General features: G+C 40.5%; 1 protein-coding gene across 2 annotated transcripts; it reads left to right on the forward strand.

Annotated features, from left to right (window-relative positions):
* The first annotated feature begins 29,392 nt into the window (after positions 1-29,392).
* On the forward strand, positions 29,393-463,385 carry LOC134354273 (protein inscuteable homolog). Of its 2 annotated transcripts, none has more exons than XM_063063187.1 (13): positions 29,393-29,577; positions 141,867-141,988; positions 220,638-220,983; positions 251,780-251,832; positions 259,941-260,064; positions 273,131-273,244; positions 314,895-315,020; positions 369,738-369,909; positions 417,166-417,344; positions 445,458-445,524; positions 453,850-454,005; positions 455,797-455,873; positions 463,217-463,385. In XM_063063187.1, the coding sequence occupies exons 1-13, from the start codon at positions 29,518-29,520 to the stop codon at positions 463,343-463,345; spliced, it is 1,725 nt and encodes a 574-aa protein (XP_062919257.1). In that variant the 5' UTR covers positions 29,393-29,517; the 3' UTR covers positions 463,346-463,385. The 2 variants fall into 2 exon arrangements, with proteins under 2 accessions (XP_062919257.1, XP_062919258.1); XM_063063188.1 differs by lacking the exon at positions 29,393-29,577 and adding an exon at positions 154,606-154,700 and having other exon boundaries at positions 141,866-141,988.
* Positions 463,386-576,716: the final 113,331 nt, after the last annotated feature.

A 576,716-nucleotide genomic window follows, 5' to 3' on the forward strand; every position in this document is an offset into this window, starting at 1 on the left:
GAAACTGCCTCAACTAAAGAGTGTAAGTGTGGTTTAAAGGGATGCTACGATGGACTGAAGGTGTACCATAGTAAACTATATACTTCCAACAGCTGGAGGACAGTATGGTTTACAGGGAAGTGATGTGTTTAGGACAGGTGGAATGAGTGAAAAGCTGTTACGAATGAATGGAATTGCTATCTTTTTGCAAACATATTCTATTGCTTAGCGACTTGCTCCATGTCACAAATAATTAAAGATACTTACTTCTTGCAAACATTATTTTTACATGAGATAGATAAATTGTGGAGCCATGTATTTCATTGAGGCTTTTAACCATTTCTGCCGGTACACTTCAAATCCATAGCTGTTTGAAATAACCAACTAGTAATAAATTAAAAGATGCTTGAAGGAACAGATGTTTTTATGTTAAATTTAAGAAACTATTATTAGTTTGTTTTCAATTTGTGTAATATTTACCAGATGTGTTTCGTTGCTTTAATAGGGATATTGGATAATAGCTCCATCCTTCTATTTGTTAAAAGCTGAGGGATTGTTTTAACTTAACCAGATGGCTTAAACTGAATGATCTGTTTACTTTGTTGAGATTTGTTAATACATAACTATATGTTGTAAAGTTTTCATTGAACTATTGTGACTTTAAAAAGAAGCACACAGAGACTGGAGCTGTGGATGTAAAAGGTCTTTACTTAGCCCAAGCAATCACACGGGGGAGACCTGGTGGAAGAATCTCCTCAAAGTCAAGATACATTAAGCTTTAGTCAGTTTAGGTAAGAGACAATAGAACTTAATTAAATTTAGTTCCAATAATTACATTGCCAGTTTACCTTAATATTTTGCATGTGAACAAATAGTTCCGTAGAATTATATAGTTATAGTGGGAGCCCATGTTAAGTGACCGGATAAGCTTACACCTTTGTTGAAGCAAGAAAGTTCATATCAATATTCTTAAAAAACACTCCAGTGGACAAAACATTCTATATTTACCACAGTGTTGTGAGGGTGGGGGTTGTTCTCAAATAGACAAACATCATAAATATTGATTGACGGAACAGATATAACTATGATTATGCTTGAAGTACTAATTGGCAAAGAAGCCAGTTTGGAAAAAGCCTTGTTGTTATTATGGGGTTGGAGACATGGGGGCTCCCTTTACTCATGTCACTATGGTGCAAGATGTCTAATGCTTGTTTCCAATGCCAAGACCTTCATCTGTTGTTTCTCAGTATCAATAGATGTCACACATCCGTTCCATTGTAGTTGTGGCAAGGATTTTGAGGTGGTCTAATTAACATAGCTCTATTGTCGGTACATTTGTCAATACATATGAAAATGTCTCGTGGTCATGTTAGTTGCAAGTTGTAAGTTGTCTCCACTTGTAGTGAGCCAGTAGACTGCTCCCAGTGTCCACCTATGCAATTGATTTGTGTAATGGCTTCTCTGTAATGTTTACTGCTGAGGTAATGGCTTCTCTGTAGCAGCAATGTTTGGGTTATGGGTAGGGATAATGGGGCTTTGGAATGCAGGGGTTAGCCAATGAGGAAATGTTGTTCTTTGTTGCGTGTCTGGGAGCCGGGTTTTCTTGCCATCTTTTGTCAAGGAGAGATGAAGAGGGAAGACGCGTGTGGAGAAAGCTGGTAGACCACTGAAAGGAGGGGACTGGGATCTGAGGGTCCGAAGGTCGGCGACATTCGGAGGAGATCGATGGTGGGAGAATGACTATGTGAGCTCCAACGTGATTTTGACTTGACTTGGGTCCTTTTTGTTTTTATTTTCATTACAAACCCTATATTCAGATTAAGATTCATAAAGTCTATCATTTAATTGCGTATGGTGTACTGTCTGATATTTTGCATTGTGGGTTTCTAATTGGGGGTACACTACACAGCATCCACACAAATGTGATTACCCAGTTTGATGGGGCCAAAGGCTAATTCCCCTAGTTGAATGCGAGCTGGGCGAGTTTGAGGATTACACTTGTATTTTCAAAAATTGATTTTTGCTCGCAAGGTACTTTTGAAAGTAACATCAAAGCCAGTTGTTGCTTGTGTTAATGAAATCCATGATCACATTAAATTTATTCTCCTTGATTATAACTTGCTAATTGAACTGAAATGTCCTGTATTTATTAATTCAGAAGATGTGGGCATTGTTGGTGGGATCAACATTTAATTTTTTATTGCCCTTAAGATAGTGATGGTGAATCTTTGCTGCTTTTGTGGTTAAGATATGTTCACAGCACCAAAGAGGACAAGAAGTTCCAGAATTTTGAACAGTGGTAAAGATGAAATAGTAAATTAGAGTTGTCTGTGACCTTTCAATTTTTATTTTTGAGTGAAATTTTCTTTGAATGGATGCTGATAAAGTCAGATGTATTGGATGTCAATGTTTTTGACAAAGCTATGACATCCTGAGTTTAAAGAAAAGGCTCTGGGGTATCAGCATCAGTCATTTCATAGAGCTGTGGAGTTGTGCATTACAAAGGAAGGCCTTTGGCCCCACTATGTGTATGTCAATCATTCTACCTACCCAATTTACTGCATGTGGTCTGTAACCTTCTGTGCCTTGGTGACTCAAATGTTTGTTTAGATGCTTCTTAAGTGCAGTAAAATCCTTTGTCTTCACCAATCCCCTAAGGCAAAAATTCCTGCAGAGCATCCAGCCTCTGATCTGCTCATGAAGTATTTGTGAATCTGTTCCTGTAAATTTCCGATGAACAGGATGTTGGTGGGGGATTGTTGATTGTATTAAATGTGTCGTGGCGGTAGTCAGTTATTCTCCTGATGAAGGTGGTGATTAACTAGCACAAGTAATATTTCTTATTTATCAGCCCAAATCTAATTGGAATGTCTGCTTCATTATCAGAGGAACTGTAAATGGAACTGAACACCGTACAATTATATAACATTTTAAATCAGTCGATTCAAGCACTTACTTTCATAAAGTTCCCTATTCCATATACTGTATGTTGTGAAATGTTCTGTTTGGCAGCAACAAAACTTTGATGAAATTCACTGTATATTTGCAAATGAACCATTACTATGTCATGGCCTCATTTATTCAGAAGCCATACTAAACTGTATATAGACATAACTTATTATCTAAAGACATCATCCTACGTTTTCTCCTGGGTAGGCTACAACCCAATGATATGAACATTGAATTTTCCAGTTTCAACTAGCCCTCACATCCAGTATTTCCACCTCCAACTTCCCCTTCTCTCCTTGTGATCCTCCTCTGGTTCTCTCATTTTTATCTCTGTTCCCATATGGAGCATCGCTAACCCCCACCCCATTGCACATTTTCATCCCCCTCCCCCTCTGCTTTCATCTACTACCACCCACAGCCTCCCCCTCTCCTTCTGGTTCCATCTGCTCTTTATTCTATTACAGAATACAGATGCACCTTGAACAGCATGAATTGCAAAATGATCACAAAAAAAGGCTATTTTCATTCTCACTATCTTGTGGCATTTGGTTGGTAATGGAATGTGCTGCATGCCATACTCTTAAAACCAGAAATAAGAAATGTCAAAACCTGAACTTGATTAAACGTTAGTGTCTGTATGTCCATTTTTAGTTTGCATATTATAGATGCACGTGATGATCTAGGATCTGGGGGGGCGGGGGGAGAGAGGGGTGTGTGTGTATGTGTGTGTATGTGTGTATAAAAGTCATTGAGTCTAGTTTAATGAAAGAAATAGTTGAATGCTGCACCTGAGATTGATTTCTGTAGACAGGAATAAGGTTTTCTGTGATGGAATATATATTATTATTCACACTTAGTGACACATAATGGTGGTCAACATTTTGGGGGTATACCCTAAGTGATAGCTAAGTGATACCTCTTAGTGATAGCTTCAAAAAAGTGCATCTATGTTCATCGTTAAAACAACTTTGTTTCTGCAGCTAATTTAAATAGCCAAGTGCATCATGGCAACAACTCTGGTATCTTAACTTTCATCCTAAAACTTCCAGTATATTTTGTAGCCATTTTTTCAGTTCTTTATAAAATAAATTTAAAAAGGTGAGCACAGAACGTTCAGAGTCCTTCATTATGTTTCAGTCAGATTAATGCATCTGCTTCTTATTAAATCTACTAAGTAACTGATTACATTGATTTGAAATGAAAATCAATCATTGCGTTGCTGTGCATTTCCATTTAGTTTGATACCTTCCATTACTTTGCTGCTGATTAAGATTACGCTGATTGGGTGACAAAAAGCTGCTTTGGATTTTTCTGCTTTCTGTGGACAATGGGTAATTTCACTTTGACCATGAGACATAGGAACAGAATTAGGCCATTCAGCCTATGGAGTCTGCTCCATCATTCCATCATGGCTGATTTATTATCCCTCTCAAACCCATTTGCTTGCCTTCTCCCCGTAAACTTGATGTACTTACTAATCAAGAACCTGTCAACCTCCGCTTTAAATATATCCAATGACTTTGCCTCGAAAGCCCTTTGTGGCAATGAATTCCACAGATTGGTTTGTAGGGTAATGTAATTGGTGGAAATGCACAGAATTCACAACCACGACATTGGGTTGGGGTTCACTTTAAGAGGCTGGTCTGATGTGATGAGTGAATTATGTAAAGGACTTTTAGTGTGCTTTGTATTCAATTTTTTAGTGTTCAATAAATGAGTTGCTACAGCTTTTCTGAAACATAAAATGCCTGCACCATTTTATTTGTAAAAACCTACAGGTTAAGAACTGGTGTTGTGTAAGTAAAATATCTGCTTAATAAAGGAAGTAGATGTTACAATAAGCAGAAGAGGAAAACTTGACTAAAGATATAGAACACAGTTTAAACCAATCAGAATATAAAACATTCAGGAAAAAAATTAGCAATGTTTTAAGGCAAAAGAAACTTCACCATGGATGGTCCCAAGTCCAGCTGTGAAAGGAGGAAGATTGGGCATGGGATGACCAACTGCATCTTATAACAGCCCAGAGCTACAGAAATGCCAACAGAAGCAGCAAAGACCTTGTCTCTGGAAAAAGAAGGGTCTTTGCCTAGAAGAAGTTATGTGGTAAAAGCCAGAAGTCCATGGAAACCTCAGGCCTATTGCCTTCTATCATTCAGGAGACTGGCCCAGGACCAAGGACTCTGGTGAGCTGCTGTCAGTGGCCTTTGCCCCAGTGGGGGTGATGGACTAAAGAAAGTAAGTAAGGCAAGACAGAATAAGTAAACCTCAACAGGGCCACACATTCTGAAAATATAAAAAGTTATAGGCATGGTGAGGATAAGCAGGGATGAAGAGGGAATTTGTCTTGTGAGATATTCAATCCATTAGATTTGGCTTCCTAAAAGGAGATAATGAAGTTAAAGTTGTAGGAAGAGAAGGGTGTTGTACAGATAATGAAAAGGAAGCAGATAAGAGTCATGCCAGATGTTTTTCTGATCAGACTGACAGTGTAATCTCCCAGAGGTCACTTTTGCCAAAGTGTATTTGTTATGTATAAATGACCAGAAGTAGGAGCATTGCTTTCAGTTTTAGGGAATATACTTAGGTGCGAACCTTAAACACTGTGTGAAAAAATGGCACAGAGGGACACTAATGGCATTTAAAACATAGCTGATTGAATGCACTGGCTCCTAGGTGTACTACCCACAAATTGCACTACAGTTACCCACAGCAGAAAGTACATGCAACCACCACCACCCACAGGTTATTCTCCAATTCACGCATAAATCTGACTTGGAACTATGTCATTGTTGCTGGGTCTAAATCCCTTCAACAACACCATGGGAGTACCTTCACCGGGGTTAGCTAAAGTTAGCTCACCTTCTATTATGAGTCGCTCCTGACCATACCAGCTTCTGGGATTTAGATGCTTTAACTCTCTGGCATATGGCTAACTGGCATAGCCCCTTTAAGGGTTCAGGATGGTCCTGCTAATTGGCAACCGTGTTTTGGGCAACAAGAATTGAATATTCAAAGAGCACCTGAACTGAGGTTTGGTACTCAGTCATAAGCCCTACTAGTGATATTGTCTAGTGTTTGTTTTGTGCTCGGTTCTCGATCCAGTTTGATACCATATATTTGTCCTAGCCTCAGATACTTGATCCTTGGTTTGGATACTCCAGCATTTGATTCCAAACGGTCCTTGTCAAGGACTCTTGTCACACCTTCTCAAAGACAAATAAGAATGGGCAATAAATACTGTCTTTGCGATAATAGAAAGGTCATAAAAAACTGAGTCAAAATAACCTACAAGCCAATGGCTTGAGGGCTGGAAGAGAGGAGTAGTATGACTGACTGGTTCAGTTTTGGTCAGTGTTCCCAAGCAACCTAAAATAAATCCGTTCTGTGTGGTAAATTTCTGAGATTCCATGTTTCTTAATATGTGCCTTTTGGAGGTGATGGGAAGAGATTGATTGTGTTTGCCATTTTGTGGGGGATTAGATGGGCTGAAGGGCCTGTTTCTGAGTTGTAGTGCTCTATGAGTCAAGCTTCAAAACCTGGGCTTCTGTACCTCCCTCTGCAAATGGATCCTTGACTTCCTCACTGGGAGACCGCAGTCTGTATGTATCGGAAATGGTATCTCCTCCTCGCTGATGATCAATACTGGCATACCTGAAGGATACGTGCTAAGCACTCTACTCATGACTGTGTGGCTAGGCACAGCTAAAAGCCATCAATAAATTTGCCGATTACTTGTCTACTTTTGGCAGTATTTCAGATGGGGAGGAGGAGGTGTGCAAGAGTGAGATAGATCAGCTCATTGAATAGTATCACAGCAAGAACCTTGCACTCAAAATCTGCAAGACCAAGACATTAACTGTGGACTTTAGGAAGGGGAAGTTGAGGGAACACACACTAGTCCTCATTGAGGGATCAGAAGTGGAAATAGTGAGCACTTTCAAGTTCCTGTATGTTAACATCTCTGAGGATCTGTCCTGCGCCCAACATATTGTTGTAATTACAAAAAGGCACAATAGCCACTATATTTCATTTGGAGTTTGAGGAGACACTCATAAATTTCTACAGTTGTACTGTGGAGCGCATTCTAATCGGTTGCATCACCGTCTGGCATGGAGGGGCCACTGCACAGGATCAGAAAAAGCTGCAGAAAGTTGTAAACTCTTCCTGTTCCATCATGGGCATCGGCCTCCCCAGCATCCTGGACACCTTCAAAAGGCGATACCTCAGAAAGTTGGCCACCATGATTAAGGACTGCCATGACCCAGGGTTTGCTCTCTTCTCATTGCGACCAAAAAGGAGGAGGCACAGGATCCTGAAGACACATTCACAGCATTTCAGGAACAGCTTCTTCCCCTCTGCCATCAGTTTCTTGAATGGAAAATGAATCCATGAACACTACCCCAGTATTTTTTCCTCTCATTTTGTACTTAATTAATTTTATATTCTTTAATATTTACTAGTAATTAATAGTTCTGTTATTATATATTGCAATGTACTGCTGCCATAAAACAACAAATTTCACAACCTATGCCCAATGATGTTAAACTTGATTCTGATTCTGACTTTGTGATGGGAGGTATACATATCTATAGGATGTTGAGGGGGTACTGTTTCCTCTGGTTAGTGAATTGGTAATCATAGGCTAGAGACTAAAAGTAACTACAAAAGAACGGCAGAATAAGTGAGGGGACTTAACTTTACAATCAGAGAATTGTCTTTCTGAAATGAGCAAGTTACTGCACATAATTGGGTTCCCCATTATTTGGTGTGAAATTACTAACTGTGGTTGGCCATTTGGACCTCCTTGCATGTTCTGTCCTGCAATAAGATCTTGGTGACACAGCTCTCAATTCCACTTTCCTGCAAGAACCCCAATTCCCTTGATTGCCTTGACATCTAAAATCTTTGTTTTGGTTGTCCTTAGTCACTGATCTTCTGTTTCTATTTTGGTTAGAGAATCCAGGTGAAAACATTTTCGTCTCACCTCTATCCTGAACAGCTGTCCCCTGATTTTATGAATACAATTCTAGATACCCCAGGCAGGAAAAACATGAATTCTTCATCCACCCTTGCCGAGCACAGTAAGAATCTTGTACATTATAACTTTATCACATCTCCTCTAAAATCCTATGATGCAAACTTGGTCTTTATAATATCTCCAAAGCAATTTGTCTTCCCAGTCTAGTGAACCTTCATTGTGCTCGCTCTATCACAAGTATGCTCTTGCTTGGGTAGTGAGACCTAGCCTCTACACAATCTTCCAGATGTGGTCTCAGTCTGCCAAGATGTAATCAGAGCATGATGTCTCCACTCTTGCACTCAAATTCTCTTAGAATAATTGCTAACATATTGTTTAGCTTCCTGAATTTCTGTTGAATTTAAATATAGCAAACAGCGTTTCATGTGCAAGGACACCAGCACTTTTTTAGTCTGCAGCTCTTTGAAGGATACACATGAACCATTATGGCAGTTTGGGTTATGGAAGTTCACCTTTGCAGAGTTTGCAAATAGCCAACAAAAAATCTGAGACATAGATTAAAAATTCATTCTCATGGAAGTTACATGTCAACTTAAATTTAATTTTTGGCTGGCATTTCTTAGTGCATGTGCAGATAATATGGCTTTGTGTTACAGCAAATTGTGATAAAGGTTGTTTTCTGGAAATATACCACCACCCTGTTTGTGTTGGGGTGATGGCTGTACTCCACCTTCTGATTTTCCTTAACTAAAATGGATGCCTTCATATTTTTCCCCCATTGCAACAATATGCAAAAAGGATGAGTTCCTGGAAAATGATCCATTAAGTGAAATTTCGTCATTTGACAAGGCTTCCAAAATGCATGGAGGGTATTTCAATGTGGTATTTTGTTTTGTATGCAGAGTGGCATGGTGCTAAAGAATAGTTTCATAAGTAATTGGGATGTCCTTCCTTTCAAAAATCATGATTGGGGTTTGATTTGTGCGATGCTACTGTAGCTTGAGGCATTTTGGAGTTCAGTTCTGGCACAGTTCAGTAAGAAGTTTCTGTATATCCTCCCCATGAAACGTGTACTTACCTTGGGTGCTCTGGTTTCCTCCGACAGTACAAAGGTGTACCATGTAGGCTAATTAGTCATTGTAAATTTGTCCTATGATTAGTTTATGGTTAATCAGGGTTGTAGGGTTGCTGGGGCAGCATGGATTGATGGGTCTACACTGCTGTATTGCGAAAGAAGTGTAAAATCCTAAACTGCGTGTTTCACGGACACTACAATGGGTTGGATAGATGGCAGTTAAAGTGGTTTTAAAGTAATTTTTCTGTAGTTGCATGGAGGTAAGGACAAATAGGACAGCAAAAAATCATAAACAAAATGTGGGAGGGAGTATTGTGTGTAACAGCATATATTTAACCAACCCGTCCATTGGCATGCAGCAGGCCAGTCATACCCTATTGCCCAAGGTGATCAATGTCAGCACTGTGCTCACACATCAAAGTTTTCTGTGAATGACCATTCTTCGTTCACAGGAGCCTATATCAGGAGCTGCAAACAATGACTCTTTATGGAAATGCAGATTAAAGGAGATGAGTTTTAACTTGTGCTAGTGGTGACCTCTTTAAATCATGCTCAGTTCACCTCTTGCAGCAAGGCACACTTTCTTAAAATGTAAATGACTATGGAAGGCCATACCTCAATTTTTGATTCATCTGCTCTCAATAAGTAATTACCGGTTGCTGTGCATCAATGGTTGCTGATACCAATTTGCACACTTAAAACAACACAGAAATGACATTAGCAATAAAGTGAATTGTGACTGGAGGTGCCTGCTGCAAACATTTCCATACACACTCACAATCACACCATATGCATTGTTAGAGTATTAATAAAGGCACATTTTTTGTTGAATTGTTTTTCATACTTGCATAGGAATTTAAAAAAGCCAATTAGATACAGTAGGTGTTCTTGAAGATTCATTTAAGTGTTATACAGACAGAGTTGATCTGTGAGTCATCACTTTTAAGCAAGTAGCAGCTATGCCAGGGTGGTGGTACAGAAGAGTCTACTTTGTGCCCAATTGCATGCAATCAACCATCAACAAAGCTTAATTAGTGACACATGAGAATATTCAGAAATGTTTATCCCTCAACAAGCATTTAGTCAAAGTACAAATTAAATGGGCAACAAAGTCATCATGGGTGTGATGGACGGAATGGCCTATAATCTGTATTCTACAGCTCTGTGATTCTATGATGATGTGTTGTCCTCACTTTGCTGTTTATGGGAGCTTGCTCTCCATCCTTTACTATGAAAGAGAATATTCTTAAACTTTTTACTTTCTGTAAAGGACACACTTTATTACTGCCAGTAACAATAGTCTCGTTTCTTGCCTGATGTTCTCAGCTCTCCTATGGAGTGTGTATAGACAATTGTTCAGCATGATAAATTTTCTGAAAACTATCAAGTGGAAATTTTTATGTTGTGATATATTACTATTTATTCAGATAAGATTAAACACAAAGATTATAATTCATATCATGATTGGTCTTTCTTTTTAATACATGAAATTTAGATTATTTTGGACAAAAAAATTATTTAGACAGCCAATACATATGTTAACAGTTTTTGAGAGAAGAGGAAAGATCAAGTTATGGAAAATGTGTTGCTCTCTCACTGTGCAGGCAGGCATGGATGGAGACGTTCCTGGAGCCAGCTTGTCAGATTTCCAGATTAACATGAAATGACCTGAGATGGTCAATAGCACATTTCAAAGTTCAAAGCTCAAAGTAAAATTTACTATCAGAGTACATATATGTCACCGTATACAACCCTGAGATTCTTTTTCTGTGGGCATACTTGGTGGATCTATAGAACAGTAACTGTAAACCAAACATCAGGAATTATAAACTGAAAACAAACTGTGCAAGTGCAGAAATGAATAAATAGCAATAAATAATGAGTATAAAATAACAATATAACAGAGTCGTAAAATAAATGTAGCTATCCCCTTTTGTTCAGGAGCCAGTTGGTTGGGGGGTAGTAACTGTTCTTGAACCTGGTGGTGTGAGTCCTGAGGCATTTGTACCTTTTACCTGATGGCAGCAGCCAGAAAAGAGCATGGCCTGGGTGGTGAGAATCTCTGATGATCGATGCTACTTCTCCACGGCAACGTTTCATGTAGATGTTCTCAATGGTTGGAAGGGTTTTATCCCTGATGAACTGCTCCAAATCCACTACCTTTTGTAGTATTTTCCACTCAAAGGCATTGGTGTTCCCATACCAGGCCGTAATGCAGCCAGTCAGCAAACTTTTCCCCACACATCTATAGAAGTTTGCCAAGGTTTTCAATGACTCTCTGAACCTCCACAGACTCATGAGGAAGTAAAGGGGCTATTATGCTTTCTTTGCAGTAATATTTATATGCTGGATCCAGGACTGGTCCTCTGAGATAGTGAGACCCAGGAATTTAAAGTTACTGTCTCTCTCTGTCTCTGATTCTCTAATGATTCCTGGCTCATGGACATCTGGTTTCCCTCTCCTGAAGTCTACTATCAGTTCTTTGGTCTTAGTGACATTGAGTGAGAGATTGTTGTTATTACACCACTCAGCCAAGTTTTCAATCTTCCTCCTGTATGCTGATTCATCACCCCTTTTCATACAGCCCACAACAGTGGTGGCATCAGCAAACTTGTATATGGTGTTGGAGCTGTACTTACCCACACAGTCTAGGTGTAAAGCAAGTAGAGCAGAGAACTAAGTTTACATCCCTGTGGTGCTCCTGTGCTGATGGAGATTGTGGAGGAGATGTTTTTGCCAATCTGAACTAACTGGGATCTACAAGAGAGGAAATCCAGGATCCATTTGCACAACGGTGTATTGAAGCCCAGGGCCTGGAATTTACAGATTAGTTTTGAGCGGGTGATGGTGTCTAATGCTGTGCTGTAGTTGATAAAGAGCATCCTGATGTATGCACCTTTGCTGTCCAAATGTTCCAGAGTTGTGTGAAAAGCCAATGAGATAACATCTCCTATAGACCTTTTGTTTCGGTAGGCTAACTGGAGCAGATCCAAGTCACAATTCAGACAGGAGCTGATATGCTTCAACACCAGCCTCTGAAAACAGTTCATCACTGTGGATGTAGGTGCCACCACTGGGACAGGTTACCATGCTCATCGTTGGCACCAGTATGATTGAAGTCTACTTGAAGCAGGTGGGCACCACACACTGCTGGAGTGAGAGGTTGAAGATATCCATGAACACACAAACCAGTTGGTCAGCACAGGTCTTTAGTAGTTGGCCAGGTACTCCATCCATACCGGAGGCTTACTTTGGATTCACTCTCTTGAAGGCAGCCCACTCGTCATCTACAGATACTGAGACCAAAGTATCTTCGGGAGACATAGGGGTGCACGATGGTTCCTCCCTGTCCTGATGGTCAAAGAGAGCACAGAAGGCACTGAGCTAATCCGGAAGCGAAGCTCTGCTGTCCCCTATGTCGCATGATTTAACTTTGTAGGAGGTTATGGCATTCGAACTCTGCTACAGGCTGTCAAGCATCCCTCGTTGATTCTAGTCTAGTTCAGAATCTGCACTTTGTCCGAGAAGTAGCTTTCTGGAGATCATTCCTGCACTGCTTGTAGTATATTTGATCTCCAGACTTCAATGCGTCTGATCAAGCTCACAGCAGGTTCCATATTTCATTGTTCATCCAGGGCTTCTGACTGGGGAAAACCCTGAATGATTTCACGGGGATACTCATCCACAGCTGTTTTAATGAAATCTGTGATCGCCCTGGTGTAGTCGTTCAGGTCCTCAGATAAGTTCTTGAACATGGCCCAGTCCACTGACTCAGGCAATCCTGTTCCTCAGCCACCCATGATCAGCTCTTTGTTGTCTTGATCTCTGGAGCCTTGGTGTTTATGCTCTGCCTTTAGAAAGATCTTGATTTTCAATTGCATCTTGCATTGTACTTCAATTGCCAATGCTATCTTGAAGTTTGTGACTTTTTACTTATCTGCTGTTTACTTATTTTGCTTACTAGCAGAAAATAGTGTAGTAGCAAAATCGCTCGGTGTTTAAAATTTTTTTTGACCTTTGGTATCAGCCACCTAAGGACCTAGACCACCCAGGGAGTGAGTGCAGCAGATGGAAGATTTGGGAACATCTTTATTTTGCCAAGAAGCATGGCTACTGGGCATGCCTGGACAAATAAACCTGAAATTCAGGGCCCTAAGTTTCCTCCCCTACTTCCTCCTGGCTAATGTATAGCCTCTGGAAAAGAAATCTGAGGACCTCAGAACAAGATTGCAGTACCGGAGAGGTATCAAGGACTGTTGTGTACTCTGCTTCACAGAAACGTGGCTCACCATCAGCACTCCAGATACAGTGCTTCAGCCAAAGGGATTCACCTTACACTGCATGAACTGGACAGTGATGTTAGGTAGAGGTAGAGACAGTGTTCTTTGCTTCATGACTAACTCATTGCGGTGCACGAACATAGTGGTCCTGTCTTAGTTCTGCTCGCCACACCTGGAACATCTGACAGCCAAGTGTTGAGCATTTTATCTGCTAATGTTTTCAGAACAACTTCTTCCTTTCCACCATAAGATTTTTGAACAGTCCACGACCCGTGAACACTACCTTACTAATCCTCTCATGCACTTTGTGAGTGAGGGCCTCCATCGGTTACAGTTGACCATAGATATTGCATCCTAACTATCTAGGTACGCAAGCCTGGGCAGTATGATATGGAGACCAAGCTTCCCCTCTTCAGACATCTAATGAAGACAAAGGAACGGCAGAGCCCGATACAGTTTGGTACCAGCACTGTTGCAGGAGTTGCCAGTCAGCATTGAACTTAATATAGGACTGCCTTAAGGTATTCAGCTCTGGATTTTTCCCTCAGGGTTTACTCCCGATGCCTTCCCCATGAGATGGTATAGCCGCAAGGCAGCGGAGGTTTGAGATCAGAGTTTTCCTTCTCCTAGAGAACTGCCAATTATGGCTGATGAGCCCATCTGCCTGAAAACACTGATTTTGAGGCACCAGTAACCCACATTTGCTCCTTCTCCTATCAGTAGAAATGGTTCCATGGGGTTTAATAGCATTTAATAGGTAGTGGGAGCTTGTCCCCATTACTGCCCCTGGCTATAACAACCTCTTGTACTACTCATTTATTTATTGTGATTTATAGTAATTTTTTGTCCTCTGCCACAACAATTTCATGACATATTGTATGTCAGTAATACTAAACCTGTCACTGATTCTGCATAATGCTATAAGAACAATTAAAAAATTTAAAGGTAAGAAACACTTATAAACAAATCTCCGTATTTCATCAGTTGTTAAATCATTCCATGATTCTTGTTTGCAAGCAGTTAGTTTCCTTTTATTTGCAAATGAGTTTTATTGTTTCCTAAATTTGTTTGATTTAACTCAGATCTGACTCTTTCTTTAATATTTGGTTGCATTGGAATTTCTCTTTGATATCATAAGGAATTCTCAGAGCCTGTCCTTCACTATCCACTGGAGCAATATTTGAGGTCGCAGTGGTTAAAAAAACTGCACCAGTCTCATACTGTCACACATGCTGCACCATTCTTTCCCAGACTGAGGCTGATAATTTTAGTGTTTTTAATGTTTCATTGCCCCTCAGTCAGGCTTTGATGTCAGACAAACTATCAGAGAATATAAAGCCAGTGGAGGGTTCAAGAGAAGAAGTATCTATTATTGCACATGCAGAGCCACAGTCCCAAGTCCCATCTTCATGCCAAAGAGGACAGACCATGTCAATGGGAATCGATGTGGGATGCCCAGTGGTTGTGGCAGGGCTTGGATGCTATCACTTCCTACAAAGTTAAATCTAGCAACAGGGAGACAGCAGGGCTTTGTTTCCAGATAAACCTTTTATGCTCCCTTTGACAGGCTTGTGGACCCACTGTAGACCTTCTATCTCCTGATCATCCTTTGATCTCAGCCTCTGAAGCTGACGTGCGGGCTGCCTTCAGGAGGGTGAATCCACAGAAAGCATTCGGACTGGACAGGGTACTAGGCCATGTACTTAAGACCTGTGTTGACCAGCTGTCTGGGGTGTTCACTGGGACCTTTAACCTCTCGCTTCGGCAGTGTGTGGTACCCACCTGCTTCAAGTAGGCTCCAAAGATACCAGTGCCCAAGAAGAGTGTGGTGGCCTCCCTCAATGACTAGCGCTCAGTTGTACTTGCATCCACTGTGATGCAGTGTTTTGAGAGTCTGGTGAGGAAACGTATCAGTTCCTGCCTGAGAGTGATTTGGATCTGTTCCAATTTGCCTGCCTTCAGGAGGGTGAATCTATGGAAAGCATCCAGACTGGATGGTGAACCTGGCCACGTACTTAAGACCTGTGCAACAGGTCAACAACATATGCCATCTCATTGGCTCTTCACTCAATCCTGCATACATCAGGATGTTCTTTATCAACTACAGCTCAGCATTCAGTAACATCAGCCCTTTAAAACTAAGCACCAAGAGCTTGGCCTCAATACTTCCTTGTAAAATTGGATCCTGGATTTCATCGTTTGTGGACCCCGGTCAGTTCGGATTAGCAACAACATCTCCTCCATCAGCACATCTGATTTTACCGACTCTTCTCAAACTGCAGGGTGAATTTGATCATATTATGGTCACTCTGTCCTAGGAGTTCCCTTACCTTAGGTTCCCTAATAAATTTGGGTCATTACATTACACCCAATCCAGAATTGCCATTCTCTTAGTAGGCTCAACCACAGGCTGCTCTACAAAGCCATAACATGAGCATTCTACAAATTCCCTCTTTTGGGATCCAGCACCAACCTAATTTTTCCAATCTACTTGTGTATGGAAAACCCCATGACTATTGTAGCATTGCCCTTATTACATTCCTTTTCTACCTGCCATTGTAATTTGAAGCCTGCATCTTGACTACTGTTCTGAGGCCTGTATATAACTCCTGTCAGGGTCCTTTTACCCTTTTAGCTGAGAGTCAGGTCAATAAATGAATGGAGACAGACATTCAACAGCTGCTCCATAACGCTCAACAGGAATATATTCCAACTGAGAGGCATTTCATGTGAAAGAACCACAATCTCTTGTTAACAAAGGATATCAAAGATAATATTAAATTGAAAAGTCGGGTATGCAATTTCGAAAGAGGTGGTGGCAGGCCAAAAGACTGGGAAGTTTTTAGACGGAGCAGAAAAAGATTGAAAAGCTAATAATAGAGAAAATTGCCTGTAGTATCAAAATGAACATTAAAAGTTTATCTTACTGTTAGCTTTGATACTACAGGAAGGTTAATAAAGTAGATCAATTCTGCAGCCTATCAGATTCCTTGTGCAGCCTTTTCCCTCTTCCATCTATCACTTCCCAGCTTCTTGTTTCATTTCTTCCCCCTTCTCCTTACCTGGTCTTGCCTATCACCTGCCAACTTGTACTCCTGTCTCCCCTCCTCCTTCTTATTTTAGCATCCCTTTCCATTCAGGTTCTGAAGAAGGGTCTCGACCTGAAGCATTGGCTGTTTATTCTCCTCCACCGATGCTGCCTGACTTGTTAAGTTGCTCCAGCATTTTGTGTGTGTGTGTTGCTCAAGCTTTCCAGCATCTACAGATTATCTTGTGTTGAGATAAATAGGAAGAAAGCAGTGAAGGAAAGTGAGAGACTCTAGAGAACAAGGCTGATCAATTGATAATAAGAAACAAAGTAATGGCAAAAGAAATAGCTCATTTCTCCGGAGAACGTTGCGAGTATCACTGAGATAACAAATGGACTAATTTCCAAAAACATGACTGAAAAAATCCCGATCACAAGGGATAAAGTATCTGAGAAACTCATAGGGCTAAGGAAGGCAAATCACTTGGATATAATTGCCTGCACCCAAGGTTTTTAAAGGAAATGGCAGACGACCATTGGATGATTCTTTCAAAACCTGCTAAGTTCAGGGAGGATGCCGGAAGGTTGTAAATTAGCCACTGCGACTCACTTGCTCCAGAAAGGTTTTAACAACTGAAGGTGGGGAACTATAGGCCAGTTAGTTTAACAGCTATTTTTGGCAAGATATGAGACTCAATAAGCAACGAGGAAATGACTAATGATTTAGGAAAGCTTAATATCACATATGGTTTTATGAAAGGTAAATCATGTTTGACTACTTTGCTTGAATTCTCTGAGGGTGTGACAGGAAGAGTTAATTGAAAAGAACTGGTAGATGCAACATGTTTTGGGTTTTCCGGGGGGAATTTGACGATGCCCAAGATACTGGAGGAAGTGTGTTAGCATGGACTGGAAACTGGTTGTCTCATAGAAAACAGAGTTGGAATAACCGGGTTTGTATCAGACTGATGGGTTGTAACCGGCTGAGTGTACAGGAACTAGTTCTTGGCCCTCAAATGTTAACCTTCTGCATTAATGACCTGGAGGAGGGAAAGAACTATAAAGTTTCCAAAATGTGATGAAGGGCATGTTGTGAAGAGGACATTGAGATTCTGCAGTGGGATATAGATAGATTGAGAGATTGTGTGAAAACCTGGAGTTTACCATTGAGACGTGTGAGATTCAGTAAGAAAAATCCAAAGCTGGGTTATTATCTAAATGAGAGTGAGCTGAGAAGAGATCTTGGTGTTCTTCTATATAGATCATGGAATGTTAGCAGGCTGGACACACACAGTACTGTATCCTTTGGCTCATGATGCCAACCTTTTAACCTATTCGAAGATCAGTCTAACCATTCCCTACCACATAGTCCACCATTTTTCTTTCAACCATGTTCATATCTAAGAGTCCCTTAAATGTATGAGTGCCTAATATATCTGCCTCTACCACCACCCCCGGTAGTATGTTCCATGAACTTTCTATTTGCTGTTTAAAAAAAAAATTACCTCTGATATCCCCCTATACGTTCCTCCAATCACTTCACAATTATGCCCTCTTGTATTAGCCATTGCTGCCCTGGGTGAAAGGAGCTACCTGTGCACTTTGCCTATGCTCTTATCATTGTGACGAGAATACACATAAAATTAAGATGTTTGCTGGCCTGGGTTAGCATCAGTGACATCAGCAAATGGTCTGCCACCTGCCCTCAGGGGAAGGAGAGATAAGGAACAATGGAGCAGCGTCTGGAGATGTGTAATGAAGGGACGTGGGAGAGAGAGCTGTCTGGAGCGGCTCCCCCTTTGAACCTTGAACTCTTTGAAGTGATGGACAGACGATACCTCAGCAGGGGGATAAAAAGGGACCGGTTCGCTAAGGCAGGACACACACGCCGCCCGAGGTAACGAGACCCTGGAAGCGGTACGCTTCTCACGAGTCGGTGGGAAGTACCAGACAACGGCCAGGGTGGAAAGGTACGATCAGTGGGAACCCGGTGTCTGTCCGCCCTTGCCTGGGTGCCGGGTTCACTGCAGAGGATCGACCGCATCTGGAGGAGGGGTCACAGTCGGTGACCTCAGGTGACATCACCAAGGACCCGCCCAAAAGCTGCTTGTGAGCCATCTCGCCAGTCTGTGAGTGAAGCCGTGTCTGAATGATCAGTTGTTCCTGTTCCCTCTCTCTCTTCCCCCACGTTGTCCATCGCCATGGCAACGATTACTGCGAACTGAACTACTAAACTGGACTGAACTTTGAGTCACTTTGAAATTTGGTCATTTACCCCTAGACAACGATAGAGCTTGATTGATGCTGTTATCTTAATTCTGTGCACATGTGTGTTTAGCATCGCTGAACTGTTGCATTTATTATCCTTTCGATTACTGTGTTGCTTGTTCCTTCAATAAAACTTTCTTAGTTCTAGTACTCCAGACTCCAACTGAGTGATCCATTTCTGCTGGTTTGGTAACCCAGTTACGGGGTACGTAACATCATAAACACATTATCAAGTCGCCTTTCAGTTTTCTTCGCGCCAAAGCACAAAATGCTAGATCGCTCAACCTTCCTCTTGAGACATGATCTCTAATCCAGGCAGCATCTAGTAAATGTCCTCTGCACCCTCTCTAAAGCTTCCACATCCTTCCTGTAAAGAGGTAATCAGAACTGAATACAATACTCCACGTGTGGTCTAACCAGAGTCTTATAGAGATGAAACATTACATTGTGGCAATTGAACTCAATCTCCTGAATACTGAAGGTTAACAAGCCATATGACTTCTCAACTGCCCTATCAACTGGCATAGCAACTTTTGGATGTGAACCTCAAGATCCTTCCGTTCCTCCAAACTGCTTGAATCATGCCTTTGATCTTGTACTCCCTCTTCGATTTCAACCTTCCAATATGTATCAGTTCACACTTTTTCAGATTGAACTTCATCTGCTACTTAGCCATAGTAACTACGCACTTTGTGGATGGGGCTACTGTGACTTCTTTGAGCTCATCTGTGGAAACAGCTTAACTTTCTACCTCCAATGCCTCTGATTTTCCTTTTCAAGCTTGATAGGCTTCTGTCAAAGAACCTGATCTAGAGTTTTACTCAAACTTTGGTTCTTTGCGGCGATGAGACCCGTTCCTGGGGTTCTCTGACTGGCTGTTTTTCAATATAGAAGTTGAGTGCACCTTTGGGGCACTGAGGCTTTGCGGCCTTAGGGATGAACTAATTCTGTGCCAGTGCTGCCGGAGAAAGTGGAATATTGGGAACACCAGATCACCTGTTGGAGGGCTCTGTACTTGGACAGCTCTTGCTCTCTCTCTTTCTCGCTTTGGTGGGGAAGAGTTTGTTGCTGATTCTCCAGTCAGAAAACATGGGCGGGGGGGGGTAGAAAAGCAATGTGGCAGACTTTAACACTGTAAATCAGCAAGTTATTTGTTTTTGTTGGTCTCCCCTCTCACTGTGTGACACCTCTCAGTCCCTTTATTAGAGAGAGAGAGAGAGAGAGAGAGAGAGGGTCTGTGGGATATTGAATTGTTGGATGAACGATTAGTTTTTGTACTGCAGATCATGGTCTTTCTTGGGGGCTTTGCTATTGCTTGCTTGATGGGTGGAGGGTACTGATGCTTTTTGCTGAAGTGAGTGGGGGAGGAGGAGGGATGTTGCTTTACTACAGCTTGTGCGAGGGAGGGGGAGTAGGTGGGGCTTTGGGGTTTTAATGTTTTTACTATCACTTATTCTTTGAGGCACTCTTCGGTTTTCGTGGATGTCTGTAAAGAACAAGAATTTCAGGTTGTATATTGTGTACATTCTCTGATATTAAATTGAAATATTGAATGTCACTAAGACCAAGGAATTGATTGTGGAGTTCAGCAAGGGGAAGCTGAGGGAACACACACACGAGCCCTCATTGAGAGATCAGCAGTGGAAAGGGAGAGTAGTTTCATGTTCCTGAGCCCAACACCATTGTGGGACCTGTAGGGACTTGTTTGCAGAGAACGAGATTGCTTGGGTTAATAGCAACTTAAAATCAGAATCATATTTAATATCACTGACATATATTATGTAATGAAATTAGTTGTTAACATTGCAATATATAATAAAAAGTATAAATTGTAACAAGTGTATATAAAAATAGAAAATTAAATTCAATAAGTAGTACAAACAGAGAAGAAAAATACAAAGGTCACGTTTATGGGTTCAGAGTCCATTCAGAAATCTGATGGTGAGGGGAGGAAGCTGTTCCTGAAACACTGAGTGTGTATCTTCAGGCTCCTGTATCTCCTCCTTGATGGTAGCAATGATAAGAGAGCATGTACTGGCTGATGGGATTCCTTAATAAGAGATGCCGCCTTTTTGAGGCATCACCTTTTGAAGGTGTCTTGGATACCAGGAAGGCCAGTGCCCATGATGGAGCTTGCAGAGTTTGCAACCTTCTGCAGGGTTTTTCAACCCTGTGGCATGGCCTCTCCATACCAGATAGTGATACGACCAGTTAGAATGCCCTCCACGATACATCTGTAGAAATTTGCGCCTTTGGTGACATACCAATTCTCCTCAAAATCATATTGAATTATAGACAGTCATGCCTTCTTTGTAATTGCATCATTATGTTGGTCCAGGATAGATCCTCAGAGATGTTAACACTGAGAAACTTGTAACTGCTCACCTTTTCCACGGCTGATCCCTTGATGAAGACTGCTGTGTGTTTCCTTGATTTCCCATTCCTGAAGTTCACAATTAATTCCTTGGTCTTAGTGACGCTGAGTACAAGGTTGTTGTTGTGATGCCAGTCAACTAGCTGATCTGACTTGCTCCTGTACTCCTCCTCATCACCATCTGAAGTTCTGCCAACAATAGCTTTTTATTGGGAATGGCGATTGTCGGAGAGGACCAGTATTAATGGTCAGGCTTGGGCAAGAACAGGCACATGCTAGAACATAATCCTGAAGTTAGAGACATAACAAGTGTAGGTCGGAGGGTAGTTCAAGAGGTAGAATGCTCTTCTTGTGAGATGTGGGATTTCTGGGTACCTAACGGTCTTCCTGATTACTACATCTGCAGGAAGTCCACCTGACTTCAGTACCTAACCGACAAGGTCAAAGAACTAGAGCTGGAACTGGTTGATTTCAGAACCATGTGGGAGGCTGAAGACTTCATGGGTGAAACTTTTATTGAAGTAGCCACATCCAGAGTGCAGGCTTTCGAGAGCAGTTGGATGACCACCAAGTGAAGTAAGGGGAGTGTGTAGTCAGTGCAGGGTTCCCCTGTGAGTGTTCACCTCAGCAACACTGCTGATGAGATGACCAATCAGGGCACAGCATCAGCAGCCAGGCCAGTGGCACTGTGGCCAGCTCTGAGGCTCAGCAGGGAAGGATAAAGTCAGGCAGAGCTATAGTGATAGGAGACTCAGTCATCTGGAGGATGGGCAGCAGATTCTGTGGCTGTGAAAGAGAAGCCATGATGGTGTGTTGTGTCCCAAATGCTAGGACCTGGGATGTTGCAGAGCGGCTGCAGGTGATTCTCAAGAGGGAGGGTGAACAGCCAGAGGTCGTGACGCATGTTGGCACCAATGACATAGGTAGAAAGGGGGAAGAGGTCCTGCGCGGTGAGTATAGGAAGAGGCTGAAGAGCGGGACCTCCAAGGTGGTAATCTCCAGATTACTCCCAGTTACTGCTTGATAGTCAGGCCAAGAATAGGATGGTGGTACAAATGTGTGAGTGGGCAAGGAAGTGGTGCAGGGGGCAGGGTTTCAGATTTCTTGGTCATTGGGATCTCTCTTGGGGAAGTTATGACCTGTACAAAAAGGATGGGCTACACTTAAACCCAAGGGAGACCAATATCCTTGTAGGCAGGTTTGCTAGAGTGGTTGGGGAGCATTTAAACTGATTTGGCAGGGGGTAGGGCTGAGGATGGTGTGCTTGGTATAGAAGTTGATGCAGTGTGTAGTGAGACTGTGAAGATGGAAAGTCAGATGAATGGGTAAAATTACAGTCAGTGAGACAAGTTGAAGTGTAACACAGGAGAAAAATTGAGAAAGGTGATGAATACAGGACCGAAGGTATTATATTTGAATGTACACGGTTTACAGAATAAGGCAGATGATCTTGTAGCACAGTTAGAGATTGGCAGTTATGACATTGTGGGCATCACTGATTTTGAGCTGGAAGAAGGGCATAGTTGAGTGCTTAACATCCTAGGATACACATTGTTTTGAAAGGACATGCGGGTAGGTGGGATGGGAGGGGGCAGTTTGAGGAGTGGCTCTGCTGGTAAGAAATGAAATCAAATCCTTAGAAAGTGGTGATGTAGGATTGGAAGATGTAGAAAGTTTGTAGATAAAGTTAAGAAACTGCATGGGTAAAAAAACCTGATGGGAGTTATATAGAAACTTCTGAATGGTAGCCAGGATATGAGCTCCAAATTACAATGGGAAATAGAAAGGCATGTAAAAAGGGCAATGTTGCAATAATGATAGATTTCAGTATGCAGGTAGATTGGGGAAAAGCAGGTTGGTGCTGGATCCCAAGAGAAGAAACTTGTGCAATGCCTATGATGTGGCTTTTTTTGAACAGCTTCTGGTAGAACACAGTAGGGGAAAGACAATTCTGGATTGGATGTTGTGTAATGAACCAGATTTGATTATGAGCTTAAGGTAAAGGAACTCCTAGGAGAAAGTGATCATAATATGATCAAATTCACAATGCAATTTGAGAGGCAGATTATAAAGTTATCAGTATCAGTATTAGAGTGGAGTAAAGGGAATTGCAGTGGCATGAGAGAGAAGCTGGCCAAAGCTGATTGAAAGGGAACACTAAGTTTGCAGATGATACAAAGGTAGGTGGAGGGACAGGAAGTGTTGAGGAAGCAGGGAGTTTGCAGAAGGACTTGGACAGATAGGGAGAATGGCAGATGGCATATAGTTTAGTGAATTGATGGTCATGCACTTTGGTAGAAGGAATAAATGTGTAGACTATTTTCTAAATGGGAGGCAAATTCAAAGATCAGAATTTTGAAAGGACTTTGGAGTCATTGTGCAGCATTTCCTTAAAGGTTAACTTGCAGTCTGAGCTGGTAATAAGCAAAGCAATGCAATGTTAACATTCATTTTGAGAGGACTAAAATATAAGAGAAAAGTTGTTATGCAGAGGCTTTATAAGGCATTGGCCAGACCACACTTGGGGTATTGTGAGCAGTATTGGGCTCCTTATCTAAGAAAAGATGTACTGGTATTTGAGAAAATCCACAGGAAGTTCATGATTTGTGGAATGAAAGGGTTAACATATGAGGAGTGTTAGGTGGCTCTGAACCTATATTTGGAGATTAAAAGAATGAGGGGGGATCTCATTGAACCTATTCAATTGAAAGGACTATATAGAATGGAGGTGGAGAGGATCTTTCTTATAGTATTTGAGTCTAGGCCTAGAGGGCACAGCCTTGGAATAGAGGGAAGTCTGTTTAGAACAGAGATTAGAAGGAATTTCTTTAGCCAGAATGTGATGAGTCTGTGGAATTCATTGCTACGGACAGCTGCGGAGGCCAAGTCATTGAGTATATTTAAAGCAGAGGTGGACAGGTTCTTGATTAGTCAGGGCTTCAAAGGTTACAGGGAGAAGGCAGGAAAATGGGATTGAGAGGGATAATAAATCAGCCATGATGGAATAGCAGAGCAGTCTTGTTGGGCTGAGTGGCCTTAACCTGCTTCTAAGTGATCTGGTCCTGTATTGATGACATTACAGAGAAGTCATGTCAATGGCTGTATTTTATTTGGAGCTTGGTATGGTATGTCACCAAAGACTCCAGCACATTTCTACAGAGGTACTGAGGACACCTTCAGAAGGTGATGACTCAAAAAGGCAGCATCCATCACTAAGGACCCTCATCAGCCAGGACATGCCCTCTTTTCATTGCTACTATCAAGGAGGACGTACAGGAGCTTAAGACACACACTCAATGCTTTTGAAACAATTCCTTCTCCTCCGTCATTAGATTTCTAAATGGACAATGAAACCTCTGTACACTACTCACAAGACTTTTTTCCTTTTTGCTCCTTTTTCGCTATTTAAAAATTATTTATATGTCTTTCTTATTGTAATATAGGTTTTTTATTATGATGTATTTCAATGTACTGTTGCTGCAAAACACTAAATTTCGTGAGATATGCCAGTGATATGGAGTCTGATTCTAATTCTCTGCTGTCTGTTGATGTCCCATTGCAAGCAGCAATGACCTTCTACACTATCCACAGTCTTTTGTGTCAACTGCCAACTTATTAACCCACCCAACACAACACACACAAAATGCTGGAGGAGCCCAGTAGATCAGGCTGCATCTGTGGAGAGGAATAAATAGTTGATATTTTGGGCTGAGATTCTTCATCAGGACTAGAAATGGAGGAGGAAGAAGCCAGAATAAGAAAGTGGGGGGACAGGAAGGAGTAAAAGCTGGCAGTTGATAGGTGAAATCAGATGGGGCGGAGGGAGATGAAGTGAGAAGCTAGGAGGTGATAGGTAAAAGAGGTAAAGTGATGAAGAAGAAGGAATCTGATAGGAGAGGAGAGTGGACCATGGGAGAAAGGGATCGGTCCTACACTCACTTTCTAGGACACTTTCCTAAGTCCATTCTTCAGCTCCTTCCTGACTACCTCGTAACTCTCTAAAGCCCTGTTTGAATTTTGCTTGCAAAATCTTCAGTATGCTTCCTTCTCCCTCTTGACTAGGTGTTCTACTTCTCTTGTCAACCATAGTTCCTTCATCCTGCCATCCTTTTCCTGCCTCAGTGGGACAAGCCAATCCAGAATCCCTTGCTAATGCTCCCTGAACAACCTTTGTATTTCTGTTGTAAATTTCCGCAAGTGCATCTGTTCTCAATCTATGTTTCCAAGTTCCCATGAATTAGTATAATAGTTCCCTTTCCCCCAATTACTTTCTTTTACTGTCTATTCCTATCGTTCTCCAAAGTCAGGGAGTTGTGGTCACTGTCTCTGAAATGTTCACCCACTGAGAGATCAGTCACCTGACCAGTTTCATTACCCAGTACAAGATCCAGTATTTCTTGTCCTCTAGTCCACATATTGTGTCAGAAGTCCTTCTTGGACACACCTAACAAATTCTGCCCCATTTAAACCTTTTGGATTAAAGGGGTGTCAATCTCAGGGCAGTTGAAGTCAGCCATGGCAACAACTTTGTCATTTTGCACTATGTACTATTCTGCCTCCTGATTTGCTCCTCAGTGTCTCTGTTGCTGTGGGGGGGGCAGTGGGGGGGAGTTATATAGACTACTCCCAATAGTGATTGCTTCATTCTGTTTCTGACTTTCACCCATACTGACTCAGTAGACTAATCCTGCAGGATGACTTCTCTTTCTGCAGCTGTGATACTACACCCTATCAGTAATTCCATTCTCCCACTTCTCTTACCTCCCTCCCTGTCCCTTTTGAAACACTTGAACCCCAGAATATCTATCAGCTATTCCTGCCCTTGTGAAAACCAAGTCTCTTTAATGGCCATAACATTGGAGCTCTAAGTTCTGATCCATTCTCAAAGTTCATCACCCTTGTTCCTGATACCTCTCACATTGAAGTAAGCATGTTTCAACCCACCCAAGTGACTGCATTCATTCCTGATTCAATACCTATCCTTCCTCGCAGTCTCTCTAAACGTTACATCCTCCTTTACACTAATTGCTTCATCATCTGTGCTATCACTCTGGTTTATATTCCTCTGTTAACCTTATTTAAACCCGCTCCAACAGTTCTGGTAAATCTGACCGCAAAAAGATTGGTCCCAACTGAGTTCAGGAGTAACCCATCACTTTTGAAGTTGTTATACCATTCCCCAGAAAAAATCCTCTATAATCTCCAAATCTGAAACCCTGTCCCTTGTACAAATTTTTCAGCCATACACTCATCTGCAATATTATCCAGTGCTTACCCTCACTAGCACATGGCATATGCAGCAATCCAAAGATTACTACCCATGAGATCTTATTTTGTAGCTTCATACCCAGCTCCATATAGTTTCTCTTCAGGACCTCATGCTTTTTCCTACCTATGTTTTTTTTGTACCACTGTATACCACGAATTCTGTCTGCTCTCCCTCCCCATTAAGAATGCTTTCAACCTAGTCTGAGATGTCCCTAACTCGGATCCTGGGAGGCAATATACCATTTGGGAGTTTCTTTCACACCCACAGGTTCTCCTCTCTGTTGTCCTAATGGTGTTATTGTAAAGGGGTTGGAGCTTAAAAATAGGGAGGTTTTGTAATACAAGGTATTAGTGAGGTCACATTTGAAATAGAGCTTTGCCTAATAAAAAAGGACATAGTATCATTAGAATCTAAGGGAGATTCACCAAGTGAATTTATGGGAGAAGAAAGTTGTCTAATCAAGAAAGTTGTGTTTATATGGCTTGGAGTTCCAAACAATTAGAACTGAACTTATTTAAATATATAAGACCTAATGGGGGGAGGGAGGATTGAAAGGGTAAATGTAGAGCCTGTTTTGCTTGTGGGAGAGTCATGAGTAATGGGACTTAGATACAAAATAAGGGGCTGGTCATTTTGTTACATCATGGATATCTTGTGACTGTCTTATGAGGATGATGTGATGGTCCTGCAGAGGTCACATAATGTAATTTTCCTGCCAATGTGAGGTCACGTGATGACCTGTTCTCACCATGTATATAGGGGTAGGCCCCTGGTGACGCAGTTAGTTTTCAGTTAAATCGTCAGTGAGATACTCCGCTATGCTGCGTATTTGCCTTATGATGCAGTTTAATTTTAAATTGAAGTTTTACTGTCTATTGTAAGGTACAGAAGTGTTGGGCCGGCAGTTTCACCAATAGCTTCCAGATTTGTTGATGTACCTTTTCAGTAGTATTGGAGAGTGAAGACGGGAACCTGAAGGAGTCGTTCGGCAAGTATTGGAGAGGATCGACCATCATTGAATTCGTTCAAGAAAGAGTGATCTGCATGAGATAATGTCTGTTAAAGCATAAAAGGCTGTGCAGCATCTTTCCTACAGAGGAAAAGGTCAGTTCTTTTTAAGCCGTTTATTTCCATCGTCATGAATCCTGCGGATAAGGCAAGTTCCAGCTGGGATCAGCAGTAACGTCAAGTCTTCGAGGAATTCTTTACTTTAGGAAAGTCTCCCCTAAATGACTGTATAAATCTCCTGGACTTTCAAATTTACCATTCTAAGAACTGTGTTCTAATTTACCACTTTAATACTGTGTTCACATTTACTGCTTTAAGAACTATTACTGAGTTTGGCGGTTTATTAAATGGCCGCATAGCAGTTTACTTCCGGTTAAGGATTCGTTTGTTTATCTTTTTACTGATATTGAGCAGAGTTTAATAAACGTTTATTTGTTTATAAAACCTGACTCATTTCTATATTCATTGTTGCCAGTCACGTGACAATTTAAATTGGTAATTTCTGTCAGATGGTGGTAACATTGGTTTATGGGGAATTGGCACAGAAGAGCAGATGAGGCCAGCATCGATCAGCCATGATGATATTCAGTGATGAGATAGACTTAAGAGGCTTGGTGGCCTACCCCTGCTCCTATTTCCTGAGTCAAAAAAACCCTGTTGAGTCTGAAGAAATCAGCACAAGCAGTTTTCAAATGAGTTGACATCTACCTATTTTGTGAAAGTTAAAGCAATTTTCAAAAATGTTTCACAGATTGAGAAGGTATTTTTTGGCAATACTTGTCCTAATTAAATCCTGACCCTTTGTAATGCACCTCTGATGATAAAAATATAAATGCAGCATTAATTCCAAAGGACATGGCATGTCTTTTGTTAGTCCCATTTATGATATTTTAATGAGAACAAATCTTAATTGAATTTTATTCCAATTGTCTAAAGGTACTAATAAACATTGAGTAAAATTGTATGAAGTATTTTGGATTTAAAATAAATAAGAACATGATTGGGAGAAAGGACAAAGGTGGCAAAAATAAACTGAGTACATTTCAGCCATAACCTGATTGACTGACAGCACAAATTCAAAGGATTGAATAGCTTCCTCCTCACTTTAGGGTAGTTCAATGATTTTAAATTCTTACCAGTGGACTTTAAACGCCATGACTGCATGGCAATAATTTCTGCAGATAATGACAACTATCCTCTGACGAGTTCAGTAGTTGGAAAATCATTCGGTAGATGGTTTGAGTATGATTCTTGAAATATAGCCATCATTGGTAACACTGGCATTCACTGCCATCCTGTGCTGCTCTGAACAGGGGACAATGTACCCAAATGCGCAGATCCCTCTCATGCGAGAGCGTACTATTAGAAGCGCAAGTGTAAATACATTATCTCAATAAAGTAAACATAATACATAATGTTACACCAAAAATAAATGTAACATTTTATTTTAATTCCTTTTATCTAAATTCAGAAATGAATCAGTTTAATTTCCAGGAATTGTAGTGAAAAACTTCAGCAGGCCTCAAATTAGAAGCTGGCAACAATGCAACTTCAAGAGGAAACACCTGAATTTAATGTAACAATGCACGAGCAGTGTAACTGCTGCAGCATCAGTTTCCTGGAATCTGGGTGAAAGCTCTGCTTAGGTGAATGGTATGTACAGTATGTATTGACATAGCTTTGTTTTTTTACCTTTTGTATTTATATAGTATGGGACTTTTTGCGCAGCAATGCATTATTAAAATTATTTGCATATTCCTGTTCAAGGTATTTCCTGGAATTTCTGCTTCCTTTGCACATCTGCTCTCTAATTTTCTATTTTGGTTGCATTAGCAGCTTCTGTTATCATATTTATACTTACTTAAATTTGTTTTTCTGAAGACATGAAGTGTATTAAATCATCTAATCTTCCAAATGCATTCTATTTAGCCACCATCAGGGATTTTACAAGGAAATCACTTTGAACATTTTGGCTGCAGCAGTAGACACAACCAGAATAGTTTTATGTCTGTTTGGACTGAAGCCCAGTTAAAGCTGTGCACTGCTTGACTGACGGCATGATGTGGTGTCTCAACCAAAATAAAAGTTCTGAGGCTAGTCTGGACTGCTGAGGTATTTATTTCAGTGGGTAGGGGATAAATCGGAGTCCTATAATGCAACTTGTCAGTGGTTAGTAAAAAACTGAAGACCTCAAGTCTCTTGTGATGTTGGAAAGATTTTTGTGTTTGTTAGAATACTGCTTCCTCCTTCCAGAGTTGCACAAGCTCGTTCGACTGGGAAAGTGAATTGAGGATTTCAAAGGAGACATGGAAGCTAGCAAAGTAGTGAAGAATTTGAAGTCATTTCTGAATTTTAATTATTCTGGGGTAAGTTCTTTTGAAAGATGAAGATGCGGGTGGCATTTACTGCACTGCTTTTCAGATTCTTCAAATATGTTTGTATTTTCATGTCAAGTCAGTTGGCTTGTTTGTTGGCAATGAAATATCCTGTCAGATAAATCATGCATGACAGACAAAAGAAAATTACCACACTGGGAAGCAGAGAATATGATTAGAATGTTTCTATTTTATATCCAAGATTTAACGGTGTTTATTTCCTGGCACTCAATGCAGTGTTACAAGTTTTTACAGAGTACCTTGCAATAATGTTATTCCAAACTGAGAATTATAATTGGAATTATATAGCACAAAGGTAATGGATACAGCCTAGTCCATGACCGATAAAGACCTCCCCTCAATTAAGCACATCTACATGGAGCATTGTTGTGAGAAATCAGCATACATTTCAAGGACCCCTCCACCCAGGTCATGATCCCTTCTCGCTGTTATCATCAGGAAGAAGGTACAGGAGCCTCAGGACTCACACTACCAAGTTCAGGAACAACTATTATCCCTCAACTATCAGGCTCTTGAACTAGTGAGGTTAACTTCATTCAACTTCTCTTGCCCTGTCACTGAACTTTTCCCACTACCTATGGACTCACTTTCAAGGACTTTTCATCTCATGTTCTTGGTATTTATTGCTTACTTATTTATTATTATTTCTTTTTTTTGTATTTTCACAGTTTATTGTCTTTTGCACATTGGTTGGATGTGGTCTTTCATTGATTCTATCATGGTTTTGGATTTATTGAGTATGCCCACAAGAAAATTAATCTTGTGGTTGTATATGGTGACGTATATATACTTTGTTAAATTTACTTTGAACTTTGAAGTGATATTTGTAGGACAGTGTTTGTGAAAAAGGTTAGAAAATGGATTGTAAATCTTGCAATGCGTTTCAAATTCAAATAGGAAATCAACTACTTAAGGTGGAATACAGTAATTTTTATTTCATCTAATTCCCCACACTTCAGGAAAATGACGTGGTGAGATTGCTTTTGATCGTATTGCCTTTGAAGCAGTATCAGTATTTTTATAGGTATTGAAAGTGTGCAATTGTCAATTTAATATTGTACATACTGTATTTTTTTGCTTTGGTTCTATATAATGAGTAGCATTTTGTTTTCATTGTAGCCTTGGGTTTAGGGAAATTACATGAACTCATAGAAATTTTCACTAAAAATTATAGTAGAGATTAATTGTGGAAAAGAAACAAGCATTTTTAAAAGAAATCTTGATTAAGAAGATCAATTTGAGTCAATTCAGAATGAGAGGACTGGCAGAATGTGAATTCAAATCCATCTATATGTTTTGGTTCAGCAGTAAGTTTGCTAACTTTCAGGTCAATGTAATAGGTACCTAGAGTAGAGCAAAGAGTATTCCTGCTGTTTGATTAGCTAATGTTAACTCCTACATTTTCCTACTCTATAATGACTGTGGGACAATGTGTTGGCTGATAAGTAATTTTGGATTTATTGTCAATGAGACAAGTTTAAATCATGATGAACATATGGATATTGTCACAAATTTGGAGAGAAGAAATGCTCTTGACTTTTATTCTTTCAAACTATTGTCCCAGGAATTCAGGATGACCCATGCCTGGAGGGATGGTGTTTGAATGTCAGGGGTGGAATAGTGTTTTGATGAGGAGCACAGATCAGCTAAGGGGTAGCAAGGGGAAGTGGATGGTGACAGTGGATAGCAGTGTCATCATGGGAAACTGGGGATAGTAGATCAGGAATGAATCAAAAGTGATGACCTGGGTCTGGTGTCAGGCATCCTTCTGCATGAGAAAGGATTCACAGACTCAGTTTGTGGTGTAGCATTTAGGAATGCCACCTCGGCTCCAGGGGTCTCGTTCGATCTGCCCCTTTGTGCTGTCAGTGAAGACTTGGTTCTCACTGCGACCAATGAGGATTTCCCCTGGGTGCTCTGGGGAAAGACTCTTACTCTATGATGTACTGGTAGCTACGATGAGCTACTGCTTGATATAAGTTAATGGCAAAGAAGACCAAAGTCGAATCACAGGTAAATGTGAGAGAGAATAAGTTGCAGACGAACAGTTTATTTAAAACTATAAGAATGGGTTTGCTCCTCTGGGAGCTGGCATGGATCCAACAGGCAACCTTCAAAGTCCATTTAAAGATATGAGGTGACATTGCCACACAAAAAGGGCTTGCCTGTTAGATTTCATGAAGTGATCATAACAGTATAGCTACCCTTCCTGTTTTTTTAAAACATCTTCAGTGACATATTGATGAACCACATTTGTTGTTTACTAGAATCCCCTTAGGAAGCAAATATGGTTTAGCTCTTTATCAAGTAGAACGTAAGTTGGGGGTTATCAAAACTCTACATCAGCACGCCAAGAATGTACCTAACAACATTACAGCTAAAGCAAGGAGCACAGGTTTTTGAGAGAAGCATTGAAAGCTTGCACCTAACTGACTGGGTCTTCATCAAGGCAGCAACAGAAAACCAGCAGGGACTTTAGGCCAACAGACAAAGTGAAAGAGCAAAGTGGATGGAAAAACATAGACATCCCATATGTGGCTGGAGTTTTAGAGAAACTCAGAAGGACTTTCAACAAACACTACATCCCTGTGTTTTTCAAACCTACAAACCCACTCAGATCGAAACTCATCTACCCCAGGGATCCTACACCCAAACATAAACAGAGCAGTATTGTGTGTGCTATCCAATGCAAAGAGAACTGCACAGATCTGTGTATCGGTGAGACAAAACAACCACTTCACAAATGGATGGCCCAACATGGAAGGACTAACAGCTCAGGCCAAGACTCAGCTGCATATCGACACCTAAAGGACAATGGATACATCTCTAATGATAGCAATGTGCACATTTTGGATGGAGAGGACTGGTGGTTTGAAAGAGGGATTAAAAAAACCCATCTTTGTCAAACTGGAAAACCCATACCTGAACTGAGAGGGTGGGGTGTGATATCACCTATCAGCTAGTTACAGTGCAGTCCTAACATCTTTACCCCGGCGTCTCCACAATAGTTCACACCTCCATTCATACAAAAATAAGACTAATGACCCCTCATTACCTCTACGACTCTTATCGACACGCATGTAATTTCTATACCTTTAAACAACTTACAGAGTTTATAAGCCAGAAAATAAAACTACCCACCATGGATCAGAACTGCTAGAGCCTCTTGAATGAGTGGCAAAGTGTCTTCAAGACAACACAGCAAGTCCAGTTGCCCTGATTTACTACTGCTTGATATACAATGACCTGGATGACTGAGAACCTTCATAGACAGTATAGCGAAGAAATCATCTGTCCTTCTAAGATCATTGCCACTCCAAGGCATTATGTATTGTTGCAAAGTCAGAATGCTGTTCATTGACTTCAGTTCGGCATTCAATACTGTGGTCCCCTTCAAATTGATCACAAAACTTTGCCAGCTTGGTATCAGCTCATCCCTCTGCAATTGGACCCTGGACTTTCTGACTAACAGACCCCAATCAGTTAAGTTAGACAACCTCTCCTCCTCCACTCTCACCCTGAACACCAGCATGCCTCAAGGCTGTGTGCTGAGCCCTCTTCTGTACTCCCTTTTCACCTATGACTATGTTCCTCTACGTGGTTCTAACTCCATAATCAAGTTCGCAGATGACACCATGGTGGTTGGCCTGATCAGAGGGGATGAGTACAGGGCTACGGTAGGAAACTTTGTCACATGGTGTGAGCAGAATTATCTGCAGCTTAATGTGAAAAAGACTAAGGAGCTGGTGAGAGACCTGAGGAGAGCTAAGGCACTGGTGACACCTGTTTCCATCTAGGGGGTCAGTGTGGACATGGTGGAGGATTACAAATACCTGGGGATATGAATTGACAATAAACTGGACTGGTCAAAGAACACTGAGGCTGTCTACAAGAAGGGTCAGAGCCGTCTCTATTTCCTGAGGAGACTGATGTCCTTTAACATCTGTCGGACAATGCTGAGGATGTTCTATGCGACTGTGGTAGCCAGTGCGATCATTTTTGCTGTTGTGTGCTGGGGCAGCAGACTAAGGGTAGCAGACACCAACAGAATCAACAAACTCATTCGTAAGGCCAGTGATGTTGTGGGGATGGAACTGGACTCTCTGACGGTGGTGTCTGAAAAGAGAATGCTGTCCAACTTGCATGCCATCTTGGACAATGTCTCCCATCCACTACAGAATGCACTGGTTGGGCACAGGAGTACATTCAGCCAGAGACTCATTCCACCGAGATGCAACACAGAGCGTCATAGGAAGTCATTCCTGCCTGTGGCCATCAAACTTTACAACTCCTCCCTTGGAGGGTCAGACACCCTGAGCCAATAGGCTGGTCCTGGACTTAATTCCTGGCATAATTTACATATTACTATTTAATTATTTACGGTTTTATTACTATTTAATTATTTATGGTGTAACTGTAACGAAAACCAATTTCCCCTGGGATCAATAAAGTATGACTATGACTATGACGAGACGGCCTACAGGGATGAGGTCCAGCACCTGGCCACGTGGTGTGCCAACAACAACCTGGCCCCTAACACCCAGAAGACCAAGAAGATCATTGTGGACTTCAGGCATGCTAGGAGCCACACTCTCATCCCCATCTACATCAACAGAGCTGTAGTGGAGCATGTATCAAGCTTCAAATTACCTGGTGTCCACATTTCCGAGGATCTCACCTGGTCCCTGAACTCCTCCATCCTGATCAAAAAGGCACAACAGCACCTTTATTTCCTGCGGAGCATGAAGAAAGCTCACCTCTGTCCCAGGATACTGACAGAATTTTACCGCTGTACCATTGAGAGCATACTCACCAACTGCGTCTCAGTGTGGAATGGTAATTGTCCCGTATCGGACCGCAAAGCACTCCAGTGTGTGGTGAAAACTGCCCAGCAGATTATTGGCACCCAATTGCCCACCATTGAGAACATCTACCATAAACGCTGCCTGGGCAGGGCGAAAAGCATTATCAAGGATGCATCTCACCCTAACCATGGACTTTTTACTCTCCTCCTATCCGGTAGGCACTACAGGAGCCTCCATTCCCGCACCAGCAGGCACAGGAAGAGCTTCTTCCCTCAAGCTGTGACCCTGCTGAACCTCTCATCACAGAACTAAGCAGTATTGCATCCATGTCTCAGTACTTTTATATTTGTGTGCTGTAGCACTTACTTTTTATTTGCAGTTATTTTGTAAATAACACTATTCTTCGCATTTCTGGTTAGATGCTAACTGCATTTCATTGGCTTTGTATCTGTAGTCGGCACAATGACAATAAAGTTGAATCTAATCTAATCTTATTGTAAATTACAGAAATGATGCCGTCTTTATCTTTCCAGAAAAGCATGTCAATCAGCTTTATTCTCAAGACAATAAAACATCTTATAGGCCACTCCCTTTGCTAAACCAATGGAAAACCTCCACTTTTTGTGTGTGTTTACATCATCCTCCCTGCTTTTTTAAAACGTCTTCAGTCACATATTGATAAACCACATTTGTTGTTTACTGAAATCCCCTCATATGGTTCAGCTCTTTATCAAGTAACCTTGAGAGGAAAATCTCATACCAGATGCATCAACGGAATATTCTTCAATGCACACATCCTCATTGAGGGATCAGTAGTGGAAACGGTAAGCAGCTTCAAATTCTTGGTTGTCAACATCCCTGAAGATCTATTCTGGGCCCAACATATTGACAAAATTACAAAGAAGGCACGACAGCAGCTATATTTCATTTGGAGTTTGAGGAGATTTGGTATATCAGCAACGACACTTGTAAGTTTCTACAGATGTACTATGGAAGGCATTTTGACTGATTGCATAACCATCTGGTATGGAGGGGCCACTACACGTGATTGGAAAAAGCTGTAGAAAGTTGCAAACTTGGCTAACTCTATCATGGACACTAACCTCCCCAACATCAAGGGCTATCTTCAAAAGGCAATGCCTCAAAAAGGCAACATTTATCATTAAGGACTCTCATCACCCAGGACATGCCCTCTACTCATTACTACCATCAAGGGGGTGGTAGAGGAGCATGAAGACACACATTCAGTGGTTTAGAAACAGCCTCTTCCCCTCTGCCATCAGATTTTGAATGGAAAATGAACCCATGTACTAACTCACTATTTTCTCACTCCCTTTTGCACTACTTAGTTAATTTAATTTTATCTCTCTCTCTTTCCCTCTATGCTTATTGTAATTTATAGTTTTTTGTTATGTATTGCACGATGCTGCTGCTGCAAACCAATAAATTTCGTGACATATGCCAGTTCCATTGAGCATGATTCTGGTTCTTTATAACTGCTGTGTGTAGCAAGCATATATGTTGCATGATAAGGATTTTTCCAAAAACATAGTGCAGAACTCCTTACAGGATGTTTGTAAAGAAGTTGGAAGCCCTTGAAATTAAAGGGAAAGTGATGATGTGGATCTACAAAAGCCTTAATGACACGAAACTTAAGGCAGTGGATGAAGAGAGTTTGCCTGACAAAGAGCTATTTTGCAACTGAATTTACAAAGCGTCAGTTTTGGGTTGATCATTCAATAAATGATGCCCTGTTTGGTACAGGAGCGGTATTACAATATTTGCAGGTGATTGTCAATACAGCAACTCAATGTAGAGTGATGAGGACAGATTGTTGAATTCAGGGTAACTTTTGTGGAGGTTAAATCCTCCACATGATAGGAAATGGAGATAAATTTCTAGGCTCAATTAATCTTGAAGATAATACACCATAACTGACATTATTTCAAAAATTATTTTAATGAACTGCAAGATTTTTGTATCCATTAGCACATATATTTAGAGATGGTAGAACAAAATGACAATGTGTTTATAAAATTTTACATGGATTTATAACAGAGGCAGAATATAAAAACAGAGTTTATGCTGGAAGTTTAAATCACTGATCATTGTATTGTAGTTAATTCTGTGCATGGCACTTCCAGAAAGATGTAAAGGTTTTCAGAACAATACAAGAGGTTTTTAGTTGTTATGATGAACATCATTTATGAAAAGAACTTGAAAAAATTGATAATATTCATTTTGAAAAAGGGTTAAGTTGAACTGATGTTGATAAAATGATAGGATGTTTAGTTCAAGAGGAAAATGTTACTTTACTTTATACTTTATTATCGCCAAACAATTGATACTAGAGTGTACAATCATCACAGCGATGTTTGATTCTGCGCTTCGTGCTCCCTGGAGTACAAATCGATAGTAAATATTAAAAATTTAAATTATAAATCATGAATAGAAAATAGAAAAGGGAAAGTAAGGTAGTGCAAAAAAACCCAAGAAGCAGGTCCGGATATTTGGAGGGTATGGCCCAGATCTGGGTCAGGATCCGTTCATCAGTCTTATCACAGTTGGAAAGAAACTGTTCCCAAATCTGTCCCTGTGGGTCTTCAAGCTCCTGAGCCTTCTTCCGGAGGGGAGAGGGACGAAAAGTGTTGTTTGGTAAAAAGTCATAGAATTAAAATTGTTGGAAATATCTAGAAGAGAAAGGACAGCTTTTTAAATTCCTACTCAGAATTGTTGGTATCTTCAACATTCCACCAAAACAAAGAAAATATTAAAAACAGGAATTGTTGAGTCAAGTGATGGGATAAAAAAAAGCTTATGGAAGAAAAAGCAGGGCCAGCGGTATAGGTATTAAGTGGTGTTAGCAGGACAAGGTGGCTGTCCTTTAATAGGGCCAATGTGCTTCACGTTTTCAAGATTCTGTGTTTTCATAGATGAGGTGACTCCAAGTGGTCTAGGTAATGTAATACTGATGCAGAAAAAGAGGCAACATGCACTCAACTCACACAAAATACTGGAAGAACTCAGCAGGCCATCATCTATGGAGGGGAATAAATTGTCACTATTTCAGGCTGAGACCCTTCATTTCGATCAAGAGGCCATGTATTTCCTACAAATCCATAGAGCTTTTACCCAAGGTTGTTGCTTAGATTCCCATTTCAAGTAAGCTTGCCTAATTTGTTTCCATTATTTGCTCTTTTAATGACAATGTATTAGAAATTTTGTATTGAGTACGTGCTCTCGTATCAATCTGGGATGATGTCCCTGTGATTTATCCAATAGTATCATCGAATCTAATCTAATCTTTTTTTCATTTACCTGAGAGGGAAGAGAGAGTTATATTTTAATCTTTTTGCCAAAAGTTGGCTTCTCTAGAGCCACAATCCCTTGGTATTAAATGGAATTAACAACCCAGATTACCTGCTCAAGATTATGGGGAAATAAAGGCTTCTTACTCCATACTGAAACACTCATCACATGATGGAAGCATTAGGAGACAATGGTGTAGTCAATCAATGGTTATAGAACAGCTGATACAAGATTGCGCATATTGGCTGCCCTCGCAGAGCAGGCCATGATAACACCTACTCAGGTAATGGGAGTGCTAGCATGCATGGGATCCTGACAGGGCAGATTTTAACATGGTCTTCAGGAGAGATGGGAATGTATTTAAAATGTAACAACATTGTTTGGGACCAGAAGGAGAAGGATAGTTTGAAGACGTGATGGTCCTTTTAAAGAATAGAGATTATTTTTCGATGGATGATAGTGCTGGTTTTGAATGGTTGGAGAACCTTGGAGGGAATGCTGGTTATTATGATGTGCTGCGCCATGTCCACAACTCTCCGCAGTTTCTTGCAGTCACAGGCAAAGCGGTTGCCATACCAAGATATGATGCATCCAGATAGGACATTTCCTGTGGTGCACCAATTAAAAATTGGTGAATGTCAAAGGGGACATGCCAACTTCTTTAGCCTCCTAAGGAGATAGAGACACTGATGAGGTTTCTTGGCCATTACATCAACGTGGTTGGCCCAGTACAGACTATCGGTGATGTTCTCTCCTCAAAATTTGAAGCTCTCAACCCCTTGACCTCAGCACCATTGATGGAAACAAGGGCATATATATTGCACCCCCTGCTTCTTCCTGAAGTCACTGACCAGCTCTTTTGTTTTGCTGACATTGAGGGAAAGTTGTCTTGACACCATGTCACTAGTCTCTCTATCTTCTTTCTTTACACTGACTAATTGTTATTTGAGATACGGCCCACTGCCATGCTATTATCTGCAAACATAGATGGAGTTGGAGCAGAGTCTGGCCATGCTGGAGTGAGTGTATAGAGGGCTGAGGATGCAGTCTCGTGGAGGACCGGTGATGAGAATAATCATGGAGGAGGTGTTGCTTCTTGTTCTTACTGACTGTACCACGTTGTTCAGGACGTTGAGGGTCCAACTGGAAGTCGAGGTATTGAGTCTTAGGACTAGTACTGTTGTTTTATAAAGTACAACCTAAAGTAGCTACCTTTACTGTCTTGATGCTCCAGAAATGTAGAGCCAGGGAGCTAGCATCTGTCATTGTGCTGTTACAGACTGGCAAATTGCACTAGGTTGCGGTTGTATGACAGACTGGAGTTGATGCATGCCATGATCAACCTCTTGAAGCATTTCAAGATAGTGGATGTCAAAGTCATATGTTTGCACCAGAACAAGCTATTGATGATGTTCACTCCTGGGAATTGTAGCTTTCGACCTCAACACCATTGCTGTTATCAGGAGCATGTGCACTATGCTACTTTCTGAAGTCAATGATATAGAGGGTTGAAGGAATATGGATCATATGCAGGCAGAAGCAGTTAGTTTAATTTGGCATCATGCTTGGAACAGACATGTCCGTTAGTACATAGCTAGTGCAGGGAAAATGGCTTCAGGCTTAGTGGTATGTTCTTCGTGTGAGATGTAGGAAACCAAGAGAATACATCTACATGAAGTGCATCGAGCTGCACTTAGAGACCGTGTTAAGGAACTGAGACTGCCCCTGCATGACCTTTTGCTCATACAGGAGAATGAAGAAAAGACAGATAGGAGGTAGTCACGGCTGTGTTGCAGGAGGTAGGTAGCTGGGTGACTATCAGGTGATGGAAGCGGAATAGGCAGATAGTGTGGAATATGCCTGTAGCTGTTCCCCTTAATAAAAAGTATACCGCTCTGGATACTGTGGGGAGGAAGGGAAAGTGGAGAAGAGGAGTGCAGTAGTGATAAGGGAATCCATAGTTAGAGGAGCAGACAGGAGATTCTGCGGACATGAAAGAGACAGCAAATTGGTAAGTTGCCTCCCAGATGCCAGGGTCAGGGGTGTCTCATATTGGGTCCACAGCATTCTAAGGGGGGAGGGATGACAGCTGGAGGACGTGGTACATATTGGTAGCAATGACATAGATAGAAAAAGGGACAAGGTGCTGAAGAGAGAATATAGGGAGCTAGGCAGAAAGTTATAAAGCAGGATCTCAAGGGTCATAATTTGTGGGTTATTGCCAGCACCACGCGTTGGTGAAGGTAAGAATAGGAGATTTTGCAGGTGAATGCATGGCTGATGAATTGATGCAGGGGGCAGGGTCTCAGATTTCCAGATCGTTGTGAACTCTTCTGTGGATGGTATGAACTGTACAGGAATGACTAGTTACACCTGAACCTGAGGGGGACCAATATCCTTGCAGGCAGGTTTGTTAGAGCTGTTGGGGAGGGTTTAAACTAATTTGGCAAGGGGATGTGAACCGAAGTGTTAGGGCTGAGGATGGGACAGTTGGTGTGCAAGCAGATGCAGTGTTTAGTGAGACTATGAGGAAGGACAGACAGATAATAGGGCAAAATTGCAGTCAGTGAGATGAGTTGAAGTGCAACATAGTATAAAAATTGAAAAAGATGCTGAAAACAGGGATGACTGTGTTCTGGTAATGCAGTTAGAGATTGGCAGGTATGACATTATTGGCATCACTGAGATGTGAATGAAAGAAGATTATAATTGGAAACTGAATATCGAAGGATACATCTTGTATAGAAAGGGCAGGTGAGTGCCTCTGTTGGTAAAAAAAAGAAATCAAGTTCTTAGGAAGAGGTGGACGTAGGATCGGAAGATGTAGAATCTTTGTAGGTAGAGATAAGAAACTGTAAGGGTAAAAAGACACTGGTGGGAGTTATATCCAGTCTTCCAAACAGTTGCCAGGATTGAGGTACAAATTGCAACAGGGGATAGAAAAAGGCATGTAACAGGGGCAGCGCTGTGATAATCATGGGGGATTTCAATATGCAGGTAGATGAGGAAAATCAAGTGCTGGATCCCAAGAGATGGGATTTGTAGAATGCCTATGAGATGGCATTGTAGAGTAGCTTGTGGTTAAGCCCACTATGGAAAATGCAATTCTGGATTGAGTGTTGTGTGATGAACCAGAAATGATTTGAGAGCTTAAGGTAAAGGAACCCTAAGGAGATAGTGATCATAATAGGATTGAATTCACCCTGCAGTTTGAGAGGGAGAAGCTGAAGTCAGATATATCAGTATTATAGTGGAGTAAAGGGAATTACAAAGGCATGAGAGAAGAGCAGGCTGAAGTTGATTAGAAGGGGGCACGATCAAGGATGAGGGCAGAGTAGCAATAGCTGGAGTTTCTGGGGCAATTTGGAAGGCACAGGATAAATACATCCCAATGAAGAAGTAGTATTATAAAGGGACGATGAGGAAACCGTGGCTGACAAAGGAAGCTAAAGACAGCATACATCAAAAGAGAGGGCACATAATGGAACAAAAATGAGTGGGAAGTTAGAGGATTGGGAAGTTTTTAAAACCCAACAGAAGGCAACTAATAAAGCAATCTGGAGGGAAAAGATGAAACAGGAAGTTAAGCTAGTCAATAATATAACTGCGGACAGCCTCAGATTTGTTTAGACATATAAAGAGTAAAAGAGAGGCAAGAGTGGAATCAGACTGCTTGAAAATAACACTTAATGACTTAATAAGTGTTTTGTCATTCGTCACTGTGGAACACATCAGCAGTATGCCAGAAATTTGAGAGTGTCGGGGGCAGAAGTGAGTGTAGGCGCAATTATGAAGGAGAAGCTGCTTGGGAGTGTTACGTACCCCGTAACTGGGTTGCCAAACCAGCAGAAATGGATCACTCAGTTGGAGTCTGGAGTACTAGAACTAAGAAAGTTTTATTAAAGAAACAAGCAACACAGTAATCGAAAGGATAATAAATGCAACAATTCAACAATGATAACCACACATGTGCACAGAATTAAGATAACAGCATCAATCAAGCTCTATCGTTGTCTAGGGGTAAATGACCAATTTCAAAATGACTCAAAGTTCAGTCCAGTTAGTAGTCCAGTTCGCAGTAATCGTTGCCATGGCGATGGACAAGGTGGGGGAAGAGAGACATAGAATAGGAACAACTGATCATTCAGAACGGCTTCACTCACAGACCAGCGAGATGGCTCACAAACAGCATTTGGGCGGGTCCTTGGTGATGTCACCTGAGGTCACCGCTGTGACCCCTCCTCCAGATGCGGTCGATCCTCTGCAGTGAACCCGGCACCCAGGCAAGGGCGGACACACACCGGGTTCCCGCTGATCGTACCTTTCCACCCTTGTCGTTGTCTGGCACTTCTCACCCACTCGTGAGAGGCGCACCGCTTCCAGGGTCTCGTTACCTCGGGTGGCGTGTGTGTCTGTCTTAGTGAACCTGTCCCTTTTTATCCCCCTGCTGGGGTATCGCCTGTCCATCACTTCAAACAGTTCAGGGTTCAAAGGGGGGAGCCGCTCCAGACAGCTCTCTCTCCCACATCCCTTCATTACACATCTCCAGACGCTGCTCCATTGTTCCTTATCTCTCCTTCCCCTGAGGGCAGGTGGCAGACCAACTGCTGATGCCACTGATGCTAACCCAGGCCAGCAAACATCTTAATTTTATGTGTATTCTCGTAACAGGATGCTGGAAGGACTGAAGGTAGATAAGGTACCTGGACCAGATGGACTGCAACCCAGTGTTCTCAAAGAGATGGGTGAAGAGATTGTGGTGGCATTAGTCGTGATGTTTCAAGAATCACTAGATTTTGGGATGGTGCCAGAGGATTGGAAAATTGCAAGTATTACTCCTCTACTTTAGAAGGTAAATAGGCAGAAGAAAGGAAATGATAGGCCAGTTAGCTTGACATCAGTAGTTGGCAAGACATTGGAGTCCATTCTTTATGATAAGATTTCAGGGTACTTGGAGACACACGCTAAAATAGGCGAAAGTCAGCATGGTTTCCTTAAGGGGAAATCTTGCCTGACAAATCTGTTGGAATTCTCTGAGGAATTAACAGGCAGGATAGACAAAGGAGAGTCAGTGGATGTTGTTTACTTAGATTTTCAAAAGGCCTTTGACAAGGTGCTGAACATGAGGCTGATAAACAAGATAAGAAACCATGGTATTACAGGAAAGATACTGGCATGGATAGAAGATTGGCTGACTAGCAGGAGGCAAAAAGTGGGAATAATGGGTGTCTTTCCTGGTCGACTGCCAGTGATGACAGGAGTTGGTGTTGGGACCACTTATTTTCATGTTATACATCAATGATATTGATAATGGAATTGAAGGCTTTGTGGCTAACCTTTTGGATGGTAAGGAGATAGGTGATGGGGCAGATAGAGGTGAGGAAGCATTAAGTCTGCTGAAGGATTTGTGCTGATTAGGAGAATGGGCAAGGAAGTGACAGATGGAATATAGTGTAGGGAAGTGTATGGTCATGCACTTTGCTGGAAGGAATTAAGTCATAGACTATTTTCTAAACAGAAATCAGAGGTGCAAAAGAACTTGAGAATCCTTGTGCAGGATTTCCTCAGGTTAATTCGCAGTTTGAGTCAGTGGTAAGGAAGGCAAATGCCATATAAGAATTCATTTCAAGAGAACTAGAATATAAAAGCAAGGATATAATGTTGAGGCTTTGTAAGGCATTGGTCAGAGCATACTTGGAGTATTGTGAGCAGTTTTAGAGCCTTTATCTAAGAAAAGATGTGCTGGCATTGGAGAGGTTCCAGAGGAAATTCACGAGAATGATTCCGGGAAAGAAAGGAATCATTCTGACGGTTTGATGGCTCTGGGCCTATACTTGCTGGAGTTTAGAACAGTGATGGAGGATCTCATTGAAGCTATTGAATATTGAAAGGCCTGGATAGAGTAGATGTAGAGAGAATGTTTTGTATAGCAGGGATGTCTAGGACTTGAGGGCAGAGCCTCAGTGACGTCTGTTTAGAACAGAAAGGGGAAGAAATTCCTTTAGCCAGAGAGTGGTGAATTTGTGGAATTCATTGCCACAGACGGCTGTGGAGGCCGAGTCATTGGGTATGTCTAAAGCAGAAATTGATAAGTTCTTGGTTAGCCAGGGTGTTAAAGATTATAGGGAGATGACAGGTAAATGTGGTTGAGAGGGTTAATAAATCAGCTGTGATGGAATGGCGGATCAGACTTGATGAGCCATGGCGTCTAGTTCTGCTCCTATGTCTTAAGGTCTTCTGGTGATTGTGGGATGAAAGATGAAGGGCAAGATCCATTACTGTCCTGTTCTGCTTTAAATAAAAATATGGAAAATCTGAAGCCATATAGCATTAAAAGTTGACATTTTGCTAATTGCTGTTGTATTGATTTGAAATGAATTCTTAATATATCTAGAAATTTTGTTTACAGTTGATTTTTGTGATCTTTTCTTAGTTCCTTAACAAGTTTAAAAGCTTTACGGTCTCTGAAAAATGTAGGTCCTGACAAATTAAAGCTTTAAATGTTCTTTTAAAAATATAAGTCTATATTTTTGTGTACAAGGAAAAGAAAAAGAGTGTTGCTTCTTTTATATCTTACACATATTTATAGGAATGTTTGCTGAGGCTTAAAATAGTTTAGGGCAGGGTTCCGAATTATGGGTAAAAGTGTTCTATTATATCCAAAGCTTAAAATTATGGTTTAAAATTACAAGGAGAGTTAAGAATTGAAAGACCCAATTAGCAGCAACAGTAATTTCACAGAAAACATGCTCTAGCAATGTTCAGTGGCATATGGACCGATGTTTGAATTCTATTATTTTGAGTTTGCATTGCAAGAAGGTTGAGCTTAGTTCATTGAATGAATTAGGATTAAGTGAATCTTATTAAAATTTTGGTGAATGTAGATGTAAAGTTACTTTACTATTAATGTATGTTGGGGCTAGGGGTGTGTGTGTGTAATAGTCTGAAACAATTGCTTTCAGTGAACTTTCCAACTTATTTATATTAAGTTCTCATCAAAACTTCACTCTTAATGAATAATTATGCCAATTTAATTTTATTTTTCTTCAAGAAAAACAATTACAATTTAAAAGTGACCCTCCTAATTCTGTTGACAGTTCACTGAAAATTTATCTCGGACCATAAATTGGGACATTTTTGTCATGTGACTAATCCATACGTTGTCATGCTTCTTCAATACGTATGAACATCTGTTGTGCTGAAGCCTTTTCCTTTTTGGCTGTCCATACCAATCTGTCTGCTGTAAAGTGCTCTGCAAGATAAGTTTGCACTTACTCTTATTAATGTTGCATTTACAAAAATCTTCTGAACCTTCCTCACTGCAAAACGGCAGCATGCATCCAACAAGCTCCTTTCTGGAGGGAAGTTAAACTTGGCACCATCTTTGGTTTACAAAGCTGCAATCAGTTTATTCCTCTTGTTGCTACAAAGTATAGGGGAAGCACTATCAACCTGCTTCCAGAAAATCTTTCAAATTCATTGAATCTGGAAGGGTGAACCATTGTCCATGTTCTTTCTCAATGCAGTATAATGCTCTTAATTTTTTTTTTTTTTGATGAGGAACAAGGTCCATGTGCCCAAAACCTAATACCTAAAACAACCCAGACATCTGCATCTGCTGAACCTCTTGTGTGCCTGAAACAAGCTCTCCAATCAAAGCTCCATTTAAGCAAATAATCTTCAAGCACATTACCAGCTGTCACTAGGGAAAAATATATTATCTTCACTTGCACATGGGAATCTTTGGCTTGTTCCTACTCATAATGTAGAACGAGTATCTGGGAAAACACAAAGCATCTCAGGTCTGTAAGATTGGAACATGCGGAGGTCAAGCACAATAGCAGAGCCTTTCAGACAACTTGTGCATCCACCTGATCAAGAAATTTGTACACTACCTGTGAGAGAATCTCCAGATCACCACCTCAGAAGTCACAGATATGAATTTGAAATGTATAGTCCTCATGCTCAAGAAGCAGTTGAAGAATGGAAATAGGAATTTTGAAGCTTCTAAATTCTCATCAGTATATTGAGACAAACCACAAACTTCCCCAGTGTTTATATGGTGGTTGTTATTACCTGACACTGAAGAGAATTAAACCATTCCAACTTAATACTTGGTTATTGAACTGGTTGTCACACTGCAAGTGACACTTATTTGCTGCAAAGCCAGAATGAACATGTTGAAGTGTTGGTGTGACAGGCCTTGCAATGTGAGGGGTCCTTTGCTTGAACATTGGATTTTCTTTTCAAAATAATTTTTGGTCCCCTGGGCTCATGCAATGTTTTTGCTTCCTTTTTCCTTTCATCAATATCCAGAAAATAGGCTGATAGGGATTTCAGTGTTTGGATGTAGCAGGAAATATGGTAGATGTTTTTGGGGCAGTGAGTCTTGGGCACCTTAAGAGGTGCATCAGAAAGGCTTAGATATGGTGGGAAAATGGTGGCCTCATCAAAACTTAGTTGAAGCCAGGCCTGTGACAAAGGGAGGGAAGGTCAGGGATTCTCCTTGTAGGGTAGGGTGAGGTGGGGTGGAGTGGACTCACGGTGTGGGTAAGGTCAATCTGGCACTTGTGGATACAGGTGGAAGGTAAGGATCAGAATCAGAAACAGAATCAGAATCAGAATCAGGTTTATTATCACCGGCATGTGACGTGAAATTTGTTAACTTAGCAGCAGCAGTTCAATGCAATACATAATCTAGCAGAGAGAAAGGAAAAATAAAATAAAACATAATAAATAAACAAGTAAATTAATTACATATATTGAATAGATTATTTTAAAAATATGCAAAAACAGAAATACTGTATATTAAAAAAAGTGAGGTAGTGTCCAAAGCTTCAAAGTCTGTTTAGGAATCAGATGACCAAGGGGAATATCAGTAATATTAGAACATAGGACACCGTACAGAATAACATAGGCCCTCAGCCCACAATGCTGTGTCAATCTTCTAACCTACGCTAGGTTAGATCTAACACTCCCCTCCTCCATAGCCCTTCAATTTTCTGTCTTACATGTGCCTATGGTGGAGGCAGATACATTAAGGACCTTTAAGAAACTCTTAGATGGGCACATGGCTTATAGAAAAATGGAGGGCTATGGAGGAGGGAAGTGTCCTTTCCTCATATTTCTGCAAGTGACAGAAATGCGACACCTGCCCAATCACCACCCCCCTTACCTCCATTCGGAGCCCCAAATGGACCTTCCAGGTGAGGCAACACTTCACCTCTGAATCTGTTGGTATCGTCTATTGTATCTGGTGTTCCTGATGTGGCCTCCTCTACATTGACGAGATCCGACATAAATTGGGTGAACCCTTTGCTGAGCACCTCCACTCCATCTGCCAAAAGCGGCATTTCCCGCTGGCCAACCATTTTAATTCCTATCCTCATTCCCATCCCAATATGTTGGTCCATGGTTTCCTCTTTTGCCATGATGAGGCTACTCTCAGAATGGAGGAGCAACACCTCATCTAGGTAGCCCCAACCTGTTGGCATAAACTTTGATTTCTCCTTCTGGTAATTTCCCCCTCCCCGCCCTTTTCTTCTATTCTTCATTCTGTCCTCTTACCTCTTTTCCCCACCTGCTTATTAACTTGCCCTGGACCCTTCCTTCTCTTCCTACTATAGTCCACTCTCCTCTCTTATCAAATTCCTTCTTCTCCAGTCCTTTACTTTTCCCACCCATCTGGCTTCACATCACCAACCTTTTTATTCTGGCATCATCCCCCTCTCCTTCTGGTCCTGATGTTGGGTCTTGGCCTGAAATATTGACTGTTTATTCATTTCCATAGATGCAGCCTGAACTTCTGAATTCCTCCAGCATTTTGTGTGCGTTACTGCAAAATTATGCCCCCTCACATTAGCTATTTCTGCCCTGGGAAAAGTCTCTGGCTGTCCACTGGATCTATGCCTCTTAATAACTTGTGTACCTCTATCAAGTCACCTCTCATCTTCTTCTGCTCCAAAGAACAAAGCAGTAGCTCACTAGATCTATCCTCACAAAACATGTGCTCTAACCCAGGTAGCATCCTGGTAAATCTCCTCAACATGCTCTCTAAAGCTTCCACGTCCTTCCTCTAATGAGGAGGCAGAAGTGAAGACAATGTTTTTAAGTCTAACTAGAGTTTTATAGAGCTGCGCCATTACCCTGCAGCTCTTGAAATCAATCCCCTGACAAATTAAGGCCAATACACCATTCACGCTACACCTTGACCACCCTATCAGCTTGTGCTGCATCTTTGAGAGATCAATGGATATGGACCTCAAGATACCTCTATTCCTCCACACAGCTAAGAATATTGCCACTAACTCTGTATTCTGCCTTCAAATTTGACCTTCCAAAATTAATTTCTACAGATTTTTATGGTTTGAACTCCATTTATCACTTCTCAGCACAGTTCTGCATTTTGTCAATGTCCCGTTGTAACCTACAATAATCTTCTACCTTATGCACAACACAACTAACCTTTGAATTATCTGCACACTAACTAATTCACTCTTCCACTTCCTCATCCCAGTGATTTGTAAAAATCACAAACAGCAGGGGTCTCAGAACAGATCCCAGTGGAACACCACCAGTCACCGACTTCCAGGAAGAACGTTCTCCATCTACTTCCACCCTCTGGCTTCTAAGGACATGCTAATTCTGAATCCACCCGGCCAGGTGTCCCTAACTTTCCATGACCCAGGAGCCATACCTCCTGACTTTGTGAATGAACCTACCATGGATGGAGAACCTTGTTAAATGCCTTTCCTAAAATCCATATACACCACATCCACTGCTCCAACCTCATCAATGTGCTTTGTCAAATAATTCAATCAGGCTCTACCCTTACAAAGCCATGCTGATAGCCCTTATCAGACTATGCTTCTTCAAATGCATGTAAATCCTGTCTAAGAATCTTCTCCAATATTTGCCCATCATTGGTATATAATTTCCATGGAATCCCTATTTCCTTTCTTGAACAAAGGAATAACATTTGCCACCCTCCATGTCAGTGAGAACATAAAGATCATGGCCAAAAGTGCAGTAACCTGAAGTATATCCCATCTGGCCCTGATGACCTATCTATCCTAATATTTTTTAAATATTCCAGAGCACTCTCTTTCTTAATGTTGACATGTTCCAGCTTATCAGCTGATTTTACAATGTCCTCATGAATGCCAAAGTCCCTCACACTGGTGAATGCTGAAACAAAGTATTCATTAAGGACATCACCTACCTCTTCTGACTCCAGGCACGTTTCCTTTTCTATCCCTCATTGGTCCAACCCTGAACCCAGTCATCTTCCTGTTCTTCACTTATGTGTAGAATGCCTTGAGTTTTCCTTGATCCTAAACAACATCTTAATCTCATGCCCCCTTCAAGCTCTCCTATGTCCAGTCTTCAGCTCCATCCTGCCTATCTTGTAACTCTTTAGTGTCCTGCCTGATCCTTACTTACTAGAGTAAGCTTTTTCTTCCTTTTGACTAGATGTTCCACATCTCTTGTTATCCCTGGTTCCTTCACCCTATTGTCCTTTCCCTGAGAACATCTTTTCCCAATTTATGATCCCAAGTTTCAGCTTAATAGTATCACAATTTGCTCTCTCCTATTTAAACATTTTCCCATACCATATTCCTGTCCCAGGTCAGGGATTTGTGGTCACTGCCTCCAAAATGCACTGTCACAGAGAGACCTGACACCTGACCTGGCTCATTGTCTAGTTCTAGTTGGTCTGTCTCCATATTGTATATTCTTCCTGGACATGTCTAACAAATCCACCCCCCCATCTAAACCTTTCGCCTGAAGGAGGCACCAGTCAATATTAGGGAAGTTGAAGTCACCCATGACAATACCACTGCTGTTATTTTTTCACGTCTCCAAAACCTGCCTCCTGATCTGTTCTTCAGTGTTTCTGTTGCTCTTGGAGATGAAGGAGACTCTATAGAATAGTCCCAAAAGAGTGCTTGCTCTATTCTTGTTTCTGACTTTCTGTTACATTGATTCAGTATATGATCCCTCCATGGCGTCCTCCCTTTCTGCAGCTGGGAAACTCTCCCTGATTAGCAATGCCAGTCCTCCACTCTTTTAACTACCCCCCCCCCCCGGTCCCTTTAAAAACGTTAGGAGGCAACATATCATCTAGGAGTCTCTTTCGAGTCCACAGAATTTCCTATCTGCTCCTCTGACTATTGAACCCCGTATCACTATTGCTCTCCTCTTCTTTCCCTTTCCCTCCTGAGCCACAGAGACAAACTCAATGTCAGAGGCCCGGTGGTTGCGACTTTCACCCCAACAGCATCCAAAGCAGCATACCTGTTACTGAGCGGAATGGCCGCAGGGCTACTCTGCACTTTCTTTCTATTCCCTTCCCTTTCCTGACAGTCACCCAGCTACCTGCCTCCTGCAAGTCAGGTGCGACTATCTCCCTGCAGCTCTTATCTACCACCTTCTCATTCTGCCGTATGAGCTGAAGGCCAGCCGATTGCAGCTCCAGTTTCCTAACATGGGCTGTAAGTGGCTGCAGCTGGATGAACCTTGCATCTCTACTTATTAGGGAGACTCGAGATCTCTCAGAGCTCCCACATCTCGCATAAAGAATACACCACTGACCCTGGATCCATTCTCAATACTCTAGCTAGGCACTAATAGATAAAGAAAGACGGAAACATCCCTTAGCCTCCATCGCTCCACACTAAAGCCTTTTCAGCCAAGCCCTCAAGGTCTCCACTCTATCCCTGGCCCACTCACACAATGTCTGCTCCGCTTGAACCTTAATTCTTTTTATAGGCATTTGCCATGTGTCTAATAAATCACAATATCTCAACCCATCAAGAAGTTGGGGAGAGGGAGTGGAGAGGTGTTAGGGAAAGACTGCACGGTAATGTTGTAAGGAATTCTTCCAACAATGTGGGCATTGGAAAGAAGAAAAGAATTGCACAGTAATGGGCAGCCACAAGGAGAATGTGTTTTTGCCCTCTTCTTCCCAACTTTTTTACAAGCACTGGTGAAGATAGTGCATTGCTTCAGAATGTGACATCCTGTTTGGATGTCTTTTGTGTGTGGGTGTGTATGTGTTAGGGTACCTTGTCACATTTGTATGCTGAACCTAAGCTGTCTATTGGTTTGATGCTAGTTCTTGTCTTACTAAATAAGAAAGTGTCTAATAATTCTGTGTACTGGAATTCATCTGAGGCTCTTAAACTTTGATTGGATTGTTTCTAATATTTCTTTTCACCATGGCCATCAAGGGGATTTGTAAATTTATAATTCTGGTCATTTCTGATTATGGTCCACTTTGGCTAAAATTTCTTCATATTACCTCAGATTTCCTTGCTACAATTAATAAAAGGGCTGAACTTGCTCAGGAGCATTATTAGGTCTTATCATGGTTGAACTAATATTCTATTTGATTTGGCCAATGTAACAAAACAAAAGAAACATCAGCAATAATGCAACAAATCTCATTCATTTTTTTTGTTTAGTGCCATTTGTAAGAAGAAATTTAAGAAAGCTGACACATGGGAAGCTTTTATAATGAGTGGTAATTTGTAATAGTAACTGCTTTGGTCTGACATATTATTTTGTATTATATTACACTATGAAGGCTTCCAAATTGGATCCTGATTTATTTAATTCTTAGCACAAGCTGTACAAATAATTGCAGCCATCTGCCACACGGTAGAAAATCCAAGAACCATTTAACAAATTCAGGCAGGGTCTATGGAGAGTCCCTTGCCCTCACTGATGATATATTTTCAGAGCAAGTCCTTTTGATTTGAGTGGAAACTTTCTGAAATAGCTGGCTTTATAGTTGATGATAACTGAAAAGATTATCTTTGTGATGGTAGGTATTGCCAAATATAAATATTTATGTTGCTGTTTATAAATATTTCAGGACGTTTCAACTTACCCCATTTTCCCTGCTCCTGCTCACGCTACTTCCACTCGCTCTCCCTGGTGATTTGCGGATCATATTTAGTAGTTATGGTTCATGACTCTGTGACCACGATGATACAAAGCAAGCTTGTGACCTTAACGTGCAATTTGGGAAGAAGCATGGCTGGAAGTTGATATTTAGATGTCTTTTGTGTATGGTGTGTGTGCTAGTGTACCTTGTCAGATTCGCATGCTGAACATTCAGCCATCTATTGGTTTGCAGTAGTTCTTCTCTGTATACAGGTCTAGGCTGGTCATCCAGAGGCTGATGGGGGCGGGGGGTGATTAGAATTGGGTGTTTCTTTAGACCAATCCAAGAGAAATCGGTAGATATTTGTCAGGTATGCCAGTTTACTTAAGGATACCCAGCAGTCTCTTGATAATTATCTTTGTTCTCTGAGATTTCAAGAGATTTCCAGTGGTGCAACCGACAGAAATCAGGCAGAAAAGGGTTGTATGTGGGAGCAACTAAAGATTAAAAATCAGCTTTATTTATCACATGTATATCCCAACATATGCTGTTGCATATGCTATTTGTGTCAAAGACCAACCCAGTTTGCGGTTGTGCCGAGAGCAGCCTGCAAGTGTTGCCAAGCTCCTGTTGCCAACGTAGCCCACAGCTTACTAAGCTTTACTAATCCAAATGTCTTTGAAATGTGGGAGGAAACTGTAGTCCAATCACAAACAAGAGAAAATCTGCAGATGCTGGAAATCCAAGCAATACACACAAAGTTCTGGAGGAACTCAGCAGGCCAGGCAGCATCTGTGGAAAAGAGTACAGTCAACATTTTGGGCCGAGACCCTTCATCGGCATTGGAAAAAGGTGAGGAATCAGAGTAAGAAAGTGGGGGGAATATGAAACTGTAGTACCTGGAGTAAACACGTGTGGTCACGGGGAGAACATGCAAATTCTAGTGTTTCGTATTCCCAATTCTTCATTAAATGCAGAGATATATAACCATATAACAATTACAACACGGAAACAGGCCATCTCAGCTCTTCTAGTCTGTGCCGGAGTTTATACATATTCTTTATTTTTCTAAAAATCTTGCTTCTTAATCAAGAGAGGATGAGGTAGTTAGTCTGGCATTGGTATAGAGAAATTAGCTTAGTTCATCAGCAGCAAACCTTCTAATGGTGGTCATAGGTCCTGTAGCCAGATGATGGTTGGTGTAAACCTGTTTCCTGTTTCTTCTGTAGGTTTCTGTCAGGACACTTGTGCCTCTCCATGGTGACTGCACCAACCTTGACTCAGTTCCTCAGGCTAACAGGTTATGGGCAGTGCAACTGATGTGATGGCTACTGCTTTATTTCAGGTGACCCTGTGTGATTCTGCTTCTGTGGTGTAACTTTGGCCTTGTTTTGTAATGGCTGGTGCCTCCTGAGTTGATTAAAGAGCAAAGTCTTTGGCAAATGATAATGAACAATGTATTCTACATGTTCCAGCTGGATTAATCTATAGAAAATATGAACCTGCACATGAACAAAGTTGTACTGATTTTACCAGGCATCTTTCATAAAATCTGCTACTCTGAGGTGTTATTTCAAAGATTCAAAAGATTTAAAGTACATTTATTATCAGAGGATATATACTTTGAGATCTCACAACCTTGAGATTTGTCTACTTACAGGCAGCAACAAACAAGAGAATCCAATTAAAAAAGAAAGACCAACATATAGAGTGCAGAGAAGGAGAAAAAAAACACAAATCATGCAAACATTAGAAGCAGGCACCATCATTGCGAACCAGATTGAGTCCATAGGCCCCGAATCTCTGGAGCAGCCAGACTAGGCCCAAAGCCTCAGTCTCAGTTCATCATACGGGGGGGGCAAATCGCTGTGAAGGTTGAAGACACAGAGTGCATAACAGTGGAAGCAGCCTCACAGCCTCAGCGCCATGGAGAGAGGAGTGAACATCAGGGGAGAGTGAGTAAAACTGGCCTAATCCTTATCTCTTGTCCCTGTGTAATCTGTAGTTCTCATGCCTCACTTGTTGTTAACATGGATAAGGTCTGAAGGTATTAAAACAGTATGCATTGCAATATGTGTGCCTACTTAAGATATGTACCATGCGATCAATAACTTTTCAACTGTAATGCAGTGGTTAAGGTTTCTACTGCTACACTGTGGTTTTTTTTAAATTTTCTGCAGTTTTCTGCAAAAGCAGTATTTACTGCTAATAAGAGTGTTCTGACTTTGGCTAAAGATATGTGGCCTATCTCAGATTCCGGAAGGACAGTAGGCTGGTTTGTGTTTTTTTGGCGGGAGGTGTGGAGTGGGGCACAAGGGAGGGTGCCAGAGAATGCTGCACAAAGGAGAGACTCCGTTGTAAGAAGTGCTTTGTGCTGATGAATGGTTCCAAGGAGGAAGTGCCAATACTTCTGAATTAGCAGTTTGTTCAAGATGGTCTTTGAGTAAAGTCCAACCTGTGGCTTGTGTCTTTCATGCAGAATGTGGGTTCTGCGCTGGGTACAGCGATACGTCTGGCTACTTCAGAATTGAGCTCCATTGCTTATTTGCACATTGGATGGGTTTATGCAGGGATTGCTTTCTCTGCAACTCCCTTGACTGTTCGCCCCTCCCCACTGATTTCCCTTCTGGCACTTAACCCTGTAACCATGCTAAGTGTTACACCTGCCGCTACAACTCCTGCTTCACTGCCATTCAGAGCTCCAATGCTTCCTGGTGAGGTGGCACTTCACCTGCAAATCTGTCGGCATCATTTATTCCAGTTGGTGCTCCTGAAGCCAAACCAGATGGGGGAGATCTTAAATTCATTCTTTGCATCTGTATTTACTCAGGAGACGGATACAGAATCTATAGGAGTGAGGTGAAGCAGCAAAACTTCATGGACCCTGTACAGATTGCAGAGGGGAAGGTTTTTGCTACCCTGAGGCAAATCAGGGTTGATAAATTCCCAGGGCCTGACAAGGTGTTTCCTCAGACCCTAAAATGGAGTTTATGTACTGGGGGATTTGAATAGTTTGCACTGGCAAATTAAATTTCAAATGATGTTCATATTTCAACTTATCTGACTATAATGGCTGCAAAAATGTTCAATTTATTATGGAGTCTAGTGCAACTGCTAAGCCTTTTGAGGATGTAGTTAAGGTCTTAAAGGGCCACACTTTTGGGCGTTCATGGTTGAAGAAGCTCAAACTCAACTAGCATGAAGTTCACTTGATTGCTGGGAGAACTGGCCTACAAAAGGTATTAAAGAAATATGCAGAAGTATTCAATGGAGAGCTGGGCAGAATGAAAGGAATCACTGTTAAGCTGGTGTTACGCCCAACGCAGCATCCAAATGCCCGAATGCAAGACCTGTTCCATATGTCCTCAAGTCAAAGGTAGAAGCTGAATTGGAAAGACAAGTCCAAGGTAAGGTATTAGAACCAGTGTGTGTAATTAAATAGGTTACTCCAATAGTTCCTGTCCTAAAAGGGGATGGGGCTTCAAGGCTTTGTGGTGACTTCAAGGTAAACATTAACCTGCTTCTTATGGCTGGACCATGCTCTCTTCCCTTCAATGACCTTTTTGAAGGGTTGCCCAGAGCACAAACACTTAGCAAGATTGACTTGTGTCATGTGTTCTTGCAGATGCATCTGCAGCCATAGTTTCAGCAACTGTTGGCCATTGTGACTCACAAAGGAATGTACAGGTGCCAAAGGCTTCTGTTTAGCATCACATCGGCACCCACACTTTTTCAGTGAGCAAGAGACCAGATCCTGAGTGCATTGACAAGGGTGCAATGCTATTGGATGATTTACTCATTACTGGGAAAAATGAGACATGAGCACCTACAAAACTTGGATGCTACACTACAAAGATTCAAGGAATATGGGCTAAGGGTCCAGAAAGACAATTGTGAGTGATTTCAACCTTCGATTGTCTATTTGGGCCACGTGATTGACAACTCAGCACTTCACAAGGTACCATCAAAGGCAAAGGCAATCATGGTGGTTCCATCACCAGAGAATATGAGTCAATTAAGATCTTACTGAGGGCTACTAACATGCTGTGCAAAGTTTGTTGCTAACTTAGCCGGCATGCTGAAATAACTTCATGAACTTTTTAATAGATCAACACACTGGAAGTGGACAGATCACTGTGATGAGGCTCTTAACAAGATCAGAGTAGCTTTGTCACAACCTGAAGAACTCACACACTTCAACCTGTCATTGCCCATACAGCTGGCCTGTGACACATCACTATATGCTGTCGGGTGACGAGCATCCAATTGCTTCCACATCAAGGATATTAAGCAAGACAGAAAGCCACTCTGCCCAGATTGAGTGGAAAGCATTCATAATGGCCTTTGGAGTTAAGAAATTCCATCAATTCCTCTTTGGTCGACGATTTACACTACTGACAGATCTTCGCCCCTGACGTCAATTTTGGATTGTCATAGAGCATTCCTTCCCTGGCTGCTGGTTGAATGCAGTGTTGGGCTCTGTTACTATCTGCACATCACTACGATATAAAGTACAGGAGGTCTGAGCACCATTCAAATGCTGGTGGTCTATCCAGACTCCCCTTAGCTGTTATAGCTCCAGAGATATCTCCAAAGGAGATCTTTTACTTCAAGGAAGTACCTACAGCTCTGATATCTGGGATACAAGTCCAGAAGCGCCCACGTACTGACTCTGTTCTATCTGAAGTGGTGGGCATGGTAACTCACGAATGGAATACAGAGGTAACCATAGAATTGAAACTTTACCAGGCTTGATGGAAGGAGCTCACAGTCCAAGCAGGATATTTACTATGGGGCTACTGTGTTGTCACTCCTCCACCATTAAGAGAGCAAGTGCTTGACGTCTATATGCAGGGCACTGTGGGATCGTGCACATGAAAGAAATCGCACGCATCTACAAACGTACTTCTGGTAGCCAGGACTGGATGTAACCATCAAAGGGAAGACCAAAACATGCCCACATTATCAGTGAGTGAGAAACGTCTCTCTACTTGCTTCTTCACGTCCATGGGAATGGCTGAGGATTCAAATAGGTTTTGCAGGACTCATAGAAGGCCGCATGTTCTTGGCTGCAGTGGAAGCACACAGTAAATAGCCTGGGGTTGCCATCATGAAGAGCACTACATCTGAAAAATGCATTGAGGAGCTGCGTTGTACCTTTAGTGATTTTGGGCTTCCTCAACAGCTTGTAAGTGACAATGGCTGAAATCCTCTCTGAAGAGTTCAAGGCATTTTGTGGCTTTCTGCTTTCTGCTTTCTGCCTTGCTCAACAGCTTGTAAGTGACAATGGCTTGAACTCCTGTCTGAAGAGGTTTCAAAGGTACATTTACTGTCAGAGAAATGTATACAACATACATCCTGAAATACTTTTTCTTTGCAACCATCCACAAAAACAGAGGAGTGCTCCAAAGAATGAATGACAGTTAAATGTTAGAATCACAAAGTACCCGCCACCCCCCCCCAGCTCCCCTCTCTCCCTAATAAAGGAGAAAGAGATGTTTCTGTTTCACAGCGAGAGGGGAGACATAACAAACAACTCACTGGTGTACGATGTTAAAAGTCCGTTGCGTCGCTATTTCTGAGCTCTGTGTCCAAAGATCTCGGGTCTCTGGGCACACAGCCAGAGATCTTCTGATTCCCATGACGCACCGATCTTCTGCTGGGACACCGACCTTCGATCTGCCCATCTCCAGAGCCATGAGATCCCAGGCCTTCGAAGGCAAGCCAAGCTCTTAGGCCGAATCCTTGGCATGTCGGATAATGGCCAGTTGTGAAACCCCAAGAGTGGGTCTCATTCCCGCAAAGAACCGAAGTCAGCATGCAACTCCAGATCAGGATCTTCAAAAGAACCCTGAAAGGGAAAAAAATAGAGATATTAAAGGTAGAAATAGAGCTTTTTCCAAAGGTGCAAGCAAAGGAATCACCGTTTATCATCATTATAACTAAGCTCTGCCCTCTTCAAAGCACTCATGGAAGCAAACGGTATTCAGCTCATCAAGTCAGCACCATATCATTCAGCCACTTATGGCCTCGCTGAATGATTTGTACAAACAGTGAAACAAGCCCTCAAGACTTCAGTGGGAAGTGAATTCCTCAGCCAGCACCTCAGCACTTCCTTGCTGATGTACCACACCAAAATGGCTCTGGACACTGCACTAATGAAAAGACAGCTTTGCACCCAGCTTGACCAGATTAGACCCCAAACACAAAACAGATTGTGCTAAATGAACAGAAACCCCAAGCAGAGAGACAGAGTGCAGTGCAGAAGTTCCACAGCAGGAGAGAGAATACTTGGCTGAAACTACATCTCTGGAACAAAGTGAATACATGCGATGGTGGTGGCACAAACTAGTCATGTGTCGTACACAGTGGAAACTAGTAACCACAACATCTGGAGAAGGCATGTTGATCAGCTGAGGCTGCTGAAAACTAGCACAGACTGGCCAACCCAGATACAGTAGTAGAAATGGGACAAGATTCCAACAGAGAGATGGCAGAAACTCTGTTAAGATCAATAGACATAGCCAGTGTTCCTCCATCACCTGTGCTTTCTGAGGTACCCCACCCCACCACTGGCAATTCTGCACCCAAGCTAAAATGTATACGTACACCATCAAGAGATAAAATAACTTTGGCAGCATCCCTATGTTGTTGGTACCCTCCCAGGAACAGGCAGTTTAGTGACTAACCCTCAGCACATGGGGCAGAATAATCCCCGGGGTTATGTCTGGAAATAGAGGCAGTATAGCCCCTTTCTCCATTTAGAAAAAAATGTATTTTGTTGTAGGTTGAATTTGATGATACTCTGTTGAATGTTAATAGTTCAGCAGCTGGTCTGTGTATGGGAAGGGGGAGAAAACTTTAACATAAGCGGGGAGGGATATGTCATCTTTTCATGTGTATTTTGACATGGGTTACTGTCAAACTTCTCTATGTGCTCTGTACTGAACGTAATGTGAGGGCATTCTGGGGAGATGATTTACAAGCAAAATAAACAGCTGCATGCTTGATCCGCACTCTCTGTCTCTTGTGTGTGTTATTCATGGTCATCTGGCTTCCCAGTACCACAAGCGTAAAAGAAACAATCTTAGCTATTTACAACAATTTACAAAATATTTGATTGACAATGGAATTAATTAATGTTAGTTTAGGTTTCAGGTCACAGACTCTTCTAATGGATATTCATTAAAGCTGTTTTTTTCTTTCCTTTGGAAATGATGAGTGTTTTCATCAGGCTGGTTTTATTTCAAATTCCCAATATCTGCAGGTTTTTTTAGATTTTACAAATACTAAATCATCTTCAGTTTGTTTGGCTAAAAGGTAGCTTCTTTATGCAGCCTTAATTATAACTTCACAGCATTTGACACAATGATGCCAGACATGGACTGCTGGAGTCAACTATAAAAATATTGCACATCTCACCAACACGCCCAAAAGTTTGCTTGGGATGTGTTTACCAGATCCTGCAATGTCAGATAACTGAAATTTATTGCTGTTTTAATTGGACCACTTATAGGAGCTAAAGGTGTGTAATTTATAGTGAAATCATTTTACGGAAATATGTGTCCTTTCTTTTTCTGAACTCTTGGAATGTGTGCTTTAACTTGGTTTATAATTTAAAACATTTGTGCTTTGGCTTTCGTCTTTTTTAAGTTGTTTTTCATTTTTTTGAGTATCTCATCTGCTTTTTCTAGCCTCTTAGTTATTTAATTCACTACACAGTCTTCAATTAAATCAACACAACACAGAGTCCTAGAGTGGGTATAGGGTGGGCAAACTAAAGAGAAGATAAACTTTAACAGATTTCATCAAACTTTCAAATATAAGAAGTCAATGAAGAAAGTTTCCAATTACTGCAAACTAATGCCTGTGTTAGGACCTCGTTACATTCGCCTATGCTGTAATGAAATTCTTTACTCTAGTTTATTTGCAGTGGCTACTAGAGTATTCAATTTCTTACTGAAATATTTATCACTATCGTGCTACCAGTATTGCCAGCAGAAACAGGCTAGTACTTGTCATACATGTCTCTACACTTGGAATTTGTTCATTTTGAAGTTTGCGTGAAGGCTTACGACAGATTTTGTAAGTTTTTCTTATTTCATTTTGTCAAATTTATAATTTCTTGCTGTAAGTTCCATGAATTAAGACTTCTGTCCACATTGAGAGATCAGGGAAGATGAAGCCATCATTTGCTGAGAATACTGCCTTAATTTTTTGACTCTTAGATCCACATAAAGCCAATCCTTTCCTATGGGCTACATAGAGAATAAATTTTGAAATGTATTTGAAATAAAATTGCATGCGCAGCAAAAATCTTTCAGATAGAGTGTAACATACATTAAAACTAAATTTATATCTTTTTGCAAAATTTTCAGAACAAGTTACCTTATACAAAATTGCAAAATAGAGGATCTGAACTTCACTAGAGAGAGTACAATAAGTGAGTTTTGAATATTATTTAAAACACCCAAGTGAGGGGCTAGTGGTTTTCAGTGTTTAAATTCACAACTTTCACTTTAATTCCTATCTGTCAGGGGTAGGATGAAATTGTGCAATGCCAAGATTGGTTAAGTCAGCAAATTCAGCTATTCTGGAGTACTTGCAGCCTGGGTGGGGGTATTGAAGGCATGTTTGCCTCAGTGAAAGTTTATGAATTCTTTTGGTACTTAGAGGAATTACTGTTCCTTTTAGCTTCCAAAACAAGCAAAAAATGAAACTTTAAAATTGTCTTTCAGTGTTCCTTTTCTCCCTGAATTGATTCACCATTCTTTGGATGGTGGATCTGATGAAATTGCTGAAGATATATCAGGATTAGTTGTATAGATATTAAAAGGATCCTGACAGCCAGTTCAAAGGATCAAGCAAAAATTACAGCATGTCAGACCCTGTCAAGGGTGAAAGTTCGACCAAAGAGATGTGTGATTTCAAATGAACACTAAATAGTTATTGTTAAGTAACCTGTATGGTCTCAATTAAAACACCTGTTTCCGCTTTAAGATACATAAGACAGTTTCAAAATGTACAAGACCTCTTTACTACTAAGGGATGCCCTTGAAATGAAACAGCAAGTGGAGTTGTTCGAGATTTACTCCTCATAGGGACAGGTTATCCAATGTCCAAGGGATATGGAACTTGATTTTCGCTGATTTGGTATGTGCTTATTCATCCTTGTGACAGTCCAGCCTGAAAAATTTGTAATGTACAAATTGTTTTATTTGATCAAGAAAGCTACGTTATCATACTTAAAGATTTCTTTGTAATTGGTATGCGATCTTAAGACTTTTCTCTGTGTTAAATTCTTAGATAGTATCTTTGGATATCTGCTGATTAGGAAAACATGCCACTATCATGTCTGGAACGGAGGCTCCTACCAGACAGCTGGTTTGCAGTCCACACAGTTGCATCCAGCATGTGCATATTATTATGTTCTGGGTTCAGCTTTGCAAACTCCATAGCGCATCCTTTGCTTCTGCTTGCCCAGCAGATGAGCCAGATCAGTTACTTGAACTCTGTGTGTGTGCGTTTTTAGGGTAAGTGTCTAGCATTTCATGTCTTGTGCCAAGCAACATAAGATAGTGTGAAATACGAATAGTAAATGCCGGAAACATGCAAAAGATTCAGGCAGCATCTGCGCACTGCGAAATGTGGGTTACTCTTTCAGGATTTATAAACCAAATAATACAGATAAATGCAAGAATTATCTTCAAATTAATTTAATTTTCAACCTCCATTTGGTTTAGAGAGAGTTGTTACTGGGTCACACTTCTCCTGTTTCAGCAAAGTGGATGCAAGTTTGGATGAAAAACGTAAATAATTTAAAGAGAGTTTGTTAAAGTAATGCTGAAATCTTAGTTAATTGGACAGCACTCTATTAACAATCAAGTTTCAAATTTACAACACAATCTTTGGAGCACTACCTTTGTAAATGTTTGTATTTTTTAAAATGACATGCTACTGCGACTTAACATATTGCGCTTGCTAAATGTTTTCAACGTATAACAACATCCAAAGCTAATGCACTGAAGTAAAATATAAAGTGGGTATTGACCTGGTTTGAGAAGTATTAGTCGGAGTGATTTTACAAACCCTCAGTAAGGAGGGAGTGGAATGATAGGGTAAAGTGTCAAAAAGTAGAGAAGATATATTGTGGATCAACTTTGTTCTCTTCTGCCACCCTGTTTAAGGAGTACTGTAGTCGGTAGTTTGTTGGAAAAGTGAAATGCCTCTATACTATCCTGCCAGATCTGGTAATTGTCTGCCAGAAATACTCAAGTCCATACTCCTAGCTTACAAAGATAAGAAAGAAAATGGATTCTTTAACGGGGGAAGAGCATCAATAATTTATTTGAGGAATTAATAGAAAGACCTGACACTGGTCTAAGCATAGTCAACATCTCAGAGGAATAGAAACCTAGGCATTATGAACAGGAATAGGCCACTTGGCCCTTTGATCTGATTCAAGCAGATCATCCATCTTATTACGTCAACTCTGCATTGCTGCATATCTCTGGTAACTTTCATCCTCCTACTTACCAAGAATCTATTTCTGCTTTAAAAATATTCCAAGACTCTTCTGCTGCCTATTGAGGAAGAGTTCCGAAAATGGAACTTCTGAGAGAAAACATAGGTAGTGCCGTACTTTTAAACTGTCACGTTATATTTTAGATTCTCCCATATATGAGAAAGTATCTTTTCCGCATCAACCATGTCTAGGCCTGTAAGATTTCAATTACAGATGTGTTTGCAAATGATTTGGTCAAGTTAACTCTGGAGAAAACACAGAAGAGGTGATTTTGGAGATGGTTTTGGGAAGTGGGCGAAATAACATAAAAATCAGAACAAAATAATTAAGTCAGCCTTGATTATGGCCTGAAGACCCACATCTGTAGATGATGCAAATCTGGACCAATACACAAAGTAGCTGGAGCAACTCAGCTGGTCAGACAGGAACTCAGAAGGGAAGTGGACAGTTGACCTTATGGGTTGAGCTTTACACAGGACAAGTTCCCAATTGCTCCAGCTCCTGTGTTTTGCTTTTGTTTATTGACTGATGCCTGAGGAACAGGCAGGCTATGAATTTGTCACTTCATACACATCCCATCTCTGAAGCCACCTCTTCTGTTTATTCCTAGAGTAAACTTTACCCAGCATTTACAAATACGTCTGCTTTGCTGGATGGACTAATTTTGCATCTGCTGAAACTTTGAAAACCGGGTTGTGTGTGGTGGGGAGGGGAAGGGGTTTTACAAGAATTCTTAAGGAAATGATGGGTTAGAAAGGACAGAAGAATACTAAATTCAGAAGAAATGGGGTAAAAGGAAACCTGGCTACAATTGGTGTGTGGAAAATGTGCGGTAATGGTATAAATGCAGCAAGGAGCACTCTTTGACTGAGAGAACCAGGATTACAGGATTCAGGGCAGCTTTGGATTATAGAGTGTGTAAGGCCAGTGTAGGATAGAGGCTATGAACTGTAGTCCAGGATTAACCATTGTTTCAACACCTGAATGTGAGCGGTTCTAATATGAATCATTGTTAGCAGTCGAAACAATCCAGGAACAGACCATCATTGTTTTGAAAATGGCTTTGCAAAGCAGTCATCTTATTTTCTTTTATATGTAATATGTGTGAATATTATTGGTGTAAGTGGCACACAGATTGCCTAAGCATGAACTCATTATGGCTCATGCCAATAATGCTCTCAAATACCTTCAAATCTTTTTTCATGTAAAAAATTAGCAGCAATTTTATTTGAACTTGAATACTTTCTACTCCAAAGCGCACTTCCACATGACTGAAGACATTGTATATCATCTATAATTCTGAAATATTCTCTTGTTCTCTTTTAAGAAGGGGTACTTGCTTAGCCTTATCACCCCTTCTGGGGCATAGAGCACCAACAGCAGCTCAGTAGAATCCTCTGTCCTGGGCCAGTCTTTCAATATGTTTCCAGGTGTAGCCCATCTATTTAGTGTCAGCTTCAAGGGTCGTATTGTGTCACAGAATAATAGTGGAATACAATTTGATTCTCTATGTGCAATTGTTCATCTATCTTGACAAAAATCTAAACCTTCTCACTGAATTTGGTTGGATGAGAATTTTGGCCCCTTTCAATGATTAATGGCATAGTTTGAGATCCTTTCAAAAGCTTTCCATGGAAATACAGAGAAATGCTTTTGAAAGTATCTCAAACTATGCCATTAATCATTGAAATACATGGAAATACAGCCAGTAGTCAGCTGGATGCCTGCTCTTATGCAGCTGTTGACTTGGTGTTTGAGTATATCAAGACCATGTAAACAGACTGTACGCAAGGAAGAATTTTTTTTTCCCTCAGATTGAATGTGATAATCATGTCCATTTTGACAAAAACTTATAAACTTTGATTATCTTAAATCTTTTAAGCAAGGAGTGCTTGAGATAGCTTATATGTGAAACCCTAGCACTTGTGTATAACCTGTTTATGCTAGGTCTACCCATTTGCTTAAGACTACCACTCTTTGCTACAAGAACAATATGACAAAAGCCAGAGAAACTATTTGATTGTTCAAGCCTGTGCCATTTATCAAGATTATGGTTGACCTTGTATTTCAGTGCCATTTTCATGCTCTATCTCTTTGATTTTTTTTTAACTTTCAGAAATTCTATTGATTTGTATTTTGAATGAAATATGTGATTTAGCCTCTAGAACTCTCTGCATTGCTACACCATGAATGAAAAATAAATCTTCATTTTGATTCTAAATATTCTACGTGGTGGTGATCCCTGAGTCGGGATTTCTCAGCCAAGGCACAAGTCCTTCCTGAATCCAGTCTGCTGAGCCTTGTAAGAATTAAGTGAGTTTCAATAAGATCTCATCTCACTCTTCTAAACTTCAGAGAGCAAAGGGCTAATTTGTTCAATCTCTCTTCGTATGGCAAAACTGCCAACCGCGAATCAGATTTAATGAATCTTCGTTGTACTTTCTACAGGTAGTATATCCTTTAAATAAGGAGATCACAACTGTACATCACACACCAGTCATGGTCTCAACAAGGCACTTGAACTGAAATCCTACATTCTTGAAATGACCTTAATTGGCTGTAGGTGAAGTACCGCAAGGCTGGAGATTAGATAATGTTGTCCCCTTGTTCAGAAAGGACATTAGCATAAGCTTGGAAGCCAGAGAGCCTCACATTAATAGTTATAAGGGAAGCTATTGGCGAAAATTCTGAGGGACAGGATTTAAGTTTATTTGGAAAGGCAGAGATTGATGAGGAGGATTCAGTGTGGTTTTGTGCAGGGGAGATCATGTCTCGTAAATGTGTTTTTTTTTCAGAGGGTAACTAAGGATGTTGATGAAGGTATGGTGATGAAAATAGTCTGTATGGGCTTTAGTAAAGTTTTTAACAAGGAGTGAGGCAGAATAGTAAAACCAGTTGTCCATCACAGAATAATCAAGAGAAAAGACTTTCATCCATTTCTTTTCATTTCATTCATTCAACAAAGACTGAGTGGCTGGACTCCCTGGATCTGCTCTGTTGTTTGCTTTCAGCCATGGGATGGTCTGTGTAGTCCAGAATTGAAAAATCCAATAATGAATTCTCCCAAATTTTCTTTCTCATCAGTAACCTTACGAGGAAATTAGAGTTACCTAGATCTTGAAGACCCACTGCATATTGCGGGCCAGCGAGGGTTTTAAGAGAGCTGCTTCCAAACTTTGCAAGTTGTGAAATTGGCACACTGGGCAGAGAGGAGGGCCACAGACAATGCTGGAGCTTAAAAGTTCCTGCATTTGATGGGAAGCCTTGTCCCAAGCACCTCTTCACTCTGGAGAGCCATCTTTGTTTTTCTTTAGCCTGACATCAGACTGTGCACCACACTGCTTCTCAAGTTGTTGGTGGGTGACATGTTAGACTCCGGACAAAGTGGAGTTGTATTGTGCTGCCTCAGGTAGCACTGACCTTACTCCTGGCTGGTGCTTGCCGTTGCCAAGGCTAGCGTGGAACTTGTAACTCTTTGGCTAGGCTGAACAATCTGAGCCTCACTACATGTACAGTATATCAAGTTCAAGTTGGGTCAGAAATGGGTATCAAGATCATTATAATTCTGGCTATTAGGCATTTTTTGAATTGGTTGTTAGGTTTTGGATGATTATAAATACATAGTCAAACTGGGCTCTACTCTGTGACCATTTTGATTGGATATCATGTTTTGCTTATGTGCATTTGCTTTCTAATACACAGTATATGAATTGGTGTTTTAGGACCGAATTAGGGATAGATTGATAGTACAGTGATCAGTCATATACATTGCTGCTGCATCAACTCAATTCATCTAAATGCAGCAAGATGTATTACCAATCTTGGTTCATGGATTCAATGAGGGCAGGGATGATAGTTTGATTTAAAATTGGCATTGAATTTATTCCTTTAAAAATAAGCCAAAGATCAGCAAGAATTGAGAGGCAGCCAGACAGTAAAGGGCTGCCAGAAACACTGAATAAAGGAGAGGTGTGCTCAAAGTGTGGTTTAACTGAGTTAGATAAAAAAACTAGTTCAGCCCAGTGGGAGTATTGCATCCAATTCTGGACACAATGCTTCAAAAAGCATGGAGGAGACATTGACAAGAATAACTTGTGCTGTAAATTAGATTTACCACTGATGAAACATCGAGGCTTGGGCTGTCCATGCGTCTCAGAAGACCCAAGGAAGACATGATCTAGGTGTTAAAAAACAGATAAAATGAAGAGATGTTTTATCCAATCTAGAAGGATTGAACATTGGATCAGTATAAATTTAAGGCAAGTGGCAAGGAACCAGGGTGATAAAAGGGAAAACTTTATGGAAGATTGCAGAGGATTTGCAATGTATTATCTGAAAACGTGCTGGATTTGAGCTCAGGACTGGCGTTCCAAAAGGAGTTTTGTGCATAGTGTAGAATGTGTTAGAGGGATTTGGAGGAATGGAGCTAATTTGTTCTTCAATAAGCAGAAGTGCAGGCTTGAGAAGCTGGCTGTTTCTGTGTGGTACCATTATACGATTCAAAGTGGACCTACTGGAGGCAAAATATTCTGATTGTAATTTGTTCATCTGTTTACATAGTCACTTGAAATATATGAAACTGCTTTGCTTGTGAATGGAAGATAGTGAAAGAAGTGATCATTTAATCCAAACTAAAGAGGTTAACATTAATGCATGCATTTTTTATTCTGCACTACAAATAGAAGTTCAGAATCCCAACAGTCAGCATGATATAGAGGAGCAAATTTGTTGAGAGATACCAAACAGTTGCAAGAAAAATAAGGTTTCAATAGCAGGTGATTTTAGCTTTCAAGGCTTTCAAAGGTTTCAAAGGTACATTTAATGCCAGAGAAATGTATGGAATATACATCCTGAAATGCCTTTTCTTCACAACCATCCACGAAAACAGAGTGCCCCAAAGAATGAATGACAGTTAAATGTTAGAACCCTAACTCCCCCTCCCACGCATAAGCAGCAGCATGCAATGATTACCCTCCCCCACCAGCAAAAAAACATCAGCACCCCCCTCTGAGAACTCAAGTGTGCAGCAAAGCATCAATAAAGACACAGACTTACAGTACCCCAGACGCTACTCGTTCACCTGGTAATTCAACATACCACAGGCTCTCTCTCTCTCCCTAATAAGGGAAAAGGAGGTGTCTCCATTTCACAGTGAGAGGGGAGACATAACAAACAACTCTCTGACTTATGATGTTAAAAGTCCATTGCATCGCTTTTTCTGAGTTCTGTGCCCAAAGAACTCGGGTCTTTGGGCACACAGCCAGCAGTCAGCTTGTTGCTTTCGATCTTCCATCTCCCATGACTCACTGATTCGCTGCAGAGGCACCGACCACGAGTCCTCCCCCCTCCAGAGCCGCGAAATCCCGTAACTCCAAAGGGGAACTAATCTTCTATGTCGTGTCCTTGGTATCTTGAATAACGACCAGTCTTGAGACCCCAAGAGCGGGTCCCATTTCTGCAAAGAATCGAAGTCAGCATGGAACTCCAGGTCAGTGTCTTCAAAAGAACCCTGAAAGGGAAAAATAGAGATATTAAAGATAGAAATAGAATTGTTTCCGAAGATGCAAGCAAAGGAGTTGCCTTTAGGCGTCATTAGCTCCTTAGCTCCACCCACAATCTTCCGCATATTGACTGGGACTCCCATAATATACAAGGACTACTTGGCATGGGATTTGCGAAATTCGTCAGAAAGGATCTGGCAGGTGTGGATTGGGATAGTTTGTTTTCTGGAAAAGGGATGCTTGGTAAGAGGGAGGCCTTCAAAAGTGAAATATTGAGAATGCAGAGTTTGTATGTTCCTGTTAGAATCAAAGGCAAGGCTATCAGATGTGGGGAAGCTTGGTTTTTAAGAAATATTGAAGCCCTGTGCAATAATAAGAATGATTATTAATTCTGTATTAATTATTAGTCTAGGTTTTGGTGGCAATGCTAGTATTTTTACTCATCCCAAGCTGAACCAATTCATTGCTTCTGAAGATATTTCCACAATACTATGGCTTATGGAGCTCCACTATCTACCTTTCATTTTTTATTTTCAATTTTCATTTAAAAAGTAAACAAATATGCATTAGCATATGTCAGTGATAAATTCCTTCTTGGCCTTTTGATTTTCTACCATTTTAACTCGTAATTATCTTTGGCAAATTATAATTATTACCAGCTGAGATATGGATGGTTAGCAGTTGACACTATTTATAAAGAATTACGGTTACAATGATGAATCTGCACAATGTGCTTGAGAAACAAAAGACTGTTATAAAACATTTCCAGTTAATTTATAACATTGACAGGAAATAGTCATTAAAGAATCATTTGCCGATGATGATCTAAAGGGAGTATCAATATCAGTTACAATCATTCCCTTCTCAAAAAGCCTGCTCTTGATCTTTCCATTTTACCTGTCTTTCCTCTCCAATGAGCCATTGCCAACTATTTCTATGTTGATTATGCTGACTATTTTCATGAGAACATAAGAAAATAAGAACTAGGAGCAGGAGTAGGCCACCTGGCCCGTCAAGCCTGCTTCGCCGTTCAACAAGATCATGGTTGATCTGGCCATGGACTCATCTCCACCAACCTGCCTTTTCCCCATTAGATCAGATTAGATTAGATTAGATTATGAGGACACGCAGTCCACTTTTATTGTCATTTAGTAATGCATGCATTAAGAAATGATACAATGTTCCTCCAGTCTGATATCACAGAAACACAAGACAAACCAAGACTTTAAAAAACCTGAAAAAAAACACATAATTATAACATATAGTTACAACAGTGCAAAGCAATACCGTAATTTGATAAAGAACAGACCATGGGCACGGTAAAAAAATGTCTCCAAGTGTCTTGAAAGTCCCATCATTTCACGCAGACGGTAGAAGGGAGAAACCCTCCCTGCCATGAACCTCCAGCGCCACAAACTTGCCGATGCAGCACCCTGGAAGCACCCGACCACAGCTGACTCTTGAGTCCGTCTGAAAACTTTGAGTCTCCGACCAGCCCTCCAACACTGAGCACCGAGCATCATCTCTGCCAAGCGCTTCGACCCCAGCCCCGGCAACAGGCAGTAGGCAAAGCCAAGGATTTGGGGCCTTCCCCTCCGGAGATTCTCAATCGCACAGTAGCAGTGGCAGCGAAACAGGCATTTCAGAAGTTTCTCCAGATGTTCCTCTGTGCTTCTCACGTCTGTCTCCATCAAATCAGGATTGTGCACAGTAACTACTTAACAAATACCAATATCATTTCGGAGTGGCCGTGCGCGCTGCGTCGTGCTGTGTCATGCCACCATCTTCTCCTCCCCTTAACCTTTTTCTCCACTACCTTTAATTCTCCTACTATGAAAAAATTGATCCAGCCTTGTCTTAGATATATTTACTGAGGTAGCCTCCACTGCTTCATTGGTCAGAGAATTCCACAGATTCACCTCTCTCTGAGAAAAGCAGTTCCTCCTCATCGCCATCCTAAATCTACTGCTCCAAATCTTGAGGCTATGTCCTAGTTCCAGTCTCATCTATCAGTGGAAACACTTTCCTGCCTCTATCTTATTTATCCCTTCCATAATTTTATATATTTCTATAAGATCTCCTCTCATTCTTCTGAATTCCAGTGAGTACAGTCCCAGGTGACTCAATCTCTCCTCATAGTTTAAGCCCTTCATCTCTGGAATCAACCTGGTGAACCTCCTCTGCACCGCCTCCAAAGCCAGTATATCCTTCCTCAAGTAAGGAGATGAAAACTGCATGCAGTATTCCAGATGCGGCTTCTCTAATACCCTGTACAGTTGCAGCATAACCTCTTTGCTCTTAAATTCAATCCCTCTAGCAATGAAGGCCAACATTCTGCTTGCCTTCTTGATAACCTGCTGCATCTGCAAACCAGCCTTTTGTGATTCATGCAAAGCACTCCCAAGTCCCTGCACAGCAGCGTGCTGCAATTTTTTACCATTTAAATAATGATCTGCTCTTTCATTTTTCCTTCTAAAGTGGATGACCTCGCATTTGCCAGCATTGTACTCCATCTGCTGCTCACTTAACCTATCGAGATCTCTGCAGACTCTCCATAACTTCTGCACAATTTGCTTTTCCACTCAATTTAGTATCAGCAGCAAACTTAAATACATTATACTTGGTCCCCTCTTCCATATCGTTAATGCATAACGTGAACAGTCACGAGCACTGTGAAAAATCTCTTTGGAAGTCTTCCACTGTTCCTCAACTGTCCGACCATATAAACTGTGTTTCCAGTCTACACTAGCCAAATCCTCCCTTATCCCATTGTAGTCTCCATCGTTTAGGCATAATAGACTAGATTAGATTATGAGGACACTCAGTCCTCGTTTTTTGTCATTTAGAAATGCATGCATTAAAAATGATACAATGTTCCTCCAGAATGATATCACAAAAAAAAGGACAAACCAAGACTAAAACTGACAAGACCACATAATTATAACATATAGTTACAACAATGCAAAGCAGTACCATAATTTGATAAAGAGCAGACCATGGGCACAGTAAAAAAAAGTCTCAAAGTCCTGATCGACTCATCATCTAACGCAGACGGCAGAAGGGAGAAACTCTCCCTTCCATGAACCTCCAAGCGCCGAGAACTTGCCAATGCATTGGAAGCCCTCGACCGCAGCCGACTCTGAGTCCGTCCGAAAACTTTGAGCCTTTGACCAGCCCCTCCGATACAGCCTCTCTGAGCATCATCCTCTGCCGAGCATTTCGACCCCACCCCGGCCGCCGAACAACAAGCAAAGCCGAGGACTCGGGGCCCGCTCCTCCGGAGATTCTGGACCACACAGTAGCAGCAGCAGTGAAGCAGGCATTTCAGAAGTTTCTCCAGATGTTCCTCCGTGCTCTCACTGGTTTTAGATTGGACTACAGCACCCTCCAATTGTAAGAGAAACTCAGTCATGCTGTGATCACTCTTTCCAAGAGGATCTGTAACTACAAGATCACTAATCTTACCTGTCTCATTGCACAGGACCAGATCTAAGAGAGCATGTTTCCTTGTAAGTTCAGTAACATGCTGTTCAAGAAAACCAAAAATCTAGGCTGAGGTGACTCTTTCTGTGCTGTAGGACTCTAATTCTATGATCTTTGCCTGCAGGGTATCACATCTGAGAGGGTGTAATGGAAAACCCTTCAGTGAAAGTTGAAAGACATACACCTTTTGCCCCCTAAGAAACTGTGGCTCAGGTTGTGTTTCTGTGTCTGTCCTGAATGCTCACCTCAGACTGAATGCATAGACAGACTTCCTGATATTCTATTCTGAGCCATGTTTCAACTCTCACATCAAATGATCCATTAAGACTGGAAGACACACTACAACTTTCCATCTTCCAATGCTTGGCTTTGATGAAGTGTGCACTCCTTACAACCTTCCTTTTCCTATTTGCCTACCTGGGTGTAGATTTGTACCCCCTGAAAAACTCTGTAGCCAGCATCATGTAATATTGTACATCTGCCATTCAGCTTTTTCCAGCCTCTGTGTTGGAGCCATCGAATTTTACAGCACATACGTTAGTTTCTCAGGGCAACACACCCTGACCAGCCTATTGTTTCCATCTACACCAATCCTATTCACTTGCATTGAGTCTGTGTCATCTTATGCTATTCCAATCTAATTTTATCTTTACCCACTGATGGAGAGAGAAAAAAAAACAAGTTCTTGAAATCCAATTCCTTGATGTCTGGCAACCAGCCTCTTAATAATTTACAGATATTTGAGTGAGGGGGTGTCTGTATTCATCCAATTCCATGCTTGAGTTTGCCCAGCTGCAGATCATTGAAGCTATATTTCATAGTCTTTGTCTTGTCCCTGAACTAAAATGTTTCCTTAACACCTGCTTCCTTGTGCTTTATTCAGCTACATTGCCAGTTTTTCTTCTGTAATTTCCAATTCGCGTAATGCCTTGGTGAATTTGATTTGACCATATCTAAAAATACTTTTTTTTGCCCTTGTTGTCTCACGAATGGACACCATTATTTCTAGTTAAACTGCAGGCTGTTTAAATATAGTTACTGCAGTTAACTTCTTGAAATGGTCTTACAATCTTTGTTACGATTGGCATCATTTTTTCTCAAGTTTTGTAGTGATTGTTATAAGTTTTAAGCCATTTCAACAAATCAAGTTCACCTGTTGACCACCTACATGGTCCAGCCAAATCACTACATCCCTTGACTTCCTTTGTAAAATATCTTACTAATCTCCATCTATTCATTAATTGAACAACCAAGGCTTTGTAGGGCAGAAAATAATGAAGGAGGCCTTCTGAGCAAACAAAGTAAATATCACTTTATCTCAAAATCACACACATTGGTTCTATCTGGATACAGGTTTATGCCAATTAGGTCTATCCTTGCAATCCCTTTCAAACCCTGAGACTACAAATCTCATGAGAATGCATATCACATCTTCTCAGAGGAGAACTATTTCATCGAACAAAAGAAAAATGCATGACATTGAGTTCACATGCCTTGTTAAGTTATTGTATCACTATCCATGGCTGATACAGTAATTTCCATATGATGAGTGATGACTGCTAATGATGGAACATATCATTGTGCAATGCAATAAGATTTGACTTTTACTTTGTGACTGTTTGCCAAGTATCTGCATATCTGGCACTGATTCAGAAGGGAAGGGGGCAGAAGAGGCCACTGTGGAGATAGGGATTCATAAATTAGGGGATCAGACAGGAGGTTCTGTGGATGAGAATGAGATTCCCTGATGGTATTTTGCCTTCCAGGTGTCAGGGTCTGGGATATCTTGGATCAAGTTCTCAGCATTCTTAAGAGAGAGGATGAACAGCCAGAAGTCGTGATCCATGTAGGTACCAATGACATGAGTGTGATGAATGACCAGGTTCTGCATAGGAAGTTCAGGGAGTTAGGTGCTAAGTTAAAAGGCAGGACCTCCAGGGTGTGATCTCAGGATTGCTACCTGTGCCACGTGCTAGTGAGCCAAGAACTAGGAAGATTATACAGTTTAATACATGGCTAAGGAGTTGGTGTAACAGGGATTTTTCGATCATTGGTCTCTCTTCCAGGGAAGGTAGGACCTGTACAGAAGGGAAGGTTTGCACCTGGTCTGGATGGGGGCTGATATCCTAGTGGGAAAGCTTGTTAATGTTGCATGGTAATGTTTAAATTAGAGTTGCAGGGGATGGAAACTTGTGTGCCAGAACAGTTAATGGAGAGATGTTGGTAAGATTTCAGACTAAGTCAGGAATCAAAAGGTTGAACATGGTGCAACTAGTGACCTGAGCTGTGTATATTTCAATGCAAGAGGTATCGTAGAAGTATCATGAATGAACCGAATATCTAATAAGGATGTCATGAACAGAGTAAATACAAAAAGAGAAATAATGTACGAGATCATGAAAAGGCAACGTAACTTCATTAGACATGTGATTAGGAAAGAGGAGTTAGAATGCACGGTAATTATGGGAAAGATTGAAGGTGAGAAAGCAAGAGGAAGACAAAGACAAATGATGATGGAGACAGCAGTCAGAGAACTGGAAATGAATACCAATGAATTGATCCACTTGACCCGAAACACGAGTGTGTGGGCCATGGCAGTCAAAGCTCAAACTGGTCACAGCACCTGATGATGATGATGATTGTAGGAAAGGCAGATATTAGTGCTGACTATGAGGTAGCTGGTTTACAAACAAAGGTATTGTGCAGTAAGGAGATGCTGTTGATACGGCAAAATTGCAGTCAACAGGATGAGTTGCAACGTAAAAGGTGGACAAAATTGAAAAGGGTGAATACAGGACTGAAGGTGTTATATTTGAATGCATACAGTTTACGGAGTAAGGTAGATGAACTTGTAGCACAGTTGCAGATTGGTAGATATGATGTTGTTGAATCACTGAATCATGGCTGAAAGAAGATTATAGCTGGGAGCTTAGTGTCCAAGGATACACGTTGTATTGAAAGAGCAGGCAGGAAGGCGGGGTGGGGGCGATGTTGCACTGTTGGTAAAAAATCGAATCAAATCATTAGAAAAAGTGATATAGGGTCGGAAGGTGTTGAAACGTTGTGGATAGAGCTAAGGAACTGCAAGGGTGAAAAGACACTGATGGGAGTTGTATACAGAACCCCAAACAGTAGTGAGGATATGGTCTACAAATTATAAAGGGAGATAGAAAATGCAAGTCAAAGGGACAATGTTACAATAGACATGTGGGATTTCAATATGCAGGTAGATTGGGAAAATCAGGTTGGTGCTGGATTCCAGAAGGGGGAATTTCTAGAATGCCTATGAGATGGCTTTTTAGAGAAGCTCGTGGTTGAGCTCACAAGAGGATCAGTTATTCTGGACTGGGTGTTGTGTGATTTCCAGAATTGATTAGAGAACTTAAGGTCAAAGAACCCTTAGGAGAAAAAGATCATAATATGATCAAACTACCCTGAAATTTGAAAAGGAGAAGCTAAAGTCAAATGTATCAGTATTACAGTGGAGTAAAGGAAATTTCAGAGGCATGAGAGAGGAGTTGGCCAGAATTGATTGGAAAAGAATACTGGCAGGGATGATGGCAGAGCAGCAATGGCTGGAATTTCTGAGAGGGATTCAGAAGGCACAGGATATATACATCCCAAGGAGGAAGAAGTATTCTAAAGGGAAGGTGACACAACTGTGGCTAACAAGAGAAGTTCAAGCCAAGATAAAAGCCAAAGGGAGGGCATATAATAGAGCCCTATTATAGAGCCCTAATAGGGCCCGACTGGGAAGCTTTTAAAACACATAGAAGGCAACTAAAAAGACATTAAGAAGGTAAAGGTGGAATATGAAAGCAAGCTAGCCAATAATATTGAAGAGAATACCAAAATAAAGTGTAAAAGAGAGGTGAGAGTGGATATTAGACCACTGGAAAATGATGCTGGAAAGGTGGTAATTGGGGACAAGGAAATGATAGACAAACTGAAGAAGTATTTTCCATCAGCCTTCACTGTGGAAGGCACTGGCAATATGATAGAAATTCCAGGTGTCAGGGGTCATGAAGTGTGTGAAATTACCATTACTAGAGAGAAAGTTCTTGGGAAACTGAAAGGTCACCCCAGGGTTCTGAAAGTGGTGGCTGAAGAGATTTTGGAGGCATTAGTAATGACCCTTCAAGAATCACTAGAGTCTGGAATGATTTTGGAAGACTGAAAAATTGCAAATGTCATTCCACTCTTCAAGAATGGAGAGAACCAGAAGAAATGAAACTATAGGCCAGTTAGTCTGACCTCAATGATTAGGAAGATGTTGGAGAATATTATTAAGGATAAGGTCTCAGGGTACTTGGAGGCACATGATAAATTGGCTATAGTCAGCATGGTTTCCTCAAGGGAAAATCTTGCCTGACAAATCTTTTGGGATTCTTTGAAGAAATAACAAGCAGGATAGACAAAGGAGAATTGTTTGATGTTGAGTACTTGGTGGGAGATTCTAAGACCAGAGGACACAACCTCAAAGTAGTTGGGGGACTTATAGAACAGCGAAGAAGAGGAATTTCTTCAGCCAGAGTGTGGTGAATCAGTGGAATTCTTTGCCATGGATAGCTGTGGAGGCCAAGTCTTTATGTAAATTTAAGGCAGAGGTTGATATATTCTTGATTGTTCAGAGTATGAAGGGATATGGAGAGCAGACAGGAGATTGGGGTTAAGAGGAAAATTGAATTAGCCATGTTGAAACAGCGGAGCAAACTCAATGGGACAAGTGGCCTAATTCTGCACCTATGTCTTATGGTCTTACTGCCCTTTCTGTCTTGATAATGATCTTTAATGAATGACCTTGTCCAACAAAGATGGATCAATGTAGTCTTATAATTTTCAGATTATCTGTTTTGTGGAACAGTGCATTCAGATAGAACATCTTATTACTCTAATTTTGTACTTTCTTGATAGTCACTCTGCACCACAACTACTGATTAGAGGAGATAATTTCTATTGCCATATCAAATGCTTCCATCAACAACACTTAAAGTACAGTATGTTCTTCTTAATTCCTTAAGAAGAACTAAAATAGTCTATGCAATTTGTCATCCGAAGTTGTCTGTTAGCCACTCAAGTGAATTTCTGCTGCACTTTCAATTTCCAAGTTATTCCTCCAGATGAGCTCTGTCAGAACTATAACTATAATAACTATTCTGTTAATTTAAAGGCTAACATGCTATTACCCATTTAAACTATTTCTTTCTAACTGTCCTCATGTCTGTAGTGTCTTCTGGAAACACATTTTCAGGTAATTTTTTTAAAAAATCTACAATCCCCAGCTGTTTGTTATTTATAAAATACTCTGATGTCTCTTACTTGGCTCCATAATGAATGACCTCTCACCTTGAACTCCATTTCCCTTGCTTTTGCCTATTGACATATTACAAATTTCCCTTTGCAACTTTCTGTTCTATTGGCATTATTTACTGCAACATCCAACATAATGTTGTCGGCACATTTAAATACATGGCTGACATTTATAACTATAATAGAAAACTGAAGTGCCAATGCAGATCTCTAGGGGTTGTAACTGGCCACATCCTGCCATCTGTGAATACATACACATTATTTCATATTTGTAAACTATTTCCAAATCCAACACAATAGGTTGCCCCAGTTTCCAGAGACCTCATTTTTGTTCACATCCTGTTATGCAGGCACTTGTTAAATATTGGCTGGATACTGTTTTAGTTATTAATATTGATATGTGTTATTTGTTATCCCTGCAAGCAATCATACATTTCATTAGTTAACATTTTTTTTTAAATAAGGAAAAGTAAAAGTAAATTTTAAAAAGTAAAGCAAGATCAGGCGGTTTGTCCTTTCTAATTTGATCTAATCAAGAACTCGAGGATATGGGTTTGAGGTGAGGGTGCAGAGATTTCATATGGACACAAGGGGCACAATTTTGACCTTGATAGTGGTCTGGATATGGAATGAGCTGATAATGAAAGTGTTTGAAGTAGGTACAGGACATAAACCATATTTAAAGATACTGATAGAGTGTCAGATAGGAAAGTTTTTGGGAATATGGATCAAACAATGGCAAATGGGACAAGATTAGATTGCGGTCATGGACCAGTTGGGCTGGATGGCCTGTTTCTTTGCGGTACGACACTACTGCTCCATGCAATTATCACTGATCCTTTATTTCAATCCAGTAGCCATGAAAAGAGAAATGGAGTGTTTATTTCAGGCCAAAAGTATTCAATCAGAATGGTTCGATGAAGGGTCTTTGACCTGAAATTTTAACTTTCCTGTTTCTTTTCACAGATGCTGTCTAATATGCTGAGTATTTTCAGCATTTTCTGTTCTTAATTCAGATTTTCAGAGTTACAAGTTTTGATCAGTATTTAAAGAATATCCTGCCTTTTTCAGTTTTTGCTTCCCCTATGTGAATGGATAATGGCACATTTATCTACAATATACGACAGTTGCATGCATTGACCCACTCACTTAGTATGTCTGAGTTGCCTTAAAGCCTGTGTGATTTTTTTTCACAGTTTCGCCAAATTCCATGTAATTGGCAAACATAGAAATATTATATTACATCTTTGTACACATTGTGAATTGCATAATCCCCTCTGGGGCCATTCTTGTGTGAGAAACCCTGATATACTTTTACTGTCTGTTTCTTTTGACTGCAAATTTTTAATTCACATTAACACAGTTTCTCCATTCCATTTCCTATTTGTGAGACTTCACTAAAAATGGTGGTGAAATTTGGTAGCTTGGGTTGAAGCATTTGATGTTGTGGTGTTCAGTGAGCTCGGCAATGAGCTTGCAGACATTCCATCACCAGACCAAGTGACATCCTCAGTGCACACCTCTCTGGGGGTGCTCACATTTATATAGGCCCATGTTCGCCTGCCTTGGTCCTAATTGGCTACGCCTTCAGTTGTTCTTTGAATTTTATTGGCTCGCATTTCTTTGTCTCTTAGGGGTTTGTAGATGGTGTCTATTTTGATATGTTTGTTTCTGGAGTTATCAGAAAAGAGCCATGATTCTAAAAATTCTCATGCCTGCCTCATGTCTGCCTGCACCAGAACCTCTGTGGTGTCCCAGTTAAAGAGGTGTCCTTGGTCTTTATGTACCGAGGTCAGCAACAGTGGTTCATGTCTCCGTATTACCAGTTTGTATTATTAATGAGTTTCTGAAAATACAAATATCTACTGGTTCTCACACTGTTCTACCAGCTACATTATCAAAAAATACTGGTGGAGGTTTGTCAAACACAATTCATAATTCAGTAATGACTACCTAATTGTGTTGCTACTTTCTAAGAAGTCTGTTTTAACATCCATTAAGATGGACGCTAATATTTTCCCTATTGCTGATATTTGGCCAACCAATCTCCAGTTCCCCATTTTCTCTCCCCTTTAAATAGTGGGTTTACATTTAACATCCCCAAATTTCTCAGAGTTGGATAATTTATGGAATGGTAATCTACACATCTGCCATTTCCGTTGTCTACCTTCTTTAGTACACTGGCATGCAGATTATTGACCCCATTACTTTCTCCAGTACTTTTCTTTTACAAATTCTAGTGAATTTTAATTATTCCTTTTCAGTAGACTCTTTATTCTTAGAATTTCTGTGAAATGTTTTGTACCTTCTACTAGACAGGCTCTCTGCCACCAATTAGGCTTGCATGAATTCACTAAATGCAAATGACAAAGATGCCCTTAAATCTTAGTCAACAGGAGGAACAGACTCAGTGGGCCGATCGGCCTAATTCTGCCCCTATATCTTATTGTCTGATGAGTGTTGCTTCCAGCAAATGCAAATGGAGGAATTAGCATGCTCGGTGTCTTACCATTCTGATTCTGGTCACGTTAGTAATTTACAACAGATAGTCATGCAGGCCTCACCTCTATCCAGGCATCTCCAGCCACCTTCACAGTCTGACCTCAGGAGCTCAGATGCCAGTCTCATTTCTGTGTCTTCCATGAAGCTGCTCACTTCATTGTTCATGTCTTTGTTGAAATGGAAGTGCCATTGAGATAGTGGAGGTACTAAATAATGCAATTAGTATAAAGTAGAACACTATCCAGAGATCCGAACAGACCTTCAATTTGAAGCAGCAGTTACTAACACTTCTTCCAACTTAATTCATTGCATTTGATACTCACAATGTGGACCCTCTACACTGGGGAATCCAATAGTACATTGGGTAATGGTTTTGCAGAATGCCTCTGCTCAGTATTCAAGGGTGACATTGAGCCTCCTGTTACCTGTCATGTTAATTTTCCGTGTATTTGTTTATTCTGGTATTTGGAACAATTCTTGACAGTTTTCATGGCTATTGAACACTAATTAATCTCTTCAAATTCTTTACGTTAAAATATTTTTTGGGATAGAAGGAGGAAGTCACTTGCAAAGTGATATATAATGGGCAGTTATACATCTGCTTTAGAAGTGCAAAGTAAGTGAGAATGCAAAAAATGGTTTCAAGAGGTTATCAATAAATTGAGTAAATGAGCAACAAAATGTGGCAGATGGAAAATATAGTGGAAAAAATATGAGATTATCTACTTTAGGGGGAGAAAGCAGAAATAAATAATAATAATGTAATTAAAAATATTTTAAACAGTGAGAGATTTGGAGGTGTTAACATATAAATGGATTTAAGTGCCCTTGCATACAAGTGAGTTAAAGATAATGTGCAGATGTAGCAAGTAGTTGGGAAGAAAAATCTCAGAATCAGAATCAGGTTACTATCACAGGCGTATGTCATAAAATTTGTCGTGTTGTGGCAGAAGTGCATTGTAATACATAATAAAAACTATAAATTACAGTAAGTATATATAAAAAATTAAATTAAATAAGAAAATAGTGAGGTAGTGTTCATGGATTCTTTGCCCATTCAGAAATTTATGACGGAGGGGAAGAAGCTATTCTTGAAAGGTTGAATGAGTGTCTGCAGTCTTCTGTACCCACCTTGATGGCATTGATGAGAAGAGGGTGTGTTCTGGATGATGGGGTCCTTAATGATGGATGCCATGCTTTTGAGGCCTCACTTTTTGAAGGAGTCCTTCAAAAACATTTTGCAATTTTTGGCTTTTTATCCTGGAGGTTTGGGAGTAAGAGTGAAGATATCTTGCTACAAATATAAAAGGTTTTGGTGGAACTGTACCTAAAGAATTGTGGGCAATTTGGGCTCCTTACCCAAAGCAAAAATGCTGAAGAGGAAGCGCAGTGAAGATTGGTTAAACAGGTTCCTTGGAGGTTAAGTCTGAGATTGAGAAGCGGGCAACTTGGAGTTTAAAAGAATGAGAGGTAATGTTGTGGAAAAGTCCTCAGTTTTTATAAGGTTCAACAGAATAGATATGGGGCTAATGTTTTCTGTGCCTAAGAAATCTAGAGCAAGGATCACTGTCTCAAAATATAGGGTAGGCCTTTTAGGACTGAAATTATGAGATTGTCTTGCATATGAAAGGTGGTGAATTTTTGGAATTCACTGCCTCAGATTTGTGAGGGCACAGCAACTGGTTTCAGTCAGAACTAAGACTGATAGAATTTTGTATATTGAGGAATTGATGGATGTGGCCTTGATGCAGGAAAATTATGCTGAGGTAATAAATCAGCCATGATCTGGTGGAATGTGATAGCAGCCTCAAAGTTCTGTCACTTGTGTCCTAATGAAATGGAAATCAGCAACTGGTTGTTGGCACCTGTAAAGAAACTTTGCAGGTTTTTGAGTTCAGCCTAAAAAGATGGTTGTCTGGTGGAGGGAATTTACAATATTGTCATTCTGTGGGAAGTGGCAGAAGGGCTAGAATATGCAGGTGTTGTTTCCTGTGCGTGGTGTTCTTCAGAAGCCTGTGCTGGTTCTCCTGCTCCGTCAGCTGATTCCCTCGAGAGAGGCTGGCAAGATTACTCTGCTTTATCCTGAGGTGAACGCTGTCGATGGTGGCTTCATTCTTCTGCTTAATTTTAGCTGCCATCAGCAATTGCAGTGATATGTGCTTGTACCCGGTTTAATTTCTTTAGCTTTTAATCTACTATTGTAAATCCTGAATTGATTTCAGGACTTGAAATCGAGAGGTTCATATTAGCATATTTGGCTTGTGGTCTGAAGTTATAATATAGAATTTAATTTCTAATGAGCAGAAATATTGGCAGAGATTTGTAGTTTTTAAAGTAATCAGATTAAATTGGATTGATTTTTATTTTACAAAATAATACTGCAGCTATGTTTGGATATGCCCTAACTGAACTGTTGTATTCCTGCCAGTGTTTCAATCCACTGCTGACACTTGATTAGTAGTAGAAATGTTCAGCACGGATAAGTTGACTGTAGCAGAGTGTTTTACTGGGTGAACATAAAAATAAAGCGAGAATACTTCTTAATGAGGAAAGACAGTGAGCGAGCTGCAGCTTCATACATTCATAAGGGTAACTTATTTCAGACAGCATCTGCGAACTTAGACCAGATAACCCCTGTGTCATATTATGTTTACATTTGCTGCTAGGGCATTCTAAGATAGATGCTCAGTAAGGAAATATGTGTCTCAAAGTGGAATTTTTCCTGTTAAAACAAGAAAATGCAGATCTCATTGTCTGAATCTGATGCATTCTTTCTATAGGGCCTGCTTTCAATTATTAAAAATTAAAAGGAATTTGAAGGATAGACTGGGAGAAGTACACCAGATTCTGTAAAATAGAACTGTGAAATTACTCAGGTTGGGATCTTAGTCACAAACACCCTACATGGTTTTCGTAGGTTATTCATATAAATGTGGTTGATCCCCCAAGAACCCAGAAGAATCCCTCCAAAAGGAAAAGTAGCTCAATATTCAGAAATTGGTGAAAAACAAAAGGCTTTTGAGAAAGAGATGGCACCAAATTCCTCCGCCACTTAGGCTTCACTTTTAAACCAGGCTTCCTGGGGAAGCAGTGGCCATATAAGCTATCCTTCCACAAGCAGGTCCTGATTTTATGCTTGTAACCTGGAAAGCCTCTAGTACAATCTCACTGCATTGCATTACCTGGCTTTCAAAATCAAAAGCAGGGGCCGTCCCACTCTGGAAAACTCACAGGCTGTTAATATTTGTAAACTACAACATTTTGTTGCTCACTGTTGCATTGCAGGTCAATCAAAGCTCAGATAGCAAAGTACGAAACTATTGCATTCACACCTGAAGGTCCATTGAGGCTCGTGGGATGATTTACTGAAAATTTCCAGCTGTAAATATCCTCTACACATGGAAGCTGTCTCCTTAATGCACCATTGTTCAAAAACCTTTTTGGTTCCTCTCCCCTAGAATAACACTGCTACTCACCCCACCCCCCACTCATCCTCAGTAGCTGAGAGGGTGCTACTTGTTTTGTGGTGTGATCATCTAAGATCACAGCTGCAAAGAAATGTGAGAAATTTCACCATCAACCCTTATTGTTCCTGAAACATGGTATTGCATATGGCAGCATGTCATTAGTCTTTTGTGAGTGGTGCCAATAACTCTTAGAGTCATTTAAAACTACATTAGAGAGATTTTGAATATGATTGTAAAATCAGGCAAATAGATTCTCGTGTCTAAAAGCTTAGTGAGGTGCTGCTGTGGAAGTCAGTAAATTGCATTTTGTAAATAGTGCACAGATGGTGAGGGGTGACTGATTAAAATGGTTCATTAGACCATAAGACACTGGAGCAGAGTTAGACCATTAAGCCCATTGAGTCTGCTCTGTCATTCTATTGTGGCTGATGTACTATCTCCCTCAAACCCTTCCTCCTGCCTTCTTCATGAAATCTTTGACACACTAACTAATCAAGAACCTATTAACCTCCACTTTAAATATACCCAAATATGCCCTCCATGGCGGTCTGTCGTAATGAATTCCACAGATTCTGGCAAAAAGATGTTCCTCCTCATCTCTGTTTTAAATGGACATCCCTCTATTCTGAGGATTTGCCTTCTGGACCAAGACTCCCCCATTAAAGGAAATATCCTCTCCTTATCCATTCTATCTAGGCCTTTCAATATTGGATAGATTTCAATAGATCTCCACTCATTCTTCTGAACTCCAGCAAGCTCAGGCCTAAAACCATCAAATGCACTTCATATGTTAACCCTTCCATTCCAGGAACCTCCCCTGGAACCCCTCCAAAGTCAGCACATTTTTTCTAAGAGAAGGGGCCCAAAACTGCTCACAATACTCCATGTGTGGTCTGACCAATCCCTTATTGAGCCTCAGCATTACATCCTTGCTCTTATATTCTTGTTCTCTTGAAATGAATGCTAACGTTGCATTTGCATTCCTTACCACCAACTCAACCTGCAAGTTAACTTTTAAGGAATTCTGCACGAGGAACCCAAATCAGTTTACGCTTCTGATTTTTGAGTTTTCTCCTCATTTAGCAAATAGACCAGACTTTTATTCCTTCTACCAAGTTGCATGGCCATACATTTCCCTACACTATATTCCATCTGCCACTTTGCCTATTCTCCCAGTCTGTCTAAGTCCTTCTGTAGACTTGATCTGTTTACTTCCATTGACCTGCAACTGGACCATAGCCCTCATTATCTCTACCAAACTTCACTTAAAAGTTGAAATCGAACTCACATGCACCACTTGTGCTGGGAGCTCATTCTACACTCTCACGACCTCTAAGTGAAGAAGTTTCCCCTCATGTTCCCATTAAACTTTTCACCTTTCATCCTTAACCCATGACCTCTGGTTGTAGTCCCACCCAACCTCTGTGAAAAAAAGCCTACATACATTTAACCTACCTATACCGCTCATAATATTGTATACCTCTATCAAATCGCTCAATCTTCTACGTTCTAAATAATACAGTCCTAACCTATTCAATCTTTCCTTATAACTCAGGTATTCTAGACCTGGGAACATCCATGCAGATTTTCTCTGTGCTCTTTTAACCCTACTTACATCCTTTCTGTAGGTAGGTGACCATAACTGCACACAATATTCCATTTTAGGCCTCAATACTGTCTTGTGCAACTTCAATATTACATCCCACCTCCAGTACTCAATACCTTGATTTATGATGCTCAATGTGCCAAAATCTTTCTTTACAAGCCTAATCAAATCTGGTTCATCACACAACAACCAATCCAATTCAGTGAAAGCCAATTGAGTGAGTTGCTTTTTCCCAGCCATAGCCATAAACAAATGGAGCTTGTGTCACTCAGAAAAGTGCAGAGTGTTTCATCATGCTCTTGATGTATGTTATTGGATACTAGGAGGTTATCAAAATAGACAAGAGGCCTTTTCTACTTAAACTTTGGAAGGATAACCCACCACTCTCAAGATAACAGTTGATGATATCCAACATTAAGAATGGTGCATATCTTTTGTTATTATGCTCCCATGGCTGTGAAATCCTTTGATAGCAAGGGATTTTGATTTGATCTTTCAAATAACTAATACTTGGCTTCTTCTGTAAGCAGTTTGCTCTTTCAAAGAGTGCCATCTTCAGATGTTCAGCACAGGATATTGCCTGGAATGGAAACAGCATCCACTGTTCTGTTTTCAATAGAGTGTATTCTCTCCAAGAAGTAAACGTTTGCATAGGTGAAGTTATTTTCAGCAAAACGTAATGTCCATTTTGTAGTATCATGTAATAATTAAGAAATGTTCTAATATGAAGCAGCCAGTTTAGAGCATAACCAGTTCATACAAAGAGGAATGTTTCAGGACACCAGAGGGAGTCTCCCATGTCTTATTCAAAACAGCTCTTGAAGACTCTTGAGTCTCATCCTGATACAACAGGTATGTCCATAAATCAGCGTCTCATTGAAAAACAACACCTCAGACAATCTGGCATGGTCTCTGAATGACACTTGAATTTTAGCAAAGAATTTGCTCTAAACAACTCAACAAGGTTCTGAGTCAACATACACAAAATACTGGAGGAACTCAGCAGTCTAGACAGCACTTAGGAAAGGAGTACAGTCGACGTTTTGAGACCGACTCACTGAGGCACCTCTGACACCTATCAGTAATCTTTTAAAATTGAAATCTCAGCAACTCGATCACAAACAATATTAATTCAAGTCTTCTCATGTCAAACACACTTTATTATTGAAAAATAAATCAGCAATATGTATGATGTTCCATACACCAAGATCCATGCTCAAACTGGCCCTTGTTTCCCGGTCCACTATTATCACACTTATTTCACAATACAAAACCAGTCTTTGAAATATTCCATGGGCAGCTAAATGCATTGCTACGATGGCAATAAGTCAATATGTGTACTTTGTGAACCATTGCTGATTCTTTGCTCCTTCAACAATGCAATGCTTTGGCATTGTTTCTTTCTGAATGTGAGTTTGTACTCGTTATTTTGATGGCAGGTGTTTAATATAAATATTCTAATTTCCTTCAGCAAATATATATATAACATATTTGAGGATGTAAATTTTTGAGGAATACAGCTGCAAATTTATTGTTTCCTGGTAGAGTGTTTGGATGGATGAATGATATATTTATGGGCACTAAACTGAGTAGTTTGTGCATTATAAGGCTGCTATAATCTAACTGCAATTTTTGGGAAGTTTCTGAATGATCTCGATGCAGAGAAAGGCAGAAAGCCAAATTGTGGTTCAGATGATGTCATGAACTCAGGCACGGTTTGTTTGCCAGATGAATCATGAGATTAAATTACTGCATGTACTAACTGAAAGTCATCTAGCATTATTTATACTGTGGAAGATTGCTGAATTCTTCATTTGTAAAATTTAATAAAACAGTATGCTTTGATTAACATTTCTTTTTGTTGTACTAATGGCTACACCTTTAGCTGGGAGACAGGCAACCTATATCAATAGGCTTGGGAGGCAGAAATCTTGTGCATTTAAGGTCACTGTGAGAGACAGGCCTATTATGTTTTGTAACTCCAGAAACTAATTGAAAGAAAAGGCACAGGAGCAAGAAAATAGGTCTACTAAATTTTCTTTTCCTTTTTTTTAGTGAGGTGCTCAAATATGATGTGATGGCATAATAAAGTATTTATTTAACGTATATATATATATATATATAAAACCCATAAAACTCATTTACTTAATATAAAACTCATTTATTTAAAATAAAACTACTGCATTCAGTCCTTGAGAAGAGGCTTCTCAACTCATCAACAGTGTTCAAGGATGTAGTGAAGCTATTGCTGACCACTTTGTAGGTATGTCCACTACTATCAAGAAATTTGTGCCCTTGAATGGTCTGGTTAAATCCACGTGAATCCTCTGCCAGGGCAATGCAGGCTATTTCTATGAATAGAGATGTGTTGCTTTTGATCGATCCCAGGCCACCAGACAAAACTTCAGTCCAGTGCTTTCATTTTGACAACACCAAGATGACAGGCATGTAGTTTTCTAACACCTTAGATCTCAGCTCCGATGGTAAGACAACTCTCAATCCCTGCATGTCAAACTCCATCAAGAGCAAGTTCATCCTGGCACTGGTAAAAGTAGGGGAACTGGAATTTCTGATGCACATTCCAGCCATTTTAAGTTGTCATGTAGACCTCATAAAGTTTGGGTTCTTTTCTGGTTTTCCTTGGGATTATCTCTGCCATAATAGGGAGAATAATCCAAGAAACTCCATCTCTGACCTTGTGCACTGCTGTTGTTAGTGAAACACACTTCTATGGATTGAAACTTGACACCAGTGGTTGATGATCAGTGATGAAGGTAAACTCTCTCCCATACAGGTACAGGTTCAAACATTTTACACCCCACACCAATTTTAAGGCCTCCCTTTCAATTTGTACACAATTTATCTGTACAGCAGTAAGGGAATATAATGCAAAAGCTATGGGCATTCACTTACGTCATTCAAGGCATGTATCATGACTACACCTACACCATAAGATGAGGTATCACAGGCAAGCTTCACTGAACAATGTCAATCATAATGTGTGAGTACAGTGCCTACTGTCACCACTTCTTCTGCCATTTGGAAAACCACCTCTCCCTGCATTATCCACTGCCATTTCTTCCTGATCTGTAGTAATGAGTACAAGGGTTGGAGCACATTAGCCAGGGTTGGCAGGAACCTGTTATAGTAATTGACAAATCCGAAAAGGTACCACTACTGTGACACATCCATTGAGGCATTCTCCACTGTTCGAATTTTTTCAGCACACTTGTGTAATTTTTGTGCGTTAATGGTGTGACCACAGTAAGTTTGTCTTCTTGGTTTAAAGAACTCACAATTGTTGCATTGTGCTCTGAGCCCATAACCTTCTAACCTTTTTAACACTATCTTGTGATTTTTGAAAATGTTTCTTGTCACCCTTACTGGTAACAAGATGTTACTTGGTTCATAGCTTTCTGTCAGAGTGCAGATGCCGATGGTACTCCAGCAATAAGCCTATTATAGCGATTAAGCCCTTTGTGAGTGTTTATGGTGAGAAAAACTTTGGAATCTTCTTTCATCTCAATCTGTAGATAGGCCTCAGCTAGGTCCATTTAGCTGAAGTGCTTCCCTCCAGAAAGGTTTGCAAAGATATCCTCTGTCTTGAGCAGAAGGTATTCATCTACTTTCGGTACTGGGTTTATGGTGACCTTAAAATCATCACAGATCCTGACAGGCTCATCCTTCTTGGCTGCTGGAACTACTGACGATACCATAGGCTCCACTCAAACTTGGAAAGGGTTCCTTCAGCCACCATGAGATTTAGCTCACTGGCTACATGGTATAATGAACAGGACTGGCTTTGTCAATCTTGGGTGTGGCATTTAATTTAACACTATTTTACCCTTGATATGTTTGAGTTTTGCAATGCCATCCTTGAACATCACATTATCATCACCCAGAAACTTTCTTAATTTGCTTTCAGTTGACTCTATTGCAGGGGATGTAGCATGGATATAGTGGATGGATGTCGAATCAAGTTGTAGTTGTGTCAGCCAATTATAGTCCCACAATGCTGGTCCTTCTGTTTTTACCACACAAAGCCAATATAGCTTGTTGGTTGTTACATTTCACCGTTCACTGATTCTTGAGACTTCGGCGCAAACATCTCCCATTAAGAAAAGTGCTAATTCCATTGAAACTGAATAACATTTTCTTATTTAAAATAATCAGGGTTGATCATCTGAGGGTCTTTTGCACAAATGCAACATTTTTTCATACATTTGTTTTTAATTTTATAAATTATATGATTATATGATAGCCCATTACCCACAAAATCTGTTGTCCTCAGACAAGAGGTTATCATTCCAATTTGATAAAATGTGTGAAAAAAAATCACTTAATAAAATGTATAATATACATACCAGATGATGAAAGAGTAGAGAGAAAAACCTCTTTAAAACTAAAAGCAGTGAATTTTCAACAATATTTACTCTTATTTTGTGGTTGCTCAAAATGTGTCCCAAGTTTTTGTCAACACTGTCAGATATTTGTAAAAAAAAAAGCGCAATAAAATCAGGCAACCACATGGTCAACTATATTCCTGAGGACCCTCTTTCCATCCTCCACATCTGCTGAATGCAATAAGGTCAAACAAGCTCCTGTAAGTTTGTTATTTTTTCAATAATTTTTACATATTTATTGATGTTATTACTGTCAAAACCATGATGTGTCAACACTGTCTCTTTCGTATAGAAAGAATTATTTTAAATTATGACATAAATTTATGCATTTTAAGTAGAGGCCAGTGGCAGCTAGCAACAGAGGGAAAACAAGATGGCTCCTGTATATAACTCATGCATGACATGTAAAAAAGTGTGTTTTGTCACCACTGCCAGGTGTCAACACCCTTAGGTTTTCTGTCTGACAGTGGTGACACGTAGTTTGACGGTGTTGACAGAAACATTCAAATCATCCTCAGTGGTGGAGGCTTGAATATAACTTATGATCAGAATGAATCGCAATATGGCTTGTAATTTTCATTAACCTCTTTATTTACAATATACGTAATTTCCCCTTTATTTCTTCCACACACAGGCCTACAATATTTTCTTACTATATGTATCCCCATTAAACAGTTCAAAAAGAATATCTATGCCCAGATCTTCTAGGGCTTGTATCGTTTCCACTGAAATCTCATCAGGTCCAGTGGCTTTACCATGTTTCATGCTTTTCATTACTTTAGTTATTTCTTCTTTGGTAATAGGTGGGCCAGAATTAGGGTGTGTAATATCTGGGGGTTCCCCTCTATTATCCTCAAACAGCTGCTCTATATTCTGAATCCACCTCTCACATGCTTTATCTGGATCAGTTAGTATGGATTTGTCTGCTGATTTTATGCATCCTGTAGAGGAGGTTTTCTTAATTCCAGTAATTTCCTTAATTTTCTTCTGCATTTCTTTGCTGTTGTTAATAAGGCCTTCTACTTCATTGCATCTTTGATTCAGCCATTCTTCCTTTGTAATATTGCACAATTGTCTGGTCTGTCTGTCTAGCTCTCTGTATTGCACTTCATTATTCTTCACTAACCTTCTTTGTTCCATCAGATCTAGAATTTCTTGGGTTACCCACCCCTTGTTGGTGTGTTGGATTTCTTGTACTGGGATTATCTCCTCTGCTGATTGCTGTATAGCATATTTAAATCTGTCCCAAATAGGTGTTGTTACATTTTCGTTATGGTGTTCTTCTACAGCTGTCTTGAATTGTTGCTTAAGTATGCTATCTTTTTTAAGTCCTCCCAACATATATTTCTTTCTCTTTTTACCACATTTCAGTTTCTTTAATTTTGTTTTAATGGTAGCTATTACTGGATGGTGACCTGAACCACAGTCTGCTCCTGGGTAGGCTTTAGAATTTGTGATATTATTTCTAAAGCGGTCATTGATGGTAATGAAATCTATTTGATTCCTTGTTCTATCTCCAGGGATAATCCAAGTACACAATCTACGTGGATGGTTTTTTTTACCAAGTATTGGTGATCACTTGGTTGTTTCTGACACACCAATCAGTAAACCTTTCTCCATTTTCATTTTTCTCCCCCAATCCAAATGGTCCTATTATGTTATCAACCCTTTCCTGTCCAACTTTGGCATTAAAGTCTCCCATGACTAGTTTTATATCCTGAGGTTTACATTGCTCATAAGCACTGTCGAGATCTTCATAAAATTGTTTAATGGCATATACGAGTCTGGTGTATTGCCTGGCGATCTCTTGAAATTAGTATTTATAACTCTGCCAAAAATTCCTGGAACTATTGACTGTGAAAATTATAGAACAATCAGTCTTATGAGTCACATAATAAAGATTTTGTTGGGAATTGTTCTGAGTCAAATTAAAAACAAGTTAAGGCCAGAAACTTCTAAACTAGAATATGGGTTTATTGAGGATAGAGGAACTAGGAACACAATTTTCATACTATGAATGCTTTCAGAAAGGGCAATTGAATGTCAAAATGGTGTCTTTTTGTGTTTTATTGATTTCACTAAAGCATTCGACAAAGTGCAACATGAAAAATTATTTCAAATTCTCACTAAACTAAACATTGACAGAAGGGACCAACAACTGCTTCAAAATTTATATTGGAACCGAACGGCGGCGGTAAAAATTGATGATAATATAAGCAGTTGGACTGAAATTCAAAGAGGAGTTAGACAGGGATGCGTTGCCTCACCAGAGTTGTTTAATATCTATAGTGAAATGATTCTCAGAGAAATAGAAGACCTAGATGGGATAAAAATTGGAGGTGATAAGATCAACAATATAAGATATGCAGACGATACCACCCTAATAGCAAGTGCTGCAGAAGGCCTACAAATCCTCCTAGACAAAGTAGTACAAGCAAGTGCAGATTTTGGTCTAACGTCAACTGTAAAAAAAAACACACACCAAATGTATGGTAATATCAAAACAGCAGGATACTCCCAACTGCCAATTGTACATTGGTAACCAAGAGATTGAACAAAAGACCAGCTTTAATTACCTTGGTAGCTTTATATCACAAGATGCTAGAAGTAAAGTAGAAATAAAAAGGATTGCCATTGCCAAAACCAACTTCCAAAAAATGAAACCCATTTTTTACCAACAGACACATTTCTATGACAACAAGGCTTAGGCTACTAAAATGTTACATCTGGTCAATCTTGCTGTATGCTTGCGAAACATGGACTATAATACCAGAACTCCAAAGAAACTTAGAAGCAACAGAAATGTGGTTTCTTAGAAGAATGCTGAAAATATCATATAGAGATAGGGTAACTAATGAGACAGTACTCCAACGTGCCCATACAAAAAGATCTTTAATGAGAACATTAAATGAGAGGAAACTTAAATTCCTGGGCCATGTCATCAGAAAGGGAGAAATAGGACACAACACATACATCCGTCACCTGATCTATCTCATTCCCTAACAGAAGATCCAACACTGCCCCTTCTCTAGTTGGTACCTCTATGTATTGCTGCAAAAAACTATCCTGCACACATTTTACAAACGCCAAACCATCCAGCCCTTTTACAGAATGGGCTTCCCAGTCTATGTGTGGAAAATTTAAATCTCCCATAATCACAACCTTGTGCTTACTACAATTATCTGCTATCTCCTTACAAATTTGCTCCTCCAATTCTCGCTCCCCATTAGGCGGTCTATAATACATCTCTATAGGTGTTACTACACCTTTCCCATTCCTCAATTCCACCCAAGTAGCCTCCCTAGATGAGCCCTCTAATCTATCCTGCCAAATCACCGCTGTAATGTTTTTTTCTGACAAGCAATGTAACACTTCCCCCTCTGATTCTATCACACATGAAGCAACGAAATCCAGGAATATTTAGTTGCTAATCACACCCCTCCTGCAGCCATGTTTCACTAATAGCTACAACATCATATTTCCAGGTATCAATCCATGCTCTAAGCTCATCCACCTTTCTTACAATGCTCCTAGCATTAAAATAGATGCATTTAAGAAACTCTCTACCTCTCTGTTTATCCCTAATAGTGCAAACAACTTTATTATCTTTTTAAAAATGCAAACACGAGGAAATCTGCAGATGCTGGAACTTTAAGCAACACACATAAAAGTTGCTGGTGAATCCAGCAGGCCCGGCATCTCTGGAGATGCTGCCTGGCCTGCTGTGTTCACCAGCAACTTTTATGTGTGTTGCTTATTTTCTTTTTCTTCCTTCTCCCCTACATCTTTGGTCTGAGCGCTCCCCTTCTCTGTCACCTGTCTATCCTCCCTTACACACTGTCTACTAGCTTTCTCTATTTGTGAACTAACCTCCTCTCTCCTAGTCTCTTCAATTTGATTCACACCCCCTAACCATTCTAGTTTAAAGTCTCTCCAGTAGCCTTTGCAAATCTCCCCGCCAGGATATTGGCCCCCCTAGGATTCAAATGCAACCTGTCCTTTTCATACAGGTCACGCTTGCCCCAAAAGAGGTCTCAATGATCCAGAAACTTGAATCCCTGCCCCTGCTCCAATCCCTCAGCCACACATTTATCCTCCACCTCATTCCATTCCTACCCTCACTGTCGTGTGGCACAGGCTGTAATCCCGAGATACTACCTTTGTGGTCCTTCTTATCAACTCCCTTCCTAACTCCCTATATTCTCCTTTCAGGATCTCTTCCTTTTTCCTATCTATGTCATTGGTACCTATATGTACCACGACCTCTGTCTCCTCACCCTCCCACTTTAGGATATCTTGGACGTGATCAGAAACATCCTGGACCCTGGCACCAGGGAGGTAAACTACCATCCGGGTCTCCTGACTGCGTCTACAGAATCGCCTATCTGACCCCCTAACTATCGAGTCCAGTATTACTACTGCCCTCATCTTCCTTTCCCTACCCTTCTGAGCTACAGGGCTGGACTCTCGGCCGGAGGCACGGCCACTGTTCTCCCCCCAGGTAGGCTGTCCCCCCCCAACAGTACTCAAATAGGAGTACTTATTGTCAAAGGGTACAGCCACTGGGATACTCTGTAGTACCTGACTCTTCCCCTTCCCCCTCCTAACTGTGACCTACTTGTCTGCCTCCCGTGGCCCCGGTGTGACCACCTGCCTGCAACTCCTCTCTATCAACTCCTCACTCTCCCTGACCAGACGAAGGTCGTCGAGCTGCAGCTCCAGTTCCCTAACACGGTCCCTTCTCTGAATACTCTTAACACTAAATAAGAGCAACAGAAATATTATTTAATCATATGTTTCATTGCTTTCCATTAGAGCTTGCTCCTAATTGCCACTTCAAGAAGTTTATTCTGATTTTGAACAGGGGACTACCTAGTGTCCAAGACTTAAGAGAATGATATATTAGAAAAAAGTAATTATTTGTGTGAGTTTTTTTTAAATGAAGGTTGAGGTTGGGGTAGACTGAAATGTTTCAAATAACATGATGTTTCTGGAAAGATTTCCTCAAGTATCATGGTTTGTTGATTTGTCTTAAAAACTGGAATTTGGTATTAATGAGAACACAAGTGCAGTACTGGATTTTGCCCACATTATGGAATGACCATATAGGAATAATTTTGAATCTGCAGATGTTTAAAAGCTATGATTGTAATTTTTAAATAAACTGTGAACATTGCTAATTTATTTGCACTGCATCGATTCACTAGAAAGGTGTATTTCTACCTGTTAAAATACATCCATTCTAAAGTGTTGGATGCATACAAAATGTAACTAGATATTGTTGATTATTAATGAGGTTATGTCGTCCTGTATATTATGATGATATGGGCTGGTCATATGGTACAAGTTTTAGGAGCATAACTTGTCAGTTTCGGTGTTGTTGGCCTAGTTTTTCCTCGGCCTCATGTTGGTTACTTTTGATCTTCTTTCACATCAAAGTTTTGTTCATTCTTAAATGTTTATTCTATCTATAGGCAAAACATATGTAACACATTGGAAACATTTTTTGTACAACTGAACTATCCTAGAAACTGTGAGTTTTGAACAGGCCAGTCATGCATCAGCAAAATTTAGTTGGTAGCATGAAACTTCCTTTTCATTTCTCTGCTGTGCTTCTGCAGCAATACTAATGGTCATGGCTACAAGTAAACCCTTGTTCCTCTCTTAACTCAGTATTCTACTCAGTCAGAAGCAGTAGATTGTTGCAAATTGTGGATTTGGATAAGGATGTTATGCATTCACCTACTGTATTCTATTCTGGAGGTCAAATAACTCCTGTACATTAACCTTAAAGTCATTAATGTAAATGTGCTGAAATTTGCCTTCTGAAATCAAGCACAAGTAATACGGAACTGATCCTGAAGCCAGCACAGCTGGTGGCGCCACACAAACCCAACTCTTGTCTTCTGAGCTTGAAATAGGCTATAGAGATAACGGCTCTATAACCTGATTTAGAAGATTAGAGTTGGGTCAATATGGCAGTTCTCCACAAAGTAGGTAAGTATCAGCCAATGGACCTGTGTATCTGGTTTAATTCCAAGTGGGCGTCAAATGGCTGCAATCTGCTCTTTTTTCGCCCACTCTGCTTGTTCTTCTGCCATTGGCTGTCTCAGTGGAACATTAGTGCTGGATAGACATTATAGATGGCCCAGATGCATATCAATAGCGATGAGGAGACAGTACTGGGCATGTAAGTGCTACATTAAAGTACTAAGCCAGCTTGTCAAGACAAAAGCAATGTAATGGAAAGAGTGCAGAAATTAGAAATTAAGTTTTTCTTGCCTGCAAGCTAAACTAACAGAGGTCAAAAATGAGTAAATATTGTGGGATCAATTTAAACTAAATTTCTTGGAATTAATTAATTTAATTTGAGCCTCAAAATGAACACTCCAAATAATCTATTGTGAAATTTGGAGCCCAGTAATGTCTAGAGGATTTCAAAATTTGTACGTTTAGTGTAACAACAGAGATTTGACTCTTGGCTCTTAATATTGCACCTATGCTATCTACTTCTAATATAGCACTTTAATAATAATAACTATTTATATAGCACCTTTCATACATTAAGATGCAGGCTCAGAGTGCTTTACATAGATTGTAAAGATAAATCAATATACTCATTAAAAACAATGAGACAAAATAACAAATTATAAGTTAAGACAAATATTATACAGAATAAAATGTAATCAAATATACCAAATTATATAAATGTAATCAACATCATCAGGCATTAAGTAATTCTATAAATAGGCCAAATTAAAAATTAGATTTTTAGAAGTGTCTTGGAATGTTCCACATCAATAGCCTGGTGTATCTCAGTCGGAAGAGAATTCCAGATTTTAGGTGTACATATAAGATTAAAAGGCTCCATCACCAGTTCTTATATGCTTGGCTGTAGGAAAACTAAGCAAACCAACATTCGCAGATCTAAGAATGCGATTAAGGATGTAAGAGGATATGCACTCCAAAATATATAGATTATTCAGAGCCTTATATACAATTAAGAGTATTTTAAAATTGATCCTAAAGGACACAGGCAGCCAGTGTATTGATGCCAAGACTGCTGAAATGTGCTCAGATTTTCTTTTTTTGGCTAAGGTTTTTGCTGCTGCATTTAGAACAAGCTGCAGCCGATTTATATCTTTCTTAGGCAGTCCTGAAAAGAGTGCATTATCGTAGTCTAATTAGCTAAAAACAAAAACGTGTATCAATTTTTCTGCATCTTGAGATGTTATAAGAAATCAAACTCTCACAATGTTCCTTAAATGAAAGAAAGCGCTCTTAATAATGAGGTTAATATGTGATTTGAAATTTATCTCAGGGTGGATAATAACATATAAATTCTTTACTTCTGGCTTGATTTGTAAGGCCAAATGATCAAGTTTATTTCTAAGTTCCACACTATTTTTATTGCTATCAATAACCAAAATTTCTGCTTTTTCGTTATTTAGTTTAAAGAAATTTGAACTCATTGATTCTTTATTGCTGGTAAGATACCAGACCAGAGGGTTTTGAGTCTCAGGGTTACCTTTAGTAATAGACAAAAACAGTTGTGCGGCGTCTGCATATTTCTGGTAATTCACTTTGTGTTTTGAAATAATCGACCTAATGGGAGCATGTACAGGAATAGCAGCAATGGGCCAAGAATTGATCCTTGTGGCACACCAAACACAAAATCATGGATTTTGGATGCACAATCACAATAGATAACAAAGAACTTTCTTCCTGTTATATAAGATTGAAGCTAGCTTAAGGCAGAATGAGAAAGGCCTACCCCATTGACTAAGGTGGTTTATGAGAATGCTGTGATCTTTGGTATCAAATGCTGTGCTCAAATCTAAGAGAACAAAAATTGTTATGTTACCTGTGTTGGCATTAAACTGCAAGTTATTAACTACTTCAAGCACTTACAATAAACAGGAAACACTGGTGGGAAAGTGATGATACAACCCCCTGAACTTCAAGACAGAGAATGATTGGCCTGGCAAACTTCCAGGAATGGACTCATTAATTTTCATATCATGCATTAAGGTTTTGGGCAGAAGGCAGGAGAATGAGGGTGAGAGGGATAATAAATCAGCCATGACTGAATGGTGGAGCAGACTCAATGGAGCGAGTAGACTAATTTTGCCCCTCTATCTTATAATCTAAGTGTTATGTTGGATAATAATTAAACTAAAAGATTAATTTTATATGTTAAATGTAAAATTGCCAAATGAGCCATTCTTGCAAGGTCTGATTGCTCCTTATAACCTACCTGGCATACTCCAGGTAATGAATGTTTGATTACTAGGAGTGTCAAGCTTGCATGATGCTGAAATGACTTATTTGCAGTCTTTTCATGAATAAATTTCATGACTAATAAAGATGTTTTGGGTAAATGCCATGACCTTGACAGTGACATCAATATGTGTTGAGAATGGACTTTGAATTTGGTAAACATCTTCCTGTAAGCCAAGAAACCAAAAATAAGGAAAGATTGCAGTATCAAGAGATCCAACAAATGTAAAAAAAAATTGAATCCTTGTCCTTCACTTTTATTTTGAAATAATACAGTATTTAAATTGACTATAATTTTTCATTCTATTTCTTATAGCTGGCAACACATTTGCCTACTTGTCAAAAGTTAATCATCCTATTCACCAAAGTTTATTACATTTATTAGCAGGATTCTAAAGATGCAATTTGCATATTGTGTTTTTTTGAAATTTAGCTGATTTTCCTTGTAAATTGATAAATGGACTGCTAGTTTCTTCTTTTAATTTACACAACTATTCATGCAGTTGATTATCCCAAATATCTTTATATCATGTGAATAAGCAACTCCATTTGCTATCAGGTAATTAATGAGCAATGTAAATCTATTTGAGAATGAGATCAAATTTGTCCGAGATTTTTTTCAAAGGTAGCATAAAACACAGAAAATCTGACTCAGAATTGTAGTCTGGTGCTTTTTTTCACAACTGTTGAGATTAGTGAGAAAGAACTGAGACATTAGGAATTAAGGTTGCAAATCGGTGATGTAATTTATTGGATGATATATTCAGCACATTCTACACTCCATTCCAGAGCTGGCACCAAGAAGGTGAAATCCTCATGAACTCTAATAGCCTATGTTCTGAAAGCTACCATTATAGACAAGATGACTAGGAATTTGGGAAAACCTATTTGTTAATCATTACAGATTGATAAAGTTGATCAGAGGTCATAAATGCCAAATTGAGCTCCTTCTGCTATATTTATGGAATTCTGGGCAGTGACATGCCTCTAATATGAAATGTCCACATACATTCAGTGCTAATCTGTGTGATCAGTCATTTGAATTTACAGCAAAAAGACAAATGAAGTAAAATAGCAACTGTTGCTGAATGACATTCATGGCCAAATTGAATGTACATGTAAACCTTGAAAATTAACATCAAGATTCTCCCTTGTTTCCTAATCAAACTGTATTATTTGGTTCCACTTGTGAAATTTGGACAATTAAATGAGTTAGTGTTCTAAGTCTTCATTTAGCTTATTTACAGGGATTTGCCATCCTGCTACACTGTTAGACCAGGGTATTTGGTGTAGTAGATGTGAGGCATACTTGGAACAGCTCTGAAAAGCTGTTATACTAACTCTCCTCTTTCACTGGTTGACTAACTATCCAGACTATAAGGGATGTAGAGCTCAGTCACTATCACTAGGTTCCTCTGGGCAACCAATAAATACCTCACTTGATGAGTTACATCATCATTACATATGTAATGTCCTGGTTAAGATTTCTACTGCTATGCTGTGAGGAATTTTTATTTTAGCAGTGTTCTGCAAAAGCGGTGTATCCTGTTAGTAAGAGTGTTTTGGTTTCGGCTAAAGATAAGGAACCATTTTGTCCAACTTAGGAATGTTGTGCCAGCCAATCTGGTTTGTCTTGGTATTGTCACGTAACCCGTGACGGGGATAAAGAAACCGGCAGAAATAGAAACCACTTTGGAGTCCAGTATTGCTATAAACTACTAATATCTATTAGTAACTACGCAATACAGTAATATAAATGGAGATAAATCACACAGGTTAGCAATGAATATATATATATATATATATAAGTAAGTGTGGAATATATATGTATGAAAACCAAGCTTCTTTAAGTCTAGGGGTAAAAAGATACAGTCTTACGATGTTGAGTAAAGTTCAGTTCAGTTTGTGGTATTTAGTTGAGTAGTGATGGGGAGAGAGAGAGAGAGAGAGAGTGAGTTGAGTCCTCAGGTGAGCTGATGCCGTCGATCTTCTCGTCGTCCTCCGAAATCCTTCACAAGTCACCGACTGTGACTTTAACCAGGGGGACTGATCTTCTGTAGTGGAGCTATCACCCCGGCAAGGGTGGAAACATAGACAACTCCCCACCAGTCAACCCCTTCTTTACCGTTGGAATAGCAATGTGGATCAATCCACCTGATCGATCCTCCAAAACCTACTAATGCTCATTCAGTGTCCTGATCATGTGTCCTGAGGTCTGTATCATCTGACCTCCTATTTATTTCTCTGTGCTGAGCATCACTTCTCATTCAAAGAGCCCCTCCTTCCTTTGTCTGTAAAGAAATGCCACAAGCAGGCAACCTGTCCTTGAAGAAATATCAACAACCTGCTGAAAATCATAACATGGAGTGTCCATTAAATAACACTGCCTTCGGTCACCATAGCAAATTACAAGCTGCTCGGTGCTGTCTCCAACTCCAAACTCAGTAAAAATCCAGAGTTACTTCCAATGCGTTAAAGTGACAGTCCAACTGTTAATCTTCGTCTCCCTCTCTCTCTTTTCCAAACAAACCATCAATGATGAATGTCTCTCTCCGTCTCTCTTCAAACAGTTAATAGGGGCACTCCTGGATCCCCTCACAGTATCTATTGTAACTTTCTGCCCAGTGGGATGTGATGAAAGATTTGAGAGAGCTGGGTGGGGTCAGATTTCTGAAGGACGGTATTCTGGTTTGGGGCCTTTTGGCAGAAGCCATGGAGTGGGGCACAAGGGAAGATGCAGAATGCTGCTTGAAGGAGAGACCTTGTTGTAAGAAGTCTTTTGTGCATGTATGGTTCCCAGGAGGAAGTGCGAATACTCCTGAGTTAGCCAGTTCACTTGAGATGGTCATCGTTTCAAGTTTGTCTGCTGCCTTTCATGCAGAACATGGGTTCAGTGCATGAGAAATCAAAGCAAAGCATCCCAACTACTACAGGAATGAATTCCAATGTTTATGCACATTTAGATTGGTTTAACTGTAATGGGCCCTACTATTCTTCTCTTCTTTTTCTGTTAACTGTTCGTTAAAGTTGAAGAATTGGTAATTATTAATTTTTGTAATTTTATGCCAGTGTACGATCTGTTATTTTTCCGACAAATGATGCATGGGGCAATATTTACACATAGGTCACTCACTACAATCAATGTTCCTCCTTGGAACATTGTAGCTTTCTTGTATAGTGGAACCCAAATCATACTGACTCTAGAGGTGTGTTGCTTATGGAAGATAGCCTTCTCACTGCTGAGGTACGTGGCAGCTAGTAGAGCTAGCTAACGAGGCAAGTTTGTATAGGAGCTACAGTGCGAAGGTTGCACCTACAATGTATAAAATTTGCATGAGCAAGAAGACAACGATCTCCTGCCACTTCCCAACTCTACCATTTATTCCCCAAAATATGTCAGGTTCAACCTTAAGACATGGACATCAGTGTTTTAACGTGGATCTGATCCCTCATGAGTGGTTAGTCAAAATTGGTCATTCCTGGCCACTTCATTGGTCTAATTTCTAGGAACATAGTTTAAAAGGATGCACATCTCAACTCTTTGGACTTGATTCACACCCACCAGCAGTCCTGGTTATGACATGTTGCATTCCGAATATCTTTGGTAATGGTTCAGATTCTCAACAGTTAAGTGGTTGAGCAGAGTCTGCACAGTAGTCCAGACTTTATACGCTGACTAAAAATAAATTATTTCCTGAACCTAATTCCAGTGGTGACATTTGAGCATGTGTGAGTTTTGCAGGCATGTAATTTAGCCAGCAAAAGATATTGTCAGCAGAACCACCAACAGGTAAGACTCATTGTGGTTGTACATACAAGGAAAGCACAGCTGTAAACAACTAGACTACTCCAGGAGCCCCTCTCTCTATCGTAGCAAGCTGCAGTCCAAAGGAGTCCTGAAGAACTAGTCTTGCCAAGCTGGATTGTAACCTTGGACTGCAGCTGAAGGAGCATATATTTCTGAAGCCTTTTTTACACCAAACATGACATTTGTTGCCTGTGCCATTCTGCTCATGACAGTGAGAATGAATTGAAGCTGAATGACAAAGGCTAAATTGTTTCAGAAGGTGAAGATTCCTGATCCTACCCTTTACATCATGGTCAGTGTCCTGTGTCGATTTACTGATCTGTGTAATGTATTACAATCCATCAGGGAGGCCATCACGTTTTCTCTCTCCCAAGGGAGCTGAATTTATTATCTTTCTGTGAAGTGAGGGACAGACAACACATACACTGAATTTCCTGAATATGCAAGGAACTGCGCATTATAGCCTAACTGCCTTGCTAATTGTAACCCAATTGTTTAACGAGATTTCGTGATGGAACAGGAGTAGGATATTATTTTAATTTTCCCCTATTGCAGGAGAATGGCAGAGGAATCCAGGAGGTAAGCAAGTTAAAAGAGCAGGTAACAGGGAAGTAAGGGTGAATAGTTGGAATGCTCGTAGACTATAGCATCGACAGTGTGGGCCAAAAGGCTTTCTTTTATGTCATGATATATGGTGTAATGTGCACCTTGTTGAACCAGGCAAAAGAACAGTTAAAACCATAAGACACAGGAGCAGAATTAGGCCATTCAGCCCGTCAAATCTGCTGCACTATTCCATCATGGCTGAGGTATAATCCATCTCAACCCCATTCTCCTGCCTTCTTCTCATAACTTTGTGACAATATTGGGTTTACTGACCACAAATTTCTAAACTCGACCGAAGACCTGAAGTCCTATCAGATATAAATAACAATGAGTACTCTCACTAAACAGAGATTATACTGTAACCGCCTAATCTTCTATGATTAGTTCACTTCCTTGTTTATTCTCCATGGTGACTTTCGCTGCAAGTACCCACTATCCGAGTAGCAGGTCTATTCTTCCTACCAAAATGAAGTTACTTCCAGCTAACACAACACTTTAAAACGCAATTCATTTATTTTCAGTGATACACATTTAAATCCAAACAAAACTCTCAAAACACATTGAGAACTCACAAAGAATTTCTATCTTAAACATTTCTAAAACACAAAGCATTTCCAAAACACAATTATAATTCCTATAAACTAAAAAGACATACCAAAGATGCAGACAGTGAATCATCCAAAGCAGAAATTGAAGTGACAGGAATGGATTCTGGGAATAGATAAGCGGAAGAGATCTACATATTCCTTTCATAGTTTTTTTGATGTTCTTTACCCCATTTCTAATAAGCTTGAGCTGCTCTCTACACTTATATAATTTCTCTGCCCTTGGGTGACTTCACACGCATGTGATATTTCCTCAGATACTCTTTTAGCACAAAAAGTCTAAAAGCATCTTGGTGACATAGATTTCAGCTTAATGTTCACAGTTCACAATTAATGCTGTAAAGCTAACCATGAGTACATTAACCTACCAACATTAATAGATCAGTTATTTGATACGTTAAATCTTATTATCCATCTGGTAAGCAATGTAAGAGCCAGCTTGTCTGTTTCAAAACAAGTCAGATTAAATAACCCATTGCAACACACACGAAATGCTGGAGGAAATGAATAAACTGTTGATGTTTCAGGCCGAGACCCTTCTTCTGGACCGAGAAGGAATGGGTAAGATGCCAGAATGGGGAGGGGAAGGAGGCTAGCTAGAAGGTGTTAGGTAAAGCATGGTGGGTTGGGAAGATAAAGCGTTGAAGGGAAGGAGTCTGATAGGAGCGGTGGGTGGACCATAAGAGGAAGAGGTTGGTGGGGGTGGGGTGGGGGCTCAGGGGATGGTGATAGGCAGATGAGTAGAGGTAAGAGGCCAGAGTGGGAAACAATAGAAGAGAGAAAGGGTGTGAAGATTTTTTTTACCAGAAGGAGCAATTGTATTAATGCCATCATTTTGATAACTCATTGTCTTACACAGACCCCTAAGCAGCAATAAAGCAGGTGTTGTGACTCTACAGATGGAGCATCTACAAAGCTGTGTTTAACTTTAAGCTGATTACTGATTCCATTTCTATTTTAGGAACTGAAGATAAACTTCCCTTTACAACCAGAAGCTAAACAAAGCAATATGGTTGGAAGTTTACTTAGAATTGTTTATGATCTTAAAAGTGGCAGCTGCTGTGTTTAGAAAGAGGAGATTGGCAAAAAAACAAGGAGTGAATATCCACCACAACCTTTGACATCCTTAGCAATCAAAAACCTATCAACCTCCGCCATGACTTGACCTCCATAATCATCTGTGGCAATGAATTCCACAGATTCATGATCTCTCGCTGAAGCTATTCCACCTCTTATCCGTTCTAAAGGAATGTCCCTCTATTTTAAGGCTGTGACGCCTTGTTCTAGACTCCCCCACTCCCCCACTACAGGAAACATCCTCTTCATGTCCACTAAATCTAGGCCTTTCAATATTCAATAGGTTTCAATGAGACCCCCCTCCCCCCCACACTTCTCCTAAACTCCAGCGAGTAGAGGCCCAGAACCATCAAACGTTCTTCAAACGTTAACCCTTTCATTTCTAGAATATTTCTCATGGACCTCCTCTGGATACTCTCCAATGCCAACACACCTTTTTTTTTAAAGATACGGAGCCCAAACCTGCTCACAATTCTCCAAGTGTGGTCTGACCAATGTTTTATAATGCCTCAGCATTACATCCTTGCTTTTATATTTTAGTCCTCTCAAAATTAACATTCTGTCTATTCATGCATGTTGAACTACTGCTGTGATAAAATTTCATTGAAATACTGGGGCAAAGACACCACCTTGCATGAAAGTTTTGTGTCCAAGTTTGGCTCCCTTGTGAATCTGTTGTTTGGAATCACCACAAGTGCCATCATGCAATCAGTTTTGAAAAGAATTGACAGAGACAAGAAGCTTAATAAAGTTGAATAAGGTCATGTATATCAGCGGTCCCCAACCCCCGGGCTGCAAAGCATATGCTACCAGGCCATGAGGAAACGATATGAGTCAGCTGCACCTTTCTTCATTCCCTGTCACGCACTGTTCAACTTGAACATAGGGTTGCCAACTGTCCCGTATTTGCCGGGACATCCCGTATATTGGGCTAAATTGGTTTGTCCCGTATTTCCCCCGCTAAAGTAGAGCGTCCCTATGAAACCTTTTGTGCTGAAATGGCGTAAATCAAAGAAGCAATTACCATTAATTTATATAGGAAAAAATTTTCAGCGTTTCCAGACCCAAAAAATAATCTACCAAATCGTACCAAATAACACATAAAACCGGAAATAACACTAACATATAGTAAAAGAAGGAATGATATAATAATTACACAGCCTATATAAAGAAGAAATAATGTATGTACAGTATAGTCGGGAAGATTAAGTCAAAACCGATTTGTGGAAAAAAAATCGGCACGTACGCGCATGCACACATCACAGATACGCACATCACGCACGCGCACACAGGTGCCCGCGCAAGGCTTCATGGTCATAGTAGTCTTTCTCGGGTTAAACACTATCCCGTATTTGATTGCTACTTTTGTCCTTTATTTGGGAGTTAGAAAGTTGGCAACCCTGACTGTAAAAGACATGTTGAGGTGAGTTTAACCCTACTTGAACACCCCCCTCCCTGGTCGGCCGGTCCTCAAGAATATTGTCAATATTAAACCGGTCTGCAGTGCAAAAAAGGTTGGGGACCCCTGATGTATATGGATTGATAGTCCTCAAATTCTTGGAGTTGTGTTGTGGTGAAAATCACAACATCCATATTATGACTTGGGGAGCAGTTAGTTGGCTTTTGTGGGGTTAGATGGGCCCTAACAAGTCAATTCTCTGGTGCCAGACTGCTCAGAAATAGTCCAGGATGTCATGGATCATCATATCAATCCAATAAGCATTTATACCTACCCTGTGGGTGGTAAATAAGACCTAATCTCATTTTTCTTGTTATTGTGGGTGAATTCCTGTTGAAATACACCCAAGGTAAAAATGATAATTTCTCTTCAAGGAGTGCCATACTTTGTCTAAATATTGTCTCCAATGAATAACTCAGGAGCAAACTATATATTACATAATAATACAGTGCATTTTAAAAATAAAGTACCACTTTTGTCATGATGCTTGGTAACCTCTAATTTATTGTAAGTAGTGTGTGTGGTTATATAGTCATCCCAAAATATAGGTAGAACCTTTGCATTTGTTTTGTAACTTTCATCATAAGAATCCAATTTAGTACTCATTTATAATTGGTAAAGTGCTAAGGATGTGATATATTTAATTGCAGCCTTCATTTTATAAAAATACTCAAGTGAAAGGGCACACATTGTGCGAAAAAAATTGGTCCTGAAAGTAGTAAAAGCATAACAAGCTACTGTCATTCTTTCCAAAATCAAATCAATTTATTTCTTTCTACTAATATCAAATATGTTTTAAACATCTTGCTATCATGTTCAGCTGATTTAAAAGATGAGACAATACAGCGGACAATAAAGATTTTGCTTTCTTAATACTTTTAGGTGTATCGTATGGATTTTGTGTTGCCGATCATGAAAATCACCATGAAATTTCACTATCATGCACCATGTAAAAAAATTGCCTAAGTTGGTTATTTCCATTCATAACTCAAGTCGATTAAAAAATTGCCCACAATATAAGCTGAAAAGTTTTCTATCTTGTCCAGGCATACTTTATACTTTATTGTTGTCAAACAATTGATACTAGAACGTACAATCATCACAGCGATATTTGATTCTGCACTTCCCGCTCCCTGGATTACAAATATTAAATATTAAAAATTAGTAAATATTAAAATTTTAAATTATAAATCATAAATAGAAAATAGAAAAATGGAAAGAAAGGTAGTACAAAAAAACCGAGAGACAGGTCTGGATATTTGGAGGGTACAGCCGAGATCCGGGTCAGGATCCGTTCAGCAGTCTTATCACAGTTGGAAAGAAGCTGTTCCCAAATCTGGCCGTACGAGTCTTCAAGCTCCTGAGCCTTCTCCCGGAGGGAAGAGAGATGAAAAGTGTGTTGGCTGGGTGGGTCGTGTCCTTGATTGTCCTGGCAGAACTGCTCCGACAGCATGCGGTGTAAAGTGAGTCCACGGACGGAAGATTGGTTTGTGTGATGTGCTGCGCCGTGTTCACGATCTTCTGCAGCTTCTTTTGGTCTTGGACAGGACAACTTCCATACCAGGTTATGACGCACCCTAGAAGAATGCTTTCTACGGTGCAACTATAAAAATTAGTGAGGTTTTTAGGGGACAGGCTAAATTTCTTTAGTTTTCTCAGGAAGTAAAGGCGCTGGTGGGTCTTCTTGGCAGTGAACTCTGCTTGGTTGGACAAGTCAGGTCATTTGTGATATTGACCCCGAGGAACTTAAAGCTTTTGACCTGTTCCACTTGCGCACCACTGATGTAAATGGGGTCGTGCGGTCCACTACTCCTTCTGAAGTCAACAACCAATTCCTTCGTCTTGCTGATGTTGAGGGATAGGTTGTTGTCTTCGCACCATGCCACCAGGTTCTTGATCTCCTCTCTGTACTCAAGCTCATCATTACCTGAGTTACCGCCTACAATTGTTGTGTCATCAGCAAAGTTATATATTGAGTTTGATGGAAACTTGGCTACACAATCATGGGTGGACAGTGAGTACAGCAGGGGGCTGAGTACACAGCCTTGTGGGGCACCGGTGCTCAGAGTGATTGTAGAGGAGAGCTTGTCCCCTATTTTTACAGCCTGGGTCCTGTCAGTGAGTAAGTTGGGCATGCTTAGGCAGGGCAGATGCTGCATAGCAGGACAGGTTTTAGAAAGGCTATGGTTCAAAATCTGCATCATGCACACACTGTATTATGCATTCTGTTAATGTGTATATTGGTTTGCGAACATGTGCGCTAAGTGCATAGTACTTTAGAATATTTGTGATTCAAAATGTCTCGCCAATGTTGCAAGAGCCTGCAATACTTTCTGGTATATTTGTGGTGAGTAAATGCTTAAATCTCTAAGATGGAGCATGACTCATCTTATCACGGAAGCCTATGAGTTCTACTTTGGTGTAAAATTGGCAACTAAGCCAAAGCCCGGGCTCCTCGCATTTGTTGCATAACATGCGCTGTTGATCTTAGACCTTGCTCAGAGGTACTCGATGTCAATGCTGTTTGCTGTCCTGATGACAGCGAGAGCAGAAGGATTATGCGACAGACTGCTACTTCTGGCTGACCAGTGTGTCTGGTATCTCTGCTAAAGACAAGAAATCCATTGTGTATGCTAATCTCCCTTCAGCCATGAGACCTGTGCTGCATGACAATAGTCTTCCAGTTCCAAAGCCACTAGAGACATGGAGACTAGGGGAGGCAGACAAAGGTATGATGCACGAGACAGAAGCATTCTGCTACTGATACAGATTTTGAACCTATTGTGTCCACTGAGCCTCATCTGGTAACTCAATCAGAGTTAAATGACCTAGTCAGAAACTTATGTTTGTCAAAGGCAAAAGCAGAGTTACTGGGTTTAAGATTGCAAGGATGGAATCTGCTGTCACCAGGCACAAAAACGAAGCCTTATACACTGAGTACAAACAAAAATTATCAACAAAACATTTTTAGTTTTGTTAAACTATTGCAAAATGTCAACACTGTTATGCAATTAAACACATGATATCAGAATCAGAACCAGGTTTAATGTCACTGGTATATGTCATGAAATTTGTTAACTTTGTGGTAGCAGTAATACATGATAAATAAATATATAGAAAAGAACAATTACATTAAGTATATATGTCTATTAAATAGTTACGTTAAGTAAGTAGTGCAAAAAGAGACAAATGAAAGGTACTGAGATAGCGTCCTGGGTAATGGGGATCCTTAATGATAGATGCTGCCTTCCTGTGACACCACTCCTTGAAGATGTCTTGGAAACTACGCAGGCTAGTACCATGATGGAAATGACTAATTTTACAGTTTTGGCAACCTACTTTAATCTTGTGCAGTAGCCTCTTCCATGCCAGATGGTGATGCAGCCAGTCAGAATGCTCACCACGGTACATTTGTTGAAATTTTTAAGTGTTTTAGTAGACAAAACCAAATCTCCTCAGACTCCTAATGAAATATAGCTGCTGTCTTGCTGTCGAGCGATGGTACTCTCTCTCTCCTTCTCTCAATGGTGGGGAGAGTTTGCTGCTGATTCTTAAGTCGGAGAATCTTGGAATAAGAAGTGACACAGCAGCCTGACGCCATAACAGCAACTGTTAATCTCCCCTTTCGCTGTTAAAGGGATGCCATGTCTCTGTCTCTTGTTAGTGAGAGAGAGAGAGAGAGAGAGAGAGAGAGAGGGAGAGAGAGAGAGCCTGTGGCATGTCAAACAGTTGGGTAAACAATTATTTTTTGTTGACTGCAGATCACGGACTCTCTTTGGATGCTTTGCTGTTGCTTGGTGGGTGGTCGGCGCTGACGCTTTTTTTTGCTGAAATGCGCAGGGGAGAGGAAGAGGTTTATGTGTTGATGCTTTGCTGTTGCTTGCACGGGGAAAGGGGGAAGGGGGCTTTGGGCTCTAATGTTTTTCTGTCGTTCATTCTTCAGGGGTTCTTCTGTTTTCGTGGATCTCTGCAAAGACCAAGTATCTCATGTTGTAAACTGCATACATTCTCTGATAATAAATGGAACCATTTAAGCCATTTATAACTGCATTAATATGTTGCGTCCAGGTTAGGACCTCAGAGATATTGACACCCAGGACCTTGAAATTGCTCATGCTCCACTTCTGATCCCTCTATGAGGATTGGTTTGTGTTCCCTTGTCTAACCCTTTCTGAAGCCAATATAGTTCTGAAGTTATATTCAATTAAAGTTAATTTCTTGTTTCTCTAAATTCCTAGTAGTCTGAAATTACAATTATTTTTAGCTTCAAGTGGTCTATCATAACTACAAAAAATATTCTGAGAAAGCAAGACTTCCAAAAAATTTTGCTGTCCAGTGTATTTATTCTTGATTTCTACAGATATTTTTGGACATTTTAAACTCTATTTTAACCACATGTGGTAAGCGAAAGCGGAGGTAGGTAGTCAGAGTGTTGGTTCTCCAAATCGTGAGGATCAGGACATATCAACTTATTTGCCTGATTTAAGCAGAATCTGAAATTCAGGAGGCACAAAATATGTTTCAATATTGTCAATGAGGCAATATTCCTTCAATAGGTATATAGGTGCTCTTTCCTACCCTGAAATCAAGTAGATTAAAATGGAATTTGATAGGAATGTTCTCATTACACTGCCCAAGTTAAAGTTAGCCTTCGAGCTATATAGGACCATAAGATATGGGAGAAGAATTACCCCATTTGGCCTATTGAGTCTGACCTCTCGGTCCATTATGGCTGACCCATTTCCCTCTCCGCACCAGTCTCCTGCATTTTCCCTGTAACCCTTCATACCCTGACTAATCAAGTATCTATCAACCTCTGCCTTGAATATACCCAATGACTTGGCCTCCACAGCTGGCTGTAGGAATGAATTCCACAGATTCACCACTCTCTAGCTCAGGAAATTCCTCCTCATCTCTGTTCTAAATGGATACCCCTCTGTCCTGAGGCTGTGCCATCTGGTCCTAGACACTTCCACCATAGAAGACATCTTCTCCACATCTACTCTATTGAGGCCTTTCAACATCTGATAGGCTTCCATGTGATCACCCTCATTCTTCTCACTTCCAATGAGTACAGGCCCAGAGCCATCAAATGCTCCTTGTATGATAAGCCTTTCAATCCTGGAATCATTTTCATGAACCTCCTTTGAACCCTCTCCAATGTCAGTGGTTCAATTAATTGTTCAATTTAATATCAATGAATGTATACAGTGTACAACCTGAAATTCTTATTCTTTGCAGATATCCATGAAACAGGAAAAACCCATAGAATGAATGACAAAAGCGTCAGAACCCTAAAGCTCCCCCTTCGTGCACAAGCAGCAGCAAAACCATCAACCCTCCCCCTCCCCCTCCCCCACTTGTTCAGCAAAACCATCAACCCTCCTCCTCCCCACACTTGTTCAGAAAAAGCATCAACCCCCCCTCCCCCCACTTGTTCAGCAAAAGCATCGACCCCTCCCCCCATCATGCAGACAGTAGCAAAGTCCTCAGAGACACATCGATCTAGAGTCCAAACACAGGCCGCTGTGGGACACTACTAGTCACTGGCAGCCAACCAGAAAAGGCTCCCATTATTCTCACTCTTTGCCTCCTACCAATCAACCAATGCTCTACCTATGCTATCATCTTTCCTGTAATACAATACATAATACCATTGCGTCATCCTGCCTTTAGAATACTTCTTCTTTGGGTCTATCTATCCTTCATCTTCCATATTGCTCCTAGAAACTCCAGCTATAGCTGCACTACTGTCATCCCTGCTAATGTCCCATCCAATCAACTTTGGCTAGTTCCTCTCATGCCTCTGTAATTCCCTTTACTTCACAGTAATACTGACAAATTTGACTTTAGCTTCTCCCTTTCAAATGGCAGGGTGAATTCTATCATATTATGAGCACTGGATCCTCCTGGTTACTTTATCTTAAGCTCTCTAATCAATTCCAGTACATTGCACAACATCCAATCGAGAATAGCTGAACCCCTAGTGGGCCCAACCATGAGCTGCTCTCAAAAAAAGATAATCTTGTAGGCATTCTACAAATTCCCCTTCCAGGGATCAAGTACCAACCTAATTTTTCTAATCTACCTGCATATTGAAATCCTCCATGACTATCCTAACATTATCCTTTTGACATGCCTTTTCCATCTCCTGTTGTAATTTGTAGCCCACATCTTTGCTACTATTCTGAAGTCTGTATATAACTCACAGCAGGGTCTTTTTACCCTTGCAGCTCCTTAGGTCTACCCACAAAAATTCTACATCTTCCAATCCTATGTTACTTTTTTCTAAGGATTTGATTTAATCTTTTACCAACAGAGCCACTGCACCCCTCTGCTTACCTGCCTGTCCTTTGGATTTTTATGATACAAGTTCACTGACCTTATTCTGTATACTGTGCATTCAAATATAATACCTTCTTCAGTCCTGTATTCATCACCCTTTTTGATTTTGTCCCCTTTTACATTGCAACTCAGCCCTATCATCAGTTTGTCCTTGTTAGTAGTCTCACTACACACTGCATCAGTTATAAACCAACTGCACCATCCTGAACCCTATCACTCTTGGCCCTATCACTCTGGTTCCCATCCCCTTGCCAAATTAACTTAAACTCTCTCAAAACACCTCCAGCAAACCTGCCTGAGATAATATTGGGCCCCCTCAGGTTCAGGTGTAACCCATCCCCATTGTACAGGTCAACCTTCACTAGAAGAGATCCCAATGATCGAGAAATCAGAACCACTGCCCCTGCACTAGTTCCTCAGCCACACATTTATCTGCCAAATACTCTGGTTCTTACTCTTACTAGCGTGTGGCACAAGGAGTCGTCCAGGAGTTACAATCCTGGAGGTTCTGCTTTTCAGTTTTGTACCTGGTTTCCTCAAACCTTTCTTCAGGACCTCCTCACCTTCCCTACCTTTATCATTTGTGCCTATATGTACCAAGACCTCTGGCTGCTCATCCTCCATGTTTAGAATGCCATGCACCTGGTCTGAGACATCCCTGACCCTGGCTCCTGGGAGGCAACATACCATCCAGGTGACTCTATCACATTCATTGTATGTCAACTCTATTCCTCTAACTATGGAATCTCCAATCACTACTGCAGTCCACTCCACCTCTCTTTTCTTCTGAGCCAGAGTGCTGGAGATCTGGTCACAGGGATACTCTGCACTGGCTGCTCATTTCCCTTCCCACTTCTGACAGTCACCCAGTTACTTGCCTCCTTTAGCTCCTATCTATCATTCCCTCTGTCTCCCATATGAGGTGAACGTCGTCAAGCTGCAGCTCCAGTTCATTAACACCTTCTCTGTGCAATAGTGGTTATCTAGGAGGCTGTGCATCTCCCAGAATTCCCATATCCTGCACAAAGAACATAACACAGCCCCGGGAGTCATTCTCACTGCTCTAACTGTGCCCTAACAGATGAGGAATGAAGAATAAAGAAAGCAAGAAGAAACTTACCAGATACTTCCTTGCCAAAAGCTGATCTTGCCTAAGCCTGATGAGTCAAAGCCTCCCCACTCTATCACTGGCTCACTTCAACAATGGCCAATTCCTTATTTTTACTTGCCATTGCTAATGAGTTTCATTCACAGTTCAAACTTCAAAAGCATCCATGAACCGTTGCCTTTTTAATCTTGAATCGCAGACCTGTGTGAAGTCACCTCTTCTTCTCACGCATCCATTCACTGCTTGTTATGCATGCGATGGGAAAATAAACATGTGGAGTACTATTCTACAACACTCTTGTTTCCTCAGTATTATATTCTGTTATAGTAAAAGCTTTACTATTATATTTAATGAAAAACCAGGTTCTCTGTGTGCTCAATTATCTATTTCATGTCAATGGTAAAGATTCATGCGATTAAAGTATACAATATTCTTTTGGATTTTGTGTTAGAGTATTACTACCCTTAGTTTCACAATTTGGCTTTGTTGTATGTCACTTGTTTGCTGTTTCTTCTAACTTGGTGAGCGTGCCACTATTTTATTTTCTACTTCATGATTTTCTGTTGCATGGGGGAAAATATATTACAGTGTGTTATCCAGCTATAATATGCTGCAGCAGAACATAGATTGAAGTTTTGCTACCAACAGCGTGTGCACACAAGGTATGTAACCTCTGAGGGGTGTGTAAAAAAAGGAATAATGTACTGATTTCTGCAAATACAGTATGTTAAAATTGTTCAAATATGTTTTAACTTTAAATGAATATGTATGGGTGTTCACTTTACATAAATCAACTTGCACTGACTGCTTGACTGAATTAAGTTGTGGAACACCATTTGTTCTTTTTGATTGCATATCATTTTTCTTTAACCACCTATAACATTACACAGTTATTCTTATTTGGCAAATCATTTTGTATTGTTAGGATGCTTTATCTTTCCTAATTAAAAATGCTAGGTGAATTTGGATGTGAGTCTCTGGACAGTTAGGAAATTCCTTTTGAATGTTATTTGTAGGCTTACTTCCACATATAATTAAATACTTCCAACAGTATGTAGATCCAAATTGTGCCCTTGTGGCAATCCCAAGACTACTGTCTCCTGTGGTGCCATTTGTGAGATATTTGGTAGTAAAGAGTCAACCAAGCCTTGGAGAGAAGGACCCAAGGCCTTACTCACTGTGCAATGCTCTTTGCTTTTGATAGTTTTCTAGAATGAAAGGTGAAACTTTAAATGGGTCTAAACAATAAAATAAACACAATTCTGTGCAAAGGTCTTAGGCTCATATGTCTAGCTAGTGTGCCTAAGACTTTTGCACAGTGTGGTTGTCAGTTTATGTATTCCACTGTACTGGTGCTGCAATCACAAATTTCATGACATATGATAAACCTGATTCTGACATGGGTCTCCATTGTGGTCTGAGAGTGGGGAGGGGCCAGGGAGAGGGAAATTATGATCGGGAAAAGGGGAAGGGAGAGGGGAGGGGACAGGAAACACCAGAGAGAAATCTGTAATAATCAATAAATCAATAAATGAGCTTGAGTGGTGTCGCAAGGGTGTGTGTGTCTGCACTCGCGACACCCCCACCCTGGCACTCCTCCTCTGCCACTGTTCCCACACTCCTCCCATTGTGCTCCACCCTCATCGTTCCCAACATCCTTTGTTTCTGTCTGATTTACAAACTTGCCTTCTGCTCCATGTTGATAAATACAGTACTCTGCAAAAGTCTTAGACCCAGATTTATGCACAGTACTGTACATTTATTAAAATAACAGTAACTTTGCTAAAGCGTGTTTACATACTGTAATTTAAAAGTTCAAATGTAATAACTCCAGCTACTGGGCTTCATATGTGACAGGAGAAGGGGCAAAGGCAGGTCACTGATGCCTTAAAAGAAGTCGCTTTCGGAAGATGGGGCTTGTTAGCTGCTGTTGCAGTTCATCTCGGAGATGAAAAGCTCCTGAGCTCAAACTTTCGCCTCCGTGCAGCTACAGCTACTCAAAGGGAATGCTTTGGGTGTAAACCCCGAATGGAACTGGAGTCCCTGAGACAGTCCTACATTGAATTCAATGCTGACTGGCAAAAACTGCATAGCTGCTGGTGCAAAACTGTATCCGTCTCTGCAGTTCTTTGGATTTATCAGCGATGTGGACAGAGGGAGTGTGCTGCATAGGCAACAGCTTGCCCTCCATATTGTACTGTCTTGGCTTGCATACTAGCTTATGTATTGATAGCTAGGATGCAACATCCATTGTTGATTTCAGACAATGGGGGACCTCAAAATGAAATGAAGGAAAATAAAGAAGACAATGTCAGAACAATCTCAATAAAAAGCAAAGATTGCCTTTCCAATAAACAGGAGCATCATTTGCTTAGTTTGAGTCAATCAGCTACTGCAATTCAATTCAATTCCAGTACACAAGGATGAAGGAGAATGTAATAATTTTTACTCTGGATCCATTGCGGTACAAAAAAACCCACATTAAGATAAAGAACGCAATAAAAATAATATGTTCTTGATGGCAGGTAGGCTGGTGCTGGTGACACATTGAGCAGTTTTGACTACCCACTGTAGAGCCTTCACGTGTTGCAGTTTCCATGCCATGCAGTGACGCAACTTGCTAAGATGTTCTCTATTGCCCATCTGAAGAATGACATGAGTATAGATGTGCATAGTCCAGCTCTCTTCAGCCTCTTCAGAAAGCCACTCAATATATTGGTGAATCTACCATGGAAATGGAGGTCACAAATGCATATTTGACCAATAGCAAGTTTCTATTATCTTCACTTCAGAGCACAGGCACAGAAGCCATTGAACACTGGAGGGTGGATGGAAGGGGATTTCCCCACAACACTGTTGCCACTACAGAGTTCAAACTGGTCCATGTACCTATTGACTTTCAAAGAACTTAAAATTACAGATATTATTTAGTCGTTATGTTTTGAAATTTAAAAAAAATAGCCAGCATTATAAATAATGGGACTACAGGACTGTGCACATCTTCACACAATTGAGTAGGGATACCAATTGGTTTTCTTTATTGGAGTAATAAACTTCTATTCAGCATTTAAAATTTTATGTGGTATTTGAATTGCATAGTAACTCATGAAACTCAGCCTGGCATCTAGCAGAAATTTCTATGTATCACAAGGGGACAAGAAAGCCATGAAATAAATTGCAATTTTCATGAGGTAGTTGTTGCAAATTAAGCATAGGTGTTTTATACTGTGCCATGAAACAAACTCTGAATGACAATTTTTTTTCTGGAAATTTTAATCTGTCTGTAATGAGAACAAATAGGCAGATTTATTTTCTATTTTTCCTTGAATATATAATAAATATGGTCTTGAAAGAATTGTACTGATAAAATAGACCCAGTTAACCCATCTCACCATCAGGTTGTAAATAACCATGAGATAGTAACAAATATGATCAATTAAAGGGCTTGTCAAAGATGAATGGTTTCATAAATAAAATTGCTAATAAGGCTAGAACTTGCGGGTGTGAATTGGGATGATGTTTTTGCAGGGAAATGTACTATGGACATGTGGTCGATGTTTAGAGATCTCTTGCGGGATATAAGGGATAAATTTGTCCCGGTGAGGAAGACAAAGAATGGTAGGGTGAAGGAACCATGGGTGACAAGTGAGTGGAAAATCTAGTCAGGAGGAAGAAGGCAGCATACATGAGGTTTAGGAAGCAAGGATCAGCTGGGTCTATTGAGGAATATAGGGAAGCAAGAAAGGAGCTTAAGAAGGGGCTGAGAAGGCCTTGGTGAGTAGGGTAAAGGAAAAACCCCAAGGCATTCTTCAATTATGTGAAGAAAAAAAGGATGACAGGAGTGAAGGTAGGACCGATTAGAGATAAAGGAGGGAAGATGTGCCTGGAGGTTGTGGAAGTGAGCGAGGTCCTCAATGAATACTTCTCTTTGGTATTCACCAATGAGAGGGAACTTGATGATGGTGAGGACAATATGAGTGAGGTTGATGTTCTGGAGCATGCTGATATTAAGGCAGAGGAGGTGTTGGAGTTGTTAAAATACATTAGGACAGATAAGTTCCCGGGGCCTGATGGAATATTCCCCAGGCTGCTCCACAAGGCAAGAGAAGAGATTGCTGAGCCTCTGGCTAGGATCTTTATGTCCTCGTTGTCCACGGGAATGGTACCAGAGGATTGGAGGGAGGCGAATGTTGTTCCCTTGTTCAAAAAAGGTAGTAAGGATAGTCCGGGTAATTATAGACCAGTGAGCCTTATGTCTGTGGTGGGAAGGCTGTTGGAAAAGATTCTTAGAGATAGGATCTATAGGCATTTAGAGAATCATGGTCTGATCAGGGACAGTCAGCATGGATTTGTGAAGGGCAGATCGTGTCTAACAAGCCTGATAGAGTTCTTTGAGGAGGTGACCAGGCATATAGATGAGGGTAGTGCAGTGGATGTGATCTATATGGATTTTAGTAAGGCATTTGACAAGGTTCCACACGGTAGGCTTATTCAGAAAGTTAGAAGGCATGGGATCCAGGGAAGTTTGGTCAGGTGGATTTAGAATTGGCTTGCCTGCAGAAGGCAGAGGGTGGTGGTGGAGGGAGTACACTCAGATTGGAGGATTGTGACTAGTAGTGTCCCACAAGGATCTGTTCTGGGACCTCTACTTTTTGTGATTTTTATTAACGACCTGGATGTGGGGGTAGAAGGGTAGGTTGGCAAGTTTGCAGACGACACAAAGGTTGGTGGTGTTGTAGATAGTGTAGAGGATTGTCAAAGATTGCAGAGAGACATTGATAGGATGCGAAGTGGGCTGAAAAGTGGCAGATGGAGTTCAACCCGGAGAAGTGTGAGGTGGTACACTTTGGAAGGACAAACTCCAAGGCAGAGTACAAAGTAAATGGCAGGGTACTTGGTAGTGTGGAGGAGCAGAGGGATCTCGGGGTACATGTCCACAGATCCCTGAAAGTTGCCTCACAGGTGGATAGGGTAGTTAAGAAAGCTTATGGGGTGTTAGCTTTCATAAGTCAAGGGATAGAGTTTAAGAGTCGCGATGTAATGATGCAGCTCTGTAAGACTCTGGTTAGGCCACACTTGGAGTATTGTGTCCAGTTCTGGTCACCTCACTATAGGAAGGATGTGGAAGCATTGGAAAGGGTACAGAGGAGATTTACCAGGATGCTGCCTGGTTTAGAAAGTATGCATTATGATCAGTGATTAAGGGAGCTAGGGCTTTACTCTTTGGAGAGAAGGAGGATGAGAGGAGACATGATAGAGGTGTACAAGATAATAAGAGGAATAGATAGAGTGGATAGCCAGCGCCTCTTCCCCAGGGCACCACTGCTAAATACAAGAGGACATGGCTTTAAGGTAAGGGGTTGGAAGTTCAAAGGGGATATTAGAGGAAGGTTTTTTACTCAGAGAGTGGTTGGTGCGTGGAATGCACTGCCTGAGTCAGTGGTGGAGGCAGATACACTAGTGAAGTTTAAGAGACTACTAGACAGGTATATGGAGGAATCTAAGGTGGGGGCTTATATGGGAGGCAGGATTTGAGGGTCGGCACAACATTGTGGGCCGAAGGGCCTGTACTGTGCTGTACTATTCTATGTTCTAAAAGTTGAACAATAACATTCTCAATTTAGTTTTGTTTTAGTGTTTCCATTCTCTTATATAGGACTGTGGTTTTCTTGTCAGACATAGGAATATTGGATTCCACTAATTCTCTCAGAACAGTACATATAGATTTATAGTTTTTGTTTGGGGTAAAAATTATGAATATTTAACTCCTCTTGTAAAGAGAGTTAAATAATTAATGATTTTCAGCCATGGTGAGGTAAGACTTATTGTTTATCTCCATGTCAAACAATAGGATGTGAATACTGCATTTCCAAACAGCTAATTGAATAATTTACTGTAAATAGATATCATTTACTTTCATTTGCAATGGGGAATCATTAGCCAAATGCATCTGGGGGATATACAGCTTAATGCGTTAAGTTTAAAATGGAATCATCAATGGTGGAAACTGGAAAGTCACAGGCACTTAATGCACTGATGCCTTTTTCTAACAAATTGTGTACAGTCAGGTTGGGCAGAGAGCCATGGTTAGAAAATGCATCTGAGGAAAAAAACTTGGTCAGTTTTCATACCAGACACTTGCTGAGCCCATCTTTTGAAAGCCAGTTCAGCTAAAATTAGATTACTTTGTAAAATGGGATAGAGTTGAGAGCTGATTAATTGAATAGGCTTGTTCTGTCTTACAGCTCTTCAGTATACTAGTCCTTGCATGTAAAGAAAACTAGCAGAAAAACAGATTGTTTTGTATTGATTCCCTTGGAGTATTCCTTTCGCAAAACCTTTAGCATTAAAAATCAGGGAATTTATTTCATTTTCTCCCTTTTTCAAAGGATATTGTACACACAGACACTGCCACCTTCTGGGGCTCCACGTGAACATTCTTTCCATGAGCTTTGATTTTGGGTGCTTAATTTGGGACCTGTTAACCAACCAAACAGATTATGATGACCTGTAATTACTGTACTGCCTTTTTACCTATAATCCCCAATCAGTGTAGACTGTATGCCTTAATTCTCCACTGAACAGTTTTACTTTTGATTGTATTGATTTAGTTGCTGTCGATAATAATGCACATCTGGAGACATGAAAATTCTGCATTATTCACCAACAGCCTGTCATTTAAATGACTGAGGTAACCCACTGGAGTCTCTACCTTTGCCTTCTGTCAGAAGTAATCAGATCACAATACTTGAGACTTTTGGTGTTTATTTTTTTTAGGTCAGAGTAGAAGGCCACCAAGTTTATTTACAGATTATATACAATAGTACTATATTACTATTTCTATTCCTATTTCACTCTTCTTTCATGGAATTCCTTTGGAGCACATGACTGGATTTCTTCCTAGTGAATGCAGTGGAGAAGGGAGGTTCAAAGTTCAAAGCAAATTTATTATCAAGGTACATCCATGCCTCCATACTCAACCCCGAGATTTGTTTTCTTGCAGGCATACTCAGTAAATCCAAGAAACATGACAGAATCAATGAAAGACTGTACCCAACAGGATGGACCAATATGCAAAAGACAAAAACTGTGCAAATACAGAAGAAAAAAAGATGTAATAATGATAATAATAACTAAGCAATAAGCATTGAGAACCTGAGATGAAGAGTCTTTGAAAGTGAGTCCATAGGTGGTGAAATGCTCACAGTGCATGTTGTAAAAGAGACATCCAGCAAGCACACTTAATTATCTTGTCCACTTCTCCAGTAGTGACAAATCATTCTAATTTCAAAGGTGTGTAATAATGATTAGTCTCTGAAGATCCAGAAGCAGCAGCTAAACCACATGTAAGTATAACCAGGAGGAACAACAAATAAAGATAATCAAGGGGAGGGGCGGCGTCTTGTTCGCTATGTGCTGTGTGTAAGGAACAAAACTAGAGTTTAAAAGAATGAGAAGTTACCTCATTCCTAGGGCCAAGCAAAATAGATGTAGGGAGGAAATACAAATGAGCAATTGTAGTCTCAAACAAAAAGGTTGGCGGAGGGTGGCACAACAGCACAGCTTGTGGAGCTGCCGCCTCACAACTTGAGCACCCACTTTTGATCCTGATGCTTTGTGGAGTTTACATGTTCTCCCTATGACTATGTGAAGTTCAGCTGGGTGCTCTGGATTTTCCCACACCCTGAAGATGCTAGGTCGGCTGGCCACTGCAAAATTGCCACTAGTGTGTAGGTTGGTGGTAGAATCTGGGTGATATTTATGGGACTGTGAGAAAACCACTTCACAGAGATAGCAAGGCAATGAAATCTTTCCTTATACCAGTGCAGACTCAGTGAGCTGACATGGCCATTTGTTAGGTCATACAGTGGTCATTTCGGGTCAAATGGGGAGAAAGTTCTTCAACCAGTTGTGAATCTTCGAAATTCTCTACCCTGGAGGGCAGGAAGGTTTAGTTATTGACTGTATTCAAAGCAGAGATTGATTTGTGAATATGAAAAGATATTATATATAGAACAGTCTATGTATAGCTGTACAGCTATAGTACAGTCATGGTACAGCTAACAGTCATAGTACAGCTGTACTGTACTATGTTCTGTATAGAAAATATCAAAATGGATATGAGCTTAGGGCAGGAAAATGGCATTCAATGCCAATCATCAGCCACATTCCTGTGGTATGGCAAAGGTATCTCAAAGGAATGAGTGGCTTATGTTCCAATTTCCCATCACTTCCGCACTTTTTTCAAAGCCCTGTGCCAAGCTCCTCTGTTTCTACACACTTCCTGGCAAGCTTCCCAATGTAACAAACATTTCCTGTGCAGCAAACAGCAGCTGTGACCTGCCTTAACACAATCCTCATCCAAGCTCCCTGCTGTTTACAACCTTACTCCCCGGCAAAATGGCACCTGTGGTCCCTTCCTCCTTGCTCTGACTAAACTCTTCTTTCCCAATGTGTCCTGACAGAGCTGGAAGACTGAGTATTATTGCTTCACTGCTTGGCAAGCTTCCACTGAGTATCTAAAATGAGACTCTTCCAGTAAGATGGTGGCACTTATGAATGCAGTGGCCTCTTGGGAGCCAAACAAAGGTGTTTTTCTTCTTTGTAAAATTTGTTTTATTACGATCCAAGGACAATTCTACCCCAGGAACATTGGGTATTGCAGGGCTACTCCATCAGTGAGCAGCTTGTTAATTGGAGTAGCTGCACTGGTGTTGGTGGCAGAGCCGGCTGAGGTACTGAAGGAGCTGGTCGGGATATCGGACAAGCCTGCTGATGTGTCGGAGGAGCTGGTTTGAGTACGGAGGAACTGACCTGGTTGCAGACCTTGTTGCTGACTGCTACTTGGAAGCATTGGAGTTGGTGCAATATAACTGGGGGAGATTGTCGTCGACACTTCACCTGCGATCACAAGGCACTGTTGGACAGTGATAGTGTAAGTTGCCGCAGGCCTGCTGCCCTTGCCTGGTGGATGGACAGTTGGAATGGGAGCTGTCTAGCCTCTGTTTGTGGTGAGGACTAGGCCTCAAGCCTCAGGATTGCCTGTTGACTAGGTGAGAGACACAGAAGTGCTGCAGCATGGTTGAGATCTGCTGGGGCCTGGCCTTGCCCACTGGTGCTGCCCTGCCATGTTCGAGCGGTGGAATGACAGGCTAGATTCCACGTGTCAATACTCTGCTGGAAGACTGAACCATCGATCGCTGGATATTGTTGCTTGGGGTCTTGGATGACATATGTTTCTTTTTCGAGTGAACACGCTTCTTTGCTTGATATTTTGAATTATGTTACTCGCTATTTTTGAATGTTAGCTTGCTATTTTGAATGTTTTGCACCATAGCCCCAAAGGAACACGGTCTTGTTCAGCTGTATTTACACATGGTTTAAATGATAATTAAACTTGATTTGATTTGATTTGAAAGATGCAAGTATTAGGGCGGGGAGATTCAAAGTTGAACATTTCACCTGATGCAGTTTAGAAGGCAATGGGGATTGTGAGGAAGTAGGTTTACAATTCAACCTGAGGTCCATGGACTCCTTGCTTCATGATATTGGTCCATGGCATAAAAAAGGTTGGGAAGCCCTGATTTAGATGGAAGCACACCATAACTTCCATCAAGTCATAGCCACTGCTGACCATAGACTCAGTAATAATTGTTTTTTTTTATTGAAAACAGGAAACCTTCAACTAATAGTGTTTGGTGAAGGAAAGGCTCAAAATTCATACCTGGTTCATAAACATACAATTGCATAAACACCCGCACTGTCTTCTCTGTAAGGTTGGGACCACTTTCATAAATGGAAACAAATCCATTTTCAGTAAGTACAGGGTGAGCACGTACTTGAGATCTCATGGGTTTTCCTTAATTTTAATGAATGGAAACTTATGAGCTGCTGACGAGTGGTTTTGCTAATGTGTCCAGAAAACATATCCTCAAAATATCACTTGAACTCGCTGACAATGGAGAAAGTAGCTGGCAGGTTGTAAAATTAATTTGAAAATACAGAGCTGTCACATGGAGACATTATTGGAGATGATACCCTGTGATTAACCAGACCCATTATTCCTATCTCCTAAGGTTTCACAACTTTTTATTTCAGTTCCAGCACTGAAACATTACAGAATCTTTCCTATACAGGAAGATTCTTGTTCCACCAAATTCATATATGACCTTCACCTTTGTGCTTCAGGACTCCTTACATAAAGGTGGAACATAGTATAGCAGCTTGAACAGATTATTGAGTGTTTGGGTGAGTATATCAAAAGGAGATGTTGCCAGGAAAAGAAATGAATAACTAAAAAGTTCCCTGAAAGTTGGCGTGTAGGTAGTTAGGCCGGCAGCAAATATACTTTAAACGTCTACTTTCATAAGTTGGGCTATAGAATATAAAAGTTGGAAGGTTACGTTGCAACTTTACAAAACACTGGTAAGAATGAGTATTTTAAGAAGTTCTGGCTGTCACACTAGTGGATGCTCTGGAAAGTATGCAGAGGTGATTTTCCAGGATGTTGCCTGAATTGAAAGACTTTAGTCATAGAAGAAAAATTGAATAGCCTGGGCTTCTTTTCCTTGGAGCAAAGGAGGCTAAGAGGTGACCTGAAGCATAGACAGGGTAGATATAACCTGTTTCCTATTGCAGGAGTATCAAAAACAAGGGGGTGTAGGTTTAAACTGAGAGGAAGAAGTTTTAATGTAGGTATCAGGGAATGTTTTGTATACATCAAGCTGTTGATTTCTGAAATAACCTGCCAGAGGAGGTAGTGAATGTTCATGAAGAATTTAGACAGGCATTTGTATAGGTAAGGCATGGAAGGATAGTCCTAGTATGGGGAAATAGTATAGCTGGGCAAAGGGATCAGGATGCGCACGTGAACTGAAAGGTCCATTTCTGTCCTATATGATTCTATAACTATTGTAAGTATGTAGAAGATTCAATGGACAAACATGGGGATAATGATGCGAAAAGACATTCAGATGTATGAAGCTAAACATCCTGTTATATGCTATTGAATATTCCTATACTATGAACAATGAGATTCTCTGCCAACTATTCAATTAAACATTGTTTTAAATATCCTCTACTAATTTTCATAGTAAAACTCAAAGAATGGTTACAGAACAGAAGGAGGATACTTCCAGAGGAACTCTTTAGTTCCACCTACCAGCCCTTTCTTTATAGTCTTCAAAGTTTTTCTCCACCACATATTCTTCCAGAAGGCCACAATGACACCGGCCACCAAATCTGGCGGCATTTGCAGTGCATTTCAGATTCCAGCCATTGTGCAAAAGAAAAGAAAATTCTTCCTAGTGTCAATTGCAATTTTCTTCATCTTTATTTCTGGGCTTTGAACATTTGTGTAGATTAACTATAAGAGATATATTTTCATTTGTGTAAATGTTAAACACTTGTTATAATCATTGAAGATGTTTGTGAAACGATTAATTTCTTATCAGTAATTCAATAGAAAATTAGTTAGTTTGGTATTCTCACATACTACTTGTGATTTGATTTTATGTTCATAGTTCAGGTAAACACTGAGTCCATTTAAAATGTAGGAGGGATAATCAGCAGATTTAAAAAAAACAATACTGTGACAGTTTCTCCAATGATCCAGTGTGGAATCACTGCTGTCCCTGTTAATCAGGGAGGTTTCCTTTCAGTATCTGGCCAGGGTTGATTTAAACAATTAGAACAATGGATGAGAGATGAAAGGAAACTGGACTCCATGTTGTGGTTAGGTAAGTGGAAAAAGTACTCCGCATATTTGCTGATCATTTGTCACCGGTCCCTGCTCAAATGTGTATTTTGATGGAGTAGACTTTGATACTTAGAGACAGAAAGGGAGCAATAAAAAAAGACTTAAAATGTATTGAAAGGTAAATGCTTCTGAAGAAGCAAAGATCACTGTTTATGAAGATAAAGGGATCAATTTCTCAGATCATTTCAATGCATAGTGTTCTGTGGAACCAACTGAAGTGATTTGGATTTAGAAAGTGATGCTGACTGACATTGGCCTTTGTGAAGTGACTTACTGTAGTTTGTTTTGGCCCACAGCAACAGAAATAAAAATACTGCTTGTCGTGGCCACCATTATGTGAGGGAAAATGTTGCACTAGTGCAACAGAGAGTTCGCCTTCTGGACTGAATTATTCCTTAGAATGAGGAGACAGAAACTTGAAGAGCATAAGGAATTTTTGGGGATAGTACAGTACAATTAGATGTTCATATGTAAATTTTTATATCTTAGTATCTGAATGGCTCTCTTGATTGTTGAACACAGCAAAATAGTCGATTTTATTTTGGAAGATAGCAGAAAATAAGAATTTTTCTATTAGTTCTGCAAATGATTGGATGTTTTAATAATAAGAATGTAACTGCAATTGCTTTTGCATCTTTGCATGATTTCCCATTTAAAACAGTAAAAATATTCACGGATGAATTTACTGTTGGACAGACTTTGTTGGCCTTGAAGGAAATGTCAAACTTGAATGGGTCAAGGACAGTGGAAGTAGAGAAACCAATCGTCTGTGTTCTTACCATGAAGTTGAAGGAATGGAGGCTACCAGTTTGTAAAGCTGCTCTGCATCCTCCATTTTGTGATCTAGTTTTGCTTGTCTGGATCAATGTTTTACTGTAGACCACAATGATGCTCCAGGTAATCTACTGGACTGGAGATCTTTTCTGAATAACAAGTTATTTGTGATGTGTTCTTTGTTTAGATATAATATTCAGGTTTGTGAATGGTGAGGTCTCTGTCTGCCTTGAGTGATTCAGACGGGTTTCTGTTTGGTAACTGATTTAAAACGAAGAGCCATAAACAGGCATAGATTACCAGTTGTCACTTGCAGAGGAGGGCAATAAATGGATGCTGGCTTGGACCAGAGCCAATAAGAAGGTGTTATAGGTCAGTCAGGTGACCCATAGCCAATAACACTGAAATGCCACATTTGAACTGGTAAGGAATAAATATATAAAACCAGATGCTTCAAATAGAAAGTAGTAATAACTTCGAAGATTCACCATAGCCAGGAAGAATGCCCATGCCAGGGGCTGGGAGAAGGAAGATCTGTCCAATGGGAGATCCCCTATTTCAGTGTTATAAATTGGAGAAGTGGTCTGATAGAGTACTGGTACAGAGGGAACAATAGAATTCATGTTTTAAGCTGTTGGCCTGGGGTCAACATAGTTATGTTGTTGTTTGTACAGAACAATATAGTGTTAGCTGCGATTAATTAACAGCTGCATAGTGAATTTCCTAACCTAGTTCCATTGACGAATGGTCAACAACTTCGTCTATGGTAGGATGAGAAGTCCTGTAAGGTGGGGATGTTTTGTGAATCACACAACCTGTATGATGATGGGTAGGATAGATAGTCCATCAGGCATTCAGTGCGTATGCATCAACCCCAGAGGTCCAGTGCCTACTGTCGACACTGTTTGAGGCTGCCGCATTTTATCACTGAGAATAATTGGTATTGTTTTTTCCATGTAATTGGTATTGTTTTTGTTTCAATTAAGTGACTGGTAGAAGCAGGGATAATTACTTTTCAACTATCATGCGAAAGATTCAGCTAATTATTTTTAGTGCAAAGATTCTAGATTTCTGGGAAAAGATTAACAAGTTACTGTAAGGATGCATAATGGCATTACTGATCCTAAGTGCATCAGCAGCCTATATTTGTGGTAGGCTGGTTACCTGACTCTGATGGTTGACAGAATCACTAATCAAGTGACCCATCCATATTTTTTCTAATGCTTATTATCTGATGATTTTGCTGGTTGTAATGCAATACAGAACAAGCATTCACATTTATAGGCTACGTTGTTTGAAGGGATTAGGCTCGTATACAGTATTAGTATACAGTATACTAATTATCATCTATATGGCCCCAGGTCTAAAATGATCAAACAAAGAAAGGAAGAGATGAAACAGCTGATTGAGAACAAGAGTCAAATTGTGATGACAAATTGTAACGATAATTCAGCTGTTAAATTATGCATAGAGCAACATTTGAAACACTGTTTGACACTAATCATATTTTCTCTGATTTTATTATAATGGAAGCGACACATAGTTCTACAGCATCTGTTGCTTGTATGTTGTGGCTAGTGCATGGTACATGTTTCACATGGTAGGCTTTTAGTATTTGGTGTAATTTCAACTGAAGGATAACTATACTTTGCAGATTTGATGTAAATCATATGCATTGTGGACTTAATAATGATGAAAGTTGGGACATAGTACTTCAAACAGTACTGTAGAGCAGGCACCCAACTCCCACTCCACATGAACCATTTTAAAGATATCATTATTTTGGCAGTTTTATTGCTCTTTGACTCCTACTGAGTACCTATTTAGTTCCACGGCCTTTGGAGCTCCAGTCTACTTCTAAAGCTGTTACAATTCTACAGAAAGTGGCAAAATTTGGGGCTGCGTACGTCTATCTTGACTTCAAAGTTTCTGAAATAATCAGTTTCTCTTAAAAATGGAACTGTTAGTAAACATTTCCTCTGGAGGATATGCTGCTGGGGTAATACGGCGCTGGTAAGACATCACTTCAAGAGGGCAAGCTGCTTGAAGAGAAGACAAACAGCATATAGCAGGAGGATCAACTCTAACATACCCCTATGAGATTACATAATGAAACAAATTTATTGAATAGTATTATGTGAATGTTTTTCTAACTGAGATCAATTATGATGATATTCAATTTTGTAAGAAGGAATAAAAGATAATGCAGTTACAAGCTGATGAATGTTGTTAAGGCTGATTTCCAGGCCATGAAGCTGTCCTTTGTATATTGTGAAAATTTGTTGATTGGTAAAACTACGGTCAATGGAAGATGCCCCCAAAAAACGATTTAATGTGCTACAGAAGCAGGTAATCGACCATAAGACAAAGGAGCAGAAGTCGGCCATTTGGCCCATCGAGTCTGCTCCGCCATTTTATCATCAGCTATCTATTCTCCCATTTAGTCCCACTCCCCCGCCTTCTCACCATAACCTTTGATGCCCTGGCTACTCAGTTACCTATCAATCTCTGTCTTAAATACACCCAATGACTTGGCCTCCACTGCTGCCCGTGGCAACAAATTCCATAGATTCACCACCCTCTGGCTAAAAAAAATTTCTTCGCATATCTGTTCTGAATGGGCGCCCTTCAACTCTTAAGTCATGCCCTCTCGTACTAGAATCCCCCATCATGGGAAATAACTTTGTCACATCCACTCTGTCCATGCCTTTCAACATTCAAAATGTTTCTATGAGGTCCCCCCTCATTCTTCTAAACCTCAAGGAATACAGTCCAAGACCGGACAAATGTTCCTCATATGTTAACCATCTCATTCCCGGAATCATTCTAGTGAATCTCCTCTGTACCCTCTCCAATGTCAGCACATCCTTTCTTAAATATGGAGCCCAAAACTGCCCACAGTACTCCAAGTGAAGTCTTACCAGCGCCTTATAGAGCCTCAACATCACATCCCTGCTCCTATACTCCATTCCTCTAGATGAATGCCAACATTGCATTCGTATTCTTCACCACCGACTCAACCTGGAGGTTAACCTTAAGGGTATCCTGTACGAGGACTCCCAAGTCCCATTGCATCTCAGAACTTTGAATTCTCTCCCTATTTAAATAATAGTCTGCCCGTTTATTTCTTCTGCCAAAGTGCATAGCCATACACTTTCCAATACTGCATTTCATTTGCCACTTCTTTGCCCATTCTTCCAATCTATCCAAGTCTCTCTGCAGACTCTCTGTTTCCTCAGCACTACCGGCCCCTCCACCTATCTTTGTATCATCAGCAAACTTAGCCACAAAGTCATCTATTCCATAATCCAAATCATTGATATACAATATAAAAAGAAGCGGCCCCAACACGGGCCCCTGTGGAACACCACTGGTAACTGGCAGCCAAACAGAATGGGATCCCTTTATTCCCACTCTCTGTTTCCTGCCAAACAGCCAACACCCTATCCATGTATGTAACTTTCCCATAATTCCATGAGGTCTTATCTTGTTAAGCAGTGTCATGTGTGGCACCTTGTCAAAGGCCTTCTGAAAATCCAAATATACAACATCCACTGCATCTCCCTTGTATAGCCTACTTGTAATTTCCTCAGAAAATTGTAATAGGTTTGTCAGGCAGGATTTTCCTTTAAGGAAACCATGCTGAGTTCTGCCTATCTTCTCATATGCCTCCAGGTACTCCATAACCTCATCCTTGACAATCGACTCTAACAACTTCCCAACCACCGATGTCAAGCTAACCGGTCTATAATTTCCTTTTTGCTTCCTTGCCCCCTTCTTAAATAGCGGAGTGACATTTGCAATCTTCCAGTCCTCCGAAACCATGCCAGAATCTATCGACTTTTAAAAGATCATTGCTAATGCCTCTGCAGTCTCCACAGCTACTTCCTTCAGAACACGAGGGTGCATTCCATCTGGTCCGGGAGATTTATCTACCCTTAGACTATTCAGCTTCCTGAGTACTTTCTCTGTCATAATTGTGACTGTGCACACTTCTCTTCCCTGCCACCCTTGAGTGTCCAGTACTGCTGATGGCTTCCTCAGTGAAGACTGATGCAAAATACTTGTTCAGTTCCTCCGCCACCTCCAGATTACAATTTCTCCAGCATCATTTTCTATCGGTCCTATATCTACTCTCACCTGAATTTTACTCTTTATATACTTGAAAAAGCTTTTAGTATCCGCTTTGATATTATTTGCTAGCTTCCTTTCATAGTTCATCTTTTCCCTCTTAATGACCTTCTTAGTTTCCTTTTAAATATTTCCCAATCCTCTGTCTTCCCACTAATTTTTGCTTCCTTGTATGCCCTCTCCTTTGCTTTAACTTTGGCTTTGACTTCTCTTGTCAGCCACGGTTGCATCCTTTTTCCATTCGAATATTTCTTCCTTTTTGGAATATATCTGTCTTGCGCCTTCCTCACTTCTCGCATAAACTCCAGCCACTGCTGCTCTGCCGTCCTTCCCGCTAGTGTCCCTTTCCAGTCAACTTTGGCCAGTTCCTCTCTCATGCCACTGTAATTTCCTTTACTCCACTGAAATACTGATGCATCAGATTTCAGCTTCTCTTTTTCAAATTTCATAGTGAACTCAATCATGTTATGATCACTGCCTCCTAAGGGTTCCTTCACCTCAATCTCTCTAATCACCTCTGGTTCATTACACAATACCCAATCCAGTACAGTCAATCCCCTAGTGGGTTCAACAACAAGCTGTTCTAAAAAGCCATCTAGCAGACATTCTACAAATTCTCTCTCTTGAGATCCAGTGCCGACCTGATTTTCCCAATCCACTCGCATGTTAAAATCCCCCACAATTATCATAACACTGCCCTTCTGACAAGCCTTCTCTATTTCCTGTTGTAATTTGTAGTCCACATCACTGCAGCTGTTTGGAGGCCTGTATATAACTGCCATCAGGGTCCTTTTACCCTGCGATTTCTTAGCTCAACCCATAAAGATTCTGCACCTTCCGATCCTATGTCACCTCTTTCTAATGATTTGATATCATTTCTTACCAATAAAGCCACGCCTCCCCCTCTGCCTACCTTCCTATCCTTCTGATACACCGTGTATCCTTGGACGTTCAGCTCCCAGAGACGTGCATCCTTTAGCCATGTCTCAGTAATGGCCACAATATCCTACCTGCCAATCTGTAGCTGTACGACAAGATCATCCACCTTATTCCTTATGCTGCGTGCGTATAAGTATGATACCTTAAGACCAGTATTTTGTACTTTTTTCTTTGATTGCACTGCAACTCATTCCAATGGCTGCAAATTTGACCCATCACCTGCCTCTCTTTCCTGACATCTTTACTGCTCACTATCTTAGATTTATTTCTGTTTTCCCCTTCCTCTGCTCTATCATTCCGGTTCCCATCCCCCTGCCAAATTAATTTAAACCCTTCCTAACAGCTCTATTAAACCTTCCTTCCAAGATATTGATTCCCTTCGGGTTCAGATGTAACCTGTCCATTTTGAACAGGTCATACTTCCCCCAGAAGAGATCCTAATGATCCAAGAATCTGAAGCCTTGCCCCCTGCACCAGTCTCTCAGTCACGCATTCATCTGCCCGACACTACTATTCTTGCCCTCGCTAGCACATGGCAAAGGTAGCAATCCCGAGATTACTACCCTGGAGGTCCTGCTTCTCAGCTTCCTTCCTATCTCCTGGAAATCTCTCTTCAGGACCTCCTCCCTTCTCCTATCTATGTCATTGGTACCAACATGTACCAAGACAACTGGCTGCTCGCCCCCTCTCTTCAGAATATTCTTGACGGGAAAAATATCTAAATGCCAAAATAGCAGATGGAAGATGCAGCTTTACTGGCTATATATTCTGCATTAGAGAACCTTAGATAACAGTAAAACATGCATCATCCTTTAGTACAAATCACTAAGTTCCAAAGCCTGGGCCTTCCTCTGCAATAGATCCTTGACTTCCTTATCAACAGACCACAGTCAGTGCAGATTGGTTAGAACATCACCTGGCTGACAGTCAATATGATTGCAGCTTAAGGAGCCCACTGCTCTACCTGCTCTATATTCAGGACTGTGTGGCTAAACACAGCTCAAGTACCATCTGTAAGTACTCTGATGATGCCACCCTTAGTTGCCGGAATCTCAGACGGCAGCAAGGAGGTGCAAGCGAGTGAGATATATCAGCTGGTTGAGTCATGTCACAACAACAACAACTTGTAGTCAGGCAACACACATCAAAGTTGCTGGTGCAGGCAGCAGGCCAGGCAGCATCTGTAGGAAGAGGTGCAGTTGACGTTTCAGGCCGAGACCCTTCGTCAGGACTAACTGAAGGAAGAGTGAGTAAGAGATTTGAAAGTTGGAGGGGGCGGGGGAGATCCAAAATGATAGGAGAAGACAGGAGGGGGAGGGATGGAGCCAAGAGCTGGACAGGAGATAGGCAAAAGGGGATACGAGAGGATCATGGGACAGGAGGTCCGGGAAGAAAGACAAGGGGGGGAGGGAACCCAGAGGATGGGCAAGAGGTATATTCAGAGGGACAGAGGGAGAAAAAGGAGAGTGAGAGAAAGAACTTGTAGTCAGCATCAGCAAGACCAAGGAATTGGTTGTGGATTTCTGGAAAAGGAAGTCAGGAGAACATACACCAATCCTCATTGAGGTGTCAATGGTGGAAAAAGTGAGGAGCTGTAAGTTTCTGGGTGTCAACATCTTAGAGGAACTATCCTGGGCCAAATCTCTCACAAATTTCTATATATATTCAGTGGAAAGCATTTTGACAGGTTGTATTACTGCCATGGTAGTATGCCTCTAAAGCAAAGTATTGCAAGGGGCTATGGAGGATCAGGTGGATCATTTGCAAATGACAGAAAGAAAAGTGATGCAACAAGCAATGTGAATTGAAACATTAGATTATAAAAGAAGGGACTGCAGATGCTGGAATCTAGAACAAAAACAGAATGCTGAAAAAGACTCAGCTGGTCAATTAGCATCTTTGGATCTAAAGGTTAGCAGTTCAGTTCAAGACCCTGGATCAGCTGCTGATACTTTGACCTACACCTTTTGCCCACCGAGTTTTACCTGCAACTGTTAAATTACAAAATATGCTAATAGAGTAAATAAGTTAATAAGTCTGTCACAAGTGAATATCAATACAGGTTTCCCCCGCCATCCGAAGGTAGAGCGTTCCTATGAAACGGTTTGTAAGCCGAAATGTCGTAAAGCGAAGAAGCAATTACCATTTATTTATATGGGAAAATTTTGTGAGCATTCGTAGATCCAAAAATAACCTACCAAATCATGACAAATAACACATAAAACCTAAAATTACAGTAACATATAGTAAAAGCAGGAATGATATGATAAATACACAGCCTATATAAAGTAGAAATACTTCTCTACAATGATTGCCTCCACAGATCTCCATAGCGAAAATCTCACGCAAGTGCTCTCGGCAGAAAATCTCACGCAAGCGCTGTTGGCATAAACACACTCTTCAGTAACCTTTGAACTATGAGGCTGCCAAATCTACCAAATAACACGTAAAAATACGCAGCCTATATAAAGTAGAAATCATGTATGTACAGTGTAGTATCACTTACCGGAATCAGGAAGACAGCTTGCCGAGCAAACTGATGATGGTGTGTTAGACTGAGTCGTCGCAGGCTGGGTGGTGCAGTGGCCCCCACCCTCTGGGCCGCTGACCTGATACATTGCCGTGAAGAACGCAGCAGTAGCTGGGAGGCACACAGCACATCTTTAAGAAAAAAGCCGACATAAATAAGCTAATTAATTAGGTGCTGCCGACACGTAATTGTCGGCCCAGATCAGAGGCAATGCAATCGGAAATCGGCACTGATCTGGGCCGACATTTACGTGTCGGCGGCACCTAATTAATTAGTTTGTTTATTTCGGCTTTTTTCTTAAAGATGTGCTGTGTGCCTCCCGGCTACTGCTGCATTCTCCGCGAATTGGTACAGTATCTGTCCGGGGCCCGGGTGTTAGGGTGGTGGGACACGGGGGTGTCATCTCATCGTTGATCAGGGCAGGCAGCTCACCTTCTCCTATGACTGCCCGCCTTGATGTCAAAGATCAAGGTTCGTCGTCCACCGTGGCTGATGTGGAAGACTTGCTTGACTGCTGAGCCTCGCGCATTTTTCTATCATACAGTTGTTTGTAAGGACTCAAAACATCCTGCAAATATCCTGTAAACCTATGTACCCTTTCAAAATTAAAGTTGTACTTTATCATTGCAGTGAAAATCTCATGTAGTTGCTTCACTTTCGCTACTGCATTCAGTTTTGATTGTTATCCGTTCCTCTTCCAATTGCATCAGCTCTTCATCTATTCGTTCTTGGCCATGGGATGCCAAAACCTCTTCAACATCATCTTCGTCAGCTTCCACAAGCCAAACTCACTTTGTCCTTGCTTCGTCCACCACGATCGAAATGCTTAATTATGTCTAGTTTTATGCTAAGTGTAACACCCTTACTCTTTCAGGCTTCTCTGACACCTTAGAACTCATCTTGCTAACGGCTGCTCAATGCAACATGTTTAAGCAATGCAGTTCCGAATCTGGGCGGGGGGGGGAGAACGGCTGCTCGGGATGCGCGCTGCCTTTTTTCGCGCACTGATTTTTTATCGCGCGCTGCCTTTCTTCGTAACAGTGAAAACACCTTCTGAAAGTGAAAACAAGGTACTAATGTAGGTCTTTCGTAACAGTGAGGTTTCATAAAGCGAACGTTCGAAAAGCGGGGGCACCTGTACCGACAAGTGTATATTGATTTATTATGGAACCAAAACAAGATAAAGTAGACCGCCACCTAAGTTTAAAAAATTTGATGCAGAAGGTGCCATAGAATCTTTGGTAACTATGTAATACAGTCATTAAAATGTTATCATCTTTATTTGTTTTGCTCACATACAGTATGAAAGTGATTGATTTTTGTGAATCATGTGTTGCAAGGAAGTATTTGAATTTGGGTCACAATTCAACCACAATCCTTTTGAACAACAGTGAGATTGCATTGGAGCTACATTCCCTCAAGAACTTTATCAGCAATTTTAGCTGAATCTCAGTGAGTAATCAAGTGTTTATTTTTCAAACATATATTTTTCCATATCATTTGTGCATATTCACCATTTGCTTCACATGATGAATCATTTCATTTATTTAGAAGAATCTAGTCAAATTTTATTTTGCGTAAATTCCATAATTAAGTTGTTCAAGGGGTTTAGACATGATTTTTAGACCTCAATTTGCAGTTCTAGAAGTTTTTGCACATTGATAAGTACTAACAGTCCTTCCTTACTACCAACTCAACCTGCAAATTAACCTTTAGGGAATCCTGCACAAAGACTCCTAAGTCCCTTTGCACCTAAGTTTTTGGATTTTCTCTCCATTTAGAAAATAGTCTACGCTTTTATTTCTTCTAACAAAGAACATGACCATACACTTCCCGATGCTATATTCCATCTGCCACTTCTTTGCCACTCTTCTAATCTGTGTAAATTCTTTGGCATCCTCTCTGCTTCTTCAACACTGTCTGCACCTCCACCTATCTTTGTGTCATCTGCAAACTTGGCCACAAGCTATCGGTCCATCATCTACATGACATTGACATTGATAGAAGATTATCATTGACATATAATGTGAATAGAGGCAGTCTCAACACCGACCCTTGAAGAACACAACTACTAGTCACTTGCAGCCAACTGGTGAGTAAAGCCTCACTTTGATTCTCCTACCAATTAGCTAATCCTCTATCTATGCTAGTACCTTTTCTGTGATACCATGGTCTCTTGTTAAGCAGCCTCACGTACAGCAAATCCAGAATCTAGTGATTCTTGAAAGATCATTACTAATGCCTCCACAATCTCTTCAGATACCACTTGCAGAACTCTAGGGCATAGTCCATCTGGTCCAGTTGACTTATCCAACTTCATACCTTTCAGCTTGTCAAGCACGTTCTCCATAGTAACAGCAACTGAACTCATTTCCGCCCCCTACCACTCTTGACCTCTGGCATGCTATTAGTGCCTTCCATAGTGCAGAATGATGCAGAATACTTGCTTAGTTCATCTGCCATTTCCTCGTTGCCCATTAATACTTCCCCAGCATCATTTTCTAGTGGTCAGATATCTACTGTCACCTCCCTTTTATACTTCATATTTCAGAAAAACTGTTTGGAATCCTCTTTGATATTATTGGCTAGCTTACCTTCATAGTTAATATTTTCCCTCCTAATGACTTTTTAGTTGGTTTTTAAAAGCTTTCCAATCCTCTAACTTTCCACTAATTTATGCTCTATTATAAGCTCTCACTCTAACTTTTATATTGACTTTGACTTCCCTTGACTTCATCCTGCCTTTAAAATACTACTACTTCTTAGGATGCATCTATCCTGTGCCTTCGTAATTCCTCCCAAAAACTTCGGTCATTACTGTCTGCCAATATGCCTGCTAGTGTCCTCTTCCACTCAATTTCGGCCAGCTCCACTCTCATGCCTCCATAAATTCCTTTACTCTACTGTAATACTGATACATCTGACTTAATCTTCCCCCTCTCAAACTGAAGGCTGAATTCTATCATATTACGATCACTGCCTCTTAAGGGTTCCTTTGTCTTAAACTTCCTAAATCTGGTTCATTACAGAACATCCAATCCAGAATAGCCTTTCCCCTAGTGAGATCAACCACAATCTGCTCTAAAAAGCCATCTTATAGGTATTCTACAAAGTCTGTCTTTTATGATGCAGCACCAATCTGATTTTCCCAATCTACCTGCACATTGAAATCCTCCATGACTATTGTACTATTGTAAAATTGCCCTTTTTGCATACTGTTTCTGCCTTCCATTGTAATTTGTAGCCAACATCCTGTCTACTGTTTGGAGGCCTTTAAATAATTCCCATCAGTGTATTTTTACCCCTGCAGTTTCTTAACTCCACCAATAAGGATTCTACATCTTTCGATCCTATGTCACCTCTTTCTAAAGATTTGATTAATTCCTCAACAACACAGCCATTCCACACCTGATGCCTACCTGCCTGCTCTTTTGCTACAATGTGTATTCTTGGATGTTAAGCTCTCGACTGCAGCCATCTACCTTATTCCATCTGTTGAATGCAAATATAACACTTTCAGCCCTGTGTTCATCACCCTTTTTGATTTTGTCTCCACATTACACTTCAACTCATCCCAAAGTCTGTAATTTTGCCTTATCATCTGCTTGCCCTTCCTCACAGTCTCACTAAATACTGCATCTGCTTGCACACCAGCTGCCCTGTCCTCAGCCTTATCACTCTGGTTCCCATCCCATCCCTCTGTCAAATTAGTTTAAACCATCAAAAGCTCACGCAAACTTACCTGCAGGATACTGGTCTCCCTGCCCCCCCGCCCCCAAACTCCGCTCCCAGGGTTCAGGTGTAAACAGTCTCTTTTATTACTTTCCCTAGAGAGATCCCAATAATCCAGAAAGCTGAAGCCCTGCTCCCTGCACCAGTTCCTCAGCCACACATTCGTCTGTCAAATTATTCTGTTCTTATCCTCACTGGCACATGGCATGAGCAGCAATCAAAAGATTACGAACATACCGAACTTCCCAAATTCTCTCGCAGGACCTCCTCCCTTTTCCTACCTTTGTCATTGGTGCCAATAAGTACCAAGACTTCTGGCTTCCCAGCCTCCCGCTTTAGAATGCTGTGGACCCAATCTGAGTGGCGCCTGACCCTGGCATCTGGGAAGCAAATACTATCTGTATGTCTCCTTCACGTCCACAGAATCTTGTGTCTACCCTTCTAATTACGGAATTCCCTGTCACTACTGCTGTCCACTTCCCCTCCACCGCTTCCCTTCTGATTTCTTCCAAGTTGACTCTGGAGATAGAAACATAGAAAACCTACAGCACAATACAGGCCCTTCGGCCCATGATGCTGTGCCGAACAAGTGCGTACTTTAGAAATTACCTAGGGTTACCCATAGCCCTTTATTTTTCTAAGCTCCATGTACCTATCCAAGAGTCTCATAAAAGAGCCTATTGTATCCGCCTCCACCACTGTTGCTGGCAGCCCATTCCACGCACTCACCACTCTGCATGAAAAACTTACCCTGACATCTCCTCTGTACCTACTTCCAAGCACCTTAAAACTGTGCCCTCTTGTTTTAGCTATTTCAGCTCTTGGAAAAAGCCTCTGACTATCCACACTATCAATGCCTTTCATCACCTTATACACCTCTATCAGGTCACCACTCATCCTCCGTCACTCCAAGGAGAAAAGGCCAAGTTCACTCAACCTATTCCCATAGTGCATGCTCCCCAATCCAGGCAACATCCTTGTAAATCTCCTCTGCACCCTTTCTATGGCTTCCATATCCTTCCTGTAGTGAGGTGACCAGAACTGAGCACAGTACTCCAAGTGGGGTCTGACCAGGGTCATATACAGCTGTAACATTACCTCTCGGATCTTAAACTCAATCCTACGGTTTATGAAGGGCAATGCACCTTCTTAACCACACATTCAACCTGTGCAGCAGGTTTGAGTGTCCTATGGGCTCAGACCCTAAGATCCCTCTGATCCTCCACACTGCCAAGAGTCTTACCAGTAATACTATATTCTGCCATCATATTTGACCTACCAAAATGAACCACCTCACACATATCTGGGTTGAACTCCATCTGCCACTTCTCAGCCCAGTTTTGCAGCCTATCAATGTCCTGTTGTAACCTCTGACAGCCCTCCACACTATCCACAACTGGTCACCAACCTCCATGCAGAATATGACCCATCTACAACCACTCTTTGCCTTCTGTGGCAAGCCAATTTTGGATCCACAAAGCAAGGTCCCCTTTCCCTGTCTCAATGGAACGTACCTACGCAGAATGTCACACAAATATCCCCTGAACATTTGCCGCATTTCTGCCATATATTTTCTTGAGAACATCTGTTCCCAATTTATACTTCCAAGTTCCTGCCTGATAGCTTCATATTTCCCCTTACCCCAATTAAATGCTTTCTTAAATTGTCTGTTCCTATTCCTCTCCAATGCTATGTAAAGGAGATAGAATTGTGATCACTATCTCCAAGTTGCTCTCCCACTGAGAGACCTGACACCTGGACCAGGTTCATTTCCCAAGTACAGCCTCTCCTCGTATAGGCTTATCTATATATTGTGTCAGGAAACCTTGCTGAACACACCTAACAAACTCCAACCCATCTAAACCCCTTGCTCTAGGGAGATGCCAATCAATATTTGGGAAATTAAAATCTTCCACCACGACAACCCTGCTATTTTACACCTTTCCAGAATCTGTCTCCCTATCTGCTCCTCGATGTCCCTGTTACTATTAGGTGGTCTATAAAAAACACCCAGTAGAGTTACTGACCCCTTCCTGTTCCTAACTTCACAAGAGCAGGATGCTAACCTGGCTGGCTGAAAGACAACAGCAATGGCACTGGTGGAGTAAGAGAGATCAACATATTAATGCTCAGCGGAACAATTTTCATACTATTTATATGTGGTCTGCATCAGAGGACAGATTGCTGGAGTGCCATCTTGCCCTGTGAGCCTCTTTGAAACACTGGTACCAACAGCCTGGACGCAGCTAGCTTGTATTTCAGATTTGAGCTGCCAGTGCAACAGCCAGACTTTGGGTAAATTTTGCTGGAGCTCTGTTAAAATCTGAAATGCTGGGTACTAGATGCTGTGTTCCCTGTTCCATCATTAGCAGTCTGTTGGAAAGGATGGCCTCCTGTCTTTATACAAAGCTCAATATAAGCCCAGTGCTGAACTCCCCTGTTGTTATGAACATTGCATGGTGTTGTTCTGACTGCAACAACCATTTCACTGTGGATATACATCAACCTCACCATCTAAGCTAGTTAATTCACATTCTCATTGGAGTTCTCCAGTGAACTCACAAATGACCTTTCATCCCAATGGGCAAGGATTACCGTTAGTGTTTTCTCCTGTTCTAAGTGCGGGTAACTCATGCTTGGTGAGTGGAAGTGTTGAAAAGGCTGAAGGTTTGTCTCTATCTTTATTCTCCACTTGATCTTCTGCCACCATCTGACCAAGTCATAGTGCAGGTGCGAAGATAGTTGGGAATTTCCTGTGCACTGTGTTGCATTTCACAGTGAGTGCTGCCTGAGTGCAGATGGTAGGAAGCAGTGATGAGATTGAGGTCATTCTTATGCCACTAGCATTTCAATTAATTCTAAATATTGCATTCTTAACCATCAACTACACTGTTAGCACCAAATTTGTGTGGTTTTCCTGGGTTTAGAATTGTGGTTGTCAGATAAATAATATTAGTTTCAAAGGAAGCTTTTTTTCTTTCTTAATGGACAAAGGAGTCTATAGTAAACAGGCTATCTCTTTCAACCTACTACATAAAAATGCTTCATCATCATAAAAGAAGATGGATTATTTGTCATTGACCTAATCATGATCTTGGACACTACAAAAGTAAATTCTTTTCACTAACATTTGGCATAGTTCAAAATTTGAAGAACTGCCACACTAATTAAGAAATAGAATGTACATTATAGTTAACATCTTTGACAGCTCTGTTTCTACTCTAGGTGTGTTCTGTCCTGAAGGCGCAGATATCTCAGCGTTGATTCAGAGACAATGAATATCAAACATGGCCATAGAAACTTCCTATTAATGACAGGGGCATCTACTTTCCCTTGTACCTCACTATTTCTCCATGTTCAACAGTGCTATAACATTCAGTCGCGGTTCTCAGTAAAACAAGGGCATAGAATATACTCTCTAATATACATCACTAAGAATTACCTGGAGGATCCATTCCCAACGGAAATTACTTAAGTTCTGAAAATCTTGTGCTTTCCACAGGTTGTGAGGGGAGCTAACTAACATGAGTGAACTAACAAGAGAGAGATCGATTTAGTCCAGTCACCTCTTGCTGCCTGTTACAAACTGTAGGTAAGACCAACCACAGGGCAGTCAAATTCCTGTTTTCACAGAGTGGACACTATTTATCATTGAATGACACCAGCATAATAAATGTTACGGTTTCTTGGCCATTGGCAGTAGCAGAACTTTATTGCAACCTTGTGTCAAAACTCCCTACAAGGGCCCAGCTGGAGATAAATGTATAATGTGCCAGAGCTTGCAAAGTGCAGCATGCTGTACCAACCTAGTAGAGATACCATGCAGGATTATTAGGTGATTATTATAATGAATATTAAGGATGCAATACGTCTTCAACAGCACTGAGCTGTCTTGCAACAAATGGATCATATCAAACATCAATAGCCCTGCCACTGATGGTCAAGACAGAAGGTAAGCAAACATCCTGTGAGAGTAGTTGGTGTCATGAATACTCCCATTCTTTTTGGTGGAGCCAGTTGAATAATATAAGATCAGGGTGAAACATTTGAAAACGTTATTTAAAATTATCAGAGCACTCTACCTGAGGTGCACCATCATAGACGCCTGTCTGCAGCCAATTCAGATTGCTTCATAGCAAGAAAAAGCTAAGTGCCTTGGATATTGCTAAGACTAAGAGCTCTGACAACACCAAAACTGCAGTGCTGAAGACTTATGCTCCAGGAATAGCTGCAATTCTCGCTAAGTTGCTGTGTACAGCATCGATTTTATAAAGTGGAAATCTCTGCAGGAATGCCATTGATAAACATGACAACTCCATCCACTGAATTACCTTCCCATAAATTTACCCTCAAATATCAGTGACGTGATGGAAGGCATTGTTAACTATGCAATTAAGTATTTGCTTATCAAAGATTTGTTCATCATTGCTCAAATTGATTCAAGTAAGGCTATCTGGTTCAAAGCCTTTTTATATCCCCCTGATTTAAACATCTCCTCAGAAGCAGCCCAGCTCTGCATATACCCAAATGCCAGGGAATAAACAGCACCAACGAGAGAGATTTTAACCATTGGCACCTGACATTCAATAGCATCACTGCGCCCCATCATCACAAACTGGGTGATACCACTGACCACAGACTTAGCTGGACCATCATGGGTCTTGGAAAGCAGGTCATAATCTGGATAATCCAATGTGAGTGACCCAGATCCTGAGTTCTGAAGTCCACTCATCAACAAATATGAACATCAGCAACATGCAAGGAGTTCCATTCATTAAGGTAAAGCAGTTAACTTGGTTGGCAATCTGACATCCACCTGACACATTTATTTCCTCCATTCCGATGCCTTGTGCTACAGAGAATAACATCTACCAAACAGTGTATTAATTCTGTAACCTCTAGAAGGACAAAGGCAACAGGTAGATGTGATAAACTGAGTTTTGAACTTAGACTGCAGTTCTTCAAGTGACAGCCAATTAGTTGTGAGCAGAAAAAAAAATTGCTCCCAACAACAAAGCCCACATATTTTGAATGAATAGAAATCTCTGCAATTTTTTGACATTTCCATGATTATGTCTCATTTAAAGATTTAACATAGAAAAGTGTATTTAAACTTCTCATCTGTAGAATCTTTCAGTAGATCAGGGGTTGTTAACCTGGAGTCCACATTGGTCCATGGCACAAAAAGGTTGGGAAACCCTGCACTAGATGCATGAATTTGCCTCAGAATGTTTCCTGAAAAGGTGGTAGCGATGTGTTTTGATTACTGTGATTAAATGGGCAATAAGACACCAAAGCCGCTGTCATTCTTCAAGTGTGCATCCCTCACTATGATGGAAAAGCCATTATACGTTGAAATAAAAACTTATTTTAAATAGATTTTTGTAAAATGAACATAATGGCCCCGAGGCCTTTCACTCATAACTTTGAGGCTTGCAATCTCATTTTCTACCTTACAAGTCAAATAGATATTTAACTATGATATTTCAGGGTACTTAGTCTCAGCTGGAAGTTGCATAAGAGATAATAGAACTGTAGGAGGCTCATATATCTGCTTCTCTAACTTATTAAAAGTTGCATAAAACAATGTTAATTTCTGAAAGACATTTATAACCATCAGTTCAGGAAGTTCATAACTGAGGAGTACCCTGTTTAGTGGCACCATATGCTGATGTCAAATAGGTCTGATATCGATGACATTGATAGGTAACCCTAGAGCACAAACATTGATCCCCTCTCCTTATCACATTGCTCAGTTTAAGTCTTTCTGATGCACTGGCAGATCAACAGCGTATTCTCCATCACTGGTAGCATTGACTATCTTCCTTGCTGCATCAGTGATTTTGATTACCTTGTTGTGCAGCATTGATGGCTTTGACTGCTGCGCTTCAGTCACACTTATGCATTTGTTACCTTTCATTTTCACTGGTAATGTCCTTGTTCATTGCTTCACTGTCAGCCTTGAATGGTAGTTGTGTTGTATTGGTGGATTTAATGTTCCAGCCTGCAGTACTGGCAGATTTTCTTGTGGCACATGCAATTTCAGCCAATCTCCTTGAGACTTGAAGTCTAGGAAGATCATGCTAAAGGACCAGAAACTTCAAATTGTTAATTGACAATAACTGATGTTTACGATTTCATGGTTCTATCTAAATTATAAAGATTTCCTAAACAAGCTTAACCACAACCATTGGTGTATGGGGAATTGTGCTGTGTGGAAATATGTTACAATTCTGCACAGAAAAAAATGAGTTCTGATCAAGAGTCATTAATCTGAAACATTACCTTTGTTTCTCTCTTCACAGATACTGCCTGTCCTGCATTTCCAGCATTCTCTGTTTCACTTCATATTTCCCACATCTACAACATTTTGCTTCTGGTGGAAACGATCCCAAATGAGAATATTGCTCATACATTGCTGGGAAAGGTATTGCAAACATCCTCATTATTTAATTGATAAACTTACTCACAGTTCATATTGATAGCTTGTCTGGGTAAATGCTGGCGCCAATGTGATTTTGTGAGGTTGACGCATTATTGGGCAGCTGTCCTCTTTATTTGTCAGTACTGTACATAGTCTGGGTAGGTTGATGATGGTAGTCCAAAGGGAAAGAAAAGGTTTCAATCCTTATTACTGGTATGCTTTGTCTTGATCTGAAAATTAATCTTGATTCAGGAGAGCAGCTCTTGCCTGCTGCCTGCCAAAAAGTAATAGTGGTATGAAAAGCAATTTGTCAGGTTATTCAGTATGGTCCTGTTTGACTTAACTACTTTCTCCTTACTTTAAATAACCATAAATGCATGAGGCAGCTATATTCAAGTATTATGAGCTTTGGCACAATGCAGCACTCTGCACTCTTCCAGAATTTCAATTAATGTTAGGAAATAATGAGGGGAAATCACTTATAGAAGGATGTAGATGATAGATACCATGGGCATAAGCATCTCTGTGTGTTTGTATGAGATGGAAAGAGAAAATGTGTGTGTGTAAGAGAGAAGGAGGGAGAAACAAAGAGTGAAGGATGACTAACAGTAGCTCCCTGTATGCTGATGGTCCATGATGGTGGTTTGTGGCTGAAGGTCATAGGTGTACTGTTCTGGATCTATGTGTAAACGACATCAGTCTAAATGAGGTAGAGGAGGTAATTTATATTTCTAAGCAAGATGCTGAAGGAAAGGTTTGAACAATTTAGTAAAACATCCTTTTTTGTAAAATTCATGCTAAATAAGTAAATATTCTTCTTCAAGGTGTGTTGAATGGAAGTGGAAGTATATTAAATGAAGATGCCAAAAGAAGATGAATTTTGTAATGAGTTTGAATAAATTAAAATTAAGATGAAGTTGAATGGGTTAAAGTAATTGGATTGAGCCATGTACTTGCAATATTGATCCAGAAATTTTGATCAAAGATTATACTGAGACATGAGAATTATGTGGGGGGAGTTAATTCCATTTAGAATAGGCTATATCTAAATCTGGTTCGATTTTTTGACATTTAAGCAGGGAATTGTTGGAAAAAAGCAAGATGAGAACACAATGAAGCAGGAAGATTGTGCAGTTTGTTGAATCCAGCTTGCAAGTTAATTTTGAAATCTATTTTCAGTTTTTTGTGTATGGTTTCTTTGCTTCCTGATAAACAGTAGATTTTGGTTAATTGGGACACAATGGGACCAGTACATTTTGTCCTAATTAAGTGGCTGCCCCAATTAGCTGAAGTTTCATGAAAATAGTTACAAAGGTACAGAAAAGGCAAACTACCATTTATCTGAGTAACAAATTATGTATGTATTTAAATTAAATACAGAAGAAATTAGAAAACTACCAATATTACTACAGCACTATAAAACTGTATTAGTTCTTAGTAGTTATTGATGGAAGAATACATCCAGTGTACATTGCCATGTTCTCTTGATTGACTGAAATGAGGAAAATCAGTGCAGATACCTCTTGCAGATAATGGCCTGCCTTCATACAACGCTTTCAATGACTGCATACTCCAAATCTTCATTTTTATTGTAATATTTAAAATGATCATGAATACCTTCAAATTTTTCATAGTTTATAACTTGTTGAAATAGTAAAATCATTTCATTTTCACTCCCGACTGTTTCTAGCGTCTTCAAGCATGAATGCTTGAAACTGCACTGAGCAAATCAGTTCCGAATTGTCATACTGCTTACTTCTCCCCAAATATCAGTGACAACAATCACTGCTTTTTGAACACAAACACATGCAATTGATGCTATTTAAAAAAAAAAGCATTTGCCCTCAGCATAGAGTAGTGTCTAACTGTTACACAAGTTCATATGACTGATGCTGGTTAGAAACTGTTTGGGAACAGTCTCTTATCCCAATTGAGCAGCACAGTGTCCCACATGAAGGAATGGAATTGTGACTATTTTCTCGATTAGTTTGTGTTCTTTAAGAACTGTCATAAATAAGTAACTGCCTCAATTAATCAATGGCCTAATTAATCAGAATCCACTGTATATGATTTGTCACGTTCAAGAAAACTATTTTTCCTGGTTAAGTATCAGTAGACGGTATCAAGACACGAGGTGTAATGCAATTGTGCAGCAGTTAATGCTGTTACTGCACTGCTCCAGTAACCCGTGTTCAATGCTGACCCAAGCTGCCGTTACCACGTTCTCCCTCTAACCAACTGCATTTGCCCCAAGTGCTCTTGTCTCCCACATCCTAAAAATGCGCTGCTTAGCAGGTAAATTGGCTACTGTAGATTGTCTCATGTGAAGACAGATGGCAGTAGAATGGGAGAGGGATTGGAGGGTAACATCATTGATAGGAATGTGAGAAAGAATGGGTTACAGAGAAATAAATAAAGACTATTGAGAATGTTGTTAGAGTTGAGAGATTTAATGGGCCAAATAGTTTCTTATATAAAGAGAAATTTGAATAAGTCACACACTTCTAATTATGAATTGTCAGTAACTTGCTTCCATTCAAATAATGGATGGGTTTAAAAAGGGTTAAGTGCTGGGTGATTACTACAGGTAACTTAGTCTGTTTCCAATGCATTGCATTATAACTAGCAGTGACTATACATGCTTTTAAGGTTTTTAATGTGTGCTATTATTTGATGAGTGTGGATTGACTGTATATGTTATAGGATTCCAAACAGCAGTTGGAAAGTAAAACAGACTTCTCTTTCCCATTAAGAATATATAATGTAGGTTAAGTTTCAGAGTATAATTGGAAAGCAAAATATAATTATACTGAATTAGCAAGCCTCAGACATGACTGGCAATGCAGTGTGTTTTCCCTTCTGGAGTAAATCCCTTCTGTTTAAGTTCTGTCTTTATTAACATTTGTACATTATTTCCATCCCACTGCTGTGGAAAATATCCTTTTGAAAGGTACAAATTATATTTATTATAATGACAAGGTCTTGACAATATTTCCCTTATCCTCCTCCTTGACCTATCTGAGTGCAGATTTTGGCATATGACAAGTCATCCTTCCTCAATCACTTGCCCTTGTCATTCAGAGGTACAAAGATGTTTCCATTTGCACCGCTCCATTGTAGGTGGAGAATTACTTTCCAGATTTGCATTATTACCCCTGCAAATCTCGAAGATCTAACCTGGTTCTCCCAACCTCTCATTTATCTACTACCATCCTTAGGCCATCTGAACACTCTCTCTCCACCACCTCAAATTTGTTAAACTTCGTCCATAAGGCTTTGGAGCAGAATTAGGCCATTTGGTCGATCTAATCTGTTTGGCCATTCCACCATGGCTAATTTATCATCCCTTTCAATCCTATTCTCCTGCCTTCTGCTCATAACCTTTGACAACCTTACAAATCAAAAACCTATCACCTCCTTCATTGTTCCAAACTCCAGAAAGTATAGGCCCACAGCCACTAAATTCTCCTGACACATCATCCATTTCATTCCTGGCATCATTCTTGTGAGCCTCCTCTGGACCATCTGCAATGGCAAAATATAGTTTCTTAGATAAGGGGCATGAAGCTGTTTCCTTTCACAAAGATTTCCTTCAAATAAATACTGGGAGGGCTAAAGCCAATGTCTTCTGTCCACACCAGAATTTTTCCCCTATAGCTCTTTATTCATTCTTGTTTCTGCTTGAGGTTGAATCTTACATTTCTCAATCTTGTCCTTGTACCTGATCCTAGACTCACTGCAATTTGCCTATTGCCACAATAGGTCTATGGCAGATGCAATCTCAATGGCTCTTCATATGTCCTTCAACTAGACAATACAAATACTTATGTCAAGATGCAGTCTGTTGACTATAGCTCAGCGTTGAACACCATCATTTCTACAGTCCTGATCGATAAGCAATGGAACATGGGTTTCTGTACCTCCCTCTGCAATTGGATCCTCGACCTCCAAACTGGAAGACCACAACCTGTGCAGATTGGTATTAATAACTCGTCCTCGCTGATGATCCACACTGGCACGCCTCAGGGAAGTGTGCTTAGCTCACTGCTGTACTCTCTGTACCCAAGACTGTATAGTTAGGCATAGCATAAATACCATCCATAAATTTGCCGATGATACAACCATTGTTGGCAGAATTTCAGATGGAGAAGAGAGGGCATACAGGAGCGAGATATACCAGTTAGTTGAGTGGCGTTGCAGCAAAAACCTTGCACTCAACATCAGTAAGACCAAGAGCTGATTTTGGACTTCAGAAAGGGCAGGACAAGAGAAGATGAATCAATCCTCATAGAGGGATCAGAGTTGGAGAGAGCGAACAACCTCAGATCCCTGGGTGTTAAGATTCCTGAGGATCTAATATGGTCCCAAAATATTGATGCAGCTATAAAGAAGGCAAGACAGTGGCTATATTTCATTAAGAGTTTGAGGAGATTTGGTTTGTCGCCTAAGGCACTTGAAAACTTCTACACATGTATTGTGGAGAGCATTCTGACTGGCTGCATCACTGTCTGATATGGGGGTGTGGGAGGCGCCACTTCCTAGGATCAAAAGAAGCTATAGAAAGCTATAATTAGTCAGCTCCCATCTTGGGTACAAGCCTCCATAGTATTCAAGACATCTTCAAGGAATGGTGTCTCAGAAAGGCGGCATACATCTTTAAGGACATCCAGGACATGCCCTCTTCTCATTGTTAGCAAGAAGGAGATATGGAAGCCTGAAGGCACACACTCAGTGATCCAGGAACAGCTTCTTCCCCTCCGCCATCCAATTCCCAAATGGATATTGAACTCATGAACACTACCTCACTCTTACTATTTCTGTTTTGGCACTATTTTTAATTTAACTATTTAAATCAACACACACACACACACACAGTAATTAATTAATTTATTTTTCCTACATTTTCAAGTATTGCATTGAACTGCTGCTGCTAATTTAACAAATTTCATGGCATAAGCCAGTGATATTAAACCTGATTCTGATTCTGATTCCTTGGATCAAGTTCTGGCAATTGATCATCAGTACAAACTCTGCAATGAAACTCAACTCTGCTCATGCATTAGCTCATGTTCTTTTGTAAGACTCTTCACCAGCTTTGTTACCTCTTGACTTTCAAGGTTTGTCACAGTCCTGAATAGCCTGCCACTTTCAACTCCCCATGTATTAAAGCAGCCAGAATATATAGAATCAAGACTGATGCACCCATGACACCTATCTTCATTGACTACACTGATTTCTGATAAAGGACTGGAACTTTTGTTAAACAACTTAAAGGTTAAAAATTGTTTTCAACCTTCATGTTAAAGATGAAAGGGGATAATATATATGAGGCAAGAGTTTTTTTTTCAACAGAGAGTGGTGGATGAGCTGCCGGGGAAGTGGTGCTAGCAGATATAACTTTTAACAGGCACTTGGACAGCAACATGACATACAGGGAATGGATGAATATCAGTCATCTTCGAGCAGATGGGTTTGGTTATAACCAAGCAGATGGGTTTGGTTATATTTGGCATCAGATTAGTAACAGACATTTGGGCTGATGGGATTGTTCTTCCTGTAACTTTGTCCAGTGCTACAACCTTCTAAGATCTCTCTGTTTAACCAGTTTTGGCCAATAGCAAACCATCGATTTTATCCCAAAGAATTAGAAATGGTGAACCACAAGGATATAATGTTCTGAATGTTTTTATGTGATTGCTTCTTTGGGTAAAGAAATAATTTGTATACTGGGGAGCAAAGCTTTATATCCCATTCCCAAGAATATTGCTATTTTTATTAGTGTTTCACAGAAGCAATTTGCAACCTATGCCAGCATCTTGATATTTCACATTCCAATGTTTAAGGTTTAAATGCAGACTCTAATTAATGTGCTTATCCTATTAAAAAAATGCTTGACTGATGATAGCCTCTGAATATATAGATTCTGGCTGTTATTAAGTCATTCTTGGTCAGAGGTGCCGTTAGATATAGCAAAAAAAGTGATTCCACAATAAGCAATGTCAAAATAGCATGCTGATTGACAGATAAGTGAGTTTTGCTTGTGACTTTATATTTAATTTTATGCATTACTTCAAAAATAATGAGCAATACCAGAGCATTTTATTGTTTTCTGATATATTTTAAGAGTTGAAATGTACTTCTGCTTTGGCACACGTTACTTACAATCAGTTTAATTAAAGAAGGTGCTAATTGGGCAAATTGTAAGTGAGTTCCTGCATTTGTAATCACTAGAGACTTTGGGCCCTATAAGTACTGTCTCTAAATTCACTGGGAATGCACATATTAATATTTTTGTAGGACGGAGAAGGATTCCATTTAGATTTCTGTTTGTTCTTTGATGAAGTGATTTGAAAGCATTAGTGGTTTGCTTACTGATGCAAATAAATCATTGACCTCATTCATTTCTTTCATCATCCTCTGAAGCTAAGGTAGGCTGTTTGCAAACTTCATGCCACTTTTCGCCTTTTTGCTGACCAGTGTATCTACTCCTTTATCTAGACTGACTTAATTCTCTCTTTCCCTGCCTTGGTTCATCTGGAGTTTACTGTTCCAGTGGTCTCCTGTCCTCCCCCAGGACTAAATGGAATTTGTTCATTGCACTGTCCTTATCCTAACTTGCATCAAGTTAAATTCATTGAGTCACTCACATACTTGCAGCACCTGATTAGGCATTGTTTATGTTTAAATCTTTCCTGTTGTTTTCGAATCCCTTTATGACTTGGTCTGTGAATTCTTCGGGCACTGGTGGTGGTCGGCATCCGTCTGTCTCGAGATCAATGGGTGATGATGACCATTATCACAAGCCTGGGCAGAAGGTATCAAGATCCTGAGATGCCCAGTTGTCAAGATCCCCCTCTCAGCTTCACCAGTGTAGTCCAAAGGAAAGCTTATGAAGCAATATATTTGGCACCAGCTTGGCTGCAGGAGCTGCTGGAAGGGTGTTCTATGACGTCCAGCCACATTAGGGGCTCCATTCTAGATTTGCTGTCTGGGTTTAATCCTGTAGACTTCGTCTCCCAAGTCTGCCCTTCTGGCACTAAACCTTTTAAATTTCTACAATGCTGGAGTTATTATTCTACTTCTAGAACAATTATTCTGGTCTCCGGTGCACCTAAAATTTAATTCTTCTCCAATTCTTTGTCTGGTCTTCAGATGAATTTCTGTCTCAAAAATCTCCACTAATCTTTTCCCTCTCAAGATACTTTGTCTTCTTTTTCTAATTTATCACAGACTGACAAAATCTATGCCAACTCCCATCAGACCAATGCCATCCACCGTGTTCCCTTGTTCCTAATTCTGCACTTACAACAGTCAATTTTCCAGTGATTATTGATAGAATTTCAGATGGTGACGAGGAGGCCTACAGGAGTGTGATTGATCAGCAACCCTGCACTCAATATCAGTAAGTCCAAGGAATTGATTGTGGACTTCAGGAAGGGGAAGCTAAGGGAACACAGACCAACATACATCAAAGTTGCTGGTGAACGCAGCAGGCCAAGCAGCATCTATAGGAAGAGGCGCAGTCGACGTTTCAGGCCGAGACCCTTCGACACACCAGTCTTCATTGAGGATCAGCAGTGGATAGGGTGAGCAGTTTCAAGTTGCTGCGTGTCAGCATCTCTGAAGATCTCTCCGGGGCTCAATATATTGACATAATTACAAAGAAAACACAACAGGGGCTTATTTCATTAGAAGCTTGAGGAGACTTAGTACGTCACAAAGGACACGCAGGTTCCTACAGATGTACTGAAGAAAGTGGTCTAACTGATTGGATCGCCATCTGGTATGGAGAGGCCATACTGCGGGATTGAAAAAAGCTGCAGAAAGTTACAAGCTCAGCCATCTCCATCAGCACCAGCCTCCCCAGCACTGAAGATATCTGAAAAAGTCAGCAGCATCATTATTGTGTGCTGTGTCATTTGACATGTGATCATAGTCTTCCATCTGTCTTTAATCTATCATTGCCTGTGGGGAAGACCCCTGTCATACTACTGTTCTTATACTTTTCTCCATGATTGTTCTTGGCAAGTTTTTCTACAGAAGTGGTTCTTTTATGCAGTGCCTTTACAAGATGGGTGACCCTAGCCATTATTAATATTCTTCAGAGACTGGCTGCCTGGCTCAGGGGTAGCATAATCAGAATCAGAATCAGGTTTATTATCACCAGCATTGGTAGTGAAATCTGTTAACTTACAACCAGGACTTGTGTTATGTACCAGCTACTCATACGGTCAACCACCGTCTGCTCCTGTGGCTTCACATGACCCTGATCAGGGGGCAAAGCAGCAGCTACACCTTGCCCAAGCATGACCTGCAGGCTAGCGGAGGGAAGAAGCACCTTACACCTCCTTTGGTAGGGATGTATCTCCACCCCTCCACCAGATAAAAAGAAGGCATCTGTCAACAAGGATCTCGATCACCCAGGGCATGCCCTCAATCACCAAGGAGGAGGTACAGGAGCCTGAAGACACACACTCAATGATTAAGGAACAGCTTCTTCCCCTCCACAATCTGATTTATGAATAGACAATAAACCCATGAACATTCCATCACTACTTTTTCCTCTCTTTTTGCACAAAATATAATTTATTTTATTAATTTTTTAATTACAATTTATGTTTTTTTATTATGTATTGCAAAGTACTACTGCTGCAAGAGAATGTGTGCCAGTGATCTAACCTGGGCCCAGCATATCGATGCAGCTATTAAAAAGGCAAGACAGCGGTTGTATTTCATTCGGAGCTTGAAGAGACTCAGTTTGTTATTTAAAACTCGTAACAACTTCGATAGATGTGCCATGGAGAGCATTCTGACAGGCTGCATCACTGCCTGGTACGGGAGGAGGGGGGGAGGGGGCTACTGCACAAGATGGAAAGAAGCTACAGAAAGTTGTAAAATTAGTCAGCTCCATCATGGGTACTAGCCTCCAAGAGGAGCTTCAAGAAGCAGTACCTCTGAAAGTTGATGCCTATATTAAGGACCACCCCATCAGCCAAGACATACCCCCTTCACATTGTTACCATCAGGAGGAGGTACAGAAGCCTGAAGGCACACACTCAGTCATTGAGGAACAGCTTCTTCCCCTTTGCCATACAATTTCTAAATGGACACAGAACCCATGAATTCTATCTCACTTTTTAAACTTTTTAAAATATGTATTATTTCTGTTTTTGCACTATTTTAACACACACACACATATATTATACATATATACTTACTATAATCAATTTAAGTGGTTATTCATTTATTTATTTTTCTTTCTATATTATCATGTATTGCATTGTATAGCTGCTGCTAAGTTAACACGTTTCACGACACATGCCGGTGATAATAAACCAGATTCTGATTCTGATATTAAAGTTGATTATGATTTTGATTCCCATCGACCTGTCTTTGGGATAAGGACACTTGGTCACAAGGAGAATGTGCAAACTCCATGCAGGCACCTCCTGATGGTTGGATCAAAGCTGAGTCCATGGAGCTGGGAGGCAGCAGTGTTACCTGCTTTTCCCATTGCTTTTCTTGAGTAACTTGCTTTAATTTTTTTTTGACAGTGTTAAGAAGTGCCTTTATACTTTTTACCATAAATAATGTGATACCAATGTGATAACTGTACACATTGCTGTGGAGTTACTGGGTTATATATGGAACTAAATTAACAGTAATTGATACCTTTATACGGGGGACATTTTCCTATTTTTTCAGCTTCAGTGTGAAACCAAGCCTTCTGATGAGTATTCTGCCTTCTAAGCCAAACCTTGACTTTTATTGGCTTGTTATGCAAATATGTGTCATGATGTGAAGAACCTGACAGAAAAAAATCCATTTATGTATTTTACTTAATTGGTTGTATTGGATGTTTCACCTGAATGCTGATTTTAGGTGGTAGAATAAGCATTTTGCATAACTGTTGCTCAGATTATAACACTGCACACATATTTATCAAATGGCATATTCAGAAGTGAACAGTGACAATGTCTCAGGTGATCAATAATAACAGGTTTTGCTTCTCCTGGGAACATAGAGCATCACAAACATTTGTATCTATTGTACTAGATTGCAATGAACTTGGACTGAACTCTGTGGTGGCAAATTTAACTCTGCTCACTTGGAATAAGCTGTGTCATTATGGGATGTTCAAAAGGGTAAGTGTTTTTACTCAGCTTTGATACCAGGAGGAGCAAAATACTCCTCTGGGTCACACCAGGAAAGTTGTGACTTCCATTTCCTCTGGCTGTACCACTTTCCCTCTGAGACACTCAGTTTGTATTTTTATGTTGTCTGGCATCTACACGCTGTACGGTTTCCTGGAATTTATTTTATTTTTTAGTTAGAGACACAGCACCGTAACTGGTCCTTCTAGCCAAATGAGCCCGTGCCAGGCAATTACACCTATGTTACCAATTACCTTATTAACCCATACGTCTTTGGGATGTGGAAGGAAACCAGGCACCGGGAGGAAGCTCACACAGTCATGGAGAGATCCTGCAAACTCCTCATGGACAGCGGCAGGAGTTTAACCTGATCTTTGGTGCTGTAATAACGTTGCACTATCCGTTACAATACTGAGCCACCCCAATGAGGAATGAGTGGGAGGTTGCTTAACACCTCATTAATAAGGCAAAGGAGTTAAGATGACTTTCTCAGACAATTTGTTTGCAGATTTGTTCCTATTAAAATATCTGCTTAATGTAGGGAAGATTGAATGTTCCGGGTTTAATTGCTTTGGAATGTAGGAGGCTGAGGGTGATTTTATAGAGGTTTATAAATGATGAGGGGCATTGATAGATTGGACAGTCAAAATCTTTTTCCTATGACAGGGTAGTGGAACTAGAGAACTAGAGGCTTTAAGTGAGAGGGGAGAAATTTAAAGGTGACCTGATGGGTAAATATTTCTCACACTAACAGTGGTGACAATCTGGAATGGACTGCCACAGGTGGTGGCAGTGGCAGGTATTTTTACAGTGCTTAAAAGTACTTGGACAAGAAAGATGTAGAGGGATGAAGACCGAAATTAGATTAGTTTGGGTTGGTATTGCGTCAGCATTGAAGAGGTGGGCAGTAGGATCTGAGCCGTACATTTCAATGATTTTATTTATTGAAATAAAAGACAGTGCATTCTCTGCAATTAATATTGAGGACAATGGAAAGGAGGATCTTGAGAAGTATATACTTACTACTGCCCATATTGTTGACCACCAAGGCTGCATTTTGTTCCCCTTTATTCTTTCCTTTCCCTAGGAATTGTCAATGCGTCAGATATACCCACTTGTCCCCCAGATGGCACAGCAGGTAAAACCACTGCACTCAACCTCAACATGAAGTTAGCATGTCTACCTTGTCACCATATGGGGTTTTCTTGGCTGCTCAATTTCTCTACCACATCCTATAAATTAGCTAGTAGTTTAATTGGCTGCTAATTACCCCTAATTTAAGTGGGTGACAGAAGAATTAGTGTGCAGTTAATCGGCATGTGAGGAAGAATAGCTGACAGGGAAATAAACAGGATTAAATCAATTGGTCTGAGAGCCAGTATAGAGTTGGTGGGCTGAATGGTCTTCTATATTCCATGGGAAAAATTAATTTAACTCACCACTTCTCCTACATTTTCCATTGACAGATGCCAACACATTATTATAGTTTTGCCCCAGTGTTCAATTTATTTTGAAGTCACTAGTAGATCAAAATGGCAAAGCTTGTGAGCTGTAAAACAAATTACATCCTCTGGTTTTTGAGTTTTGTCAGAATTCTGCTCCCCTGACTGCTGAGAGCATTCGTGAGTGGAATATGCCATTTATGAGTGCTGTGCTCAGGATGATGTGCTTTTGTCATTTGCACAGTTGACGCCAAGATGGTGAAATTATTGGAACAATGTTAACCATTAGTGGTCAGGTTATTGAGTCAAATCCTACTGGATCTGACTCACATCATACAGTATGATCCCAGTGGATGATCTTGCCGTTCATGGGCAACTTACTCCCAGTATCCTACAGTTGCAGCCTTTTGAAGAGGTGCAAATGTGACCAGACATTAGGGGACACAAAAGGCCCTGGTTATTGTATTTTAGTCACTGCTAATTTATTTTATTATTTATTGAGATACAGTGCAGAGTAGGCCCTGCCAGCCCTTTGAGCTATGCCGCCCAGCAATCCCCCAATTTAATCCTAGCCTAATCACATGACCTCATTTAAAAAAAAAACATGGGCCCTGAATTTGAGATTTAATGAATGCATCGAGGAGGGAAAAGTTGGCACAAGAGACTGTTGAGATTCAAAAATGCCAAGTCTTCATGAGGAAGCTGAAAGATGAGGATTAGTAAAAGTTAGGTTCTATCAAAGATTGTGAATAAGCATAAGGATCATGATTAAATGTGCCAGGCAGCAGTGGAGGCTGCTGGAGGTTAGAATACAAAGGAAGACTTTGGGCCAGCAGTGAAAAATCACTAATATGTGATGCAATTTTTCTTAGAGCTTTAAGTTTCAATGATGTAATTTATCATATCTACAAGAATGCAATAACTTTAAGTAGTTAACTACAACTAGTGAACTGAAGTTGATTACCTGTGAATGTGGTCTCCATGAAGTTAGTAGTAATGACATTTAAAAAAAATCCTGTTTTAGGTTCTGCCTGTGAAAGCTTTTACCTTTGGATGAGTGTTGAACATGGCTTCTGGAGGTGACAATTTTCTTGAATCTCTCTCGTCGTCTGTCCAGCGGTAAGTGCTGGGCTCATTTGATTAATTAATTGCTCTAATGTATAACAAGTTGTGAGTCGAAAATGGATTCTGATGCAATATATGAGAAAAAGCTTTCATGGCAGTGTGCCGGAAATGCACTGGTATCAGCAATATTAGATGCATGGCTGAGACATTCAGGCAGATTAAAGTATTGTGACCTTAGCTTGACAGAAAATGCTGCTCTGTAAATTTTGAGCTTAAACTGCTAATAGGACATTAACTGTTCCGTTGAACAAATTATTTTCTTAGTAACTGTAAATAATAGAATATTTTTTTAAAAGGACAATTTTAAAAGAACACAAAACTGAATTTTGCCATTTATGACAAAATTAATTAACTCTATCATTAATCAATTGTTGGCTGAAGCTGATGCTGCATTTTTTCAAAGCTGTTGTATCTTACCACTGTCATTAAGTATTTGTTGGATTTATTTTGAGATGCTGTTCTACTGAGGAGTGTGTGTGAAGAAACATTGGCAGTGCCTCATCAAAGGTTACATTGTTGCTCTCTCTTTACATTCATTCTTTGGGGTAGAGGAACCATTCATTGGCCAGACATCTATCCCATGGGTATATTATACTGTACCAAAATACATGATATCCATAAGATGGGCTCTGATTACCTGTGTGTTGAATATAGAGCAGTCAGATTGTCTGAATCACAATGCAGTATGTTGCTCTATGTACCGGATTTCTCAGTCAGGAAATCTCAGTTTAGACCCAATCCTGTGTTGACTGAGTCCATCAGAACATGGCATTTAGATGCAAAGTGTTCATTGGGTGTTGTCAAACTGCATTTATTTTACATAACAGTTGTGAAATCTGGAACTTTATATGCCCAGAAGCTGTTAATTCAGTCAGTTGAAAGGCTCAGTTTTTGATACAGAAATGTATAAATGTTTGAGCAATCAAAGAAGGTGGATGGAAATAAACTTTATTACAGGGTTATTTCAGTTTCAGTTTTATATTATAAACCTGTGCTACTCTTGAGTTTAGTACATTTTGTTTTATTGTGATATGGCATTTGTGTGAGAGGCAATGTAAATATTAAAAGTACTGAAATTTGAGAAACTTGTTTATTAATACATATACTTTATAATAGTGAATTTGGAAGGTGCAGCCATTAAAGTGCAAGTATCAACCTAGGTGGTTGTGCCAAATAAAACCAGTGAAACCATATTTTATAAACAGAATAGAATGCCCTTCAAAGTGTTTAGTATTACTGACAGATAAATTTCCAGGCAGAACATTTTTAAGATCTTATTCATTAGCCAGTATTTTGCCTGAAGACCAACTAAATCTCATTTCATATAGAGTATAACATCACATACTTTGGTTCTCCTTTTTAAACTTGTATCTTCACTAATTACACTAAGATCTCCAGTGTAAACTGGCACATTTGAATCCAGGTACTTACTGACATCAAATATAAAGTTTCTAAATGTAGTCAGTATTGGAAATTAAAGTGTGAATGCTCTAGTTCACTACAGCTTGCAGTAGTTTGCACCAAGTCAAGAAGTCCATTTAATATAAATACATAAGCCATTGTCTCTGTAACAATTAATCTGATGAGTAAGTTGGTATTTCGGTGCCCTTAAAAACAATGTTATTTTGTTCATTAGTATTTAAAAATGCTGATTTTATTTAATCATAGCAAACTCCTGTAACTCTTGAATAAAATTAGAATCTCAAGTGCAATTCATGTTCTGTTTACTTAAGGTTTGCTGCACAAATTAATATGACTTTCATTTAATTGCTTTAAATTTTAATCTGATGCGACAGAACTTTTAGGTTTGCCTCAGAAATTCACATTTGTTGTCAGTGCTATTTCAATCTTAGCCATGCACAGGCCACAAATCCTTTGTGATCAGTTTTACATTTATTGATTGGCATCCAGACTGATAGAAGTATTATTTGGGAGTTTATAAACTGGATATTATACTCCTCTTTGTGCTTCAAGTTCATTTTCCAGTTTCAGAAGGTGAATCAAGAAATTCTGTATTGACCAGATGAACTGTAAGCCAACAGGCTAATACTATTTGGCATAAAATACATGAGTGAAGAGAATACTGTTTCCAGATCCAATCTATCCTCTAAAATTATTGTTCTCATGGTAGCTAAACCTCAACATTTGGATTGAACATACTAAAAAGACCGTGCGAAAGAACATCTTATGCTTGCACTGATACTTCTTGGCAAAACATGATCCTGCTTGATGTCGGTTTTCTCTTCACCTCCAGATTGTATACGGCATAGACTTACATGTACTGAGCTGACACTTTTAAAAGACAAGTTTAAAAAATATGTTTTCAGCCAAATAATTACAGAGTATTAGATTTCCAGTGAACTTGGGCCATTTACTGAATTTCAGCTAACAATACAATTGGATATTGTACATCAGTTTCTGATTTTCATTTTGGGAATATTTAGAATAGAAATTGAAATATCTCCTCTCTGCTTTTTTTTATTCTAAACTTTTATTTTATTTCTATATTAATTTATATATTTCATTATGAACTGTTAATAGTTTCTACTCAAATTTCATCTGCATCACAATACGTTCATTTTTGTCAGCTTCCCTTGAACTCAATCCCTGTATTACTCAGAAGGACAAGGTCAGTAGATACAAGGGAATGCTATTTCCTGCATTTCACTTCCAAGCTGTACACTATCCTGTCCTGAAATTAAATGGCTTTTCCATTGCTGTGAAGTCTGAATCCTGGAATGACTGACCAAACATTGTGCAATGATCTTTACCAAAGGAATTGCAGCAATTTTAGAAGGCAGATCACAACTGTCTTGTCTATGGAAATTGGGAATGTGCAATGCTTGGTCTTAAACACAAGCGATGCTGCAAATCAAGAGCAATAGGCACAAAATGCTGGAGGAACTCAGCAAGTCGGGCAGCATCTATGGAAGTGAATAAACAGTTGATGTCTTGGGCTGAGACCCTTCATTAGGACTGGAAAGGAAGGGGGAAGATGCCTGAGTAAGAACGTGGTGGAGGGGAAAGAGGACTACCTAGAAGGTGATGGGTGAAGCCAGGTGGGTGGGGGAAGGGGGTGAAGTAAGAAGCTGGGAGGTGATAAGTAGAAAAGGAAAACAGCTGGTAAAGAAGTAATCTGATACGAAAGGAAAGTGGATCGTGGAAGGAGGAGGGGCATCAGGGGAGGTGATAGACAGGTGAGGAGAAGAGATAAGAATCTGGAGTGGGGAAATGAAGAAGCGGGAAGAGGTAGGGGAAAAATAATTACAAGAAATTGGAGAAATCGATGTTCAGGCCATCAGTTTGGTGTCTACCTGGTCAGAATATGAGGTGTTGCTCCTTCAATCTGAGAGTGGAATCATCATGGCAGAAGAGGAGGCCATGGACTGACATGTTGGAACAAGAATGGGGATATGAATTGAAATGGTTAGTTACTGAAAAACTTTGCTTTTTGTGGATGGAGCTGAGGTACTTGACAAAGCAGACTCACAATCTACGTCGGGCCTCACCAATAATATAGAGGAGGCCACATCAGGAGCACTGGATGCAGTAGATGACCCCTACTGATATGCAGGTGAAGTGCTACCTGCAAGGACTGGAAGGACTGTTTGGGGCTCTGAATGAGGTGAAGAAGGAGGTGAATGGGCAGGTGTAGCATTTCTGCTGCTTGCAGGGGTAAGTGCCATGAGGGAGATTAGTGGAGAGGGACAAAAGGACAAGGGAATAACAGAGGGAGTGATCCCTGCAAAAGGTGGAGAGCTGAGGGCAGGTAGAGATGTGTTTGTTGGTAGGTTTCTTTTGAAGATGGTGGGAGTTGCTGAGAACAACGTGTTGGATGTGAAGGCTCATGGAGTGGTGGGTGAGGACAAGAGGAAGTCAATCCCTGATAAAGCAGCAGGAAGATGGATGTCTGGGAAATGCAGGTGAAGGCAACATCAATGGTGGAGGAAGGGAAGCACTGTTGTTTGATAAAAGTGGACACTTCTGATGTCCCAGAAGTGAAAACCTCATTCTAGGAACAGATGTTTCCTAAAGTTTCCAGCACCCCCTTCTCTTATGACACCCCCCTTCAGGTCTTTTACCCACAATTGATCTTTACATTTCAATTTGCCCATTGTATCTCCACTTCCCTCACCTACTCCAACTTGACCTTATCAAAATATATAGCATTTAACTCACTTTGCGTCAATTCCAACCTAGTCACCAAGCCCCAAGTAAGAGCAGTGCAGTTGTCATCTGGTGGACTTACCTCGAGCTGACAGTACCTTAACCCCACACTTCCTCCTTTTATTTCTTATGAAAGTCTACAAGCGTTCAGATTCCTTCCTGTTCTTTTCCCCACTGAGCTGACCTCATACTTTGCCTCTAACCTGTCTCCTCTGGTCCATTCTGTTACCAAATACATCTGGGACACCTTGCATATCTTTCACCAGTTTGATAACTTCTAATTCCCTGGCCCCCAAAGCCTCACCTTCACTATAGTTTTCCAGTTTTATATGATCCATTTCCCATCAGAAGGACTTAAAGCCCTTCATTTCTTTCTGCAAAAAAAAAAGTCAGCCATCTTTCATCTGCCAACAGTCTTATCTGCCTGGCTGAACTTGTTCTTACACTAAACAGCTTCTGAGTTGACACTTTCTACAAATCTAAGTTGTAACCACAAGCATTCATGTGGGCTGTCATCTTTTCAAGCACTCATGCGGGCTCTAGTCTTTTCAAGCCTTCATGTGCGCTCTAGTCCTTTCAAGCACTCATGTGTGCTCCTGTCACACAGAGATGAACTGCTTTTTGCATTTGGTAGGAAAGGTTTTCTGTAATGACCCTTGTGACAGTGGAGCTGAATGAGTCTGTTCAAAACGGTGCTCTGCTGTTTATTCAGTAGGTCATGGAGAGGATGTGCCAGATTGTTCATAATAGATAACAGTTTGTTTAGTGACCACCTCTCCACCACTAGCTCAAAAAAGTCCGGGTTGTAGCCAAGGACAGATTCAGCCTTTTTGATGGGTTTATTTAGTCTTTTTGCCCATTCTTTCAATTTGTCTAAGTCCTGCTGCAATTGTGTTGCTTGCTCAGTACTACCTACCCCTCCACCTATCTTCGTATCATCTGCAAACATTGTCCCATCGCCATTAATTTCACTATCTAAATCAATGACAAACAATGTGAAAAGCAGTGGTCTCAATACTGACCCCTGAGGAACACCACTAGTCACTGGCAGCCAACCAGAAAAAGCACCCTTTATTCTCACTCATTGCCTCCTGTGGCTGTCAGCCATTCCTCTATCCATGCCAGTATCTTTCCTGTAACACCATAGGATTTTATCTTGTTAAGCAACCTCATGTGAGGCACCTTATCAAATGCCTTCTGAAAATCTAAGTAAACGATATTCATTGCCTCTCCTTTATCCACTCCGCTTGTTACTTCCTCAAAGAACTCTAACAGATTTGTCAGGCAAGACTTCCCTTCATAGAATCCATGCTGACTTTGACTTATTTTATTATTAGTCTCCAAGTACCCTGAAACCTCATCCTTAATAATGGACTCCAACATTTTCCTAAGCACTGAGGTTAGGCTAACTGGCCTATAACTTCTTCTCTTTTGTCTTCCTCCCTTCTTAAAGAGTGGAGTGACATTTGCAATTTTCCAGTCCTCCGGTATCATATTGGAATCAAGTGATTCTTGAAAGATCATGACCAATGCATACATTGTCTCCTCAGCAACCTCTCTCAGGACTCTGGGATGTAGTCCATCTGGTCCAGGTGACTTAAGACCATATAACCATATAACAATTACAGCACAGAAACAAGCCATCTCGGCCCTTCTAGTCTGTGCCGAACTCTTTCTATCACCTAGTCCCACCGACCTGCACTCAGCCCATAATCCTCCATTCCTTTCCTGTCCATATACCTATCCAATTTAACTTTAAATGACAACATCGAACCTGCCTCAACCACTTCTGCTGGAAGCTCGTTCCACACAGCTACCGCTCTCTGAGTAAAGAAGTTCCCCCTCATGTTACCCCTAAACTTTTGCCCTTTAACTCTCAACTCATGTCCTCTTGTTTGAATCTCCCCCACTCTTAATGGAAAAAGCCTATCCACGTCAACTCCATCTATCCCCCTCATAATTTTAAACACCTCTATCAAGTCCCCCCTCAACCTTCTACGCTCCAAAGAGTAAAGACCTAACTTGTTCAACCTTTCTCTGTAACTTAGGGGATGAAACCCAGGCAACATTCTAGTAAATCTCCCCTGTACTCTCTCAATTTTATTGACATCTTTCCTATAATTCGGTGACCAGAACTGTACATAATACTCCAAATTTGGCCTCACCAATGCCTTGTACAATTTCAACATTACATCCCAACTCCTATACTCAATGCTCTGATTTATAAACGCCAGCATACTAAAAGCTTTCTTCACCACCCTATCCACATGAGATTCCACCTTCAGGGAACTATGCACCATTATTCCTAGATCCCTCTGTTCTACTGCATTCTTCAATGCCCTACCATTTACCATGTATGTCCTATTTTGATTAGTCCAAGACCTTTCAGTTTGCCTAGCACTTTTTTCATTGTAATAGCAATGGCACTCACTCTTGCTCCCTGACACTCACAGACATCTGGCACACTGCTAGTGTCTTCCACAGTGAAGGATGAAGCAAAATACTTATTAAGTTCATCTGCCATTTCTTTGTCCCCCATTACTACCTCACCAGCATCATTTTCCAGTGGTCCAATATCAACTGTCACCTCCCTTTTATTCATTATATAACTGAAAGAACTTTTAGTATTCTACTTTATATTATTAACTAGTTTGCACTCATATTTCATCTTCTCCCTTAACGCTTTTTAAATTACCTTTTGTTGGGTTTAAAAAGCTTCCCAGTAATTCAACTTCCAACTTACTTTTGTTACCTTATATGCCCTTTCCTTGGCTTTTATGCAGTTCTTAACTTCCCTTGTCACCCACTGTTACCTTGCCCTGTTATTTGAGAACTTATTCTTCTGTGGGACATATCTATCCTGTGCCTTGTGAACTATTCCCACAAAATTCAGCCACCTCTGTTCTGGTGTCAGCCCCATCAGTATCCTCATCCAATCCACTTGGGAAAGCTCCTTTCTCATGCCTCTGTATTTCCCATTATTCCATTGTGATACCGATACATGTGACTTTAAGCTTTACCCACTCAAATTGTAGTATGAAATCAAAAATATTATGATCACTGTTTCCTAAGGGTTCATTTATGTTATGCTCCCTAATAAGATCTGGGTTATTTTGTTAGCCTTTCCCCAAGTAGGCTCAAGCACATCTGTTCTAAAAAGCCATCTTGTAGGCATTCAACAAATTCCCCCTCTTGTGATCTGACACCAATCTGATTTTACCAATCCCCTTGCATATTGAAGTCCCCCATTACAATTGTGACATTACCCTTACTACATGCACTTCCCTGCTTGTCCTTTCAATACAAAGAATATCCTTTGATGTTAATCTCCTAACTATGACCTTCTTTCAGCCATCACTCAGTTCTGCCCACGTCATACTGACCAATCGCTAATTGCGCCATGAGTTCGTCCACCTTATTCCGATTGCTACATGCAAGTTAAATACAGAACATTCAGTCCTGCTTTCTTCGCCCTTATGAATTTTGCCTCTGTGGAACAACCTAGCTCTTTGTTTTGTCTGCAGTTGTACCCAATCATTGGCTCATCCTTCCATACATTACATATTACATCATCTACTGGCAGGGTCGGGGGTAACGGGGTGAGATAGCTGCTCCTACAACATTGAGTGTGTGTCTTCAGACTCATGTACCTCCTTCCTGATGGTAGAGATAAGAAGGGGGCATGTCTTGGGTGCTGGGGGTCCTTAGAAATTGGTGCTGGACCTATCCTCAGCCCACCAGCCATTTCACGACTCTCTACTCTCCTCATAATACTGACTATCTTCCCTCTCCACTCAGTCCCGATGCAGGATTTTGACCTGAAACATTAAAAATTCTTTCCACCCCCTTTCCCCAGAGATACAGCTTGAGTTGTTGAGTTCTTCCAGCAAATTGTCTGTTGTTCCAGATTCCAGTCATTTTTACCTCCAAATTAAAGACTACATTGGTAAATGATTAGACGTTGCCTGTTGAAGAAAAAAAACATCCCAGACAAGCTTCTTTTCTAAGGTTTTGGGGTGAAGTGATTTTTTTTTTTAGCGTTAATCTGGGAGTATCAGTTACCTAAATCAGAAAGCAATCTATTGTTTGTGTTGGTAGCATAAACATTCATTTGAGAATAAAATTCAGAGAACTCGTGTCAAATTATCCATCAGTATTAAAAGGAAATATTTTAATATTTCCTACCTGGGCAGTAGATTTGTTAACCAGCTACACTTGCAAGCGGCACCAATCAGAATGTTGTGGGTAGGCTGAATATGATATCTATTGTTCTTTTCAAAGGAAGGAATATGTCAGTGAATACTCCCACAATTTTACATTGTATATGCGCCTCTGACAACATTGTGGAATCTCAAGCAATTTTTCCAAAAATTGCTGAAGGAAACAGTATAATGTTGACACTTCCTTTGAAATTGTAGGAATATCCTACAATGTGATTTGTGGACTTTAATGTACATAATAAGACACAAGATATAATAATGTACATAATAAGATAATAAGATAGACTGTATGATATTCAGTTGTAGAATACATTTACTTAATGTTACATATCGATTACTTTATTGAAGAAATTATTGCTGATAATAAAAACAAATCTCTCCTTCCCTTTGATGTTGATGGGCCATTATTCTAATCTGCGAGTTAAAGCATTTGCTTTAGATTGAGTATTAACTCTATTGAAATACTGAAAATAGGAACATCACAAGATAGCATAGCACTGTGTGTACCAAACATTTCCCAGTTCAATATTTCCAGCTGACAGCAGTCAGCTTAGGGGATGAAACTCAAGAGGAAGTGAAAAGCAGGTAGAAATTACTGCTGTTGTCAGTTATATGATGCACCTAATATGCGTCCCTGTTGAAGAACGTATGAGGCATATAAAGGGCTATTGATGGAATACCATGGCCAACATACAGTAACATTTGGCTTTTGTCTGTGCCAAGTTTGTTAGGCCTTTGCGTTTGGAAAAGTCTAAGGCAACATTTGTAGGGCAACACACATCAAAGTTGCTGGTGAACGCAGCAGGTCTGGCAGCATCTCTAGGAAGAGGTACAGCTGACGTTTCAGGCCGAGACCCTTCGTCAGGACTAACTGAAGGAAGAGTTAGTAAGAGATTTGAAAGTGGGAGGGGGAGGGGGAGATCCAAAATGATAGAAGACTGGAGGGGGAGGGATGGAGCCAAGAGCTGGACAGGTGATTGGCAAAGGGGATATGAGAGGATCATGGGACAGGAGGTCCGGGGAGAAAGACAAGGGGGGGGAACCCAAAGGATGGGCAAGGGGTATAGTCAGAGGGACAGAGGGAGAAAAAGGAGAGTGAGAAAGAATGCGTGTATAAAAATAAATAACGGATGGGGTACGAGGGGGAGGTGGGGCATTAGCGGAGGTTAGAGAAGTCGATGCTCATGCCATCAGGTTGGAGGCTACGCAGACGGAATATAAGGTGTTGTTCCTCCAACTTGAGTGTGGCTTCATCTTTACAGTAGAGGAGACCATGGATAGACATGTCAGAATGGGAATGGGATGTGGAATTAAAATGTGTGGCCACTGGAAGATCCTGCTTTCTCTGGCGGACAGAGCGTAGGTGTTCAGCAAAGCGATCTCCCAGTCTGCGTCGGGTCTCGCCAATATATAGAAGGCCACATCGGGAGCACCGGATGCAGTATATCACCCCAGCCGACTCACAGGTGAAGTGTCGCCTCACCTGGAAGGACTGTCTGGGGCCCTGAATGGTGGTAAGGGAGGAAGTGTAAGGGCATGTGTAGCACTTGTTCCGCTTACAAGGATATGTGCCAGAAGGGAGATCAGTGGGGAGGGATGGGGGGACGAATGGACAAGGGAATCGCGTAGGGAGCGATCCTTGTGGAAAGCAGAGAGAGGGGGAGGGAAAGATGTGCTTAGTGGTGGGATCCAGTTGGAGGTGGCAATAGGAATTTTGTGACTGAACTTTCCCATATGAATTACTAACTCCGTAATTTGTGGAGATCATGGAGTGGGTAATTTGCAGGTGTGATGGGGTGGGATGGGAGATGGGAAAGATCATTTGAGAAGAAGACTTGGGGTGGAGGATTGCAGGTGGTGAGTAAGCATGTAGAATGGCGTGCATAATAAAGGAAAGGGAATCTTACTGGAAGATGCTAGTGTTTGATAACCAGAGTTCGACTGTATTATTGAATATGGATTAAGGGATAGGAGAGGAGCTTGTCTATGCAGAACATTGGGATAGGGTCAGTTCTACTGTTGAGATGGTTGGGTGCCTGGGTCACCTCAAAGGGAATACAATTTGTATAGGTAGACATTTGCAGGATGTTGATTATGAGGATCTATTTAGGGAGTGGATGTTTGAGGGTATTCGAAAAATATCAGGGGGATTTGAATGTTGAAAACAGGAAGAATCTACATACCTGTAAAAGGACTCCCAAGCACTGGTCCAGGTAATAATCCTAAATCAAGCCTCAGGCCTTAACTTGAAACCCACTTCAGTGCTCAAGGTTTGTGCTGATGCTGGGCCTTGTGTGCATTGTATGGCCTCCTACAAGTAAGTTAAACCAGCTTTGCTGTTTGTCCACTGATCTTTTGCATATATATGTTGATGCATAAGAAACTCTGAATTAAATTCAGTAAAGAGGGCTGCTGGATTTTTGCTTCTATCTTCAGGTCAGTCCAATTCTACAGACATTAGGCTCTTTGCTTATTCACATAAGTGGCCTGCTAGCTATTCTTACCTTTACTGAGCATGGCACATTTCTGGATTGTAATGTCCACGTCCTTCTTATCTGTTGTTTTAGAAAGTATATAATCTAAATAATAATGCTGTCAAATTTCTGGACTATCGTGATTTAGAAATAAATGGCTTTGCTTGAGGTATGAGAGGAGTTCAGACCTACCTTATAAATAGAAGATCCACAATTGTTAGATTTCTAGAGGAATCATTTGCCATGGATGCAAGGAATAGCTTAGACTTCTATTGTTTTTTTCCCCCCCACAGATTTAGGATTTCTTTTACTTTCCATTGACAGATTTGTAATTGAAATAGCCAAAATGACTAAATGGTGCGGCTGAGCTGACAAATTCAGTGGAGATTCTGAAATAAATTCGTAAATTATAATTTGCCCAAATTTTGAGTTAAGCTGTTGATAAATTTGTAAATGCTCAAAAAGTCAATATCTCTAAACCTTGGCAAAACATTGGCATAAATCTTTAGTGCTTTAATGCTTTCTTTAGTGAACTTAGCAAATTCATGGTAAAATTAGCTTTTGCACAGAAAATATTTATAGAGCCCCACAAATGAGCCATCAATGGTACTAAAAGATAGATTTTTTTCATTATTACCATCCCTGAGTCACCTTCATTCTAAATGAAATGGAAACTTTGGCCTTAAACCAGATTAATACAGAAGTACTCTATGTACTTCTCACCAAATGAAGTTGAGGCAAAGTTGACCTGATTTTGATTTTATTTAAATCTCTGTAATGTTCATTAATGAACTACTTACTATTTTAATGTCATTCTTCATTCTTTTGTTCATTCGTGTATGTGTCACTGACACAAGGCCTGAATTTATTGCAGATATGCAATTATGTTTGAGAAGGTTGTGACGAAATTCTGCCTGAGTGATGAAGTTATTCCTTGAGGGCTGTTTGGTTCTGAATTTCAAGGTTTAGTTGCAGGGTTGACTAAGAAATGATGTCTGATATATGAACGAAAGCTTGGAGATGATGATACTCCTCTACTGCTACATTTACTCTAGATCAGACTCTAGAATGGCTACTTCATTTTCTTGTACCAGCTACTGATGCTTCGTCAGACCAAGCTGAACTCCCAATCTATAAATCCTCCCCCTTTGTCTAGCCCCTCTGGTAGCACTGTTCTGGAACACGGAAGCTTTGCCTCTCAGATCTTTATTCCTGACCTATTCATTAAAGCATCACCAGATTTGTAGTCAGGAAGCTGCATGTTTTTAGTATCTCTCTCCATTCTCTCTCCTCTTTTTTTCCACTCCTCCTTTCTGGTTACCCTTTCATCCCTTCTCTTTTCCTCACCTGCCCATCAGCTCCCCTTGGTTCCCCTCCTCCTTCCCTTTCTTCCATGGTCTATTGTCCTATTAGATTCCTTCTTCTTTAGCCATGCACCATTTCCACCCATCTGCCCTGGCGTGTTACTTTATCCCCACTCCCCCACCCTCTTTCCCCCTCATCTGGTTTCACCTTTCACCTACCAGCTTGTTTTCCTCGCCTTCCCCCACTTTGTTCAGTCTTCTGCCCCTATCCTTTCTAATTCTGATGAAGGGTTGCTGTTCGGAATGTTGACTGTTTATTCCCCTCATCCAGAGACGTTGCCTGATCTACAGAGTTCCACTAGCATTTTGTGTGTGCTGCTCATGATTTCCAGCATCTGCAGCATCTCTTGTCTTTGTTTGAAGTACCTACCTATTTTTAATGAATACAGTGGATCCAGTTAATTGGGGACCAATACGTTTTGGCCCAATTGAGCGGCTGCTTCAATTAGCTGAAATTTCATGGAAAGGAAAAAAAAAGATAATCTACTGTTTAACTAAGTAACAATTCATGTATTCAAATAAAATACAGAACCAATTAGAATACTACCAATGCTTCTACAGTACTAAATAAAACTGTGTACTAGTTCCTGATAACTAATGATGGAGGAATGCCTCTGCAGTGTTCTTTTGATTGAGTGTAAATGAATAAAATCTGTGGAGACTCCTAATATAGATAATGGACTGCCCTCATACAATTGCATCCTCCAACCCTTCATTTTCATTGTAACATTTAAGATGATTGTTGATACCTTTGTAATTCTTAACTGCTAACGTAGTGATATCATTGCACTTTCACTCCAAGATTAAGTGCTTGAAACTGCAGTGAGCAAGACAGTCCCAAATTGTCTTACTGCTTCTTTCATGCCATCAATTAGTGACAAAAATCACTGCTTTTTGAACACAAGCACGCACAACTGACAGTACTTAGATTTTATTTAGATTATGAGGATACTCAGTCCTCGTTTATTGTCATTTAGTAATGCATGAATTAAGAAATGATACAATTTTCCTCCAGTATGATATCACAACACAAGACAGACTAAGACTAAAACTGACAAAAACTATGTAATTATAACATATAATTACAACAGTGCAAAGCAATACAGTAATTTGATGAAGAGCAGACCATGGGCATGGTAAAAAAGAGTCTCAAAGTCCCGATAGCCCCATCATTTCACACAGACGGTAGAAGGAATAAAAACCCTCCCTGCCATGATACTCTGGCGCCGCAAACTTGCCGATGCAGCACCCTGGAAGCACCTGACCACAGCTGACTCTGAGTCCGTCCGAAAACTTTGAGCCTCCAACCAGCCCTCCATCACCAAGCACCGAGCACCATCTCTGCCGAGCGCTTCGACCCTGACCCCGGCTGCCAAGCAACAGGCAAAGCTGAGGATTCGGAGCCTTCCCCTCCAGAGATTCTGGATCGTACAGTAGCAGCGGCAGCAAAACAGGCATTTCAGAAGTTTCACCAGATGTTCCTCTGTTCTTCTCACGTCTGTCTCCATCAAATCATGATTGTGCATGGCATCCTACCTGACAGATAACAGATATTAATTCCGGAGTGGCTGCTGCGCGCTGCGTTGCGCCACCATCTTCTCTTAAAAACGGTTCTCTCTAAGTGCAGTGTAGTGTCTAACTGTTACAGAAGTGCACGTGACTGATACAGTTTAGAAGATGTTTGGCAACAGTTTCCTGCCCCAATTAAGCAGTGTAGTGTCCAAATAGATCAGAATCAGGTTTAATATCACTGGCATATGTTGTGAAATGTGTTAACTTTACAGCAGCAGTACAATGAAATACATGATAAATAAATATAGAGAAAACACTGACTTATATAAGTATATATATAAGAATTGCCCTAAGATGTGGAATCTTAGAGCTAGCATATAATTTAGTTAAGGGATGCTTGATTCACCTATCTCTGAAACTGAAATAAGTATTATATTATAATAAACGGAGAGCTAATAGAAATAAAAATCTAATATTTCATTAAAGTGACTGATGTGTTTATGAAAGTGTTATACATCTGCACATACTCCCTCTGTGCATCACATTATACATTTTCTTTTAGCAGAATATACCCAATAGTACAGAAGCAATTATAACGATATACCGAATTCTCAATGCAAGCATATTTTCATCTTTACCTGGCAATGATATTTCTATTTGAATTAATATTCTTAGAATAGTGATAATATTTTAGGAATTTGGTTACCTGCCACTGGTGAAGGGAGTAGACATAGGAGTAGAATTAGGCCATTTGGCCTGTCGAGTCTTCTCCGTCATTCAATCATGGTTGATTCTTTTTTCACTTCCTCTGTCCCAATCCTCGGCCTTCTCCCCATAGCCTTTGATGCCATGTCCAATTGAGAACCTATCAGGCTCTGTTTTAAATACACCCAATGACCTGGCCTCCACAGCTGCCTGTGGTAATAAATTCCACAAATTGACCACCCTCTGGCTAAAGAAATTTCTCTGTGTCTCTGCTTTAAATGGATGACCCTCTATCTTAAGGCTGTGCCCTCTTGTCCTAGACTCCCCCACCATGGGAAACATCCTTTCCACATCTACTCATCTCGGCCTTTCAGCGTTTGAAAGATTTCAAACAGATCCCCCCTCATCCTTCTAAATTCCAGTGAGTGCAGACCCAGAGCTATCAAATGTTTCTTGTATGGTAACCCTCTTATTCCCGGAATCATCCTTGTGAACCTCCTCTGAACCCTCTCCAATGCCAGCACATCTTTTCCCAGATGAGGAGCCCAAAACTGTTCACAATGCTCAAGGTGAGGCCTCACCAGTGCCTTATAAAGCCTCAGCATCACATCCCTGCTCTTATATTCTAGACCTCTTGAAATGAATGCTAACTTTGCATTTGTCTTCCTCACCACCAGCTCAGTCTGCAAGTTAACCATTAGGGTGTTTTGCACAAGGACTCCCAAGTCTCTTTACATCTCAGATTTTTGGGTTTTCTCCCCATTTAGAAAATAGTCTGCACATTTATTTCTGCTACCAAAGTGCATGATCATGCAGTTTTTGAACATTGAATTTCATTTGTCACTCTCTTGCCAATTCTTCAAATCTGTCTAAGTCCTTCTGCAGCCTACCTGTTTCCTCAACAGTATCTGCCCTTCCACCAATCTTGGTATTATCTGCAAACTTGCAACAAAGCCGTCTATTCTATCATTGATATAGAGCATAAAAAGAAGCGGTCCCAACACCAAGCCTGTGAAACACCACTGGTCATTGGCAGCCAACCAGAAAAGGATCCTTTTATTTCTACTCGTTGCCTCCTACCAATCAGCCAGTCCTCTTACCATTACCAGTAACTTTCCTGTAATACCATGAGCTCTTAACTTAGTCAGCAGTCTTATATGTAGCACCTTGTCAGAGGTCTTCTGAAAGTCCAAATATACACCATCCACTACACCCCCTTTATCTACCCTACATGTAATCTCCTCAAAGAATTGCAATAAGTTCTTCAGGCAACAGTTTCCCTCAAGGAAGCCATGCTGGCTTTGTCTTATCTTGTTCTGTGTCAGCAAGTACTCCATAACCTCATCCTTAACAATTGACTTCAACATCTTTCCAACCACTGAGGTCAGGCTAACTGGTCTATAAATTCCTTTCTGTTGCCTTCCTCCTTTCTTAAAGAGTGGAGCGACATTTGCAATTTTCCAGTCCTCTGGCACCAAGCCAGAGTCCAATGATTTTTAAAAGATCATTATTAATACCTCCATAATCTCCACCGCTACCTCTTTCAGAACCCTAGGGTGCAGTTCATCTGGTCCCAGTGACTTATATACCTTTAGGTCTTTCAGCTTTTTGAGGACCTTCTCCTTTGTAATAGTAACTACACTCACTTCTCTTCCCTTACTCGCATCGACATCTGCCACACTGCTAGTGTCTTCCACAATGAAGACTGATGCAAAATACTCAGTTAGTTCATCTGCCATCTCCTTGGACCCCGTTATTTTTCCAGCCTCATTTTCTAGTGATCCAATATACAATAACTTTGATATACAATATCTCTTATTTAAGGAACTAGTGCTTAGAAATTTGTTTGCTCCTTCTGGTGTAAACTGGCCATGTGCAATGATTTCTGCTTTGGAATGAGTAGACAGAAATCCATTTGAATACTGAGGCAGCATCCATATAGCGTGACAAATAAGGAAGTTATTGCAAAACAAAAAAAAAACCAAGTAGCTGATGGAAATCTATAAGGGAAAGCAAAGTACTGTCATTACTCAGTATGTCAGGCAGCAGCTGTAAAGTTAGAAATGGGATTAACATTTCACATCTGTGTCCCTTTTATCAGAAGGATTGCTAGAATGGTCATGCAGCTGAATTGTTGCTCTGCATCTTTCTCAATGGATGTTGCATGACGTATTGAGTATCCCTAGCATTTTCTGCTTGAATAAGAAAGTAAATTGGGGCAGCTGGTTTGGCTCATCAATTGATCCAAATCACCCAGCCTGGTAACCACTTTGAACTCTTGCAATGTTGTTAATTCCACAATGTTACCTGATAAATTACTGACTGAGACTGAGAATGAATGCACAGAAAGAGATGAGAAACTGCTGTGTTCTGGTTTTCATCGAAACATGGTTAAATACCAATGCACCTAACTTGGCATTTCAACTTGACGGGATGATTGTTCCACGTAGACGGGATGATTGTTCCACGTAGACGGGAATCCCCCTGTCAGGGAAATTCAAGATTCAAGATTCAAAAAACTTTATTGTCATTCTAACCATACATCAGCTCTGCAGGGCAGAATGAGACAGCGTTTCTCAGGGACAGTGCAATCATAACATAACAAATGCAAAACTAAATAATAAACATAACAATAAGTAGTAAAACACAACAGCCACATGTCAGTTAAAATCAGTTATAAGTGTCCAGTCCAAGTTAAAAGTGTCCAAAGCAGAGTCAGGTGGAGCAGCTATTTAGCAGTCTGACTGCCTGTGGGAGGAAGCTGTTTAGTAGCCTTGTGGTTTTAGTTTTGATGCTCCTGTAACGTTTGCCTGATGGCAGAAGAACAAACAGTTCATGGAGAGTGTGTGAGGGGTCTTTAATGATGTACCGTGTCTTCTGGAGGCATCGACTCTGAAAGAGGTCTTGGACAGAAGGTAGGGAGACCCCAATAACCTTCTCTGCTCCCCTAACCACCCTCTGCAAGGCTTTTTTGTCGACAGCACTGCAGCTGGAGTACCAGGTTGTGATGCAAAAGGTCAGCACACTCTCAACCACGCCTCTGTAGAATGCAGTTAAGATGTTAGTGAGGAGTGATGCTTGTTTAAGCTTCCTCAGAAAGTGCAATCTCTGCTGGGCCCGTTTCACAATCCCAGTGGTGTTCCTGGACCAGGTGAGATTGTCCGAGATCTGCACCCCAAGGAACTTGATGTTCTCCACTCTCTCCACTGTGGAGCCGCTGATGCTGAGGGGTGTGTGCTCAGGCTGAGACTGTCTGAAATTGACGATCATCTCCTTGGTTTTGGTGACATTAAGCATCAAGTTGTTACCCCTGCACCAGCTCTCTAGGTGTTTGACCTCCTCTCCGTACATAGTTTCATCATTTTTGCTGATGAGCCCCACCACTGTGGTATCATCTGCAAATTTAATGATCAGGTTCTCCTTGAATCTGGCTGCACAGTCATGTGTTAGCAATGTAAACAGCAATGGGCTAAGCACACAGCCTTGTGGGGATCCAGTGCTCAGTGTGATGGAGTCAGAGATGTTCCTGCCAACACGGACTGACTGTGGTCTCTGTGCACATTAACAAAGGCTGGATGACAAACTTATCTGTAGTTAGCATTTCTGGGAAAATTAGGCATCGTACAATTAAATGCTGGCCACATTACCTCCTGTTCTGTTCATCATTGCTGTTTACATCTGTCTGAGTGTGAACACCTAGGACGAACTGAGAGAGGTTTACAGTATCATCAGCTCTCTACAAAACAAGCATCCAGAAGGTCTCTTCATAATTACAGGAGACTTCAATCGTATTAACCTACAGGATATTTTACCTAAATTCCACCAACACATCACAATGGCCTCCAGGGGAACCAAATGACTGGACCATGTTTATACAAACAAACATGCTCCTTACTAAACCATCCCATGCCCTCATCTTGGCCACATTTCCATAATGTTAAACCCAGCATACTGACTGCTGCTGAAAATGGAGAAACCAGTGAAGCAATCCTAATGCCTAATGAGGCAATCTCTATGCTTCAGGACTGTTTCAAACTGACCAGTGGGCAGAAGTTCAAGGAGGCTGCCACATACGGAGTAAGCATAGATCTTGAGGAATATGCTTCATCTATCACCAGCTACATCAAGAAGTGTGGAGATGACACTGATACCACAAGACTGATCATATCATGGCCCAACTAGAAGCCCTGGCTGAACACAAAGGCGTGCTCCCTCCTAAGAGGCCGGGACGCTGCCTTCAAGTCAGTGATAGAACAGCTCTCAGAGCTGCCAGGAGAAACCTCATTTTAGGCATTAAAAGGGAAAAGAATGCCCACACACAAAAGCTTCAGGAACGCCAGTCTGATAACAAATCCTGACATATGTGGTTGGGCATCAAGGGTATTACTGTCACAGTCCCGACCCTTAATTCCCCATTTTCTCCTAATTCCCTTTGATGACAGCACACCTGGTTTTCATCAAGACCTGCAACTTAAGAAGCCTGGCTTTTCACCCACTAGTTGCCAGCTGGTTGGTTTTGCCAGTGTGGTAATTAATACTTCCCGGCCGCTTAGGATTGTGTATCCTAAGTTTTGCTTCAGTTCCGAGGGTTACCTGTGAAACCCAGTCTCTCCGTGCCAAGATAAATTCTGCCTGTCTCCTGCCTTCCTGCTCTCCCTCCTGTTTGCCATTCAACGCTCACGCCCACGTTTGCATCCTAACTAAATCTCCGTGCCTGTGTCCTGCGCTTGGGTTCACCTTGTCCATTGCAACAATAACTGATTACGCAAAGATAAACAGTGTCTTCTATAGCAGTGACGCCTTACTCCCTGATGCTCTAAGCAACTTTTATGCACACTTTGCTGCACGCAATACCATGCTGGCTATGAAAGCTACCCCCCTTCAAGGTGAGCAGCCACTGTGTAACAGCGGCAGATGTTAAAAGGACTCTGCAGAGAATCAATCCCCATAAAACAGACAGGGCGAACAACATCACAGACCAAGTACTCAGTCTTACTGACATCGTCATGGACATCTTCAAAATTTCACTCATCCAGCTTACTGACATCGTCATGGACACCTTCAAAAATTCACTCACCCAGAAGGAGGGCGAACAGCGAGAGGTCATGGTCCATGTAGGTACCAATGACCTGGGCAGGATGAGTGAGGAGGTTCTGCCTAGGGAGTTCGGGGAGTTAGGTGCTAAGTTAAAGGACGGGACCTCCAGGGTTGTGATCTCAGGATTGCTATCCTTGCCACGTGTGAGTGCCAGAACAGTTAGTGGAGGTCTTGTGGAGGCAGATAGTGGTAAGACCTCAGCCAAAGTCAGGAATTAAAAGTCCAAATTTGATGTAACTAGTGTCCTCATCTGTGTATATTTCAATGGAAGAAGTATGGTAGGAAAGGCAGATGACCTCAGGGCATGGATCAGCACCTGGAATTAAGATGTTGTAGCCATTAGTGAGACTTGGTTGCAGGAGGGGCAGGACTGGCAGCTCAATATTCCGGGGTTCCATTATTTTGGACGTGACAGAGTGGGAGGGGTTAAAGGAGGAGGTGTGGCGTTACTCATCAAGGAAAATGTCACGACAGTACTCTGTCAGGTCAGACTGGAGAACTCATCTAGTGAGGCATTATGGGTGGAACAGAGAAATAAGAAAGGTATGACCATATTAATGGGGCTGTATTACAGACCACCCAACAGTCTTAGGGATTTAGCAGAACAAAAATTTGTAAGGAGATCAGACTGTTGCGAGAAACAGAAGGTTTTATAATAGGTTATTTTAACTTTCCAAATATTGACTTGGAGGACTGCCAATGTTATTTCACTGTTTAAAAAAAGGCTCTAAACAGAAACCATGAAATTATAGGCCTGTGCATCTGAGTTTTTGGGAAGTTATTGGTAGGTATGCTAAAGGACCAGATATATAAGTATTTGCATAGACATGTATTGATTAAGGATATTCAGCATGGCTTTGTACATGGTAGGTTATGTCTAAGTAATCTTATAGAGTTTTTCTAGGAAGTTGCCAGGAAAGTGGATGAAGGCAAGGCAGTGGATATCATCTACATGGACTTTAGTAAGGAAGCTGGCAAGGACCAGCATGAGAATCTGGTCAAAAAGGTTCAGTTGCTCGTCATTCAGGATGATGCTGTAGATAGGTTTAGACATGGCTTTTGGTCACAGAGGGTTGTCTCTCTGACTGGAGGCCTGTAACTAGTATCAGTGCTGGTTCCTTTTTTGTTTGTCATCTATATCAAAGATCTAGATGACAATATTGTTAACTGGCATAGCAAATTAGTGGACGACACCAAGATTGGGGGTGTAGTGGACAGTAAAGAAGGCTATCATGGCTTGCAGGGGGATCTGCATCAGCTGGAAAAATGGGCTGAAAAATTGTAGATAGAATTTAGTGCGAGGTTTTGTACTTTGGTAGGTCCAGCCAGGATAGGTCTTGTACAGTGAACGGTAAGGCTCTGAGGAGTGTGGTAGAAAGGGATCTGGGAATACAGGTACATAATTCATTGACGGTGTCATCGAAAGTAGATAGGGTCTTAAAAAGCTTTTGGCATATTAGCCTCCATAAATCAATGTATTGAGTACTGAAGATGGAATGTTATGTTAAAGTTGTATAAGACATTAGTGAGGTCTCATTTGGAGTATTGAGGGCAGTTTTGGTCACCTACCTACAGGAAAGATGTAAAAAAGGTTGAAAGAGTGCAAAGAAAATTTACAAGGATGCTGGGTCTGGAGAACCTGAGTTATTAGGAAAGATTGAATAGGTTAGGACTGTATTCTTCAGAAAGTCGAAGGTTGAGCAGAGATTTGATAGGGGTACACAAAATTATGGGGAGTATATTCAGGGTAAATACAAGCAGTTTATTTCCACTGAGGTTGGGTAGGACTGCAACCAGTGGTCACAGCTAAAGGGTAAAACGTGAGATGTGTAAGGAGAACATGATGGGAAACTTCTTCATTCAGAGGTTTGTGAGCTCAATTTTTATTTTTAAGAGATGTTTGGATAAGCACATGGATAGTAGGGATACGGAGGTCTTTGGGAGAATGCGGTTTAAATGCTTTTGCATGGACTAGATGGGCCAAAGGGCCTATTTCTGGGCTGTATTTCTCTATGACTCTGACTCTAACTTTATTTGTCCCATCACTGAATTTTTTCCATTCATAAATTAAAGTATTGAGTATAGGAGTTGGGATGTTATGGGGAGGTTGCATAAGATATTGGTGAGGCCAAATTTGGAGTATTGTGTGCAGTTCTGGTCACCTAACTATAGGAAGGATATCAGTAAGATTGAAAGAGTGCAGAGAAGATTTATTAGGATGTTGCCGGGTCTTCAGGCGTTGAGTTACAGGGAAAGATTGAACAGGTTAGGACTTTATTCCTTGGAGTGTAGAAGAATGAGGGGGGATTTGATAGAGGTTTACAAAAATATGAGGGGTATAGACAGAGTAAATGCGAGTAGGCTCTTTCTGTTTAGATTAGGAGAGATAAATATGAGAGGACATGGCTTTAGGGTGAAAGGGGAAAGGTTTAGGGGGATCATTAAGGGGAACTTCTTCACTCAGAGAGTGGTGGGAGTGTGGAATGAGCTGCCATCTGACGTGGTAAATGCAGGCTCACTTTTAAGTTTTAAGAATAAATTGGATAGATACGTGGTTGGGAGAGGTCTGGAGGGTTATGGACTGGGAGCAGGTCAATGGGACTAGCGGAATAAAATTTTGGCACAGACTAGAAGGGACGAATGGCCTGTTTTCTGTGCTGTAGTGTTCAATGAAATAAGTCTATAAGGACTCACCTTCAAGAACTATTCATCTCAGGTTCTCAATATTTATTGCTCACTTACTTATATATCTATCTTTCTCTCTCTCTCTCTCTCTCTCTCTCTCTCTCTCTATCTATCTATCCTTTTCTCCTTATGTATTTGCAGTTTATCACCTTTTACACATTGGTTGCTTCTCTGTGCTGTTGGGTGCAATCTTTCATTGATTCTATTATGTTTGTTATATTTACCGTGAATGCCTGCAAAAGAATGAATCTCAGTTGTATATGGTGACATGCACGCTCATTCATAATACATTTGCTTTGAAGTTTGAACATACCCTGCTCATGGACTGTTTGTCCAACTGTCATCAGGGAGGAGGCTACGTAGCATCCACACCAGGATCTCCAGACTCAAAGACAGTCACTTTCTCCAAGCAGTAAGGCTGATCAACTCCTCCACCCACTAACTCCAACATTATTATTTCCCGTCAGTCACCTTATGTACAGCTTGCGTCACGTTATGGACGTGCAATCAATCTAACTACAAAGCTAGCTCATGTATTTATATTTATTATGTATTTTTAATTTTATTATTGTGTTCCTATTTTTTAGTGTTTTTTTTGTGTTACATCGGATTTGAAGTAACAGTTATTTCGTTCTCCTTATACTTATGTACAGGAAATGACATTAAACCATCTTGAAATGTTCGTCACACTTTAAATAAAGAACCGACTAGGATTTGTACTGAATAAACTTAAATTTAATTTCAATCAATATCTTCTTGTCCAATTGTCTTGATTCACTCTGAACTCTGAGTTCATTTTAATCAAGATATTGATTCCTCTTTATGCTCAGTAAGGTACTCCTTTCTAAGTATGCTTTCATAAGGCTCTCTTGTGGTTACCTTGTTTCGTAATAGGAGCTCCCTTGTTCCTTCCACCTGCACCCAGTCCCATGCTGTTGCATTCATTCTAAAATGTTACAATCACAACTGTGTAAGATGTGTGGCTTTACATTAAAAAGGCTGGTATTTCACTGTTTTGGGATTGCAGGTCAAAATTTTGTTTGTTTCTTTAATGGGCTATAAAGGCAAACACAGCAGTGCAACTGAGAAATTTATATATTTAGTTGTAGCTCAATTCTGAATCTTCGGTGCTCATTCTTTTCGATTCTCATGGAATTGCACACATTTCTCTTTTCCCCCCATAAACACATTAAAAAAAAATCTTACACTTAGCCATGTAATGCATAACATGATAATCTAAAATGTTATATAATATCACCTCATATTCAAAACCTTAATTTATAAATTACACCAATTTATAATTTATTCCTACACCCAGTTCAATTATGTTAGTAAGAAGTAAATAAGCTGCTCTGTCATATTCCAGCACCTCCCTTCCATTTTTTGGGTAATTCCACTTTCAACCCATCTCTTTGCCCAGTTAAAAGTCAGCAGTGTCTCACTTTGTAGCACCTTCATCTCTAAATCAGAAAATTATGGACATGGAGATTTGATGCGAACACGTCTGATAGTTTTCACCAGTTTTTGGAGAGTGCCAGGTGCTTCTACACAGATGAGACTGAGGCCCTCTCAGATAGATCACATGGTGAGTGTTATATGGAGATCAGGACCGTTCTCTGCCATTCATTATCAGACATTTATTCTTCAGCTGTTGACCTAATCAAGGGATCTTAGTTTTAGTCAATTGGCAGTCAAGACTCTTATATTGCTACATGACTTCATCTTAGAAGTACTTCATTGTTTGTGAAGGCTTGAAATTGTGAGATGGGCTGTATGTATACTGCATAAGTTTTTAAGGAACTTTAATGACAAAAGGATTCAAAGGTTCAAAGTTTCAGTAAGGCGTTTGATAAGGTTCCCATGCAAGGCTCCCTCAGAAAGTAAGGAGGCATGGGATCCAAGGAGACCTTGCTCTGTGGATCCAGAATTGGCTTGCCCACAGAAGGTAAAGTATGGTTGTAGATGGTTCGTATTCTGCAGGGTGGTTGGTGACCAGTGGTGTTCCGCAGTGATCTATTCTGGGACCCGTCCTCTTTGTGATTTTCATAAATGACCCAGATGAGGAAGTAGAAGGCTGGGTTAGTACATTTGCTGAAGACACAAAGGTTAGGGGTGTTGTGGATAGTCTGGAGGACTGTCAGAGGTTACGACGGGACATCAATAGGATGAAGAACTGGGTTGAAAAGCGGCAGATGGACTTCAACCCAGATAAGTGTGAAGTGGTTCATCTTTGTAGGTCCAATATGAAGACAGAATATAATAAAAAATGGTAAGACTCTTGGCAGTGTGGAGGATCTGAGAATTCTTGGGGTCCATGTTGATAGGACACTCAAAGCTGCTGTGCAAGTTGACAGTGTTGTTAAGAAGGTATATAGTGTTTTTTGGCATTCATCAATTGTGGGATTGAGTTCAAGAGCCGTGAGCTAATGTTACAGCTATATAAGACCTTGGTCAGACTCCACTTGGGTACTGTGTTCAGTTCTGGTCACCTCACTACAGGAAGGATGTGGATAGTATGGAGAGAATGCAGAGAAGGTTTACAAGAATGTTGCCTGGATTGGAGGGCATACCTTATGAGAATAGGTTGAGTGAACTTGACCTTTTCTCCTTGGAGCAACAGAAGATGAGAGGTGACCTGATCGAGGTACATAAGATGATGAAGGGTATTGATCGTGTAGATAGCCAGAGGCTTTTCCCCAGGTCTGAAATGGCTAACACGAGGGGGCATAGTTTTAAGGTGCTTGGAAATAGGTACCGAGGGGATGTCAGGGGTAAGTTTCTCACACAGGGATTGGTGTTGCGTGGAATGCACTGCCAATAGCGGTGGTGGAAGCAGATACAATAGGGTCTTTTAAGAGCCTCTTTGATAGGTACATGGAGCTTAGAAAAATAGAGGGCTATGCGCTAGGGAAATTCTAAGCAGTCTCTGGAGTAGGTTACAATGGTCAGCACAACATTGTGGGCCAAAATGCCCGTAATGTGCTGCAGATTTCTATGTTCTATGCTCATTTATTATCAAAGCATGTATCCAAATACAACTCCAGATATTTGTTCTTTCCAGACAGCCATAAAAGGAAGGAAGAACATGAAAATCACTCAGAGAGAAACATCAAAACCACCCCCTCCACACAAAAAAGAACAGTATCCTGAGCAGCAGCCCCCTAAATTCTCTTCCCCTGTACAAAAAAAACAGAACAGGGACATTGACCCCCAAAAAGCAACCCTTTCCCTGCACAAAAAAAATGAAAAGAACACAATAGAACGTCAACCCCCAAACACCCTCTCGTCGCACAACAGAACAGAAAAGGAAGAGGTGGTTAAAAAATACTGAATTTAAAAACCTTAAGTCTGAAAAAGTCCACAGTTCATGAGCATAATAGTCCAATCCATAAACATAGAACCACAATACTATCATCCAATATCACCAATATTCAGCAAAAGAGAGGGACAACACTTGCAGAGGCCGTACCACCTGCCATAGTGAGCCACACAGAGACGGGCTGCTCACAGAATCCTTCTCGGCACTGATGGAAAGGAAGGCAGTCAGCACTGAATTCTCCCTCGCCTTCCACATTTGCCTGGATGTCTCAATCTTCCTTGATGCTTTAATTGGTGAAATAGAGTCAAACGACAGCTCGTGCCCCATCTCAAAGTTTCTTCGCATTGAGACTTTCAAGGGTGAGTACAACAATGACTTGGAGATCAGGTACATAAACACAAGAGATTCTACAGAAGCTGGAAATCCAGAGTAACACACACACGATGCTGGAGGAACTCAGCAAGTCAGGCAGCATCTATTGAGAGGAATATACAGCCAACATTTAGGGCCAAGACCCTTCATCAGTACATGCTTGCTTCCCAGAATCTTCTCGGGGACAGCAAAGCATCGCGTCACTCAATCAATCTCCAAACTGTAAACCACAGGATCTAACACTCCTGGAAACACATTTATGGTCAAAAACAGACATAAAAGAAATATAAAAGATATTTTCGTGGGCTATCTGGAAGATGTCAAGCGAGGGAGCATTGTATGCTGGTACCATCTTGACCGGGATTTTGGGAAACCGAATAAACCTTGCAATTATTTCAGATATTTTACATGCCGCTCCTACTGTGCGACTGAGAATCTCCGGAGGGGAAGGCCCCAAATCCTCGGCCTTTCCTGTTGCCGGGGCCGGGGTCGAAGCGCTCGGCGGAGATGGTGCTGGTGCATTGGTGTCGGGGAGCTGGTTGGAGGCTCGGAGTTTTCAGACGGACTCGGAGTCGGACTGTGGTCGGATGCTTCTGGGATGCTGCATCAGCAAGTTTGCGGCGCTGGAGGTTTACAGTCTGCGTGAGATGACGGGACTTTCGAGAGACTTTGAGACTGTACCGTGCCCATGGTCTGCTCTTATCAAATTACGGTATTGTTTTGCACTGTTGTAACTACATGTTATAATTATGTGGTTTTTGTCAGTTTTTCAGTTTTGGTTTGTCATGTGTTTCCGTGATATCATTCTGGAAAAACATTGCATCATTTCTTAATGCATGCATTACTAAATGACAATAAAAGAGGACTGTGTGTCCTCATAATCTAATCTAATCTAATCTAAGGTACTTTGGTTAAGAGTCACTAAAGACTGTTACAAATTTCTATAGGTGTATAGTGGAAAATATTCTAACTGGCTGCATCACAGCTTGGTATAGAGGCTCCTATATGCAGGATTGAAAGAGCTCTACCACTGGCAAAACCCTTCCCATCATCAAGGACATCTTTAAGAGACAGGCAGTGCCTCAAGAAATGGCATCCATCACTGAGGACTCTCACCATTCGGGACATGTTACTATCATTGGGGAAGGGGTATGGAAATCTGAAGACCCACAATTCCAATATTGCTTGTTCTCCTCCACCATCAGATTTCTGAACAGCTCATGAAACCGTGAACACTACATGGTTATTCATTTTCTTGCACTATTTGTGTATTTTTGTAATTAATAGATTTTTATGTCCTTGCACTGTACTGCTGCTGTGAAAACAACCAATTTTATATCATATGTCAGTGATGATAAATCTGATTCTGATTATTTGCTCATTATAAGCCCTGCAGTATATTTTGGGATAACAAGCTTTTCATTTAATGCATTAGACTTGTTCGTTTTAAAAAATTGGCTCAACTTTTTCTGCAAATTGCCCATTGCTGTGTCCCATGAATTGCACAAATGAAAGAGGAAATTATAGGTTAAATAGCTAGAGCTGTCACTTGTGATGCCCTTATATTTTGAAATGAATAGCTAGTTTTATAGCTCTGTCCCAACTGATAAAATGACAATGTTTCTAGATTCTCCTCATTTATCACACTGCCACCAATTGTACTGAAAAATAATAATGTTAGTGGTCTGGGAGCAGCATGTTTTAAGGGTGTTGATTTAAAAATACAAAATTACAAATATAATATTAAAACAGTTGGTCGGAGGCCAGAGAACAGATGTAACACATTTGTGGAACCTTTCTGCTCTATTTTATTACATGGAAATGGTTAGTGTGATTCAAATGCAAAGTCTGCAATGGAACATTAAAGGAGTTCACTTGCTCAAATTTGTATCGAAAACATCTTTAAAACTCTAAATTCTTCCTGATTTGACATGCTTACGGAATCATTGCAAGGAACTGTGGCAGTCTTTGCGATTCACTCCCATCTTCGTTGTAGTATATTTCATAAATGCAAGAGATTCTGCAGATGCTGGAAACCTTGAGCAAGTTGTGTGTGAGTATATTTTATAAGAGGGGGGATTGATAAGTTCATAGCCTAAGGTAGAAGGAGTCAACTTTAGAAAACCTAGCACATTTATTTTTCAACATAGTCGCCTCCTACATTTACACACTTAGTCCAGCAGTTGTGGAGCATACGGATCCCTTCTTAGTAGAAGTCGGCGTCATGGACCTCCAAAAAGTGGTCTACAGCAGGGGTGATTGATAAGTTCGTGGCCTAAGGCAGAAGGAGATGAGTTATTAACCTCAAAGTTTCTGCATAATCACTCAAAGAGTTGAATTGCACATGCATGTAACAAGAGCTGTATAACTCATAGTCTACCTTAGACCACGAACTTATCAATCACCCTTGCTGTGGACCTCTTACTGGAGGTCCAAGACGCCGACTTCTACAAAGAAGGGATCCGTATGCTCCATGACCGCTGGACTAAGTGTGTAAATGTAGGAGGGAACTATGTTGAAAAATAAATATGCTAGGCTTTCTAAAATTGACTCCTTCTACCTTAGGCCACGAACTTATCAATCACCCCTCGTGTATGTAGTGGAATGCTTTAATAATTAGATCATGGTGAGTGGTTGTATTTGCTGATCTCACTGCCGAGAAAACGATTTAAACTTGTAGAATTTTAAATGAATATATGTTCGACTGCTTTATCGTTGTCTTGGTTTAATAGATTTCCTCTTGTCTCTGGAATGATTAGCAGTGAGTCGAATGCCAAGTATAAAGATGAACATATCCTTTTATTGTAGTAGTTCGGGAGATAGATGCCATTGTTCTGATGAAGTTTCAAAGAGGGCTGTCTGTTCAAGAAAATGTAGCAGAGTTTCTGCTATCCATTTATTAAAAATTTATTAGCAGCGGAGGACAAGCCACAGCAAATATAATTCCAGTTTTCAAAAGAAGGTGGTGTAAACCTTATAGACTGATTAGTTTAACAGTAGTAGGAGGAAAGGTATTATGTCTCTTGTAAAGAAGTGTGGTAACCAAAACATTAGAGAACAAAGCTGAGTTGACGTGGACCTATAGAATAAATATCAGTGTCGTAAATGAGCATGCAGTACTGATCTTTGAAGAACAGAATATGAAAAGCGATTTGACTACAATAATGAATAATGCCACTTCATGAATTTGACAGGGGATATCTAGTTGTGAATTACCTTCCAGCAATGACAAACTTTCCAAGTTAGGCCTGCACCTCATGACTTGCTAACCCATGTGCTTGTTTCTGAGCTGTGTCATTGGATGAGTGCTCTCAGAACAACAAGTTCTCATTATGATGTTCTTGCTGCAGGCAGTGCAATTAGAAAGGAAGGGTCATCCCGAACAGGTCCCAGATGAGAACCTGGCATTATCTCACGTAGATTCCCTTCAGATTTCAAAGTAACTAATTAAAATAGAGGCAAGGCCAAAAGCATGCTTTCTGAAACTAACCTTTTATCCTTACTCACTGTAAGGCTGCAATAACTAGAAGTACTCTTCTCTAAATTCACATTGCATAAATCAGGGAAAGCAGAAGCAACACTAACAAAACACTGGAGGAACTCCGCAGGCCAGGCAGCGTCTATTGAAAAGAGTGAACAGTCGAAGTTTCAGGCCAATAACTGTTCTACATTTTTTGTCAGTAACAATGCAATATCATTTCAAATAACAGGTCAAGATATAGAAATAAATAATGAGTTTTTTTTTAAAATTCTGTGGAAATGGGGACCAGGCCAAAGCTAACATTTTATGTCAAGTGGACTAATGTGGAATAGCCACAATCTAGGGAAAATCTGCAGGTGCTGGAAATCCAATCCACACACACAAAACACTGGAGGAACTCAGCAGGCCAGGTAGCATCAATGGAAAAGAGTAAACAGTCTACGTTTCGGGCCAAGACCCTTCATCAAGTTAACGTAAAGTTAGTGGTCAACAGTAGGTTGCTCACTAATGATGTAAGCGGTTGCATTGATAGATACCTTGAGCCTGCAACATATGAGATTGTTCCTGAATCTAAGAACACAAGCTGCAGATTGGATACAAATCAAACATTAAGCAAGGAAGGGAAAGATGCCCTGTGTACATTGCAAAATATGACAGTGTAGTGATATTAGATAACAATGGAACATTACATCTGTTCAACAGATTAGCAGGTGACTCCATCATAAGTGTAGCAATCAGTTTTTCTTTATACTGCAATCATCTCCTTGGCTAACTCTCTCGATAGTCCTTTTGTTAACCAGAAAGGAGGAGCTGTGAGTGTTAATCATGATGTTATTTTGTCTCTCACATAAAATGCATCCCATTATTATATACATGTCCTACCAATACCTTTGCAATTATGGGATTACTAACACTGTGTTCACATTGTTCAAACTGAATCTACTGATTATCTGCCATTGGGTTATTGATGCCCATAGATGCAGACTTTTTTAATCATCGTACCTTACAGCAGAGAGCCACCTTGGTGGCTCATCACGCCTACATTGGGCTGAAAGTTCCTGGCTGACATTTTGCTACACTTAGCTCTTTCTTATTTGCAACAAACAGGTACAGCAGCATTGCGATGAAATTGTTGGGTCAGTATCTGGACAGCTATTGATCCGGAGTCAGGAGTTTGAATCCAACTGCAGGAAGTGAGGAACTTAATTCAAATAATTGAATAAATCTGGAATTAAAAGCCATCAGTCAGAGTAACCATGAAGAACGTAAAGAACAGAATGGGAATAAGCTCTCTGTGTCTCATGCCTGCTCTGCCATTTGATAAGAGTGTGACTAACCCGATCTTGCCTCAATTCTACTTACTTCTCTAAGCCCCAAAATCCTTGCCTCCCATACACTACACTTCCAAAATGCTCTCTCAACCTCGCACGTGTCATTGATTCAGCCTTCACTGCTTTTTCTCATGCTAACATATTCTCCCTATATCCCTTTTCATACCCTTTGCATCCTCCATACCACATGGTTACCCACCTATCTTCATAGCATTGACAAATTTGTCTACAATACACCTTGTTCGATCATCTAAGTCATTATAGTGGACCGCAAATAGTCGAGGCCCAGTCTTGATCCCTGTGGCAGCCCATTTGATGAGCTCTTGTGAAGTCATAAAATCTACCCCGTTCACAACTGTCTTTAAGAAAAAGCACCCTGTTGTCCCTACTCAGGTCTATCACTCACCTCCAAACAATAACTTTTAACTGACTCCTTGGTTCAGGAGCAATAAGAAACAGATAATTTAAATTGGCCCTTGCAATAAAATTCATATCTAATGAAGGTCTAAAAAAAAGATGGCTTAGATAGGGATATACAATTTCAGAGTTCATAACAGGCAATATATCAACAAGATTGAAAGAGCACAGAGAAAGTTTACAAATACATTGACGGGACCTGAGTTGAAGGTTGAATAGATTAGGACTTTGTTTCCTGGAGTGCAGGAGAGTGGGGAGAGATGAGGTATAGAGAATTGAGAGATATTGATAGCGTGAATGAAGGCAGGCTTCTTCCCTTCAGGTTGAGTGAGAATAGAACCAGAAGTCATAGGTTAAGGGTGAAAGGTGAAATATTTAAGGGGAATATGATGGGGAGGATCTTCACACAGAGGGTGGTGCAAATGTGGAATGAGCTTCTAGAAGAAGTGGTAGATATGGGTACGTATGTAACATTTAAGAGCAGTCTGGATAGGTACATAGGCAGGCTGCTGGCATAGTGGCATCAGCATCGGATTTCGGAGTGAAGGCTCCCAAGTTTGAACCCAGTTGAGCGTCGAGCTAGCAACTCGACCTCATGAAAAAGAAATTGCCTGCTACGGAAACATCAACTGCAAAGAGTTGATGGCCTATGCTCTCTCGTGAGTTTAAAGGCAATTTCTCTTTCACTGGATTGGTACATGGATAAGAGAGGTTTGGAGGGCTATAGTCTGGGTACAGGTAGATGCGACTAGGCAAAAGCCAAGCCAGCATGGACTAGATGGGCTGAAGGGTTTGATTCTGTGTGCAGTGCTCTATGGCTCTATGACTATAAAATTTTGTGAAAAATCTATGATACTTCCACTTTCCATCACACATTGAATCTGATAACATTTTAAAAAAACATCTTAGACCTTAACTTTTGTCTTTATTCTCTTCATTTAAATTCCAATGCTGCCAATGGAGACCTCTCATTCATACTGAAGTTCAGATTTACTAGTCTATTTATAATATAGGTCAAAATAAGTAATACATTTTAACCAAAGAATTTCAAACAGGCTTTATGAAAGGAAACTTTCAATAAATGTGAAATAATGGCTTTGGGTAATCTCCTCTAAAGCACCATTGATGACATTTCATCAGACTTCTGATGTTAAAAATAATTGTTTTATCTTAATCAAGATCTGCAAATAGAGCTGCCATTAATACAATTTACAATTTCAACAGAGGTGTAGTTTTCCTTGTACTCTATTTCTTGTCAGGCTTGTAAAGTGAAAAGATTAATCTGGTTGAGGTCAGCTTTAGTTTCAGTAAATTAATGAAGTCTCTTGCATACAGTTAAAAGAATCCTGGTATTCCTTACACTTCTGGATGCTGTTGTAGGTTACATCGCCCTCTAAAGGTTAATTTGAAAAGTGTAGCTACAAAGAAGCGTTAATTTTAAATTTGTGTAAATAATCTCTGTTTAGTTTCTGTAAATGTCTGTTTTACGAAATTGAGTTGCTTCTCACTGCTTCTAACAAGGCCAAATAATGAGCAGATTCTTTCCTCACATTGCCAAACATTGAGAGGACTTTCCAGGAACAGGCAAACCTTCCCTTAGTTGGATGAGGATAGTCGTCATAGACAGAAGGGTGTGACTGTGAGACAGACTGGTAGGGAGACACAGGATGTAGTGATTCAGGATTCATTGACATCAGTGAGATGTAATGATTGAGCAATGATAGGGGAATGTACTGACTATCCATCCCCTATCAAAGCATTGACTGCGGTCAGGATTGTTCGCTCTCCCTTCACACCATTGCATCTCGATGATGTCAATGAATCCTGCATCATTACATCCTGGGTCCCCCTGCCAGTGTGGCTCAGAGTCACACTGCCCACAGGATCCACCTCAGTTTTCAACCCATCTTCACAGGATTGTTCATTAGATTATCCACTACTTGCTTGCCCATAATACAGGCCCTGTTAATCCGTTCTATTTTACTGCAAACATTTCCAAACTGGATGAAAAGAAATGGACTCTTTTTCAATGCCATACTTCTCCTCAGCAGATATTTGGGCTTTTCTTTTTAATGGTGCACTTCCAGTTGTAGTCTTACAAAAACAGTATTATAAGTTATGTGACTACAGGGGGATTGAGATGACTATCCTCCCATTCTAGTTGCTCACAGAGAACCACTCTGGCTGCATCTTTTCAACTTATTCCTTGGTAGCAAGGTCTTGCATCTCACTGTTCACTGGGTTGATGTTAAAAAGATATTAGAATGGTATCAGAAAGGATCTGGCAAGTGTGGATTGGGACAGGTTGTTTTCAGACAAAGGTGAACTTAGTAAGTGGGAAACCTTCAAAAGTGAAATTCTGAGAGTACAGAGTTTACATGTTCCTGTCAGAATAAAAGGCAAGGATAACAGGTTTAGGGAACTTTGGTTTTTGAGAGCTATTGAGGACCTAGTTAAGAAGAAGAAGGGGGTGCCAAATAGGCAGGTAGGACCAAATGAAATACTTGAGGAGTTTAAGAAATGCAAGAAAACACTTAAGAAGGATAGCTAGAAGACTAAAAGAAGGCACAAAGTTGCTCTAGCAGGCACGATAAAATAGAATCCAAAGAGGTTCTGCAGATATATTTAGAGCAAAAGGATAGTAAGAGACAAACTGATCCTCTGGAAGATCAGAGTGGTAATCTATGCTTGGACCCAAAAGAGATAAGGGAGATCTTAAATGGATTTTTTGCATCTGTACTTACTTGGGAGATGGACACTGTGTCTATAGAAGTGGGGCAAAGCAGCAGAAAGGTCATGGACCCTATACAGATTACAGAGATGGAGGTCTTTGCCCTCTTGAGGCAAACTAGGGTGGATAAATCCCCACTGCCTGACAAGATGTTCCCTCGGACCCTGTGTGAGACTAGTGCAGAAACTGCAGTGCCCTAGCAGAAATATTTAAAAGTATACTTAGCTACGGGTGAGGTGCTGGAGGACTGGAGGACAGCTAATGCGGTTCCGTTGTTTAAGAAAGGTTCTAAGACAAGGATTCCCAATCTTTGCAATGCCTACCATTAACTGACCCGCTCCCAGTTTGAGAATCCCTGCTCTAAGAATAAACCAGTCAGCCTGACATTAGTAGTAGGAAAGTTATTAGAAGATATTCAAGAAATTGGTACTTTTTTACATTCTACTTGTCTTGTTTTAAAATTCAACCCTTTTGGATAAATTTAAGAATCTTATTGGAACAAATTACTGCAATTCAACTTCCACATAACCCTGTATTATTTTTATTAGGTGATATTGAAGGGATAAAACCAAAACTTAAATTGAATAAATATCAGAAAGAATTTATAAAAATTGCATTGGCAGTAGCTAAGAAGACTATAGCAGTTACTTGGAAATCTGATTCGTATTTAAGTATGGATCGTTGGAATAATGAAATGGCTAGTTCTATTCCGCTCGAAAAAATTACTTATAATTTAAGAGATAAATATGTAACATTTTTGAATATTTGGCGCCCTTATTTACAAAAGATAGGATGGCATATTTAAGTGCTCTGATAAAGACTTTGGTCACTTGGGGAAAGTAACGAATAATTATACCAAATTCATTTTGAATCCCATGGAGCATGTGGAAACCTTCCAATAACCAGGCGGTTCTTTTCTTTTTTTTCCTTTTTCTTTCTTTTTAGGTAGGACTATATATGGGGGGGGGAGGGTTAAGGGGAGGGGGGAGGGTAGATTCTTTTTTTCATGTATTCTTTTTGAAAATTTAATAAAAATTATATTACAAAAGAAGATATTCTCAGGGACCAGATATATAAATACATTATTTGGATAGATAGAGACTGATTAGGGGATGGAGAATGATGAGTGATTGTTCAACTTGGCTTTGTCTGTGGTAGGTTGTGCCTAACCAATCTTATAGAGTTTTTCAAGGAAGTTATTAGGAAAGTTGTGGCTGTTGACTAAATGGTTTTAGCAAGGTTCCCATGATATAGTCGCGCATGGGTGGTTGGTTAAGAAGATTCAGTTACTTGGCATTCAAAATGAGGTAGTAATTTTGATTAAACATTGGCTTTGTGGGAGGAGCCAGGGAAAGGTGGAGGATGGATCCCTCTCTAACTGGATGCCTGTGACCAGTTGAGTGCCACAGGGATCATTGCTGAGTCCATTGTTTTTGCCAACTACATCAATGATCAGAATGATATTGTGGTAAACAAGACCAGCAAATTTACAGATGACACCAAGACCAGGGGAGAAGTGAACAGCAAGGAAAACTATCAAAGCTTGCACCAGGATCTGGCTCAGCTGGAAAACTGGGCTGAAAAATGGCAGATGAAATGTAATGCCGACCAGTGAGAGGTAAGACCAGGATAGGTCTTACATGGTGAGCGGTAAGGCACTGAGGAGTGTGGGAGAACAGAAGGATCTGGGAGCACAGGTCTATAATTCCTTGAATGTGGCATCACTGGCAGATAGAGTGATAAAGAAAGCTTTTGACACATTGGCCTTCATAGATCAAAGTACTGAGCACAGGAGTTGAGATGCTATGTTGAAATTGTGTAAACTGCTGGTGAGGCCTAATTTGTGTAGTTTTGATTACCTACCTACAGGAAAGATGTAAATAAAATAGGAAGAGTACAGAAAAATTTTATAAGGATGTTGCCGGGACCTGAGTTATAGAGAAAGGTTGAATATGTTAGGACTTTATTCACAAGAATGTAGAAGATTGTGGGGAGATTTGAGGGGTATAGATAGTGTAAAGGCAAGCAGGTTTTTTTCCACTGAGTTCCGTGAGACCACAACTAGAAGTAATGGGTTAAGGGTGTAAGATGAAATGTTTAAGGGGAAACTTCTTCACTCAGAGGGTGGTGAGATTGTGGAATGAACTACTGGTGCATATGGTGGATGCAGGGTTGATTTCAACATTTATCAGAAATTTGGATAGGTACATGGATGGGAGGGGTAGGAATGGAAACGTTCTGGGAGCTGATCAATGGAACTGGACAGATTAATGGTTCTGCACAGATGAGACTGGCTGAAGGACATGCTTCTATGCTGTACTGCTGTATGATTCAATGAAGGAGTAATAGTTACCCAATACATCTGGAGGTGCAGGGGGCTGCAGATGATAGATTCTGGAGCAACACAAAAGGTGCTGGAGGAACTCAGATGACAGGCAACATCTATGGAGAAAAATGAACAGTCAACAATTTTTTGGTGTCGAGACCATTCATCTGAATGAAGGTCTTGACCTGAAATGTCATCTGCTTGTTTCCCTTCTCTGGATGCTGCTTGGTTAGCTGAGCTCCACCAGCATCTTCAGTGTCACCCAGTTCATTGCGATAGGGCAGAGATCAGCTGGCTGTATGATCCTTCTTTAATCTGTATATCCACTGATCAGAGGATAACAGGACTACTGGCAGCATTTCACAAAATGTGTCGTTGCCTACCCTAATTGGGAGTATGTCACATCCTGAATACCAACTTCTCAAGCCATCTTTTATTTTTATTACGTTTTCACTCCCAAAGACACTGGTGCAGGCATTCTTATTTGCAAGAGACTCCTAACTATGAGTTGGGGTTATTAGTAAAGATTGGGTAGCATTATTGGAAGAACTAGAAAATTCATTGGAAAGTGTCTCATTTAATCTACTTTGATTTTAGCTAGCATCCATGCACACTGACAACAAAATTAAATAACATTGCTTACAGACATAAAGCAATCAATAGAAACCACATAAAGACTACATTGTAATTTTATTTCACATTTATCAGCCATTATAAATGCCAAAGCAGAACAGTAAACCATTGCAGAATAATCTGTTTTTCTACCAAGATGTTCTCCGTATTATACACTGACAACTGAACTTCGTGGTGTAAGACAATACCAAAGTAATACCAAGCACCAAATTTCCAATTTGGAGTTTTCAGATAATGTTTTACTGAACGGTAGGAATAATGGCCCTAAAGTTGCCATTAAATTTGTGTAGTATGTAGCATATATAGTATCCACAAATGGATATGCTACACATCCATTTGTGGATACTATAGAGAGAATGCAGAGGAGATTTACAAGGATGTTGCCTGGATTGGAAGGCGTACCTTATGAAAATTGAACATAGAACATAGAACATAGAAAAGTACAGCACAGTACAGGACCTTTGGCCCACAATATTGTGCCGACCCTCAAACCCTGCCTCCCATATGAGCCCCCACCTTAAATTCCTCCATATACCTGTCTAGTAGTCTCTTAAACTTCACTAGTGTATCTGCCTCCACCACTGACTCAGGCAGTGCATTCCACGCACCAACCACTCTCTGAGTAAAAAACCTTCCTCTAATACCCCCCTTGAACTTCCCACCCCTTACCTTAAAGCCATGTCCTCTTGTATTGAGCAGTGGTGCCCTGAGGAAGAGGCGCTGGCTATCCACTCTATCTATTCTTCTTATTATCTTGTACACCTCTATCATGTCTCCTCTCATCCTCCTTCTCTCCAAAGAGTAAAGCCCTAGCTCCCTTAACCTCTGATTATAATGCATACTTTGTAAACCAGGCGGCATCCTGGTAAATCTCCTCTGTACCCTTTCCAATGCTTCCACATCCTTCCTATAGTGAGGTGACCAGAACTGGACACAGTACTCCAAGTGTGGCCTAACCAAAGTTTTATAGAGCTGCATCATTACATCGCGACTCTTAAACTCTATCCCTCGACTTATGAAAGCTAACACCCCATAAGCTTTCTTAACTACCCTATCCATCTGTGAGGCAACTTTCAGGGATCTGTGGACATGTACCCCGAAATCCCTCTGCTCCTCCACACTACCAAGTATCCTGCCATTTACTTTGTACTCTGCCTTGGAGTTTATCTTTCCAAAGTGTACCACCTCACACTTCTCCGGGTTGAACTCCATCTGCCACTTCTCAGCCCACTTCTGCATCCTATCAATTTCTCTCTGCAATCTTTGACAATCCTCTACATTATCTACAACACCACCAGCCTTTCTGTCATCTGCAAACTTGCCAACCCACCCTTCTACCCCCACATCCAGGTCGTTAATAAGAATCACGAAAAGTAGAGGTCCCAGAACAGATCCTTGTGGGACACCACTAGTCACAATCCTCCAACCTGAATGTCCTCCCTCCATCACCACCCTCTGCCTTCCGCAGGCAAGCCAATTCTGAATCCACCTGGCCAAACTTCCCTGGATCCCATGCCTTCTAACTTTCTGAATAAGCCTACCGTGTGGAACTTTGTCAAGTGCCTTACTAAAATCCATATAGATCACATCCACTGCACTACCCTCATCTATATGGCTGGTCACCTCCTTAAAGAACTCTATCAGGCTTGTTGGACACAATCTGCCCTTCACAAAGCCATGGTTGAGTGAACTTAGCCTTTTCTCCTTGGGGCGACGGAGGATGAGAGGTGACCTGATCGAGGTGTATAAGATGATGAGGGCATTGATTGTGTGGATAGTCAGAGGCTTTTATCCAGGGCTGAAATAGCTAACACGAGGGGACATAGTTTTAAGGTGCTTGGAAATAGGTACCAAGGGGATGTCAGGAGTAAGTTTTTCACACAGAGTGGTGAGTGCGTGGAAGGTACTTCCAGCGGCGGTGGTGGAAGCAGATACAATAGGGTCTTTTAAGAGCCTCTTAGATAGGTACATGGAGCTTAGAAAAGTGGAGGGCTATGCGCTAGGGAAATTCTAGGCAGTCTCTAGAGTTGGTTACGTGGTTGGCACAACATTGTGGGCCAAAGTGCCTGTAATGTGTTTGAAATAATCACAGAGACTATTCAGTTTTATTGAATCTACTTGATACAGTCAACATGGTTAAATCAGAAAAAAATACAAGCTGGGAAGCCCATCTGCACTCTTTTTGAGGATTCGAACAGCATTAGTTGTTGCAAAAGGTTCTCATAAAAGGTAATTTACCTTTTATTTGTATCTGTTCCAAAACAGGACAAGTGGGCTCCTGCATGTGAGGCTGTGCTGTCACAGGAAGAGCAGGGTTGAATTTCCACTGTCAGTATCATCTCCCCACCCCACCACTCAGAAGGCAATAATGGGCGATACATGGCACCTCGCAATAGTGGTAGCAGGGATCTTGAATCAAGGTTGCTGAGAATGAGGATAAGTGAGGGCATGTGGGATTGAGACTAGTGCAGGCACTTGTGTTTGATTACATAGGGTGGCACAGTGTGCAGCAGCTAATGACCATGTCCGTAGTTTAATCATGTCATCATGATTTAACCCTGATCTCCAATGCTGCCTGTTTAAATAGTTTCCCCATGAGTGTGTGGGATTTAGTTTCTTTCCACATACCAGAGGCATGCTGCTTGGTAGGATAATTAGTGATTATAATTATCTTTTGTGCAAGTGGTTGATAAAATTGGGGGTGCTAGTGGGCATGTTTGAGAGAATAGGCACAGAGGCATAAGACTATTTTCTCAATAGGGAGGAAATCCAGAATTCAGAGGAGCAAAAGTATTTAGGAATCCTCATGCAGGATTTGCAGGCTGGGGATGGTGGTAAAGAATGAAAAGGCAATATTAGCATTCATTTTGAGAGGACTAGAATATAAAATCAAAGATGCAATATTGAGGTTTTATAAGGCATTGGTCAGACCACCCTTGAAAAACTGTGAACAGTTTTGGGCCCCTTATCAAAGAAAAGATGTGCTGGCATTAGAGACGGTCCAGAGGAGATTGATGAGAATGATTCTGGGAATGAAAGGGTTAAGGTACGAGGAGAATTTGATGGCTCAGGGCCTGTACTTGCTAGAGTTTAGAAGAATGAGGGTCGGGGGTAATCTCATTAAAACCTATCAAATACTGAAGGGCCTAGATAGAGTGGTGTTGAGTGGATGCTTCCTGTAGTATGGGAGTCTAGGACCAGAAGGCACAGCCACAGAATAGAAGGATGTCCCTTTAGAACAGACACGAGGAGGAATTTCTTGAACCCAAGAGTGGTTAATCTGTGGAATTCATTACCATAGATGGCTGTGGAGGCCAAGTCATTGGGTATATTTGAAAGTGGAGGCTGATAGGTTCTTGATTAGTAAGGGTGTAAAAAGTTACAAGGGGAAGGCAGGAGAATGGGGTTAAAATTATAATAAATCAGCCATGTTGGAATGGCAGAGCAGAATAAATGGGACGAGTGGCCCAATTCTTTAGGTCTTATCGAATAAGTATGGGGTTGGCTTTGACGGGTTTACTTAGAGGTCTAATATAGAGTCAGTGTCCTTTAATGTCATATGAAATTATGAATATGAATATTTCTGGGAACGTCCTGTGTCAACCATCTCTTTTAGCTGATAGCTGTGTCCGCTTTTTTACTCACTTCCCATCTGAGCAATGTGAAAATTTCTTCTGATATTAGGCCCATAAGTTTTCTGACATTCCCAGTGTGAGTGGTAACTGGGACTCCATTTTCGGTTGCTCAGTTTGAGGTTTGTTTAGAATCAGAATCAGCTTTAATATTTCTGGCATATGCCATGAAATACACTGTTTTGCTGCAGCTGTACCTTGCAAAACATAATAATAAACTATAAATTACAATTATAATAATAAACTATAAATTTCAGTGCATGCACACACATATACATATATATATATAGCTCTGTTTTTCCACTACTATATATATTTATTGTCGTGCAAAAAGAGAGCAAAAAATAGTGAGGTAGTGAACATGAGTTCATTGCCCATTCAGAAATCTGACTGCAGCGGGGAAGAAGGTATCCCTAAAACATTAAGTGCATGTCTTCAGGCCCCTGTGCCTCCATGTTGATGGTAGCAATGAGAAGAAGGCATGCCCTAGGTGCTGGGAGTGCTCAATGATGGATGGCACCTTTTGATGCCCTTGTTGCTGGGGAGGCTAGTACTCATGACGGAGCTGGTTGAATTTGCAACTTTCTGTAACGTTTCCCAATCCTGTGCAGTGCCCCCTCGATACCAAATGGTGATGCAATCAGTTAGAATACTCTCGTCAGTACATCTATAGGGATTTGCGAGAGTCTTTGATGATATATCATGTCTCCTCAAACTCCTAATGAAATATAGCCACTGTCATGCTTTCTTTGCAATTGCACCAATGCGTTGGGCCCAGGATAGATCTTTAGAGATGTTGATAGCCAGGAACTTGAATCTGCCCACACTTTTCACTGCTGATCCCCCAATGAGGACTGATGTATGTTCCCTCGGCTTCTCCTTCCTGAAGTCCATAATCAATTCCTTGGTCTTACTGATGTTGAGTGCAAGTTTGTTGTTGTGACACCACTCAACCAGCTGATCTGTCTCACTGCTGTATATCTCCTCGTCACCATCTGAAATTCAGCCCATAATAGTTGTGTTGTCGGCAAATTTATAGATGGTGTTTGAACCGTGCCTAGTCACGTGGTCATGAGAGTAGATAGAGTAAAGCAGTGGGCTAAGCACACGTCCTTGACATGTGCCAGTGTTAACTGTCAGTGAGGAGGAGATATTATTTCTGATCGGCATCGACAGTGGTCTGCTAGTGAGGAAGCCAAGGATTCAGTTGCAGTGGGAGGTACAGAGGCCCAGATTTTGGAGATTTTTGATTAGCACTGATGGTATGATGATTTTCAACGCTGAGCTGTAGTCAACAAACAGCAGCCTGACATATGTATTGCTTTTATCCAGGTGATACAAGACTGAGTGGAGAGCCAATGAGATTGCATCCACTATGGGTTCAGGTCCTTGCTTAGATAGGAGTTGGTACTGATAATGACCAACCTCTCAAAGCACTTCATCACAGTAGGTGTGAATGCCACTGGGCAGTGGCCAGCTCACCTTGCTCTTCTTGGACACTAGAATGAGTTTTGAACCAGGTGGGAGACTCCGACTGCAGAAGTGGAAGATTGAAGGTATCCCTGAACACTGCCGCCAGTCCATTGAACCGGTTTTCAGTGCCCTATCAGGTGCACTATTAGGTCCTGTCACCTTCCGTGGGTTCACCCCCATGAAAGATGTTCAGGCATTGGCCTCCGAGATCGTAGGTCACCAGGAACTATAGGGATTCACACAGGTGCCCACCATTGAGAACATCTACCAATAATGCTGCCTGGGCAGGGCGAAAAGCATTATCAAGGATGCATCTCACCCTAACCATTGACTTTTTACTCTTCTCCCATCTGGTAGGCGTTACAGGAGACTCTGCTCCTGCACCAGCAGGCGCAGGAAGAGCTTCTTCCCTGAGGCTGTGAAACTGCTGAACCTCTCATCACAGCGCTAAGCAATATTGCAATTGTATTGTACTGTCTCAGTACTTTATATTTGTGTGCTGTAGCACGTTTTTTATTCACAGTTATTTTGTAAATAACACTATTCTTTGCATTGCTGGTCAGATGCTACATGCATTTCATTGGCTTTGTATCTGTCCTCGGCACAATGACAATAAAGTTGAATCTAATCTAATCTAATCATAAAAGGTGTTCAGTTCATCTGGAAGAGATGCATCACAGCGATTGATGATGTTAGGTTTTGCTTTGTATGAAGTAATGGCCTGAAAACCCTCCAGAGCTAAAATGTATCAGATGCCATCCCTAACCTCAATTGGAATACTTTTCTGGCTCTTAAAATAGTCTTCCTTAGGTCACGTCTGGGCTTCTTGTACAGTTCTGAATCACAGCTCTTCAGTGCCATAAGGTAGCCCTCAGCAGAGCACAAATCTCCTGGTTCATCCATGATTTTTGGTTTGAGTATGTCCAGTATGTTCTTGAAGGTACACACTCATCCGCCCAGTTCTTGATGAAGTTGCTGATAACTGTGGCATATTCATTCAGATTCGGAGATGTATTGCTGAATAGTGTTCAGTCCACTGACTCAAAGCAGCCCTGTAGCTGCTCCCCTGCCTCTCTTGACCATACCTTCTTGGTCCTCACCACCAGTGCTGCAGTCTTTAGTTTCTGTCTTTAGGCCGGGAGTAGAAGTACAGCCAGGTGACCGGACTTTACAAAGTCCGGGCATAGGATGGTTTGATAAGTGTTCTTGATGGTGGTATAACCGTGGTCAAGTGTGTTGGATCCTCTGGTTCCACAGGTGATGTCGTCATTGTGGCTATCCCTCGAGGTCGAGGATGATGGTCTTTGTTCCATACAGAGTGAAGACACTTGTGTGTGTATTTGTTTAACATGTACTTGATGTTGCACTCCAAGAAGCACACGATACTTCACAAATCAGCCAACTGATTCCAATGGCATGGAAACCACAACGATTGGAGTTGATGGATTTGTTGCAGCCTTCATCCGCCTTCACAGCCGTTGAGTTCGAAGTAACCTCGTCTGCCTGTTCCACTGTTGAGGTCTTGGCTGGATTGTTTTTTGTCAGGGACCTCACCCTCGACCTTACCACCATGGGTGACCCCACCAGGAGCATAGCTCCAGACGGCATTGCTCTCGGGATCACAGGACCACACAAGCTTCTCCACCACGACAAGGTGACAATCCACAGATAGGGCAGGTGATGTGCTGGGTAGTCGTTCAGAGACTTCTTCAAGCTGGTCTGGTTGAAATCCCCCACCATGATAGGGAAGGCATCAGGGTGTGTTGGTTCACAACTACTAATTGCATTAGCCAGGTCCTTCAGTGCCTGCTTGACATTGGCCTGAGATGGAAAGTTTACAGTCATCACGATGATGGTGGAAAATCCCTTGGGCAGTTAAATGGATGACACCTGACTGCTAGATGTTCCGGGTTGGGTGAACAGGACTGTGACAGAACTGTCGCGTCTGTGCATCACAATGAGTTAATCACAAAGTATACTCCACCTTGACTAACTTCAAAAGACTCAACTGACCTGCCTCTGTGGTAGGGGTGAGCTTTATTTCCAGGAAGCAAAGTATACAGCAGTCCCCGAAGTCCCTCTGGTATTGCAACCTTGCCTTGAGATCTTTAGTTTCCAGAAGCTGCACATTAACCAGCAGGATAGGCAGGAGTTGCGGGGGGGGGGGGGCGGGCAGGGAGTCTAAGGTCTCTATGTCTCAATTACACCTGCAAACCAGCATGCCTTCCCTACTTCCATTTTCTTAAAGGGGAACTGTGCTCGCAATCATCCGAAGTCTGTCGAACTTAAGGATTGATAGATTTTTTAAATATTTTAAAACAATGTTGCTTACTGAAGTACCCATGGCTGTGACTGCAGATTTCAGTTGTAGTTGTCCTAAATGGGAATGTTTGATGATTCCTATCGGAGCTGCACGCAGAGGGGTACCAGTTACCAGTGCCATTTCAGAAGCAAACTGTGCAGTTCACTGCCCAGGACTGCAAGAATGATGTGCCTGATCATTCAAAGAGCTTTCAATCTGAGCTGGCAGCACAATTAAAAGTTGGTTCTTCTATAAGAGAACAGCATCAATTGTGCTTCAGTCCAATGTAGTTGGAAAATCTGTCATGAAATTAATTTTGTCGCTGTTTGTAAGAACTCACTGGCAGAAGAATAATGCCAATGCACACAAATTATTTGCATAAGTAATGCTTCCTTATTAACAAATAGCATTAACTCACATGCAAGCTTTTGCAGATTTTATTAAACTACATTCATCTGATTTTTGCTGGCATAACACCTTTTCAGGGGTTGTGCATTTGAATTTCCATAGCAAAATCTTCATCAGCATTCTTTTCTTTGCATGTAATCACAAGGAATATTCTGTTTTAACTACTGTCAGCTTCAACAATTAATCAGCTCTGCAAAATATAAACAGCTTCAATGACACCTAAAAGGTGTAAATAATGCTTCATTAAATTGAACATTGTTGACTTGACATTCCTTTGGTAAACATACTTACATGGAACTGCCGTTCTGATGTTAACACTCATTGGGAACAATGTCTTGCTTGACTCTTGCATAAACAGAAGAAATACCACAGTGCAATTAAAGCATTGTTCATGTTGTTTATTAATGGGCATCATAATGAAGGGTTCTCAACTGGTGCTTGTACTGCAAATTATTCATAATGAAATATCTGAACTTTAACACCATCCAGCCTGGATAAAGTCATTAATCTCTGATATAGGCTGGTTCCTTAAGGTTGTCATAACCAGGAAGGTAGAGTGGATAAGTTTCCACTACCTATTAAATGCTCCCAATGGTGTGCATCTCAAAAAGCCTCTGACAAATGGTTCAAATGGTTCCATTTATTATCAGAGAATGTATACAGTATACAATCTGAAATCCTTGTCTTAGCAGATATCCACGACAAACAGAACCCCAAAAAAATGTACGACAGAAAAACATTAGAACCCCAAAGCCCCCTCTCCCCCTCCCCACACAAGCATCAACGCGTCAACCTCCCCTATACTCCTGCCCGTTTCAGCAAAGAGCATCAGTGCCTTCCACCCACCAAGCAACAGCAAAGCACCCCAAAGAGAGACCATGATCTGCTGTCAACAAAACTATAGTTTACCCGACAATTCGACATGCCACAGGCTCTCTCGCTCTCACTGACAAGGGATGGAGAGCTATCACCCACTTCTCAGTGAAAGGGGAAAGTCACAGTCACAGTTGCAATATTAGTCAGCTGTGTCGCTTTTTATTCCGAGATCCTCCGACTCAAGAATTGCAGCAAACTCTCCCCACCATTGAGAGAAAGAGAGAGTGAGTGTGATTGTTTGACCACAGAGACCTCTGTCCATACATCCACTGCAGCAAAATCCTGATGTTCCTTCATTCGGAAGCACTGACCTGGAATCAGTTCTCCACAGGGCCGCACACTGGAGGTGGAATCTTCCAAGCTGTGCCTGGAGAGTGTCGGAAAATGGATGGCTGGCAAGCTCCAGGAATGGGAACTCGTACGCTGTAAAAACAAATGCAGTTTAAGTACTCATTAGGACCTCGATAGAACCCAACCATCTTGGAAAGGGGGAGAAAAGGAGACAGTAAAGAGAGGAATTTAAGCTGTTTCTGCAGATGAGCTTGAAGAAGCAGCCACTTGGTGTTATCTTAACTCCACCCGCCCAAGTCCAGCTCCTGGCTTTCACAAGTGGCTTAGCTGCTAAGCCCGGTGAAGCAATTTCTACTGACAGGAGAAGGTGCAAGACAGGTTACTGGTGCCTTAAAACTGATCACTTTGGGCAGATGGGGCTCATCAGCTGTGGAGATCTGGGAGAGGAAAACTCAGACCTCAAACCTCTGCTGCCTTGCAGTTATACCAATTCATGGGGAAAGCTTTGGAAGTAAACCCCAAGGAAAAGCCTGGAGCTGCATTTCCTAAGGCAATCCTAAGTTGGGTTCAACGTTGACTGGCAACTCCTCTGGTGCCACTGGGCCCAGACTGTATTGGTTTCTGCTGTTCCTTTGTATTCATGAGCTGCGTGGAGAGGGGGAACGTGCTGCATGAGCAACGGCTTGGTCTCCATATGCTACTGTCCTGGCTTGCGTATCACCTTGACAGCTGGGATGCACTATCCATGGTTGACCTTGACCCACAGAGGCCTCAGGCTGGGAGGCAATGGTTCAGCATACCGTTAGTTCACACATAAGCATCCCACTGGAAATTTGCATTTTTCTTCAGAGTTCAATAGAGCAGGCAACTATCTTTGAAGGATTTGAAGCGATAAATCTGCCACTTAGTATCAACTACTTTTTCTGAAATTTGTACAGAACCTTAAGTTAGTATGTATGTTACTGAGTTTTCAATACTGAACTATGTCCAATTGAATATATTGGTAAGTACTTTTGAATACAACTACAGTAGTCTTTTTACAGAACTGTGCATATTATGTTTTAGATTTCAGTATATTAGCAGAGATTGGTATCTTTTTAGTTCTGTGCAATGAAATGCATTAAAATAATAATTAATATTGCTCTACTGTGTGCTCTAGTTATGACCTATGTCCCAAAAATGTATGGGATAAGAGGTTAACTATTCAATGTAATCACTAGTCACTCACAGACAAGAGACAGAATATGGGAGTGTATAGAGAACTTTTCCCATTCCGTAGTAACTGGCCTAAACTATTACTGCCCAGTGGCACCGCCTTCCACAATCTTAAGACCATAAAATATAGCAGCAGAATTAGGCCATTTGGCCCATCAAGTCCGCGCTACTGTTTCATCATGGCTAATCTATATCCCTTTCAGCCCCAATCTCCTGCCTTCTCTCCATAATCCTTCATGCCCAGACTAATCATGAAGTGCTTTGAGTGGCTAGTTATAAATCATATAAAATCCTACCTTCCAGCTACATTGGACCTTTCCAGTTTGTCTACTACTCAAATCCGTCCATCTGATAATGCCACAGGCTCAGCCCTCCACTCTGACCTGTCCCACCTAGATAAAACACCTTATAGGATAGGATGTTGCTCCTTGACTTCAGCTCAGTGTGTAACATGACCATCCCTCAGAGGCTGATGGATAAACTGTCCTCAGTGGGACTCAGGTCTTGAAGTCAGTCCGAATTGGCAGCAACATTTTAAACTCCATCATGCTGAGTACTGGTGCCCCCTGGGGATGTGTGCTCAGTCTGCTGTTGTTCATGCTGCTGACTCACGACTGCACGGCCGGACTCAGCTCAAACCACATTGTGGAGAGTGCTCATGATACAACAGTGGGTGGCCTCATCCGCAACAATGATGAGTCAGCATACAGAGAGGAAGTAGAGAGGCTTGTCAATTACTGCGAAAACAACAACCTGAGCTTCAACATGGACAAGACACAAAAGATGCTTGCGGACTTCAGGAAGGCACAGGTCGGCCACTCTCCATTGCACATCAATAGCTCTGCCACGGAGGGGGTGAAGAGCACGAAGTTCCTTGGTGTGCACAAAACAGACACCCTAACCTGGACCCACAACACCTTCTCGTTAGTTCAGAAGGCACAGCTGCATCTTCCTGGGGAGACTGAAGCACGCAAGTCTCTCTGCCCCCATTCGAACCCCTGTCTGGCTGCATTACTGTGTGGTCTGGAAGCTGCAAGGCATCGGACTGCAGGACCCTACAGAGAATTGTAAAACCACCAAGACGATCATCGGTGCCTCACTCTCCCCTATGTGTGACATTTACCAGGAGTGTTGCAGACAAAGAGCCCAAAGCATTGTTAAGGATCCCTAACACCCATCCCACAATCTCTTTTACCCACTACCATCAGGAAGGAGATATAGATGCTTCAGGATTAGGACTGCCAAACTGGGTAATAGCTTCTTCTCTCAGGCTGTGAGATTAATGAATACCTTGCCACCATTGAGGTCTCCTCACCCAGACTCTGAGCTTTTTAGTGTACTGTTTACTGTTTACTACATGCATTTCGAATGGTAGTTTATTAGCTTATAGTATAATATTTTGCTTTATGTGATGTGTGTGATATATATTGTGTGGGTCTGGAGGAATGTTATTTTGTTTGGTTGTATATATGTACAGTCAGACAACAATAAAGTTGAATTTGAGAACAGAAGAGAGATTAGCATAGGATTAGTGTTTAACTGGGTGCTGACACAATTAGCCAGAGGACGTGTTTGCTTGCTATATGACTTGAGGGAGACTACTTATTAATATGAATTTACTCTTTTATCTCAAAGCAAAGCAGCGAGTAGTTTCTGAGCCATAGTAAAATATAGAAGAGTACAGCACAGGAACAGCCCTTTAACCCACAATGTCTGTGCTGATTATATATTTTGACAACTCCAACTTGCCTTATGAGGAAATGGAAGTATGGAAGAGGTGCAAGGAGGAGAAATACATTCCTCCTTACTTTATCAAAGGTAACAAATTTTCAGATGGCTCTTAATCATACCATATAAAAATAGCTGTCAGCCACTAAATGGGACAAACCCAACACTTCTACTTATTGATTTTAGATTTATAAACTCCTTTATACAATGTCAAGTATATTCATCCTGAATAAATAGTCAGTGATTTACTCTGGATAAACCCGAGTAATAAAATTTTCATAAAATCTATAAAATTCTACAAAGAGCTTCACATATAATACATTACTTTGAAGTGTTGTAACTGTTGTTTCAGAACAAAGTTACTATTTCATTTTATAGCTTCAAAGTTTGCAGGAAAGAGCATGTCTCATTTTCACAATTATAATGATCCTTATCCTCATGACAAGAATTTCTTGATTTTTGCTAAGGCATGCTTAATGTATAATCCGACGTTGCTCCCTCAGAGTTGTGAGATATTTTTAATGAATGGGTGCTTAGCCAGCTTGATGACATCACAGCTGCTAAATGCCAGGGATGACCTTGAACTGATAAATGGTAACAACAGACATTAGGGTGGTGGGGAAGCTTCTTCTTTCTGAGATTGCTGGATTGCAGAACTTTTCAAAATATAACAGGAAAAGATAGGATACTGCAATGAACAATCTGTTAGTGATGGAGTTCAGCCCAAAGCACTGACTGTTTATCAGTCCTGATGAAGGGTCTTGGCCCAAAATGTTGACTATTTATTCCCCTTCATTGATGCTGCCTGACTTATTAAGTTCCTCCAGCATTTTGCGCTTGTTGATCAAGATTTCTAGAATCTGCTGAATTTGTGTTTATGAGAAAATATTTGTTTCTCTTTTTCAAATAATACAATGGCAACTTAAGCCATTTGAGCTTTTAAGCATGTTAAATCCTTCAACAACTACCTGAAACTTATCTGTAGAAAAACCTAATTCTATGCCTTCTAACTGAGAAACCAGAACAACACTTGGGAGGCCAGAGGTTTCACCATCAAAAATATATGGTGTATTTACGGATAACTTCAGACCACTTACTCAGTAATAAAATGCTTATGCTAAATTGCAAATTCAAGGTCAAAATACAAATCACCATCCTTACAAAAGCTCACACATTCCATACGAGAAATAGATTCATGCAACCCACATCCAACTGCTTAAGCATCTTACTTCTCTGTGGTTGAATATTCCTATCTGACATCATCTTAGCGCCCTTTATGAGATCTTCTTAGTATCCTCTAAATTATTTTCTTTATGGTTATGCAGAAATCATCAACATTGAAGCATTTTCATTTAGGAGGGAGTGTGAGACTGTCAGTATAAATGTTGAATGATATAAGATACCATCACATTTTGTGGATAAATTTGTCATTTTGGTGTTCTTGAATTTTCCCCATATTACTGTATTGCACTTATGCTGAAAGGACTTCACAACTAATTTTCCATGATATAAGTGCATTATATAAATGCATATTTGGTCTTTTAATGCTGCATTCTCATTACAGAAACTGTAAATGAGATATTAAAGGTGAAATGTTGATTGCTGGCTCAGAAGTGCTCAATATTGGGAATAGAGGAGGAAATAAACCCAAAATGGTATTTTGGCAGCTATAATAAAACAGCAAGAGCTATTGAAGTCCTGGAACCTATTGCTCATCACAGCCTGATGATCTTGGTCATAATTACAAACTTAAATATCTATTTGACTGATTGTTTCATTTGATAAATGGTGCTTGACATAAGCAAATTGTTCTACCATTAAGTAAGCCTGATGTAATTCAGTCATTCTTTTGTGGATGTTGCTTGCAAAATCTAGCATCACTCTTGATTTTTGAGATATCAGGTCCTGATGTGTAGTCTGTTTCTATAAGTTATGTGATAGAAGTGATGACTAATAAATAATAATTATAGAAGTTAGAGTTGCAGGCATATTTATGACTCTGTTCATGACATTCTGCAGTTACCCAGGAATGAGCATGATTTAAAATAGTCCACTTGGAAAAAGCCTCTTACTACTCCCTCCATCCAATGCTTCATGTTGTATCCTAAGCAAGCATATTGCAGATAAATGGGACATCTCAAGAAGGCATCTTGCTCAGCATGGAGCCATTGGGCCAAAGAGCCTAATGCTCTGATCTATAACTCCACGACTCTACTTTTGTCCAATAAATGGAAGTGAGCCCTGATCTCTTAAATCAGTCTCCAGATGACCATATAGCTATTTAGATAATTTTAAACTATTTCTATGATAGGTCAAAAACATATAAAACAAATAACACTAAAAGTTGTACCAAGAAAGATGATCCTAGCATATGGTGATGAATTGAATAAAAGTCTGACCAAAAATATTTTTGTCAACTATAGTATAATATTTTCCTTTTATTTAACTCTGGAGAGAATATTATAGCAGTATAGTTTATCTTTTCTTTATGGGATTCCTTCAGGATTGAGAATGACTGTATCCAGTCTGGTTTTGCGGGTTTTGAAGTAGCTGATAAAAGGCCAATGTAGATTGTGTGGTTTGTAGGGAGGCTGTGTTCTTCCAGCACCTAGGCAGGTGCTGTTCATATCTGGACTTTAAGTTCTCTCCACCATTCCGAATTCTCCTTATTTAAATTTAGTGGTCACGGGTCAGAGATTTCCAGAAGACAGTGGGGATGTTGCGTATCTTGAGGGAAGCCTTAAGCATATCTTTAAATTCTTTCCTTTGCCCTCACCCCCAAGAAATCCTTGCCCAAGGCAGAGCTCTATTCTGAGTATCTGTTTTCAGAATCTTGTAATGGACACGAGAGTGATGTGGTCAACTGGGTATTGATTATGGTTCCAGTGAATTCAGGCTAGTGCCTGATCATATGATATAAATAACTGAGAAAAATTCTGCCTCCAATACTATGCACATGCCCTCTTGTTACATAAATATTGGCTTCTATTAACAATGCTGTAGTTATCAGACTGATAATTAAGTATTGTGTATATTTTAACTAAAGGGCTGACTTTAAGAGCTTCTAATCCATCATTTTTTGAAATATTAATTACTTTCAACAGGAAGAGCTTCCAGATTGAAGCTCCATGCAGCAGTTTTAAGGAGTGAAAACTTTGATATACAGTATATGTACCCATTTCAGAGCATAATGTGGCAACAGCTATAAAGATTCTCTTTATCAGCACTAGGGAGTGCCTTACCTATGAAAAATGGTCTGAATGGATGTGTGTGTATGTCAGCAGAGTCCTCTGTTGCAGAAGTATTCTAGTCTTAGCAAAGATATAACTAACCATTTTGTGTTTCTGACTCAAAGGGAGAATGTCGCAATAACTCAACCTGTTCCAACCTCACTGAGTCCCATGTAAACTTTTTACTTTTGCCATTAAATAACAGCACTGAAGCATATTTCTACTGTAGTAGGTCAATAGTAATTGTATAGTGCACTGTATGCAAAGTTTAAAGAATATTTATTATCAAAATTTTTGTCTGCCACCATATACTACTTGAGATTCATATTAAGCAGTAGTGAATCAAGGCAACTGGACTTGCTGTGTTGTCTCGAAGACATTTCTCCACTCATCCAAGAGGCTTCTTCAGAAGTGAAGAATATGTTCTAGACAATACAGCAAGTCTAGTTGCCTTGATTTACTACTGCTTGATATACAATGACCTGGATGATTGAGAACCCTCATAGACATACCTTGAGATTCATTTTCTTGTGGGCATTCACAGTAAGTCAGCGAACAGATTGGGACACAGCTAATGTTCTGCCAATTTCCAACACTAAAACATTGAATATCTGTTTACCATATCGTAGCCACCACCCTGCGACCAGACATTGTCCTAGTGTCTGAGTCTACTAAGCAAGTGGTGCTGCTGGAGCTGACAGTCCCATGGGAAGATAGCTTGGAAGAGGCCTTTGAAAGGAAGCTCTCCAAGTACGCAGGACTGGTCAGCAACTGTCAGCAGGCTGGATGGAGAGCGAGGTGTCTCCCAGTGGAGGTTGGTTGTAGGGGATTCGTAGCCTGTTCTTTAGTTAGAGCCTTCAGCATTTTGGGCATCGAGGGAGAGAGGAAGAGGAGAGTCATCCACAGTACCACCGATGCGGCAGAGAGGGCCTCAAGATGGCTGTGGCTCAAAAGAGGGGAGCCATGGAGACATAAGTAGCTAGTCATCTGGACACAAGCTGGGGTCTGATCAGCCCCGGCTGGGTCACCTGGAGGAGGTTGTATGATGTTGAAAGACGCGAAACACCCGATGATTCCAGGAACATCATTGAAGATGTGTCCAGAAGCATCAATAGATGTATGTACACAGCTGTAGGAGCAATAATAGTTTATGAAGATTTCAGAAATATGAGACAATAACAATATTTAGAAGACTAAATAGGCCGCAAGAAAATAAATGAAATAGGATGTTTTTTTACTGAGACTTAGGGCCAACATTTGTTTTCATTAGTGAGTTACTTGCTCATCCTCAGTGACAGAGGTTTTGTGCCCAAATGTAGATTTTTTTTTTGTTCCTCCAAAATCATGACTGCAATGAAATAAAGAAATCTAACGGTTTCAGTCAATGTCAGCTTTGTTTTTCTCTTATTGGACAGCTGATTGAGATCAGTATTGTATCCAAGCTGTCAGGAATTGTTTGTTTAGTGATGGCCACACACTAAGACAAATGTTCTGTCACTGAGAGCCCAGAGAGGTAGCTTTGCTGACTGATTAATCTTCAGTGCTTTCTCATTTAACAAATGGTACCAGTTGCTCCCTTTGACTTCATGCTACATGTTAACATCACTTTATTCAGAAGCTGGGAATGATGGAAAAGAGTGCACAGGCTTCAAGACTGCTGCAGAATACCTGATCTGATCCATGTAAGAACTTGACAGACTCATTTCATATGCATCACCTGCTAAGGTCTCCTGATGTACTGTACTGCAGATGTTTATATCTCAAGGGAATTGTCAGCTGGGGTTATAGATAGTGTCTTCAGTTGATGACAATACATCTTTCCATTTTGTCTTCCTGAGAGTAATAATGACACAATGGAAAATGAGAGTTTTGCGGCTGATGCAATGCAGCAGGCATTAACATATCTAGTATCAATGGTCACAGGCCACTTAACATTAATGAATTAGATTAGTTTCTGTTTATAAACCCCATAATGTTAAATAGTAAAGGCAAAAATGGACATGTGACCTCAATGAAGCCCTGGGCAGAATTAACAGAAATATCATGACATCCATTTATGATCTTCTTTGTTTCAAGTGATCTCACATGAACAACCTTTCTGTCGTAAGTACTTTGGCTCTCCCATTAAGTGTCCCTTTACTACTTGGCTTATATCTCCATTTAATATGGTTGAGTCCATTTTCGCATACTCAGATGGGAAGTATTTTTGTTTGAGTTACTTCCAATCCACCACTATCTTTTAAAAGCTCTTTCACAAACATGAAGACCCTTATCTGGGGAAATAAACTATTACCTGTTCAGTCCTTCCCCATGGTGTACTCGTTCTATTCTGATATCATCCTTAAATCAATTTTCCATTTACTCTGGATCATTGTGTTTTGAAAAATGAAAAGTCGCCATATTTGTTTTAACTGAAGTTCAGTATAATTTCTCTGCTTTTAAATTCTGTGCTTTTATAGATTAACCTTAGTGGTTTATTCAACATTTTAATGGACTTGTTAATGTGCAACACTATCTAAAGATTTGTGCATTTGTACCATTAGATTGTTTTATGTCTAATGACTATTATAACGTTGGAACATTTTTGAGTCTTGTTTAATGCAATGCTATACTGGACTGATATTAGGCAAAAGAAAATCATTGCTTGTGGTTAAGAATAATGCATAAAAATTCAAGCTTATCACTACTATCACAGTAATTGTCCCTGTAGCTGAGAGCTGATGGCAAACAAAGCTTAGCTACTGGCTCTGGAAGCTTAGCCAGTGAAAGCCTGCTTGATAAGTTGTTTGTACTACAAATTATCGCTGGTGTTGTAGAGTAGTAGGAAAATTAGGGTGGGGCTGATGTGCATGAGGGAAGAAGAGTAAGTTATTGGGAAGCACATGCAGTGGCCACTTTATTAGGTACACCTTTACACCTGCTTGTTGAAGCAAATATCTAATCAGGCAATCACGTCGCAGCAACTCACTGCGTAAAAGTATACAGACATGGTCAAGAGTTAGTTATTTTTCAGAACAAACATGAGAATAGGGAAGAAAAGTGATCTAAGTGATGTTCACCATGGAATAATTGCTGGTTCCAGATGGCGTGGTTTGAGTATCTTAGAAACTGCTGATCTGCTGCGACTTTCATGTACAACAGTCTCTGGAATTAACAGAGAATGGTGCAAAAAACAACATAATATCCAGTGAGCAGCATGTCCATGAATGTGAATGCCTTGTTAATGAGAGAGGTCAGAGAAGAATAGCCAAACTGGTTCATGCTGAGAGGATGGTGACAGTAACTTAAAAGAAAGCATGTTACCACAGTGCAGGAGAGCATCTTTGAGCATTCAACATGCCAAACCTTGAACCGGATGGCCAGCGGAAGAAGATCATGAGCATACACTCAGTGGCCACTTTATTAGGTACAGAGTACTTAATAAAGTATCCACTGAGTGTACAGTAAGTGAGGATTGTGATTAATGGGATTTGTTTGAGAGTTAACTTAGGCTAAATGGGTTGAACACCCTCTCCCATGTCATGGGAAATATATGATCTAGGCACTTCTATAATTCCTCTGCTTTTCAGGTACATAGTGGCACAAGACCTTCTGAGTGGCAGAAGATGATCTAAATAAGGCAAACACATCTTGAGTACAGCAGGGCAGTATTTATATAAGTTGTAACACAGCATGAGTTCCAAGGTCATGAATGTTTCCCAAGCAACTCTCTTTATTCTCGATGTTTTGTGTGCCATTTACATTCTTCTCATTAATATCCAGCTCTATCTCCACGCAACTCTCTGGACCTCTTCTCCAGATCTATCTCCACACAACTCTCTGGACCTCTTCTCCAGCTCTATCTCCACACAACTCTCTGGACCTCTTCTCCAGTTCTATCTCCACACAACTCTCTGGACCTCTTCTCCAGCTCTATCTCCACACAACTCTCTGGATCTCTTCCACGTCTCTTAATTTTTGGATTGCTTGTTGAGAATCCAGTGTGAATATGCAGAAATTTCCCATACTTAAGTTTTGGGAAGATTACTTAGAAATCACTGTGCAGGTGCACCGTGCAGTTCATGTGTTGCAAGACAAGAAGTAATTTTGGCCAGAAAAATTATTGTCCCAGCTCTGCCCTTTCAATGGAGGGAAAATGAGATGGATATGGACTGGGTCGTGGGTGGACAGTGGGGAATTGGGAAAGAGAGAATTTAGCTAGGGGTTTGATCAGGACAGGTGGAAGGGGTAAAGGTTAGGTAGAGAATCAAGGCCATGGAAGCTAGTGAATCTGATTGGCTGTCAGAGATTTGAGACTTGGGGGTGTATAATGGTTAACCTTCAAAGGATTGATTTCTGGGAGAAGGGCTCAGGTGACATTATCATTATCAAGTCCACCTAAAAATATTATAATACCGTAATATTTCTCAACCATTCCTCCAAACACCTTCATTGTTCTCTTGTATGACTTTCCCAATGCAATCCTCTTAAGCCTCCTCTGTTTTAGCTGCAATAGAAGTGTGGTAATCTAAAAGAAAGCAGGCATTTTCCAAACTCACAACAGGCCCTGATCATGCATTAACCCTGTGCTTGTTCATGGACTTCAGCTCATCTCCGAAAGGGAAGTTACAGGCTATGGATAGCAGTGATCTTTGTTAAGAAAACATGTGATTGATAGAGTAGTTAGTAGATTTGTTTCCTGCCAGTAAGGCATCTCTGTGTTTCATCAGTGCCATCTTAAACCAGAAGACTGTTATGCAAACTCTGTAGAAAATGATTTCTCAGGTACTGTGCAAGTCTGCATCAGCAAGAGTGACTACAGAAGATATTGTCTGCTCCACTGCAAATCAAAGTCTCAGCACTGGTGCCCAGATGTTCATTGCATGTCATTGCACAGGAGAATAGGAAGAGAACTCAGAACAAATGTTATGAAATATTAAATTGTAGAATTAAGGCTCCAACTTACATTCACAGATTTGGAAATACCACATGATATCTGACATTTTGCATTAATTTTCAACACAAAGTAAGAACTTTACATTTATACCTGCTGGTTGATAAATACCCAACAGAAAAGTTTTAAGATTCATGATATTGCAAAGGGAGGGAAGAGTCAAAATGATTGGAACACAATTTAAACCCAATTAGATGATGACCCTTTCTTCTCCATCATTTTTTGTGAGTGATGTAGAAACCAGGAACCAAAGTTTTACACAAACTAGGACATGATCCATTTCCTTTAGTTATTGCCATGCTATCAAATACAATCAATAATGAAAAAGGACATTTTGAGAAATAAACTGCATTAACATTGGGCACCCCCTAACTCTGTAGGGCTATTTAAAGTATTCTTTTGACATATTTAGAATTATTACTGCTATTGTTCCTAAAAGTCTCTCAGAATTGATAATTTGTCAACAGATAACCCCCTTCAATCCAAACCAAGTCAACTTTATGTATGAGTAAAGGAGTTTATGTGTGAGTACAGGAGTATACGTACGGGTGTGGGAGTTTATTTTCGAGTGTAGGAGTTTATGTAGGAGTACAGGAGTTTTTGTACACGTTTGTGTCTTTTCAGAAGGCAATTGATAAGGTGCCACACATGAGGCTGCTGAACAAGATAAAATCCTATGGCGTTACAGGAAATATACTGGCATGAACAGAGGAAAGGCTGACAGGCAGGAGGCAGCCAGTGGAAATAGAAGGGGCCTTTTCTGTTTGGCTGCCAGTGACTAGTGGTGTTTCTCAGGAGTCAATATTGGGAGTGCTATTTTTCACAATGTTTGTCAATGATTTGGATAATACAATTGGTGGTTTTGTGGGAAAGTTTGTGGATGATACAAAGATAGGTGGAGGGTAGGTAGTGCTGAGGAAGCAATGATATTGCAGAAGGAATTAGACAAATTGTAAGAATGGGCACAGATGGCATGCAGTGCTGGGAAATGTATGATAATGCATTTTGGTAATAGGAACAATAGCGCGGACTATTATCAAAATGTTGAAAGTTGAAAAATCAGGTGTGCAGAGGGACTTAGGAGTCCTCATGCAAGACTCCCAGAAGGTTAATATACAGGATGAGTCTGTCGTAAAGAAGACATTTATTTCAAGGGGAATAGAATATAATACAAGGAGTAATGTTGAACCTTTATAAGACATGAGTCAGGCCACACTAAGAGTATTGTCAACAGTTTAGAAGCCTCATATCTCAGAAAGGATGTGTTGTCATTAGAGAGAGTCCAGAGGAGGTTCATGAGGATAATTCTGGGAATAAGAAGAGTGTTTGGCAGTTTTGAGCCTGTACTCACTGGAATTTAGATGGAAGTGGGGAGATATCATTGAAACCTACTGAATGTTGGAAGGACTAGATAGGGTGGATGTGGAGAGGAAGTTTCCTAAGGTGGGGTATCCAGAACTAGAAGGCATAACCTTAAAAACTGAGGGGTGGCCTTTTAGAACAGAGGTAAGGAGGAAATTTTTTAGCCAGAGAGTAGTGAATCTGTGGAATTCTCTGCCAGAGTGTACAGTGGAGGCCAAGTCCATGGGTATAATTAAGGCAGAAGTTGATCATTTCCTGATCAGTCAGGGCATCAAAGGTACTTGGCAAGAAGCTATGTGTATAGGGTTGAGTGGGATCTGGGATCCGCCATGATGGAATGCTGGAGCACATTCACTGGGCTGAATGGCCTAATTCTGCTCCTATGTCTTTTCGTCTTACAGGAGTTTATGTACGAGTGAGGGAGTGTACAACGAGCACAGGAATTGATGCTCGAGTGTAGGAGTTTATGTACGAGTATGATGAGGTACATGTGCCTCAGGATTATAGCCAGGCAAACTCAGACAACAACATACAGAACATAAATTACACAAGACAGTGAAGGAAGAAAAATACTTTATCAGAGACAAATCCATGGTAATATGGGAGGTGGTCCATTTTGTAACATTGAGTTATTCAGGTTGGTTAAATACCTTTTTTTTGTGTAAAAATGTTTATTTTTATTTTTATTTTTTATTACAAACAAAGAAGCAAACAAATGAAAAAACAAAAAAAAGTACATCCACAAAAACCACAACTTTAACAAAACCAAATTAAATATTGAGCAGCAAAAGGGAGAAAACTATAAAGGCAAAAGTAAACATACATAGCAGAGGTGCACCACACCAAAAAACCTCAGTCCTCACCCCGTAAGAAAGTCCAATACAGGGCCCCATATCCTTTCAAAGATGTCCCCTCTGTCCTCATTACATAGTCTCAGTCTCTCCAAATGTAAAGTATTTGCCAGTTCTCTCAGCCACAGATCGTATGTAGGCACAGAGTCCATTTTCCACATTTGCAGGATTAACTTCTTAGCAATCACCACTCCAAACAATACAGCCATTTTTTCATACATATTGGCTGAAGATAGGGAGCTTGTTGCTCCAAGGATGGCTATGAGTGGGCTGGTTCCCACCGCTTCCCAAAAGCCTCAGAGAAACAGTGAAAAATACTTTTCCAGTATGCATAAAGCTTACAACTTGACCAGAATGAATGTGAGAAGTTACTGTTCACAGATTTACATCTATTACAAACTGGTGAAACATCAGGGTAGAAACTGTGCAACTTTTCTTTGGAATAATGAAGTCTATGTATTGTTTTAAACTGCTTAAGTGTGTGTCTGACGTTGACCGAACAAGCATGTATAAATATCTTGATGGTTGTAGGGAAGTAGCTGTTTCTGAATGTGGTAGAGTATGATTTCAGGTTTCTATATCCTGTTTGACAGAAGCAACGAGAAGAAGGCATGACTCAGATGATGGGAATTCTTAATGATAGATACTGCCGTCTTGATTCAGGACCTCATGTAAATGCTTCCAGTGGTGGGGAAGGCTACATGCACTACTTTCAGCATCCTTTTGTGTTCCTGTGCATTGTAATTCCTGTACCAGTCCATGATGCAACCATCCAGCGTACTTTCAACAATGCATATGTAGAAGCTTGCGAGAGTATTTGGTGACATTCTAAATGTGCTTAACTTGAAAAAATTATAAAGTGACAATCTAACTCTGATTTCTAAGCAAGTGTAAAGGGAAGAATGTGAAAGACGTGCTTAACTGTAGATCGTCTGGCTTCCAGATGTTATGCTGAACACAAATTTGATGTGTACTTTGGTGAAGGGAAAGGATTGTGAGATGCTGTACGACAAGGGATGTTTAGACAGGCACATGAACAGGCAGGGAATGGAGCAACATAGACCATGCACAGCAAGTGGGAATATTAAATCGGCACTTTGTGCGCCAAAGGACCTGTTGCTGTGTTGTACTGTTCTTTGTGTCATGTTCATGGAAAAACAGTTTTCCTGATGAAATGAAAACTTTTTTTTTACTGGAAACAATTGCAGGAGAATCAGTACCTGAGGAATGAGCAGTATAATGTTTTGGGTCAAAGGCCTTGGGTCAGAATTGCAAACTTGTTTTTCCTTTTGTCTCATATCCTGTCCAGTGTTTATTCACCAATTGGTATTTATTTATTTTATTGTGGTAGAAAACAATTTACAGAACAATAATTGGCTGTTGAGATTTTGATGACATCACTCACCCGTCAACTAATTCTATCAATAGATCAAATAATGCTGAAAGCACTCATATCTGTGGAGAAAGAGGAACAACAACGTTGAATATTACAATTTTAGTAACCAAATAATTTTCTTCTTTCTTTGCACATGTAACTATGTCTTCTGTTTTCTGTTGTTTTTTTTTAGCTCCTGTTTATAACTACTTACTATTAAATTGATATTTACCAGGATGTGTTGTTCAGCATGATATCACGGACATTTCACCCTGTCCTCGTTACCTCTTGTCCTCTTTATATCATGAATCATATGAGTCTCTCATTTTCCAGTACTGAAAATAGATCCTTAACCTGAAATAATGTTTCTGTTTCTCTCTCCATAAATGCTGCTTGACTTGCTGAGTACTTTCAGTATTTTCTATTTTTGTTTCAGGCTTGCAGCATCTTCAGGCTTTTTAGCTCCCATCGACAAACCCTCCTGTTTCCTTCTCACTTGCCTGCTTTATATAGCTTCTCCTTGATCACTTCTATGCAACTTGTCTCAAGTGTTCCTTCCTCCAGTCTGCAATATGTGACTAGCTATTGTGGAAAGTGGCCTTTTAAAGGCTGACAGTCTTTAGAATGATATATATTAAGGTGGCAGAAGCCTCCTTATAATAACACTGCTCTCCTCCTGATGCAAACATGGCATAAATTAGTATGTCTTTATCTTTTGGGTGGGAATGGTGGATCAATCTCAGTGTTAGGTATTTGTATTTAAGTCCACTTCCAATTCTTGGTGAATATGTATATAGTTCTTAGTCTTGGTCTCCCTTACAACTTCCCTACATCTACTCAATGCCTCTCCCATCAAATTTCTTCATAACTTAAAAGTTTGGTGTGGCAGTGTAGCATAGTTGTTACACAATTTGTTTACAGTGCTAGGGTTTTATTCCTACCACTGTCTCTAAAGGGTTTGGATGGTGTCCCTGTGATCTTGTAGGCTTCCTCCCACATTCCAAAGATGTGCAGGTTAGGGTTAGTGAGTGCTGGGCACGCTATGTTGACGCCAAAAGCGCGGCAACACTTACGGGCTGCCCAGCACAATCCTCGCTGATTTGATTTGACACAAATCATGCATTTCAATAGTTCCATCTAGTGTCAGAGAAATGTATGCAGTATACATCCTGAAGTTCTTCGCAGATATCCACATAAACAGAAGAGTTCCCCAAAGAATGAGTGACAGTTAAAATTAGAATCCCAAAGCTCCCCTACTCCCCCTCCCATGGACAAACAGCAGCAAAGCAATGACTCTACCCCACCCCCACGCACTTCTGCAAAAAAAAAATCAAAACTTTCCACCCACCAAGCCTGCAAGAGCAAAGCTCCCAATAAACACCGTGATCTGCAGTACAACAAAAACTAACTGTTTTTTCAACAGTTCAACATATCACAGGCTCACCCTCTCTCTCTAATAATGGGAACAAGAAGTGTCCCCTTTCCCAGAGAGAGGGGAGACATAACAAAACAACTTGTTGATTTGCGATGATAAAGTCTATCGTATCGCTATTTTTTCTGAATTCTCCGACTGGAGAATTGGCAACAAACTCTCCTCCACCAACAAAAGAGAGAGAGAAAGAGCGCGCGATTCGCTGAGTACAGAGCTGATCCTCTGTTCCCAATGTTCCACTTTCTCCCTCAACTCTTTACTCGGTGGCACCAGCATAGTATCGGCCTGTCCACAGAGCCGCAGGACCTTGGAACCCTCAAGGTGCGATTGTCTTCTAGGCTGCATCCCTAGGATTTCAAAAAGCCGCTGGTCATGAGCCCCCGCGAGCGAGTCCTACCACCGCAAAGAACCCAAGTGTGAGTGTAACTCCAGGTCAGGGGCTTCAATAGAACACTACCCACCCTGAAACGGAAAAAGAGAGACATCAAAGGTAGAAATGAGCTGTTTCCGTAGATGAGATTGAAAGAGTTGCTGTTGAGGTCCATTGTAACTCACGGTACGTTTTGATGTACTGTACAAATAAAGCTGATCTTTAAACCTCTCTTCCTAGAGTCACCTTGAAAGTTGTTGTGCCTTAGGGCATGTAATTTTTTTTTCAGAGTCTGAAGACGAAGCAACAAGTTCTGTAGCTCACAAATAAGGTAATATTTTAGGTTGGCTTTCTGTTTTCCTGTCTTGACGGATGTGCTGCAAGACTATTAATGGATTTTCTGAACTGTTAATCTCTGTAGGCCATCCGTGACCACTCACTAAATTTCCATTTTCCTGCTCTCTGGATTTCCCTGCCTCACCCCTTCCCTCTCACTACATTTAAACATCACTCCTTCGGGTTCACCGCCAAGACAGGGACTTCAGCTACACTCTGCGTTTCCTCCCTTCCAGAAGCTGCACTTGCGAAGAGGAAAAAAAAGACCCGGGAACACTGAGTAAAAACGTTTTGCCTGAAACAATTTCCCATACTTAGAATTAGCTTCGTTTTTCTTTTTCATTCAATAAATGAACAATCTTTGAGGATTGGATTATAAAATAGGAATCCTCAAGAGGAGGTGTGAATTGCTGAAAGTGAGCATTTGCAATTAGAATAACTTATTGACAGAAGCACTGACCGCTGGTGTTGTAAATGTAACACTGCTCTAATCAATCAAGGCAGCTGGTGCTTGGAAATGAGGAATATCAGAGGATCAGACTGAGAGCTCTGAATTTGCAATTAGAGAGGGCAGTAGAAAGGACTGAACTGTCTGAGAGCGACATCATTAATTTTGTCTTTTTAACATTTGCAGAAAATAAGAACCATTAATAGAGTAAGCATCGTTTCCCCTATTAGAATGCAATGATTGTTTTGAAAAAAAATGTTTGAGCTTCCTTCATCCAGTGCCGTAGGAAGACTGAACATATAGTCGCTTCAAGAGGATAACTGAGGTCTGCCAGCAAGAGACTTCTTTTCACTCAGAGTTGAAAAATTAGGAAAATGCTTTTAATATCATCATATCATCAATTATAGAGGTGATTCTATTTTGTCAGAGAGTTGATTTTAAGATTGTTTTTTAATGATTTATTCTTTAAATGAAGAGCAATCTTTCATTCTATTTCAGCAATCACAGATGTATAACCATAAGTATGAACTATTGAACAGGATGCAAGATGCTGTTGTGGAAATGTATCAGATTGTGCATCTTTTTGGTTTGGCACCTGGACAGTAGAGCGGTCAGTTCTTCACCAGTCTATTCAAATAAAGAATGAAGATGATTCGCAATCTATTGCACTATTTCATTGCATTATAATAAGGTAGACTCAGGAATGTATTCATTGTAAATATATATTTTGTGTAAGTAATACATAACCACATTGATACCTGCTTAAGGATTGTCTGAAGCAGAAACAGGTTGCAATTTCATACAATGTTTTATGAACTCTCCATAATGAAAGCTTATCATGACTTGGTAATGCAGTAACATTTTTACAGGTGGAGTCGAGTAACTGTAAAGAATCTGGAGGCAGAGCATGGAGCTGAGATTCTATAATTGCTGAATTTTTTGCCTTGTTTATTATGTTGCTTTTATTTGACATATTGATTTTTCCCTTGTTGCCATTTTATAAGAAGTGGGTAGTGTTGTCATCATACATGCACCAATTACGGGGTTTATCCACATTAAACATTTAAAACTACTGCTTCTATCTCATGAGACACAGCAGGCAGAAGACTTTCAGATAATAATGCAATGTATGGGACAGAATTAGCCTTAGGGTTTGTGTTTGATGTGTTTTTTCACAAGGTAGATGGTAATGCAATCTTGGTAATGCAATTTGCAGCAATTTCTCTAGCTGACGTCTTTAATTAGTGAACTCACAGTCAGTCAAAGCAGAGTTTCTTGGTAGAACTTCAGAAACATGTTAAAATATTTGATACTTCCGTCTCTGGTGTACACTCAATCACGTTTGCTGTTAAGAATTGGCCAAATGAAACGTGTGGGCTTCTCATAAATCTTAGTTTTCAATATGTTTATTCTCTAAGCAGCATCTGCTTTTAGCAACAGTGTTTGAATTTTACTGCCCATTAACCTTTGAATATTCTGGAAGCATCTACTCCACTAGGAGCATGTCAAATTCCTTTGAAGTACAACATACAAAATATTAACTGTGCACTGTGAGGCTGAGTTTGATTTAAACTACATTATAAATCTCCCATGCAAGGAAAACATAGGTTAATTATATTTCATGCGGAGTAGGCAATAAGACTTTTCACAATTGTCCTCGTCTTTAGAATTAAAGCACACAAATGAAAAATTGGCCTTAAAATATCAAATAAAATAACAGTGTATTTAATGGATTTTGTCATTTTGCCCAACAACTTGAAAAGATGTGCCAGGAACAGGGAACTCCAAAGTGGAAACTTTCCTCAACATATTTACATTATGAAGATTCTGCTTTTTTGCATATCTTCACATTTAGTTCAGCATAGAATGTTAGGACTGTACTTTACAAGTATTTAATAAAGAGAATTATATTCCTGTAATGCCTTTCAACCACCACAAAAAGGGAACAACTTAAACTGTATGTAAGCTTTTGTTGTTGCAGGTAATATATTATTTATAAAGAATTTTCAAAAAAAAGCTGTTTGCATTTTTTCTTTGCATTTATTTTATACAAATCAGTTCAGAGTTGAGGTGAGTGAAGTTATCCACACTGGTTCAGGAGCCTGGCAGTTGAAGGGTAGTAACTGTTCCTGAACCTGGTAGTGTGGGTCCTAAGGTTTCTGTACCTCCTTCCCAATGGCAGCAGTGAGAAGGGAGCGTGGCCCGGATGGTGGGGTTCCTTGATGATGGATGTTACTTCTTTGAAGCAGTGCGCCTTGTAGATGTGCTCAATGGTGGGAAGAGCTTTGGCATTGGCATGCTAGTCTCAGGATAGATCCTCTGATATGACAATGCCAAGGAATTTAAAGTTACTGACCCTCTCCAACTCTGATCTGCTAATGAGGATTTGCTCTTGGACCCCCAGTTTCTTCCTGCTGTAGTCAACAATCAGCATCGTCTGTTCTTATCAAATTACGGTTCTGCTTTGCACTGTTGTAACTATATGATATAATTATGTGGTTTTTGTTTGTTTTTAAGTCGGTTTGTCATATGTTTTCGTGATATCATTCTGGAAAAACATTGTATCATTTCTTAATGCATGCATTACTAAATGACAATAAAAGGGGACTGCGTGTCCTCATAATCTAATAATCTAATAATTTGGGTTTGCTGACATTGGGCATTGACAAGACTAGAAAGGAAATTCAAGGCCATGGCAATAACATGCAAACAAAAACCTACCTGTGCAAGTTCATTCATACACTATCTGGGTCAGTCAAAAGGATTGAGGAGAGGATGTGTTGGAAGATCAAGAAATCACAATGTTAATTCCACTTTATGGTTTCCTTCCTCTAGCATGCATCTGCTACAAATAGATTCAGTGCAGCGTTGGATGGGAGACTTGAGATTGATGGCAGAGTGTGAATGCATGTATGTACTCCAATCCAAGCCCATCAGTGGGGATGGTGAAGGACACAACGAGCTTGTCATAACATCTCAACAAGATTTACCTGACAGCTTGCAGACACTGCTAAAAAGAGCATGGGCAATCACCACAGAACTGTCCAAGATTTTCTACAAGCTGGAAATAAACAGATGGCAACACATCCACAGTACTGCAGTGAGGGTGAACTGTCATATCAGATCACTGATAAATGAAAGCAGTGGTTACACTCACAGTGCTTCAGGAGAAATACAACAGGTAATGCCAATCAACTCAAAATTAATCATGAATTAAGATTTTAGAAAATAAACTAAGAATTTGAATTCATAATTGATTATGAATGCTATTTATTTCAATGCATTTTAAAATTATACCTTGAATTCCTATAATGCAAATAAGATCATGGTGATAATGACATAATTTAAAGTAAAACCTGCAACAGGAGCAACATGAAATTTGACTTCCGAATAATTTGTCACGAGTGCATTAGGTTTGCACAATGTTCAGCCTGGTATAAATTGGAGTGGTTTAGTTTGATGGAATCCCTCTTTTTAATGCTGATATTGAAAAGTATATTGACAATACAAAGCTAGAAGAAAGTGGTTTATCTAAATGGGAGGGAGATCTTGGAAAAATATGTACAGAATTCAAGGGAGATCTGGATATAAATTACAGAATATGTACAAGCAGCAACTATTTTTTGTCAATGAGAAGCACCACTGAAAATATTGGCATGGAAGAAATGTTGCATGTTAGATTCATATTCTCAGGAAACTTGGGTATTTTCAAGTGTAGTTTCATAATTTAAAAATGTTGACTTGGATGATTCCAATGCTGATGAATAAATGATTTTTTGTTTAAACTGCTGCAAGACTAACTGAAATAGAAAAGAGAATTACCGAAGAAATGAAGGATAACAAATGTGGAAAGTCTACTAAATAATTAATACAAACAGGCAGGTTTACTGCTGAAAGGTAAAGTTTGATCGCTGCTCCCGTTCCTCACTCCATGACTGTTGTAATTAATAAATAATGAAGCAATATAGCTGGTAATCAAAATAATAAATGGTTCAGATCACCTGATTTGCACTGGCCAGATTAAGTATTCAAAAAGGAACATGGATTTTCTTTTGAAAAAGTAGGAGGATTGCACACATTATAATACAGGTTAATAACTTCAGTCTATTTGCTTGAGTCTCTTGTCACTTAACCAATCACTGAAGTCAAGGAATTTCTCTGCAGGGGCAGCTTGTTTGGTAAATGATGATGGAAAGGTGTTTCACCATGTTTCAATATTCAATGGAATTCAAATAGGTAACCTGCCATACTTTAAATCTAAACTGTTACTAAAATATTTGCTTTTGGAAGTTGGTATCGTGGATACTACACTGTCAGGTTAAATTCACAGAACAGAAAAAGAGAGAAGTGTGGAAGACAATGTGAAGGTCTGTGCCAAAACACTGCAAATTAATTCAAGAACAAAGGCTTTCCTGTTACATCAATACAGTCAAGTGACAACTGTGTGATTAGAACAAAATCAAACAAAAAAATTCTGCCTGTGTTCCTTGAGCACTTATACATCAGCTTACTTGCTTTTCTTGTTTCTCCATTTTTTTGATGATAAGTATATATATTTTTTCTTTCTATCCATTCATTAGGTTCCCTGCATCTAATTGTTATTATTCTCATCTGGCACTCATTCCTTATTGATATAATTATCAAATGACTTTATTGTTACTCTTCTGATATCAATAATATTTAACCACATAGCTGATTAAGCTAAGATGTAGATTCGTGAAGAAAGTTTCTTTTGGACTGCATTTTTCTGGAAAATTCCATTTCAATGTGATTTACACATCTGTAAAAATTGTAGTTATACTTAAATTGTAATTTACTACAGTGAGTATAAGATTACCGAATATGATTTAGTTCAAATTAGTTTATCTATAAATATTTAGATTTCTTCATAAAATAGTGGTTTAAATGTTTTAGAGGTGTTTGAATGTAAGAAAGCCAGATTCCAGGAGCTGGTAGAGCAGTGCCAGAGACAGGGTTGGAGGGTACAGTGCGAGGCTATAAAGGTGAGGTGTAGAGGTTTTGCTGGCTGCTCACTCTGCAGAATGTACTCTCTCCTTGACATTACGGGGGCTGAAAAGAAAAGAGCCACCAGGACCATTGCAGAGGCTTCTGAGCGAGCTCCAGATGGCTATAGATCAAGAGGGGTGACCCGCGGACCACAGCTGCTGGGGCACAAGCAAGGGCTGATTAACCTGGCTGGGTTGCCTAGGCACGGGTGTCTGATGTTGAAAGAGCTGAAACACCTGATGACCCCAGGTTATATCACTGGTGATGAGTCCCAGTCCATCTGATGTCCCTAGGATGCATCTCAGGATCAATGCCAATACGATTAATCATATTTGACCCTCCAAATTAAGCTTAGTGACTCCTGTTCATTCACAGGAGATGAATAACCCTACATGCATCATCTATTTTCAAATGCACGTGAGGCTGTAATGGTGAGACAATACCGTGAATGTACTTCTACGGTGCTCCCATGAAGAGTGGGACAATCTGAATTAAAGGACATCGAAAGATATATTTTCAAGTCAGAATAGTGTTTGATTTACATGGGATCAGGCTGATGGAGGTAAACACCAATGAGTCTTTCTCTGTTTCTTCACATTTTAAATATTGGCAGCGCATTAGCCTGGTTGTAATTTGTTGTTAATGGCCCGGGGTGGGGGGGGTGGAGAAAGGTCAATTAATTTTTGAGAAACACACTATTTACAAATTCCATTACATGAAAATTTTTTTCTATGAGATAGAAACCGAGAAAATCTGATACCTCACTGGATATATCACTGGAGATTCCAGCATCGTCTAGATCCAGCTGCTGTGGTACGGACACCAACTATTTTGAAGGAATTTAGGAGTCATTGCATGGCTCTGGGAAGCTTCTTACTTTTGTCAATCAGAATTTCCAGCATTCCTATCACAGTATTTACACTGGAACATGTTCATTTGCAGATTTGGGAAAAAAATTCTTACTTATTAATATAAGAATATAGCCACAATGGCAGCCCAACAACTGCAAGCTGATGGGATAAACCTGCAGATAAACAATAGCAGATTTTTTTTTGAACAATACAAGTGTACACTTCCTACAGAACTAGCTCCACATAATACTGGAGAAAAATGTGGTTAAAAATGAGCCAGGTAGGTTAATGAAGTGACAATTTCCATTCAAACAATTCAAACATTTCAGAGAAGCCGTTGAAGTGTGGAGATTTCCTTTGTTCTCTACTTTGCACTTCTTTGAATGGCAAAAACACTTATTATCTTCATGCATCTAAACCTTAAAAGTCTTATCAAAAGATGCAGCAAACCTAAGTAATGTTTGATTGTTTCAGTTCACATTGGACTGTTTATGCCAGAGAAATATGTTTACATAGGTTGACTCACAATAATTCTGAAATGAATTCATTTTGCGTTGGTTCACTAAAAGTCTATTTTTGTCGAAGTGGCCTTCAAAACTTTGCAACTAGGAACCTTTGTGCATTTCCTCAATGTGTTGCATTGAATTTCTGAATTACAAAGTTATATTAAGTCTAATATTACATTTTTAATTCATATGTGAAGAAACGTAATAATAACATTTAATATTAAATTATTTTTATAACTTAAAGGGAAAAGCCTCATGAACCCTCAGGATCTTCCATCACCTGTTTGTGGTGTGAAGAGAGGAGAACGCAGGGAAGTAATTTGTGTAGTGGGAATTTGAGCTTGGAAGAGTGAGTTTTATTCTCAATGTGGGATGGTCCTGTGAAGAAAGTTGGTGAAAATGCAAGTGACTCTTGAAACTGACTTCAACTTCTGCCTTTTAATTAGGCAGGCTGGGCTGGTTGTGGACAATCCCTATGAACATAAGAGTAGAAAACAAGAGCACAAGTAAGCCTGCCCCGCTATTCAATATGATCATGGCTGATCTATGCTGGCTTCACTCCTTGTCGGTGCCCATTCTCTATAATACTCAATTCCTTGACCTTTTAAATATTTATCTATCTTAACCTTAAATATATCTAATTGCCCAGTCTCCATCACCACTGAGGTAAAAATTCACAATTCTTTGTGAGAATAAATCTTTACACACTTCCATTTTAAACGACTGCTGTCCTATTTTGCTGCATGTACTTCAGTTTGCGACTCTCCCACTGTTGAAAAACTGTATTTCAACTCCTACTCTGTCAGACACCATTAGGATATTATATACTTGAATCAAGTCACCGGTCCTAACTATCTAGCATCTTTTGATAAGGAAACCCTCTCATTCCAGGAAAAACATTGTGAAGCTTCTTTATACTGCCGCTGATACTGCTTTATCCTTTTTGAGATAAAGTGACTGAAACTGTACACAGTATTCCAGGTGTTGCTTCTCCAATACCTTGCACAATTGTAATAAAACTTCCTATTCTTTAATAGCAATTCTTATGCAATGTAGGCCAAAATGCTAATTACATTTTCGACTTGCTTTCTAACTTTTGTGGTTCATGTACTACATTTAGAATTCTCTGAACTTTAGTCCTTTGCCATCTATTTCCATTTTGATAATAATTTACCTTTTGATGCTTAGCAAAGTGCATGACCTCACATCTATCCTCTTTAAACTCCATTTGCTATGCCACTTAATCATTTAAACTATCTATAATTCAGTTGCATAATTACAATATCCTCATGATAATATCCAATTTTCCACTTATTTTTGCATCACTGGCAAACTTGAAAACTTCTTGTTCCCTCTTCCAGGTCATTAACATAAGGAAGAGAAGATTTGCCAATTAGAGTGTAGTCTTTAACAGGCTTTCAATATTAGTACTGTATTACATCCATTGACTTCCTGTGATCAAGATAAAAATAAAAACAATTGAAGAGTTACTTCAAACCATGAAAATACTAAACTGTCCACACATTTTAATTCCACATCCCATTCCCATTCTGACATATCTATCCACGGCCTCCTCTACTGTAAAGATGAAGCCACACTCAGGTTGGAGGAAAAACACCTTATATTCCGTCTGGGTAGCCTCCAATCTGATGGCATGAACACTGACTTCTCTAACTTCCGTTAATGCCCTATCTCCCCCTCGTACCCCATCCATTATTTATTTTTATACACACATTCTTTCTCTCACTCTCCTTTTTCTCCCTCTGTCCCTCTGACTATACCCCTTGCCCATCCTCTGTTCCCCCCCCCCCCACCGCTTGTCTTTCTCCCTGGGCCTCCTGTCCCATGATCCTCTCATATCCCTTTTGCCAATCACCTGTCCAGTTGTTGGCTCCATCCCTCCCCCTCCTGTCTTCTCCTATCATTTTGGATCTCCCCCTCCCCCTCCAACTTTCAAATCTCTTACTAACTCTTCCTTCAGTTAGTCCTGACGAAGGGTCTCGGCCTGAAACGTCGACTGTACCTCTTCCTAGAGATGCTGCCTGGCCTGCTGCGTTCACCAGCAACTTTGATGTGTGTTGCTTAAAATACTAAACTACATACTTAGTTCTTGTTCTGTTCTGATGAGAAATCATTACCTAGAAACTTTAATTCTATTTCTATCTTTACAGACTATTTGTGTAGCTGTATATTTCCAGCATCATCAGATTCTAGTTCAATTCTCACTACAAGTGGGAAATTGTTTCTCTGTGGAAAGTTTGCTACAAGCCCCCTTGTGACATTTGGAATATTTTCACAAACAGACTCGGATCTGTCACTGCTTGGATGACTGAGTCTTAACCTCAGGCAAAGGGTAACATGAATGGCATCCGGAACTAGTTTTTGTTTGATTTGGGTTTGAATAGCAGTAAGTGAAGAATTTCCATGGAGCTACTATCCACAATGTGATATATGCAGGTGGAGGCTGAGTTTTCCTGATGTATCAGTACCATATTGCTTCTAAGGCCCGGTTTATCATTTTAAGGGAAGTCAGAGACATACATATCTTAGTGTTGAATTTGATCACTATGTGTTACTGGTGATTATCAAATTACTTTCTCTCATCTGCAACTCTTTCATTCCCATCTTTGAGGATCTTGAATGCTGTCTTAAAACAGTGGAGTGATTTACTTCTTTCAATATACATAATTTCATTATGGGGTCTCCTCTACAGAGGGAAAATTAAATGCTATCATCCAGCATTGGCCCTCTGCACTGTTCCAGTATCTCCCACTGTAATTTTACACCACCTCCTCTACTAACTAGGTATGTTGTAGCCTGTTCTGTTGCAGGGTATTGTCCCAAATGCTGTCCATCACTCCGCCTTCACTGATGCTGCCTTATCCGCTGGATTCCTCCAGCAGTTTGTTTCCTTTTAATCCAGATTACAGCATTTGCATCACTTCTATAGTAGCTGTAGTGTCTACATTATAGCCTTTCATTTTCAGATAACAAGCACTTTTTATTTCCTTTTGTATATCCAGTATCCTCCGTTTCAATTTCACATCTGTTTCAAAAGCTGTTTTTACTTCTTCTCTAGACCTATCTTTTGTTCTTTATTTCATCCTCTTACTTCTTGGGTCAAAGTCAAAATATATTTATTATCAAAGTGTATGTCACCATATACAATCCTGAGATTCATTTTCTTGTGGGCATACACAGTAAATCCAATAACCGTAATAGAATCAATGAAAGACCACATGCAACAGGGTGGACAGCTGTGCATATACAAACAAAAGAGGAAGCAGTAACAGTCAATAAAGAAACAATAAATACTGAGAACATGAGAGGAAGAGTCCTTGAAAATGAGCCCATAGGTTGTGGGAACATTTTGGTGATGGGGCAAGTGAAGTTCTCCCCTCTGGTTCATGTGCCTGGTGGCTGAGGGGCAATAACTGTTCTTGATCTTGGTGCTATGAGTCCTAAGGCTCCTGTACCCTCTTCCTGATGGCAGCAGCAAGAAGAGAGCATGGCCTGGGTGGTGGGGGTCCCTGATGATGGATGCTGCTTTCCCGTGACAATGCTTCTTGTAGATGTGCTTCTGGTAGGGAGGGCTTTACCCGTGATGGGCTGGGCTATATCCACTACATTTTGTAGGATTTTCTGTTCAAGAGCATTGTGATGCAGCCACCGCACTTCTACAGAAGCTTGTCAAAGTTTTGGATGTCATGCCGAATCTTTGCAAACTTCCAATGAAGTAGAGGCACTGCCAAGCTTTCTTCATAATTGCACTTACATGTTGGGCCCAGGACAGGTCCTCCGATACAATAACACTGGAAAACTTAAGGTTGCTGACCTCTCCACTTCTGATCCCCCGACGAGGACTGGCTCGTGGTCCTCCGGTTTTCTTTCTCTTGAAGTCAATAGTCACCTCCTTGGTCTTGCTGACATTGAAGAAGAGATTGTTGTTGTGGCACCACTAAGCCAGATTTTCAATCTCCCTCCTGTATGCTGATTCGTCACTTCCATTGATCTGACCAACGACACTGGCATTGTCAACAAATTTAAATAACGGCATTGGATGGAGCTGTATTTAGCCACACAGATTACATCATTGTTATTTGATCTCTTTGCATTACGTTACCACAGTCCTTCACTTTTGTTATTTCCTCTCTTCCATTTACATTTCAACTAGTACTTCTTTGTACCACTTTGCAAATTTCATCTCCGTGGTCATAGGTATTCAAAAAAGTGATGCTGCTCAAAATTCCTGGATTGTTTAGAAGAGACTGGTAAATACTTGTCTCAGAATGCGCAGAGGGAATCCAGTTTGTCCCAAATCAAAATGAGCAATCTGCCTTTTGAACATTTGGGTGATCTGTTTTTATTTTCACCATATTGTGTGCTCTCTGGGTGAAAGCTGGTCCCCTGAATGTGTAGCCGACGCAAAACAACAAAAAAAACATAACTAAAGCAGTCTAAAGCTGCCTGGTGATTGTCTGTGACCTTCTTCCTTGCTGCTGAGGTGAGGTAACCTTTGCTAGTAAAGCAGTACTTTATTGATTTACAAAACAGGGAATAATCAATGGTCATATTTAAAAGGGGTCAAGCAAATTCTCCAGTGCATAAGGCCATGATTTCACATATAGCATGTGATATACAAGTTTTTCAGTTTGAAGATTATTCAGCTACAAAAAAAAATTAATGCACTAGTTTGTGATGTCATTGAGCTGCTAACGTCACCAATGAGGCAGGCAGTTCATAAATTTAGAGCAGTGTACGTTTTATAGCTTTTTACAGTGAAGTATATTAATAGAACAAAGTTTTACATTACCCTGTGATACAGAGACTAAAGCTGGAGTGGGATAAGTGTATTTTTGCCACCGATTACAACAGCCGTAGAGCTGGCTCCTACCACATTTCAACACTGGCCAGATTATAGAAGTCTAGTCTCAAAGTTATAGAATATTTGGAAAGCCCTATTTATTGCCTCTAATATGATTTGACAAAATTAGTAGATATTTTTCAAGTAAAAATGCCAACTCTAGTAGTTGTATATAACTTCTCTTTAACTCATCGAGATAGGTATTTAAGTAGAATCATGCACATTATGGCTCTAAATTAAGTAAGAAGCAACACAATAAACGTATAGTGGTTATGGCTGCCTGGTAACTAAGGTGTAAAGTTCAACACAGAATACATGGTCTACCAAGCAGCAATGATTTCTTAACTCCTGTGTGATATTCTGAGAATTGGCTTACCTACAGCAGGCACCCTAAAGCACAGGAGAGATACTATTATCACTGTCTCCACAAAGCCCTGAAAGATCTCTGACATGATGCACAAACTAACATTATTGATCCTGGCATTGAGGTCCTAATTAAGCTCAGTTAGTGCTGAAGAAAAGAATGTCTTTTGAAAATACCTGATACAATATTCTTGATAGAGATACTATTCTTAACTCTGGCATAACATCAGGTGGACCTGGGGTGATGTTTCCAAAGTCTCCTAGAGCAAACGTAACAGTATGTGTGAATCCCTTGCCATGTTGATGTGGATGCAGTACTTTCTCAAAGAAGCAGTGTTGCTGTGCATCAGAAATCCTTGTCATTTCCTGTATCAAGTTTATAGGTTTGGAATTTATAGGTTGTCAGAATATTCCAGGGACCAGTGAGTACATTTCATTAGATTTTATTGGATTATCAGCAACTTTTAAACCTGCAATCTTTCTATTGGAAATGACAAGTGCTTGTAGATCTTCACATATACCATGGAATTTTATCTGTCCCCATAGACAGTGCTCTTAGCTTTGTTCTTGAAAACACATGGAATGAACTAATGTGAACACATGGGTTACCAATATCCTGGCTGGGAGTTTCACTAGTGCTACTTGAGAGAGTTTAAACTAGTTTAGCAAAGGGATGGGAGCCAGTGCACCGGGTCAGAAAGTGGACGGACAGCCAGGAAGGTAGATGTCAGGGCCAAGTAAAAACAGGTCGGAGCAAAGTAATGGATATGACGGGACGGATAGTTTGAAGTGTGTATATTTTAATGCTAGGAGTATTATGTGTAGGCGTTGAGCTTAGAGCACGGATCAGTACATGATACTATAATGCTTTGGCCATTATAGAGACTTGGTTGAGAAAGGGACAGGAATGGGTGCTTAATGTCTAAAGGTTTTGATGTGTTAGAAGAGATAGAGAGGCAGGTAAAAGAGCTAAGGGAATTGCACTACTAATCAGGGACAATATCAGAACTGCATTCATAGGGAACTTAATGGAGGCCTCATCCACTTGCGTCTATATGGGCTGAACTCAAAAATGAGAAGGGTGCCATCATTTGATGGGTTTGTGCTACAGACCCCCCCCCCCCAAAAGCCACCGGCACATTGAGCAAGAGAATGCAGGAAGATTAAGGAAAGGTGTAAAAATAATCGGGTTGTTATCATGGGGGTCTTCAACTACCCTAATGTAAACTGGGACCACCTCAGTACAAGAGGTATAGATGGGGCAGAATTTGTTAGATACATTCAGGAGGAATTTTTAATTCAAAATGTAAATAGTCCAACAAGATGAGAGGCGTACTGAACCTGGTATTGGGTAATGAGCCTGGCCAAATGACCAGCCTTTCAGTTAGGGAACAGTGACCACAACTTCTTAACTATTAAGATAGCTATAGATAAGGGTATGTATGGAACTTGCAGGAGAGTATTAAATTTCAACAGCACAAATTATGAGGGTTTGAGGCAGGAACGGGGAGATTTGCCTCGGTTTCATCTCCTAAGTTACAGAGAAAGGTTGAACAAGTTAGGTCTTTATTCTTTGGAGCTTAGAAGGTTGAGGGAGGACTTGATAGAGGCATTTAAAATTATGAGGGGGATTGATAGAGTTGATGTGGATAGGCTTTTTCCATTGAGAGTGGGGAAGATTCAAACAAGAGGGCATGGGTTGAGAATTAGAGGACAAAAGTTTAGGGGTAACATGAGGGGGAACTTCTTTACTCAGAGAGTGGTAGCTGTGTGGAATGAGCTTCCAGCAGAAGTAGTTGAGGCAGGTTCTATGTTGTCGTTTAAAGTTAAATTGGATAGATATATGGACAGGAAAGGAATGGAGGGTTATGGGCTGAGTGCAGGTCGGTGGGACTAGGATAGGATAAGAGTTCGGCACGGACTAGAAGGGCCGAGATGGTCTGTTTCCGTGCTGTAATTGTTATATGGTTATATGGTTAATTGGGAACAGCTGTTCATGGACAAGTCCACAACTGATAAGTAGAGGGAGCTTAAAGACAAATGGCACAGAGTACAGGACAAGTGTATTTCAGTTGGAAGGAAGGACAAAGATGGTAAGGTAAGAGAACCTTGGAGACTGAGAGAGGAGATGAATTTAGTTAAGAAGAAAAAGAAAAAGTATTAAAGCTTAGGAAGCTAGAATGAAATAAACCCTTGAGAATTAGAAAGAAGACAGAAAAGAGCTCAAGAAGGAAATTAGGAAAACCAGGAGGAGACATGAAATGTCCTTGTCAAGTAGGATTAAAGAGAATCCCAAGACATACATGTGTAAAATGTCTTGGGATTCTCTTTAATCCTACTTGAGAAGGACATTTCATGTCTCCTCCTAGATTTCCTAATCAGGAGCAAGAGGATAAGTAAAGCCAGTCAAGGATAAAGAGGGGAACATTTGCTTGGATATGGAGGATGTGGGTGAGATTCTTAATGTGTACCTTACATCAGCTTTTACCAAGAAGAAGGAAGTGGGGATCTACCAGTCAGTGCCAAGCATGTTGACATGCTCAAGAATTTCAAAGTTAAGGCGGAGGTAGTGTTGGGTCTTTTAGAGACCATTAAGATGCATAAGTCCCCAGGGCCTGATGGGATATACCCAGGTTACTGAGAGAGGAAAGAGAAGAGATTTCTGGGGCTTTGACCAATATCTTCATGTCCTCTCCAGTCACAAGGCATAGGCTCAGAGGACTGCTGGAGGTATGTGATTAGTGGTGTTGTGCAATGATCAGTACTGGGACCTCTGCTGTTTGTCATGTATTTAAATGACCTGGAAGAAAATGTAGATGGGTAGACTAGTAAATTTGCTGGTGATAAAATATTGGTGGAGTTGTGGATAGCATAAAAGACTGGCAAAGAATACGATATAGATCAGTTGCTATATGGGCAAAGAAATGGCAAATGGAGTTCAAACCAGCCAAATGTGAAGTGTTACACCTTGGTAGGTCAAATGTAAAGAGGCAGTACACTGTTAGGGCAAGATCCTTAACAGTGCTGTTGAGCAGAGGGATCTTGGGATCTAAGTTCATAGCTCCCCAAAAGTAGCTACACAGGTTGATAGGGTGGTTACGAAGGCAAATGGCATGCTTGCCTTTATTAATCGAGGGATTGAGTCCAGAAGTAAAGAAATTATGCTGCAATTTTATAAAACTCTAGTTAGGTCACATCTGGAGGTGAGAGGGGGAGATGGGAGGGGCAAGATTTTTTTACACAGAGAGATGGGTGCCAGGAATAAGCTGCTTGGGGTGATAGTAGATGTAGAAACGTTAATGACTTTTAATAAAGTTGACATAGGCATATGAAATGGAGGGAAATGGAAGGATATAGACATTATGTAGGCAGAAGAGATTAGTTTAGATAGCTATTTGATTACTAATTAAACTGGTGCGATGCAACATTGTGGGCCTGTTCCTGTGCTGTATTGTTCTATGTTCTATAAATTTAATTGTCTGGATGCTGGTACTGTGATGGTGGGGGCCTCAGGAGGTTGTCAGGATGATTCAGCTGCTTGCGTTATTTGTCGAATGTGGTTGTGAATTCTCCAGAGTTTTCCCTAGCACTCACATTGTTGTCCCAGCAGCTTTTGATTTTTTGGGTTGTTAGCAGAGTCTCTTCCTCCTGTTGCAATATAATTGGCCACCCTCACTACTCACCATGACTTCAGAGTTTCCATCTGATCTACTGGTTGTGAGGCTGCTTAGCTCTACCGATTGTGTGCTGTTTAGCTGACGTCCCATCAGTTTTAGGCGTGCCGTCTGCTGCTCCTTTTCATGCCCTTCTGCACTACTTACTGTATTAAAGTTGATCCTCAGCTTGATAGTAACAGTCGTCATTTGATGACTTTATGCTGCAGTTGTTATTTAACTTAAGCTGGAGGCCTTTATTTACCCTTACACTATGCTTGCTTTATTTATCATATTCTCGGACCATTGGTTCTGAGATAGTCCAGCCTGTACCTTTAACCTGACTGTCTGATATTCTGTCTCCAGGGCTTGCAGTTCAAGACTGGAGCCGAAGTCTAACCATCTCCACAAGTTCAGAATAAAGCCTCGCTTGTTACAGAACCAATGAAGCATTTAGCTTACCATTTTGCTTGGCATTTTTTCACAAATGCTTTGCAGTGACTGTTTGTGGCAAGAATATTGCCCATTATAATTCTTAGATTTCTTTCTGTTTCTCAGTATCATTAGCTCAATATACAGCATTTGTCTCTGACTTCCTTTTAACATTTAATACCTTGCATTTGTTTGTGCTAAATTAAATTTGCCACAGTTTATCTACTCACAAATTTTATCAGCATCCTCCAGTAGCTTATCCTTCTTTTTACTTCTCTGCCCCTAAGTTTAGCAAAATAGAGCAAAAATGACCATATTGTACTTTCTGGGTGTTGATGTCCTGTGTTGACATTGAACAGCAGAAATTCAAGCATTTAGGAAGCATCACTACCTACAAATTTAAGTGTTACTCAGTGCAAAGCATTTTAATGGAATATGACATTCAAAAGATTATAAGTTAAAATAATTTGTTGGGAGATCTATTCAAATAGAAGATGCTGGCTAGATTACACATCATCATTAAAGTGGAGCTGGGTTATGCTACTCCAGGTTTTTGCTAAATAATTTTATAATTTAACCCCTTACCGATTTGCAGTTCCCAAAATCACATTAACAATTCTTTTGGAAAAAATCAAAGAAACAAAGTAGGAAAACAAGTAAGGTTATATAAATGAATAAAGAAAGATCATATTGATTCGCTTCTTGGATAATGAACAAAGTTATCAAAATATGGTATCCACAACAAATATCACATTTACATTTAAAGAAAAAGTTACTTTTGGAGATAATTCGCTGAATGTGATAATGAGTCTGCTATTCTTCGTCCTGCACTTGCTCCTACCTTCAATGACACAACATTCCGATCTTTTACCTTGGCTCCAATTTCCTACACTAAGCCCATGTCCTTAGACTCTCTTGCCACTGTCTCGAATATCCTTGGCAACAGTTTCTCCATGGCTCCCTGGTGTAGAGACTTACTGCTCTGGGCCTGAAGAAGTTTCTTTTATCTGTCCTAAATTCAGGAGCAAAGATTGGGGAACTGGCCAGAGTGGCAGGCTTTAATGAGCTGATCAGATGTTTTTTTATTGTTCTATTTCTGTTATAGTATATGATTGGTGATAGACTCCGACAAAACGAATGGGCAATAAGGAATTCACATACGGGAAATCTGGTCATGGCAGTGGTTATCCATGCATGCCAGATTAATGCTGTGTGCTTTGCATGGGATAGCTTATTCACTTTTGTCAATCGAAGTTAATGCAGTTGAGTTGCAGTTTCACATTTGTGTTTGCTGACTTACATTAGCTTCCAATCTGGAAAAACCTTTTTCAAAAATGTTATGCCTGTATTGAAATCCTCTCATACACACCCCTACTCCATCCGTGTAATCCTTTTCTATCTCTATAACGTTTCAAACACTTTTCTCCTCTTCAGTTCGAGTTGATTGTCTATCGTTGATTTTAAGGGTTCCAACACTGACAGTCATGGGTTCAGCTGCCAAAACCTAAACTCTGGAATTCCCTCTCTAACCGTCTCTGCTCCTTTGCTTCCTCTTCTTCCGGTGATCTGGTGATCTGGTGTGGATGCCACCGGTAAATCTGGCTCTTGATATATATATCCTGAAACACACTTAAGCTACATAGGATCATTTCTGAGAGGTAACATCAATATTTACTTTCCTATTGGAAAGTATTTGCATTAAAATGTGTGGACAACCAGCAACGTTTTACCAGAGTGGAAAGGGCTAAAACAAGAGGACATAACTTTAAAATGATTGGAGAAAAGTATAGTGGGAATATTAAAGGTAGGTTTTATTATACAGTTGTGTATGGAACATGCAGCTAGGGTTGGTGGTAGAGGCAGATACATTTGGGACATTTAAGAGACTCTTTGGCACATGGATGAATGATTAATAGAGATTTATGTGGAAGGGAGGGGTTGGACTGATCTTAGAGTAGATTAGGAGCTGCTTGGAGTAGCTGCATACTGGTTTTCATTGAAACGTGGCTTAACAACAAGATGGCTGACTCAGCATTTCAACTTGACAGGACGACTCTGTGCTGCGCAGGTAGAAACTCCTTGTCAGGGAAATCCAAAGGAGGTCGAATCTGTGTGTGCAAGGGTTGGTGCACAAACTCAATGTTAGCAGAGACTGTTCTGGGGGGGGGGGGTGCCATTGAACATCTCACAAATAAATGCCAGCCACATTACCCGCTCAAGAAATCTATGGCGATGTTTTTTTTACCACTGTCTACATCCTCCCAAGTATCAACCCCAAGGATGAGAGTATTACAGCGTCATCAGCTCTCTGCAAAACAAGCTTCTTGATAATTGCAGGAGAATGCAATCATGCTAACCTGCAGGATATTTTATCCAAATTCCTCCAACACATCACTATGTTCACTAGAGGAACAAACTAGACTTGGTCTCTCTGACCACATCTAGAATAATTTTAATCTAGCATACTGACAGCTGCTGAAATCAGGAAAACCAGTCAAGATGATCATTACTGTTTTGAATGGACTAACTGGCAGATGTTCAAGGAAGTCCACACGAACAGAGAAGGTACAGACCTCGTGGAATATGTGTCACCTCTTGCCAGCTACATCTGTAAGTGTGTAGGCGATGTTGGTACCCTAAGAAAGATCATCTCATGGTCCAACCAGAAGCCTTGGCTGAATGCAGAGCTGCACTTCCTACTAAAAGGCCGGGACACTGCCTTCAAGTCTGGAGACGGAACAGCTGTCAGAACAGCCAAGAGAGATCTCATTTTAGGCACCATGAGGGCAAAGGCTGTCCATGCTCAAACACTTGAGGAACATCTGTGCAATAACGATACCTAATGTATGTGATTGGGCATCAAGGGCATTACTGACTACACAAGAAAGAACAGTGTTGATTGTAACTGCGACCCTTCCCTTCCTGGCACTCTAAACAATTCCTTGGGACACTCTGAGGCGTGCAATGCAGCACCAGCTATGAATGCTACCCCACCCAGGTGAGCAGCCACTGTCTGTAACAGCAGTAGACTTGAGAAGGACTCTGCAGAGAGTCAACCCTCATAAGGTGATCAGGCCAGAAAACATTTGGGGTGGCATGGTAGTGTAGTGGTTAGCACAATTCTATATAGTACAGGTGATCTGTGTTCAGTTCCTGCCAATGCCTGTAAGAGACTTGTACATTCTCACTGTAATCGTGTGGGTTTCCTCCGGGTTCTCCGGTTTCCTCCCACAGTTCAATGACATACCAGTTGGTAGGTTAATTGATTATTGTAAATTGTCCCATGACTCGGCCCGGGTTAAATTGGGGATTGCTGGGCAGCGTGGTTCAAAGGGCTGGAAGGGCCTATTCTGCACTGTATCTCAATAAATAAATAAACATCCCCAGTGAAGTACTCAGCGAATGTGTACACCAGTTTACTGACATCTTCATGGACATCTTCAACACTTCACTCATCCAGGCCTCAAATCAGCCCAATGATCTCCACACCTTCAGAACTAAACAACTACTGCCCAGTGGCACTGACACCAATCATCACGAAGTGCTTTGAATGGCTGGCGTATTAAGATCTCTCTCCTGCCACGCTGGACGCTTACCAATATGCGTACTGACAGAGAGTTCGAATCAATAAGTTACTGACAGAACCGCTCTACAACAGACGCCATAGCATCTGCCATGCACCAGGCCCCGCGACACTTAGAAGACAAGGGCACTAATGTCAGAATGCTGTTTCTGGATCCCAGTTTGACATTCAACAGTATTGTCCCACAGACCTTGGTGAACAAACTCCTGCTCCTTGGTCTAAATACACCATGTGCAACTGGTGTTGGACTTCCTAACGAACAGATCTCAGATGGTCAGGATGCACAACCATTCCCTCCTCCCCAGCATCCTCAACACGGGTGACCCAGGGCTGTGTGCTGAGCCCGTTGTTGTAGAGTCTGCTTACACATGATTGCATGGCGAAACATTGTCAAGTTCACGGATGACGCAATAGCAGTGGGGCTCATCACCAACAATGACGAGACGGCCCACAGCGAGGAGGTTGGAGTGCTCGAGGCCTGATGCCAGGAAAATAGCCTCTTGCTCAATGTCAACATGACAAAGGAGATAGTTATTGACTTCAGGAGAACTCACACCACTCGCTCCCCTCTTTACATCTGTGGCACAGCTGTGGAAACTGTGAAGAGTTTCAGACACTGAGGAGGTTGAGGAGAGCTGGACAATGCACATCTATACTCACATCTTTCTACAGATGCACAGTGGAGAGAATCCTAACATGCTGCACCTCTGCATGGTATGGAAACTGCATTGTGGTGGACAGAAAGCCTCTATAACTGGTAGTCAAATCTGCCCAATGCATCAGTGACACCAGCCTACCTGCATTCAGGACACACACATAGAGAAATGGGCCAGTTACATCATGAAGGATCCCACCCTGCTGATGGACTGCTTGCCCCACTCCCATCAGCGAGGAGCCTACAGAGCATCCACGCTAAGACCACAGACTCAAAAACAGTTACTTTCCCCAAGCAGTAAGGCTGATCAACACCTCCACCCACTAACCCACACCTCAACACCCCCACCATCCCTACATTGTCATTTCCTGTCAGAGTCACCTTATGTACAGATATGCCTGTGCTTGGTGTCACTTTATGGAGGTACAATCAATCTATATATTTAAGCTATCTTATGTATTTATATTTATTGTATTTTTTTATTTTATTGGTTTTTATCTTATTTATATTTCTTTTTATTGTACTGCATCAGGTCTGGAGAAACAATTATTACAATCTCCTTTTCAATTGTGTGCTGGAAATAACATTTAAAAAATCTTGTATCTTAAAATGTCAGCACAATATCATGGATCAAAAGAGCTGGACTTTGCTATAGTGTTAAAAAATAAAATATAAATATTTGCATTGAAATTCATAATTCGTTTAAAATACAGCACTCAAAATTGAGAGAAAAAGTTCCACACTTGAACAATAAAAATGACTTACAACAAGAATTGATTGGCAAGCCTGCACTGTCTAAGCTTTTTTTCATTATGCTTATATATCAAAAGCATTAAATCTCACTTCAAAATAATTTTACTCATAAATTTGTAAATACTAATAAATAATATTTATGTTAGGCTAGGGAATACTGAAATCCAAGCAACATTTCAAATCAAATGCTGTGCTTTTGTTGGTAGAAATTACACAATGAATAGTTTCGAAAGGTCAGATGTTCGGTTGTCAACATTGTAGTTTTCAACTCCGTAGATTCAGGGACCGTGACCTGTTTCTTAGTAATTGCTTGTTGTGTGAAGGAAGAAAATGATTCAACATACGTTTTAATTAACTGAGTGGTATTGGATTGAATAAACAACCTTTGTGGTATTAAAAATTTGATGCAGATTTAAATTGTAGACTATAATGCTTCCTTTCACTGACTCATAGTATTCTGGAAATCTTTTAAGATGTGCTGAAATAATGAACTGCATTGTAATCTGCACTTTTCATAATTTTCTTTCCTCCTTTCATAAGGACATTGCTGTTCATAGGGAATGCAAGCACACTTCTTGAATGCAGGCAATATCCCTTTACTTTCTGAAGAGGGAATGCTTTGTGTATGGACCTCCAGAAAGATGTGCAAGATTGCCCAACTACCTCACATTTCCTCTCCCTAAAGCATGATTTTCACAAATTTGTTCAGTTTCTCAGAAGGATAGCTCTGGTCTGAATATCAATTTCGGAGGGAAAATTTCGAATGAAGTTGGAGGTGACATGGGATGCACGACAACTCTGGCAGGGTTTGCAAGACATTACTTCCTACAAGGTGAAACCCAATGGCAGTGATGCTTCACTACCAGATGATCTCAACACGTTCTATGCCCACTTTGAAAGGGAGAACACAACTACAGCTGTGAGGATCCCTGCTGCACCCGATAACCCTGTGATCTCTGTCTCAGAGGCCAATGTTAGGCCCTCTTTAAAGAAGGTGAACACTCACAATGTGGAGTACCTGGTTAGGCTCTGAAAACCTGTGCTAACCAACTGGTGGGTGTATTCAAGGACATTTTCAACCTCTGACTGCTATGGGTGGAAGTTAGAAACATAGAAAACCTACAGCACAATACAGGCCCTTCAGCCCACAAAGCTGTTCTGAACATGTCCTTACCTTAGAAATTACCTAGGGTTACCCATAGCCCTCTATTTTTCAAAGTTCCATGCACCTATCCAGGAGTCTCTTAAAAGACCCTATTGTATCCGCCTCCACCAACGTTGCCGGCAGCCCATTCCACGCACTCACCACTCTCTGCATAAAAAACTTACCCCTAACATCTCCGCTGTACCTACTTCCAAGCACCTTAAAACTGTGCCCTCTCGTGCTAGCCATTTCAGCCCTGGGAAAACGCCTCTGACTATCCACACGATCAATGCCTCTCATCATCTTGTACACCTCTATCAGGTCACCTCTCATCCTCTGTCGCTCCAAGGAGAAAAGGCCAAGTTCACTCAACCTATTCTCATAAGGCATGCTCCCCAATCCAAGCAACATCCTTCTAAATCTCCACTGCACCCTTTCTATGGCTTCCACATCCTTCCTGTAGTGAGGTGACCAGAACTGAGCACAGTACTCCAAGTGGGGTCTGACCAGTGTCCTATATACCTACAACATTACTTCTCAGCTCCTAAACTCAATCCCACAATCGATGAAGATCAATGCACCGTATGCCTTCTTAACCACAGAGTCAACCTGCGCAGCAGCTTTGGGTGTCCTATGGACTCGAACCCCAAGATCCCTCTGATCCTCCACACTGCCAAGAGTCTTACTATTAATACTATATTCTGCCATCATATTTCACCTACCAAAATGAACCATCTCACTCTTATCTGAGTTGAACTCCATCTGCGACTTCTCAGCCCAGTTTTGCATCCTATCAATGTCTCGCTGTAACCTCTGACAGTCCTCCACACTATCCACAACACCCCCAACCTTTGTGTTATTAGCAGATTTACTAACCCATCCTTCCACTTCCTTATCCAGGTCACTTATAAAAATCACGAAGAGTAGGGGTCGCAAAACAGATCCCTAAGGCACACCACTGGTCACCAACCTCCATGCAGAATATGCCCTGTCTACAACCACTCTTTGCCTTCTGAGGGCAAGCCAATTCTCAATCTACAAAGCAATGTCCCCTTGTATCCCATGTCTCCTTACTTTCTCAATAAGCCTTGCATGGGGTACCTTATCAAATACCTTGCTGAAATCCATATACACTACAGCTTCTGCTCTATCTGCATCAATGTGTTTAGTCACATCCTCAGAAAATTCAATCAGGCTTACAAGGCACGACTTGCCTTTGACAAAGCCATGCTGACTATTCCTAATCATATTATGCCTCTCCAAATGTTCATAAATCCTGCCTCTTAGGATCTTTTCCATCAACTTACCAATGACTGAAGTAAGACTCACTGGTCTATAATTTCCTGGGCTATCTTTACTCCCTTTCCTGAATAAGGGAACAACATCCGCAACCCTCCAATCCTCCAGAACCTCTCCCGTCCCCATTGATGATGCAAAGATCACCGCCAGAGGCTCAGCAATTTCCTCCCTCACCTCCCAGAGTAGCCTGGGGTGCCTCTCGTCCAGTCCCGGTGACTTTTCCAACTTGATGCTTTCCAAAAGCTCCAGCACATGCTCTTTCATAATATCTACGTGCTCAAGCTTTTCAGTCTGTTGTACTCATCTCTACAATTGGCAAGATCCTTTTCCGTAGTGTAAATTCAAGCAGTTGTGGATGATACAAGCCCAAAGGTCATGTCACAGTTGTGGTCCAATTACTATAACAGGTTCCTGCCAAATGTGGCTACTGTGCTCCACTCCTTGAAATAGTTACTATAAATCAGGAAGAAATGCTAATGGACAAAGCAGTGTGAGATGGCTTTAAAAAAGGTAAGGGAAATGGTGCTGTTGGACACTGTACTCACACCATTATGATCCAAATCATCCAGTAAAGCTGTTTGGAATGCCAACACATCCAGAGGTAAGGTGTCCAGGGCTGTCAGACCATTACTACAGTCACAGAGTCAACTCCCATGGCCACCATGCAGGAGGCTTCACAACCTGAGATTGTTTCACTGCCACAAGTCTCACCTGAGATTGTTTCACCACTACAAGTCTCACCTGATTCTCACCTGAGATTGTTTTACCACCACAAGTCTCACCTGAGATTGTTTCACCGCCACAAGTCTCACCTGCTAAGCAGAGTGATCTGTCTTTCAGGAAAAATGTTATCCCACAAGAGTAAGAAAGCCTCCATGGTGATTAAATCTTTAGGCATGAATGAGACTATGTAAAATTTACTATGCTGTGAATGTCTGTGTAGTAGTTGTAGGAGCCATGCACATACAATTCATCTGTATTGTAGTTTGTGGATTGTTTATTATGGTAATCTGTCATGTGGGTTCAGGCGCGGGAGAAGCTAAAGAGTGTAGTTATGTAATTTTGTTTCGATAATTATTTAGTTTAGTCTAGTGGAGAGTGTGTAAGCCATGGGGAATAGTACTTTTTGTTGACTATTAATTGGAACATTATTAGACCACTCAAATATGTATAGACTGCTAATTCTGATATCACTGAACTAAGCTAATAGAACACTTACTACGCTAATTTCTCTTTTATATTGCTAACTTTGTTATTAGAGTGCTAAGTAAACTATTATATCACTAGTTTTATTTTGTTAGTTTTTTTTATCAATATAAGATCTTTCACCCTTGCTGATTTCGTAATAAAGAATCGAATGTATCTCCTTCAATTTGGAAATTCGTTGTTTGGAAGTGCGTCATACAGTGTTGAGTACCCTGGTTTAGTACCCCAGCAGTTTTGGTTTGTTTTCAAGTAACTGCAATATTTTGTCAACAAAAATTGTTATACCAAATGAACACCAGTCTCCGGAAAAAGATTGCCTCTGACCCATGGGCAAAATTGGAGTCACAACACTGAGAACAGCAGATTGGAAACTTGAGTAGCTTGCAGAATAAATATCAGTGACCTTTTGTTTTGCTGTGTTTTTGTGGTTTGAACACAGATGTGAATGGTCAGCACTGCCCGTCCATTGGGGACCATTGCTCGATCATGTGGTGTTCATCGCTTTGTTTTATTGAAGTGTTGAAATATTCTGGTAGCTGATGTTCGAATTGAAGGCTGGTTGTTCAGTATGGTTTAAGTGCTGTGAACGTGTGGACAGTTTGTTTGTTAACTACGTTTATTGAATCAAATATCACCAGTGCTGCAGGCAAACAGAGAGTTAATTGTGAGTTGTGCAACTGAGAAAGTAACATGAATATATCAAGACATGGAATTGGCGCCAACGAACCTGCAGTAGGGGCTTGCAAAAGAGAAAATTAAAGCTGAGGCTAATCTAATTGAAAGTCTTCAAAAGGAGTATGAAACAAATGTGAACAAAGTTAAAGGTTTAAAAACATCAGTTAACAACCTTATGAAAAATAAAGTAAAATGGCTTACAAGTGCAATCTTGTCTTGAGGACTTGACTAATTTCTGTGAAGCTGTTGCTAAGCAATATCATATGCTAATCTCATTACCTCCCAAGGCCAAACAAGAAAAACAGAACAACTTTTTTCAAACACTAATCACTATTGCAGTGCATTCATAGAGATTACGAATCAATGGTTGACCCAAACAAGTGACATTGAAGGTCGTGTTTCTGTAAAAGTGAATATGTGCCTCACCTTCCATCAGGCAATGTTTCTCAAATTCCAAGATGTGTTTTGACTATGCATAGAGGAGGCGACCCACTGGATATTGTGAAACTGAATGACAGAGTGTCTGATATCAGCTTTGGCTGTGGCAATTCAAGACAGACTTCCCTTCTCTGAATGCAGCCAGAATGAATAATCTGCTTTGTTAAGAAAAGATCAGAAGTTTATGGAGCTGGTTTAGAATTTTGCAAAACTAGTGGATGGCCTCTATCGGACCAGTTTACCTTTGATAAAGAAAGTGGTTAACAAGCCAAATAATAAGAAGATTCCTGAACAGCATGTTCTAAATCTAAGGAAGAGTTTTAAGAATGTTTGTCATTTCACACTGACTACACAGCTTTCATGAAGGATGTCATCTCCACATCCCCAAATGTTTTCCTGAAAAAATGCCAGCAGAAAATCAGGAATGCAGTGATGGGAACACAATGGTGTTTATCACCTTAGAAAAGGGAAACATCATGTAGTGTTTGACTGTGGAGCAACCTTTCAGGGAATATCACTTAATGCTCAGCCTTTACAGGGACCAGATCTTATTAGCTCACTGACTGGAGTCATAACCTGATTCAGAAAACATCCCGTGGTGATCATGGTAGATATGGAATCAATGCTTCATCAGGTTAAAATGCCAGTGGAAGCTGCTGAGGTTTCTCTGGTGGCCTGATAGTGGCCTCAGCCAAGATATGGTGGATATTAGAGTGGTGGTACATTGCTTTGGAACATCTTCATCACTGAGTTGCACTAATTTTGCTCAAAGCAAATATGCTGAATGAAGATCACTTCAGTGGCGAGACAATAGATAAGGTTTTGCAACACTTCTGTGTTGATGGTGGCCTTGTGTCAGCATCCTCTGAGGAAGAAGCAGTCTCTCTCTATCACAACCTTCTATCCATTTGTGTCAGAAGTGGCTTTTGACTCACAAAGAGGATAAGCAACATACGTAGTGAGCTAACTATGGTATCAAAAGAGCAAAGAGCGAAAGACAAAAAGGATTTGAAATTGGATCAAGATATATCTTCAGTAGAGAGAGTACTGGATGTGCATAGTGCATTGAGTCTGATACTTTCAAGTTTAAGATCATGATCCAAGAAAGACCACTCACCAGAAGTAGGGTACTCTCCACAGTTAATTCCATCTATGTTCCTTTAGGAATCTTGTGTCTGGTATTGCTTTCTGCTAAGAAGACCCGCCAAGATCTATGTAAGAAAAGGCTTAGCTGGGATGACAATATATCAACATCAGTTGCTCATAAGTGGTCAAGCTGGCTGGAAGAACTCTGCCAGTTGGAAGTCTTCTTGGCAGACTGTTTGAAACCCTTGAATTTTGGGGAAGTTACTGCTGCACAGTTACACCACTTTACAGACACAAGCAAAATGGCTATGGAGCGGTGACCTACTTATTGTGGAACAACACACACTCTCTGGTACACAATGCTTCTATCAAGGGAAAACCTAGGCTAGCTCCATTGAAGTCAGTTTCCATTCCTCATATGGAGCTCATTGCTGCTACGATGGCAAGCCGTGGACACATTGTGGAGGAAGGAATTGTACATGCAGTGTTTTTGACTGATAGTATTTCTGTGCTGAAGTATATTAAGAATAAAACTTCCAGGTTCTGAACCTTTGTTGCAAACAGAGTTTCAGAAATTCTTAAGGTCTCACAAGTACCTCAATGGAGGGATGCAAACACTTCAAGTAACCTGGCAGATGTGGCCTCTCGAGGGTTGAAGGTGAAAGCATTCCTGAAGAATGAGATGTGGGTGTTAGGGCTTCAGTATCTTCTTCAGCCTGAAAGCAAATAGCACGTGAATCCCAATTGTTGAGGAGAACTTCTGCTAGATGATACAGAAGCCATGAGGTGTGTTGCAGTGAATGCCATGCAGATTGAAGAAGAGGTGGATCAGGTTACATGTATAATCCATCACTTTTCATCTTGGACCTGTTTGAGAAAGGCAATGGCCTGGATTCTTAGGTTTAAGAACCTGCTCTTGCTTCTTAGTTAAAAGAGGAAGCAAGTGAACATCACTCTTGACTTGGATAAAGAAAAAAAAGGGTATTTTTTTGGAGAGAGGGATTGAGAAGATCAGATCAACCACGCTACCAAGGGAAGACATTTATGCTTATCATAGATGGAGTAGGTCAAATACATGTCAAATTTATCTTGGAAGTGGTGGGTCAAAGAGAAATGGTCAGGTATAAAGCACAATTTCCTGCCTGGAAACGTGGTGCTTATAGTTGATGGCACAGTGCCTAGCAACTCATGGATTGTGGGAAGAGTCATTCAAGTTTTTGCAGACAGAAGAGAATTTGTGCAGCAGGTGTACATCAAGACCAAGACCAGCTGTCTGGACAGGTCTACAACCAAGATCTGCCTTCTACAGGAGGCAGAGGTTTGAGGTGCTACAGCTCTAGAAGCTTCATGATTTTGACTTGACGGAGAATGGTGGTAAAGATCACTCTGTTCTGGGGTAAATGCTGGTAATCTCTGGCCTAGGTGACTGTTATGTAACATGTCTGGAAGAAGAAAGAAGAAAGGGCATTTACATAAATGTTAGGATGTTTGTTCTTGAAGATATTATGGCTCCCATTTTGGTAGTATGTAGTTGAAATGATTATAGTGTAATATTTAAAGTGCTGGGATATAGGAGCCTTTGTTATATTTTTGTCTGATGGGGCCATGTGTCTATTTTCTGTCTGGATTGTAGTTTGTGGTGCTTTTTTTTCTTCTTCTTTTCCAATATTTTTATTAAATTTCATATACATAAATACAGAATTCATAAGGATTCTTATTATAAATCAAAATAAGGTAGCACAAAATGCACCATATAAAAATCACACTGATACAAACATGATATCCCATATTCATGATCAATCAAATAAAATAAATTAAATTATGAAATACAATAATATGGTTAATTATATTATAAAAAAAATCTACACCTACTACCAAGACAAAGCTGGTTGATAAAAAAGAACAAAAGAAAAAAAGAGTACTTTACCATATAGTGTTTTATAATAATAGCCCAGATCTATATTTTAATAACAATAACAGTTCAAAGATTTTCAAAATAGTTCAGAAAGGGTCCCCATAACGTTTGAAAATTTTGATTAGAATCAGAAATCGAACACGGAATCTTTTCTAAATTTAACCATGACATAACATCGCATAATCATTGAGCATGAATGGGGGGGGGGGGCAACCTCCTTCCATTTAACCAAGATCACCCTCCTAGCCATAAGAGAAATAAAAGCCAGTACCCTCAAATGAGAAGGCTCCAAAATTATAGCTTTTTCCTCAACAATACTAAATAAGGCAGTCAAAGGATTAGGCTTAAAATTAACTTTAAAAAGTGCAGAAAAAGTTTGGACTACATCTTTCTAATACTTTTCAAGGCTTAAATATGACCAAAACATATGAATTAATGAAGCCTCTCCATTAGTACATCTGTCACAATAAGGAAATATATCTGCAAAAAAACGAGAGAGCTTGTCTTTAGACATATGAGCCTTATGTACAACTTTAAATTGCAGGAGGGAATGACGAGCACATAATGATGAAGAATTAACCATTTTGAAAATAGTCCTCCAGGTCTCATCAGATAATGAATTCTGTAAATCCTTTTCCCAATCTTTTTTAATTTTGTCTAAAGGAGCCATTCTCAGTCCCAACAACAGACCATAAATATAAGATATTGAACCATTATCAAAAGGTTTCAAATTAAAAATTACATCTATTATGTTCTTATCCAGGCTGGTAGGAAATGTATGTAGTTTAGATCTTAAAAAATATCTAATCTGTAGATATCAAAAAAAGTGGGTATTTGATAGGTTATATTTCACTGAGAGCCGCTCAAAAGAAGAAAAATACCCTCCAACAAACAGATCCTGAAATCGTTTAATGCCTAATCTATCCCATTCTCTAAAAAACAGATCAGTCGTAGATGGTTTAAAAATAAATTTAAAAATAGGACTAGAAAGAGAAAATCTCAATAAACAAAATGTTTTCTAAACTGTAGCCAGATCCTCAAAGTGTGTTTAACTACCAAACTATCAGTTAATTTATTTAAAGATAAAGGAAGAGAGGATCCGAGAAGAGAAATAATAGAAAATTTCGTAACAGAGTTGGCTTCCAAAAAGACCCATATTGGTGCTTTTTTATGGTGATCTGTCACGTGAGTTGGGGTGTGGTAGAACAAGTGAGTATTCTCGTTTTGCATTCTTGTTTTATTAGTTGTTTAGTCTAGTGGAGAGTGAATAAGCCATGGGGAATGAAACTTTTTGTTGACCATTAATCGGAATTTTATTCTTCCACTCGAATATGTACAGAATGCTAACTCTGACTGCTTATTTACACGATTAGATCACTAATTAGACTTTTATATCCCGGGTTTAATTTTGTTAGTCTTTTATTGCTACAAGATTGCTCATCTTTGCTGGTTTCGTAATAAAGATTTGAACATACATTTTCGATTAGGAAATTTGTTATTTGGAAATGTGTCTTACAGTGTCAAGTACCGAAGCTTAGCCTCTCAGTGGTTTTGGTTTGTTTTGAAGTAACCGCTAGAGTATAGCTAAATTATATAGTAAACTGTGTATATAGTTGAGATGCATTCTATATTGAGTTGGAGTTCATAGCTAAGCACAGAGTGTTGTGGATTTTATATTTCAGTAATATTTGAATATTATAAGTATATTGTTTGATTAAGCATTCTTCATTTGTTTAAATAATTCATTATAGGTTATGTGTAAAGGTACGTAAATGGCAATACATCATCGTGTCACCATGTCGTACATGCATGCATCGCTTAAAGTAAAAACTAAACATACACGAATTATCTCTCAGCTTCATGTATTTCTTTTAATTCGTTCTATGTTTTGGAGTTACAAAACAGAACACCAACATTTTCTGTTTATATGACTTTTTCTGTCTTTCAGACCTTAATCTGTAATTGTGTAGATATTGAGAATTTTTCTGAGGATAAAAATTATACTGAAAGTTGCAGCTTTGATATGAAAATACAATGGATTCTGGTTAATTAGGACACATTGGATAAATATAATTTGCCCCAATTAGCTGAAGTTTTATGGAAATAGTTTAATGAAGACAAATTACATTTAACAATAGACAACAGACAATAGGTGCAGGAGTAGGCCATTCGGCCCTTCGAGCCAGCACCGCCATTCACCGTGATCATGGCTGATCATCCACAATCAGTACCCCGTTCCTGACTTTTCCCCATATCCCTTGACTCCGCTATCATTAAGAGCTCTATCTAACTCCTTCTTGAAAGCATCCAGAGAATTGGCCTCCACTGCCTTCTGAGGCAGAGCATTCCACAGATCCACAACTCTCTGGGTGAAAAAGTTTTTCCTCAACTCTGTTCTAAATGGCCTACCCCTTATTCTCAAATTGTGGCCTCTGGTTCTGGTCTACCCCAACATCAGAAACATGCTTCCTGCCTCTAGCATGTCCAATCCCTTAATAATCTTATATGTTTCAATCAGATCCTCTCTCATCCTTCTAAATTCCAGTGTATACAAGCCCAGTCGCTCCAATCTTTCAACATATGACAGTCCCGCCATCCCGGGAATTAACCTCGTGAACCTCTGCTGCACTCCCTCAATAGAAAGAATGTCCCTCCTCAAATTTGGAGACCAAAACTGTACACAATACTCCAGGGGTGGTCTCACCAGGGCCCTGTACAACTGCAGAAGGACCACTTTGCTCCTATACTCAACTCCCCTTGTTATGAAGGCCAACATACTATTAGCTCTCTTCACTGCCTGCTGTACCTGCATGCTTACTTTCAGTGACTGATGAACAAGGACACCTAGATCTCAATGTACTTCCCCTTTTCCTAACTTGACACTATTCAAATAGTAATCTGCCTTCCTGTTCTTTCCACCAAAGTGGATAACATCACATTTATCCACATTAAACTGCATCTGCCATGCATCTGCCAACTCACCCAACCTGTCCAAGTCATCCTGTATTATCTCAACATCCTCCGCACATTTCACGCTGCCACCCAGCTTTGTGTCATCTGAAAATTTGCTAATGTTACTTTTAATCCCTTCATCTAAATCATTAATGTATATTGTAAATAGCTGTGGTCCCAGCACCGAGCCTTGCGGTACCCCACTAGTCACCGCCTGCCATTCTGAAAGGGACCCGTTAATCCCTACTCTTTGTTTCCTGTCTGCCAACCAATTTACGATCCATGTCAGTACCCTACTCCCAATATCATGTGCTGTAATTTTGCCCACCAATCTCCTATGTGGGACCTTATCAAAGGCTTTCTGAAAGTCCAGGTACACTACATCCACTGGCTCTCCCTTGTCCATTTTCATAGTTGCATCCTCAAAAAATTCCAGAAGATTAGTCAAGCATGATTTCCCCTTCGTAAATCCATGCTGACTCGGACCTATCCTGCTACTGCTATCCAAATATGCTGCTATTTTATCCTTTATAATTGACTCCAGCATCTTCCCCACCACTGATGTCAGGTTAACTGGTCTATAATTCCCTGTTTTCTCTCTCCCTCCTTTCTTAAAAAGTGGGATAACATTAGCTACCCTCCAGTCCTCAGGAACTGATCCTGAATCTATAGAACACTGGAAAATAATTACCAATGTGTCCACGATTTCTAGAGCCTCCTCCTTAAGTACCCTGGGGTGCAGACCATCAGGCCCTGGGGATTTAACAGCCTTCAGTCCCATCAGTCTATCCAACACCATTTTCTGTATAATGTGAATCTCCTTCAGTTCCTCCATTACCCTAGGTCCTCTGGCCACTATTACATATGGGAGATTGTTTGGGTCTTCCCTAGTGCAGACAGATACAAAATACCTGTTCAACTCGTCTGCCATTTCCTTGTTCCTCATAATAAATTCACCCATTTCTGTCTTCAAGGGCCCAACTTTGGTCTTAACTAATTTCTTCCTCTTCACATACCTAAAGAAGCTTTTACTATCCTCCTTTATATTCTTGGCTAGCTTGCCTTCGTATCTCATCTTTCCCCCCCCCGTATTGCCTTTTTAGTTATCCTCTGTTGCTCTTTAAAAGTTTCCCAATCCTCTGGCTTCCCACTTATCTTTGCTATGTTATACTTCTCTTTTATTTTTATACTTTCCTTGACTTCCCTTGGCAACCACGGTCGCCCCTTACTTCCCTTAGAATCTTTCTTCCTCTTTGCAATGAACTGATCCTGACCTTCTGTATTATTCCCAGAAATACCTGCCATTGTTTGACTGAGTAAACAATGTTTCATTAACATTCATTAACTGAGTAAATTATGTATTTAAATGAAATACAGAACAAATTACAACACTATCAATAATACTACTGAACTATAAAGCTGTCTATTATTTCCTAATTGTTATCGATGGAGGAATTTATAGAGATTACACTGCTGTGTTTTTTTGATTGACAGTAAATGAACAAAATTAGGGCAAACACCTTGTGCAGATAATGGACTGCCTTCATTGCCTTCCTCTATGAAGTAGTGTCAAAGATCACTGCTTTTTACTTTTGTGTGGTCACCACAAATGAATCACATAACACAAGCTTATTCAACTGACACCATTTAAAAGCTGGGAACACACATCAAAGTTGCTGGTGAACGCAGCAGGCCAGGCAGCATCTCTAGGAAGAGGTACAGTTGACGATTCAGGCCGAGACCCTTCGTCAGGACTGTACCTCTTCCTAGAGATGCTGCCTGGCCTGCTGCGTTCACCAGCAACTTTGATGTGTGTTGCCTGAATTTCCAGCATCTGCAGAATTCCTGTTGTTTGCTATTTAAAAACTGTTTGCTCTAAGCATAATGTAGGGTCTAACAGCAACACACGTGCACGCAACTGATACTAGTTAGAAACTGTTTGGCAACAGTATCCAGTCTCAATTAATTTAATTTAATTTTATTTAGAAATACAGCCCTTCTGACTATTTGAATTGCATCATACAGGAAACCCCTGATTTTAACCTGAGCCTAGTCACAGGATAATTTACAAAGACCAATTAACCTAATAACCAGTATATATTTGGAGTGCAGGAGAAACCCATGCATTCCACAGGGAGAACATACTGACTCCTTACAGATGATGTTAGAATTGAACTCAGAATTCCGACACCCTGAGGTGTAATAGCGTCACGCTAACTGGTACGTTACCGTGCCCATAGTGTCCCAAATTAAAAAAGGAAATCCCATCTAATTTCTCATTAGTTTTTGTTCTTTAAGGGTTGTCCCAAATAGACGGCTGTCCCAAATAACTGATGGCACAGTTAACTGGAATCCATTGTATTGACAAAGGAGAATTGGCTTGAAACGTTAATTCTGTTTCTTCCAAATAAAGCCAAAGTGAGACTAATTTTCCATTACACGTTATGCAAATGTAAATTACTGATTAGCTGAGATGCTCAAATACAATTGAGGATTGCATAAAGTTGATAAATTCAGCAGATTTAATTTTCATTGTCCTTGGAGTATTCTTCTTACATTGTTCACTACCATATGTTCTTTTCTATTCCTTTGCAGTTTGGGAGGATTTTAATAAAGAAATGCACAGACCTGACTACGATAACTGAAAGGTATAATTCTGTTTTCTGCAGTCTGCATTCCAATTTTCTACTTTGAAATCTCTACTTTGACTGCTTGAATATAATTTTTCTGCTTTGTTTGTATTGCAATAGGTTTCAAACTTCTGTTGGCAGGTGGAAGACATTATTTTACTAATTAACATATATCAGGCTATATCAGAGACTTAATTTTGTCATAAAAAGTAGTGTAAATAACAGAACCCCTATAAGTTGAAATACTCAGTAACTATTTCAGAGATTTTCACAAAAGCTCATAAATTCATTTATTTCTTAACAAATATTGAAGTTGGAAAATAGTGGCAAATAATAACTAATGTTAATCATTGCATGGTTAAAACAAAAGTTACAATATCTGGACCTAGTGTTCACTTTGCTTTATTAAACCTCTGCTATGATTTCCAATACAAAGCTATGATCAACACTCAAAGCGTAAGTAACAACATCAGAAAGTGCTGGGGAAACTCAACAGGACAGGCAGCATTTGTGGAAAGAAAAATGTTTCAGGCTGAACACTCTTCATCAGAATTCAAAGTATTGTAGTGATGATGACATCTGCATTCTATTTAGCCACCCTTTAGACAAACATTTGCAATGCTCTCATGCTATTATAACAATTTACACTGTAAACAAAGTCAGGAATATCCTACCCAAAGGAAAATAACAAATCGAACCAATTTATTAGTTAATAATTAAACATAGAAGGAAGCCGGAAGGCTAATCGGGTTTACGTTGGTTCCCAGCTAACAATCCCATCTCTCTTCTTTCTTGTAAACAGACCCATCCAGTTCCCCTCCACTACCGCTCTCCTCCTCCTGATGGAATTGTTCCATATGCTCAAAAATCTCTCTTTCGACTCCTCTCACTTTCTCCAAACTCAAGGGGCAACAATGGGCACCTGCATGAGCTCCTGCTATGGCTGCCTTTTCATTAGCTATGTGGAACAGTCCATGTTCCCGGCCTTCCCTGGTAATGCTCCTCAGTTCTTTCTGTGCTACATTGATGACTGCATTGGTGCTGTTTATGTGCCCATTCTGAGCTCGTTAGTTTTATCAGTTTTGCCCACAACTTGAACAAGGCCTTCTGGAGCTGTGGGTCAGCAGCACCAACTCTTGCATCACCATGCTTTTCAGTAGTCAACCTCCTCATAAAACGAAGCCATCATCTAACTACAAACAAACTCAGTTCAGGTTTAGTTCAAAACCAGTCACGTCAACTCATTTTAGAGCTTGCCAGAGTCATTTGACTACAGGTTTAATTATTTCTTCAAATAAAGAATATAAGAAATAGAAAATGCGCCAGGAAACTTGGCCCATGTGCTCTGTTATTGAATACGATCAGATGGAATTTTCCTGTAGTAGTCCTACAATATATCCCTCAGTTCCTCTTTGGCATCTATTGCTGACTTGAATGTGTTTCATGACTTGGGCTGAGAATTCAAAGGGTTCATTCACTTTGAGATGAGGAAATTTCTTCCTGCCTTTTCCTTAAATGTCTAATTCCTTACATTGAGATTGTGGACCCAGTTCTTGATACATCAGCCAGAGGATATGTCTTCCCTGTCAACATCCATTAGAATTTTTTACCTTTGAATAAGATTACTTCCCTTTATTGTAAATTCAAGAGTACAGAACTAATGTAATCTCCTCTTGAAGGGCAGAAATCAAACCTTAGAGCCTCCATTTCACTCCATCTATGATCAGTGCATCCTTTGTTCAGCAGAAAGGCCAAATCTGACTACTTTATTTCAAGTATGCTCTTATTGGGATTTATGTACTGTAATTGGAGCAGTAAATCTTTATTACTGCAATCAAATCTTCCTTCATTAAAGGCCTGTACATCATTTACCTTAATTGCTTGTTGTACCTGAAAATTAATTTTCAATTATTTGTAAATAATGAATCCAATTTCCTCCAAACACCAACACTTCCCAGTTTCCTCACCACTTAAAAACACGCTGCTTTTCTCCCGCCACCCCACTAGGAATAGGGCTCCCCTGGTCCTCACCTACCACCCCACCAGCCTCCGGGTCCAACATATTATTCTCTGTAACTTCCGCCATCTCCAACGGGATCCCACCACTAAGCACATCTTTCCCTCCCCCCCCCCGGCTTTCCACAGGGATCGCTCCCTATGCGACTCCCTTGTCCATTCGTCCCCCCCATCCCTCCCCACTGATCTCCCTCCTGTCACTTATCCTTGTCAGCAGAACAAGTGCTACACATGCCCTTACACTTCCTCCCTTACCACCATTCAGGGCCCCAGACAGTCCTTCCAGGTGAGGCGACACTCCACTTGTGAGTTAGCTGGGGTGATATACTGCATCCGGTGCTCCCGATATGGCCTTCTATATATTGGCGAGACCCGACGCAGACTGGGAGATCGTTTTGCTGAACACCTACGCTCTGTCCGCCAGAGAAAGCAGGATCTCCCAGTGGCCACACATTTTAATTCCACATCCCATTCCCATTCTGATATGTCTATCCATGGCCTCCTCTACTGTAAAGATGAAACCACACTCAGGTTGGAGGAACAACACCTTATATTCCGTCTGGGTAGCCTCCAACCTGACGGCATGAACATTGACTTCTCTAACTTCCGCTAATGCCCCACCTCCCCCTCGTACCCCATCTGTTACTTATTTTTATACACACATTCTTTCTCTCACTCTCCTTTTTCTCCCTCTGTCCCTCTGACTATACCCCTTGCCCATCCTCTGGGTTTCCGCCCCCCCCCTTTTCCTTCTCCCTGGGCCTCCTGTCCAATGATCCTCTCATATCCCTTTTGCCAATCACCTGTCCAGCTCTTGGCTCCATCCCTCCCCCCTTCCTGTCTTCTCGTATCATTTTGGATCTCCCCCTCCTCCTCCCACTTTCAAATCTCTTATTAGCTCTTCCTTCAGTTAGTCCTGACGAAGGGTCTCGGCCTGAAACGTCGACTGTACCTCTTCCTAGAGATGCTGCCTGACCTGCTGCATTCACCAGCAACTTTTCTGTGTGTTGCTTGAATTTCCAGCATCTGCAGAATTCCTCGTGTCTGCTTTTCTACTTATTCGACCAGAGTAAATCTCCTCTAATGTTTCATCTTCCTTGCCCTTGCCCAATAATTCAACCTGTCTTTATCCCACTGTAACCTAGCTGAATCCTGTGTACAGCTTACTCTGCTAGAAAGTTTTATTTCCTCTATCCCCTTGAATGATGGCACTAAAATTGTGGCAGCATCAGCCACTTACAGCATCACGGCTGTCTTCAAAAGAGCTTTGGATCAGTTCATCAAGCAAAATTAGCTTCAATATAGTGTGCAGATAATAATTAATAAAATAAGTATATTACATTTGTCAGAGGTCAGTCATCACCAGTATTATCAGCCAATCCTCTTTAAGCTGCATTATCCATAAAACTCCTATTGCTAAATCAGGAACAGAGCTGCTGATCCAATGTTAATCAGTATTGAGCTGCATATACAATAGGTAATGAAGTGGCCTACAGCAGGACTTGTATAACATCCAGCTTGACTGGATATGGCAAACTCGCTGGAGTTTAGAAGAATGAGGGAAGATCCTCATTGAATATTGTAAGGCCTGGATAGAGCGACTTTATAGAGGATGTTTCCAATAGTGGGTGAGTGTAGGACCAGAGAGTACATCCTCAGCATAGAAGGATCTCCTTTTTGTGTAGAGGTGAAGAGGAATTTCTTTAGCAAGAGGGTGGTGGATATATGGAATTTATTGCCATAGGCAACTGTGGAGGCCAAGCCATAGGGTATATTGAAAGCAGAGGTTGATAGGTTCTTGATTAGTAAGGGTGTCAGAGGTTACTGGGAGAAGGCTGGAGAATGAGGTTGAGACAGATAATAAATCAGCTATGATCAAATGGTCACACAAACTCGATGGGCTGAATGGCCTAATTCTGCTCCTATGTCTTATGGTCCAAAACAATTAATTGTCATCTCGATCAAAAGAATATCCTTGTGTTAGCCTTCAACGATACTGCTATCTCCAAAACTACCCTCCAGTAGAGCTTATAGTCACTAGATAAACAAAGAAATTGCTGAAATTTTTCACCAGTTCCAGCAGCATTTTGAACACTTTATGTATTGCGTCAATGAACTGATCTATCAGTTATTTTCTGAATTCAGTTTTCTATCATCCACAGTATTTTACTTTTGTACATCTTGTATTCATTATTGATCAGAAGCTTAATTCAATTAATTACACAGAATACAGACTGGTTAACATTATTGATCAAAAGCTTAACTGATCTGATCACAAATCATACCAGTTAGTCAGTGAAACGAGATAAACGTCGAGCCATCTCTGGATAAGTCAAAATTTAATTGCAATATTTGCAAGCATGGAATGTATCTGACCCAAAATTCAAATTAAAATCAACTGAACTGTTAGTAAAAAAATATTGAAGACACATATTGAGGTGAAGACACATACAATAAGGTGAAAATATACCATTTGGTTCCAATGTACTTAGAAAAGACTAGCCAAGGATAATGATGATGCAAAGATTCTTGGGAATATGAACACTGATGAAGGTGCAAAAGGGCTTCATGAGAATCTTGCCCATTCACTAAGCTGATCATGGTGTCGAGGTCCTAATCGACGTTTACGATGGACGAACAAGCTGATCAAGGAAAGAGGAATAGAGTGTGGAAAATTAAGCCTCCATTTCAATTTACAAAATTCTGAGTATTTTATGTAGAGAGAAGGAAACATTGATGTTCTAAGTGTGCCTCAGATCATGCGTTTATGCATAAATCATTGAAAGCTGACATACAGATGTAGCAGGAATTTGAACGGCAAACAGATTGTTAGTCTTTATTGCGGGAGTATTTGAGTACAAGAATGAAGTTTTCTTACTGCAGTCCTGTAAGATTGAGACTGCCCTTGGAGTATTGAAAAGTGATCTCAGTAAAATGTACAAAATCATTCGAAGGATGGTAAATCCTTGCAATTCTCTATCAGGAAGATCTGAACAGCTTCAGTCATTGGTTCATTCAAACCTGAGTTTGATAGTTTCAATTAGTCAGAAACAAACAGAAATAGAAAGAGAGAAATCTCTCTCTTGGGAGTATTCTTAAGGCCCCCTCCCCATAACAGCTAAGGAGCTGATTGGGAGGCAGATTTTGGAAAGGTGCAAAATAACCAGTTGTTGTCATTAGTGACTTCAATTTCCTTAATATAGATTGGCACCTCCCTAGTGCCAAAAGTTTTAAATGGGGCAGGATTTGTTTGGTGTGTCCAAATAGGATTCTTGACACAGTATGCGGGTAAACTGACTAGAGGCAAGGCTATACTGGATCTGGTACTAGGCAATGAATCACATCAGGAGACAGATCTCTTGGTGGGAAGGCATTTTGGGTACAGTGATCATAGCTCCCCAATCTTTAGCGTAGCCCTGGACAAGGATAGGAACAGACAATATGTGAGCTTAGTGGATGGGTAATTAATAAGGTATTAAGTAGCAACTTGGAAGCATAAATTGGGAACAGATGTTCTTGGAGAAATGCGCAGTAGAAATAAAGGGGTTGCTTTGCGAGCACTTGTATGGGTTTGCACCAATGAGAAATGCAGAGAAAAGATGGTAGGGTGAAGGAATCATGGTTTACAAGAGAGGTAGAATATTTAGTCAAGAGGAAGATGGAAGCATTCTTAAGGTTTAGGAAGCAATACTCAGACAGAGCTCTTAAGAGATATAAGTTATACAGGAAGGAGCATAAGAGGCACTTAAGAGATCTAGAAGGCCTTAGTGAGCAGGATTGAAGAAAACCCTAAGATTTTCTACATGTATGTTTTGAATCGAAGGATAACTAGCATTGAGAATAAGACTTCTCAGGGATAAAGGGGAATATATGTGCCTGGAGGTAGGGAAGGCCCTTAATGACTAATTTTCTTCAGTGTACACCAAAGAGAGGACTTTGAAAATTGAAGTCGGCATAGAACAGGCCAATCTGCTGGTGCATGCCCAGGTTGAGAAGGAGGCAATGTTGGAGATTTTTGATAAATATCATGGTAGAGAATTTCTTGGGGCTAGATATGCCTCAGGTTACCATGGGAAGTGAAGGAAGAAATTGCTGGGACATTGGTGATGATCTTTGCATCTTCACTGGCCACAGGAGTAGTACCAGGAGATTGGACGATGGCAAATATTATTTCTTTGTTTAAGAAAGGTAATTATAGACCAGTGAGTTCTGTATCAATGGTTGGCAAACTTTTGGAAAGGATTCTTAGTCACAGGATTCACGAGTGCTTGGAGCAGCATATTCTGATTACAATAGGTCAGCATAGCTTTGTGAAGGGAAGGTTGACTGACTTCTTCAAGGAAGTGACAAAACAAATTGATGAAGGTAGGGTGGAGAATATGGTGTATATGGATTTTAGTAAAGCATTTGACAAAATTCCTCATGGTAAGCACATCCACAAAGTCATGAGACATATGATCCGGAGAAAGTTGGCTGTTGGATTCAGAATTGGCTTGCTCAAAGAAGGCAGTGGTTGGTGGTAGATAAAGCATATTCTACCAAGGTTCGTGACTACTTGTGCACTGAGGGCATGTGTTCTGGGATGCCTCTCTTTGTAATTTTTATAAATGACTTGGATGAGGAAGTGAAAGTGTGGTTAGTAAGTTTACAGATGACGTGAAGTTTGGGAGTGTTTTGGATAGTGCAGAAAGTTGGGATAGGTTACAACAAGATATGGACAGGATAGAAAGTTGGGCAGAGAAGTAGTAGATGGAATTTTATCCAGAAAAGTGTGAACTGATACACTTCGGAAGATTGAACTTGAATGTGGAGTAGAAAATTAATGGCAGGATTCTTAGCGGTGTAGGGGAATAGAGAGATCTTGGTATCCAAGTCCATTGATCCTTCAAAGTTGCCACACCAGTTGATAGAATGGTTAAGATGTTGTCTGGTGTGTTAGCCTTTGGAGTAAAGAGAATGCAAGGTGACTTGATAGATATGCATAAGATTATAAGAGGAATAGTTAGAGAGGGCCCCTTGCACCTTTTCCAATGGTGGCACTGGCCAATACCAAGAGGATGTCCATTTAAGCTGAGCAGAGGAATATTTAGAGGAGATAATCAGATGTTATATTTTTAGCACAGAGCGGATGATGCCTGGCACACACTGCCAGGGCTGATGGTAGAAGCTGATGCAAGAGGGACATTTAAGGGACTCTTAGATAGGCAGATGGATGTAAGAAAAATGGAAGCTGTGTAAATGGGAAAGTTATAGACTACCACAGCATAGGTTTCTTTGGTAGGCATAATATTGTGGATCAAAGGGCTTGTACTGTGCTGTACTGCTCTGTGTTCTACGATAGATTTCTGAGCCTTTGACTCATTCCTTACTTCTACTCTTGTAGTGCATAGGATGAATTGACCTGTGCACTGCACTAAGCTCCTCTGCAGTCATTAGTTGAAGAGCACATGACCTGACTCAAAATGTAAAAGCAAATATTATTAGTATAACAATCAAGCCTTTTTGTCCAGACATGAATATGAACAGAAGAACTAAAATGAAGTAGAATCACCTGCAACAGTTCTGATGAAGTTGTATACCTGCTTGAAAGAAATAATTGGAAGCTGCCTTATAGTGACAAGTTGCTGGAGGATCTCAGCAGGTCAGTATGCGTCTGTGAGGGAAATGGAGCTGTCAATGTTTTGGGTAGGAATTCTGCATCAGGTCTGATGCAGGGTTTTGACCTGAAATCTCAACACTTCTTTCCCTCCCACTGATGGTGCTTGGCCCATTCAGTTCACACAGCAGAAATGTTGTTGCTCCAAATTCCAGCATTTGCAGTTTCTTGTGCTGCCCTAAAGTAACAGAATGGAGAGAACTTTGAAAGAGGCATATGAGTGTAACTATTTAATGGTGTACTTAATACTTGATCTTAGAGCTACACAGTGAATTTATTGCAGTAAAGCAAAAGAAAATTGAGTAACTTCATTGATTTGTTATTGTTTAAACTGAGAAAATAGAGGTAGTTTTCCTGTCCTGCTGTCAGATTGGAAATTAAATTGAAATGTTGCATTTAATTTAGCTTGTATTACTGCTGTGATTTAACACTTTTGCAAACTCTCTCCTTATAGTTTAGCGTATGATGAAGATGAAACAACATTAGCATCTATGAAAGCTGAGATTGTTAAAACGCTGACATCATTTAGTCAGTCTTTCAGTCAGATGGTGGAACTTACTCTAACCCATGAAATAAAGGTCAGTAGCACATGGTAAATTATAACTTTTCTATATTCCTCTTTTGACTCATGGGCAAGATTGATAAATTCAGCTGAAGCACAATTTTGAAGGATTAACTTTTCTTCATTGAACATTTATCTCTTCTATAATTGAATCCTGATTTAGTATGCATCAAATGAGAATAAGCACTATTGTCAATAAGGTTATTGAATATTATTGATTTCAATTTTGAATATTTCATGAAACTCACATACACGTATCTAGTTTAGTATGATTATACTCTCCAAATTCATTCCTTGCTGAATTTAATGATGGCATAGATACTATAATACTATTGATGTTGTCCTCTATCTCTGTTATTAGTGTGTTATTTGCCTGACGCTTCAGGAGTTTAGAACATGAAATTATTCAGTTGTAATAATCTTTAATGTGCCAGTATGTTTTTAAAGGTGAGAGAATTTGAAGTGAATTCTCAGCATATAACTTTACAAAGTGATAAATCATGCAAACATGGTGCAGTGCTGCATATATATGCATCATACTCCACTCAGCAAGTTTACAAGTACACAACTACATTCATTGCTGAAATTACTAAAAAGTATTCATCATTTATGAATAATATAAACCACTGGGCAATTGTATTTCCGGTCAAACAACTTTCTATCTTGACTTTCTGGTGTATAAAGCAGATTGAAGGGCAGGCAAAAAGGAGGAGGGTTAACATTGCTGATGTGTGCAATAATTGGGAAGGATTTGACTTGACAGACCATTATATAAAATCAGAATTATTTTGGATGGAGAGAAGCAAAAGCTGTGGCAGAAATTATTGGTAGGAAATATTCATAAGCCTGATATAGGGCAGGTGTATGTATTTATTAAATAGTTAGGTTGGGAGACTTTGATGTTCAAAGGGAAAACACAGAGACTTTCAGTGAATTCTACACTAATCACTGAAAGCCGAAATGCAAGTAGATCAAGCAGATGGAAAGTTGGTTGTTGTTGCAAGATGTTGGGTACTGGTGGGATCATGCCTGGAGCACTGAGAAACGATATAGTTGCTATACAGGAAAAAATTCACGAGCTGTGTTCCAGGTGTCACATGAAGAGTGTCAAAAGAAGAGTGACTGAATAGCTAGGTCTCTAACATGCTGAAGTTTAGAAAAGAGAGAAGCCACAAACACAATTCTTAGCAGGCTCAGCAGGGTGTATTCCAGTATAAATCTATTGGCTGTGGATTCAAGAACTAATATCACAATCCCAAAATATGAGCATGCCAATTAGTAGCAAAATAAGGAGAAATTTCTTCATTATAAAATGCATAGAATGTAAAGAATTCTCTATATTGGGAGGTGGTGTTGGCTCTGTCCTTGAAAGCTGAGCGATAGGCCACAGGAGGTTAAAGGAACCAAGGGAATACTTTGGTTGAATATCAGCCAGTATTTAACCAAAGTGCCTTGATAGAGTGGGTGTGGAGAGGATGTTTCCGATGGTGGGAGAGTCAAAGACCAGAGGACACAACTTCAGAATAGAAGGTCACCCTTTTAGAATGGAGATGAAGAAGAATTTCCTTAGCCAGAGAGAAGTAAATCAGTGGAATTCATTGCCACAGGTGACTGTGGAGGCCAAGTCATTGGGTATATTTATGGCAGAGGTTGCTAGATTCTGGATTAGTCAGGGCATGAAGGGATACAGGGAGAAGGCAGGGGACTGGAGCTGGGAGGGGAATGGATAAGTCATGTTGAGATGGCAGAGCAGACTCGATGGGCCAAATGGCCTAATTCTGCTCTTATATCTTATGGTCATATGGAATGGTGGAGCAGGCCTTTGGTACTATTTCCTGCATGTTCTTATATTCAGAATTGAAGATCAACCCTCCCGTTGGTTAGTTTTCCAGTAGGGGACCTTTGATATCGATGAAAGCTATTTGAAAATTACCACCTTGGGTGTTTGGTTTCTAAATTATTATTATGCCGGTCTCCTCTCTGTAGCATGGTTAACATTTATTTGTTCAGAAATGTGTAAAGCAAACACATTGAAATGACACAGGGCACAGGAATCAATTTTAACACATCCACAACACAGAAGGAGATCAATGTCTCCTGACTTCATTATAGAGCAATCAAAATGGGTGCAAAGGTTGGGGGAAAGAGATTTGGTCTCCAGAGCATTAACCAAACACTGAAGGAGCATCCTTCAAGAGTTAGTGCAAAATAAGCATCTGACTGTGTCCTTAAAATCAGCAAATGTGGCATTGTGTTGTTAAAGTTTGCTGATTAAATATACCTTCCCAGGTGTGTTACAGGTTCAACCTCTGTACCTGCTATTTCCACCATCATTCATCTCCCCCAACATCATTACTCATTTTATGTCACAGACTCATTTATTTAATTAAGGTAGGGTTGCCTCTAATAGTAATCCATCATAGTCAACTATCTACTTTGCCATCTCATGTCAAATTATTAATTGATTCACTAATGAAATGGACTCAGACCAGTGGTTGATGATTCACTCCTCATTGTTCACCAGCAATTTATCCAGACCCAATCTAGACTTCTATATACTATATTCAAATGGAAAGTACAAAAGCATATATTTAAGAACAATGATCTCAAGAAAAATTACCCTTGAAAAAGAAAGTAGATCTTTGCAAAGTGAGTTCATTTCAACTAACAGGTTACAAATGACCATACACAATATTCTGGAGTGCTTTTACAATATAAATGGCTTTTTCCTGAAGAAAATAGAAGATGTATTAAAGAAGTTCAGTGTGGAAGAGTCTACAATGCATTGGCTGAGACATTCACTTCAAATGAACCCTGAAGTGTGTTTTACTAGAACAGTTCTTCATTAAACATACTTAGAGGCCTGTAATCCATGGGGTTCTTCCTCCCACCCCACCAAGCCGTATGCGAGTTTAGGTTCAAGTCTATTGTCATTCAACCGTATCCATGTGTACAGACAAACAGAATCATTTTCCTCTGGACCAAGGGCAAACACAGTACATATAACACACACACACATACAACACATAAAGTATAATAAATTAACAAAGAATAAAATATATTCTATAAGATAGATATTTAGCAGAAGGTGCATTTACGACACAAATTAAAAAGTAAACAGTATAACAAAACTAGCACTTCATAAGTGATGAGACCTGGATGGTAGCAGGGAGTCCAATTAAGTAGCATGGTGTCCCAAATAAACAAAGGAAATCTTGGTTATTTTCTCAATTAGTTTCTATTCTTTAACAGTTATCCCAAATTAAGTGGCTGCCCCAATTAACCAGAATCCACTGCATATGGAAGAAATGTGATCTATGTGACTTTGTCCATAGAATGATTGTTAGGCCCAGATGAGTTGGTTTGAGTATCTCAGAATCTGCTGATTTCCTGTGACTTTCTCACACAACATTCTCTAGTGTTTACAAAGAATGGTGCAAAAAACAAAAATCGTCCAGTGAACGGCAGTTCTGTGGAAATCTGACATTAAAAATAATGTGAAAGATAGGCAGCATCATTGGAGAAAGAAACTGGTTAATGTTTTAAGATGATAATGCTCAAGTAATTGTGATGAAAAGTCATTAACTGGAAACTTCTCCATAGATAGTTCCCGGTCTGCTGAGTGTCTCCATTTTCTGTTCTGTTTCTGAATAATTTAGTACGGAAGTTATAACCTTTTTTATTAGAGAGAAATCAAGCTAAATAGTGACAAGTTTCTCCTACTGTGAATTATACATTACAATGCTAAACATAATGTTTACATTAAAGTAGACAGTTTGACACTTCATTAGGATATAGATTATAATTTAGTTTCAAAGTGTTTCAATTCAATAGGATGTTTTAATCTTTAAGCAATACAATGGTATTTTTTAGTGTTTTGCATTGTCATGGTAAAGCTTCAGCAGCGATCAGAACTTGTTTTAACATCCCTATTTTTAAACCAATAGTGTGGACAATAAAATCCATTGTTAGAGATCAACTCATCTACATCCTTATTTCTTTATTTAAAGAACGTAGAACCACAGGAAAAGGAACTGCGGAAGAACAGGCCCTTCATGATATTTGTACTGACTATGATGCCATTTTAAACCATACATCTTCCTCTGCATTCGCTAATCCCTTACTTCCCTGCTTGGCCATATGCCTGCCTACATGTCTGTTGAATGTTGAATAAAATTGACGGCAAACTAATAGTCAACTCTGACTTTTAAAAAACAGTAAATCCACATATCCACATACCATGAGCACCTTGCTGTAAAAAATCTTTTCTACTTATCTATAAGGTACTTACTGTTTGGGTGGAATAGTTGTTTGTTTATTTGGAAATTATCCTGTCTTCCTTCTCCTGTTGCTTTCACAGTTTGAATCCCCTGTCACATAAATTTTTGATGTGGGGACCTGAGGAGTCAATAGACAGACAATTCAATTACGAAGGACATAAGAGCTTATTCCAGCACTATGTCACCTAACAATGATTGTTGCCTATCTTGGAGTATGACTACCGCTGACACTAGAAACAGTTTCCAAATGTGTTGCTCAGGAACTGTGGCAAGGCAAGTTAGTGTCTACATTCCCTCCTACTCTCAGTCAAGGTGTCAGGATGATGTTCTGTTTTTTCATTCTGCTTCCTTTGTCATGGAATGACAATGTCTTCATTGAAGTTTTATCTTCTCAGGTCATTAAGTCCAGTGTGACAGGCTGTAGTTGCTGCATGACACAGTTCTTATAGAGGAGAATGGGATGACTTAACTTTCTACCAAAATTGCTGCATGTTATCTCCTAGATCAACCTTGTCAAATGAATGGACATATGCCTCTTTGCCAGTATAGCTTTAACATTTGTATCATTCATAGTAATTCGTGTTTTGTCAGTCCGTTTATAAATTCCACTGTTTTGCATAGCTGGTGTTGAATCATTCTCTTTTTTCTATGAAGAGGGGAAGACAATGGATAGGGTCAAGGAAGTATTTTAAGAGCTTGTCATTTTGCAGATGAAGTGTTTGCTAGATAAATGGAAATGTATTGTTCTGATAGTATCAAGAGGTGCCTGGTGGAAAATCTCAAAAATGCATTGCTCTAAGGTAAAAGCAATTGGATAAATATTAAAAATATATGCAGTGGTTATGGGAAAAGAGTGAGGGCACATCCTGGTCCATTCTTCTTCAGAAGTGTCGATTAAAGAAATATTTGTCCTCCTGTCCATATCAGATTCTATGACTCTAACTTCCCATTTGCAAAATCAACAAAGAATCCAATATTTTGCCTAATTACTGTATAACTACAATCAAGTTAATTTCAAAAATTCAGTGAAACTCAGCAGAAAAGCACTTGACAAAAGCTAAGCACTTACATGTCTCCCTGGTGCTTCTTTCTAACTTCCTTTGCAGGGCCAAGGATAACCTAGGTTTCACTAGGAATGTTCATTTTATGGATATGGGCATCTCTGTCAAGGGCAGGACTTTTTATGCCTGAGAAGGTGATGGTGAGCTACATAAGCACAAAATACTCTGCAGATGCTGGGGTCAAAGCAACACACACAACGTGCTGGAGGAACTCAGCAGGTCGGGCAGCATCCATGGAAACAATCAGTGACGGTCAGTGACGGTCAGTGACGGTCACTGACGAAGGGTTCCGGCCCAAAACGTTGACTGATCGTTTCCATGGATGCTGCCCGACCTGCTGAGTTCCTCCAGCGTATTGTGGATGGTGAGCTACCATTTGGGAACTGCTGAAGTATCACTGCTTGCTGTTGGTTATGGAGTTCCAGTACTTAGATAGTGATGAAGCAAGAATGATGGATTTCTAAATCAGGATAGCTAATAACTGGAGCTAATGTCTCTTGCACAGGGAGTTGCACCGGTTGCCTTGAGAGACTTTGTGAAAGAAAAAATATTGTTATCCCCTACTTTATATTGATCAGGAGACCTTCCAAAAATTTATATCAGTCATGAAAGGACCTTTAGATTGGAAATGCACTACTGTTCCTTATCATCTGTTTGGTCCGTAGCCATGATCTTCCATCACTGCAAAATCTATTGCAGTTGCTGCTTGCCTTCTGACTGGAAGCAGTACAGGTGAGGCCTGAGGCTTACAATTGCATCAGATATGTTAGAGGGGCTTTCCACTGGACTAGACCATGTTGGCATGATTTGTGGTCTGAGCTAGACTTGAGACCTGGGTCTTGTGGTGAAAATTTTGTTACATAAGATCCAAGACATTAAACTAATAAATTGGATTAGACATTGGCTCAGTGGAAGAAGCCAAAGAGTGGTAGTAGAGGATTGTTTCTCAGAGTGGAGGCCTGTGACTAGTGGTGTGCCACAGGGATCAGTGCTGGGTCCATTGTTATTTGTCATCTATATCAATGATCTGGATGATAATGTGGTAAACTGGATCAGCAAATTTGCTGATGATACAAAGATTGGAGGTGTAGTGGACAGTGAGGAAGGTTTTCAAAGCTTGCAGAGGGATTTGGACCAGCTGGAAAAATGGGCTGAAAAATGGCAGATGGAGTTTAATACAGACAAGTGTGAGGTATTGCACTTTGGAAGGACAAACCAAGGTAGAACATACAGGGTAAATGGTAAGGCACTGAGGAGTACAGTAGAACAGAGGGATCTGGGAATACAGATACAAAATTCCCTAAAAGTGGCGTCACAGGTAGATAGGGTCGTAAAGAGAGCTTTTGGTACATTGGCCTTTATTAATCAAAGTATTGAATATAAGAGCTGGAATGTTATAATGAGGTTGTATAAGGCACTGGTGAGGCCGAATCTGGAGTATTGTGTTCAGTTTTGGTCACCAAATTACAGGAAGGATATTAATAAGGTTGAAAGAGTGCAGAGAAGGTTTACAAGGATGTTGCCGGGACTTGAGAAATTCAGTTACAGAGAAAGGTTGAATAGGTTAGACTTTATTCCCTGGAGCGTAGAAGAATGAGGAGAGATTTGATAGAGGTATATAAAATTATGATGGGTATAGATAGAATGAATGCAAGCAGGCTTTTTCCACTGAGGCAAGGGGAGAAAAAAACCAGAGGAGTGAGGGGGGAAAAGTTTAAAGGGAACATTAGTGGGGGCTTCTTCACACAGAGAGTGGTGGGAGTGTGGAATGAGCTGCCAGATGAGGTGGTAAATACGGGTTCTTTTTTAACATTTAAGAATAAATTGGACAGATACATGGATAGGAGGTGCATGGAGGGATACGGTCCGTGTGCAGATCAGTGGGACTAGGCAGAAAATGGTTCGGCACAGCCAAGAAAGGCCAAAAGGCCTGTTTCTGTGCTGTAGTTTTTCTATGGTTTCTATGGTTTAGCAAGTTCTTGGTTTTCATATAGTTGAGTAAATTAATCTTAATCCTTTTTACAGTCTAGACAAATCCCTCTTTCCAGATTTATAGGCCACTTTTTGTGTGTGTTGCTATTATATTTTCTTTATGGTTTGACTATAGGGTTTTGAAATATAATGGCTTAAGAACAGATTTTGAACTGGAAATGTATCTGTATAATATAGAAAATTTATAGGGCTAATTCTGCCATTTTATCAGGGAGTGCTATGCCTAAATATTGCAGGTCATAGTACCAATAGTTCAGTGTCTTCTTATCAGCCAGCCTGACCTGCTGTGAGTGAAGTTTCTGCTCAATCAGTGCCTGTATACACAAAAAGCTATGAGCAGGTAAGGCCAACAGGACTTTTAACCTTGCCTTGCCATCTAATATGATCATAGCTGATCTATGCTTCCCTCAAATTCTCTTCTGTGTGAGTTCTCCAAGCTTCTTTACTCTTGGATCTACCAAATATTTATCCATCTCCATTTAATCAGAATCAGATTAATTATTGCGAGCATATGTCATGAAATATGTTGTTTTGCAGCAGCAGTACTTTGCAATACATAATAAAAACTAAATTACATTATATATAACTATGTAATAAAAAATTAATGCGTAGTGCAAAAGAGAGGAATAGTACTAAGGGAGTGTTCATGGGTTCATTGTCCATTTAGAAATTTGATGGTGGAGAGGAAGAAGCTGTTCCTGAAATATTGAATGTGTCTCTTTGGGCTCCTGTACCACCTGCTTAATGGTAGGAATGAGCAGAGGCATGTCCTCGGTGATGGGCGGGGGGGTCTTTAATGATGGATACCACCTTTTTGAGGCATCCTGCTTTGAAGGTTTCCGGGATGTTGGGGAGGCTAGTGCCCGTGATGGAGCTGGCTGAGCTCGAACATTCTGCAGGAAATACCTCTAACGACCCAAGTATCAAAGTAGAGTCCAAACATCCCCACCTTTGACTCTAAACCAGAACTTTATAACCTTTGTGGACATTTATTAATTTAGTATAGGAAATGCTGCATGAATGCAGATCCTAACCGATAATTTTGCATAAATACTCAACCTGTCTGTTCAAATGGTTATTACATTTCCTTTAGCACTAATTAAGTAACAAGTATTTCTTTTTGTATGCTGATAGCAGTTCTCTGTCGGTGCAGCTTCTTTATTGATCAGTCACTTATTGTATTAATTAAATTGTACTTATGGGATCGTAGAATGGTGATTTTCTGAATACAGAATAACTATTGCTACATTATAAGCAGCTGATTGTTTTTGTAAGAGTTAATACCAGAGGCAACACTTCTACACTTTCCATCAATATTGAAAAATAATTGGAAACGGTTAATAGGCAAAGGACAATAGATTTCCAATGTACACCAACCAAATGTGATCTTAACAGCTTAAATTCGATCTAAGAGTAACATCACTATAATCACGAATACCTTAATTTGCTTAATCGTTCCAATAAAGGTGAATATGGCATGTTCAAGCCATAATCTCACTCTAGTTTCCCTTTCGTTATTCTTTGCTTGCCTCCTCCTTGCACATGCTATGACACTTATCTAATCACCGTCCAGCCGCAAGTAATAGAATTAACATGCTTGAGACACATAATGAATTAAATATTGGCACACTGACTGAAGTTGGAAGAAAGTGAACTTGTACATAAACATCAGTAAGCTGATTAGCCAAATTCAAACTGACAGGAATTCAATTGAGGGAAGATTTTTGAATGCGGTTGTTCCAAAGGCACAGTCCTCTGTTCTGACAATAGGCAAAATTTTAGCCAAGGATAGTCACCATAATATGGGCTGCTTTCTATACAGGGCATCTTTAAAATCACAGCTTTCACAGGTGCCTGCAGTAGACCTGAGAAAGCAGTTGGGCATCAATATCAGGAATACCCTTCCTATGAGGAAGAGATGGATGCTGAGTGAACTTCACTGCAGTGGTGCATCACTTCTAGAAAAAAAACTTCATGATTAAAAGCATTGAGGAACAACTTAACAAAGCCCAAGTGAACAATTGTTAAGTACCCAAACTGAGCTTTTTAGCGCTTTTTAGCAGGTCTCTTAAAGCAAGGCTTTCTAATGACTTCTACCATGAGCTATGTGGAGCAATTCTCAAGTGTATGCTTGTGAAAGAAAACTTCTTCTGCCTTCTGTGAATATGGGCAGAATTACAGCCACGTTATCATTTATCCAAAATTGGAGCAAAAATGTATTATATTAGGAAAATTTATGATTGCATAAAGCATATTGATGATTAGACTCAGCGGTTTACCTTCCTCTCACAAGTAAAAATAAGAATCTAATAATTCTCTTTGTAGCTCAGGTTACCCAGTATGTCAAAGAAGAACCTGAATTCTATCTGTCAGATTATATGAAATATTTTATTTTATGACAGCAAGTGAGGTGATGGCAAACCAACAATATTGCTAACCTGCCTGTCAAGCATGGTTGTGAACTTCATTTTCTGATGGGGTTAGCTACCTGAATGTATCAGAAGTACTCCTCTTTTGTTTAATGCAATCTTTTATTGAATACAAATGTGCACAAATATTGAAAATGATTTAAAAAAATCTACAACAAAATTGTTCATAGGAAAGCTACTAGGAAGAAGTTTTCTCAGTCTAGTTGCTTGATTCAAAGAACTACATAAGTGTAAAGCATACATGGGCGATTAGAGCTATGCATTCAACATTCTCAAGATTAACTGAGAAAAATATTTACGACTGTATTTCACAATTAACAAATGTGTTTCATATTTATACAAAAGATCGGTATAAATAATTGTTTGCCATCTGTTTTCCCCACTTATTTGGCAACAACACTTTTCCCACAAACTCTATTTAAATTGGATTTAAATATTAGCAACATACATCAAAGTTGCTGGTGAACGCAGCAGGCCAGGCAGCATCTATAGGAAGAGGCGCAGTCGACGTTTCAGGCCGAGACCCTTCGTCAGGACGAAGGGTCTCGGCCTGAAACGTCGACTGCGCCTCTTCCTATAGATGCTGCCTGGCCTGCTGCGTTCACCAGCAACTTTGATGTATGTTGCTTGAATTTCCAGCATCTGCAGAATTCCTGTTGTTTGGATTTAAATATTGACAGGTTTTACATATTTATAGTGCAAATTTGATTCTTGAGCTGAGACCAAAAATTTTTAGTCAACCAAAAAGAACAAATTCAGTAGATTAGATCTGTTTTTTTTTCCTGATCGGTGAATAACCAATTTATCAGATACAATACAAATGCATCGTTGCGTTAACTTCAGTGTTACAAAACTACATTGTACCGCTTTGCCTTTTTGAAACCAGCCAGCATTTTGTGCAGCTTAGTATTGGATTTTTAAAAATAATTTTCAATGTTCGTGCATATTCTGCAGCTTAGTATTGGAAAAAGTTAATTGTTTCACAGGATAATCAAAGAGCCTATTTGTACCACAACCAGAGTTTTTTTTTGTGCGATTTCTAATCTCATGTCATCTGATTCACTTCAAATCAACCACATTAAAAATATAAGGTGAAATGGATTTAGCCTCACAGGTGAAGGCTGAGAAATTTCCAAAAATAATTATTAACTATTCTATTTGTTATTATTATGTGGTAAACACGTTGTATTGAATGTTAAAACAGTTCTATAAGCTTTTTCATGCTTCTGTACTCCCACACTGATTTTTCTAACCAGATTATCAGAAAAACCCTTCAACCTCTGAAACACCAGCTGAGTCCTTACTTTATTCCTGTTGAGAACTCACAAGGCCACTATAAATGACTTATGTTTAATCATTGTATTTTTATAAATTATCAGTGCATCAGCTTCAGTTGGTTTGCAATATTCCAGAACTGCTGTAAGGCTCATCCTGTAGGGTGAAAAACACGTCATCTCCATTTGTCGTTAGTAAATGCTTACTTAAGCCGTTCTCCCCTCTTGCTTCTATTATCCAGTATAATGTTTGCCCATTTCATACTGGCAATTGGTGGGAATTTTGCCTAGAGGGTAACAGATGATGATGCTTCACTGTTAACAGGAAATATAATTTTTGCCCTACAGTTACAATAAAGAATAACTATATATTTAATCCTTTTAGCCTTATCTAATTACTAAACACAACACAATAAGAAACAAACACAATAAGATTTACATGCTCCCAGTATTTTGTTCTTGTGCATGTGTGGTTTAGTCAAGAAGCACAAGTTTATTCAATCAACTTTTACAGTGGCATTTTACAACATCATTGCCCTCTCTGTTTGACATCTGTTTAAAGCTGATAGAAAAATAGTCACTTCCAAAAATTCTTCCCTAGCTCTTCCTAAGGGTAAAGGTTGATCATCTTCTTTTATTCAATAATAACTGCCTGCTTAAGCCTCAAGAAATGAGAAGAAGCAAAGGCTCTATTGGCTAAAGCTGGTAAAACTGGGATTAGCTTCAACTTTACAAAGCAGCAAAATAAGTCAAGAATCTTGCCCTGATTTCCTGGATCTTGGGCAACTATAGTCATGAAGTGTGAGCAACCATAATCATTATTTAGGGTTCATATGACTGGTACTTGTGAAGAGCCAATTATGATAGTAAAGCTTAGACTAAGAGGAAAAATAAATTGGAAGTGTAATAACACATGTTAAGATTAATTTGAGTACAAAGGATCTCCATGTCCAGAGACTATGAGTTATACTGTGCTGGTACAGGGGGACAACAAAGTTATTGCAATGATCTACCAATGATTACTTAATGAACAGGCTTGCCAAAGTGTTGTATTATTTAGTAAATGACAATATGCTACTTGGCATGAGTAAGAGTTTGTCGTGAATTGGAGTACCATGGGCTATCTGTTGTAGGCCTTAATGGGCCTGGAATTCGGAGGTACAGTAACCATTGCGGAGACAAGAACTTGATCTACAATTAGGTAATCAGAATGACGTCTAGATTTTTTTTATGATCAGGTGGAGACCTCCAAATCAATTTGTCAAAGGACCAGAAAGTAGAGTGCTGTCAAACAATTTGATTTAACAGTTGGCTAATGGACCGAATGGAAGGGTGTGAGGTGTTTCATATAGCAATAATAGGTGTGGTGATTTGGAAGCTGACTTCTTGATTGTGACATGTGGGCTGTCCATTGGATCAATGATCAGTTAAGGAATTAAGAAGTTTTTAGGGAGTTCAGTAATCATGATAATGGAAGAGACTAGAGATCAGGATTATCATCAGGGGCCTTGGGGCTACAGAGGACTGGGAGGCAAAATCACATTCAGAATCTGGACTATGTTGGGTATCTGAACAATGGCTGGATGGGAACATTAGTACCATTGTGGGGTGAGTCCAAAGGCTGTTGAAGCCCTGTCACGAATGACAGAATAAAAGAAACATTACGTGTAAACTGATGTACTGACATCATTTGAAGCAAATCTAATGTGCAGATATTATATGTGCTGAAGAATGTTAGGTATTACAAGATGCAACCTGGATGACTTCTTTCACAGCTCATTCTGTCCAAAGGTCACTTTTAATTGCAGATGCTGAAATAAACATCACTGAATAACCTCAATTCCCAGGGAATTGTTTCCTTGCAGCAAGCAGAAGCGATGAGTGTGGAACTTGGTCTTTTCTGGATGTTAACACTGCAATTAAACAGTTCAAATACACAGCATAGTTAGTATCTGTGTGAAGCTGGAAGTCACACATTGATGTCACACCATTACATTTAAAGGAGAGAATGGCTGATAGTTATTATCACATTGTCTTGTTTTGCAGAGCCTGGTGAGTCAGCTAGATACAGCAACCAACCTATACAGCATTGAAGCACCAATCAGTAGCCTCATTGAACTTACACAGGAAGGTGCGCACATATGCCAAATCATAGCCAAGGTAAAGAGAAATTTGTTTCAATCAGGGTTTTAAAGAATACAGAATAAGCTTACGGCAGAAATGTTATTTATTATGATGTGTTTTTCTAATTGACCTACATAGTAGAAAATTTACAAATCTAGTTTGCAAATTAAAGAGCCACTTCATTGTATTGTTGCTAACTTTATTTCTATCTGAGTAACTGTTCTTTCCATTAATTGACATACTCTATTTATTCTGAGCTTCTCATTTTGCCTCTCAATCCTTAAATGTGTTAATTTGTCCAAAATACATTACCTCCGACAACAACGAGCCTCTGGTTTCTTACGAAATTTCCTTTTCATCATATGTACAGTAGGCATGGATGGTATTGTTGGCACTTTTGTTTCAAAACCTTCTAATTGGTTACCAACATTTCATCAAAAACTGAGATTTACTCTGATCTTCCGATGAGACTGCATGTACTGTTTGAATCAACACTGAGGAACGTCTCTTCATATAAGTTGACTGTCTGCATTTACAATGTTTAATCAAGCAAATGTCCATAAGTTTACATTCAGAGTGGATATTATTTTAACAACTTGGTTGTGTACATAGAAGATGTGATCAATAAGTTTGATGATGATGGAGAAATTGGTGGTGGTGTGGATAGCAAAGAAGCTTGTCTCAGACTGAAGCCACGTTTAGCTCATTTGAAAAGCTTGGTGGAACATTGGCACATGGAATTTAGTCTGAACAAATGTGAGCTGACACATTATTGGAAGTCAAATATCAGCAGTACCTATATGGTAAATGACAAGTACAACAAGGAGACCAAGGAGGCCAAGTTCATTGTACCTGAAAATGGCAACACAGGTGAACAGAGTGGAGAGGAAAGGCATAGGACACACTTGCCTTGGGCTGGGACATAGAATATAAGAGTCTGGATATTATGTTGCAAATTTATAAAATACTGGTTAGGCCAACCTGTATACAGTTGTGGCTGTCACACAATAGGAAGCATGTGATTGCGGTGGAGGAGGTGCTGAGGAAATTCACCAGAATGTTGCCTGGTTTAAAAGACTTTAGTCATGGCTTGATTTGTTTTCTCCTGAGGGAAGGAAATTGGGAGGTTATCTGATAGGTTTATAAAATTCTGAGAGGATTAGATAGGATAGATCGTCAAAATCTTTTCCTTGGATAAGGGAAGGAAAAGCATAGTTTCAAGATGAGAAGGAGTTTTAAAGGTGATCTGGGGGGTAATTTTATTTTACAAGGAGGATGATTGATATCTGGAACTTGGGGCCAGGAGGGGAGGTGGAATTAGATAAAATCACTGTTAAGGAGACCTCCTGTCCCATGATCCTCTCATCCCTTTTGCCAATCACCTGTCCAGCTCTTGGCTCCATCCCTCCACCTCCTGTCTTCTCCTATCATTTTGGATCTCCCCCTTCCCCTCCCACTTTCAAATCTCTTACTAACTCTTCCTTCAGTTAGTCCTGACGAAGGGTCTTGGCCTGAAACGTCGACTGTACCTCTTCCTGGAGATGCTGCCTGGCCTGCTGTGTTCACCAGCAACTTTGATGTGTGTTGCTTGAATTTCCAGCATCTGCAGAATTCCTGTTGTTAAGGAGACATTTATATAGATACTTAAATTAAGAAGAGTAGAAGGGTGAGGCTCTAATGCAGGTAAAATGGGGTTTATGCAGATGAATAAAAATGTTGGCGTAGGAATAATAGGCAAAATGCCCCTTCTCTGTATGACACAACTTTGTGATTCTATGATTGTACAATCAGCTAGACTTTAAAACCCACTGTCATCGTTCTAACATTCGTAAAAAATTACAGAGCAAAAACCAACCATTAGTCACTGGCAATGAAGTTATTGGCAGAGCTGCTATGCATTTTTAACAATTCTGTTCTTATGGTATTCTGCTTGATCCTGTTACTCCCTCTTAAAGTTGAGCACAAAGCAATAAAATTCCTTGTGGCATTATGGAAAAATATCAAACAAGCTAAATCACCAGATTATTGAATTAGCCTTATTAAATTGACAAAGTAATTCAATGCTGTTTCAAAAAGGACATTTTGATACAGAGGTTAGCATATCTGCAGAGCTGCTGGATGCAGGTGAAAAATCTACTTCAAAATTACACTGTCCACAGAGAGTTAAACAGTAATATGAAGTGAAAGGTGAGAGGAGAGTTGGGAAAAGAAGGGAGTGGAGAGTGAGATGTGGGGAAGTGAATTAACAGAAAGAGGGAAGAAGATAACAAAGAGGAAAAAATTGAGTGAAAGGCTTATTAAGCTGAGGCAGGAAAAATGCAGAGATGGAGGGATGTACTTGGTAGGATGCTGGATTGTAAGAGAATAACTGATCCTTATACCATGATTCGTTTCAATAGGTAATGTCTAACAAATCTTATAGTTTTTTGAGGAAGTTACCAGGAAAATGGATGAAGGCAAAACAGTGGATATCGTCTACGTGGACTTTAGTAAGGTATTTGAAAAGGTTCCACGTAGGAGTCTCGTCAAGAAGGTTCAGTCACTCGGCATTCGGGTTGAAGTAGTGAATTGGTTTGGACATTGGCCTTCTGGGAGAATCCAGAGAGTAGTCATGGAGGATTGCCTCTCTGACTGGAGGCCTGTGAGTAGTAGTGTATCGCAGGGTTTGGTGCTGGGTCCTTTGTTGTCTGTCATTTATATCAGTGATCCGGATGGTAATGTGGTTAACTGGATCAGCAAATTTGAGGATGACACCAAGACTGGGGGTTTAGTGGACAATGAGCAAGGCTATCATGCTTGCAGAGGAAAATGCATCAGCTGAAAAAATGGGCGGAAAAATGGCAAATGGAATTTAATGCAGACAAGCATGAGGTTTTGCACTTCAGTAGGACTCAGCAGTGGTAGGTCTTACACAGTGAACAGTTTAGCATTTACTAAATAGAACAAAGTATCCCACATCACCATTTGGAGAATGGCAGTGAGATTTCCTGACGTTCCTTCGAACCTTATTGAAAATGGTAACTCAGATAAATATTTAAGTTGAGTAGTCAAATTGTAGAGCGCTATTTTCCACAAACAACACTTTTTAATGTACACTATCTGTACAGTTTATCATATGGGCTGTAGATCACTTTGCAGCTAAATAACAAAAGATATTGTGTAAATGCAAGCCTATTTTTCCTTTTTTACATGATCTTTCACAAATGTGCTTTTGGCAAAAGTGAGCATTCAGTACTTTCAGTTAGACTATCTTGGAGAAGGTTTCTATATGTTAGTTGAAAATCAACCAAAACTACCTGTAACAGAGAAGTTCTCCATGTAAAAGCATCATATTCAAATTAGGATAAGCAGCAGTTTGTTAGCTCCCCATCATGACAAAATTTATCCTGTATTTCTCAAAACATGTGAAGGAAACGTTCACTCCATATGGCCCTGATGTTTCCTGAAAACAAAAATAATCTTTTTCAGAGTCATAACTTATTCTTTGATATTGTAGATAAGCACTAATTGTATTCTATTTCTGGTATAGGAAGAGACAGTTCAGATCTTAATTATGACAGATATTCTTAGATATTTTGTATCAATTTAGTTCACTGGTATTTTTGTAATCTAGCTTCAATGATATTGTATTGTATTCAGTCTGTGATTTATCACGGGGGGATGGATAATTATAGCTTTACATCCTGAAAGCTGCTTGAAATTTTCAGTATTGATTGCAATGAAGTCATTTTCACTCAGTTCTGACCTCTCACAAGCATGTTTACCTAAGAGTGAAGGAGATTGCTGTAATGCAAAAAAAATCGACACAATAAAGTGGGACATTTAGAATGTTTTGAACAGCTTCAATTTTGTTTTCTAAGGATGTCTTTGTACCTAATACTTCTAAGCAGGAATTCAAATACAATTCAAATATGTTAATTATATATGTACAGATTTTTGTCAATGTTATCTTGAAATGAAGCTGTAATTTTAAAGCTTTAGAGCAGAATGTAAAAGAAGTTGGTGTGTGTGTTAACTATAACAAGAGGAATCCTCACCATTCTTTGTGTTTCCATGGTTAAGCATGACCCTTGTACTTGTAGCCTTCAACCATTTTTTCCAATAGCTAACAAGGTAAAGCGTAGGAAGCAGTTCTATAGCAACAACGAACATGTTGGAGGAATTCAGCAGGTCAGACAATGTCTATGAAAGGTAATGAGCAGTCGATTGTCCATTTCCCTCCACAGATGCCACCTGACTCATTGGGTTCCTTGTGTGTTTTGTATGTTGGTCCAGATTTTCAGCATCTGTGCTCTCTTGTGTCTCCAGATCCATTTCTATCTGTTTTTTTTGCCAGAAAACACACATTGAGAACTACACGAAGACAGTTATTAAGGTCACATGTCTATCACAATTTGTTTTTGTTTACTAATCAGTCAAGCTTAGACACAGCTAACTTCTCTACCTAGCCCCTGAATTATTCTCTCTCTATTTTGTTAAGTTTCAAAGAGGATTGATGAAGGTAACATAGTAGATGTTATCTCACAAATTTTCAGAAGAAAATTAACTTGCCCCTTATCTGAGAAAGAATGTGCTGACATCATAGAGGGTTCAAAGGAGGTTGACAAAAATGATTCCGAGATTGAAAGGCTTGTCATATGAAGAGCATTTGATGGCTCTGGGCCTGTACTCATTGGAATTCTTAAGAATAAGGGGTAACCTAAATGAAACCTGTTGAATGCTGAAAGGACTCGATAGAGTGGATTTGGAGAGCATATTTTCTGTGGTGGGAGAGTCCAGAGAACACAGCCTCAGAATTGACGGCATCTTTTTAGCACAGAGATTAGGAGGAATTTCCTTACCCAGAGAGGTGTGAATCTGTGCAATTCATTGCTACAGGTGGCTGAGGGGGCCAAACGTTTAGTTATATTTAAGGCAGAGGCTGATAGATTCTTAATTAGTCAGGACATGAGGGGCCGGGAGAGGCAGGAGATTGGGACTAAGAGGGAAAGTGGATCAGCCATGATGAAATGGCAGAGCTGACTTGATGGGCCAAATGGCCTATTTCTGCTCCTATATCTTATGGTCTGATGGCCTTAACAGGCTGAATAAAATTTCTGTCTGAAAGAATTGTTAGCAAAAATGAAACTCATCAATTTGAAAAGTCATTGAAGGCATGGATAAGAATTTGGCTTAGGAACGAAAGGCAGAGGGCCAGACCAAGAAATTGAAATTCTGACTAGAGAAAGGCAGACAATAGTCTTTCCCATGGGCAGGTGCTGGAATTGCTGCTAATTTTGATATTCATTAATAACTTGCATATTGGTTTAAAAGGTAAAATTTCCATTTATGTATGTGACATAAGTTAGTAGGAGTGGTACAAATGAGGGCATTTTTTTTTTGTGGTCACAAGGTGAAATGCAGATGTGCCGAGCAATAGGTCTTTTTGAAAAGAGGAACAAGGACGATAATGGAGGCAAAAGATTACAAATTTACTAAAGTGAAATAATCAGAGAGATCTGAATGTGCACTGAGAGTAGGCAAGGTAGTACCAGAATTCAATTAGGAAACCATATGGGATCTTGGGCTTTAGGACGGCATAAAGTCATGTTGAACCTTAAAAATAAATCCATTTAGACTTCATGTAAAATATTGCAAACATTTGGAAGATTTAGGCTGTAAAGTGAGGTTTAACTTGCCATTGGTGGTCTCTACTGCTTGTTAGTACTGAGGAATCAGTGTACAAGTCTGCTGTAGCCGGTTCATAACTCTGCCTTTAGTTCTATATCAGTACCTCCCAACCTTGTTTAGCCCACCGCTCCCATAAAGAACCTCCATACTTTCCAACACCCCTTTTAGGCACAACATAATTTCAGGCACCCCCATAGTGTAAAAACATGTTTACCATATGCTAACATGAGAAGCATGGTTCTGCTTTAAATTTTTATTTGTCTTTAGATCTAGCTTACACAGTACCTGTATGCTGTACAGCAGCTTCGATGCCAATGTGATCTTTCAGCTTGACGGTTTTTAGCAAGAGTTGAAATATCTGGTTCAAGTTGTGACAGCAAAAGCCTTAAGTCCCCATGTGTAACAATGTCCAAGCAGTTTCTGTTTTTTTTTGTGAGTATGTGGTTCACTGCACTGAAGCCTCTTTCAACCAGGTAGGAGGACGGAAATGCAATGAAGAGCAGTTTGGCTCTTCTCGAAAGACCATGAAACTTCATATGACTATGTAGCCAAATACCACAAAAGCCAACATTTTTAAAAAGTGTTTTTGCTTCTTCATTCTGAATTTTGACCGTTTATTCTTGCAAGCTAATTTCTTGTTCTTTCACCTTGCAAAGTAATAGGTTAATTACCCAGTCCAGAATTTCCAGATCGTTAAACTCCTTGAATCCATTCTGAAAATCCTTCTTCAGTGACTGCAGTGTAAGCAGTGCTCTTGTAAATCACCGTTGGTAAAAGAGAGTGCCATACTTCTCATGTAGGGAAACTGAGAACATTCTTCTCCCAATGATTTGTTCTTTTTTTTCCAATTTTCTGATAAAAGTGGACACTGCACTTTTGGCCTGGATTAAATTGAAATTCTCTCCCTGCAGTTTCATATTTAGTCTGTTCATTTTGTCATACAGACTGGCTAGGTATGCCACATCTCCACGTAAAAGTTTGATCTTGTTTACCAAGCTCTTGTCGACTTTGATCAAAAATTCAACCACAGTGTCAAAAAGATCAATAAAAGATTTTAAGCAGCAGCCTTTTGACAGCCAATGCACTTCAGTGTGAAGAAGCAAGTGTTCGAGCTCTATTCTCTGTTTAATTTAATGAGCTTTAATTTTGTTTATAGCAGATATTACAAGAGGCACGCTTGACAAAAGTCACTCCCTGCAGTTTTTGGCTGTGAGATTTGACGATGAATTACACAATGGATTGTAAACAGGCTTGGAATTTCTTTTTTCATAAATGCCACTAAACCAGCTTGGTGACCTGTCATATATGGTGCTCCATCTGTTGCACAAGAAATCATGTTCCTAATTCCATTTTGAGCTCATCAGAGATTGATTCTCTGCTGATATTTCTTTTTAACTTTTTGTTGTTGTTCAGTCGTTAAGTCGAGTCTGACTCTTCATGACCTCATGGACCATAGGGCCCAGAGGGTTTTCATGGGAAGAGATGGAAGTAGATTGCCAGGCCTTTCTTCTGTGCAGATACTGCTGCTGGCCAGGTTGGGACCCGGCTGGGTTTGAACTCAAAACCGTCTGCATTGAAGTCCAGTGCTGATGCCAGTACTCCACCAGCCAGCCTTTTTAACTTTTTACAGAAGAGAATCTCTTCAAAAACTTTTCCATTTGTGATATTAGCCATTAGCAATGCCTCATTGTCTTGCACAGTTGACTCATCCAGTTGCATCCCAAATCCTGTCTATTGTAGCTCTGTGCATAGTTAATACTCAATGTCTTTACTCATTTCGTCAATACGATGAGCTACAGAGTTATTACTCAGAGGAATTGATTTTAAAATACTGGTATCCGTTTTGAGAACAGTGGTGAGCACTTTTGATACAGCGGGCATTATTAATCTTTCACCAGCTGTATGAGATTTTCCACACTTCGCTATCATTTTGGAAATGTTATAAGAAGCAATGAGATCACCATCAAGGTCACTTTTAGCTTTCTTGGCAAATGACTGGAGTGTGCAACACTTTTCAAGTGCTTCTTTCATCTTCTGGAACTGAGTAATACCATAAGTAGCCTTTTCAGGGTGTCTTTTACGGAAGTGATCCTGCAATCTTAATGGTTCCATGCCTTTATGAGGTGGTACATTGGGCGTCGCTGATCTGGCAGGAACAGAATAAAACCATACTCCAGATGTGTAACATTGTATTGATGCACCTACTGTAGTTTCTGTTTCTTAGCAGAATTAGAATTTAAGGCTTCACCAGCAGTGGCGTATCTAAGGTATGGCAAGTATGGCACGTGCCCTGGGCGCCACTTGAAGGGGGGGGGCACCACTGAGCAGTTTCTATTAAAGTCAGACAAGCCATCCTCGGATAGTGAAAAAAGAATTTTCTTCAGCTGTATGATCTGTCTTTGATTATCATGGGTGAGAAGCACTAGGATGGCCTTATTTCAGAGCATTGTGTAAGAAGACCATGAAACGTTTCTTCACGAAGAAGAAGGGAAGTGGAGCTGAAGGACGGAAGAGACGAAAGTTGGAGGCAGAGGAAGCCAAGAAGTTGAGCAAGTTCTTTATGTCCTTCTTTGAAAAGCCCGGAACAAGTAGTTTGACGCGTTCCATGGAGTCGCCTGCACCTGCTACAAGTTTGTTAGAATCAGAAGTTGGATCAAGTACAAATGCGTCACAAGCCGAGGAGGTGAAGATGGATAAATCTGAGTATGACGAGATTAAGAGTGAAGCTGCCACAGAGAACGTGGACATGACAGGAGGGGAAGACAATGATGGTGGTGGTGATGTTGAGTTTATTGACGAGATTTTACCTGACGAGATTGAACCTGATGACACTGAACCTAGTGAACTGGATGGTGTCAAAGAGCCTCGAACTGTCATACCAGAAGTGATTGAACAGCATGACATTGGACTTCTGAATTTCGACAAGGATACTGGAAAAAGCAATTCTGCCTGAGAGGTTGAGAACAGAAATAATAAAGCTGGGTTCGAAGTATTTCCAGAACAATTTGGGGCCTTTCCTACCAACAAATAACTGCTCAATGAACAAAACTTGGTTCAAGAGGAAATTGAGAAATAGTTGCGGTGAGGGAGTGACTCGCTCATGACTGGTCTATTCCCCTTCTAAAAAGTCTGCATTTTGTATCTGTTGTCTTCTCTATTCCCAGTCAGACCATCAGTCCTCATTGGAGCAGGAAAGTGAATTCAACCAGTGGAAAGCACCTGAAAGGATTAGTGTTCATGCAAATGCCAAGAATCATCAGGAATGCTTCACACAGTGGAAAGAAATGGGAAGAAATTTAGCTGGAAACAGAGGAGTTATTGACTCGGTATTTCAGTCATGGATTGAGAAGGAAAAGAAGAAGTGGCGTGATACCTTGACGAGAATCCTTCACTGCATAAAATTCCTTGCGACTCAGAACCTGGCTTTGCGAGGACACAGGGAGTCGCTTCAGCTAGATGATGACTCCAATGTGAGAAATTTCCTTGGCTTCCTGAAACTACTGGCCATCTTTAACCCTGTGATAAAAGAACACCTCACTCATTTGGAAAGTCATCCTGGATCCACGTCTTATCTTTCATCAGATGTCTAGAATGAATTCATCCACATGATGACATCCACTATTTGCCAGAGTTTACTGAGAAGCATTCGTAAAGCCAAGTACTATGGTCTCATGTTCGACTCGACTCCTGATCAGGCACACCGTGAGCAGATGTCAGAAGTAGTGAGATATGTGGAAGTTGATTTTGAGAGGAAAACAGTCTGTGTTAGAGAGACCTTCCTTGGTTTTATCCAGATAAGCCAGGAGGATGCTGAAAGCTTGGTTGAAGACATCTTGAAACAGATAGGGAAGGATGAAATGGAGCTACAAGATTGTTGGTCACAGTACTATGACAATGCTACTGTGATGGCTGGACACAGGAGTGGTGTTCATCAAAGAATATGTGAGAAAAACAACCTGGCAGTGTTTGTGAATTGTGACAATCACTCACTCAACTTGATCGGTGTACATGCAGCCAAGCAGGATATAATGATGATCACGTTTTTTGGAACCGTCAAAGCTCTCTACATGTTTTTCTCTTGTTCAACACAGCACTGGGAAAAACTCAAAAACGCCAAGCCTGTGGTTGTTAAGTCGGAGTCTGAAACCAGGTGGAGTGCAAGGACAGAAGCAGTGAAGCCCGTCAACAAATACCTTGAGGAGATACTTCAAAATCTCCAGGACACAATAGACAATGAAAATGGGACCAGTGAAACAAGAAGTGACACAAAGCAGCTGTACAACCGTATGTTGAGTTACGATTTTCTGATTTTGCTAGGATTTTGGAACAAAGTACTCATTCGCATTGACCATATTCAAAAGAGGCTGCCGGATCCTAGCATGGACTTCCATGATGCTACCTTGGATTTGAAAGCCCTCCGAGATCATTTTCATGATGAAAGAGAAGTGTTGGTCAGTGAGTCACTCGAAGAAAGAGTCGGTCTCTATCAAGAATGGAATATTGAAGTTGACAGACATCAGAGATGAAAGAAACGAATGGATGGGCGAGGAGTTATAGTGAGAGGGATAGAGGGAGAAAAAAGAGAGGAAAAAAGGGGGAAAGAAAAAAAAAATAAATAAGGGATGGGGTACGAAGGGGAGGTGGGGCATTAACAGAAGTTAGAGAAGTCAATGTTCATGCCATCAGGTTGGAGGCTACCCAGACGGAATATAAGGTGTTGTTCCTCCAACCTGAGTGTGGCTTCGTCTTGACAGTAGAGGAGGCCATGGATAGACATGTCAGAATGGGAATGGGATGTAGGATTAAAATATGTGGCCACTGGGAGATCCTGCTATCTCTGGCGGACAGAGCATAGGTGTTCAGTGAAACGATCTCCCAGTCTGCGTCGGGTCTCGCCAATATATAGAAGGCCACATCAGGAGCACTGGACGCAGTATATCGCCCCAGCCGACTCACAGGTGAAGTGTCGCCTCAGCTGGAAGGACTGTCTGGGGCCCTGAATGGTGGTAAGGGAGGAAGTGTAAGGGCATGTGTAGCACTTGTTCCGCGTATTTCACGCACATCTGCTCTCACTCTATCCTCCCGCCACCCCACTAGGAATAGGGTTCCCCTGGTCTTCACCTACCACCCCACCAGCCTCCGGGTCCAACATATTATTCTCTGTAACTTCCACCACCTCCAACGGGATCCCACCACTAAGCACATCTTTCCCTCCCCTCCTCTCTCTGCTTTCCACAGGGATCACTCCCTACGTGACTCCCTTGTCCATTCGTCCACCCCCCCATCACTCCCCACTGATCTCCCTCCTGGCACTTATCCTTGTAAGCGGAACAAGTGCTACACATGCCCTTACACTTCCTCCCTTACCACCATTCAGGGCCCTATTATCATTATTAATGATAATGATCCATCATTAATCTATCATGGCTATCAGATGTTGACGACGGCAGCGAGTTGGGATGGATAGAATGATGGTAGCGGCATGCATAGGAATGGCAAGGTGAAGCTGAAGACGATCACAACAGCAAAAATTATGTTGTCAAGGATTCAGATTGGAATCTGAATGTTAGTTGGGATAAAGCTGGTGTTTGGCAAGCTACCTTTATATTATTCCAATTAATGTGATTGACCAATCACGTAAAATCTCATAATCCCCAAAGATGGTTCTTGTCCGCACATTTGAAGCCGAGGTAGCTTTGAACACCTTGAGAGGAATCCTGGAGGTCAACAGTTCACTGATTGGCTCTATTTCATCAAGCAACACACATAAAATGCTGGAGGAACTCAGCAAACCAGGCAGCATCTATGGAAAAAAGTACAGTTGATGTTTCGGCCTGAAACCCTTCGGCAAGATGTCCTGAGTTCCTCTAGCATTTTGTATGTGTTGCTTGGATTACCAGCATCTGTAGATTTTCTCTTGTTTGTGGCTCTATTTCACCGTTTGGTTCCAGACAGCGCTGTATCATTGCGTGACCTGTTTTCCGTAGATCTGCAGAGAAATTTGAAGGGGTGTACTTGGCTTGCCAACTGTTAAATTGCATGAACTCATTCCATGCCACAAGTCAAGAGGATCTGTTGGACACCCTGGTTGCTAATTTATGCATCCCCAATAATGTCTGTTTGGTTGGTAAGGTCCGATGAGATTGCTGAGTTTCAGCTGGTTGTGAAGACGAGTGCTCACCGCCCGCAGAGCTATGGTTCTTCCTGTGTTCCAGTGCCTCTTCCTTTTCTTTTTGGAAGTGCCTGTTCTGCAAATGGTTGGTCAGGTCTCGTGCCTCAAGTTACTGTCTGCTTACCACCCACCCCTTCAACCCTTCTGAGGGTTTCAGCCCAAAACATCAACTGTACTTTTTCCCATAGGTGCTGCCTGGCCTGCTGAGTTTCTCCAGCATTTTGTGTGTGTTGCTCAGATTTCCAGAATCTACAGATTTTCTCTTGTTTGTGAAGTGAGCTTACGATACTCATTAATGAAACTAAAGTACTTTGAATTTTCTTACAAACAGAATAATGCACTGTACAGAAAGATGGCCTGTATGTTAACATTACTAGAACCAAACTTACATTGTATTGAAACAGGTGAAATTAATTAACTTTTCAAAGCCAAAAGTTAGTGGACATCCATCCCATGATTATGGAGGGACAGCATCCACTTATATCACATATACTAATTCTGTCAAGAATTATTCAGGGAATATTTTATTCTGTTATACAGTTTGTGGGATGTCTTTGATTCCTTTTATTCTGGCCAGAATCCATTGCAAGTCCACCATCAAAGGTATGATGTTGCTGTGAGTTTGGCATTTAGGCAAGAAGAGAAGACGGAATAATGGAAGCATGGATAACTTGAGGAGTAGTATTGTGATGAGCAAAAAGGTGAGTCATAAGTGGGGAGAAAAGCTTTATCTATAATCACATGGTTAAGATCGGACCTGAGTAATGTCAGTTTTACTAAAGGAACACAATCATTAGAAGAGGATGATGTGCTCACACATGTCAAAAATAGCATAGATAATGCACTATACTTCACCATCACAAAGACTTTGGGAGGATTGATTGGATCTGTGACAGGTATAGAGACTTGAATGCAGTGGTTCAGGTAGCGAAATGGGAGAGTGATTGGCAAAATGTGTGGATTTTTAATCATTAACTTAGAATAAGGTTTACAAAAGAACTGGATCTCTCTCTGCAAATGCAACATGAATCCTGGCTGAATGAGGTAATGTGAACTGCTCATATAACCTGTGGAAAGTTACTTTGGCACATGTGAGATGCACATGGACTGGTCACCTCCTTGAAACAAAAATAAGAGGGAGCAATGTCGTGTTCTTTGCTTCAATTGCCTGTGAAATTATGTTACAGCTGAATGCAACAAAAGTTCCTGTACCAACTTTTTATGACCCTTAGCAAGATGACGCTGCTTACCTCAAAGTTCAGACTAGTGCGATTAGTTTGAACAATGCTCAATAGTATGGCAAGATGCATCTTAAGATTTGAAGCAGAAGAATAAACCATGAAAAGAATAAGAGAAGTTTACTTCTAAAATTACTTTTGTATGTTTCTGCATATCTGATTGTATAATATAGAGACTGTGGGCTGGATTAAGTATTGGCCAATCCGCGCTTCCAGAAACACTGAAAATATGTCCAACTTGTCTTTTGATTTTGAAATTTAGTTATTTACATTTGATATTTTTATTTGCTTTTGTTTTACTTTTTATTAGTTATGGGTTTTTGACATACAAAAGTTTTTTTTATTAAATGATATGAAAGTTAAGTTTAAATCTATACTGTATCTGCTTAAACAAAAACAAGTTAATTTATTTGATAAAGGCTTTTGTGATCAAATTTGCCAGTGCTCAGAAATCACATTCATATGCGTTGCTTGACAAAGTTGTCTTGTTCTGTGAGCTGCTCATAAAAATGACATTTTGATTCCTTGATTTATTAGTAGATTATTTATTTATAAATCCATCAGAAAAATGTAAATATGTGGTTTTCAATATGATGTGCTAACAGTTCATAACCTTTCTACAACCTGGTTTTATGCCACATTTCAAATATAAAGGAAAAGATTTCAGAGTTTTGCATGTTAGAATAATACTATCCAGGCATTAAGAGGAGGTTCTAATTGTGTATAATAGTGCCAAGAATATAAATTTAGGTACTGTTTTAAACACAAGGAAATTTATTCATACTGCAGAATACAAGGATGCAGATTGTTAATATACTAGACTCTCAGAGTTAGATGTATTAACTGGTTTAAACTATAGTAGGTGACATCTCAGCTAAAATCAGACTAACAATTTCAAAGAAAGATCTCAATATTTGTTGTGCCTATATGCACACAGTCTGAATACCTGGCTGCAGTTTGTTAACATTTGATATGCAGTAGTTTGTTTCTTCTTGAGGAGAGCTGGACTTGTGCTAGATTCAGACACTTTGGCTGCTGGTGAAGTTGTGTGTAATAACGATACTTCATTAATTTAGCAAGTTATCTCGGTGGATAGGTAGAAAACCTGAATACTGTAGGTGGATATGTTGACAACTTTATGTGTGGGTAGGTTCTTATATAGTTTTACTGATGTACTTAAATTTAGACGCTCAGGATGAAACTAAAGGGATTTCCAAACCAAGTCTTGAATCTGTAACCCATCCATGTCCACCCCCACCCCCTAAAAGATCAATTGATCTTAATTGATCAAGATTTTGTCATCTTATTGTATAAATGAAAACAAAGTAAAAATGTATTCATGTGATATGTAGTGAAATCTAAAGCGTGAAAAGAGATGTGACACTGTTTGTCTCAATCCTTTCATGAATATGGAGGAGGTGTTCTTTGTAGAGAAACCCACAACCTACATAAGACAATAATTTATTAATGAGTAAAGCAGTCAAACTGTACAATTTGTGATAATGTAAGGACATGTCTAATCAGTGCCCCTCTATCATTATTGCAAATAAGTGCAAATATTCTGTTTTAGGTTTTCTATTACGCATATGTGAAGTCATTCACTAAGCATAATCACAGCAGGAATTTAAAAAAGTGTTATTCCTTTCAGTGCTGAATACTTTTGTAATGATTCTCATTGTGTAAAAACAGAATAAAATGGAAATATTCTATTTTTTTCAAGTGATGCCATTTTTAACAAGCCACTCAGTGACTCAAGAGTAGACAGCCACAACAGTTTTCAATCCAGAAGTAATTCGGCTGAAACTTCATACCATAAAAATAAATCTACAAAGTAGATTAAGACAAAACATCATGACTTAGAGATTCATAGAGTTGTGTGGTATGGAACGACGCGCTTCTGCCCTCTGAGTCTGCACGTACCATTAAGCAGCCAGGGGCAACTTACAGAGATGAATTGAACTACCACCTCGAATGGCTTTGTGATGTAGGGGGAAATAAGTACCTGGAGAAAATCAAGGAAGGTCATAGGGAGAACTGGCAAAATCCACACGCAGTTAGGACTGAACCCAGGTTATTATCAGTAGCCCTGTTGGCTGCAGCAACGTATGTTTCTCCAAAACACACGATGGGATGCCAAACATCCGGCGGTCTGATAGAACAAGTCCTGCCACATTGTTTACTGTTGACACTGTGAGGGATGAGCACATTACGTCAGCTGGGCAGATGTCAGGTGTATAATGACAGGGAGACCACCAGTTTGCCTCTGAAAGTTGGGAATTTTCTGTGGGGACTTACTATTTCATTGGAGCTTTACCTCCATCTCCTTGTCCCTATCTCCAAATGATTTCCTCCTACAATAGTCATTGTCCCTTAAACAGGATGCCCTATTATTTGCCAGATAAAGAGGGATAGAATTATATGAGTGTTAGGGAGATATGGACTAAATAGGATTTAACCCAGGCTGCTACAGGAGTCAAGGGAAGATTTTGCTGGGGCACTGACTGTGACATTTAAACATTCGTTGGACGCAAGTGAGGTACCAGGTAACTGGAGGATGGCATATTTAGTCCCCATTTTCAATAGAGGCCACAGGGAAAAACCTAGTAACTATAGACCTGTGAACATAATATCAATGGCAGAGAAAATACTTTATACTTTATTGTCGCCAAACAATTGATACTAGAACATACAATCATCACAGCGATACTTGATTCTGTGCTTCCCGCTCCCTGGATTACAAATCGATAGTGAATATTAAAAATTTAAATTATAAATCATGAATAGAAAATAGAAAAATGGAAGGTAAGGTAGTGCAAAAAAAAAACCCAAGAGGCAGGTCCGGATATTTCAAGGGTACGGTCCAGATCCGGGTCATGCTGGAAAATGCTGGAAAAAAGGGAGATTAAGGCCATAAGACCATAAGGCATAGATGCAGAATTAGGCCATTTGGCCCATCAAGTCTGCTCTGCCATTCAATCATGGTTAATCCTTTTATCCCTCCTCAGCCCCACTCCCCAGCCTTCTTCCCCTTAACTTTGATGCCGAGAATCCTCTCCAATCCATTTCTCCCCATGCAAGCAGGAAATATTGAGCCTGATATCTACCCTCTTGTTATTATCAAATTACATACATGTCACTATATACTATCTTGAGATTCATTTTCCTGCAGGCATCCACAGAAAAATAAAGCAACACAATAGAATTTATGAAAAGCAACACAGAAGCACAACTAACAAACCAATGTGCAAACAAAGGCAAACTGTGCATTAAACTAAACTAATAAATACCATTGAGAACATATGTTCTAGAAAGTGTGCCTCATGGAATCGGTTCAGAGTTGTGATGATTGAAATTATCCACACTGGTTCAGGAGCCTGATGGTTGTACATTTCCTGAACCTGATGGTGTGGGACCTCAGGTACAAAGTTCAAAGTTCAAAGCAAATTTTATTATCAGAGTACATATATGTTACTACATATACCTGCTGAACCTCCTGCCGGATGGTAGTAGCGAGAAGGGAGCACGCCCTGATAAAGACCCTGATAAATGGTGAAAAGCAGGAATCAGTAGAGGAGGAAACAGGGTGTTTGGAGACCTGAACGGGGATCATTACAATGTCACAGACAAGTACAGCGAGGCCAGTGGAATGCTGTTCTTTATCAGAATCACTGACAAATATTGTGACATTCATTGTCTTGCAATAGCAGTCTACCGAACAGGAAAACAAAGGAATATAAATTTTACTAAGATATAAAATAAAGCAAAATTCTGATAATCTGGGACTTTGGTGCTTGACTCTCCAGCTCACTGGTTGCCACTCCTATTTATTACTAAATACATCTTTGTTTACTTATTTGAGTATCTCTTTTTCTTCAGCCCTTTACAGTACTGTGCAAAAGTCTTCGGCACATATACCGTATATACCGTAGCTTTTGCACTTTTGCACAGTACTGTATTCATCAATGAGGAGCAGACAGGGAGTTTGTAAATCTGGCAGGAGCAAAGGATGTTGGGAATGGTGAGGGTGGAGTGCCGTGGGAGGGGTGTGGGACAGGTGGCAGAGAGGGAGTGCCAGGGGGAGGCTGGTGTGGGTGCGGACGCACCCAGCCCTGAGGCACCAGGCAAGGTTATTTGATTCTAAACAATTGGTTTATTGATCATTACAGAATGTCTCTCTGGTGCTTCCCGTTCCCTATCATCTTCCTTGCCCCTTTTCCCAGGCATGATTCCCCTCTCCCTGTCCCCTTCCTACTCTCAGTCCACAATAGGGATCCAAATCAGAATCAGGTTTATCATCACTCACATACGTCATTAATTTTTTTTTAGTGGCAGCAGTAAAATACAAAATATAAAATTACTGCAGTACTGTGCAGAAGTCTAAGGCTCCCTAGCTATATGCGTATATGTGCCTAAGACTCTTTCCCAGGACTGTACCTCTTCCATCTTTCCCCCCTCCCCCACCCACCCATCTTCCCCTTCACCTGATCCCCTCCCAATCTGCCAGCTCATACTCCCCCCTCCCTCGCCCACCCCCTCACTCTGCCTTCCTGCCCCCCTCCCCTCCAGTGAAGGGTCTCGGTTTGATAGGTCGACTGTCTATTCGACTCCACAGATGTTGCCTGACCTTCTGAGTGCCTCCAGCACATTGTGTGTGTTCCTCCTTTATTTCACTTACTCTTAAAACACATTACACACATGGTACATTAACGTATTTTCCGTTAAGAAGGGACTATACAAACATTGAGGAACTCAGCAGGTCAGGCACCATCCATGGAGAAAAGTAAACAGTCTATGTTTTGGCCCGAGACCCTTCATTGGGACCGGAAAGGAAGGGGGGAGGAGCCAGACTAGGAAGGTGGGGGAAGGAGAGGAAGAAGTACAAAATGGCAGGTGGTAGGTGAAACCAGGAAAAGGGGAGATGTGAAGTAAAGAGCCGAGAAGTGATTAGTGAAAGAGATAATGGGCTTGAGAAGGGGGTATCTGATAGGACAGAAGACCATGGAAGACAGGGAAGGGAAGGAGTACTAGAGGGAGGTGATGCGCAGGTAAGATATGAAAGGGCAACAGGAATGGGAAGTGGTGAAGGGAGGGAGGGAGCTCCCACCAGAAGCTCGAGGACTCGATGTTCACGCCATCAAGTTTGAGGCTACCCAGACTGAATATAAGGTGTTGCTCCTCTAACCTGAGTGTGGACTCATAGTGGCAGTTGAGGAGGCCATGGACTGACATGTCAGAATGGGAATTGGAAATGGAATTGAAATGGGTGGCCACTGGGAAATCTTGCTTTTTATGGCAGACAGAGGGGCTCGACAAATTGGTCTTCCAATCTATGTCAGGTAGTTTGGAAAGGCAGGGATTAATCAGAGAGCGAACATGACTTTGACAAAAGCAAATCGTCTTTGACCAACTTAATTGAATTCTTTGTGGAATTGACGTAGTGTATCTAGGAGGGCAGCAGAATAGATGTTACTTACATTGACTTTCATAAGAGTAGTGGTTAGCACAGTACTTCACTGTACCAGTGGCTGCTGCCAGTCAGAGCTTGTATGTTCTCCCCGTGACAGCATGGGTTTCCTCCCTGTGGCCTGGTTTCCTCCCACAGTCCAAAGATGTACTGGTAGGTTAATTGGTCATTGTGAGTTGTCACATGATTAGGCTCGGATTAAATTAGGGGATTGCTGGGTTGCTCAGCTCGAGGGGACAGAAGGACCCATTCCGTGCTGTCTCTCAACAAATAAATAATTTTGTCAAGATCCCATATAGGACACGTGTTCAAAAGTTTAAGATCCATAGAATCCACTGTGACTTGACAGACTGCACCCAAAATTTGCTCGACCATAAGGAACAGAGAGATGACGGTAGAGGATTAGATCCAATTTTGAGATTAGATATCTGTGACTAGTTGCTGCCACACACGTGCACTCAATGGCCACTTTATGAGGAGGTACCTAATAAAGTAGTCACTGAGTGGGTATCTCCCTGATGATTGTCTTGGAAAGTTTGAACTTGCAACTACGTTGTTCATTGTAGAGGGTCACGTAGGAAGGGGTGTTTCTGAAGACTCTGTGAGGGTCAGCCTTCTGATAAGGGCATGTATTTGTTCTTACCCCAAATTCCCCAACTTGACCTTCATGGCCACTGCCACCAGTAGTGTTTCCAGTGAATGAGCGGAGAGATGCTGGAGGAAAACTCCTGGAAATATAATTTGTGGATTTAAGGTGCGTGAGCAACCTACAGTGAGTGCTGAAGCCTTCCAGATAGTGGTTACAATGTCAGCAGAGCGTCCCTTTAAACTGATACAAATGAAACACAATACAGAGTATTTAGTTGCACAGTAATTGAAAACTGAGATCTTACTTTGTGCCCATAAACTCTGGGTTATAGTCAAGAAGAGCAGAAATGAGTGTTGAGCTACATGTGATTTAATTAAGTGCAAGTCTGCTGCTGGGAAAATGTCAGAGGCACTAAGGTGAAATGAGGCTGGAAGTGTCCAGGTCATTTTCACAGCTGGGAGTGAATTCACCAGACCTGATAGCTTGGATATTCTAACCTGGAAAAATATCACATTGAGGTGCAATTTTCTCACAGAAAACTGATGTCAAAGAATGCAGTTTCAAGCAAAATATGCATTTGGATGTCTTCAGGTTGTTAATAGGTCTTATGCGAGTACAAGTTAGTTTTCGCAGGCTCATGATTTCTTTTTACGTAATCACTTTGTTGTGCATTTCATACTGTTTGTAAATCCAAAAGTCTAATTATCTCTGCCATGATTTTATCTGGATACACAGTTCACTCCAACCCTTCCCACTGATTTTCAAATATACTCTTGCTCTATGCTGCCAAACTCCAAGCAAAAAAAACATATTGGCAGAGCGAGAACTCATGCCAAATCACTTCCTTTTCGGCATGAGGAGTGGTGCATAACATCTTGTGCCCAATAAACTGGCCACTGAGTGCATATTTTTAGCCCATTCACTTCAAGGTTTAATGTGTTGAACTGGTGTTAGTAAGAAGGGCAGTTGGGCTTTCACGTAGTGAATCTAATTTCATGAGTCAACATGGCAGGGGTATTGATAGTCATGCAAGTTCCACTTTTCACCCATTGTCCTTCCTACATATTGCCTTACGTTTCAATAATCAAGTCTGGCTCTGCCCTTGTGCAGGTTGGGGAGCCTTTTATAAGCATCAATGAGAGTATTGGCCAGACTAATTCAACAGTTAGAATATAGAAGCAAGGAGAAGGGGTTGTATCATGTGGCAGTTCAGTGGGAGAAAGAGGGTGAGTACAGATCTGCTGAGGCACATGTATGTGGGGTAGGTAGGTTTCTGTGGACTTCCACCTATTTAAACATTGTTAGATGTGAATACTTACATATATTGCATTTGTTTGACTGGCACCTGACAAGAAACTATTTAACTTTGTGTAGAATGGTGAAAAGTGAATAAATGTTCACAATGGTGACTGCACAAGACATGTTTACAGCAAGCTTAGGCAAGCTGTAGGGAAATGGATTTGGAACTTCACTTTGTTTGGGTGGACTGATGCTGCCTGAGGGAATCCTGCATCCAGGATAATATGGTAAGCATCTTCTAGAAGAATTGTACCAGAGCATGTTGGTGTAGCTCTACACTGCCACCATAGAAACCATCCTCACATCAGCCAGGCATTTCTCATTTAACCTCAAGCTTCCCAAACCAAGTCCTTGCAGTAGTTAAAATCCAAACAAAATACCTCCTTTTAACTGATTTCTGCATGACCAAAAGTGGAATAATTTTTGCCTGGAAGGACTTGTGCTCAAATGACCAAAACTAAAGAAAATAACTTCAGGAGGAACTACCTGAATTTCCTCCTGCCGCATAAGCTATGATTGGGTGGTAGAGAATCGAAGGAAGGAATTGTTGACATTTTGAGATATTTTGAGTTACAATTCTGAAGCTAGAGTTTTGTCCCAATGTCCTCAATTCCTCTACCATGACAGATGCTGCTCGACCCACAGAGTTCCTCAAGCTGTTTTTATTTTGCTCTAGATTACAGCTTCTAAAGTCTCCAATTTCTCTCTTATACTCATGTCATAGTTGTAGATATATTTAATTAAAATACTGTAAAATTTTTAAGGATTGTTGCTATAGGTCAAAAGAACATTATATCAATCAAACTCATCTATTCAAAGGTGGATCTCAAAAATTTAAAATATTGTGGCAATTAACAGCTGTAGCACTGTTCATTTCAAGCTCTGCATTCAATGAAATTGACACTCTAAACAAGTCTGTATTTTAAAAAAGTACTAGTATTACGACAAGCTCTTCCAATTTCGTTTATGGAAAATACAATGGCTTGTCACCTGAGCACAACAGCAACATACAGAATAATTCACTGACATCTTTTACCTCTTTAAATAAAAGCATACGTCAATCTCTTACGGGATTTGTTGGTTAATATCTTTTTGAACAGCATGTGTTCTCGGAGTATATCCTGATTATTTTTCACCTCATTCCCAGAGGGTAAGGGCAGGAGACTAGACTTGGAATTTAATTTTATCTGTCAGTCAGGGGTTCAGTTCCCAGAAACTTGCATGACTGGTTTCTAGGTCTTGCAAAATTGTGACATTTATTACTATTAAAACTTAGAAATAATTGCTCTTTTATAAAGAGTTATTAGAAATGGATCATGTAAGTAATTTATTAAATGAGATTGATTTTAATGACAGAGGATAAAAACCTCCCTGACAAATGAGGTTACTTATGTTTGTTAATCTCCTTAAGCCACTAAATAAAAATGGGGAGAAAGCATCTAACCAAATTGACTTCCCATCAGGTACTCATTGGTTTTTAAAGTGATTCTTTTATTTTTCCAGAAAGTTCTTTCACAAGATTCAAAATGAAAATTTACTTTATGTTACACAGCCAAGATCTCCTTCAACCCGCTGTCAGTTCCCATATTACAACTTCCTCACTTTCTGTGTATAGGTTAAGTCAGTGTAGTCTGTATTATACCTTCAGCAAAGTGTTGCATTGAGAAACTATTTCTCAGTGGCATGAAATGGTGAAATAACAGGCTTCCCAAGTCCACATAACTGAACTATTTATGAGCAAGTGTTACACTAGTTTTTAGAGGAATGCACTGAAGGTTTACAAGATCCCGTTAATATTACAAATATTATCATTTACTGTTTTAACTCTGCTCACAACTTCAAGATGACTTTGATTATTTGTTATGCTGTTCAGATATTTTTTTGTTGTTCACTTGAAGCTGATTGGTTTCTGTATCTCTTCGAATCTTCTTGGCTCAGGATTCAAGCACATTCATTGCTGTTGCAAATCTGTATCATAACCAAATGGAATCATGGTCCAGCTACCGTGTAAGCTGCCTAAGTTAATCTGCTACACATATCACCTTTACCAAAGGGCTACCCATGATGTCAGGGGGCAAATTTTGGTGCCAGTGCCTTCTCTCCATTTGGGGTCTGTTTGTGACCTGCTCCCCACTTGCCAGTCTGGGGAAGAAATGGCAAAGCCCTGTCCAATCCATCAGAAATCATCTCTCCGATGACGAAAATGCCAGTCTGTCGGTGGCTCCAAATTGCATGCTGCCTTTGCTCCAGTTCACCTCCTGTCATCCAGTAGATACGATGAGTGGTATCTGCTGTATGCTGGGGTCATTTATTGGGCACCAGCACTCTAGCCTCATCAAACTGGAAATGCCGATGACCCAATAGATCTCCTTCAATAGTTATAAAGAACAGGAGAAAATGTGTCCATGATATGATTGAAAGCAAGATGAATGGAAGGAGATTACAAATGTTACCTTTGGAGACCGATCCACTGACTAATCCTTTCATTTTGTAGAGCATCTAGCCTGTAGTTATGCCACTAGAAGCAGTTAAAACTTTTGTTACACACATGCATAGTGCTTGCATTTAAATAATTGATATGCCGTCTTCATGATTTTGTATATCACGTGCTCTGTTTGCAACTGAAGGAAAAAGGAGGGGGAGTGACAGCTTGTGCTTATTTTTCCCAATACTGAGAAAGAAACACATTCTCAATCTGGGATTGAATAGAATTTAAAGGATTAATGAAGGCAGAAAGGCCTTGCTGTTCAGGGTCAGATGCCTACCCTGACTAAGTTTAAATCTTCCTTTCAATGGGAGTCCTCTCTCTCACTGCTCCCCCTCTGTAATCAATGCTGCCCTTCGATTCTTCAACTATGTGCTCACTCAGACCCACTATCACAGCTACGTATCCATCCTGGGAGCTTGTCTTTGCCACCATCTTGTGCTGCATGGCTTCCAGATCTCTTGGCTTGGACCCACTGAAGACTCCAGGTACTCACATTCAATTCACTGCTTCTCCCACTGCATTCTATCTGCCACCATTTCTGACATGCAGAGATACCTGGTGGCCCTGTCCCAGTCTGGTCTCCTCTCTCCTCTGCCTGCAACAGGCCTCTCCAATATTTTATCCTCCACCAGATACATGCTTTCAACCACCGGATCTTCACCTTCCTCACATTCAGCCCGTCTCCAGACGCCAGATGCTACCATATCCAACTTCGATGGCCCTGGATGCCCCAGATGGTGATCCCTGCTGCCCACTGCTCAGACCTCGATTCCATCAGACATCCCCAGATTATGAATTTCTCTGAATCCATCCCCAGCCCCAAATGCTCCAGACACCTCTATAAAACTGACATCACTGACACCGGTTCTAGAAATCTGGGGCAGATCCAGAACCAAGATTCCTCTGCCACCATACCTTCAAACTGCCGATTGTGTGATTTCTAACTCTGACTGCAGCCTGAACCTTGACCACCAGCTCCTCCAGCAGATATTTTACACACTGCCACTGGACCCCCATCCCTTCCCCCATCACCACTGTAATCCTGTGTCTCTCACCCCCACCCCACCAACCCTAGTCAGCTCTTGCGTCCTTCATGCCTCCATCTTCCTCCCACCCCACCCCACCTTTCCTGAACACCCCAACCCTCCTCTGTTGTCAGATACTACCAACTCTCTTCCCCTCTCTGATCCCAGCACTCATCCATGCTGGGTCTTCACAATTCCCTCCGGCCTTCAACTCTCTGAGGTAGAATGTTCTGTCCTCAGTAAGGGCCTCACTTTTCTCCCCTTCAACTGCACCTCAGTGAGTTCGCACCCGCCAAGGCATCGAGCTGTTCTTCCATTGCCTCTGTCTCCAAGTCCACTTCTTTGATAAGGACTCCACACCCACATAGGTAACCCCTTCTCTCATCTCCAATCCTTCTCCTCTCTTTGGACACCCCGTTTTGGCTCTCTGCCTGCTCTGGATCATTTCATCTCTAATTGCTAATGAGCCATCAATCATCTCAATTTCAACACACCCCTCACCTACTGTAACCTGACCCCTTCTGAATACATTTGCTCTCCACTCTCTGCACCAATCCCAACCTAACCATCAAACACAAGGGTGCTGTTGTAGTGTAGCACACCGGCCTCTACCTTGCTGAGGCCAGGCACAAGTCTCATACACCTCCTCATACACTCCCCTCGAGCAGGACCCCACTCCACATCATCAGAAAACTCTCTCCAACACTATCATTGACTTCATCCACTCTGGAGAACTCCTAACTACTGTCACTAAACTTATAGTTCCCTTACTGCTTGCTTCGACCTCCTACCCAAGATCCCCAACCTGGACTGTCCGGTTACGCCTATTGTCTCTGCCTGCTCCTGCCCTGCTGAACTCGTGTCCTCATATCTCGATTTCATTTTTAAAAGTTTGCGTATTTAGATCTTCTAGTCTAAGGATGGGCTCCGAGGTAAGCTGCTGTTTGTATTTATATTCTTCACTGTCTTGAATTTTTGATTTACAGTGCAGCCAATACTTTCTGACATTTAGTTTATGATGGTATACTTTTATATTGATTTCTGCAGAACTGATTTCTCTGTATGCAGAAGGAAAGCCATATCTGGCTCAGAAAAAGAAGGGGTTTCAGTGTAGTATGAATTTTTCTGACTAAATCTATGAGTTGCTTGCTGCAATTTAACATAATATACAAATGGTTTGATAGAACATTTATTCTTCTCATGTCCAAAGAACAATGAGATAAGATAGCCAGCCCCAGGAGAACATCTTCCTTGAAATTAACATTCCTTATTATGTGACATTTGAGATCTGGCCACAATTTGCAAATGTAGTTGTAAAATTTTGATTCACTGTTTTAAATTCTGGATTGTTATGGTTCTGTGCTTTAGTTATAAGCCTCTGGAAACTTAAGGCTATGCATGAGCTAGCAAAGAGTAGGGGTAGATGAAAATTATGGAAATAGAGCTCAAAGTATTGGGATCATAGTAAAGAATTGGAGATAATGGAAGAGAGGAATCAAGGCACATTTTCAAGTGATTGAATATATCTAGAAGTGATCAAAAGGGTAGATGGAAATGTGAGAAAAGAGATGGATGTGAATGAATTGTGATATGAGATGAAGTAGGATTGGATACGAACATCCTATTTGATTAGGTAAAAATTAGATTTTTTTGTAGGCAGTTGAACCTAATAAATAATATTTTAAAAATACCTCTCATATGAAAAGCAAAATGGTTGACAAAGAGAAACTACAGAAGATGAGAAAGGGGTTCATCTAATCACTTGTGTTAATAAGGCTGTGTGGATTAACAGATTTTTTCAAATATCTTTTCATTACATGTCTTATAAACCATGGAAGTCTAAATAGGATATCACAAACATAATAGTTACATGTAAGCACAGAATAGTGAAGATACATTTAACATTAAATTCTCTGAGGGAAGTGTATATGTAGAACATTTTAAAGGAAGTTGTGACAATCTACCAATATCAATGATCTATGGATATTTCTAATTAAAATTCTCTTTGATTTACTGCCAATAGGGGTAGCATTTTATCATTCCTCACTTCATCAGGTGAAATGTCTTTAAGTCTTCAAAAGCCAGTAATAGCTTTCCTGGGTCGTGAGGAAGGCTGGGTGTAAAGAATTATACCTACTATGTCATTTCTGCTGGAATAGAATATACTGTATTAGTGAGTCACATCAGAGAAGAAAGTTTTAACAGCATGACTCAACAGCGACAAAGTAGCTCAACAGTTCTTGAATGGATCTGCTGTGTGGAATAAAATAGGTAGTTGGTATTTCAATGTGGTGCAGTGCCTGAACTCCAACTTTAAAAAAATCATTTTACGCTTTTACTCTGAAATAAATTGAAATGGCTAAAAGCTCATCTTGCCTGTGTGACTCACTGATTTTGTATTTTGGTTTTAATCCTATATATTGATTTTTTTTTTGAAAACCTATGGTCTCAGAAGTAGAGAGGTCTCAGCTCTTCCTCATTTTGTGGCCACTAATTGAGATAACCACAAAATAACTTTTTTTAAATAAAATTTTAATTCACTCTTTGATTTGAAATTGTGCAAGCTGAATCTTGCAAAAAAAGGTACAATGCCAGCTTTGAAGCCTCATTTAAAAAAAGTTTTATTTGATATGTTAAGGTCCAGTGCCTTTATTGATACCTATGAATTCTCTTGAAACTTCAAAAGCATAAGAAACAGATGCAAGAATAGGCTAGCCAGCCTTTAAATTCTGCTTTGCTATTCAATGACCAATCCTTGAATTGAGCACCAGAATCCAAATTTCATTTTCTGTTGATCCTTGCCTTAGATTCAGCCGCTATGCTTCCACTGCCCCCTTAATAACTTGATGTTGACCACTACCTGGATTGAAGAAACTACTCATCTCAGTCATGAATGACTCATCCTTATTCTGCGACTATCAGTCGTGGTTCTTAATACTTCACATAGGGGAAATATCTTTTCGACAGCTACCCCTGTGAAGACCTGCAAGAGTTTTGTATGCCTTAATGAGATCACCTCCTAATCTTCTAAAGTCTGAAAATTAAAGGCTGTATTATTCTCTTGTCATAGGACAATCACATTCTCTCCACTTCCCATCTTGAGAATTATTGTGCCTGTGCACAACTACATAAATATTAAACAAAAAGCATGCATGCAGGAGATGGCTTTAACCAGTGTATTTACATTGCAGCAAGAGAGAGAGAGATAACAATGCACATGCGTAGACAACAGCGCATGTGCAGACAACAGATCAATATATAATGCCAAGGGGGAATGGGGGTTCTTGCTCTAAAAGAAAAATATGTATACATTGCACTTCACCTTCCCCTCTAGATTAATGCAACATAAAACTGTATATGAACAAAACATTCAACTTCCCTTTCATAAAACCATATTCCAAATAAACATGTTTTTACAATAATAGTCTATCATTAACTTCACAATTTTAAAGATTCAGTCTCTTGGATGGTGCTCTGTTTCTTCCAGGATAGTGCCTCTAGACCTGTGGAGTGGCATCAGGTTTGGCAGGTGTCTTGTCAATGATAAAGATCTTGTCATACCTCTGGAATTGTGGAGTGGCCTTGTACTTGGTAGGTGTCTTGTCTAAGACAATGTTCTCGGTCTCCCATGTCATGTTGCTGTCAGTGACATGATCATCACTGAGAGATAAGTCCAGTGACAGTAATGTGAACGTCTTGTTGGATCCAATCGACTCAGGCGGGTTATCGGTTGAGCATCCAGTATCTGGTCCAGATGACATCTCCATGTCTGATCTCCAACATCCACTGTATACCTCAGTGGTCCAGTTCACAAAGGTTTCAATGGTATATTTAATGTCAGAGAAATGTGTACAGTTTACATCCTGCTTTTTCCTACGCAACCATCCACAAAAACAGAGGAGTGCCCCCAAAGACTGAATGACAGTTAAATGTTAAAACCCCAGCTCCCCTCCCTCCTGCATGTAAGAGGCAGCAAGCAATGACCCCCCTCCCCGTACCAGCAAAAAAAAGCATCGGAACCCACCACCAAGTACTCAAGTGTGCATCAAAGCAATAGCAAAGACACAGACTTGCAGTACCACAAAGTACTACTCATTCATATGGTACTCGACATACCACAGGCTCTCTCTCCCCTAATAAGGGAGAAAGAGGTGTCTCTGTGTCACAGCGAGAGGGGAGACATAACAAATAACTTGCTGATCTGTAATGTTAAAAAGTCCATTGTGTTGCTTTTTTCGAGCTCTGTGCCCAAAGATCTCAGGTCTCTGGGCACACAGCCAGAGATCTTCCAACTCCCATGACACACCAATCTCCTTCAGGACATGAACCTTTGATCCACCTGTCTCCAGGGCCAAAGATTTCGGACCTCTGAAGGTGAGCTAAGCTCTTAGGCCACATCCTTGGCATGTCAAATAACGGCCAGTTTGAAACCCTGAGAGTGGGTCCCATTCCCGTAAAGAACCGAAGTCAGCATGTAACTCCAGGTCAGGGTCTTCAAAAGAACACTGATAGGGAAAAACAGAGATATTAAAGATGGAAATAGAGCTGTTTCTAAAGATGCAAGCAAAGGAGTTGCCATTTAGCGCCATCATGACTAAGCTCTGCCCTCTTCTTGTAGCTATTTTATTGGGTGTCCACTTGTCTTCTGGGTAATCAGGCGCTAGGATTTCCTGTCCAATCTCAAAGCTCCTTGTTGCTTCACTTGGCAACTGGTTGAATGGTTTATTCTGTACTTCCCTCCATAGATCTAGTTTCAGAAGGTCTATGTGAGATCTCAGATACCTGTTCATGAACAGCATTGCAGATGTTTGATTTGCCATTGTATGAACAGAGATCCAATACACGAAAAGGAAGCTGTCCACCTTGTGCGCTAGAGAAATGTCCTCCTTGTTCATCGCTTTAATGGACTTCTTGAGGGTTTGGATAAACCTTTCAGCTAACCCATTCATTGCTGGGTAGTGAGGAACTGACTCGAAATGTCTGATGTCATTTTTCTTCATGAACATTCGGAATTCTTCTGACATGTATTGTGGTCTATTGTCCCTCACAATTTGCTCTGGTAAGCTACTTCTGGTAAAGATAGTCCTCAGGGTGGAGACGGTCTTTGCTGAGGTGGCCGACTTCATTGGTATTACCTCTGGCCACTTCAAATGAGCATCCACAGTAATCAGAAACATGGAGTCCATGAACGGTCCAGCAAACTCAATACATACCCTTTGTTAGGGCGAAAAAGGCCACTCCCACAGGTGTAACAGTACCTATAAGGGTGCACTTTGAACTTTTTGGCATCCCAAACAACTTTTGGCCAAGTCTTCAATCTGCTTACCATTTCCTTTCTCAAACACCTTCTCATTAGCATTAAGCAGTTGTGACAATCTCTGATTAGTGCTACCATTTGGGTTACAGTTGCCTAATCATGGCGCACTGAGAGCTTTGACCGAGTGCCAGTCTAGTTGGATTTTTCTCAACCATTCACGTCTGAAAAGTCATAAAGCTCTAACTGTTGTATTTGACCTCCATAAATCACATTTACTTTCAGGTTGCCTTTGGGAGACACTTATTCACCTCTGTAGGTCTTCAACATCATTGAGGTCTTCTCTAATTTTACCTTAGAAAACAGTCTATCGTAGTCAGCCTCTGGAATTATAGACCAACCTGACACTGTATCCAGCTCCATTTTCAGTTTTATGCCGGACACATCTATTATGATCCAAATGATTTTGTGACCTGCTTCAGTAATACTATGCAGTTCTAGGCATGACAGCTCACCTCTGTCAGATCCTATGTTGTCTGATTCTGTTTTACATTCGGTTACCTTATGCATTTGCTTAGTTTTGTTTTTGAGACTTTTCACTTGTTTGTTCTTTTTGTCTGACTTGCGCACTATAGGACCTTGTCTGTAACACTTTTTCCTTGAACCAACGGTCATTTGCATCATGGGAGAATTTGCCACATCTACAACATTTTTGAATTTTGCACTATTCAGGAACATTTTGTGCATTTCATGTTCTAACTTCCTTTTCTGTTGTTCGGCTGTATCCTTTGTCTCTAATGATAATGCAATGGACAATGCCTGTTCTGAGGTTAGATCCCTTTCAGACAGAAGCCTCTTTTGAGTTCTTTGACAATGCATGCCACATAAAAGCCTGTCCCTTAATGCATCAGAAAGTCCATCTCTAAATTCACAGTACTGGGAAAGTTTGTGCAGTTCTGCAATGTATTCAGAAAGGCTTTCATCTTTTTTACTGGTTCTTTTTGTAAAATCTAAGTCTCTCAGCTATTACCAGTGGTTTAGGGCTCAAGTGATTTTGTAAAGTTGTAACAACTTCATTGAATGTCTTGCTCACTGGCTTCGCAGGTGTTACTAGGTTGTATTAGAGATGTACGTTCTTACACCCATTAAGCTAAGAAGTGTAGAGGCTTTCTTTTGCTCCTCTACATTGTTCACGTTACAATACAGTTCAACCCTCTCGATGTATGACTCCCATCCTTCATGAGCACTATTTAATTCGTCAACTTTCCTGACTGGAGCCAATGCCGTGCTATTTTCACCTTAAATTCAGTGTGTCTTTCACAGTTACTCATGCGTACATTAGCGTCCATGATGGCCTTCCCTGCACTATTTAACTCTTGCTGTTTTGTCCCGTAATTGTGCCATAACTGTCGGGGCAGTTCGTGATATTTTCTGACATTCAGGTTCGCGATTGTCGCCAACTTGTTGTGTCTGTACAACTACATATGTATTAAATAAAAACATGGATGTGGGAGATTTGTTTAGCTGGTGTATTCACATTGCAGCGAGAGAAAGAACAATGTGCATGTGCAGACAACAGCTCAATACATAGTGCTACAGGGGGGAGGTCATTGATCTAAAAGAAATAGATCCATACATTGCAGGAATCAATCTCTTAAACTTTTGTTGGACTATCTCTATTGCAAACCATCCTTCCTCAGGAAGGAAGATCTGTATACAGTATCTCAAGCACAATCTCACAAAAGTTCCAATATAGTTTCATCGAGATTTGAAAGCTTTTCTAGGACGCACATGACACCTTTCTAATTACTGAGTCCACCAGCACTGTGGTGAGGAAGGGAAGTACGATGTTAGCATCCATTTCAAGAGCACTAGAATATAAAATCAACGATGTAACGTTGAAACTTTATGAACCACTGGTGAGGCCCCATTTAGAGTATTGTGGGCAGTTCTGAGCCACTTGGAAAGGATGTGCTGCAATTGAAGAGGGTTCAAAGGATGTTCATGAAAATGATTCCAGCATAGAATGGCGTCATATGAAGAGCTTTTGATGGCTCAGGGCTGTATTCACTGGAATTCAGAAGAATGAGCAGTGACCTAATTGAAACCTATTGAATGGTGAAAGGGCTTGAGCGAATGAACATGGAGAGATTGTTTCTTTGATGGGAGAGGTTAATACCAGAGGACACAGCCTCAGAACAGAGACGTGTGATTTTTGAATGGAGCTGAGGAGGAATTTCTTTATCTAGATTGGTGAATCTGTGATGTTTGTTACCACAGGCAGCTGTGGAGGCCAAGTCTTTATGTATATTTAACATACAGATTGTTAGATTCTTGATTTGTCAGGGCATGAAAGGATACGAGGAGAAGGCAAAAGATTGGGGCTGAGAGGAAAATTGATCAACCATGATGAAATGACAGAGCAGACTCGATGGGCCAAATGGCCTAATTCTGCTCCTATATCTTATAGTCTTATTAATTCTCTGTGTTTCCTTTCAATCCTGTACATTAGAATAAAATCTACTTTTATTTCTTTTCTAACAAGACTTTGCGCATATCAAAAATAAAGTTAAGAGTGTATAGAAATGATATTTTGTCATTCTCCATCAAATCTCAAAGAATATCTGATTGCAATATTTCTTATGTAACTGATGCTGGCATGAGGCAGGCCTGTTTGCCAATATCAGTTAATTGACTCGAAAGGTTACTGTTCATTATGCTGTTAATATCTCTACATCTTTTCTGATCTCTTGATGTTTCTCGAGGGACTTGGATGTCCATGTTTTTCCAGGATGAGATAAACACTAATTTCCTGCTGCTGTGGATACATCCAGTCCAGGATTTAGATATTTTGATTCAAGGAATCACCTACTGGTTATATAAAAACAATATTTACTTGTGGACCTGAGCAAAGAAGAAAGATTTTCCTGCTGGCCATCACGTAGCAGAGATGGCTCCATGCTTTCCAGACTCAGTACTTCACTCTAAATGCACTCACACTCTCTATTGATTCTATTTAACCAAATTCAACTTTGCTGTCTTTTCTCCTCATTCATCATCCTAAGCACATTAACTTGTGAGTACCCATCTTTCTCTCATTTAAAACTTTCATCCCATTTGAACAAGTGCTTTCTTGATCTGGTACTTAACCAGGTGATTGTATCTCAGAAAGCAGTGACTAGCAGCTGCTTCAAAAATTAAGTTTCAATAACTTAACCCCATTTTGCAGGTGATTATATTTTCCTGTTTGACTGCTCAACAATAGTATTCATTTAACTTTATGTTTAGAAGGCATTCTTAACTGCAATGCCAGCAAGGAGAAATGTGATTTTAAAAACTAATGATATATCTCAATTGAAAGTTTTGGTTTGAAAAAAAATCAGCACAACAATAGGAAAAGAACATGTGACCATTTTGCATTGTGCAACAACAAATGATGAATGTAGAAAGAAACTGCTTTATTATCCATTGATTAACTTAAAAATCTCAGAGAATCTCAAGCATTAGGTTTGAGCCGGATATGTCAAAAATCCTTGCTTTATTTATATTCCTAGGAAGTGCCTAGGAATTAAGAATTTAAAACTAAAAATGGCTTTGATTGTGATTATATAATTGAACATTGCATAGGGGCCTTTGCCTATTGTTTCTAGGTTTGTGTTCAAACATCGTTTTGGGGTTAAAATCTCATTTACATTCCATTTGTGGATTGTCTAAACAAAATGTTTAATGTCTTAATGGCTTAAAGCTCATTGGAGCTTAACTTGTAATCTTGGTCAAGTTACAGTAATCATGTCTTGGGAAGAATGAAAAAGCAACAAATATTGTGTTTGCATCCTAAGTTGTGAGGAACTCCAAAATACACTCAGTGTCCACTTTATTAGGTACACCTGTACACATGCTTGTTAATACAAATATCTAATCAGCCAATCACATGGCAGCAACTTAATGCATAAAAGCAAGCAGACATGGTCAAGAGGTTCACTTGCTGTTCAGACCAAACGTTAGAGTGGGGGAAGAAATGTAATCTAAGTGACTTTGATGGTGGAATGTTTGCTGGTGTCAGACAGGGTGCTTTGAGTATCTCAGAAACTGCTGATCTTCTGGGATTTTCACGAACAATCTGTATAGTTTATAGAGAATAGTGCAAAGAAGCTAAAAACATCCTGTGAGTGGCTGTTCTGTGGGCAAAAATTCCTTGTTACTGAGAGGCCAGAAGAGAATGGCCAGACTGGTTCAAGCAGACAGGGAGGTGACAGTAACTCAAATAACCATGTGTTACAACAGTAGTGTGCAGAAGAGTATCTCAGAATGTACAACATGTCAAACTTTAAAGTGGCTGGGCTAAAGCAACAGAAGCCCACATGGGTTTCAATCCTGTACCTAATAACGTGGTCACTGAGTATATATTATTTCTTATTGAGATGCAAAAAAAGTATATGCTGTTAATGTGAGGTATAAGTCAGATTTGATGTGATGGCCAAGTTATTTCAAGTATGGCTTCTATAGAACATAAATATCTGTCAGTGTGTAAATTTGAGTCAGACCTAAATGTTCTCACTGGATGTGCCAAGTTAAAATTGAAGCAATAAATATTAATAAGTGATGACATGATTTCAGAAATTGGATAGAGAACAGGAAGTCTTGTAGATATGGTGAAAACAGAATACATAAAATTTCCATTTCTTGCTCAAGAAAATTTACCAGCAAGTGAATATTCCTTGATGGTAAAAATAACATGGCCCTCAGTTTTGATGAGGAGTGGGTCGTGCATTTTGCAATATGAATGGAAGGAGGCCTTTTCAGGCAATCATTGTGCTCCCTATGTCAATTAGGTGATCACTGATCTAAACCTATAGTCAATTCAACCAAAATTTGCATTTTCCATGATACTCTGATTTAAGTAAGTTACTGATCAGTGTTTAGAATTTCTGTTGATTCCTAGCAACATTTTGGGGGAGACAATTTTAGAATTTGTATGTGACAATACTTTCTGCCATCACTCTTGAATAATCTATTCTTAATTTTGTATTCTTTTATTTTAGCTCCCCTTGCGCAAAGAAACTACTTACTTCTCTTTATAGTCAGATCCTTTCAACATTGTAAACACATTAATTATTTTGATCTTCTTCCTTCTGGATATGAGAACTCAAGCAGGGACTATTAAGTGAACCTGCTTACTTTGGTATCTTGGATTGGAATTGGTAAATCTATGCCGCATCTTTTGGTACTTATATCTTTCATAACACACAGTGTGTATGTAAGTAACGGTACTCTAAATCTGCATCATAACTTGAGGTGCAGCCCTTTGGCCAGTGAGATAAGGTAATTGAGCAAGAAAGTTGACAAAGGCTTTCCTTGTGGTGGGCAGCAGGGAGACCACAGTCAGATCCACCTCATTTCTTGAGGATTGTTATAGTTAAAGCATCCCTGCGATCTCTTGGAATATCTCCACCTTCCCAGATGGTTGCAGTTGAAGCTCAACTAGGATATTATCTTCTCCTGTCTTTGTTAATTCCTTAGTTGTGATGTGGCTGCATGAAAGACCTCAGTAGGCTTTTGTGGAATGGTACTCACATCTGGAACAGAACTGTGGTTTGAAATGCTTCTTTCAACAGGTGTTCTCTCTGTTCCTGATGAGTCTAGTCTGGCTCCAGATTCCAGGCATGCAGACTTATGGTGGCTGGGCTTTTAGAGTGCTACAGATCTGCCATGTAGTTGGACACTAGATATAACCATCACTCTGTAACAGCTCCAATAATGATGCCGGGAGGTCCGGCAACAAGCAAACACAATTTTACTCAACCTTGCCCAAGTGTTTAACCCTATCAGTTGGAAAGGCCTGTAAAACCCCTTTCTGAAATTCAGATGCTCTTGGAAATTTGTCTCTATATTCCAGGATGGTATGAACACCTTGGTATTAATAAGTGGACCCAAAGTAGAATAATTCTCATTGAAGACCAATGTTTACAAGCTGACAATTGCTCCAACAATTTTGTTTTGCAATCTTTCTGCATTGAGACAGACATTGATCATGAATTTCACCACCGTTTTCAAAGCACCAGTGCAGCCTTTAGAAGAATGAGGTGGTGGGTTTACTGGACAGCAGAGATCCTTGAGACAATGGCAACTGAAGCACTGGGAAAATACAACCAATGCTGACCCGTAAAATGTACCAAGAGAGTAAGGGAACCAGTATCAGTGTACTCTCCAGGCTGACACTGTCAGGACGGAGGCCCTAATTCTTTCCAGACAGCCATTCTCTTCACACGTCCATCACCGGGCTCCTGAATCAGGATGCAGACTAACCATAGGAAGATGATACTAGGTGGGTGAAGGGAAAGATTTAAGCATGAGCTCAAAGTGTCATTGTAGAAATGGAACATCTGCACTAACTGGTCAGCTTTGGCACATAAACATTGGAATTGATGAAGAAGTTCCCGGAGTGGCATTGATAATATTGAGGTGAAGCCCATCAGGAGCACACTGAAATTCTATCTGAGATGAGGGGGAGGAGGGAGAGAGTTCACTCATTAGGTTCTATATAACATCATGACCATTAGACAATAGAGCAGAATCAGTCCATTCAATCCTTGAGTCAGCTCCACGATTCCGTCATGGTCAACTTATTATCGCTCTCAACTCCATTCTCCTGCCTTTTTCCTGTAAACTCTGATGCCCTTACTAATCAAGAACTTATCAACTTTAACTTTAAATATACTCATTGACTAGGCCTCCATAGCCATCTGCGGAAATGAATTCCACAGATTCACCACCTTTTGATTCCTTCTCATCCCAGTCCTATGCTGTGGCTGTACCCGATTGCCCTACATTCTTTGAAACTCCAGTGAGTTCAGTCACAGAGTCATCAAACATGCTTATATATATTAACTCTTTCATTCCCAGGATTATTCTCGTGAACCTCCTCTGGACTCTCTCCAATGCCAGCACGTGGAAGCCATTTTTCATAATTCCATCAATCATCCTAGTGACAGAAGCACTGGCGAAACACAAGCAAAACACAAGAAGCAATCAGATAGATGTCTGCTGATTTCTGCATGTATTGCAATGAAAACTGTAACAGGGTGTCAGATGCTAACTATTGGTTGGATCCATGAATGTGATACCAGTATTTCTCCGGTGATTTTTAAAAAATATATAGAAGTTTGTGGTGCTTGACCAGGTAGATGAAGGATGCAACACCAATGAGACATCAAGCATCGTATCTTCACCACCCCTCTCTCCAATTCTGAATGCACTGCTCTCCACTCTTCGCACCAACTCTAACCTCACCATCAAACCTGCAGATGGGGGGGGGGGGTACTGTAGTAGTCTGGCAAACTGAAATCTACCTTGCGGAGGCTCAACGATAGTTGTCAGACACCTCCTCTTATTTATCCCTCGAACAGGATCCCACTAAGGAGCACCAGGCCATTGTCTTTCACATCATCGCCAACATTATTAGCTCTGGGGGATCTCCCATCCACTGCTACCAACCTCATCGTTCCCTCACCCCACACCTCCCGTTTCTACCTCCTAAACTTGCCTGTCCAGGTGGATCCATTGTTTCAGCTTGTTCCTGCCCCACTGAGCTCATATCTGCATACCTCGACTCTGTTTTTATTCCCGCCCCCCCCCCCCCCCGGTTCAGTCTCTTCCTACATACATTCATGGCACTTCACACGCTTTTGATCTTTTGAAAGATTTTATATTCCCTGGCCTTGAGCATTTTATTTTCGTCATGAATGACCAGTCCCTATATACCTCCATCCTCCAGCAGGAAGGCCTCAAAGCTCTCCGTTTCTTTCTGGACACCAGACCCAACCAGGTCCCCTCCACCACCACTCTCCACTGTCTAGCGGAACTTGTCCTCACTCTCAATAATTTCTCCCTTGACTCCTTCCATTTCCTTCAAACAAAAGGGGTACTCCATGGGTACTTGCATGGATCCTAGCTATATCTGTCTTTTTGTTGGCTGTAAGGACTAGCCTATGTTCCAAGCCTACACTGGTGTCACCCCCCTACTTTTCCCATGCTACATCATTGACTACATTGGTGCTGCTTCTGAGCTCGTTGACTTCTTCAACTTTGCCTCCAAATTCCACCCTACCTTCAAATTTACCTGGTGTCTTGAGACAGCTTATCCACTGATGTCTATTACAAATCCACTGACTCTCACAGCTACCTTGACTATATTCCTTCCCACCCTGTTACTTGTAAAAATGTCCTCCCCTTCTCTCAATCCTCCGTCTCCGCCACATCTGCTCTCAGGATGAAGCTTTTCATTCCAGAACAGAGATATCCTCCTTCTTCAAAGAAAGGGACCTCTCTTCCTCCACAATCAAAGCTGCCCTCAACCGCATCTCTTCCATTCTGCACATATCTGCCCTTACCCCATCCTCCTGCACCCTATCAGGGATAGGGTTCCTCTTGTCCTCATTTACCACTTACCACCTTCCACGTCCAGCTCATAATTCTCCATAACTTCCGCCATTTTCAATGGACCACTAAGCACATCTTTCCCTCTCCCCCCTTTCTGCTTTCCACAGGGTTCGCTCTCTTTTACTAATCAACTTCCCAGCTCTTAACCTCATCCCTCCCCTGCTCCTGGTTTTGCCAATCACCTTGTGTTTCTTCCTCCCCTCCCCCACCTCCTAACTCTGAGTCCCCATCTTTTTTTTTCTCCAGTCCTGTTGAAGGGTCTCAGCCCGAAACGTTGACTGCACTCTTTTCCATAGATGCTGCCTTGCTTGCTGAGTTCCTCCAACAATGTGTGTGTGTTGCTTGGACTTTCAGCATCTGCAGATTTTCTCTTGCTTGTTGACTATGGAATGATTGTTGACGTCCAATGGGTTGGTTTTATTATCTCAGAAACTTCTGATCTTTTGGGATTTTACGCACAACAGTCTCTACAGTTTACAGAAAATGGTGTGAAAAACAAAAAAAAAAAACAACATCCAGTAAATGGCAGTTCTGTGGGTGAAAATGCCTTGTAATTAGAGACGTCCTAAGAGAATGCCCAGACTGCTTCAAACTGACTTGAACTCAGGTAAACACATGTTACAACAGCGGTGTGCAGAAGAGCATCTCTGAACACACACTGTACATTGAACCCTGAAGTACATGGGCTACAGCACCAGAAGACCACGAACATATTGAAATACATTCAGTGGTCACTTTATTAGGTACCTCCTGTGATTGTGTATTGATTTTTAGGTGTTAAGAGAGTGAAGGCAAGTACTGATGAAGTAAAGTATCAGCCACAATCTTTTTGAAATATAGTGTGGTGTTGAGGGACTAAATGGTTTACTACTTCTAAGCCTAACATTATTGTAGATTTCTGCACTTGTCTGTGAAAGTAGTTATTACAATAAAGAAATTTGTTTAAAGAAAAGCTTAATATAATTTTGAAATGGATAAATTTTAGAATTTATTTTCATTTTTAATAAATACTTTGAAAATAAATAAAAATATAAAACTAAAAGTGACGTAGTCCTGGAGTTTCAAGGACATTCAATAATATTCACCTGCAGTGTCAATGCGTTTATTAACTGCACTCTGCTTTACAAAAAAAAAGGTATAAATTTTCATCCCTTTTGGGATTTGTTAGAGCACTTACTCTATGGTTGACCTTGCTCTTGAAATATATTATCCACATTGATAATTTCCCTAAAATCTGTACTTTTAAAAGATTTAACATCTTCAGCCAAAAGCTTAACACGTGTAACCAAGCATTCATAAATTATTGAAGAGAGGCTCAATTATTTGATCTATTACCTCTAGTCATTGTTGTTTTGTTATACAGCAGTCCTAATCTGTATTACTAGATTGTTAATCTATGTATTTGCATGAGTTCCTTCAGTATATTTGGTGGATTGTCAACTGTCTGTTTATTAATTACCTGGTATACTCTACCATAAATTTTCGAGGCGTAATTGGATTGTATTCAGGAATTATTTCTGGCATATAGAACTATTAACTAGATCAGCAATGCTTCCAGTAAACAGGTGCTTATTAAGCTTTCATGTACAAGACATTTGAAATATTTGTTTCCCAAAACGTATGTGGTGAGAACTTTCATGTTTAAAAAGTGATAAAGACTTGCATATGTTGATCACAGATCCAGGTACACGAATCTTTGAAATCTAGCGCTTTTGAAAATCTATTTAAACTTTTAACCCACTTTTTCTTACCTTGATAATGTACTGTATGTTTCAGACTTGGTTCTTGTCCATTTAGAAATAGTATGATTTGCACATCAAGATGATATCTTGTATTTTGTAATTTAATTGATTGTGTATAGATGCTTCAAGAAAATACAAGTGAGATTGTGTGAAAGAAAGATATATTTATTATTGTGTGAGCATCTTATTAACAAGTTACCTTGATTTATGGCCATATTCTCGGAAAGGTAATTAAGGGTGACTTAGACAATAACCTGAAATGCACTTAATTCATGACTCAGGTTGTAATCATTTTCATTAGAATGCATTATGGAAACATTTCTATTAATTAGAATAGTATATCAAAGTAATCTTTTGAAGTTATTAGCTTGTAGTCTTCAACTATTTCAATATTCATGAATAATAATTTTCATGAAATTATTTGTTCATGGTCACCTGAAGTGTCTCTGCCTAGGCTGTGCTTCCGTCCCTAATGGTTTCAGATGCACTACTCAATTTAAAATGGACAATTAGCAACATATTTCAAAAGAATTATTAATTGCAATCAATGTGAAAAAAATCTATCAGTTGAAGAAATCAACTCTTTATGTTTTAAGAAAACTCTTTGAGAAAGCAAATGGCACTCTAATAAAAGGAGGAAGGCAGCAGAAAGGAAATTATAGACCAGATAACATGACCTCAATGGTTGGGAAGATGTTGGAGACAATTGTTAAGGATGAAGTTACGGAGTACTTGGTGACACAGGACAAGATAGGGCAAAACTAGTATGGTTTCCTTAAGAGAAAATATTGCCTGATGAATCTGTTGGAATTCTTTGAGGAGATTACAAGTGGGATAGATAAAGGGGATGCAGTGGATGAGTGGGAATAAAAGTATCCTTTTCTGGTTGGCTGCCAGTGGCTAGTGGTGTTCCGCAGGGGTTGATGTTGGGATGGCTTCTTTTTATGCTGTGTATCAGATGATGGAACAGATGGCTTTGTTGCCAAGCTTGCAGATGATATGAAGATTGGTTGAGTGACAGGTAGTGTTGTGGAAATAGGAAGGCTGCAGAAGGACTGAGACAGATTAGGAGAATGGAGAAGAAAGTGGAAAATGAAATATAATGTTGGAAAATGCATGGTCATGCACTTTGGTTGAAGAAATAGATGTGGAGGCTATTTTCTAAATGGAGAGAACATCCAAAAATCTGAGATGCAAAGTGACTTGGAATTCCTTGTGCAGAGCATAATAAAGGTTAACCTGCAGGTTGAGTTGGTGGTGAGGAAGGCATATGCAATGTTAGTAATCATTTCAATAAGTCTAGAATATAAGTGGAGGAATGTGATGCTGTGGCTTTATAAGGCACTGGGGAGGCCTCATGTTTAGCATTGTAAACAATTTTGGCTCCTTACCTAAGAAGAAATGTGCTGACATTGGAGACTGTTCAGAGGAGGTTCACAAAGATGATTCCGGGAATGAAAGGGTTATTGTATAAGGAACATCTGATGGCTCTGGGGCTGTACTTGCTGGAATTAGAAGGATGAGGAGGAATCTTATTGAAAACTTTTGAATGTGAAAGCAGATGTGGAAAGGATGGTTCCCCATGGTAGGGGAGTCTATAACAAGAGGGTACAGCCTCAGGATAGAGGAACGTCTGTTTAAAACAGAGATACAGAGAGCTGTAGAGGCCAGGTCGTTGGGTGTATTTAAGACAGAGATTGATGGGATCTTGACTAGCCACAGCATCAAAGATTATGGGGAGAAGGTCAGCGAATGGAGCTGAGGAGGGGAACAAGGATCAGCCATGATTAAATGAGTATCAGACTTGATGGGCCAAATGGCCTAAATTCTGCTCCTATGCCTTATGTCCTTATGGTCTAACTCAGCAGTCCAATATCGAAGCTGATTAGTTTGGTTTCACTTTAAAATATGTTACAAGATGCAGTATTCTGATTTTCACTGACCATTAATGATTGCTTGGAGAAGCTCATGATGAATTGTTGTTGTCTTATTAAAACATTGTGGTATTTTATTATATATAATGTCTTGCAGGTTGGATCAACTTGTGACTGAATTGGTTTTAGTCACACAAAATATGACAATAGAATCACATGATATCGTATAGAAAATAATATTTCTTGCTTTTGTGAAATACAGTATTCTGGTAGTGATTTAATATGTTTGATTCTTCGTACTAAGTAAATGATTTTTTTATATATAGATACCTTTACCCTGTTTAATAATAATAATTGCAGCTTACTTTAACTGATCTAAACAATCTTTGAAAAATGCTTTATAATGTTTGAATTATTTTTTCTCTATTTCAGGAAGGAGGGGTGGCAGTACTTTTCAAACTATGTAGACAAGATGCTCCTTGTTATTTGCATGTTCTTGCTCTCAGAGCATTGGCATCAATATGTGTTGTGGAAGAAGGCATCAATGAACTGGAAAAGGTATGGTTGTACCTTATTTTTGTACCTGCACCTTAAATGTAAAGAAAAAGAATAACAGATACTCTTTGTTCTTAAAATTGAAGATGATGAACAACCTTGTTCTTAACATTATAAGTGCAATTGCTGCGAATAAATGAAATCAGCCCTGCACATATCTGTAACCAGTTTATTATAACTCAAGAATAATTTGAGAGACCTGATTTGAAGAACACTCAGTGTATTTGGAGCTTTCATATGAGATAATTAGATGTTGCATCCACTAGTACTGGACAGGTAACTATTACCAAATAGAAGTAATAGGGTTTTGTGAAATATTTGTACCTGCTATGAATAATTTGTTTTAGTTTTGTCCAGGACTGACTTTATTTTTGTTAGCATCATAAGTTTAGAGTCATAGAGAAGTACAGCACAGAAATGGGCCTTTTGGCCCATCTAGTTCATACCAAAACCACTTAAACTCCCTAATCACAATGACTTGCACCGGGACAATAGCCCTCCATAACCCTACTATCCATGTACCTATCCATACTTCTCCTAGACATTGAAATCAAGTTTTCATAGACCACTTGTGCTGGCAGCTCATTCCACACTCTCACAACTCTCTGAATGAAGAAGTTTCCCCTCATGTTCCCTTTAAACTTATCTTTCACCCTTAAGCCATGACCTTTATTTGTGGTTCCACCCAACCTCAGTGGACAAAGCCTGCTTGCATTTACCCCATCTATACCCTCTTATGTTGTATACTTCTATCAAATCTCTCAACCTTCTACATTCTAAAGAATACAGTCCTAACCTATTCAATCTTTTTCATAACTGAAGTCCTCCAGACCCGATGAAATCCTTATAAATTTTCTTTGCACTCTTTCAAACTTGTTTACATCTTTCCTGTAGTTAGCTGATGAAAATTGCACACAGTACTTCAAATTAGACCTCACCAACGTTCAAACATTCAAAGGTCCAATTTACTGTCAGACAAATGTATACAATATGCATCCTGAAATGCTTTTTCTTTGCAACCATCCTTGAAAACAGAGGAGTTCCCCAAAGAATGAACGACAGTTAAATGCTAGGACCCCAAAGTACCCCTCAGCTCCCCTCCCTCCCGCGCATAAGCAGCAGCAAACCATCAAGCACTCAAGCGTGAGCAAAGCAATAGCAAAGACACAGACTTGCAGTTACCCCAAAGGCTGCGTTTCACCCAGTATACGACATTCCACAGGCTCTCTCTCTCTCCCTAATAAAGGAGAAGGAGGTGTCTCCGTTTTCCCAGTGAGCAGGGAGACATCACAAACAACTCACTGGTTTATGATGTTAAAAGTCTGTCTGTTGCTTTTTTCGAGCTCTGTGCTAAAAGATCTCAAAGATCTCCGGTCTCCAGGCACACAGCCACAGACATCCCAACTCCCTCGATGACACACGGGTCTCCTGCCGTGACACCAACCCTCGATCCACCCATCTCCAGAGCCCCGAGATCTTAGGCTTCCAAATCTGAGCCAGACTCTTAGGCCGAGCCATTGGCATGCCGAACAAAAAATGGTAAGTTATGGAACCCTGAGAGCAGGTCCCATTCCCACAAAGAACCGAAGTCAGCATGTAACTCCAGGTCAGGTTCTTTAAAAGAACCCTGAAAAGGAAAAATAAAGATATTAAAGATGGAAATAGAGCTGTTTCCGAAGATGCAAGCAAAGGAGACGACATTTAGCACTATCATTACTTCACCTCGCCTCTTCTACAACTTTAAAATAACATCCCATCTTCTGCTCTCAGTACATTAATTTATGAAGGCTAATATGCCAAAAAGCTTTCTTTGTGACCCTATCTACCTGTGATACCATTTCCAAAGAAATATGTACCTGTTTTCCAGATCCCTTTGTTCTACCACGCTCCTCAGTGCCCAACTGTTTATTGTGTAAGACCTTCTCTGGTTGGTCTGACTGAAGTGCAGAACCTCACACTTGTCTGCATTAAATTCCACCTGCTCGATGTCAGCCCATTTCTCCAGCTGATGCAGTTGCCTCTGCAAGCCATGATAGCTTTCCCTTCTGTCCACTACACCCAAAAATTTGCTGATCCAGTTAACCACATTATTATCCAGATTATTTACATAGATGACCAACAGTAAAGGACCCAGCCCCAACCCCTGTCCCACATCACTACTCACAAGTCTCCAGTCTGAGAGGTAACCCTCTACTACCACTCTCTGGCTTCTCCCACAAAGCCAATGTCTAATCCAATTGATTACCTCATCCTGAATGCTGAGCGACTGAGTCTTCATGACCAGCCTCCCATGTGGGACCCTGTAAAACACCTTACTGAAGTTTATGTAGACACTATCCACTGCCCTATCTTCATCTAATTTCCTGGTAACTTCCTCTAAAATCTCTTTAAGATTGGTTAGACATGACCTGACGCTCTTGAAGCCATGCTGATCAACCTTAATCAGTCCATGTCTATCCAAATACTTATATATCTGGTCCCTTAGAATATCTTCCAATAACTTTCTCACAATTGATGTCAGATTCACCAGCCTATAATTACACGGTTTCTGTTTAGAGCATTTTTTAAACAGCGGAACAAGAGAGGGTATCCTCCAATCCTTTAGTACCTCTCCTGTCACTAAAGATGTTTTAAATATCACTACAAGGGCCCAATCAATTTCTGCACTTGCCTCCTGTAGGGTCCAAGGGAACACCTTGTCAGGCCCTGGGGATTTATTCACCCTCATTTGCTTTAGGATAGCTAACACCCCCTCCTCTGTAATCTCTACAGGGTCCGTGAAGTTGATGCCAATTGTCTCATTTCCATAGACTCTGTATCTGTCTCCCAAGTAAATACAGATACAAAGAATACATTTGAGATCTCCCCCATCTGTTTTGGCTCCACACATGGATTACCATTCTGGTCTTCCAGAGGACCAGTTTTGCCCCTTGCAATCCTTTTGCTCTTCACAGATCTGTAGAATCCCTTTGGATACTCTTCCACTTTGTCTGCTAGAGAAACTTAATGCTTCCTTTTAGCCTTCCTTCTTAAATGTTCTCTTGCATTTCTCCATAAGCACCTCATTTTTTCCTACTTGCCTATACCTGCTATGCATCTCCATTTTACTCTTAACCAGGGCTTCAAAATCTCTTGAAAACCAAGGTTCCCCATACTTGGGATTGTTTAATCAGTCTGTAGTACCTCACCAAATACAATGCTGAAAAATACGTGCACATCAACATTGGTATGCTGAAATGTCTTGGTCAATAAAGGATGATACTCTGTCTATTTTTTCCCAATCAAGTTGTCCAACGCCATAGACTTATTATTTTGCATCAATTGTAAATAATGTAATAATTATGGAAGCTTGGCATTTTTTGCAGTGCAAGATCTCCTGCGCATTGGAGATATAATTTCATCTCTCTCTGCTTTGTATTGCTATTTCTAACTGATCCATCCTCTTCTGTTTAATTCTCACTTCGAGGCAGTTCAAATGGCATTGACAATGAGTTACTCCACGAGCCAGTGCCTTTTGCATATTCAGGTGGACATTTGAAGGAGAACTCTGGTCTGATAATGTCAATTACTTTCATTCTCCTTCTTAAGCACTCATGCTTTTCTTGCCCTCTACTTCCTTTGTCGTTCACTTTTCAATAGTTCCTTGAATTCGAATTGAAACCCTCCTCATTCATCAAGTCAGTTAATTTGATGGTTTTGATATCACCAGCTCATGTAATCCATGTTTTATTAACTGAATCCCAAATTAAGGGAAAATTTTGTAGTTCTTGTTCAGAATCTCACAATGGTGTAAAAAGAAAAGGGAAAGCGTTTCAGTAGGTACGAGTGTATAATATGTATGCATGGCTTATATATAAAAAAAGTATCCAAACCTTCTACCAAACATTCAGAAAATGGTCTTTACTGAATCGTCAACAATTCCTTCCGCCCACCGCTGCTGTTCGACCAGCTCAGCTGAGTTTCTCCAGCAGTTAGTTTATATTCTAGTTTCCAGCATCTATAATCTCTTGTGTCTCCATTAGCCATGTTTTTTAAGTTCATTTTTCTTTACTTGTTGAGAAGAAGAGGTGTAATACAATTGAATTGAATTGACTTTATTTCTTACATCCTTCACATACATGAGGAGTAAAAATCTTTATGTTACGTCTCCATCTAAATGTGCAATGTGCAATCAGAGTAATTTATAGTAATTTATAATAAATAGAACAGTCAATGTAATATAGAGTACACTCAAATCAGTGTGAGTTCATCAATCTGATGGCCTGATGGAAGAAGCTATCCCAGAGCCTGTTGGTCCTGGCTTTTACGCTGTGGTGCTGCTTCCCAATGGTAGCAACTGGAATAGATTGTGGTTGGGATGACTTGAGTCGCCAATGATCCTTACGGGCCCTTTTACACACCTGTCCTTGTAAATGTCCTGAATCATGGGAAGTTCATAACTACAGCTGCGCTTGGCTGTCTGCACCATTCTCTGCAGAATCCTGCGATTAAGGGAGGTACAGTTCTCATATCAGGCAGTGAAGCAACCAGTCAAGATGCTCTCAATTGTGCCCCTTAGAAATTTCTAAGGATTTGGGAGCCCATACCAAACTTCCTCAACCGTCTGAGGTGAAAGAGGTGCCGTTGTGCCTTTTTCACCACACAGCTGGTGTGTACAGACCATGTGAGGTCTTCGCTGATGTGGATGCTGAGGAGCTTGAAGCTGTTTACCCTCTCAACCCCAGATACATTGATGTCAATTGGAGTTAGCCCATCTCCATTCCTCCTGTAATCCACAACCAGCTCCTTTGTTTTTGTGATATTGAGGGAGAAGTTGCTTTCTTGACACCACTGTGTCAGAGAGATGACTTCTTCCCTGTAGGCCACCTCATTACTGTTTGAGATAAGGCCAATCAATGTAGTGTTGTTGGCAAATTTAATTAGCAGATTGGAGCTGTGGGTGGTGATACAGTCATGGGTATACAGGGAGTAAAAGAGGGAACTCAGTACACAGCCCTGAGGGGCTCCTGTATTGAGAGTCAGAGGGTTGGAGGTGAGGGAGCCCACTCTTACAACCTGCTAGTGATTACACAACAAAAAAACATGGTTTAATTGTAAACTATGGTTCCTACTGTGGTTTAATATAGATTTAGTCTGTAAACCATTAGAAAAATAGAAAAAAAGTCATTATCACTTAAAAGGTGTACAGGTACAAGCAAAAGAGAGAATACCTGAGTGAGAAATATAATATATTATCAATACATGCATTTTCAGCTAAAAATAGATGAAAGAAAAATGTGTTTTACTGAAATGACATAATTACCATGCATAAAATAACTGCCATATTGAGTTCAGTACATTTATTATCAACATACTTCTGTGAAATTACTTTGAATGTTAGTTTAATGGATTGGATCTTTCACACTGACTGGTGAGTGGCCATCAGTTTTTCTGTCTGGACCATGCTGTTTCATTCAATGGGATTGTGATGCCTTCTTCACTGAAGAAGTTAGATTTTAGTACAGTGTAGTGGACCATGCCTGACTATTGAAGCTATCATTAGAATTCTAAATCAACAAGTCATGTTTCTGAGCAATTGTCTCCTTTATCTTCAGAAGGAACCAACAGTAATCCAGATTATTTATTTGGCATTTTATCTTTTTTTAAACATTGACCTGTTACTTTTCACTGTGAATATTTCTGCTCTTTCTGCTTAACCCTATAATTAGTACTTCTTCATTCAGCTGAATAAGCTGGTAGTTTATTTTATCCCGTTCTTTGCGCCAGAAATAGTATGATTTATTTGAAGACTCTGAATGTAGTCATTTCTACTCTGCCTTTGTGTGTATTTTTAGTTGATATTTTTGTGTTTTTCAATCTTAGCTGAGACATCATAGATCAAACTTACTCCCATCAGTTTACATCTGTTGATTCAATGACGTTGTTCCCAGGTTAGTGAATTGTGTATCAGACAGTTTACATCATGATAGACGATGCAAATGAAATTGTTAATACAATGGAGACCCGAAAATAAGGAAATGTAAAGAGCAAAGAGCATCGCATGAAAACGTTGATTATAGGAATTCAGGGTTCTTTCTTTAGGAAGTTGTTATCTGAAAAGGGATGAATCAGCAGACTCTATAGGCATTTCCCACTGAAAACTAATAATGTTCTCTCCATGTAATTGAATGGAGGGTTGAATGTTGTCAGCATTTATAATATTTTGCAATGTACCTAATAGCATGGCCTTCACCTGTCTGAGATTACTCCAAAAATTGCCTTCAAAGTGCCTTCACTTAAATAGGACCTCTTAGTATACAGGTAGTTGCTGAAAGAGGATAAGAATATTGAAGATTTGTGATTGGCTTTGTAGGCAACGTATTTCACAGCTTAGTTATTCCAAAGAGTTTTATAATTAAGTGCTTTTGAAATTTCATTTTTATAGTACTGATATTTGTTCTTAATTAATTTCAGAACCTACTCTCTCCAGCCATTTGAACAATATTATTATTATTTTATTTTTAGAAGTTTGTTCTCTTATGATAATATTCATTCCTCTGAGTTATTTTTCATATCAAGCTTTGCGAAAGTATCAGCATTTTCCTTCTATCCTCTCAAGTTCCTTAGAAGTGCTGAGTCACAGATGGAATCATGATTTTCAGCTTACAAAATGTTATGATGGGTCCTGCTCACTTTTGCAAAGTACTTGAATATATTCTGGCAAAATTCCTTCTCAACCAATAGCCCAATGTAGCCAGCTTATTATTTGCTTCTTGTGATACCTTGCTGTTTATAAATTAATGGTGCAAACTAATTATCATTACTTAAACAGTAGCTGAGATTGGAAGCTAACTGCTTCAAATTACAGGTTAGAACCCAGCAATCTTTCTCATTATTCTTTATCTGTGATTGGTAGTGTTTGAGTATTGCAATCATTCTGAGAATCCTGTCTAAATATTTTCAGTTGTGAGAAGGCTCATGTTGATGCCTTGAATGGTGTCATAATAAATATATTTTAACCATGACATCTCAGTATGAGGGTTAAAACACAAAGAGGAAGAAAACATTCACATTTCTATTAATAGAATGCTATCAGCTACTGTTTGTTCTTGGCTCTTGGTATCCTCTTGCCTTAACTTGTAGTCAAATCCAGTGAGATCAAGAAACAAAGTACAGGCTAAGTACCCCTTATTCCAAATGCTTGAGGCCGGAAGTGTTTCGGATTTCAGGATTTTTTTCAGATTTTGGAATATATAATGAGATTGGATTAGATTATGAGAACACTCAGTCCTCTTTTATTGTCATGTAGAAATGCATACATGCATTAAGAAATGATACAATGTTTCTCCGGAGTGATATCACAGAAAACAGGACAAACCAGAGACTAACACTGACAGAACCACATAATTATAACATATAGTTACAACAGTGCAAAGCAATACCATAATTTGATGAAGAACAAACCACGGGCACAGTAAAAAAAAATTTCAAAGTTCCCAAGTCGATCGACTCCCGAGTCCCCGATAGCAGGCGGCAAAAGGGAGAAACTCCCTGCCATAAACCTCCAGGCACCATCAACTTGCCAATGCCTTGGAAGCAGCCGACCACAGCCGACATTAAGTCCATCAGTCCAAAAACTTCGAGCCTCTGACCAGCCCCTCTGATACCGCCTCCCGAGCGCCATCCTCTACCAAGTGCCTTTGACTGAGCCCCGGCCGCTGAAACAAGCAAAGCCGAGGATTCGAGGCCTTCTGCTCTGGAGATTCCGGTTACCACACAGTAGCAGCGGCAGCAAAGTGGGCATTTCAGAAGTTTTCCAGATGTTCCTCCGTACTCTCACGTCTCCATCAAATCAGAATTGTGCACGGTCCCCTACTGGACAGATAACAGATATTCATCGCCGGAGAGGCTGCGCACACTGCTGTTGCACTGCCATCCTCTCCTCTGTGGGATCACCAAGATTTCTGACTCTGAGTTTATGTGCTACCAGTAAGCAGTCTTTGCCTTACATTTGTTGTTCACACATATGTACTTAACAGTAAAAATTATTACATTCTATTAATATAACGAAAACATAATGTGTGCTGGGTAATAAAAGCAGCATCCGGAGAATACCTGAATCAACAACGATGGCGTGCCATGTTTTGATTAAAAGGTTACAGTACACTGTAATTGTATTTTACATTTTTTTATGCTTTATGTAAGGTATAAAAACAGTCAGCATTGTAGACTTGTTCTGGTGTTAGATTTTCATCAGTGACGATCTTTGCAAACTTACCAATGAACTTCTATGTTGCTTCAAGATCAGCCCATGCTTTATCTTGAAAACTTCTAAAATCTTTACAAATTCAATGGCGTACCTTTTCTTAACTTTTTGCAGCCAGCCTGCTGAATATTCACAATTACGTTCAATTTTCAGTTTGTTTTGATATTTCTTTGTTCGTTTCATGATCAGCATACTGTTAAGCGGCATATGTTCACTACAGTGCTGACGAATTCACTCTTTCAATGCCCGATCGAGATCTTCATTTTTTGCTTCATGCTGTGTCTTTCTATTTTGCATTAATGTCTATTCATTACATATAAGAGGTCACTTCTCAGAACAGTCTGTGATGCACAGACACCTGCGCATCACGTGAAAACTTTCCCAATGCATTGTGAACTTTTTCATTTGTGACGTTATATCAGCACTAAAAAATATCTGTATTTCGGAGATTTTCAGAACTTGGAGTTTCAGAAAAGAGGTATTAGCTTGTATTAGCCAAAATTTAGCACCAAACACATTTGGAGAGTTTGGAGTCCGATAAATCACAAGACAGTGAAAGTCTACTTCCCATAGTTTTGAAAGAGATCGCTTTAGAGATTATGAATATTCTGATCATGTAAAATTCTATAGATTCTAGCAGTTTTCCTATGGAGTGGAGTGTAGTAAACGTGACTCCACTATTTAAGGTAGATGATGGGGAGCACATGGTGAATGGCTAACCTTCTCACCAATATCAGTGGTCAGGAAAATGCTGAGATCTACAATGAATGATGTAACAACAGAATACACTGAAAAGAACAAAAGATTGAGCAGAGCTGAATCAGAATCAGGTGTATTATCACTGACACATATGAAATTTGCTGTTTAGTGGCAGCAGTACAGTGCAGGTATAAACATACTAAGTTACAGTAAATAAATAGTGCAAAAGAGAAATAGTGAGGTAGTGTTGATGAGTTCATGGACTGTTCATAAATCTGATGGTAGATGCAAAGAAACTGTTCTTAAAATGTTGAGTGTGGGTCGTCGGCTTCCAGTATCTCCTGCTCGGTGGTAGTAATGAGAAGGGTGCATGTTCCTGTCCCCGGGATGGCTCTGGAAAGTGGCAACTTTATGTATGCAACTTTGAAGGGAATCATCAAATATTCACGTTTAGGACTACTACAGCTAAAATCCACAGTCACCACCATGGGTAAGTGACGGCTCAGTAGCGTAATACTGTTACAGTGCCAGTGACTCGCGTTCAATCCCCAGTGCTGTCTGTAAGGAGTTTCGTGCACCCTCCCCCGTGACCACGTGGGTTTCCTCTGGGTGATTAAGTTTCCTCCTACATCCCAAAGATGTATGGGTTGGTAGATTAATTGATCACATGGTGTAATTGGATGGCGTGGGTTCATTGGTTCAGAAGGGCCTGTCACCATGCTGTATCACTAAATTAAATAGATAAATGAAAAGGAAGCGCTGGTCTGCAATTAAGTTTAAAATCCAATGCCCTTAGATCCCCACTCCCAAATATCCTCCTGGCAAATGTAGTCTCTAGAAAATTAAACTGAAGATCTCAGAGCAATATTGCAGTATTGGAGGGACATCAAGAATTGCTATATATTTCACTTCACGGAAACCTGGCTCACCCCTGTCATTTTAGATGCACTGACCTGGAACATCTAGTGGTCAAGTGCCGTCCATTTTATCTGCCAAGGAAGTTTTCTACAATCATCCTGGTAGCAAAGTAAATTACACTCCGGGCCAATGTCAGGCAGGCATTAATGTGTTGGGTCCAAAATAGATCTTCTGAGATGCTGACGCCCAGGAACTTGAAGTTGCTCACCCCTTCCACTGTTGATCACTCAATGAGGATTGGCATGTGTTCTCCTGACTGCCCTTTCCTGAAGCCCAAGAACAATTCCTATTCATCTTTGAAAGAAAAATCATGTTTGATATCTGCTCGACTCTCTTGATGATGTGATTTGAAGGGTAATTAAGGGTGGTCAGGAAGATGAGTTACATTTGGATTTTTGGTTAGGACCCACACAGAGAGAGGTCAACATGCCCAGAGTAAATGGTTTTAATATACTGACAACAGATTGAAAATTAACATTCTGTCAGAAAGTAAAGTGTATGAATACAGGATGGTTCTTGGTATAATAGTGCTTATTAGTGCTTGTAATCAAGCTATTGGTTCTTGAAATCTATATCAACAATTTGGCAGATGGGACAAAATATCATATTTAAAAATTTGCTGATATTAAAAAAGCAGATTTGTGTTTAAGGATGTAAAGAAGCTTCAAGGAAATTTCAATGAAGTGGGAAAAACATAGCTGATGGAATATAAAGCAGAAAAATGTGAAGTCATTCACCATGGTGTACATAACCCAACAATTGTCAAATGGTGAAGGATTGGTTATTTCTAATGTTCAAAGGGACAAGTGTGACAGAAGGCCAACATATAGATGTAGCAAGCAGTTAGGAGAATATTACGCTTTCATAACAAGAGGATATGAATTACAGGATTAAGCAAGTCTTATACAGTATAAAGTTTTGATGAAAAAGTACTTGGAATATTGTGTACAGTTTTAATATTCTTACCTAAAAGGTGATGTATTTTCCATTAAGAATGTGCAACAAAGATTCGTAAGTCTGGTTGCAGGGATGGCATTAGCTGAATAAAGAAAGGTGGAGTAGATTGGGACTGTATTCAGAAAAAACAGGGGAGAACATATTGAAACTTATAAAATTAGTTAAGAGCTTGAACAGCTGAATTATGCAGAATGTTTCTTCTTGCTGAAGTGTCTCAGGCCAAAGATAAGTACAGCTTCAGAATAAAGATTTGGTTACTTAAGACTGAAATGCAGAGAAATCTCTTAGCCCACAGAACAAAATCATTTCGAATTTCTGTCTTGGAAGATTACAGTGGCTAAATCATTCTGTCTATTCAAAACAAAGATTAAATAGATTTTTGGTGTTTCACTCTGTTGGAGATCTCCCGCCATTTAGCAGCCATGTAAACTGTTGGAAGATATCCGCTTTGTGATCAGCAGGGCACTCTACCAATCCAGCTTCTTGCTAGCTGGAAATAAAAGTAAATTGCTACAGTCACTCTGGTAACTGTTGGTTGCAGGTTTCCCATTTGTAACATGCAGTAAAATAGAAAAAAAGTGTGCATCCCTAAAGTAGCAATGAATTTATAAAGTTACATCACTGATGATGTGACACAGTGATTGCTAGGATATATCGCAGCATCACAAGGGGTTCTAGTGGTAAAATATATATATATTTATTTATTTTTGATGAAAGAAAATAAGAAATTTATCAGTGTGTGAATATATAAATTTGATGCACTGGTGTATTCCATCTACTGTGATTAATATGTTGTTAATGGAAGTTTAACAAGGCTAAAATATTTATGAGATTGTAAATGTCAAACAGATGCAGTTGCATTGTTATCTCTGGATTAGACTGAATAAATCTAGATGTTCAGGATATTCATTTATAGTACTTTTTGTATGCATATCACGAATCGTGTATTACACACAGGAGCTACTCATAATAGGGTGACGCGGCAATTTACCCTGCTGCTGTCCTTGGGGCCATACTTAGCCTGTTTTTACTTTTGGATTTGGCTATGCACATTCCTTTTCAGAAAGGGTTGTTAAAGACTGCTGTCTGGCCTGACAGAATGATGTACAGTGCCTATAAAAAGTATTCACCCCCCCTTGGAAATTTTCATGCTTTATTGTTTTACAACATTGAATCACAGTGGACTTAATTTGGCTTTCTTGACTCTGATCAACAGAAAAGACTCTTTCATGTCAAAGTGAAAACAAACTACTACAAATTTATTACATGTATTAAACACAAAATAATTGATTGCACAATTACTCACCCCATTCAAGTCAGTATTTAGTAGATGCACCTTTGGCAGCAATTACAGCCTTGAGACTGTGTGGATAGGTTTCTATTGGCTTTACAAATCTGTACACTATAATTTTTCCCCTTTCTTCTCTACATACGACTCAAGCTCGTCAGTTTGCATGGGGATCAAGAGTAAATAGCCCTTTTCAAGTCCAGTCACAAATTCTCCATTGGATTAAGGTCTTTACTCTGACTTGGGAACTGCAAGACATGAACATTGTTGTTTTTAAGCCATTCCTGCGTAGGTTTGGCTTTATGCTTGAGGTCCTTGTCTTGCTGGAAGACAAATCTCTCCCAGGTCGCCGTTCTCCTGCAGACTGCATCAGGTTTTCCTCTAGGATTTCCCTGTATTTTGCTGCATTTATTTTATCCTCTACCTTCCCAAGCCTTCCAGGGTCTGCTGCAGTGAAGCATCCCTACGGCATGATGCAGCCACTACCATTTTTCACAGTGGGGATGGTGTGTTTTTGATGATGCGCGGTGTTTGGCTTATGCCAAATGTAATGTTTAGTCTGATGGCCGTAGAGCTCAATTTTGCTTCATCAGACGATAGAACCTTTTTCCCGCTGAGTTCAGAGTCTCCCACATGCCTTCTGGCAAACTCTAGCCGAGATTTCATGTGAGTTTTTTTCAACAGTGGCTTTCTCTTTGCCACTTTCCCATAAAGCTGTGACTGGTGAAGCATCTGGGCAACAGTTGTTGTATATGCAGTCTCTCCCATCTCAGGCACTGAAGCTTTTAACTCCTCCAGGGTTGTTATAGGCTCTTACTGGACTCCTTCACTAGTCCCCTTCTTGCACAGTCACAGTTTTTGAGGACAGCCTGTTCTTGGCACACTTACAGCTGTGCCATAATCTTTCCACTACTTGATAACTGACTTAATTGTATTCCAATTGGTATTCAGTGACTTGGAAATTCTCTTCTATCCATCTCATGCCCTGTGCTTTTCAACAACCTTTTCATGGAGTTGCTTGAAGTGTTCATTTGTCTTCATGGTGTAGTTTTTGCCAGGATACTGACTTACCAGCAGTTGGACCTTCCAGATACAGGTGTATCTTTACTACAATCAGTTGAAACACCTTGACTGCATACAGGTCTCCAAAAACAGATATCTATTTAACTAATTATGTGACTTCTAACACCACTTGGCTACATGAGTGATGATTTATTGTGTATATTAAGGGGGGGGGGGGCGTGAAGACCTATGTAATGAATTATTTTGTGATTTATATTTGTAATTAATTTAGATCACTTTGTAGAGATCTGTTTTCACTTTGACATGAAAGCATCTTGTTTCTGCTAATCAGTGTCAAAAAAAGACAAATTACATGCACTGTGATTCAATGTTGTAAAATAATAAAACAGGAAAGCTTCCGGGGGGTGGGGGTGGGGTGAATCCTTTTTATAGGCACTGTAATTTAGTTTCCCCTAAACATGAAACAATACAGCTATAATTTCAATTGCATTGGTATCCACAGAAATGGGAGTTGGGTAGTGAATCAATATCACCCAGTTTCAGCCATCATTCTGAGGTCAAGTTATCTCTGTGCACAATTGATTATACTGAAGTAAATAGATAAAAGTTCAAATGCCATCACAAAGAATCAAACAGTGCTTGCAATCCTTAAATGATTTGAAATGGCCCATTAGGATATAAATAGTGTGGATCAACTCATTGGATCCAAGGCTGGTGGGTTTGCCACTTTCAGAAGAGGTGGAGCTGATTAGGTCTGTATTCCATAGAATCAGACAATGAGAGATGAGAGGAGATCATAATGAAATTTATGCCATTCTCATTATATAGTGGGTGAAGGGAAACTATTTCTTCTGTCAAAGAAATCCAGAACCAATAGGAGATACTGATGGTAGAGGATTGTTTTTTGTCATTGGGGGCTGTGATCAGTGATGAAAACAAGGGTTAATGTTGGGATAGTTGCTATTTTGTAACGTATATATGAATAACTTGAATAAAGATGTGGGAGGCATGATCATTCAGGGTGTATGTTGGGGTGTTAGGGAGCTCTGAGGAACAGGTGAGCCTGGGAATGCATGTACATAGATCCTTGAAAGATGAGCAGATAACATAGTTCTGGAGGCATGTGGGGTACTGGTACAGAATACAGAAGTAGGCAGGTTAAGGACTAAAAGATGGAAAGAGGATCCAAGTAATACAGTCAGAACCATTAGAACTTAAAAGGGAAGATTGAGAGGAAGAAAATAACAGATCCAGATAACCATGAGTTGATCTACCTAGCAAAGGAGCACCCTAGTGTGGTATCAGCAATGGTAACTATTTTAAATCAAATATTCATTAATGCTGTAAACTACACACTAAGTAGAAGAAAATGTGTGTTGCTATACTTTTCATACCTATCTCTGCTGGTCAAGTAGAATGTTTGTAAGAAACAAAATATGTTAGAATGGGTAAGGTTTGCAAATCTTAAGACAATGCTCAGAGGATGTTTACTTCCTTTTCATTTATCGTTTTTCTTTGTAAGAGTATAAATCGATCGAGGTTGTCCTCTCTGATTGTTACACCTCTCTTGGTCTCTGCCAGAATAATTGTTAAGCAGAGTGTTCATATAATTTGCAAGAGGGTTTGATCAGGTTCCACTTAAAACCAGTCACATTGAAAAATCTGCTCGAACCCTCTTGTTGCAGCTTCAAGAAATCAAACAGCCCTTGCAGAGGTAATTTAAAAAAAAAGAAAATATGCAGGTCACACTACTTCTATACAGCTACATGGATTAGGAGTTTCAAGAAACTGCCTCTGGGGTTGAGCAAAGAGGAGAAAGATATTCTGTGAATTTGGACAATGTTATGTTCCAATCACATAAGACCCAGGAAACAAATGTTCTAAGGATACATGGACAACATAGTTAAATGAATAAGCACAGACAGAGATGTTGGAGTGGTGATCAGAAGGCTGTATGAAGGCTGTTGTAACCCTGTGCACACTTTAATCCTTTACAGATTCACTGAGCTGCATCCTTCATTCAACCGAGAAACCAGCTTGTTTCACAGAGCAGTTTTTATTATATTAATAATTTTATAGCAGCATTCCATAATGTGAAAATTATAGAGATAGAATTAATCTCCATTTCCACTTTTTGTCCCAATTTCCTTTTCCAAGGTTGCAGGCTCACAGTTCACCAATTTCTGAGCCAAAAAGTAAGAGAGAATGAGTTAATCTCAAAGGACTGCACTGTCAAATTGGATTCAAAATTGGAACCTTTGATGATTTACTTAACCTATTGGAGGAACTTTTAAATGATAACTGATGGTTGACGACCCAAGGTATTTGACAATGTCTGGCCACTTCAACTGATTCCGTTGTTTCAAAACAACCAAAGTGTGCACTTCAGCAACCAAGCAGTATCAGACATAAACTATTCTTTGGATAACATTTGTGCAATTTAAGTTGTTATAGCAGCCAGTTTTCCTCTTTTTTCAGTTGCTTAAATATCTAATCAAGCTATGTCATTGAATTTTAGAAAAATATGATTAATTGATAGTATTCCATTTAGCCAGATGAAACTAATCTTGTCTCTCACATATCATCCATACCCCTCCATTTTTTGCATGCCCATGGCTTGACTAAATGTGTCTTAAACATTACTATCAGATCTGCCTCCATCACTTCTCCTGGTGCTGCATCCTCCACTCTATTGGCTTAAAATCTTGCCTCGCACATCACTTTCAAACATTTCCTTTGTCACCTTCTAGTATATTACATTTCCACCTGGGAAGAGAAATACCCTGAATATCTAGCCTATCTATGTCTCTCATAATGTTATAAACTTCTATCAGGTCTCCCCTCAGACACCAACACTCTAGAGAAAGCTGCACAAGTTAATCCAACTACTCTTTATAATTTATACTCTCTAATCCAGGTGGCATCTGGGTGACCCTCTTCTGCAACCTCTTTAAAATCTCTACATTCTTCATGTAAAATGACAACCAGAGATAAGAAAAAAAAACAGGTGGATAGCAGGTATAGGCAGGTAGGAACAAATGAAATGCTTATGGAGTATAAGGAATGCAAGAGAACACTTAAGAAAGAAATCAGGAAGGCTAAAAGAAGACATGAGGTTGCCCTAGCAGGCAGGATTAGATTAGATTAGATTAGATTATGAGGACACTCTTTTATTGTCATTTAGTAATGCATGCATTAAGAAATGATACAATATTCCTCCGGTGTGATATCACAGAAATACAGGACAGACCAAGACTGAAAAACTGACAAAAAACACATAATTGTAACATATAGTTACAACAGGCAACAATCATATAACTTGATGAAGGAGAATCCTAAGGGATCTACAGATATGTTAAGAGCAGAAAGATTGCAAGGGACAAAATTGGTCCTCTGGAAAACCAGAATGGTAAACCATGTGTGGAGGCAAAAGAGATGGGGGAGACCTTGAATGCATTCTTTGCATCTCTATTTACTTGGGAGATGGACACAGAGTCTACAGACGTGAGGCAAAACAGCAGTGAGGTTATGGACCCAATACAGATTACAGAGGAGGAGGTGTTTGCTGTCTTGAGGCAAATTATGGTGGACCAATCCACAGGGCCTGATAAGGTGTTCCCTCAAATCCTACGGGAGGCAAGTGCAGAAATTTATGGGACCCTAGCAGAGATATTTAAAACATCCTTTGTGACAGGAGAGGTACCAGATGATTGGAGGATAGCCAATGATGTTCTGCTGCTTAAAAAAAAAGGCTCTTAAACAGAAACCAGGAAATTATAGGCTGGTGAGTCTGACATTAGTTGTGGAAAATTTATTGGAAGATATTCTAAGGGACCAGATAAATAAGTATTTCGCTAGACATGAATTGATTAAAGATAGTCAGCATGGCTTCATGAGTGGCAGGTCATATCTGACCAATCTTATAGAGGTTTTTGGGATGTTCCCAGAAAAGTGGATGAAGGCAGTGCAGTGGATGTTGTCTACACAAACTGCAGTAAGGCATTTGACAGGTACCGCATAGTCAATTTTAATTCTAACATACAAAGTCACCATGGATCCCATGTGGCTTAAGCTTTTGAATCAGCCTACCGTGACAGACCTTGTCAAAAGTTTTATTCAAGTCCATGTAGGTAATATCCACTACACTACACTTGCCAATCACTTTCTTCCCTTTCTAAAAAAGACTCAGTGAATTTGTAAGACATGACTTGCATCACACAAAGCCATGCATGCTATTCTTAAAAACCCATGTTCATTCAAATATGGGAAGACCCTATTCTGAAAAAATAATTTCCAATAGTTTCTCTACCACTGATGTTAAGGCTCACTGGCCCATAATTGGCCACTCTCTAGTTTTCTTGGACCTTGCCTGTGGCTAGAAAGGATACAATGATATCTGTCAAGATCCCAGCATTCACTATTTTCGTATCTTTCAATAACCTGGAATAGAACCCATCAAGCACAAGGGATTTACCGACGTTAAAGTTCTTCGAGTAACCCATTACTACCACCTTCTTGATATCATATGCCCTAGAGTATTAGCATATCCCACACTATTCTTCATGTACTTGTCCTCGATGAATTCTGAAGTGTAGATTTCATTTAGTCCCTCGCCCACTTCCTCAAGGTGCAGGCATAAATCCCCCCCCCCCTTGTCCTTGTGTGGTCCTGCTCTCTCCAACTATCCACTTGTTTTTAATGTATGTATTAAATGTTTTGGAATTTTCCTTAATCCTGCTCACCAGGTATATTTCATGCCTCCTTTTAGGTCTCCTGATTCTTCTCTCTCTTCCCCCCCCCCCTTTCTTTATATTCTTTATTTACATTGATTTCTGCTTCCTAAACTTAACACGTTTCCTTTTCTTTTCTGACTAATGCACACAAGATTTAGTCACGTGTTCCTTGATTCCATAAATCCTACTATCAGTCCACAGAAAGGAATACCTTAAGTGTCTGCCTTGGTGTTTTTAGATGACGAGCCTTCCTCTGCAGAAACTCGGACAAATACAGAGCATCGTTTGGGTCTGGTGGGCATGTATTAAATATTTTCAATATTTCTTTAAAGCCATCATTAAAATACAGATCCCACAAACCAGGGAATGGAATCCTCTGGGAGACTAGTCTGTGAGAGCAGGGGTTGGGTGGCAAATAGGAGCTAGTCTAGGATAGAGTATAGAACATATAGAACATAGAATAGTACAGCACAGTACAGGCTCTTTGGCCCACACTGTTGTGCCGACCCTTAAACCCTGCCTCCCATATAATGCCCCAATAGACAGAATGGAACGCATAAAGAATTGGAATTCAGGAAGCAAAGTTCGAAGTAAACTTATTACCCAAGTACATATATGTCAGCATATATAAATGATTCATTTTCTTGCGGAATGCTAAGATAATGAAGCTAGTATTTAGCATGGAAATGGATCTTAATGAAGGTATGGCTGAGTTAACTCAATATTGTGAAGATTGTACATAGCTTTCATGATGGAAGGAGTCAGGTGCTCGGTTTAAAGATTTGACTAGGTCTGTTTAATCTCAGCGAGTTATTGCTGAGGGTTTGGAATCACTGAGAAGGAAGCAGTGATTATGCCAGGGATTACAAAGTATCAATGCAGCCTGCTCGATGTTAAACTGGAGGAGGTTGTACCTGATCAATAATGCACATCCAATCTGGAGGGGTCTAGTTGCTAATACACTTGCCTCTGAGTCAGAATCTTTGAACTTTAAGAATCTCCTTATTAAATCTCCTATAAACTTGTTTATAAAAAAGGAGACTGTCAGTTCAATGCTGAGCAGAGAGAATGGTACATTGCTGAAGAGTCTAGTCTCAAACTTTCTCTGCAATTTTTTCATTAAAATACTGTTATTGTTACCCAATATGCTGTTATAAAAGTTATATAAGGTTCAACAACTTCAATTTCTATGTTCACCGTACAGCACTCTCTTATTTACCTGTGTATTGCAGTGCTGAATACCATGGTATATACCTCAGTATAGGTAATACTCTTCAAGGCACTGGCAAACATTAATTTTAGATACAGCAATGTTATCTGGAGGTAGGGAAAAGGGGACATGAACAGGCTGGTGATTAATAATGCCAATGGAAGACATTTTTTTGTGTGAGGGGCTACTGAGACCTTCTAGAACTACAATCAAGTGCTCCGGACAGTTTGCTATGGAGATGTCTGTCAGAATGTGAGTGCATTCTATAATGCCAGAACTTTGAGGAAGCTTGAAATGCAGGCAAATACAGTGACTATTCACCCACTCCTGAAGGCTGAAGAAATAGTATTGACCGTTTTTCCTTCTTGAGTGATTCCCTAATACAGCAGTGATCATTAGCAGAGGTCATTAGCTGCAGCAGCCTGAAATGATCCTCAATCAGAAAGTGGCAATAACAATGGAAGCACACATGGAGTAGCATTTGAGACTGCACGAGATCTCTGATCTCACTGAAAGCAAAGGGAATCCTTTCAATAGCAAGTACCTGTGGAAATTGTATTTGCATGTCTTGTTCTTCTGTAAATAAATGAGAATTGTGATTTTGACCTAACTGTAGATGAATTTTACAAAAATTGTAATTTGGGCAATTTCTGTGCCAGAGACAAGAAATACTAGTGGATCAAAACTGCCATGAAAAATGTTACCTGTTGACAAATTCATCTCAACAAGTCACCCATAATTGTACAAAAATGTTCTTCTCCTGGTTAAGCAAACGTTCAACAGCAGTACATTAAATATTTTTCAGAGTAGCGTTTGAGATTTTAGACTGTAGATTATCTGGTTATTATTGGTGTGTTTCTAGGAGTTTTCTCAACCCAAATTGGCTGCTACATTTCCTACATTTCCTACATTAGGACAAGAAATACAGTAAAATTTAATGGTATTCCATTAGATGTAAGGTGTTTTAGGGACGTCCTGATGTTTTGACAGACAGTCACTCTATCATTATACAAGAACAGAAATGCTGGAAGAACTCAGCCAGTCAAATAGCATTTAGGCAAGAGAAATTACTTAACATTTCAGGTCCAGGACCCTCCACAACTTGAAATATTAGCTAGTGTCTCTTTCCTCAGATGCTTTTGGACAGGCAGAGTTAGTTCAGCATTTCTGTCATTATTGTTGATTCTGCAGTTCTTTTTCCAGTCTAACCATATGATGGCCTTCAGATCAAAGGTTCAAAGATTCATTTATTATCAAAGTATACAACTCTGAAATTCTTCTTCTCCAGATGGCCACAAATTCAAGAAAGAAAAGAATGGCAGCACAATCATTAAATCCCAAAAAAATTGACAAAAACAGAACAGGGACATTGACCTCCAAATCCACCTCCCCCGCACACAAAAAAATGAGACAGATTTGGTGAAAAACACAGAATATGAAAAAACCACAAGACTGAAAAAAAGTCCACAGTCCAAGTCCACATCCAAAATGCAGAAAACCTGGGCAACGTTCTCCCTCTCCGTAGCAGAGTGATCTGCCAGCGATATTAAGGCAGGCAGTCTGCATTTCATTCTCCCTCATTGCTTTATTCAACGAACAATGGAAGCTTTAATCGGCGAAATGGAGTCAAACATTGACTCGCAGCCTTCTAACCGTGAGGTTCTCACATGCTGCCTCTACCTCCCAGAATCCCCTTGGCGACCGAAGAGTGCTGAAACATCCAAACTATCTTCAAGCTGCAAATGACAGGCTCCAACAGTTCCAGAATCATGTTCAAGATGAAAAACAAGTATAAAAGATATCAAAGAAGTGGAATATATGGTTTCATGACCTATCCCGAAGATGTCAATCGAAGGAGCATTACACAAAGGCACCATATTGACCAGATGTGCTAATGGACTATCACTGCTGTTAGCTGAAAGCCGAGCAGCTACCTGGAGATGCCAAAGGTAGAATGTTGGTAGAGTTGTTAGTGATTGTGTAGTAATGGGAAGGATGTCCATTGTGGTGAAACAGTTGTGTCGTTTCAATAATTTACGATAAAGCTACACATTGCTAGACAAAGGAAGGATGACAGTGGATGAGGATAGTTTTCTTGATGCAACAAGAAGAAATCAGTAAGTTATTCAACTTGGCAGTACTTGAACCCAAATTAATTGGTGAACCTTCACCTCCTCATACATCATGTACTTGCTAATTGCTTGAAAGGTGAGGCTTATTTGATTTTCCTTCATACTCAAATCAGATCATTGATTAGATCATTTACCATAATTCCAACACTACCTTAGTTGAATTAAAGCAAAGCATGAACTTGAGACTATCCTGTTCTTTGCAGTTTTGTGTTGCATTGTAAAACCTGTAGTCAGTGGGAAGCTTTAAGATAATAAGTACCCAAGATACAAGATAAAATGGTGCATGAGTGTGTAGGCTATCACACTATATGTCACTAACTAATAAATTTATCAGTATGCAAACTCAAAAACAGAAAAATAAACTCATTTAAATAGAAATATAATGCATCAATTAGTTTACCGCAATTTTAGTTCTGTTGGATTTGCACCAGTTTTTGCTTGTAACAAATCACTTACCTGATGAAGGATAATAGCTAGCCTTTTATTTATTGATCTAAGATCTACTGACCTCCACTGTAATTGCAGTCATTGCAGTGGGTGACTCGTATTTCGAACGTCACTCCGGGGCTTTGTGGGTCACAATTTGTGAAACATATTCTGATTGCTTGCTGTGTGAAAAAATAGGATCTTGTTCAAAACAGTAATAGTATATTTCTCACGAGGCAGCATCCAATATTTTTTGTATTCTTTTTATTTAAATGCTAATTGCTAGAATGGTTAAATAATACTCCTTTTGAGGCTCTTAAAACTGATTTACTGGATTTCCCTTCTTGACATAGACTCCTTTAATTAATTAGTGAACTTGTTTTGCCAAATAATCTAAGTATCTGTATTACATCTCTGCAAAGCATTGTGGAGATTCAGTAAATCATGACTCTTGATATAGGAATCAGCTTGTTCCATTTGCTGATATACGCTTTCAGACTTTTGTATTTTCTGTCTGATGGGAAAGGGAAGAAGCGAGATTGCCCTGGTTAGGTGGGTTTTTGATTATGTTGGTTGCTTTTCTGAGGCAATAAGAAGTGTCAACAAAGCCCATAGAGGGGGAGGCTGGTTTCCACGATTTGCTAAGCAGTGTCCACAACTCTCTGAAGTTTCTCGTAGTCACAGGCAGAGCTATTGCCATACGAAGCCATGATGCATCTGAATAGGATGCTTTCTGTAGGGCATCTACAAAAATTGAAATTATCATACTTCTTTTCCAATTATGTGACTTGTATTACATTGAATCCTGTGACTAACTGAAAACCTAGCCAGTATACTGGGGCGATCAATAAGTGCCATATGTATTTTGCCTCTTTTGAAACTTTCAGACTGTTCACTGGCTTTCTCAGGATTTCACAGTAAAACTAAATAATCATTGGCCTTTTTAGGGCAAAATAGTTCTGGTTTGGAGCAACAAATCAAAGTAAATAGACTACTTTAATCCACCTTATCTGTTCATTTCAATATTTTTCTGTCATTTCAATATTCTTTTCATACTTTTTTAAGCTCCTGTATGACATAGTGATGTAAAACCAGGAAATGACAGGCTGTGGCGTGAAAATGTCACTTATTCCTGCTGATCTTATATTTCAGTAACGCCAAGTTTCAGTTAATCTCTCTGCTCATGTATTTTTCAAGGGAAACTGCTCAGGAGCACCTCAGTACAGAATGATGTATGTTCTGTTTTCCTGCTACGTATGTAGAAGTTTAACTTATCTCATCACAAACTTTTATTTATTGAGAGATACAGCATGTCAACAGGCCCTTTCTGCCTGATGAGCTTATGCTGCCCAGTTACACCTATGTGACCAATTAACCTACTAATCTGTAAACCTTTGGAATGTGGGAGAATGCTGGAGCACCTGGAAGAAACCTATGTGGTCACAGGAAGAATGTATAAACTCCTTACAGACAGCAGCAGAATTGAACCTGGGTTGTTGGCACGGTAATAGTGTTACACCAATCGCTATGCTACCATGCTGCCCTAGATAACTCTTGTGTACAAATGCTTAAGAGAAATATTTTACAGGTTTTACACCTTTTCACAGAAACTTTAATTCTATAGTCATTTTTTTTTACAGAAGGTTTGATGCTGATGCTGTTAATACTTTGACAAACAATGTCCTTATGGTGCCTAAGCAGTCAATCATGTGTCTTCATAAATGAATTTTCAGAATTGCATACTTAGAAGGAAGAAATTTGAGATACAGAGTCAGATTGCCCCATTAAGGCTTTTACAGTCCAGTTAAACTTTAATAAGCATTTCAAAGATGGATTAAATTAATGAAATAATATATAGTTTTTAACTTCTCAAATTAGTCATTGTGAAATTGACACACTTAGGTTAGAATGTAATAATGGTGGGTAAATGTGAGAAGGAGTTATTACAATAAAAATTCTGTTTAAATTTAGTTTTGGGACATCCATATGGAGAAGTAGTGACTTGAATTTTCAGAGACATATTTCATATTTTTGCACTGATTAACTCCATAAATAATTATTGTATTGTTACCTTCAGGAGAGTGTCACCAATAGAAGTACAGTTTTAGAAGACGATCAGTTACATAGAAACATAGAAAATAGGTGCAGGAGTAGGCCATTCGGCCCTTCGAGCCTGCACCGCCATTTATTATGATCATGGCTGATCCTCCAACTCAGAACCCCGCCCCAGCCTTCCCTCCATACCCCCTGACACCCGTAGCCACAAGGGCCATATCTAACTCCCTCTTAAATATAGCCAATGAACTGGCCTCAACTGTTTCCTGTGGCAGAGAATTCCACAGATTCACCACTCTCTGTGTGAAGAAGTTTTTCCTAATCTCGGTCCTAAAAGGCTTCCCCTCTACCCTCAAACTGTGGCCCCTCGTTCTGGACTTCCCCAACATCGGGAACAATCTTCCTGCATCTAGCCTGTCCAATCCCTTTAGGATCTTATACGTTTCAATCAGATCCCCCCTCAATCTTCTAAATTCCAACGAGTACAAGCCCAGTTCATCCAGTCTTTCTTCATATGAAAGTCCTGCCATCCCAGGAATCAATCTGGTGAACCTTCTTTGTACTCCCTCTATGGCAAGGATGTCTTTCCTCAGATTAGGGGACCAAAACTGCACACAATACTCCAGGTGTGGTCTCACCAAGGCCTTGTACAACTGCAGCAGTACCTCCCTGCTCCTGTACTCGAATCCTCTCGCTATAAATGCCAGCATACCATTCACCTTTTTCACCACCTGCTGTACCTGCATGCCCACTTTCAATGACTGGTGTATAATGACACCCAGGTCTCGTTGCACCTCCCCTTTTCCTAATCGGCCACCATTCAGATAATAATCTGTTTTCCTATTTTTGCCACCAAAGTGGATAACTTCACATTTATCCACATTAAATTGCATCTGCCATGAATTTGCCCACTCACCCAACCTATCCAAGTCACCCTGCATCCTCTTAGCATCTTCCTCACAGCTAACACTGCCACCCAGCTTCGTGTCATCCGCAAACTTGGAGATGCTGCATTTAATTCCCTCATCCAAGTCATTAATATATATCGTAAACAACTGGGGTCCCAGCACTGAGCCTTGCGGTACCCCACTAGTCACCGCCTGCCATTCTGAAAAGGTCCCGTTTATTCCCACTCTTTGCTTCCTGTCTGCTAACCAATTCTCCACCCACACCAATACCTTACCCCCAATACCGTGTGCTTTAAGTTTGCACACTAATCTCCTGTGTGGGACCTTGTCAAAAGCCTTTTGAAAATCCAAATATACCACATCCACTGGTTCTCCCCTATCCACTCTACTAGTTACATCCTCAAAAAATTCTAAGAGATTCGTCAGACATGATTTTCCTTTCACAAATCCATGCTGACTTTGTCCGATGATTTCACCGCTTTCCAAATGTGCTGTTATCACATCCTTGATAACTGACTCCAGCAGTTTCCCCACCATCGACGTTAGGCTAACTGGTCTATAATTCCCCGGTTTCTCTCTCCCTCCTTTTTTAAAAAGTGGAGTTACATTAGCCACCCTCCAATCCTCAGGAACTAGTCCAGAATCTAACGAGTTTTGAAAAATTATCACTAATGCATCCACTATTTCTTGGGCTACTTCCTTAAGCACTCTAGGATGCAGACCATCTGGCCCTGGGGATTTATCTGCCTTCAATCCCTTCAATTTACCTAACACCACTTCCCTACTAACATGTATTTCGCTCAGTTCCTCCATCTCACTGGACCCTCTGTCCCCTACTATTTCTGGAAGATTATTTATGTCCTCCTTAGTGAAGACAGAACCAAAGTAATTATTCAATTGGTCTGCCATGTCCTTGCTCCCCATAATCAATTCACCTGTTTCTGTCTGCAGGGGACCTACATTTGTCTTTACCAGTCTTTTCCTTTTTACATATCTATAAAAGCTTTTACAGTCCGTTTTTATGTTCCCTGCCAGTTTTCTCTCATAATCTTTTTTCCCCTTCCTAATTAAGCCCTTTGTCCTCCTCTGCTGAACTCTGAATTTCTCCCAGTCCTCAGGTGAGCCACTTTCTCTGGCTAATTTGTATGCTTCTTCTTTGGAATTGATACTATCCCTAATTTCTCTTGTCAGCCAGGGGTGCACTACCTTCCTTGATTTATTTTTTTGCCAAACTGGGATGAACAATTGTTGTAGTTCATCCATGCAACCTTTAAATGCTTGCCATTGCATATCCACCGTCAATCCTTTAAGTGTCATTTGCCAGTCTATCATAGCTAATTCACGTCTCATACCTCCAAAGTTACCCCTCTTTAAGTTCAGAACCTTTGTTTCTGAATTAACTATGTCACTCTCCATCTTAATGAAGAATTCCACCATATTATGGTCACTCTTACCCAAGGGGCCTCTCACGACAAGATCGCTAATTAACCCTTCCTCATTGCTCAAAACCCAGTCCAGAATAGCCTGCTCTCCAGTTGGTTCCTCGACATGTTGGTTCAAAAAACCATCCCACATACATTCCAAGAAATCCTCTTCCTCAGCACCTTTACCAATTTGGTTCACCCAATCTACATGTAGATTGAAGTCACCCATTATAACTGCTGTTCCTTTATTGCACACATTTCTAATTTCCTGTTTAATACCATCTCTGACCTCACTACTACTGTTAGGTGGCCTGTACACAACTCCCACCAGCGTCTTCTGCCCCTTAGTGTTACACAGCTCTACCCATATCGCTTCCACATCTTCCCGGCTTATGTCCTTCCTTTCTATTGCGTTAATCTCTTCTTTAACCAGCAAGGCCACCCCACCTCCCCTTCCTTCATGTCTATCCCTCCTGAATATTGAATATCCCTGAACGTTGAGCTCCCATCCCTGGTCACCCTGGAGCCATGTCTCTGTGATCCCAACTATATCATAATCATTAATAACAATCTGCACTTTCAATTCATCTGCCTTATTACGAATGCTCCTTGCATTGACACATAAAGCCTTCAGGCACTCTTTTACAACTCTCTTAGCCCTTATACAATTATGTTGAAAAGTGGCCCTTTTTAATGCTTGCCCTGGATTTGTCGGCCTGCCACTTTTACTTTTCTCCTTTGTACTTTTTGCTTCTACCCTCACTTTACACCCCTCTGTCTCTCTGCACTGGTTCCCATCCCTCTGTTGTGAACTAACCTCCTCACGCCTAGCCTCTTTAATTTGATTCCCACCCCCCAACCATTCTAGTTTAAAGTCACCTCAGTAGCCCCCGCTAATCTCCCTGCCAGGATATTGGTCCCCCTAGGATTCAAGTGTAACCCGTCCTTTTTGTACAGGTCACGCCTGCGCCAAAAGAGGTCCCAATGATCCAAAAACTTGAATCCCTGCCCCCTGCTCCAATCCCTCAGCCACACATTTATCCTCCACCTCATCGTATTCCTACTCTCACTGTCGCGTGGCACAGGCAGTAATCCTGAGATTACTACCTTTGCGGTCCTTTTTCTCAGCTCCCTTCCTAGCTCCCTATATTCTCCTTTCAGGACCTCATCCCTTTTCCTACCTATGTCATTGGTACCTATATGTACCACGACCTCTGGCTCCTCACCCTCCCACTTCAGGATATCTTGGACACGATCAGAAATATCCCGGACCCTGGCACCAGGGAGGCAAACTACCATCAATATTAACTCTCTGATCTCTACAACTAAGAAAATATAATGCAATGAATATTCGTTTGTTTTCTAACAGTACATTTGGCCCATTAAGTCTGTGCTAACTCTCAGAGAATTCCTATCAATCCCATTCCCTCACACTTCTCTGTGAAATGTATTCTTTCTCACATACCCCTTAACGCTCCCCACTCTTTTACCACCCGCTATATAAGGAATAATTAATAGTGACCAATTAATCAACCAAAAAACACTTCTTTAGGATGTGGAGGAAAACTAAGTTACCTGGGAGGAAACCCGTGTGGTCCGCAAATGCCATACAGCCAGCACAGGAGGTCAATTTGAACTTATGATGCCGGAATTGTATGAAAGCAGCTCTACTATGTTTAAAACATAACAGATTTATTTTTAGAAGTATGTTTAGTACTGTATTTAATTTAAAAAAAGTTAATTAATTTCTTGCAGCCTTTTCCATGGTCTCTTCTAACTTTGCAAAGAATAACAGAATTCCGGCTTCGTCTTTCATTTTAATTTTTGTTCCTGTGTTACGGATCATTAGGAACATCAAATGCTCATTAGACAGAAACCAAATGTCTCTCCCTCTAAGACACATATTTGAAGGAGAGACATTTCGATCAGGTAACTTGCTGCTGTAATGACCTAATTCTGCTGAGTAATCTTATCGGTGTTGGACTGCTTTTGAGGGTGTCACAGATGAATTCAGAAGAGTTGGGGTCACTGTTCCCTCTAAGCTGCATGGGTGCGTGGCTGCACAGTAACAGAAATGCTGCCATGCACATAGCCTTTGTTGCCTTGCAGCTGGAATTTTATTTTATATAATGTGAATATAATTTTGAAATCTAAATTAATACAATTGTGATATACTCTATAATTAATTATGTGTTATTGAATATAATCCATAAATGTTCTAAATAATAAACCTACTAATACCTATACTTTAAAATATTTTAGAGCTTCAGAGTATTTACATTGCCATTGTTTCAAGTTACAACACTGTTACAAATGCAACAATAAACATAGAATGGAAGTGTAGCTCATTGTTAATAAACTGCCGGTCCACTGAACGCTGATGCTGTAAAATGCATATTACAATGAAAATGTAATGTGCTGCATAGTTTTCAGGCTCTGTTAAAAGTTTCCAGCTCAGAACAATTGTTGGTTTGTGCATCTATAAAAAAAGGATAAGAGGGAACATTGGTTGGGATTATCAAACATGACCCAGCTGATTCAGGGGAGTACTGTGCTTGCTTGCTCACTTTTTTATATTCTTGCTGGTCACAAAACCATAGCACGCTGACATTCACAAGGTAAAGACAAGTACAGCTCAAAGCTACTTTACACCAGCATTTCAGGAGGCAAAAGAAAGGTTGGGGAATTATAGCAAAAGAAGTGGACATTGAGCTATAATAGAGCATATGAAATTAAATTATTAACTTAAAGGTCACTAGTGTTTTTAACAGCCAACAACGGCAAGCAGCACACACAGAACACCGACAGTGGAAGCCAAATCTTTCATTATGAATTGGATTATTAAAACTATACAGCACTGACCTCTTGTGGCTTGTATGAAAATGTTGCCTGATATTGGCAGAGTTGGTGGTATTCCTTCATGCGAACAGATTTCAGATAGTAAGAACGGGATGAGCAGATGGGACAAACGAAAGAGAATATAAGGCAGACTATTCAGTTAAACCTGTAAGTTCTGATACACGTAATACCAGCGCAGCAGCCCGTGGTGTTGTCATTTACAATATTCCTAATCTCTGTGATATTGAAGCTGTTAATTTAGATCCTGTGTAATGATATGGCAACTTAATTTAAAGTTTAATTCATTTTCACAAAGTTTTTCAACCAATGGAATAGTGAATATTTGGATAATGTGAATAATCTGTTGAACAATACATTTTCATAGATGTTGAATACATAGGTATTGCAATAAGAGCATTATTGCCGGTAGGATGAATTTTGATGAGTCTTATGCTGGATAGTTTTTCAATCTTTAGTTAGAGCTTGTACCAAACGTCTCTTGGAATAGAAGCTGACTTATGTGGAGTATCTTGTTCTGAAATAGCATTGTATAATGGACTTGTATCAATTCACTCCGTTGCTGTTTGTGACTGATGTAAGTACATGCACTCCATGATTGATTATGGTATTATACGACAACAGTCATACAATACTTCACATGGTGACAACACCTGGTGATAGGAATAGTTTTTGAAGTCCCTACCACTTAGTAAGTGTTACAGCCACTGTGAGTGAACTCATACCTGCACCACTTTATAGGAATATTGAACACTGCCTGAACCAATACTGGACACCATTATGTATTTTATCATGAACAAGAGAAAATGTGCAGATGCTGGAAGTCCAAGCAACCCACACAAGCTGCTGGAGGAACTCAGCAAGCCAGGCAGCATCTATGGAAAAGAGTAAACAGTCAACATTTCCAGCCGAGACCCTTCAGCAGGACTGGAGGAATAAAAGATGAAGGGTCAGAGTTAGATGGTGGGGGGAGGGAGGGGAGAGAGAAGCACAAGGTTACAGGTGAAAGTGGGGGGGGGGAGGGGTGAAGTAAAGAGCTGGGAAGCTGATTGGAGAGAGAGGTACAGGGCTGGGGAAGGGGGCATTTAATAGGAGCGGACAGAAGGCCACGGAAGAAAGAAAAAGGGGAGGAACACCTGAGGGAGATGATGAGCAGGCAAGGAGATAAGGTGAGAGAAGGAAAAGGGGATGGGGAATGGTGAGGGGGGTGGGGAGCATCACCAGAAGTTCAAGAAATCGATGTTCACGCCATCAGGTTGGAAGCTACCCAGACGGATTATAAGGTGTTGCTCCTCCAACCTGAGTGTGGCCTCATCGCGACAGTAGTGGAAAAGATATTTGACCGGCTCATCATTGCAGCAGCTTAAAACAAAATGGACACGCCAATTTTTGGATGATACACTGGAAGTCATTGTCAAGCATAGGGCACGTGAATGAAAGTGCTGCAGAATTGGCACCATCAGCCAGAGAGCCCTTTTCCACCCTCTCCATCTGAGATGAGGTGTAATGGAAGAAGGGTGCCAAGGAGATTGATGGTAGGCCAGTGCTCTGAGATATTGGCTGCAGTGCTGGAAGAGGTTAATGACTTCACTCATATCAACATCATTGAAAAGAAAAGGAGAAAGTGATAAATCAAACATTTTTTTTTCTCCTTTAGGCAGTCCCTCTGAGTGGAGGATGACTTACTTCCACTGTAGTTTTATGGTTTTGAGATGACTGATGAAACTAATGTGGGACCTTCTAATCTATACTCCCTATTATCTATACTCTAATCTAGACTCCCTATTATGAGATTCAGATGGTGGAATTAGTTTCTTTCTAAGCATTCCATTAATTCCCTTCAATTTGTTGAAACTGTCAAATGATTTCTTAACTATGTAAATTCCAGGACAAGCACTCAGCTTCTCATACCTTAACATAATAGGCATCCGTTAATCTCATCAGACCAGCGCGAAGGTTTCCAGGGCGCAGGCCTGGGCAAGGTTGTATGGAAGACCAGCAGTTGCCCATGCTGCAAGTCTCCCCTCTCCATGCCACCGATGTTGTCCAAGGGAAGGGCACTAGGACCCATACAGCTTGGCACCAGTGTCATCGCAGAGCAATGTGTGGTTAAGTGCCTTGCTCAAGCACACACACTCTGCCTCAGCCAAGGCTCGAACTAGCGACCTTCAAATCACTAGACAAACGCCTTAACCACTTGCCCATGTGCCAACACAAACATAGGGGGTTCAGTTAACATTCTGACAAGTCAAGTTTTCTTCTAGGCCAGTCCGTCTTTACTAATGTATAGTACCAGAAGAGTTTTGTTTTGTTTTGTTTTGCATTATTCTGGATTTCCAGCATCTACAGCTGCATTTGGTGGGACAGGGGCCATTTGAAGGGAAAGATTATGTTGGGGATGAAACAAAGTCTTCCCTTGGCTACTCATAGAGAGGAGGTGAGTTGGAAACCACTATCAAGTTTAGTCACGACATGGTGGGAGGGCCATAATCAATCTTATTTATGTTATGATAGGCTGGGAGACGTGACTGACCTTTGCCATGCAGGAGATGAGCCAGAGTCTATAAATGAGTGATCGGATAAGCCAGGATTCGTGAGCCATCACAGTCAAGCTAACGATAAGCTACAGGACTATGGGACTTGATTGGCCTTGATGAGGCCATGGTTGGGCTGGTGCCAGGGAGTAAATTCAGTGCTATGTGACAGATGCTTTTAATACAATAAAATCCTCAGAAGTAACAGTGGGTGACTTGCGTATAAACAACCTAAAAACCAGTTTGGGCCAAATGGATTTTTTCTTTTTTGTAAATATGGTTGTATTAATTCAATCAGTAATTTGGAAGCAAAGGGACTTAAGGATGATAAAGGGATGGATTAAAAGAAATCCATTATTAAGTAATAAATGTAAATGACTAAAATAATTCTCCTAACAAAATCCACAGAAACATTTAAAAAATTGCTAATTGTAGAAGAACATGTAAGGCAGGACATGAAAAATAGGGAACTGGCAGGGAAGCAAGATTTAATTAATCTCATTTGGTGCAGATCAATTTCGCTTTGCCCATTACACCACTGGTGTTTAGGGCGGCAATGATGGTCCTCCATCTCTGGCAGTGTTCCAAGATTCCTTCATCATGTTAGTAGCTTCCTCTGGGTCAGTCCTATAAGCCCTGGATAGAGACTCAGGAATACCATCACACTCAGATGTAGGAAGGAATCTTCATTGCTGTTTACATAACAATTTTGTTTTACCAGTCAGGGTTGTTAGTCCTGAGCTGAACCCCTAAATCTGGAGAACTGGTGGACCACTATTTGTCTGGCCTCTACCCTTCGACCTGTTTGGTATGGGAGACCCTACCAAGAGCCAAAGCATAAAGCCCTGACGCCAGCCAATGTAGCTCTCTCGAGTCACAGAGGCACGTAACCCTCCAAACACCATGACAAGGTTGTGGTCGTCTTGGAGGTTTGGAGCAAATGTCCTGTGAGAAATGTTTTTTGATTTCCAACAATGATCAAAATTAAACAGGTCACATCATTCAAAAGAATTGTTAAGATGTCCCAAACTGGTATCATTTTGGTTAATATGTGCTTGTTATGTTTAATGTGAGAGTAATATTGCCTTTTTCCAGAGACGGGTCAGCCTGCTGCTACCTGTCAATCAAGCGGGTTGTTTATTCCTGTTGTTGGTGATGATTGTGGGGGTGGCATCTGCAGTATATTATTTCTGATGATAGGCTTCCACTTCCTTGATCTTGGCAGAGCTTCTCCATGCCAGAGAAGTGCCTGTTAATTAATATCGCTATTTCATCTGACGTCAGCCTTGTTTACTAACAGTGATACTGGCAAAGTCTAATGAAAGGGGATCAAGTAGAGTAGATTGTTTTACCCTTCCATTACTTCAAATAGGTTTTCAATTATGCGGAATTTAGGATTGACATTATTTTCAGGTAAAACCTATATGGTGCTTCCAAGCACTTCAAATAAAATTACAAGTCTCTGACTCCATCACGCTGAGCACTGGATCCCCACAAGGCTGTGTGCTTAGCCCATTGCTGTTTACACTGCTAACACATGACTGTGCAGCCAGATTCAAGGAGAACCTGATCATTAAATTTACTGATGATACCACAGTGGTGGGGCTCATCAGCAAAAGTGATGAAACAATGTACAGGGAGGAGGTCAAACACCTAGAGAGCTGGTGCAGTGATAACAAATTGATGCTTAATGTCACCAAAACCAAGGAGATGATCGTCGATTTCAGACGGTCTCAGAGTGAGCACACACCACTCACAATCAGCGGCTCCACAGTGGAGAGAGTGGAAAACATCAAGTTCCTTGGAGTGCAGATCTCGGACAATCTCACCTGGTCCAGGAACACCACTGGGATTGTGAAACGGGCCCAGCAGAGATTGCACTTTCTGAGGAAGCTTAAACAAGCATCACTCCCCACTAACATCTTAACTACATTCTACAGAGGCGTGGTTGAGAGTGTGCTGACCTTTAGCATCACAACCTGGTACTCCAGCTGCAGTGCTGTCGACAAAAAAGCCTTGCAGAGGGTAGTTAGGGGAGCAGAGAAGGTTACTGGGGTCTCCCTACCTTCTGTCCAAGACCTCTTTCAGAGTCGATGCCTCCAGAGGACACGGTACATCATTAAAGACCCCTCACACCCTCTCTATGAACTGTTTGTTCTTCTACCATCAGGCAAGCGTTACAGGAGCATCAAAACTAAAACCACAAGGCTACTAAACAGCTTCCTCCCACAGGCAGTCAGACTGCTAAATAGCTGCTCTACCTGACTCTGCTTTGGACACTTTTAACTTGCACTGGACACTTATAACTGATTTTAACTGACATGTGGCTGTTGTATTTTACTTTTTTTTGTTATGTTTATTATCTAGTGTTGCATTTGTTATGTTATGATTGCACTGCTCCTGGGAAATGCTGTCTCATTCTGCCCTGCAGAGCTGATGTACGGTTAGAATGACAATAGTGTTTTCTGAATCTTTGGATCTTGAATTATCTTTTTTTCCCCTAAAACTGTATTTCATGTTTACATTTATTTAACTGATATGCATCAGGCTTTTCTCATTGTAGTTGGCAAGCTGAACAAAATCTTCCTTTAGGATGATATACAGAGCCACCTTCTTTCATATGAATCAACCAACCAGCGATTAATTTTGCTTCTCCTGTACAGGTTACATAATATATAAATTTTTTAAGGTGCATATCACTAATCCACTTTAGGTATTGCCACACTTCACTTCAAATGGTTTGACATTTTGGTGGGCGCAGGGCTGTTTGGAGGTTTGATTATGACTCTAGTGAGGTGGAGGTTCAGTTTTCCTGTCAGCAGTGTGATATTTGCTGGGATTTCTGGTGGCAGCAATCATGTTCTTCACTCCACTTGGTAAATCAAAGGACAATAATCAATATAACTTGTGTACATTCCTGCTTCAAAAGTTCAAAGTAGAGTTCAAAGGAAACTTATTATCAAAGTCAACCACAAACTACACTGAGATTCCTTTTCTTAAGTGCAATCACTGTACTACAAGACACAGAATAGAAGCAATGAAAGATCACACCCAAGAATGCAAACAACAACCATTGAGGAAAATAAACCCACAAACTATGCAAATACAAAAATTGAGATAAGTAATAAGCAATTAATATTGAGAACATGAGATGAAGAGTCCTTGAAAGTGAAACCACTTTGGTGGAAACAGTTCAGTGATGGAGTGAAGTTGAGTGAAGTTACCTCCTCTGGTTCAAGAGCCCGATGGTGATTGAACCTGGTGGTGCGGTTCCTGAGGCTCTTACATCTTCCTTCTGATGGCAGCAGTGAGAAAGGAGTATGGGAGTCCTTAATGATGGATGCTACTTCTCTGTGACAGCTCCCCATGTAGATGTGCTCAACAGTAGGGAGGGATTTACCTATGATGGACTGGGCTGTATCCATTATTTTTATAGACTTTCCATATAAGGGTACCGGTGCTTCCATACCAGGCCGTAATCATCTCCTTCTGCCTTAGGTCACGAACTTATCAATTACCCCTGATGAGTTATTAAATTCAAACTTTCTGTATAATCACTCAAAGAGTTGAACTTCATGTGCATGTAACAAGAGCTGTATAACTCATCTCCTTCTACCTTAGACCACGAACTTATCAATCACCCCTGCTGTGGACACTTTCTGGAGGTCCAAAGTCCATATGCTCCACGACTGCTGGACTAAGTGTGTAAATGTAGGAGGGGATTATGTTGAAAAATAAATGTACTAGGTTTTCTAAAATTGACTCCTTCTACCTTAGGCCACAAACTTATCAATCACCCCTCATAAAGTGTGAGCACTGAGTGATAATAATCGTTAAAACAAAATCAGAAATGGATGGCTACATTGGAAAGGTTGATGAGTTTGATTGCACAATGGGTAATTGGCTCATGTATTCTGAACTGTTTGAACAGTATTTTGAAATAAATTAAATAGTCAATGGGAAGTGAGTGCCAATTTTGCTAAGTGCATAGGTTTTAAAGGCAAACAGTTTGCTTCAAACTTTAACTGATTCAACCAAGCCATCAGAAATGAGCTTTCCTGATATTGTCAAAGTAATGCAGAAACATTTAGAACCAAAGCCGTTGTTGATTGCAGAACACTTTAGATTAACTAAGCAAAATCAAAAGGAAAAGGAGTCCATTTTAGTGTACATGGCTGAATTGAAAAGATTGTCAGAACATTCTCAATTCAGGAATGAGTTTAATGATACGCTAAGGCAGGGGTTCCCAACCTTTTTCGCACCGCGGGCCGGTTTAGTATTGACAATATTCTTGCGGACTGGCCGACCGGGGGTGTGGGGTGTTCAGGTAGGGTTAAACTCACCTGAACATGCTTTTCACAGATAGGGTTGCTAGCTTTCTCACTCCCAAATAAGGGACAAAAGTAGCAGTCAAATCCCGGGATACTTTACCCCAGGAAAGACTACCATGACCATGAAGTCTTGCGCGGGCACCTGTGTGCGCATGCGTGACGTGCACATGTGATGTGCACATGCGCATACGTGCTGATTTTTTTTCCCACAAACCGGTTTTGCCTTCATCTTCCCGACTACACTGTACATACCTTATTTCTACTTTATATAGGCTGTGTATTTATCATATCATTCCTGCTTTTACTATATGTTAGTGTTATTTTTGGTTTTATGTGTGATTTGGTAGGTTATTTTTAGGGTCTGGGAACGCTGAAAAACTTTTTCTATATAAATTAATGGTAACTGCTTCTTCGCTTCACGCCATTTCGGCACGGAAGGTTTCATATGAACGCTCTACCTCAGCGGGGGAAATACTGGACAAGGGTCATCCCATATGGGACAAACCAATTAAGCCCAATATGCGGGATGTCCCGGCAAATACGGGACAGTTGACAACCCTATGTTCAAGTTCAACAGTGTGTGACAGGGAATGAGGAAAGGTGCAGCTGACTCACATCGTTTCCTCACGGCCTGGTAGCACATGCTTTGCGGCCCGGGACCGGTCCATGGCCCGGTGGTTGGGGACCACTGCACTAAGGTATTGTTTAGTTTGTGCAATCTTAAAAGAAAGAATTCAAAAACATTGAAGCACAACTTATATTCAAAAGAGCAATTGAAATCGCTATTTCAATGGAGAACATGAACAGAGACACAATTGAGTTGCAGTCAGGAATGAAACTGGGTGTGATCAAAATTGTATCGTCTAAACACAAACTAGCCTAGCCAAATAGATTTGTGTTAATGTTGTGGCAAGGGCTCACATACACCAAACAATTGCAGATTTAAAGTTGAAATGACAGAAAATGCAACAAAGTAGGTTGCATACAAAAAACAAGTCAGGTAACAAAAATAAATGGACTGCTCAGGGAAGAGAAAAAGCTAAAATGTCAAGTAGCAGTTTCAAATAGAGCACTAATCTGCATACTGTTGATGAAAAATCTGATAATGTTGAGAGTGACACAGGATTGTGTAGCTTTAAGATTAACAGTTTGAAAATTAACAATAGACAACCAATTATGGTTTACACCAGAAGCAAATGATAGATTAGTTAAAATAGATGTCACTCCTGTGGGAATGACATCCGTAACAATGAAGTACAGCAATCAGCAAGCCACATTGAACTTGTATGTAGTAAAACTAGGAGGACCAACATTGTGGGGATGTGATTGTCTATAAGAACTACAACCTGATTGGAGATCCATCCAACGTTTGCGTGCCACATTTCCTGCAAAGTGAGTTAAGAAGCGTACTGGATGATGCCTCAACTGTCTTCATGCTGTACACCATGACCCTAACAGAAGTCAAATGGGTGTTGATGCCAACCTCTGTGCCTCCTGTTGGAAAGCAGATTGGACCATGGAAGGACCATGCTGCTCTGAGGAATTGTGAAAGTGCTGAAAGCAGTGGTTCGACTATCATAGTTTTTGTAGGCAGCACATCTGAGAAAGCTTCTGATATGTTATTCAGACAGTAACCTGCAAAATGTGGCTTGGTTTTAAGCTGGGAGAGAGTTCAAAGAGCTTGAGGAAAGTTGCAAGCATTCAGCTTTTGTGAGTATAAAGAACCAAAATCTACTCTGTGTACATTAAGGTTATTAAGGTTATATCATGAACTTCAAGTGGAAGACAGAAAGCTGCTGTAAAAATAGATGCAAAGACCAAAACCCGGCTGGATGAATGGAAGGTCAAAAAGAAAAGAGTCAAAAGAGATTTGAAAACAGAGGATTCATGGGATCACGTTTGTGAATGCAGAAAGCAAGAGGAGAGATCAGATCGTAAGGAGAGCAATGTAAGGGTTAATAAGAGCATACCAAAGTGAACTAAGTGCTTCTCAAGATGAAGATGCACAAAAAAGAAAAAGTGGGATAAAGAGAGAGAGAGATAAAGAGAAAAAGAAGGTTGGGTGGGAGAGAAGCAAGGATTGAAGTAAATTCAGGGAGAAAAGCCAAGAAAAGCGGAAGAAAATTTTCTACCACTATCTAAACCTCCTCCTGCAGTCTCAGGATCAACTCCTAAGACCAGCATATGTATATATAAAAAGGATTCTTGTTTGTTTAAATAATTAATTATGGGTTATATGTAAAATATGCTAATTGCATACATCATTGTGCTACCAAGTGATACGTGCGCGCCTCGCTTAAAGAAAGCTCAAAGTTAGACCTGCATTTTGGATTACCGTGTCTTCTTTTGAATTTCATGTTTTGAAGTTACAAAATGTAACAGACGGGTTGGGCTGAAAGGCCTGTATCCATGGTGTATAATTCTGATTCTACGAATAGTTGGTTAATTTGTTTTAATCCACTTTCATTCAAGTTCTGGTAATGTTTCCACTTTAGAAAAATCAATCGCTCAAGGGGCAGTACTTTTCATGTGTCTTAAGTATGAGCTTTCATGTCTTCCCTGTCAACTTAGCTGGGATTCAGTTGCCGATGCAAGTGTTTGGCTAAGGGAATATATGACCAGGGGATGGGGTTGTTTTCAAAAGTCCTGGCAGTCTGTGAGATTTGCTACATCTTGGTTCTGCCAAATTTGTATTTCTTGTTGCATAAAGATGACTTTCAGCCCATTGACTCTATGCTGGCTCTGAGGATTCACATCAATCCCATTCCACATTTTTTCTCTGTAATGTACTTTCTCCCCACGCCCTCTTACACAAGGGGTAATTTGCAGTAATCCCTTACTTTACTAATTCACACACCCTTGGGATGTGGAAGGGATGTGTTAAGGATGCACACAGCTCCTCACCGCTCCCCCCACTGGGAAGGTCAGATCACAACCTGGTGCATCTAAAACCCTGCGACGTGCCTCTGGTGAAGAGTAAACCTGCAACCTCGAGGACAGTGAGAAAATGGTCGGAGGAGGCTTATGAGGCGCTCCAGGGTTGTTTTGAGGTGACAGACTGGCAGGCACTCTGTGAGCCACATGGAGAGGATATTGATGGGCTCACAGAGGGCATCACTGATTGCATCAATTTCTGTGTGGACTGCAATGTTCCGACAAGAACTGTCCTTTATTATTCAAATAACAAGCCATGGGTGACAAAGGACATTAAGGACATCCTGTATGCTAAAAAGAGGGCATTTAGAGATGGAAATAAGGAGGAGCTGAGGGCAATACAGAGGGACCTGAAAGCCAGGATCAGGGAGGCTAAAGACAGGTACAGGAGGAAGCTTGAGTGGAAACTCCAGCAGAACAACGTGAGAGAGGTCTGGAGGGGGATGAGGACCATCACTGGGTTCTGGCAAACTAGCAACAGAGAAGCTGAAGGCAGTGTGGACAGGGCCAATGAACTTAACCTGTTCTTTAACAGATTTGACATTGTGGCCCCTGCCCATCCCCCACAGGAGTCATCTGTTGTCGGTCCCCAACCAACACATATTCCACTCTCCCCTCCTACCCCTCTTCACAGTCCCCCACCCTGTTCTGATATCTATACCCCTTCCCCACACGAAACTACCATGGTGGGCTTCACAGCTGAACAGGTGAGAAGACAGCTGAAACGTCTCAACCCAAGCAAGGCTGCAGGACCGGATGGTGTCAGTACCAGGGTGCTCAATGCCTGTGCCCCTCAGCTATGTGGAGTACTTTGCCATGTATTCAACCTGAGCCTGAAGGCTCCGGAGGGTTCCTGTGCTGTGGAAGACGTCCTGCCTCGTCCCTGTGCTGAAGACACTGCGCCCCAGCGGCCTCAATGACTACAGACCAGTGGCATTGACCTCCCACATCATGAAGGCCCTGGAGAGACTTGTTCTGGAGCTGCTCCGGTCTATGGTCAGACCACACTTAGATCCTCTCCAGTTCGCCTACCAGCCCCGACTAGGAGTTGAGGATGCCATTGTCTACCTGCTGAACTGTGTCTACGCCCACCTGGACAAGCCAGCGAGCACTGTGAGGGTTATGTTTTTTGACTTCTCCAGTGCGTTCAACACCATCCGCCCTGCTCTGCTGGGGGAGAAGCTGACAGCGATGCAGGTAGATGCTTCCCTGGTGTCATGGATTCTTGACTACCTGACTGGCAGACCACAGTACGTGTGCTTGCAACACTGTGTGTCCGACAGAGTGATCAGCAGCACTGGGGCTCCACAGGGGACTGTCTTGTCTCCCTTTCTCTTCACCATTTACACCTCGGACTTCAACTACTGCACGGAGTCTTGTCATTTTCAGAAGTTTTCAGATGACTCTGCCATAGTTGGATGCATCAGTAAGGGAGATGAGGCTGAGTACAGGGCTACGGTAGGGAACTTTGTCACATGGTGTGAGCAGAATTATCTGCAGCTTAATGTGAAAAAGACTAAGGAGCTGGTGGTAGACCTGAGGAGAGCTAAGGTACCGGTGACTCCTGTTTCCATGCAGGGGGTCAGTGTGGACATGGTGGAGGATTACAAATACCTGGGGATGCGAATTGACAATAAACTGGACTGGTCAAAGAACACTGAGGCTGTCTACAAGAGGGGTCAGCGCTGTCTCTATTTCCTGAGGAGACTGAGGTCCTTTAACATCTGCCGGACGATGCTGAGGATGATCTACGAGTCTGTGGTGGCTAGTGCTATCATGTTTGCTGTTGTGTGCTGGGACAGCAGGCTGAGGGTAGCAGACACCAACAGAATCAACAAACTTATTCGAAAGGCCAGTGATGTTGTAGGGATGGAACTGGACTCTCTCACGGTGGTGTCTGAAAAGAGGATGCTGTCCAAGTTGCATGCCATCTTGGACAATGTCTCCCATCCACTACATAATGTACTGGGTGGGCACAGGAGTACATTCAGCCAGAGGCTCATTCCACCGAGATGCAACACAGAGCGTCATAGGAAGTCATTCCTGCCTGTGGCCATCAAACTTTACAACTCCTTCCTTGGAGGGTCGGACACCCTGAGCCAATAGGCTGGTCCTGGACTTATTTCCTGGCATAATTTACATATTACTATTTAACTATTTATGGTTTTATTACTATTTATTATTTATGGTGCAACTGTAACGAAAACCAATTTCCCCCAGGATCAATAAAGTATGACTATGACTATGAAAGAAACTGAAGCACCCAGTGAATCCATACGACCATGGGAAGAATGTGCAAACAACGCACAGCATTTCCTGAGATCAGGACTGTCGCTGTCCACATTCCTAGCTATTGAACAGTTAGTCACAATATTCCTAGAGCCTTTCCAGTACCTATTCTCTCTTTGATAATATGATGTTTGAACACAGGACAAAGAATGGAGTAACTTTTCAATCACCAGAATAGAAAATTCTTCACTGAGACCTGATGAGTCTCATATAGGCAGTAATAACCAGAATATTTAATTGCATGCAATTTCATGTGCAGGAAATGAAATAAAGATGAAAATATGATTTGGACAAAGACAATAAAAAATCAAAATCAGTTTGTTTTTTTTAAATCTTCAATTTATGGAAGAGTTTATTAAATTAAAATTGTAATGAACCAAAAATCATTGTCAGCATGCCAATATATGCCAAGTCTTATATTATTTATGAAGAAAAATTGGCTTCCAGGTAATTGTATCAACCTTACTCTGCTTTCCAGCATGTAGATCCAGTTGATTGGTACTGGAGCTTCTTGTTTTTCATAGAATTTAATGCTAAATTTCTCAGCGGTGTTTGGAGCTAATCAAGGACTGAGATAATTTGATGACATGTTCTAGATTTCATTAACTACACACTGGAGATCACTGTAAGATTGGCTTTCTGGTGGGAGGCAAACAATGGGAATAAAGGAGCCTTTTCTGGTTGGTTGCCAGTGACTAGTGGTATTCCACAGGGGTCAGTGATGGGACCACTTCTTTTCACGCTATATGTCAATGATTTGGATGATGGAATTGATGGGTTTGTGGCCAAGTTTGCAGATGATACAAAGATAGGTGGAGGGGCTGGTAATGTTGATGAAGTACAGATTCTGTGGAAGGATTTGGACAGATCAGAAGAATGGGCAGTTGGAATAGAGTGTAGAGAAATGTGTTTGGTCATGCAATTTGATAGAAAGAATAACGGTATAGGCTATTTTCTAAGTGGGGAGAAAATTCAGAACTCAAAGGTGTAAAGTGACTTGTCAGTCCTTTGTGCAGGATTCCATAAAGGTTAACTTGCAGGCTGAGTCATTTGTAAGGAAGGAAAATGCAATGTTAGCATTCATTTCAAGAGGACTCAAATATAAAAGCAAGAATATAATACGGAGGCTTTATAAAGCATTTGTCAGACCACACTAGGAGTACTTTGAGCAGTTTTGGGCTCTTTATCACAGAAAGGTTGTGCTGGCATTGGACAGGGTCCAGAGGAAGTTCAGGAGAATGATCCTGGGAATGAAAGGGTTAACATATGAACAGTGCTTGATGGCTCTGGGCGCGTACTCACAGGAGTTCAGAAGAATGATTGGTTCTCATTGAAACCTACTGAATGTTGAATGGCTGAGAAAGGGTGGATGTGGAGAGGATGTTTCCTATAGTGGAGTAGTCCAGGAATAGAGAGAACAGCCTCAGAAAAGAAGGATGTCCCCTTAGGACAGAGATGAGGAATTTCGTTAGCTAGAGGGTGGTGAATCTGTGGAATTCATTGACACAAATGGCTGTGGAGGCTAAGTCATTGAATATATTTAAAGTGCAAGTTGATAGACTCGTGATTAGTAATAACATCAATAGTGATGTGGAGAAGGCAGGGGGAAGTGGTTGAGGGAGATAATAAATCAGCAATGATGGATTGGGGGAGCAGTCTTGATGAACCGAATGGTCAAATTCTGTTCCTATGTCTTATGGTGTTAGATAAAATTATGGGAGGCATAAGTAGCGTGGATGGTCCAAGTCTTCTTTCCCTAGAGTAGAAATGTCATATACTAGAGAACATAGGGTTTAAGGTAAGAAAGCGAGAGAAGTTTAGAAGATGTATGAAACAAGTTCTGTTTTACACAGAGACTTGCAACTGCTTGGAAAGTGCTGGCTTTTCCTGTGCTATGCTGTTCCATGTTTTATGAAATGGGTTCCGGACATAATTGACATGTTAGTGGAGTAAACATAATTTCTTAATGTATCCAGCTGCAAGATGAATGATTCCTGACTGCTGACGACATAGGGCTGAACCATTTTAACCGCTACAAAGCCAAAGTCATGGGGAGATGTCAACTCTTCACGGATGCCCTGCTTTAATCTGAGTGGTTGTCTGAACTCATTGACCATGAATGTACAAAGTGAATAAATGCAAGTGGCATAAAGTACGCCAGCTTTTTAATGCCCCCTTCCTGCACTGTGCTAAAGTATACATCAAATTTTGCAATATGCTGATGTGCACCCAAAGGATCCACAGTTAGCAATGTATTCAGGTGAAATTCCTTGGCATTGTCCATAAAAACTTTATTTGTTTCTCTACAATTTACTTCCCCACCCCCTTCTGAAGAAGTTATCATATAGTGAGCCCCCATGCCATGGAATCTAACCAGACTTTGTCTTTTGCAGAGTAACCATTCTTCATGTAGCCCTGTGGCTAGTGAGTGTCATTTGACTCATTGAAACTGAGTGACATAAAGGGATTTATTCTCAGTGGGAACACTACATAGAAGAAGATGGCTTCACCCAAACCCAACAAGACCTTTAAGTATTCCCTTGCTGCTGTGGTTACGAACCCTGCCTACATCTGCTGGCTGGGAATTAGTGTTGGGAAATGCTTAGGGAGATGATTGAACTTCCAGCTGGTTTTTTTCGCTGTCCTTAGCACCACGACCCTACCTCCATCCCTATTGCTCTCACATTAAAATTTGTGCTTTTAATCAGAGCTTGATCTTGAACTCAATTTAATTTTCACATGTGTGCATTATTCAATGAATGTTTTAGATGTTGAACTTCTATTTTACCAAGATATTTAGGTTGTCCTTAATAGTGCTAGTGGGAATTAAACTGATCGACTAATTCAGAGCAGACAAAGGAACAAAACAGTTTTTGTATGAACCGCATTTCTATCACAGAGAAATGTGATTACAGTACCTAGCTTTATTTGTAGAACTAGAGGAGATATAATGATAGTAGACCATTTTTAAATATGTGAGCAGTCAGACAGGACCCTAATCATTGCTGTCATCTGGGATAAAATTGACATGGGACGAATATGACAAATATTGGTATCTCCTCCGCATCTAGTTCTGGTACTTTGTAAAAAAAACGTAAGTCAGATTAAATTTTTTTCCAGTGTAAAGGTTAATTTACCTCTAGCTCCCAAGTGGCCCTGTAAGCACAAGTATGTGTGACGCAGGTCTTCCAACTATGCTACGCCTTGTATACAGCCAATTACATGAGGATTGTTTCTTTCCTTATTTAAAGCCCACAAAGTTAGCCCAGTGTTGACAGCTTAAATAATGGTTTAATCAGACCTGAGATGAAAAAATGGCACCCATCCAGAGTGTGTCAATGAAATAGCTAATTATATAAGTGGTCCATGTAGGCGATCATTTATCTAGGGTTGTAAAAGTGACTGTTGACCAGATTAGACAAAACCAAAATTTTGCTTTAAGTACATAATACCTGATTACTGAATAGAAATTCATCAGGGTTCATCCTGAAAAATTGAATAGTTAAGTTTAGAATGTGCCCTTCAATTGAATTAACATTAAGGTGCAGTATTCCTGTACTTTGAACTGTATTTTAAATGTGACTGGAATGTGTTCAAGCTTGCGTAATCTTCTTAGCTGTACACCGTGAGTAATAGTTTCACAGGTACTCTGCCCAGATTATAAACAGAACAAGTAAGTCCTAAAGCAACTTGGCAGGAGTTTTGTTAGGTCATGACACACAGTATGAGGACAATATACTGAAGATGAGTGAATCTTTTAGTCCATAATTGGAGTGACATGGTTAAACTAAGAAATCCATGGAAAAGACAAAAATTCAATACTTGGGGTGACTAAAGGTTACAAGGGCAAGATAGAAGGCACATTAACACAAAAAATCTAACAATCTCAGAGTAGTAATAAAACAATTTATTTTAATAAGAAGGAACTCCACAGTCTTTTATTTTAGAATGATTAGAATGTAAAAGATTAGAATGTAGAAACACGAATGTAATGCTGATGCTTTGTAAAGTATTAGTCAAACTGCACTTGGAACATTATGAACAGTTTTAGCCCCTTATTTAAGAAAAGATGTACTTTCATTGGAGTGGGTCCAGAGGAAGTTTACAAGACTGATCTTCTTGTTAATAAGGAGGTTTACAGGAATGATAGGGTTAACATGAGAAGAGTGTTTGATGGCTCTGGAGTTTAGAAGAATGAGAGGAGATCTCATTGAATCCTATCAAATACTAGAAGGCCTAGATAGGGTGGATGTGGAAAGGATGTTTCCTATAGTGGAGAGACTAGGGCCAGAGGATGCAACTTCAAAATAGAGGGACATCCATTTAAAACAGAGATGACAAAACATTTTTTTAGCCAGAGCGTGGTGAATCTGTGGAATTCATTACCGCAGATGGCTGTGCAGGCCAAGGCATTGTGTATATTTATGATGGAGGTTGATATGTTCTTGATTAATCAGGGCATCAAAGATTTAAGGGAGAATGCTGGAGAATGCGGTTGAGGGGGATAGTAAGTCAGCCATGATAGAATGGCAGAGCAGACTCAATGGGCTGAATGGCCTAAATCTGCTCCTACAATTTCTCTTATGGTCTTGTGGAAAATAATCCCTGAATTAAGTACATAGTGAAAATTACCAAGTAGGTTAGGTATTGAAAACAGCATACGAGATATGTCACAAACACGAGAAAATCTGCAGATGCTGGAACTCCAAAGCAATGCATACAAAATGCTGGAGGAAGTCAGCAGGTCAGGTAGCATCTATGGAAAACAGCCAATATTTCAGGCTAAGACCCCTCAGGGCTAAATGAGATATTTGGGCCTGATGACATATATGACATACCTACCTTCTTTAGCTGGGCCACAGAATATAAGAGTAGGGAGGTTGTGGTACAACATCATCAAATCCTGGTTTGGCTACAGTTGGAGTATTGTGTGCATTTCTGGTCACCACACTGTAGGAAGTACGTGATTGTGCCAGTAAGAGTGCAGAGGATATTAATTAAGATCTCTCAAAATGGGGCATCATAGTTATGCAGAGAAACTTCTTCAGTTAGTTTTATTTTCCTTGGAGCAGAGGAGGTTGAATAGAGACTGGTAATGAAGAAAAAGAAGCCATGAAAGACCTAAATAAGATAAATAGCAGGAAATTTAACCCATACTGTTTTTTCTCTAAAATTAGAAAGCACAGTTAAAGGGTAATTTGGAGGGAATCTGAGTAAGAACACTTCAGCCCAGAAGGTGGCTGAATCTGGGATGCACTGCCTGAGAGAGTTGTGCAGGCATCTACTCTTATGTGATTTAAGGAGTTTCTAGACAAGCACTTGAGTCACCAAGCCATAAACCAACTGATGGCAATTGGGATTTGTATAGATAGGTAAATAATCGTCAGCATGGATACATGAGCTGAAGGGCTTATTTTTTGTGCTAGTGGACTTTATGAGCCTAATGTTGAGGCTCTAGGAATTAGTGATAATCCAATAATTCTTACTTAATATCCTTTGGGGGTGAAAAGTATAACCTATTGTACTAGGGACTTGAGAATTTTTATATAAGTGCATTGATGTATATTTCCTTGGATATGGCTGGATATGGCCATTTTTCATGACATCTCTGATTGATTTAAGAAGCTGAAGTCACTACATTGAACAGCTGAAATCATTCTGATCAAAATACTCCCAGTGGTGCTGGATAAGGGCCATAGACCACAAGACTATAAAGCAGAGAGGCAGATTTAGATCAGAATTAGGCCATTCAGCTCATTAAGACTGTTCCACTATTCCATCATGGCTGATTTATTATCCCTTTCAACTTCATCCTTCTGCTTTCCCCTTTTGATGCCCTTACTAATCGAGAAACTCTCAGCCTCTGCTTTAAATATACATCATGACCCGAAGTATCTCCACAGCCATCTGTGATCATTCATAGGCTCATCACCCTCTGGCTAAAGAAATTCCTTCTCATCTGTGTTCTAAAGGGACATCCTTGTATTCTAGGCCTGTGTCCTCTGGTCCTAAACTCCCTCGTTATTGGAGATGTCCTCTGCATGTCCCCTCTATCTTGGCTTTAAATATTCAGTAGGCTTCAACAAGATACCATTCATTCTTGTAAACTCCAGTGAGTACAGGCCCAGGGCCATCAAACACTCCTCATATGTTAAACCATTCATTTGAAGGATCATTCTTGGAATCCTCCCCTGGACCCTCCCCAATGCCAGCACATCCTTTCTTAGATATATCTGCACACAATACTCCAAATGTGGTCTGACCAATCAATGCCTTATAAAGACTCTGCATTACATCCTGGCTTTAAGAGTTGTATGGCCTTATGATGATTAAAGCCTGGCTATATATTTCCAAGTCAGATATTATTCATTCCATGTGCTACCCTTGTCCTTCTTACTATAGTTATAGCAGTTGAAAGTTTGACTGATGCTAGCAGGGTAGCTAAAATAAAAGCTAGATAGTGCTCACTCTGCTACCTTGATTTGTCAGTGGTGTTGGATGTGGTGTATAACCAAACCAAACAACTGGCTTGTTTTGGATGGAGTTGGGCTTCTTGAATGTTGTTAGAGTTGTACCTACTCAGGAAAGTGAGAAAGGTATTTGACTGCAGTCCTGACTTGTGCATTTTGTTTACACAGTGGGCGGTATTTACGTGGAATGTGCTATTAGAGGAAGTAGTTGAAGCAGGTACATAACAAATTGTAAAAGGCAATTACATGGCTTGGAAAAGATTGAGAAGGTTAAGGACTGAATGCTGGCCAATGGAGCCAAGTTAAATGAGAATCCTAGTTGGCGGGTTCAGTTGGGTTGATGACCTATTTCTTTGCTGTATGACCTGTAGTAAATGGGTGGCAAGGCTTTTGGGTGTCAGAGTACATCTGGCCTCTGAAAACTGTGCTGTAAACATGTGTCATTTGCAGAAAATGTGAAATGAACTGTTGAATACAGTGGAGATTCCTGCTGGATTTGTTATTTTTTTAAAAAAAACAATCACCTTGAGCTTTTAATGTAGTTTCAATGTTTGATTTTTTTTCAAAGTCAGATCAAAAGTTTATACTTCAACACAGATTACATATAAGGATAAAGACAAGAGATGGTGTCAACATTCCCTAGAAATTTTTTACAGCTCTGCGGATCAACCATTGCTCTGAGCAGGACATTTTTACATGGCCTGAAAATTACACGGCATATAAATTTTTTTTGTAATATGCATACTACAGCAGTGGCATTCAGTGGACCGACTGTTGATTAACAATGAGCTATGCACTTCCATTCTGTGTTTATTGTTACAATTTGTAACAGTGTTGCAACTTGAAACAATGACTGTAAATACGTTGAAGCTCTAAAAAGTTTCAAAGTAATGGTTGTGGTATGTTTATTACTTAGAAAATTTATGGATTACATTCATTAATCACAATTATATTAACATAAATTTCAAAATTATATTAACATTATATAAAATAAAATTCCAGCTGTGCAGCAACAATGGAAGAATTTCCATTACTGCTTGGGGGTGCACCCGTGCAGCTTAGAAGAAACAGTAGCTGGTGTTAAATGATATCAAGTTTAAAAATTATGACATTACTGTGCTTGGGCTTTATCTGGCCTTGGGACATATAATATCCAATGAAGATTGTCAAAATAATAGCAGATTTAAATTTTGCACTTGGCTTGGAGGAGAACCTCTTTTGACATTAATATTATAACATGTATAGCTTATGTACCATGTAATCAACAGGTATCCATACACAGAGTATGTTGTTGTCTTATTGATACTGTGCAGACTGGAGCATCTCTTGCTCTCTTCCATTCATTTTCATGACCATTTCCCCCTCCTTTTATCTAATAAAACATTTTGTTAACCAGCTTTCTTCAGTATCTTACAATATTGGCATATTTCATTTACCATCAAACCATCACATTTCATGATCTGCTAAAGATCTTTGACCTGAAGTGATTCTCTTTCCACCATTGTTGTCTAACCCCTGAGTGTTTGCCGCATTTTCTGCTTGTATTTCAGATTTACAGCATCATGCCTCTTTTGCTGATACTTCATTTGGGGTTTGAGGCCTCCCTTAGTCAGAGTCGATCGTGGACGTTGTGTCCTAATTGTCTAGATATACAACCAATGGCAGTACGATCGAGAAAGCAAGCTCCCCCACTCTAAGCATCTGATGAACCCAAAGGAAAGACAGAGGTTGATACAGTTGGCACCGGCAGTGTTGCAGGAGTTGCTGGTCAGTGCTGAACTCAACGAAGGACTCCGTTAGGGACTCCAGCTCTGGAATTTTCCCTTGGGGTTTACTCCACATGCCTTCCCATAAGTGGGTATAGCCACAAGGCAGTGGAGGGTTGAAATCGGAGTTTTCCTTCTCCAGGGTGAGCTTCCATTTGCCTGAAACAACCAGTAACCCATTTGTGCCTCTTCTTTTGTCAGTAGAAATAGTTCTGCAGAGCTTAGTAGTTAAGCAATTCCTGAAGGCCAGGGGCTGGACTTGGTTGTCAGAGGTTATTTAAGGCACACGCCATTGGGAGCGTTCAATAGGTAGTGGGAGCTTATCCTCATTACCACCCCCAGTTATAACAACCTTCAGGAACCTTCATTTGGTACAGCAGCTGTTTAGAACAGCTGTTGTTGCTGGATATGTCATTGTAAAATGACTTTCAAATTGTTTGCATTAAATATTTTGATGGAGTAAATAAAATACCAAATGCTACACCACATCATCAAAAGAATTGAGGTAAATGGAGGATCCTAGGGCTATTAAAAAAAACACAGACACCATCTTTGAAGAAGAAAAAGAAAAATTGCAGATACTGCAAACCTGAAATGAAAACAGAAATTGCTATAAATGCTCAGGAGGTCACCTCTAGACAGAGTAACATGGTTAACATTTTAGTATAGTTAATACAGTATTCCCAGACTGAGGACTTGGGGTAGGCAATGGTGAATTGGAATATTGGATGTTGTAAAAACAATCGTGTCTTCCTTGATGACGGAGTAATACTGTAATTTTAAATGCTCTTAATTGTCAAAGTTCAATGAACATTTATTATCAAAGTATTTATACAGCATGCAACCTTGAGATTCATCTTCTTGCAGTCAGTACAAAACAAAGAAACACTATAGAAGCAACACACACAAAATACTGGTGCAACGCAGCAGGCCAGACAGCATCCATAGGAAGAAGCTCAGCCGATGCCCCAGGCTGAGAACCCTCCCTCACCCCCGTCAGGACTAACTAAAAGAAGAGATAGACCATCAGATGTGCAAAAAAGAAATGTGGGAACAGCAAAAAGTGAGCAAAGAACACACATAACATTAAACATTAAACCATAGAGTCCCCAAAAGTGAGTGCACAGCAACGAGCCGCAGAAGCGAGTAAAGTCAGTCCAGGAGCTGACGGCCATGGCCACAGCCACCAAGCCAGTCAGTTCCGTGCTGTGTCGATGGCTTCAGACCACAGCCACAGATCCAATTCCGTGCTGAAGCGTCTCAATCAAATCGCGGAAATAGTAAAATGTGTTCAGTGCTGAGGACACAACATCAAACCGCAGCCGAAAGTGTGTCCACATCCATGAGATACAGAAGCGATTGAACCTTGCAGCATGAGACCCAAGATTCCTGCACCTTCTGCCAGCAGCAGCAAGAGGGAGACTGGTCAAACGCTGGCAGATGGCATTGAACATCCATTCATTTTCTGCTCTCGTCCTCATTGATTTTAAACTTCTTCTACGCTTAAATCAGCACAGAGTAATGGAGATGACTACCTGATCATATTCCACCATTAGGAGTCGATGCAGCATACTCCCCCGGCAACAGCCATAGCTGCACTTCATGCCAAATCCCCCAGGAGATCATAGAAATGCTATCTTTCAGTTGACCCAAAAATACTTTCTTAAGAGGGAAATTACAGGCTGCAATCAATCCCAGTTCAGAAGTATAGTTAGAAGAAGAAGAGAATCCAGCAGTTTTGTAAGCTGTCTGCAAGATGTCACCATTGGTCACTGAGGCGAACTTGCCAGAAAGGTTTTTTTTTGTATATTATAGTATATAAGGCTCTGAATAATCTAGCTCCTTTGTGTCTATCCACTTACATTCCTAATTGTAATCTTAGATCTGCGAATTTTGGTTTGCTTAATGTTCCTAGAGCCAAGCTTATAAGAACTGGTGATGTAGCCTTTTGCTCTTATGCACCAAGTATCTGGAATACTCTACGGACAGAGATATGTCGGGCTAGTACTGTGGAACATTTGAAAACACTTCTTAAAAACTTACTTTTTAAATTTTGCCTCTCATATGATTATTTAATGCCTGTTGATGTAGATTTATGTAATTTGGTATATTCAATTACATTTTATTCTATAAAACATGTGTCTTACTTATGATTTTTATATTTGTCTTGTATTTTATGACCATATTGATTTATCCTTACAATCTATGTAAAGCACTTTGAGCCTGCATCTTAACAAATGAAAGCTGCTACATAAATAAAGTTATTAATATTTATTATTACTTTGCCACTTGTTCCTACTTTTAGTGATGTACAAAATATTCTGCTATGAGAACATTGAATTTTCTTGATTCTCTCCACTTGGTTTCCTTTATAAATATTTGCAGAAAATCACTAGTGTTTCTTCTTTCTTTCTGCATCAGTCATCTCTGTTGTCTCTATGTGTGCATTGCTAGCATGATTAACATGCATTTTGGAAAATGTTTCATTGGCAGAATGGTTTGCACATAACTAAAATTTTAAATGGGATAGTCTGAAAGGAGCTTATGTTACTTATTGAAGCTTACTGTTCAAATAATGTGCACAAGGCATTCATGCATCTGTTTCACCATAGAAAATAATTGATTGAATTACCTGCTGCAGACTATTATCTTGTATCAAATTATGGTACTATCTCTCAAAGTGATTTACTTTTATTTTGAAAACTGAAAGAAATGTGAACGGGTAGATGGAGAAAAACTTGCCTGTCAATTTTAACTGTGAAGCTTTTTGTTAAAATCATGATCGATTGCAAAATTTGTTCTCATATTTGATTAAGATATTATGAAATTGCCTTGGGACAGTGACTCAGACATGGAAAAAAATATTTTCTAATATGGCCCTCTAGCCATGAGATTCGATTTACTTGGATGTGGTTGTTGCATCTAGTTCAATCCTCCTGTGGGAAGGTAAGGACTTTGCATGTCACTTGTAATTAAACTTTCTGTCATTTTATGATTTAACTCCAGGTCATAGCACTAGGATTACAATTTACAAGTGTTTCAAGTTCTCTTTTTGTATTTCAGTTTAGCATGGCAAATTCCTTGTAGACAAACTCCTTTGCCTTTCATTGCAGTTAAAATTCTTTATAATTATGTGCTGTCCATTTATTTTTGCTTATCAAATAATTCTAATGGTCCCTTGTTATTTTTGCAGTTGTACAAAAAGTGATCACTCTTATCACACAAAACTAGTAATTGTGAAAAAGCTTACCAACCATATTCCATCTTATTTTGATCATAATGCAGTCAAAAGGTATTCATGGTTGTTTCTAAAGGAAAACTTGAAACATTGTTAGGATCTTATAACCATTAAACATTTTTAGAAGTAACTAATGAAAAAATAAACTGAGAAGTATTTAATGCACTTGAACACATTTAAGCAATTCCAACAATTAAAGAATCCAGTAATACAGTCTAACCTTGTCCCATTTCCTAGTCCTGTGCAGACAATTTTGACTATTGTAAGTTGTCCCTGCCCTGGTTCGAATCAACCACAACTTGCTTTGCTTTGCTTTTCTTCTTTGAGAAGCAGGAAAACTGCTTCCATCTCACTTGCCTGCATAAGTAATACCACATCAAGAATGTTACACTCATAAATTCAAAAAGATTATTTTGTTTACCCTTATGTTAATATGCGTGTATGTGTACTTTTATTTGAGGAAGATATGTAGCCTTCTTTTGAATAAATGATGTAAATCAATCCACATTGGTGCCTGATTCTTTTCACCCCACATCGTATCTGTTTATATCATATTCTACTTCAGTGAACACACTGAATTGAATATATTGAGTCCTGATGAAGGGACTTGCTTTGCTGTTTACTCTTTTCCATAGATGCTGTCTGATCTGCTGAGTCCCTCCAGCATTTTGTGTGTGTTGCTTTGATTCAGTGAAATTGCTTTTATATTTTTATTACTGCAAAATCATTCAAATATATTTGATTGAATATGAGCTATTTGGTTTCTGAAAAATCTGATTGCTGTTTCTAGGGTCTTTTTCCTTTGGGTTTATTTTCAAACCTGATATTGACCCATGGGGTATTGATAGTTTCATATCATTTACTTATTAATTAACTAGAATGGGATTTTCTGATATGTTGCCAACATTCTGAGACGTGATACTTTTAAACTATTGAGTTAGGGTTAGCTAATGATGCAAGCTGAATCACCTGCTGCTTAACATCTGTAAGACAAAAGAGATGGTGATGGACTTTAGGAAGACTAAGCCTGCACTGTTCCCTGTTACTGTTGGGCTTCTTTGGCGTATGCACGCCTCTCCTTCACATGTTCTGCTAGTCTGTTGTCACCAGTACAATCTTCTATGCGGTGGTGTGCTGGGGCAATGGCATCAACATGGCTGATGCCAACAGGCTTAATAAACTGATTAGAAATGCTAGCTCTGTTATAGGAGTCAAAGTAGACACAGGAGGTTATGCTAGAACAAAGGACCCTCTGGAAAATCCCGGTAATTCTGGACAATGTTTCTCACCCTCTGCATGCCACCTTGGCTGGACAGAGGAGCACTCATAGTAACAGACTAAGACAACTGCACTACTCCAATGAGCGCTATATGAGGTCATTCTTACTTTCGGCCATTTGGCTCTATAATGAGTCAACCTATAGCCAGGGAAGTGATGACCCCCCCTCCTGTTAGACTGTTTGTTGTAACTTATTTTTTGTTCTTTCTTACTTCTCTTCTAATATTTGTATATCTGTGCACTTGTAATGCTGTTGTGACACTGTAAATTCCTTTGTAATCAATAAAGTATCTATCTATCTATCTATTTTAATATCATTTGTAGTTTCAAATTGCTCTTTTTGGGTGCAAGCTGACCATAATCATAATAGTACTAACATATAATTTATAATAATTAATACACTAGTTGCAAAATAGAAGTATCACTCCATTGAATATATCTGAGGAAAATTAACTGCAATAAGTATATATTTGGAATACAGCAAATTATGAAAGTTATGGTTTCTGCCAATGAATCAACTCACAGAAAATGGGTGGGCTCACACCCTGGAATGGATGAAAAAAGACTTGACTGATTTATTGATAGCTCTAGTTGGACAGAGATGAGGATTACAAATGGTGGTACCAGTCAATACCAATGTCAGGAGTGAGTGAGTGAGTGAGTGTGCACTCACGTGTGTGTGTGTGTGTGTGTGTGTGTGTGTGTGTGTGTGTGTGAGTGAGTGAGTGAGTGTGTGCGTGTGTGTGTGTGTGTGTGTGTGTGTGTGTGTGAGAGAGAGAGAATGCGAATGAATAATCAATTGAAAACATCATTAACAAGCAACCACCAGCCTTCAGCTAGGGTTATTGTTTCATTTCATGACATTAGAGTACCCCAGTATATCTTCAGAAGAGACAGAAAGCTGAATATGAGAAAATTAATACATGTACTGTAATACTATTCTGTATTTTGACTGATTGGGACTGCAAGTGTTTTAACTCTTTTTATAATGGTATTCCTCTTGTAGGTGGATGGTGTGTTGTGCTTGGCTGACCTTTTGACTAATGAATCAAATCCTGAAGCTACCCGTGCTGAAGCTGCTACTGTGGTATCACAGATTACATCTCCCCATCTCACCTTCACACAGCACCTCGGCAGCTTCTTGGAAAACATGGAGGACATAGTAACGGCACTTATCAGTAAGTATCTTTCAGGCACAGATTGATCAACGGGAAGCTGATCTCAGAGGTCAAATTTTACTCTTTATAGTCTTTAGGTGACACAGGACTAAAGATTTCTTTGCTCCCTGAGAAACCCATAATATGTTGTCACTTGGAGCAACAGAAGCTGTTTGGTATTGGCTTCTTTCTCCTTTTTTTTCAGTCCTGATAAAGGGTCTCGGCCCAAAACATTGAATTTTTATTCCTCTCCTTAGATGCTGCCTGTTCTGTTGTGTTCCACCAGCATTTTGTGTGTGTTACTTGGTATTGGACTAGTTGCTGGAACCTTTAGTGGAAATGGATGCCCTATTAACCACATTTGAGAGCATTCCATCATTGCAGAGGAAGTGTGTGGAATGTGGCATCTGAGGCTGGGGTAGTATCTTTGGCAGAGAAAGAGAGGACCAGTAATTACAAACCCAATCAGAACTTTCACCTTCGGGAGATTGGTGATGACTAGGTAGATATTAATTGAATCAATAGTGTTTTGACAATGGTGAAGTTTAAACGGGGCTTCATTTGGGGGTCAGGGGTTGACTGGGGTTGTGAGGTGAGGGGGTGCCTGGATAAGATATATCGATGAGAAACTTGATTTCTTCAGATTATGAAGAGATGACAGACAGGAGGATGAGTTATTAGTTAAGTGGTAGCTGGCCTGAAGTAGCATTCCTAAAGAAGTTTTTGTCTTGGCAGTGACTAGCAATAATTGCATCTGGAATTGCATGGATTTATTTTGCTAGCATCATATACAAACAAACACTGTGTCAATCTCTCTAGGAAATGGTAATCATATACAAACAAACACTGTGTCAATCTCTCTAGGAAATGGTAATCAGTGCTGAGAACTTGTTCCCAATAAAGCTCAAGTAGTACAAACTTGTTTTAGAAACATACGCACTTTTTCAAAGTTCATGACTATTTAATGGTGCTAAAGTTTTGCCAGTTCTTGGCCTTTACTTGTTTTCAATGTGATTTCCAACAATCATACTTGATGCATTTTGGATATTTTCAGAGTTCTAAGCATAACAATGGGCTAAATAATTAACAATTAAAATAACTATTTCAATTGTGCAAAAGCAGTGACATTTTCCATCGCATGCTCTGGCAGCACCTAAATAGGAAAATACACCTCTGATAAATGCTACTTCATCAGTAATGAGGAATTTATAAAAGTGTAGACTTTTAAAAATAGCAGAATCTTATTTAGATTATGGAGTGTTACGATAAGTGTTAAAAGGTTGGTCCTCACCATATAAATGGTTGTTTTATCCGATCCCATATGTTTCTATATCTCTTCATAAATATTTTATTCCCAGTCTTCCCATCTCCTTTGATAACTATATATTTGTCATCGTAATGAATGGGCCTTGATGCACTGTTCACCCACAGTCTCAGCTCAAATTCAACAGTATGATTTAGAGTCCCATTCAGAACATCTGACGGGATGCCCTGATATTTGAATAAATATAAATACCTTGTCAGGCTGATTGACAGTCATGCAGAATGTGCTAGCAAGCACTTATGAGGAGGAAAATTCAGTCTGGGCTTACGAACACTAAATATGAGGGATATGGCACCTAATTAGACTCAAGGGTAAAAAGATAATGTGATGTTTAAACCAACAAAAAGGTGAGAGTAACGACCTTCAGTTAGGCTAATGTTGGTGAAAAAGGAATCTCGTGGATGTGTAAAGCAGGATCTTGAGAGGAATTAATAAATCAGCGTGGATTTGTTAAGTGGAGGTAATTTTGTAATTGGTTTATTAACATCACTTGCACTGAGATATAACGGATAAATTTGGTTTACAGGCCATCCATATAGATCATTCCAACACTTAAGTACATTGAATAATAGAATGCAGAAAATATTATTACAGTTATTGTCACAGAGAATGTTGACTGCAGGAAGACAAGAAAGGTTCAAGTGCCATGATAAGGTAGACTGAGAGATCAAAAGTTCATCATGTTTCCGTTAGGATGGCAGCACGCTTAGATGGAGCAGCCTCTCTGGGTCCAAACAAAGGAGTGATTTTTCGTCCTTTATGACTTTTTCACAAACGAAGATGTTTTTGTTATGGTTTTAACACCCTGTGAAACATTGGTAATGTAGAATACTATGAGTTCGATTCATTGGTTCATTAGAGAGACTGACAGCGGGGGAGCTCTGCTGCCCTTGGTTGTCGTGTGGACAAGGCCCTCATGCCCTTATCTGTTACGACTGTCGGGGAAGGAGACAGCAGAGCTGGCTGTGTGCAGCTGGATTCTATACTAGGTTGGTGGCTGGGCCCTCCCGTAGGTACTGCCTCCAGTGTTCGCTTGATGGAAGATGAGCTGGATAGTGTTTTTCCAGTGACTTGCGTGAGATGAGGAACTGCTGTGGGCTTGTTCTTGCAGAAACATGGCTCCAGGACATCCATGCCCCTTCAATCTACAGGCCAGGCCACTCAGAGGCTTGGGTTATATTATTTTTTTTGTAACTATATTTTTCTACTATCATTTATGTGCAGTGTGCTGTGTGTGACTGTCAGTTCTACAGTACTGACAGATACTGAGACATATATATATATATATATGTCTCAGACACACACACACACACACACACACACACACACACACACACACACGCACATATATATTTATATAGCTAGAGTGCCTAAGACTTTTGCAACTACCATATTTGTCAACATGGAGTGGAAAACGAGTTTGTAAATCTGGTGGGAGCAAAACCTGTAGGGAATGGTGGGAGGGGTGTGGATCAGGTGGCAGAGAAAGAGTGCCAGCGGCGGAAGGGGAAGTGGGGGGGTGATGATGTGGGTGCAGACACACTCAGCCCTGAGACTCCAGGCAAGGTACTGTAATTTGATTCCAAATAATTGGTTTATTGATCATTGCAGACTGTCTCTCTGGTGCTTCCTGATCCCTCCCTTCTCCCTTCCCCTTTTTCCAACCCTTCCCTTCTCCCTGCCCCATTCCCACTCTCAGTCCACAATAGAGACCTATATCGGAATCAGGTTTATCATCACTCACAAATGTCATGATTTTTTTTGTAGCAGCAGTACAATGCAATACATAAAATAAGTCCCATTCAAAAGTCTTAGACTCCCTGGCTATATACACTGTATGTGCCTAAGACTTTTGAACAGCCCTGTAAGTTTTGCACCTTCGCCCCAGAGGAACACTAACATTTGGATGTACAGTATTCATGTGCATGGTTGAACGACAATGAAATTTGAGCTTGAACTTGAATCATATAAGAGGTCATTCAACAGTTTTATAACAGTGGGATAGAGACTATCCTTAACCCAGGTGGTGCATGCTTTAATGCTTTCGAACCTTCTGGGAGGGGTGAGAAGAGAGAATGAATGGGGTGAGCAGGGTCTTTGATTATGCTGGCTGCTTTTCAAGTTTGATTCTATTGTCAACTCACTGTACATACATAGAACTAAATGAAACAGCATTCCTACGGACCATGGTTTACCCAAAATGCATATGTCATGCACAGCACATAAAGCAAATTATTACCGCAAATAATTTAATAAAATATAATTTAAAATGCATATGAAGTGCACAGTATGCAGTACAGTAAACAGCTCACTGTCCTAGTGACAAGACCTCGGAGATCACAGCCTGAGAGAAGAAGCTGTTACCTAGTGCTGATGTTTCTCTACTTCTTTTCTGATGCTACTGGGTCAAAGAGATTATGGGATGGATGGTATGGATCCTCAGCAATGCTTTGGAGACTTTATACCGCACTTCCAGTAAATGTCACAAATGTGGTGAGGGAGATCCTAGTGATTCTCTCAGCAGTTTTTACGGTCCTCTGTAGGGTCTGGCAGTCTGACACCGTGCAGCTTCCTTACCACACGATGACGCAGTCAGACAGAAAACTCTCGATGGTGCTCTGTGCAGAAAGTTGTTGGAAAGGGACAGGGAGCCTTGCATGCCGCAATCCCCTCAGAAACTGTAAACGCTGCTGTGCCTTCGTGTCTACTCACTGTCCATTACCCCGCTGGTTTTTAGCGCAGCAATGAAGGTCTTCCATCTCTGGCACTGTTCAGGGCTTTCTTCATCGTGTCAGTGGCACGGTTTTCACTACTGTCAGTCATGCAAGTTCCAGGTGGGTACTCAGGAATACTATCATACTCAGATGTAGAAGAATTCTTCATTGCTGTTTCCATAACAGTTTGGTTTTACCAGTCAGGGTTGTTAGCCCCGAACTGAACCCCCAAACCTGAGGGATGGGAGGAACACTCTTCATCTGGCCTCTACCCTTTGACCTGTTCGGCACGGGTGGCCCTACCAAGAGCCAAAACATAAAGCCCTGACTCCAACCAGCGTAGCTCTCTGGGTTATTGAGGCACACGAGCCTCCAAACCACAAGGTTGTATACCCTTAGAGGGGGTCCAGGTTGGATCATTCATTATGTGCACACTAAGAAACTTGGTGTGCTTCACTCTCTTTACGCAGAGCTATTGATATTCAGTGGATCGTGCTGTCCTGAAGTCAACAATCATCTCCTTTGTTGTGTCCATGTTGAGACTCAGGTTGTTGTTCTCACACCATTTGACAAGCCTCTCCGTATGCCTACTCATTATTGCCAATGAGGTCAACTGTGGTTATTGTTGTATCATCAGTGAACTTAATGATATGGATTGAGCTGTATCTAGCAGTGCAGTCGTGTGTCAGCAATGTGAACAGTAGTGGACTGACGACATAGCCCTGGAGGCATGATGGAGATTGAAATGTTACTGCCAACTTCGACTGATTGGGGCCTTTCCATCAAGAAGTCCAGAGGGGGGTGTTGAGTCTCAACAAGGACAGTTTGCCCACCAGCCTTCTCCAAGACAGTAGGAAGTATAGAGAGAGAAAAAAGAGAGGAAGTGTTTTCCTGATGGACTGAGCTGTGTCCACAATTTTCTTGAGTTCTTAGGCGTAGCAATTGCCATACTGAGCTACATCCAGAGGGGACGTTTTCTATGGCACATTTGTGAGGCAAAGGGAACATGTCAAATTTCTTTAGCTTTCTGAGAAAATAGAGATGGGGGGTGAGCTTTCCTGTCCATAATGTCTAAGTGATTGGACGGGCCAAGTTGATGGTGATGTTTGGATCTTGAAGCTTTCAACCATCTCCACTTCATCACCATTGATGCATATAGAGGCATGCACTCCACCCAGCATCCTGAAGTCAAAGAACAGCTCTTTTGTTTGCTGACATTCAGAGAAAGGATGTTGTTTTGATACTATGCCGCTGGGCTATCTATCTCCTTCCTGTATTCTGTCTTGTTGTCGATTGAGATCTGGCCTGCTATAGTTGTGTCATTGGTGAACTGATAGATTGAGTTCCAGCAGAATCATGTCACACTGCCGGGGGAATAAAGTAGGAGGCTGCGGACTCGGCGTTGGGGGGTACCAGTGTTGAGGACAGTGATGTCAGAGTTGCCTATCCTTTCTGTTTGCAGTCTGTTGGTCAGAAAGTCAAGGATCCATTTAATGAGCTGTAGGTCTAGGAGTTTGGAGATTAGTTAGAATCAGTATCAGGATCCGGTTTAATGTCGCTGGCATACAGTATGTCATGAAATTTGTTGATTTGTTGTTATGAACCCTTCAGACCAGCAGGGGGCGCTGGATAGCAGCAAGTCTCGATGCACCTGAATGTCATATATTTGAGTTTATTAGAGTTGTTTAATGACTACTTTTATCATTAAGATGCCACTATGTTTTCTCTGATGCTCGTTATGTGAATACAGTTTCCTTATGCTTCCCATTCATAAGTGATTAGTTTTTGATTTTGACCCCATGTGTTTCTTATGTTTTATGTTCTATTTAAGATATTCTGGACTGGCATTCATCACTGAGTCCTGTATTTGTGTTCTGTGTGAACTACCATCATCTGTGTTCTTGAGTAAGTGAGCTCTTAGTTTGATTCTTCCCTGTGTTATTCTCCAAAACCATATTCAAGTTTGCTGATGACACCACTGTTGTGAGCTGTTTCACAGGTGGTGCTGAATCAGCATACAGGAGGGAGACTGAAAATTTAGCTGAGTGGTGTCATAACAACAACCACTCATTCAATGTCAGCAAGACCAAGGGAGTGATTGGAGACTTCAGGAGAGGGAAGTTAGATCCATGAGGGAGCCTTCATTGGAACATCAGAGGAGGAGAGGGTTAATAACTTTAAATTCCTGAGTATTACTATTTCAAGAACCTGTCCTGGACCAAACACATAAATGCAATTATGAAGAAAGCATGGCAGCGTCTCTACTTCCTTAGGCATCTGCAGAGATTCGGCATAGCATTAAAATCTTTGAAAAACTTCTATAGATGTGTAGTGCAGAGCATATTGACTGGCTGCTTCACGGCCTGGTATGGATACACCAATGCCCTTGACCAGAAAATCCTTCAAAAGGTAATAGGTTCAGCCCAGTACATTATTAATAAAGCCTCCTTAACCATTGAGCATGTCTACATGAAATATCGTCGTAGGAAAGAAGCATCCATCCTCAAAGACCCACCCAGGCCATGCTTTTTTCTTGCTGATGCAATCAGATAGTAGGTACAAGAGCCTCAGGACTTGCAGAACCAGGTTAAAAGGCAGTAACTGCCCCTCAACCATTAGGTCCTTGAACAAAAGGGGATAACTACACTCCCGCCCATCCATTGAGATGTCCTCACAACCAATGATCTCACTTTAAGGACTCCATATCTTGTTATTTCATGTTCTCATTATTTATTGCTACTTATTTATATCTACATTTGCACAGCTTGTTGTCTTCTGCACTCTGGTTGATCTTTCATTGATCCTGTTACATTTACTATTCTATAGATTTGCTGAGTATGCCCACAGGAAAAAGAATCTCAGGTTGTATATGGTGACGTATAGTGATAATAAAATTAATTTTGAACTTTGAACTTTTAACTTTTGAATAAATTTTCATCATTGATTTCAACTAATGGGTCCCGAGTTTAGTCTGCAACTAGGTCTGCTCGTCTGAAGGTAGTTACATTAGTGGCAGCAGTACATTACTGTGGGAAGGGATAGAATGGAATCGCGGTATGAGGACATGAGTTCAGGAGCAGGCAGACAATGGGCCTACCGGACAATCAGGTTTGAGGATCATAGGTAGGAGGTAGAATCAAACAGTGTGGGATAAGGAAACTTTGAATTTGGTGACAGTGGATGGGAGTTCTCCAGAGTTGATGAGGTCCCTTCCCACCTACATCCGCAACACTTCTCATGCTCTCGATCTCCTCAGTAACTTTTAATTCCCTGTTGCTGTGTGCTTCATTTTCTCCATGTATGTTCAGCCTCTATTCTCTTCTATCTTCCATCAAGAAGGTCTCAAAGCTCTACACTTCTTTCCTAACAAAAGAACCAACCAATTTCCCTCCACCACCACCCTCCTTCATCCGGCAGAACTGATCCTTACCCTCAACAGTTTTTCCTTCAGCTCCTCCCATCTTACCCAGACTCAAAGTGTAGCCTTAGGCATCTGTGTGGGCCCCAGCTATGCCTGCTTCTTTGTTGGCTACGTAGAACAATCCATGTTTGAAGCCTGCCCCAGTAATACACCCCAACCCTTCCTCCACTACATTGATGACTGCATGAGTGTTGCTTCATGCACCTATGTCAATTTCACCAACTTTGCCTCCAGCTTCGCCCTGCCCTTAAATTCACCTGGTCCGTTTCTGACACTTCCCTCCCCTTTCTCGATTTCTCTGTCTTAATTTCTGGTGACAAGCTGTTAATGGACACATTTTATAGACCTACCAATGCCCATGAGTATCTTGTAAAAATGCTATTCCCTTTTCTCAGTTCCTTTGCTCCGCCGCATCTGTTCCCAGGATGTTGCTTTCTTTTCCAGGCCATCAGAGATGTTTTTCTTCTTCAAAGACTGAGGTTTCTCTTCCTCCACTATTGATGCTGTCCTCAATTGCTTCTCCTCCATTTCCTGAACATCCGCGCTCACCCATCTTCCCGCCACCTTAACAGTGTTAGAGTTCCTTTGGTCCTAACCTACTACCCCATGAGCCTCTGCATCTATCACATCATCCTCCGCAACTTCCACCATCTCCTAACACAAAACATTTCTTTATCTTCTCCTTCTGCTTTCCTCAGTGATCGCTCCCTCTGCGATTTTCTCATCCATTCATCCCTCCCTACTAATCTCCAAATAGTACTGTAATCAGCCTAAGTGCTACACCTGCTCATTCACCTCCTCCTCACCACCTTTCAGGGTCCCAAACAGTCCATCCAGGTGAGACAACACTTTCCCTGTGAATCTGCCGGGGTGGTCTATTGTGTCCAGTGCTCCTGATGTGGCTTTCTCTACACTGGTGAGACCTGTTGTAAATCTCTTCCATTCCATCCACCAAAAGTGGAACTTCCAATTCTTATTCCTATTCCAAGATGAGGTCATGTTCAGGTTGGAGGAACAGCACCTTATATTCATTCTGTCTGGCTAGCCTCCAACCTGATGGCATGAATATCATTTTCTATTTCTGCTATTTTTCCCTCCCCCTCCTCTCTTCTTCTATTCCCCACTCTGGCATTTTATATTTTCTCACCTGCTTACCACTTCTACCCTGGGTCCCCACCTCCTTCCCTTTCTCTGGTGGTCCACTCTCCTCTCCTATCAGATTCCTTAATCTCCAGCCCTCACCTATCACCTTCTAGCTAGCCTCCTTCCCCTCCTCTCACCTTTTCTATTCTGGCATCCTCCCCCTTCCTTTTTAGTCCTGCAGAAGGGTCTTGGCCTGAAACATCAACTGTTTATTAATTTCTGTAGATGACGCCTGACCTTCTGAGTTGCTCCAGCATTTTGTGTGTGTTGCTTTGGATTTCCAGCATCTGTAGACTTTCTCACGTTTAAGTATTCAATACTGGTGTCTGTCCCAAAGGCCTATGAGTACGAACTGCAGACACCAAACTCTATCCCTTTTGTAACAGTGTTGAGGGAAGTCTCCATAAATATACTGCTAGCAAGAAAGAGAGGTGACAAAACAGATCTTTCCTGAACTGAGTTGTGAGTGTCATGGATACACCTTTAACGATGTGCTAATAGCAGAAACATTCATCTCCTTTCCCAACGTGGTTTTAATGGGGCAGAATCAGAATGATTGGGTTCACTAGCCACATAATAGTCATTGAAAGTTAAATTGTGTACTGGTTTTAATTCCTGGAGACTGGTTCCCTATTTAGTTAATCCATAATTATGCCATCATAACTCCAAATTGATCCTGAACAGGATTACGTAGCACGCGGTAAGATACCAAGGAGTGTGGAGAAACAGAAAATGCTGAAACACTCAGCAGGCCAAGCTGCATCTGTGGAAGGAGAAACAGCACTGATGTTACAAGTTGTCAGAACTGGCATAGAGAGAAACCAAGTTAATTAGAAGTTGCAGGGAGGAAATAGGACATGCTGGAAATATGCAGCAGGTCAGATAACGAGCTCCTTTCATTGGGGGAACAGAAGGTGCATGTGTTCTGTGTCCATGGGATCCTGGAAGTCATGGACAGTGGTTAAGAAGGCATAGGGATATTTTCATTATTCAGACAGGGCTCAGAATAGAAGAACCAGGAAGACCTGCTAACATTGAAGAAGATATTTGTCAGACCTGAGGTACGGCTGTACACCTGTGATCAAGACAATACAGGTAGGATGCGATAGATCAAGGGAGGGCACAAAGGAAATTCCAAAGATCTCCTTAGTGCTCGAAATTTAAAGCTAAGAGGAAAGATTGACTAGGCCAGAGCATTTTTGAGGGAGGCTGTGGGGGAGGAACATTGGGGGGCTGAAAGGTGTTCTAAAGAGATGTCCTTCTATTCTGGAGCTACGCTGCCTGGTCCTAGAGTCTCCAACTATTGGAAACATCCTTTCCATCTCCACTATTTCTCAGCCTTTCAGTATTCAATAGGCTTCAAAGCAATCCCCGGTCATTCTTCTAAACTCCAGCGAGTACAGGCCCAGAGCAGTCAAAAGCTTCTCATATGTTAATCTTTTCATTCCATAGATGATTCTTGTAAACCTCCTCCAGACCCTCTTCAATGCCACCACATCTTTTCTTAGAGAAGGGCCCAAAACTGCTCACAATACTCTAAACGTTCTCTGACCAATACCTTATAAAGTCTCAGCATTACTTCTTGCTTTTATATTACAGTCCTCTTGAAATGAAAGCTATCATTGCACTTGCCTTCCTTACTGTAACACAACCTGAAATTTAACCTTCAGGCATTCCAAGTCCCTTTGTACCTCTGATTTCTGAATTTATTCCCCATTTAGAAAATAGTCTATGCCAATTGTGGACTAGTTATGGACACAATGCCAACCCCTGTGGAATACCACTAGACACCAGCAGCAAACCAGAAGAGACTATTTCCACTCATTACCTTTAGCCATTTGGCCATGCTAGTATCTTTCCTGTAGTACCATGGGCTCTTATCTTGTTTAGCAGCCTTATGCTTGGCATCCTGTCAAAGGTAAACAACATCCACTGATTCCGTTTTGTCCTTCTGTCTATCAGTTCCTCAAAGAACTCCAAATTAGTTGGGTAAGGTTCTCCCTTAAGGGTATTATGTGGCTTCAACCTATTTTTATTGTGTGCCTCCTAGTGCTCCAAAATGTCATCCTTAATAATGAACCCCACCATTTTCCCAACCACTGCAGCCAGATTAAATGGTTTATAATTTTCTGTGTTACGTCTCCCTCCCTTCTTAAAGAGTGGCATTTGTGATTTCCAGTCCTCCAGAAACATTGCGGAACTTAGTGATTCTTGAAAGATCACTACTAATGTCTCCATAATAGGTGGGCTGATTGATAAGTTCATGGCCTGAGGTAGAAGGAGTCAATTTTACAAAACCTAGCACATTTATTTTTCAACATAGTTCCCTCCTACATGTACACACTTAGTCCAACAGTCATGAAGCATAAGGATCCCTTCTTTGTAGAAGTGGTCCACAGCAGGGGTGATTGATAAGTTCGTGGCCTACAGTAGAAGGAAATGAGTTATTAACTTCAAACTTTCTGCATTATCACTTAAAGATTTGAACTGCATGTGCATGTAACGAGAGCATCTTGGACCTCCAGGTGGTCCACGGCAGAGGTGATTGATAAGTTCGTGGCCTAAGGTAGAAGGAGATGAGTTTATACGGCTCTCATTACATGCACGTGCAGTTCAACTCTGAGTGAAAATTCCATTAAGTTTGGAGTTAATAACTCATCTCCTTCTACCTTAGGCCACAAATATATCAATCACCCCTGCTGTAGACCACTTCTGGAGGTCCAAGACACCGGCTTCTACAAAGAAGGAATCTGTATGCTCCACGACCGCTGGACTAAGTGTGTAAATGTAGTAAAAATAAATGTGCCTAGGTTTTCTACCTTAGGCCACGAACTTATCAATCACTGCTTGTAATTTCAGCTACCTCTTTCAGAACCCTGCTTTGTAGACCATCTGGTCCAGGTAACTTAATTACATTCAGTCCTTTCAGATTTACAAGCCCTTTCTTCTTAGAAATAGCAACTGCACTCACTTCTGCCTGCCCCCCCTACCAACATTTTCGAATGTCTGGTACACTGGTGGTATCTTCTGTGGTGAAGATTGACACAAAATACTTCTTCAGTTCATCCACCATTGCTTTTTCCCTATTACTCCTCTCCAGCATCATTTTCCAGTGGTCCGATCTGCATTCTTGCCTCTCTTTTACTCTTTATTTATCTGAAAAAACATCATTTCTCGCCTTATTGCTTCATTCATGCCCTCTGTTGGTTTTTAAAAGCTTCCAAATCCTCTAGCTTCCCACTAATGTTTGCTATATTGTATACCCCCTCTTTTGCTTCTTTGTTATGTTTGACTTCTCTTGTCAGCCACAGTTGTCTCATCCTCTTGTTTAGAATGCTGCTTCTTCATTGGGATGAACTGATCCCGTGTCTTCTACATTGCTCCCAGAAACTCCAGCCGTTGATGCTCTACTGTCATCGCTGCTAGTGTCTTCTTCCAATCAACTTTGGCCATCTCCTCTTTTATGCCTCTCTGGTTGCCTTTTACTTCACTGTAATAATGACACATCCAATTTTAGCTTCTCCTTTTCAAGATGAATTCTATCATATTATGATCACGGCCTTCTAAAGATTATTTTACCTTAAGCTCCCTAATCAAATCCGATTCATTATCCACAACACCCAGTCCTGAATTGTCTTTTCCCTAATGGGCTCAACCACAAGCTACTCTAAAAATCTATCTTGTTGGTATTCTACACATTTCTTCTCTTGGGATCCAGCAGCAACCTGATTTTCGGAATGTAGCATCATATTAAAATCCCCCATGACCATTGTACCATTGTCCTTTTTACATGCCTTACCAATCTCCTGTTGTAACTTGTACCCCACATCCCCGATACAGTTTAGAGGCTTGCATAAAACTCCCATCAGGATCTTTTTACCCTTACAGTTTCTTAACTCTGCCCACAAGGATTCTATATCTTCTGATCCTATGTCACTTCTTTCCAAGTATTTGATTTCAGTTTTTACCAACACAGCCACACCACTCACTCTGCCCACTTGCCTGTCCTTTTGATATGATGTTTATCTTTGGAATCTAAGCTCCCAGCTGTGATCTTCTTTCAAGCACGGCTCTGTAATACCCACAACATCATTGCTGCCAATTTCTGAATGTGCTACAAGATCCTTTATCTTATTTTGTATATGCGTTCATTCAAATATAACACCTTCAGTCCTGTATTTACCACCTTTCTTTTTCAATTTTGTCTCCATGTTGCCTGAAGTTAAATTCTTACCCTTTCCCAAACTTTTTGTTTTATTTTTTATTCCTGTCTTTCTGTGATTGAATGGTGTAGAGAGAGTGCAAAGGAGGGAGTTAATATATTTGGCCAGGAACACTGGAGCAAGCTAATATTTGCACCATTACGAAGCTATGTTCTGAACATATGTTTGGTTCTTTTGCTCATTTGGAAGTGACATATGGCTTTGCATAAGCAAAGTTCTAAAGATAATTTCAATTACAAGCATGTCAGTTGAAGGGGCTGATGAAAGGTAGATTGGCATTAAACTGCATAGGTTTGTACAATCAAGTTGGGCAATTAAAAACTTTACTTCACTTGTCATCGTCTCCAGTAAAGTATGCACATCTGCCAGTGAGATGAGGACGTTAGGGTCGCTTGGATAGAGAAGCAGATTCAAAGGGGATGAAATACATAAATTAGGTTTCAAAAGGAGCCTGTTTTCATCAGCTTCAAATAAAAATGTTAATGTTATTCTGTACTCAGTGGACCAAATCCCATGTAAGCTGTACGGGAGGTTTGGTACTTGAAAGGTCACAAAGCAGAAGGTTCTTTATTGCACATCTTGCTGGCACACATGAAGAGGTAGGACTCAGGAATTTAATTTTAGCCTTCCAGTTTGCTGATCAGCGCTAACCCAATCTACCTTCATTTTGTAAATGTAGAGAGTCAGAAAGAGAGCACATCACTCAAAATACGAAATTGAATGATAACTTCTGGAGTTTTTACTGCAACTTAGCATGCATCATATGGGAAAATTAGAACCACAAACACTTGGGTGGCTTTAAATAGCTAAATAGCTTTTGGAGGAGGAAACTGAAAGAACACATGGAGTTGCTGTCTGAAGTAAGGGGCGATTTTTATTAAAAATTGGTGCACATCAGGAGAGCAGTCAAAGCTGATCTACCTGAGCATGAATTGGGTAGAGCTTTTGCATTCTCAGTTCATGAGATTACTAGTAAAACCACACTTTGCTAATAGAACGTTGGCTAGAGGAAGACTTAATTAAGTAATGGACTAGATCCTAATTACAGTGTAAAATGATCATCCACAAGTCTAACAATAATCCAATTTTCCCTTACAACAATGTTTGCACACTATAACATAATTAATGGACCCTTGGATGTCATCACTGATGCATTCCATGTCTCTACTTCTAGGCCTTATCTGTGGTTCCCTGTTTCCATATTAGCACAATCCACAGCCCTGTTTACTAGTTACTAGCCCTCGCTATTCTCTTCTGGTTTACAGGTGCAACAGACTGTCAAGAAGGCAATTGGAATGTTGGCCTTCATTGCTAGAGGGAAGAATTTAAGAGCAGGGAGGTTGTATTGCAAATGTACAGGCTGCTGGTGTGGCCACACCCGGAGTACTGCATGCAAATATGGTCTTCTTACTTGAGGAAGGATATACTGTCTTTGGAGGCGGTGTAGAGGAGGTTCACCAGGTTGATTCCAGAGATGAGGGGGTTGGACTATGAGGAGAGATTGAGTCACCTGGGACTGTACTCACTGGAATTCAGAAGAATGAGAGCAGATCTTATAGAAACATATAAAATTATGAAAGGGACAGATAAGATAGAGGCAGGAAAGTTGTTTCTTCTGGTAGGTGAGACTAGAACTTGGGGATATAGCCTCAAGATTCAGGGGAGTAGACTTAGGATGGAGATGAGGAGGAACTGCTTTTCCCAGAGAGTGGTGCATCTGTGGAATTCTCTGCCCAATGAAGCAATGGAGGCTACCTCAGTAAATCTATTTAAGACAAGTTTGGATAAATGTTTGCATAGCGGGTGAATTAAGGATTATGGGGAAAAGGCAGTTAGGTGGAGATGAGTCCATGTCTTATTGAATGGTAGAACAGGCTCCTATTTTTTATGTTCCCCTACAATACTACCCCTCTATGCCCTTTGCCTAAAATGATCAACAGGGCCTAGAGATTAGATCCCTAACAGTACCCTTGTTTGGTCTACTAAATGACAATCCCCTTAATGTTAATGCCTTACCTGATATTATAGTACCCACACTTAAATACTAATGGTCATTAAAACAATCATCTGTACAACAACCATAATGTGAGAGATAAGTCGAATCCAGGGATGGGTTTGTACATTCACACCCTAATTCTAAACACTGTCCCAAAAGGAGGGGTTCTCTAGAGCCACCTTGGCTCCACTCTCATGGTCAGTTATACTTTTCGACACTGCACCCCATTTGTTAATGACTTCCTATCCTCTCGGATGATCTTTCCCCAATCAGCAGTGTGGAATAGGTGGTAGTTCCAGTTCTGTGTCACTGCCATAAACAGTAAGCTCCAGCTCCAGCATCCTTACTGCAGTTGGCTTAGTCAAACTGCCCCACAGTCATTGGTTGAGATGTCACTGATTGCCACATTACAGCCAGTCTGTTTGCATTGCAATATCCCTTGTAATATGCCATTGCTAATGTTGTGATGCAGTAGATGTTGTTCACCAAAGTATACTTCAGAAAGGTTTCATTATTAACTGGAAATATGGACAGGGGGCAGTTACATTAAGAAAAAACACATTCTGTCAGGCTTCTTCACACAACCAGCTCTGGACATGCCAAATGATTCTCCCTTTGGTGACATTGCATCAAGTTTACTCCCCACTTGGACATGTGGAACTTGTTTGCGTAGGCTGGCAGATTGCCTGGAGCTATTCAAATTCCCTCATGGTATTTTCTGACATCATGAGAGTACGTCTGATTGTCACCATGTCGGGGAATGTGGAGGACTGCTGCAATATACAGTGGACTCCTTTCATTTTCACAGCCTCCCAGGACGTGATTAGTTGAAGTGAGATCTCGACTGTGGCACACAGGGGCACCTTCACCCACCCATCCTTTCATCTTGTTGACTGAAATCCAGTCTGGGGCTCTGTGGCCTTCTAACTGCAGAATGTTTGACCCGACTAGACAAAAGCCAGGCAGCAGATGTTGTACAGACTGCATTTTTATCACAGAGTTGGGTATCATTGTTCACTCTATCAATAACCTTCTTAATTATATCCTTTAATGGCTGCGATAACTAGATATATCAATTCCACTTCCAGCCCTTGCTCCCCCATTTTACTCGCTTGTCCCAAGTCACCATAATTTTGTTTTCTAATCCCTTTCACCTTCTGCCAGAGCAAACTGATTTGTACATTTATTTCTGCTCTATCTAACATATTGACTATGAATATCCTGCTCCTAACAACTTTATCAAGCCCCTTTTCATTCTCTGCCTCTCTGCCCTAAGCTCATTATGAGTAACTTCAATATCGAGCAAATCTTGGAAAAGGTGATTCGTACTGTCCTCATAAAAACTAGGGAATTGTAAAGCAGTCAGGTCAAAGACTAACTGCATGTGGTCATAGCCTGGTACTAGAATAACCTTTATGCCCATATCTTCCAATACTAACTCTGAATCTCCAGTGTCCCTCTGGACCTCACTACACTGCGGTGCGCTTGTGGCAAAAGGGAGTCATGCAGTGATCGATTCCCTAATGAATCAGTCCTGTTGTGTTACCGTACAAGTTTCATTGCCACTTTTAAGTGTGAATCGTTCATTAATCTCCTGTGTATTGGCAGGACAGACATAAACATGGAATCCCTCTCTCACGCATGCTCCCTCCTCCTCCTCACCCTCCTCATCCTCCTCATCTGGCAGTCCAACTTAAAGGTGCAATACCACCACTAACAGGACTGGAGTGTGGTGTAGAGAACTGGGAAATGAAACCCTTACCACTTCTTTTTCAAATGTAAGCTAAATTATCCCCCAAAATCCTTATAGATTGTAAATAGTGAAAGATGTTATTGTGTAGTAAATTATAGTCACTCCCAAAACTTAAAAGTTTTTAAATGAAAACTAACAGCCCCCAAAGATTGTGATGAAGCCTGCATTTAATTTCCTTCAGCTTTATATGATTCACTCTGGAATAGTATACATTCAACTGTTTCCATAAGACCACAAGACATAGGAGCAGAATTATAGGCCATTTTGCTCATTGAGTCTGCTCCGCCATTCAATCATGGCTGATACCTTCTCCCCCTTCATAATGATGACAAAACCTATACAGCCCAAAATGATGTTTCCAACAAAATATAAGGAATAATTAACCATAGTATGCCGTATTCCATCCCTTCTTGTTTTACCCCCTTCTCCCATAAACACAGCAGTTTTATGTATTCTGTAAAGGTGTCTCCCTTCTGTCCAATATCCCACAACTCTTGCCATGGCCCCTAATTCTGAGCTGTACCAACCCCTTAGCTTTTGATTTGCTATGTGGAAGGTCTATATCCACAGCTGAATGTTTAACAGCTTTGTTAGCTGAGCAATCAACCTGCTCATTCCCCTCAACACCCCTATGTGCTGGGACCCACTAGAGGAAGACATGTAAACCAATTCTTTGAACATGAAGCAATGTTTGATGAGCTTCCAACAGTAATTCCGACCTTCTGCTGGAATATAAAAACGTAAACACGGGGAATTCTGCAGATGCTGGAAATTCAAGCAACACTCTTCAAAGTTGCTGGTGAACGCAGTAGGCCAGGCAGCATCTCTAGGAAGTGGTACAGTCGACGTTTGGGGCCGAGACCCTTCGTCAGGACTAACTGAAAGAAGAGCTAGTAAGAGATTTGAAAGTGGGAGGGGGAGGGGAGATCCAAAATGATAAGAGAAGAGAGGAGAGGGAGGAATGGAGCCAAGAGCTGGACAGGTGAATGGCAAAAGGGATATGAGAGGATCATGGGACAGGAGGCCCAGGGAGAAGGAAAGGGGGAAGGGTGGAAAATCTGGCCACTGTCCGCCAGAGAAAACAGGATCTCCCAGTGGGCACACACTTTAATTCCACATCCCATTCCCATATGTCTACCCACGGCCTCCTCTACTGTAAAGATGAAGCCACACTCAGGTTGGAGGAACAACACCTTATATTCTGTCTGGGTAGCCTCCAATCTGATGGCATGAACATTGACTTCTCAAGCTTCTGCTAATGCCCCAACTCCGCCTCGTACCCCATCCGTTATTTATTTATATACACACATTCTTTCTCTCACTCTCCTTTTTTCTCCCTCTGTCCCTCTGACTATACCCCTTGCCTATCCTCTGGGTTCCCCCTCTTTCCATCTCCCTGGGCCTCCTGTCCCATGATCCTCTCATATCCCTTTTGCCAATCACCTGTCCAGCTCTTGGCTCCATCCCTCCCCCTCCTGTCTTCTCCTATCATTTTGGATCTCCCCCTCCCCCTCCCACTTTCAAATCTCTTGCTAGCTCTTCCTTCAGTTAGACCTGACGAAGGGTCTCGGCCCCAAATGTCAACTGTACCTCTTCCTAGAGATGCTGCCTGGCCTGCTGCGTTCACCAGTAACTTTGATGTGTGTTGCTTCTGCTAGAATAACTTGTTTTAAGACTGATTAAAACCGAAAAGGAATCTGAACAAATTACAACTTTGCAAGAACAAGTATCTTCCACCCCCTGTAAGCCCAAATTGAAGGCAACCAATTCTGCTGTATATACTGATAAACAGTTAGTAAAATGTTTCTTTATTTTTACCTGTAATTTAGACACATAAACAGCCACACCAACATTCCAGTTAAATTATCTTTTGATCCATCCGTAAAAATGGTTAACATATCATAATAATCTTCCTTAATATATTAACGGACCAACAGACTCTCAGGAATAACAGAATCCTTAGACTTCATTAACTCATGTCACCTAAAATCAACTAAAGCCGCTGGAAAAGAAACAAGGTGGGGTTACTGAGAAAGCTACAGTGGGATATATTGCGTAATCCAACAAACCTATATTCCTAGCGTGATAAGAACCCAGCCACACAAAATTAAAAACATCTTCTTGTGATGTTTCCAACAGTCCTCCAATACACCTATAGCAGGGTGATCATTTCTTTGCCCCCTTGAATTAATCCAATATGTGTTAACATCAACTTCAACCTCCGCAATTATAAGGGTAATTGTCCCATTTCAACCAGTAAAGCTAAAACAGGAAATGTTCTTACTGCTCAACAACAGTCTTAAAGCCTGTGATTATATCACATCTGAACATTTCAAAGCTGAAGATGAAGCTGGTCCGTGAGCCACACGGCCATGGTCAAGAACAGATCTAATTAAACAAATATCAATGGCCAACAAAGGTTTTCATGTAGCACCCCAAGAATACTCACATAGATAGCTGAGAATATTTAATACTCCTTTACACTTATCAGTTATTTTACTGATATGGTGCTTCCATGTCAGCTTATTATCCATTCACATGCTGAGAAGTGTTACCACTGACACTTCTTCAAGAGTTTAACCATATGATTTCAAATTAAGTGCAGGTCTGTTGTTTCTCTTTATAAAACACATAACTTGTGTCTTAGATACTGAAAGCTTAAATCCCCATCTATTTGCATACTGTTTGACCTTATTAATTGCTAATTGCATCCTATGTCCAGTAAAATTGAGTTATAAGGGTTGTAAAAATTAACCACTTCAATACCCCTAACTGTTGAATCAAGTATTTCTACTACAAGTACCTCATTCATTTTATTCACATCCACAACTCTATATCCTATCCCTTTCCTTATAAAACTGGCAACATCACCCTCTCTACCAACTAACCTATCACACCTAATAACAACATAATGCTGCAAAGAAAAACTTAAATGTGAATACAACCAGGTTTCCTGAATACATATAACATTGGGAGGATTTGACAAATCAGAAATAAACTTCTTAAAGTCATGACCATTAGAAATCAGGCTTCTTGAATTCTACTTCAGTATTTCTAATTCCATTATGTATGGACCTTTCACAAGTAGACTGGGATACAGATACCTCACTCATCAGAACTTTATTTACAGTTTCCCACATAACAGCAGTTATCCCAAGATACTTTTCAGCAACTTTCACATTAAATTTTAATTTTCTCAATACAACAAAATGTCTGAGCAGTGCAATTCACCACATCCATTATAAACATCACAAGTCTCATTTTATCCGCTTGTATCTTCAGTAAGAGAACTGTGATGTTGACATATATCTATTGATTTCACAGTCTGTTGTCTAACTGGTAATAATTATCAACATTTGGTTTAACTTCTTGCAAGACCTCTGCCAACTGTACTTTAACCTGATCAACTTCGGCTGCCTTCTTAAGCACTTCACATCCTATATATCCTCCACAATTACAACAGTTAAACCTTACACCTTGTCCATAATCTTCATTCTAATGTTTCCTACTACACTTACTGCATTCCACGACATCCTACCGCACCATGCCCAAATCTCTGCCATTTATAAAACCTAAGAGGAGGTGGAATATAAAAGTTCATATATTATAACTAACATACCCTAAACTAACTTTATCAGGGAGTTTTGCCTAATCAAAATAAATCGATACAGATAAATTGTCCATCTTTTCCCCACTTCTAACTACTTGCAATAAATGACCTCCCAATAAATGAGATTTATCCTCCTTTGTTGAAATTTGCGCTGGAACACTTGATTTGACACCCTCAATACCTCTATTTTCATAAGGCAACAAAGATATATTTTTTCCAAGTAAAGTCTTTAAATATAATGTCTTCACGCATTGTTTATTATCCTTACAAACGATTAACATATTCCTTCCTCTCAAAATATGAGCACAATCTAAGTCCCCAAAGCAGGTTTAAACTCTTTAGTTAGCCTAATAGGATTAATGGAAAAAGGCTACTCCAAGTCAAATTTAAACCTTAAAATCTTCTTTTTTTTCCAAAAAATCTTGCCCTTTCTCTCACAAACAAGAGAAAATCTCTAGATGCTGGAAATCCGAGCAACGCACACAAAATGCTGCCTGGCCTGCTGAGCTTCTCCAGTAATTTATGTGTGACACCCTTCCTCTCCATCACTTGAAATCACTCCAATATTATGCTTCCTTTTCCGTTTTCCAAATCTAGATTCAACTTAATTCCAACCTCCTCCTGCCAACCCGCACCCTCCCTGAACCTCCTTTTCAAGATCTTCCTCACTACCTGAACCGACACTAATTCCCAACATCCCCTCAGCAGTCACAGTCCGGCACCACCAACTGCCACGCTGAAGGATGAGCTGTTTCTGAACAGTGCCAACAGCAGCCCTCCTAGCTGACGAGCCACTTCTTTCCAGTCAACTCGATTCTCAGTGCTGAACTGCACTCGGTAGCTGAAAACGAGCCAAAAACCCCAGACCCAACAGATGTCCTCCAAGCGCTGTGCAGTTTTCAAATGTCCATTTCACACGTTTTCCCCCCCCCCATGTCGAACTGCACTCCACTGGTACACCCCACAGCTAGTCGTTCTTTGTTATTCCCTCAGTTTACAGTCTGTGTTTTACATGTTCTAGAGAGGTGGATCAAAAGACTGACACATTCAATTATCCAAACTGGTTCCATGTTTTCTGTTCCTGTGGAAATATGTTTGCATGGTTAAATCATTCCTGTCCAAGATATCTCTTAAGGTTGGAAAGATAAATCCAAGAAACACAGTAGAATCAATGAAAGACCACACCAAAGAGGACGGAAAACAACCGATATGCAAAAGACAACAAACTTAGCAAATACATAAAAAAAGATAATAATAAATAAATAAGCAATAACTACCAAGAACATGAGATGAAGAATCCTTGAAAATGATTCTGTAGGTTATGGGAACATCTCAGTGATGAGGCAAGTGAAGATATTCCCTCTGGTTCAACAGCCAGATGGTTGAGGGGTATTAATTGCTCCTGAACCTGGTGGTGTGGCTCCTGAGGCTCCTGCGCCTTCTTCCTGATGGAAGCAGTGAGAAAAGAGCATGGAATAGATGATGAGGATCCTTGATGGTGGATGCTGCTTTCCTGCGACAATACTCCGCGCTGCGTAGATATTCTCAATTGTGGGGAGGGCTTTACCCGTGATGGACTGGGCCATATCCATTAATTTTTGTAGGATTTTCCATTCAAGGGCATTGGTGCTTCCATACCATGCCATGATGCAATCAGTCAATATACTTTACACCACACAGCTATAGAAAATTGTTAAAATTTTAGATGATAGGCTGAATTTTAGCAAACTTCTAAGGAAGTAAAGGTGCTGCTGTGCTTTTTTCGTAATGGCATAATGGCACTTGCATGCTGGACCCAGGACAGATCCTCTGAAATGATAACACAGAGGAATTTAAAGTTGCTGACCCATTCCAGAAGTGTAAAACCTCTGTTTGACCCCTAACAACATGCAAGCCCTCTTGATTTCCTTTCCCTTGATCCAAATCTTGACTGGCTAGTACTCTTCACCTGGGTATTACCTCCTCCACTAGCACATGGACTACCGTCTTGGCGGAGCAATCCCAACAGAGGAATGCTTCCATCACCTGGTGAAGTGTTCAACAATCACCAAGCATTTACCTCTAGACTGAGGTAATGGCTCTGTAACGTCCATCTGAAGTTGCTCCCATGGATCTTTAGGCCGTGGCAGATGCCTTAGTTGGCCTAGATTTTAACTGTTTTTCCTACATCGGATTGGGCATATTTTATGCACAGCTGGCAGAATTTAGCAATATTACTCCCCTTCCCCAACCACTACCAGCACCTTTCTAGCTAGGCCCTCATCTTCTCCTGCCCTGTGTGAGCTAAACCATTGAAAGTTCTTAATAATGTATGTCTGATGCACCCTGGGGCTACCACGCAGTCACCACCTTCCCATATCTAACATTTCTGCACTGCTCCTGCCTGTTCCCAAATTTGCTGTTTCTGTGAAGACACCTCCTCTTGTATCACCTTTCAATCTTCCTCTTTCACCTCCCTGATCATCACTACCTCTACTGCGATTGGACCAGATTCCTTCACAATTGCCTTAGCTGCCTGATCCCTTTTGGTCAGCGGTGTCTATCCTTAATCTTTATAATAGCCACATCGTGAGGCAGTGTAGCAGCTTCAAGCAACTCCTGATGAGGTCACATGCCCTCTCCTTGCCCAAGCTGTCATGTAATCATGTACTACTCCAAGTGCATATCCACTGTCTGTGAGAATGTTTATCCTCTGTCCCTTACCTAACTTAAAGGCCTCTGTTAACACTTTCAGTTCTGCCACTGTGGCCCAGTTTTCCTCTTGCCATTAGGTTCCCTCCTTTGTCCACAAAAGCCCATCCCGTTTGTGGATGGTACTTCCTAGACCTATCTATAAAAATGATCTGCACATCACTCCCCTCTCAGGGTGTTTCCCCTATGACTGGCTCCTCCAGCCCTTGCATTCGCTCCATGCATTCATGTGGGATCTATCCTCTTCTATCAAACTGACTGCGTTAACCAAACTGCCCCTTATTATCTGTATGTGTTTGTCAGCAGGTAACAATACTGCCTCTCATTTTGCTTGCCAGCTGTCAGACGCTGCCCGTAATTTTCCTGCCTCTAGGAGAGTAACTATTGTGCGTGGTGTGTGCAAGACTCTCTGACCCATCACAGTGGTAGGTTCTCACACTACAACAGCACAAGTTGCACAGTCTATTGCTCGCATGCACTGATGCATTCCCGCTGCTACAGGGCCACGTTTTACAGAATAATATGCCATAGGCCACAATACGTCACCATATTCCAGACAAAACAACAGCTGTATCAATCTTCCCCTGGTTGGCATAAAAAAGATGGAACAGTTTTTTCATGTCAGACAAGTCCAAAGTCAGTGCTGCAGCTGAGCTTTGCTTTCGACACAAGAAGACCTGAGCTAACTCTGGTGTCAATTCCACCTGTACTTCTTTTCTGTTTCCCTCCTCCTATAAGAGCTATCAGAAGTTCTGTGAGCTCAGCATAATTTTCCACAAAATTGCAGCAGTAATTTAGGAGACCTGAAGTCTGATGGGTTCCCTTCACTGTGTATGGGCAGGGGAATTTAAGAACTGTTTCTTTGCATTCCTCATCCCGTCTAATCTTGTGTCCCAAATACATTGCTTCAGACTGTCCAAGCTGTACCTTGGAGGGGGTTTACCTTCAGTCCCACATTTTCATTAACCTAAAAAGTCCTTGAAACCACCCGGATGTGTTTTTTCTCCCAGAGGTGCAATTAGAACATCATCCACCTATTGCAGAATACTGCTACTGGTATCTCCCAAGGGAACATGGGTGATTATGTTAGCAATACATCGAGGGAAAAATGGTAGGGCTGTGATGGACTCTCTGGAGCCTCCTCTATGGTGGTTGACTCTGAGACTGCAGAAAGAGGTTCTGACTGCTTTGGACACCTCCCTTTCTCAACTTTTTTCTCCGGATCTATAATACCTCTATCCTTGCTTTTCTCCTAGTCTCTAGCTTCTTTCTCTCTCTTTATCCCACTCTTGATCACTTTCTTTTTCTTTCTCATGCTCCTTCTTTTGTTCCCGCATTTCTCTTTCTCACTCATGTTCTTTCTCTTTGCCTCTTCTTTTCTACTTCTTGTCTTTCTTTTTCATGCCTTCCTTTTCCTTTTTCTTCTAGTTTATTTTGAGTATCTCCGAATTTGCTAATTTCCTGAGAAATTAGGTCTTGTTGATCTCTTCTATTTCCTTAGCACTTGTGTAATCCTCCTCTTTCTTTTCCTGTTTCTTCTTCCTAGGATATGCGTCTTGATCTTGGGAATCCTTTGTTTTCATATCTCAATTGACTCCCTTCTTTTTGGTCTTCTATGCGTCCAACTGGGCTTTGATCTTTGCATCTACTTTTATAAGCAGTTTTCTGTCGCCCACTTGAAGTTCATCCAATAAACTTTAATGCACACAGATTCAGGCTCTTTTAAACTCACAAAAGTTGAATGCTTGGAACTTTGTTACAGCTCCTTGAACCTCTTCCAGCTCAAGAAAAAGCCAAATTTCGCAAGCAACTTCCTGATTAGCATATCAGAAGCTTTCTCGGATATGTTGCCTACAAAAATTGTTGTAGTCAGTCCACTGCTTTCATCACTTTCACAATTCCTCTGAGCAGCATGGTCCTTCCTTGGTCCAATCTGCTTTGCAACCTAAGGCACAGAGGTTGGCACAAACACCTGTTTGCCCTTTGTTGTGCAACAGTTCATGGTGTACAGCATGGAGACAGTTTTGGCATCATCCTCAACCTTCCTTAATTTGCTTTCAGTTTACTCAATTACAGGAGATGTGGCATGCCAATGGTGGGTGCATCTCCAATCAAGGTGTAGTTGTCTCAGCCATTCAGGTCTCCACAATGCTGGACCTCCTGTTTTTACCACATACAAGCCCAATGTAGCCTGATAGCTGTTGTATCTCACTGGTAGAAATATCATTCCCACCAGAGTTATCTTTTCTCCAGTATGAATTCTTAATTGGCTATCTGCAGGTATCTGTTCAGTATCTTTGAAGTGCCATTCAAGCTCCTTTTGTGGCATGTCTGAAACAGCTGAGCCAGTGTCCAATTCCATTATAAGTAACTTGTGGTTCACTTTTGATGTAATCCATATTGCTTGTCTCTGATTAGCTTTCATGTGGTAAATCTCAAGGCTTCTCAGATCTCTGTCAGTTTTATCATTGTCAGATCTTTGATCAACAGGATGCATATTAGTGCTCTTTTTGAAATTGCAACTTGACTTTTTATCTTTATCTCTTCTCTGTGCAGTCCATTTATTTTTGTCTGCCTGCTATTCTCTTTGTATGTGTCCTACTTTGTTGCATTTTCTGCAAGTTTCACATTTAAACCTGCATTGGTCTGGCATATGTGAGTCCCTGCCACAATGGTAATACAATTTGTTCGGCCAGGTAGGCCTTTGTCTAGACACTGCAATTTTGTTCACACTCTCTTTCATTCCTGACTGCAACTCAATGGCAACTCTGACTATCATTTCCAAGGTGGAAAGGTTGTATCTGTCTGCTTTTGATACAGCCATTTCAACTGCTCTTTTAAATGTCGATTGTGCTTCAGTTAGGAACTGTTTTTGAATGTCTTTTTGTCAGACCCCACAAACTAAATCATCTCTCATTTCATCATTAAGCCCAATACCAAATTGCCAATGTTGAGACAATCTCTTCGATTCAGTCACGTTTGCGCAAATGGACACCTCTTTCTTTTGATTCTGTTTATGAAGCCTAAAGCATTCTGTAATCAACAATAGTTTTGCTTCTAAGTGTTCCTTCATTACTTTCATGGTATCAGCAAAGCTAATTTCACCTGGTTTGGTTGAAGCAGCCAAATTTCTAAGCAAACTGCATGCCTTTCAATCCAATGCATTCAGCAAAAATGTCACCCACTTTTCATTGGTTATTTCATTTGCTTCGAAATACAGTTCAATTTGCTCCATAGACAATATCCAGTTATCTGTTGTGTGATCAAACACGTTAATCTCTCTGATGTAGCCAGCCATTTCTGATCTTTTTTTATGATTATTGTCACCTAGTACTCACTATTTATGAACCCATGAATTTGTCCGTTATCTGCCTTGTTTTAACTCAATCAACTTTCTTCCTTTGTGAGGAAAAGAAAACATGCTGTGCTGCTTTTTCTTTTACTCGACCATTTCTCACTACACTTCAACACGTAGGGAGCTATCTCAGATTTATTTCAAACTTCCTCATTGCCACTGTTAAGTTTTGTAACTCCAAAACATAAAACTAATTGAAAGGAAAACAAGAGAGCTGGGAATGTGACTCCTACTTCATTTTTACTTTTAAGTGAGGCATGCACGTTTCACGCAGGGGCGCCATGACGTATGCCATTCATGTACTTCGTAAATATAACCATAATGAATTATTTAAATAGTGAAGAATACTTAACCAAACAATATATTTACAATATTACACAAATATTACTGATACATTAAATATACACCTGTAAGATTGGGGAATTCTTATGGGAAGTGGTAGGCCAGATCAGTTCTTTTTGCTGTAGCTCTGCTTTAAGTTTAATGGTGTACTGTGACACCTTGTTATTGAATGGTCCACACACAGGGAAATGTTCTTGCAATTACTTCCACACTTCTGCCTCCGGCCATTCGGCCTTTAAGGTCACGACTCAAGATATACAATAGTGTGCAAATGTCTTAGACACATATATAGCTAGGGTAACTTAGACTTCTGCACAGTACTGTGCATCATGTTCCAGTGAACCGCATGGAGTACCTACCACTTGTCCCAAAATACGAGGGATCTGGGCTTGTTTGGTGATTGCTTTTCTGTGGTGATTGGGCAATAATGCTGTTACTATTACTACATCCTTTTCATATTTCCCCTTCTCTTCTCCCTTCTACAAGCAATTTGTTCAGGGATTGTTCCATCTGGACTGTGACCCTTCCTTACCATTTTTTTGTATCAACTTACAGTTATGACACACTACCATCTGTACGAGAGGACATTCTGATTACCACACTACTTCCCCAGTTTCCACAGGCTTCTTTTCTTCTGCCATGGCCATACCCCACAGTGTCTGAAATTCCAGCTCCCAGAGTCCATGTCTCAAATAATGTTGGTTAGTCGATTGATTTCCCAAATCATAACCACATGGATCCCATCTGTCCGTTACCCAGACACCCAAACTTGGTTAGTCAATCGGTTTCCCAAATCAATTGCAACCCATTACCACCTGGATCCTATCTCCCAGCTACCCAGACACCCCAGTCCCCGAATGTCTGACACCAGACTCCGCATGTTCCCAGGTTTCTCTTTACCACAAGTTTTGGTCACAGTTGACTATGGACTTATTCCCTAACCTAACAGGGTGGTTTCTCAAACATACTCACCCAGCCAGGAGCCTCATAGTTGTCTGCAGTCCGGTGGGGTATCCTAGTAACTGCCCCAATTGTAAAGCAACTTGAAAGATCACACAGAGCTGGTGCTGGAAATAACAGGTGATATATTAAAAGCTGAGCGCAAAGGAAATCAATGGAAGCTGATCTAGCTGAGCATGAATTTGGTAGAGTTTTTACATTCTCAGTTGATGAGATTACCAGAAAAAATACAATTTGATAACAGAATGATAGCTACAGGAAGTCTTCTTTAAGTAATGGACTAGGTCCTGATTACAGAGTAAAATGATTATCCACAGGTTAAATAGTAATTCCAACTTTCCATTACAACAATGGGTGCAGGCTATAATATAATTAACAAAACTCCTGAAGCCTGGACATTATCACTGCAGCATTCCATGTCTCCACTTCTAGGTTGTCTGCAGTTCCCTGTTGCCCCATTAGCACAATCCACATCCTATTTACTAATTACTAGCCCTCACTATTCTCTCCCCTAAAACAGCTTTATATAGCTGTAAATACTGTTTCCTAAATAAAATTATTTTAATTTTGTTTAAGCTGCAGTTTTTGCATAAGATGTTATAGAACAAGCCATCTAATCTTGATTAGATTAGATTATGAGGACACTCAGTCCTCGTTTATTGTCATTTAGAAATGCATGCATTAAAAAAATGATACAACGTTCCTCCAGAATGATATCACAAGAAAACACAGGACAAACCAAGACTAAAACTGACAAAACCACATAATTATAACATATAGTTACAACAGTGTAAACCAATACCACAATTTGATAAAGAGCAGACCATGGTCACGATAGACTCATCATCTCATGCAGGTGGCAGAAGGGAGAAACTCTCCCTGCCATGAACCCCTAAGTGCCGCAAATATGCCGATGCAGCACCATTGGAAGCACCCGACTGCAGTGGGCTCTGAGTCCGTCCGAAAACTTCGAGCCTCTGACCAGCCCCTCAGACATATCCTCTCTGAGCACCATCCTCTGCTGAGCGCTTCGATCCCGCCCCAGCCACCGAGCAACAAGCAAAGCCAAGGACTCGGGGCCTTCTCCTCCTGAGATTTTGGACCACACAGTAGCAGCAGCAGTGAAGCAGGCATTTCAGAAGTTTCACCAGATGTTCCTCCGTGCTCTCACGTCTGTCTCCATCAAATCAGGATTGTGCCTGGCACCCTACTTGATAAATAACAGATATCACCACCGGAGTGGCCGCGGCGAGCTGCGTCGTGCCACCATCTTCTCCTCTTGAAGAAACTAATTGCATGAAAGAGCATTGGTTGCTGTTTGTATTCATCATTACAGCCATCTTATCAAATAGAGTAGCTTAACACTATCAACCAAGGACAAACTTTGTGATGACTGTCATGTATGTAGTTAGAGAGATATGGAGAGAAACAAGTCCTTTGGCCTACTGAGTCCATGGTGACCAGCAACCATGCATTTGTACTAATCCTACATGCATCAATATTTTGGAACACTTATGAGCTCTGCTCTCATACTAATATCTAACATTGATATTAGTATGAAAGCAGAGGTGCCGCTTGAGAAAGTAAGTGCTCGTGTCAATCAGGTCATTAAATCAGCTCCTCATAACCAGAGATGTCCATATTATCTGGAGCCCTGAAGAAGGGTCTCGGCCCAAAACATCAACCGTTTATTCATTTCTGTGGAGACCACCTGACCCTGATGGAGTTCCTCCTTTGTGCTGCTTTGGATTTCTACCATCTGCATACTTTCTCATGTCCATGTTACCTTTGAGGGCTACAAAGTGCCAGACTTGATCACCTGGTTCAAAAGTTCTTTTCTGGGCTTGAATCCAAGTTATCTCCAGCATTTGCGATTTGATCTCACGTCATATGGCTCATTGTCTGATGATTTGTTAACTTGGTGTGAGTGATCTGATATTATTATTGGTATGTGACACTGCTATCTCAAACAGGCTTGACTGTTGGAGAAAGTGCATGTTTCCAAATATTTTTTCATATTTCTCTGTTTTCAGAGTTCCATGAGATTTTCAACTGCATATTCATTACGAAAGCGCTGAACACTCCCGTAATGTTACTAAGCACTGCTAAAACCCTGCTGTAGGTAGGCCCAGAAAACATTAGATGACCATTCAGTACTTGTGAACAGAAGTTATTTCATCTAGACAGTGAACAGAATGTTGATAGTATAACCAGCAAAAGTCTAGGAGGGAACCCAACTCACTGGAACTCATCCCTTTCTCTTGCAGTCAATACAGATCTCTACATATCACTGAATACTAGCTCTCTTTTCAGCTAATTCCTATTATTATTTTGCTGCCTCACTTTAACACAGCTATGCACCTCTCATGGAATGTAAAATGTCAGGGAAAGGATAAGCTTCTTTCATTATTTCTTACATTCCACATCATACAAACACAAGAGGAGCAATATATCATTCAGCTCCTCCTGCCCATCTATCACTCACTTAGATCATGGCTGATCTCTATACGGACTTCATCAAACAAATTGTTTCTATGACCTTTACATCGTTTCTGAACAAAAATGATTAACCTCAGAATTAAAATTTCCCAATTGACTTCAATGACTTACTGGGTATAAAGTCTTACCATTCTCTGTGTAAAGCATTATATTATATCTCTTCTGAATGGTATCATTGTAAGTCTGCTGCCTTATGGTAGAACTTCCTTACCAGTGAAACTATAGTCAGACCCTGAAACTATTTACTGGGTAGTTCTCTCCAACTACCCAGTAAATAGTTAAGTTAGATTTTTTCTTAATCTCCTGTCACGTATCCTGTGACGGGGATAAAGAAACCAGCAGAAATAGAAACCACTTTGGAGTCCAGTATTGCTATAAACTACTAATATTTATTAGTAACTATGCAATACAGTAATATAAATGTAGATAAATCAAACAGGTTAACAATGATTATATATAAAAGTAAGTAAATCAGTAAATGTGGAAAGATATATGTATGAAAAGCAAGCTTCTTTAAGTCTAGGGGTAAAAAGATACAGTCTTACGATGTTGAGTAAAGTTCAGTTCAGTTTGTGGTATTTAGTTGAGTAGTGACGGAGAGAGAGAGAGAGAGAGTGAGTTGAGTCTTCAGGTGAGCTGATGCCGTCGATCTTGTTGTCCTCTGAAATCCTTTACAAGTCACCGACTGTGACTTTAACCAGGGGGACCGGTCTTCTGTGGTGGAGCTATCACCCCAGCAAGGGTGGACACATAGACAACTCCCCACCAGTCAACCCCTTCTTCACCGTTGGAATAGCAATTTGGATCGATCTGCCTGATTGATCCTCCAAAACCCACTTCCTCTGCAGGCACAACAATGCTCATTCAGTGTCCAGATCATGTGTCTGAGGTCTGTATCATCTGACCTCCTATTTACTTCTCTGTGCTGAACATCACCTGTCATTCAAAGAGTCCCTCCTTCCTTTGTCTGTGAAGAAATGCAAGCAGGCAACCTGTCCTTGAAGAAATATCAACAACCTGCGGAAAATCATAACATGGAGTGTCCATTAAATAACACTGCCTTTGGTTACCATAGCAACTTTTGAGCTGCTCGGTGCTGTCTCCAACTCCAAACTCAGTAAAAATCCAAAGATACTTCCAAAGCCTTAAAGTGACAGTCCAACCGTTAATCTTCGTCTCTCTCTCTCTCTCTTTTCAAAAGCAACATATCGGTGGTAAATAACTCTGTCTCTCTCTCCTTTCCAAACAAACCATCAATGATAAATGTCTCTCTCCAAACAGTTAATAGGGCACTCCTGGATCCCCTCACACTCCTTTATCTAGGAAAATATAAGCCCTCTCTTTGCAACCTGCATGTCAATTTTCTCCCTAGTATTGTAATGAATTGTAACATGTAATTATTTGTTGGTTAAGTATCTAGAGCAGGGTTCCCCAATTAGTTTTCCACAAGGCCAAATTACGTCAAGCATGCCAAGCCAAGGGCCAAAACATCCATGGTTTTTTTTCATTGCGCCAGTAAGCTGTTTTATGGGCAGATGTTGTTGTTGCTATTACCATTATTATTATTATTATTATTATTATTATTATTATTATTAGTAGTAGTAGTAGTAGTGGTAGTAGTAACAATTTAGGTCTGGGATTCTCAAAGCCTGTGTTGTGGGTCACACAAGAAAAGAAAATGCACTCTTGAAACAAAATAATTCCAAAACCAACCATTTAATTATGACTCTAGCTATCACAACTGTCAGCTGTCACATTGAGAACTCATCTGGGACTTAAAATAGATGTGCGCGCATGTGCGCGCGCGCGCACACACACACACACACACACACACACACACACACACAGACAGACAGACATACAAACACACACACACACACACACACACACACACAGACACGCACACACACACACACACACACACACACACACAGACACACACACACACACACACACAGACACACACACACATGCACACACACACACAGACACACACACACACACAGTAAACATGGTAGTCTTTGCCACTTCTCTTCCACACAAAGCGTTTTAGTAGTACTGCCTTTCCACTGTTTCTGTTCTCTCATTTAATCTATTGGTTCTTTTTAATTACGCTATGTAGCATTCAAAGTATGAAGTGTAGCTATAAATGAAATTATTAGTATCATTGCTGTTGTAATATTATTATACCACAATAAGATTGACAAATGGACAAAAATAAATTGATTCACTCACCAATCAGTGAGAGAAGTGACAGCGACGGGATAAGGCAATCCTTCTGATGTCGGGCCTGTAGTCTGTTGTGGCAACCCTGAGGCACTGCCAAGGTCTGCATTGGGGAGTCTGTTTCTGTCCTGGTTCTTGATAGCTGACAATGGCACCGTTTTTAATAGCTCCACAACCATTTTCTTTTTTTTGGGCATGCGTGTGCGTCTGAGTGTGTGCGTGCGTCCGTGCATGTGTGAAGTCTTTTTCATGCCTTTACAAGGCGCGGAGTGAGAGAGAGAGAGAGAAAGAGACTGTGTGACTCGCCACTCCTCACACAGACATTTCGCAGTATTTTTCCCTTCATTTTACAAGGTCGAGTTACAATCTTGACGCCCAACCCGGCACGGATGGAAAGCATACTCGGAAGTGGCCCTGACTGTGTGCGAACCCGGGAACCTCCGCTCCAGTGTCCGGTGCTGATGTCACTGCGCCACCAGCTGGCGCAGCCTCACAGCCGTTTTCTTGGTTTTCTCATCAGGACTTAAAACTTCGCCAACCATATCAATTGCACACGTTTTAATCAACTCGGCATCAGCGAATGGCTTCTTAGCTTTGGCAAGATTCCATGACACATGCAATGATGCAGCTGTTGCGCTCTTTTGTGGGGATGTTGACTTACAGATAGTAGAAACAGAGTGCTTGTATGATGTTATCATATTTGCAATTTTGTGTTTGCATTGCGCTGATTTTTCAGGGTAGTTGGCATTAAAACTGGCAGCATGTATAGTGTTGAAGTGCCGCTTTAGATTTTCTGATTTGCAGACAGCTACGGACTGCGTGCATATTAAGCGTGTCGGTTTAGCATTGGCATGGTCCGGTAAAATAAAACAAAACTGATCAGTCCAGTCAGATTTGAACTGACGGTTTTCCTGGTTGACTTTGCGCTTTTTCACACAGGCCATGTTGTTCTTGGTTTAGGGTCCGTGACTTACTGCTGGTAACAATTCGCTTAGAAGACAGATTCGCTGCTTAGATAACAGGCGGGTAGCTGGTGCATGCCGCTGTCTAGTCTAGGACTGTAGAGAGCGCGTAGTAAGTCATGCTCTCTACGGGGGCATAGGTCAAGTGTATGGTGCGGGATGAGGTTAAAATAAATTAGAGCAGCGCGCGCTTTATTTACATGTTATGACAGGTGTGTTCACATAAGTGCCAATGGGTTGGCGCGGTCCAGACATTTGGTTCTCCTGGTCCGCCTGTTGGGGTTGTCTTATCTAGAGTCATAGAGTACTACAGTGCAGCAAGAAGCCCTTTGGCCCATCTAGTCTGTGGCATGCTGTTTTGCTGCCCAGTCCAGTCTATCTAGAACTGGACCACTAGCCTCCATACTCCTCTCATTCATGTACATATCCAAGCTCGGCATTTAACATAATTCATTCCTACAGCACTGATTGGGAAGCTCCAGAACCTGGGCCCCTGTACCTTCCTCAGCAACCGAATCCTTGGCTTCCTAACTGGAAGACGACAATCTGTGTGGATCAGCAATAACATCTCCACCTTGCTGACAATCAACATTGGCATACCTCAGGGATGTGTACTTAGCCCACTGCTCTGCTTTCTTTACACACATGACTGTGTGGCTAGATAGAGCTCTAATGCCACCTATAAATCTGTTGATCACACAAATATTGTTGGCAGAATTTTAGATGGTGATGGAAGGGTGTGCTGAGTGACATATGTCAGCTAGTTGAGTGGTGTCACAGCAACAGCATCAAAAGGAGCAAAGAAGTGATTGTGGATTTCAGAAAGGGCAGGACGAGGGAACACGCTCTAGTCCTCATAGAGGAAAAGAGTGAGCAATTTCAAGTTCTTGGGTGCCAATATCTCTGAGGATCTATCCTGGACTCAACATATTAATACAGCTACAAAGAAGGTATGATGGAGGCTATATTTCTTTTGGATTTTGAGGAGGTTTGGTATGTCACCAAAAACACTTACAAATTTCTACAGATGTACCATGGAGAGCTTTTTAACTGGCTGCTTCATCCTCTGTTATGGAGGGGTGGGGCTACTGCACAGGATCGAAATAAGCTGCAGAGAGTTGTAAACCTAGTGAGCTGCATCAAGTGTACTAGCCCTCGTAGCATCCAGGACATCTTCAAGGAGCTTCATAAAATTGATGACATTTTTTGGTTTCTTCTGCGCATCGGGCATGCTGGCATACAGACAACCACAGAGCTGTGCAGTAGTGTCAGTAAATTGCAACAAATTCCTGTGTGTTGCTTTCACATGCCATCCATGTGGAGTTGAATAGCACTTCCATAGCACTTGTGAATCTTTTCTTGGACCTATCTAAAGTGGCCCTACCTGAGCAAGTGACAGCTCAGACTTTAGAACCAGGCAAGCCAGCTCAGGAACATCCTTTTAAATGACATACATACTTGGCTCTTTCTAGATGCCCCTTTCCCTGCCCTCCCTGGTGACAGTGCCTAACTATGATCCCCAGGTTAGAAAAAAAGTAATTCAGCTAACACTCTTTCCTCGTGACTAATCTACTGATATTTCTCCCCTACCAGATTTGCTGACATGACTCAACACCCCCACTGCCAATCTTCACAATTCCTTCTAACTAAGCATCCTCAGTTTTCCCCTATCAAACAGTTCATTCATACCCTCTTCCATTTCCAGCCCAAGCCCAAGCCTTACACTTCTGATCATCACCTTATCCGACTACGTGAGTGACCTATGCTCTTCTGATGCCAGATCCAAATCTCCTCCTGACCTCTGCATGGTATCTACACATTGAGCCCCCAACCCTTCTCCGAATCTCTCTGTCCCACCGCTTAGTACTTCTACCTGACTTTGCCCCAGAAGAGCCAAGCCCCAGATTTATTGGATTTCCATCACCTTCTGACACTTAAAATTTGATCTGGTGAGCTTCTGAGCCTTCCAGATATTGGATCTTTAACAAAACCTTCACTGAGCCATTGTTCACCAACTGCATATCCTTCTAAAGGCTTAAGCAGTTTCAATAGGTACATTTAATGTCAGAGAAATGTATACAATATACATTCTGAAATTCGTCTTCTTTGCAAACATCCACGAAAACAGAGGAGTGCCTCAAAGAATGAATGACAATTAAATGTAAGAATCCCAAACCCCCCCAATTCCCCCCTCCCACACATAAGCAGCAGGATAGCAATGGCCCCACTTCCCACCAGCAAACAAAAGCATCAGCACCCCCCCCACTGAGCACTCAAGCATGCAGCAAAGCATCAATAAAGACACAGACTGTCAGTACCCCAAAAACTACTTGCTCACCTGGTATTTGACATACCACAGGCTCTCTCTCTCCCTAATAAGGGAAAAAGAGGTGTCTCCGTTTCACAACGAGATGGGAAACATAACAAAGCAACTCGCTGATTATGGTGTTAAAAATCTGTTGCATCACTTCTTCTGAGTTCTGTGCCCAAAGAACTCTGGTCTCTCACGACACCCCAGGCAGCGGTGGCACCGGCCTTGAATCCGCCCGCCTCCAGACCCATGAAAATCCAGCACCCTGAAGGCATGCTAGTCTTCCAGTTGCAATCAGTTTCAATATATCTACACAGCATATTGAGATAATTCTCCTGTTTTTTTCCTAAAACCATGTTGCAATAGAAATGCAACCTCCGATTTGAATAACTCTTTACTTCATGTCTAATAATGTTTTAATGCCTGCATTTGATACAACATTATAAGATTCAACTTCACAATTTCAGTATTTCTCACTGAGGAAAAATAAACTTTGACATAAGCAATTTATTAATTGTAATCATTTAAAAAAGGGGCTGAGAGATGCTTAGCCAGCAAATGTATTAACGTACACTAGAGGGCATGCTTGTTTACAGAGTTTTCTTAGCACCATCAGGAAACATTCTGAGAACAGCAGGTGGCTCTGATCCAAGGTGGTGGATTGGGTAAAAATGAGTACATTTCTAACCATTCTAAACCAAAGGCTCCTTTCCCTGCTCCTATTTCATAAAACACAGGAGAATCTCACTAACACAGTTCAATTTAGAGGATTTTTCTGCTAAACATACTGCAAAAAAACAGTCAACAATACAATTATTCTCAATTAGAAGAAAATTTCATGCTATTTGTAGAGACACTGCAGAAAGACCTGCCAGGCCATATTTGTTTGTGAAAGTCTGCCAAACATGGTTTTATGGGTGCTGGAAACCACTTTTCCCCAAAAACCCTAACTTCATGTGTAATTTGAGAGTGTGTCTGCTTGGTTTTCCTCCTCTTCTTTGGCACTTCAGAAGCAGAGACTGAGTGGTCAAAGGTGGAAAATTGAGTAGAGCTACATTATGCCAGCTCCCTGCCTGTCAAACTTTCCATCACCAGCTCCCAAAAGGCAGCTAACCATGTTCAAATTAATTTGTAATGACAGAGTATTGTAAACCTACCATGGTAACCTGCATGTTGCATGCCATGTGCCACAGGTAACACAAGCCATTAAAAATGCAATGGTCCACATGAGAAAATAAAACTTAGGCTTTTAACTCAATTGAATGCCACTTATTATTGTTTTACTAGGTTTGGAAGTGATGGTATCTTTGCCTGCCTTACTGTATGTTTACTAATCTTTTCAAATTACACTAGCCAACACTATCTGGCAGCTACATTTTTCTGTTCCACTTAAAGTAAATATATTATCGAAGTAGATCTATACCATTGTATACAACCCTGAGATTACTGTTGTCCACCATACACTCCACCATACATCTATAGAATCTTGTCAAAGCTTTAGATGCCACACTGAATCTTTGCAAACTTCTAAGAAGTAGATGTGCTGCCATGCTTTCTTCGTAATTGCACTTACGTGATGGTTCGAAGACAGGCCCTCTAAAATGATAACACCATGGAATTTAAAGTTGTTGACCCTCTCCACCTCTGACATTCCGATGAGGACTAGCTGATGGACCTCTGGTTTCCTCCTGCTGTAGTCAAAATCAGCTCCTTGGTCTTACTGTCATTGATTGCGAGGTTGTTGTGACACCACTCAGCTGGTTCTTTTTTTCCTTCCAGTATATGGGATTCTTTATTTGCTTCTGGCATATCCATTTAAGCAACTCTGAGAAGAAAAAATTGGTTTGTTGCAATTGGTTTTCCAACCAAGAGCCGTCCTTTGCAGAACTTACTTAAAGGTTTAATAAACTGGGTTCTTTTTTAGTAATATTAACATTGACTTTTCTGCTATTGTCTTTTCATTTTAATAAGCTCTGTCTCATCTATTTGGGGAGCAGGTTTGAAAAAAAAGCCACACTGTTCTCAATCTGAATGGAGTACTTCTATTAATGGGAGCTAGATTAGGCAATATACCCTTATAGTATATGTTTTAAATAAAGTGGACAGTGTGACAAATCACAAATTAACCTGGTCATAGATGAGGAGAACAGAAAGGAATGAAGGTGAACAAGATAAAAGAGAATAACAGAAATTGTAAAAAAGAAATTTGGAAATGGCCATTAACCTGAGACATTAACTCAGTCTCTGCCTCCAGGGATGTTACCTGACCTATTGAGTCTGTCTTTACCACAAAGCAAGCCTTTCTTACTTTAGTATCCATGTCCAATGCTTGAACTTAAAGGATTTTTGCATGAGTTCTTTTGCCTTTAAAATATAGTACTTAAATAAACTGCAGGATTTATGAAGAGCAGACCTGGGTGAAAAAAGGTGATGATTAGTAGGTTTGCTAACAACAAGAAAATTGGTGGATCCATGGATAGTGAAGACAGTTGTTTAAGGATGCAGTCGGACGTACTGTAGGTCATCAGGAAAATTGGACGCAGCAGGACAGCTTGAATTTAATCCATACTATTGTGTGGAGTTCACTTTGGGAGGTCAAATTCTGATAGATCACATATAGAATAAATGGCAGAGACTTTAAGGTACAGACAGGCTTTAGGTGGTAGTCCAGAATCCCCTGAGAGCATTGATACAGGTGGATATGGCCATGAAAAGGGCATTCGGTATGCTTGCCTTTGCAGCTGAGATATTTAGGTTGCCACATTACAGTTCTTCAAAACATTAGTTGGATCATATTTAGAATTTTGTGCAGAGTTCTGATCACTACATGACCCAGAAGGATCTGATAGTAATAAGAAAATATAGAAGTTGCCTGTTTGGAGAGATTGGGTAGGATGGATTAATTTCCATTGGAATGCAAGAGGTGCTTGGGTTGATCTCATAGAGGGTTATGCAGCTCTGAGGGTACAGATAAAATGGATAGTGAGCATTGTTTTCCCAGCAGAACCTAGAAATAGAGAAAGAATTTTGGATTTTGTGGCCAAATTGGAAATGCAAAGACTGACAAAGATGATAGTAATGCTTATTCAATACTTCTGAGAAAACAAGCAACACACATCAAAGTTGCTGCTGAACGCAGCAGGCCAGGCAGCATCTCAAGGAAGAGGTACAGTCGACGTTTTTGGCCGAGACCCTTCGTCAGGACTAACTGAAAGAAGAGCTAGTAAGAGATTTGAAAGTGAGAGGGGGAGTGGGAGATCCAAAATGATAGGAGAAGACAGGAGGGGGAGGGATGGAGCCAAGAGCTGGACAGGTGATCAGCAAAAGGGATATGAGAGGATCATGGGACAGGAGGCCCAGGGAGAAGGAAAAGGGGGAGGGGGGGGGAAATCCCAGAGGATGGGCAAGGGGTATAGTCAGAGGGACAGAGGGAGAAAAAGGAGAGTGAGAGAAAGAATGTGTGTATATAAATAAATAACGGATGTGGTACGAGGGGGAGGTGGGGCATTAGCGGAAGTTTGAGAAGTTAATGTTCATGCCATCAGGTTGGAGGCTACCCAGACGGAATATAAGATGTTGTTCCTCCAACTAGAGGGTGGTTTCATCTTTACAGTAGAGGAGGCCATGGATAGACATATCAGAATGGCAATGGGACGTGGAATTAAAATGTGTGGCCACTGGGAGATCCTGCTTTCCCTGGCGGGCAGAGCGTAGGTGTTCAGCGAAACGATCTCCCAGTCTGCATCGTGTCTCACCAATATATAGAAGGCCACATCGGGAGCACCGGACGCAGTATATCACCCCCAGCTGACTCACAGTGAAGTGTAGCCTCACCTGGAAGGGCTATCTGGGGCCCTGAATGGTGGTAAGGGAGGAAGTGTAAGGGCATGTGTAGCACTTGTTCCGCTTACACGGATAAGTACCAGGAGGGAGATCAGTGGGGAGTGATGGGGGGGGGGGAATGAATGGTCAAGGGAGTCGCGTAGGGAGTGATCCCTGTGGAAAGTGGCGGGGGGAGGGAAAGATGTGCTTAGTGGTGGGATCCCGTTGGAGGTGGCGGAAGTTACAGAGAATAGTATGTTGGACCCAGAGGCTGGTGGGGTGGTAGGTGAGGACGAGGGGAACCCTATTCCTAGTGCGGTGGCAGGAGGATGGAGTGAGAGTGGATGTGCGTGAATTGGGGGAGATGCATTTGTGAGCAGAGTTAATGGTGGAGGAAGGGAAGCCCCTTTCTTTAAAAAAGGAGGACATCTCCCTTGTCCTGGAATGAAAAGCCTCATCCTGAGAGCAGATCCGGTGGAGACGGAGGAATTGCGAGAAGGGGATGGCATTTTTGCAAGAGACAGGGTGAGAAGAGGAATAGTCCAGATAGCTGTGAGAGTCAGTAGGCTTATAGTAGACATCAGTAGATAAGCTGTCTCCAGAGATAGAGACAGAAAGATCTAGAAAGGGGAGGGAGGTGTCGGAAATGGACCATGTAAACTTGAGGGAGTGTGAAAGTTGGAGGCAAAGTTAATGAAGTCAACGAGCTCAGCATGCGTGCAGGAAGCAGCGCCAATGCAGTTGTCGATGTAGCAAAGGAAAAGCAGGGGACAGATACCGGAATAGGTTTGGAACATAGATTGTTCCACAAAGCCAACAAAAAGGCAGGCATAGCTAGGACCCATACGGGTGCCCATAGCTACACCTTTAGTTTGGAGGAAGTAGGAGGAGCTAAAGGAGAAATTATTAAGAGTAAGGACTAATTCCGCTAGACAGGGCAGAGTGGTGGTAGAGGGGAACTGGTTAGGTCTGGAATCCAAAAAAGAAGTGGAGGGCTTTGAGACCTTCCTGATGGGGGATGGAAGTATATAGGGATTGGACACCCACGGTGAAAATAAAGTGGTGGGGGCCAGGGAACTTAAAATCATCGAAAGGTTTAAGGGTGTGAGAAGTGTCACGAACATAGGTAGGAAGGGATTGAACAAGGGGTGATAAAACCGTGTCGAGGTATGCAGAGACGAGTTCGGTGGGGCAGGAGCGAGCTGAGGCAATAGGTCTGCCAAGACAGGCGGGCTTCTGAGAAAACATCTGTTCAGGAGGAATCTATACCTTCAACAATACTGTGAAAATAAAATATTTTTATTTATTCTCAGAATCCAGGCTTTCATGCAAGGCCAACATTTATTGCACATCCATAAATACTGTGGGGCCTTCTTCATGAGTTGCTATGGTCCTAATACAACTACTCTCACTCTGTACTCGAAAAATATTTGGTTAAACAGTACATGATACAAAGACTTGTCTGTTACATATTTTGGTTGGTAAAATCAAAGAGCAGATCTTAAATGAAAATCTTAATGGCTTGATCATAATTACAGATGAAGTGTCATTGTTGCCTCATTATTGAGATTTATTTTCCCTTAATTGAACAATTTAAATTGCAAGTAGTGCATAGGTCACTGGTAAAATCTGGGACAAGAGAGGTGGTACTGGTTTAGAATGTGAGGAGAATTTAATGAGATTGATGTAAGATGGGCTACCTGTTAGTTGTTGTGGGCCCAGTTGATGAAAGGGCCTATTTCTATACTGTATGATGATTAATAGTGGCAATGTAGGTGCCAGTTGTATAATCTTGAATGTTGAAAATTACTGATTATACATATTTGTAGAACATTATTTTAACAAAATGTTCTGTAGATTCTATTGTCTTTCCATATCTCTGCCAAAATCTCTGACATGCTAAGCAAATGCCACACAATGAAAGGAAAGGTTAGTTTATTTAGGGTTCCATTGTAATCTTGAATTGAAGGAAAAGAACTGCTAATTGAACTTTGACATTCTTTTAACATCAAAGCAACAATATCATACTATGCAGGAAAATAACTGAACTTTGCTTGTTTTTTTCTTCTTTTCAAATGCTTGGAATCTCCTAAATGTTAATACAATGAATTGGCACAAGGTTCTCAGCGTTGATAAACTTAATATTCACATTTTTAAATGTATGTTTAACTTAATATCTGCCTATTCAAAGAATTCTACTGCAAGATTTGCTCTTGTGCCAAGTGGACAATCATAGCCATGTGTATGCAATTCAAGCTTCTGCGAACATTTGCAGGACTTAGTATTAGGTGCATTTATTTTTGATGCTACTGTCGCTGCTGGGATGACCAAAAGAAGTGAGTGCAGTGACCTGTTCTAACAGAAGCAGTGACTAAACGAAGCAATGTAAATGGCCATCTGTCTGATACCCGACATGCTTCCCCACAGGCGTCTGAAATAGGTTATGAGCAAACAAAGGTCAATATTGCTGTGACCTTAACATGTATAGTTAAAAAGATAGCTTACGGCAGAGATGGACTCAAAAAGCATAATTAATTCATCAAAGGGTCCATTATTCCCTGCTCTGAGTTTGCAAGTCCTGATATATTGGTTGTCCATTTGCTTCAGGAAATGAACATACTGGGAAAGGACGGTGGCATGAACAGGAAGAGAAGGTTTTATGGCAATTTTTTTCCTGTATTCCTCTATAGCATTAATAGAAATGTATATCATCAAAGGGAAGACTAATATCCTAAAAATACATATATATTAATCATCTGAGAAGCTTACCTGCTCATTGCAGCTGTGGTGAACAACACTGTTAAGACCTGTTAGCATCCTTTCAGTAGTGGCAGGGACACTCAAAATTAACATTGCAGTCTCATTTTTCTGCATCTCTTGGCTACTTATCAACGAACATTGTGGGTAAGGTTGGCTGAGTCCATGGTTATCAGTCAAAAACAATTTTGCTTGCTTTCTGCCCTCACATAAATGAGCATATGTAGTATCTAAATTGCCTCCAGACATATTTCTTACTCTATCTTTTATTGGCTTAATCCTGTTTTTAACCTTCTGAAATTAGTGAGGTTGGTCGCTGGTAGTTCACAAAACCCAGGTTGCCAAATTCTTTACTATACTGTATCTTGTAAATAATTAGACTGCCACACGGAAAAGTATATTTTGATGTCATGAGAACTGCATTTTGTAACCGACATAAATCTCGACATAATTCAAAATAAGATGTAGAGTTTGTTTCACAGATTCCCACCACTATTACCTGCTTATTCAAGGACACTATTTTATAGCTGTGTGGACCCACGGATATGGCATTTATTTATATGGAATTGTGCTATGCGATGTTCCGTTGTCTCCTATTCTGTCAAAGCTTAAGTCAGTTTAACTACAATAGCTGCTTTGTAAAACAAACCGACAGTGGAATTGCATTCAGGTTCAATACTGATACTTAAAGCTCAGTTTTAATACTTATACCCTGATTATGATTTATATTTTTACATTTCAGATATTTTTATTATTTTTTTAAAATTTCTGCAATATCTCTGTCTCTTTTGTCACTTCTCACCCAATATTAAATTGGAGCCATTATTTCTTTTATCCCTTTTTATTAATTCTGTCTCTGAGTATATTTTCAGTTGATTCAACTTAACTTCTATCTTTTGACATCTTCCTACTTGTTAACACATTAGAAATCTTTTCAAAGATGCCTGCTGTTACGTGGGTCTTTACAAATAATGTGAAATTATTAATAGCTGCCACTTTCCTTAACACAAACAAGTTATAACTTGACAGAAAAATGAACACTATTCTTGGTGAAGAGATTTCAAATTTTGTACAAATTTTCAAAACTACTTTCTTGTTTCCACTAATGTCACCACCCCTTCATTGATCCTCTCTTCATTAATGGCTGCTAATTATGTTGGACAATTATGGTACTGTTTAATAAAGTAGCATTATAGAGGCTAAGGACTATTAAGAAGCCTGGAAATGTATTCACTTTGTTGGCAATGATTGATAATTTATAATCCACAGCAACACGCGTCACAGACTACCAGCACAGGAATGTGATCAATTGACCTCCCAGGGTTTGGATTTTAATTTTTAATAGGTCTCTGCTGACCTTCTTAGCAGTAGATACATGAACACAAAAGTTTTCTGTGTTAAGATCATGATGAGGGAAAATGATTAGCAGAAGCTGTATAATTACTGCTTTTTAATTATACTTGAAGTTCTTTCAGACTGAAATAAGATGGCCGTATTGCTGCAGAGCCAGAAAACTGAAGATTCATTATGACGGATAGCTAATCACAAATCTTCCCAGTTTATTCATTTGGATTTCCTCAGCATCTGCGGCCATGCTTTCAACCACTCTGTACCTTCCTTAATCTTTCTGCTTTGTCATCTCTCCCCATTTAAGATGCTCCTTTTAACTCATACAACCTAATATCCCTTCCATTGTCTTGGAGACTTTTTTTTGACATGAAGTACTTCAAGATGTTATGTTAATGGGACAGGCGCTGTATAAAAATGATAAAACAGAAGATGCTAGTGATACTAAGCAGGTCAGGCAGCATCTGTAGAGAGAGAAACAGTATTAATATTTCATGTAAATGATACTTCATCTCATTCGTTCATCAGCTTAACTTGCTTATTGCTTATATAATTACTTTTTGTTGTAGTTGATATAGCATCTGGAAATCAATGCAACATGATAATCATACTTGCTTTCTTATTAAAAGATTTAATGATATTCTTACTAATTGTTCTACATCAAATATAGTACATTGAATTTTCTGAAACTATTGCTATTTCATCAACTAAGTGGTGTGTTTGCTAAATCTGTCAGGCTGTATTTTCAGGATGAAATATTCAGTTTTATTTCCAACTGGAGAGAGGGAGATTGAAAATTTAGCTGAGTGGTGTAATAACAACAACATATCACTCAATGTCAACAAGGCCAAGGAACTGATTGTAGACTTCAGGAGAGGGAAACCAGAGGTCCATGAGCCAGTATTCTATGGGAGGATCAGAGGTGGAGATGGTCAGTAACTTTAAACTCCTGTGTGTCACTATCAGAGGACCTGTCCTAGACTCATCATGTAAATGTGATTGCGAGGAAAGCATGACAACACTTCTACTTCCCTGGGAACCTGCGGAGATTTGGCATGTGATGAAAAACTTAGACAAATTTCTATAGTTGTGTGGCAAAAAGTGTATGGACTGGCTGGGTTACGGCCTGGCGTGGAAACAGCAAAGCCTGGTATGGAAACACTAAAGCCTTCCCAACCACTGAGCACATCTACATGAAGCATTGCTGTAGCAAAGCAGCTTCCATCATCAAAGACCTCACCATCCAGGCCATGCTCTTTTCTCGCTGCTGCCAACAGCAAGAAAATGCCTCAGGACCTGCACTACCAGGTTCAAGAACAGCTACTACCCCTCAACCATCAGGCCCTTAAACAAAAGGGGAAAACTACACTCATTCTATTTCTGGTGTTCCCACAACTAATGGTCTCACTTTAAGAACTCTTTATCTTGTTATTTCATACTTGTTATTTATTGCTGTTTATTTATATGGGCATCTGCACAACTTGTTTTTTATTGATCCTGTTTACAGTTACTGTTCTATAGATTTGGAAGTATGCCCACAGGAAAAAGAATCACACGGTTGTATGTGGTGTACTCTGATAATGAATTTTACTTTGAACTTTAAACAATTGTTCATTTTTCCCTTTCATGATTTAAATTTCATGCCACCCCAGTTTGTAACTGGAGAGAAATGTAACACTGGAAAGAAGATGATGTTTAAAATTCCCTTTCAATGAAAATTTATGTCTATTAATATAGTCACTGCCTATAACACTGTTGGTGTGTAGGTCAGCAGTGAAGGTCCTCCATCTCTGTCTGCCCTTGGCCATCTTCTCTATTGTGCCCCTGGTGTGGTCCAAGGTCCTTATTTCTGCCTTTACAGTATGGCGTCAAATTGTCTTTGGTCTCCTGTGTTTCTTCCACCCTTCAGGGGTCCAATAAAGTGACTTCTTGATGATGGAGTTGGCCTCTCTCCTCATCACGTACCCAATTCATCTCCAACGTTACCTCATGATGATTGTGGCCATGTCCTCTTGGTGACACTGAAGGAGTAGGGTGTGGTTGGAGATCTTTCTTGGCCAGAAAATGCGGAGGATCTTCTGGAGTCTCATGGGTGAACAACAACGACTTGGCAAGGTCATTCTCTTTCATGCACCTGCATTCTGAGCCATACAAAAGTGTGGTACAGCTTTACTTTGGTGTGGACGCTGTCAGCTTCAACATTATGATGCTGGCTGGCCATGTTCCCTTCCTGAGTGTAAAACTATTTCACCAGTTGCTGCCTTTAGTCTGCAAGATCCCGTTCATCTGCTTTCATTGAAACCCAGTATAGGTAGGTTGTAGTGATACTTTTCTGCAGTTATTTGTGCTAACTTACCAGTGTTATACATGGTTCGTACATTCCAAAAAATGATTTTGATTTTGATCTTGGCAGTGTTCCGGGCTCCCTTCATCATGCCAGTAGCTTCCTCTGGGTTTTCACTACTGTCAGTCATGCAAGTCCCGGCTGGAGAATCAGGAATACCATCGACTCACATATAGGATGCTTCATTGTCGTTTCCATGACAGTTGATAGCTCTGAGCTAAACCCCCAAACCTGGAGGACTGGTGGACTATTCTTAGTATGGCCTCTACCCTTTGACCTGTTTGGCATCGGTGACCCTACCAAGAGTCCTGTCTCCAGCCATCATAGCTCTCCAGTTTATTGAGGTACCCTACAAGTTTGTGGTCCTTTAATTTGAGGCATACTTAGTTTGGGGAATGGGATTTGCTTTTAGATATGTGGGACATATTACAGCATATTCCACCTCCACTTTAGATACTATTGGGCTGAAGTCATTGGATCCAAATTCCGGAGGCAGGGTACAAAGTGCATATGTTACAATTTCATGATTTTGACATTTGCAATTGAGGGCAAATTTCTCCTATTTCAACATCAAGCAATCGTATGAAAGGCACTAGATAAAGGACAGACATAATTGGTCAAGAAATGTCTCTGCTCCATTTCAGATTGTATTACTTTATTGTACCGTGACATATTTCCATCATCAGTTTAGTATGAATTAGCGCCAAAGTTAGGTCTAGTAATGTACAGTTCCATAGAAAACCAGAGCAATACTGAGAAGAAATCATTTGCTGTCACCTGAAAAAGGATACATCAATAATTTTAGTAAATAGTCTCATAGCCAAATTGTTGAATGTGGTAAAACTTCTAATTTTCCTGCAGATGGCATTATTTGTCAGAGTTGCATGCTCAAGACAACTGGCCAGCTTAGAAATTAAATTATAGAATAAAATATATTTTCAATTAGTACTTTAAATTAGTGCTCACTAATCCCACATTTTACAGTAATTTACTGTACTAATAAACCTGCAGCTGTCTCTCAGCTACATGCTTCTCTGCTGGGATTATCACTTGTCCGGAAGAATTTTAAAAATATCTTATTGCTAGCTTAGTGATTGCACAAATCCCCAGGTGTTTCACTTACCAACTGCACCATGCTAAATTTTATTTCCAAAGCATCTTCTTAACAAGAAGTTGTGTTGCTATTGAAGATAAAATAATGTGAATAACATGTAATCAATATTAATTTGGATTAAGTTTTACAGACTGCACTGCATTCATGCTCTCAGTGTAATTTTGTTTTAAGTACAAAATTCAAAAGAGGCCTTTGGGAGTATGAATTAATACATATCAGATTTTGTATCTAATTTTAGTATTATACCACAAAACAGACCCAATGGGGCAACTGTGAATGCTGTTTTGCTTGGGAATTCGATAAATGCAAAATGACAAAGGTCTATTTGCTTCTGAATGTAAAAGATGTTTTCTTTTCTCATAGAGTTATGTAAAGATGCCTCATCAAGTGAAGTGTTCCTACTAGCATCTGCTGCTCTTGCCAACATCACATTTTTTGATTCAATGGCCTGTGAGATTTTGTTACAGTTGAATGCAACAAAAATTCTTATACAAGCCTGCCGTGACCCTCAGCGAGTTGACACTCCTTACTCCAAAGATCAGGTTAGTGCAATTATTTTGAACAATGCTCCTTATCTGCATGCTGTACTGCAAAATATTCTAAGTTTTAAACTTACTAAGGTACTAAAACAAGAGAATGAACTATGAAAAAAGTGACAGAAGTTGACTTCTAAAATTACTTTCATTTGTTTCTGAATATTTGATTGTATATTATAGAGACTCTAGATTGTATTGCACTGATGACCAGTCCATGGTTCGACAGAGAATCGCCTGCTGGCTGCAGTGCACAGGCCAACCAGCTCTTACCTTCCACACTTGCGATCATGTGCTTACAATCATATGTCAATGTATCTGGTCTTTCAGTCTCTCACTGAATGTCATCAAGTTCATGGATGCAGCTTATTTGTGCTGAGGTGAGGGTTCCAATGCCTTCAACTTTATACCAGGCTTTGCTGACAAAATTGATTTAATTAATTTGATTGAGATAGCTAAACTCGATTTAAAATTCAAATGAAGATTAAGTTTTGTTTTATTTAACACTAACCTAATGTTTGCGTAAAAAGTAGCTCAAGAATAAAAAAGGTAAAAATATTATAAATATGTTAGTTATATTTTTATCTTTCTTATTTTTGCAATTTTTATTGTTTAGTATATTTCAGCTGTTTTTAAATCTCTTAGTAACAGAAACTTATGACTCAGAATTATTAGAGACATTTGGAAACAGTAAGAAAACTCTGAGCAGTATGAGCTGCCAATAACTCATAAGGGTAGTTTGAGGTGGGGCCGCAGGATCTAGTATCTGAGTCCTAGTCACTGGGCATAGGCAAGGCTGCATCATAATTTGGCTATAGCAGTGAAACTTGGAATAGCTTCAGAGTATGCATGAAGTTTATGCAGCAGTGGGGATAGTATGGTTTTATGGTGGTCGGGGTGGGGAGAAACTTGCGAGTGCCAAAAGCCTGCCTGACTCAACCATGATCCCTGCCTTTAAGTTTGATACTAAATAGGTGTTATATCAATGATAGATAATCGTCATAACATTAAACAAATAAATGACAGCTTTTTTCTCATTTTCCTATTTGCACATGTTCAGCACAGGCATACAATTTTTTACATTTCCATGTACATCCTGTTTAAGACGGTGCTACCAAACATGTGTGGCAGCTCACTGGTAGTTCAAAAGGCAAGAAGTTCGACTAAAAACATTACTAATAACACATTTTCTTTAGTAAATTGTGGTAAATTATCACTGAAAGCAATGAAGAGCTGAGTGAAGGCAAAGCGAATTAGAAGGATGAACCGTGCTGGTACGTTGCAGAATTGATGCAGATAGGGTGAGCCATTTGGAGAAGGGAAGTCGAGGCAGAGGAGTTTTGAGTGTCCGGGGTGCGAGCTCAGATTGCTCTGGGCACTGAGCTGATTTGGAGGAATTGAGGCAGCTTTGGGCTGGATAGAGCGAAATCAGTGCCTGGAGTGAGTCATTGGGTGGCTTGGTTCTGGCCAGGAGCCTTTTGCTGCAGTGGGTCCTGGGTCCAAGTGCGAGGTACGATATACTATTTGGACAATTTAAACATCAGCCGAGAGAGACTGGAAAGTCAGGGTGTCGGGATCGGATGTGAGAGGCAAGCTTGATTGCTCTCCCACAATGTTCACCTTGTCTCCATGGTGTTGAGGCTATGAAGACTGCCCTCGCTGCTCTGCTCTGTGCCTGCTAATATGATGAACTAATACCAAGGCTTTGGGCCTACTCTGGGCTGCTCTGGGGTTTGGATATAAGGACATATTTCAATTCGGAATGTTGTGGCTCGCCTCTATTGTTTACAGGACTTGTGTTTTCTTTCCCTTTCTCTGCGAATCGGATGTTGGTCTTGATTTTTATCTTTTTCAATTTGGTTCTTTCAGGTTTCTTGCTTTGTGGCTGCCTGTAAGCAAACAAATCTCAAGATTGTATAATTTATGCATTCTTTGATAATAAATGTACTTTGAAAATTTGAAACATAAAAGAATGACACACGTGCAACAAATACACAAAAGGCACATACATATTTCATTTGTTCTAGTAAAGGACAGTATTTGGAAAAATTAATATTTGTTTATCTGCAATGTAATTTGTATTTCTGTTGCCATTTGAAATTATGAATGTCTTAGCATCGTTTTCCCCTGTGAAAATATGAAATGGTACTGATGTACAAAACAAACCAGGAATGCCAATCAACGTACTTAAAAAAGAAATCAGACTCAAATGTTACTGTGATGAAGAGCACTCAGTAAGTGCACTTCTTACTCAGATTGTTTCACTCACACGTAAACACTGCCTTGTCATTCTGCTGTCATTGCAGTGAGTCTATGCACTTAAATGTCTGCCCCGGTATATTCTCATTATTGACCCACTTGTTTCCCTCCACATTGCTGTCTGCATTCAGTCAGACACTAAAGTTTGGTTTGATTTCATTCTGTATTTTTACTTGACAGTAAGTATGTGATTGTGTGGCATCGACTGTTCTGCAGTTTCATGCTGTTGTTACCTGAAATTCAGTTGGTGTCCGCTGAGTCCAAAACAGAGCTGATGCATTCGGGTTGGCTTTATGAAGCCTTTTCCACCATACGTGCAGAATATTCCATTTCTTTAGCAATGGGGGTGTAGATGTGTGCATGTTGTTTGTGTACTCTTTTTAAGGTTGATACTTCTATTGATTTTGTAATATGATTGTAACTACATTGTGGAGTACATCATCTTCTAATTCATGAGTAGTCTTAAGTTAACCTTGTTGGTAATTAAAGATGATATGTCCTAGTGCTGAATTAAAGGAGCTCATTGCTGTCAGTATGAGAGAGAGAGATAGGGGCTGCCAAGCGTTCACACTGGACAAGAATAAGGAGGGAGCTATTATTGTGTTTTCTTGCAGGTATCATTTTCTAAATGTCGGTGATTTTCTTTTCACTAATTTTCACTAATTTTTATAAGTTTGATTTTTGACACACCAAATAAGCACCCTTGCAGTTAAGTACTAAGCAACTCTAGCCATTTTTTTCTTTGGTCATAACCCACATTTTTAACAGTTATGTTGCAGGCATTTTGATGTACTGTGAATCTGAAAGATTTGCACAGCTAATAGCCCTTTGGGCGGAGCACTAGTCTACCAGCGAGTCCTGTATTGCCAAACATTGACTCTGCTAAATTACTGAGAACAGTTCAAAGCTTTTCTTAGTGCATAATGAAATTTACCATAGGGACTTGTTGCTGATCTAAGGAGTAATGTAGCCAAAAGGGATAACAATCAGAAACTTACTTTATGTAGCACTTTGCTCAGCACAGCTAATTTTCCAGTGAAATTACATTCCACAGATAGAACTGAGGTACCATTGACTTTTTTGAAGTAATGGCTCTTTGCTCGAGTCGCGACCATTCTTTTCTTGAGTAAAGGTTTCATTTTTTAAACTATCAACAATGCTTTTGCCGCAGAGAAATCCTTCTCCAATGGACTTATTTTTGACTATATTTTCTGTATTTTATGTTGATTTATAATGTCAATCGCAGACAGATTTAATCTGCTAACTAGCAGATGCACTTGGACTGAGGCAGTGGTGTTTTTAGCTTGCATTTATTGTATTTAACGTGTGAAAGAGATTCTACATCCCAGAATGTCTTGAATTTATGGATGTGGATTGCGTATAAGATCAAATGTTCTGTTCAGGCAGGGTACTTGGTAGTGTGGAGGAGCAGAGGGATCTGGGGGTACATGTCCACAGATCCCTGAAAGTTGCCTCATAGTTGGATAGGGTAGTTAAGAAAGCTTATGGGGAATTAGCTTTCCTCAGTCGAGGGATAGAGTTTAAGAGTCGCGATGTAATGATGCAGCTCTATAAAACTCTGGTTAGGCCACACTTGAAGTACTGTGTCCAGTTCTGGTCACCTCACTATAGGAAGGAGGTGGAAGCATTGGAAAGGGTAGAGATTTACTAGGATGCTGCCTGGTTCAAAGAGTATGCATTATGACCAGAGATTAAGGGAGCTAGGGCTTTACTCTTTGGAGAGAAGGAGGATGAGAGGAGACATGATAGAGGTGTACAAGATAATAAGAGGAATAGATAGAGTGGATAGCCAGCGCCTCTTCCCCAGGGCACCACTGCTCAATACAAGAGGACATGGCTTTAAGGTAAGGGGTTGGAAATTCAAGGGGGATATTAGAGGAAGGTTTTTTACTCAGAGAGTGGTTGGTGCGTGGAATGTACTGCCTGAGTCAGTGGTGGAGGCAGATACACTAGTGAAGTTTAAGAGACTACTAGACAGGTATATGGAGGAATTTAAGGTGGGGGCTCATATGGGAGGCAGGGTTTGAGGGTCGGCACAACATTGTGGGCCAAAGGGCCTGTACTGTGCTGTACTATTCTATGTTCTATGTTCTATGTTCTAGAAGTCCTTTGTTCTGAATATCCTTTCTGTGACGTATTTTCTGTAACTTTTGTGTCTATTTCTAAATGAAAAGTTTTGCAGAATGCTTTACAAAGATCAGCAAATTAATTACTTACTTAACCAAACCTATTTTTATTTTGTTTATTGCGAATTCAGAATACATGGAATTAAATGCTGATTATTAAAATAATAATTAAAATAATAATATTAATATTTAAATAATTATTAAGTGATTTTATAAGAACAGAATGAGCACTATATTGTGAGCTTGTTAATGATCTTCTTGACTTTAAGTTGAAAGAATCTTGTAAATAAACCTCATGGGTTTTCGTTAATTCATACTTAGTAATTCAAAATTGTATAATAAACTATATTTATTAATTGCAATTATGTAAAGAGATAAATTAAAAGAAACCATTTCTTGAGCACCAAGTCATATAAATAACAAATTGTAATGTTCTATACTCCTGCCCCATTTTCTGATGGTCTTGTTCTTACAGAAAAGCAAAGGTTTGCATTTATGTTGCATCACTCACTAATCTGATGGGAGGGGTGAGGTGGGTTGCTATGGTCCAGGAACCCTCACAACTGACAAAGCCTAAGGTCTTAGACTGAAAATGGCTATATACTGCGATTGAGGACACTGCTTTTGTCATTTGGAGCTGTGACGAGGTGAGCATCTTGTCTACAGTGCCTCTTGATGGAAAAAATCCGTATTAAGTCTAGGGATAACTTTTTAGTCAAGAGGAGGTGGTGACTGAGGAGAACATTGATGTTATCTTTCAATATGGTGGACGACAAAGGCCTCAACAGCTCCTTGCCTTTGTCAAGATCTCTCTGAAATGGAACCAGTGTACCATAGTCACCAGTGTGTATGCCTAGACTAAGAAGCTACTTATCAGGCCAAGGAGGACTTGTTTGGCCTGGAAAAATCCTGTAGCCATCAGACAGAGTGAGAGACAAACTGATCTTTCTGAATAGCTTCAAAGCCAAGGAATAAATCCTCTGGCAAGTAGGGAAAGCTAACTCCAGTGGAATCAACCTTCTAACATAATGCTACAGAACCTAGGCCTCTGTACCTCCCTCTGCTACTGGATCCTTGACTTCCTAACCAGCAGACCACAATCTGTGGGGACTGGAAATGATGTCTCCATCTGGCTGACAATCAACACTGGCATACCACAGGGATGTGTGCTTAGCCCACTGCTCTACTCTCTCTACACCCATGACTGTGTGGCTGGTCCCAGATCAAATGCCACCTATAAATTTGCTGATGGCTGAATCTCAGATGGTGATGAGAGAGCATCATGATATACCAGTTAGTTGAATGGTGTTGCAGAAACAACCTGGCACTCAACATCAACAAGACCAAAGATCTGATTGTGGACTTCAGGAAGGGTAAGATGAGGGAACAGACACCAGTCCTCATAGAGGGATTAGAAGTGGAGAGAGTGAGTAATTTCAAGTTCCTGGGTGTCAGTATCTCTGAGGACCTAGCCTGGATTCAACATCTTGATGCAACTATAAAGAAGGCAAGACAGCGGCTATATTTCACGAGGAATTTGTGGAGATATGGTTTGTCAACTAAAACACTCAAACACTTCTGCAAATGTACCATGGAGAACATTCCGACTGGCTGCATCACCATCCGGTATTGTTGGGGGGGTGCGGGGGCTACTGCACAGGATCGAAGTAAACTGCAGAGAGTGGTAAAATTAGGCAGCTCCATCATGGGCACTAGCTTCTGTAGTATCAAAAACATCTTCAAGGAGTAGTCAAGGAGTAGTGCCTTAGGAAGGCTGCGTCCATCGTTAAGGATCCCCACCACCCAGGACATGCCCACTTCTCACTGTTACTGTCGCGGACGAAGTACAGAAGCCTAAGGGCACTCACTCAGCGATTTAGAAACAGCTCATCCCCTCTGCCGTCTGATTTCTAAATGGACATTGAACCCATGAACACTACCTCACTATTTTTTATTTGTTTTTTTAATAGACTTATATATACTTAAAGTAATTCAGTTTTTTCTCTTTATTTATTTATTGCGTATTTCATTGTACTGCTGCCATAAATTCCACACCATATGCCAGTGATATTAAACCTGATTCTGATTCTCATAATGCTCAGAGCATGATCATCTCATAGTCAGCACTCTCTTTCACCAGTGATCTGTAAAGATGTCCATGCACATAACTGGTAATGATGACCATTGCTCTAATCATTACCTAACTTGCTCCATTTATTGTGTCACTCTGGCCCTGAGACAGCAGAGAGCAGAAAATCAGTGTTGATTTAAGGATACTGCAAAGATAGTTCTTCTTAGAGCATCCATGTCTCTCTCTCTCTCTCCATCCATCCCTCTCCCTTTCCCCCTCTCCCTTTCCCTCTCCCCTGCACCTCTCTTCCCCTCCCCTCCTTCTCCCCTCCCCTTCCCCACCCCTCCCCCTCCCCCTCTCCTTCCCCCCCACCTGCCTCTCTCTTTCTCTCTCTCCCTTTCTTTCCCCCCTCTTTCTCTCCCTCCCTCCCCGCACATGGGCCATCACTGAACTCCTGTCAGCATGACTTGACCACAAAAATGGACCCAGCAGAGAGAGAGTGGCAGAAATTGGCACTGAGTTTGGCCGGTCAGGTAGAAGAGAAGTTAAAGTAGGTGCAGGCAGAAGAGGCTTAGGCGATGTGGCAACCACTCGCAGAGTGATGTGCCCAGCCTAAACCAAGTTTCTTTGTTCGGGTGGAGCAGGTGAAGTTAGTGGAAGCCTAGTTTGTAGTGCAATAGCCACTTTCAGAGCAGCAAGCATGAAGAACAGTTATCAGTTCAGGAACTTGTCCCAGACGGCCAGAATCAGCTGGCAGCCACCACTGTTCTTGCTGCCACTATTCAGCAGCCTTCTGCCGGGACAGTCCCACTTCCAGTGCTGTCACCTCCCATGTTCTCCTCTATAGCAGTCGCATCAGCCTCAGCCACTGATTCCCTCGGCTGCTTCCAGACCCAAACCAAATATCACCCCACCAGGAAGATACTCAGGTGACCCCGATGGCTGCTGAGGCTTTATTACCCGGTGTGAGCGGTCTTTACAAGCCAGGTTGGTTCGGTGATGATTCACATAAACTAGCTTACATGATGAGTCTCTCAGGTGGGCTCCCGCTCCACCTGTTCAATGCCCTACAATGTAATATTGATGTGACTCGGACACCGCTGTAGATTGAACAACCACGTTTATTCACCAGACTTCCATTTTTACTTCTCCACGTCCTGATGCACAGCTGATTTCCTCTTTAAATGTCCAGTATTTCTGCATTTCCTTTGGAACATCTTTTCTTTCTGTTGGCCATCCATTAGTAGTAATGTCTCTTAGCATTTGCATTTCAGGATCATCTCCAGTCGCTTTCCTGAACATGTTCAACTTCTCCTCAGAGATGGGTAGCTGAGGTGTAACCCAGTTGACCTCCAGCTCTCTTCCTAGCAACTCTTCCTTTTGCTCTTTGAGGTAAGCACGGCTCAAAGCATCAGCGATGTACAGTTCTTATAGGTGACTGTGAGGGTGTACCTCTGTAGCCTGAGAAGCATCCTTTGCAGCCTCATAGGAGCTTGGTGGAGTGACCTTTTGAAGATGCTCTCAAGTGGTTTGTGATCACTCTCAATCTGGATTTCTTTGCCATATACATATTGGTGGAAGATCTCACACCCATAAACTATGGCGAATGATTCCTTCTCAATTTGAGCATATCGGCGTTGACAGTCCGTAAATGCTTGTGATCCATATGCCACAGGCCTCCAATCCTGTTGTATAACAGCTCCTATTCCCTCCGAACTGGCATGCACAGACATCATCACCGGTTTATTGACATCATAGAACTTGAGTGCTAATGCATTGGTAACCAACTGCTTCAATGTGTCAAAACTTTTCTTTTGTTTGTCTTCCCAATGCCATTCAGTGTTGCTCTCTAGTAGCTTTCGGAGTGGAGCGCTGACCTCTGATAAGTTGGGAATGAATTTGGCAAGATACTGTATCATGCCCATGAACCTCAATATTTCTTGCTTGTCTTTGGGTGGTGGTAGCTGTACCATAGCTCTGACCTTTTCATCATCTGGTTTTAGCCCATCAGCGCTGAATACATGACCTATGTATTTGATCTCTGTAGTTCTGATCTTACATTTACTTTTGTTCAGTTTTAGGTTGTACTCACGTGCTCTCTCCAGGAGCTTCCTCAGTCTCTGATCATGTTCCTCAATTGTGTCACCCCATATCAGCAAATCATCAATGATGCTGACCACCCCGTCCAGGTCTTCAATCATTTGTGCCATGGATCTCTGGAATACCTCTGATGCAGAAGAAATGCCAAAGGGTAGACGCAGGAAACGATATCTCCCTATGGGCGTGTTGAAAGTGCATAATTTGGAACTTTCTTCATCCAGCTTGATCTGCCAGAAACCTTGATTTGCGTCTAAGACTGAAAAGTATTTTGCATTAGGCATGAGAGAGACAACCTCTTCAACTGTGAGCAGCGGATAGTGCTCTCTTTTAATGCCTTGGTTGAGATCTTGTGGATCCATGCAAATCCTCGTCTTTTTTTCTGTGACCACTGTCACCATACTATTCACCCAGTCGGTCGGTTCTATTTGTCTTGTTATGACTCCCATCTGTTCCATTCTTTGTAGCTCCTCCACTACTCGATCCCTGAGAGCTACTGGAATCTTTCTCGGGGCATGCACAACTGGTGCAATAGTTGGATCAATCTGGATATGGTGTTTCCCTGGTAAACATCCTAACCCAGAAAACAAGTCATCCAAGTCTTTGAGAATGTCATTTTCTTTTTCAACACCATAGATTCACTTCACCAGGCCTAGCTTTGTGCATGTTGCTTTGCCCAGTATTGCTGGAACATATTGCTGTAGTATTTCAAACTCGATCTTGTATTGTAGACCTTTGTACACACAGGTGAATGCTTTTTTGCCCGGTAGCGCCATCTTGTGGCCAAAATATTCAACAAGCTTGCAGGTGGATTTTCTCAGTCTTCCTCTGATGTTCAGTGAGTTGAATGTTTCTGCTGACATTACATTGCACTTTGCCCCAGTGTCAAGCTTAAATGTCACTTTCCTCCTGTTTATTATCAAATCTTGAGTCCAATCATCTTCATCCTCCATCTCTGCATTGTCAATACTCTTGATGCATACCTCCTGTTCCACTTCAACTGTGCCAATGAACATGTCACTGTTGCCCTCACTCTGTTCCACAGCATGCATTTTCCTTGCGTGCTCCTTCGATTTGCACATCTTTGCAAAGTGATTTCTTTTCCTGCATGTCTGACCAAAGGCTGGACATTTTCTGTATCCATGTTTATAACCACGCCTGTTGCAGTTAACTTCCTTTTGATCATCTTGTGGAGCTGGCTTTGTCCTACTCTTGTCAGTTTTCACAGTTTTTATTTTGTGCACTTCAATCTCTTCATTGAGCACTTTAACCTGACTTGACGTGATCTCGCTGGCACGGCAAACATCAGTTGCCTTTTCTAATGTAAGATCCGCCTCCCTCAATATCCTGCCTCTCACTTGATCATCCCGTGTGCATACAATCCTGTCACGTATTAAGGAGTCATGCAGTTGTCCGACTTCACAGTCTTTTGCCTTGTTCTGCAAATCTGTTACGTAGGCGTCTATGGTCTCTATTGGTTCTTGAGCCCTCGTGAAAAACCGGTGTCGGATGTACGGTAGGTTTTTACTCAGTTCGCAGTAATCTTGAAACTTTTTCTTCAACACTTCAATTTTATCTTGCTCATCATCTTGGAAGATAAACATGTTGCAAACCTTTATTGCCTCTTCTCCTGCCAGATGCAGAAACGTAGCACACTGCACTTTCTCCATCTTTTCAGCTACGCCGTTGGCGGTGTAAAACAGCTCAAACTTCTGGATCCATACTTTCCAGTTCTCAGCAAGATTACCTTGTAGGCTTAAACTTGACGGTTGCTGTAACTGTGACATCTTTTACTTGTCTTCTCTTCCTTTTTTTTCACGATTTCTTCTGACACCGTGTAATATTGATGTGACTCGGACACCGCTGTGGCTCGAACAACCACGTTTATTCACCAGACTTCCATTTTTTACTTCTTCACGTCCTGACGTCATACGCACTCTGGCGCTACGAATACTCACACAATACATTACAACAAGAACAATATTCCCCTGCAGCCCAATCTTTCCAGCAATTTGTAGTCAAGTTCAAGAGAGTGTTTGATCTTCCAGTACAGTGCCAGAAGGCTGCCCACCGACTGCAGGATCTGCACCAAGGGAGAGGCACAGTGAGGGACAATGCAGTAAAGTTCTGTGCTCTTGTTGTTGAAATGGGATGAAATGAAAGACCCCTCATCACTGCTTTCCAATGTGGGCTAAATGCAGTGGTCCGTCATGAGGTCATAGTGTGTGACAAACAAGACAACCTGGATGGCCTGATAAATCTGGACAATTGAGTAGTCATTCAGTCGGCTGAGTGGTGCATAGAGAGAATGTCCCAACTCTCCTACTATCTAATTCACTGCTGTCTTCACCCCCTTTCTGGTCACCCAGTACCCACACCACAGAGGACCCCATGCATGTGGGGAAGAACTGCACCCATCCAGGAAGAACAAGATCAGTGCAGGAGAACAGGTTTCTGATTCTACTCTGGCTCTCTCGGACGCGTGCAGGCATCATATCCCAAGCACACAGTAAAAGAGGATATTTGTCAGCAAGAAGGAAAAATCTGTGAGTTCTCCCTGCAAGCATCTTCTAATAATCAAGTAATGCTCCCAGCTTCCCTGTCGAGAAGCTCTAGACAAATGAGCTTCAGGGACTTATTGACTCCAGGGCAGCCAGGAATCTCGTAGTTACTCTGGCTCAAAGGTGAGGATTTCCCGCTCAACAATTGAGAGAGAATATTGATATCAAGGCTCAGGATTGTCAGCTTTTGGGCACTGGCAGGATCCACCTTTCTACAGTACTCCTCCAACTTGTGCCAGAAGGCATCTGTAGGGAACATTTCTCCTTCTGTCTTGGAGACTCACCAGAGCTGCGACTGGTGTTTGGCCTTCCCGGGAAATCTCGGCACAACCCATTGATCGATTGGCTCATAAATGAGCTCCAAGAGTGGGGACTGGCATGCCTGTCTACCTGTTTGGGTCCAGCTCAAGCCGCTGTCAGTATACACCCTCCTGGGCGAACTGCTAGTCTGGACCCAAATGGTGTTTCAGCTGAATATGTTGACCTTCTTGAGGTCTTCAGCAAGAAGGTGGCCACCTCCCTGCCTCCACTCCGGCCATACAACTGTGCCATTGACCTCTTACCCAGTTCTATTCCTCCCCGAAGCTGGTTCTTTTCCCTTTCTTGTCCAGAAATGATGACCATGAAAGAATGCATCAAGAAGGCATTGGCCTTAGTATTTATCTGTCTATCAACGCTACTAGCAGGGGTGAGCCTCTTTTTTGTGAGCAACGATGGCAAGCTCCATCACTGCATTGATTATCAGCCCCTCAACAAGATCACCGTGAACAACTGCTACCCTCTTCGCCTTCTTGCCTCTGCGTTTGAACATCGGGGAGCGAATATATTCTCCAAAACAGATCTACACCCTGGTTCACATCCGAGACGTGGAAGACAGTATGCTACACCTTCACTGGCCGCCATGAGTACCTCGTGATGCCATTTGGTCTGGTCAATGTCCTTGCTGGTTTTCAGGCCCTGGTCAACAATGTGCTCTGGGATATGTTGAATCAGTTTGTTTTTGCTTATTTGGATGACATTCTTATCTATTCCTGCTCTTGCCAAGGACACATACAGCACATCTGGAAGGTTTGCAGACAGCTCCTCAAGACCAGTCTTTATGCTAAGCCAAAGATGTGTGAGTTCCACAAAGACAGGTGTTATTCTTGGGCTACATTCTCAATCCTTCCAGTATTCAGATAGATTAATGTAAAGTTCAGGTTTGACCATAGACAGTTTGGGCCCAGACCATGTACAGTCAAACAAATGATGCATTTCATGGGGTTTGCAAACTTTTATCACCGCCTCATCAGAAACTTCAGTTCCATTGTGGCTCCCATAAATGCACTCAGCGTGAAGACCTCTGCAGGATTCCAGTGGACCAGCCCAGCAGCATCCAGACCCATCCTGTTTATTCTTCATGGATGACTCATCTGATGGTGGTGTTGGAGCTGTACTCTTCCAGGGCTCTTCAGCAGATAATTGGCTGCACCCCTGCAGAGTGGAACTATGATGTTGGGAACTGAGAATTTTTGGCTGTCAAGGAGGCCTTGGATACATACCAACACTGCCCGGAGGGAACAGAGTACCTCTTTCTGGTATGGACTGACCACAAAAACTCTCCTACATTCAAGATGCCAAGCGATTCAACTGTCATCAAGCCTATTTAGGCTCTCTTCTTCACCCAGTTTAATTTCACCGTCCCCTACCTGTGGCAGCAAGAATACCAATGCCTATGCTCTCTCCCACCAGTCTAACATCCCTGAAGATGTCATTGCGCTGGATATGGGGCAAGGTGCAGTACCTCGTAGATTAGGAGGGGCATGACCCAGAGGAACGATCTTTGTTTTGGCTCAAGACATCCTGGGTAAGTCTCTCATCCACACTTACAGTAGGCACAGATTTCTCGCACTTCAGAAGCCGTGCCTCGGGAGGGGGGCCCTCTCTCAATCATGGACCCTGCTGCAGAATTTGGGCATCCTCGTAAGCGGGCAGCTGGAAGAAGGACTAGACTTCGTAGTCCTGACGAAGGGTCTCGGCCTGAAGCGTCGACTGTACCTTTTCCTAGAGATGCTGCCTGGCCTGCTGCGTTCACCAGCAACTTTGATCTGTGTTGCTTGAATTTCCAGCATCTGCAGAATTCCTGTTGTTTGCGAGCTAAGAGATGAGGTATTATGTGCGTTGTAAATAAATAGAAAGGAGAGCTTTTTCCATGCGTGACTTGGAAGTGCATCATGGAGGGCCAGGGCAATCGGGGCAGCTTCATTTTCCTCTTCTTTCTTTCTGAAACTTGACCAATTAAACATCTTTTTTTCTCTAGCTTTTAAAAAGTAAATCTCTTGGTGGATGTTTTAAAGTGCTGACTGATTGAGATGTGCATTGTGTCAGTGTATGAATTACATTCTAAACAAGTTTTAGATTTTTCTGCAGTATCTCCCATGAAGAAAAAAAGTTCAATACTTGCCCTCTACACAGGCAATGATCATTTTTTTTATCACCAGAGGGAGCTTTACTTTGAAAGGTCAGACATTTGAAATCAGTCAATACAAATAAAGCAGAATGATTTTTGTAAGATGCCTGATTCATACTGGTGAAATAAGCAAGAATTAGTTTATTGAGGCATTCAAGGAAGATCGATTTACTTATTTATTTAGAGATACATCATAGAATGGGACCTTCCGGCCCAATGAGCCACACCACCCAGCAATCTACCGATTTAACTCTAGCCTAATCACAAGATAATTTACAATAACCAATTTACCTACCAACCGGTGTGTCTTTAGACTGTGGCAGGAAACTGGAGCACCCAGAGAAAACCCTTCCACACACCGGAAGAACGCGCAAGCTTTTTTAGAGAGGTCACCAGAATTGAACTCTGAACTCCAATGCCCCAAGCTGTAATAGCGCTGTGTTAACTGCTACACTGCCAAGCAACTGTTGACATGCTTTGCAACTGTGAAACAAGGACATGGGATAATTCTGACGTGTTTTCTTGTAAACTGATGGATATGTAAAATTGTATAACGATCAAATGCAATGAAACTTGTATTGAGTTTAAATAACCAAAGATGTTTGTTGTAGACAGACTACCTTGTTCTTAAACTGTGATTTACATTGTGTTAACAGATAATTCAACCCAATTTAAAATCAATTGATAGCATTGCTTCATAACTGAAGATGAGAAATGTGACTATTGGCTTAAAATGGCTGGGAGAAATACACACTAGTGCACTCACCTCCAGGTTCCAAGATAGTTTGGAGTCAGTGGATGATATTTAATGATATATAAATGATATAGAAATGAGAAAGAGGAGGATATGGAAATATTTGGAAAAGACAATATAGAGAGGATAAAAGAAGCCCGGGAAGATATTGAGTGGTGTATATATGGGAAAGCAATTGAAAACTTTCTTCACAAGACAGATAATTTTACAAAATATTGGAGAATGGTTTGGTGATTATATTGACATCTGCAAATAGGTAAGAAGAATAAAGAAGAAAACTGCTGCATAATGAGTTGCAAAGGATGTCATTTAAGAACTTGGACATGACCATTTTGGGTTTGCTAGAATCTCAAAACTTGATTAGAGAGTTTCACATGAGCAATTAAAGTGGAATGAATCTGGATTAAAACATTTTTAATGATTTCTGTCAAACAGGATAGTCAGAAATGGTTCCAGTTAGCAAAGAGTGAAATAAAATCTGCTCTCTAGAGATGCTAAAATTACCAATCCAGATTGAATTATTTACATTAAAGTTTATGATAATTTGATTTTGCACATTGATTACAGTAGTAAAAATGCAACTTAATAGTCAACTAGACTTAGATTGGCCGTGATTCTCTCTCTTGTCGCCAAAAGGACCACTATTTTTTGTTATTGGGAGTTCTTGAGAAGCAAGTTTGAACTTAGTTGTAAATTTGCTTTATAAAGGTTAGGTTATATGACTGGACAAAGATAAAACAAATAATGTCCTGGTACATTGTTCACAAAGTGCAAGTACAGAGGTAGAGCAAGTAGTTGGGGAAGAAACATAATGTTACTGTGTATGGAAGCCGTTTGAGCTTCTCTTAAATAAGCCACCTGTGTAGATGGAATACATTCTCAGTTGCAGAGAGAAATAATATTGGAGATTGTTGCAGGATGATCCTAATCTTCCAATCTATTCCTTTCATATAAGTGGCAGGGGGAGAGATGTGAACTACGGAAGGTTAAGTATGATGACTGTATGGGTAATGGCTTCAAATCATTGCTTTCAAGATGGAGTTAGCTATGAACAGGAAGGGAAAAAGAAGACTCTTGGACCATGGCTAGTGAATGGGCCTGAAATGAATACGGCGTGTATCTGATGAGCTGAGTGGCTTCCTTTCTGTGCTATATCCGGTTTAAAAAATCTAATCTAAGATACTATGAAAGTTGATTATTGAAATAACAGACATTTTTGTAATAAAAGGAAATAGTTTTATCCCTCATAATCAACATTTAATTTTATTGTTCTCTTTAGATATAAAAGCAAAATGTCCAGATGAATTGAACTTAAGTCAGAGATTAACTTGTATCCTTTACCATCAGATCATAGTTCATTCTTTTCCAAGTTAATGTGAAATAGCAGTATCTGAATTCTTGTGTGGACAATTTGGAATAATTCTGAAAAAAAAAATGACTGAAATAATAGGGCTACAAATTGTCTCACAGGCCAGTGTTCTGGGTTCTCTCCTGCCCACAAGACTACATAGGGTTAACATTTTCTCCCCATAACAATGTTGGTTGCTTCCAAATATTGAGGTTATTTCCTCCTACTGTACATTCTGGAGATGTGCTGTCCATGGGGTAAATTACCCCAGAGTAGGTGGCAGGTGGGAGAACCAAAGTGCATTTATTATCAAAGTATGCACGCTGTATGTAACTTTGAAATTTGTCTTCTTACATGCAGCCACAAAAACAAAGAAACCCAATAGAACCCATTAAAAAAGATTGCCAAACACCCAATGTGAGAATAAAATCAAATTGTGTAAACAATAAAAAGTACTGTAAACAACTAACACTCAGAACTAAAGTTCACGAAAGTGAGTCCACAGCCACGAATCCCGTTCATTGCTGCAGCTGGTCCAGGAACACGTTAGTTGCTGGACACAGCTTCAGTTCAGCGTAGAGACAAGTAAATGTTGGAGCAACGAGTTGAACATTGACCCATCCCTTGTCTCCAGCCCCGACACCATGATTTTTTTCAATCTAACCCTGTGCTTAAATCAGCCAAACAGGGTCTTGTTCTTCACTCTCAGGCCTGTGCCATGAGGCTTCAACTTGGCCCCAGGTCCTCTCCAACAATGGCCAAAGATTTACTTGTTCCTTGCTCTCGGGCCGAGAACTTGGCCCGTAACCACCACGCACTGCACCCTCAAGATTGCAGTTCACTGAATCCCTCAGAGCACTGCCAAAAACTGCAGGTCGTACAGACCTGTCAGGCGTTGTTAGTGGTCATGCAAGAGAAAATAGGCCACAAAAAAGTCAGTGAAGAAACAGGATTGAATTGAATTTATTTTATTTCTTACATCCTTCACATACATGAGGAGTGAAAATCTTTACGTTATGTCTCCATCTAAATGTGCAATGTGCAATCATAATAATTTATAATTTATTATAAATAGAACAGCCAATGTAACATAGAAATATACTCAAACCAGTGTGAGTTAATCAGTCTGACGGCCTGGTGGAAGAAGCTGTCCCGGAACCTATTGGTCCTGGCTTTCATGCTGCTGTAGCGTCTCCCAGATGGTAGCAGCTGGAATAGACCATGGCTGGGGTGACTTGGGTTCCGCAATAAACCTTTGGGTCCTTTTTTCACACCTGTCTTTGTAAATATCCTGATTGATCGGCTAAACGGCTTCTTATTGTGGGATATAGGATCATATAGAACCTAGTAGCCGATGAGGAGGCAATTCAGCCCTTCACGTCTATGCATGACCAAAAATTAAATTAATCTCATTATCCTAGCTCTTGCTTCTTCGCTTTTTAGGTTGCAAATCTTGAAGCATCAAGGTACTTACCAAATAAAGCCAGTATTTCTGCTTCGCTGGCCTTTCAGGCAGTGAGTTCTCGATCATTCTTGCATGTTTGGTGGATGTGGGGTGATATCTGGCAGACAGTCAGCAATGGCAGGGCTTCTATTGTTACTCTACATTGTCACGGACATGACCTATTTCAAAAAGACATGTTGGAACTTGAATGTGAGATGGTTAATGCCTCATTGCTTTTCAGAAATGTTTCATACTACTTTGAAAGATAACCATTTACTATGAAATGAGATAATTGTTAAAAAATGCATGACATCTATCAATATAAATCTCTGAATCATTAAACTATTTTCAGAGAATGTGTAATTGGACAATGGGAGGAACTCCTTATTGTTTTACAAATAGTATTAAAAGTCCTTTAGCATGTCAACCAAACACCTCCCAGTAAATATGACACTCTTGTGTCAGTTTAGCAATATACATTCCAAAGCAACATAACTCTATGTCATAAGTAAGGGTGCCAACAACAGATGCAAATAATCAAGTCTTATTGATTAGTCATAGGAGTTTAATTTCCTGTTTTCAAAATGTTGCATTGAAACTTAGACAACATTTGTCTTATCCAAAGAAATTAACTTTGACTGAAATTTAAGGATTATTCTTCTCCAATACATTTACAGTTCACTTTAAGAGAAACAGTGGACAAAACCATGAGCTAATATTAACTTTCAAAAGCTACTAGAAACTATATATCATCAAATATTGGTTGAGGCATTAAAAGACATTCATCTGAAGAAGAAAGATGGTGAAATAAAACAAGGCAGCAACCCCTGCCCATGTTGATCCCAATTCATCAAAATGCAAATCTCACCAAACAGAACATCAGTTTGGTGTTGTGATGTGTGGCTTTCCTTTTTATTGTTTTCTCCAAAGATGACAATGACTTAGAGTTTAGCCACTGAAAATGTGCATGTGGAATCATCCTCTGTGTACTGCAGCTAAATTGCTATTATTTCAAGAGTAGGTTGAACAGCGTTTCATTGTCCTGTAAGTTTTCTCCATTGCAATGGGAAGTCTGTTGGAGATAAGGTATAGCCGTACAGCAAAAAAAAGGTAGTGAGCAGTGTTGGAGCTATGTAACAGACAGAGAATGGAGATGCAAACACGAGGAAATCTGCAGATGCTGGAATTTCAAGCAACACACATAAAAGTTGCTGGTGAACGCAGCAGGCCAGGCAGCATCTCTAGGAAGAGGTACAGTCTCTTTAAAGTTTCAAATCTCTTACTAGCTCTTCTTTCAGTTAGTCCTGACGAAGGGTCTCGGCCCGAAACGTCGCTAGAATGGAGATGAATTTGTGTGGGCAAATTTTAAAAGAATTTTGCCATAATTCCTTCAATTTTTACAGAGTCAAGTGCTTTCATTCAGATCTGAAATGATCCTATAAAATGGCTAAATGTACTCGCTGCATTGTTTCTCAGAGCTCTTGTGTAATGAAGATTATATCTATTAAACCTCTTAATGAAGAGAATCCACACTATGTTTTAGGGAACCGCTTTACAGCCATTAGGAAGGAGAGACAGAGGTGGCTTCTTGTGATTTTATGCATTGTAACTAACACCAGGGAGACTCCTCTGTATTACCACTGATGAATTTATCTCCTTTCTTTAAATTGGTCACAACTTTAGTATTCGTGCTATCTCCTCTTCCTTGATATGGGAGGAGAGGCTGGGAATTTGTCTTCGAAGTTCCTCTTTAGATATTGATCAGGGATATCATCTGTCCAGAGGCTTTACTTGCTTACTTACTGTAATTTAGGAGATACCGTGCCCCGTGCGGACTCCCAACAGAGCAGTCTCACCAGTGCAATTTGTATGCCCCTCATTTCCTAGTATCCAAACAACTTATTCATCATCATATCTCCATAAGCTTCCTTTGATGCATTTATTAACTCACACTGAGGAGTAATTTACAGTCACTAATTAACCTACCATCATATCTTTGGGGTGTGGGAAGAGACCAGAGCACCCAGTGGTTTCAGATTCAGCCCCAGGGAGAATACGCAAGCTACACACAGTTAGAACCCAATGTCAGGACCAAATCTGGTTGTTCTGAACTGTGGAGGTAGCAGCACAAACTGCTACTATACAGCACTGTTCATTTTCAGTGGACCTACGTCCTTTTCAATCACTTATCAGTCTGAGGTGGCATGTGGGACAGTACGGTCTGAAGCCAAGGATACTTGCATCTTGTTGTGGAGTTCTTTGAAGTATTCCTTTCAACTCTTGCTGACTGTTTCCTCTCCTCCATTTTTGGCTCTCAGTGGGATGGGCTCTCGGATGTTTGTCCTGTAGATGAACTTGACAATGTGAAGAATCCATGCATGTTCTTGCTTTTGCCAGATTGCTTGATTTCTTGCGCCTTTTCTACTTGTCAATTATTTATGGTCACAAGATTTTATTGGCCTTCAGGTACCCATTTACCTCTCAAGATATAATGAGGTGTTTCCAAACCAAGAAGGTCTTGCAACTGCAATCCATTACTTTCAGGATCTCCTGGTCATGTCTAATCCGATCTTCCCTGGTGTTTCCTGATCCAGTAATTATCTCAAAAAAAAAAATCCTCTAAAAATCTGGATATCATCATCACCCCAATACAGATCTAGAAAAAAAAGATTCCGGACTCATTTTCAGAAGTTTTTGAGAGATCTTGTTCTGGGATATGGGAAGGGAATTGACCTTAAGTATTGGAAAAACATAGAAATTTAATCTTTGTTGCAAAATTGTGGCAAGAACTACATGACAATTTCAATGTTTTGCTGGTGTTATTGTGGATGAAAGTGAGAACCCCTGCAGAAATTCAACCATCTCAAAACTCTCCCCACCACCACTTCCTGCCATGGAAATTTTGCAAGTTTGTGAAAGCAGCTATTGTACATTCAGACTGCGACACTTAAAAGAAAGTAAACACACAACGTAACTTTCTCCACTTGTAATTTAACCTAGAACCTTGTAATTCTGCTAAACTGGTGATTTATTGGGAACAAACTACAGAAGTAAGACCACAAGACATAGAAGCAGAAATAGGCTATTGAGTCTACTCCGCCTTTCCATCACTGATGATTTATTATCCCTCTGAAACCCATTCTCCTGCCTTCTCCCTGTAACCTTTGATGCCCTGACTAATCAATTTTCTATCAACCTCCACATTAAATATATTCAGTGACTTGGCCTCCACAACCACCTACAGCAATGAATTTTACAGTTTCACTATCCTCTGGTGAAAGAAATTCCTCCTTATCTCTCTTCTAAATGACATCCTAGTCTGCGGCTGTGGCCTCTGGTCCTAGATTCACACACTAGAGGAGACATCCTCCCGACATCCACTCTATCCAGACTCTTCAATATTCGATATATTTCAATGGGATCCTTACTCATTCTTCTCAACTCCAGTGAGTACAAGCTCAGAGTCAAATGCTCCTCATACATGAAACCTTTCATTCCTGGAATCATTCTTGTGAACCTCTGCTGGAACCTCTCCAATGCTCATAATACTCCAACTATGGTCTGACCAATGCCTTATAAACCCTCAGCATTATAAACTTGTTCTTATATCCCAGTCCTCACAAAATGAATGCTAACATTGCATTTGCTTTTCTGACCACCGGTCAACCTCGACGCTTTGCAATTTGCCTACCGGAGCAACAGGTCAATGGCAGATGCCATCTCTCTGGCCCTACGTTCCTCCTTAGAACACCTGGAGAATAAAGACGCATACGTAAGGCTCCTTTTCATTGACTACAGCTCTGCCTTTAATACCATCATTCCAAATATACTGATTCCTAAGCTCCGGAACCTGGGCCTTAGCACTCAGATCTGCAGCTGGATCTTCAACTTCCTCACAGACAGGACCCCAGGCTGTAAAAATAGGGACAAGCTCTCCTCTACAATCACTCTGAGCACCGGTGCCCCACAAGGCTGTGTACTCAGCCCCCTGCTGTACTCACTGTACACCCATGATTGTGTAGCCAAGTTTCCATCAAACTCAATATATAAGTTTGCTGATGACACAACAATTGTAGGCCGCATCTTGGGTAATGATGAGTTTGAATACAGAGAGGAAATTAAGAACCTGGTGGCATAGTGCGAAGACAATAATCTATCCCTCAACGTCAGCAAGACGAAAGAATTGGTTGTTGACTTCAGAAGGAGTAGCGGACCATACGACCCAATTTACATCAGTGGTGCGCAAGTGGAACAGGTCAAAAGCTTTAAGTTCCTTGGGGTCAATATCACAAATGACCTGACTTGGTCCAAACAAACAGAGTTCACTGCCAAGAAGGCCCACCAGCACCTTTACTTCCTGAGAAAACTAAAGAAATTTGGCCTGTCCCCTAAAACCTTCACTAATTTTTATAGATGCACCGTAGAAAGCATTCTTCTAGGGTGCATCACAACCTGGTATGGAAGTTGTCCTGTCCAAGACCAGAAGAAGCTGCTGAAGATCGTGAACACGGCGCAGCACATCACACAAACCAATCTTCCATCCATGGATTCACTTTACACCGCACGCTGTTGGAGCAGTGCTGCCAGGATAATCAAGGACACGACCCACCCAGCCAACAGACTTTTCATCACTCTTTCCTCTGGGAGAAGGTTCAGGAGCTTGAAGACTCGTATGGCCAGATTTGGGAACAGCTTCTTTCCAACTGTGATAAGACTGCTGAACGGATCTTGACCCGGATCTGGGCCATATCCTCCAAACATCCGGACCTGCCTCTCGGTTTTTTTGCACTACCTCACTTCCCATTTTCCTATTTTCTATTTATTATTTATAATTTAAATGTTTAATATTTACTAATTTTAACTATTTTTAATATTTTTAATATTTAATATTTGTAATCCAGGGAGTGTGAAGCCCAGAATCAAATATCGTTGTGATGATTGTACATTCTAGTACCAATTGTTTGGCGACAATAAAGTATGAAGTATAAAGTATAAAGTATAAACCTGCAAGCTAACCTTTAGGAATTCATTTATGAGGACTCCCAAGTCCATTTGTGCCTCGGATTTTTGAATTTTCTCCCCATTTAGAAAATATTCCATGCCTTTATACCTTCCACCAAAGTGCACAACAATGCTTTTCCCACACTATATTCCATCTGCTTCTTCTTTGCTCATTTTTTCCAATCTGTCTAAGCCCTGTCTTTGCATTGTCTGCAAACTTTGCGACAAAGCCATCAATTCTGTCATCCAAATCATCCACATATAATGTAAAAAAAAGTGGTCCCAACACCGACCATTGTAGAACACTAGAGTCACTGGCAGCTCACCGGAAAAGGCCCCTTTACTCCTACTCTTTGTCTCCTGCTAGTCAGCCAATCTTCTATCCATGCTCGTATCTGTCCTGTAATACCAAGGTTTCTTATTCTGTTAAGCAGCATCATGTGTGGCACCTTGTCAAAGGCCTTCTAAAAATCCAAGTACACAACATCTACAGATTCTCCTTTGCCTATCCTGCTTGTAATTTCCTCCAAAGAATTCCAACAGAATTTTCAGGCAAGATTTCCCTTTTAGGAAACTATACTGACCTCAGCCTATTTTGTCATGTACCCCCAAGTACTCTGACACCACATCCTTAACAATCAACTCCAACTTCTTTCCAACCACTGAGGTCAGACTAACTGGCCTACAATTTCCTGTCTTCGGCATCCCTCTTTTCTTGAAGAGCGGAGTGACATTTGCAATATTTCTATCCTCAGGAACCTTTCCAGAAACTAGTGATTTTTGAAAGATCATTATTAATGCGTTCACAATCTCTTCAACTGCATCTTTTAGAACCCTGAGGTGTAGTCCATCTAATCCAGGTGATTGATCTGCCTTCAGACCTTTCAGCTTCCCATGAACCTTCTCTTCAGTAATAGGAAAAATGCTGACATCTGCCCCGAAACACTCTCAAACTTCTGGCATTCTGCGAGTGACTTTGATAGTGAAGACTACTGTAAAATACTTAAGTTATTCCACCTTTTCTTTGCCCCTGTAACTATCTCTTTGGCATCATTTTCCAGTGATCCGATATCCACTCTCACCTGTCTTTTACTTTTTACATGTTTGAAAAAATTCTGGTATTTTCTTTTTATATTATTAAAACCTAAGACTATAAAATATTGGAGCAGAATTAGGCCATTCAGCCTATTGAGTTGCTCTGCCATTTCATCATGACTGATCTAATTTCCCTGTCACATTCTCCTGACTTCTCCCTGTAGCCTTACACACCTTAACTAATCAAGAACACATCAAACTCTGCCTTAAATACGCCAATGCTCTAGCCTCCACAGCCACCTGTGGCAAAGAGTTCCTCAGATGCACCACCCTTTGTCTAAAGAAAATCCTCCTCATGTCTGCTTTAAATGGACGTCCCTCTATTCTGAGGCTGTGCCCTTTGGTTCTAGACTCCCCCACTATAGGAAACATCCTCTCCACATCCACTTTATCTATACCTTTCAATGTTTGATAAGTTTCAATGGAATGCCCCTTCATTGTTCTAAATTCCCATGTGTCCAGGTGTAGAGCCATCAAATGCTCCTCATACGATAAACCTTCCATTTCCAGAATCATTCTCCTGAACCTCCTCTGAACTTTCTTCAATATCAGAGCATCCTTTAATAGATAAGGAGCACAAAACTGCTCACAATACTCCAAGTGAGGTCCCACCGATGCTTTATAAAACCTCAGCATTAAATCCTTGTTTTTATATGCTAGTCTTCTGGAAATGAATGCTAACATTGCATTTGCTTTCCTCAACATCAACTTAACCTGCAAAGTTATCCTTTATGAAATCGTGCACGAAGACTCCCAAAACCCTTTGCACCTTGGCTTTTTGAATTTTCTGCTTGTTTAAAAAATATTCTATGCTTCTGTTCCTTCTATCAAAGAGCATGAACATGTACTACTTGACACCATTTTCCATCTGCCACTTCTTGCCCATTCTCCTAATCTGTCTAACTCTTTCTGCAAACTCCTTGCATCTTCAACACTACCTGCCCCTCTAACTATCTCTGGATCATCAACAAACTTGGCCACTAAGCCACCAATTCCGTCGTCCAAATAATTGACACATCGTAAAAAGAAGTGGTTGCAAAACCGACTCCTGCAGAACACCACTAGTCACCGACAGCCAACCAGAAAAGGCCACCTTTATTGTTACTCTTTGCTTAATGCCAATCAACCAATGTTCTTTCCATGCTAGAATCTTTCCTGATTCACGGGCTCTTATCTTGTTAAGCAACTTCATGAGTGGCATCTTGTCAAAGGTCTTCTGAATATACAAGTACACAACATCCATCAATTCTATTTTGTCTATCCTGCTTGTTATTTCCTCAAAGAATTCCAACAGAATTGTCAGGCAAGATTTCCCCCTGACTTCAGCCTATTTTATCATGTGTTTCCAGTATCCTGAGACCTCATCCTTAAAAATTGACTCCAACCTCTTTCCAACCACTGAGGTCCAGCTAACTGCTTATAATTTCCTTTCTTCTATCTCACTCCCTTCTTAAAGAGTGGAATGACATTTGCAATTTTCCAGTCCTCTGGAAACTTGCCAGAATCTAGTGATTCTGGAAAGATCATTACGAGTGCCTCCACAGTCTCCACAACCACCTCATTTGAACCCTGGGATGTAGTCCATCTGGTCCAGTGACATATCCAAGTTCAGACTTTTCAGCTGCCCAAGCACCTTCTCCCTGGTAATCACAGTTGCCCCCTGACACCCTCAAAAGTCTAGCATACTTCTAATCTGTTCCACAGTGTAGATGGATGCAAATGTTTACTTAGTTCATCTGCCATTTCTTTGTCCCCCATTATTAACTCTCCACTGTCATTTTTCAGTGATCTAATATCTACACTCGCCTCCTGTTTACTTTTCGTATATCTGAAGAAACTTCTGGTATCCACTTTGATAGTATTCTCTTGTGTACCTTCATATTTCACCTTTAACCTCCTTGTACCTTTTTTAGTCGCCTTCTGTTGGTTTTTTAAAGCCTCCCAATCCTCTAAGTTTTGATTAATTTTTTGTTATATTATATGCCCTCTCTTTTGCTTTTATGTAGTTTTTGACTTCCCTTGTCAGTTACAATTGCATCATTCTGCCTTTAGAACACTATTTAATTTTTGGGATATATCTATCCTGCACCTTTCAAGTTGCTCCCAGAATCTCCAGCCATTGCTATTCTACCATCACCCATGCTAGTGCCCCCTTCCAATAAAGTTTGGCCAGCTCCTCTCTCATGTGTCTGTAACTCCCTTTACTCTACTGTAATACTGATACGTCTGCCTTTAGCTTCGCTCTCTCAGATTGCAGGATGAAGTCTATCATATTATGATTACTGCCTCTTCGGGGCTCCTTTACCTTAGGCTACTAATCAAATCCGGTTCATTACATAATAGCCTTTCACCCATTGGTTCAACCACAAGCTGCTCTAAAAAGCCATCTCGTAGGCATTCTGGAAATGATGTCGCTTGGGATCAGGCACCTACCTGATCCTTCCAGTATACCTGCATATTGGAATCCCTCATGATTATTACAACATTGCTCTTTTTACATGCATTTTCTATCTCCTGTTATAATTTGTGGCCCACATCCTGACTACTGTTCGGAGACCTGTATGTAATTCCCATCAGGTTTGTTTTTACCCTTGCAGTTTCTTAACCCTACCCATTAGATGTTCCGATCTTAATATCACCTCTTTTTAACTACATGATTTCATTTTTTACCAATAAACCCAACCCACTCCCTCTGCCTAACTGCCTGACCTTTCAATACAATGTTTATCCTTGGATGTTAAGCTCCCAACTATGATCTACTTTCAGCTACATCTCAGTGATGCCCACAACGTCATATCTGCTGATCTCTAACTGTACTACCAGATTATCTCCCTTATTCCATATACTGCGAGCATTCAGAACCTTCAGTTTTGTATTTAGCACCCTTTTTGATGTTACCCCCAGTTAAACTTCACCTATCCGACTAACAGCAATTTTGTCTTATCATCTGCTTGTCTTTCTCAACAGTCTCACTGCACAGTGCATCCAGTTGGCTAGGTTTTTATTGGCTAGCTTCCTTTCATATAATTGTCTTTCTCTCCTTATGGCTTTTTCAGTTGCCTTCTGTTGGTTTTTAAAAGCTTCCCTATTATCCAACTTCTCAGTAATTTTTGCTATACTGTGCGTCTACTCTTTTCCTCCACTTTAATATTGATACAGTACAACTGATTTTATCTTCTCCCTCTCAAACTGCAGGGTAAATTCTATCATATTATGATCTGCTCTTAAGTAGACTGCTCTTAATGTCTCCATTTACTGTAATGTGAAATACAACTCTCCCCAGTGTGTGGAACATCTTTAGTGAGGCATGAATTTTCATGTTTCTACTTGGATTGTTTTAAGAAAAATCATGCCAGAAATGTTGCAGATGCTGGAGATCTTGAGCAGCACATAGAAAATGCTGGAAGTACTCAGAAAGTCAGGCAGCATCTATGAAGAGGAGTAAATAGTTGATGTTTTTGACCACGCAAACACGAGGAATTCTGCAGATGCTGGAAATTCAAGCAACACACAGCAAAGTTGCTGGTGAACGCAGCAGGCCAGGCAGCATCTCTAGAAAGAGGTACAGTCGACGTTTCGAGCCGAGACTCTTCGTCAGGACTAACTGAAAGAAGAGCTAGTAAGAGATTTGAAAGTGAGAGGGGGAGGGGGAGATACAAAATGATAGGAGAAGACAGGAGGGGGAGGGATGGAGCCAAGAGCTGGACAGTTGATTGGCAAAAGGGATATGAGAGGATCATGGGATGGGAGGCCTAGGGAGAAAGAAAAGGGGGAGGGGGAATGGGCAAGGGGTATAGTGAGAGGGACAGAGGGAGAAAAAGGAGAGAGAGAAAAAGAATGTGTGTATATAAATAAATAACAGATGGGGTACGAGGGGGAGGTGGGGCATTAGCAGAAGTTTGGGAAGTCAATGTCCATCAGGTTGGAGGCTACCCAGATGGAATATAAGGTGTTGTTCCACCAACCTGAGTGTGGCTTCATCTTTACAGTAGAGGAGGCTGTGGATAGACATGTCAGAATGGGAGTGGGACATGGAATTAAAATGTGTGGCCACTGGAAGATCCTGCTTTCTCTGGCGGCAGAGGGTAGGTGTTCAGCGAAACGATCTCCCTGTCTTTTTGTCTCTCTCCTTTTTCTCCCTCTGTTCCTCTCACTATACCCCTTGCCCATCCTCTGGGTTCCCCGCCTCTCCCCTTTCTTTCTCCTTAGGCCTCCTGTCCCATGATCCTCTCATATCCCTTTTGCCAATCAACTGTCCAGCTCTTGGCTCCATCCCTCCCCCTCCTGTCTTTTCCTATCATTTTGGTTCTCCTCCTCCCCCTCCCATTTTCAAATCTCTTACTAGCTCTTCTTTCAGTTAGTCCTGACGAAGGGTCTCGGCCCGAAACGTCAACTGTACCTCTTCCTAGAGATGCTGCCTGGCATGTTTTTGACCAAGATCCTTTATCAGAACTGAAAAGAAGTCAGAATAAGAAGATGTGGGGGAGGGGGAGGGGTACATGCTGACAGGTGATAGGTGAGACCAGTTCAGGGGGAAAGTGGGTGGATAGGGGAAGGAGGAATGAAGTAAAAAGCTGGGAGTTTATAGGTGGAAAAGGAAAAGGTGGAAGGAGTCTAATAGGAGAGCACGGTGTATCATGGAATAAAGGGCAAGAGGAAGGGAACCAGATGGAGGTAATAACCCCACAAATACATCCTAATAATCAGTTTATGTAATCTTCACACAAAGATAAATTTCCTGTAGGACGCCGCCAGGCAACATTTCTTAGATAAGCAGAAGGAACATTTGATGGTCAATTAACAAATGGAAATATTAAAATTATTTTGGCTATTCCTGAACAAATCCTATTGCTTACATTCTATATGATATTTGTTTATGTTTTGTATCTAATGCAGGTGGTGACAATACTGGCAAATATGGCTGTATTAGACCAATGTGCTTCTGAGATGATACAGGAAAATGGTAGGTATTTGTTTAGGTTTTTCTGTTTTGACATGTTGTAAATGGGTACGTAATAGATAGGGATTCAACTTTACTGTAATGAGTAATTGATAATGTCTACCATTATAATGAATTATCTTATTTAGAATTTAGAAGCATGAATAAGTAATTTGGCACAGTTTTACCGAGTTGACAATCAGAATAAAAGTGGGGTAGAAATTTTACACACAATGCTCAGACACAGAAATCTGTGAAGATCTTGAAAGAAAACAACATAAAAGGATTGAGAAGAACATTAAATGGGGTGACATTTTGTGATTGTCAATTGTTCATTTCAGATAACATTTGGTTATTTTGTGCTGCAGACTGAACTTACATGAATAGATTCATGGTAAATGGATATTTCTATATTGAAATATGTCCCTTTGATGTTAGTAATAATGTGTTTCTGTTGACATTTTTATTTGCTGTTTTGAACAAGGTGGAAAGAGAATATTCATGGAAGAGCGTTATTGCACTTCTCCCCATTTTGCAAATCAGGAGATGAAAAGGCTTTAAGAAAACACTGACTATTAAAATTGTGTGTTGATGCCATATTTTTATGGAAACATCGGATATGAAAATCATATTCTATGTACCAAACTCTTGATCATTTATACTCAGTGAGAAAATAAGAGGATATAATAGCCACTCCTGGAATATTATGCTTCCCAACCTTCTCCCAAATCAAGTTTGTCCCTCTTGAAGAAATAATATGCGACATACTAATCATTGCCTTGAATACCTGTAAAACACTTAACAGGTTTTACACAATTTAGTTTTATTCTTTTATTATTTCTTATCAAAATTATAGTCAGAACTATTGAATTCTCATTCAAACTGACCTTTCCATTAGAGACTCTTCTCCCATTCTCTTGTTTATGCCACTAATTTCTTCACTCAACTTCTAATTCATTTAACATCATTCTATACCTGGTAAACTACTTTCTTCCAATGTTCATATTAAATCTAAACGTCTGATGGAAGTTGTTTACTGGATATAGAATGATGAGAGAATTCTGAGATCGTGAATATACTTGCAGTCCAGCAAAGATAAACTTTGAATTACAAATTTAAGTTCCAGAGTTATAGCTGTTACTAATTCTATTCTCCACACAGTGATCCAGCAGCATTTGCTGTGCTAATGTTAAGGCACCTCGTTTCTATAGGACAAAGAGGTGTCTGATCTATTAAATACCAAATTGCCTGAAAGTCTGGGAGGAGGAGGAGTGCATATGCCACACCTCCACAGCTAACATAAACAAATCCCCTATTTGGACATGCTGCAATCTTGAATCCTTCCACTTAAGAATCCCACTTGTGCACTTCTGGATATGCTAAATGTTTCTCGTACTTTTACATTTTCTTATTGTACACTTTGGAAAGTTGATTAATCTCATCTCTCTCAAAATTTAACTTTCTGTAATGGTCTGATACATTCAAGTTTATTGTGTTTTTGCTAATGTATCTCACTTTCCTGGGCTGGGCGTTGGAAAAAGAAAGCCATCTCTATATCCTCCAAGCTATTTCATTTCATTTTGTAACAGATTTTTGAGTGTTTTTATTACTACAATTAGAAGGCCCTTTTATGAACTTTCTCTTCTTTCTATTTATTTAAATATATAGTCCTGTGCTAAATTTTGATGGGACAACTGAAGTTTAACAATCTCTGCCTTAAGTTACATCTTTTATCTATATACTACTAAAACGCTCATGCTCTGTCTGTCTGTTTGTCTGTTTGTGACCTCCAATTAGTGCAAACGGTGCATTACAGCCGCACTTTTTTTGGCTAAATCAAATTAACTTACAGAATGCAGGCAAAGTTCAGGGTTATATATTCATATAAAATTGCTCATTTGCCAAAAATCAACAGACTGCCTTTCACCTGAGACCGGATCAGCCATTATGGAAATCGGGACGCCACAGTCCGATGCATGCGCACGCCCAGCCTCAGCCCCGACACCTACCAGATCAAAAGGGCAGGGCAGCTCTATTTCGAGGGGTCACATTCTGCTAATCACCATCAGCACGTGCAGGATTGGGACAGATCTAACTGCCACCCACCTATAAGAGATAATTAAATCTTATTGTAATGACGTACTTCGAGACACCCATAAAACCCTTTGTTGCAGTCAAAGGACAGCGGTGACTATATCACGTCCATTTAGGAGAGCACCAACCACATCATCAGGAATAATCAGCATCCTTTGTTGTTAGTACTTCGTATCTTCTATCCAGCATTAGGGTAAAAAAAATGGTCAGCCTAATTATGCTGCATGGAAAGGGAAGGGGGACATTATGGTCAAGAGATGATGTCAAATGTTGTCGGGAAGCGGCAAAGAGAGGGAGAGAACAAGAATCGGATGAAGCCAGGGCCGCACGACTCCAGGATCAAAGAGTCAGGACAAAAAGAAGATGAGAGAAGAAGAGACAGAGGAGGAGAGGCATGCACGTCTCCAGGATCAGAGACAAACAACAAACAGCAGAAGAGATGAAGAGACGGGGGATAAAAGGACTGCACATCTCCAGAATGACAACGAGAGGCACAAGGGTGGCAGAAATGATGCCATCAAAAATGTCCTTCGTTAAATGAGGAGGAGCTATATTTGCTTTGCTAAGCGTCGTTCTTCTTTAATAAACTGGGGTTTTCTACTTCAGTCTCCAAAGCAAAGTGATACCAATAGCATTCAGGAAAATTTAATGTTCATTCTGGTCACATCAGACTGCACCACCTTTCTCTCAAAGGGTGCCCCAACGGGTCACCCCGTTGTCCAGTATATTATATATTTCTCCCCATTTTCTTTTCTCTCTCTCTAAGATCCCAGCTTCTGAGAAAGCTTTTGAACTAAAACTTCAATTTGTGGTTCCTCTTTACACGTGATCATCTGTATATGGCCTTGTGGCAAAGTTTGTGGATGATATGGAGATAGGTGGAGGGGTAGGTAGTGCTGAGGAAGCAATGCGATTGCTGCAGAACTTGGAATTGGAAAAATGAGCAAAAAAATGGCAGGTGGAATGCAGTGTTGGGAAATGTATATTAATGCATTTTGGTAACAATAGTGTGGAGTATTATCTAAATATGGAGAAGTGCAGATGGACATCGGAATCCTCGTGCAAGACTCTCAGTTTATTTTACAGGTTGAGTCTGTGGTAAGGAAGGCAAATGCAGCACTGTCATTTATTGCAAGGGGGATAGAATATAAAGGTAAGGAGATAATGCTGAGGCTTTATAGGACACTAACCAGGCCACACTCGGAGGATTGTAAACAATTTTGGCCCCATATCTCAAAAAGGATGTGTTGTCATTGGAGATAGTCCAGAGGAAGTTCACAAGGATGATTCAGGAATGAAGGGGTTAATGTATGAGGAGCATTTGGCAGTTTTGGGTCTGTACTCACTGGAATTCAGCAGAATGCTGGGAGATCTTATTGAAACCTACCAAATGTTGAAGGGATAAGGTGGATATGGAGAGGATGTTTCCTGTGGGTATCCAAAACGAGAGGGCACAACATCAAAATTAAGGGGTAACCCTTTAAAACAGAGGTAAGGTGGAATTTTTTTTTAGCCAGAGAGTAGTAAATCTGTGGGATGATCTGCCACAGACTGCAGTGGATGCCAAGTCTATGGGTATATTTAAGGCGGAAGTTAATTGTTTCCTAATTGGTCAGGGCATCAAAGGATATGGTGAGAAGGCAGGGATATGGGGTTGAGTGAGATCTGGGATCAGCCATGATGGAATGGTGGAACAGACTCAATGGGCTGAATGGACTAATTCTGCTCCCATGTCTTACAGTCTTATGGTCCTGTATTTTAGCATTTTCTGTTTCTATCTTCTTCCCTGTGCCCTTGAACCAATTGACTTCTATTTACTGTGAAATTAAGAGAATTGATCCATTGGAACTGAACATGAATAAAATATAACACTGCATGATTACAAAAAACTGCTAAATTAGTCAGAGTGCATTAAGAAAATCAGCACAGATAGGCAAAGTTCCAGCAAGGTCCCTGTGGCTTCTTTTCATTGCAATAGAGGTGACGAGTACAATTCACTATATCCTACTTTCTTTTATAAGTGCAGTTCTTATTATAGCAGTTAGTATAATAATGACATACAGTATTGTAAGTCCTTGAAAAGACGAAGACAGCTTCTCAATACTGGGAAATAAATGAGCAGATGTTATAGTTAAGCATGTTGTTATATCTTGCTCATTTTTTCAGCCAGATAAAATAATGTTGAACTATCAAAACTTTCCACACTTCTGAATGCTGTATGTGCCCACAATTCTCATTGAAAATGACTGTAAATCATGTGATGGTTTAACAGTCACATTTACTACCTGTTAGATTGCATGAGTGGTAACAAATTGCATTATGAGCTGAAAAGCTGTTACCCAAGTTTATTCATTGAAGTGGTAAAAGCAATAGCCTAATGGTGGTGGCAGAGAGCCAATAAACATCAGCAGGACAGAGGAAAGAGGACAAGCTTCATTGCTACCAATACTAGTGGGCTCTTGAATTTGATTCAGATCTTTTTGAAGGAACAGCAATGACTGGGAAACTTCATTATGTAACTTTATTCTATCCAAAAAAAACTTAAAACTGAAGTTTGTATGAATCAGGTATTCATTTACTTCTAAACATCTTAAAATTCAAAGACAGATTTAGTACAACAATTGTAAGTTAATGTCCATGTTTCAGACCAGCCCTTTTGTGAATTTTAATTTAAAAATATGGATGAATTAGTTTTTCAGCATTTTGAACATTTTACAGTTTATGAGGCAGAAGTGCCTGTTCTTTGTCTGTCCAGGTTTTGCCTCTTCATTCACTTGGTTTCACTCGCTTGCGTGGCATCTAACCATTTATTATGTGCAATAAATTTGTTCTGCCTGACCTTTCCACATGAAGCCAGAGTTGCTTCATAATATTTTCTGGACAGTTGCTACAATCAGTTCTCCTCCGGCAATCACAGTGAGCATAGAAGTGCCTCTGAATTTCTGCTATTTGTGTTTTGGTCCCCGTTTGTGCTCATTTCTTCTTTGTGCAATATCCACCACACAGACAACAGTTCAAGGAAATGGCACATGAATGCAAGAATTGACCAACAGCTGCCAAGACCTGTTCGAATCCAGAGTCCCCCAGTGTTGTTATTGGCTTATTTCAATCATTGGACACCTCCTTGATTCAATAACTGCTTGTAAAAAGTTCTTGAATATATTCAAATTCACGTCTTCTTTTATAATTAATTGTGGGAACATTGGAAAGTGATAAACTGAAAATGTTCCAACAATCCATCGAACCATTCTCTAAAACTAAGGTTGCTCAAACACTGGAGATTTCTTACTAATTTGCTCAGTTATTTCCCACATTAGTTAACTCTAGTGTTTAAGATTGTCTCACCATACACTTCCCCTTTCTTCCAACTGTTAAATACAAACAGTCTTTCTTCTGAAAGTGATTTAAATTTAAAAAGTATTTACAACCATCCAATTGAAATATTTGATCCTTTTCCATGGCAACCTTGCATTCGGGACTAGTTAACTATTAAAGTTAAAACTTTCTTTTGCTACTTTTGACTCGATACTAATAATTATTTATTTAATTCTGATTATATTAAACTTCTGAACTCAAGGTTAAAGTGCATATCAGCAGAGGCCAACCATTATTAAAATATTTTAACCTTTATTAAGGCAGACTTTGTTTCCAGGACTAGTTTATTTTCAAAGACAATTTCACTGATGATTATCCTTTTCATTCCGAAATAAATCACTTCCTCCATCCTATAGAAGTAACTTTCTTATTAACACCCAAGTAATGTTTTTATTTTCATTCCTCCTAAGGCACAAAAAGATTATGAATGAGTCATTCTTTTGGCAACTTAGCATTGCTTTTGAATTGCACCCTTTTTTATATTGTAACTCCTCCTCACCACCAACATGCTCTTCTCCAATCTATTTTCTTTTAATTTCTCTTGAAAAGACCAACAAAAGGACCTTTACCTGAAGCATTAATTTGTCAATTTTCTTTTGTTTAATACGTTAATGACTGTGGTATGCATTGCCAGTATAATCTTTTTTTATATTTCTTTGTTCAGCTCTACCTAAGTGCCTTCTACTTCAATGAATATAAATCTTATCTTTCTTGCTTTTCAGAAACATTACAGAATAGTTGTCAAAGCTTCTTTGAAAGTTCATCTACATACTTAAACATTTGCTAACTTCACTGTAGCCAGGTTGTCATTGCAGGGCCCTGAATGCATTTTCTCATACTCCAGGTTTCATTAGAGGGAGGAAATTTCTGGTCCCATAAAAACAGACCTGGAATAAAATATTATGGGTGCAAAGACCATTATTTCCAAAACTGAGGAGAGAAATCCCAAAATGCAGTCTACCCATGCCCATTTGGTATATTGCAGGAACATACAGTTTCATTCTATTTGCAAACAAAGGTTGTAAAATCTCACCAGTGCCATTCCCAGAGGGAAGAGTGAACTCTGTGGTCTTCTGGGTGTTGCAGTTCTGACTTTGAGGAGAATTATTTTGTGTCGGTAGGCCCTCCAGACTCAAGTTGGAAGTAGTGCAAGAAGATGATTCCAGTTGTTATTCCCCAGAATCAATCCCAAGGACCTGGATCACATCTCACATACTGCACTGTCATCCTGAATTCAGAAACATCGCAAAAATTCAGCCATAAATAATATCCGTTAATAAAAAGACATTGATAAAATCCAAATGCTTAGTTTAACACTTTTCTGGTTTCAAAATCTACATCTTACGAATTAGACCCACTTCAACTATTTCACCTGTATTAAATGCAATTTGGAGATAATCTGTCGAAGATATGTGCATCTGGTCCTAAATTTCATTAAGAGTCATCAACGAGAAGCCCTTAACTAAGCAATAGATAATGATGGTATCCTCATATCTAACTCTTTTCTCCTTACACTCCTGTTTCTTATCAACCCACATTGTGTTCTGAGACCCTCTAAATTTTGACATTCATCTCATGAATCGCTTTCATCCCTACACTATGAGGACATCAGCTTCCCTTTGTGCCTCTTCTTCTGGATCTGCACTGAAGACAGGCATTGCAGGGACAGGAAGGAGCCACTGATGCTACACACTGGGATGAGAACTTCTGTAGCATTATGAAAAGTTTTGATGCACTATAAATTTGTAGCAAAAACCTAGATGTTAAACGTAATCAAGTACTTCATAATTTTGAATGTTTAGAGCAAATTTCAGATTCAAAATATAATGGTAATATCACTACACAGAACATTTAGTGCAGCTGGTCAAAGCTGAAGTTCAAGGGCAAGATACATATGTCCTTCACAGATCTTTCTGTCCTCAATCCAGCTTCTGATAATTTGCTGCTACTTGTGTCCATACTTAAGCCTCATAGTTTTCTTCCAGCTTGCCAATATTGTCTGCATTATCTGAAGTTGTCTGTTTGATAACACATATGGGATCTTCCTCTGTGAGGCTTTGTTGTGGTGGAGAGGCTTGTGAGTTCCTGGGATCCCAAGAGCAATGCCGTCTGGAGTTTAGCCGTCTGGCGCTTAGCTCCTAGTAGGGTCACCCATAGTGGTAAGGTCAAGGGGAAGGTTCGAGACAAAGGGAGATCCAACTAAGGCTTTCATGGTGGAGCTGGCAGAGGAGGATAACACATCATAATGTCAATAAAGGCAAGGAAGGCTTCAGTGGAAAAAGTTCCCCCATCATCTTGCATTTCACTTCACTAGCCTCTGACCATGATCTGTCAAGGCCCATGCATCATCCTCTCCACAGTAATCAAAGTCATGCACAGACATTCTCCACTAAGGGAACCCACCCGAACATCCTGGATTCAGTCCTGTGGTGATTAACAGAATATGTGGATTTGGATCAGCCTCTACAGACACCTGAAGACCCACCAATGGATAACCCCCTAGGAGAGCATCATACTCTCCTCGAGTGATCCCACTACTAATGTGGGACCCTGAAGAATTTGAATGGCAGGCATGCAGTCTCTAGATATTGGAATATTTATCACATCTTCAACTTATTTGTGGCACTAGCTAGAAAAGACCACAATACAGCACCCGTTTCAGAATTGCTTGATTCCAACAGTTCACATCCCTCTTATCATTGCAAAATTGATCAACTTTGGCCATGAATGAGCTCTGTTAGAATTACTTAAATTCAGAGAAAAGGTATAGCAAAATCTGGCCATTTGACTAGAAACAAATTCATTGTACTTTGTTGACTGATTATTTTGACCAAGTTGTGATTCTGTTTCTCTTGCTTTGTACTTTTACTGCTTTTTAAGGTGTGGAGCTTTTGCTGGAATTTCTCCATGAACGTCCACCACTTGGGATTTCAACAGAAGGTGCTGCATTTGAAAGAATATTGCAGAAATCTGCAGTTACACTAGCCCGCTTAAGCAGACAACCAATCGTAACTGACATTGCAACAAGTCTGAACTGTAAGAACAATCTGCATAAAGAAAATATATAATTATATATTCTTCACTGTCTTGGTAATTTGCTCACTTTGTAGTTCACTGCAAGGTGCTTGATATAATGGATATAATTTGCTGGATATTTTTGTAAAACTTATAAAACCTACAAAAAACATTTTGTGTTGAACCAAGTAGACAAATATCAAAATTGAAGCAACACACAAAAAAATTGCTGGTGAACGCAACAGGCCAGGCAGCATCTATAGGAAGAGATACAGTCGATGTTTTGGGCCGGGACCCTTTGTCAGGACTAACTGAAAGAAGACCATTTTTTTGGGTGTGTTGCTTGAATTTCCAGTATCTGCAGATTTCCTCGTGTCTGAAGTATCAAAATTGTCCTGGACTGAACTGGCTGATCTTATTCAGTTAGCATAGTTGGTCTGAGTATATTTGATCAGTTAAGAGAATGTCTCAACTTCTGATATCTAAGCTCACTACCTTACTGGAAACTATGAGAGAAGGAGGGCTGGGGTTGGGAGAAGAGGTGCATAAATCTTGGAAAGGAAACCAAGAGTTAAGATTTCAGACCAATGATCATTCACCAGAGCTATTCCTGACCAGCAGAGTGTCTCCCATATCTTCTGCTTTTATTTGAGGTTTTCAGCATTCGCAACTTCCTCTTTTTTGCTTTTGGAAAATACGGCAATGTGGACAGAGAACTTAGCCAGTGTTATTCACAAATGAATAATCTGCTAGAAATGACGATTCAAAATGAAACAAAAAGTATTGCCTGTTAGATAGATAGATAGATAGATACTTTATTGATCCCAAAGGAAATTACAGTGTTACAATAGCATTACCAGTGCACAGATAGAAATAATAGAAAAAAAGAAGCAGAAAGAATAAAAAATGAGTAAATTCCCCATCTATAGGTTAACTCATTATATAGCCTAATGGCCGAGGATAAGAATGACTTCGTACAGCACTCTTTGGAGTAGCACAGTTGACTTAGTCTATTACAAAAAGTTCTCCTCTGTTCAGCCAAGGGGGCATGCAGAGGGTGAGAAATGTTGTCCAGAATTACCAGGGTTTTCTGTAGGGTTCTTTGTCCTACCACAGCCTCTAGTGTGTCCATTTTGACTCCTATAACACAGCCAGCCTTTCTAATCAGTTTATTGAGCTTGTTGGCATCACCCATGTTGATGCCATTGCCCCAGGACAGTACCGTGGAGAAGATTGTACTGGCAACAACAGACTGGTAGAACGTGTTAAGCAAAGTAATGTTGAATGGTCTGCACTGGTAGAAATGTATCAACTGAAAGAAGAGGAAAATAAATGGAAAAGGGAACATATTTATTCAGTATGACACACAGATATTACTTTTCTGTTTTTATTCCTGATTCACGTTGAGAACATATTTTGGAATTTATCAGCATTTGGTGTAATCAGGTGTAATCAGATATTTCTCATTATTAAGGATACTTGAGTGATGAGATAAATTATCTTTTAGTCTCTCTAATGTGCAAATGAACTGAAATAGGTCTTGTCTGATGTCTCAACTGTTTTAAAAATTACCAACGTCTTTTATGACACCACTGACCTACACTTATTACTGAGCATGGAGATTTATTCAGCGAAAAATGCAGTCAAGTTATTTAAACATTTTGCCTTTATAGCATTCGAATCTGAAAGATCTAAACCTAATATCTAATGATATAAAGTCACTAACAGTATTATATCTGCAAATATGGTTGTATATATATTTTTTTGCTCTCCACAAAAGATTTTAAGATTTTCTGTTAATCTGATACATAGGTGTTCCCCGTTTGATTGAACTATGCCGATACCCCTCTGAAAGGAATAATAGTGATTCAGTATTAATGGCTTGCTTGGTAAGTTTTTACACATTTCTTTGTTATATCACTTTTTGCTATTCATAATCAACAGTAAAATTCTGAATTTTATTTGCAATATATGTTCTCACAAAGAAATAACCAGTGTTAACTTGCTTATGGACAACCATTTGATAGTTTTCTTCAAGATAGTTAATTTTAGATGATCTTACATTTCACTTCCTTGAAGGTAATAACTGAGTTTAGCAAGAGCAGAAGCTTTAAGTAAATGCAAAATTCAAATGTTTTGATATAAACTGTGGTGGGTAATATTTGTAGTGATATTGTACATTTTTAGGAGACTAATAACATTCCAAATATGGACCAGAAGAGCAGATGATACTTCAAACGCTGCCTATTACACATTTTACTTTAATAATACATTACAATACAATACAATAATACAATAATTGCAAGACCCAAATTGACCCTCTGCTCTCTTCAAAGATCTTTCAACATTTTCATTTTCTTCTTAGCCAGGACTAGCTCCCAAACCCTGCAAAAAAGAACCCTCACTTTTCTGAATGGGAAATAGCCTCATATTACATAACATCACTTTTTTTCAGTAAGAAAAGTCCAAAAAATAATAGATTAATATTTGTGCTTTGTGATCAAAGATTTATTTGTCACGTATATTTACATATATTCGGAACATGCTGTGGTAGGTCTTTACACTACTTCTTGAAAATTCACCCTCATTGGTAAAACTAAACCTGCTAATCTGAGCAGTAGTGCATTCTACCATGGTTCCAGGCTATAATTTCACAGAATCTATGGAGCTGAATTATGCCAGTGCGAGAAAGCTGAGGGCACTTACAGCTTAGTACTATAAGTCCCACAGGACATATTGTATGCCTAGCATTGGCAGAGCATTATACACATGCATTCAGAACATGTGGATTCTACCAGTCTACATTAGGCAATCAGTTGTGGACAGCGTCAATAACTTAAAATTCTTTGGCATCATAATATCAAGGTATTTGTCCTGGGACCAGCATGAAAGTGTCACCACGAAGAAGACATGGCAGTGCCTCTACTTTCTTTGAAGTTTGTGTAGGTTCAACATGTCACCAAAAACTTTGGCAAACTTCTTTTGATGCACAGTGGGAAGTATCCCAACTGATTGCATCATGAGCTGGTAGGGGAACACCAATGTCCAGAAATAGAAATACCTACAGAATGTGGTCGTTAAAGCTCAGTCCTTCACCGACAAAGCTCTGCCAACATTAAGCACATTTACAAGGAGCTCTGCCAAAAGAAAGTAGGTTCCATTCTCAAAGACCCCCACCATCCAGGCCAGGCCCTATTCTTACTGCTGCCATTAGGTAGAAGAACCTCAGACTACACACCAACCAGACCAGGATCAATTATTACCCCTTCAACCACTGGGCTCTTGAATCAGTATGGATAACTTCACTCACCAGTTCAGCTTTGAACTGATTTCCACAACCTACACACTCGTTTTCAAGGACTCTACCACTCATGTTTAGGTATTACTTTTTTATTTACTTTTATTTTTGCACATTGGTTGTTTACCAATCAATATTAATGTATAGTTTTACATAAATACGATTTTATTTTCTTATTTTCTTGTAAATGCTGCAAGAAAATAAATCTCAAGGTAGTATATGGTGACATACACTCCAGTGGCCACTTTATTAGGTACACATGTATACCCGCTCGTTAATGCAAATATCTAATCAGTCTTTCAAGTGGCAGCATCTCAATGGATAACCGACATGGTATCAGTGACATTCAATGCACAAGCAGACAAGGTCAAGAAGTTCCGTTATTGTTCAGACCAGACATAAACATGGGAAAGATCTAATTGACTTTGGCAATGGTATGATTGTTGGTGCCAGACAGGGTGGTTCAAGTAGCTCAGACACTGCTGATTTCCTAGGATTTTCAAGCATAACAGTCTCTATAGTGAATGGTGCAAAAAACAAACAAAAAACTCCAATGAGCAGTAATTCTGCGGGTGAAAATACCTTGTTAATGAGGGAGGCCAGAGGAGAATGGCCAGACTGGTTCAAGCTGACAGAAAGGCAACAGTAACTCCAACAAACACGTGTGTAGAAGAACATCTCTGAACACATAACACATCAAACCTGCAGCCCATCCACTTCAGACCATATGAAAGACATGATCGTTTTTTTTCTTTGAAGGTGACAGTGCAATGCCAACAAGGGGCACTATGGTAACATAGCAGCTCAGTGCTCCAACGTCCTCTGTAAGGAATACATACATCCTTCCCGTGCCTGTGTGGGATTCCTCTGGGTACTCCCCTATCCACCTACAGTCCAAAGATGTACCTCTGAGTAGGTTAATTGGTCATTGTAAATTGTTCCATGGTTAGTCTAGGGTTAAATCGGGGGTTGCTGACAGTGCGGCTCAAAGAGCCTCTTCTGTGCCCTATCTTTAAATAAAAATACAATTTCTTTAACATTACCAAACTCTGAAATAGATGACCATCTTTTCTAATAAATTGGTATTACTTTCTTTAGTGTGAGGTTATTATTTGTCTGCTTTTATTATTGGAATTTTGTTTATTAATCTTATCCTTGGTTGGTTTATTTGTGGAACTGCATTCTCCTACCAAGTACATCTGTCAAAGGGAATCATAAGGAGGTGGCTGGGAATGGACCCAAGTGCAAGACACAGACACTGAAGTACTAGGGACAGGACTAGGATACAGGGCGATGGCAAGGTCATGGACAGGAAAACCAGGAACCTGGAACAGGACTGGACAAAAGTGCTAGGAGCCCGGGCTTGGACTCCGAGCCAGAAACTGGGCAAGGACCCAGTACCTGGGTCTTGCCTCTGGCTCGGACCCCAGAACTAGGCAAGGACGAGGCTTGGCTGGCAGGCAGGATGAGGTTGGAGTCTAAGAGACTTGAGGTGAGGCTTGGCAGGAGGCAGGAGACTTAATATGAGGCTTGGCAGGAGGCTGGAGTCTTCAGGCTTGAGGCTAGGGGCTAGAGGCTAGGTAGGAGGCTGGAGTCTTCAGGCTTGAGGCTAGGGGCTAGAGGCTAGGCAGGAGGCTGGAGTCTTCAGGCTTGAGGCTAGGGGCTAGAGGCTAGGCAGGAGGCTGGAGTCTTCAGGCTTGAGGCTAGGGGCTAGAGGCTAGGCAGGAGGATGGAGTCTTCAGGCTTGAGGCTAGGCAGGAGGCTGGAGTCTTCAGGCTTGAGGCTAGGCAGGAGGCTGGAGTCTTCAGGCTTGAGGCTAGGCAGGAGGCTGGAGTCTTCAGGCTTGAGGCTGGGCAGGAGGCTGGAGTCTTCAGGCTTGAGGCTAGGCAGGCTTCTCCTGGGCAGGGCGCGGTTCACCACCCGACAGAGGCAAGGGACAGGAAGGGACAGAACCAACCACAGGTAGTGGCAAGACAGCCTGGCTTACCTGGGCGGAGGCAAGGGACAGGAAGGGAGCTAGGTACAGAGTGGCTCCAGGACAAGACTGCAGGCGAAATGAGGCAAGAGCTACCGGCAAGGCAAGGCAGGGCTTCAGGCGAGGAAACAGAAGGCAGAGCAAGGGATACAAGGGGTAAGGACAAGAACAATCCAGCAACCACGCCCTGGTCTCTGGAGTTATTTATGCAGCCAGCCCCAATGAGCATCAGCTGCCTCAATTAGAGCTAAACAAGAACAGAAACAGGGTAAACAGGAAAACCTGGAGCAAGGGTCGATGGACCGGACCGTGAACTGGAATATGGACTTCACGGACCAGACCATGACAGCCCCCCGCCCCCTCACGGGAGACTCCTGATGACCAGACAGGGAATCCAGACTATGGATGACTGGGACAGGTGGGAGGGTATTTAACAGAAAGGAACCCCGGGTGGCAAGAGGAAAATGACAGTGTCTGTGTCACTGGGTCCAGAGTTGGCTGGATCGTTCTGTCATAAGGAGGTGGCTGGGAATGGACCCAAGTGCAAGACACAGACACTGAAGAACTAGGGACAGGACTAGGATACAGGGCGATGGCAAGGACATGGACGGGAAAACCAGGAACCTGGAACAGGACTGGACAAAAGAGCCAGGAGCCCGGGCTTGGACACTGAGCCAGAGACTGGACAAGGACCCACTACCTGGGTCTTGCCTCTGGCTCGGACCCCAGAACTAGGCAAGGACGAGGCTTGACTGGCAGGCAGGATGAGGCTGGAGTCTAAGAGACTTGAGGCGAGGCTTGGCAGGAGGCTGGAGTCTTCAGGCTTGAGGATAGGCAGGAGGCTGGAGTCTTCAGGCTTGAGGATAGGCAGGAGGCTGGAGTCTTCAGGTTTGAGGCTAGGCAGGAGGCTGGAGTCTTCAGGCTTGAGGCTAGGGGCTAGAGGCTAGGCAGGAGGCTGGAGTCTTCAGGCTTGAGGCTTGGCAGGAGGCTGGAGTCTTCAGGCTTGAGGCTAGAGGCTAGGGGCTAGGCAGGAAGCTGGAGTCTTCAGGCTTCAGGCTAGGCAGGCTCCTCCTGGGCAGGGCGTGGTTCACCAGGGGAGGGAGCGGTACTCCTGGGCAGGGCGCGGATCACCACCCGACAGAGGCAAGGGACAGGAAGGGATAGAACCAACCACAGGTAACGGCAAGACGGCCTGGCTTACCTGGGTGGAGGCAAGTGACAGGAAGGGAGCTAGGTACAGGATCACTCCAGGACAAGACTGCAGGCGAGACGAAGCAAGGGTTACCAGCAAGACAAACAAGGCTTCAGGCAATTCAAGGCGAGACGCGAACTTCAGGTGAGGTGAGAGTTACCGGCAAGACAAGGCAAGGCTTCTGGCAAAGCAAGGGGAGACGAGAACTTCAGGCGAGGCGAGAGTTACCGGCAAAACAAGGCAGGGCTTCAGGTGAGGAAACAGAAGGCAGAGCAAGGGATACAAGGATCAAGGACAAGAACAATCCAGCAACCACGCCCCGGTCTCTGGAAGTATTTATGCAGCCAGCCCCAATGAGCATCAACTGCCTTAATTAGAGCTAAACAAGAACAGAAACAGAGTAAACAGGAAAACCTGGAGCAAGGGTCAATGGACTGGTCCGTGAACCGGAATACGGACTTCACGGACCAGACCATGACAAAGGATGCATGCACATTCCAGCAAACAGGTGACTTAAAACAGGAATCCAACAATTTTGTCCTCTTTGACATGGTAGACACCAGCATTAGTTAACTCCATTGAGTAGCTAAGGTGAGATCTGAAGGCCACTCTAAACTTCTAAGCTATTGGTAGAGAGCTCATATTCAAAACTGTAGCATTAGCATTAACTTCGCACATAACATTTTCCACATCATATAACAACAATGACTAGGGGCCTAGATATAAAGTTAAGGTGTTGGAAGAAGAAATAGGTATAGATTACTGGAATAAGAAAATGATGTAGCACTTAGCACTGACATTCAGCATTAAACTGAGTTCAGGCTCAAGCTTATATCCATATATTTGGAATTCAGATTCAAATGAAGAGCTAACTAGAAAACACCTAACATGCGTTCAGTGGCCAATTCATTAGGTGCCCCTGTACCTACTAAAGTGGTCACTGAGTATATGTTCATGGTCTTCTGCTACTGTAGTAGAAGATGTGCTGTGTGTTCAGAGATGCTCTTCTGCACATCATTGTTGTAATGTGTGTTTATTTCAGTTACTGCTGCCTTCCAGCCTGGCCATTCTCCACTCAGTGGGTTTTGTTTTGGTTTTTTTGTACCATTCTCTGTAAACTCTAGAGAATGTTGTGCATGAAAATCCCAAGAGATTAGCAGGTTCTGACGCAAACCACCAATCATTCCATGGCCAAAGTCACTTAGATCCTATTTCTTCCACATTCTGATGTTTGGTTTGAACAGCAGCTGAACCTCTTGACCATGTCTGCATGCTTTTATGCTTTCAGTTGCTGCCACTGATTAGATATTTGCAATAACGAGCTGATGTACAGGTGTACCTTATTACGTGGCCACTGAATTTATGTACTGTAAGTGGGTGATCATAGTTTCTTTGTATTTCTAGGGATCCTCACTAAGAGTTAGAAAACTGGACACCCTTAATAGCATCTGAGATTGCAAGATTTTGAGAGCAAGTTTGAGTTAGACATGAGAATGAATCTTCCACATTTCAATATGTACCGTGGTTGAAAAAAATAATGGCAGTGTTGTGGTAATGTCCACATTCTTAAAGTGATAAGTCCTGAAGCATATCCAAAGTGGATGATATTCACTGTAAATCATGCAGCACCAGTTTCCATGTGAAAAAAACTAAAGTAAATAATGAGGTTACAAGGGAAAAGAATTTCTGAAGTTACTCAGGGATTAAAAGTAATTTTGTAATGGCAGGGTATACCAAAAAAGAAATGGTCACAATACTGAAACATCAAAATAATACTGGATTGAAATCACCTTGTGGCATCATCCACTGGGTGGAGATCTAAGTTATAATTTCCTTTAATATAACAAGGGTAGGCTAAAAAAATCTTACTTTGTAAGCTCACTGGGAAAGATTCTCAAGATCATAGTATAAAAGTATTATTTGCAAAGTACGTTTTTCAGATAGAAATCTCATGCAAAATTTTAAATGTGTTACTTCAGTGGTGATAATTACAAGTAGAATTGACACTGGGAGACTCATGCTTTGCACTAAGAATATGAATAGGAATGTTTCTCTGTTCTACTAGGATAAAAAATGGCTTAGTGCTCCCATTCCTAAACAGTAATGTGTTCTGGAAAATATTTGTCAGACAGACTGCTGACACTCGTTGTGAAAGATGACTTGAATATTATAATTTGGATAAAGTGGAGAACAGCTGGCAGCTATATTCAAGCTCAAGTTGATGTCTTTCAGAAAACAAGAACAAAAGTTGGACAGCCAAAATGAAGAACTTTCATTTATACAATCATATCGTAATCTTGGGTTTCACAGTTCATGAGTAACTTTGGAAGCAAATGCAATTTTTCACATAGAAAAATCAGCAGCCACCAAATTACTGAAAGGACTTGGAATCTTGCCTGGATGCCATGGAAATTTCTTGTTCCTTAATGTTAGGTAGTACGATGAAATGTGAGGAAAAATACTAAGCAAGAAAATTGAAGGAATAAGCAAATCATGTGAAAATAGCTTTGGGTGGTATGGCACTAATAAAATACTAAAAATGTTCTTCCACAAATAGATGGGCAAAGGATATAGGATGAATGGAAATGAAATATAAGAATCAGTTCAGTCTTCGCATCAAATCAATTTATAATAAATAATAAAACGTAAGTTAAGCAATGGGAAGTGCTTCTTTGGTTGTGAAATTCTCTCATGCATTAACATTTCACTGCTTCTACTAATATTCCAATATAATATTTTCTGATGCATAGCTCTCTGTTTATTTTAGGCTGTATTGCGAAAACTGGCAGCTTCAAGTCCTCAGTGCTTTGAGGACTCAGACTACCAGCAGTTAATAAAACCGAGACTTGTGGATTCCTTCTTACTCTGCTCAAATATGGAAGAAAGTTTTGTCTGAAAATGATTTGGAAAAAAATCTGCAAATATTTGATACTCTGGGATGAATGGTCAAGCAACATACTGGGTATTAACAGCCTTATTCAGAAACAAATATTGCAAAAAAATTGACAAAGAAACTGAAATCTATGGGTATTGTAATGTTTAATAATGTTCAGTATCTTCAAAGACTGTGGAAGTGACCACATACCAGTCATTTGCAAAATGAAAATAAAGATGAGAAAATTAAAGAAACCAAAAAGATTAGAACCACTGGATTATCAACAACTACAAAACAAACCTTATCTGAAAACAGAATACACAATCAAGGTGAAAAACCATTTTCAATTGCTGCAGGATGAAGGTGGCAAACCTTCTTGGGACTTACTGAAGGAATCCATGGTTTTAGCTGCAAAAGAAACCATCCCACGAAAAGAATGGAAAAGTAAGAACAAATGGATAACTGAAGATATTATACAATTGATGCAACAGAAACAGACCATCAGACCAAGAGACAGCGAAGAATACAAACAACTTGATAAGGCAATAAAAAGAAAATGCAGAGAAGCTAAAGACAGATGGCTAAATGAGAAATGCTCAGAGATAGAAATGCTACAAACCAATAACCCTGGAACAAAGTTGATGCACAGTAAAGTCAAAGAACTAACGGGGAAGTTACCATGCTCAGCAAGTGGATGCATCAAGGCAAAAGATGGCAGCTTAATTAGGAACAAAGAGGAAATCGTAAACAGATGGACAGAATATATAAAAGAACATTTTGAAGACCAAAGAGGAGAAAAACCGAACATAAAGAAGAATCTTGAAGGACCTAGCATTCTAAAATCAGAAATTTGAGCAGCCGTAAATAAAACAAAACATAACAGAGCAACTGGTCCAGACGACATCGCTGTTGAAATGATACTGACCTTAGAAGATTTTGGAATAGAGAAAATAACAGAAATAGCAAATGAAATCTATGATCATGGGGAGACACCTGATGATTTAAGTAAATCAGTTTTCATCACAGTTCCAAAGAAAGAGAGAGCAACAGAATGTGAGTTACATCATACAATAAGCCTGATGAGCCACGTGGCAAAAATTATTCTCAGAGTAATCATGATGACAGCAAGACGCTGTATAAAACCAGAAATCGGTAAAGAACAATGCGGCTTTGTGGAAAACACTGGAACCAGAAATGCATTTTCATGCTACAGATGATCAGTGAACAAGCCATCCAGGTACAAAAAGACAGCTACCTGTGTTTCATCAACTATGCAAAAGCTTTTGACACTGGCAGACAGCAAGATCTTCTGGATATGGTTCAAGATCTTGACATAGATGGGAAAGATATACGTTTCTTAAGAAACTTATACTGGGACCAGACAGCATCCATCAGAACAGAAGGAGAAGTGAGTGAGTATGTGAATCTCATGAGAGGAGTCAGGCAAGGTTGTGTCTTTTCACTAGACTTATTCAACCTGTATAGTGAAAATATCTTGAGAAATATCAAAGACATCAAAGGATTCACAATTGGAGGCCATAATATAAATAACATCAGATATGCTGATGACATTGTACTAATAGCTGACTCAGAAACAAAACTTCAATTACTACTCACTACAGTGGCAGCAGAAAGTAATCACAGAGGCCTCTCAATCAACACCAAGAAGACAGAAAGCATGGTCATCTCCAGAAAGACAAACATCCCACAATGTGTGATCAAGATTGGAAATACAAACATCAAACAAGTCAACAAATTCAGATACCTTGGCAGCCTAATAACAAGTAATGGCAGGTGCGACACAGATATCAAATGCAGGATAGCAATGGCGAAAGAAACTTTCCAAAAAATGAAGACCATATTAACAGACAGAAAGATGAACATGTACACTAAAAACAGAATACTGCAGTGCTATATTTATTCTATCCTGACTTATGGAAGTTTATGCTGGGCCATTTCCTCAGCAATGGAAAAGAGACTAGAAGCAGCTGGATTATGGTTCTACAGGAGAATGTTAAAAATATCATGGACCACACACACAACAAATGAAGAAGTTCTCAGAAGAGCCCAAGCAGTTCAATCACTCATACCAACAATAAGAGAAAGACAACTCAGATTCCTAGGACACATCAGGCGGAAAGATGAGCTAGAAAAACTAATACTCTCCGGAAAGATCGAGGGGAGCAAACCTAGAGGAAGACCTCGGCTTATGTACATCAAAAGCCTAGCCAGACAGTTACACATCGAGGAAATGGAAGTCATGCAAAGAACGAAGGATAGATCTATATGGAAAACCATGGTCACCAATGTCCGCATCGGATATGGTACCTGGACAGACAGACAGACATCTTCAAAGAGGCAGTTTGTTGTGTGTCTTCATCCAACAGCTGAGAACTACAAAACATTGCCTATTTTTCCACTGAAAGATCAACAATGCTTGCTTTTTTCAAGATTTTAACAAGTATTTATTTATATCATTTAATTAGCTGGGAACTAGAAGTAATAAAGAACAGATTAATTTTGAGTTTGTAACTTGGAAGGAACTTCTCAGACCTGAATTTGGTGCAGCAAAATAGATTCAAGAGAAAGTTTTTGATGTCAGCATGTCTGTATGTGAGAAGAATTGTTCTTCCTGGTGAACAATAAATTTCAGGAACAAGTATTGGCGGTAACTTTAATGTACTTTATATTGTAATGGAAACAGACTTGGATGAGGGTTCTGTTCCATGAGTTAGACACTGAGGATGTGTGGTTAAAAGCTACCTTACAGACACAAGTTTTATTTTTAAGCAAGTTGCCACATTAAGGATCCTTGGAGAAATTATTGTGGTGAAAATCCTTGTGCCAGTGTGGATTAAATGAGAGAGATATGTAGAACACCCTGTCAGGACTAGTGGTAGAGGCGGCTACATTAAGGACGTTTAAGAGAGGCACATAGATGATAGGGAGATGGAGGGCTATGCAGGAGGAAAGGGTTAGATTGATCTTAAGAGTAGATTAAAAGGTCTGCACAACACAATTGGCCGAAGGGCCTGTAATGTGCTGTCATATTCTATGTTCTATGAGATTAATGACAATTTTAACCCTATTTGGAAATGATAACAACTAAAAGCAGTTCTAGCATACCCTCAAAAAATAAAGCAGAAATCACATGGCCTGCTTTTCAAGTACACCTGGGCAACAAAAAACTATTTTTATAACTAACAGTTTTAGTGAGTTGTCACAAGTGGGCTGTATGATAAAATAAACCACCTTCAGGCAAGAGGTTACCATTCTGCTTATCCCTTAACTTTGAATAGTTGCCAGTAAAGAAAATTTTAATTTTCTGTTAATTTAGTTATAGATTAAACTAGCTTGCAAGTCAATCAAGTTGTGCCTGATGAAGCCCCTAGGTGATGTGGCATGCTAATTAAAAGGAACTTCCTTCCTGATTGCCAGTACCTCTTAGGTAGATCCTTTGGATTGACGATGACTTGTTTCTACACCATTTCTATGGGTTCTGAAGTCGATGGAGAGTCAGTACACTGCAATGACCTTTGGCATTGGTTTAACTAGGGGTGCTTGACCGGCCAGATGTCTGGGTACCTTGGGAGGAATGTGCTCCTCCCACCAGTAACACTATGCCAAAATACATCCTGATCAGCCCTTCTCCAATTTAAATAGTCATGGGCCAGGATTTTGATCAGCTAGTGAAGAATTTACTTTTTATTAAAGATGCTTCAGAAGTACCCCTGAATTGTGTCTTTTGTCTGTCTGGTAATATCTTGCTATAACGAAGCTTGGATCAGCACACCCTTTTCAGCTTCAAACTAGAGAATGACATAGTCTTTCCAATGGAGTAAATAGAGAGGAGATCTTGACTTGCAAGAGGAATCTGGCATTATTTATTTATTTTTCTAATTTATTTTTTTTATGTTTTTGCAATGGTGCTGCGGCTGCAAAACAAAAAAATCATGTCCCATGTCAGTGTTATAAGTCTGATTCTGAAACTCCAGAACATGCAAACTTTTTTAATCTCTCCTGTATGATAAACACACCATCCCAGAAATATATTCTGTGAGCATTCACTGCATTCCCTTTAAGATGTATACATATTTTTCCCAAATACAGTTTCATCAGTAAGACATCTTTATCCTTGCATCGTTCTCTCTGCTTGCTAAACTTACATATTAACTGTTAATGAACTGTGTTCAAGGATACCCCAACCTCTCTAAACACTAATAGATTTTCACTCTCATGATCTTGTTTTTCATATGGAGTCATACAGTATACTCCCATCAACGTGCACCGGGACCATAGCCCTCCATATCCCTACCATTCATGCACCTATCCAAATTTCGCTTAAATGTTGAGATTGAGCTTTCATGCACCACTTGTGCAGTCAGCTTGTTTCACACTCTCATGACCCTCTGAGTGAAGATGTTTCGCCTCATGTTCCCCTTAAACTTTTCATCTTTCACCCTTAACCCATGACCTCTGGTTGTAGTCTCACCCTACCTTAGTGGAAAAAGACTGCTTGTAGTTGCACTAATTGTCCTAATTTTGAATACATCTATCTAATCTCCTATGTTCTAAGGAATAAAGTCCTAACCTATTCAATAATATATTAAGTTCCAACTGCTAATTTCATTGTTCATTTAGTAACCCCTAATACATCCTTCTCCCTCTAATATTCTTTGTATCCTCCTACATTGTGACCTAGCTTATTAGCATCTGCAAAATTGGATATATTACACATAATCCTTTATCAATGTATTACTCTAGACTAGAATGTAAATAGCTATGGTCTATGGCATCCCACTAAAGCAAAAATGACTTGTTTGTTCCAACTTTTGTTTATTATTTGTTAACTAATCCTCATCCTGCTTTAAAATGTTCTGCTTGTGTATAATTAACTGTTATGTAAGATCTTACTGAAAGCCTTTTGAAAGTCCAATTATATTACATCAGCTGTTTTGCACTAATCTAATGCAGCAATAAAAAATACTTTAAAAGGTTTGTCAAACATGATTTCACTTGCATAAGTCTATATTTATAGGTGAACCACAATGATGATTTCCAGAAAGGAAAATATATTGAACAATATTTTATTGTAAAACTGTATGAGTACATGTTCTAAGTGTAGTTTACTCATACTGTTGGAGCCTTTTACTGCTATTTATAATTATTTGAGGTTGTTAATCGGTTTGGAGATGCTATGGAATAATGTCTATGCCATTGTATGTTGCAAGATATTTTGAAGCTCATTATACTGTATCTCAAGAGATGAACAAGGAGCTACAAAGCTGAAGCAGGACTCTCTAAAAGGAAGGACAGATAACTGACTAAAGCTCTTGACCACAATCATGCAAGTCATGGTGACCCAAATGAGAAAGGTCTCAGTGTAAAAGAGTGCACGGGTCACCTGCATATCTTCAGCCATAATTAGTATGAATTATAATGATGGAAATATCGAGGGGGGTGGGTCATAAAGGAGGTCGCCACATTTTAAAAAAAAGTACTTGAAGATTTGAACTTGATGTGGAAACTTGAGCAAATGGGAATCTACAAGATAATTTATTAAAATAGAGTTCCAGAAACAGATGTGTAAGTTCATTCAAATTGGCTTTTTGTTTTGTTTTACAACCCATGGAGCTGCATCTCAGGTAGCATTTTGAAAACCAACAATTATGCCAATTTGCACTATAGTTATGCAACTTTCCACTGCATCCATTCTTTTAAATAGCTTAATAGCTTTCTTAACATTTTGGCCCAGGTTATTTCAATGCTATTTACTTAATCCAAATGGCCATTATTTTGGAAAATTAAGTCTTTCTCGGAAGCAGACTTTCCTCCTAATCGTATTTATGATCTGCAAAAGTTAACAAAAGCTACATTCTGAAAGGTATCATTGGAAAATAATGTTCTCCAAGCTTTCTAGGTACAGTCCCATCTTTAAGGGTGCATGTTGTCTATATTTTCAGTATTACGAGTCTAATGATATTATGTGTGACCTTCATAGAAATGTGTTAACAAAGAATCCATCACTCTGCCTACTGCTCTTACTTCGTATCTGCTGTAAACCTGATGATCAAATGTATTCAACAATGAGGGAATTCTAGAGTATCTACAAACTAGTTAATTATGCATTACTCCAATATCACTGCTACTACTACTACGTCGACTCAGGCCTAGGGGGCTGGCATCAGGTACGAGGATAGACTCTCCAGTTCTCCCTTTTCCTCATCAGTGTGTTCAGTTCATCTACATTAGCCGCACCGCTGTTTTCTAGGAACGTGTTGACCATAGTCTTGGGAGGGCGCCCGGGGTTCATCCTCCCGTGCTTGGGCTCCCATATGATGACTAGGCTGGCAGGTAGCTCGGGGTGGCGTAGACAGTGCCCCGCTAGTTGCAGTCCTTTTGCCTCGATTTTAGTGGTCAGCATCTGTATGTCGTCATAGAGCTCAATGTTCATCATGTGCTGTTGCCAACTCACGTCAGGAGCCATCCAGAGCATTTGTGTATAGCAACCATCTAGAGACTTTCACATAGTCTTGGTGAGTGTCCATGTCTCACATTCGTACGTGAGAATGGACTCTTCGACTGCTATGAAGATCCTCTTTTTAAGCCTTCTGGTCAGGTTCGACTTCCAGATTTCCTTCATGTCGTTCATAGCCCTCCACGCCAGCACCTTCCGTATCTTTATGTACTTCTCCGAACTCATCAGTCTTGACCTGAGGTACTTGTAGTCAAAGACTTTCTTAATGGTATGATTCTTTACGGTCTTGATATCAACTTTACCAATACATTGGATATTTTGTTAAATTTTAGTTTATATGCAGTTGTTTGTCTTTAAAGTTTTATTTTACAATCTGCTTTGGCAGTTATAACTCTCTCTGAGATTGGCAGAAAACTCTCTCTGCTTTCCATTCACTTTTGTATTTTGGTAGTGTGGTGCATCTTATTTGCTAAAGGTCCTCGATATAGATCAAGCACTTAAAAATTCTAAGCTGTTGGAAAGTTCAGTGTTGCCCACAACTTAATTCTAATGCTTAAAGCATAAATTTGACCTTTGTGCAACATAATTATTTTAAATTATATGCTCCTGACTTTAGTAGGTGAAGAGAAAATCCTATTGAGGAAAGAAACAAAGTTGCAAGTATTTCAGACATAGGAGATAAGAGTTGAGCATCTAGCCTCTCGAACTTGCTTTGCCATTCATCAAAATAGTAGCTGATATTCTATCTTAGCGCTATTTTCCATATCCTTTGATTTCCTAATGTCCAGGAATCTATCAATCCCAGTCTTTAAAGAGCACGTGTCTAGTTCTCAGGGTCTGAGAATTCCAAAGCTTCATCACGCCCCCCCCCCATGTGAAGAAAACTCTGCTCATTTCAGTCCTTAATGGCCTGCTTCTTGTTTTGCATGAGAAACACCTTTCTTGCTTCTAGCCTGTCAAGCCCTTGAAGAACATTATAAATCTGAGTAAATAGATCTGTTCTCATTATTTTTGTAACTGGTCTAATTGAATTTTTACTCACTGGTGACCTGCAGAAAGTTGATGGTTGAGGACTCAGTGAAGGTACAGCCATTGAATGTTAAAGGTAGGTGGTTAAGTTTTCTTTTGTTGAGATGTTCACTGCCTGACAGTTTACTAACCAAATGTTATTTGCAACTCATCAGTCCATGTCTGAATATTGCCAGTGTTTAGCTGCATCCAAGTATGTGCTACTTCTAAGTTGCAGGAGGTGGGTAGCTGGGTGACTGTCAGGAAAAGGAAAGGGACGGTGAATAAGCAGTTAGCACAGAGCACCCCTGTGGCCATTCCCTTCAAAAATAAGTATACCGTTTTGGATCCTGTTGTAGGGGATGATTTCCCAAAGGAGTGCCATGGAGACCAGGTTTCTGTCACTAAGCATGGATGGATGGTGCAGAAGGGGAAAGGGGAGAAGAGGGAATTAGTAGTGATAGGGAACTCAACAGTCAGAGGAACAGGCAGGAGATTCTGTGGCCATGAACAGGACACCTGGATGGTATGTGGCTTCCCAGGTGAGAGGGTCAGGGGCGTTTCAGATCATGACTGCAGCATTTGGAGGGGGAAGGAGCGAGCAGCCAGATGTCTTGGTACATATTAGTAACAATGACATAGGAAGGACAAGCAAAGAGGTTCTAAAGAGCGTATTTAGAGATATAGGCAGAAAACTGAGAAGCAGGACTTCCAGGGTAGTCATTTCTGGATTGCCATCTGTGCCACAAATCAGTAAGGCTAGAAATAGGATGATTTGGCAGATAAAGGTGTGGCTGAGACGCTGGTGCAGAGGGCAGGCCTTTAAGTTCTTGGGTCATTGGGAACCCTTCTGGGAGAGGTATGACCTGTACAAAAGGGACAGGTTGCACCTGAACCCGAGGGGGACCAATATTCTGGTGGGCCGGCTTGTTAGAGCCGTTGGAGAGGGTTTAATCTAATTTGGCAGGGGAATGGCAACCAGGGTGAAGGGACTCAGGATAGGACGAAAGGTAAAAAAAAACGAAGATAGTGTGCAGTCAAACTGTCAGGAAGGGTAGGCAGATGATAGGACAAAATTTGCAGCCAGCAGTGTGAGTATCAGTGCATTAGGCATCTAGAATCAAAAGGGTAGCAAATGCAGCATTCAGAGTGTTGTATTTCAATGCAGGGAGTGTAAGAAATAAGGTGAATGATCTTGTTGCACTTTTACAGATTGTTGGGTATGATATCATAGCCATCATTAAATCGTGGCTGGAGGATGGTTGTAGTTGGGAGCTGAATGTCCAACGTTACACATTGTGTCTGAAGAATAGGAAGGAAGGAAGAAGGGGTGGCATTGTTCTGCTGGTAAAAAAATGGCATCAAATCATTAGAAAGTTGTGATATAGGGTAGGAAGATGTTGAATCCTTATCGGTTGAGTCAAGAAACTGCAAGGGTAAAAGGACTCTGATAGCAGTTATATACAGGCCTCACAACAGTAGCTGGGATGTAGACTACAGATTACAATGGGAAATAGAAAAGGCATGTCAAAAAATGTTATGACAGTCATTGGAGATTTTAACATGCAGGTAGATTGGGAAAATTAGGTTGGTAATGGATCTCAAGAGAGTGAATTTGTTGAATGCCTATGAGATGGCTTTTTTGAGCAGTTTGTTGTTGAGCCTACTAGGGGATCAGCTATAGTGGATTGGGTGTTATGTAATGAACCGGAGGTGATTAAGGAACTTAAAGTAAGGGAACCCTTAGAAGGCAGTGATCACAATATGACTGAGTTCAACTTGAAATTTGATAGGGAGAAAGTAAAGTATGACGTAGCAGTATTTCAGTGGAATAAAGGATATGAGGGAGAAGATGGTCAAAGTAAATTGGAAGGAGATTCTGGCAGGGATGACAGCAGAGCAGTAATGCCTTGAGTTTCTGGGAAAACTGAGGAAGGTGCAGGATAGATGTATTCCAAAAACAAAGAAATACTCAAATAATAAAATTGTACAACCCCCGTGGCTGACAAGGGAAGTCAAAGCTAATGTAAAAGCAAAAGAGAGGGCATACAAGCAAAAAATAGCAGGAAGATAGAGGATTGGGAAGCTTTTGAAAACCTACAGAAAGCAACTAAAAGAATCATTAGGAGGGAAAAAAATGACATATGAAAGCAATATCAAGGTGGATAGAAAAAGCTTTCTCAAGCACAGAAAGAAAAGAGAAAACAGGGTGGATATAGGACTGTAGAAAATATGGTCAGGAAAATAATAACGAGGGACAAGGAGATGGCAGGTACACTAAATAAGTATTTAGCATCAGTCTTCACTGTGGAGGACACTAGCAGTATGCCAGATGTTGAAGGCTGTGAAGGAAGAAAAGTGAGGGTAGTTACTATTACAAGGGAGAAGGTGCTGAAAAAGCAGAAAGACCCAGAGGTGCTTTAAGTCACCCAGACCAGACGAACTAAGCCCTAGGATTCTGCAAAAGGTAGCAGTAGAGATTGTGGAATCATTGGACTGGAGCATGGTTTCGGAGGACTGAAAAATTGCAAATGTCACTCCACACTTAAGAGAGGAGGGAGACAGCAGAAAGGAAAGTATATACCAGTGAGCCTGACCTCAGTGGTTGGGAAGATGTTGGAGTCAATTGTTAAGGATGAGGTTACAGAGTACTTGGAGACACAGGACAAGATAGGACAAAGTCAGCATGGTTTCCTTAAGGGAAAACCTTGCCTTCTGAATCTGCTGGAATACTTTAAGGAGAGTACATGTAGGATAGAGAAAGAGGATCCAGTGGAAGTTGTATACTTGGACAGGTAGTGTTGAGGAAATAGAAGACCGCAGAGGGACTTAGACAGGTTAGGAGAATAGACAAGAAAGTGGCAAATTAAATGTAATATTGGAAAATGCATGGTTATGAACTTTGGTAGAATAAATAAATGGGCAGACTATTTTCTAAATGGGGGGAAAATCCAAAAATCTGAGATGCAAAGGGACTTGGGATTCCTTGTGTAGAACATCCTAAAGGTTAACTTGCAGGTTGAGCCAGTGGTGAAGAAGGCAAATACAATGTTAGCATTCATTTCAGGAGGTCTACAATACAAGAGCAGGGATGTGATGCACTGATGAGTCCTCACCTTGAGTATTGTGGACAGTTTTGGGCTCCTTACCTAAGATGTGCTGGCATTGGAGAGAGTTCAGAGGAGGTTCACAAGGATGATTCTGGGAATGAAAAGGTTATCACATGAGGAACGTTTGACAGCACTGGGTCTGTACTTGCTGGAATTTAGATGGATGGGGGGTGGGGGGATTGCTTTGAAACCCTTCGAACATTGAAAGGCCTAGACAGAGTAGATGTGGCAAGGATGTTTCCCATGGTGGGAGAGTCTGGGACAAGAGGGCACAGCCTCATGATAGAGGGGCATCCATTTAGAACAGAGATGCAGAGAAATTTCTTTAGCCAGATGGAGGTGAATTTGCGGAATTTTTCCTCACAAGCACCTGTGGAGGCCAGGTTGCTGGGTGTATTTAAGGCAGTGATTAATTAGTTCTTGACTGACCACAACATCAAAGGTTACGGGGAGAAGGTGGAGAGTGGGACTGAGGAGGGGACAGAGGATCGGCCATGAGTGAATGGGGGAGCAGACTCAATGGACGAAATAGCCTAATTCTGCTCCTATGTCCTTTATCTTATTTACTAAGGAATAGTTAGCTGAATTTAATATATCAGTTTAAAAAAATGCTTTTCTGACCTTATGATGGAAGGAAGGAGCTGAAGGGTCTTAGCTCAAGAAAGGAAGGAGCTGAAATGTCAACTGTTTATTCTCAATTGTTGCTCCCTGACTTGCTGAGTTCCTTCAGCATTTTTTGTGTATGGCAGCTGAATTTTGAAGCAACTGGTTGGGCCCAGGGCACTACCCTGAGAAACTGCTGTGGTGATGTTTTGGGATGATCGATCTCTATTAATCACAGATGTTGTGAGACTGGCTTTAATCCATTGTAACTGAAGGCAGGTAAGTGCTGCATGTCTCTACTTTTATTTTGTATTTTTCCGCTATGTCACAGGTATCATTGAGAGTGGGCAAAATGGAAGTTATTGATTGAGTGGAGATTTCATGTTACAATGCAATACATAACACAATCAACATACATGCGAATACATTAGATGAACTTTTGTTCTGAATCTCAAAGAAGATTTCAAAAACATTAGCATTGTGCTCTCTACTTCACTATTCAGAGAGGGAAACCAAAGCTAAGTTTTGACTTTAGCTGCAGAAAGGAGCATTGGCGAGGTACAGCTAGAGAGAGCAGAGCTCCGATGAACCAGACAAAGGGATTTCAATAAAAAACAGTCCTGTGTCCCAACTACGTCCTCCTCATTGCAATTTCAAGTCCTATATAAAATTCCCTGTAACTTTCCTGTTTCTAAATAAATTGTAGCTACCACTGTATTGCATAAAATTCTTCATTTATTTGCATGCACTTTTTAAAAATTAGCTTATGCCATTTGTTTTGTAATATGCAGTCAATCTCTCCTGGCTGTATTTGTTTGGAAAGGGACATGCTGCCAGCTGTGAATTGCAATGCAGATTTCTCCTTTAGAAGTTGAAGATTCGGCTTAAGTTTGAGAGAAATGTTTCAGGTGGCATTAGGCAACTGCTATAAAAACATTAGACACATCACGTTTTCTGCATGGGATTACTGGGCAGTTTGATGAGAACGCATATTAAGCTAGTGAATCTGTTAACAATTGTGCAGTGTGAGTGGTTATTTGTGTGGTATTCCTTCCAAAACATTATGCTAATGGCCATGACGAATAAGTTAGAATGGCCGTAGTGTTCTTAGAATCGTAGGTTATTAATTGTATTTATCTTTCAGGAATAAAGCTTATAGCTTTCACCGCTGACCTAGAAAAGAAAAATATCTAGTTTCAGGATTAAAAGGTGTAGATATTTATTGGCTTATTTCCCTGTTGTCATGTTCACAGCCTCTCATATTGTTCACATTCTAAGTTGTTTTGCTAATGCCTCCTGCAAATATAAAAATTCTATTTATTATATATATTTTTAGCAATGTCACCAAATGGAAGCAACAAAATGGAAGAGAATTTTACACATTGGTTTCTGCCTTTCCTTCAAATCAAGTTTTATCCTTTTTCTACCTCAGGTTTGACAATTAAAAAATATCTGGTTAACCTCTGCAACAGCTGCCCAGATTGCAACAATCCGGGAGTTAACCTCTGGCAACATTGTCAGTAACTGCTGCTGTGACTGCTCTGCAGAAGTCCTAATGTTAGCATTACCTCAAATGTCACTGAAGTTGATTGACATGATATTGATGTGATGCACAGTTATACGTACCTCCAAATTTATTAATTATTGAATTTCAGAGCTTAATCACCTCATACAATTAGAAGCAGGGAAGACCCCAGTCTGTTTGTACCATTGGACTTGGACTTTAGAGGTCAAGAGATGGGAACTGCCCCAGTGCCACAGGTTTTTCACTTTAAAAACTCTCCCGCTCAGGTTTCATGTCATCGTCGGTCACGACGGACAATTAGAAACAGGAGCAGGATAGAATATATATAGCAGTGTATTGACATTGGTGAACAGATTAAGTTTTCTAACCAATTAAGACCTTTCAGGATTGTCGGAATCAGAGTCAGAATCACATTTAATATTACTGGCATGTGTCGTGAAATTTGTTAACTTTGCAGCAGCAGTACAATGCAATACATGATAAATATAGAAAAACATTGAATTATATTAAGTATATATATGAATATTAAATATCTAAATTAAAATATGTAGTGCAAAAAGAGAAAGAATATTTGTGGTGTTTCATATTATTAAGTTAAATGTCACATAACCATTTTCCTTAACTATATATTAAATTAAGTTTGGACTTTCCTGGACTATTCTCTGCACTTGGACTTAAGTTTAATTTGCAGTGATGTATACATTAAAGATAATGCAATTCGGTGCTTTTGCAAAGAAAAGATGAAAAGAAGCTAATTTTAATGCAACATCTGTTTACACTCCCAGTGGGTTTTAGGTCTAGAAATGTGAGAGATGTGTTTTACACGTATATCAATGTGCAGTATGCAAAATGCCATAGCTTCTTTCCCAGAAGGACAAAATGCAGAATTCCTTCTGTTGGAGATGTTTCTGAGGTTTGTGCCATCACCTTCCAATAGAACTGATTTTCTTAACTTAGCTGAAAAATGCAACAGATTTGGTTAAAGGGAATGAAAAATATTTTCAATGTGAGCCATGACTTAGATTATGAGAACACTCAGTCATTTCTAAATGCATGCATTAAGAAATGATACAGTGTTCCTCCAGTATGATATTACCAGAAACACAGCATAGACCAGAACTAAAACTGACAAAAACCACATAATTATAACATATAGTTACAACAGTGCAAAACAATACCGTAATAGATAAAGAGCAGACCATGGGCACGGTAAAAAAAGTCTCAAAGTCCCGATAGCCCATCATCTCACGCAGGCGGTAGGAGAAACTCTCTCTGCCGTGAACCTCCAGCGCCGCAAACTTGCCGATGTAGCACCCTAGAAGCACCTGACCACAGCCGACTCGAAGTCCGTCCGAAAACTTCAAGCCTCCGACCAGCCATCTGACACCGAGCACCATCTCTGCCGAGCGCTTTGAACCCGCCCCGGCTGCCGAGCAACAAGCAAAGCCGAGGATTTGGGGCCTTCCCCTCCAGAGATTTTGGATCACACAGTAGCAGCAGCAGCGAAACAGGCATTTCAGAAGTTTCACCAGATGGTCCTCCGTGCTCTCACGTCTGTCTCCATCAAATCAGGATTTACTTTGATAATTCATAAGAAACAATTGATCCAATGTGTGTTTTACAAGTAAAATTCAAATTCTGTTCATACAGATTTATTTCGGTTTAACGCAGCAAAACAATTGAGGGTTAGTTTAGAAGGCACATGACTTTTCTTGATGAAATTAATTAATATTTCAGTGGTGGTTGAGAGTTGACCTCTCACCCACTTGAAGCCAAAAATACAGTAATGGATTACTCACATTTTTTTGCTGATAATGGGATCTTACTCTGCCCAAATGGCTGTTTTGTCTGTTGATAAAATCGAAATCATTAATTTTCAAAGGAAATCCACGTGAAGAAGTTCTACGAAAATTGACTAGTTGCTGCAGGAACAGGCAATTTTTTTTGTTTGCTCAGAAAGAATGTTTAGTTTTATTTGTCACCTGTACATCAAAATATACAGTGAAATGTCTCATTTTGCATCAGATCAAATCGGCAAGGATTGTACTGAGGTCAACCCACAAGTGCTGCAACGTTTCTGGTGTCAATATAGCGCTCTCACAGCTAACCTTAACCCTAACTGTGCGTTTGGAATGTGGGAGTAAACCAGAGCAACCAGAGGAAATCCACATAATTGTGGGGAGAATGAGAGAATGTACAAGAACTTTACAGGCAGTGGTTGGAATTAAACCCTGATCGGTGATTGCTGGTGCTGTAAAGCAATTATGTTTGTGCTTTGAAAGACCTCAATATAATGGAGTTTATTTCTACCTAAAATTTCTGGTCCCTTTCTTAAATGCCTTTAGAAATGCTTCCTAACTTACCTCAGCTTCACGCCTAATCATCTTCATATCGGTAACATCCTACGCTTGTAACCTTCCCTATTATCTTGTAAAATAAAAAAAATTGTACAATTCTATTTTGAATGGTGCAAGTATAACACATGACATAACTTACTATATATAATAATACATCTCACAGTCCTAATGGAATGAAGAAAGGCTGTTGTTTCTCTCCACTTTTTACTACGCGCCCTCTAGCTATTTATCTCCTGCATTTTCAGCTTTTATTTCTGCCGCTGATAATTTTGCAAGTTTTTAAGATTTCCTGAGACTAGGTCAATTAATTGTCTTGGAGGAGGATCATGTCAGCTGTGATGTGCAATTGAAAAGGCTTTTGTGATAATATGAGATTATGGCTCATCAGTATGGGAGGGCAAATTTTACCAACTAATGTTGTCCTGAAATTACCAGTATGTGGTATATAGCACAGCAATTAGTTTTAATGTTTCTCCATGGAAATCAACGGCACTGTACATGCTGGTATTTATCTCACTGAACTATGAACTGTTGATTTAAACCATTAATTAACTCCAGTGGAAGTATGATTTGATGTGAGAGAAAATAAGCCAGGAGCAGCTGCTGGTTGTGTTTTAACAAGTGATACATTAACAGTTGAACATATGTAATTAATGATGTAGAATTTTACTACTTCGTTTTAAATACATAGGTTAAATGGGGTATGGCTTCCTGCATAGATTTGTCAGTGCATTGAATCCTTTGATGATTCTTACAACTGTCCGTTTGTCACATAGTAATGCAGTAGAGCAACGTCAGGAGATCACAAATACTTGATGCTATATTTTGTTAAACCATGCATCCAGACAGTGTATATCGGAAAACTGCCAAGTTTGGTCATAGTCTCAGCAACAAGAACAAATAGAGAGCAGCAATAAATGGGTTATTTTTGCTTCGGGATTCTGTGACCACATGGGTACCTCAGGGATATGAATTCACAATTAATTTTAATAATTGGAATGAAGGCACAGCGTAAGGTAAAAACCTGGAGAACAGTGTGAGTTGTGATGAAGATGCATTGATAGTTTAAAGGGAATCGACAGGCTAAGTATTCGGTGAGACATGACAGATGCATCAAAAAGAAAAAGAGTTATGTGAAGTCTTCCACTTTAATCGTTAAAAAAATGTGTCATTTATAGATGGTGAGAGATTGAAATAAGCTTTGTTTCTGAGGCAACTGAGTGTCCTTGATCACAAATCAATCAAAGTTAGTGTGTGGCTAGGCAACCAATTAGAAAAGCTAATGGTATGTTGGCCTTTACTGCAAGAGGCTTTGTAGACAGGAGTAAAGAAGGTAATGCAATATTTTAGGTCACTGGTGAAATCACATCTGGAATATATTTTACTTCTGGTCTCCTAATTGAAATAGACAGAGTGTATCAAAGGTTTACTAGATCGATTCCTATGTGGAGGTTTGCCTAATGAGGATAGACTAAACATGCTGGGCCCTATACTGCCTCAAGCTTAGAAGAATGAGGGATGGATATAAATTTCTTCCAGTATTTGTCAGGGTAGATACAGAGATGATATCTCTCAATCTGAGGTATCTGGAACTAGACTTTTTGGTTTAAAAATATAGTAAAGATCTGATAATCTGCTATCTGACATTTTGGAAATCACTCTAATTCAGCATTTAGCTATCCAAGTCGCTGATTCCCTTGATTCCTTTCATACACCAGGGATATGGTTCTCATCCCTCCTTTCACACACCTTCAGGGCCCTGGTTATTGTGGTCACTTTCACATAGCAGAGCCCAGATGCTTGTGTTCTTTCACGGACTGGGAATAAGGATCCCACACCCCCTTTCGCTCACAAGGGCCTATTTCCCTTGCTCCTTTTAAACTCATTGGGGCCCTATTTTCCTACACTCCCTTGAATTCACCTGATTCTGTTTCACATGCTTTGTACCTGTTTCTGTTTCCAGTGCTCCTTTGAAATTCACCGTGACGTAGTTTTGTATTCTCCCTTTAAATGTACGAGGTTCACTGAAAAACGTAATATTTTCTAAATACATCTTTAAAAATAGTAAATTGAAAGTTTTCTAGCATATTAGTGGGATGAACAACCAATAGTCTGGAAAATTTGCTGGTCTGATGCCATCAAATCCCTGAGTGTGCCAGATTAATGGAGTTTAACTGTAAAAGTTACCTAATCAGCATTAAAATGAGAAGAAATTACTAAACCAAAGAGTAGTGAACTTGCATGAGGATTGTAGAGGCTGAATAATCGAGTTTATTCAAGACACTATCTCGGTTTTTTGGATTGTAAAGGTACCTAAGGACATCGTGGTAGTTTAGAAAATTAGCACTGAGGTATTAACACGATTTTATGAATAGAGGAGCAGGCACTAGGACCAAATAGCTAACCTTTGCTTCTGTTTCTTATGTTCTTATGCATGTTATGTTGCATTCACACATCTCCATTAAAGTGGAAATTGGCCCAGCAGCATATTTATTCTGCATACTTCGAAAATTTAGCTTTATAAAGAAGCATTGGGATTATTCCAGAATCCAGCAGTGAATGCAAAAATATAAATAATAATGCTTAGCAGAGATCCAGTAATCGCTCAGTTCACTTTCTGAGCTGCTGAAGCTTGTGTATGACCAAGGCAAGACAATTTTTTGGCTGCCTTATGCTTTTTTCTAACTCCATATTAGTGTTGTGGCACATGTGAAGTTATCTAGTGATAAATTGTAAAGTGAATGCTCCTTGCCAAATCCCTTGCCGTTGCTTGGCAAAGCCCTTTGTAACCAGAGTGCCACCAGGATAGAAGCATGATGAATGATCTCTTAGGCACACTCTGTTAACTTGTTCATGCAAACTTCTCTAGAATGACCTCATAATTCTGGGGAAGGTTGAAAAATGACTGAGAGCGAAAAGGATTATGAACTTTAAAAATGGAACCCATTGTTACTTTTTTTAATGACATCTATGTCAGACTAATAATGTTACCTAATGTTTACTTACTTTAACCTCCCACCAATTTAAAATTTCACATGTTCTCTATGCCCAGTTGTAAGATTTTTTAGTCTGAGATTAGTCAGATGTTTTTTTTCCACAAGGGTTTAGAAATGCATGGAAAAGTCATGGGCACCATGTAGTGCCTGTCCTTATTCATATTCTTCCATGATAGCTTCTGAGGATCAAGTGAAATGAACCTTGGCAGTCCTGAGCTTGAAAAAAAATCCCTAGTGCCTATCAATCTATAACATAAGAAGACTGTCGTTAGAACCGACAGGGCTGCACTGAGCTTATGTCATTACAGATTTACAACTGATCACAGTGTAAGCAGTAATATAAACTTTACAATTATTTACTTTACCCAATTCCAGAATAAAATCTGCTTCTTTTCACTTACTGGAATGGATCTTATTACATGGCCACATTAACACACTTTTATTTCAGTTTCATGCAGTATTACCTACTAAGCTAGAATGTGGAAGAGAAAAATGGATAATGTAGGATTTTTTTTTGGAAGACGTCCAGATCAAAATTTTGGTAAACGCTTATGCATAAAAATTTGGGAAGACACCTCAACTTCCCAAACAGAGGTAGGTTGTAGTCAAAACAAGTACTGGAGGGATATTCACCTTTCTAATTTTAAAGGAGCACATTATTCTTCCTAAAATGTAGCCAAAATATTGTCTTGATTTCTCCTCAAGGAAATTATTATCAGAAGTACCTGGCAGTGCTGTCACCAGAATTTGGGATCCCCCTTAGGCCTAGTCATGGAATTCTCCAAAAACAAGTGAAAAGGAAAGAGTCTTATGTGAGATACACATAAAGAAATGTATTTAAGGGTTTATGTTACACCAATAATTTCATTCCATAAGTGCATGAACATTTCATATGTAATTAATGTTCCCAGGTTTAATGTTGGAGCAAATTTTATTTTGAAAAAAAGCATGCTTTATCCCACAAAGAAAGAGCTGTTGGAAATAGTGAACTATTTCCATTTTTCTAAGAATCGGTACACAGAGCAGAAAGATGTTGTATTCTCACCAGGAAAAGAATCACTTGAGATATATATGCCTGGTTCACAACTTAGGTTTTTAAAATGATACAGATATCTAAATTAATGTTGCCTTTACTAATTGTTACATTCCTTGGCTCAGTACCAGTACTTAAGCATGATTGCTGATTGTGATTAAAGCATTAATGTAAGTTCAGTTGAAAATACATTGAACTTATTGTCTAGTGCTGATTTACCGACACCAGTAAATGATTTGTAACTGGAAATACAACATACATTAAAAATGTAAAAAAGATTTAATGTAATCATTAACCTGTTAGACAACATGAAGAATGAAGAAGCAGTCATCATAATTCCTGTGTTCAACTGATAAAGGTTAACTTATAAATAATACAGAAGTACAGGTCTTTTAAAAACTAATTAAACATTTGTTCCATTACACGAAAGAATCACAGTTATCTAATCCATAGCCCCATATTAAATATTTAACACATTTTCTTAAATATAATCCTTTCTATTTTTCTCTGATAAATGTTTAATTTTCTGTTTTTTTGCCATTTTCAGCATTTCTTCTTCCTCAGTGTGTTTTGGTTTCGTTTGCTTCCACAAGCAATGTCTGTTTTGCAGAATCTTATTCAAACACACTCAGTTTAACTTTACACACTGTTGGTGAATCTCAGCAGTCTATTTGAATACATAGGGCAGCATTGTTTGATGTGTACGTTCAGAAATTTGAGTGGTGGCAATCAAGAGTTCTTGGTGTTCACTGCAAACAGGTGGACTTGGTTAATTCAGATCAAACAGGAAAGTATTCTTCAAAGATTCAAAGTTTCATTTATTATCAAAGTATGTATGCAGTATACAACTCTTCTTCTCCAGCTAGCCACAAAACAAAGAAAAATCATGGAAGTCAGTTCAGGGAGAAACAGCAAACCCAGCCCCTCCCACACAAAAAAGAACAGCAACACGATAATCACACCCCCAAAACCCCCCACCTCCCAAAGGAAATGCAACAAGAACATTGGCCCCCAAATCTTCCATCTCTGCACGAAGTGCAACTGGAAGACTGGTCTCCAAATCACCCTCTCCCCACACAGAAACACTAACAAAAACACAATGAGCATCGCCCCCCCCCCCTTAGACCCCTCTTTCTCCACACAAACCGCCACAAGACATTGACCCTAAATCTCCTCCCCACACACAATGAGAAAGAACGGGCAAAAACACAGAATATAAAAGCCATAAGGCTGAAAAAAAATCCATTCTTGTCAGCTTTCTGAGCAGTAGGTGCCTTAAAACAGTGTCTAAAAATTGCTTTCTCATTACTTAACTCTGGGTAGAGGCACCACATCAAAACAGTAATACATCGTCCAAATCATGGCACTTTCAGAAATGGAGTGGCAACTCACTTTTGTTACTCAGTCACACTCCTGGTATAGGATGAGTTACCAAACTAGAACCTTGTAACTTATGTTGAAGGACTTGGGCTAAGTTCCTTAAGGTCTTTTCTTCCCAAAAGGGCGGTGTTTTATTTGTGTACTGCTTGTCATCAACTTTGCAATGATTAAACTCAACTATGAGAAAAGAATGCCTGAACAAAGTTAGCGTCTCTGAAATATATGGCTGAGCCACAACTTCTATAAGGGCTGCAAAATGGAACTACAGCAGCATGCAGAAGTTTTAATTATTTCATGTTTTTAATGAATCATTTTCAGGTGCAAATATGAAGCTATGGAAAAAAATTCCAAAAAGGAAATAACAGTCCTGGTGATGAATAGCCTTCTCTCCTTTAAACTGGCATCTTATTCGCAATTCAAAATCTTTCATTTGCCATATAGTTGAAGAAACAAATGAAACCTTATCCAGTGTTTTGTAAGTACCTCTAAAGTGAGATTTCGGCGAAGTACACTGGATCAAGAAAGACTGATAAGTCAACAGCAAATTATATGTGAAACAGTGATCAATGTTTCAACTGTTATCTTCAGGTTTTACATCAGAACTTTCCTTTTGCAGGTAGCCTGTAGTAGTCTTCACCTTCTCTAAGAATGCTTGAAGCGATTTCCTTTCTCTGTTTATATTGCAGCATTTAGCAATAGCAGTTCTTTGGAAGATTCTCAGTACCTGAGCATTTCGTCTTTCTTCCCCTCGATTTACAGCCCTGGCCCAGTGAAGATTGGCCGTGTCATCCACCTTTCTAATGCACATATGGTTCCGTACATTTCGATACATATCTTGAGAGAAAAAAGTCCACCATATGCCTTATCTCATCTGCTGAGAGGTTTTCCCCCTCTTGAAGTCTGTAGATACTTCAAATGACATTCTACTGCATGCTACAGTGTTCACAGTTAATAATTAACAAGAGCTCTCTGAATGCTGAGCACTCACATTGTTCCCCTACTGTGCCATCCTTTTAGGATGCTAATGTTAAGTACAGCTTTGCATTAACATAAAGCCACTGATATGAATTTTAATCATGCTTGATTCAGAGTTGTTCTTTTGAGAAGTTAGTCTAATGAATTGTATGTAAGTGATGAAAGAGTCAATAGACAAAACAGGTATGCCAATAAGCTTCACTGACTTCCCAAATATAAACCTAATTTATTTAAAGCCTACCACAATGGCTGATTTTTAAATATTTTATGTCATATATTTTAATGATGCTATTCTGTTTGTCACCCTTCTGCTAGCTCTGACCGAGCCACATGGCCAGCCATTCATTTCCTTATTTATCTACAACACTGGAAGTTCCTTGACTTCAAATGCTGGCCCAAATCTTGTTAGTACATCGAAATATGTTCTTCCTTTTCTCCGAAAGCAATTTAAGTTGTCTGCCTTCTCTCTTTTCTTTCAGTAATATTTAATGTATATCTGTTGACTATTGACTATGAGCTACAGAAAAATATCAGAATTTCAAACAGAAAATGTTGGAGAAACTCAACAGGTCAAGCAGCATCTATGGAAATGAATAAACAGTTGATGTTTCGGGTCAAAACCTTTCATCAGTACTGGGCCAACCATTTTAATTCTTATCTCCATTCCCATTCTGACATGTTCTGACATCTACCTGATGAGGCCACTCTCAGGGTGGAGGAGCAACACCTCATATTCCACATAGGTAGCCTCCAACATAATGGCATGAACATTCATTTCTCCTTCTGGTATATTTCCCTCCCTAATCCCTCTCCTTCTCTTCCCCACTTTGTCTGTTTCTACTCATCTGCCTATCACCTCCTCTTGGTTCCCCTCACTCTTTCCTTTCTCCCGTGGTCCACTCTGCTCTCCCATCAATTTCCTTCTTCTCCAACACTTTGCCTTTTCCACCTATCACCTCCAGCTTCTTACTTCATCCCCGCTTTCCCCCACCAACTGGCTTCACCTATTACCTTCGAGCTTGTTCTCCTTACCTTCCCACCACCTTTTTATTCTGGCATCTTCCCTCTTCCTTTCCAGTTCTGATGAAGGGTCTCAGCCTGAAATGTCGACTGTTTATTCACTCCCACAGATGCTATCTGACCTGCTGAGTTCCTCCAGCATATTTGGATGTGTTGCTATGGATTTGCAGCATCTGCAGAATCTCTTGTGTTTATCATCGGAATATCATTGTCTATCAAGGCTAGCAATTGCTTGATATTACTTGTAGGAAATACAGGTAACATTTGGGATTTTACATTATAAATTCTCTTGACTTCTGGATCAAATATAACTAAATGAATTACTTTCAAAAAATAATTTTCTTTAAATTTATTATTATTGTACTTGCATTTATACAGCCAGTCTTAACATGACATATTAATTGAAAGTATTTTAGAAAGAGAGGTACAACCAAGATCCAGGTTTGTGTGAACATTGTCTACAATTAAATTGAAATTTGGTCATTTATCTTTTACAATGATTTTTATTTTCTGTTAAATTAAATTTGCAGCAGTTGCGGGTGGTAAAAAAACATAATCAATCTGAAAAGAGGATGGTCTTGGTTGCAGTTTTACTTTAGGAGACAGTGTGATATCATGGAAGAATTCTCCAGTTTGGCAAACCATAATGTGTTCCTTCTGTAGCTGTAAGCAGCTTACTGCTGGCCAGTAATTTGCTATGTTTAACACAAAACAGATTTAAATAGACTTCTACAATCATATGCAGTGAGGGCTATTGATATGCACTGTAAGCAAATACTCACTGCACCTTCCACCTCAGAGGTGAAAATACCACTACCATATCAGAGGCCAACTTTTTTGTTCTAGTGCACACCATGTTATTAAATTATCCTACAACTGATTCATTTGAGACCTTTTGACTTACTTAGTTTGGAGTATTGTGAGCAGTTTTGGGCTCCTTATCTTAGAAAGGATGTGCTAAAAGTGGAGAGGGTTCGAAGGAGGTTCATGAAAATGATTCCAGAATTGAATGGCTTGTCATATGAAGAACATTTGATGGCTCTGGGCCTGTATTCCCTAGAATTCAGAAGAATGAGGGGTGACCTCATTGAAGTCTATTGAATGGTGAATAGTCTTGATAGAGTGGCTATGGAGAGGATGTTTCCTATGGTGCAAGAGTCTAAGACAAGAGGACACAGCCTCAGAATAGAGGGACATCCTTTTAGAATGGAGATTAGAAGAAATTTCTTTAGCCATAGAGTGGTGAAGCTGTGAAATTCTGTGCCATATATGGCTGTGGAGGCCAAGTCTTTATCCATATTTAAGGCAGAGGTGATAGATTCTTGATTGGTTGGGGCATGAAGGGATATGGGGAAAATGAAGGAGATTGGAGCTGAGAGGAAAATTGGATCAGCCATGATGAAATGGATCAGACTTGATGAGCCAAATGGCCTAATTCTGCTCCGATATCTTATGGTCTTATGGAGACAATTTCATGTTATTATCCATCTCAATTTTAAAATTAGTTATAATATGAAATTCTGTCATTTTTTCAGGTAGACCAGTCTAAGTTTGTCTACTATTTCTAACAACTTTAAATCTATAATTCTTTGACTATTGAATATTTGCTACAGCAGCTGAATAATATAGTCTATTCACCCATCAGTAGCTTGTATTCTGTTTTTGAAATCAGTGGATTATCTTCAGTTACTCTAAAGCAATTTTTAATTTTGAATGTGCTATTAACAAAAGTTGAGCACTTCATATGAAGTTATAATCAGCAAGCTTTCTTCTCAGTGTCAATTTTATATTTGCACAATAATGACATATCATTCTCTTTACTGATTAGGTTTTATAAGCTTCAATGTTTGTTATTCATGACATAGTTTAGGTAAAAGTCTTACTTGTGAATTTTAACTTGTTTCTGTTTGTTCCATCTCAAGGTAGAGATCTCTTCAAGGGAAATTCAATGGATACAAATTTTGCAAAAAAAACACCTCATCTACGTTATCCTGAGTGCATTTTCTTTTGATATTTCTTAAGATAGACTTTGACAGCAAATTGAATATGTTTGAAGGTATCTTGGGTTCGACCCTTAAAATCTTTTAATGCAATCACCAACCATACCTCAATTTTACTATCAACCTTTATCCCAGTCAATAAGAAACAAACAAACAAGAGAAATGTGATTGCTCAGAAGAGGATGAAGAGGACATTTACCAGGACACTTGCTGTGAAATTTAAGGAGCAGCTGAATGAGTTGGATGTGTTTTCTCTGGAACAAAGACAGATGATGCAAGACCTAACTGAGAAGTGTAGAATAATGAGAGACCAACATAGGACCTATTTTCACTAACAGAGGGTTCAAAATTGAGAGGTTTAGATTTAATGTAAAGATTAGTGAGGTTTTTAGAGACATTTTTCACCCAGACAGTGACAGCTGTCAGGAATTTACTATTGAAAGGATCTACTTGAAGGATAATAAGAAATGGTAGATGAAAGGGCTGCAAAGCTACGGAGCAGTACTGGAAAGTGGAATTTGACTGAGTAGTTCTTTTGGTTCAACCAATATGGATGTGATGGACTGAATGGATTCTTTGCATGTTAAAATTTTTCAATGTTTCTGTGACTCTGGAAGACTTCCATTTGAAAACTATTGAAGTCTAATCCCCTCCCACTCCACCAGGTGCTCTGGTTTCCTCCCCCAGTCCGACGATGTACTAGTTGGTAGGATAGTTGATCTGTGATCAGGCTAGGGCTAAATCCGGGACTGCTGGGCAGTGTAGCTCGAAGGACCAGAAGGGCAGTGCTGTATCTCATAAAAAACCTGCAATATGTTCTCTCACACTAGAGGTTTCTCTTGTCAAGTGCAGTATTGCTCAGCTTTTCTGTGATTAGTTTTGTGGGAAAGTCTTAAGTGTAGATCATTACTTTTTGTAAGATATTGAATAATTCGTATTATTAATTTTCAAATGATAACATTTCTGTTATTCCTTTAAAATATTTTCAGATTTCTTATTCCCCCTACTATTCCTTCAGAGAAGAAGTGCTCTACAACCTTCAAATCTTGGTATGTACTGTAACTGACCAGTATTGCCAAAATATCTCCGCAGAGAATAACACACACAAAATGCTGGAGGAACTCAGCAGGTCAGGCAGCATGTATGGAAATGAATAAACAGTCGATGTTTCAGGCCGAGACCTTGTGGAGTCCTTGGTTGTGATGGCTACATTACTGGTGGAATTGAGTCCTGTCATAGTAGTTTGTCTAAATGTGTCATTTCGTAAAATGTCTGTATGAGGGATACAAGCACAAGTAACTCCACTAGAGCACAACATCGCAAGAAAAATTCAGGATAGGGCCACACAGCTGCTTCCAAAATTGTTTTAAGGCTGTTAAGATTCTGCCATATCTAATTGTACCTTCAAAGAACAAAGTTCAAAGTAAATTTATTATCTTAGTACAGGCATGTCATGTTAAACCACCCTGGCATTTATTTTCTTACAGGCATACTTATTAAATCTATAATAGAATTAGTGAAGGACTGCACCAGCTTGTGCTTTCAACCAGTGTGTAAGACTACAAACTGTGCAAATGCAAACATAAAGAAATGATAATATTGTAATAAATAATTAGATTAGATTGTGAGGACACACAGTCCTCTTTTATTGTCATTTAGTAATGCATGCATTAAGAAATAATACAATGTTCCTCCAGTGTGATATCACAGAAACACAAGACAGACCAAGACTGAAAAACTGACAAAAAACACATAATTATAACATATAGTTACAACAGTGCAAGCAATACCGTAATTTGATAGAAGAACAGACCATGGACACGGTAAAGAAGTCTCAAAGTCTCTCGAAAGTCCCAACATCTCACGCAGACGGTAGAAGGAAGAAAACTCTCCCTGCCATGAGCTTCCAGTGCCGCAAACTTGCCAATGCAGCATCCTGGAAAAACCCAACCACAGTCCGACTCTCAGTCCATCTGAAAACTTCGAGCCTCCGACCAGCCCTACAACACCAAGCACTGAGCACCATCTCTGCCGAGCGCTTTGACCTCAACCCCGGCCGCCAGCAACAGGCAAAGCCGAGGATTTGGGGCCTTCCCTTTGGAGATTCTCAATCGCACAGTAGCAGCAGCAGCGAAGCGGGCATTTCAGAAGTTTCTCCAGGTGTTCCTCCGTGCTTCTCACATCCGTCTCCATCAAATCAGGATTGTGCATGGCCCCTATTTAACAAATACGATATAATTTCACCGGAGAGGCCGTGCGTGCTGCGTCGCGTCGCCATCTTTTCCTCCCTCCTTGTTTCTCCTTCTAAGCGATAAATATTGAGAATGTGAGATGAGGACTCCTTGAAAGTGAGTCCATAAGTTGTGGGAACATTTCAATGATGAGGCAAGTGAAGTTTGTGAAGTTATCCTGTTTGGTTCAAGAGCCTGATGATTGAGAGATACAGGTTTCCCCCGCCATCCGAAGGTACAGCGTTCCTATGAAATGGTTCATAAGCCGAAACGTCGTAAAGCAAAGAAGCAATTACCATTTATTTATATGGGAAAATTTTGTGAGCGTTCGCAGACCCAAAAATAACCTACCAAATCCTGCCAAATAACACATAAAACCTAAAATAACAGTAACATATAGTAAAAGCAGGAATGATATGATAAATACACAGCCTATATAAAGTAGAAATACTTTTCCACAATTACTACTGAACTGTTCTCCGTAGCGAAAATCTCACGCAAGCGCTGTTGGCAAGAACACTCTCTCCAATAACCTTTAAGCTATGAAGCTGCCAAATCATACCAAATAACACGTAAAAATACACAGCCAATATAAAGTAGAAATGATGTATGTACAGGAATCGGGAAGAAAGCTTGCCGAACACACTGATGATGGTGTGTTAGACTGAGTCGTCGCAGGTTGGGTGGTGCAGTGGCCCCCACCATCCAGGAGTGCCGATTTCCGATTGCGTCGTCTCTGATCTGGGCCGACAATTACGTGTCAGCGGCACCTAATTAATTAGCATGTTCATTTCAGCTTTTTCCTTAAAGATGTGCTGTGTGCCTCCCGGCTACTGCTGCATTCTCCGCGAATTAGTATCTGTCCATGGCCTGGGGGTTGGGGTGGTGGGACACTGGAGTGTCATCTCGTTATCGTCTGTTTCCATTAGAGCAGGCAGCTCATCTTCTTCTATCTCTGCCCTCCACGATGTCGAAGGTCGAGGTTCGTCGTCTGCTGTGGCTGATGTGGAAGGCTTGCTTGACTGCTGAGCCTCGCGCATTTTTCTATCACACAGTTCTTTGTAAGGACTCAAACCATCCTGCAAGTATCTCCTAAACCGACGTACCTTTTCAAAATTAAAGTCGTACCTAATTATTATTCATTCGGTTTTGATCGTTATCCTTTTTTCTTCCAATTGCATCAGCTCTTCATCTGTCAGTTCTTGGTCATGGGATGCCAAAACCACTTCAACATCATGTTCATCAGCTTCCACAAGCCAAAGTCATGTTGTCCTTACTTCGATCACCACGATCGAAATGCTTAATTATGTCTAGTTTTATGCTAACTGTAACACCCTTCTGAGCTCTTTTAGGCTTTTCCGATACCATAGAACTCATCTTGCAAATGACTGCTCACAGGTATGTGTTTAAGCAATGCCGTTCTGAATCCGGGGAGAGTGGCTGCTCGGGGCACGTGCTGCCTTTTATCGCGCGCTGCTTTTTTTTCGTAATAGTGAAAACACCTTCTGAAAGCGAAAACAGGGTACTAATGTAGGTCATTCGTAACAGTGAGGTTTCGTAAAGCGAACGTTCGAAAAGCCGGGGACACCTGTACTAACTGCTGCTGATCCTGGAGGTGTGAGTCCTGAGATTCCTGTACCTTCTTCCTGATGGGAGCAATGAGAAGACAGCGTGTCCTGGGTGGTGGAGGTCTCTGAAGGTGGATGCTGCTTTCCTGTGACAATGCTTTGTGTAGATGTGCTCAAAGTTGGGGAGGACTTTACCTGGGATGGACTGGGCATATCCATTAATTTTAATGACATTTATGAATAGTTCAACAATGTACATTTAAAGTACAATATAATTGTTTTATTATGAAATCTACTCAAACTAACCCAGGCTTTATCTTAATTACCTCTTCAGCAAAATCGTCATTTTGTTTCTTGCCAATTTCTGCTGTAATTTTATTCTTCCAACCCTTTTCAGCACTGACATTTCACTGAGTAACGCCACCTCAGTAACAAAGAGCATAGGTGGGTGGTCTATAAGAACATTTTAGAAGTATACATTCTGCAGGGATAATGTTTCCATTCAAGGGTAATTGTTTCCAGGCTGTTATGTAGCCAGCCAATATACTCTCCACTACACACTTACAAAAATTTGTCAAAGTTTAAATGTGATGCCGAATCTTTGCAAACTCCTAAGGAAGTAGAGGCACTGCTGTGCTTTCTTTGTAATTGCACTTGTGTGCTGGGCCCAGGACAGGTCCTCTGAAATGATAACACTGAGGAACTTATAGTTGCTAACCCTCTCCACTTCTGATCCTCTGATGAGGACTGATTCATGGACCTCTGGTTTCCTCCTCCTGAAGTTAATAATCAGCTCCTTGGTCTTGCTGACGTTTAGGAAGAGTTTGTTGTTGTGGCACCACTCAGCCAGATTTTCAGTCTCGCTCCTATATGCTGATTCTTCACCATCTTTGCTTCCGTCAGTGAAAGTGGTGTTGCCAGCATACTTGAATATGCATTGGAGCTATGCTTAGCCACACAGTGAAGAGTGTAAAGCAAGTAGAGCAGGGGACTAAGCACGTAGCCTTGTGGTGCACCTGTGGTGATGGAAATCATGGAGGAGATGTTGTTGCCAGCCTGAACTGACTGGGATGTGCAAGTGAGGAAATCATGTATCCATTTGCACAAGGAGTTATTGAGGCCAAAATCCTAAAGCTTATTGATTAGTTTTGATGAGATGATGGTATTGCATGTAGACCTGTAATCATTGAAGAGCATCCTTGCATCTTTGCTGTCCAGATGTGAGATGACATCTGCTGTGGACCTGCAAGTTGGAGGGGATCCAATTCATTTCACAGGCAGGAGTTGATATTTTTCATCACTAACTCTCAAAACACTCTTCATCGCTGTGGATGTAAGTGCTACAAGACGATAGTCATTGAGACAGGTCACCATTTTCTTCTTAGACTCTGGTATAATGGAAGCAGGTGGGTACCTCAGACTGCCAAAGCAAGAGGTTAAAAATCTCAGTGAACACTCCAGCCAGTTGATCAGCACAGGTCTTTAGTACTTGGCCAGGTACTCTGACTGAGCTGGTGCTTTTCGTCCTGCTCGTACATCCACCTCAGAGACCTGTGAGCCTTTTGAATCTTTGAAATCACAGTAACACTGGGGACTGTGGGAGTCCATGATGGTTCTTCCATGTTTTTACAGTCAAAGTGAGCATGGAAAGCATTGAGCTCATCTGGCAACGAAGGCCTGTTGTCACCTATGTCACTTGACTTAACTTTAACCTGGGTTGTAAACGAAGTTTACAGGAAATTTCAGAGATGCAACCTGTGAGGAGCCCATATAAGATCATTAGATGTACTGTAGAATTGCCCCCAAGTGGTTGATCTTTTACCATGGCATCAATTTATTGTTTTAACAACACATAATCACTTGTTTCCCTTGAAGTTTAAAAACCTTCAGACTTTGTCTTGAGCATTCTCAACCTCTGAACCTGAACCTCTTTTGTTTTGGTTGAAGATGTCAAAATATTCTGGATGAAGGGATTTCTCCTTATCTCTATGCTGAATGACAAAATCTTTACTCGGATACAGTGATGCTATGTTCTGCTCAAGCCAGACAGGGGAAGCGTCTATCTTATTAGGCACATTAAGAATTTAGCACATTTTAATGAGATTACCTTTCATTTTTCTGAATACCTGGAAGCATAGGACCAGGCTGTTTACTGTCATCCCATAAGACAATCTTCCCATCTCAGAACTAATGTGATCTTCCTCTATAGCAATTTACTTTTCCTAAATGTACTTGGTTGGTTCATAGCTGTCGACAGAAAATCCAACACTCACTAAAGTAATGACTACATATCTATATAAATTCCATGTACTTTCTTTTTTCCCAAATCCCTTGATCCTCTTCTATGAATCTATTACTCTGTCTTGAATATACTTAAGACTTGAATATTCTAGATTTAAGTGTGTTAAAGAAATGAAAGAATATCTGCAAAGTTCTCATTGGAAAGAGGCTTATGTCTTTGTCCTCTGATGCTCTGATTCTGCAATAAACGTTATCCCTGCAGAATGTATACTTCTAAAATACTCTTACAGACCACCCACCTATGCTGTTTGTTACTGAGGTGGCATTGCTCAGTGAAATGTCAGTAGTGAAAAAGATTGGAAGAATAAAATTGCAGCAGAAATTGGCAAGAAACAAAATGACGATTTTGCTGAAGAGATAAATAAGATAAAGCCTGGGTTAGTTTGAGTAGATTTCATAATAAAATAATGATGTTGTACTTTAAATGTACATTGTTGAACTATTCATAAATGTCATTAACCTTTGAAACACTGAATAGCTCTATAGGCTGGAAGGAAAATGAGTTAACCACTAAATTAAAGTAGCAACAACAGGACTGAGCTATATACTTGGCCTGCTGCGTTCACCAGCAACTTTGATGTATGGAGCTATATACAGGCTAAGTATTGGTAAAACAACTTTTCTTGAGTCAAGTTTTGTTCACTGAACCTAAGTACTTATTGTCATGAATAACCATCCTCTAAAAGAACTAAAAGCAGACTAAAATATGTAGGCTTTCCATAGACTCTGTGAGTGACTATAGAACATAGAATATAGAACATAGAAATCTACAGCATATTACAGGCCCTTCGGCCCACAATGTTGTGCCAACCATGTAACCTACTCTAGAAACTGCCTAGAATTTCCCTAGCGCATAGACCTCTATTTTACTAAGCTCTATGTACCCATCTAAGAGGCACTTAAAAGACTTCCGCCGGTACCGCCAGCAGGGCATTCCATGCACACACCACTCTCTATGTGAAAAACTTACTGCTGACATCCCCTGGGTACCTATTTCCAATCACCTTAAAACTATGCCCCTCATGTTAGCCATTTCAGGCCTGGGAGAAAGCCTTTGGCTATCCACACGATCAATGACCCTCATCATCTTATACACCTCTATCCGGTCACCTCTCATCCTCCATCGCTATAGGGAGAAAAGGCCAAGCTCACTCAACCTATTCTCATAAGGTACACCCCCCAATCCAGGCAACATCCTTGTAAATCTCTTCTGCACTCTCTCAATAGTATCCACTTCCTTCCTGTAGTGAGGTGACCAGAACTGAATGCAATACTCCAAGTGGGGTCTGACCAAGGTCTTATATAGCTGTAACTATATACAATCCTGTGGAGTAGAAAACTTGAAAGATTTGCAGCTCCTGAGTGAAGAAATTTTTCTGTACCTAGACACAAATGGCAAACGTATCAATCAAGAAAGATAATTCTCAGCTCCTCTCAACATGCAGTTTCTCAATGCATGCTACAATGAAACGACCATAGAAGACAAGTTGACTTTTCTCATAGGATAAGGTTTGTCATTGTAGGAGTAAATCTGATGAGCCATTTTGGCACCTTGTATTGTAAATATGTCTTTCCTCAGGTAAGAAAAAAAACTAAGTTTTCATTTTTACCAAAACCTGTGTGACTTCTACAAGATATCTTTGATTTTGTAGTTTGTGTCAATACAATAAAATCTAACCCAAGTCTGCCAAAAATTTCAACACTTGGTCTAGGATAAAGCATTTTAAAGTGTCTCAGTTTGTCAAATCTATCAATTCATATTAAGTAAATTATTGCCATGTTAAATCAACCTTTTGGGCAGATTTCTATTCAGATTAGTACTTCTATTGCTTGCAATTATAATAAGTGGAATATGTTGCATTTGCATTCAGAAGATGCACATTATACTGTGGGTTGTTAATTAGAAGTGTATCAAGCATCATGATTAGCATTATGAAAGAATTAAACCCAACTTGAGTTTTACCAAAGTTTGAATTTCGATATTAGAGTATTGTAGCATTCTACATTCACCTTAAAGAAGCATAGGAAATGATTTATATGAAGTATTTCTGTATGTTTGTTCTTCTACGAAATGGCTCTGTTTTTGATGCACTGTGTCTCAGATAAAATTCAAAGTTGACATCATTAGCATATCCTTAACATCTTTTCACATGGTATCAAAATGTTATTGCTGGATCCATATATATATATTCTACAACCAAACTCTGCCAGGTGTATCAAACAGAGGCAAAGAATTAAGTAATTATAAATATACATAGTTGAATTATTTACATATCATTAATTTCCTGGGAGTTGAGTGACTGTGGAAGCTGTGTTGCAGAGTATTATATGAGGAAAAATAAGTTACTGACTTAATAAAATAGTGGTTAGAGGAATAGACTAAATATTTCCACAAAATTATCTTGGAGTATATTTTATATTCCCTTGGCTCAATGTCTCCCATCACATCATTTCTCCTCAAAACACTGATACAATCTGGAACAGAAACCAATAATCTCTCTAGTGCAATATCCAACTAGCCAATCAACATGTAAAGAAATTAGAGTTAACTATCTGGTCCAGGTTCAAATTCTAATTAAAGGAGATCACCAAGGTATTGATGGTTTAAAAACTGGGCAATGATAATGCTATTAAGAGCATGGAGAATCAAATATATTTCTTGCTATTGGTGATGTTGATAGTTCCCATTTCTCCTTGCTGCTCTGATTACTGATAATGTCTACCCCAGCTTTCTAAGGGAAATAAAGGAAGACATTGGTGATGATATTTATGTACTCACTGGCCACAGGAGTAGTACCCAAAGATTGGAAGAAGTTATTCTCTTGTTCAAAAAAGTTAATAGGGACACTACTAGGAATTATAGACCAGTAACTCTTATTTTAATGGTGGGTAAATTATTGGACAGGACTCTTAGAGACAGGATGTCTGAACACTAGGAGAAGCATAGTCTGATTAAGAATAGTCAGTACGGCTTTGTGAGAGGCTGGTTATGCCTTAGAAGCCTGAGAGGCTTTTCGGAGGAAGTCTAAAACAAATTGATGAGGGTAGAGGAGTGTATGGACTTTAGTAATGCATTCAACAAGGTTCCGCATAGTGAGTTATTCAGAAGATCAGGAGGCATCCAGTGTCATAGTCCGGTCTGCATTCTGGTTCACGGTCCGGTCCGCGGACTCCGGACTCCGGCTCTTCCAGCTGTCCCTGGTTTCAGTTGGACTTAACCATAAGCATCTGATGCTCATCTTGGGGCTGGGAACATAAGTGGCCCTGGGATCGGGTGTGGTTGCTGGGTTATCACGTCAGTCTCCCCTTGGAGCAATCCACTGGCGGAAGGCTAGTGCAGTCAGCAGGATATGGATTTGGCTGTTCTGTAGCCCGCTGAGGTTACCAGCCACCTCAAGTCTTGGAGCCACCCTGGACCTAGCTCCCTTCCTGTCCCTTGCCTCTGTCGGGTAAGCCAGGCCGATTGCCATTACCCTGCGGTTGGTTCTGCCCCTTCCTTTCCCTTGCCTCCATTGGGTAAGCCAGGCCATTTGCTGTTGCCCTGCTGTTGGGTCTATTCCTCCCTGTCCATGCCTCCGTGGGGTGAAGTCCTGTGTCCTGGCCAGGAGTTGCCTCGAAGTACCCTTGCCCCATCAAGTCTTTTCCTCCAGGAACCCAAGCCTCGCCACGCCTTCGCCTGGCCTCCAGGAACCCAAGCCTCACCACCTCTTCGCCTGGCCTCCAGGAACCCAAGCCTCGCCACGCCTTCGCCTGGTCTCCAGGAACCCAAGCCTCGCCACCTCTTCGCCTGGCCTCCAGGAACCCAAGCCTCGCCATGCCTTCGCCTGGCCTTCAGGAACCTAAGCCTCACCACGTCTTCCCCTGGCCTCCAGGAACCCAAGCCTCGTCACGTCTTTGCCTAGTTTTGGGGTCCGAGCCCAAGTTAAGACCCAGGTTCTGGGTCCTTGTCCAGTCTCTGGCTCGGAGTCCATGCCCAGGCTCCTTGTTCCCAGTCCCTCGTCCTGGTCCTGCTCCCCTAGCCTGGTCTGTGTTCCTGTCCCTACTCCTAGTTTGCGTCCTGTCCCGTCATTTAGTTTTGTCCATTCCTGATCCTAGTACTTCAGTGTCTGCATTTTGCATTTGGGACCGTTCCCAACGTTCCCCCCCCCCCCCCCCCATTATGACATCCAGGGAAACTTGGTTATGTGGATTTGGAACTGGCTTTCTCACATAAGGCAGAGAGTATATTTTGCCTGTAAGTCTGTGGCTAGTGGTTTTCAACAGGGATCTGTTCTGGGATGCCTGCTCAGTGTGATTTTTATACATACATGAGTTAGATGAGGAAGGCGGGTTTCCAAGCTTGCAAATGGTACAAAGATTGGTGGTGTTACGGAGAGTGTAGAAGGTTGTTATACGTTACAATGGGAATTTGACAGGATGGAGAGCTGGCTGAGAAGTTCGATGTTCTACCGTATCTCCTGTATTCATCTGAGACCTCAGGGCAGTGATATCCTCATTGTGACTTCTTTTTCACAGCCCTCCTTCTTCTTTTCCCCTTCCCTCTCTTCCTGCTCCATTACACGATGGACAGCAGACAAGGGCTTTCAAAATCATGGGGGATAATACATCAAAAAAATTGAAAATGATTGATGGACCATCTCTGGGGAGTACCTCAGGGTGCCATGACCTGTTTAGGCATCAAAATCTTATTTTGGACTCTCTAGTGTCAGTCACCATGTTGCTCAATGTGTCTTTGTTGCTGTGTTTATATTTAAATTCTCCAGTACCTTGCTCATGTGAGGAGCCATGGATTCAGGGGAAAGCTTTCACCTGCCAAAATCCATTAATCTTTTCCATGTGATGTTTGAATTTTTTTCTGTTGATGAGCTGATCCAGGTACATGTGGACACTATAAATATTGGGTGCGCAATTTGGGAAAAATCCACATACATTTACTGTCTGCTGCTCTCTACGCCAAAGCACCATATTTTAATTGCAGCTGGGAGAAGGTAAAGGAATGGGTACATAATCTGATGATGTCTGGCAGCAAGTCAGAGGCCAAGTATGTGGAGCCACCGTTACTTCCAGCTCCATAACACACGTGCCATGCACAGCTGGTGATTTGCCATTGGTGGCAGATCACCAATGGCAGCTTTTGAAATAAATGGATGATTATTTTGTGATTCAGTTTTTGAGGAGAATGCGGGCTGTTCCTGGGTAACAAACAGGCTCCATTTTCACAGAAGTCCATAAGTTGATTTTGTCCATCAGTTAGGAAATACACAAAAATCACTCAATGCTGTAATCATATCTCCATGGTTTTGTAATGAATGGCATCAAAGCACATGCGACTGATAAACACTTAAAGTTGAGACAGAGAAGAGGGAAGGGGTTAACTAGTACTGCTGTTTATTGGAACAAATGTATGTACATATGTGGAATTTTTGAAAATTATCAGTATTATGGGAGCTCCTTCATATGTATGAGTGTCCATAATTCAGGAAGTCAGGCATTTGTAACTCTGGGACAGCCTAAAAGACATAAGATCACTGGATTTGGTCATTTGACCCACTAATCCTGCCCCAACATTCCATATGATTGTGGCATTTCTACCTGTGACCTCATTTCCTCTTCTGTGTCTCTCTTGTGCAATTGTACTTCTGGCATCAATAAGGGCAAAACTTAAGTTAGCAGTGATCACATTTTAAAACCACAGAATACATTGTCAGACTCCAGAAGGACCAGTGTCCTGCATTTAAGAAGTCTTGTCAGGTCTAATGATAAAGAGTTTTTTTCCAAAGAGATTACTCTGAAAATATACCCATTGCAGAACAACCAAATAAAGGGACTGACTGGGTTAGTGGGAACCATCAAGGAGCACATAAAAAACAGAAATTAAGTTCAAATTTAAGTTTAATTATTATTCAACCATACATGAATACAGCTAAAAGAAACAGTGCTTTTTCTGGGGCCAAGATGCAAAACACAATCATACCCAGCACAAGACACATGTAGCACATTTCAGGTAGCAGTAAGCATAACAGCCACACAGAAAAAAATATATAGCTCAAGTCCCTAGGTGACTTTTCCTGTAAATTAATGGTGCTGGATGTTGGCAAGAGCAAGCCCTTAACGGTCTGCAGCAGAATGCTCTTTATCCAGCTTGTTTTTCACCAAGTGAATACTTGGAGGGCAGCTCAGATGGGAAGGGCTTACCCCAATCCAGAATGGACACCATCTCACTACCTCCAGCGTTTCCCCTTCTGGGCAGCTGCAACAGGTGACAGTGGGCATGAGGTCTAGTCCCGCAAAAAAACGAGGCTGCGCAGCTTCCCCCCCCACCCCGCCACTGGTCTCACCAATAAACCAGTGAACCAGACTTGCATTTCCAATGCCCAGCAGGGTCTTCGAATCACAAGAAGAAATGATTAAGGTCATAAAGGAAATTGGTGCAAAATGTTGTTAGTTTCAAAGGGGAAAGTACAGAAGAATTGCGAAAATCTTTTCAGAGTGACAATGAAAATCATTTAGTTGAATATAACAAAGTAAGTGAAGAATAATAATAATATAAAAGTCAGCAATAAAGGTAACAGAGTGGAGCATTGATTGCGTTGTCCAGCGCGGCTATTTAGCCGTGGCTGCATATGTTGCCAATATGCTAATCCTCTGTTTTTACACTGAAGTAGACAGTTGACTTTCTTGATCTGGAGGAGAACCAGGGGATGCTGCAGAGGTGTGCTTTGACAGTATTTACAGTAATGCCAGAGTGGGCGCCAAACAGCTGTGCAAACATAAGGCAAATAAATCTCAGGGGCCGGATATAATATATCCAAGAATCTTTAAGGAAATATGGGAGAAAATTGCAGAAAGCCTGGCACACATTTTTGAGAAGTTGCTGAGTACTGGATTAGTGTCTGGGGACAGGAAGAAGGCAGATGGTATTCCTATATTTTAAAAAAAGTTACAAAAGCGATATAGAAAATGATAGATCATTGAGTTTGATGATCACTATGAACAAAGCAACAGAAAGTGATATTAAAGATAAGAGCATAGAGCATATACAATGTATATATTAAACAAAAGCATTAAAATGTCTCACAGTGAGTAGGATGCATTTTGTTTTGTTTGAGGTGTGACAAAGGGGCTTGATAATGTTTGGATAATGGATACGTATTTTTTGACTGATGAGCTACCACTGAAAATTAAGAAATTTTGAATCCACAGGAAAAAAGTTACAGAACTGGTACAGTTGGCTGACCCACAGAATCCAGGCAGTATGGGTAATGTTCTCAAATCTCAAATCAGATGTGTTCCACAACAGACCAATATTCTGCTCTAATCATTGAAGACGCTTCCACTCAGCTGTCCCTTTGATATATTGGTGCTGAGCTCTTTAAGCAAGAAAATTGACTGGGCTCAATCATTATGAATATAAATACGTTTCAGTTCAGGTAATTAAAGGCACAATCCAAGCAATACTGCAATGGAAACTGGAGCTGCCAACGGTGCAAGGGAAAATGGACAGTGGGAGTGTCCAGGATATCCCTCGCAAACCCTCATCCCTTCCACATCCCCTGCACTGATTCCTGAATGGATAATTTGTAAGGAGGGGAATAAGAACACTTAGGGAACATCAAGATAGCAATGCTGGAAGTTGCTGCAAAGTCAGCAGAACTGTGGAGGCACACACCTTGACCAAATGCCGTAGGCAGTATAACAACCACATCTCACTGGAAAAGGAAAATGCTATAGCATACTTACATGTGTCCTCCAATGCCCTCCCTTTGTCCTCCTAAAACTACTGTACATTGTCAGTCTTCATCCCAACATCTTTTGGGTCCCCCACAGTTTTCTATCTGCGCACCTTTTCGGCTCTTTGCCTACGGAGATATTCAACCTCTTATTTAAGCAGAATAATAATTCCCCTTATTTTCAACATTAACAAACAGTCTGCTTTCATCCATCCACCAGCCCTGTAGAGGAACAGTCACTTCATCAGTTTCAACAGGGAAGAGGGAGCAAAAAACCAATGGGTGGCAGAAAATGTGAAGTTAGGTTCTTTCTACATTCAGATGCCTTGCACCACATAGCAGTTACAGGTGAAAAGGGGTTGAGTGCACAAGTAACACACAAAATGCTGGTGGAATGCAGCAGGCCAGACAGTATCCATAGGAAGAAGCACAGTCAACATTTCTCGGCCCAAAACATCGACTGTGCTTCTTCCTATGGATGCTGTCTAGCCTGCTGCATTCCACCAGCATTTTGTGTGTGTTGTTTGAATTTCCAGCATCTGCAGATTTCCTCGTGTTTGAGTACATAAGTACTGCCTTCAATGTTGCAATGCAAAGTTGCTTTTCTTTCTCACACAAGACACAATTACAAGACTCAGGAATTTAATCCACCCCCATGGATATTCATGCTTGGGTCGTGAAGGCAGAACAATTGTCTGAGTTTGTAATGATAGCTCTCACATCACAAGGGAGCAGGAGTGGATGCTGGAGATAATAACAAGAGGGGAATTCTGACATTAGAGACTACCGCAAGATTGATCTGGAGCAGCAGGTTAAGATATGTGAGATGCTAGCAGATTCCCAACTACATAAAGAACTATCAGAGCGAGGATAAAAGCATTGGTTCAAGCACTAATGGCATTATATCTCTCACTGTTGCAATGTCACTACCATGGAACATCAAATGCAACTATCATGTGACTGCACGGAAACTCTTGCCAAAGGGTAGCATGCCACGAATGCCAATTTGAATAGTAAAGCCGTGCACATTCTGCGCTCTAGTGATGCACAGCAAAGTGCTGAGCAGCTTGTTGCCACTCTATCAGTTGGAGACAAACCTGACAAGAAGAACGTGCTTGTGCTTGTCGGAGACCAGTCACCGCAATCCTAAAACACCATAAAAGGCATCCTTCAGAGCATTGTGAAGAAAGTCAGAGGTGGGGAATATTTGCTGCAGGTTGTACAACATTCAATTCCACTTATGACTACTCAATAATGGGCTCCATGTTGCGGTGAGTGGCAGGGCTCACTTATGATTTGGTAAATTAAGTGACCTATCTTCATGACCCTCCCAGAAGTGCATCCTCTGTAATATGACTTTTCCTCTACTAAGGGTGTAATATCAAATGACTAAAACTAACCCTGCCTTCAAAATCATGCTCCAAGAGTTTGTCAAATCAATGCCTTAAATTTTTTAGACCATAGGCTATTTCTGAGCCATACAAAAACAAGAACCGCAAATGTTACAATATACAAAAAGATTTAAATCCTCAGACATTTTTATGTATTTTAAACACATTTAAACAACTTCAAACATCTCTAAGTTGTTTAATCCATTTTTAAACAATTATAGACACCTTCACTTTAAACATAGTTTTAAACACCATTTAAATGCTTCTGAACACCTTTAAATGCTTACAGAAATTGACATTAACAAGCCTTTAGAGTTTTAAAAGAATTTGGAACAATTTATTAGGATATTTTGAAACTGGTTCTCTATCTAAAATTTTAAGTTACTGAAATCCTTCCTCAGGCTCTCCCAGTCATTCGTTTCCATGAAAAACCCTTCATCAAACCAAGCACAGAACTCTCTAGCAACTTCATGTTGCAAGAGTTGAGCAATTAGCTCAGCCTCTACTCTTTAACCGAAATCCATGATGAGATCTGGCATGGTGAATGTGGATGACCCATAGCATCTCTTGCTGCCTGGCCCAGAACCATTAATTTTTCTTTCAGCCTTCTGGTTTGTTGCTATCAGTTCTGAGGAGTGATGATGTGAAATCTGACTGTTTTCCCATGCTTCTGCAAAGTTCAAGCTTTTGAAGTAATCTGCTCCTGCTTACAGTTAGACCTGAACAACACTGAAGCATGGGCTGATTAATCACAAGTAACTTTCTTGTCACCTAGACATTGGATACCTTCAACAAGTAAGTATAACCAATAACTATCCCTAAGCCCTCTCATCAGGATTATGTGGGTCAAAGTGGAGCAGACTCCTAACTGGAAGAGCTACTGTAAATGAATACTCTCTCAACCAGAGCAGTTCAGAGCCTAAATTCTCCACTGACTGACTCACATTCTGATACCTTAAATCTTTCCCACCTTCTGCATGCCAACAGTCAAGGCTGTGGTGAATTACTGTCTCTCCTACACTATTCAGAAAGCTTAGTTCTGTAGGTGTTGGTTTGAATCCATTCTCAGCCTTCAGACCTTCTGTACCTGAACAGCAAGACGGCATACCATGTCATCTTCAAGGTGAACTGCAGCAAGTTGTCATTGCTCTTCGGACAACATCTCCTAAACTCGTAAGTGGCCTGCTTCCCCTTAAGGTAAGAACAATTGTTAGCAGAGAGCTGTGGCCAGAAATAGAATCAGAATCAGGTTTAATATCACTGGCATACGTCATGAAATATGTTAACTTAGTGGCAGCAGTACGATGCAATACATGATAAATATAGAAAAAATAAATAAATGAATTGCAGAATGTATATAAATAGTTAAATTAAAAATAGTAGTGCAAAACCAGAAATAATAAAAAAGTGAGGTAGTGTTTGTGGGTTCAATGTCTATTTAGAAATCGGATGGCAGAGGGGAAGAAACTGTTCCTTAATCACTGAGTGTGTGCCTTCAGGCTTCTGTACTTCCTTCCTGAATCCTGAAGGATGACGTTGACAGAAGTCATGGCAGTCATGACTACAAAGGCTTTAGCCTTACAGCCCTTGTAATTGCTACCTCACCATCACTTGACCTCCTGATACGTCACTTAGTCAGAATCCCACAATGTTTCAGTAGTCAGAGCTGACCTTGAAGAGCTACAGGTAACAGGTCTATAACTGAGCTCTTGTGGCTCCAGAATTCAGTAGAAATTTCCCACAAGCAACTCTATTCTGAACCACGCTCAGTTGATGCTGCAGGGATTATGTAGGAATACTAGGAGGTGGAAGAATTATTGTGACATATGGGCAGGTATGGGTGTTTCACACAGTGTCTGATGTTTAAATTTCTGTTATTTTCACTCAGCTAAAAGTAAGTGATTTCAATATGCAGTCTGTGGCAGTTAACAACTTCTGAATGTTGTACGTTATTACTTACATCCTTCAAATACATGGGGCGTAAAAATCTTTACGTTATGTCTCCGTTCAAATGTGCAATGTGCAATTATAGTAATTTATAATAAGTATTATGTACAATGGGATAGCCAATATAACATAGAAATACAGTTGGGGCAGTATAAATTAAGCAGTCTGATGGCCTGGTGGAAGAAGCTGTCCCAGAGCCTGTTGGTCTGGCTTTTATGCTGCAGTGTGGTTTCCCGGATGATAGCAGCTGGAACAGTTTGTGGTTGGGGTGACTCAGTTCTCCAATAAATCTTCAGGCCCTTCTTACACACCTGTCTTTCTAAATGTCCTGAATAGTGGGAGGTTCACATCTACAGATGCGCTGCGTTGGACTGTCCACACAACTCTCTGCAGAGTCCTGCGGTTGAGGGAAGTACAGTTTCTATACCAGACAGTGATGCAGCCAGTCAGGATGCTCTCATTTGTGCCCCTATAGAAAGTTCTTAGAATTTAGGGGTCCATATCAAACTTCTTCAACCGTCTGAGGAGAAAGAGACCACAACACCATAAGATATAGAAGAAGGAGTAGGCCATTCAGCCCATCAAGTCTTCTCCACCATTCAATCATGGGCTGATCCAATTTTTTTCAGTCATCCCCACTCCCCTGCCTTCTCTCCATACCCTTTGATACCCTGGCTAATCAAGAACATATCTATCTCTGCCTTAAGTGCACCCAATGACTTGGCCTCCACAGCCGCTCGTGGCAACAAATTCCACAGATTTACCACCCTCTGACTAAAGTAATTTCTCCGCATCTCTGTTCTAAATGGACGTCCTTCAATCCTGAAGTTGTGTCTTCTTGTCCTAGACTCCCTTACCATGGGAAATAACATTGCCATATCTAATCTGTTCAGGCTTTTTAACATTCAGAATGTTTCTATGAGATCCCTCCTCATTCTCCTAAACCCCAGGGAATACAGCTTAAGAGATGCCAGATGTTCCTCATATGATAACCCTTTCATTCCTGGAATCATGTTTGTGAATCTTCTCTGAATCCTCTCCAATGCCAGTATATTCTTTCTAAAATAAGGAGCCTAAAACTGCACACAATACTCCTTGTGGTCTCACGAGTGCATCTCTGCATTTTGAATTTTCTCCCCATCTAAATAATAGTCTGCCCATTTATTTCTTCCACCGAAGTGCATGACTATACACTTTCCAACATTGTACTTTGTTTGTCACTTCTTTGCCCATTCCCCTAAACTATCTAAGTCCCTCTGTAGGCTCTCTGTTTCCTCAACACTACCTGCTCCTCCTCCTATCTTTGTATCATCGGCATATTTAGCCACAAATCCATTAATCCCATAGTCTAAATCATTGACATACATTGTAAGAAGCAGTCGTTCCAACACCGACCCCTGTGGAACTCCACTGGTAACTGGCAGTCAGCCCGAATAGGATCCCTCTATTTCCACTCTCTGTTTTCTGCCAGTCAGCCACTGTTCCAGCCATGCTGATAATTCCCCTGTAATTCCATGGGCTTTTAGCTTGCTAAGCAGCCTCATGTGCGGCACCTTGTCAAAGGCCTTCTGAAAATCCATGTACACCACATCTACTGCATCTCCTTTGTCTACCCTGCTTGTAATTTCCTCAAAGAATTGCAATAGGTTAGTCAGGCAGGATTTTCCTTTCAGGAAACCATGCTGGCTTTGGCCTATCTTGTCATGTGCCTCCTGGTACTCTGTAATCTCATCCTTAACAATCGGTTCTGACAACTTCCCAACCACTGATGTCAGGCTAACAGGTCTATAGTTTCCTTTCTGCTGCCTCCCACCCTTCTTAAATAGCGGAGTAACACTTGCAATTTTCCAGTCATCTGGTACAATGCCAGAATCTATTGATTCTTGAAAGATCATTGCTAATGCCTCCGCAATCTCTCCAGCTACTTCCTTCAGAAGCCTAGGGTGCATTCCATCAGGTACAGAAGATTTATCCACCCTCAGACCATTAAGCTTCCTGAGTACCTTCTCAGCTGTAATTTTCACTGCACGTACTTCACTCCCCTGACACTCTTGAATGTCCTGTACACTGCAGATGTCTTCCACTGTGAAAACTGATGCAAAATATGCATGCAGTTCCTCTGCCATCTCTGCATCTCTCATTACAATATCTCCAGTGTCATTTTCTATTGGTCATATATCTACCCTCAACTCTCTTTTATCTTTTATATACTTAAAAAAGCTTTTAGTATCTTCTTTGATATTAGTCACCAGTTTCCTTTCGTAATTCATGTCTTCCTTCCTAATGATCTTCTTAGTTTCCTTCTGCAAGTTTTTAAAAGCTTCCCAATCCTCTATCTTCCCACTAGCTTTGGCTGCATTGTATGGCCTCTCTTTTGCTTTTACTTTGGCTCTGACTTCACTTGTCAGCCACGGTACTGTCCTTCTCCTTCAAAAATTTCTTCTTATTTGGAATATATCTGTCTTGCACTTCCCTCAGTTTTCACAGAAACTCCAGCTGTTGCTGCTCTGCTGTCCTTCCTGCTGGTGTCCCTTTCCAGTCAACCAAGGCCATTTCCTCTCTCATGCCATTGTAATTTATTTTATTCCACTGAAATACCGACAGATTGGAATTTAGTTTCTCCTTCTCGAATTTCAAAATGAACTTGATCATATGGTGATCAGGCTTCCTTAACCTTAAACTCTCATATCACCTCCAGACCATTGCACCACACCCAGTCCAGCACAGCTGATCTCCTAGTGGGCTCAACAACAAGCTGTTCTAAAAAGCCATCCCTTAGACATTCTACAAATTCTCTTGAGGTCCAGTACTGGCCTGGTTTTCCCAATCCACTTTCATGTTAAAATCCTTAACGATTATCATGACATTGCTCTTCTGACATGCCTTTTCTATCTCCCGCTGTAATTTGTTAACCACATCCTGACTACTGTTTGGAGGCCTGTATACAACTACCTTTAGGGTCATTTTACCCTTGCCATTTCTTAATTCAACCCATAGAGACTCTACACCTTCTGATCCTATATCATCTCTTTCCAATGATTTAATATTATTTTTTATACACAGAGCCACACCAACCCCTCTGCCTACTAACCTATCTTTCTGATACACCGTATTCCCTTGGACGTTCAGCTCCCAATGGCAGCCATCCTTTAGCCAAGTTTCAGAGATGGCCACAACGTCATACTTGCCAATCTGTAGCTGAATTTCAAGATCATCCATTTTACTTCTTATGCTGCATGCATTCAAATATAACACTTTCAGTCCAGTTGCTTTCTGTTTTAACTATACCATGCCTCTATTGCCCTGTAACTCATCCCACTGGCTGTGATTATGCCTCATCTCCTGCCTGTTCTTTCTATCATCTCTGTTGCACGCTGTCTTTGATTTATTTGTTTTCCCCTTCCTCAGCCCTACTACTCCGGTTCCCATCCCCCTGCCAAATTAGTTTAAACCCTCCCTATCAGCTCTATTAAACCTTCCTACTTGGATAATGGACATCCTTGGGTTCAGGAAAACCCATCCTTTTTGTACAGGTTGTACCTCTCCCAGAAGAGGCCCCAGTGATCCAGGAACCCGAAGCTTAGCCCCCTACACCAGTCTCTCAGCCGTGCATTAATATGCCTGATCATGCTATTCTTCTGCTCGTTAACACGTGGCACAGGCAGCAATCCTGAGATTACTACCCTAGAGGTCCTGCTTTTCAGCTTCCTACCCAACTCTTTGAATTTTCTCTTCAGGATCTCCCCCCTTTTTCTACCTATGTCATTGGTACCAACGTGTACCAAGACTTCTGGCTGTTCACTCTCTCCCTTCAGAATACTCTGCACCCAGTCCAAGACATCTCATACCCTGGCACCTGGGAGACAACACACCACGCAGGTATCTCTATCAGGCTGACAGAATCTCCTGTCTGTTCCCCTCACTATGGAAGCCCCTATGACTACTGCATTCTTTATCTTCTTCTCTCCCTTCTGCACCACACAGCTGGTGAGTATAGACCATGTGAGATCCTTGATGATGTGTATGTCGATGAACTTAAAGCTGTTCACCCTCTCAACCCCAGATCCATTGACGTTAACAGGGATTAGTTTGTCTCCATTCCTCCTGTAGTCCACAACCAGCTCCTTTGTTTTTGTGACGTTGAGGGAGAGGTTATTTTCTTAAAACCACTGTGTCAGAGTGATGACCTCCTCTCTGTAGGCTGCTTATTTTAGATTAGGCCAATCAGTAAATTTAGATTAGATTATGAAGACACGCAGTCCCCTTTTATTGTCATTTAGTAATGCATGCATTAAGATACAATGATACAATATTTCCTCTGTGTGGTATCACACAGGACAGACCAAGTCTGAAAAAACTAAAAAAAACACTTAATTATAACATAGTTATAACAATGCAACAATACCATAACTTGATGAAGAACAGCCCATGAGCACAGTAAAAAGTTCAAAGTCTCTCAAATGTCCCACATCTCACACAGATGGGAGAAGGAAGAAAAACTCTCCCTGCCATGCCCAACCACAGTCCGAATCTGAGTCATCCGAAAACTTTGAGCCTCCGATCAGCTCTCCCACACCGAGTACTGAACGCCATCTCTGTCCGAACTATCCGACCTCAATCTCGGTCGCCAACAGCAGGCAAAGCCAGGGATTTTGAGGCCTTCCCTCCGGCAGATTCCCGACCGCGCAACAACAACAGCAGCGAACTGGCGTTTCAGAAATTTCTCCAGGTGTTCCTCTGTGCTTTCACATCTATCTTCATCAAATCAGAATTGTCCATGGCCCCTATTTAACGGATACAATATCATTTTTCACTGGAGGGCTGTGCACACACAGCGCGCTGCTGTCTCTCCTCCCACTTTAATTAGCAGATTGGAGCTGTGGGTCGCGACACAGTCATGGGAATATAGAGAGTAAAGGAGGGTGAAGGCAGGGGGCTCTGAGCTGGTTGTCGAGTCTGAAGGGAATTATGGTGTTGAATGCTGAACTGGAATCCAAGAACAGCATTCTCACATAAGCATCTCTCTTCTATGGTGTGTAAGGACGGTATGAAGAGCTGTGGCTATTGCATCATCTCTCGATCGGTTGTGCTGGTGGACAAATTGTAGGGAGTCCAGGGTGGGTGGCAGTATGCTGTAGATGTAATCCTTAACCAGCCTCTCAAAGCATTTGCTTATTAATAAGGTAAGTGCAACAGGAAGCCAGTTGTTCAGACATGTTATCTTGGTCTTTTTAGGTACAGGAACAATGGTGGATGTTTTGAAGCAGGAGGACACTCTACACTGGGAGAGGGAGAGATCAAAAATGTCTGTAAACACACCTGCTAGTTGTGCCGTGCATATCCTGAGAACTTGCCCTGGGATGCTGTGCGACTGTCCACCTGTTGGAAACACCTGCAAACTTCGGCCTCAGAGATGACCAAGCTGCCGGTCATATCATCTGCAGGTCTCCTCAGGAGCTCAGTATTGGCGACAACGAATCAAGTGTAAAAAAGTTTTAGCTCATCTGGGAGAGAGGCATGGATGTTGGAAACTCTACTGCATTTAGCTTTGAAGTCTGCAATGGTGTGCAGACTTTGCCATAAGCTGTGTGTATTGTTTTTTTCATATTCTTTTTTTTTATTCCAAACAAAAAAAAACAAAAAAAGAACACTGACAAAAGCCAAGACCTTAACAAAATCTAATTAAATATTGAGCAGCAAAAGGGAGAAAAATATAAAGGTAAAAGTAAGCATACACAGCAGAGGTGCACCACACCAAAAAACCTCAGTCCTCACCCCGTAACAAAGTCCAATACAGGGCCCCATATCCTTTCAAAGATGTCCCCTCTGTCCTCATTACATAGTCTCAGTCTCTCCGAATGTGAAGTATTTGCCAGTTCTCTCAGTCACAGATCGTACGTAGGCACAGAGTCCGTTTCCGCATTTGCAGGATTAACTTCTTAGCAATCACCATCCCAAACAATACAGCCCTTTTTTCATACATATTGGCTATTGAAGATAGGGAGCTTGTTTCTCCAGGGATGGCTACGAGCGGGCATTTTGAAATGCCCTTTTGAAGTAGTTAAGACATCTAAAGAGTTCGTAAATAAACTTCGTTATGCTAGTTTTGTAGCCTGGGGAAAAGTACATACTAAGGACAACAAATAATTTTTCGGGTTTTAATTCCTTTATCTGTTTTAGATGTTTAAGTGCTATAAGAGGATTGCGAGATAAAACGAACGAATTTACAACAAGATCTTGCTGTTACAATCTCAGTTTAACTTTCGTTGCACACCCTTGTGTATGAACAGAATTGCATATGCAGTATAAAATTCCAGGACTAATACGGTAGTGGCAATTCTGAAAGAACATAATACAAACAATATTAGAATCCCACCCACCCTGCATCTTATACATAACAGTGAAAAATGTAAGTGAATACATCTCATCTAAGACGTACACACGAGCTGAACTTCCGAACAGAGACAAAACATTCACGTTACGCGGTTACATGCGCAATCAGTCCTGATACAATAAAGTTAGACAAAAGGTACACTTTGGCACAACTTTTACAAGGTATTGCCTGGTAGTTAAATTACAGGAAGACTAACCTACTTGGATGGTGAGGAACTTTGTATAAGCCACACTACCCAGTGTCGATTCCTTCACTCGTGGAAATCTAAAGCATCCACATGTAAAACATGTCAAATTACCGATATTCTCGATCTGCCAACAAGTATAAACCAATTCACATGGATATTGTCAATTAATGCTCACCTTTCCTCACCATGCCCAGCACACTCTAGGAGGAACCCAATTCCAACGCTTACCATGTCTTCAGCAGAAAGCAAAATGGGTCCCCACTATCCTGCGCATGTGTAATGACATCACCGTCTCCCCTTAAAGGCACAGACAACTATTCTAGCATTACCTGGATGGATGCCTAAGTACACTTCTAACAATACTGAATAAGATCCGACGGTCACCTGGTTACACTAGGTTGTAGTACCCTCGTGTTGATTGACATCCTCACTAGAGAAATGGCCCATGTTTTCAGTAGCTTGCCTCTGGAATAGAGCATTCAATCTCTAATATGCTTGGTGTACTGAATGGATCAGTTTAGATTGAATACAACAGCATGGGAAAGTTATAGCAGCAGCCTACTTGACCATACTTGAAGAAAGGATTTCTTGTGGTACAGAAATAGCGGCATATTAAGATTACTTGGAAGTCCAGGTTGATTTCATGTTACGGTTTAACCCTCCCTAAACTTGGGGAAATCCGAAAAAAAAATCTACTCCCATTTAAATTGTCAGGTTCCACCATGATTCTGATGCATGTTGTAATCCTCATGTGTGTGGCTGATTGTGAAATCCTGTAGATATTTCCAGCAGAACCATAAAGTAATCTTGTGGTGTAGAGATCACTTTGACAGGCAGAGATAGAGTGTGCCTGCCAGATCCAAAAAGCAACAGATCTTGTTCAAGGAGGCTTTGGCGATTTGCCGCCACCTGATGTGATAAGCGGAGACTCCCGAAGCATTGCCATTTTGGCCTTCCAAGGAAACCAAGTCTCTGTTTATACCTCACTGCAGAGTAAGTTCTCCTGGAAGCTGTCTTTCTGTCATAACCCTCTCCGGCTTAAAACAGTATTTGGCATCTGCTAATCCACAAGTCCCAGCACATTCCTGTTCTGGGTTGCATCTTCCTCTCTGGGGGAGACCAATTTATGCAGCAAGGAAGTAAATAGGTTCAGAAATCCAGACAACAAACACTAATGTTAGTACTAATCTTCTTCAAAAATTTCAAAAATCTGCCTGAGAAGCAAACAAAAATTTTCACGTGTCATTCAGATGAGCAGCTCTGAAATAGACAGACTGAACCTACAGCTCCTCAACTTCTTTCCATTCCCGTATAGTTCCTGCCAGGAAATGAAATCAAAAAGAAAAGTAGCATGCCCAGGCAAAAGATAAGGTACTTATTGTTCTTTGATCATGGTTTGGATTTTGGCATAACAACGCAAGAAGCCACAGACAATAAGGTCACTGTGGGAACGAGGAATTAAAATGCCAGACAATTCCAATTACTTCATATTACACAGACCAAGAAGCTTAATGTTCTGGTAACAATCCCCATTAAGCTATTTCAACTCATCTTTTCTGAATCATCCCTTTTATGCATCACATTCCTATTCATTTCAAACTGAAAACTAACCTGTAGTTTTCTCTCTCTTGTTTGTTTAAGAAAGGTTTCCAGACTGAAACTGTTAACAATTTCTCTTTCCATAGTGCAGTTTCCTTGTTATTTTTTTCTGCATTTTCAGATTTTATTTCCGTTCCTACCAGGGTTTTATTGTTGAGTTTCGAAAAGTTTGAGAAACCTGTGGTGAATCCCCAAAGTGAAATTAAAATCATTGTTAATGAGTGATAACACAGCTAAACTATCACCATTGAAGGCTTACCAACATCTCACCAGAAATCCTAGCGTTTTTTTCATCTATGTTTCCAACTCAACAACTGCCAATGCATTTCAGAACTTAGATGAGAGAGGAATTTCTTCACAAAGAGAGTGATGAATCTTTGGCAGCATGTACTCAGCAGTTCAGTGGAGTCTCAGTCACTCAATGCACAGAATCTGCATTCTCCTTTTCAAGGGATTTTGGAGATTCAAAATTATGAGAATTGTGTGAATAAAATGGTTCTGAGGTAGAAGATCATCCATGATCTTAATAAGTGACTATGAAATCTATTTTTTACATGTTTGTAACATTACTTTACACTCTGCCAGTCATCAGAAATGTGACATTTCTATGCAAGTCATCAGAAATGTGTCACAGTCCCAATCAGTTATTCCCTGGTTCCCTTTAAATTTCCTTTGTGTCACGATCAGGACCGTTGACTCCTTGTTTTCCTTTAATTCATTGTTTCCCCGTGTTTCTTGGGCTTTGTAATTAAAGGCACTTGGTTCTCAGCTGAACGGCCAGTATATAGTGTCGGGCTTACAGCTGCTCGGGGCTAGACCGTCACCGGACGTCACCTGACGTCACCTGGCGTTACCAAAGCAAGTGCGAGCAAGTAACCTAGCCGGAGCGAGCTAAATCACATCGTCGGAGCAAGTCAAGGCTTCTCCCCGAAGCGAGTACCAGTAAGTTGCCTCCTCTTGCCGGAGCCAGCCTGTCAAGTTAACCTGCTATGCTACCTCACCAGAGTGGGTCCATCAAGTTAACCCACTGGAGTGAGTCTAGAGCCACCATCTGTAGATCCAGGGCCAAGTTGAGAGCTTGCCGCTAGTTGGAGCCACTTCGTGCCAAGATAGAAGAACTGTCTATTGTTGTGTGGTTTTGTCTCTTCGTATCCTTGTCTCCGCTGAGTAGGTCTGGCCGTTTGCCACTACCTTGAATTGGGAATTGTCTCTTTGTTTCCTCGCCTCTGCTGTAGGTCTGGCTGTTTGCTGCTACCCTGAGTTGAGAACTGTCTCTTCGTGTCCTCGCCTCCTCTGGGTAGTTCCGGCCATTTGACGCTACCTGGAGTTGGGAACTGTGTCTTTGTGTCCTCGCCTCCACTGGGTAGGTCCGGCCGTTTGCCACTACCCTGAGTTGAGAACTGGCTCTTTGTGTCCATGTCTCCGCTGGGTAGGTCCAGCAGTTTTCCGCTACCCTCAGTGGGAACTGTCTGTTCGTGTTCTGTGTTCTGTGTCCTGTATCCAAGGAAGAGTCCCGGCTCTGTGTCCTGTATCCAATAACAATAATAATAATAATAACCAAACAATAAATATTGAGAACATGAGATGAAGAGTCTTTGAAAGTGAGTCAATAGGTTGTAGGAACAGTTCAGTAATGGGACGAGTGAAGTTATTCCCTCTGGTTCAACAGCCTGATGGTTAAGGGGTAATAACTGTTCCCAACCTGGTGGTGTGGGATCTGAGGCTCCTGTACCTTTTTCCTGTTGGCAGCAGCGAGAAGGGAGCATGGTCTGGATGGTGGGGGTGTTGTGACTGTGATCGAAGTCACCAGAGAGACACTGAAACTGGTGATATAGAAGGCTTTATTCAGGACAATAAACTGGCATCATTCTGGAGACAGTCTTGGTAGAAGCTCACAAACCCAAAGATACATCACATTTTTATATCCTTAAATTCAAAAGTAACAGTAGGTGATTCAATACAATTTCAATAGTTACAATGACATTGTTTACTTCAATACTTTGGGATGACTGGTAGTTCCTTTGAAATACATAGTGGAAACACATTGTAATCGATAAGACACATCTCAAGCTCCAAGCTCCTTTGGAAGAAACTAATTAACACATACATTCTAAAACTTTTTGACGACAGAGAGTGAAACACCCAAAATGATTGTTGTCAGGGTTGTCTCCGAGTACTCAGATATGGTTTAGTACACAAAAACAATTGATTGCTTATACCTTTGACTAGGTTTGATATGCTAAGCGACAACATCCATCTTGTCTGCCAGTTTGCACTCAAGTTACAATGGTGCCTGGTTTGATGCAAGCCAATTAACAGAACTCCATTGCCTTAACATGGCTCTAGTATATGCAATCTCATAGTGTGGAGCAGCCTGTGCTTTCAACTTGAATTTATTGCTGCAACTTACAAAAAAAAACTGAAAGGCTAATTGAAAGCTACCTAAATTTACTTACACTTACAATAAAAATTGAAGCTGTGTTCTTGTTTGTACTAATATCTGCTATGTTCACATAACTCCAGAATACTCCCTAATAGGGAGTCGTTCATGATGAATGCCGCTTTCCTGTAACAGTGCACTGTGTAGATGGGTTTAATTGTAGGGAGGGCTTTACCCGTGATGGATTGTAGGATTTTCCATTCAACGGCATTGGTGTTTCCATACCAGGCCACAATGCAACCAGTCAATATATTCCCTACTATGCATCTATAGAAGCTTGTCAAAGTTTTAGATATCATACTGAATCTCCAAGACTTCTAAGGAAGTTGATGTGCTGCCATGCTTTCTCTGTAATGACATTCATGTGCTGGACCCAGGACAGATCCTCCAAAATGATAGCATTGAGCAATTTAATGTTGCTGACCCTCTCCACTTCTGATCCCCCAATGAGGACTGGCTTATGGGCCTCCAGTTTCTTCCTCCGGAAGTTAATAATCAGATCCTTGGACTTGCTGATTTTGAGTGAGAAGCTGTTATGGTGGTACCACTCAGACAGATTTTCAATCTCCCCCCAATATACTGATTCATCACCACTTTTGATTCAGTCAATGTCAGTGGTGTTGTCAGCAAACTTGAATATTTCATTGGAGCTGTGCTTAGCCTCACAGTCATAATTGTAAAGTGAATCGAGTAGGGGCTTAGCACACAGGCTTGTGGTGCACATGTGCTGATGGAGATTATGGAGGAGATGTTGCTGCCATCTTGAAATGATTGGGGACTGCAAGTTAGAAAATCAAGAGTCCAATTACACAAGAAGATATTGAGGGCAAGGTCTTGGAGCTTAATTATTAGTTTTGAGGAGATGATGGTATTGAATGCTGAGTTGCCATCAATAAATAGCATCCTGATGTCTGCATCTTTGCTGTCCAGATGTTCCAGGGTTGAGCCAATGGGATGGCATCTGTTAAGGACCTGTTGCACTGGTAGACAAATTGGAGTGGGTCCAAGTCACTTTTCAGGCAAGAGTTGATATGTTGATACATATAAGTAAATTTTCTGTGAGTACTCTCGCTTTGCCTTCCTGATTGCATGTGATAACCCTGCTCTCGCTCTTAGAGTCATCCTTAAGGACTCAAAACTGGTTTATTTACTCTCCTAATGAATTTGAAGGATTTTATAAACAGAATTGAAGGTGACCTTCTGGTGCTTTCTATGGGTAGCCCAATTTTCAAAACTGTTGAAGAGGACAGAGATCATTCCAGCCTTGAAGACTGTAGATACCAGATCTGAAGTTTTGAACTTTATACAACCTTTTCCTCAATGTACCAAAGCCCATGCTGGACCATTGAAGGCAGTGTTTAATTTCTTCATTATGATCTGTCTTTGCTTAAATATGGCCCCTGATATATTGGAAAATTTCCATTTTTTTGTTGAAACATTATGTCCTAGAGCAAATTACTGCAAATGGAATAAATTGATCAATGGTATTTGTCTTGTTGATGTTGATTGTAGGACTCATTTTCTCTTATGCTTTCGTAAATGAGTTGCATGTGAACTGAGGGGCCTGTGTATTGTAGCTTGGCCATTGTGGGTGGGATGACTTTGGTTTTAGATTGTCATTGATGAGCTTTAATCTGCTTCCCATTATTTCTGAAGATTACCTGCACTCCTATGGGAAGATCACTGAAGTTAAGGTGCTGAATGGTGAAAAGAAACATTGAATAAATTGTGGCAGGGAATGATGCATCTTCATTTGACCCTGGCCTTCAATAAGATTGACTCTGTTTTAGACTTAGTAGTTAGGATAACAGCTTGCATATCTTCATGAAGTAATGTAAAATGGAAATGAATTTTTGTAGGTAGTTGTGTTTCAGAGTGTTGCACTGATCAGTCTGGTTATATACTGCAAAGGTACACTATGGCCTGGTATGGAAACACCAATGCCCATGAATGGAAAATCCTACAAAAGTAGCAGATACAACCCAGTTCACCATGTGTAAAGCCCTCCCCACATTTGAGCACATCTACATGGAGCTCTGTTGCAGGAAAGAAGCATCTTTCATCCAACACCCCCGCCACCCAGGCCATGCTCTTTTTTCACTGCTGACATGAGGAAGAAGGTACGAGAGTCTCAGGAACCACACCATCACCTTTAGGAACAGTTATTACCCCTCAACCATTAGGCCCTTGAACTTGGTGAGTGAAGTTAGAGGGTATAACTTCACTCACCCCATCACTGAACTGTTCTCACAGCCAATGGACTCACTCTTTGTCTCATGCTTTTGATAATTCTTGCTTATTTATTTCTTCTTATTATTTTTGAGGTATGGGCATAGCAAAACACCCTAATTTCTCATTTGCTATGAACTTTCAGACTATTCTAATAGTGTGGTTTTTGGTTTTCTGGAGATTTTACATAAATATTGCGGTGTAGGCCCAATTGTTTAATACTATTGTATAGTGACTTTGGGATGATACCATTTGTTGATGTTACCATTAGGGTAATACACACCCTATTCATGTTCCATAGTCTTTCAATATCCTCTTTTAATTCAACATATTTCTGGTGTTTTTCACTTATTAATTACTGTATGTTATACACGTTTGGAATGGCTACCATTAAGTAAATTGTTCTAGCTTGTTTGTCCTGTATTATTATATCCAGACAGTTATTATGGAGTACCCTATCTGTAATAACGGATCAGTTGTAATGTAATTTGTGGGACTCTAACTCTAAAACTGGATCAGGATTGTATTTATAGTATGTATGGTTTCTTTTATGAGCTTGTATTTTAAAGCACGGTTTTGCCGAATGATGTTTGCCACTTGATTATGCCTCTGTAAGTAATCAGATTGAGTTAAACCGCTGCAGGCTCCTGTAATGTATATGGTTTCGCTTGGCATTTTCTACATTTATTGTGTTGAATTTGTTGGTCTTTTATTATGTATTTTTGATATATTTTTAACCACCTGGTCCTGTATTGCCACAAGGACTCCCTCTGTTTCTGGGAAGAGGCCTCTAACCCTGAGCCAGGTGTTTGACTTAGTTGTTGATATCTAGTCTGCTCAGATCATGAGGATGTCTTCCATGGAGAGTCATGCTCTTGATGTTTTCATCTACAGTGGTAATTTCATTTTTCATGGTTGTACTTTCATTTAAGTTTCATGGTGTGTACTTATCAGAATTGCATATGCTTGCGTGGAGTACTGAACCCTGTTTTATTGATGAAAATGTATCCTTAGAAGTTTTATCTGACTGTTGTGTAAATTTTTTTTATGTCTGCTACTCCCTTTCCTCCTTCTGTCCTAGGTAGTGTTAATCTAAACATGTTCCTGTGTACATAGTTTTTATACACGATGAGGACTACTATTATTATTTATAACATTTATTGTTATTATTATTATTTTCTTTTGTATTTTTATGGTTTATTGTCTTTTGCACATTGGTTGTTTGTCCATCATTTTGGATGTGGCCTTTCATTGATTCTATTGTGTTTCTTGGATTTACTGTGTATGCCAGAAAGAAAGTAAATCTCAGGGTTTTATATAGTGACATATATGTATTTTGATAAATTTACTTTGAACTTTGAAGTGTTTTGTCAGCCTTTAGGGTATCCTGTAGGGTATGCAGTGACATCTGCTGGACACATACTACAGTGGTTGAATTAGTGTTGGTCAGAATATAAACTGTTTCTATTCACCTATAAAATGCTTGTCTGATTTATGTTCAAATACAGCCATTAAAGATATTTTAAGAAGTTCTTGCACTCTAATGTTTCACTATTGAATTAGCTCCATGAAATCTTTGTTCCTCTTAATCTGGTGAAGGAAAAACATGAATGAATTATCAATTTAATTCAATTAACCAGCTTTAAAGTTGTATGTAACCTAATGAATAATCTATTGCTAGTGACATCACAATGTGATCTTCCTGTGATCACATCATAAAAGGAAATAATCTGTTTCTCTCTCAGTCTCGAGGGTGGTAAACAACAAGCCATAAATTGATGTTTTTCCAAAGCAGTTTTTCTACACCATCAGTTTGGGCAGAGAAAATGATTTCAATTTGCCCATCAGGTATTGGAATTTCAGCGGAGACTCAAGAGACTGAAGATTTTGGAATGTGGAGCAGTGAACAATCTGCCAGAGTAATTTAGTGGGTCAAGCATCTGTTTGTTGCATTGGAATTGCATTGTCCTTTGTTCAGCAAACATCCACTGAGTGTAAACTCATCACACTTCATGCAGAATGTTGCTTCTGTTCAGTAGATTGTTATCGTATTATGATATACTGTAGCACTAAACAGGGTAACTACTTGGCTTGAGGGTTTACTCTTTTGTTCACCAAAAAAGATGAATTCGAGATGTGTGGTGAGGTGGCTGCTCTTAACATTGCAGTAGCATTTGACTGAGCATGGCAACAAATAACTCTTTCAAACCTTATCTCAATGGATGTCAAGGGGAAAAACACTCAGATGGTTGGAGTTATACTTCACACATAGGAACACAGTTGTCGCAACTCAAGCATAGGGCAATGTAGCAGGACTTTCCCAGGGCGGTGTCCAGTTCCCAACCATCTTCAGCTGCTTCATCAGTACTTGTCCTTCTGTCATAAGGTAAGAAGTGGCTTTCACAATAGTTAATTCCTCAACGTCAGGAAGACAAAGAAATTCGTTGTTGACTTCAGAAGGAGTAGCGGACTGCATGATCCCACTTATATCAGTGGTGCGCAAGTGGAACAGGTCAAAAATTTTAAGTTCCTCGGGTTCAATATCACAAATGACCTGACTTGGTCTAACCAAGCAGAGTTTACTGCCAAGAAGGCCCACCAGTGCCTTTACTTCCTGAGAAAGCTGAAGAAATTTGGCCTGTCTCCGAAAAACCCTCACTAATTTTTATAGATGCACCATAGAAAGCATTATTCTAGGGTGCATCACAACCTGGTATGGAAGTTGTCCTGTCCAGGACTGGAAGAAGCTGCAGAAGATCGTGAACACAGCCCAGCACATCACACAAACCAATCTTCCATCCTTGGACTCACTTTACACCGCACGCTGTCGGAGCAGTGCTGCCAGGATAATCAAGGACACGACCTATCCAGCCAACACACTTTTTGGCCCTCTTCCCTCCGGGAGAAGGGTTAGGAGCTTGGAGACTCGTATGGCCAGATTTGGGAACAGCTTCTTTCCAACTGTGATAAGACTGCTGAACGGATCCTGACCCGGATCTGGGCCAAATATCCGGATCTGCCTCTCGTTTTTTTTGCACTACCTTCCTTACCCTTTTCTATTTTCTATTTATGATTTATAATTTAAATTTTTAATATTTACTATCGATTTGTACTCCAGGGAGCGCGAAGCACAGAATCAAATATCGCTGTGATGATTGTACGCTCTAGTATCAATTGCTTGGCAACAATAAAGTATTCCGTTTGCAATGTCTCTACATGTGAAACAGTCCATACCATTATTCAGAAAGTTCAAGACAACATGAGTAATGAAGGGCATGCTCTAAAAAGAATTGAAGTGCTTTTTTTAAGAGTCCCTGTGTCTGAGAATTTATATTCTCATTCACCCAGTTGCCTGCTAACTGGCACTGTGAATGGTTTCAGAATGTTGGCATGAAGAAAGAGTAGAATACCCACCAATCTACCCATGACAGGGATTAGCAGGTTTGTTAGTTTGAGCAGAAGCCTTGAAATCCAGAGAATGACTTTCTCCATCTGCTACACTGATCTCTGCTAACTTCAGCTTGAATGAACTCCAGAAAGTACGAACGAGATATTGAGCCAATCAAAGTCACCACACGTGATCTGTGAGAAGCTGATGATCCCTTTAAAGGAGTAGCATGCACAAAATGCTAGAAGAACTCAGCAAGTCAGGCAGCATCCAAGGAGAGTAATTAGCTGTTGACATTTTGGGCCATTACTCATTGGAAGTGGAAAGGAAGGAGAAAGAACCCAGAACAAGAAGATGTTGTGGGGGGAGAGAGAGGGGAATGAGTTCAAGCTAGCAGGTGATAGCTGAAGTTAGGTGATTGGGAAGGTATGTGAGTAGGGGGCAATGAAGTGATAAACTGAGTGGTGACATAAAGCTAATGAAGGAGGAATCTGATAAGAGAGAACCTAGTGGGAGTATTCAAGGACATTTTCAATCTCTCACTGCTACGGGCAGAAGTTCCCACTTGCTTCAAATAGACAACAATTATACCAGTGCCTAAGAAGAACAATGTGGGCTGCCTTAATGACTATCGCCCAGTAGCACTCACATTTACAGCAATTAGATTAGATTAGATTATGAGGACACACAGTCCTCTTCTATTGTCATTTAGTAATGCATGCATTAAGAAATGATACAATTTGTTCCTCCAGAATGATATCACAGAAACACAAGACAAACCAAGACTAAAAAAACTGACAAAAACCACATAATTATTACATATGGTTACAACAGTGCAAATCAGTACTGTAACTTGATGAAGAACAGACCATGGACATGGTAAAAAAAAGTCTCAAAGTCTCTCGAAAGTCCCATCATCTCATGCAGACGGTTGAAGGGAGAAACTCTCCCTGCCATGAGCTTCCAGCACTACAAACTTGCCGATGCAGCATCCTGGAAGCACCGACCACAGTCCAGCTCTGAGTCCGTCCGAAAACTTCGAGCCTCCAACACCGAGCACCATCTCTGCCAAGCGCTTTGACCCCAGTCCCGGCAACAGGCAATAGGCAAAGCCAAGGATTTGGGGCCTTCTCCTCCGGAGATTCTTGATCGCGCAGTAGCAGCGGCAGTGAAGCAGGCATTTCAGAAGTTTCTCCAGATGTTCCTCCATGCTTCTCACGTCCGTCTCCATCAAATCAGGATTGTGCATGGCCTCTATTTAACAAATAGGATATCAATTCGGAGGGGCCAAAAAGCTTTGAGAGGTTGGTCATGACTAGACTGAACTCCTGCCTCAGCAAGGACCTGGACCCATTGAAATTTGCCTATTGCCACAATAGGTCAACGGCAAACGCAATCTCAATGGCTCTCCACACAGCTCTAGACCACCTGAACAACACAAATACCTACGTCAGGATGCTGTTCACCGACTATAACTCAGCATTTAGTACCATCATTCTCACAATCCTGATTAAGAAGTTGAAGGACCTGGGCCTCTGTACCTCCCTCTGCAATTGGATCCTTGACTTCCTAACTGGAAAACCACAGTCTGTGTGGATTGGTGATAACATATCCTCTTCGCTGATGATTAACACCGGTGCACCTCAGGAGTGTGTGCTTAGCCCACTGCTCTACTCTCTATGACTGTGTGGCTAGGTATAGCTCAAATACCATCTATAAATTTGATGATGATACAACCATTGTTGGTAGAATTTCAGGTGGTGACGAGAGGGCGTACAGGAGTCAGATATGCCAACTAGCAGAATGGTGCCGCAGCACCAACGTGTCGATGTAATTATAAAGAAGGCAAGACATTTCTATACTTTATTAGGGGTTTGAAGAGATTTGGCATGTCAACAAATACACTCAAAAACTTCTATAGTTATACTGTGGAGAGCATTCTGACAGGCTGTAATACTGTCTGGTATGGAGGGCACAGGACCAACAGAATCTGCAGAAGGTTGTAAATCTAGTCAGCTCTATCTTGGGCACTAGCCTACAAAGTACCCAGGACATCTTTAGGGAGCGGTGTCTCAGAAAGGCAGCGTCCATTATTAAGGACCTCCAGTACCCAGGGCATGCCCTTTTCTCTCTGTTACCATCAGGTAGGAGATACAGAAGCCTGAAAGCACACACTCAGCAATTCAGGAACAGCTTCTTCCCCTCTGCCATCCAATTCCTAAATGGACATTGAAGCTTTGGACACACCTCATTTATTTTTTAATATAGTATTTCTGTTTTTGCACATTTAAAAAAATCTATTCAATATACGTAATTGATTTACTTGTTTATTTATTATTTTTATTTTTTTTCTCTGCTAAATTATGTATTGCATTGAACAGTTGCTGCTGTAAACAAATTTCACATCACATGCCGATGATAATAAACCTGCTTCTGGTTCTGAGGACAGTGGAAGGAGGAACACTGGAGGGAGGTGATACACAGATATAGAGAAGAAAGGGTAAGAGGGGAACCCAAATGGGGATCGGAAAAATACAGAAGGGGATGGTGGAGAAATCACTGGAAGTTTAGAGAAAAATAATGCCATCAGGTTAGAGGCAATTCAGACAGAATATGATGTGTTGCTCCTTCAAGCTGAGAGTGACCTTATCATATCAGTAGAGGACACCATAGATCAGCATTTCAGAATGGGAATGGGGAGTGGAATTAAAATGGTTGGCCACCAGGAAATCCTGCTTGTTGTGGCCTGCCTGAAGATGCTCAACAACGTGGTCTCCCAATTTATGTCGGGTTTATGTAGGGGAGGCTGCACGGGAAACACCAGATGACACCAACAGGCTTGTAGGTGATCCCTTTAAAGGAAGTTCCTTCCTGATGCTGAAGGATTTCTAGCTCTGGCTCAGCTCCAAGGAAGTAATGGCATCAAATGGTCTTTGCATGTGATGAGCTGCCCATCTGCCTGGTCTTCGAGGATGTTAGTTGCATATACTGTACACTTACAAGTATTGTATTTGGCATCACAAACTCCCCACGTCCCCCGATGATCCTATGACTTCAGTCTCTGAAGCTGACGTGTGAGGTGCCTTTGGGAGGGTGAACCCACATGAAACATCTGGCCTGGATGGGATACCTGTGCTGATCAACTGGCTGGTATGTTCACTGATATCATTAACCTCTTGCATCGGTAGTGCGTGGTAGCCACCTGCTTCAAGCAGGCTTCAATCAGCAGGTGCCTAAGGAAAGTTTGGTGACCTGCCTCAATGACTATCACCCAGTTGCACTTACACGAACTGTGATGAAAGGTTTTGAGAGGTTGGCTGAAGAAATATATCAGCTCCTGTCTGAGAGGCAACCTGGATCTGCAAAATTTGCCTACTGGAGTAACAGGTCCACTGCAGAGGCCATCTCATTGGCTCTTCACTCAATCCCGGAACTTCCGGATGGGAAAGATACATACATTAGGACTCTCTTCATTGACTACAGCTCAGCTTTCAACACCATCATCCCCTTGAAACTAATCGATAAGCCTCAGGACCTTGGTCTCAATACCTCCTTGTGCAATTGGATCCTGGATTTCCTCACTTGTAGATCCCAGACAGTTCAGATTGGCAACAACATCTCCTCCACAATCTCCATCACCACAGATGCACCACAAGGCTGCGTGCTTAGCCCCCTGCTCTACTCGCTTTACACTCTTGACTGTGTGGCTAAGCACAGTTACAGTGCCATTTTCAAGCTCGCTGATGATACCACTGCCGTAGGCTGAATCAAAGGTGGTGATGAATCAGCATATAGAAGGAAGATTGAAAATCTGGCTGAGCGGTGTCACAACAGCAGCCTCTCACACAATATCAACAAAACTAAGGGACTGATTGTAGACTTCAGGAGAGGGAAACCAGAGGTCCATGAGCCAGTCCTCATCGGAGGATCAGAGGTGGAGAGGGTCAGCAACTTTAAGTTCCTCGATGTTATTATTTCAGAGGACCTGTCCTGAGCACAACACATAAGTACAACTATGAATAAAGCACTGTGGCACCTCTACTTCCATAGGAGTTTACAGAGATTCTGCATGACACCTAAAACTGTGACTAACCCCCTAAATATGTAGTGAAGAGTATATTGACTGGCTGCATCACAGCCTGGTCTGGAAACGCCAGTGTCCTTGAACAGAAAGTTCTACAAAAACTAGTGGATATGGCCCAGTTCTTCATGGATAAAGCCCTCACAACCATTCAGCACATCAACCTGAAATGCTGTTGCAGGAAATCAGCATCCATCATCAAGGATCCCCATCATCCAAGACATGGCCTCTTTTAGCTGCTGCCGTCAGGAAGAAAGTACGAGAGCCTTGGACTTGCATCGCCAGGTTTAGAAACAGTTACTGCCTCTCAACCATCAGGCTCTTGAACAAAGGGGATATGTTCACTCAACTTGGGAGGGGGGAGAAGATGGCAACGCGACGGCAGCGCACGCGGCCACTTCGGTGATGAATATCTGTAATCAGTCAAGTAGGGGACCGTGCACAATTCTGATTTGATGGAGACAGACGTGAGAGTACAGAGGAACAACTGGAAAACTTCTGAAATGCCCACTTCGCTGCTGCTGCTGCTACTGTGTGGTAACCGGAATCTCCAGAGCAGAAGGCCCCGAATCCTCGGCTTTGCGTGTTTCAGCGGCCGGGGAGAGGTCGAAGGCACTCAGGAGGCTGTATCCGAGGGGCTGGTCAGAAGCACGGAGTTTTCGGATGGATGGAATCAGTGTCGGCTGTGGTCGGCTGCTTCCAAGGTATCAGCAAGTTGACGGTGCCTGGAGGTTTATGGCAGGGAGTTTCTCCCTTTTGCCACCTGCTATCGGGGACTCGGGAGTCGATTGACTCGGGACTTTGAGACTTTTTTTTACGGTGCTCATGGTCTGCTCTTCATCAAATTATAGTATTGCTTTGCACTGCTGTAACTATATGTTATAATTATGTGGTTCTGTCAGTGTTAGTCTTTGGTCTGTCCTGTTTTCCGTGATATCACTCCAGAGAAACTTTGTATCATTTCTTAATGCATGTATGCATTTCCAAATGACAATAAGAGAGGACTGAGTGTTCACATAATCTAAACTTCACTTGCCAAATTACTGAAATGCTCCCACAACCAATGGACTCATTTTCAAGGACTTATTGCTTATTTATTCATACTCCTGTTCATTCGTTTTGCATTTGCATAGTTTGTTGTCTTCTGCACTCAGGTTGAATGGCCCAGTAGGGTGGTTGTTCATTGAGTGATTCTGTTATCGTTACTGTTCTATCGATGTGTCGAGTATGCCCACAAGAAAATTAATCTCAGGGTTATATATGGTGACATACATGTACTTTGATAATAAAAGTTACTTCATACTTTGTATGTTGAAAAGCACAAATGTGCATCATGTATGCAAATAATGTCTTATTAGACCAGTTCAGTGCCTTCTGTGCCCTATTGTCTGACCTTGGTGTGGGAGAGGGGCTCAGTCAGTCAGTGTACCCCAAGAAGAATCAATTCGATTTTACTCACATGCAGAAAACAAAATAAAGATTAAAAAACTGTGATTTAGACTGATTAAAAGGCCAGAGAGATAAAGTAAAGGAAATTAGTCTTTAAGAATTTCTCCAACACTAATTAAAGTCTGAAAGTATAAGAGACTCCACAGTGGCAAAATTAAATTTTCAGTGTAGAGTGTTTGCTTGGCAGTAATTATAAATTATCATACCATTGAATATTCACTTACACCTGAATGCACCACGTTAACTTTGTCTGCTATGCTTAGTTGAAAATTAGGAATTAAATATAGCATCTTATTGTCCTTAATATGAATTTCAATTTGGATTTAGCAATGAATAGGGACAGTGTACCCTATGGAGATGCTGGATTAAATGAACAGCAATTTCCAGATTTTTTTCTGTTTAACTATGAATATATAGTCTCTGGAAGTTGCTGTACAATTTCCACCAGAATAACAGTGAACACTAATAACCTCATTACTATTCTCAATACAAAATCCAGACCATTATCTACTAGTGTACTGTGACCTCATTACTAAAGTAATTAAAATATCATGTGACACACACCAGAGTGTTAAATCTTTATATTGCAGTTTGAACTGTTGTTCATTGCTGAGTATGGATTACAAAATTAAATTAATGGGTTGACAAAGCTATCTATACAAGTTTTTAAAGCATCATGTTCATCTTACTGCATGCACAGAAAAAATATTACACATAACAACTTAATTTGTGATTTTCTTTAATTTGCTGCAGCAATTTCTTTTCAGACAAAAATAGATTACATTTAGTTAATTATGCTGATATAAACATGCTTTCTAGATGAACATAACCAATGTAGTGGAAGTATTAAATGAATATAATTTACTTTTAATTTTCTATATGTAATATGATCTGCAGTAATGTTTATAATATAAGTAATTTCAACAATCTTCCTGAGAGATTAAAATCACTGATTAGCATTGGACAGCCATGAATGAATCTTACCTGTGGTTAAGTATCATCAGATATGAAAGCTATTTCATTTGATAAACTTATCTGCTTTGACAGCAATTTCTTTGAATGATGTTTGCATTCATATAAATGTTTGGGATTATCAACACATTCTGATTTTTCTCTCTCCTGTTTAGGTCACCTTCCTCATAGTTTAGTTGTTAAGTTTACTGAAATGCGACATGAGCTCTGTGCTGACTCAGCTACATTGGTTCAAGCAACCTATTAACCAAGTCCATACACCTCAGACAAGCACAGGATTAGTCTTATTCAATGATGACTAGAGGCAAAAGAGTGCAAATGATCTCAATTTGACAGTTGGCTGAGATACTAAATAACTCTATCAAGAAACACCTATTTACTTTAAAGGGCAGATGTTATGCTGAATGAATAAAATTCAATAGCTGAATCAACTTTGTGACCTATTGATCATTTAATGTCATATGAAGCAAATGAAAAAAGAATTCAACCAAACATGTCCAACATCTCTTCTATGGTTTTGATTTTTACTAAACTTTTAAATGGAAATGATGTTAAGGTGGCAGGGTGGAGATACGTCTCTACCAGAGGAGATGTAAAGTGCTCCTTCAGTGTCATGAAAAACCATGAGAGCAGGTGGTGGATGGTTGTATGAGCAGCAGGTGTATTTCACAAGTCCTGGTTATGCGGCCACTGACGCCAGGCAGATAATCTCTAAAAAGTATTGATAATGGCAGGGGTCACCTATCTTGTAAAGACACTGCCAAGAAAAAGGCAAAGGCAAACCACTTCTTTAGAAAAAATTGCCAATGACTATCATGGTCATGTAACCAAGTTCATATGTGCCAGCACATAATGATGATGATGTTAACTATTTATCAATATCGCCAAAAGATCCCTGGTGTTCAAAGTGGGATAGTAGTCCTGCAGAAAATATTTATTTGCATAAAACAATATTATTAAATATCATATTTTGTGTGATAAGAAATTATGTAAAATTCTTATAGAAATTACGTCTAGTACCTAAATGTATTGCTGAAAGATTTAGGGAAATAATATTTTAATGTACACAATTCCAAAAAGTATAACCAAATGAAGCATCCATACAAAATGCATGAGGGTGGCTGAGCAAAATGAATGGGTTAGCACATCCTTAGGTTCGATAGCATGTGGCAATAGAAAACATAACAGGAGTTAGTTACTGTAAATACCACAAACAGGTGAAAGCAGCAGTTACATTGGATACAAAATTGTAACAGCAACTAATATAATTAAATAGGAAAGTCTGAAAGAACATCTAAAAAAAATTGCTTTGAGAAATTTGGAGTTTACTTGCTTGTATAAGTGTACATTCCAGATAAAATATGGCAAATAAAGAACTTTGTATTGCAATACCATTCACCATTAAAAATTTTAAAATAACCAACTGATAAACATGAGTGTGAGAATGGTTTTCAAATTGACACTATTCTAACTAATTTTCTTGAATTCTTTTATCCTTCCTTGGCCCATTTCTAGAATTGTGCAGGAAAGGATCTAGAAGAAGCTCCAGCTAGTCTTCTTCTAGGAGCAGAGGAGACAATCTCAGAAAAGGGGTATGTCCATTTAGAATGGAGATGAGGAGGAATTTCTTTAGACAGAGGGTGGTGAATCTGTTGAATTTGTTGCCACATGTGACTGTGGATGACAGGCCACTGGTGCCTTCAAAGAGGAGTTTGATAGATTCTTGATAACTCAGAGTGTGAAAGGTTGCAGTGAGAAGGCAGGAGAATAGGATTGAGAGGGAAATTGATCAGCCATGATCAAATGGTAGAACAGACTTAATGGGCCAAATGGCCATTTCTTCTCCTTTGTCTTCTGGTCTAAGAACCGTGTGCTGTTTTGTTCAGGGATGTGTGGTGTAAATTAAATGTTTCAAAGAATGGAATCAGCATCATCTATTTGCAGATGAGGAAAGCAAAGGATGACAAATGTCTATAGGTCAACAGTGCATCTTTAAACCATGAACCCCATTAGATAAACAATATAGTAGTGGTTTCATCCTGAGTATTTATCATTTCTTCATAGAATTTAAGTTTGAACAAATGCTGTCCATTTTGTAGAAATAAAATCATACCTGGAAGACCAGAAAAGCAAATCCAAGGCAAAGTGCAGTGTACTTCAAAACCCTCATGATGCGGCAGAAAATATCATGAGACATAGTTTAATCGTAAGTATTCTAGCGCAGCATATCATTTTGGGAAAGATTTTTATGAATCCCCAAAAAACTAATAAGAAGATATAACATTTTTAATCTGTTTCTGTCCAACTCAATCCATTTCTTATTTAATGAACTATCACATAGGATTCAAGGAAGAAATGCCATGATGCTTCTTTGAGACATTATGCAAGTACACAAAGCAAACAAATTATTCTTATTAGATCTTTTCATACTGAATTAAAGAGCTTCTCAAAGCTGACTTATTACAAATGTCTGGCACATACTTTTCCAAGCTGTTCCACTTGACTATTGCCAATCATGAGAATTATGGGATTAGTGATCTCAGGGTTCCATGGCCAACCCTAATTAGCATTGATAGTTGTTGCTCTGAGCTGTTTTATCACCTTTGGCCTTTTTGACGATCTCATTAAATAGAGAAAAACTGAAAGGAAGCCTGCTTTGTATTAAGCATCCTGAAATGGTAGTTGAAGTGCTACAACAATAACTGCAAGAAATACTTCCCTCAAACCAATTTATATTCAAAGAAAAAAAACACACTCAGTGTAATCTTGGCAATGATTTTAATTAGTTCTAATAAAGATTACAGTATTTAACAAAACTATGTTTGCCTCAGTGATGGAGACAATGGCATCCTGCCACATTCTTGCCTTTGGAAAAGAAGCATGCTATGTAGATCTTTATTACTGTTTTATCATGATTTATCAAAGCTTTGTTTAGTGGTAAATAGTGGCACCCTTCACACATCTTAAGTATTTTTAATTTGTTGAATTGCTGGTGTGTTCAGACACCTTCAGTTGATTGGAGTGATCACAAATGTTTTGTAGAGCATTTTGGCTAAATTTACATTAATCTTTCAGGATCATACAATGTAATTGTGAAGCCTATTAGGACAAAGTAGTCATAGTCAAAGTATAAAGTTTGAGACATAGTAGTAATTAATCAAAACGAGAACCAGTCCCTATCAACTATAAATTACAAGCTGGAAGCGGTGTTGAACAACTGTCTAGAGAGAGCAGACTATTGACTCACAACCAGAGATCTCGAGATCATGTTGCTCAAGAGATACGGTTTGGCCAAACCTACATACAGTGTTAATTGCCCTATACCAAACCAGGCATCAGATAGCTTCAGCCAATCAATCATAAACAGAGGTATTTGCATATCCAATTATCCACTTGGCCCAAACAATTTTGAGAGTCTGGTGTTTCTGTCCTTAGAAGATTTTAGATTTTCCATGTAAATAACTTTGTCCCAATAAAGATGTTCGAATATTCAGAGATATTTTGTCATTTAAGTTGTGTCCCCATTGTAAAGTGTAATTTGATTGAACCATTTGGCTGCACCCCAAATATTTGAAGAAAACTATGTTATTGCAACACTTGAAATCATACTCAAACACCTGCTATTATTTTTATTTTTAGGAATATTGAACTCAGTAAGTAGTGGGAGCTTCCCAGTGTTTGTGCAGAGCATCTCCAAAATAGAGGAATTCTTCAGAAATCCTGCTTCTCATGCTGAATAAAGACCTTTTATATTTTCAGCCCTGGTTTCTACGTGGCTCATTCACTGTCATAACACATGTTGTCTTTTAATTCATTAAAACAAACATCAATAGAAGAAAGCAACATTGCTAGACACCACCAAGGTTTCAAAGCAGTGGAAAGCAGACATCTAAAGTGGGGGTTATGTTTCCAAGTTAGAACTTTAAAAATCTTTACCCTTAAGGGAGAATGGAGGAATGAGAAAGAGAAGCATTTCCATTGTTTGGATGGATGAACTTTGGTTATTTTACAATAATTACTCAATGCTCAGTTCCATTCCTAGCTACTCTACAAATGAAGCAGTCTGTGCTAGCATGCAACAAGTTCTTGGGGACATTCAGGCATAAGCTGATACCATTCATATCATGTAGTTCTATGCAATAGTCATCTCTAACAAGAGGTAATTTAACCACCCAACTTGAATGCACAAGGGCAATCCTATCAGTCTGTGCCCCAACATCAACAATGGAGTTCACCATTGACCAGAAACTTAACTGGACTAGCATGTCATAGGTGAGGAAAGGACAATCAGCAATGGTTCCTACAGGTGTTTTATTTTCCTCAACATCTTTTATCATCATCTGAAACAGCATAATTTATAATGTTAACAACAGGAATTCTGCAGATTCTGGAAATTCAAGCAACATACATCAAAGTTGCTGGTGAATGCAGCAGGCCAAGCAGCATCTATAGGAAGAGGTGCAGTCGACGTTTCAGGCCGAGACCCTTCGTCAGGACTAACTGAAGGAAGAGTGAGTAAGGGATTTGAAAGCCTTTCAAATCCCTTACTCCGTTCACCAGCAACTTTGATGTATGTTGCGTTAATTTATAATGTTACTACTTTTCGGATATTAGCAGCAAAAAGGTCATAAATATGTTAAATTTATCAGATAGATATAGTGCCTGCTGGCAAGAGGATAGTCTCAATCTGGGCATAGTTGGCTGCAACCTGGACTTGATTCAGAAAAAAAATAAAAACAGACTTACCCTAATGAATCTACTGAGCATAGCTAACCAAACACAATTCATTAAACATATTCTGACTTTGATTTTTCAAAGTTGGCCTTAACCCACCCTGTATTTGTGCACATCAAGCCATGATCTTTGGAAGTTGCCAGTTAGAACTATGTTGGAAGAGCGTCTGTGCAAACAGGTACACAGCAGTACTTCTCTCTTAGCTAACTAGCACTAATGTCCGGGTTGGTGTTGGAAGTTGGCAGCTGTCCCACTGTCAGAGACTACTGATGACTCCAGGAGTTGGCATATCATCTGGGTTCAGAGAGACAAGCTTTCTCTTGACCAGGATTATGATTGAACACATATGACTGAACAATGGGGAAGGCAGATGTCCAACCAGGAATAACTAGTCTGCACTGTAAAGTCAGAGTTAACATTATTACAGCAGGGTAAAGGGAATTACAGAGGCATGACAGAGGACTTGGCCAGAATTGATTGGAAGAGAACACTGTCAGGGATGAATGGCAGAGCAGAAATGGCTGGAAATACTGGGAGCAATTTGGAAGGCACAGGATATACACAACCCAAAGAGAAAGAAGTATTCTGAAGGCAAGATGACACAACCGTGGCTAACAAGAGAAGTCAAAGCCAACATAAAAGCCAAAGAGAAGGCATGTAATAGAACAAAAATTAGTGGTAAGTTAGAAGATTGGAAGCTTTTAAAAACCAACAGAAGGCAACTCAAAAAGTCATTAAGAAGGTAAAGATGGAATATGAAAGTAAGTTAGCCAATAGTAGTAAAGAGGATACAAAAAATTTCTTCAAATATATAAAGAGTAAGAGAGGCAAGAGTGATATCAGACTGCTGGGAAACATGCTGGAGAGGTTATAATGGGGGACCATGATATAGTGGACAAACTGAATAAGTATTTTGAATCAGTCTTCACTGTGGAAGACACTAGCAGGATGGTGGAAGTTCCAGGTGTTGGAGGCAGAAGTGGGTGAAGTTACCATAATGAGAGAGAAGGTTATTTGGAAACTGAAAAGTTTGAAGGTAGATGAGTCACCTGGACCAGGTGGTATACACCCCAGAGTTCTGAAAGAGGTGGCTGAAGAGATCATGGAGGCACTAGCAATGATCTTTCAAGAATCATTATATTCTGGAACGGTTCTGGAAGACTGAAAAATTCTAAATGTCACTCACTCTTCAGGAAAGGAGAGAGCCAGAAGGAAGGAAATTATTGGTCAGTTACTCTGACCTCAGTGGTTGGGAAGATGTTGGAGTCAATTATTAGGGATATGGTCTCAGGGTACTTGGAGGCACATGATAAAATAGGGTGCAGTCAACGTGGTTTCCTCAAGGGAAAATCTTGCCTGACAAATCTGTTGGAATTCTTTGAAGAGGTAGCAAGCAGGACAGATAAGGGAGAATTGGCTGATGTTATGTACTTTGATTTTCAGAAGGCCTTTGACAAGGTGTCACATATGAGGCTGCTTAACAAGCTACGAGCCCATAGTATTACAGGAAAGATTCTAGCGTGGATAAAGCAGTGGCTGATTGGCAGGAGGCAAAGTGTGGGAATAAAGGGAACCTTTTTCTGACTGGCTGCTGGTGACTAGTGGTATTCCACAGAGGGTCTGTGTTGGGATCGATTCTTTTTACGCTATATGTCAATGATTTGGATGATGGAATTTCTGGCTTTGCTGGAAAGTTTGCAAATGATATGAAGATAGGTGGAGGGGCAGGTAGTTTTCAGGAAATAGATAGGCTACAGAAAGACAGACAGATTAGGAGAATGGGAAAGAAATGGTAGATAGAATATAGTGTAAGGAAGTATATGGTCACACACTTTGGCAGAAAAAATTAAAGGGTTGACTGTTTTCTAAATGAAGAGAAAATACATAAAAAACTGAGGAGCAAAGGGGTTTTGGGTTCCTTGTGTAGGATTTCCAAAAGGTTAATTTGCACATTGAGTCTGTGGTGAGGTAATCAAATGCAATGTTAGCATTCCTTTCAAGAGAACTGGAATATAAAAGCAAGGATGTAATGTTCAAACTTTTTAAAGCACTGGTAAGACATCACTTGGAGTATTGTGAGCAGCTTTGGGCCAATATCTAAGAAAGGATGTGCTGAAACTGGAGAGGGTTCAAAGAAAGTTCATGAAAATGATTCCAGGATTGAATACTTGTCATATGAAGAACATTTGATGACTCTGGCCTATATTCACTAGAATTCAGAAGAATGAGGTGACTTCATTGAAACCAATCAAATGATGAAAGGCCAAGATAGAGTGGATGTGGAGAGGATGTTCCCTATAGTGGGAGAGTCTAAGACCAGAGGACACAGTCTCAGAATAGAGGGGCTTCTTTTTGGAACTAAAGTGAGGAGGAATTTCTTTAGCCAGAGAGTAGTGAACCTGTGGAATTCTTCACCACAGGCAGCTGTGGAGGCCAAATCTTTTATGCATATTTAAGGCAGAGGTTGATAGTTTCTTGATTGGTCAGGTCATGAATGAATACGGGGAGAAGGCAGGAGATTGGGGCTGAGATGATCAGCTATGATGAAATGGCAGAGCAGACTTGATGGACCAGAGAGCCTAATTCTGCTCCTATAACTTATGGTCTTATGGTAAAGGGGACAGCAGACTGATTCTTGCTCTTAAAAAGAACCTCCTTATTTCATAAAAAGCTAGTCCTTTTAGTTGTTTTCTTGTGGGCTTACTGAATATTTATTACATGAGTTTTATATCATATTAGCAAACCCTTTTGGTATTAGCACTGACTAACCCTCCATACCAAGACTCGAGGCCAGGAGTAGGCTAGAAATACCTTTTCCTGGCACAGAATGAGAAACATCTGTTCAATACTGATGAACAATGAATTAGATTAAGCCTTGATATATTGTAATTAAAGTTTAAAAGCACTGCCTTTTAACCCCTTGGTTAAAATGCATCAGTAACCATAGATTTCTTGTTGGCACCTTAAATATCAATGTACATAGAAACCATAGAAACTACAGCACAGAAACAGGCCTTTTGGCCCTTTTTGGCTGTGCCGAACCATTTTCTGCCTAGTCCCACTGACCTGCACACGGACCATATCCCTCCATACACCTCCCATCCATGTATCTGTCCAATTTATTCTTAAATGTTAATAAAGAACCCGCATTTACCACCTCATCTGGCAGCTCCTTCCATACTTCCACCACTCTCTGTGTGATGAAGCCGCCCCTAATGTTCCCTTTAAACTTTTCCCCCCTCACCCTTAACCCATGTCCTCTGGTATTTTTCTCCCCTTGCCTCAGTGGAAAAAGCCTGCTTGCGTTCACTCTATCTATACCCATCATAATTTTATATACCTGTTTCTCTATATATGATCGAAAGTATATATGAACATAGTATATATGAACAAATATATGAACAAACTCTCCTCGGGCTTGCTGCTGGGTAACCAATGTTTTGATGACAAACTCTTCCATCTTCATCAGGCATGATGCCTGGGCATGCCTGGTCCGGTGCTAAAATGATCAGATTGTGAATATGTATCTCTCCATCATTCCCGTTTCACCCATTTTCTTGTCTTAACTTTTAAGGACCTCTGTGGTTTGTCCAAATGTTTCATTTTAGTAAGGTGCCAACAGAATATTCTGCATTAGGCCCTTTCTTTCCTGACCAGCCCTCAACCTGTCACTGTAACTGGAACAGTCTCACCCTCACACTCTTTGCAGATGTACCATTGGGGAATACTTTGTTGTTTCAATTCAGAGTAGCTAAGTGAAAATGAAATACTCCTGATGTTGACTGAGCTGAGATAAGCTAACTAATTTGGCTTGTGATAAGAAGATAACTTCAGACATTTAGACTGTATTACCAGAGAAGGACCAACAAGGTATTTGTGATTAAGGTCGCCATCTTTAGCTGAGCAGAACAATGTGGGCCTCAGATAAGCAGAGCATGAATGGTTTGTTTCAATAAATGATAAAAACAGTCTCTTCAAAAGTGAAACAAACTCAGTTTCATTTTTTAACCTCTGAAATTAATTGAACAAATAATTGTCTTAATTAACAAACACGGCCCTTTGAACTGGATAGTATACATAAGTGTTTCAGAGATTGTTCAGATTTAGACTGCATTATGTGAATGTTCTTTCCCTGAGTGTAAATAAAAGGATTATGTTCTATTTTGAAAAAAACATCCAAAGAAGTTAGCTTGAATGCTTTGAGAGAATGGTTTACCACTCCTGGCTTTGACTAGTGTCTCCTGAGTTAATTAATTTGTCTAAAGGTCAGTGGTGAAAATTGGAGGAGGGCTGGAGAATGTGGGCAGTTGGTTCATGGCAGTTGGTGGCAGGTGATCAATGGATTCTAACATATTTTCAGTCATTAGAGCATTCTGTAATGACATCACATAGCAGGGTCAAGCACAGCATGTGTTATTTACTATACCAAAGGGATTTATAATTTTAAATTAAACTCATCAAGTTATTCAATCACATTATGCAACATTAGATTCAGCACAGCATGCCTTCATTGGAGTTTGGATGATTGATGTGTTTCTGATTGATAGGGCACCATATATTCAATGCTAATAAGTATCAGAGAGGCAGATTTTGCTGCAAAAATCAGTGCTATTAGTTACCGTAGGATACATTTAACTCAAAGTGAAATGTTGCTGGGCCTTTGAAAATCATTGACTGAATCAAGTAATTTTTGAGGTAGGGATGTATATTTTTCCTGTTATGTAAGGTCATGAGACAGAGGAGCAGATTAGGCCATTCAGCCCATCAAAATCCCCCTCAACCCCATGCCCTTACCTTCCTCTCATAACCTTTGACACCTTACTAATCAAGAACCTATCAACCTCAGCTTTAAATACACGCAATGACTTAGCCTCCACAGTTACCTGTGGCAATTAATTCCACAGATTCACCATCTCTGTTCTGAAGGGATATCCTTGCGTTCTGAGGATGTGCCCTCTGGTCCTAGACTCCCCACTGTAGGAAACATCCTCTCCACATCAACTGTAGCTAGGCCTTTGAATATTCTATAGGTTTCAATGAGATCCCTTCTCATTCTTCTAAACTCCAGTGAATACAGGCCTAGAGTCATCAGACGCTCCTCAAATGTTGACCTTTTTATTCCTGTGGTCATTCTGATGAACCCCCTCTGGACTCTCTCCAATGTCAGCACATCAGTTCTTAGATAAGGGGGCCAAACTGGTTCACAATATTTCAAGTACAGTCTGACCAACGCATTATAAAACCTCAGCATTACATCCTTGAATGTTTGTGCACCTTGTACCTTTTGATGCAAGTTCTCCTCATTAGTTTCAACTTGAATCTTCTATTTAGAAACAGACAGTTTTTACCATTAACTTTATTAACTATTCCTCTATCTTTTTTAAAAGAAATGCTCAACAACTATATCACATTTTGTCATGTTGGATTACTTTAACATGGAATGAATTACAAGTTACTTCCAAAGTGTTAACTTGAATGAAAACAAAGGCATATTTGAGAAACAGATTGTGACTTTAAAAAATAGGTCATAAAAGGTCTGATCCTAATAAGCTGGTAATTATCTGTTGTCCTCTTGTCAAGCTATTCATTAAATATTTTGACAACCAAAGATCATATGATCACGTTATATCACATTTTTTATGTTAGAAACTCTCTGATCAATATTTGGTCTGCAGTCAGAAGGAAATAAGACATAAGCCCTAACATTTCATGAGGTCAACTTCTGGAATATAGTGCTGTGGTCAGGAACCTGGAAGTATGCAACTGGTGACAAACCATGCCATTATATTTTTACATGATAGATTGTACTAATTGAATTTAATAAGGACAATTATAACTTTACTTCATACTCAGGAAGCTGGCAAGGCCTGTTAGAAGGTAGTGGAATTCCATGAAGAAGCAATTTGATTACAGTTTATTACAACAGAATAGCTTGCATGGGCACTTCAGAGAGCAGTTAAGAGTCGACCATGTGGCACTAAATTCACATATCAGACAGGCTAAGTAAGGATGACAGATCTTGTTCCCTTAAGGATATTAGTGAACCATGACGATCTGATCATTTCATGGTCAATTTTACTGATAATCAGATTTTATATCCAGGATTTTTTTTGTTAACAGTGATTTTCAATGGGAACTAAGCCAATTTCTCTAGTTTATTATAAAAACAAAAACAAACCTGAGGATGTTGGAAAACTGAAGTGAAAGTAGAAAATGCTGGAAGTACTGCGCAAGTTAAACACTTAAGAGAAGAGGAGCAGAGTTCATGTTGTAGCCCACTGGCTGAGAGAGCCCATTACTGCATTCATTACAATACTCATACCTATGACTTCATCTGTCCCTTTTCCTCTTAGAACTTGGACAGGGTTCGTCTTTAGCTTCCACCACCCTTGTCTGTCAGCTATTTCCTACATCTCATATGTCATTTGACAATCAAATGTATTCTGCCCTACACCCCCCACACCCCGCGTCTCTCCCAACCTGCTTGGTATTCTGCAGATACATTTCTCCCATGACATCTTAGTCCACCCTAAATCACCTACAGCATCTTCTTTTGCAACTGCATGAGATCCAACACCTGTCATATTACTTCCTCAAATCCCACCACCTAAGACCATACACCTCACTGATGAAACATTAACTGAATTGAAGGAAGTATACACTGACTTATGCACAAGATAAGGAATGTGTTACAGATTAGGCAACCAATTTCTGCATTGCCACCACAAAGGCTGCAATCCTCTAGTGTAATCACTTTAATTTTCTGCTCCACTCCTCCTCTATTCCTCTTGCACTCAGTATTTTGCACTGTTCCAATGAAGTTCAATGCAATAAGCAGTTTCTCTTCCACTCCGATCATAGATTCTCAACGTGGAGCGGAGAGCAAGTTTTAAATGGTCAGGAGCAAACAATGTTGGGAGTGGCAAGAATGAACCACCACGACAGGGGTGTTTGACAGGAGGCAGAGAAGGACTGGAAAATTGCAAATGTCACTCCATTCTGTCAGAAGGGAGGGAGACAGAAGGAAGGAAATTATAGGCCAGTTAACCTGATGTTGGAGTCGATTGTTAAGGATGTGGTTTTGGAGTACTTGGAAGCACATGACAAAATAGGCCCAAGTCAGCATTGTTTCCTTGAGGGAAAATATTGCTTGACAAATCTTTTGGATTTCTTGGAAGAAATAACAAGCAGGATAGACAAAAAAAAAATCAGTGGATGTTGTGTACTTGGATTTTCAGAAGGTCTTTGATAAGGTGCCGCACATGAAGCTGCTAAACAAAATAAGAGCCCAGGTTACTACAGGAAAGACACTAGTAAGGATGGAGTATTTGCCAATTGGCAAGAGGCAAACTGTGGGAATAAAGCTATCCTTTTTGGATTGGCTGCCAGGAACTAGTGGTGTTCCACAGGGTTCTGTGTTGGGGCCACTTCTTTTCATTTTTTTTTGTCAATGATTTGGATGGTGAAATGATTTGCTTTGTGGCCTAGTTTGTAAACGATATGAAGACAGAATGAGGGGCAGGTAGTTTCGAGGAAGCAGAGAGGCTGCAGAAGTAGCTAGACTGATTAGGGGATTGGGCAAAGAAGTGGCAGATAGAATACAGTGCCAGGAAGTGTATGGTCATGTACTTTAAAAGCACAAAGTATTTTCTAAAAAGGGAGAAAATTTAAAAATTCAAGGTGCAAGAGGATTTGGGAGTCGTCGAGCAGGATTCCTTGAAGGTTAATTTCCAGGTTGAATCAGTGGTGAGGAAGGAGAATGCAATGTTAGTATTCATTTCAAGAGGATGAGAATATAAACGCAAGGATGTAATGCTGAGCCTGTATAAGGCACAGGTGAGTCGTTTTAGGCCACTTATTTGAGAAAGGATGTGCTGACTTTGGACAAGTTTCAGAGGAGTTTTGTGAGAATGATTCTGCGAATGAAAGGATTATCATATAACAGCAGTTGAAGGCTTGGGGCTTGTACTCACTGGAATTTAGAAGAATGTCGGGGGGGGGGTGTAATCTCATTGAAACCTAACAAATGTTGAAAGGTCTAGATAAAATGGATGTGAAGAGGATGTTTCCTTTGGGAGGGGAGTCTAGGACCAGAGGGCACAGCCTCAAGATAGAGGATCGTCCATTTAGAGTTTCTTTAAACTCTAAGGGTGGTGAATCAATGGAAATCATTGCCATGGGTGGCTGTGGAAGCCATATCACTGTATGCATTTAAGACAGAGGTTAATACGCCTTTATTAGTCAGGGCATGAAAGGTTATGGGGAGAAGGCGGGAGAATGGGGTTGAGAGGGAAATGGATCATTCATGATCAAATAACACAGCAGAATTGATGGGACAAATAGTCCAATTCTGCTCCTATGTCTTAAGGTCTTATATAAAGAAATACATGGCAATGTGAGTCAGCTCTTATACGATCAGTAGCTGAAGCTACAAATAGGAGGAAATAACCCTCAGTGGATTTCAGTGAATGACGGTACTGTGAAAGTGATGGTCAATCAACAGAACATGTGAACTGGTTAAGGTAAGGATCAGTTACTCAGAAGAGGTAATGACGTGCCACGCAGCAAGCATAAAATAAAGAGCATGCTGAAGAAGAGATTGTGGAAGGCTGACCAATCTCGGTGCAACTGGAAGAGGGGGAGTGCAAAGTTTTGATGGCCTACATGCTTTTTGGTTTACCATAGCAGACTGACTGTGTTACCTGGTGTTTCTGGTTAAGATCAGAAATTGGCATTGTTTGGAAGTGTGAATGCAAATCTATGCAATTTCTTCACTGAAACAATACAATGCCCATATCTGGCATTCCTCTTGAATATTTTGCAAACAGATTTCATTTATATCCGCAGCAGCAATTTGGAAATATATCCACGAAGCTTCATTTCAAACTATGTAAAATTAGAAGTAACACACAGAAAATGCTAGTGGAACGCAGCAGGCCAGGCAGCATCTATAGGAAGAAGTACAGTGGACATTTCGGGTCGAGACCCTTCGTCAGGACTAACAGAAATGAGATAGTGAGAGATTTGAAAGTGTGAGTGGGAGACCCGAAATGATAGGAAAAGACAGGAGGGGGAGGGATGAAGCCAAGAGCTGGGAAGTTGTTTGGCAAAAGGGATACAAGACTGGAAAAAGGGAAGTATCATAGGACGGAAGGCCTTGGAAGAAAGAAAGGGGGAGGGGAGCACCACAGGAAGATGGAGAACAGGCAAGGAGTTATTGTGAGAGGGAAAGAAAGAGAGAAAAAATAATTAAAAATTAGGGATGGGGTAAGAAGGGGAGGAGGGGCATTAACAGAAGTTAGAGAAATCAATGTTTATGCCATCAGGTTGGAGGCTACCCAGATGGAATATAAGGTGTTGTTCCTCCAACCTGAGTGTGGCTTCATCTCGACGGTAGAGGAGGCCATGGATTGACATATCAGAATGGGAATGGGACGTGGAATTAAATGTGTGGCCATTGGGAGATCCTGCATCTTCTGGCGGACAGAGCGTAGGTGTTCAGCAAATTAGAAGTTCTAGTTTTACTGTACAAATATATATAATGATATTTGTCTTAACATATTAAAAAATAGAAATAAAAGCAATCCTGTGTTCAGTAAGAAAATAGTAATAGCCTTGTTGAATCAAGCTTTTAAATTATATTGAAGTTTGTGGCTTGGATTACACAAGAAGCTTATTTAACTATGACCCAGTGATGCCAGGCTCACTTGAAATCTAGTGAAATTCTTTGCAGCATCAATTAATATTATCCTGGACAGCACAGCATCAATACCTGTGTAATAAAAAGGTGAAAAAGAGACTGTGGTCCTGGATAAGTCTTATTGTTAACCAGCATTATTAAGTAATTTTATCTGACGGTTATTAGATTGTAGGATAACGCTATGTGCAAATTGTTAACTCCATTTACGACTTATTTCCAGTACATACTTTGAGACCTCTTGTCGATGTGAGATGTGATTTACAAGTCCAAGTATTTACTTGTAAAAGCTCATTTAATGTCAATTAATTCAAACAAAATTCCAAATATACAGGTATTAAAATATCTACCATGTGATAATGTTGCCAACTTCAATTTTTTGAAGTGATTGTATTTGTTGTAATAAAAAGGCAATTTAGAGACAATTTGTGAAAAGAGAATCAGGTTGATTAGAGAGAAGTGTCCTCACGAATTGAATTATATTTGAATCCAATACTGGTTAACAACTATTAACACTCTTAACACTAGCCAATGACCAGTTCTGGTGGGCCAGTTATTTCATACAATCCTCATCTAAAGCAAAAATTGATCCCGGGAATTTAAATTACTGGGCCTCATTGTACCCTCAGGGATTGACTTTCTGATCATTCTGAGTACTAGGTCGCAGTAAGGATTGCCTAATATAACAGAGCAGGTGTCTATGGGATCAGCTGGAGGACTGAAAACAGAGAAGTAGGTGAGACAGGGAATGTTATAATCTATCTGGACCTATAGAGAAACAAGAAATATGTATCCCTAGAAATCCAGCTCCTTTTGGTCATGCTATGTGCTAATGCAATTCAAGATGGTGCCACGATGGAATGGATTTGTTTTGCTGTTGTTGCTTTATATCTTGGTATACTCTGTTATGTTGTGTTCATCAGAACAGGAGATGAGCAAAAATATAATGGTGTAAAATGGCAGATTGGAGGGGATAAGTGGTTCAAACATAACAGCAAGGTTACAGTCTTGTTCAGCCTCATACAATAGCTGGGAAACTGGTGAAAGCAGAGTTTGTGATGGGGCCTGTATAAAATATTGTAGTCTGGTTCTGCAAACATTGTGCATTGGAGCCAGTCCAGATTGACAGTCTCTGAATAGAAGCTTTATAAACCTTCAGCTGTCTAGTGTATTTTGCTTTACAAGCTCTGTTTATTATATTCCACTGTTGTCAATTGCTATAAAAGACTGTGTGGCTTTTGTCAGCATACACTGTTGGGATTACAAAACTAGACTGAATGAGAAAAATAAATCAACAAAACATTCCTATTAAAATGCAACCACTTCTCAGCAATCGCATTCCAGGTGCAAGCAGATGCTGACCAAGCTTTGTAATAATTTCAGTGCAGAGTAGATTTTTATGTCAATCTATTAAAAATAGGAAGCCCTGTACACTGAATAAAGGCTCTATTGTGTTCTGTGGGTTTTCTTCAATATGTTTGGCACTTTATCCTCATAAAGCAACTGAAAGAACTGAGTTTTCCTCTTAAAAAGTCACTGGAGAGATATCCCTTTCGTAGGCCACTCCCAAGATGATTGAGCCAAATACTTGGCTGCCTCTCTGCTGATACGACAAAATGATTCATTTAAAAAGGAATGATCCAAACTAAGCATTGCTGATCCAAGAGGAAACAAGGAAGAAGAAATACCAGAATTCTGCTAAATTGCATTTATGTGTTGTCTCCTACAACACAAGATGAGAACTTTAAATATAATCCAGTTCACTTTTGATGATTTGGTTTTTGACAATGGAGTGACATCTAAGATTCGGCAGACAATAATACAGAGAGCATAGCTTTATACTGTGTTTTCACTGGATGATGAAATAAAGGCTTCTCTGTGGAGGTCTCTTTCCAGCAACTTGATCTTCTAATGTTGGATGGTGACTCATAGATTTTGCTTTCATAACATTAAAAATAGACGATAAGATGCACAACTGATGCATTGGGCCACACTATATAGTGTTGTCTTATTTGGCCTGACCTAGCTGTGCTCTGGAGTCAGAGGCTATGCAGCCACTTTTGTGTCAGTCCAATTGAAACAGCTGTGCACTGGCACTGGGCTGAGCCGACCTATGGCTTGACTTACTGCCACAGTGCCTGCCTGTCCCGACTTACCTTTTCCAGCTAAATGTGTTGAGCCTGCACACCTAAGATGTCAGCTAAAGAAGGCCCCAAGTGTTGACTAAGCCTCAATACCATAAAATACCAAAGAATAATCAACAAAGTTTAAAATGAAGGAAGATACAATTAGTGGCCACTTCATTGGATACATCCTCAGCTTAATAAAGTGGCCACTGAATGTATGTTTGTGATCTTCCACTACTGTAGCCCATCCACTTTAAGGTTTGACGTGTCGTGCATTTTATGTACACCATTGTTATAACTCATGTTTATTTCAGTTATTGTCACCTTCCTGTCAGTTTGAACCAATCTGGCCATTCTCCTCTAACCTCTCTCATTAACAAAGTGTTTTCACCAACAGAAATGCTGCTGTTTGGATGTTTTGTTTTAGTTTCTTGTACCATTCTCTGTAAACTCTAGCAACTGTTATGTGTGAAAATTCCAGGAGATCAGTAGTTTCTGAGGTAATCAAACCACCTCGACTGGCACCAACAATCATTCCACGGTCAAAGTCACTTAGATCACATTTCTTGCTCATTCTGATGTTTGGTCTGAACAACATCTGCACCTCTTGACCAGACTTTTATGCATTAAATTACTGTTACATGATTGGCTGATTAGATATTTCATTAATAAGCAGGTGTATGGGTGTACCTAATAAAGTGGCCACTGAGTATAAAGTAAAATAGCTCACTTACCTGCATAGAATTAGCAATGGGATGGTTGAGGACACCACGTTCACAACAGACTTCCCTAGCATAAAACCATGAGACTAATTGTGAATTGGTCCTGCCTTCTCTAGGCCGTTTGTGACCTCAGACCTCTAGATTAGATGCCAGTACATCATATTTCCTGTTCTTGCTGCTGGATTCAATACTTAGTTCAACATCAGAGAGAGAAGTCAGACGTTAACCTGGACTTTGAAATACATATTATTCATAAAATTTACAAATATGTTATGCTCGATATTCATACATTGTCATTCTCAGTAAAAATAATTTCACTTTATTCACTTCCATCAGGTTGACTTCATCTTTTGATTTACATACAGCCTGGTTTCTTATGTGAGATCCAGTCCATGTGTGTAATTGAAAGCAGGATCCTAAACTGTGGCGTCTGCCCATGGAGTCTTTGCAGTAACAGCAGATGTTCAAATGTGTTCCTCAGCATATTGTCCAAAGCTTGGAATGGGCAAGTCCCCAACACTCAGTTGTAGACAGCTCCCTTTCTGGAAGATCAGCTAGTTTCAAGCAGGCCGGAATCATCTCTCACTGGGTTGATAATCTTTTGTTGTTGCCTCACTATGTGGCTCTATGCAGTCCATCAAGCACAGGGTCCCTTGTTACACAACTCTTTCAGAAGTACCTTGGCAAAAATCACTCTTATTCCTAGCAAGCATGTATTTCAGAAGGAGATGGATATTTGATCTCATCTGCATTGCAGTGCCCATGAACAAAGCAGGCAGTTGTGCTAAGGCTCTGCTTTGCAAAGAAGATCTGAGTGACGGGAATATCCTCCTCACCACCATTCAAAATCTTGGTGCTTGGACAGAGGTTCTGGTGATGAGGCATTCTGCTAGGTGGCTTTGACAGTCTGTTTAGAAGTCATCCAAGTAGGATCCACCATCTCTTGGAAGAGATCATGTCGTGGATGATGAAGGTCCTACATGATGGATGCTGCCTTCTTGAGGTACTGTCTTTTGAAGATGTCCTCAGTGGTGATAAGACTTGTGCCCATGGTGGTGTTGGCTCAGTTGACATCTGCTTGAAGCCTCTTACATTCCTTTGCATTGAACATTGAACTATAATTGATAAACATCTGCCTGTTGTAGGTTTTGTAGGTCCAAGTGGTCCAAATCCCTATGGAAAGCCAATGAAATTGCAACCACTGTAGACCTGTTGTAGCAGTAGGCAACTTGTAGTGGGTCCAGGTCTTTGCTGAAGTAGGAGTTAATTCTAGCCATGACTAACCTCTCAAAGCACTTCATCTCAGTACGTGTGAGTGCTATCTAACAATAGTTATTGAAGCAGTTCACCTTTCCCAGTTACATGAAAACTAAACTGAAGTCACTGTTCCCAAATAACTGTCGAGATACCTGTCATGCATTTAGGAGTTGCTGGAAGCCAGCTATGTGTTCTTCAGAGTCATGGCATGGATGGTAATAAGTATGGTGTGTTTAGGTACATTATGTCTGCTACATGGAGACAGCCACTAATTATCTATGACTTCCATAACAGTGAAGAAGCCTGTTCACACAGCCAGGCAATATTGTTGCCTCCTGACTACATATCTCGAGAGCTACCACCACAGCCTCTGTTGATGGTTGCTGAACTGGTCAGCCTTGATCTATGTAGAACACTGATACCCGAGAGCAGATTTCTCCCCCATGCCTCACTTGGAGCACATGTTCATCATGTATTTGAGTAATATTCTGTCAAAAGCCTTCTAGATTTAGCTGACCAAGCAAGATTCCACTCCTCTGTGCCACATGCAATCATATTCATGAATGGGAAAATGTTGTATCTCCTGCTGAGCACAGCACAGACATGGTCCAGGTGAAGTACCAACCCAAGACCCTAAGATATCCTAAGATATCCAACAGGCCATACAGTATATTTGACATTGCATTTGTTAGCATCTGAAATCACATTACCACAGTCACTGCTCTCTCTGTTTGGTCATTATGTACAATATTCTGAGTCATGCTCAGGTGGTCTGGCTTCAGTCAACTTGACTTAGCACATTGTAACTACAGTCTTTCCTAAACTCACAGTTGGGAGTTTTGTCAGTTACATTCACGTCATAATTTATCTCGTTCCAACCACTAATGCAATGCTTATCATGTTTTCCCTCTGCAAGACGATAATACTGTGATTACTTTTAATCATCTACCAAATGGAATTAAAATATAACTTTTTTTGGAAAATTTTAATTATTACTGACCCCGTAGCCTCTTAGTTAGTTACATCAGGGTGATGCAATCAACAATCATTGTACTGAGCACATGTAAAATAGTTAATAAAATAAACAGCAAAGTTTTATAAATTTGTAGAGAAGCACTCAAAATCCTCACATGCTGTAAAACTTTAAAACAGAATGAAAATACCCAAAAGTTAATTCACAGTATCACTATTTTGATCTAATTTTATGTAAAATCATTGCAGCGCAGAGAGACTTTTGGCTTACTAAGTCAGAACTGGCTCTTTGTAGAGCAATCCAGGCAGTCCAATTTCCCATAATCCTGCAGATTATTCTCCCTCTCTTTTATACCCAATTCCTTATGAAAGGCCTGATTTATTTTCTCACACCCCCTTGCTCATTTCCTTATAATTGTGAATCTATAACCTCTGATCCTCAATCTATCTGCTAATGGAAGTAGTTTTTTTTAACCCATTTAAACTCATTAAAACCTTACACACTCCCATCAAACCTCCTCATTCCAAGCAGAATGAGCTCAGCTTCTCCAGTCTAGCCTTATACATGAAATTTCTCATACCTGGAACTACTTTTTTTCTGCATTCTTGTTATGACTTTAACATCCTTCCTAAAGTGTGCTGATCAGAATTGGAAGCAATTTTTCAATTATGGCCCAACCAACATTCAGCAAAGGTTCTACATAAATCTTATGCTTTTGTAACGTTGTACCTTTGTTTCTGAAGCTCAGGAACCTGCTGGCAATACACAGAGCTCTTTTTAAAATAGTTGTGCACCTAATCAGGTTGCTCTACTCCTGCAAACCCTTTGGACCTGCAACATTTTATCTCCATCCCATCTCTACCTTCTTCTCTTCCATTTGTCCTGTGAAAGAAATGTGCAACTTCATAGAAAGTAAAGTCGCATTCCTGCAGAAAATAAATTAATATTTTCTGACTCGGGACATGAGAATTAGGGGTCTACAAATTAGAACCAGAAAGGATTGTTTGGAATCACTTCTACATACAGAGGTAATAAAAGGTTGGAACTCTCTACTGAAAATACTGTTGCTGCTTGGTCAATTGCTAATTTCAAAAATTGTGTTTAATTAAGGGTATTGAGGTGAGAAAAAGCCAAATACATTAGGTTATATATCAATTATCATTACAACAAGGAAACAAGCGCAAGGAGCTAAACTTACCTGCAGCCCAATCACAGGGACATAACGTCAATTAAGTAGCATCCACAAAGAAAACATAAATTAGGCACAATTTTCATAAGAAAACACAATTAGAACAAAAACAAGTCTCTATCAATGCAAGGAGGTCAAAGTGGTCATGGCGTTGCTGAACTGTAGTGATTATGGTTCTGTTGATTGGTTCAACAACTGAATGGTTAAAGGAAAATAGCTGTTCTTGAACCTGATGATGTGTGACTTCAGGCATCTCTACCTCTTACCTGATGGTAGCTCTGAGGACACAGCTCATATAGTGAGGATCCTTAATGAAGCCAAACATCCTTAACCTCCTCAGAAAGTAAAGATACTGATGTGCTTTCGTTATGATTACATCTATGTGCTGGGCCAAAGACAGGTAATCTAATATGTTAATGCCTGACTCCCTCCACTGTTGATTCTCCCAATATAGGCTGGTTCATGTTGGCCCTCCTTCCCCTTCCTGAAGTCAACAATCAGCTCCTTAGTTTCACTGACAATGTGCACAAACTATTTTTGTTGCTGTACCACTCAACCAGGTGAGCTATTTTGCTACAGAAACCTGACTCGTATACACCTCATATCCAGCATCTGCAAATTTTCTCTTGTTTTACACCTGTGATTCATTCAACAAGATTAGTGTTGCCAGCAATTTTGACAATGGCATTGAAGCTGTGCTTTAATAGTGGTAGTTAATAGTATTATTCCTATATCACTCAGTTAGTCAACATGGGAGGAATTCACATACTGTACGTAATACCCTGGTTAAGATATTACCGCTAATGTTGTAGGATACGAATTGACAATAAACTGGACGGGTCAAAGAACACTGAGGCTGTCTACAAGAAGGGTCAGAGCTGTCTCTATTTCCTGAGGAGATTGAGGTCCTTTAACATCTGCCGGATGATGCTGAGGATGTTCTAGGAGTCTGTGGTGGCCAGTTCTATCATGTTTGCTGTTGTGTGCTGGGGCAGCAGGCTGAGGGTAGCAGACACCAACAGAATCAACAAACTCATTCGTAAAGCCAGTGATGTTGTGGGGATGGAACTGGACTCTCTGACGGTGGTGTCTGAAAAGAGGATGCTGTCTAAGTTGCATGCCATCTTGGTCAATGTCTCCCATCCACTACATAATGTACTGGGTGGGCACAGGAGTACATTCAGCCAGAGACTCATTCCACCGAGATGCAGCACTGAGCATCATAGGAAGTCATTCCTGCCTGTGGCCATCAAACTTTACAACTCCTCCCTTGGAGGGTCAGATATCCTGAGCCAATAGGCTGGTCCTGGACTTATTTCATAATTTACTGGCATAATTTACATATTACTATTTATGGTTCTATTACTATTTATTATTTATGGAGCAACTATAACGAAAACCAATTTCCCCTGGGATTAATAAAATGACTATGACTATGACTATGACTACTAAGGCATTTAATGGATTTCTGTAGAAGCAGTGTGTTTTGCTGATAGTGATTGTGATTGAGTTAAAGATAAGGGGTTATGTTGTTCAACTTAGGAATGTTGTGTCGGCCAGTCAGGATGGTAGAATTGGGAGAAGGTTCTAAAGAGTGCTGGGCGGAGAGGTTTTTGTGATAAACACTTATGTGGGTCAAGGTTTTATTGGTGGGAGCTGTGAGAAGACAGGAGGGAAGATGGCTGAGGATGCCGTCCCTGTTGCACAAGGTGCTCTGTGCAGATGAATGGCTTCAAGAAGGAAGGACAAATATTCTAGTGGGGGAGCCTGTTTGTTCAAGGTGGATTTCGAGCAACATTCAGAAGGTGGAATGTGCTTTCATGTAGACTGTGAGTCCAAAGCGTGAGTTAAAGACAACTTCAAGATGAGCTCCAACTTACGTACACATTTGGACTGGGTTAACTATAACGGGCCCTTTTTACTTTTTTATTTTCTTTTTCCTACTAACTGTTTGATAAAACTTAAATTTGTAAATGTACTTCCTTTATAATTGTATGCAGTGTACAATTTGTTATTTCTTACTGACCCCTAATTGTATGGGGGCAGTACTTACACAGTCTTTACAGATCGGGGTTTGGGTGATCGAGACATCCCAACTTCCCGATTTCAGTGGGATCCACGTCAAATTGATCCTGGATGTACAGAGTTTGAGAAAGGTGGTTTTCTCACGTTGAGTCCAGTGGCTGTTAGAGATGTCCGTGGAGAACACACACAAAATACTAGAAGAACTCAGCAGGCCAGGCAGAATCTAGGAAAAAGAGTACAGTCGACGTTTTTGGCCGAAACCCCTTGGCAGGGCTGGAGAAAAAAAAGCTGTGGAGTAGACTTAAAAGGTGGGGTGAGGTGAGGGGAGAGAGAAACACAAGGTGATAGGTGAAACCTGGAAGGGGAGGGATGAAGTAATGAGCTGGGAAGTTGATTGGTGAAAGAGACAGAAGACTATAAGGTTGGGCTGAGCAGACATCTCTGTTACTGGATGAATGCCAGTGCTCAGATAATATGAAAACACTGATACTGGTAGAGAGCTTAAAAGGGCCTGGTGACTGATATAGCGAGATTACTCAAGGCATAAAATCCATTAGCCATGTTAACTAATTACCTGCAAGCTCTGGAAGATGCTTTTGGCACTGCTGGAAGTGCAGCGGATCTTAGGAAGAAGTTTAAAGACACATTCCAGGAGGAAGGAGACAAGTTGTCTGCCTACATTTTCAGGTCGGAGAAGCTGCTGCACTGTTTGTGTCACAAAGGGGGCATTGACCCGTCTGAGAGAAATTGATTGCTGGAGCAAGTTGTGAATGGCATGCTGACATATGACATGATTGCTCTATGTATTTGAATGACCCACAAGATGTGCCCTCCACCATCTTTTACCGAGTTACTCACAAAAGTTAGAAAGGAGGAAATGCAGTGGAGAAGTGGGAGGCCTCTGTCAGCAGGGCAAAATCCTGAGAATAAATCAGAGGTTCGTCAAAAAAGGAAGAAAAGAGGTAAAACTACAGAGCAATCCAGTAAAGAAATGGGCTGACGTTTAGGAGATACGCTATCAGCATATCGAGGGTAATCCTAAAGTACAAAACACTATTCCTGAAGGTTCAGTGGGACCAAGCTCTGCTGTATCCATAACGGATTGAAGGTGTTTATGCTAGAGCCATACTTGGCACAGTTTCTCAAGTTACTTTGCTTTATAGATCCTTTTACAACTGGTATTTGATGCATTTACCATTGACACCATTCAGTGCCCTTGAGATTCAGGGGCTCAGAACTGATGAGTACTTGTATGAATATGATGTTTGCTTATCATTGAAGCTTGAGTTTTCGGACACAGATGTAAGAGTAACTGAGACTATTGACACACCAGTGTTGGACTGCCCGGATCTGATTAAAAACGGTGGAGCTTCCATTCTTGAGGGAACAAATGCTGCCATTGTGAAAAGGCTCATGGGACCATGCAAGGAGAAAAATGGAGATAAATTTTTGAAAATCTTGTCCATTCTTCTTGCTCAGAGCTGCTTTTGAGAAGATGCAAGTTCCTCCTAAGCAGGATGATGAACAGAAACAAGGAACTGTATGGCACACCCACTCTAAACCTGTCATATTGCACCTGGAGGAGTAGCTAGAGTAACAGGATCCCTTAAATTTGCCAGAATATCCATGGAATGGAAAAGGAGAAGATGTTAGTTTGCCAAGATGCATTCTCTACAAACAAGTCTGATGTTGGCTACCGCAGGAGTACACGCCATACTATTAAAGTGACCGAGAACACCACTTTCCGAGAGAGGTCCTGTCAGTAAGCACCAGTGGAAATTGAAGATGTCTGGCAACACCTGCTTAAACTGAAGGAATTTAAAATTAGTCATGGAGCAGGGGGACCTGAGCCACTGGAAGACATGCACAATAGACGGAGAGGCACCCTCTAGTAGACAGGAAGGGTCACAAGGGGTGATTGAAGCTGGAGGAGCCAAAGATGGGATAAGGAGATCTCAAAGAGCCAGGAAATCCCCAGTAGGCTGGTCCATGATGTACCAGGGAACAAAGTGTTGCATCTATCCCCATGGTAAGATATGCCACTACAATTTACAAATGGATTGGAGGTCCTGACATCACAAAATTCCTTTGAACACTGTGTTATTAATGATGGGTTGATAAATTTCAACGTCATGAGGACATGACTATTTTTGGAGGGGGGAGAGTGTAACACCGTGCTTAAGATTTTACTGCTAATATTATGGGGCAGTTCATTAATGGCTTTCTGTAGAAGCACTGTGTTCTGCTGGTAGTGTTTGGGTTACCGCTAAGGATAAGGGGCTATGTTGTTCAACTTGGGAGTACTGCGACAGCCAGTCAGGATGGTGGAATTGGGAGAAGGTTCTACAGAATGCTGGGTGGAAAGGTTTTTGTGACAGACACTAATGTGAGCCATGGTCTTTCTGGTGGGAGCTGGGAAAAGAGAGGAGGGAAGATGGCTGAGGATACCGACCCTGTTACACAAAGTGCTTTGTACAGATGAATGGTTATGATTATGAGGACACGCAGTCCCCTTTTAATGTCATTTAGTAATGCATGCATTAAGAAATGATAAAAATGTTTTTCCAGAATGATATCACGAAAACGCATGACAAACCGACTTAAAAATTAACAAAAACCACATAATTATAACATATAGTTACAACAGTGCAAAGCAATACTGTAATTTGATAAGAACAGACCATGGCACAGTAAAACTGTCAGAGTCTCTCGAAAGTCCCGTCATCTCACGTAGGCGGTAAATCTCCAGCGCCGCCAACTTGCCGATGCAGCATCCCGGAAGTATCCGACCACAGTCCGACTCCGAGTCCGTCTGAAAAACTCTGAGCCGCCGACCGCCTATTCGACACCAAGCACCGAGCACCATCTCTGCCGAGCGTTTTGACCCTGGCTCCGGCAACAGGCGATACACAAAGCCGAGGATTTGGGGACTTTGTCTCCGGAGATTCTCGATCGCACAGTAGCAGCGGCTGGCGAAGCAGGCATTTCAGAAGTTACTCCAGATGTTCCTCTGCACTTTCTTGGCTGTCCTCATCAAATCCGGATTGGTGCACGGCACCCCTAGATACATGGTGTCAAGGAGGAAAGACCAATGAGGCAAATCTCACTCTAGAGAAAGCTATTACTATGGTTAGGCAGACTGAGTATGTTCATCTGTAACAGACAGAACTCAGGCACAAAAACAATGCTGAGATAAAGCTGGAAGCTGTACAAAAAGAAGGGTATAAAATAAGGTGCAGTCAGAAAGAGCTAAGAAAGAGATGACAGTAGAGTTCAGCCCAAACAAAACAGAAAAGTGAAGCAAAGAGCAGGTAACATGTCCAACTGCAAGAGCTGCGGCAAGTTTCAATTCCATGTCAAAGAAATCTGTCCAGCAAAAGAAGTGAAATGCCACCAATGCAATAGAGTTAGCCATTATAAAAGCCAGTGTCACTCAAAAACAGTTCTTCAGGAGGTCAAAGAAGACCATGATTCAAACAAAAAGAGAGCTTTCCTTGGGGTTCCAGATTCAAATAGACAAGGCTGGTGTACTACAGTTCAGTTGCAAAATGAGGCAGTAACTTTCAAAACAGGCACTGGGGCAGATGTCACAGCCATCCCCGAATATCTGTTCACAAAATTGACGAAGAAAACAGGAATTACCAACAAAGAAAGTGCTCTTGGGGCCAGGGAACCGTAAGCACAGTGTTTATGACTTCTATCGATAAAAAATGAGGAACGGTTAAAAGATGATGTCTGCGTTGTTCAGAATACCTTCTCACAACATGCCACTTAGAATTCTAAACCTCATTGCAAGGGTGGATTCACTAAACAATGTTCAATGGCAGGAGAAGAACCCAGAGTTGGTCACAGGCCTGGGGGTACCGAAAGAACAGTACCTTATCCAGCCGAGGCCAGGAGTGATGCTCTACACTCTGCCACAATGAGGCTTTTACCTGTCACAATGATGAACAATGTCAAAGTTGAAATTCAGAGAATGGAGGTGCTTGATCATAACTAGAGTGAATGGACCTGCTGACTGGTGTGCAGTCCTTGTTCCTGTTCCTAAGCTAGATTGCACAGTGAGGATCTGTGTTGATCCAGCAAAACTGAATAATGCAGTGAGGTGGGAGAAGTTTATTCTGCCCTCTACTGAGCACACATTTGGTATGCTGGGTGGAGCAAAGTTCTTCACTAAACTAGATGCAAACTCGGGCTTCTGGCAGATCTGTTTAACTCCTGAGTCACAGAAGCTCACAACCTTTGTCACGCCTTATGGATGTTATGCCTTCAAGAGGCTCCCTTTTGGCATCTCATTAGCTCCTGCACTCTCTCAGATGGGGATGAACCAAATTTTGGAGGGACTGGAATAAGTAGTCTGCCACATGGACTACTTCATTTTCACAGGCTCAAGTGAGGAACATGACAAAAGAGTGGAAGCTGTCGTTGAGAAAATGAAACAGGCTGGAATCACCCTGAACAAAAAGAAATGTGAATTTACAAAGGTAGAAGTGAAGTTCTTAAGCCACCAGCTGTCCTCAAAGGGAGTGCAGCCGGATTCAGACAAGATCCAGAATGAGGTTTATGTGGCTCACTTATGACATTGAACATGTCCTGGCAAATCTTTCACAACACCAGACACTCTGTCGAGGATGCCATGCAAATGGGAGTGGATGGAAGCTGACTCCACCCTCATAGAAGATACCAACATCTACTTAGCTCAGGTACGTGAAAGCTTTTTGCATCACAGAGTAAACTGGATGAAATTTATACTGAGTTGGAAAAAGACCAGGTCTGCATCAAAGTCATGCAATATTGTGAGCATGGATGATCAGCTGTTTCAAAAGAAGCTCACAAACTCAGACCTCACTGGTTTGAAAAAGACACTCTTACCATTCTTGATGGTTTTCTGCGAAAGGGTTCCAGAGTTGTCATTCCTGCTTCTATGCACACCAAAATCATCAATCAAATCCACCAAGGACATCAAGGCGTTGAAAAATGTCACCTAAAAACATGGCAATCCATGTGATGGCCTGATCAGAGCACGTGGCTGGGCAATTATGTAAAACAATGTGAAGCATGCTGAAAACTGCACAAAAATCATGTTGAACCTTTCTATTCCACAGAATTCCCAGACTTTCCATGGCAAATTACAGGCACAGACATTACTAGCTGAAAAGAGACAACTAACTTCTCACCGTGGATTATTACTCATACAATACTGAGGTGTCCAAGCTGTCCTCTGCATTCTCGGCAGTAGTTACACAGCACCTGAAAGCTGTATTCACTCACCCATGGAATACCACAGACACCTGTGTCAGACAAAGGTCCACAATTCAGCTGCTCAGAGTTTAAATCCTTTGGTAGCGACTTTGAGTTCAAACACCAGACAAGCAGTCCACAGTACTTACAGGAAAATGGAGAAGTGGAAGGAGCAGTGCAAACTATTAAGAGTCTCCTACTGAAGGCAAAAGACCCATAGAAAGCACCGCTGGTTTATTGCTCCACACCTCTTGTGAATGGCTACAGTCCATCAGAGCTGTCAATGGGCCGGAGACTGAGAACAAGCCTGCCCATTCTTCCTGCCCTTTTCCAACCTCACTTACCAGACGGAGACAAAGTGAGAAATTTTGAGACAACACAGTGTGAGAAAATGAAGAACGTGCAAGATCTTAGACACAGAGCAAAACCTTTGTCGCCACTCAGGAGTGATGAAGCTGTTTGGGTTTCAGAACAATTCAGAAGAACAATAGTCAGACAGAATACACCATGATAGTTTGTGATCAGAACATCACAAGGTGAAATCAGGCAGAACAGGCATGCATTCATGCACCTTCAAAGTCCATGAAAGTTAGACAAAGAAATAGAGTGGCCTGATCCTTATGGCAAGGATTTTTTCAAGAAAGGGAGATGTAGTGGTAGTTAATAGTATTATTCTTATGCCCTCAGTTAGCTACTCCTACATGCGAGGTGTTCACATGCTGCAAAGGCAGGGTAATGAATAACGTTCAGTTGAGTACCCTGCATGCTGGCATCCTGATGAGCTCTGCACTGTCCCTCAATAAGAAACACAGCATGGTTAGCCACACAGTCATATATATGGACAGTAGAGCAGGGAGCAAAGCATACACCCTTGTGGTGCATCTGTGCTGAGCAGCAAGCAGGAGAAGTTGTTAATCCTCACTTACTGAGGTCTGCAGAGTGAGGTACAAAGGTCCAGACCTTGGTGAGCTGGGATGGGCTGATTGTGTTAATTGCCAGTCTGTAGTTGACGAACAACATCTGATGTATGAGTTCATGTTGCTTATGTCCAGATGGTCCAGAGCAGAGTGAAGAGCCAGAGAAGTCACAGCTGCTATTGGCCTGTTGGCCTGTTGTGATGTTAGACAAATTGGGGAGGATTCAGGTCATCTTGGAGGCAGGGGTTGAAATGTGGTTTACCAACCTCAAGATCGTAACATTGCAGTTAATGTAAGTGCCAGCAGACAATAGTTATTGAGGCTGGTCACCACGCTCTTCTTGGGCACTGGTACGTCGGATGCCTTCTTGAAGTAGGTGTTACGGGAGATTTTGTTCACTACAACCCCCCACAAGTTACAGTAAGTCTATGAACTGATGGTTTTTGTTTTGAAATTTTGACTAAGTAATAAATATTGAGCCGTAACCAGGAATAACTCCTCAATTCAATTCAAAATGAGTACAGTTGGATCCTTTATACCCATGTGAAAGACTCGATAATGCTTTAGTTCCACACCTTTTCAAAGAAATTACATATCTGGTGATAAATGTATAAATTTCATATTCCTATCTCACTCATTAAAAATAGTTTTGCTGTTTACCCGAGTAGCTAGTTCCATTTTCTAATCATTCACTGGGTAAAAATATTTGCAATGAATTCCAAACACAATCAAGAGAATTTGCATGTACTGGAAATCCAAACAAAGCACACAAAATGCCGGAAGAACTCAGCAGGCCAGGCATTTCTCTGTACAGTCAATGTTCCTGGCCGAGACTCTTCAGCAGGACTGGAGTGGGCGGGGAAGGAGGAGTACATTTAAAAGGTTGGGGGAGGGGAGGGAGAAACACAAAGTTGACAGGTGAAACCAGGGAGGGGAAGGGTGAAGTAAAGAGCTGGGAAGCTGATTGGTGAAAGATTCACGGCTGAAGAAAGGGGAATCTCATAGGAGAGGACAGAGGGCTTTGGAAGAAAATAAAAGGGAGAGTAGCACCAGAAGGAGGCGATGGGCAGGCAAGGAGATAAGGTGAGAGAGGGAAAAGGGGATGGGGAATATTGAAGTGGGGGGGTGCATTACCGGAAGTTCAAGAAATCGATGTTCATGACATCATGCTTGGAGGCTACCCCCAGCCTAAGTGTGGCCTCGTCGCAACAGTGGAGGAGTCCATGGATTGGCATATAGAAATGGAAATTTGAAGTAGAATTATAATGGGTGACCACTGGGAGATCCCACTTCTTCTGGCAGATGGAGCGTAGGTGCTTGGCGAAGTAGTCTCCCGATCCACATTGGGTCTCATCGATATACAGTAGGCCAAACCGGGAGCACCGGACACAGTATATGATCCCAACAGACTCTCAGGTGAAGTGAGGTGACACATGAAAGTCATCTCACCTGGAAGGACTGAATGGTAGTGAGGGAGGAGGTGTAGGGGCAGGTATAGCACTTGTTCTACTTGCAACATTAAGTGCCAGGAGGGAGATGAATGGGGATGGATAAATGGACAAGGGGGTCGTGTAGGGAGTGGTCCCTGCCGAGACCCAAAAGTAGGGGAGGAGGTGGTGGTAGGATCCTGTTGAAGATGGTGGAAGTTCCGGAGAATTACGTGCTGGATGTGGAAGCTGGTGGAGTGGTAGGTGAGGACAAGAGGAACCCTATCCCTGGTAGGGTATGATATGATGGGGTGAGAGCAAAAATGTGTGAAGTGGAATTGATGCGATTGAGAGCATCGTTGATGGTGGAGGAAGGGAAGCCCCTTTCTTTGAAAAAGGAGATCACCTTCACTCTGGAATGAAAAGCCTCATCCTGAGAGCAGATGCAGCAGAGATGGAGGAATTGAGAGAAGGTGATGCATTTTTACAAGTAACAGGGTATTAAGAGGTATAGTCCAGGCAGCTATGAGAGTCAATGGGTTTATAACAGACTTTGATAGATAAACTGTCTCCAGAGACAGAGGCAGGGAGATCAAGAAACGGGAGCAAGTTTACAGAAATGGACCAGGTAAATTTGAGGGCAGGGTGGAAATTGAAGACAAAGGTGATGAAGTCAATGGGCTCTGCATGGGTGCAGGAAGCAGCACCAATGCAGTCATAAATGCAGCATAGGAAAAGTGCAGGATGGTCACCAGTGTGGACTTGGAATATAGACTGTTCCATGTAGCCAAGAAACAGGCAAGAAAGGCATAGCTGGGACCCATGTGAGTTCCCATGGCTACCCCTTTTGTTGAAGGAAGTGGGAGGAGCCACAGGAGAAATTATTTGGAGTTGAAGACTAGTTCCGCTTGGTGGATGGGAACCGGCTGGGTCCGATGTCCAGAAAGATACGCAGATCTTTGAGGCCTTCCTGGTGGGGGATGTCGATGTACTGGAACTGGACATCCGTGGTGAAAGTAAGATGATGGGAGCCAGGGAACTTGAAATCATTGAAAAGATCCAGAGCATGTGAAGTGTCACAGATGTAGGTAGGAAGGGACTGAACTAGGCGGGATAAAACAGAGATGAAGCATACCGATGCGAGTTCAGTGGGACGGGGACAAGCTGAAACAATGGGTCTACTTGGACAAGCAGGTTTGTGGATCTTGGGTAGGAGGTAGAAATGGGAGAGGCAGGGTGCAAGAACTATGAGGTTGGTGGCAGAGGATGGGAGATCCCCAGAGCTAATAAGGTCGCTGATGGTTTGGGAGACAATTGCCTGATGCTCCTTACTGGGGAGCTCCCACCCTTGCCTGCCCGTCACCTCCCACTGCACTCCTCACCCCTTTTCTTTCTTCCATGGCCTTCTTTCCTCTTTTCCATAGATGCTGCCTGGCCTGTTGAGTTCCTCCAGCATTGTGTGTGTGTTGCATTGAATTCAATAATTGGATTTATTAGTGGCTATCTTATGATACTAAAGGTCAGCGAGACTTGTGTTGAGATTATGACTCTGTTTCATGATTACAGATTTAATTATCAAATGTTCTAACTATATAGGATATAAAATTGCATAGAAATTGCCTTGTTACTAGGGTATATTTATATTTATCTGAAGGGAGTACGAAAAAGTCCATTCTCTGGGAAAGTCAGAAATTCAAATATTTGTACTCAGTGTTGATGCTAAAAGACAACCAGAATGATTGACATTTTGGGTATCAGGTAGAGTGACTTCAGCTTCAAGTTGTGGCCATGGAACAGCTACAAAGGAGGGAAGATGTTGTGAGCCATGGTGCTGCTGAGGGGATCAGCTGTGGTGCAGTGACGGAAAACACGGTGGACTGATAATTTGTGTGTACAAATAAATTGGGTATGGAAGAGAATGGCAAGAGGCCTTGAATTTGAGTTGTATAAAATCATGAGGGGCACAAATAGGGTGATTACACACAGCCTTTTCCTGGGAATAAAGAATAGAAAACTAGAGGGTGTAGGTTTATGGTGAGAGGGGAGAGAGTTAAAAGGGACCTGAGGGTGCCTTCATGCAGTGGGTGGTGCATGTATAGAACAAGCTGCCAGAGAAAGTGGTTGAGTCAGGTACAACAACAACATTTGAAAGACGCTCAGACAAGTAAAGGGCAAGAAAGTGTTAAATGGATACGGGCCATATGCAGGCAAATGAGACAAGCCCAGATAGACATCTTGTTCAGTAAGGATGAGCTGGGCCAAAGGCCCTCTCCATGTTGTAATGCTCCGTGTGATTCTAATTGCTTGAATGCTTCTAATCGTTAGGAAAGATCACAAGGATTGAGGAAGTGATTGGTTTCAGAGGGTAAGTATTTCACCTCCTTTATCTCACAAACAGCATCTCCTCGATGAATCTAGTCTTTTTTTACCTCTTTCTCCTTGAACTCTGGGAAACTCTGCCCACGGATATTAAATGTAAAACATTATCAAAACGTTAACATACAGCTTCATTATCATATTTCAATTAGGGACCTTTCTCTGGAAAGAAGTTGGCTTTTATCCAGAACCTCCCTCTGCTGGCCTGCTGAAAGTGAATTGTGACTCATTTGTCCTTCCCCAGCCCAGACTACAGGTGAGGTACAGATAAACTTGCCCCCTGTTTCTCAATAGTATCTTGGTGAGTACTCTTTCTGTTTCTAGCCCAAAGGGATAGTTTACCTTGGCTCTGATGACTGCTACCATGACAAAACTAGGTTCAGGTTCCGATGTAAAGCTAAAGCTACTAGTTGTTATAAATAATAACTGGGAGTGATTTCAAGGCCGTAATATTTTCTCAGGGTTTGGATGACAGTTTTAAGCCTCCCAAGCTACAATGTTGCATTATATTACGTCTGCTTTCCATTTCTCTGGATGTATACTTTTTTCCATTGGATTTTCCTATTACCATGCACAACCAGAGAAATATGTTTCTGATTTCAAGCCAGCCGTTAATGCTTTCCCAATAACTTGTTTTCAGTGATGATTATTTTCATCCATTTTTATTTGTATGTTTTAAAAAAGCAGAAGTACGCAATGCGAAGGGAGAGAAGAAAAGAACCCATAACTTCCATTATATTTGTACGGGTGTGCATGATAGCAAAGCTTAAAGCATTAGCATGCCAGTGTCATAAGCAGTTCTTTGAAGCTATCAAAGTACCTGACACACACCAGGTAAAGCAAGATATAATTACAGGAAATAGCATCATCTTCACAATATCCATTTTAACTATAGAAGGGGAAAACTAATGTATATCTCTAATAATTATTTTTAAAGAAAAATACGGTTTAGCTCATGCTTCTACCCAGGGATGAAAAGTTTCAACACAAATAATAGGACAATTATATTTCTCCAGAACATCTATAAATATATAATTCATGCAATGATTTCCACAAAAGTCTTGAAAAAAGTATTTCTGGATTTAAATGATCGATTGATAAGATGGGAAAACAAAATATAAAAGAAATGTCAATCTGTAGATATACATAGGGGAAAAAAGCCTTTTTTTCTGTAAAGCTGTTTTTTTAATCAGCCATTTTGGAATATTTATTCTTTCATCTTTGCTGAAATATGAACAATTGCCCAATGTATTTAACATTTTTAAAAATTTAACAAATTCTGTGTTCTCAATACTTTTGAAGAAATTGCTGTGCTTTTTTTTACTGAAAAGCGTGAAAAGTTAGTTAACTGTGTTATTTTTTTGCAAAATCTATTTTTATTTGGTGTTCTATGAACTGTATTGGTGTATTTTATCCACCAGAGGGTGAATGCCTCTATATATTACGCTTTTCAACAAATGTTACATTCCAAATTACAAATACCTTCAGTTTTAATTTATCTGACCTTAATATTATATTGTGTAGTTGTAACATAAGAAAGCTAAAGTTGTTTGTACAAAGTTCCTCAGCCCTATTTTAACCCATGTAAAATAATCTACTTGGCATCTTCCATGAAATAGAGGAACACTCTAATTTTATGTGCAGAATAATTTTAAAGATACAGTTATTAGCAACCAACATATTTTTAGGTATTTTATTAGGTAACTATTTTATTTATATGTTATTATAATAACTTCTCTAATTTCCCTAATTTGTGGACTGTAGTTTCAATTTATGTTTAAAAGTAGGTATTTCTTCAAGTATACTTGTGAATAATAAATCTTCATAGTAGGTAGAGATTGTTTTCTGAAACCAGCTTTTCAATGGTGGCCCTGCTTGATATTACGAATCAGGAAGAGAATGAGATTCAGTACGGGCCCTCAAATGGTCTCAATACTGCTGGGCCGCCAAGTAGAGATCCCTCTCTTTAATCTATTCTCTAATCTTTTTAAAGGGTGAATAACCTTACGAAACCAAGTTTCTTTTGTCACTTTGATGAAAGTTAGAAAAATATTGATGAATATGAAGTCATTTGCTGCGGTGGAAAATGGTGCAGAATAAAACATATTCACTTCGAGTCACCTGAGAGTTCCTTGACATGTTAGGTGTGTATGGAAGAGAAGCAGCAGGCAGTAATGTTTCTGGGATTGGGCATCCAAGCATAAAATGTGATGGTAGTCCCACTGGGTTTGAGGGCTGAAGGAAGACAAAGTAGAGATGAAGTAGACATGAGCGTGCAAATGTGGATGAAATTTATCCAAATTGAGACTGTCAATTTCAAAATATTATGGAAATATTACTGAAAATTTATCAATTATTTGTTGAACACACTGCACCCCTTGTATTTGGAATGACGGTCACTGGTCACAGCAATTACAAATAAATTTAAAAATCATGTGGAGTGGAAAGCAAGAATTGCACAGGTTGTATGAAGACTTTCTATCAGAGCATCTACAGTGCCAAGCCGTACAAAGTTCCTACTGAGTTTGTATAACCTATGACCTTTGAAATTCAGTAATCTAAATATGTCAGAGGGCTATAGTTTTAAGAGCCTTCAGCTATTTGCATTAGTTTTTGCGTCCTGTAAAATGGTGGTCATCCAATGCACTATTTTTCCCGTGCTACTTTATTTCTTTTAATTCACTGAATTGGGCATTTTAAGCCAAGCTACACATGATAAATGAAATTTACAGTAGCTCTATTGATCCAGGTTCCTTTTTTTTTCCATCTTTAAAAAACAGCTATATGAAAGTTTGTCTTGCAAAGGATCATGTGTTGGTTTGGATTTTTTTGATATTATTTTGACGTGGGCTGCATGTAGTAAAACAAGCATGTTAACACAATAACCCCAGTGTAAGCCCAATAAAACAGCTACTGTCTCTCAGTCATCCACATTTTGTGCCTAAATGAAAGCTGTTTGTAGCTGCTATATTTGAGATTCAGTAAATTATTATTATAAAGATTGTAAATTATCATTCTTACACTAATGCTATTTTATATGATTTAACTGCTAATCATTAAGTATATGGTAGGTCCTGGTGCTAGGCATATGATCGATATAGAGACGTACAGATGCCATAATCTGGAGCAACAAACAATCTGCTGGAGGAGCTCCATGTGTCAACTGTTGGGGGAGGAGTGTGTTGTCCTGAAGTGTTGACAGTTCTTTTCTCCTAACAAATGCTGCTCAGCCCTTTGAGTTTCTCTAGCAGATTGCACATTGTTTCACAAAAATAGTGTGACCATTCTAATGTATCTGACTGAATCTAAATGGGTTTTCAGTGTTGGCAATGCTGACCTGGGAGAAGACACTGATGATGTTTCTATCCCAATCTCTGCCTTGGGAAGAGATAGTCCAATGGGCAGAAGAAAATATTCAAAGATGTGTTCAAACCAGCTTGAAAAAAATACACCATCCACACCGATTCTTGGAAATTCCTGGCCCATGACTGCTCAAAGTGGAGAAGCAATGTTCAGGATGGCATTGAAAACTCTAGTTTATTCATTAGTAGCAGATAGAAATCCTGAGTTAGCAATGAAAGTTGTGTAGCATCTCACAAATTATCCATATGCCACCCTGAGAAGTGTTTCCTGCCAATCTGTGATAGAGTCTGAGGTACCGATACTTGCTGCATAGTCACATCAGGACACACAAAACTAGAGTGGAAGTATTCATAATTACTCCTAGATGTTTCCAAAGCGCAGAAGAAACTGCAAGTTTCATTGTTAATACATTAGATGTCACTGATTTGAACATACAATGGAACCAGTTCTGTTTTTAACTCCTTCAGCCTCTCCATTCCTCTCTTCCCATTTCAGACCCTCCTTAAAGATTATCTACTTTGAGTGCACTTTTGATCATTTGTCTAGTAATACACTTGTAGGGATTAATAGTGCTAACTAAATGGAAATTGTTGCTTTTGTATATTACAGTTCAAACTTTATTTCTCCCAATCACTGAAATCAGGTGCATGGTTGCAGGCTGTTATATTTTTCATATCTCACTTACTGGCCACCAGTTGGCTGCCCTTTACACGTGAACCTGACAAGTCATTTTGTTTGTGATGAAGATCAGAGTGTACCTTTTTGTATATATTTAATTGGCCAGCATAAGTCACCATTTGGTGGTATTGTGCCGAAATTACATCTAAATTTATGATCCCATCCCCTGCTCCCTCCAACACCCAGCTGAGAACACTGGCATGACCACGATTTAGTTGAAAGGATTAGTACTACCTTCCAAGAGGACTACAATCTCGTCATGGTTTGGAAGCTTGTGTGCATCAGTGATCCGGAGAGCTATGTTGGTTGGAGTCAGGGCTTTATGCTTTGGCTCTTGGTAGGGTCACCCATGCCAAACAGGTCAGAGGGCAGAGGACAGATGAAGAGTGGTACACTCGCCCTCCAGGTTCAGCGGTTCAGCTCAGGGCTATCAGCCCTGACAGGCAAAACAAAATTGTTATAGAAATAGCGAGTAAGAATCCTTCTACAACTGAGTGCTACAGTATTCCTGAGTCTCCACCCGAGACTTGCATGACTGACATAGTAAAAATCAAGAGGAAGCTACTGACATGATAAAGGAAGCCCTGAATATTGCCAGTGTTGGAGAGTCTTCAATGTTGCCCTAAACGCAAGTGGAATAACAGGCAGTAACAACAACAAAAACAACAGCAATTAGTTCTATAATATGGGTGCCATATTATAATAAAGGCTAACACACCACCATTACAACTTGGGCCATTGGAGTTCAAATTTCAATTCTGACACTGTCTATAAGGAGATTTTACATCTCTGTCAGGAAATATAGAGGTAGCCTGACCCAAATGCAAAGCAGCGGAAACAAATTAGCAGTGAGCGATCATTTTAATAATAAACTGCAACATAATAAGCCATGAAAGGACACCAAAGAGAGAACGGATACTTAACATGACAAGGCAATGCGCTAACAAAGCTAGGAGCAACTGGTTGAGGCTGGCTGGTTCAGTGGATGAACAAAGGGCTGTGGATGAGAGCTGTGTTTAAATAGGCTGCAGGTGATGAGTGGTACGTGACTCCTGTTAGCTGGGTGGAGACAGGGAAGTGTCTGCCAGTGCTGGCACCTGACAGTCTAGGATGATCCAGATGGGTCCAAGATGAAACTGTATGGCACCCAAAACTATGCTGTACCCTTCTCAGGGTAGCAGGTACTGCGCACCCCATCCACAACAATGTGAATCCACCAACTGGTGAACCATGTACACTGGAACAACTTCCACTATCCTTGGATCCAGATATACAGGCTCAGGTGTGTTCAGTGGTCCATGGACAAAGGGTTTGAGGCAGGACACATGGAAGGTACATGTGAACCTAAGGGATGGAGGCAGCTGAAGATGGTTGACGCGATAGGTAACCTTGAAGCGAATAATGAACCAGGGTAAGAGCTTGCAGGAGTCAGTGTGGAGGGGCAGATCTCGGGTGCACAGCCAGACATGCACCCCTGGCCAGAGTAGTCTAGATGGTTGCCAATGGGTGGTTAGCATGGTGGCATTAGGCATGGCCCTCCGTATCCTTTTCCCAGCATTCTCGCATTGGCAAATCAGGTCCCTGATAGACAGGACCTCCACTGTTGACTCCTCCATGGAAACAACAGGAGCTAGTAGCCGTGAAGCGCTTCCAAGGGTGACATACTGTAGCAGAGGTGGTGTGTAGATTGTGGGAGAGTTCGTTCAAGAGCACATACTTCTTCCATGTGGAAGAATTAGAGGCAGTAAAGCTTCTCCACTTGCTGACTGGCTCTTGCGGACTGAATGTTCGTCTGTGGATGATAACCAGAGGGCAGACTCACTGAACTGCAGAGGAGGGAGCAGAGTCTCACCAGAAGCGATTCACAAGATGATGTCCCAAGAGAAACTGTGGAGGCGAACTACATTTTGGAAAGCCAGGTCCCCCATCTCAGCAGCTCACAGAAGTTTGCGGAGGGCAATGAAGTGGGTCACCTTGGAGAACCCAGACCACCACTGTCATGATCATTGTGCCGCATTGTAAGCCCATGATGAAATTCATGGCGACGTGGGACAATGGGCGTTGGGGGACTGGTAGGGTTTGCAGAAACCCAGAGGGCCACTAGTTGGAGAAATTGGACTGGGCACATTAAGGGCAAGCAGTGAAGCATTGACGTGTATCAGTGATGGGCCACCAGAACCGCCATTGCAGAAAATTCAAAGTCTGGCGTGTATTTGGATGGCTGGAGATGGGTGAGTAGCGCCTCAGAGTACATGGCCACCAGTGCATATGTGCGTTTGTCGGGTGTGATAGCCAGAGCAGGCTCATATGGTAGGTTATTTATATACACACGTTCTTTTTCTCTCTCTCCTTTTTCTCCCTCTGTCCCTCTCACTATACCCCTTGCTCATCCTCTGGGTTTTCCACCCCCTCCCCCTTTTCTTTTTCCCTGGGCCTCCTGTCCCATGATCCTCTCGTATCCTTTTTGCCAATCAACTGTACAGCTCTTGGCTCCATCCCTCCCCCTCCTGTCTTCTCCTATCATTTTGGATTTCCCCCTCCCCCTCCCACTTTCAAATCTCTTACTAGCTCTTCTTTCAGTTAGTCCTGACGAAGGGTCTCGGCCTGAAACGTCAACTGTATCTCCTCCTTGAGATGTTGCCTGGCCTGCTGCATTCACCAGCAATATTGATGTGTATTGCTTGAATTTCCAGCATCTGCAGATTTCCTCGTGTTTGCGTTTTTAAGGTCCTGATGGATCTCATTTTCAAAGTGATTAGGCTGAGGATGGAATAATAGGCTTAGGGTTGATCTCCATTTCAGCTGGGTTGAACTGTTGTAATGGGGCACCCACATTAGTGTTCTGGAAGCTGGGTCCATAGATGATGAAGTTGGATTGGCTGTAGTAGAGGGCTCAGCGAGCCTGATATGGGTTGAGTTGGCAGGTCTGTTATATGGATACAAGTTTCTGGTGCTCTGTTCAGATCAGGAAGGGCTCAGTTTTTCGCATCAGCCAATGTCTTCATTCCTCCAAGGTCCATTTAATGATCCCGTCTCCTAGACAGTAGCTCCCTGCCTTCTACTCAATAACGGCACAGTATTGAGCTCAACTTGCACAAAAAAGAAGGTACAAGAGTGTCTTCCCATCTGATCCTCTCTGGGACAGGGTTCCCTGGTGCCCACGTTAGTTGCGTCCACCTCTATCACAAAAGGACTGAAGGGGTTCAGATGGTGGAGAATGGGAGTGGTGCTGATAGTGATAAATGGTAGCAGACTACATTATCCATGTGGTAGGAGATTTAGTGAGGGAGGTGAAAGGAGCAGCAGTTTGGCTGTAGTTGCTGATGAAATGGCAGCAGAAGTTGGAGAAGCCAAAGAAGAGGTGTAGCTGTTCACGGAGCACAGTTGGGGCCATTCTATGACAGCACACACTTACCCTGGGTCCATGGTTATGTCTTCGGGTGAGGTGAAAGCATGTAACCTAGGAACGAAATGACTGGAGCGAGGAACTGGCATTTTTCCAACTTGCAGTTCAACCCGGTTTGTTTTCGAGCAGACACTGAAAGACTGAATGGATATGACAGGTGTGGTCTTGAAAGTCCTTGGAGAAGACGGGTATGTCATTGAGGAAGAAAGACACATACCCATGTAACATGTTTTGGAGGATCTTTTTGATGAAAGCTTGGAAAATGGCTGACTCTTGCAAAGGCTGAAAGACATCAAGATATCGCCAAGTACTTGTAGTGGCCGGTGTTATTAACACTGGCTTCCACTCATCTCCCTAGTGGACATCAACCAGGAGCTATGTGCACTGTAGATAGTTTGGTGACTATCTGGGCCCTGTGGAATGTTTTGAATGTTCATCCATCAAGAGGAAATAGTAGCAGTTCTCTTAATGGTGATTTTGTTGAGCCCACAGTAGTCAATCCAGGGATGAAGAACCCCAGTTTTCTCTTTGCCAAAGAAGAATCCTGCACCGGATGGGGACTGGGTTGGTTGAATCATTCCATGCTGTAGTGCTCCAGTGATATAGTCATTCATGGCTTTGGTCTCGGAGGGAAGAGGGAGAACGTACCACTTTGGGGAGGGGTGATGATGGGAGGAGGTCAATTGCAGTCACGTGGCCTGTGAGGCAGCAAGGTACTGGCTTCCTTTTCACTCAAGGCGATGGCTAAGTCATGGTGTTTCTGTGGGAGAGTGATGCTGTCAAGGGTTTCCACTGTCTCCATGAACTTACCAGGCAAAATTAACTGAGGTTGCAGGCAGTTGGGCCCCCAACTCAGCAGTGAAGCGGATGACCAGGTGAAGTGAGAGTTATGAGTGGAGAACCAGGGGTAACTCAGGATGAGAGGAGCATTGGGTCAATGGCCGGTTCACCCGTCCTGTCAGGAAATGTAGAGAAGGTTGACCCAATCGCAGAACAGCAGAGACGATTAGGCAATGAGCAATCACTTTAATAATAAACTGAAAAATGATAAGCCACAAGGGGCCACAGAACAAGAGAGAACAGGTACTTAACATGAATACTTCTCTGAAAGCTAGGAGCAAATGGTTGAGGCTGGCTGGTTCAATGAGTGAACAAAGGACTGTGGGTGAGAGCTGGGTTTAAATAGGTTGCAGGTGATGAGTTAGAAAAGAGTGGCAGGTGACTCCTGTTAGCTGGTTGGAGGCTGGGAGGTGCCTGCCTGTGTAGGCCTGAGAGTTCTTCCTCCTGAATGTCTGGGCTTCCTTTGGAATCTTCGATTTCCTCTCACATTCCAAAGATGAACTGGTTGGTAGGTTAGTTGTGAATTGTCCTGTGCTTCGGCTTGGATTAAATAGGTAGGGCTGCTGGGAAATGTGGCTTGTTGGGCCGGAAGGGCATGTTCCACCCTGTCTCCATAATTTAAAAATAAATAAAAAATAAAAATAAATACCAAACAGAACAGTTGCAATCTAAGCATAGACTTGGAGTGAGGAGGAGGTTGGAAGGGGTTAAAAGGAATAGGAATGGATTGAAAGACTCCTCAAGTCAGCTTTCAAACACCATGAGCAAAGTAGAAAACTGAAGCCATTCACAATCCATTTGAATTTTTGATCAAGGGAACAAAATGTCACCAGCAAGAAGTACTTGAAAAAAATGTGCATCACGAGTAGATGGAACATTACAGTAGAAATGCTAAAACAAGCAAAAGCTGACGTATTCTCAAAAAATATGAATCATTCTTCTCAGTCTGAAGCTTTTCAGCTGCATATTAGTCACCTAGATCCTCAAGTATAATATCAGACAGTGTTTACTTGTTAAGCAACAGACTCTTATCCAGATTCTGAATTCAAGTCATGTTCTTTGAAGGCCAGTGTAAATATTCAACATAAAATCTAATTGGTTTGATGTTTCTACACTAGTTTAGTCAGACTTGGTTTTGTTTCAAGTCTTTATTATTATGACAGCACAGTCTTGTTCATTAAAGTTTCACAATCCATTTTCATTAGGGTGAAACTGATCCCTTAAATGAACAGTTGCTCTGAAAAATCAAACCTTTGCAGTCATCACAGGGGAGGTACAAAGTCTGTATTAATTATCAAGAATATGGTGTCGATCGAAGATGTTAAATGCCCTGATGGTTAGTTATTTGGGGAATTGCCATGCATTTCATGCAGGGATAATAAAAATGAATTTTTAAACAAAGGGATCCTAAAATAATGTCTAATCTGGAGAGAATACTGACATCAAAGGCTTTTCTCAAAGCTTTGAATTTTATCTCTCGGGTAAGAAATGTTAAGGATGGACGCAGCAATATTTCAGTCAGTTCACCGTATCGTATGCAGTAAACACAAACCAAGAGTTAATTAACTGTTATTACAACCCTTTTCAACTTTAATTTGACTTTCAAATATTAGCATTTATCTGTGAACTGTGCTGCTGGGTTTGGCAAATTAGCTTTCACATAACTATTTTAATTAGACTTCATTTTGCTTTTATATGTGTTCACCCAGCTCTAGACAATGAAAGGATTAACTTATTAAAATTAGATTTATATTTTAAAATAGTATTTGGAAACAATTACATGAAGATGCTTGATACAGCCAGGCTGCCAAGTACTGCCATATCACTGGCTCAGAGGAAGGGGGACTGCATTCAGATTTTATTTAAATCGTTATTGCAATTATCTACTTTCTTGTAAATATATTTTCCCAAGTTTAAAGTAGTGACATTTACACTTGGAGGTGAAATAGCACCACAGTGGAAGCTTGGGAAGGTGACATGCAGGCAGGGGATTATGGGGTGGGGGAGAGCATGCAGGAAATGAGGGTAAGTCAGTTAACTGCAGCAGAATCTCCCATTTCCACTGTGCTTTCATGCTAAAAACACAGCCACTTTGAAGTAAGATCTGGAATATTTGCTATGCTTTATCCAGTATGAGAAAAATGACAGAAGGACAACCAGTGGTAAAAATGAATAATTAGTCACAGTTTGGAGAGCCACATGAAGTGACGCAGTGGTTTAGTTTTGACCTATGGACTTTATGTCATGAAACAAGACTTCAGACAGAATCCCTCCTGGAGTGTTCATATCAGATTTAATGATTTGAAGCTCCATTGATTCTTATAATGATTTTTGGTGTTGCTTTGTTTAGCAATCGATATACTTTGTTAGTTTATGTAAGTTATAAATATTTTGTCAATGAGCCACAACTTCAAGCAACGCATAACTCAAGGACCACTCCTTGGGAAATTGGGATATGAGATGAAGTAGGACTTTCAAGCCTGATGTGTGCACTAGTCCTTCACTAGCCCCACTATGGAGCAAATCCAAATGAAGGCCAAGCAATTCCTCACAAAAAAGATTGTAAGGAAAACAAATCTCTGGAACTAATGGTATTTCTAAATTGGGTCCTTTCATTTGTTGCTCAGATAAATTACTTCTGCCGCTTGCCTCTTGCCTCTCAGCACATTTATTGCTTCCTCTATCTCGATGCCTCCATTTATGACCTGTTGATGACTGAGCCAGCATTAAATCCAGCCTCGGAGAACAGTCTGCAACTGGGTAAGTGATAAATCAAGGCACAGAAGCAGGATATGTGCTGAGAAACTCAACGATGGGCTGGTAAGTCTTACTAAAGTCCCTTGGGCCAGATTAGAAATCAACCAATCTAAGTCATCAGAGCAATCAGGTATTAGCTACTGCATTATAGTAGAAATTTATACAACTTATTGGTTTAATAAAAAAATAAGACCTCTTATCAAATTTCAATTGCTTTATTTTAATTTAGGCACTTAATACAATGGTTGAAATGCAGAAAATGAGCAACTTCAGTGAAGCCTTAAATTTTTTTTTGACCATGTATAAACTGAATTTTTGAGAAGTTTTTTCACTTTGATTCCCATAGATTTGAATTCCAGCCAGGATAGAATTCTAAAAGGTAACAGCAGAAGTATCAAAGAACACTGTCTGAAAGATTATGGAAGGTGTAGCATTCTGTTTGCTCTTGGGACCAGCTGATTTCCTTCTCTGAGGAAAATAAATGTGCTATTTACCTACAAATAGATAGACATAACTGTTAAAATTAGTCATCTCACATTTTCAGGACATTTTGTAAAGCTTGAATTCCTTCTATTATTAAAGAATCATGGATTTTTATGATTAAAATTTAAATTTGTACATGAATATTTCCAAAATCAGAAGTTGTGATATTCATATTTACAAGTCTGTTTCTTGGTTCTCTCAAGAATATCACAGAATTTATGAAGTTTAATTGTGCTTTTTTAAAACCTCGGCAATATTTTTTCCCCTTTATGTCAAGTGTTAAAACATAATCCTGTCAGCCTTTTACAATTATCAAAAAAAAATCACGATTCGGTTGGTCCTATTGGTATCTTGGTTAGCACTCCTTCCCTAATGAAAATAAAATTACTTGATTATTGCTATTTCACATTCCTGCCATATGTAAAATAGATGACTATGTAATTGCTTTTGTTATAGGAGTCGATGTATTTCAAATGTGATTCATTCTAGGTGAAATGATTTGAGTCATTTCTGAGAACAGGATAAAATACTAGGTAAATGGGTAAATTATATTCTCCAAATGGTGGAAATGATGGACTGACAACACAATAGCTCCTGCTTTGCTGCAACATTGAACTAAGGTTTTGCAGCTATACAGCTATTGATCAAATGTTTACTTACTTACAGATTCATGTTATTTGATTAAAAGCATAATCAAACCTATATTGATTTCTTAAGTATATAGTCCAATCTCTGAGGATATGTAAACATCAGAAAGCTTTTTTATCAAATTGAGTTTTATTGTAATATTGTACTTCAGATTAATATTGTAGTGTGTTATTAAAATAAAAGCAAGGTAATGTTTATGGATGGGTATTTCTTTTATATTTTAACCATGTGGATAACAAAGTTTTGAAACCTCTCGGTGTCCCTTCAAGACACACTCCATTCTAAGTGAACAACAAAAAAATATATATGATGTAAATCTTATCAGGAAATGGATATCTGATGGAATGCAAACAACCAGAAATATTGGCTTTCTCTCTCTACAGATGCTGTCTGACCTGCTGAATATTTTCAGCATTTCCTGTTTTTATAACTTCTCCCTCATTGATGTTGGATTTCTTTCTTAATTTGTTCGATAACAGTATCAATTACTAAGCCTCAAGAAGAAAGCCATCGCAAATTCTGCAGAGTAACTATGCATGGCAAAGTACTGTATTACCCACAACCTGGAGAGAGACAGATGTGAGAGAAGTAATTCCTCTGTGATTACTGGGGGATGAGAAATGTGTGCAAGAGTCTTAGATTTTGTTGCACTCATCAGCCACTCATTTAGTTGTATCGAAATGAATGATAGTGGGAAATAGAAATTATGCATGAGGATGCAGGGTGGAGGAACTGTATTTGGGTAACATAAAGGATGCAAGGGAAGACTACTGGATAGGTGGTGATGGTTTCCATGAAGATTGAAGAAACCAGAACAGCCTCCTTGTGTGCATTGAAGTTTTGCGCATATAATCGACCAGCAATTAGGAAATGAACTATTAGCACTTAACCAGGAAAAAAAGACATATTGTATCTACAGTAGATGTATTAGAATAAAGTACAAAATGTTATTAAACTATTACTTCATAAAACAAAATCAATTGACAGCTAATAATTTCCAAGGAAGCCCTCATTCTCATCCATTGGGAAAATGTCATTCTGAAGCATGGAACGTAGTAAGAAATACATTAGGATGATCACATGAAACATGATGAGACACTGAAAAGATGAGAGGAATAGTCACAGGTTCCTATAGATAGCTGGAAAGATTGTTCGGCTGCCCAAGATGGTTCCTGAGGCAAAAAAAAAATCTAAGAGCTTGCTGCAGCTGTACAATAAGGTACTAATTAGACCAGAACGAGGGTTCTTGTCATCAGATTTCATCACATATGCAACGGTAAAAGAGGGGGCATAAATGTGATTTGTAAGGATATTGTCAGGTCTAAGAGGAGAGCTGGCTAGGAAGTGAACAAATGTAGGAAAGGGTCTTACAGACATGACTGTGAGGGTAGGTTACAGCAAAATAGATGTAACGATTTAATTACTCTGAGAGCCAGTGTAAATTTAATGGGCTGAATGACAAAAGAAAATATAATATGATGTGGAAAAAACCTCTGAGAAGAATAAATAGGGTGAAAAATAAGAACCTATTTCCTTAGCGTAGCTGTTAATGTAAAGCTTTACAGAGCCAGTGACACAGGTTCACTTTCCGTCGATGTCTGTGAACAGTTTGTATGTTCTCTCCTTGACGGCTTGAGTTTCCTCATGGTGTTCTGGTTTCCTCCTACGTTCCAAGGACATATGGGAAAGTAAGTTGTGGGCAGGCAATGTTGGTGCCAGAAGATTGGCAACACTTGCAGGCTGCCTGTTGTATATCAACGGACTCTGTTAATTGTTGATGTAAATGGCACATTTCTCTGATGTTTTGATGTACATGTGATAAATGGCACTAATCTTTGAAAGTCTTTTATCTCTTTAGAGTCCAATAATGAGATAATGTACATATTAGACAGTAGGACTCTAAAGACAATTGGTTTCACCTTCAGAGTAATGGATGTTTTCATTTCTTGACTTAAAGGTATTGAACGTAGAAACCTTTATAACATTACATACCCAAAGACTCAAAGCTGGGAAATGTTATTATTCAAAATTGTTCATTTCATTTGCCAATGCAGTCCAGAATTATCTTGTTTGGTGATATAAACTTTTATGGCTTTCTGAAAAACCATTACAACTTTTATGCTGGTATAGAGCAACAGACATGGAGACCCTCTTGTCCGCATCTATCACCCCATGAGCCTCCATGTCTGGCACACCATTTTCTGCAATCTCTGCCATCCTCAGCAGGACTCTACCACCAAAAGCATCTTTACCTCACCCCCCCCCCAACTTTCTGCTTTCTGCAGGGATCACTCCCTCCATGATCCCCTTGTCCATGTGCCCCTCCCCACTAATCTTCCTCCTGACAATTATCCCTGCAAACCAGAAAAAGTGCAACACTTGCCCATTCACCTTCTCTCTCGCCTCCATTCAGAGCCCCAAGCCATCTTTCCAGGTGAGGGAACACTTCGCCTACGAACCTGTTTGATGTTGTCTACTGTATCCTCTCTGTGACCTCTACGTTGGTGAGACCCAACATTGATTGGGGGACTGCTTGTCGTGCACCTTTGCTCCATTCACAACAAGCTGGATTTCCCAGTGCCCAACTATTTTAATTCCAATCCCCATTCCCACTCCAACATGTTGGTCCATGGCCTCCTGTACTGCCAAGATGAGGCCACTCAAAGGTGGAGAAGTAACACCTCTGTTTTCATTTGTTGCCCTCTTCATGGCATGAACATTGATTTCTCCAACTTCTGGTAATTTTTCCCCTCTTCTCCCCTCCATCTTGTTCAATTCCCCCACTTTGGCCCTTCTCATCTCTTTTCTTCTCCTCACCTGCCTATCACCTCCCCTGGTGCCCTTCCTCCTTCCCTTTCTCACATGGTCCACTCTCCTATCAGATTCTTTCTTCTTCAGCCCTTTACCTTTTCCACCTATCACCTCCTAGCTTTTTACTTTATGACTCCCCTTTCCTACCCACCTGGCTACACCTATCACTTTCTGGCTTGTATTCCTTCCTCTCACTCCGCCTTCTTATTCTGTCTCCTTTGCCCTTCCTTTCCGGTACTGATGAAGGTACTTGGCCCAAAACATCTACCGTTTATTCATTTCCATAGATGCTACCTGACCTGCTGAGTTCCTCCAGCATTTTGTCTGTGTTGCTTTGGTCACAGATTAGCACTTTGCAAAATTCGCTAACAAAAGGCCTGTTATGTGTAAGTGAACATGATTGTTAATGTCATACAATATTATTTCAGTCTTTCAGCTTCAAGCTTAGCGAGTGAATGACCTTATTAATAATGATTAACACATCTCTGTGAAACACTTCTGACTGCTATTTTTATGAATGCACACCATCTAACATTAACACTGACAAAACACTATGGGATCTTTGTTAAGATGCAAACAGATATATTTTATAGATTGCTGCATTTTGCATTTACGTAACTTGTTTACTGTTCTATAACTTCCGAAGGCAATTCACAAGTTTCTGATCAAACAACATTTGATTTTGGACCACTTAGAAAAGAATGACTGTCCTTAATATATTAATGACAAAACATTTCCCTTCCCGATGTGGGTGCATGTCCACTACATGCTTTGCCTTCATCAACAATGCACTAAAGTTGTAATGTATAATATCTACAAGATGCACCACAGTTACTCTCCTAGGCTGTTTCAAAGGCAATTCCTAAATATTGGACATCTACCACCAAAAAAGGCAAGAACAACAGGTACATGGGAACATCCCGACCTTCAGATTTCATTCAAATCACACATCATCCTGACTTGGATCATCATCACTGTGGCTACATTCAGCAATTCCATCCTGAGCAGTACTGTAGGTGTGCTTTCACCTGGATGACTGCAGCTGTTCAAGAAATCTGCTCACATCTCCCTTCTCAAGGACAATCAGGGTGGATAATAAATGCCGGTATTTCCCTCAAAATGAATAAATTAAAAAGTGTAATCCCTTTTCAGCAATAGAAGATTCCATGCAGTTCAACAAAGAATTCCAAAGTTTTGATTTTGATCAAATACCTCGTCTCACTTCCTGTTGTTTGCTGATGCCTTGTCTTTGCTGCTGAGTTTTAACCAAGTTTATACATTGATCAAGACATGGTTTAAACAGCAGGAATTGCCCAACTGCCATTTACTT

Source organism: Mobula hypostoma, chromosome 11 (assembly GCF_963921235.1).
Source record: "Mobula hypostoma chromosome 11, sMobHyp1.1, whole genome shotgun sequence".
Taxonomy (NCBI): domain Eukaryota; kingdom Metazoa; phylum Chordata; class Chondrichthyes; order Myliobatiformes; family Myliobatidae; genus Mobula; species Mobula hypostoma.

Bases quoted from the DNA above. Each gene is read 5' to 3' on its own strand.
- LOC134354273 (XM_063063187.1), top strand. From the start codon at position 29,518: ATGGAAGCTAGCAAAGTAGTGAAGAATTTGAAGTCATTTCTGAATTTT. The intron at 141,989-220,637 runs GTATTGCAAACA...TCCTTCCTCTAG, and splicing joins CTCATACATTGCTGGGAAAG to CATGCATCTGCTACAAATAG. The intron at 220,984-251,779 runs GTAATGCCAATC...ATTCCTTTGCAG, and splicing joins CTTCAGGAGAAATACAACAG to TTTGGGAGGATTTTAATAAA.